We start from the raw sequence: 474,285 nt of genomic DNA, 5'->3' as shown, positions 1-474,285 counted from the left end.
CAGTGAAACCCAATACATTACCAGTGGATACCATAGTTTCCATTAAAACCAATACAATTTCCATTAAACACATTATATCCAGCATGATTTATGGCATTTTTTTTTCTCTGCAGTAATAAGGACATTTTAAATTATACTAAAATGACGAAGTAAAAGGCATATAAAGTATTTTATCCATAAGTGAACCCACATGTTAACTGTAGTAAGTTTACGTATATTACAGTATATTGTGGTAATTACCATACTTTGTTAATGTACAGTATTCTGCATTATTAACATTACTTAAATAAATATAGTAAAGTTAAAAACACTAAAATATCTAGTACAATTGTTAGAGACTATAGTGAATACTAAACTACAGTATTTTACCATGTGGAAAAGCTTTCTCTCTTCTTTTTCACAACAAACGTGAGCGTTCACACCAAACCTAAAAAAATCATATGCTACAGAAAGCTTTATGAAACACACGACTCACTTTTAAGCGCATTGATGAGCATGTTGCCATCTTTGATCAGCTCCTTTATGAATTTATTAGTACGGTCCAGCTCAATCTCGTGGCATTTGAGACGCTCTCTGAAGTCAGGACTGTCCAGAAAAGAGTCGCTAAACTCCAGTGCCGGGAGTCCCATTGTGAAAGAGCAAATGAATGAAACACGACCTGACGATCACCGGTCGTTTAAAGCCTCAGAAACACTAGTTTACTTAATAGTGTAAACTTCCACTGTTACGAATCCCGAAACTCCGTATCCCGAAAGCCCACTTCCGGCATTTTGTTTCTCTACTTGATAGAGGTTCAGTGTTACTGGTGTAGCGGTGACTCCTGCTGGTCTTTTCCCAACACACGTACTGGAAGAGACGATGCACGTGTAACTGTCTGTAGCTGGGGGTTTAGCAGTGAATAAACCGTGATTTCAAGCACACCCCCATTTACAATGAATACTTTATTACATATTCTAGAGCTTCGCATAACCAGAAAGATAATTGGTTTATTCAATATAAAAAATAACCAATTAGCAAATGTCTTGATTTTTTGTTGTTTTATTGCTTGTTCAAACTTATATAAAATAATTTTAATGCAAGTCTGTTACCTCAATCATTAACCTGCTGAACAAAATCCTGATACAAATTCTAATGATTTTATGATTTGTAATAACAATTTTATTACAAATACAAAAGGAGTTAATGGTGTCCTATTGGTTTCTATTTGCCAGATTAAATCCCAATAGCAACACATACCAGCACAGTTATAGTGGCCATTAAAGCCACTTCATATTCCATTATAACCAATAAATCCACTATAATTTCTGTGATGGCTTATTAAAACTTTCGTTATTATGTTTTTTTGTTTATATTACATTTTTCTCAGTTCAGTTTTGATATTGTAACAAACTTGCTACATAACGTTTTAACAAAGAGTACAAAAGGTGTTTTGGTTAGTTACCAAACGCTTACGCATACTAACCCATTCATTTGTTAAAAAAGGAAAATCCTGCCATCTACTGGACAACTGATAAAACCTCAACTCTATTTTTAACCATACCAGACACATTGCTTTTACAAATCTGCACTTTTTCTCTTATGATTACCCTCAGTGGCTAGTAAAGGCAAGGGCACAAATTATGATAAAATTAACTGATCAAATTGCCTTCCCCTTTAATCACAATGTTTGTCAGGTGTTAAACTTTTCCAAGATGTCATGTAATTTGCTCCAGTCAGCTGTGACAACTATTTATATGACCCACAAACCTGTTCCTTAGAAAGGTCTTAGAGACATTCAGAAGCTGGGCAACTCTCGAGGCATGCTTCACCCTGTGGGTAAGTTAAGCTGTTTTGCCGCCTGCTTAAAAGCACACAGAAAGGTCTTTTGAAACCATTTTAAATTTACTAGATAATTGTTTAGACAATACACATTTAAACAGAACAAATATCCATAAGATACTGTTTACCTTTTTCAGAACTGCTGTGACTCGTGCCCTACTTTATATCATAATGGTAAGTATTTATCATTGCTGATGTATTGGTTTACTCTTAAAATATATTAGTTATGTCAAATTATAGATATGAATTAGAGACTTGGTCTCCATCACTATTGATGTTCTGATGGGCTATTGAAAATTATAATTCTTGATTGTGTACATGAACATTTTCATTTATGAAATATAAATCTTTTCAAATAGCAAATAAAAAAAGATAATATAGAACCTTGTGATGTCGTTTTGATGTTATGTTCTTCTACAGAGCCGATATAGGAGAACGGCACCAAAGCAGCACAGGCATTGTGAGATCTGTTTTAGCCGTCGTTGCAAAGCCCCAGTCGAGATCTCTGTGTCATGCACGGTGATCAATTGCCGCTTACTCTGTGGTGCCTCCTTCCACATGTGTAAAGAAGATGAACACTCGCTGCTGTGTCCCAATGAGAAGGTGCCTTGCCTCAACGCAAACTATGGCTGTCCCTTTAAAATGTGTCGCTCTAAGTTGGCCAAACACTTGGAGGTGTGTCCTGCAAGCATCGTCTGCTGTTCGATGGAGTGGAACCGTTGGCCAGTTGAGAATCCTCATGCCCCTTTGTATGTTAACCTCATGAAAGAGATCCATGAGCAGAAATCACTGGACCTTTCCATGGCGCTGAGAGACCAAAAACATCTGTGTGGTAGGTTGAAAATGAGAAACTGTTTTCCTGAGCTGATGGAGGAACGAGAAGAGGAACCTAATCCACCAGAAGAGGAGGAGGAAGCAGCTGGTGAAGATGCTCTGTGTAATGGAGTGCACGTCAATGGTTATGAAGATCCCGTCTCAATAAAAGGTTGTGAGATAACACCAAACACAGATTTGGCCTGTAATAATGCAATTGACAAGGAGAAATTCAATCTGTATGAAAAAATGTTCAGCATGGAAAGGGGAGGTTGCAAGCAGGCTGAGGCAGAGGCATCCAAGACAGAGGATAAAAAGGCAAAGAAGCAAGAAACATCTAAACAACCCGAAAAACAACAGGAAGAAAACACATTTCATGACACCTCTAAAACTGGACTGGCGCCTTGGCAAGATGGCGTTCTTGAAAGACTTGGGCAAGAAGTCAAACCCAGAGAGTTCAACATGTACATAGTGCACCATGGTCGCATGTTGATCTCCTTTGGTCAAATGGATGCTTGCACGCCCAAAGAGAGAGATTTTGTTTATGGGAACCTGGAGCCAATACCAGTCCAGTCTCTACACTCTTTTAAAGTTCCTACTAGTTACAAAGAAAAACGCATTCAATTTAAAGACCCCTCCACAAGGGTAAAGACTGAGAACAAGAGCGTGGGTACGTCTGATAAGGGGGACACCCAGGAAGATATGGATGAGATGTTTGCAACCTTACTTTGCTCGGCAGAGGCTGAGGTACGAGGCCACAAAATAAGTAAAACCGTGCCAACAGATGGACTTTATGTTGACATCGGAACGCAGACGTATAACTTCGCCACAGCTCCCTTTAAATACAACGCATCTCTCGCTGAAGTTACAGCAGACAGGGATTTAAAACTTCACGTTCAGCTTGATACAGAAACCGTTACGCTCAGGCATAACAAATCAACATCAGCATTCACATTTGTCTGTGGCCATTTTTTCCGGCGGGATGAGTTCGCCTTTCACTTCAAGAATGCCCATTCGGATATTCAATCCTGCTTGAGTGGCTGGTTCGAGCAGAGATGCCCATTGGCCTACCTTGGTTGCACGTTTAGTCAAAGAAGACTCCAACCTGCCAAACAAAGAGCCAAAATTCACTACATTCAAGACCTGAGCATTTTCACCCTTGAACCTGAAGTCCCTGCCTGTCTAGTGAATGGTTCAGAGAAAGCTGTTGCACATAAGACTCGTGTGAAATATGAAGATTGTCTCAGCAAGCTTCCCTTTGAGGTGCTTTGCCACATTGCTGGTTACCTGGATAGTTTCACCTTGTCTCAGCTGGCCTTGGTCTCACGATTGTTCAGGGATATTTGTGGCACATATCTTCAGGACAGGGGAATGGTGACCTTCAAATGGCGCAAAAAGTCGTACTCTCATGGAGGAGCCCGGTGGAAACCAACTATAGTAAGGCATTTTAGGATTTTTGACCTATTCTGTAAAAACTCAGCTAAAATATTTTTTTGTGAGTTTTATCATCCTATGTAAAGAACGTTCAGTGAAAATATAACTTTGATATCTTTCAAATTGACTGAGTAAGGTCATGTCAAAGATTAAAATTTAAAGTGAAATCAGTTCTTAAAATCAAATGTTGATGCTTCTAACTTCAGTATTAGACTATGAGGATTTAGACTTGATTTCACAGACAGGGTCACATTTTATCACAACATTCAGAGGTTTATCAAAAGTTATTTAATCTAAAATAAAGTTAAATTGTAATAACCCTTGAGTAACATAAACTGAAGGTAGCACTGAAATTTGCCAGATGTTACTCGCAAATCTTAAACATCAGGTAAAAAAGTTTTTCAATACATCTGTAAACTTTATGTATTTTTCTTTCTCTCTGTTTTTCTCAGGTCTGGGAGTTCAGTACTCTCTTTAGTAAAGTGGATAACTGGTGCATTGGTGACGCACCATCAATGGCTGAACATCTGAAACATTGTCCATTCTACCAAACTGAAGTGAAAACCAAACCATTTGCCCTGGCCAGTATGTGTGACAGCAAAGAGGAGGAAAGACAGAGTTTGGTCAATTTATTTATGGGACTCAAATGATAATGGGACTCTTAATTCAATGTCTTCTTTACTTTATGGTTTTGGTGTGAAAACACAGTGGTACAATGTTAAATACACAGGTTACTTCAGTATCTGTAAAACTTTAATTGAATGCTAATGCTAACTTTATTATTCACTATAGTGTTTAAATGAAACGGCACTGATAACGCTGCATGTCAACATTAGACTGCAAATTCAAATATATAGCCATGTCATATTTAAACGTAATGATCTGTTTCATTTGTACTTGAATTTGGAAACTAAAACCAGAGTAACACACTTTATGTGCATTTTATAGTTACACATAATTTGCATGATTAGCAAACAACAATGTAAATAGATCAAAGATAAAAAAAAATTGAAACGATCAAAATAATATCTGTCCAATAAATATCTGCCATATAATGTGATCCTCTTATCAATCGCCTCTTTTCAAATTGTTTGTTTATAGGAAAACTGCATACATATAAGTTTAGTTGTATTTATAACAGTTACAACAAAACACACACGAGACTCTTTAGTTTTTTTTGTTTGTTTTTTTTTTTGTTTTATTGCACGAGAGTCTTTAGTGGCAGAGGTTGCAGTACACGTATGACGTCACGCCCACGGACCGTTGGCTCCATAGATATGTATATAAAGGCTAGATGGCTCGTCCGCGCTGCTGGCCAACTGAGTGCAACGTCCGCATTTTGGCGGCCATCTTAGGACAGGGCGCTCGCTCACTCGTAGCATTGAGTTTTAATGATGCAGGTACTTTTAAATGACCATAACTTGCTTAATTTTTTACCGATTTTCAAACGGTTTGGTTTGTTATAAACGTCAAAGATGTACCTGCATACCTATACTAAAAATAAAAAATAAATTAATGAAACATGTTAAAGCATCCAGAATTATAGCCACGTTAATAACGTTTGTAAAAACCCAAACCGTTTGAAAATCGGTAGAAAATTGAGCAAGTTATGGTCATTTAAAAGTACCTGCACCATTAAACTCAATGCTACGAGTGAGCGAGCGCCCTGTCCTAAGATGGCCGCCAGGTGATGACGTTAGGGACTCCGCCTTGAGCCATCTAGCCTTTATATACATATCTATGGTTGGCTCAGCGTTGGCTGCAGGTCTGATGTGATGGTCAGAAGCATACGGAACAGTTTTTGGAACACTTCAGCAGATTCGAAGTCTTCCTCCGATTGGTTGAACTACACAGGATTTCCGGGAGATGTGTCACGATCTTTAATGAAAAGAATACAAAGCCGTCTGATCGAAGAAGAAAGCTGTTTACATATAACAGTATGCTATGCGTCACCAAGATCGAATAAACGCTGCATTTTTAAAAGTATGCGAGATATTTTAACCTGTTTTATATTGTTAAAACTTTAGAGACGTCCGCGATTGATTGTTGCCTAGTCTGTTATTATAGTTGTCAGTCACGCTGGAGGGCACGAAAGGGTCTACGTAGGCTCTCTATAGAGAGTCATCACTAGCCCGTATATTTTACCGCGGTCAAGCCAGCCGTGGTTTGAAAAAACACGGTCAAGCCAGCCGCGATTCAGATTCTGATGCGCGCCTACTGTGTTGTTTACGGTAATTTCTACACATGTAGTGTTTGAAGATTTGTTGTACCTACTAAACCTATAAGCGCTGTCATTTATGTTGTTTATTATCTCTTGCGCCTGTAATATCCAAGAATGTGTCCGTCTTTGTGAATGAATGATAAGTGTTGCTGTGTATTTCTGCCAACTGCTCTGGGTGTCTCTCCATCGCTCGCTCGCTCGCCCGTCCGTTCTCTCTCTCTCTCTCTCTCTCTCTCTCTCTCTCTCTCTCTCTCTCTCTCTCTCTCCCTCTCTCTCTCTCGCTCGCTCGCTCTCTCTCTCTCTCAATTTCAATTTCAATTTAAAGAACTTTATTGGCATGATTGTGTCACTTACAATATTGCCAAAGCATTATACATAAAACGAGAAACATACAATAACACAATATTAACAAACATTAAGGTGCAATTAAGCTAAGGTGCTGGGTGATGGATGAAGTACTACTGCAAAATAAAATAAAATAGAATCAGAGGATATTTACAATATAAAGTAGACTTTGAAATATAAACATATGAAGTATACAAATGTACATTTATGGAGGCACATGAGAGGTAAAATAAAAGTACTGTACAAGATCAGGGCTGTGGATTATTTCTGATGGTGTGTAACTGATAAATGAATTTAGCAGCAACTGATGGGTGTCTGTCTTCCCCCAGTAACATCTTCATTTGATCTGAATCTGAAGAGCTATGAAACTCTGGTATGAGCTTTAAGATTTTGTCAAAGTGTTTTTCTCTAAGCTCTTTATATTTACCACAGTAAAGGAGAAAGTGTGTCTCTGTCTCGATCTCGCCACTGTCACAATGGACACAGATTCGCTCTTCTTTTGGGAGCCATGTTTGTCTATGTCGGCCTTTCTCTATTGCCAGACTGTGATCACTGAGTCTGTATTTAGTGAGGATTCGTCTCTGCTTTACATCTCTAACAGTGGAGAGATATTCTGACAGACTGTATTTTCTGTTTAGTGCCCGATAACATTCTAGTTTACTTTGGTTTTTACTTTCATTATCCCAATGATCCAAATATAAAGTTTGACTTTCTTTAATGATTTGGTTTATTGTGATTTGTTTGCGTTCATTAGTGCTGGTCTGGAGTTTTAGAGCCAGTTGACAGATGGGACTGGTTTTAGGTCTCTTCTCTTGGGTTTTAAGGGCTTCATATTGAAGTGTGTTCGGGGGACTTGAGTTTAAGTGTGACCAGAATTTAAGGGAGCGTTTTTGGATGTGTATTATTAGGGGATATCTGCCTAATTCAGCCCTGCATGCATTAGTAGGTGTTCTTCTCTGAACTCTTAAAATATTTCTACAGAATTCAGCATGCAGGGATTCCATTGGATGTTTGTCCCATTTGGAGTAATCTGTTAGGCATTGTGGACCCCAAACCTCACAACCATACAGAGCTATGGGCATTATTACACTATCAAATATTTTACACCAAACTGTAGCAGGAATGTCTGTTTGTTTAAATTTGCCTTTGATGACATAGAATGCTCGTCTAGCTTTCTCTTTAAGTGCGTTTACCGCGAGACCAAAACCGCCTGATGCGCTGATTTTTAACCCGAGATAGTCGTAGTGTCTCTCTCTCTTGTGCGTGTGTTCACTACTTACTTGGATGGGTTAAATGTGACAAAATCATGTCACACTTTTACTAATTGTTTGTTAAATTGTCTGTTTTTTTATTTGTTTTAACACTATTATTATAGAAAATATTTTTCCTGTAGATCACCTATGATACGTCTCCTTTATATTACCCTACATGTAAACTTAAATAAAAAATAATTATTTTACTAATATATAATGAAATACCAGCAAGTATTTAACATTCCTATTTCTGTGCTAAAGTGTACATGTTGTACACTATAAATATAAAAGAGTACATTTACAAAGTGTACTTAAGTGCAAATACCCTCTGCAAACAAACATAAGTGACAAATTTTAATATTAGAAAAAATGAACGGTCATATCCTGTAGGGCACCTCCTATATACAGAGTTAAAATGGACATATATAACAGCAGCATTACAGAGAAATAATCAATTATTTTTGTACTTTTAATGCCTATAGAAATTGCTTTTTTTACAAGTAGAAAAAATGAATGGTCATATCCTGTAGGGGACGTCCCATACTACATACACAGTTAAAATTGACCAACATTACTGCATAGTTTTGGAGAAACAGTTGATTTTCTTCTTTAAATGACCATAGAAATGACATTTCTTACAAGTAGAAAAAATGGACGGTCATATCCTGTAGGGGGCGTCCCATACTACATACACAGTTAAAATGGACATATATTACTGCATAGTTTTGGAGAAACAGTTGATTTTCTTTTTAAAATGACTATAGAATAGAAATGACATTTCTTACAAGTAGAAAAAACGTACGGTCATATCCTGTAGGGGACGTCCCATACTACATACACAGTTAAAATTGACCAACATTACTGCATAGTTTTGGAGAAACAGTTGATTTTCTTCTTTAAATGACCATAGAAATGACATTTCTTACAAGTAGAAAAAACGTACGGTCATATCCTGTAGGGGACGTCCCATACTACATACACAGTTAAAATTGACCAACATTACTGCATAGTTTTGGAGAAACAGTTGATTTTCTTCTTTAAATGACCATAGAAATGACATTTCTTACAAGTAGAAAAAATGGACGGTCATATCCTGTAGGGGACGTCCCATACTGCATACACAGTTAAAATTGACCAAAATTACTGCATAGTTTTGGAGAAACAGTTGATTCTCTTTTTAAAATGACTATAGAAATGACATTTCTTACAAGTAGAAAAAATGGACAATCATATCCTGTAGGGGACGTCCCATACTACATACACAGTTAAAATGGACATATATTACAGCATAGTTTTGGAGAAACAGTTGATTCTCTTTTTTAAATGACCATAGAAATGACATTTCTTACAAGTAGAAAAAATGGACAGTCATATCCTGTGGGGGGCATCCCATACTACATACACAGTTAAAATGGACATATATTACAGCATAGTTTTGGAGAAACAGTTTATTCTCTTTTTAAAATGACTATAGAATAGAAATGACATTTCTTACAAGTAGAAAAAACGTACGGTCATATCCTGTAGGGGACGTCCCATACTACATACACAGTTAAAATTGACCAAAATTACTGCATAGTTTTGGAGAAACAGTTGATTCTCTTTTTTAAATGAGTATAAAAATGATATTTTTTACAAGTAGAAAAAACGGACGATCATATCCTGTAGGGGACGTCCCATACTACATACACAGTTAAAATTGACCAAAATTACTGCATAGTTTTGGAGAAACAGTTGATTCTCTTTTTTAAATGAGTATAAAAATGATATGTTTTACAAGTAGAAAAAACGGACGGTCATATCCTGTAGGGGGCGTCCCATACTACATACACAGTTAAAATTGACCAAAATTACTGCATAGTTTTGGAGAAACAGTTGATTCTCTTTTTTAAATGAGTATAAAAATGATATTTTTTACAAGTAGAAAAAACGGACGATCATATCCTGTAGGGGACGTCCCATACTACATACACAGTTAAAATTGACCAAAATTACTGCATAGTTTTGGAGAAACAGTTGATTCTCTTTTTTAAATGAGTATAAAAATGATATGTTTTACAAGTAGAAAAAACGGACGATCATATCCTGTAGGGGACGTCCCATACTACATACACAGTTAAAATTGACCAAAATTACTGCATAGTTTTGGAGAAACAGTTGATTCTCTTTTTTAAATGAGTATAAAAATGATATGTTTTACAAGTAGAAAAAACGGACGGTCATATCCTGTAGGGGGCGTCCCATACTACATACACAGTTAAAATGGACATATATTACAGCATAGTTTTGGAGAAACAGTTGATTCTCTTTTTTAAATGACTATAGAAATGACTTTTCTTACAAGTAGAAAAAACGGACGGTCATATCCTGTAGGGGACGTCCCATACTACAAACACAGCTAAAATGGACATATATTACAGCATAGTTTCGAAGAAACAGTTTATTCTCTTTTTAAAATGACTATAGAATAGAAATTACATTTCTTACAAGTAGAAAAAACGTACGGTCATATCCTGTAGGGGACGTCCCATACTACATACACAGTTAAAATTGACCAAAATTACTGCATAGTTTTGGAGAAACAGTTGATTCTCTTTTTAAAATGACTATAAAAATGATATTTTTTACAAGTAGAAAAAATGGACGGTCATATCCTGTAGGGGACGTCCCATACTGCATACACAGTTAAAATTGACCAAAATTACAGCATAGTTTTGGAGAAACAGTTGATTTTCTTCTTTAAATAGCTATAGAAATGACTTTTCTTACAAGTAGAAAAAATGGACGATCATATCCTGTAGGGGACGTCCCATACTACATACACAGCTAAAATGGACATATATTACAGCATAGTTTTGAAGAAACAGTTGATTTTCTTCTTTAAATGACTATAGAAATGACATTTCTTACAAGTAGAAAAAACGGACGGTCATATCCTGTAGGGGACGTCCCATACTACATACACAGTTAAAATTGACCAAAATTACTGCATAGTTTTGGAGAAACAGTTGATTCTCTTTTTTAAATGAGTATAAAAATGATATTTTTTACAAGTAGAAAAAACGGACGATCATATCCTGTAGGGGACGTCCCATACTACATACACAGTTAAAATTGACCAAAATTACTGCATAGTTTTGGAGAAACAGTTGATTCTCTTTTTTAAATGAGTATAAAAATGATATGTTTTACAAGTAGAAAAAACGGACGGTCATATCCTGTAGGGGGCGTCCCATACTACATACACAGTTAAAATTGACCAAAATTACTGCATAGTTTTGGAGAAACAGTTGATTCTCTTTTTTAAATGAGTATAAAAATGATATTTTTTACAAGTAGAAAAAACGGACGATCATATCCTGTAGGGGACGTCCCATACTACATACACAGTTAAAATTGACCAAAATTACTGCATAGTTTTGGAGAAACAGTTGATTCTCTTTTTTAAATGAGTATAAAAATGATATGTTTTACAAGTAGAAAAAACGGACGATCATATCCTGTAGGGGACGTCCCATACTACATACACAGTTAAAATTGACCAAAATTACTGCATAGTTTTGGAGAAACAGTTGATTCTCTTTTTTAAATGAGTATAAAAATGATATGTTTTACAAGTAGAAAAAACGGACGGTCATATCCTGTAGGGGGCGTCCCATACTACATACACAGTTAAAATGGACATATATTACAGCATAGTTTTGGAGAAACAGTTGATTCTCTTTTTTAAATGACTATAGAAATGACTTTTCTTACAAGTAGAAAAAACGGACGGTCATATCCTGTAGGGGACGTCCCATACTACAAACACAGCTAAAATGGACATATATTACAGCATAGTTTCGAAGAAACAGTTTATTCTCTTTTTAAAATGACTATAGAATAGAAATGACATTTCTTACAAGTAGAAAAAACGTACGGTCATATCCTGTAGGGGACGTCCCATACTACATACACAGTTAAAATTGACCAAAATTACTGCATAGTTTTGGAGAAACAGTTGATTCTCTTTTTAAAATGACTATAAAAATGATATTTTTTACAAGTAGAAAAAATGGACGGTCATATCCTGTAGGGGACGTCCCATACTGCATACACAGTTAAAATTGACCAAAATTACAGCATAGTTTTGGAGAAACAGTTGATTTTCTTCTTTAAATAGCTATAGAAATGACTTTTCTTACAAGTAGAAAAAATGGACGATCATATCCTGTAGGGGACGTCCCATACTACATACACAGCTAAAATGGACATATATTACAGCATAGTTTTGAAGAAACAGTTGATTTTCTTCTTTAAATGACTATAGAAATGACATTTCTTACAAGTAGAAAAAACGGACGGTCATATCCTGTAGGGGACGTCCCATACTACATACACAGTTAAAATTGACCAAAATTACTGCATAGTTTTGGAGAAACAGTTGATTCTCTTTTTTAAATGAGTATAAAAATGATATTTTTTACAAGTAGAAAAAACGGACGATCATATCCTGTAGGGGACGTCCCATACTACATACACAGTTAAAATTGACCAAAATTACTGCATAGTTTTGGAGAAACAGTTGATTCTCTTTTTTAAATGAGTATAAAAATGATATGTTTTACAAGTAGAAAAAACGGACGGTCATATCCTGTAGGGGGCGTCCCATACTACATACACAGTTAAAATTGACCAAAATTACTGCATAGTTTTGGAGAAACAGTTGATTCTCTTTTTTAAATGAGTATAAAAATGATATTTTTTACAAGTAGAAAAAACGGACGATCATATCCTGTAGGGGACGTCCCATACTACATACACAGTTAAAATTGACCAAAATTACTGCATAGTTTTGGAGAAACAGTTGATTCTCTTTTTTAAATGAGTATAAAAATGATATGTTTTACAAGTAGAAAAAACGGACGGTCATATCCTGTAGGGGGCGTCCCATACTACATACACAGTTAAAATGGACATATATTACAGCATAGTTTCGAAGAAACAGTTGATTTTCTTCTTTAAATGACTATAGAAATGACATTTCTTACAAGTAGAAAAAATGGACGGTCATATCCTGTAGGGGGCGTCCTATACTACATACACAATTAAAATGGACATATATTACAGCATAGTTTCGAAGAAACAGTTTATTCTCTTTTTAAAATGACTATAGAATAGAAATGACATTTCTTACAAGTAGAAAAAATGGATGGTCATATCCTGTAGGGGGCGTCCCATACTACATACACAGTTAAAATGGACATATATTACAGCATAGTTTCGAAGAAACAATTTATTCTCTTTTTAAAATGACTATAGAAATGACATTTCTTACAAGTATAAAAAATGGACAGTCATATCCTGTAGGGGACGTCTCATACTACATACACAGTTAAAATTGACCAAAATTACTGCATAGTTTTGGAGAAACAGTTGATTTTCTTCTTTAAATAGCTATAGAAATGACTTTTCTTACAAGTAGAAAAAATGGACGATCATATCCTGTAGGGGACGTCCCATACTACATACACAGTTAAAATTGACATAAATTACTACATAGTTTTGGAGAAACAGTTGATTTTCTTCTTTAAATAGCTATAGAAATGACTTTTCTTACAAGTAGAAAAATGGACGGTCATATCCTGTAGGGGACGTCCCATACTACATACACAGTTAAAATGGACCAAAATTACTGCATAGTTTTGGAGAAACAGTTGATTCTCTTCTTTAAATGACCATAGAAATGACATTTCTTACAAGTAGAAAAAATGGACGTTCATATCCTGTAGGGGGCGTCCCATACTACATACACATTTAAAATGGACGTATATTACTGCAGAATTATGACGAAATTAGTCATTTTCTTCTTTAAATGGCTATAGAAATGGCAGTTCTTACAAGTAGAAAAAACGCCCCCATAGTAAATAATGTCCATTTTTCTACTTGTTAGAAATGTATTTCTATATCTATTAAAAGAAGAATATTGACTGTTTCTCCCTAATTATACAGTAATATTGGTTCTCATATAGCTGTGTATGTAGTGTGGGATGCCACCTACAGGATATGACCATTCATTTTTTTCTACTTTTAAAAATGTAATTTCTATAGCCATTGAGATTAGAAAATTTCTTATTTCTTATTAATGCTGCTGTAATATTGATTCATTTTAACTGTATATGTAGTGAGACGCCCACTACAGGATATGATTGTTCATTTTTTCTACTTGTAAAAAATGTATTTTCTGTAGCCATATAAATTAGAAATTGCTTATTTCTTAGTAATGCTGCTGTAATATTGGTCCATTTTAACTGTGTATGAACTGTGAGATGCCTCCTACCGGATATAATCATCCATTTTTTCTACTTGTAAAAAAATGTATTTCTATACCCATTTACATTAGAAAATTGCTTATTTCTAACTAATGCTGCTGTAATTTTGGTCCATATTAACAGTGTATGTAGTGTGATAAGCCCCCTACAGGATATGACCGTCTATTTTTTCTTGTTAAAAAATGTAATTTCTATAGGCATTAAAAGTAAAAAAAAGGCTTATTTCTCAGTTATGCTGCTGTAATATTGGTCAATTTTAACTGTGTATGTAGTATGGGACGCCCCCTACATGATATGACCGTCCGATTTTCTACTTGTAAGAAATGTCATTTCTATAGTCATTTAAAAAAGATAATCAACTGTTTCTCCAAAACTATGCTGTAATTTATGTCAATTTTAACTGTGTATGTAGTATAGGATGCCACCTACAGGATATGACCGTCCATTTTTTCTAATTGTAAGAAATGTCATTTCTATGGTCATTTAAAGAAGAAAATCAACTGTTTCTCCAAAACTATGCAGTAATTTTGGTCAATTTTAACTGTGTATGTAGTATGTGGCGCCCCCTACATGATATGACCGTCCGTTTTTTCTACTTGTAAGAAATGTCATTTCTATGGTCATTTAAAGAAGAAAATCAACTGTTTCTCCAAAACTATGCAGTAATTTTGGTCAATTTTAACTGTGTATGTAGTATGGGACGTCCCCTACAGGATATGACCGTCCGTTTTTTCTACTTGTAAGAAATGTCATTTCTATTCTATAGTCATTTTAAAAAGAGAATAAACTGTTTCTTCGAAACTATGCTGTAATATATGTCAATTTTAACTGTGTTTGTAGTATGGGACGTCCCCTACAGGATATGACCGTCCATTTTTTCTACTTGTAAGAAATGTCATTTGTATAGTCATTTAAAAAAGAGAATCAACTGTTTCTCTAAAACTATGCTGTAATATATGTCCATTTTAACTGTGTATGTAGTATGGGACGCCACCTACAGGATATGACCGTCCGTTTTTTCTACATGTAAGAAAAGTCATTTCTATAGTCATTTAAAAAAGAGAATCAACTGTTTCTCTAAAACTGTGCTGTAATATATGTCCATTTTAACTGTGTATGTAGTATGGGACGTCCCCTACAGGATATGACCGTCCATTTTTTCTACTTGTAAGAAATGTCATTTCTATAGTCATTTAAAAAAGAGAATCAACTGTTTCTCCAAAACTATGCAGTAATTTTGGTCAATTTTAACTCTGTTTGTAGTATGGGACGTCCCCTACAGGATATGACCGTCCATTTTTTCTACTTGTAAGAAATGTCATTTCTATTCTATAGTCATTTTAAAAAGAGAATAAACTGTTTCTTCGAAACTATGCTGTAATATATGTCCATTTTAACTGTGTATGTAGTATGGGATGTCCCCTACAGGATATGACCGTCCATTTTTTCTACTTGTAAGAAATGTCATTTCTATAGTCATTTAAAAAAGAGAATCAACTGTTTCTCCAAAACTATGCAGTAATTTTGGTCAATTTTAACTCTGTTTGTAGTATGGGACGTCCCCTACAGGATATGACCGTCCATTTTTTCTACTTGTAAGAAATGTCATTTCTATTCTATAGTCATTTTAAAAAGAGAATAAACTGTTTCTTCGAAACTATGCTGTAATATATGTCCATTTTAACTGTGTATGTAGTATGGGACGCCCCCTACAGGATATGACCGTCCGTTTTTTCTACTTGTAAGAAATGTCATTTCTATAGTCATTTTAAAAAGAGAATCAACTGTTTCTCCAAAACTATGCTGTAATATATGTCCATTTTAACTGTGTATGTAGTATGGGACGTCCCCTACAGGATATGATTGTCCATTTTTTCTACTTGTAAGAAATGTCATTTCTATAGTCATTTTAAAAAGAGAATCAACTGTTTCTCCAAAACTATGCAGTAATTTTGGTCAATTTTAACTGTGTATGCAGTATGGGACGTCCCCTACAGGATATGACCGTCCATTTTTTCTACTTGTAAGAAATGTCATTTCTATGGTCATTTAAAGAAGAAAATCAACTGTTTCTCCAAAACTATGCAGTAATGTTGGTCAATTTTAACTGTGTATGTAGTATGGGACGTCCCCTACAGGATATGACCGTACGTTTTTTCTACTTGTAAGAAATGTCATTTAGAAAATCAACTGTTTCTCCAAAACTATGCAGTAATATATGTCCATTTTAACTGTGTATGTAGTATGGGACGCCCCCTACAGGATATGACCGTCCATTTTTTCTACTTGTAAGAAATGTCATTTCTATGGTCATTTAAAGAAGAAAATCAACTGTTTCTCCAAAACTATGCAGTAATGTTGGTCAATTTTAACTGTGTATGTAGTATGGGACGTCCCCTACAGGATATGACCGTACGTTTTTTCTACTTGTAAGAAATGTCATTTCTATTCTATAGTCATTTTAAAAAGAGAATCAATTGTTTCTCCAAAACTATGCTGTAATATATGTCCATTTTAACTGTGTATGTAGTATGGGACGTCCCCTACAGGATATGACCATTCATTTTTTCTACTTGTAAAAAAAGCAATTTCTATAGGCATTAAAAGTACAAAAATAATTGATTATTTCTCTGTAATGCTGCTGTTATATATGTCCATTTTAACTCTGTATATAGGAGGTGCCCTACAGGATATGACCGTTCATTTTTTCTAATATTAAAATTTGTCACTTATGTTTGTTTGCAGAGGGTATTTGCACTTAAGTACACTTTGTAAATGTACTCTTTTATATTTATAGTGTACAACATGTACACTTTAGCACAGAAATAGGAATGTTAAATACTTGCTGGTATTTCATTATATATTAGTAAAAATAATTATTTTTTATTTAAGTTTACATGTAGGGTAATATAAAGGACACGTATCATAGGTGATCTACAGGAAAAATATTTTCTATAAGTGTTAAAACAAATAAAAAAACTGACAATTTAACAAACAATTAGTAAAAGTGTGACATGATTTTGTCACATTTAACCCATCCAAGTAAGTAGTGAACACACGCACAAGAGAGAGAGAGGGAGAGAGAGAGAGAGAGAGAGAGAGAGAGAGAGAGAGGAGAGAGAGAGAGAGAGAGAGAGAGAGAGAGAGAGAACGGACGGGCGAGCGAGCGAGCGATGGAGAGACACCCAGAGCAGTTGGCAGAAATACACAGCAACACTTATCATTCATTCACAAAGACGGACACATTCTTGGATATTACAGGCGCAAGAGATAATAAACAACATAAATGACAGCGCTTATAGGTTTAGTAGGTACAACAAATCTTCAAACACTACGTGTGTAGAAATTACCGTAAACAACACAGTAGGCGCGCATCAGAATCTGAATCGCGGCTGGCTTGACCGTGTTTTTTCAAACCACGGCTGGCTTGACCGCGGTTAAATTTTCCGTCTGTTTCAAGTCACGAATATTTAAATTCTCAAAATCTCAACAGAAGAAAAATTAAGATATAAACACAAACTACCTGTTTTGGCACTTCTAAACAGCCTAACGTTACACGATTCTAGTCACTAAAACAGTTTACATCGATTTCGTGGAAAATTCCTTGCCTTATAACGTTACTGCCGCCAGGATTATATTAATATTATACCATAATGTATTGTATTGTAGTAGTTTATTACATTAATAAAACATAATAGATCGATTTGAGTACAAGTTTAATATTTGTACAAAATAATCTAATAAAGGTGCAAAAGGGATTTTCATTCACATACTTTTGCATTTTTACATGCCAACTCTTTAACTAGTGTTATAACTTTAGTAGATTTCCTCAGTATTCGACAACAATCCAGGTAGGAATGACGCAAATGATTTATGGCTAAAACACGATAGGCTACTGCATGTTCATTGTTTATGTGTGAAGTTACCTTCGATAAAGTGGTCACTCTATGTACGAGTGTTTGATGGCTGGCGCCATTGTTTCTCCTCCTCTCACAGGGGACAGAGCTGAGGCACATACATTTGTGGCACATAAATATTCACAATAAATTATACATTTACAAATTGCGCCTTTCTTAGTTTTCTTCTCTGGTTGCATTCTGTAAAAACATTTGCCTAAGCTTGTCTCCTCGTCGGTTACTGCATTGTATTGCGTAATTACGTATTAAGACTAAACAAAAGAAATTCCTCTTAAGCTGTGGCTCTCTTGCCCTCCAGCGGAGCGCTCCCCTGAAAGTATTAAAACTAGCAACTGTGCCGAAAATTTCCACGCCACTAAACTTAACGCGGCAAAAAGCGAAACGTGATTGGTTACTTTACCTCTCAGTCATATGACCTGTTGAGTCCTCAGCCATTCAAAGTATGACTTCAGAAGGTCTACGCGAGACGACAGTACACGTAACATGACTCTTGTATTTTGAAACCTAGTCACACTCTGCTCCCAGTTTATTAATATCTGTTTATTTTTAACTGATGGGGAGAGATGGATATACAGTTTAGTTACCTAAACTCGACTATGCTGAAGAGCACTGTATAGCTCTCTGTGAACACACAATGGTAAGACAACTTTCATTTGTTTGTTTTTTCAGTGTAATAGTCTAATATAATCGTGTCAGCAATGTTTGTAAGTTAGTTCATAGAAAAATAACATGAATCTGTGTTTTGTTTTTTAATTTCTGACTTTACCCAAGGGCTTCAGGTTGGCTTTTCATATTTTTTAACTTCAGTAAGTGGAATAGGCAGTGAAGAGAAAGCAGGTGATGTAAAACAGGTTTATGTCTTGTAGCATATTTCAACTGAATGCATATTAATTCTAAAACGGTTATGCTTCTGGATCTGCAAAGATACATAGAAAGCAATATGGAATATGATGTGCCTCCAAGAGGTAAGCAATATTCTGTAAGGACATTGAATAATGGAATGTGCTTTGATGGCTCCAACTATGGATATGGCTTGCAATTCTAATAGATCCAATTAGAGTCCAGTTTCATTAGAGCCATTCCCGTCAGGAAATTAAGGAAATCATGAAATCTGTACTCAAATACAACTCTGTTCTGATTCTTCAAATCAACCACAAGGCAGATACAAAGATGAAATGAAAAACAGCAGGCAGGAGATGAAGTGATGTAAATATAATAAAGATGGTTTATTGAATAAACTTAGTTGCTTTCTCAATGCTTAGTCTAACTTCGTTGTTGGTCTGACTGACTTTGTCTGACTAGAAGCAGATTTACCAGATGTTACTATACCAAACAGAGATAGTGGAAATTTACAGTCTCAAAACATTTTCATGACGTTAACTTAATGGAATAGTCTACCCATTTGCCATATTAAACTGTTATTACCTCAACCTAGATGAATTAATACATACCTATCTTTTTTCAATGCGTGCACTGTACAGCGCGTTATAAATGTGTTAGCATTTAGCCTAGCCCCATTCATTCCTATGGTACCCAAAAAAAGTTTTATTTTGTGGCACCATACTGGTATAACTCCTCATGTAACAGTCTTTAAATAGGGAAAACACGGAAGTGTTTGGTGACTTCCCTGTTTGGTACCATAGGAATGAATGGGTCTAGGCTAAATGCTAACACATTCACAACACGCTGTACAGTGCACGCATTGATAAAAGATAGATATGTAATAATTCGTCTAAGTTGAAGTAATAACATAGTTTAATATGGCAAAAGGGTACACTATTCCTTTAAGATGGAGACTCAAATCAGCATTAAAAGACAATACAGCAGCAATATAAAATTAAAAAACATTAAGAAAGTAATTTAGAATACAATAACTAGATAAATAAGAAAAATAAGAATAAAAGTAAATGATAAAATTAGAAAATAAATGAATTAATATATAATACATTAGAGTTAGTAAGTAAATATATATAATTTAATTAATGATGAATGAATTAGGAGCAGTTTACCAGACTGGGCTTAAGTCTAGTCTAAGACTATGATTTTTTGTGCTGTCTTAAATGAAAACAGCTTGCACTGACATGTCTTAAATATCTCAGTGCCATGTTTTGTCTCATGATGCACACCATGTTTTTTGTAAGGTAAGTTTGTAAAGTGTCCTTAAATAACTAAGGGTGCACTCATAAGCGCCCTGAACAGCGGCCTTGCCCACCTCTGCGAGCCAGCCAGAGTGCTATTAACCAAACCGCACCTGGGCACGGTAGAGAGCGATCACACTAGTCAAATGAACCAGGCTCTGGGCTGGGATCAACCATGCTCGGGCGCGGTTTAGTTGGGATAACGTGAGCGCACCCTAAAGCCTAGTCCTGGCTTAATTTAAACCCTGGATGGGAAACCGCCACATATGTAATAAATTAAAGAAAAATAAATGTATGTTTCTACTCAGATCTATCAGCTTAAACACTTAATACTGGACTGTGGAAGCTGGATCTACAAGAAAACTGGCAACTGAAAGTCCTGTAATCTAATCTAAGATATTATTATTGTTCATGCAGTTCATGAGTGTTATGATTTGACCGTATACAGGATTTAACTGTCATTTACTTCTGGTTATGCTAAGACACTTTTGAAAGTTCCTATCTCATTCAAAACTCTAAGCATCTTTATCCTGCATGTCATTACAGGGCAAGCAAAGAGCCCAAGCATCTAAGCTTCATCAGCACTGCGAAAGCTGCCACAGCCGTCGTTGCAAGACCCCAGTGGAGATTTCAGTGTCATGCATGATCATCAGCTGCCGACAGCTGTGCGGTGCCGTGTTTCACCTGTGCAAAGAAGAAGAACACATGCTACTGTGCCCTAATGAAAGGGTCCCTTGCCTTAACGTTGAATATGGCTGCCCGTTCACCATGTGCCGCTCAAAACTGGCTAAGCACCTGGAGACGTGTCCTGCCAGCGTTGTCACGTGCTCCATGGAGTGGAACCGATGGCCCATCGAAGAAACGGAAACGCCCGATTTCTATCAGAACATTTTAAAGGAGAACCACACTCAGGAACCTCTCGATCTCTCGATGGCTCTGAGGGACCAGCGACATCTGTTTCAGTCTCTCAAAATGAAAACACTTTTTCCTGAACTTATTGAAAAGGTGCCTGAAGAAGTGCCTTCTGTTACCGTGCTTGAGGGGGCTGTGGGAGGGGAAGCGCTCTCGAATGGAGTTGAGGATATATTCACAAATGCTGATAGTTCTTCAAACACAGAGTGTCAAGAAGAAGGTCTGACTCAAGAAGAAAGAGAAGCTATAGCGAGGAATTCTGAGGTGGAAAACATTGAGAGTTATAACATTTGGGAGAGAATGTTCAGTATGGAATTGAGTGGATGCAAACATACTATAAAAGCTTTAGGGCAGACTCCTACATCCACAGGTGCTAAAGGAGTAAGGCTACGAGCCAACCCAAGCGGGTTAGAAATCTTAAAGGAAGAAAACCAGAGCTACAGTATTGAAGTGCCACAATACAGCGCATCCGAAATGGATGAAGACAAATTCCTCATCGCCACATCCCTTTTCGCGTGCGATACGAGACCTGAGAAGAAATTTGTTTATGAACGCTTGGAGCCCATGAAAATTAAAGTCGTCCCTAATTTCAAAGTCCCAATCAGCTTTAAAGCGAAACAAAGCCGCATCCGAAATCCCTCACATCACAAGAAGGTCACTGTAAGCGTGGACACATCTGACTTGGACGTTGAAATCGCTGATGTCCCGAAATGGGATGAGATTCAAGCAACTTTGCTGTGCTCTCTGGAGAAGGAATTACGTGGACACCTCATAGCTGAAAACAACTCCACAGACCCCCTTTTTTTGGACGTTGGAACACAGACATATGATTTTTTCACCGCCCCTTTCAAACCAGAGACCTCACTGGCGGATATCATCGCTGAACGGCCTTTGAAACTTCACGTCCACATTCAGACCGAAAGCGTCACAAGACGACACAACAAAACCAGCTCTGCATTTACGTACCTCTGCAATCACATATTCAGACGAGATGAGTTTCCATCACACTATAAAAACGTTCACTCTGACATCCAGAGTTGCATCAGCGGCTGGTTTGAACAAAGGTGTCCTCTCGCTTATCTCGGCTGCACTTTTATTCAAAGAAGGTTTCAGCCCAGCTCTCACAGAGCAGCTGTCTACTACGATAAAGACCTGAGCACCTTCTGCATGAGACCTGAGGTGTCAGCCAGCTTATATGAAGGTGTGAAGACAGTGAGTTTGGAAAGAAAGCGTGCAAGGAATGCAGATGCTCTGAGCAGGTTACCTTTTGAGATTCTGGTCCACATTGCTGGATTTCTTGACAGCTTCACCCTGTCCCAACTCGCTCTGGTCTCCAGACTGATGAGGGAGGTGTGTAGTACCTTGCTTCATGAAAGAGGCATGGTCACACTGAAGTGGGAGAAGAAGGTCTACTCTCATGGTGGTTGGTGCTGGAGGTCCAGGAAGAAGGTGGGTTTCTAGAGCACTTGCAGTATAGTTTATTTACAGCCTTTTGATACATAATATAAAGATTACATTTTTTCTGTTAAAAATGTTAAGTGCCCTCATGAATGGTTAAGATAACCCTAATGGTTCTTCCAAACTTTATTAGGTTTGGCAGTTTAGCAACCTCTTCTCCACCGTGAATGGGTGGTGCTTTGATCAACTGCATTCAATCTCAGAACATCTGAAGGTTTGTCCATACTACCAGAAGGAGAATAAAACAGAACCTTTTCTTTTAACTGGTGTTCATGAGTATCAAGAGGATAAAGAGAAGAAACAGACTTTGATCTCCATGTTCACCTAAAGCAAATAGCACAGGCATTTCAGCTGAATATACATTTACAGTAGTTGTCAAATATGATGTTTAACCAAGGAAATGCCTTTTTTCAAACACATTTATATTATTTAAAATGTATTATTTTGTATGCATGTTGTATATATGGTTTCATCGGATGCATGCGTGTTGCCCCGGTTACGCACCTGGCCCGAAGTTAACTTCTGGAACAAATATCTTGTGGAAAATAAAAATTTGGTTTCCAGGGGAGACAGTGAGCATGAATCACTGCTGTGTGGATTTGGCAGCCAGGCTAGATTTAAGCATCTTTAGCTAACATTGTATACATTAATTTTACACAGTAATATTACCTCAGTGTTGTAGTTGATATGCTTCAGCTATGATTTGAACTAAGGTAATTTACTGTTTATTTATTTTGCTTGTTATCAGAAATGATCTACTCTAGATGGACTTTGTTGTTATTGTTATTTTTAAACATAAGTCTGCTGGAAGTTAAGTCTATAGTTGGAGTGATTGGATTGTTAACTGAAGCTCAGATTGAAAGAATTTAAGGAGGCAATAAATACATAAAAGTGGCACTTTCACAAAACTTACAGTCAATGCTCAGGAGAATGATTATAATCAATAAACAAAGGACCAATTAAATATTCATAAGTGACTGCACTGTATTTCATGCATGTTCAAATAAAAAAATCTATATTTTATGATTTGATGTAATTTGCCTTATTTTGCCAAATTGATGTGTCATTTAACTTTAAACATTGTTGGGTCAAATATTGGGACAACTATTTTCTGGGTCCAGTGTTTTTATAGTTTATGTACAGTATATCTTAATATTTGTCTTTACATGCATCAACTTGTAGGTTTTACAGTATATGTCAACATGTGTCTTTACATGCATCAACTTCTAGGTTTTACAGTATATCTTAATATTTGTCTTTACATGCATCAACTTGTAGGTTTTACAGTACATCTCAACATGTGTCTTTACGTGCATCAACTTGTAGGTTTTACAGCATTTCTGTTTTCAGGTTGTAAAAGTAAGTTGAGGATGTAAATGTAAGTAGGTTTTAGCTAAGGCCACAATGACTTTGAATATCTGTGATTTATTCAGAAATGCAGAAGCAACAAATGGTTTAATTCATAATAATTTTATTTATATAGTGTTTTTCACTATTATTTATGTGAATGCTTTGAAGAGATATGTCTTTAGTTTAGACTTAAATTGATCGGGTGTGCCTGACTCTCGAACATTGTTGGGTAAATCATTTTAGAGCTTATGGGCTAAGTATGAAAATGATCTACAACCTCTAGACACTTTTGATATTCTAGGGATAATTACATGACCAGATTTTGCAACCACAGTGTATGTGATGGATTGTATTCTGATAAAAGTTGCCTCACAGCAAGAAGGTGCCCAGTTTGAGCCCCAGCTAGGTCAGGTGGCCTTTCTGTGTGGAGTTGGCATGTTCTTCCTGTGTCAGCTTGGGTTTACTCCGGTTTTCTCCCACAGGCCAAAAACATGCAAGTTAGGCAAATTGAAGATGCCAAATTGTCCCTCCCCAACCTGTATCTGGATTAACTTGTCTGAATAAAACTTCTGTATGAATTAACCAGTTCCTGCCATGAATATAGCCATAGATGCTGGAATGGCATAAAGAAAGAAAGAAAGTCTGTTAGCTTAGAAAACTGGTGGGTTTTGCTAGAATGTGAGGAGATGTAAAGCTGGGTATCATCTGCATAGCAGTAAAACTGTATGTTATGTTTTCTGATAATGTCTCCAAGAGGTAACACATACAACAAGAAAAGGATAGGACCTAGAACTGATCCCTGCGGTACGCCATATTTAACCGGAGAGTGACATGACTTTTCCTCATTTACATAAACAGATAAACCAGGCTTTTGCTTGACCACTGATGCCAACATAGTTTATAGTCTATTGAGTAAGATTATGTGATCTATTGTATAAAAGGCTGCACTAAGGTCTAGTAATATAATAATTAAGATTTCACCTTATGTGGGGGTTTCAATGGGATTTCATGTATTTTGAATTATTAACACAGTTTGAGAGTTGTTTTTCTCATGCTTAACAATGCAAAGTGTCAAAAAAACAGTTGGGCATGTTACAGAGTATTTCTGTGCCGAATGCATTACGCCAGGGTTCAAACAAGTTTCGGAAAGATTTTTCAAATACAGGTCTGACGTTTTAATGGTAAGCCATACGTATCACTTATTTTTATGGGCACTTTCCCCGGAAAACCACGGCCACATGTCAGTGAAGAGCGTGAACCAAGGACGCTATGTCATGTTTTATATCAAGACTCAACAATGGCATGAATGAAGAAGTGTTTTTTGAATGTAAGGAGAAGAAAGCCAGCCTTATAGAAACAATGGATATAGTTTGTTTATCCGGGGTGGCAGCAGGGTTTTGCATGTGTGTTTGTTTAACGCTGGATTGCGTTGATAAGTCCTAACTGGGTTGGATTAAGACTTCTGTGTTCTGTTGGAAATAGGCGCGTAAGTGTTATATAAACAACACAAACATGTAGTGAATCATAAGTTATCCAGTCAGTGTTGTATAAAGTGTTGCATGAGTCGTCACTCGCTCCTCCCGCAGTTCGTAACTCCTCCTTCCAAATTTTTTTTTATGTTATCAGAACGATTCAGTAAAGCTGATCTGTTTTTTATAAATCTGATAAAACTAAAGACTCTTCAAAAATGTGAAGGATGTAATACTACTCTATGGGGTAGGTTAGTCCTAGACTAAAATAAATGTAAGAGCTGTCCAAACTGAAAACATCTTGCACTGACATATCTTAAAATACTTCAGTGCCCTTTGTTTTGCCTAAAAAACACAGAAGTAATGGTTTTGATAAGACATGTTTGTCAAAATATTTTCTAATTAAACTAAGGCCTATTCCTGGTTTAAGCTAATCCCTGTCCGGGAAACCATCCCAATAGGTACTTCAGATTAATATCAGATACGCAGAAACAGCTTGTGTTATGTGAGCTTTAAAAGGAGGTCATTTAAGCAGTGCTGTCTGCTATGGTGGGGCCTAAATTCTGATTGAAAGTTTTCATACGTACTATTATTCACTAATTGGCTGCCACTTTACTACTGGTTCATTACTGTAATACTTAAAAATATACAAGTTGTTTGAATGTTTTTATACATTAATTGTGGTTTGTATTCTTGATTATATAAAAGGAAGATTTACATTTGTTTTTGTCTCATACTGGCCTTCATGTAGTGACTTAATAGTTTGAATGGCCTTGGTCATCATTACAGGCATCTGTTCAACACTAGGAATGATCCAATTTTCTCCACAAAGTGCTAAAGTTACGAGAAATGTTTATAGGAGGAAGATTTCATTTAGTTGTGCTTAAACAAAATGTTCTTCTATTGTTAGAAATCATGTTTGAATAGTATTTTAGCCATGACTGGATTTGTTAATGGCTTATTAATTCGTTCTGATCCCATCAAAAGAATCAAGGATTGCATATTAAAAACTTGAAATGATTTGAACTTGATTATAAACTTTTTGAGAGCATGTTTTTCTGAAAATCAAGAAGATGTTTGTGTATGCGGAAGAAAAAAGCATGTGTTGGCACTTTCTAAAGATGTTTAATTTAATTTTGGAGAAATGAAACAATTGCTTTCTCAACAGCGACATTTTAACATCAGTCAGGAACAGACGCTGGTAAGGCAAAACTGTGTACTTGCTAAATAAATACGGCATGTTTGTTTAATCAGGATAATTCATTTGCATTGCATTTCTATGATTCCTGTCAGATTTTAAGATGCATTCGTTGGCTCTGTTTGCACTGGTTTGGGGGGGAGTGCTTGTTTTCTGTCAGGATAACTGTCGGGTACATGATGGGAAAGATGGTTCGCCAGGAAATCCTGGAAGGGACGGCATGCCAGGAGTAAAGGGAGAAAAAGGTCAACCAGGTAGGAATGCAATGTGTCAAAGTCCGAAATGCAGTCTCTTGTTGTGTAAAAAGATTAAAGAAAGTAAACTGTAGCATTTTACTCTATGAAGATGAAGTGATCTTTGAGTTTACTGTGAACTGATATGACTGTTTATGAATGAAAAGTATATTTTGTTAGCTTTGCAGGTTGAAGTGAGCAAGGCTGCTTTGGATAAAATCAAAGGAGAGATGGGCAGCAGAGGCCCCCAAGGACCTCAAGGTGAAAAGGGTTACCTGGGTCCAGAAGGCCCACGTGGTGGCCCAGGTCCTAAAGGTCCTCCTGGACGTAGTGAAGGCATTGACAGGATCATCTCCAGTCAGAGACCAGCCTTCTCTGTGCAACGAAATGCAAACACTTATCCTACATATAACCACCCTGTGACTTTCAACACTGCACTTAGCAACGTCAATGAATATTTTAACCTGAACACTGGCCATTTTACTTGCGCGTTTTCTGGGGTTTACTACTTTGTGTTTCATTCAGTGTCTGAAGGTCGCTTATGTCTTAGGCTTAAAAGTGATAGTAACCCTCCTGTGACCCTCAGTTTTTGCGATTTCAACCCAAGTTCGAAAATTCAGGCTGTGTCAGGTGGCGCTGTACTGACACTAGCTCAAAATAATAAAGTGTGGATTGAACCTTTCAAGGTTGGAGAAATTGAAAGCAACAAAATGTCCAAGAAGTCTGAAAAGGGGTCTACCGTGTTCAGTGGATTTTTAATCTATGAAAGTACTTAGTAAAGTAGACTAAGTACTAAAGTACTAAAGTAAAGACATGATTGCATACAGTTTTTGAATGATGGTTGTGATGTAAGCCATTTTAAAATGTAAATCAAGCTGCATTGTTTGCATTCTGTATTAAACGTGTATTAAAAAGTCATCTGAAAAATGTATCAAATTGATTTTAATAAAAAAAACAGAAGATTCAAAAAGTTGTTTGTTTTTAGTGGTTTTGATTCAGTGTATTCTTATATAATAAGTAGGCTATAGTGTATACTTGCCAAGGGAACCCAGGGGAAACGTAGTAAACTTCCATAGTGTACTTACAGTGCTTTATTTTCGCACACTTATTTTGTACTTAATATACTAAAAATTAATCTTTAGTACTTCTTATGTTCTTAAGATTATCTAAGTGTACTTCACTGTGCTATTTTGAGACACCATAAATACTAAAATGTGCTAAAAATTATTTAAAATTTTTTTTATTATGTAGTACACTTGTAGTAAACTTGAACCCATCTTTGTATGAAAGTTGAGTTCAAGTTTAATACAAGTGTTAACTAAATACATTTTTAATACAGAGATAGTATGTTAAAAGTGCATTTTAGTTCATATTCATGGTGTCTCAAAATAGCACAATAACACACTTAGATAATGTTAAGAACATCTTAAGAAGTACTAAAGATGAATTAGTGCAAAATTAGTGTGCAAAAATAAAGCACTTTAAGTACACTATGGAAGTGTACTACTTTTTCACCTGGGAAGCATTAGTATTACTGCCTAAACAAGTGGCATAAAATGTGAGAAACTTGTCCTACAAGTTTTGTGAATAAAGCTTTAGATTGTACATTGTGTGTTTCTAAACGGTCAGATACCTGGCAGACAATAAAATGCAAAAAATAAACCACACGAACCCAACCATTTTAAAGGGATAGTTCACCCAAAAATTACAATTCTGTCATCATTTACTAACTGTCATTATGTTACAAACCTGTATAAATGTCTTTGTTCTGATGAACACAAAGAAAGATATTTTGGATATGTCCGTAGTCAAACCATTCATGAGCCCCATTCACTTCCATAGTATTCTTTTTTCCTACTATGGAAGTGAATGGGGTCCACGAACGGTTTGGTTACAAATATTTCTCACATTTTTTTCTCTTGTGTTCATCAGAACAAAAAAATCTATACAGGTTTGCAACAACATGGGAGTGAATAATTGATGACAGAATTTGAATTTTTGGGTGAACTATCCCTTTAAGAGTCAGAATATTGTAATGACTTAGAGGAATTAAAGGGAGTAAACTCCAATGTAAATGTTTTTTTATATAAATAATTCACACCCTTTTAGCTTCAAAAGCCTGAAACTCTAACAGAGAGATGCTAACAATGCCAAAAGTTATTGGTTACATTCCCAAGAAATGCACATACATAAATGTGTACTTTAAATATACTGTAAGAAAAAACATCTGTCAAAATCATATATGTTAATTAACTGAAACCGATTAGTGCCCATAATATAAACATTATAAACTATATACAGTATATGTTAGATAAGTGCAACACGGTTTCCAGTTTCACTGCAAAAGAGGAACTCAGTTTGTGCCTTCATGAAGTTGCTCATCATGTGTCTGTGAACACAAGACATTCAGTGCAGGGTTTGTGCTTCTTCTGTATACACAGCAAACATGTTTGATGGTCATATCAGTTTTGGGACCATTATAGGGGTTTCTCTCTGCCTCTCTCTGGTTTCCACGGACACTTGTCCTTCTGCAGGGATACCTGGTTTGCCAGGTCACCATGGGCTTCCTGGACGTGATGGAAGGGAAGGTATAAAGGGAGATCAAGGAGATCCAGGTAAGATGAACTCTTTCTGGCTATTAATGATGAAATAAACTCACAATGCTTTAGTCTCACAAATTATGTTTATGTAATAAAGATGTTTCTTAATAAACTTTATTACCTTTTTAACACAAAACATTTTACAAAAATTTAAATTGTGGTAAATTGTTTAAGAAATGTGCATTATGTGGGGTCAGTTTTAATGTCACACAAATATGTGACCTTGTCTGTAAAATGCAAGTTAAAGTCTTATAATTTTTAAATAGTAAGTTACTTTGACAGATGTGTTTGAGGAACCACGAATGGTGCCTCAAAAGTCATATAATTTTTATAATGACAGCCCCCTATATGATGATAAGATGGTTATAATTTTGGTATTATTGGCTTAAAAACATGCATGTGTGTGCATCTTAATAGGAATTCCTCTCAAACCTGACCAAGCTGCAATAAAAGGACAGAAAGGAGAGCCTGGAATCATAGGAAGCCCTGGAAAAAGAGGTCGCCCCGGGGAGGCCGGCAAAGTAGGACCACCTGGACCCCCAGGAGAGCCAGGAGATTCAGGCAAAGTTGTCAACACCCCATCTCAGCTCCAATCTGCATTCAGTGTATCCCGTGGCACAAGAACACCACCAGATGCCCAGACTCCAATACGTTTCGGGAAAACTCTCACCAATATCAATAACCATTTCAATAGTGCAGAGGGCAAATTCGTTTGCCACATTCCTGGCTTTTATTATTTTGTGTTTCATGCCTCCTCTCGTGACAAAAATCTGTGTGTAGTCCTAATGCTTGATGGAAATAAGTTAGCTAATTTCTGTGATCATATTCATGCCAACAGCCAGCAGGTGCATTCAGGTGGCTTATCTGTTTACCTGAAAAAAGATCAGAAAGTTTGGCTACAGACAAATAGCTATAATGGTATGTTTGCATCTGGGGAGGGCGACAGCGTGTTCTCAGGCTTTCTGATCCATGCTGGCTAAATAATATTTGTGTTTTTTTTTAAATAAAACATTAAGCTGAATAATGAGACTTATTGATTTTTTTACTCATACTGTATGAATTCATGTGCACAATAAAGTCTGACTACTGATCAATAAATTCATTAAATCACCTTTGTGGTCTCATGTTATAAAATATAATATAAATACACTGTCAGAAAAAAAAGGTTTAAAACTGTACCTTTTCTGTCACTGGGGTGGTACCTTCAAAGTATCAGTTTTGTACCTTTTATGGCTATACAACACATTGAAATGATGTACCTTTACAATATTATACCTTAAGGACCTATTTTGTACCCTTAAAGGTACAGTTAAATGTTTTGTACCACTAACATTTATCTGGTACAAAATTGGTCCTTAGAAGGTACACAATAGGTCCTTAAGGTATAATATTGTACCCCAAAAGGTACAACATTTCAATGTGTTGTATAGCCATAAAAGGTATAAAACTGAACCTTTGAAGGTACCACCCCAGTGACAGAAAAGTGCGGTTTTAAACCTTTTTTCTGACAGTGTAGATAATACACATTACAACAAAACAAAACAAAAATGTCAAAGCGTTTCAAGACTTGTCAACAATAGTCACAAACAATATTGGTAAAATTATCAGTATAACAAAATATGTACAACAATATGCTCACAAGACGAAGGCTTGTAAGCCGCAACGCGTAGGTGTAGTTGTAACCTGTTTTTGAAAGATTAAGCCATGTGAAATATATTTTTTTTATTTATTCTTTATCATTCGAGCGCATTGGAGATTTTTTATATATATTGATTACCAGTTCACACCTCGTGCAGGACTTCTTTTGCATTCTTTGCTTTGATGAACAAAATGCACAATATCAATGTTATGAAAGGTAGATTTGCAAGAATCTAAGCAGCTTGTTTTTTTTTCAGAAAAGAGATGAAGAAACGTTTTTTTTTTTAAGAACCAGATTGAAAGATTTTTTGGGGAACCAAAAGTGCTTCTATGGCCTGAGATGTTGGGATAGGGTGTAGCCCTCCGAGATCACTGCAGAAAACAAGCGGGTTAAAAACCTGACGGGGATATGAAACTTGCTAACACACGCGAAATTGTGTGAAATAAAAAAATTGTTTTTATCAAATCTAAATCTAGACAGGGAAATTATGATGAATCCACACTTTGTTACTTTCCTTTATTTCACAACACCCTTCGCTTCTGAATTTGACAGTAAACTCAGATCCCTTCATACAAGCGAGGGAAAACATTCAATTTAACACATTCATCAGCTTTCTTTAAAGACGGTAAGATTAAAGTCTCATGAACCTTTTTGCAATGGCTGCTTTAAAAAATGTGATATTTTCAACTTCTTTTCCTTAAAATGTAAAGTCTCATTTCTTCATCTGTTTATAGCAGGTGTTTATCATCATGTCTACACATGCCATGATACAGTTTAGTATTTTGCTGTTGCTGGTGGCTCTCTCTGTGTCAGAAACGTGTGATGGTGTGAGGGGTTTTCCAGGAAGACCAGGTATTCCAGGAGCCCATGGTGCCAATGGGAAGGACGGACCAAAAGGGGAAAAAGGAGATCAAGGTATTGTTTTATCTGTAAAATACTGCACGATGAATCCCATCATCTCATTATACTGTACTTTCTACACTCCCAGAAACAAAGGTAAGAAGGTACAAAAGTTGTCACTGGGGCGGTACCTTTTAAAAAGTACACGTTTGTGCATATTGGTACGTCAAGGGTACATATTTATAATAAAATGGTACATATTAGAAACTTTTTAAAGGTCCCGTCCCAGCGACAACTTTTGTACCTTTTTTTTTTTTGAAAAAAAAAAAAGTTTAATGACTTTTAAAAATGTTGCTTGCCTGAAATTACAGAAGAAATAGCCATGACACAATGCAGTAAATAGCAGTAAAATCTATTTGCTTAACTCTTCATCATTTCAAACATATTCCCATTTTTGTTAACAAAAGTGCTCTTTTTTAAGAAGTAAACTTTTTATATTGTAAACCATGAAATTAAAATAAAAAACTGGCTCTGGAGACTTCATTAGCAATGTTTGCAGGTGACGCTGCAGTCCCGATGGCTGGACCAAAAGGAGAACCTGGAATTGCTGGGTTACCAGGCAGACCAGGCCTGATGGGTGACGACGGGATGCCAGGAAAACCAGGATCTCCGGGTCAGAAGGGAGATAGGGGAGATTTTACAGGGGGAGACAGTGTATACCAGCATTCTGTTTTCTCTTACAAAAGACGCCCTTCCATAGTTTGGGTTGATCCTGGCACAGCAATAACCTTTGAAACCTCACTGATCTCTGATATCAGTGATAAGTTACAGTCTAATAACATCTTCCGTATAACAATAGCAGGGATGTATTACATCAGCTACCATGTGTCCTTCAGGACACAGGGCTGCCTTAAAATTCAGGTGGGAGCGGAGGAGAAGGTCAGGTTTTGTGATGAACCTGGTTCAATATCTGTGTCCTCAGGTTCTGTGGTATTGCCATTAAAGACAGGTGAAAGTGTGTCTGTGCAGTCCACAGAGCATAGCTATATCTATAGTAGAGACAGTGACTGCATCTTTACGGGTTTCTTGCTCTTCCCAACAAATTAGTGATACAAAATATGCATTTAAACTCTTTTATGTACTCTTCTTTAGATTATTTGTGACCATGTCTGTGCAGTCTAAATTCTTATAGGGGCGGTTTCCCAAACACGGCTTATCCTAGTCCCAGACTAAAAAGCATGTTTGAGCTTCCTTCATTTAAAAACACCTTGTACTAACATATCTTAAGATAAATCAGTGCAAATTAATTTGTCTCAAGATGCACACCTGTACTGTTTTTTGTAAAGTTTGTTTGTAAAAACTACTTAAATGTCCTAATATAGCTATGGCCTTATCCAGGATTAACCTAAAACCATGTGGGAAACCACTCTTTAAAGAGCACCTATTGTCAGATTCACGTTTTTAAATTTCCTTTGGTGTGTATTAGTACATGTTAACGATATGCAAAAGTAGACGATGATGCAAATTATCGTCTCCAACGTAAATCTCTTTTCTTGGACTACAACAAACATACACGGATTGTAGGCAACAGTTTACTTCCTGGGATTGGTGATGTAGACAAGACCGACATGATCATAATTCCTTACATTATGTAGGATGATTTATGTACAAAACAATAAATCTGATAAAAGCTGGGTTTTCACAGACTGGGTCACATTTGTCAAACGTTGCTTAAACATTTGTGAATCAAATGTAATGTGCTAATTAAAATGAAATTATAACAATATTGTCTCTGGATTTCATTTACTATACATTTAATACTGATTTTAAGGTATAGTGAAATGTCTTAGTGAAGCTACTATTTCTTAGGAAGTGATTGAGTCAAAAGTTAAATTAGACAAAATGTGCATTTTCTTTTGTATGTTGGTTTACATTCCTAGTTCATATCATAGCATGTAATAAAAGTTGGACGACGCCTGTTCGCTCTCTTCCATTGGTGAAAAGTGAAGCCGCCAGTGTCCCGATATGGCGCTGACATCTTGGGTCTTGAGTCTGCGCAGTAGTGATTTCGGGACCAGTCCTGCACAGTAGTGAGCAGGAAGTAAAGCCGCGAAATCAAGACCACACCCTCGCTCTCGCAGAATGCGCATATCACACGATATCACAGCTGTCAATCATGACGTGACACCACTGTTTTTATATCATTAAATAACTAACTAACAACAAACTTATTTAAACATTTGAATTTACATCAGTGTGATAAAAACTAAAGTAAACGACAGAAACCAGCTTCAGAAAAAATATAATTGAAGTGCAATAAAAAAATTTTGTTGGTCTCAAGTCCCAATGAATAACATGGGGAGGCTGGCTTTATGACCTATACTGGGACCAGTCACTGGGGGGCGATCAAGACGTTTTGGCTTCACTTTTCAGGGCTTGTGCGGCACGCTTGGTTCATATAAATAATTTTGTAGTATATGAAGTATTTTTAGGCTTAATTGATATAGTAGTACTGTGCAAAAGTCTAAGGCCACCAAACCACCAGCTTTGTTGTTTTAGCAAAGTTTTAGGGCCGTATCAACGCAATGCGCGACGCAAGTGTCTTTTGCCAATTTAAAGCCAGCGCAATTATCATGTTCACATTTAGTGCCACGTTGTTTAAATAGCAAATGCATTTGCACCCAATGTTGCGCCCATGGGCATTCTGGTCTGAAAACGAGTTGTGTTCAGGCGCAGTGTTGGCGCGTTTATATTTTGAGGCAACTAAAATAGACTACGCCATTGACCAACAAACACTGGTCTAAAATCTATGGTGCAATATTGTTTTTGTTATTTATTGAGCGCGTTAGAAAAAGGTGCCTATAAACGGGATGACACCGCGGATTTGCTAATCACATGCGCAGCAGCACAAAAAAGCTTTTAAATATGTAAGATTAAAGGATTGAAATGTAAAAGATTATTATTGAGTCTCCTGGACATAAATGAGGACCAATTATGAGACGTTAGAAGGCGTAAAGAGCTGCTTCACCTGTAGCCTGGTAAATGCTTTGCTTTAAACAAATGCATCTGTTTTAAAATGTTTTTAAATTTTTTCCCATGGATTAATTGTATATGACGAATCTGTGGATACGGTGAGATGAGAACCTTTTTAAGTAATGCTTTTAAAAAAAACATGGCGCTGTCCGAGTGCTGAAACGGCTCTCCAGACGTTTGTAAATTCTTTATCTCTTGTTTGTATTTTTAAGTACAACCCTTTTCTTGCATGTTTACAGCAATTAAAAGCCTGCTATTTTTACTTCAATGACTAACAGAAAATGGCTTTTAAAGGTTTTAATCCAAGTGAAAACAACACAATTATTTAACTAAATCTTAAACTGGCTTATATTTTCAGTTTACAAAGTCCGCTTTGTAATTGTCATTACAAGAATATGAACAACCATTTTCGACCCTGTGCTTGGCGCACAAACCATTTTTCCCGTCGTTAAATTAGCAAAAGTGGAATCGGACTCGCCCGTTCAGACCGCGCACCATGCGCTTTACACTGTAAAAAAATTCAGTAGAAATTACAATGTTATTGCAACTGGGTTGCCGGTAATTTACCGTAGATTTAAATTTATGTTATTTACTGGCAAGAGTTTGTTCAAGGTTAAATAAATTTTAAATATTAACAAGTCTTTATCTTTACAGAATAAAACTATACAATAACAGCCTCATGCAAAGCATTCTAGGAACCAGAAATCATCATCAACCTTTTTTTGTTTTTTGCTTCAGATTTTGTTTCCCAGAATGTTTTGCTTGATGCTGTTTTTTTTAAGTCTGTAAAGACAAAGATTAAATGTTTAATGTTCATTTAACTTTGAACAAAATGTTGCCAGTAAAAAAACATAAATTTAAATCTACGGTAAGTTACTGGCAACCCAGCTACAATTTCTACGTTTTTTTGTTTTTTACAGTGAATGCGCTTAGATCATTAAAATAGGGCCCTATACTGTATGTCCATCCATATTTATTTTTCACTCTTTTTATTAAGATACAAACAGAAAATACAGGAAATATGTGCACAAAATTAAAAACAAAACAATTTTCAGAATTAAATCAGTCAGTATTTAGTGTGACCTCTTTGCACGAAACACATCTTTTTTGAGGAGACTGATGTCCTGAAGTCATTTGATTAGAATTAGAAATAAATAATTTCATTTAGGTTTAAGGGATCCTGCAGCTGCCTGCTATTGCTCAAGTGGAAGGGGAGTTTACACTAAATTCATGACACTTCAGCTTCTACTTTTATACTGTTCTTAATACTACATCCATATTTCCTGTATTTTCAGGTTGTATTCTAATAAAGAGACTGAGAAATAATTATATAACAACACATCTGATGGTAGCATGGTGGCATAAGATTTTACACAGTGTTGTATATATATATGGACTTTGGAGTTGATTTTACGTGTGGCATTTGCATTTGGAAGCTGTGGCTCTGAACCTATATCATGTGGTTCAGGGAGATCTCCATGCAAGTGATACAGACCACATTTGGTAGATTCTGAGAAAAAACAAATGCACAGGTGAGCTCAGCAACAACAAAAGATCCTGGAAGTCCATATAAGGCAACAACGGTGGATGAACGCATTAACCTCTCCACAATGAAAGAAAAACCCCTTTACAGTGCATGGGAAACATGCATGGTTTCCCAGACATTGTAAAGGGGTTTTTCCACAACCACTGTTATCCTATTTTATTTGATATGGACATAGCAATTACCTTGGACAAACCAGATGCATTGTTTGAGTGTTTTAGCACAAGTGCTATTTTGCAACACTTGTCCATAGGTGACTTTAAAATATATATATATATATGTATAAAAAAGATGCCACACTTAACAAATGCCACACTTAAAATGAACTCTAGACCTTTAACATCTGTCATTCATGAGGAAATTATTCAACAAATAAACAATACCTGTCCATAACACAGCTTTTAGGTCAACTTTCCCATTACTTTTGACCTCTTTAAAATGGAGGAGCTACATATTAAACAGCTGAATTCCTAAACCTTTCATTCAATTTGGATGTGAATACCTTCTACATAAACCTGTGTGTGAACTTTAAGCCAATATTCATTATATGACTGTAAACTGAAATAAGTTTTGGTAACAGCTAAAATAACACAAAATGTCTGTCTGTTCCAATACTTATAGGGCCATATAGTATTATATAAAATGTATTGAGAATGTAAAACAGAATTTGTTATACAAAACCTATAACGTCAGTCTTCAGTATTCATTACTGAGACTCATTGTTCTTGACCTGAGTCCATCAAGCTCCAGGCTTTCTATAAAGAATAGAGAAGCCATAGCAACAGGCACTAACTGAGTGTAACAGCAGGTCCCAAACAAGCCACTGTACCGCAAGAATGTGATAAATAAGCAGCTCCTGAACTGCTCGGAAATTTAATTTATGGGAGAAAAACCTGCATGAGGTGAGTATCAAACAAATACTTTTGATTGAAAGTGAAACTGCTCTCTATTAAATGAAATGACAATGAATATGCATATTTAAATTTCAACATTTAGAGGTTACTATGGTACATTGCTTTGGAAAACAGATCCAGTTGAGCCAATCAGATCAGTAGAATTGTCTCATTCGCATATTTTTGAGTGATTTAATACTGTCTGTTATGTCACATTTTTTTCAAACTCCTTAAAATGTAAGCATTATTGCACTTGTTGACAAAAATAAACGGATTTGTTTTTTAATAAAAAGCATTTTTAAAACTGAAAATCATGTTTTGGGCTTAACAGTGAATCAAAAATGACTGCTCATGAGAACTCAAACAGCATAAGGAGACCAAATCTAAGATTGCCATTCAGTCATCACCGTCAAACAAATGTGATGCTTCTTAAAAATAATCAAAGAGCCACAAAACACCCACAAGCCTTTCCAATGCTGGGTGAACTTCCTTCTTTGGCAGGTAAACAAGATTTTGACTTAATTTCTCTCTATACACCACACAATACATTCTTCAAGGAAAAAACAACTGCTGGCGTCTTTCTAGGTTTATTGCTCTATCCAGGAAAGAGAGAAAAGATGGTAACCACAACAGAAAGTGCGTTTGGACCCAAAACCTGCCCAAAGTTAGAACCAAAGAAGATTCTTCAGTGCAGTCTAACTCTGGATGGTATGAGTGCAGTATCATTTAAATATTATTAATAAGTCTCTTTGCATGAGATATACATAAACCATATTTGTTTAGGAGATCTATAAATCAGTTGCTGTTTAAAAACTTACTTTCAGGTGACCAAAGCTTCATTACAACAAATAGGGAAGATTTCCCAGCTTACACATTAGATGGAACTCCTATTGTGTGGCAAAATAAGGCACCTGTCAGAAAGGAGATGAGTGTTGAAGAACAAAGATCTTCTCTTTACCAGCATGACTTTCCAGCACCCAAGAAAAAGTATTTCAGGAGAAATCAGGTCGTACCTCATCCTGACAACCTAGCTATTAATACTGCACTGAGGCAAGTATTACAATTAACGGCTTCATTTAGTTTTACTGAACATCTGTAGCTGAAGTTATAATAAAATTATTCTGTGTTCTACAGAGCAGAATTCAGAACAGTTCAAAGAGAGGCCTACCCAGGATGGGACGTCATTGTGCACGCTCGCCCGTTCCCTGCCTTGATTAAAATAACAGAATAATTGAACAAATAACTACAATATTAGTCCGCTTGAAAGAACACAGGTGGATTTTAAATATGTCTGCTTTACATAAGAAGGATGCATGTAATGATAATAAAAAATATATTTTCTCTTTGCATTTATACATTTTATAAATACAAAATATAGTTTTTTAACTGGTATTTTTCTGCTGTAATTGTCAGCTTCTAAGCAAAACAGAAACAATTGATACTGTTGGATGAAAAGTGAGATTTTTTAAGTGAGAAGTTTTAATTCCATAATAAAAAAAATAATAAGAAGAATGTATAGCTTCATTTATTGGGTCTCTATATTAGTGTTGTTCTAATTCTACCTTTTATCGTATTAGTCTCTTTTTTAGTATATATCTACATCATCATGTGTCTATATATCAATATAATCATATTTATTAAGATGTAAAATGCCATTTTCTAAAAAAGGAATACGAAACAGCTTTGTATAAAAAAAGTAACATTTAATAAGTTCAATAAGCAAAGCATGTTTCTTATACACCATTGAACCACAAACAAAACATCTTTCTGTATGATCCTGATTTACAATATCACATAAAAGAAGCTCCACTAATATATTCATTGTGTTCAAGTGTAGTTGAAACAATACTGATGTCAGACATGCCATCAGTGGACAGTTTTTACATCAACAATATCTACATAGTTCTGGATCTCCACGTACATTTACATGTCCTCCACACTCCACTTGTATGCCATCTCTTGTACAGCTTTCTTATCAGCGATCCTGGAGAAGCGCTTTTGTTCGAAACCGTTGGACCTGAAGGTTTATCGGAGAAATGTTTTGAAATGGAATAAATTTAAGCATTTGCTTTTGACATGTAGGCAACATTAAAGGGCTAGTTAAAAATATTTTTCATAATTATTTATTCATATAAGTTTCTTTCTTCAGTTGATCAAAGTTATTTTGATAAATGATAGTAATCACACAGTTTACGGGCAACCTGCAACTGTGTGCTTACCATCATTTATCAAAATATTTTCTTTTGTGTTAAACATAAGAAAGAACTCTCTTTCATTATAAATTGTTGTTGATCAATTCAAATCTCTTACCTATCCACTCCATCCCAGCGATACCCTGGCATAATGTTAAAGCGATTTGGAGGTGGAAGGGGTCCCTTGTAAACAGGTTTTGCTGATGATAAAACATTAAAGAACAACTTTAGTACTTTATTTTTGACGAAAAACTTTTTTTTATTTGCCAATATCTGCAAACTTAGTTGCACTAAGCAGCAAATAAACAAAAACTACATTCCGCTTATTTAAAATTTTGCTGTATATGCATCAGTGCTTTTTAAAGACAAATGTGAAGGATATATGCTTAAACTAGTTTTTCTTGACCATAAAGACTATTTCAGAAAAACAGTATGCAAACATTTAAAGGGGACATATCATGAAAATCTGACTTTTTCCATGTTTAAAGCAACACTAAAGAGTTTTTGCTCTTTGCTCCCCCTACAGGTTAGAAGTGGAATTGTCCATTACCACTGTCGTAAATACTGCAGCATAGCTGGCTCTGATTGGATTGTAGGTCTGCCGTAAAGCAAGTTTTTGTAGTTTTCACACGAACTACAGGGCCACGACCCGACGGTTGGAAACTTCTTTAGTGCGGTTTTGGCCGACAGAGGGCTGCAAAGCGAATGTGAAAGTGCCTTTCACGCTGTTTCGAGTGGATGAACCACTGAAACTTTTTTGGAAACGTTATTTTAAGGTAAAAAAACTCTTTAGTGTTGCTTTAAGTGCTATAATTGGGTGCCCAGTGCTTCTATCAACCTAAAAAACGTGATAAAGAACAACCCAGTTAAACCATTCTCTGCAAGCATGTGAAAAAATAGGTCATTAAAATTTGTCTCTCCTTGGGATGTCAAAATGGGATAAAACCGCCCCTTAATCTGAACTATCCAACCACAACACTGCGATTTAATACAGATTTTAGCATTTAAAAGGACACACCCAAAAACGGCACATTTTTGCTTGCACCTACATTGTGGCAATTGTAACATGCTATAATAAATAATCTATATGGTATTTTGAGCTAAAACTTCTGATATGCACACTGGGGTCTGGGGACACAAAAGATTTATTCTAAATCTTAAAAATTATTGTGAAATGTCCCCTTTAAACACTTCTAACTGTAATAATACATATTGCATTGCCAGTCGGATGATCTTATTTTGTCTTAACGTGGGTGATTCTTGACTATGTTAATCCACATTAAAATACATAATGAAAATAACAGATACAATTATTAGCTAAATGTCACCTTTTATTCCCTTTAATTTGGCAGTTTTCTCTTTCTTCTTGCGAAGCATGGCAGCCATAGGGTCTCCCTCCCTTTCTTGCTCCCTCAGCATGCGATCCAGGTCTTCATCATCAATGTGTCGTGCTAGCGGCTTCTCAGCCTCCCGAATGGCTTCTGCCAAATTCTGCTGCTGCATTTCACCCTGTGCAAGCCTGCAAGAAGAGTACAATAGAAAACAATTAAAATGGCAAATCTAGTAACAATTCACAGACTTTCATAAATAAAAAGTGATTATTCATCCCCCAAAATGAAAATTCTTTAATCATTTACACACCCTTTAGCTGTTCCAAACTCATTTTGGGACAAAAAAATAATTTACTTTAAATAATGTCTCAAAATTAATAGGGTTTCAATACTTGATCCCAACTGTATCCATTTTATCTAAATTCAGTTCAGACATGTAAGCTTTTCTCTTTAGTCTTCAGCAGATGAAAGAAAGTTCATATGGAACAATATGCAGGTGAGTAAATGAGTACAACATTTTTGGTTTTGAGTGTACTTGTATTAATGTAGTGGTACTGATGTGTCTAAACCCAAACACAGTTGATTATATTAAAATAGTCCTCACCCTTTTCCCCACTGTGCATATTTCTCATCCTTCTCCGCCTTCTCTCCAGCTTTTCTTCTTTTCTCGGCTCGCTCCGACTCCAGGTCACGTACCTTACCTGCCTTATCTCTGAAGGTGGTCTGTGCATTTCTGGATTCCTCTGAAAACCACAGCATCAAATATGTTAAAAGCCAACATAAACGTTACTTTCTTGTCCACAAAATTTCCAATGCCTATTCTTAAGACCTTCTAGAGGCTGGTTGCGTTTTTCCCTTCTGCGAATGTCTTCCTGCTCTTTCCTGAGGATATCTACAGAGACTAGCCCAGCAGCTCCACCTGATAACATTCGAGGGCCCTGAAAGCAAAGATGTAAAGTTAGATCTTTGCTTGCATATCTGGTATTGTACTGCATATGAAAGATCTCTGAACTTACTGTCTGTCTATCAGGTGAGCGTGTCCTTCGTGGTGGAGACAGATCTGAATCAGATCCACGGCCTCCCTGTGGCTTCTTCCTGGGAGGAGAGAGATCCGAATCTGAACCTCTACCAATCTGGCCTCTCTTTCTTGGTGGAGAGAGATCAGAAGCCGCATCTGGTCTCCGATGGGGACGCCTCCGTGGAGGTGACTGGTCCGAGTCTGAGCTTTTGCCTGTTCGGGCCCGTCTCCTGGGAGGTGAAAGATCACCAGCTTTTGTCCTTTCTCTATGTGGGGAGTCTGACACAGCAAATGTTTAATGTCTTGTGCTTACCAACAGGGAATTGAATAGGATATACAGGATAGACGGAAATATATAAATGCACTGATGGATGTATTTTCATACCTTTATTGTGCTGCCTCTGAATTCTGGAAGGTGAGCCCTTGTTGCTCTTTCTTGGAGGGGAAGGCGATGAGGAGTCATGTCGTCTGTTTTTGTTCTTTGTTCGGTCTCTCTTAGGCGAGAGATCTGGTGAGTCACGGCGAGCTCGTCTTTTAGGTGAGAGATCTGGTGAGTCGTGGCGACCTTGTCTTTTCGGTGAAAGATCTGGTGAATCGTTTTGATGTCTTCTCTTAGGTGAGGGATCTGGTGAGTCGTGGCGACCGCTTCTCTGAGGTGAGAGATCCGGCGAGTCATGGCGAAGCCTCTTGGGTGAATGCTCAGGCGAATCATGGCGTGTCCTCTGTACAGGAGAAGTTTCTGAGTCGTGTCGTATTCTACCTCTGTCAGCATCTGGGCTAAATAAATGAACAAACATTACATTATAGTAATCACTCTATTATTAAAAGAGTGTAAATTAGAAAGTTAAAAAATATTTACCTTCTATTTAGTTTTGAGTCCTCAGTTTCTTGGGAATCTTCCTCTGTTGCTACAATATGAGAATGAAAACATTTAGTACTCTGTCTAATTGTACATATAAAGGCATGTGTGTTTAAATACACACACGCACACAGAGTATTTGGACAACAAGAAAGTAGGATAATGCATTAAAATGTGTGTAGGACTTACCACCCATCACTTTCCACTTGTTGCCTGTTCGGAATACTTCAAGTTGCTTAACCTCATCTGGGCGTTCGTCTATCACTTCTGCAATCTAAATTTAATTTGTATAACATTAATAAACTAAAATAAACATATTTTATGACATCAGTCATTTACAGAAATCTCTGTGATAATACTTTGACACAGTAAAGGGTTCAGACACTATTAATACGATATTTACACCACAGTATCTTGTTTTACTAGTACACAATACAACTCAATTGCGTATTTCTGCTATGCTTTATGTGGTAGTAAAATGAGCTAACCAGTGTAAAGTAAGGAACAGTTATAGTACAGTATTCATTCACACACCACAGGCGCTTCCTCGTCGTCTTCCTCTTTGTTATTCTCTGCGTCGTTAACAGCCAGTTGTCTCCAATCAATGTCATCGTCCACAATTTTCATCCTGTATTTATAAAAATATGAACATGGCTATACGTTACATAGTTTACACTGGGCTGAGAGCAAGGATCGAAGTTGGTTACACATTGGCTGTCTCTACAAACAATAAGGAACATTTTAAGACGCGTTTGAACGATTCATTTTGGATGACCTGAGCAGATAGCTTACTAGATAGATACTCGGCCATAAATTCATTATATTCGATGGTTGCCGTGGAGACTGCACGGTTTTCATTCGGTTTAGCATTTCTGTTACGTGTAACTGATTGTTTTTACCCTCTCCCTGTGGGTTTTGGTCGTTTCTTCTTAATCTTCTTCTCTTTAGACTTCTTGCCGCTTTCATCGTTTGATAAATATCGTTTTAAGTAGTCTGCTTTGGTGAGCGCAGCACCTTTGCTAACGCCTGTGGGAGCCGCCATCTTGTTTACGTAATATGACAGGGAATGGATGCTGTAAAGGGACAAAAAGCTTACACATTAAGGATGTTTTTTTTTTTTTTTTTTTTGAAAATCACCACAAATCTTTAGAATCAACTGTTAACTTTCTTATCCTTGTAGCAAAATTCTATTTTCACAAACAAAGATTTCTTAAGAAAATACCTAATTTTATAGATTTCTTGTGTGAAGTAGAACATTTAATTAAATCATTAAGACTAATTAATAGAAAAAAAATATTTATTTTTTTAAGAAATATGATGAGATCTTTCGTGTACTGTAATTAATACTTGTTTTGGAATGTAATTATTTTTATTTTTATTTTATTATTATTTTTATTGATGATTTATTTATTTATTTCTCTTTTCCTTTTTTCTGTTTCTCTTCTCTTGAGATGACTTTGGATGTATTGTTAATACACTTTGTATGATACTTGTACTTCATATATGACATTTCTGAATAAAAATGAGACAAAAAGCACACAGCAGAACCTTCTTCTTCTTCTTCTTCTTCTTCTTCTTCTTCTTCTTCTTCTTCTTCTTCTTCTTCTTCTTCTTCTTCTTCTTCTTCTTGTATAATTGGCGGCAGCTTAGACGCTTCAATGGTGTATTGCTGCCCTCCTCCGTTCATCTAAAGAACTCTGAGAGTAAAACACAGCAGAACCTCACGAGGCGCTGAAACCGTTCAGACATGACACGAAAAGTGGGCAAAATGGGGTCCTGCAATGCAGTCACAAAATTATGAAAAAAATGTGCTTTATTCAAAAAATATATCTGAATGTCTGAATGTTTTTATATTGTAACTGTAACTCTTCTTCTCCACAAGTATAGTTTTGGTTCATTGCTGATGTTGCTGTTGTATTGCTAACTGGGAAACTACTGACATTAGCTTAGCTTAAAGTTTAGTAAATTCTGTTAATATAGTTTTGCAATTTCTCTATGCCTTAATGATGTTTTAATAATGTTGATACAACCATGCTTTTCACTCAGCTGTTCATGGTTTTATTGCAAATTCCTTATGTAATGTCAAACTCCTGCTCTATGTATTTTTTTCTCATTTAGGGCCATTGAGGGCTTTTTAATCACTAGTTTTTTTTCAAATTGATATACCATTTCATTAGATTATAATCCATTAAGCACAATAAAATTTGGAATAATGCTATACTATATATTTCTACTTTTTCTTCATGTTTCTTGTGAGGATGCATGCTTTAAGCATTGTATAAAAAGTACTATACAATGTGACACTTTAACTTTTATATGCATACATACTGTATACTCTTATATACTATATAGTTGTATATACCATATATATACAGTTGTGATTGATTAGGTTTCTCGAATCGAACATAGTAGTGAACTGTATGTCACTGGACAAATAACCAACATCAAAACAATTGTACCTTGAACTCAAAACTGATAAGAATCTTTCTTTATAAATTCTCTAGAAAAAATTATTACACGGGTTGTTTTATTATTGTGTAAAGTTTGATTAAGATACATTTTATGCGCTAATCTACCTGAGAGGTGAGTAACAGGGAATGTTTACAAGTTTTGAAGAATGAGATGATAATCAAATCTAGGCAATATTTGATGAAACATTTTAAAAAAGGAAGAAGAAAAAATATAGTGATAATGCAGATTACTTTGTGCTTGCCCGGTGTGATTTGAAACAAAGTGTTAATATTGGAAAAGTGAAGATTGTCTCCTAACATCTTTCAATGTAAAGATCATAGGTTAATGATCTGAATGATTTTGCCTACGTGACCCCCCCCCCAGATTTTGAATGAATCAGAGCCATTGTCTATAATGAGGAATGAATGGGTTGTGTATATAAAGAGCATTGCAAATTATGTTGTGTGGTTCATGTATTGTAATGTGTGTCATCATTAAAGTTTATCCCAATTAAATACCATTCATATGTGAATGACATTTGACATCACAATACTGAATTTATATACATACATTTAATTCAATTCGTTTTTGTTTCATTTAAGTATCAACTTAATCTCATATCTCCTAATGTGGCACATCTCAGGTCAATTTATACCATTGCTGAGATTATTTTCTGGAGACATTTGTGAGATATCTGGGTCTTTTTCTTAGGAGAAGTATCTGAGATACAGGAGACTTAAGCTAAAGTTTTCCTTTGCTAGCTCTCATTGATATCTTGGGTTGTTTTATTGTTCAAATTTAGCTGAAAAAACATTAAATACCTTGTAACATTATTATTTTGTGAAAAGGCCTTAAAAAAACTATATACGTTTTCATATAAGGAATTAGGCACTGCAGTGTACATGTAATCCTACTCACTGCTCAATGATATTATACCGTCTAGAGTTAAATTGTAACACAATGACATAGGGTGACCTTTAAAGGTCAGGAAAAAAAATAACTGAACACCTACCCATTTGGACACACCTTGATCGCACTGCTTATAAACCTGATTTCAAGAGGTTCGTAAACAGCGACTGCTGGAGAAATATCAGAGGTAACCATCTCCTATACCTTATACAACTACTATTGACTATTAACCAGTTAAAATAATTTATATATTTATTTGGACTTTGCTATATAAACAATTCCATAGCATTATGCACATGAAATTCTGTACAGTTATGTAAATATTTTTTAAAGCAATTTCCCTCTTCTTTATATGTTTTTATACCGCAGGAAATTTCGAAATCTTCAAGCATGTGTCATTGTTTTAAGGGCCCTGAGATTATTTGTATTCTTTACAGATATAGACATGTGGTGTGCAGTTGAATTGCCTCAGCTGCATCAGGAGCATATTTTCTTTTAATTATAATATCCAGTTAGTATGCTGTAGACATTGACATATCTTTAAGGCATGCATTTTTCTTTAATCATTATCTCTCTGTTTGTAAGTTTATTAACTTGTTTCTATTGATATTTTTATAGTACTGAGATCATAATTTTTACAGGCAGAAACAATGTGGGCAGAAGATGATTTGGGTCCAGGTGCTGCACCATGCCTCCAAAGCCTCACTGAACCATCTGAAGATGGAGTCTACACAATGTATCATGGCACATCTAAAGAAGCTGCAGCAGGTATCCTCAGAGATGGCTTTAATCAGTCTTCTAAAGGCATGCTTGGGCCTGGTGTCTACCTCAGTCGAGATCTAGCAAAGGCCTCTAGATATCCTCTGAATCTACCTGACCATGAGAGAGTGATTATAAGAGTCAAGGTTAGAGTTGGAAAAGTGAAAAAGATAGACTCTCAGAAGCACCAAATGCGAACAACCTGGCATCAAAAGGGGTATGATACTGCCTGGTGCCCTCCAAACTGTGGCATGGTGCCAAGTGGTCTTGAGGAAGACTGTGTTTGGGATCCAAAACGAATTACAATCATTGTTGAATCTATCCAAACAGCCAAAGCTCTTGTGTTTTGTTTTAAGGGGACAACTGCTGACTAAATCATACAACATGTTAAAATACTTGATAGCTGATCATTACTAAATAAAAAAATTGCAATTGTGTAAATCATGAAGAGAAAACAGGATACGCACATCCAAAAGTCTTGACCAGGTGCCAGATCAAAAATGAATCAAAGAACAGAAAAAGATCTGCACACTGTAAAAAGTCCCTTTATTTAAGTAGTTAAAACTGCAACGTTTCGGTCAAAGACCTTCGTCAGGCAAACACCTGTGTTAAGGTATTTGACCGAAACGTTGCAGTTTTAACTACTTGAATAAAGGGACTTTTTACAGTGTGCAGATCTTTTTCTGTTAATTGTGTAAATCATCCCAATCTGAAATTCGTCACAATTGTAGTAGCTCAAATCAAGCTCTCACTGAAGGAGGATTACAATAAACAAATCTAAAACATCATTACCATCTTGACCTATTACAAACCAGATAACTGTGTCTGCATTTTTATAAATGCATTTAATATAGTAAAAAAATGTTGGCTGATAATGTTGGCTGATTACCTATCATGATATTATCATCACAACATAGTCTCATTTTCTGGCTTCATCCATGATTATGTTATGTTTTATTAATTTCATATAATTACTTACATTAGGTTGTGCTGCAGTGTTCTGGCAATTAGAATTCAAACACCTAAATTCTAAATATAATGGACTACAAAATAATACAGAGATACACAGACATCAAGAATCAACATATGAATCTCAACAGTGGTGACAATCAAATGAAAAGCTTCATGCCTCAATAAATACATTTCAGGAAAATCTAAAGTAGTTTCTAGGTTTCTTTCTCCAAGCAATAAAATGCTAGACAATGAATGAGCACAAACCCAATGAACCTTGTATTTGAAGTAGACCAATTCACACTGGTGGTATATTCTCAGGCAGTATAATAAATATATATCCTTGTTATAATAATTCTGTAAAATAGGGTACACAGAGAAAAAGGTATTTAAATCGCAGGTCAGTAAATATTTTTTATACAAAAACATGCAATAAAAACAAAAAAGAAACTAGACAAGATAAAACTTGAGTGTGAACCTATTGAGGACTAGGGAAACAGGATAGCCTATAAGAAAACGGGAATTTCAGGCAAAAGACAAAAACACAAAAATTAGAGCTGAAATAAATGCTTTATGTATAATATAATGCTTTATATATTTCTGTAGATATATATTTTTTGTATTTTGTATAGATTATAGGATATATCCTTAAAGTGTAAGTAGCCTACCTTACTGTCTAAGTTTACTTTTATATACAGTACTGTGTAAAAGTCTTAGGCAAACTGTGCAAAAGTCAATTAAATTAGTTGTTTTTGCAATATTATAGTGATCATATATAATTGTTTCTCAGTCTCTTTAACAAAATACAACCAGAAAATACAGGAAATGTGTATATAGTATAAAAAAGCTAAATTAATGTAAAATGATGTGTCAAGTTTTTAGGGTAAACTCCCCTTCCACTTGAGCAATAGCAGGAAACTGCAGGATCTCTTAAACCTAAATTAAATAATAATTTCTAATTTTAAAGAAATTAGTCCTTTTAACTTCATTCTGCTCAAAAATGCTCAAGATGTGTTTAGGTCACATTAAACACCAACGATGCCTAAAGAAGACATTTAGTCCTGAAAATGTATTTTTTTATTTATTGCATATTTTCAGTATTTTCTGTTTGTGTCTTATCAAAATAGATTGAAAAATAAATATGGAGGTGGTGGTGGATTTTTGTACAGTCCTGTATATCAATTAACTAATATTTATATACACTCCTAAATGTAACTGTTTAGCATCCTGCAATTTTTAAATAATAGTAAACTGATGTCAATCTTATACAGTATTTGTGAATGTATGAGATGTATTGTTCATTATTATAAACCTGCCCATGTATCATCTGTCGACTAGGTGGGGCAGTTACAGGAAAACAATCATGTAAACAGAAATGAAGCCAAAACGACACTAGAATTTTAATTTAAATAGCAAATATTGATTTTACTTTCAGTATTATTCATTCATTTAAATGACAAAGTTTAACAAACAATAGAAAAAAATTAAGTCAGACTTTACAGCACAAGTCTCAAATCCCATATAATAAAGTGCTCCTAAAGTTTATTGACAGAAAGCATACCAAAATCTTGTGCCACGTCACTGTATGCATAGTTGCATACCAAAGGAAGACCTGTCGCTGTGCCGCCACTTTGTTTGCAACGCCTCCAGGTGTTGTTAAAGCGACCTGTCAGAGACAGTATAAGTCCCTGCCCCAGAAGATGTCACTCTTTAATGGTTGACGATTGGCTCTTTTTACTGGAAGGCAGGACTAGAGCAGCCATATTGACCATTGCAACCTACCTAGTTAATAGCATGACGGATCTTGTAAATATTACAAATCTTTGAGAATACTCATCACAGTTAAGCGAGACAACAGAAATAGGTCACCAATTCCTCTTTCTTTCTTGTTTATAAAGTCTATAAAATCTTGTCACATCCTGAATGAAGTGAGGAACTGCATTAAAACCTAAAAACTTTTGCAGAAGGAATGTTATAAGAGTAGAGAAAAATCAGTAAGTCACCATTTTCTATTTCTTAAGTTTATGAAATCTCGTCACAACCATCTATTTTATGCTGTTTACATTAACACATTCAATGCATTTTATTCTCTCTCTCTCTCTCTCTCTCTCTCTCTCTCTCTCTCTCTCTCTCTCTCTCTCTCTCTCTCTCTCTCTCTCTCTCTCTCTCTCTCTCTCTCTCTCTCTCTCTCTCTCTCTCTCTCTCTCTCTCTCTCTCTCTCTCTCTCTCTCTCTCTCTCCTGTTAATATTGTGCAATTGAAATCTATAAAACCTTTTATTACATGGCGCTCTGGAATATTTGGTTAAATTGGCAAAAGTTTCAGATTTGTTATTCCCACAACATCTGCCTGTAACTAGCAATACAGCCTCATCTTTAATATTTACAAATACATTCAATATAATTAAAGTAAATTATTTTATGTTGTAAACATTAACACCTTTAAGGCATTTTCCTTTTCAATATCTCTATCTTTATATGTATATTTACTCATGATCTGATAATTAATGTTGATGGTAGTGACTGTGAGATTGTCATATTTTGTACAGGTGTAAACATGTGGGCTGAAAATGACTTGGGTCCAGGTGCTCCATGCCTGGGAAGCCTTATTCAACCCACTGAAGATAAGAACTACACAATGTTTCATGGCACATCTAGGCAGGCTGCAGAAAGAATACTCATTGAGGGCTTTCGTCAGTCTGTGGATGGTATGCTCGGGCCTGGTGTCTACCTCAGTCGAGATCTGCAGAAGGCCTTCAAATACCCTCTGAACCTACCTGTGCATGAGAAAGTTGTTTTGAGTGTATTGGTCAACGTTGGTAAAGTAATAGCGATTAACTATCAAGGACACCCATTCCAGAAGACCTGGCATAACTGGTATAACACTGCCTGGTGTCCTCCAAACTGTGGCATGGTGCCAAGTGGTCTTGAAGAAGACTGCGTATGGGATCCAAGACGAATCAAAATCATTGGTGTAATTTATCCTTTTCTATGGCCTTGTGTAATACCATACAATGGCAGTAACTAAAATGTTACAAAAAGATAAAATGCAAATGTCATGATATGCTGACAATAATATGGAACATGTACCAAAGCTATAACTGAGCATTAATCAATAAAAGCATTGAAGTTACATAAAGCAATCTCATTTCATGTTTATTTGTATAGAAGGTTTTTTTGTTAATGATCATATTGACACTGTAAAAAATAATATGCCCTATCTTCTCAATAAAATTGTGGCAATATCATTAATTACATTCAACAAATAAAAATTGAGTTAGATTTACTCAATAAACTCCTTAATATTAACCTATTTAAAAAGTCAAACTGCAATTTGCAATTAAAAAATTTATTAAAATTTAAACAAAAATAATGGGTATACTAGACAAAGAACTAGCACTATACAATACAAAATATTATGCCATATCTACTCAATAAAAGTGTGGCAACAGATTACAAGCAATATCATTAATTAAATTCAACAAATAAAAATTGAGTTAGAATTACTCCATAAATTCCTTAATAGTAACTTGTTCAAAAAGGTAAACTGCAATTTGCAATTAGAAATTAATTTAAATTTAATGAAAATATTGGGTATACAGGACAAAGACCTAGTACTAAATACTATTCAATTATACTATTTTAATTTAACATCATGATTTAAAATGTATCCATTAATATTATTATTAGTAATGAGTATTATATCTGATTTCAGAATGACAGACAAAGATGAATCAATTCTTATTTTATTGCAGTCAAAAGAGCAGGAAAGCATCTCCTTTTTAATGGTGTATTTGTAACAGTGTAAACTTCAAAAAGTATTTTGCAGTCTTTAAAGAAAACCGTCCACATTTCCCCGACTACGAATGGTTTCATGTTTGTGTTCTGCTCCATTGATTCACAACCAGAACATCAGACAGCAGTTTACACTTACTATACTGTAATCAGTTTATAAACTTTGAAGAATCCATCTCCAAGAAAAGTTTCTGAAACAACTGAAAAGATGCCTGGGATACTGGAGATTCAATGCATAGATCCAATCCAAGGGGGATAAAGCCTGCCCTGGGAACATCTTTAAGGCCTCGATAACAATTCCAGCATCCCTTGGGCTGCCACTCCTAGAAGCAGTGGCGAAGCCAGAAATGTTCAAGTGGGTGGGCCTTTATAAAACAGGGTGGGCAAAGCATAGAATGTACATAAATTGGGAGTGTTTACGCCCATGGCCGGCGTATATATTTTTTTCCCCAATGTAAGTGCGGCTTTTTTCAAAACAGCCAGCAGCTGTCCATTTTTTCCGCGCTGTGGTCTAAAAATATTCAACTCTGGATGAAAAGCTTAGCTTGTCAATGTAAGTTCTCACACAGCCGTCCAATCACAGTGGGTGAAAGGGCGGGACTAATATCACAACAACCAACCGGCTCACAGCTCAAGTATCACAGCAACCAAAGCGCTTGGCTGAAAAAACAGCTGGCATTTGGCGTCCTCCAGGCGTTTTCAGCCAGGTTTAAAAGCTTTGGTGCACGCTACCTAAGCCAAGTTACCTTAATGCCATGCAGGCAGCACAATGTTTCAAGAGGAAATTTATAAAACAACTTAAATAACCAACCAGCTTGTCTACAGTATATGGGCAGGTTTTATACAGTCTATGAGCAGTGCCCCACCAAATTATTAATCCACACAGAACACAGAACTCAACATAAACTGAATTAGTAACGGAATTAGTTTTTACGTTATTTACGTTGCGTGAACGTAGATCCGAACAATATGTCATTCCTCCTCAGCAAAATGCATGACGTGAAAGCGTCATAGGCTACGACAGATTCAACAGGTAGTGATTTTACTAAAGAACTCGTTCGAAAGATTGTTATTTAATGAGACAATGGCCATCAAACAACATGGCGCAATACAAAATTGCATGTGTTGTCATTTAAGTGTAAATATTCCAACAACATTAAATCATACAGCCCCCTAAATAGTTGATTGGAGTAATACTCCTGATTATAAACTGTAAATAATAATGACACCACTATAAACATTAAGAAAATGTCTAAACTCACCATTACATGTCCTGTAGTCTGAGACGGGGCTTCTGGTTCATAATAACAAAGTCCAATATGATCATAATGTCCCTTCGCGCAAAGAAAAGCAGAAATACATTTCTCAGACGAGCATTTATCATCGATGAGCGTAACGTTATAGGTTTTTTATACAATATGTGGTGAAGAACAGTCTTTCAACACAGCATGAAGTCATTATCAACGTAATATACGTGCTCGTTTCATTTTGTTGACGTTTGAAAAGATGTCCTCAGTAATCCAACATTTCCATGAGTGATGTAATAGTCTCCGTCTCCAAAAGTAAACAGGCATAAGCAGATGTCATCGTGGAAAGGTTGTTAAACTTGATGATTTGCGACTCGCTGTTTTCAAATTCAGTTCAATCGCGCGTAGGCGGAACTAACAATGACTGACGAATCATATTCAACGTTTCATGTTGACAAGCGTGTGCACCAATAGGATAAAAGAAAACTGCGAAACTAACTTGCACCTAAATTTTATATTTTAATTATATTTATAATTGTATTACATATATGAAATTATAGTGTGATAAGACGTATATTCGTAGTACTAGTATTTATTTTTGTTAAATTATTTACACATTTCTCTGGAAAATGGCCTTCTGATTGGGTGGGCCACAACTCAAAGTGGGCGGGCCCAGGCCCGGCCAGGCCCACCCGTAGCTTCGCCACTGCCTAGAACAGGGGTTCTCAAAGTCCGGACTCCGGTCCGGATCCGGACCCGACGGGAACTTGATCCGGACCCGCGTCAACTTCATTTTACAAGTGCATTAATTTCTATGTGATGGATTAAATGTGTGCATTTACTACGTTACAAATGCATATTAAAATTGTAAACCATTCGTTTAGTTTTCTTTACCTTTTGGATTTAAGATTATTCCTGGTCCGAAAATAAAACGGGTTATTTAAAAATTTCCTGTGTCACGCTGTAGCCATCACACCCAGATATTGTGCACAGCTACTTCATGTACTACGGCTTTTGATCAGTAAGTCCTTATCAATCTGAAATCACTGTTGGTTTGAGTCGTTTATAACATGCATTTGAAAAAGCAACACTCGTCAAACATAATCTTTATACATATTCTTTATTATCATGAAAATACCTGAAAAGGTTTGAAGAACATGAAATATAAATATATCCTTAAGACATTTCCTGGAGCTGCCGTGTGTCTTGTTCTTCGTCTGCAGCGCATATTGAGTTTCTGCACGAGAGCGCCCCCTGGCTTTTGGATGTAGCGGCATTTCACCGTAATTCATTGAGATGCATAGCAAGCATCATCAGCTAATTTATAGGTGCACCCCTAATTTTGGTTAGTGTCTCTGCCTACCAACCACACTTTTTTTTGCCATGGTTTATGCATCTGATGGAAAACAAACTGTGCCATTTCTCTTATTAGGTTACTCTGTATTTTGCACCTGGTTACTTTTGGCATATTTCTTGTGTTTATGTTTAAAAAAATATTTTTACATTTTTTTACAGTTGTTATGTTTTTCACAAACTATTTGTGTTGATTGTTATATAAACAAATGATTTACATAAAGTTATTACCATGCTTGACAATTTTTTGTAATAACCAGTTTTTCCGGACCTATGAAAATTATGAGAATTCAGATTTGGACCTTTGAATGTAAACTTTGAGAACCCCTGGCCTAGAAGATCCATTCTTTACAATTACAGCCATCACAAGCTGCTCAAGTCTCGCCTCTTCATCATTATCCTGCAACTTTAAACAGCAAATGTGTCTTAAAACCTTTATAAATGTATACAGCTTGAATACTGAAATAATCAACACATTAAACTTGTATATTAAAATGTTTTAAAGAAAACTGATAATAAATTCTCATTAGAATTACAAATAATATCAAAAAATGTTGAAAAGATAATCTATATTTATAATTAGGGCAAATCTTTTCCCTACATTTTTTCTGTCACACGATAGGATACAGTCACATATTTATTTGTTAACCAAGTTACTCATATGTGTATAAACACATACACTATACACACAATATAATATATACAATATATTTATTTAATAATATTCCTCACCTTTTCTTGTGAATAAAGTTCTCCCTTCTTTATTCAGCAGAAAACTCAACTTTGTCAATTCAGTCAGCAATAGTTCATGTTTTCCGCTGGAAAAATTCAACACAGGGCTTCGCAATTGAGCACACAATTAATTTACAGCGGAGAATAGTTTTACATTACCATTTTAATCGAATACTTTGTGGATATAATTAACACAAAACTAAATAAACCGAAAAAGACCGCACTTATCTTTAAAACACGAACCTCAGAGCGAGCAAGCGGATTAAGAGAACCCACCCATTCAGATGAACAATATGATTGGTCAGTTTTCTGTCACTTAAAATGAGTTACAGCTGGACCACCAATCGCAGGCCGTTTCTAAATCCGAAGGGTAAAGACTCAGAGTGCAGACTGCGGAGGTCACATATGCCGACTGCATACGCCATTAAAGGAACATTTCACCCGTAGAAACATTAATCTTTATTGAAAGTGTGTTATATTTGTAGGTGAAATGTAACATACATTTAGAATTTGGTGCCTATTTGACCGAGAAAAGGGGTGTTTGTAGTCTCACTCCCTCAACAAAGATATTGGACTTCCTTCTTTCAATGATGCAAAATGATGATTTTTACATCATTGAAAGAAGGAAGTGCAACACTGAAATCCATATTTCTCCTGTCTCAGCGGCAACTGAGAAAATGATGCATGACCATTCAAAAACATGTCTGGGGTTCTAACTATACAAAGCTTAATGCAAATGGGTGAAGTGTCCCTTTAAGCCTGGTTTGTTTAAACTAACCAAGTATTACATTCACAAGTCATACGCATATTACAACAATTTACGATTAATTAAAAATAAAAGTCAACTTGTTAATATTCTGAAATAAGTCTTGATGACGAATGGATCCTAGAAATGCGACCTCCTAAGGTCTTAAAGCTGAAGTTACGTCCAAACCCAGTTCATATTAATCCTTATTGTAATTCATATTAACGAATTACAAACAAATTATACAAAGAAACACTGCGTATAGACTTATAAGACCAAAGATTGCCCGTTAAATTTACCCGAAATGAATTTCATTCACAGTTTATAAACACTACATTGACGTCACAGCCAGTGGTGATTTTCAGCAAGACTGGCCGAGGTGAGGCGCCGTTGTCCGATATATATGAGTGCTGAACGCCCTGCTGATTATCTGGAGCTCCCATCGCCAAAGACTGGAAGGAAATGTTTAAATAGACGAAATCTTTATGAACCTACTGCAGATTCTTGTTTAAAAAACATACATTCTCGACTGAAATGCTTTCAAAACTTTGAATTGTGGCACAATATAAGTTATATCTCCTAAATCCGTCTGCTCAGCGCTCACGACCTGCATATCAACCTGAAAGGTTTTTTAATTTAAAACAGCTCATTTGTATTAAGTTGGATTTATTCGGTATTCGCTACATTCGCAGATACACAATAAGAATAGCTAAATCCTTCACAAAAACAATAAGTAGTTTTTATTCCAGTCATTTTTAAGTAATTTTAACACAAAACAATTACCAAACTACATGAAATTAATTTTATTAAATAAAGTTTACATATTCAATTTCATCAAATCTACAAGCCTACAGAATGAATTTTTATAGTGTATGTATCATTTATAAATGTACTATTTATGTTATTTCAACCCTAAATGTTGGGTTGTTTAAACCCCTCTTTGGATCAAATATCATGATTTGACCCAACACTGGGTTAAAAATATCCCAGCCTTTATTAAAGTGTATAATTTGTTAAATGTATTCCTTTAAGAGTTTTGATCTGTTTAATATAAGATACATTGTTGATTATTATCATTGTCTGACTACCTCTAAAAACCCTGTACTAACTTCTGTCCTAGTTTCTGTCACAATCCTGTCAGCTTTACGGTATTTTTGTGTCTTGTTTATTGGTATAGGATCGTGGCATTGTTATCTCTCTCTTATGTTGTCATCATGTGGAGGAGCTACTGACCTCTTTTTTGTGTTATGCGTTCCCAGTTGAGTCTGGCCCCGCCCTTGTTCTTTAGTTAATGACTCATAGTTACTCCCCTTACACGTTTACCTTGATAAGTTTCCATACTGAGCAGTTTCTTCAGAAACGTATAGGTTAAGTTTCAGTAGAACTGAAACTTAAACCATACTGGAAGCTTGTTGTGAATGAAAATGTCAAATAAAGTTGCCTTAACTTCAGTTAACTTCATTTGTAATTTAATTTTAATGTATGTTACCATTTAAGAGTTTGAAAACACTGCTTTTTCACATTTTAGAATAATAGTAAAACCATGGAATTACACAATTGCAACTATGTTATGACCAAAAACATCCAAAATAAATCAAAATGATGTTATATTTTAGCATCTTCAGTGTAGTTTACTTTAGCCAAGAATTTGTTAGTTGCTGTTTTTTGATGTCTCACCTTGAGATGCTTTTTAAACAATATTGAATGAGTATCCTTTCTGGGCTGTAACTGTCTTTTTTTCAATAATTGGTAAAGTTATTTATTTCTAAAATAATGTGTAAAATAACAATTTTGTTCTCTAAGGAAGGAAATGAAAATGTTGGTACAATTTTTGTATTCTTCATGAAACAATAGGTGTAAATTGAGTCAGTGCTGAATGTAAAGACAAGGATCCTCTGCCCTTACCAACATCATCAGACACCAGAATAATAAGTTAATAAGTAATCTTACAGCTCTATAAGACACAAATTCTATACATTAAGTACTCATAAAAGTTGTGGACACACCTTAAATGAGATACCATATAAAAACCTGGTCTGTGAAAAGGTCTGTGATCAGAGAGGAGAACAACATCTAAAGTAAGTCATCACGTTTTCGTTCTTGTTTATAAAATCAACCAGTTAAATAATTTTATTGTCCAAACATTAATACCTTTAAGGTATTTTTTAAAATCATTCTCTCATTCTCTCTCTCTCCTTCTCTCTCTCTGTTTGCAGATACTCTTGTAGCCTAAATTTTCATAATATTAAATTATAGGTTCAAGCATGTGGGCTGAAGATGATTTGGTGGCAGGTGCTTCAATATGCCTCCAAAGCCTCACTGAACCCACTCAAGATAGAGACTACACAATGTACCATGGCACATCTAGAGAGGCTGCAGAAAATATACACAGAGAGGGCTTTCGTCAGTCTGCAAATGGCATGTTCGGGCGTGGTGTCTACCTCAGTCGAGATCTAGAAAAGGCCTCCAGATACCCGCTGGGTTTAGATGATAATAAGAAGGTTGTTATTAAAGTCAAGGTCAATGTTGGTAGAGTAATAAAGATTACCTATCAAGGTCATCCATGGCAGAAGACCTGGCATGATCATGGGTATGACACTGCCTGGTGCCCTCCAAACTGTGGCATGGTGGCAAGCGGTCTTGAGGAAGACTGTGTTTGGGATCCAAGACGAATCACAATCATTGATGTCATTCCATCATGCCTGTTATTCAGCAAAGAACCACAGAAAGATAGTGTCTACAGGATGTACCATGGCACATCTAGGGAGGCTGCAGAAAGAATTAAAAAAGAAGGTTTTCGTCAGTCTGCTGATGGCATGCTTGGGCGTGGTGTCTACCTGAGCCGAGATCTAGAGAAGGCCTCCAAATACCCTCTGAATCTACCTGAGAATCAGAAAGTGGTTCTGAGAGTCAAGGTTAATGTTGCAAGTAGTAGCGATTAACTATCAAGGTCATCCATTGCAGAAGACCTGGCATGATCATGGGTATGACACTGCCTGGTGCCCTCCAAACTGTAGCATGGTGCCAAGTAATCGTGAAGAAGACTGTGTTTGGGATCCAAAGCGAATCACAATCATTGATGTTATGCGTAAAGGGGGATATGGTGCAAACTATTAAAAACTACCTTTAGAAGGTAGTAACTAAAATGAATGTTACAAAAATGATGAAGTACAAATATGCTGACAATAATATGCAACATGTTCCAAAGCTGTAACTGAGCATTAATCAATAAAAGCATTTGAATCAAATAAAGTAGTTTCATCTCATGTTTATTTGTACAGAAGATACAAGTACATTACTTTTTTACTTAAAAGCATACATTATTGCACATTTAGATTGAGACTGAATAGATTATGCATGTGTTGACTAGCATCTATGCCTTATGTATTTCCTGCATAAAAATGTTTCAAAATGCCATAGAAGAACCATTTTGGGCTCCAAAGGTTCCATAAAGAACCTTTATTTAATATCTGAATAACCTGAAATTTGTTGTATTGAAAAAGGTTCTTTATAGTAATATAAAAAAATAAGAAAGAAATGCTTTTTTTCAAAACACATCGTAAAAGCTTCTTGGTGTACACCAGATTTTTCCCATAGCCTCTAAGCCTCAGACATCAAGGAGTGTGTTAGAAATCTATTGCTGAAAAATGTTACTGAAAGGTTCCTTGAGGAAAAATAATGTTTTTCTATGGCATCGCTGTGAAGAACCTTTTAAGCATCTTTATTTTTAATAGTGTACTGATTTGTTATTTTTGCAATGATATATGACCAAACACAAAAGTAATTATGATGACATGACTGATGTAAAACTTCTGTTAACACATGTCAGATTATATGAGTTTCTGTTATGATAATTTATGGTGAATTTATGATGTATTGTTTATTATAATAAGCCTAAGCTTTGTAAATTCAATCACAACTAGTAGTTTTCAACTGGGTGGAGCATTTACAGGAAAACCAACATGTAAACAGAAATGAAACTTAAGATATGGAAAATTGGGTTTTAAATAACAAATACAGCTTATTTGACTTTTAACACTTTTGTCATTCATTACTGTAAAAAAATAGAAATTTTATATGAACAATAGAACATTTTGAATGAACATTTTGAAAAGACCAACTGTCCCCCCAAAGATAGGAATACCAGTATTTTTGTGACCTTGTGAGGACATTTTGATGTCCCCATGAGGAAACAAGCTTATAAATCAAACACAATGATGTTTATTGAAAATGTGAAGTAGCAGGAAGTTTTCTGTGACTACCTTAAATAGTTCATTACTGATAATGAACCGAAATTATTCTGAAATTCAAAGATTCATAGTACATTTATTTCATGCTTTACATTAACAGTAACATTTTCAGCATTTTAGCTAAGCAGTAATGATACATCGTCACCTGGTTATTTATAGTCCTGCATTACTAAAGTAAAAGTTTGATTTTGTTTGTGCCCTCCCAAAATTCTTTAGCACCAGCCCCCACTGCTTGAAACCTTAACTAATTAAATTATTTAAAAATTATTTAACTATTTGTTTCTCGGTCTCTTTAACAGAATACATCCAGAAAATACAGGAAATGTGTATATATTATTAAAAACTGTATAGAAATGTAAGACTTTTGCACAGTACTGTATATCCATTAACTGATATTAAAATACTCCTTAATTTACTAGTGTGAACTGTTTAGCATCCTGCAATTTTTAAATAAACTGATGTTAATCTTATTTGTGTGAATGTATGAGTATTGTTCATTATTATAAACCTGCCCATGTACTATCATCTGTCGACTAGGGGCAGTTACAGGAAAACAATCATGTAAACAGAAATGAAACCAAAACGACACTAGAATTTTAGATTTGAATAGCAAATACAGCTGATTTTACTTTCAGAATTCTTCATTCATTAAAATGACAAAGTGTAATAAACAATAGGTGAAAATAAGTCAGACTTTACAGCATGATTCTAAAATCTCATATAATAAAGTGCTCCTAAAGTACATTAAAGCACACTAACATAAGAGCACACCATAGTCTTTTGAAGGAAGCAGCGTCACTGTGCCGCCATGTTTGCAACGCTAAAAGCAAGACCTGGAGGCATTTGACTTTTGCGATCTACCCCATTAATATCAGTACCAGTGATGCATCTTGTTAATGTAGTAGTCTTGAAAAAGTGGATTCCAAGAGGAATCAGAATCATTGATGTAATTTATCCTATTATATACTATTATATGCTATGGACGTTTGTATATTGTGTGTGCTTTTAATATAATATGGACGCTTGTGTGTTGTGTTTTTTTTTTATTAGGACTTCAAGTCTGTCAATAAAGATAATAATAATTATTATCCTCTTCCATGACCTGGTGTTTACTATTAAAAAATACCTTACCAAGGCAGTAACTAAAATGTTACAAAAAGATGAACTGCAAATATCATGATATGCTGACAATAATATGCAACATGTACCTAAGATGTAACTAAGCATTAATCAATAAAAGCATTAAAGTTACATAAAGCAATCTTATTTCATGTTTATTAGTATAGAACTATAGAAGTACATTACATTTTCACTTACAAAAGCACATTTTAAGATTGAATACAATATAGATAAATTGACAGTATCTATAACTTTTTATGTACAACTCTACAACTCTTTATACTTTTAAGACAAATTTGAACTGTTTTCGTATGATAAGATCATGTATATCTCTTAAAGCAGCTCAAATGTTTATGCATGATATGACATATGACCTATTGTGCGATAATTTGTGGTCAAGCTTCTCAATCAGTTGTTAAGCCTGTAATGTCACTACAAACCAACTTTAAAGGTAACAGTCTTGAAGAATACTGCGTATAGGCCTTGTTTATAAAATATTTGTCACTGAAAAGCCAGGAACAAACTAACACACTTGCACAACGTTGCTGCCCCGGAAAAACAAACTGCATCCACTGTTCCCTTAACGCTGGATTCTATGGGATGCTAAAAAAGGTCATCTTTCCCTCACAATTAAAAACACACTATTTTGGAAACATTGATTTTGAGATCTTAAAACAAAACAACAAATATGTTGTGTCCAAGTCCTATGCAGCGCTGCCTATGACTCCCGTAAACCAAATAAAACATTTTGATGGGCATGCTCTTGCTTTTGCTCTGGTTGGTGCTTTTTAGCAAAAAGTGCCCATGCAAATACTTGTGACATAAAAGATTCAGTAGTCGAATAAAACCCTGACGAAGAGTATTCCACACAAAAATCATGTGTCCAACTGTTTTTTTTTTTTTACTTTGACTATGTTTAGCTATGTATAGCATGTTTAGCAGAATTCAATTCTTTAAACGTGTAAATATGTCAAAATGGATGAAATACCATTAGATCCTTTTTTAATTTGAACTTAAGTATTCAACCTAATAATCTGTAACAACTTTCTAAACTATTGCATTATTTGTAGTTCTAAACAATATTCTAAGAGTGAACAGTAAATTAGACATTTATCCTTTAGGACAAGATTAACTCCTTTAAACAACACATTTATTCTAATCTTTCACATAGATTTTTCCTGAACTCTTTTAGGAAAAACTAAAGTGTGTTGCGAATACTGTTGTGAATACAATCATATGATCCACCCTTAAATTACTTGGGTAAAGATCTGATGCATAAACTGGGCAAGGAAATAATTTTAACAGATGTTAACTTCTCTCTCGTTTTATTCCACTCTCTTGTTATCTAATGAGATGTAGTCCTAACCTAGTGACTTCCTGTCAAGACCTAAAAGAGTCTTCTGAAAGCTATAAAAGCATATCACACAAAGAAAAAGTACACGTCAGAGGACATATACTGTATATTCCTTGTGGACACACCCTGCTACTGTATATAAAAAGCTGTTTGCAGAAAGTCTGTCATCAGCGTTGAGAACAGCATCAGTGGTAAGTTACAATTTACTCTTTTATTCAAATGTTTCTGGTGCTTGTTTATAAAGTCTATAAAATCTTATAATAACCAAATAATATTTAAAATTGTATTTTGTGCTGTAAACATCTTTAATTACTAATGTTTCTATTAATATTTTGATGCCATTGCATTTATCATAATTTGTACAGGTGTAAACATGTGGGTCGAAGATGACTTGGGTCCAGGTGCTGCACCATGCCTCCAAAGTTTGATTGAACCCTCTCAAGGTACAGTCTACAGAATGTACCATGGCACAACTAAGCAGGCTGCAGCAAGTATAATCAGAGATGGTTTTCGTCAGTCTTCTAATGGCATGCTCGGTCGTGGTGTCTATCTCAGTCGAGATCTAGCAAAGGCCTCCAGATACCCTCTAGATGCCAACATACCCAACCATGAGAGAGTGGTTATAAGAGTCAAGGTCAATGTTGGGAGAGTGAAAAAGATCGACTGTCAAGATCACCCAATGCAGAAGACCTGGCATGATAACGGTTATGATACTGCCTGGTGCCCTCCAAACTGTGGAATGGTGAGAAGTAATCTTGAGGAAGACTGCGTTTGGGATCCGAAAAGAATCACAATCATTGATGTAATCTACCCAAGATAATTTGGTGTTTTAAATGAAGAGTTGGTGGAGCTGTCATTTTAAATGTTACACTAACTGTTTAATAAAAACTTCATGTTTTTAAAATGATGTTCATATTGTACCAAATGTCCTGACCTTGAATTGTGTACAAACAAATTAAACATACTTCTGGCATATATCTTTAAATTGTCTTTATTTTTTATTCTACTAACAAAAATAAAATATAATCATATAAACTGATTAGACAGTCACATGATTGAAATAACAAATATTTACTTAATTACAATCCTAGACTGTAAAAACATAGAAGAGAAATTCCCTTTCTTTGAATCGGCTTAATGATGAGATGACTTATTTGGTAAGTTTAAATGTAATATGACTCCATCTAGCACATGAACTGTTTATCTTATATCACATTTTTTGCTTATAATAGATTTGCATTGTAAATAGAAATCCTGGCTGGGCACAGGAAATATAAAGCATCTTTATGTTTCATTCTTCGTTCCACGTATTAGGTATGTCTTTAACTATTTATCACTAACACCCTTTTAGCTTTCACAGGTGTAAAATTTGAGCCCTGTACAAACAAAAAGCTCAGCCCTGCATATAAAAGGAGATCACATGGAGTATACATATCTATACAAACATGTGTTATTTATAAACCTGTTTTCAGATGCTCAGCATTTAGCATTAAGAGAGAGAGACAAGCCACCATTTTGTATTTGAGAGTTATGGGTGATGGTATATACTGTATGGTCTTTTATTACATTGCAAAATACTATACATATGAAAGCTGACATAAAAAATACTTTTACCACATATATTCTTGGTTTTACATAGACAAACAGACCAGACCAAAGTGTACAGTGTTTGCAATAAGTAATACACCTTTTATATTTAATTTATTAAAAAAACAAGATAAATCTTCAACATCATTTTTTATTGTACATGTATATAATTTCAGTAAAAAGCCCAATGTGGGATATAAGTACATCTTAAGAAGATAACATTTAAAGCAGGTTTACGAGGGTTGGGATCTGTAACATGATTAAGGTACACATTTTTGACAGTCAGTGTAAGAGTTAGTTATGCAGCAAACAATTTGTTTTGTACAGAATACATTTGCATCCACCAGTAAAGGTCAACATACCTTACTATCAGGCTGCACCTGTAGGGCAAGTATAGGAAAATAGTCTGAAGCATAAACGAAACTTTTGTTTGGGGGAAACATTTAAACCAAAGCAAATACTATATCTCAGCCTGATCTCATTAATATATTTACAGATGTATTTTTGTATGTACAGTAACACTAATGCTGAGTTTACACCAAACGCGGTTTGGGCGTCAAAATCGCGTCTACCGCGCGTGGTTTGCCGCTTGAACAATTTGGATGCATTCGCGCGTGTAGAGCGGAGTAGACGCGCGGAAAAACCAAGCATTTGACGCGCGTCAGAGGCAAACTCCGCTTCTTGTGGGAGGGGCAAGTGCTATGCGGTTGTCTTTTTGCAAAATGACTGATGTTGATTGTGCATTTATCGAGAGAGTTACCAGTTTGTATTTGGTAACCTTACTATGGGGAAAATAAACGACACGGGTCGATAAACGTCACGTGACTCAAAAGTGAAGTGTGTATTACAATTACCAGGTTGCCTAATGTCCTCACTGACACTCTTCCAAGCGAGGTCCTTTTTATTCCTGTCTCCTCTATAGAAATAAGAACTTGTGTCGTATAGCTCCGGGTGTCTGCTTATGGACAATATCAAGCCTTGGTTGAGTGAGTGACTCCGGGCGGGGCTGCCACCACAGCAGCAAGCAGGCTCCTGATTGGTTAACGCGGCGCGAAATTCCGCCAAAGTTCAAATTTTTCAACTCGGGCGTCAGCCGCAAATTCGCGTGAACCGCTAGATGCACAAAAAGCACCATTCGCGCTTACCGCGCGTACCGCGCACAACGCTCAATTCGCGCCTTTCGCCCGAGCTTCACGCGCGAAAGAGGCGGAAACGCGTCTTCCGCGCCGCGCCGAACGCCTCTTCCGCGCCGCGGGACCTCTTGACGCGCGTCAACGCGTCTTCACATTGACTTAACATTGAAATCACTCGCGCTTCACGCCCTTACCGCGGTCGGTGTAAATGCAGCATTAGGCTTTTGTCTATGTTTTGTAAATATACATTTTTGAACTTTTGTTTAGTACCTTTGCTCTAATGGTCTGGATATAGACTTATTGATACAGTATGTGCCTTACATATTTAAAAAAATGTACATTTTTTACAAATCCTTTATATCATATAGATATTTTAAAAAACAACAACTAAAAACTCATCTCTTCCAAAAATACTTTTAGTATCTGAAGAATCTGAAGTTCTTTGAAGTTAAAATGGTTCTTTAGAATATAAAAAGATAAGAAGAAAATTATATTTTTAACTGAGTGGATAAAGTCATTGGCCAACATACCACCATAGGATTTGTTATTTTGCAATGGTATGATGACCATACACAAAAGCATTTATGAGACATTTGATCATCACTGATGTAAAACTGTCATGGATTAGCAGGACAGAACCCAGGCGCAGGCAATAGATAAACACAAACACTTTTTAATAACAATAAAACAGAAAAAACAACCCACGAGGGGTTAAATAACAAGGAACAGACAAATTACATGAAACAGACTAGACTTTGACCGAAAATAACTATCATATGAAAATATAAGTACACTAAACTAGACAACGTGACTGTGACGTGGCAAAACCTCAATAGCCGCATACAAGACAAACTGGCAAAAACTCCCCCTGGTTACAAAATGCACTGGCACAGGACAGCAGACACAAGGGCATTACATAAGGCATAAAATCAAAGAAGTAGGTGACATGAATCAAACAATTTCAAGGAGATTAACAAGGAGACGAGGGGGCGGAGTCAGTGACGAGACAGGGAAAGCACATGGCCTGATAAACAAAGCCACATGTTCCCATACAAAACTTGGGGCTGTCATGGTTCTGTCACTATGAACCAAAAAAACTGAGAACTAAAATCAGGATCATGACATAAAAACCTCAGTCAGTGCATAACACTTCATGTGTCAGAATATATGATTTTCTTTTATGAAATTTTATGGTGAATGTCCTGTATGACGTATTGTTTATAATTATAAGCCTAACCCCTGTACCTTCTGTCACATCTGTTAAAAGTTTTCAACTAGGTGGAGCAGTTACAGGAAAAGAATCATGTAAACAGAAATGAAACTTAAACGATACCAACATTTTGGTTGTAAATAAAAATCGTTTCACTTTCACTTTTACTTTTTGCCATCATTAAAATGATAAAAAAATATTTTTTTAAAAAGTAGAAATTTTATGAACAATAGAAAATATTAAATGAAAATTCATTCAGACTTTACAGCACCGTGGATCATAAACTCTATACAATAAAGTATCCCTAAAGTTTAGTAAAGCATGCTGCTGACTTAAAGAGAAAGTAAAAGTTAGAGGAATATTTTCCAATTGTGTAAACCCCTGAAGGAGGTGCTGTACAAACCCCTGTTTGCAGAAGGTATTCGATCAGAGTTAAGACAAACATCAGAGGTAGGAAACCATCACTTCTTTATTTTTTTCTTGTTTACGTGTGTGTGTAGGTTGGTATGGTTTATGGGATATAATATGAATAGTAATGACATGTTTATTATGCCATAAACATGGTTTACAGGGACACCGTGGAGAAACTAAACGGCTTAAAAATAATAATAAATGGTACTTTTTTCATAGATTAAAGACTGCCAACAGGTTTTGTGATGGTTGGGGTAGGGACTGGGGTAGGTTAGGGGAATAGAATATACAGATTGTACAGTACAGTGTGTTTGTACAGTGTGTGTTTCTAAGTTTCTGTTAATACCCTTTTGATACTTTCTTAATCATAATATTTCTACAGGTGTAAACATGTGGTATAAAGATGACTCAGATGACTCGGATGACTCAAATGACTCTGATGACTCAAATGACTCAGAAGACTCAGATGACCTGGATACAGGTGCTCTACCATCCTGTGTGTGTGTGTGTGTGTGTGTGTGTGTGTGTGTGTGTGTGTGTGTGTGTGTGTGTGTGTGTGTGTGTGTGTGTGTTGAGTTTGTTTGTTTGTTTGTTTGTTTACTTGTGAACTTTAGTTTACTTGTAAACTGATTAACATCTTACAGTTTTTTTCGATTGCTAAACGACAGTGGGCACAACTGGAGCTACATGTGCAAAACTCTAACTACAGTCTGCACTACCAAAAGTCACATGAGCACAACTCTTAACATATGGCTCAAAACAGCTCCGTGCAGCCAAACACTAAACACAACCCTCACTGAGATAACACACACTGTCACTCAGAACACACTGAGAGGAAAAACACTAACTTCAAACACCAATACACAAAATACTAACTTTATATCTTTACAGTTTTAACAATTTCAGTGATGTCACACCAAGTAATGTTTTCTTTAAAGAATGATTTATTGATTGATTTATCACATTATTTTTTCTAGAACATCATAATTTTTTAAGGTAAATGAAAATTAGCAGTTTGCTTCAGTAGTCTGTAGTAATTTACGGAATTACAGTAATGAGAAAAAAAGGTAGAAACTTAAAGTACATGAAAGGTAATATTACTGTATATATAAATGAAATTGGAATTTATATTTATATGAAATTGCAGTCAGCAGTGTTTGAAAGGCACAAGACTGAAATCAATTGTGTTTTGAATGTGTGGTTCACAGTTTTGACAGCAGTGTTTTAGCATTTGAACAAAGTGCTGTAAATCCACAGTGTTGTGCAGGTTGTGGTTAAAGTCATGGGATAAGTGTGTAAAGTTTTGAAAACTGTGTTCAAGCAATGAAAAACGAACTAGAGTTTGGTCCACATGAACTGCTGCTGTGCAGACTGTAGTTAGAGTTTTGCACATGTGACTTCAGTTGTGCCCACTGTCGTTTAGCAATCGAAAAAAACTGTAATAAGTTTAAACTGATATGTTTCTATATCCTTATGATACTTTGTTACTCATAATGTTTGTGCAGGTGTAAACATGTGGGCTGAAGATGATTTGGATCCAGGTGCTCCACCATGTCTTGAAAGCTTTATAGATCCATCTGATGATACTGTCTACAGAATGTATCATGGAACATCGAGGGAGGCTGCAGAAGAAATTAAAGCTTATGGTTTTAATCAGTCAACTAAAGGCATGCTTGGGCGTGGGGTCTATCTCAGTCGAGATCTAGAAAAGGCCTCCAGGTATCCTCTGGAAGAACCTGAGAACCAGCGAGTTGTTCTGAGAGTTAAAGTCAATGTTGGTAAAGTTAAGAAGATCAACTATAAGAAACACCCAATGCAAAAAACTTGGCATGACTATGGGTTTGACACTGCCTGGTGCCCTCCAGATTGTGGCATGGTGCCAAGTGGTCTTGAAGAGTTCTGTGTTTGGGATCCAGATCGTATCACAGTCATTGGTGAAATTTGTCCAAAATTAGAGGCTCCGGATGTTTGCAATATTTCTTAAGATACATTTGAATAGATAGTAGTCCTAAAATGCATTGTTGCTGTTTTTTAAAAAATGTTTTAAGAAGTTTTGAATACAAACTTCATGTTATAAAAATGTTCATATTGTATTTCATGTTCTGACCCTGAAACTATGTACAAACAAATAAAACATCATTTAAACTGGTTCCAATTCATGTTCTATCAATCTTTATTACACAGCACTATAATGCTTAATACTGATTGGCCAGTCGCAACATTTGAAGGTTTGTTATTCCCAAATAACAACCGCTCAAAAATAACAACACATAGTAACCCGGATGCTGCAAATCATTTTTACAGGTACAGTTTAATTTCACACAAAAATTATAAATATGTCTTTTAATAACAAATAGTGTGTTTGTGACATTTAAACATCTTATCTAATCTTTGAAGGTCTGCATTTGTTAAAAATAAGCAAATAAAATTCCTTTCCTTAATTGTGAGGTAAAAAGCCATGAAATAAGCAGGATATTGTAATGTATGGTATTTAAAGGGATAGTTTGGCAAAAAATGATATTAAACCCACGATTTACTCACCCCCAAGCTGTCTGACATGCATATTTCCATAATTTTTCAGACAAACAATTTTCAGTTATTTTAGAAAATGCTTTAGATCTTTCAGTTAATCAAATGTAAAGTTACGGGGTCCACGACCTTCAAGTCCAAAAAATGTGCATCCATCCTTCACAAAATAAATCCAAACGGCTCCACAATGATAAACAAAGGCCTTCTGAGGGTAATCTGCGAGGTGTTGTTGTAGAATATCCTAATTTAAAAACGAAAATAACTAGCTTCCAACGGCGCCATAAAACACAAATGATGTATCATTAAAATATTACAGTGCAGCTCCAAGTGGAAACCAAAATTAGTGCTGAAGTGTAATTGCAGACATTTAAAAAATTTTATATATTTTTTTTGTCAATAAACAGACAATTTTAATAATTTTGTAAAATGGGGTAATCATACAGGAATGCAGCTGGATCCAGGATATTTATTAATACCAAATTAATGTCACCTGTAGCAACCTACAATACAAGACCTGACAAACAACAAAAAGTATATGAGGACTTAAATAAACAAAAACTAATCAAGATTCCAAGAAAAAAGAAACGCGAGGTGAAAGGCCAGAGACACAAAAATAAGCAAATATATGAGAAAGGCATGGGAATATATATAACATAATATAAATATAATATGTAATGTCTTCAACGATTAAACGATAAATTGTTTTATTTAAATAAAATTGTACTTTTAAAATATAAACAATTTATTATATAATCATTATGCAATTAACTACATTTCTTTCTGAATTACTAGAAATAAAATCACATTAAAAGCACAAAGGTTTGTATTTACTGATGGTTTTCTTTACCTGATACAATTAGCTCAATAGACATATTGTTATGCTAATTTTACAGTTTCAGTATCAATAGCCACTGTCAGGGATATTTTTCAATGATAACCAACTGAATGTACATTATCCTGCTTATCAAATGACTAATTGCCACAAGTAAATAATTGGACATGAAATATTGATTTGAAATATTTTGCCGACATTAGAAAGGAGACATAAACATGAGGACTGGTAAAGATGACAGATGAGTAGCGTGTTATCAGTTTTAGCAGATGTTATTGGAGGTATCAGACCTGCCGTGACACAAGTATTCCAGAGATTCATGTAATGATGATATCACACAGAAACACGTACAGTAAATACAGTTTGCCAAAACATTAATTGATGTTCATTTTTGTAGTGATGGTTTGGAAATTAAAACTAATAAACAAACAAAATCACACCCTCAGTTCTTTTGGCAGACATGCTTATCCATGAAAGGGCATATGGATGCCTTACAGGACCAGCATTTCACCATTGTGTGTTTATCTTTTGTCTGCATTCCACATCCCTTACACTGATCCAAACTTTTCCCATTCCCATTCTGCACCTGTCCATGTTGCTTTATGAGACTCTCCAGGGAACTCTTAGTGCTGGTATCTGTGCAATGTGCTATTCCGATCACAGTGATTCGCTTTGGGTCCCAAACACAGTCTTCTTCCATTCCAGCAACGGCGGCTGGCAACCAGGCTGTATCGTATCCATTCTGATGCCAACTGAGTTTTAAGTGCAAATTCTGGGAGTCAATCCTCTTCACTTTACCTACTCTCACACGCAGCTTGAACACAACTCTTTCACCAGGAGCACAGGATCCCGGGTAACCCATGGCTTTGCCAATGTCCCTGCTACAGTAGACTCCAGGGCCTAGAGTTCCTCCACTAGAGGCTCTGAATCCTGATGATATGATAGCTGTAGCATTGCTTTTGTGTGTCCCGTGGTACATAATGTAGCCGTGGCTTTTTTTGGGTTCTTGGCCTGCTTTAAGGTGCTTTGATTTCTCGCTGTAGGACTTCCATCCGCTAAATTGTATTGGCATTTTGATGCTTATGCAATACTATAAGTGGGTAATGAAATGAAGAACTGTGAAGTATGTGTTGAATTTGTCTTAATCCTTATTGAACCTGCAGTTCCTACAACACAAAATGAACATAACAATGAACAGTCAAATTGAAGTAGCAAAATAAATGTAAAATTTTTAGAAACAGACTTTTGTCTGAAGGAAGTTGGCCAGGTTTTTAGTCTGATCACTTATTAATTGATTGACTACAGTACAAGCCTCAAGAGTTCACTATAAGCCAACACCACATCTGATGAAAAGCGTTTGTCACATTGCAGGTATGACTATGAATATGTATACTGTTATAAAAAAAATGTCAAAAATGTACCCCAGCTGTCACTGGGCCAGTACCAATTAAAAAGGTTCCTTATATAGTATGTACCATTAGGTATACATTTGGTACCATTATGTACCATTGAGATACTAATATCTTTGAGGTACTAATAAGCTTACATTGGTACCAAATATGTACCTGTGATGTACTAAAATAAACTCTAGAGGTGCAAAGGTGTACTTTTTTCATAGGGTGTAGCATTGTTGTATTGTGGCCTAGTTTGGGCTGGTGTAGCAGGCTGGTTTAAATGTGTTTTGGTCATTTTTCAAGCTGGACCTAGCTGTTCAGGCTGGAAGAGCAGCTGACCCACCACCAGCTTGACCAGCTTTTCCAGGCTAGAGGACCAGCTTACCCCAGCTACTCCCACCTTGAACCAGCCAACCAACTTATGCTGGTTTTCAGTAAGGCAAAACATTTATTTGTAGATAATCACTGTTAATTGTTGGTAACACTTTACTTGAAGGGGTGTTCATAAGGCTGACATGAAACCTTCATAATCGTGACATGACACGTGGCATGAACATGAAGGAGATTTTATGCAGTGTCATTTGTTCAATTATGTCATTTTTAATGCAAAGAGGACATTGTTTGAAATGTCTTTGTCATGACAACTTGACATTACCAAGACAACATAACTGACCACTTTTTACCAGTGATACAAATTGAATTTGTCATTTAAATGTCATTAAGTGTTAATACTCTGTCAAATATAACACTGTCATGTTCTTTTGGTCCATATCGATGCTAAAACTGTTAATTACATTAAATTAATTAATTAAATAAACTAAATGTCTATTTCAGAACAGACTGTGTGAGGAAGAACAACCCACATGGAAAAAACATATATAAACATATATGTTTCAATATAGGTTTTAATATAAGTTTTACATATATGTGACATATATAAAATTGGCCGTTTTCCTATATTATATGTACATATATGTACATATATGCACATATATGTTAACCTATATATTGGTAAAATTATTAAAATCTGTAGCTTCTAATAAATTAAACATAAATAAAGGTCCAACCAATGACAGTCTGCACCTGCAGGAGCCAGGATTCAAACCTCCAACTTTCCGGTCACAAAAAAAGCAATCCCACATGTCACTGCTGGGATTTGAACACCCAACCTTCCGATCATTAGACAACTCACTTTACCATCTGCGCTACTGTCGCTGTTAAATAACACTGAACAGTAGCTGTTAAATTAAACCATTTTGTTATACATGTCCTAGACAGATCTTGTAAATGTTTTAAATGTGCAGACATCATAACTTTATTTAATAATTCACATAATTTATGGCCTGTATATGCACATATATGCACCTCAATTTTGCATATATGCAGCATATATATTATCATATATGGGCATATATGCTGTATATGTGCAGTATATATGTGCATAGTAGCTGCATATAGGTTTCATATATGTGCATATATATTATTATATATGTGCATATATGCTGTATATGTGCTGCATATATGTGCATATTAGCTGCATATATGTTTCATATATGCGCATATATGCTGTATATATGCAGCATATATGTGCATATAAGCTGCATATAGGTTTCATATATGCACATATATCCACATATAGGTTCTTTCCATGTGGGAAGCTCTGTCAGTTAAGTAAAATTCTATAAAGTTAAATATAATCGCTTGACGTGCTGGATTTTGTAAAGGTTTTTAAATTAATTTTTAATCTTTATTGAAAGTCCATTATATTGTGGGTGAAATTTAACATACATTTAGAATTTGGTGCCTATTTGACCGAGAAAAGGGGTGTTTGTAGTCTCACTCCCTCAACAAAGATATTGGACTTCCTTCTTTCATGATGCAAAATGATGATTTTTACATCATTGAAAGAAGGAAGTGCAACACTGAAATCTGTATTTTTCCTGTCTCAGCGGCAACTGAGAAAATTATGCATGACCATTCAAAAACATGACTGGGGTTCTAACTATACAAAGCTTAAAGGAATAGTCTAATCATTTTCAATATTAAAATATGTTATTACCTTAACTAAGAAGAGTTGATACATCCCTCTATCATCTTAGTGCGTGCCCGTAAGCGCTGGGGCGCGCTGCGACACTTCGATAGCATTTAGCTTAGCCCCATTCATTCAATGGTACCACTCAGAGATAAAGTTAGAAGTGACCAAACACATCAACGTTTTTCCTATTTAAGACGAGTAGTTATAAGACCAAGTTTGGTGGTACAAAATAAAACGTAGCGCTTTTCTAATCGGATTTAAAAGAGGAACTATATTGTATGGAGGAACAGCACTTTTGGAAGTACTTCGACTCGGCGCAGTAACACCCTCCCTCTCCCATTATAAGACGGAGAAGGGGAGCGGATTTTTCAGGCGAGTTGAAGTACTCCCAAAAGTGCTGTTCCGCCATACAATATAGTTCCTCTATTAAATCCGCTTAGAAAAGCGCTACGTTTTATTTTGTACCACCAAACTTGCTCGTATAACTACTCGTCTTAAATAGGAAAAACGTATGATATGATACATTGCCTTTTTTCTATTTCTTTATTGTCATTTTTATTATCCGTGGTATCTCCTTTACTGTATGTTTTTATATTTATTTTTTGTAATTTCTTTTTGTTGTCCTTCTACTTTGAGGTAAGATATAGAATGTAATTCTAAGTACAGTAAAGATAAATGCTGAAATACATAAAGCCATGTAGCCTCTTTGATGTAATCTTTGGTTATAGCTAATAGTTTTCTAATGTTTTCATTCAGTGATTCGAAAGCTTCGCTGTCTTTAATCTGGTGAAAACATGAAAGTCAACACAATCCAACATTTTCCTGGCTACTGTATGAAGCGGCAGCTGCAGTATTAAACACAATTCAACTAAAAATGCAAACACTAACCTTGTTTGTTTTTGATCTTTGCTGAATACGTCGTTTATAAGCTGTACACCGCCACAAACGCCAACGTTTGCTTTCACTTTCATTTCATGCACGTGCACTACCCTTTAAACGATGAAGGCGAGTCACTTCTTTTCTATTACATATTTTCAAACTATATTAAACTTAGCTGTGACCTATAGATCTGATCAAATTGTTAGCATAGATATAAGAGCATTTCTAAAAAAGTGAAAAAACCTCAAAGAAACATAGAAATACATTGCACCCCCTTTGATAGTCTTTGCAAATATAATGCTTTTGTACACACTGCAGTTTTCTTAGAAGGCTTCCCATAACTGTACAATACACAAAGGTACTATAAGACTGATCCAAGGATAACCCAGTAGAAACACACTGATGGCAGAGCAGGGCTCGATGGTATCTGTAAGGCAAGGCAAGTTCAAGTTAAGGTAAATGCAAGATTTATTTTAATTTCGAATAGTATTATTAAAAACATATTTCAGTTGCTGTACCTAATTCAACAAATAAAGTCTTCTGGGTCTTGGTGACTTTGCAGATGAAGATTGTATTCTCAGTCATCGTGAAGCCCATCATTGTCAGTCTGAATCCATACGGTTCGATCTTTGTCACATACGCGTTGTGCCGGAATTTGCGGTCAGGCATGATACCAGAGATGTTAGTGTATATGATTGTCTCCCTGTTGCCTTTAGACATTGAAAACTCAATGTCTGTGTGGTAGTTGGCTTTGGGCTCCAAAAGGCAGTTGACTCTGAGGTCATTATCTTCCTCTTGGCATACTGTAATTATATTCTCTCCATCTTGACACAAAACTGTGCTGATCGAAACTGGAGATGCAGTGATGTTATTAGAATAAATATCTTAATAATAATATTAAACATAATCAAAACATCTTTATCACTCTCCTACCTCCCAGAAATACAATCCACCCGAACATAGAGTTTGGTTTGTTCATTTCCGAATGCTGTGGAAAATCAAAGAGATGTAAAGTGAAATAACAGTGAATAAACCCCCCTCCCATTCCCAATGTTTTTTTTTAAAACATTTTTTTAACTATCAACATTGTTCTGTCATTCCCACAATGAGCTTCAAACACTGTCTAGATTAAATCCAACTACAATGGCTACTTAATCCCTAAAATGATGAAATCAGAAGTCAAAACTGCTCATAAAGAGAGAGCTCACTGTCAAACCCATATTAAAAATGATTTGTTTTTATTAGCTGTCTGTGGGCCATCAAGGACACTCAGCATAAGCAACAGTAATGCTATAGCTCCACCTACTGTATCTGTCTTACACAGCACTTTACATTGCAAAACACAGACCCAACATAGGCTACGGGCTACAGTACCACTGCACTGCAGTTTATCTGCAGCAGCCCCTCCCATTCATGCTGCATCCGTCCAATGTTTCAGACTAATAAATATAGATATTACAAATATGAATGTGAAAACATATCTCTATATCCAGGTGTGTAACCTGTATATTTGGTCACACCGATAGGAAACACTCTCTGGCCTGGTTTCACAAACGAGGCTTAAAGCCAGGACTAGGCCTTAGTTAATTTAAAACATACAAGCATATTTTATAAACATGCACGTTACTGGTGTGTATCTTGAAACAAATCAATGGCACTGGCATCTATCGGTGCAAGTTATTTTCAGTTGAGACTCAAATGATCTGGCATGCAATTTTGTAAAAGCATGTACATTATTTTGAAGATAAAAATGTGATATTTTAGTTAAATCCTCAATTTCAGATCATGGTGCAAATCCTACCAGGAAATGCAGGGATATAATTCTGTTGTTGTCCAGAGCAAGCATGACATCATAGTTTACAGATGGTTACCTTTTTAGAGGCTATAATCCCGGTCTGTGATGCTGTTCAGATGGCAAGAGATCCTTCCTGTTTATAAAGCTGTACCCCTACACTGATAGTGGAAGTGACCAGAGAGCTGTGGATTTCAGATGGGATAAAGATGGAATGGAAGTAGTGGAAGTTTGTCTCCCCCTTTTGACTGAACTAGAAAATATTATTTTAGCAAGGTCTGTCATTTTTATCCGTAAATAAAAATGCAAAAAGTTCATAAATATAGGCATCAGAAAGTTCACCAAAATGCAAAATTTTTAAGTGATTTATACAATATTAAAAGTAGGCAATTTATGTATACTGCTATCTGTTAATTTCACAAGACTTTTAAAATATTTTAGCACAAATATTTGGTGTCTTCAAAGTACGTATATGAAGTTTTAGCTCAAAATACCACATAGATAATTTATTATAATTTGTTAAAATTGCAACTTTGTAGGTGTGAGCAAAAATGTGCTGTTTTGGGTGTGTCCTTTTATATGCAAATGAGCTGATATCTGCACTTAATGGCAATGTCGTGGTTAGATAGTGCAGATTAAGGGGCAGTATTATCCCCTTCTGACATCACTGGGGGAGCCACATTTCAATGACCTTTTTTTCACATGTTTGCAGAGAATGGTTTACCAAAACTAAGTTACTTTGTTGATCTTTTACAAATGTTATAGGTTTATAGAAGCACAGGTGACCCAATTATAGCACTTAAACATGGAAAAAGTCAGATGTCCCCTTTAGTGGTTTTGAAGTAATCAATGGAGCAATTGAGAGTTTTGAGGTATGGTAGCAAACATGTGTCCATTAAAAATATATTTATTTATTTATTTATGATTTATGCTTTTACTTATGTTTACTTTTACTTACCCTTACTATTTAAATATAGATTTAGTTATATTAACGTATGTCTCTGCATTCTGTTTATATTTAGACCTGACAGCCATCAATACATATTTCCTCACATTTATTTTTAGAAAATGATTTAAAGGTGTGGTTTCCCTTTATTATGTTTGTGGCAAATGCAAGTTAGATGACATATTAAAATGTAAGAAGCCTTTGTAATATTTTATTAAAATGGATTCAAGTGTATTCCCTTTGACAATTATTTCATTCATACGATTGGTGCACCTCTGACAAACACTGTTCCTAGACAGGTGAATGGCAAACTATTCAGTGTTTTCTCTTTGTTTTCTATGGGACTGAATTAATTAATTTTTAAAGTGAGTGACATCCTCAGTATTTCCTATCTGAGAAGCACTGACAGCTTGTAGAAGTTATGAATCAATATCACTGCTTTATTTTAAATTGTTAATTTGCCACAGCTGATAAGTGTGTGTTTGTGAGTGTTCAAGGGGTGTTTTACATTTGAAAGGATTTCAGAAGCCATGACAACGTGCCCTTCACATCATATGAAGAGGTTATTTCGAGGGTATCCAACAAATGTTGCCAATTAATTTATTACGGGAACTCTTTTTAAATTAAGCAGTAAAATCTTTAACTTACAATAACTTTACAACCTCTCTGGAATGCCCCTTGTTTATAATTTGTTTGTTGTTTCCTCTGATTTGCAAAATAAGTTTCATTGATTCTTCCCTATGTTGTAAAAGACTATTTCTCTTAATAAACCCCAGATTTATACAGTAGTAGTCTTGCTAAAAGTCTGTTTTAACATAAAATTCGGTGTACTGACTGTCTTGTATGTGCATTTATTGACCACACGAGGGTGCTCTAGCTCTCTTTATCTTTAACGTCCCGTATTGCGAATCACTAAAAAATGTGAAGGACTTCACAAATCAGTGTTTAGTTAGCATGTACCAGCTTGTCATACAGATGATACAAGAACAGAACACTTTACAGTTAACATCGCACACCTTTTCCGTTCTGTACTTGTTTTAGATCGTCATTTGAACTCACTGAATTGCGGTCCATTCATTTTATGCAACTTTCAATTCAGTAATCGCAACTGTTCCGAGGAGACTTTCACTTGTCAAAGCAGGTAACTTAGATGATCGCTTCGTGACGACAGAGCAACAACGACAGCGACCTCAGGTTGATACTGTCGTCCACTTTTCATTAATCTCCGTGGTTCGTGCTTTAAGCTGATTTACTGTATGGTCGATCCGCTACCCACGCGCAGCAGAAAGTATTTTCTCCAAGTGGCTTTGCGCGCGTTTGGATGCCCGTAATTGTATTACAGATACAGGATATTAAACGGTTCCCATAAAACAGTTGTTGATCTGGTCAACTTCAGTTTCTCCTGTATGCTGGACACATCTCAATGAATGGTAACTTGGATACCTGCTCTCCACAGGACTGAGCTTTCTGTGAATATCCCATCAGTTATTTTAAAACTACGTTTTACACCAGACCATGATGTTGTTTTTGAAGTTTGTGCTTCTGCTGACAGCTATTCCATTTAACACAGGTAAGACCGAGAAATTCATTTCTTTATGTTTCTGTGTTGCACTGTTTAAGATGATTTTATTTGGCATGGTCATGTACATTGTCTGCTGGTATAGGACTAACGTTAGTCAAATCTCCTTTTGTCAAAATTAACTTTATTCCTAAAATGTGGGATTTATTGTGGTCTCAGCTCTGAGTATGCTATTTACAGGCTCAAAGCAAAGAAGTAGAAAAAATTAATACGTAGAATTAAAATAAATTAAGTAATATACATAAGATGTAAAAGGGTGGGGACAGTGCATATTACATCTGAGTAAACATCTGCAAATATACATTATAACGTATGTGTTCATATAATGTATAAATGTAATGTTTAATAGATAACTATTAATGCCATTAATGTAATTTTATAAAATCTTAAAATGTTGAGGTGGTATCATTAATGTGGGCACAGCCTGATGAGCAATCTTACAACATAATCGCTTTATTGTTATGTAATAGCAAAAGTCTACAATTGTTTTTTATACTGTCTGAGATCTTCCATGTCGAAATGTCAAACTTGAGAAACAGTTGTTTATTGTGGTTGTTTTTATGTATTAAAACTGATTCAATCGGCTTGTAATGGGGAGTAAGTCAGCAGCACAAACAGTCAAATGTGCTGCATGCAGGATTTATCCGCATACAGGGATTTGTAGCATTAATTTTGACGTGGCATATGTATACAACTGTTGTCGTATTTGTACAGTGGACGGGAATCCTGTGCATTTTTAATATGTTTTGCATTTAAATAAAACAGTGAAGTAAGGTGAAGGTGAATCTAACTTTTGTGCAACTTTTGAGGCTGCTTTGACAAAAAACAAATCAGTGGTGTCGACAGACACGTTGCCTTGTAGCTGAACTGCCAAAACACTGCTTGCTTGTCAAAATTTCAAGGTGCTTTTTATAAATGAGGTGACTTTGAAATGCTGGTCTCTGTGAGAGCTTTCTCCAATTTATCATGCCATAAATCCTCATTTAGCGGATCGTCAATATGAATTTTGGGAAGAGATGATCGAGCTTGTTCCAAATGCTAAAATTTACATCAGAAACAAATCCCCTTTACTTAATGCCACAGTAATATAAAAAATAAACTTTTTTTTCAGTTTTCCATAAAACTCTTGTTGAATATGTAATAGAATAGGGGTAGAATAGCATGATCTGTCAAATGAGGATGTGGTCGATTTTACCAGACGTGGGCAGGATCATGAGGAGATGACTTATGCAAAAAAACAACATTTTTGTCAAAAAATGATTTAGGCAATTATTTTAGGAAGGTGACAATATGTAACATATATTTTTTATGTTACAGTAATGAGAATGACCGAATGTCACACATTTTTATTTATGCTTTACACAAACTTTTATTTATTTTGGATTATGGAGGGAAATATGACCAAACATTTCATAAGATTTACCCATATGTTCAGCTCCAGATTTTTTTAACAAGGCTGTTTATTTATTATAATTTTTAGCTAAATGTGTACGTTATGTGACATTTACCTAAATTTGTGTATATATAAATAGTAAACATTTAAGTCAAATGCCTTGTTAATTGTTTCGTTTCTAATGTTTTCCTCACATATAATCCTCATTTTTCATTCAAACCTCTGCAGACTGTGTGTTTACATGTGCGTGTTGGATTGGGCTTGACTGGTTTTAAGCGTTGTCTGATCCTGCTATGTCTGATCCTGACCCACTTTCCCCCCCTCTTTACTATCAACATCTCCTTTTAACTGCCATGCACTGAGCGTTCTCCCACCATCTGTTATACCCTGGCCCGTTGCCATGGTGATACTTGGAGTGTCGTCTAAACAGGGGTGATGTAGTAGTCCACGGGTAAAAACACCGAAGGGTCAGACTCTGACAACAGGTCATGGCACTAAAACCACACCACTGGCATAAGCCAGTGAATTTCTCTAAGCTTGAGTAATATTGAGATGTGATTAACTTGAGGAACAAATCACCAAAATGTTTCAACAGTACTAACCCACCACCAGCCACCAGCTCAGCAAATATCAGTCAGTGATGCATATAAGGTGTCAGGTGCATCATGCAAAACACACCTTATGTAGCCTAATTTAAATTTATCAACACAATGTCATTGCAATGGCAGCTATTTTCGAGGTGGCTAATTCGTAAAAATGTGTACGAAAGAATTTATATGGTTTAGTACGATCTGCTTTTTCCCAAAGATGTTGGGTGTAGGGGTGAGGTCAAGTGTGAAGCGTCATTATTGTATTTTTGTTATAATTAAACATTGTACTATAATTCACTTGGGTAAGTCTTACAGCTGTCACATAAAAAGCTTATAACATATATTTTTGTAGTTAAACAATTTCAACTAGTTTTTATAAGTTTTGTCAACTTATCACAAGTCAAAGTACTCACAAAAAAGTATGTTGACTTTGCATAACCAAGTAGTTTTAACTTCATGCTACATTTGTTTTACAGTGTGAGGATAAAACAAGCAAATTTTTTCTGAGCAATCCAACACAAATCTACAATCCAACAATCCTCAGCGTGTGATTTGCAATATGTCCAGCCAAAGGACAGAAATCAAGTGTTTTTAGAGCAGTGTCATTGTATTTAATGGCATTGGTCCACTGGTAAGAGTTGATAACCCTGCCTGATGGTATTACTCAAAGAGAAGACGCTCACAGTTTACTGGCACATCATATTAAGTATGATAGCTTGCTTTAGGCAGCGTACTGCTGTGATGTTCAGCACTGGTTAGCATTTACTAGTACAAACAAATTCCCTTTGGGGAAGTCGCACTACTAGTGTGTCATGTTTGCATCGCCTCCGGGCAACTATTTCAGTCATCCAAGACAAAAGTCTTATCTATTTGAATGGGACAAGACTGATACAGTATCTCTACATTTACGTGCTAAATCACATAAATAACACATTTCTGACCAACAATTAAACATGACATCAACTGTGCCATAACTTTGTTTTTTTTTTCAGCCCAATAGTGCTAAAAAACTAATTTTTCAAGGTCATTTCAGAACAAAGGTTCCCCCAGAGAATCGTCAGTCTTTATCGATTGATGATTGGTTGTTTTAACTGGAAGGCGGGACTTACGTCATGGCAATATTGAGCTTTGCATTCATAGTAATAGGAGTGCACAATCTTGTTATATCCAATATCATTGGTATAAATATTAAAACAGAAGTGTGCAATTTCTGCACAGATTCAATGTGTCCGAGTTTCCAAAATAACTCTTGATTTCTCAGAGAATTCAGCATTACACACAGTTCAGTTTAAAATCTGCAAAATATGGGCAAGGAGCGCGTGGACACCATTGTTGTTGTTCTGTTTTATATTGCCTTCCATGTTAAAATGATTCACTCATTACCGATCCAGCCTGAAGATATCACCAGCTTGGCTTGTCTTTCAGATTTAACAGCCTGGCTTTTAGATTAACAGCCTAGTGCTTATAAAAAAACAAATTGTGATTAGTATCATGATGGACAGCTCTCAGAGAAAACAGCAATGCAGAGAAAAGCGTATCAGCGTTGCTGTTGTTGAGATTTTGATGTTAGATTAAAATAATAATTTTGCAGATTTACAGTGACAAATGAGGAGGAACTTATTATGGAGCCCCCAAAAAGTTTTTGGTGTAGGTGGCATTAAATATAAAGATATTCAGAGTTTAAGGCACTTATTGAGTAGACCAGTGGTTCCCAAATTTTTTCAGTGTGCGGCCCCCCTTGTGTACGGTCCATTCCTTCGCGGCCCCCCAAAGAAAATTTGCAACAAAAAACTGTTCTAAAACTCAACATTTTAATAAATAAAACATTAAATTATACAAAAAAGTAGTGCTTTTGGTTAGTAGCCTTATTTTTTTAGGTTTAATTACCCAGAATTCATGATAAATTAATGTAGTTCATAAAATTTCATAAAACTGGGGCCCCCCTGGCACCATCGCGCGGCCCCCAGTTTGAAAACCACTGGAGTAGACCATCCAGGCGTTGTACAATATACTCAGGTTTATGTTTATGAAATAATGAGTAGTAATTACGTTTGAATGGACAGATAATATAAGCAACAAACTGCATTTCTGCTATTTTCCAGGGCTGTTTTCCATTATGTTAATGAGTTTTTTCCCACGCTGGTGTATTATTATGGTATTAATCTTAGCTTTAGGCAAAACACCAACAGACCACCCACCATCCATTCACTAACTGTCTGATGCTTATTGCACACAAAACTGGAATGCACTTTCCAGTAAACTCTAATCTGATTGGCTGATTTTAATCAACTTTCTAGAGTAAGTGCACTCTAATGCTATGTTGCTTCAACCCATGGTTGCGATCAAATATGGACATTTTCTAATTTAAACCAGTATTCACCAATGTTCGGTTTGTCCATATTTGATCGCAACCATGGGTTCAAACTACCCAGCAGTTTTCAAAGTGAAAAAATAATCTCAAGATTTTCAGTGTTTGCCTTTTTAGCATAAAGTTTTGTTCACGCTAGTAAAACCATGTTTATTACAACACATAAAATCTCCACACTAGTATATTTCTCCATGATGATCTACAAACAGCAATGCGTTTTAAAGTTTTTTTATATTAAAGCAAATGAAAAACATTTACAATTTTAGTTTTTATGACAATTGTTGCACACAATATTTTGTGCAGGGCTCTACAAATTGTGTAATTGACTTTATCTCTGTCTGCTGACACCACAGCTCATGATGGTCAGTAGTAATGGACTTATTGGGACTGTGTGTACTCTTGTGGTGCCATTAGCCAATCAGTGTTGGCCAATCAGTCATATATTAATTTATCTACAACTCCAGAGTGATTAGTCACATGATATTTATGGTGAAAACGACATTATCTCTACAGCAAAACAGCAGTCTGCACAAAAAGCCCATTACAATGTATGCATCTTAATGCTGCAAATGCATTTTCCTACTATGAACGCTTACCTTTTTATTATATTGTGATTTGTACAGATTTCCTATAAAGATGTCTATATGACAGCAGTGGTTTCTATTAGAGCCTTACCCTCTAATGTCAATTATTCAATGCTTATGAAGAATAAAGGAGATTTTTATTTGCATTGTAGCATTAGCATTGCACAAAGCAGCTGAAGTAATTATCTGCTTGATTTTCTTTAGTTTTGTAAAGCACTATTTTAATCTATTATTGTTTAAGCAAGCTGCTATTGAACACAACACAACAGTATAGCTACAATAGATTGTAAACTAGTTTAGGCTTCATTACAAGCTCACAGATTTCGCTTGAACATTTTGTAAGGGAACAAAGAAAATGAAATTTTTCTGAACCAATGACCTTTCCTGCTTTGTCATCCTGATTTTATTTCTGGAAGCTAAATCCTGCTCGATTACTTTATATGTACTGCATTCAAATCAGACCTGTGGGATGTACTATATCACAATCGTTCTGGGTACATGAATCACTGTAAATAAAAGTAGAGAATTAATTTAACCGTCCCACTAAAGTAGTGGAATGTTGGCATATTAAAATCATAAATCATCTTCAGTTTCCTGTTAAAACGGACTAGGCTTAGTTTTGAAGATGATTTGAAAAAAAAACTTGCTTCTGATCTCTGCCTGCAACACTAAGCAATGAATCATGTTAGAAGTACCGACAGAGGGTAAGTGAAATTGACTTGTACCAGCAAGTTCTTTTTAAAGATTTGTACAGATTCATTCTTAGTCATGTTAGGGTGCGACCAAAACCATCAATGGGTGTTGATCTCTTGTCATACAGTAATTAAAGTTAATAAAGGAGAGATTGATGTTTCTGGAGTTAATATGGTGAAAAGGCCAGCCATGGAGTGACATTTCTTTGTATTGCAAGATTATTTATTATTGTGTTATATAAAGCTTATTTAGATATAATGTATCCAAAGCAACTTGCAGTGCATCAACCATTTCTTTTATCAGTATGTGTGTATACTTATGATCAAAGCCATGACCTTTTCATTGCTCATGCAACGCTCTACCCATTGAGCTACAGAAAAACCTGTATATTTGTGATGTTTATGAAAAATCTAAACATTGTGTGAAGCTCCTTGCATTTCAGATATGAGTTTGAAATGATTGGGTCATCTCAACTGCCCAAATTGACATTGCAAATCGAAAATATGGCCAATGAAAACCAGTTGCAGCCATTGACTTCTTTTTTTGAGGGCGGACGATGCGAAGTTCGTCAATATGTATCTAGCCCATCATGTGTGTGGATCGTAATTTCAAATATGTGTTTGGCATGTCGAGTGAACTTGTGTGCATCACGTGTCTTGTCAAAATAAGTGCCTGCTGCAGATGGATCTAAATAAAAGAGATGCTCGCGTTTGCCAGATACTCGCATAATCTAATGTGTAATCACAGTTTACTGTGGGAGTGTCTTGAGTGTATTTTGTGAACGTGAGCGTCTCTTTTATCATAAACGGTTTTGACGCGTGTGCAGCAGGCACTTATTTTGACAAAACACGTGATGCACATGGTTCACATGACGCAACAAACACATATTTTGAAAAACAAGAGCAACACACATGACACTCCGAACACTTATTTTGAATTTGCGCCCCTCGGATGAGCAGTCACGAGCCGCCACTGATGGAAACACTTCAATTTTGCAAAAACTCAAAATTTATTGCAAAAAGGTTTTTTACGCTAACATGATGTGGTTTTTCAGGCATTTCGAAAAAGGTGTATTTAGTAACTGCAATGGAAACAGTTTATTTGATTTTCAGGTCACCTGATGAACATAAGTCACATAATCATTATTTGAAGATGACGCGGTAAACACATACACCTCATACATGTCCGTTCCCAAGAGGCTTTTCAAGCCAATAATGTTTGGTAACACTCCTACATCTTTGATGATTTAAAATAATGTACTTTTACCTCCAAGAAACACCTATACATTGCCACGTCTAAGTATAAGGGCCTTCCTTGGCATAAATGTTTGGATAATACTTAATACTTACAAAAATAATGGCGAGTGTGGTTGATGTGATATTAGTAAACCTTCCAACATCAGTCGACGTGATGATTGGAATGACTTATTGTGAGAGGGAAAACGTTTTAATCATATCATCGGTAAGTGGAAACACTGTCATTTTACAAAAGATTGTTATTGACATTTAGAAATGCGCAAATCTGTTATGGAAATGCAGCTATAGTGAGGGGTCATATTGTAGCTGTCATTCCTTAAAGCTTTTAATCAGCTCAGAGACCAGAGCTCATCAGTTTACAGAGAGAGTGGGATGTAATGAGGTCATATTTAAGACCATATGTATCATTTCCACTGTGGAGCAGCCATGTTTGATAAACAGGTGTGGTCTCCTGTCATGTTAATAGTCTAATAAAGTTGTATTGTAAATGAAAAGGGCTGCCAAATGGGGGCTAAATGTTCAGATCATGACCACACTAGAAATGTTGAATTATTTTGAACTCTAAGAAATAAAGGTACGAACTGGGGTGGTACTCTTTCAAAAAGTACACCTTTGTACCCCAAGGGTGCATATTAATACATCAAATGTACATATGTGTACCTTAATAGTACATATTAGGAATTTTTTAAAGGGTATCATCATCCCAGTGACCACTTTTGTACCTTTTTCTGACAATGCATGGTTAGATCAAAAAGTGATTGACTTTTCGACCCAATCATGATTTAAAAAAAATGCAGTTGATTTATAACCTAATGGTTGGGTTTTAACCTACAGTAATACATACTCAATTTGTGTTGGATCACCAATCTTGATATTGTTGAAGACAAACCTGTTATACTTTTATTATGCAAGAAATGTTTGAAGTTTTGTTTAAAGTCTTTTTAATTGCGTGCTGTGTGGAACTGTCTGTCTTTTCTGATTCCCTTACAAATGCAGTAAAGGGACCGGACAGCTAAACAGCAGTTTGGTTGGTGTTCTTGGTCCACTTCTGTTTTCGGAGGGCTTTCACTTCTTATTAGCCTGTGATGTTAGTTCACTGACAGCTGACTTATGAAGCACAATCCTCTCCAACCCTGTCATGTCATCGTGTCCAGATGACAAATCCTGTTTTAGTTCCTGTCACAGGTTTAAAAAGACCTTGTTGAGAAATGTTGGACAAGATTTCAACATCCTTTGAAATGGGTTTCTGAAGTTTTTCTTTGCCATTTGCAAATGATGATGATAACAACTTGTTTAGTTTTCCCAGTATCATTAAATTGTTAAATTAATAGATCAGCCATAAAAGTAAAAAGCTGTATTGCTCATTGTTTAATAATTTTTTAGACAAAATGAAAGATTGACATTTGATCTTTTGATATTTCTCAATAAAAATTACTTTTTTATGAACCTGAATGAGCTTGTTCAGTAGTTCTGATTATTACTAAGACACTGTGTTTATACAATACATATTTGTTTCCATATATGATCCTATTTCATGAACAAAGTGGTGTGGTACAGGCGTATGATGTAGTGGATGATGTAAATTCTGTTGCATCTCTCTGGATGTCTATAACTGGTTGTCCACTAAGCAGGTATTGCAGGTATCATTGTGGTTCTGTCTCATGCTATCCTGCTTTCCTTATCTCAATATCCTGAGTGCTGTAATCTGTTGCTGTTACTAACCTCCACTAACCTGTCATGTGGTGGGCGGCCCTCGATTCAGCAGGGCTTTGCCGTATTTATGCAGACGTTCATGAGCAGCCCTTAAGCCTGGAAAGCCTCACTGCACCCCTGCTGTCTACTTTAATCCAGGACAGGCTTTCTGCCTGCCACTGACTCACATTTATTTATTTATTTCTGTTGTTGTTGTTGTTGTTGTGTTGTAATAGCTTACCCTGACTATATCGACCAAAGATTTAAGGACTGCATTTAATATTATTACAGTATAATATTACAACAACAACAACATTTATTTGTATTTAAAACAACACTTGTTGTCCAAAGCGCTTTCCATTCACTAGTTACATAAGACACGGAAGACAAAGCACATAACACATTAAAATTCCCAAAGCAAGTCTCTCAAAGGCAGATTGAACACAGACTTCACCACTATGAACAATTAAAAGCAACTAAATAAAGATACGTTTCAGCGAGTTGCAAGCTCAAATATGAAACGGTTAGTTGTTCCAAAGGCGAGGGGCGGCCACTGAAAATGCACGGTTCCCTTTAGTTTTTAGTCTGGATTTTTGGACACTCAATTTAAAACCAGAGGACGACCGCAACAGTCTAGTATGGTCATAGCAAATCAACATGTCAGCAATATATTCAGTGGCAAGCCCATGTAAACCTTTAAAAACCATTAGCAAGACTTTATATTGTACTCTAATTTCCACTGGCAGCCAATGCAAGGAAGCAAGCACCGGGATATTTAATGGGATATTTCCATTAACTAAATTTCATTAATCATCATCATATTTAAATGCATGACTTTTTATTTAAACATGCTAATTCTCTTACTATATGAAAATTGATCTTAGCATGCAAATGATCACAACGCTTTAAATTAACCACAAAACATTGCATTACCCTCTTATGCAAAATCTTTGCAATAAAATAATTTGTGTTTCAAAAACGGACAAATACCACATGACAGTGATTTCTCTTTCATGCCATAGAATTAACAAAGGGGGACTGTGTTTATTGTTACATAAGGGATTTCAGTAAAGAAGTGCAACCTTATTTTGGTAAGGGATTGTCTGTTGTTTTTAAGTGGTCTAGTGTCATGACTCATCTGCCACGTGTAGGCTTCTCATTGGAGTATTACATCCATCCAGGTAAACACATGCTGTGTTTACAGTCACCTTTTAGGTGAAGTATCTATCTGCAACTTATTGAAGCCAGGATTCCTAAACCTTCCTATTTTTAGATATCCAGATTAAGATCCATCTCAGCCATAAGGTGCTTTGACAGAACTCATAGAAAGAGTTAAATAGAGAGCTATATTTACAGCTTGCATATTGTAATAGTGATCTGTTTTTCAATTTCCAGGTGTTCATGGTCAATTGGTCCAGATGGACACCAATAAATCAGGATTCGTGGGTTCACACGTGGAGCTACCCTGTCTGTTTATCAACAGCTACCCGCCTGTAAAGATCTCCCAGGTCACCTGGCAAAAACTTGTTAATGGCACCAAGCAGAACGTGGCCATCGCCAATCCAGCCCTGGGTGTTTCAGTGCTTCAACCCTTCAAAGAGCGTGTGCGCTTCAAAAACCCGGCGGTCCGGCAGCGCACTCCATCCCTGGAGGACACCACTATAATCTTTAACAAACTAAGACTGTCTGATGAATCTAGCTATATCTGCGAGTACACGACTTTCCCAGCTGGAAACAGGGAGAGCATGGTCAATCTTACTGTTTACGGTATGTGATGGTGCTGTTCTACGAGTAAAAAATGTACATCAAGTTTTCCAGACCAAAAAGCCACAAACACATTTATTATTTACAGCAGAAGAAGTAGTTTCGAGCATGTAGTATTTTATTTCCATAAAATGAAATTTTGCACAGAATGTCTTCTGTTTACAGTAGTATGAAAGTATATTGACTTAAAAATGTATCATAAAGGGTGTCAACACTCTGCTGTATCTTAAGACATTTGAAGCAATAGGTTTGTTAGTAGAAAAATCAAAATTTAAACCATTACATTGTCAGACAAAATGGTCAAAAAATGGTTCCCAGCTGTACTGGCGTGGTAGTCATTCAAGAAAGTACACCTTTGCACCTAAAGAGTTCATATTAGTACCTCAGATACACATATTGGTACCAGAGGGTGCATATTAACACTTCAAAGGTACATATTGGTACCAAGGGGTGCATATTTGAACCTCAGGGGTACATAATGGTACCAAAGGGGGCATATTAGTACCTTAGGTGTACATATTGGTACCAAAGGGTACATATTAGTGCCTCGGGCATACATATTGGTACCAAAGAGTACATATTAGTACCCCAGAGGTACACATTGGTAGCAACGGATGCATATTAATACCTCAAAGGTACATATTTGTACCAAGGGGTGCATATTTGAACCTCAGGGGTACGTAATGGTACCAAAGGGGGCATATTATTACCTCAGGGGTACGTAATGGTACCCAAGGGGGCATATTATTACCTCAGGGGTACGTAATGGTACCAAAGGGTACATATTAGTGCCTCGGGCATACGGTACCAAAGAATACATCTTAGTACCCCAGAGGTACACATTAGTACCAACAGATGCATATTAATACCTCAAAGGTACATATTGGTACCAAGGGGTCCATATTAGTACCTTAGGCGTACATATTGGTACCAAAGGGTGCATATTAGTACCTTAGGCGTACATATTGGTACCAAAGGGTACATAATGGTACCTTGGGCATACATATTGGTACCAAAGGGTGCATATTAGTACCTCAGGGGTATATAATGGTACCAAAGGGTGCATATTATTACCTTAGGCGTACATATTGGTACCAAAGGGTGCCTATTAGTACCTCCGGGGTATATAATGGTACCAAAGGGTGCATATTAGTACCTCAAGCGTACATATTGGTACCAAAGGGTGCATATTAGTACCTCAGGGGTATATAATGGTACCAAAGGGTGCATATAATTACCTTAGGCGTACATATTGGTACCAAAGGGTGCCTATTAGTACCTCAGGGGTACATAATGGCACCAAAGGGTGCATATTAATACCTCAAAGGTACATATTGGTACCAAGGGGTGCATATTAGTACCTTAGGCGTACATATTGGCACCAAAGGGTGCATATTAGTGCCTCGGGCATACATATTGGTACCAAAGGGTGCATATTAGTACCTTAGGCATACATATTGGTACCAAAGGGTGCATATTAGTACCTTAGGCGTACATATTGGTACCAAAGGGTACATAATGGTACCTTGGGCATACATATTGGTACCAAAGGGTGCATATTAGTACCTCAGGGGTATATAATGGTACCAAAGGGTGCATATTATTACCTTAGGCGTACATATTGGTACCAAAGGGTGCCTATTAGTACCTCCGGGGTATATAATGGTACCAAAGGCTGCATATTAGTACCTCAAGCGTACATATTGGTACCAAAGGGTGCATAATAGTACCTCAGGGGTATATAATGGTACCAAAGGGTGCATATAATTACCTTAGGCGTACATATTGGTACCAAAGGGTGCCTATTAGTACCTCAGGGGTACATAATGGCACCAAAGGGTGCATATTAATACCTCAAAGGTACATATTGGTACCAAGGGGTGCATATTAGTACCTTAGGCGTACATATTGGCACCAAAGGGTGCATATTAGTGCCTCGGGCATACATATTGGTACCAAAGGGTGCATATTAGTACCTTAGGCATACATATTGGTACCAAAGGGTGCATATTAGTACCTTAGGCGTACATATTGGTACCAAAGGGTACATAATGGTACCTTGGGCATACATATTGGTACCAAAGGGTGCATATTAGTACCTCCGGGGTATATAATGGTACCAAAGGGTGCATATTAGTACCTCAAGCGTACATATTGGTACCTCATGGGGTACATATTGGTACCATAGGGTACATATTAGTACCTTAGGTGTACATATTGGTACCAAAGGGTACATAATAGTACCTTGGGCATACATATTGGTACTAAATGGTGCATATTAGTACCTCAGGGGTATATAATGGTCCCAAAGGGTGCATATTATTACCTTAGGTGTACATATTGGTACCAAAGGGTGCATATAAGTACCTCAAACGTACATATTGGTACCAAAGGGTGCATATTAGTACCTCGTGGGGTACATATTAGTACCTCAGGGGTATATAATGGTACCAAATGGTGCAAATTAGTACCTTAGGCGTACATATTGGTAACAAATGGTGAATATAAGTACCTCAGGGGTATATAATGGTACCAAAGGGTGCATATTAGTACCTTAGGCATACATATTGGTAACAAAGGGTGCATATTAGTACCTCAGGGGTACATAATGGTACCAAAGGGTGCATATTAGTACCTCAGACGTACATGTTGGTAACAAAAGGTGCATATTGTTACCAAAGGGTGCTTAGTAGTACCTGAGACATACATATTGGTACCAGAGGGTGCATATTAGTACATCAGGCATACATTATCCAATTGTGCATTAATCCATTGTTTTAAGCCTTTGTACATGTCTTGCAGCTCGGCCTATGATCCAGATGAGTCTGACCACACCCTCTATAGTGGTGGGATTCAAAGATCTGAAGATGACCGTCGCCACGTGCATTTCAGCCAATGGAAAGCCACCCAGTGTGATCACATGGGAAACGAAATTAGAAGGAGAATACAAAACCCAGGAGATACGCAACCCTGATGGGACCGTCACAGTTCGCAGTGATTACTTGGTGGTTCCCAGTCGAGAAATACACCAGCAGCTGCTCACCTGCGTCTCAACATATAATGATGAGCAACACACAGACAGTGTAAAGCTCAACATTCTGTGTAAGAAACTTCCTCCACTGGTGTTAACTAATGTTTTCTCTACAGTATATTGGTATGGTTAATATCATTCTAAGTAATCACATATCGGCATCCAGATAAAAATTTGGTATCGGCATCCTTATTTGATAAAGGTTATCCAGAGTGTGTAGAAATTATGTATTATATATAATGCATATTATGATTATGAATTGTTTTGTTCCTTCTTTACAGATGAGCCAGAGGTGATAATAGAGGGCTTTGATGAGAATTGGTATTTAAACAGAGAAAATGTTCAGCTCACCTGTTTGGCTGAAGCTAACCCACCCATATCTATGTTTCAGTGGAGATAGTATGTGCATAGTTATATTTCATTCAGTTAATGCATTCAAATGAAATACCGAAAATTAATCCCATTTTTATTTCCAGCTTAAACGGATCTCTGCCAAGCTCAGTAGAAGTCCGTGACAACGTGCTGATTTTCAAAGGTCCTCTAACCTATGACATTGCAGGCACATATGTCTGTGATGCCACCAACAGCATTGGGACAGGCAATGCGTCCGTTGAGGTCACCGTCACAGGTAAGTTATTTCTGCTTTTTTCTTAAACAAATGCATCCGGCTGCTAAGCATGTCTTTAGTGCATGTAAATGGCACAGATTGTCCTCTCTTATCCTATCTGGCTCTAAAACATCCCTTATTACTTTTCACTATGGAGACACACACTGTGGTATTTTGTTTTCTGGCTGCAAGGTGTTTTAAAATCACTTGCTTGCTGGGGCAGGGGTTTGCATGTGGCTGCAAGTCATCCACATACCTTCTGAATAAACTTCATGGGCTTTGTTTTTGCATATCACTTGAGTCATACTTTTCTCACTGCATGCTGTTAACATAGGGTGTGGTCTATAGAAACTTCATGTTTACATGTACATGCATGTTCATGTGGGATTGGTACGCTGGCTTGCACTGTCGGATCTCTTTGGCTAAGTGACAGCACGCAGGATCAAAAACGTTTCCCAACTATATCCCCTACTTTCATTTATGCCTCCTATTTTAAAGACAACATGAAATCACAATGTAAGCTTTGTGACTTTAATCCATACCTATTGAATGACTTAACATTTGCTTCAGTGCACAATATTGTTAGAGATATACAAATTGCAATTGTGAAGTCGTATAAGTAAAACACACCAAAAATATCTTGCACTACACAGATTTTTGTTAAGTCAGTCACTGAGTACGTTTACATGCACAGAATAAGCGGATAACTATTAAAAATCTGCTTATTATAGAATACTGTTTTCATGCGTTTACATGCAAATCAATAACCCGGCTATGCAGTCAACTGCGTTTACATGGGACTTGGAGAATTATCAGTTTTCTCGCAGGCAGTGACGTCACCACCTATAGTACACAATAGTCGATCAAAAAGTCAACGACATATCTGTCTTAAGCTGTACTGTTGTATCTCTCCTCGTGTCTGCAGAACCTGTAAATGTAACATGAGCTTTTATTTTCACAGTTTCTCTGCCAACTGCTTTAGTCCAGCGGAGACTTTTATGCGTTACCTTGCGCTTACTTCCGCATGTGACGTTTATCTTTCATACGCGGAGACATGCGCACATGGACAAAACCGTGAGAAAGCGGGTTAAGGTGTTTACATGCCACGCGAAATCGGCGTAATGAGCATAAAACTACCTGTGCCGATCGGTTTTTGCTTACGCTGTTTTTGGGCTTTCCCCGATTAAAGAAAACCGCTTTACGCGTTTACATGACCCCACGTGTTATCAGTTTATTAAGCATAATCGGCGAAAGACTGTGCATGTAAACGCACTCATTGTCTATAATAAGAATGCCTACTGTCCCATTAACATGGTTTTACTATTTTAAAAATGTAGTAACAATGTTGTTTTATTTACTGTACTATCTTGGCTGAACTATTTCATGATACAATTTCATGGTGTCTTTAATAATCCCATATTGCAGTATAAATAGAGATGGTCTACGACCTTCTCTTTAAATTGAGCTTTCACACCCTTTCCCCACCATCTCTTTCCCTACCCAGACACCCCTAGCTCCCCATATGAGATTTCTCAGGAGCAAAATCAAACAGACATCTTCATCTACATCGGTGGAGCTGTCGTGTGCGGCACAGTGCTCATGGCGGCCATTACGCTCCTGATAGTGTTTTTCAAACGCCGGAGATCCACGTTTAAAGGAAACTACAGTGCCAAGAAGCAAATACTGGCCAATGGCTACAACAAATCTGGAAGCCCACAGCCTCAAACCACTATCCCTCAGAGTTTGACCTTCTCTGATGACTCCAGCATCTTAGGTGGAAGCGTTCAGGATTTCCAAAGCTGCCATGATAGCAGAATGAAGACTTACCACGCGGGATTGATTGAGGACAGCTTGAGGAACAGATGCAATGAGCAGACACGTTTTTACGATTATGGATCTGAAGTGGAGGTCTCGGTGGACATGGTTCCTCAGATAGATGGTTCTGTCATCTCTAAAGAAGAGTGGTATGTGTAAAATTTGAAGACTTCAGGAGTCCTCATCATTTATGTCCTCCCAGCTCTTTCTTATCATCTCTCTCCTTTTGAAGCAGATGTTGGGATCAAGTGAAATGGATTGACTATGGGTTTGATTTACATACACTGACTGACCATTGACTTGCCATGTTGAGTTTGCATGAGATGATTTCTCCAACAAACTCTAGGCTTTTGCCATCATGGACCTTTCAGATGGATGTTAAGTTTTTAGAAAGTATATTCTGTAATATTTACTAAAGGGCATGTAAAGCTCTACTGCAAGAACGCCTTGCAATGTGGACACAATTTTGTGCATGATTTATGAAAATATATTACGTTTTTTTTTGTTGCTACTTTATTCATATGTCTCAAAATACAACAGACCTGGAAACACAAAAGACTTAATACAATGAACTTTGCTCTAACAAATGCTGGCTTGTTACAACTATGACTCAGATATGGCCAAACCCAATCAATGAGCTAAAATTAACCTTGAATTGTAAGTTTAAGTTTGTCTAGTTTATCTAAGTTAACAATAGATATACAATATTGTGCAAAGGTCTTAGGCTACCGCCATCTTTGTTGTTTTAGCAGTTTTAATGGCCTCCATAATTTTTTTCACTCTCTTTATTGAGTTACAAACAAAAAATACAGGAAATATGAACACAAAATGTAAAAATAAACACCATTTTTTTTTTTTTTTTGAAAAATGCAGCATTGATGTCAAATCAACATATATTTTTATGTGACTTTAATTTAACAAAGTATGTTAAATAATATTAACTTTTTTTAAGTTTTGTCAAAGTTTCACATGTCAAAACTTAAAATAGAAGATTGAACTGATTTGCAAAACCAAGTTTTTTTTTTACAGTGCACTGTAAAAATATGCAGCATTTTTGTCAAATCAACATATATTTTTACAATTTCAACTTGTTTTCAAAAGTTATGCCAACTTATCACAGGTCAAAATATAAAATAGTAGGTTAAGTTAACTTGCAAAACCAAGTTGTTTTAACTTCATGCAGCATATTTTTTGTCAATGTGAGATATAGCAGGAACCTGCAGGCTCTCTTTAACCTAAATTAAACAAAATCCTAATTTCTAATTATAATTTAATGACTTCAGTCTCCTAATAAGAGTTCAAGATGTGTTTAGTGCCAATATAGTGTAAGTGGATCTCACACTAAATACACTGTAAAAAGCACTTACATTTTTGAGTTTAAGCAACTTGAATTTACAATTAATGTTAGGCCGAGTTTTCGATGTTGTCATGGAAAGGTTGGGTTGTTTTTAGTCACATGATCTGCAATCGCTTGCAGCTTCCAGCACTCTGTCTGTAAATAATGCCGGGAAAAAATCGGCAAACACGACAGCCACGTATCGGCCGATGCCGATACACATAAAACTCTCAAATATCGGCCCGATATATCGGCTGGTCTATCTCTACTTCTTAATAAACCACAAACAAACATGTATACATTTATTTGTCCTCCTCACATTCTTTACTGTAGTTTCCTCTCACATTCCTGCCTCATTATGCGAGCCTTTTGTTGCTCAGCTGTCAATCAATCCTTCTCGCATACGGCCCCTCTAAACAAAAAGTGTCCTACAATTTCTAAATCAATATATTGTTTTATGTGAATGAGTAGGCAGAATGATTTTCGCATCATTTAAAAAAAACTCTAGACTACAAGATCCTGTTTAGAAAAGTCTTGTTAAAACATGTTTAGTATGGGTTTTGTGGACTTATATCAGTGACTTAAACATTTTTCTTTTTTAAAATACCACGCATAAACATTTTTCTCTCAAAAATACAAACATGTCCATACATCTAGCTCATATAATATTGTGGCCCAGTTTGTGCTGAACGTAGTGTTATGAAACACTTGCCATTATTATGTTTTAAAGCAACTGAAAAAATACCAAATGTAAGAGCATTTCACAACCTTTTAAGTGCAACAACCTATTTTTTATAATGAACTTTAAGTTAACAGTTTTATTCTGTTTATAATATTGCTTACAAATTACCTGTATTTTCTGGTGGTATTTTGATATAAAGACTACAAAATAATTATATATGATCACTATACCACTGCCAAAACAACAAATCTTGCATGGTACTGTGGCTTGGGACTTTTGCACAGTATTTAAGGTATTTAAACATCTTACTACTCGACTCTTAGTGACTTAATTTCATTTATTTATTTAATCAGAGACAGTGCACATTAATAATACATAGATATGTAAATTGCGCCAGTATTGGCTCATTTTCATCCGTAGTCCCTTTTGGCAGGTGGATGTTAGGGGCAGGAAGAAACAGAGGTCACTGCCAAACCAAGCAAAATTACAGACTACCATCCACAATGATCACAATTTTAATGGGTCAATAACCATGTTTTCAATTTTTTTGAGAAACCACAGTGTCCTGTAACTGTTTTAATTCTTTCAACTCTACTGGAAGTCTATTGCACTCATGTGTTCATCTAAAGAAAACGATAATTGACCAAAGGTGTTTTTCTTAATGGCACGTTACAATCACCTCTAAAGCCGGCACGTGTACACTGTCCTGTAATCTGATTTATGTAAAATTTTACTTTAGTGGCTGTAATATGAAATATGACAGGCCTATATAGTGTGATGTTGTTTAAGGTTGTTTAAGAAATTATATAAATACATTGTACTATACCACTTTGTATCACTTCATCTAAAATAATGTCACTTATTTTATACCGTCAAGGAACAAACTTTGGTTGAATAACACAATGCTCATCATCATTATAGTTAGACCGTTTTGTATATGTTTGTGTGTGTATTAAATATGTTTTTACAATTACAAATTATCCCACAAACTTTTAGGTCATCTTGTAAATGTTGCTTAATTTATTACCAGAAATCTTTATGTTTTGTTCAAAATGTGAAATGTCATTATTCTGCCAAGACAAGCATACTCAGATTCATTACAGTGTTCATTTTGTGGTCTTGCATATTACTTATTTATTCAGAAACACTGTGATTTGTAAAGCTTGTGAATTCTCTGCTGTAACTAATAAAACACATAATCACCATATAATTTGTGCGAGTCAGTGAAGATAGTGTAAAAATGAAAATGTATATTGTAATGTCAATTGTTTGCTGTGATATAGTTAAGGAGATAATGTATGTTTAGGTCAACTAAACCAGACATTCTTTTTATGGGTCACTTATTTGAAGCTTGTTATTGTTGTGTGATCCTTACTGGAACCATTATGTCATTAACATTTCCTTTTACAGCCATTAAATTCCCCCCACGACAAATCCTCCTTTCATTGGTTGACATTGGCATTGTTGCTTTATGTACACAATGACCTAGGGTAAGCTCCCATGAATACCTTTCGTTTGTGAGTATGAGTTCACACAAAAGTGGGGCATGTATGCTAATGTGAGCCGGATGTGTTGCTTTTTTCTCACCATGACAAAACAATAGGACTTGGAGCATACAAAGAAACTATTATCATTGATGTTACAGCCGAAACATGTAGCGAAAAACTGGTTTGGCATGCCATAAATCTGCTCTGTGATTTAAATATTTCAGTACAGTATGAAAAGTCAATGTGTTATTTAGCCTATATGGTGGAATAAGCAAGGAGATGCCCATGGTTTATTTTTCCTGCAGAAAACCCAATGCCACTGAGTGCTGCAGAGAGGGTGATGGGTGTCCTTGGATGGGTGATCGCCCTGGGCATCATACTCAGTATAGCTGGCACAATGTATTTGGTCAACAAACGGCAAAGGCACAAGCACACGGGGTCAGAAAATGATTCGTAAGTAAAGCCACTAATACCATACTGTATGCTCCTTTTGATCTGATCAAACCCAGTGCATTAATAATGACATCTGAATGAGAACTTGTTCACAGCAACACATACTCTCATAACACACGCTGTTTCTGCTCATCTCACGTTAATCCTGAGTACATATAGAGTAGAATTACTCCTTTATATATCCAAAGAGTCTTTCATTTTATCAGATTTATAAAAGACAAATCAGCTGTACCAATTTTTTCCAATGAAGCCCAAGCTCCTGGAGGCGTACCAGGTGTGGAGCAAGTCACAAGCAAGCAACACACACAAAACATTATCCCACTATCTCTGGATAACTTATTATTCACTGCATGTTTGTGTTGTTTACATTATATGCCCTTATGCGATAATTGCTAACAAAACACAGACATTTTATTCAGTGTTACTTAGGCTACTGTCATTTTAACGAAATCCAGCATTAAATAAACACACGCACAACACGGATATTGTTTCCATAATGCTGGGTTCTATGGGAAGCTTAAATTTCCCTCAAAAACAACAACACACTTCTTTGGTAAGTTGATTTCGTCTGAGCCATTGGTTGGTGTGTGCGTGCGCTATTTTGGTTAAAGTGCCCATATAAGGACTTCCACTGTACCTTCTGCATTGAAATTGCCCAGAAAAGAAACAAAGCAAGATTGTTATGTATAAATCTTTCATGTTCGAAATAAACTTTCTGAAACTTGTCTGAACCCTGGCGAAGTGCATTCGGCACAGAAATTATAGCTTTATCAGTCTTACATATGAGTGAATGTTCAGCTGAATTGTTCACCCAAAAATGAACATTTCTCACCATTTACCTTAATTTCAAACTCATATGACTTTCTTATATGGACCACAATATGGAAAGTTTAACAGAATCTCCCTCCTGTGTCCTGTATAGTAAATAATAACAGGATTTCAATTTTTAGATATAATGGTAACCCCCTGCTTCTCACTTAGCTCTTAGTGATGGTGTAGGCACAATACTGTAAATGCAGTAAGACGTAAAACCTAAAACGCTGCTGTACATACAACCCACAAATGTAAATTATTAATGTTTTCAAATATTCATTTTAGGACATAAAGCTATAAAGTCCTATATATATGGCCTTGTTATTCTAAAAGGGCATTTGACATATTACAGCAAAATAGGCAGAGCTGTTTTCGAAATGATGCTTTGTCAAGAAGACCCTATATCTCTGCCTCTGTGTCATTGCAGGAATAGTTCTCCTAGCCACAAAAAGCCTTCTTCATCTAAAAAGAAATCGGCAGATGACTTCCAGGTAAGAGAGCACTCAGTCAACCCACAGAAAACACCATGGGCTCTGAGCATTTTATCAGATGAAAAGATGCACTAATGCATTGTGGTCTGGTTTCGACCTGAATAGAGGTATTGAGGAACCTGCAGTGACTTAAGACTGAGACATAGCGAGCAGCGTGCACCACCTACTGGCGAAGTGACCAAAGCAGGCTATTATTGTTTTTTATGGCTTAAAGAATAATTACGTAAGGAAAATGCCTATAGGGTTTACCACGGTACACATATATACACACATATAAAGAAGGCCTTTCAGCATTAGAAAGTCTTTAATGTTATATAAAAGCACACAGTGCTAATTCTTTAAGCACCTTAGAAAAAGAGGTTTCTGTTTACAAAACACACAAAATCAGTATATTTGTATAAAAAGCCAAAAATACATTGTATGGGTCAAAAGGATCAAATTAATGACAAAATCATTAGGATATTGTAAAGATCATGTTCCATGAAGATATTTTGTAAATTTCCTACTGTTAATGTCAATAAAATATTCATCATTAGTAATATGTGTTGCATTTGGAAAACTTTAAAGGCGATTTCTCAGTATTATTCTATCCGAACAAACCATACATCAATAGAAATCTTATTTATTCAGCTTTTTCAGCATGTATAAATCTCAGTTTAAAAAATGCCCTTATGACTGCTTTGTGCCCTTATAACTAGCTTAAAAAATGCCCTTATGACTGCTTTGTGCCCTTATAACTAGCTTTGTGGTCATGGTCACAATATTAAACTTAAAAAAATATATAATCACTAAATTAATACTGTATGCCTCATATTATAAATACTGACGGTTTTAGCAGTAACAACATAAACAATTGCTTTCGTGGAACACAACTTCCGGTAAATGTTTGTATTCCGGTAAATGCATATATTAATTTAAAGCTTAAGGGTTCGGCATATCAGTGTCATGGTGCCTGAGCACTCTCATAAAATTTACAAAGCATCCATACTCTCTTTTTTTCTCTCCGACCTTGTATCTTTTTTTTACACAGAGCCCTGGGAGGTTTTACGACGAGCTTCCGAACACAGCTGACTATGTGAGTTATCGTCTGGCTTGTAACAAAGAGGATTATTTGGAGCAGCACTCTCCACCCATTCAACCTCCACTGACCTTCCTGCCCCAAAACCCCTACACTCATCACAACAAACAGACCCCCGTATTCACTTACCCCAAACCCCCCGGCCCTGTATCCTCATACACCTTCCCTAAAGAACAGTATGTATGAATACAACCACAAACTCTTTCTGTCTCTTTTCAGTTGCTCTGTGTACTTTTTGTGTTATTCATACAGCAGCTTTTTTACTTTGTGTTTATCTGCAAAGTTAAACCTTTTTACAGTCTGTTAATCTCAATGTGGAATAGGTTTACGTGCATATTTACTCTAATGATTGGATTTGTTTTGTAAATAATTATATTAAAAGTATCAGAGTTTATAGCCTTCACAATAAATCTGCAAGATTTTGATTTTCTAAAAGTAGGTCAATGATCTTCATTAGATGCATATATTATTGCATTCTGTTATAAATCACTACTCTTTTATGTATTCTTTATCATTTTTTAACATGTCTTTGTCTTTTGGCTACTTCCAATTTGGTGTTTTTTTAACTGTGGCAACTTTTATTTCCCAGAATTTGGTTCTGTCTGTGAAATGTGTTAATATGGATCTTTTAGGTGAATATATAAATATATACTGTTGTGTGTAAAACTTTTTTTTCCTACACAGAGGTAAAATATTTATCTAGATCTGTATATTTCTGTGGTCATTTGTCCATAACAATGTTTACTTATATGCTTTGTGACAATCTTGCAAAATGGTCTAAAGTACTTTTATACAAGATTTAAGTAGTTGAGAGTGTTACATATATTACATATAGCAGAGAACTGTGCTTCTCCAGATAGAAATTTTATTATGATATTACACAACTGTGTTGTTATACTGATCAACTGTCAGAATAGCATGATAGTTTGTTCTTTTGTTTTCTACTAAAAATAAATCTTAAAGTCAATTTTTATTGTTGTTTTTAATGTTGGGAATTATACTTAATGATGTTGCATAATTTATCAGTTTTATTGTTTGCATTTTGATGATTATACGCAACTTAAACCGGAATAATAATCTGATTAAACTTGTTTATTCTGCATGTTATGAACATTACTGTACAAACCATCTGAAATGACCACAACATGACAAATCAGAGTTGATTTTTTCTGGTCAAACAACTGGTTTGTCCCAATTGCTCAAATTATGATTTATTTGTACAGTACACTAAACTGAAAATCTTTCCCAGCCTGGTTTTAGCTGGTTTGCCTGATGTAGCAGGCTGGTTTTAAAGGGGTTTTGGCTACCTTTTTAGTTGATCAGGTTGGAAGACTATAAATGGCTGGGTTATTTTTAACCCATGCTGGAAAATATTGGACAGAACACATGCTGGGTTAAAAATTACACAATGTTGGGTTGTTGATGATGTTACTGTATGCAATGGGTTATAATAATCCAGCACTGGGTTAATTTTAACTCAGCTGTGTTTTCTGTCCAATATTTACCCAGGATGGGTTAAAAATAACCCAGCCATTTAAACAGTGCAGCTTGATCAGCTTTGCCAGGTTGGGAGGATCAGCTTAAACCAGCTTATTTCATTTTAAACCAGCTTAGACCAGCTAACAAGCTTCCAGCCCAGCCTAACTGGTCAGACCAGCTTAAAAGTGGCCAAAACCCCTCAAACACCTGCCTGCTATCCTAGCTAAACCAGGCTGGTAGACCAGCTAAAATCAACCAGATTAGACTGGTTTTGCTGTTTTTAGTACTTTTAGTAGGTTGCTTTATGAATCATATCTGCAGTATATAAGGCACTGCTATAAATGTTCAACAGGTATAAACTTCACCTGTGGGTACTTTGCTTGGTGAACTGTTTTGGAAGAGAACTGACTTGATGCATTCACTAGCAAAAACCTTGGAACCAGTTATTGTAAATATAAAGCAAATTCTTATTTTATCAGTTAAATTTGCTTGAACATCCCACTTAGTTAGATTTTCCATTATCTAATGCAATAGCATTCATGCATTATTTATTGTTATAGTTTTTTGTGGTCACTTTATATATACTGTGTACATACTGGTCACTTAATATATATCATAATTTTATTATTGATTGCATGCATGGGTGTGCACTTCTGTGCCCATAACTGTTTGTACTGGTGTTCGTCCACTTCACATGCAAACGTAACATGAGAAACTCATGAATGAATGTAGGGAGCCACTTGAGCTCCTCCACTCGACTAAACTATTAGTGGTGTTGATGGAAACATGACTCAGATGCTCATATTAGCATAACTCTAACCTAAAACTGATGGTGATTAAAGTGCATCTCAGCATGTGAACCAAGCAATAAACACTGGAATCCAAAGAAAATAACATATTTTGGTCCTAAATTGTTCATAATGGGCTCACATGGAATCTGTACAAAAAAACCTACACAGAAAGATTTGCAGATTTTTGCAGAATTTAAACTGTACCTTTTCTGTCATTTGGGTTCATGTATGCACCTTTATGGGTATACAACACATTGAAGTGTACTTTTTGGGGTACAATATTATAGCTAAGGACCTATTGTGTACCTTTAAGGACCAATTTTGAACCAGTTAAATGTTAGAGGTACAAAACATTGAAATATACCTTCACAGTTACACAATAGGTCCATAAGGTACAGTGAGGGACCCAAAAAGGTACAATTTTGTATATGTAAAGGTACCTTATAGTACCAGCGACAGTAAAAAAAGGTAAAATGTACCAGTTAAGATACAGAAACACAAAATAAATTCAGAACACTTTGTTACACTTTTAAAATATGGATCGGTTTGAAAAGTCCATGAGTTACACAAGTATATGTGAGTATTATTATTTCAAATATCTGGGGGGGTACTCATTTATAACCCTACATCTCTGTATTTACTATTAATAAAGAAAACATCTGTTTATTTTCACAAGGAAAAAAAATCATGATTTGGACTCCGGGTGTCTCCTCCCTGTGTGTTGGAATTTAAGGCCATCTATCCCGCCACCCTCAATAATAGATGAGACAAAGCTATCGTCATGACATCCTAAACCTTGTGTATCTACTCTGCTGTATTCCTGTAGGTGCAGGAGAAGAACTATAAATTATTCAGGCCAAATCAGTTTACAGAGTCTCAGTTGCCTCTTTCTCTCATTGACAGTCATACCGCTTGTGGAGTCTGGCCGTGATCATACGCTCAGAGAGGACAGTGCACGTCATACTTTATTAGATGTTTACTTTATTCCCTGTTTTGAAAACATCTGCTTTTTACATCTTGGTCAAGGTTTTGGACACCTGAGAGTCATGGCATCATGGTCCACAGAGTTTTAGGGGTGCCTGTTATCTGCCTGACTGTCTTACTTCTACCCCTTCTCCTTGAAGGTAAGAACACCGGCAATTGTTTCCACTCGCAATATCTGCTCCGCTCATCAACCATATTTGTTCAGACTCATATTTGTTATGTTAACCTAAGCAAAACAAGTAATATACTATCATATTATAAATGTACTTCTACATTGTGTCTCCAGGTGTGGACATTTTGGACGCAGGGGAGGTGGTATACCATGAGACCAGGACTGATGGTGTGGTGGAGCGTGGAGTGATATTGGAGTGTGGCCCCATTTTGCCTGATGTCTACATCTGGGGCTTTACCGAACCAGGCACGGACACAATCCGTGCCGTGGTGTACAATTTTGGGAAGGGTCCCAAGCTGCAGAAGTTAGCCAAAGACTTGGGTGATCTGTCAGTCATCACCAACACTGCCTCTCTGTCTATAGAGAAGCTTCCTCTGGCTGCAGAAGGCGTTTATACCTGCCAGGCACTATATGATACTGCGGAGGGAGCCAGGCTGTATTACTACTACGTTTATCTGCGTGTTCTAGGTTGGTGGTTATTCTAGGTCATAGGTGTGAAAGGTCATGGTGATTTAGTTTTGCCATGTAACCCTGATGATAGGACATTCATGGCTATTATCTACTTTAGCATATGAGTCAAAGAGCCTGGTTTAGGGCTGCATAACGATTAATCGCGACTAATCGTTTGCAGAATAAAAGTTTGTATTTACATTATATAAATGTGTGTAATGTGTATAATAATTATGTACATATAAAAACATACACATGCATGTATATATTTAAGAAATATTTACAAGTGTATATACATTTTTATATTTATATATAATTAATATTATGTATAAATATAAATACCTAACATATAAATATATATTTATACATAAATGTGTGTGTATTTATATATACATAATTATTATACACAGTACACACATTTATATAATGTAAATAAAAACTTTTATTCTGCAAACGATTAGTTGCGATTAATCGTTATGCAGCCCTAGTCTGGTTATAGCTGATGTTTTCAAAAGAAAGAAAATGCCCTAATGGTGAAATATATCTATAAGCAAGCTATTTTTAGAGATTGTTATTTACATCACTGACAGAACTATAATATGCTGGCATAGCTAATATATTTAATTTGTTTAAGCATTGCTAAGAAATATACAACACATGCCACTATAATCAGCCTGATCTTATGGACATTTGTATGTATGTTTTACGAGTTGGCATCATATGAATTCCTATGACATAAATCGTACAAAAAAAAAAATAATGAAACCCCACCCCTAACCTCAACTTCACAGGGGCAAGAGCAAATAGTTCACAAATGTACGAACGTGGTAGTACAAAGTAATATGAATTAGTCACCCTGTAAAATACGTACACATTGTCACGAAACTTTTATTAACTTATCCACAGTGCCAGTTACCAAACCTTACATCTTGATGAGTGACTCCTCGCCAATAGAGGGCACAGTAGTGACTATGCGCTGTGGCCTGGAGAATGGAACCGGGCCTATAAATTACGTATGGGAACAGGAGACGCGGGAAGGACAGCTCACCACGATGGCCGAGATCAATGACAACAACTTGTTCAACGTCACCGAAGTCACACGCAACCACACTGGCTGGTACAGGTGTGTCGCCAGCAACAAGGTCAACCAACAGCGCAGTGATCGAATCTGGCTTGACATCATATGTAAGGAACTTGAAATCAATATCGAACAGTTTGTGGCAGAGGCAGAGTTTAATGTTTGTGCTTGGGGCACCTACAGGATAACAAGGGTATTGCAATACTTTGAAATAATGAGAAAGAATGCAGCTTTATGGTTTTAAATATTTTAGCCTGAAGTTTCTTAGCCTACCTATTCAAATATTAAGATTATACAAATATATAATTCTTATTTGGGGGGCAGTGCCCCCCCTGCCTCCCCAAACTCCGGCTATGTATAATGTATTGGTCTGATTTTAATCTTAACATTTCAATAAAAAAAAAAAGATTGCAAATGTGTGTTTTTTTTCTTCCAGTTGGTCCAGACCTGCCTCAGATCGATGTCACCCCTTACTCGGTGACCGAGCGTGGTTATTCAGCCCTGGAAAGAGAGACTGTTTCCCTCCTGTGTCAAGCTTCTTCAAATCCCCCCAGCCAATACGTTTGGTTCTACAACAACTCCCAGGTTTTCACAGGTCCACAGTTCACCATCACCAGGGTCCTACGCATGCACACGGGTCACTATGCATGCTTGGCTCAGAACACTTACCTCAACACCCGATCCAAGAAAACCATCACCCTCACCGTCTACTGTGAGTGCTCCCACAAACCTGGACTCTGGTGGCCACCTTTGCTGTTTCTTCAATCTATCCTGGTAGAGGTCTACAGCTTTCTGACATTTCCTTCTGACATTTCTCACCGTTCTTGCCTTGCTTCACCTTTTCCTGCACACCAACATGCAAACACATACAGTATGCAGTTACATAAGCAAACGGGTCAGGCTTCCAGAGTGGACACGCATCTGGAGGAAGTGAAGGACAGGTCTAAGAGCTGAAGGTATACAGCTGGTGTGATTGTTTTTGTGTTATGACAAGTCGAGAAAGACCTGAGGTCTTGCTTTGTCATAACATCTCAATCTCCCCTTAAAGGAATAGTTATGCAAAAATGAAAATTATATCAAATTTACTCACCCACATAAAGTCCTACACTGTCAGAAAATACATGCAACAATGGAGGTCACAAAAGGTCCTAATACTATTATTAACATACAGGTATACACATTTTGAGGTACTAGTACAGTATGTACCTTTGACGTACTAGTATGCACCCCATAGGTACAAAGGTGTACTTTTCGAAAGCGTACTGACCCAGTGACAGCTTTTGTACCTTTTTTCTGAGAGTGTATGTGTACTGTATATGACTTTTTTTCTTAGCGAACATTAAGTAATATCCTGACTCTTCCAAGCTTTAAGTAATCCAATAAATTGCACCCAAGTTCTTTAAGAAAGGAAGTCATATACACGCAGAATGGCACGAGGTGAGCAAATTTTGGGTTCATTTTCGCTTAACTTTTCCTGGAATGCCTCTATTTATGGATGTATTTTGCAGCTCTGCCACATCTCGTCAAACTTGACGTTTAACTGACCATGCTGCTAACATGCAACCAATACAATTCAAGAACGCACATGACAACTCCAAATGTGATACTTCATCTGCAAATGCTGATAAATACCAGACATCTAATCCGGCCTCTTTGTTGGGATCAAATTTAGGAACACTTCTCTGCCTCTATCAGTTTCCTAAATTGGCCCAAATTACCCAGGATCCATTTCACTGCCCCGTGTTACACAATGGTTTTGTTCCCACAGATCCTCCAGATGGCGCTCCATCATGCTCCATTCTACCGGCCAACAACTACAACGACCTGGCCCTTCGCTGCACCTGGGAGGGTGGCATTCCAGGAGCCTCTTTAAAATGGACCCCGTATGTGTTCGGAAATGGGAGCGAGGGAATCACAAACATCACCAGGATTCAGAAAGGTCAAGAGACCGCGAACAACTCCGTGTTCCTCTGCCAAGGCTCCCACGTTGCGCAGAATGAAATCAAGAGTTGCAGCGTAAGAGCATGTAAGTGTAGTGCACATAAGTAAGCAAGTATCCAAACCTATATGTAACCACATAACAGTCATTCGCATACTTATTCTTTTGGCACCAGGGATGCCCTACGGAGAGCCACAGTGTTCTGCGTATGCCACTCGAAACAATGAGTACCTAATGCTGTCCTGTTCCTGGGAGGGTGGGTTCCCTCGGGCCTTGTTGTGGTGGGCTTCTAGCTCAGGCGACATACAAGGCACATCTGAAGAGAATGCCAATATCCTGGTTTTACAATCTAGTGCTACATACAGTGGCAAAGCATTCGTATGTTATGCAAGACATCCATTGGCTAAGACGATCAAACAGTGTGTATTAAAGCTGGGTAAGAATGACTTTGCATTCTTTGTTACTTTTTAACAACTAAGTCTTCATTTAAAATCACTTCCTTTGTCTTTCTTTCTGTAGAAGCACCGGTATTGATAACACAACGCAGTGTGATGTCTGTCTATGAGGGCAGTGATGTCCAGCTCACTTGTATCTTGAGTAAAAACTACCCTATCACGGAGATCACCTGGTACAATAACCAGAAACAACATGTGCTTAGCATCCCAAAGAAGTACGCACTGGACCGAGCCGCTGCCTGGACCAACTTGACGGTAAGGGAAACAGACAGCGAGACAGACAGCGGTCAATATTGGTGTTCGGCTACCAATGCTGTTGGAGGAGCAGAGATCCCGATCACCCTGATGGTGAAGAGTAAGTAATGAGTTTGTGTCAATTATTCTTGTTTTAGCAAATAATTGAAATTCTATAAGGAGATTCTATTTGAAGCTCATCCATTTGTCCCAATGACCCCATTGACTTCATAAATTGATCTGTTTTAGGGTACCCAATGCCCCCCAACGTAACCATTAGTAAGATCATTTACAACAGTCGTCAACGGACAGATGTTGATCTAGAGTGGCTGCCCCAGAATGAAGGTGAACTCACAGGGTTCTTCATCGAGCGTCAACGACTTCCCCTACCTCCGAAGAAAAGAAGCGGTGACCCTCCCTGGGAGAAACTGGTTAATCTGGAGCCTGATGCTCGAAATTACCAAATCAAGAATTTGGACCCCACTGGTACCTATGCAATCCGTATTACTGCAGTAAACCACCGCACCATTGGGAACCCATCAGATATTAAGAGCCCAGGTGAGAACTCAGTGGTAATGAATGTGTTGTAAGAGTTATTACCTGCATATAACTACAAACTCACTACACAAAATCACTACAGAAAGTGCAAACTATTCATAGTTTACCCATTACATAAATATAAAAAAATATATATTATCATTTTCTGGTCTAATGCTGCTGTTTTTTGTTTTATTGTCCATTCAGGTGAATTGCAAAAGCACTTGACCACATCCACACATCACTCTTTCTGTCCTCTTACATGACCTGTCTGTTAACTTATCCTTTGTCCTTTTCTGACATGGCTTTGTGCCCATTTCTCATTCTGTCTGATTATGAAACTCACTTCTAAAAATGTGTTTATGAACATAGATACGATGCTAAAACAAGTAAATAAATTTCAAACCCAGGAAAACGGGTTTAAGTTTGTTCTCAGAAACCCTAAGAAATCTGCCTGTTCTCAAAACCAGCAATTTACTGAATCATTGGTAGAGATAAAGCATTTTAATTTGCCCAATTGCCATGGTCCATGCTTTTTTTATGAAGCTGAAACAGCTATGCTATCTTCCAGCGGATCCTCCTTTCAATGCCTACCCAGCTGTGATTGGGGCAGCGATCGGGGGCATGATCATAGCAACGATAGCCACTGTACTGCTCTTTATGTATGTGGTCCGGAACCGCAACAATAATCCAAGTAAGTTATGCATCAGTTTCATTTCATCAAGAGATGTTAAACAGTTCAATGCTACATGCTAATTCCACTTTCACACTTGCAGGGCTTCATGACTTGATATTTGGAAGGTATGTCTGGGAACTTTCATATTTTTTCAGTTACAATAATTGCCCCATGCACAAAGGACTCATTCAACACTCTAAAATTGTTTTTGTATAACCAAGTTTTAATGTCCTGATACGTTTTTCCAGGCAAAACAGCCAGTCTAGAGAGAACATTAACTTTCCTGAGGATGAGGTTGTTGAAGGATCAGACGGAGAGAAACATGCAGGAGAGCCAGGCACATCTGCAGCTCAAGGTACCTTAATCCTTCTAACCAATATCAAAAATACTTGGTATTTCATCACTTTAACTTATGCAACAATGCTTTTTGTTTACTACCACATATGCAGGACCATCAATGGCACTGCCAAGGCCAACCGCAACACCTACAAACCTTCCCCCAGGCGAGGAGCCTGTTAATGTTACTATAACCGTCATGGCCTCAAGCTAGAGACGGATATTAGCACAAGACTTTACTTTTGGTTAAAAAAAAATTATGTAAAAAATTTTTTTAATGTAATTAAAGATTTGTTGGTTCATCTTAAAAAAATTAATTACCTGGTTGCCTTAAAATCTTGAGTTAAGTACACTCAAAAAAATGAACTTGTTGGAGTCAGTTTTACTAAATAATTTCTTGTTCACTTTACTTAACAAACACAAGTAACTGCATATAATTAATTTACCGTAAAACTTCAAATAATAGCCGAGTCCCAAATAGACGGCTGTGACGACAGGTTTGGGTAAATAAACGCCTGTCTCAAATAAAGGCCTGGTCTGTTTTTAAGTTTCGGGTTGTATGTAATCTTCTGAAACACGTCAGATAGTCTGTTTAAGCCAGTTCTATGGTGCAGATTGAACACGCTAAAGTTTTTTTTTTGCTTACCGGTAGATGTCACGTGACAGACGCAGTCGTTCCTTTACTCATCACTATGACAACACAACAAGCTTCGTCGCCAGGATTGAGGTGATGATGACAGTAGCGAAGTGGCAATCGAGAGAGTCTGGACTTTTCCCGGTGAGCCGGTAGTGTTTTGAGGCCGCTGATAATAGCCCGGCTTTCAGTCTTTTGTCATGCATGCACTCCCGCCCCACATTGTATTTCTCGCGCGGAAACACTATTTATCATATTTAATATCCTGCAGCGCCTAAAATGTATCTGGCCGCACTGCTCTCTCTCTCTACCAAGCCCGTCTTCCCTAGAGTTCTAGTCGAGCGAGCCAATACAAAAAAAAGAAAGAGGCTACACAATAGCCAATCAGAAAATAGCACTGTTGTATCTGGGTAAGATTTCACGCAACAACCAATAAAAAAACATATCATTGTTTGCTTTATTTATACTGCCAATAATTTAAGACTGTTGTTATTACACTAACTAATTTGTTAAACACATTCAAATTAAAAATAAAACGTAATATGTGGAAACCTCCTGCTGTCATGCTGGAACAATTAAATTAAAAGCCTGTCTCTTATAGACGCCTGTCTCTTTTAGACGCCTGGTGTGATGATAGGTTTGGGAAAATAAAAGCCCGGGCTATTATTTGAAGTTTTACGGTAACTTAGTAATTTCAACAAAAGACTGTGTCTTGTCAGTTTACTTTAAAATTATTTGTTCAGCCAATATAACATTGTTGCGTAAAAGTAACAGATTAATAAAACCAATACAGACTTGCATCTCATTGGCTGATGATGCTGCAGTGTATTATGGGTAAATTGTTGTTCTGGCACCCTGTTGCAGAAGTGTAGCACCATTAGATAGGTACATGAGTAATAAGTGGCCAAGTATGAGTCAATGAACTTGTTCTAATATATTTAAGAACAAAACAAACTGTTTGAAATGTAACATTGCATTTCAAATATGTTTGTGATATGTTTGATAAACTGTAATTAAAACAAGGTTGTATTGAGCAGCTGCATTCTGATTGATTGATTGGTTGTTATGGAGTTATTAAATCATTATTTTTTGTTTTCATCAATTAAATGTTTCATAATAGTGACTTTACTAGGATTTCTTTAGTCGATGCAACATTTAAACTGTCAATTTTACACAAACTTTATTAGTAAATACAATTTACATTTTATTTGTTGACATTACTTAACAAAGCTATGTGGAACCCACTTGACGAAGTTTTTTTTAAGTAAATCCAACTTTTTATTTTTTTGAGTGTAACTTAAATATTAGCTTACTAAAAAAAAAGTGTGCAAGAATTGTTCTCAACTAATATTTTTAAGTTGAATTAACTCAAATTTTATTTTAAGGCAGCCAGTTAATTTTTTTTCATGTTGAACCAACTTTTTTGTACGGTGACGAGACATGGCCTGTTCTCCTAACTGCTCGGTAACAAATCACAGTTTAAAATATTTATACATCAGTGCAAAAATATACTGAAGAACTGTTTGAATTTACTTTTATTTGTACGTTATCAGTCAATTAAATCTTGTTAACATGGGTTGAAATGCACTAAAACACTTTTGGGTAAATGTAAGCACAATTTCTCAACTCTGTACTTTTAATAAAATGAATTAACTCCTAATCTCTGGGAATTATATTGACATAAGAAGGTAAGTTTTATGTTCCACTGAACACAATGATCATAAGAAGATCTAAAGAAAGTTAACCCACCCAAACACTTATTAAATTACATATTTAAATTTCCATGTATTGTTTTTTAAATTGTAGAACCTCAAATCTTTTAGGTATTAGCAGAAATGCCTCAACCCTTCTCTTCACAGTAACAGAACACTAATGAACAGATGAACTAACCTCCTCCTCCTTCATTTACAGAAAAGATGCAGACAACATGTATAACTAAACACGAACAACAATCATTAAGAACTAAATGTGTGCATGTGTGAAAGTATATAGTCAAACTGCTGATATGTATCAAATCAAAGGTAAAACTTTTTGGTTACTTATAATGTCAGACAGTTTTTGTTTCAGCTTCAGGAAAATTCTCTTGAATTCCAAACCGTCTCCCTAAAACATAAAAGAAGAGTTTTGAGAAGACAGGTCTTTTAAAGACTTTACTATTCAAATCGGTATTAATTCAGGTCTATACCTTTGACAGACGGAAATCTACTAGAATGCGTTCCTCCATTTCCAAGAAGTGCACTATGAAGATCAGTTTATTATTGCGCCGATCCATAGTGGACACTGTGGCCTATGAATTCAAATAAATAAATGGAGACAATAACAAGACCAGTGCATTAAAATTGGTTTCAAGCTCTAATGGTACAACTAGTCATTTCACCTAAAGATTACCTGATTGGTGCAGCTCTGTTTCCACGTGTGACCCATAGCTATACAGGCATCACGAAGAGCAATGCAAGATGGTTCTGCCTTTACAGTGGTGAAGAATCTGGTCATTCTCCTCACCAAACGCTGCCATGGGCCCTGGGGGTTACATTTATATAACTTATAGTTCAATTGAGCCATTTGAAACAGAAAATAGTGACTACTACATAAAGAAATAATACAAATGTCTAAATGCAACAGTATCATCACTGGCATTATAATATTATGCCAATAGTATATATTGCTTTATATAAAGGACAGATTATAACTTTACCTGACTGGCACCTGGCGTGCCGAGCATCTGACTGGCTATCAACATGTGATCAAGGCAGGCAGGCTGGGAGAAGCTTACACTGACATCTGAGTGCACCGAAACCTCTTTTTCTTCCCACATTGCCTGTGGCTCAGGCTGAGAACTGGAGATCTGTGCCCTGTCATTACTGAGAAAACACGGAGTTGGTGAATAATAAGCTTTTTAAAGCGCCAATACAGCAAACAATACTGAACACAGTTTCTCTTAATACTAAACGGCTGTTACACGGCTTAAGTTGGGATACCGACCTATTTTTTCGTGTCATCGGTGAGAGTTCAGAGTCAGTTCGTGACATCTTGCTTACTGGGGTTTCACTATGGCGTTTGACTCCTGTGACTGAAATTTCATTACAGTGGGTCAGGTTAACACTAATTTATAATCTCAGAATAATACCAGAAAGGAGTTATGAATTATAAATACCTGACTTAAAACTTCTGCTAAACCAACGGTGTTTCTTTATTTCAGGGATAGTGATCCTTTCTTCTGGATTATGTAGTAACATCTTTGATAGTAGACCTAACAAAACAAATAAACACATTAGCAACAAACTATATAAAAACCACCACCACCATGCTAGGGTGATGATGATGGTTGCCATGACATTGTTATGCATTTGCAAAAGTACAAGTACACTGCCATACAGTGGTCAGTTGCATAAACATAGCCGTGACGTTAGGACTGTGTCTTAAGAATGAGTCTGACTAACTAGCAATTAGTTAGGGCTAATCAGACGTATTATTTGGATTTAAATTAGACCAATCTACCTTTCTATGCAACATACTTAAAACAGTTATAATCAGTTTTGAATAAAAAAATTCATGACTAATTTTTAAGACTAGTCTTAAAGGTTTATGCAACCGGCCACAGGTGTTACATTTTCCCGGTCCATAAATATGACTCAAGTCACTCCTTTCATGTACTACTTAGGGGTGCTTTTCCAGACAGGGATTAGACTAGTTTTAAAATAAATGCAAAAACAACTTGCACTGACATATCTTAAAATACATCAGTGCCTTTTGTTTTGCCTCAAAATGTACAGCTGTTTTTAGTAAGGCATATTTGTTAAAACTAGTTATATTTCCTAATTAAACTAAAGCCTAGGGCTGGCTTAAGCTAATTCCTGTTCGGGAAACCATCCCATGGAGATGTTTTATTCATTGTTTAAATCTCTAACACCAAATAACAGAAACAGCACAATAAAGGGACAAAAAACCCCACAAAAAATGTAGAGTATGAATGTTATAACCTAGACTTACTAAGGGGCACAGCATCAATTTTCTTCCAGGGTGTTAGGTAGAGCTTCTTCTCCAGCCAATCCAAATACTCCTGACAGTTTTCACTCGGCTGGTCCCATGGTAACTCTTTGAAACAAGTCAGAACAATAGCCAGGAGCTCAACATCAAGGATATAATAATGCAGTTTCTGACGGACACACACAAGGAAATACTGCCTTACCTCCAGCTAACATTGCTGTGAGCACAATGCCACATGCCCAGTTGTCTGCAGGTTCGGCATGAAACGCTGAGCGTGACATTAGCTCAGGGGCAACATATGGTAGGGTGCCACACAGACGGTTCAACAAACGCTCCCTGCCACGATGCCGGAACATTGTAGCCAAGCCAAAATCAGAAATCTTCAGGTTATCTGACAAAACAGAAGATTGTATATTGAAATTGATTACATTTTTTATATTTGTGAATATAACTTTGGACATTGTTATCATGACAATTCCCCCTTTAGCTCTGACTATATATTCATTAGTCATGTAGCACATCTTCAAAATATTTTTTTTACTTTAAAAAATGTTTACTACATAATTTAACAGCACACAAACACTTGTTAAAACATAAGCAAAGAAATTGATTTAGTGGTGTTAGTTACAAGATAAAATACTTTTCTTTTAAACATTTTATGGGTTTTTATACTTGTGTTTCATGTCATCGCTCACAACACCACTGAATGAAAAATCCATTTCAAAATAAGGTTTACCAAACAACCATTTAGATGTACCTTTATCATCAAGAAGAATATTTTCAGGTTTTATGTCACGATGTGTGATCCCAAGACTGTGAAGATATTCCTGCATGTGAAAAAGATCTTCTTTTAGATCAAGTAATGTATGTTGATTAAAATATGCATAACACATCACAGACATGTGTCACTTACCACACCAGCTATTAACTGCTGAAAAAATCTGTGTGCCTCCTTTTCTGGCATCCCTACATCTGGCTCTGTTGAAAAATCAGACAAATGACAATTTAAGCTATTTTAATATTTAATAAATACAAGTATGTACAAACCAACAGATGTACAGTATAAAAGGCTAACTAAATAACATCCTGCATGGAGCTTACCGATTCGGTCGAAGAGCTCCCCTCCACTACAGTACTCTAGAAAGATATACTGTGTTGTACCCTCACTCCTGTGCCCGAAGAAACGTACTATGTTGGGGTGTGACAGCATCTTGCATATGCACACCTCTTTCTTCACATTCTCTATGCAATCTTTGGCTTTGGCCATATCTACAACTTTCACTGCTACAGCCTCTTCAGTCTTCTTGTTGACCAGAAGTCGAACCCTAAAATTTGAGTTTCAACATATTTTTAAAGTGTGCAAATGATCGGAAAAATAAAGAGAGGTCCGTCTGGACACTTACTCTCCATATGCCCCTTCTCCAAGTGTCTGTACCAAATCCCAGTCTTTAACAAAAGGCACAGCCATGATCTGTGAAAAGATGTCTTTAAATGTCTTTAAAAGCAAGAGACACATAAGCTTCAAGTTCACACCATACACTAGCAAAAATGTCTTGCAAAATCGTCTATTATAATAAAAAAAGTTGATTGACTACTTACATAGTACACGTATGTTTTACGTAAATAAAGAGTGTATTGAACATTTTGTACATATAGCAATAGATAAACAACTCCTGACGGTAAAACGTCAAAGCTAGACGAGTTAGTCAATAACGCTTTAATTTTAGTTTTTAGAAAATAAACACACCTTGTCAGTCAGGGCTATAGCTGTCCCATGTAAAATAGATGGTTTATGTGCTCAGCCACGGGTATAATGGTAAAAACCTGCTACAAGCAAAAATCTACAACAAAACACAAGCTCAGAATCCAAACTTTGGCGCGTTCTGGAGGCTTGACATCACCGGAAGAGGGCAGCGTGGGTAAGATAGATTTCAAAATAAAAGTCCTGCAAAGCTGATAAAGACCGATAAAATATACATTTAATCTATTTTATTACCGTTAGATATCAGTTGTACTTTTATGGGGTTCTACTTAACTGTCACTATTTTCGACGTCAGTCCTATCAGTGTAAATAGCTTATTATGTTATAAATAATACAAGGTAAATAAATTAATTCTCTCAAACACGGTAATCAGACAAATAATATCAAGAGTCTACGATAACTTAACTTTGTCTCTGGTGGCATATAAATGTCTCTTAAGCATATTCAAGCACACTGACAGGATAAAAATCATCACTTGGGCCGTTTCCCAAGGCTGCAGCCTGCGAAGGTCGCATATGCAGGCTGCATACGTCATCAAGCCTGGTTTATTAAATTAACTGAGCGTTGTACTCGCAAGTCATAAGCATATAACAATAATTTACACTTAACTAAGAATAATAGTCAACTTTATCATTGTTAATATTCTGAAATAAGACACACGTATGCAGCCTGGAAATGCGACCTCTGGAGGGTGCAGCCTTCGGGTTGAGAACGGCCACATATAGGCTACTGAAGCTCAGAAAAAACTTCCAGTTGGTCGCCTAACGTTGTTATGGCAACATCACTTCAGTTTCGCAAACACAGCTGGACAAGTCCAAAGAGTCTGGCTCGTGCCTAAGAAAGTAACGTTTTAATATTGATCAATAATTTTTTTAACATGTTGACATCTCATCGACACAGAACGCAATGTCGGGAAATTACTGGGCCTACGCCACATTCAGTGGCAGTGGTAAGTTTATTAGGCTACTTATTCACACAGCTAGATATTCTGTTTTACTTCTGCTGTAGGTTTATCACGAATAGTTTTTATAGTATAGTATTTTTTAAATACTACGTAATAAAACGTTTTCTTTCAATTTATTTTCTGTAAAATAGAATTATTATTACTAATAATATAATTAATATTTTCTGAATTATTGATATTTAACTCATATATTAATAAAAAGTCTTAATTAATAATATGCTTTATTCATCTAAACATTAATGTAAAGAAAAAATCTTTTTATTTTTCACCTGGGAAAGAGAGCATAAATTATTGCAGTATGCGCCCACACATTGTTTTCATTTAGTTTGTTTTAATATTTAGCTTTACAGACTTTTAATATTCATTTGTACATTTTAGAGAGCAAAAAATGCTTCATCCAGACCCACAGACTACCTGATTCTGGAGAGAAGGAAACAGGAGGCAGCCCGAAATGAGGTGATGGACTTCACCAGGGACCAAAGCTCCTGTGATGTTAAATTGCAATGGGAAAGAAACACACAGCGCCGAATGGTGTCAGCCACTATTGATAGACGACTACAGGAAGCAATGGAGCAGTACCAGATGACCATTGACGAAAGGAGAGAAAGGTTTGAAAGGAAAAGCTATGCATTATTTAAAAAAATAAAATTCTTATTACTTTCATCTTTCTGTATTTCATTCTCCCACAGGCTTCGTGAGCTGCTAGAATCTGAGGAGCAAGATCTCTTAAATGAGATCGAGACAAGAAAAGAGACGGTGGTGGAGAGGCAGGCTAAAATGCGTGAAAGAGCCAAAACACTGCGAGAGAAAAGAGAGAGCGAGAGAGAGAAAGTTGTTGCTGATAAACTCGACCAGCTCTTCAGGTAGAACCTAAGATGTTCCTATGCTGGTCCCTGACAAATCTCAGCATATATTGTTTGCTGGTGACCATATTTGTCTAAAGAGAGACTGTACTACATAAATGACTTATCTTGCTGTGTTTCAGAGAGCAGAGTGAGGAGCTGCGTTCCGTGGAGATGCAGCGGAGGCAAGATGAGGTCTGCACTGAACGCGCCGCTCAGATTCGTACCCGGCGGGAAGCACAACAGATGCAACAAGACGAAGACAGACTTTTTGATAAATTATGGGAGAGTGACCGGCTGGCTAAAGAAGAGCGTGAAAACCAAGAGCTTCAACGTCAAAGACACAACAACCTTCAGCAGGTGGCGTTCTTGCAGGCACAGATGGAAACGGCTGAACAACAGAGAATTCGGGCTAAACAATTGAAGGAAGAAGAGGCAGAGTTACTGGTACAGTATAGATCATTCAATCCACTGATTAGTTAAATCAAACTGAGTCAAAGTAAGATTATTATTATCATCCTTGTTGTTTTAAGCTATTTAAGCTGCAGTATTAATTGATTTAAATCCTGTGGTACTTAGCGAGACCAAAGGGAGATGCTCCGTCTGGAAGAAGACAGGGAGCACCGGCAGAAGCTCCTGGACCAAGCAAAACGAAAGAAACAGCTGGATCATTCACTTCGGTTGAAGATGAAGAGGCTGGCAAGAGAGCAGCAGGAAGAGCTGGCCTTAGACATGAGCATCTTGGAGCAACTATTGACTGAGGAAAAAGATGAAAAGCAGGAGGAGGTTCTCAAGAAGGTAAGAACCAGCAGAGAATTTGACCATTACTTCAAATATTTATACATATACATTATTTAATAGCAAGAGGGAAGTTTGTAGAGTAGTAGAAACTGCTTGATTCTCCTTTAATTCAAAATATGATCGTAAGAAATTTTAAACAGTATGTGAGGGGGATCAGAAAATAGAAAATGGTATGTGCAAATCCTGAGATGTTGTTCTGAACAGCTGGAACGTGGAGAGGAGCAGCGCAGATACAGGCAGTACCTGAAAGAGCAGCTGGAGGAGCAGAAGCGTCAGGAGGTTGAGATGGAGCACCTGATTGAGTCAGAGCTCCAGCAGGCCTGGGCCCGCAGAGAGAAGCAGTGGCGTCTGGAAAAGACAGCAAGAGATCGACTCATGAAGGATGTCATGGACACTCGCCGCTTACAGATCCAGGAGAAATGTAGGGAGATCAGCCATCATACACATGACTTTTAGGGGCAGTTTTCCAGACAGGGTTCAGATAAAGGACTAGTCCTTATCAAATCACATTTTATTTGTCACATGCACATACATACAAAGTATTTTATAGCTTTTTACAACAATGCGGTATTCAAGCATAATAGAAAAAAAGGAATGCAATTGGGATAAGGAAATTAAAACAAATAAAACCAAAAGGAATTAGATAAATAAAGTAAACTATATACTATATAAACTATATAAGAACTATATAAAATATGAAAATATTATGTGACAAATTGTGTATATACCTCAGTTATATTAGGATATTTTTACAAACACACCTTACAAAAATCATTACTGGTTTGCATCTTGAAACAAAACAATGGCACTCATATATTTTAAGATATGCCAGCGCAAGGTTTTTTTTTTTAATTAAGGCAGCTCAAACATGCATTTTCGTCTGGGACTAGGGTAAGCCCTGGCAGGGAAACTGCCCCTTACTTTTTAATTTTTGTTGTGAGCTTATTTGGGGGGAAAGATTTAGGTTTCACAAATCACAAACAATAAGGAATATATAATATATTTATTTTATTTACAGTATATAACAAATGTATAAGACCACCGGTCTATTTGTGTCAAAAACCATCTAGCATTGTGAAAAGCTTTAATGCGGACTCTTTCCCTTTCAGAGAGTTTTTGACGCATTGTTGGGAAAGTTGCTTTTAAAAGTAATGCATTACAATATTAAGTTACTCCCAAAAAAAGTAACTAATTGCGTTACTTAGTTACTTTTCATGGGAAGTAATGCTTACATTACTTTTGCGTTACTTTTTCTTACTTGACTGAGGCTTGATCTCTTTCAGGCCTTGCAAGTGTTTTCATGATTACCTATATTTCTGCTGTTTTTGTAAAACTGGAAATTAAAAAATGTATGGATAACAACAATAATTATATTTTAGCATTAGAAATACTACTGTGACCAAATAGCTTACACATACCGATGGATTTACCATTACAAAAACATATATAAATAATTTTTGTAATCACAAATACTGATCGTTTTGGGCAGCTTTAGTACAAAACTAACATTGCGTGGTGTTAGGACTGTTAATATAAGTAAATATTTATATAGAAAACATACAAAGCGAAAATACATATTTTAGAATATTATTCTGAAGTTGAGTGATTTTAAACATACTGTGTATGTACTTTTTAGTAAATAAGAACATGCAGAAACAGGCTGAGCTTGTCAAAGAGAGAGAGGAGCTTGACCAAATCATTGAAGAGAACAAATTGCTGGATGAAGAAGAAAAGACTCGGTGAGTTTCTATCTATCAAAGCTGTTAAATTCAACAACACATTGAAAACAATAGAAACCGAATGTGTCATTTAATCTATTTCCAGTCTAAGAGAGGCCAGTCAGGAGTATCAGGCTGACCTCTTAGCTCAGATGTTGCATCGCCAGCATCTTCGTGAAGCAGAACAGGCTGAAAAAGATCTAGAGTACCAGAAGGGTCTAATGTACCAGGAGCAGTACAATAAGAAAATTCAGGAAATCTTATCAAGGCCCGTATCTAACACCACAGCAGTTCACCCCTTCAGGAGACGAGAACGACCCTATTCCAGCTTTGGTGGACAATTGCCATAAAAACAACTCTGTCAATTGTATTCACAGTATAGTAGTTAATAATTATATTTACAGTTACACGACATACTTTAATTTCTGAATTACTATGTCCATAGTGTATTCTAGCTTATCGCAATTATTTGTGTAGATTAGCGTTGTAACTTCACATCATTTATAAAGTTAGGCAACTTTTTGGAACATTTTGCAACAAATGGAACATCACCATGCACAAGTTTTCCTACTTGTAATATCTTTAAGCAAAAAAACTGTCCTCATGTGAAAGATTGTATTTAGGATTGAATACAAGTCTGACTGGACTAACCTGTTTGCATGTTAATTATTTTAAGACAACCATTAACCTTACTGAATCGAATGTGAATAGTGGGATCTTTTGGCACCTCCATGAATACAAGTAGCACATTTCCGCCTCTAAAAGCAACTCTGTGAAACTGTCTATGGTTGCTATAGGAAATGTACACAATTCCATGCCAGGATCATATGGTTGTGAAACAATGACTGCACTGCTTTACGTAATGATTTTGCAAGCAAAGGGTTTAAACCAGTAAGCTACTGAGTTAAATGATTAGTGACATAAGTGGACAACATATGACAATGCATGTGTGGCAGATTCCACAAAAGCATGGTGGCAAATAGTTAGTCAACACCCAATACCTGACCTAGGAGTGGTATGGGCGTGAAGCAATTGGTCTGATGTCATTACTGTCTCTATTTTGCCCTTTCTTTCAGCTGTTCAGACAGGTTTAACTTTTAGCCAAGCTGGTTCCTGGCTTCATACACTATTCAGAAAGTACTCTTGAAAATAGCATGAGGAATATGAAATAACCGAAATAGTACCGAACTTTGGTAATCGTTTTGTTTTTGGATACTGGCATGATTTTTTGAGAGAGGAAAATGCGTGAATCTGAGCTTTATGTCAAGGTAAGACACTGATATATTATCCCCCAATGGTCTTTCATTCAACTTCCTGTATGCATTAGATATGTGTGGCCAACAGCTTGTGGTGAACAATCTAAAACAGAAAGCTAACCATGAACGTGTTTTGTTAAACATTGTCACTTTTTTTGAAAATCTTAAGATAGTCACATGTTTTTGACATTTTTTGTTCTTGTTTTGAATTTGACTTCCACTCAATATTGCAGCTTACATAGCTTGTGTACACTCAGCACCTTGTGGATAAGAGTGAAAACCCTTATTGTTCAGCCTTCACTCTTTGATTAATGATGTAAAAATATTATGTAGTGCACAAAATTTAGTTTAGAGTAGTTTCTGCTTTTAGGAATTTAATTTAAAAACATAAGGCCAATGATCACAATGAAAAGAGCATAATAGTCAGTTAAGAGCAGCGTCATCTGGGCGAAATCATGTTTTTAATAGGTAGGGCCAATTGAAAAATAAGATATTATTTATTTAACACCTTCAGTTTGTGAAATAAGGGAGATTGTAGCTAGCTGTCATGCAGGAAGCTATATCTCAATAATTGCATTGAGGCAAAAGGTCAATTTGTTTTCTGTGGCAAATTATCATTATTATTATCCATCTTAAAAAAATAAACTTCCACTCTCACATTTTTTATCATGTAAGGAATAATTGACGATTGAATTATTAGAAAAATAATGCACACACGAGGTGGTGATGCGGCCACGACGCGAAGAAAATAATTGCACACCTCAGAACGTCATCAGCCAATCAGATTCAAGAATTCAACCGACCCGTAGTATAAATAAAATTATAGAATTGATTTTTAATGTTATTTACATTTGTACAGTATAATTTGCATCTATTATATGAGAAAATTGCTTAGATTTTTTTGTTAAGAATTAGGTTAATTTAATTATTTTCCAACAAAAAGCTTTAAAAAAATCCTCATAAAAATTTTCTTAACGCGGTTTATATACAAAAATCTTATATTGTTGCAGTGTATATGCCTGATTACAGTCCATGTTTACCTTTTGCGTTTGAAACACGTTATATGAATCAAATGAAGGGGCAAATGTATTTATTTATTAATTATTGTATGAATCAATGATCATGTCTATTTTCTGTGGAAGATGCGTCAAGGCTTTATTTAATATGATTGCAATACTGTAATTCGCCAAAGGGAGTCGCCCTGCACAACACTGAAGCTCGCTCGCCGATCCATGAAACTCTACCACTGCGGTCATGTCAGTCAGACACGGCATGATCAACAGAGTCCATGGAGACGGGAAGAAGGGAGGGCAGCAACTTCTTTCTTGCATGTTGACAATTGCATACTTTTAAATGAATATTTTCTCCAGACTATAGAATTCAGTGGAAATTCTACTGATTTCTGATTTAGCTTGCTTTTATGTAGAGGAGGAAAAGGTGTGTGAGTGAACGGCGTTATTTCAGCTCAACTTCAATTATGGGCAAATACACCTGCCGCGAGCGGGCGCGGCTAGCGCGCTAACATTAGCCATCAGAGGGAGTTCAAAAGTACAAACTAGCACAAGAGGACGACATGGAGTGTGACAGGACATAAGAAACCTGGATTATAAAACTTAATGGGAATATCATCGTGTTCAATCGGAAATATTGAACCAAGTGTGCTGATGTGACTAACGTTAGTTTAGGTCAGAGCTGTTGTATTTGGGATCATGTCTGTGACAGAGCTCTATTCAAAGGTGAGTTTCTTTCAATAGTTTTATTTCACCATTAACCAAATGTTGATAGGTAAATGTAAGGTTTTACAGATGGACAGTGGTTTTGTAATTATTTTATTCCGTGAGGTGAAGTAAACGAAACCAAACACCGTCTGTCTTTCGAAGCAGAGACTTTAAATCTTGGCGTATATGCATGTCTAACTTAAAGTCCGTTTATTACTCTGATATATCATAAAACTAAATATTCAACTATTAGCCAAGCAGTTCTGCTCAACTGCCTTTTACTTCCTATAAAACCTAGGGAAGTGTCGTATACAGGTGTGTGTGTTTCTGCTGGTTTCGGTCTGCAGTGAGCAAGCAGGTAGTTTCGGTGTTGATAGTGTCTCGATATTTAACGCGCTCCCTACCTAGACAGCACTTTGTCGCCAGCGGATGCGTCTTTCAGTATACAAAAAGTGTTCTCTAGGTAGGCAGCTCACTAAATTTTGACACTGGCAGCGTGTGGTTGTGACAGGTGGATGCACCTTCGCCTGAAGTTTATCTGTTTTACGCGTGTCTAATCAATATTGGAGATAAAGAATAACTACTGCATCTATTGTCTATTGATACTAAAGACATTTCTTTTAAAATTGACTAGGGAGTGACTTTTTACTATTTACCGTCTCATACTAATGCCTCAGGTGACTCAGTTTTTCTAGTCATTATTAGATTCACCATAAGGGTGGACACTTTTGGCTTTTTCTGACATCTATGGTTGTATTATTTGCTCATGTATCTTCCTTATGACCTTTTGTGTAACACATTTGCACAATGATCATAAAAAATTATACCCATCCGATGATGTCATCTTAACCACGTGTTATTGATGACATTTTTCCAGTGTAGGCCATTGGTCAAAGCAAGCAGGGGTGTGGTTGGTCAAAGCTCTATCCTTGTTAAAATGGGTTTGTAAAAACTTTATTTTCCGTTTAAAGGAATACTCCACTTTCATTAAAAAATCCTGATAGTTTACTCACCCCCATGTCATCCAAGATGTTTATTTCAGTCAAGAAAAAATTAAGTTTTTGGGGGGAGAACATTCCAGGATTTTTCTCAATTTAGTAGACTTTAATAAACCACAACTTCTCATCTTGCAATAGCTTTGTGACGCACCAGCAAAACTATGCTCAAGTATTTACAAGTGTGGAGAAAGAGGACCATTCCAATGCGAAATGATACTAATTAATGTCTTTTTGTCAGTTTAGGGTTTATAATTGTTCGCAAGTGTGTATTTCACATATGTAACTCATGACCTTTTTATGACAGGATCATGTAATGCGTAAGGTCACGCTGGCGCTTCACACGGCTAGTGCAAGACGAGAAATTGTGGTTTAAAAGTACATATTTTTTATTTTGGTGAAAGTAACGATTGTTTCGCTAGATGGGATCCCTTATGCAGTGTTTCCCACAGGATTTTAAGAGACTGTGGCGGTGATGACATCACACGCTATTTAGCACATATGTGACATCATCACGTGTTTCACCTTTACTTTTTGATCTGTCAGATTATATTGCATTTTAACACAACTGAATGCTATTTTTACATATTATCTGTTCTGTTGTCATACATAAAACGAGTAGACTATAAAATAGTGAATAAACACAACCTAGTAACACCTTGTGTTTAATCCAACCAGCTGTTTCTTTAACTGTTGCTATAATCCTGATTTATAAACTTGACATCGTCTGACAAAATCACCATACATTTACACTGAAGAGAGAAAGCTCTTACATCAAGAAAACGTGTCTGTGTGTGTGGGAAAGACTAATTCTAACCTTTCGTTAAGTCATGATAAACTAGATCAGTCGTCTTTGTCAGTAACATCCGTCACTGATGACGTTTATGGGGAAAAGAAAGTATACGGAGGAACGGACATTAAAGCAACACCACCTTTTCAGTGTCATGTGAGAGAGAGAGACGCGTGCTGGCGAAGTGCTGCACGCAACACAAGAGAGAGAGAGGGGCACGCTGAGCGCTCGCGACATGAAATAACCCGTTGTAAAATATACATTTAAATGGGAATCATGAAAAATCTATTTGCGGCGGTGCGCCACAGGTAAATCAATGTATGGGAAACACTGCCTTATGCCTCGGTTGGGCTTGTTTAGAGCCCTTTGAAGCTGCGTTGAAACATCAGTTTTAAATTGCATTGAAACTGTGAACTGATGAGGTCCAAAAAAAGTCTATTTAAGTGAGACAAATCCTGGAATGTTTTCCTCAAAAAAAAAAAAAAAATTATTCTCGACTAAACAAAGAAAGCCATTAACAACTTGGATGACATCCCAGATAGCAATGAGTCGGCGAACCACCGGCGGTGCTCTGGAGGCAGTAAGCGTCATAAGGGCGTAATCGCAAACAGGTCTGACGGCGGACCGCCAGCGGCAGCCGCTTTTGCATAAATTAAGCACCGGCGGCAAATCGCAAGAAAGGGGAGTGACGTATTCGGCAGCAAACGTTTCATCCCCGCCAGCGGGACGCACCTATAGCCGACAGCTTAGGGCTGGCGGCAAAAAGAAGTCCTGCGGATATTTTTTGCTATCTGGGATGGGGGTGAGTAAATTATCAGGATTTTTTAAATGAAAGTGGAGTATTCCTTTAAGGACACCTAAAGAGGTGTCTTTGCTCAAGCCATCTCCTTCTCATCTCCTAATTAAATGCCTACTTCATAATCTGGTTCCTAATTAAATGGATGGACGACCAGGGAAACAAATCTCCCATCTGTTTTCCTTAGACCAGCTTGCTGTTTGTTAAATAAGCTGATAATCCAAAATAATCTTACATGTAAGAACATATAAATGTTACACTGTGTGTACAGGGTCCCCTTTAAAAAAATTATAATATTGAATTTCCCTTATTGTGTTTTTATGCTGCCCACTATACACAATGCAGCCTGAAGTTGAAGCAACTTGGTTATGCAAGTCAATTCAACCTACTATTTTAAGTTTTGACTTATAACTTGTTTATAACTTATTAAAGCAAGTTTAAAATGTTTAACCTAATTTGTTAAGTTAAAGTTACAGTGTAAGAGATACTCTACTTTTTATCTTGTCGTTAGAGCTCCTTAAAACAGGATTAGTTTGGGGCACAAGACAGCCCTGTCAAAGCCTTTCATTTTAGTCTAGATTTGGTGAACTGACCCTAACACAGCCCAGTATTTGAAAAGATGTTTCTTGTCTGCAGCTCAATTGTATTGGCTTGCAATGACACTTTGTAAACTCTGCAATGCTGCACTTTAATCTTAAATTCAAACCATCGTATTTTCATATAAATTTAGATCCCTTTGTACTGTAGCATCTTCTTGGTTACACCATAAACGACGTCATTACACCGTGAAGGTCTCTCAGCGCATCTGGCCAGGTAAACAAGTTGTGTGGAGGTCCAGAGGGAGTGAAGCATTGGGTGGTGTTTGTATGTGTGTGATCACACTCCCTCACCTAGTAGTTACCACACATATGGGTCGGTTAATGCTGCTAATGTAACTGATGCAAGAATTGGAGTCTTTGTAAAGGGTGGGCATGGAGAAGCACAGCAGATCCTCTTTTAGTTCACACACCTTTGTGTAAAACAACACCATTCCTCCCTATGTATCTGTGGTTTTACCTTTGTGAAATATTGAGTTTTATAGACATGCTTTGTGGTTTGTGACCAATACTGGTTCTCTAAATCTTGTTCCAACATCCCTTTTATTGCTCCACCAACACAGTTCAAAGTAATGTGACTAACTAATTATGGGTGTAGCAGAGCTGAGTGAAATAGTTAGAAAAATATCTAATCTAAACACTTTCTGACAAAGAACATAATTTTTCAAATCTTGCGCAGTGGTCCCCATATGAATGTAAGACAACATAAATATTCAATATTTTACTTGGTCCAAGCTATTTTATTTTTTGTAAATTGGAAACACAAATTTCTCTCTTCTTTATCTGAAAAGGTGCACCTGCTACTTCCTGTACTTCACGTTGATTTAGTCTGAAGCCCCCAGGGCCATATTACCTGTTAACCATTGTCACAAAGCCTCACTCTTCACATGCACTGGTGTCAGGTTTCAACATTTGTCAGGGAGCTGTTCACACAGCCATTCCTGGACAGTGTACTGGGCCTAGCTCGGAGGTGGAGGGAAACCCAAAATATGGAAAATGTCCTCCAGGAAACACCCACATCTTTCCATTTAGGACTTTTTTGAGAATGCTGACAGTGATCAGGGTGTGGCTAGCAGGAACACAGAGCTTTGTATTTACCTTTAACCTTTAAGGTTAAGGAGAAAGCTAAAAGTGAAACCCTAGACTGCTGTAGATCATCCCTTTCACACGCTTGACTGACATGTAACAGATAAATGCTAGGGATATAATAGTAGTTTATTTGTATAATAAGTATGGCTGTTGTTTATAAATTGGAGAAACAAGAGATTTTTCAAAACATTTCTACCTATTTTTCCAAGCTCCCTGTCTCCATTGTTTGGACAAACAGACTGTCACACCCCAAACTCATGCATTGCTTGATCCAGAGTTGACATCAGTTAAACGAATATCAATGTTGTGAGATTGTCACAATGTTTACACGCTGCAGGGAAGTAAACCAACACCCTGGCAGGTTGTCTATGTCAGCAAAAAAATACTGGGTTAGGTGGAAGAATTATTCCATTGAAAAGTTACAAACAGCAGATTTAAATCCTATTTCTCACACATGTACATGGGGGACGTGCAAGGCCTGACCAAATAAAGACAGTATTTGGTGAGAAAAACAAATAAATAATAAATAAAAGCTAAATTAAAGTTTCAGTCAAATGGTTAACTATGGGTTTAATTTTACATTTATTTTGATCTTTTTTATCAATTTTGATCATTTGCATTTTTTCTTTTGGCTGTTTCTGTAGCTCTTTTCGTAACCGTACCTGTTAGAGCCCTCAAGCTAGCAATGACAAGGTCATAGGTTTGATTCCTGGGAATGCATGCGCTCTTTAATTTTGAGCTTGAATGCCAAAGGGTATTTAAACCAGTGACGTGGACACAGGTCTTTTTGTAATGCAACTCTGAAAAGCTGTGTAAAACCAGTCAGGCAAGACTCACCACTGCGTCCCAACAGCTGATTCCCTCCAACCACAACATACCTACCACCTGTTTATCTGTGCGGCCTTCATTTCTGTGTCCTTTAGGGCTGCTCACAAACAATGATAGACTTGCAACTCTTACAGTTCGACTCGAAATAATGAAACAAAAGCCTTACAGATCTTCTCAAATACACGCTTTCGGTATTTACATCACATGTATTATTTGTGTCAATAAACAATGTTCACATTAAAATATATGTAGGCTACTTCTTATGAAGCCATTACATGTGTGTTAGTCATTGTGTTTCCTTGTAGCTTTTTACCCAACTTGTAAATAATACTGGCAAGCTTGCAGTCTATTGTATTACTGTAACTCAGTCATGGCTGTCTGACATCAAGTGAAGTGTGACAGTATGGTGTCTGAAAATGCATTGGAACAATTAGCAGACCAGTCAGGCTCACACTATGAAAAGATGTGGCACATAGGTGTGGAATAGCATGCATGCTAAATACTGCAAAGGAAGTGTGTGCTTCTGGTTATTCACTGCTTGCCTTTTAAGGAAATATCAGCTTGTAAGATTCAAAGACAATCACAGCTTTAAAGGTCACGTTCTTCCTGATATCATTTTTTAAACTTTAGTTAGTGTGTAATGTTGAACTCAATACGTATTTCTGAAGGAGGGTCTTCATAGAACAAGGAAGACATCAGCCCGTTTTTAGGACAGTGAAAACAGCCCTATACAGATAAGTAATTTGTGTGAAAAATACTGTGTTTTTTTACACGTGAAACATGAACACACATTATATGGCGCACTGTAAACACAATCAAAGCTTCAAAAACACAGGAAGAACGGGACCTTTAAACTGATTAGATTCTGCCTTTTAAGCTTGGTCATGCATACTGTGTATGATTGTGTTATGACTATAAAAATCCTGAATAAGAACAAACAATATGAGGTGAAACACACTTTTTATAGTATCAGACATGACACTTCTTAGAGATGATGCAAGGCTATTTATTAGATTGTGTTTAGTAAAAAGTTTGACTCTCCTCCATCAGACATACCATTCATTTCAGAACTGATACAGCATGTCGTTCCCAAAATGTCCTCATGGCAGTGTTAGCACCACGTTATGTGCCATTATATGTATTATAAATAACATCAACATGACACACTTATCTGTAGTGGTTTTCTTTTCAAAGAGTCAATCAGTCTGTAATTAATACTGCTGATATGCGGAGAGAGGACTATGATGGCGTTGCATTAATGGTCAGGTGACTATAATAGACTATACAGTTGTATAATGTAGACCATAATCTGAATCCTGATCTTCCCATTGTCTATTCTCCCCCCTTTAAAGGGATAGTTCAGCCAAAAATGATATTAAACCCATGATTTACTCACCCCCAAGCTGTCCGAGTTGCAAATGTCCATCGTTTTTCAGACAAACACATTTTCGGATATTTTAGAAAATGTTTTAGCTCTTTCAATTCATTAAATGTGAAGTTACGGGGTCCACGACCTTCAAGTCCAAAAAAAGTGTGTCCATCCTTCACAAATTAAATCCAAACGGCTCCAGGATGATAAACAAAGGTCTTCTCAGGGTAATCCGCGTGGTTGTTGTTGTAGAAATATCCATATTTAAAACTTTATTAACGAAAATAACCACCTTCCGGTAGCGCCGCCATCTTAGACTCCTCTGTATTCAGGAGAGAGTATTAGCGTAGTGTACGCACTTTTCTTAGTGACGTATGACAAATTTGGAGGGCGGGGGCACAGAGAAACAGCAGAGTAGCCTCCGTAGGCTGCGTAAAGCAGACTAAGACTAAGACGCGACTAAGATGCGGCGCTACCGGAAGGTAGTTATTTTCGTTAATAAAGTTTTAAATATGGATATTTCTACAACAACACCGCGCAGATTACCCTCAGAAGGCCTTTGTTTATCATCCTGGAGCCGTTTGGATTATCTGAAATATCTGAAAATGTGTTTGTCTGAAAAACAATGGACATATGCAACTCTGACAGCTTGGGGGTGAGTAAATCATGGGTTTAATATCATTTTTGGCTGAACTATCCCTTTAATCCTTTATAAATCACAAAACCAATATTTTCTTTCGTCAGCATTTGTGCTCGATCAGCATGGCTGTTAACAGTGCATGTAATTGCGATTTATTTGTGCCCCATTGTAAATGCGATACTCTTGGCACCAGGGGGGCAAAGTGACATTAATTAATTAGGAAGCAAAGCATAAAGGTTGGGCCCCTAGTTCAGTTTGACTACATCCCTCACTGAACGTACTGTATGGTAGTCTTTGGTATTTGTTTTATGTCATGGTTGAATTGGTAATGAGAGAAGCTATTTGTTAATTCACTAAGTTCATAAATGTAAAATGAGGCCTCAGTTTATATAAGAAACATGATTTTGTTTCATAGCTGTACAACTGAAAGCTATCACATGCAGGGCAATTTCATCCTTATAAGGGAAAAACTCACCAAAACACTGTGAGTCCTTTAAACTGGTGGTGGTGGCCTTACTAACTTGTGTGAATGAGTTACTGCACTTACAGTAAATGAATACATATTACAGTAAATTAAGTCTTAAAGAATAATTGAAATTAGAGGGTGATTATGAAATTTGTTAATACTGATATGTTGATATTTTCAGAATATGATATAGATTTTATAAAAAGCATTACATATAATTTTAAACACATACGTTTGTGTGACATATCATTGCCGTAAAGTGATTTTTTATTCTGACACACTGTCAAAAAAATCGTCAAACTAAATGGTTTCTAGATTCTCACTAGGGCAGTACTATTTAAAAAAAGTACATCTTCACACCTAAAGAGTTCATATTAGTACCTCAGAGCAGTGCTGGGCAAGCTACTTGGAAAATTTAGTGAGCTAAGCAGTTACTTCACATTAAATGAGGCTTTACTACACTGAAGCTACCCCCCTGGGAAATGTAGCAAGCTAAGCTACATCAATAGTAGCTTGCTACTTCCAAGCTACTTTTTTATTTTTAACCAGTTTTATTATGTAATTATTTATTCAGGTTCAATTTATTATTTTGGTAATTATAGGCAATACAAGCATAATGTAGGCCTAGGTACTTCACATTATGGGGCGGTTTGCTGGACAGGTCTTATCCTACTCCCAGAATAGAATGCATGTTTGAGCTGCATTTATTCAAAAACACCTGGCCCTGACATATCTTAACACAGGGGTCTCTAAATGTGGTGCCCGCGGGCAGCAGGTAGCCTGCACAGAGTCTGTGAGGTGCCCGCCAAAGCACATTCTATTAATAGTTTCAATTGTAATATTTATTACATGTTTTTATATTAGCTTGGCTTGGTAACATAACCCAGTCAGAGGTAGAGCACGAGTCTTCACAGAATGTGAGTGGTAATGTTTTGTATGAATGAAGGCTGCACAACTTGAAAATACGGAACAAACGACGTCCTGTGATGTCGATTCAAAATGACGCGCTTATTCTCAAATTCAGGACGACTTCAGAAATGTTTGGAAAATTGTAGCTTGTGTGGAAGCTACCTAACTACTTGGTCAAAAAAAGAGCTTAGCTACTGAAAAGCTATTTGATTTAGAAAGCAGCTAAGCTACCGCCAAGCTACTGAAAAATGTAGTTAAACTACTAGCTTCGCTACTTGTAGTGAAGCTACTGCCCAGCACTGCCTCAGAGGGTACATATTGGTAACAAAGAGTATACTGTATTAGTACCTCAGAGGTGGATATGGTGGATATTTCAGAATCCACCATATTGGTAACAAAGGGTTCATATTAGTACCTTAGACTTACATATTGGTACCAAAGGGTGCATATTAGTACCTTGGAGTTACATATTTGTCCCAAGGGTTCATATTAGTACCATAGATGTACATATTGGTAACAAAGGGTGCATATTAGTACCTCAGTTACATATTGGTACCAGAGGGTGCATATTAGTACATTAGACGTACATTATGGTTCCAAAGGGTTCATATTTATACCTTAGACGTACATATTGGTACCAAAGGGTTTATATTAGTACCATAGATGTACATATTGGTACCAAAGGGTGCATATTAGTACCTCAGAGTTACATGTTGGTACCAAAGGGTGCATATTATGACCTCAGAGGTACATATTGGCACCAAAGGGCTCATTTTAGTACCTTAAATGTACATATTGGTACCAATGGGTGCATATTAGTACTTCAGAGGTACATATTGGCACCAAAGGGTTAGAATGTAGTGTATTGCTACCAATATAAATGTATTCATGTCTGTACCTAAATGGTGCATATTAATAATTGTATAAAATGGTCTTCCCCCAGTATATCAGCACATTTGACAGCTAGGGACCATTTTTTTGACAGAATAGGATGTTGGTGATCTGAAACATGGTTTTGCTGTGTTCTTAGGCCAATGGTTCAACGGTTTGAAATGTGTGTTTTGGTTTTGTTTACAAGTCTGTATTGTACACTAAGCTAAGTACTTGTTACTTCCTTGACAACGTCAAAAACACCCAGACCTTTCCCGCTGACGCTATAGGCTCCCAGGGTTAAGTCATCAGAGAATGCTTTACAAATCAAATAAGCCAATGGTCTTGCTCAGCACAATTTGCATATGGTCTACTATACGGAAACACCTCTATATTAGGGCAACTGAATCTCTAATGAGGTCCAAGCATCAAATTTCATCTCATTCATTTTACTTCAGCATACAAGCAAATTGGGTGGGGTATATGATGAAGTTCCTGTAGTGAGTGTGTGTTACAGTCTTTAAAAATTTGTAAAGCATGCAAAATTAGGGATGGAGGCAGTGAGAATTTACCAAAACATTGAGTGTTTACAACATTACTTCACAGACCTTCACTAAACAGGTTTTATTTGCTTAGCTATCTCATATTTATCTTGATAACATAGAGTTTCTGTAATAAGATTGGTTTGTGGGCCTTTAAATATTGATGGGTTTCCTATTAATGATCTTAAAATTGAATTTAAGCCTTGTTTGGATTGAATTTGTTCATGTGACATTTGAATCAGGTCCACATTAGTTTTTAGGTTATCCTTAAACTAAACACTTCCAGTCTTTTTTATGGTAATAGCAAAGAAACCCCTCAGTCCAGGGCAAAGGTTTATGGGTTGTTTTCAGAGTTTGGGCTGAATTACATGAATCACAATTCACAAATTACCATAATTCGTCATTTAGATCCAGTTTAGTTTTGAAGAAATTTGTGTCTTATAAAGGCCCCTAGACACATACTTTATCAGTGAAATGACAATTTTATAAGATAAAACAAAAAAATCCAAGTAGCTGTGCCACTGTAATATTTGCATGTTCATCTGTGGTAACACAAGAAGACAACATTATGAATCAGTGAGGTTAAATCAAGCAATTTTTGCTATGAAAGAGCAGGGCTTATTGTCATAGAAATGTAAATACAATAATGCACAAATACACAGATGAGCTCATGTTCATTTTCATGGCAGTGATATCAGGTACAGGCTTTGGTTGTTCAGTTATTGCTTCTGGTAAACATAATTTTGAGAGCTGACCTGCAGATGCTTTGTATTAAGACGTGGAAGTCATGACAGACTTTCTGTTGGAACATAAACAAAGCTTTTTATGGCAAAGTAATAACGTAATGTGAATACTGTAATAATAGTAATGCATTCAATCCCTATAAGACTTTGGACTTTTAATTCAAATCTGCTGTAATTTCCTGGTCCTGTAAAATGATTCTCTACTATAAGTAGAGCTGACTGTATATATGCACAATTTGTGACTTGTAAGGTCGGGAATCGATAATCAATTCTAATTCTGGAATCGGATCCCATAAGGTCAGAAATCTGATCCTTACTGTAAAATAACATTTTTAGTTCCTCTTATTATTTTCTGCATGCACTTTATATGACAGCCCGTGTCTTTTATTCCTGTTATCTGTGAAGAACTGACTTGCGGCAGTTTACTTAAACACCTTTGCACTCACATCACTTGCATTCATATCATTTTTCTATTTCACAAAGCCTAAATCAATTGAATGTGCCTGTGTGTGACGTCTGCGTTTACTAGCTCATCTCATTTGATTAAAACAGTTCTAATAAAAATTAGCCATTGTTTATATTATAGTAACCATAGTTTAACTATGGTAGTAAAACCACACGATTCACACATTTACAAATGTCTCACAATAGAGTAACCATAGTTTAACGATGATATTATGGTAATACAAATGGTAAACAATCGGATTGTTACTACACTTTTCCTATAATAAAAAGGTGTATTTACCAGTTATTTTCTAGTTAAAACACTACTCGTAATGAATTATTCTGCATAACAGTCTGCAATAAGTAGGGGAGAGCGGGGCACAACCTAATGCTTTTTGGTTTTGGCGCAAACCTTTCAAAAATATTAGAGTTTGATCAATTATATTTTTGATTAATTTTACTGTTACAAATGAACATTTAAAGTTTGTTTCAAGTACTTACCATTCTTGGACAATTACACCAAATGTGACAGAAGTGCAAACGTTACAACTTACCCCATAGGTGGGGTTCATTGTAACAGGCAGGGGGTTAGTTGTAACACTTGCTGAAAATAAAGTTTGTAGGCAAATATTTCAATACTATTTTGTCTAAATACTTGAAGTGGATATTGCTTATAAATCTGTCTATAATAGACAGGTATCCACACTGTATTCATTCATCCAGCCCTTTTCTAACAATAGTTCAATTATAAATGGATACAAATGTCTAAATAGTGAGAAAAAGCAGCACAATGACAAAATTTTTTTTATATGTGACCCAGTCTGTAATAACCATACTACAGTTTAAAAAATCTAATTCGGAGAGTCTTATTTTAGACATTAATTTCATTATGATTTCAATCTTTAACGTGACCTTATTCAATCAATATTTAAGATATGAACAAAAATTTATTTGACACACAATTTTTGATAAGACAGGCACATTTATTTTGTTAGCAGCCAGCAGTCATGTGTGTAGCCTATTTAAAACAACGGCAAGAATTATGCTAACGTTAGCGGTTTTCATATCGTAAGTGCTAAGGGGTTAGTTGTAACACAGCGTTACAACTACCCCCTCTGGGTCAAAATATTTTCAAGCCCACCAAAAAAGATGCTAAGAGCTGCAGACATATTTCAAAACGATGCTATGTTTTAGTCAACAAGACACTGATTAATATGACATAACATTGGATTTGATATCTTACACACCTAACTTAGAAACCGAAAAAAACATATGATGAAAAAATTTACTTACATGCCACCAAAACACTCGTTCATCAATAACTCTCTGGAAAAACGGCAAACCAGCAGACCGTCTTTAGGCAGCGTAAAAAAAATACCGGAAAAACAAAACGCGCAACCTTGTGCAACAATGTAAACAGTCCGTCTTACAACAAACCGTGGGTTAGTTATTGCCCCTCGAACCACTACACCAGATCATGACCATATGGTTTGGTATATAAATGTATCTAAATATAGATACCAAACAAACCATAAAGCTGTTCTATGAATAGAAAAGAATTGATGAGTAAAATTTGAATTGATCAAATGTAATCGATACCCAACTCTAGTGCCATGACTTTTACTTAGATTGGCAACAATAGCAAAGGAGCATTAAAACTCTTATTGTTCCTTTTATCACACTTATCAATTACATTTTTTAAAAACATTATAAGTCTTTTACATTGTTGCAGAGTGATGACCTGCTGTTCTGAATCTATTTTTTATCTCTGTACTTTGCACAGACACTTGACAGCAGCCTTTCTGCTTTCAGTCGACTCCATCAATACACTTTTCCCTGTTAAAGTACGTCCTCATTGTGTCAACCCGTATCCCAGTGACAAGAGCAAAATCTAATATAAACAGTCCCATTGGTACACTGATTTTATGAGTAATGAAGTATTTCTTGAGACGTGACCAAGAGAACCTCAATGAGTTCATAATCACTGTTAATCATATTCTAGGATATTGATTCCTTCTAATCTTGATGTCCTTGTATTTCCCGATATTATGGAGTCACCCAACAAAGATTAAGTTTTTTTTAGTTCTTGCATATTTGATTAAATTGTCTCTGATGCACTGTGTCACCAGCACATTATGTAACAATCTCCTTGAGTGTTAACATAAATTCAGTGAAAGTTGTCACATGAGTACTATTAGAGATAGCAACATTGCTTGCATCAAAGATACGCTCACTCCGCCTATAACTAGGATTCATAATTACATTTTCATCTGGGTGTACCCTGATATGAAGTGACTTTTGCTTGCTCAAGATTAGGCGGTGCGCAGAGTTCAGCCTCTGAGGTTAACAAGTGTTTTAAAGGGACAGTTCACTTTAAAATGAAAATTCTGTCATCATTTACTCATCCTCATGTTGTACTAAACCTGTATGAATTTCTTTTTTCTAATGAACACACAAGAAGATATTTTGAGAAATGATGGTAAACACACAGCAGTAAGTGACCATAGACTTCCATAGTAGGAATAAAAAATATTATGGAATTTAATGGGTACTGTCAACTGTGAGCTTACCATAATTTAGCAAAATATTTGTCATTTATCACAATACTTCCAAAATATTTGTTTCCTACTATGGAAGTCAATGGTCACTTACTGTTGTGTGTTTACCATCATTTCTCAAAACATCATCTTTTGTGTTCATCAGAAAAAAGAAATTCATACAGGTTTAGAACAACATGAGGACGAGTAAATGATGACAGAATTTTCATTTTAAAGTGAACTATCCCTTTAAGTCGTCCTTTTTCACGGTGCACTTCAAATTAAGTGCAGCCCCTCAGTGTGAATCCAGGTGAAAATCCTGACATCCAAGTTGGATAATCATTGAAAGTAGTCGCTGTGGAATTGGTGTCAGTACATTGGTTGTTAATAATCTGTGAAAGTTAGGTGATCATCAGCAGTTCTGGTGTATTTAGCATCTAAATGAGATTATAATAATGTCACGGCTGTTTAGTGTTTAAGCTGCTTATAACCACATTATTTATTTGTGTTGTTTTGAGGGTCGAGAGTTTTTTTCACATACAGATCTCTTTAAGAAGGAGCATTCAACTTCTAAACAGCTTTCAAGGCTTATAACTAATTTCGAGTGCCTCAACCTTGCTTTAAGTTTATCACAATGCCTCTCTGAACCCTCTGCAGAACAGACCAACAACTGTAATAAAGTGGTGAATGAGCATGCTATAGACCAGTGTTTCTCAACCCTGGTCCTCAAGGACCCCCTTCCAGAATTTTTTAGATGTCTCCTTAATTAACACACCTGATTTAAATTATTAGCTTGTTAGGGAGACATTCTGGAAGGAGGCTGATGACTTAGTTCAGGTGTTCTAAATTGGGGGACATCTAAAACTTTCTGGAAGGGCGTCCTTGAGGACCAGGGTTTAGAAACACTGCTATAGACACTGGTGCCCTATGTCTTATGTTTTCTGCACATGTAACATTTACATTTATGCATTTTGTAGAAGCTTTGGATTTTTATCACTATGTGTGTTGCATGAGTTCGAACCCTTTACGTTGCTAATGCAATGCTCTTCCACTGAGCTGTGCAGGAGTTTTGATGGGAATTGTTGTTTTGATGAATATTAATGCGTGACTGTAGAAGCCTGTGATTAAATTTTTTTGTTCTTGTAGTTGAACCACTTGTAGATTTTAGATTTACAGTTGGCATTCATGTGTGTTTCAGTACACCCGGGTTTGGATCCCTGACCCAGAAGAGGTATGGAAGGGAGCTGAAATCATCAAAGATTATAAGGAGGGAGACTCCGTCCTTCACCTCCAATTAGAAGATGAATCGGTAAGCAAACACTACCCTTTTTTCACCTTATGGGACAGTTTCCCTGATAGGGCTTATCCTAGTCCCGGACTAAAATGCATGTTTGAGCTGCCTTAATTTTTTAAAATATCTTGCACTGACTTTTTTTTAACATATATATCAGTGCCACTTTCTCTCAAGATGCAAACCAGTATTGTTTTTGTAAGGTATGTTTGTAAAGCCTACTTAAATGTCCTAATATAACCAAGTCATATTCCTGGATTAATCTAACCCCTGTCTGGGAAACTGCCCCTATATAAGCTATTTTAACTATTTGGAGTAGGTTTAAAAAAATCATGTTCATGTAAAAAAACAATCAGTATATGATTTCAAAGAAATCATGCGGAAATCTTTGTTGTCGTGATGTGCCTAACGTTTCATTTTTGCATTCTGAACAAACCATAAGAGCTTCAATCAGGTTTAACAGGACTGACTAGTCACTAGGTCACATATGGTAAAAACTGGAATTTTGTGGCTTTTTTCATGATAACTGAGGTCTAGGGGCTATGTAAGTACCATATAAGTTTCAAAACAGTCATTTAAGAGTCAAATTCACACAGCCTGCTTGAAGTAGCTGTGAGTTAAAACGGTTCGTTTGTACTTCCGTGAATTTGCTACGTCACCGTGAGACAGTCGCCGCCTTCAGTCTCCACCCCGAGCACTGTCCACTGCCCCACCCCCTTGTTGCTAAACTCCTAAGTTATATCACACCACGTGAGAAAATGCTGTTCAATTAATGGATGTCAGGAAACTAAATCATTGCAAAGGCTTCTGAAAACATTAATATACGAGAACAATGGCTAATATTCATTTAATTAGAAATTCCTCAACAATTAGTTCAACTGTAGCAGTCTGATCTAAACATTTCACAAGTGACTGCTTCGGTGTGGCAGTTCAATGCTGGTTTGTCCAGGAATCTACTCATCAAAGATGTTGCAGTCCTTACTTTGTTGGATCCGACCTTAAATCCACAACCCGTAAGTAAACACACATTAAGCAGGGCTGCACGATAACTTGCACGCGATTGTCACGCGAATCTCGTCGTTAGTAGTAAAGCGGCATCACCTGCTCTCAGAACTGGCTGCCGGTTGCCGCTTCTGAAAGCAGCTGATGGTGATTTACTACTAATCAATGAACCGGCTTTACTGAAGAGATGCACGAGGCAATCGCATGCGAATTATCAGCAGTCCTAACTTTTAAATTACATTATGGAGCCAGAGAAAACTGAAATGATATATTGTAAACAATTATGCAACGCTAACTAGATGCTAAAGTGTTGTTTTGTAACGTTAAAGTCTTTGGTAGCCACCGGTTTTGATAGAATATCTGTTGGAAATCAGACGTTGTTTGTATTCTTAAGTTACAGACACAAGCCCTTTTGGTGTCTGTTTGTTTATTGAGTTAAACATGGTAAGGTTAAAATCTCTTAGAGGCTGTTTACACTTGGCATTAACATGCGTTTTCGTCGATCGGATCACAAGTGGACGACGTTAATGCCAGATGTAAACGGTGTTCAAAACGTTTTGAACGCGTCCACTTTCGACCACTTTCAACCACATTCAGAGGTAGTCGAAACCACTTTCGATCGGATCGCTTTGGAGTTGCGGAACGCAATGTGGTTGAATGCGTTCGAACAGCCACATGCGACCGCCTTCTCTCCGCCCATTTCTCTAATCTGAGGTATTAAACACTAATTTTACGTCTTTTTTGACTTCTGCCGTGAACATACGGTGAACAGCGCTATTTTTAGCCTTTCATTGATAAAACTACTGCGGGGTGTTCTCCGTAGTTTCGTTTTGAAAGCGTGAAAGTTGCGCGATCCTATTTCATCAATTGCGCTGAAAATTCAGAGAAAGCTCCAACGAATAAACGTACAAAACACTGTGCAGCATGTATACTTGCTAAACAAGCAGCGGGCTCCGACATAATATAAGTTTGCGTCCATATAAACTCATAATTACTCCCGCTCGCGTTTGAATGACAGCAGAGAGACTCACCCACCGTCTCACAGACCACCCCCTCACAGTTTTCAGGACAGATGCGGTCGAAAGTGGACAAAAGAGACGGATTTAAATACCAGGTGTAAACGCAATGTGTCTCTCTCGTCCACTTGTGATCCGATCGATGAAAACACATCTTAATACCAAGTGTAAACAGCCTCTTAGTCTCTGTGTCTATTGGTTTACTAACCTAACATTTAGTGTCCAGAAACTAACACTTAGTGTAATTCCATGGGTAACTTTATTTCAACTGCATATTTCACTCATAAAATAACAGGCCTATCAGAAGAGAGGCTCATGAATATTAATTATTGCATGCCAAAACGACCTGTTTTTAGCAGAGCTCCTGAAAGAGATGTAAAAAATATATAGATTGTTTTTGGTACTTAAACAGCAAATATATATTCTTAAGGAAATCATAACCTAAAATAAAACTCTAGAAAGCCTAAAAATACGTGACCTTTAAGCAAACTGAGCAATGATGTGTTTATAATGACAGTCCTGACACAGTCAGCAGTTGTGAACTAAACCAGAACATCTTAACAAGCCATCCAGCTTCACATCACAGTTAATTACAATTTCACCATCCTAAGAAAATGTGTCTTATGAATCATTAATCATGTTTTGGTGGGTAAGAAGAGCAGGTCCTCAGAGAGAATTGTATGGGATGCCCTCATGTGTATTATCAAAATGTAATGTCAGGGAACATCTATGTCATCAAACCAGAAGATGAAATAAAGCTCTGCATGATTTATTGAAGCTTATGTTTTATAGACTCTTGCCTGTTACACTTCAAAGACTGGAATTTTTTTTTAAACAGGATAGAGTTTGATCAATCTCCTGTTTCTTCTCATTTTGCTTTGTTTTTATTCCTAGACATTAGAATATCCACTTGGTCCCAAAGACAATCCGCTTCCATTTCTTCGGAATCCAGATATTTTGGTAGGAGAGAATGACCTCACAGCTCTCAGCTACCTCCATGAGCCCGCTGTGCTCCACAATCTCAAAGTCCGTTTCCTGGAGTCCAATCACATTTACACTTACTGTGGTAAGTGTGCCTGTTATCAGTATTTTCTGTTTATAAATAACACACACTAACACAAAAGATCTTCTGTTGGCTGATTATCAGCCAATTATGTGAAAGCCAGTTAATGAGAGTATGTGTAAAATAAATGTTATGTTACTTGTTAAAGCAGTGGTTCTCAAACTGGGGTCCGGGACCCCCAGGGGGACCGCAAGATGGTGCCAGGGGGGCCTCAGTTTTATGACATTTTAAAAAATACATTAATTTATCATGAATTCTGTGTAATTAAACCTTAAAAAAATAAGGCTATAACAGCACTACTTTGTATAATTTAATATGTTTGTTTAATTAAAATGTTACCTTTTAGAACAAATTTGTCGTAAATTTTCTTTGGGGGGGGGCCGCACGCTGAAAAAGTTTGAGAACCACTGTGTTAAAGCATTTAGGGGTTGTTTCCAGGAAAAGGTTTATCCTATTCCTAGACTAAAATGAATGTTTGAAATACTTTAATTTCAAAACACCTTCTACTGGCATATCTTAACATATGTCAGTGCCATTGTTTAGTCTCAGGATGCACAACTGTATTGTTTTCTGTAAGATTTGTTTGTCCTAATATAACTAAGGCCTAGTGCTGGATTAATCTAAAACCTGTCTGGGAAAACGCCCTTATTTTATGTAAGCCTATGCTTTATTTTCTCTTGCGTTAGCCACAATTAAGAAAAAGCAACTATGGCTTTGTGTAGTAAATGCAGCTCCATCTGAAAGCAGGTGATGGCGATTTACTACTAATCAAGGAACGGGCTTCACTGACGAGATGCGCAATGACTATCGAAAGCAAATTATCGCATATCCTTAGTGTTTAGTGCTGTTATATAAACTAAACCAGGGTTCCCCAAATCTTACCCCGGAGGGCCGAAGCACTGCAGAGTTTAGCTCCAACCCTGATCAAACACATCTGAGCAAGCTAATCAAGGTCTTCATGATCACTAGAAAATCACAGGTGGGTAAGTTTGATTAGAGTTGGAGCTAAACTCTGTAGTGCTTCGGCCCTCCAGGGTAAGATTTGGGGAACCCTGCACTAAACAGTAGTGTTGACACTAACTGAATAGAGTCACAAAGTATCTACCAAAATATACTGTATCCAGTCACAATTTGAAATGAGACACCATTTATAGCACATTTTTATATAGTCTATACTATTTGATTGATGTGAAAAGTTCAGTATGTAATAAAAAGTAAGTTTTCCTGTTTTCATTGTTGATGTTTCTTAAAGGGACATTCCAATTTTTTTGAAAATATTCGAATTTTCCAGCTCCCCCAGAGTTAAACAATTGAATTTTACGGTTTTGGAATTCATTCAGCCGATCGCCGGGTCTGGCGGTAGCACTTTTAGCATATCTTAGCATAATCCATAGAATCTGCTAGACCATTAGCATCGCTCTCAAAAATAACCAAAGAGTTTCGATATTTATCCTATTTAAACTTGACTCTTCTGAAGGTACATTGTGTACTAAGACCGACGGAAAATTAAAAGTTGTGATTTTCTAGGCAGATATGGCTAGGAACTATACTCTCATTCTGGCGTTATAAACAAGGACTTTGCTGCCGTAACATGGCTGCAGGAGGCGCAATGATATTACGCAGCAGCTGAAAATAGTCCCCTTAGTATCTTTCAATAGCAGGGGACTATTTTCGGGCGCTGTGTAATATCATTGTGCCTAGCATATGATGCTAATGGACTAATCCGTTTCTATGGATTGTGCTAAGCTATGCTACAATTGGTAGCGCCAGACCCGGAGATCAGCAGAATGGATTTCAAAATGGTAAGAATCAAATGTTTAACTCTGGGGGAGTTAAACATTATTTTCAAAAAAGAGTGTCCCGTATTCATGAAGTACTGATGCCTCCAATATTTGCATAATTCAGAGAAAGTAATGGAATAGGAAATTTGCATGACATGTTATACAGGACTGCCTCAGGTATTGTGTTAATAGGTTTGGTAATATCCCTGTTTTAGGAATAGTTTGTTCTCTATGTGGGATTTTTATTTTTTATCCTCAACTCTCTGTTTCTTAGCCAGATCTGTGATTCTTACAGAAACCTTACAGCACTATTGAATGTTGTAAATAGGTTTCCAGGATCGACCAATTTTATTGCAGAGGAACAAAGACTTTAATATACACTCGTCACTGTTAGTTACTCTGTCTCTATAGGAACATGCCCTTGTAATAGGGTTGTGACATTTTGGGATTGTCTCTCTTGTGGGTGTGCTTACTCTATTGAAAAGTTATTTTGGAATAAAAGTCCACATTTACATCTGAGTGAATGACTTCAAACATTGTCCTCGAAAACAAACAGAAAGAATGTATCTGCTTGATACAACTGCGCCATGATTATTTACTCACACTGATATATGTGATGTAGACAAAAACTGCCCAGCTCTTGTTTGTCTTGTTTTATTTCATCTGTTTGGTTTGTTGTGCTTTGTAACGAAAGAATGATTCTCCATTATTTCTGTCCAAGAACAACAATGCCAATTGCGTCATTGAGGTTTTTTTTTACTTTACGTGTCTTTTCTACAGGAATTGTATTGGTGGCTATCAACCCATACGAACAGCTTCAGATCTATGGAGAAGAGGTCATCAATGCATACAGTGGCCAGAATATGGGGGACATGGATCCTCATATTTTTGCTGTGGCAGAGGAGGCGTACAAACAGATGGGCCGGTACATTATCTCTTTTTTTTGTCATGCAAGAGTTTATTTGCAAAAATGGAGTTCAAATACGCTACCTTCCTCCAAACCTTGTTTCAAAGGCATAGAGCGTTTCTGATAAAATCGAACCAATCCCTTGACTGGGGTTGTCACGGACTCAGATAAGATTTCTCAAGACATCTATTTTAGTTATGTTTAATATTGTAATGTCTCACAACAGACACATTTTTAATATCTATGAGAAAATCTTTTTCAAAGCTGTCGTGGACCACCATAATAATTACTGTCCTTGTGACTTATGAAGGCTAAGCTTTCCTTAGGAAGCAGCTTTAGATTAGCATTAAATTAATGTTTAAGCCGCTTGATGTTTTGGAATAAAGCCTGAGCTTCAAAGCATTGATAGATTTCCACTGGTTGTAAACAGGAGATGACATTATTTGCTCAAAGCTGTGAGTAATCTGAAAGTTTAGCTCGGCTCGGTAATGGACAGAGTAGGCGGATAATCACAGTGCGAGCAGCATCGCTCTTCCAACCTTTGTATTTACGTGCATTTTGTTGCTTGTAACAAAAGACAAAGCCATTTTCACATTAGGTTCAAATCCTGACTGCACATCCCACGCTGAGACACAATGACTTCCTAATGATTTGTCTAATGCCGCGGTCCAAAAATAATCTAAGAAGAAGGATGGAGTCCAACGACGCTTGTGGTCCCAGGGTCAGGATCTTTTGGATTCGATTGGGTTGCAGTCAGGGTTTACACGCGTCACTTACACTGAATGAGCATGTCAATTATTTAAGTGCCGGTTAAAGCAGCCCTGTGCTGTGTTTGGGTTTTCCTGAAGTAGCTCTCCAGGGGAAGACACATTTAACAGCACTAGATAGCTGACCATGAGATCATATACCCCGTCAGAGACTAACAACAGTAGAGTGACACGATCTTGTTAATTTCAATTAAAGCAATTTTTCACTCAAGCTTTCTTCTTTCATGGATGTCATCCATTAATCGTATATGACCTCCATATTTGTATACTAAATAGTTGTATGTATATGTAAATGTATGTTTATGTAAATAGTTTTTGCATGTAAACCTGAACTCTCTCCCGCAGAGATGAGAAGAACCAGTCGATAATAGTAAGTGGTGAGTCAGGAGCTGGTAAAACGGTTTCTGCAAAATACGCAATGCGGTTCTTCGCCACAGTGGGGGGTTCGGCCAGTGACACCAACGTTGAAGAGAAAGTACTGGCCTCCAGTCCTATCATGGAGGTATGCTATGAAAATCAATCCATCCAATCCCATTTATTCATGAAATCATTTTGAAAATGAGACTGCCAAGATGCATTGTCAGTAAGGAGCCATGTAACATACTTCTCACAATATTAACCCCTTCAGGATGATACAGTAGCTGTGTCTGGGTCTCGATCGCTAATGTTTTCTCAAATGAAATACAGTTGAGCTATTTTAGCTGAAAAGATTACTTTTTCAATGCAGCCCTCAAGAATATTTCTCAGGAAGATAATCTGTGTGCCAATGAGAGCGGGCAAATCTCAGTCAATTTATAAAAATCATTACAGAGCACTGATGATAGGACTTGCAGACAGCGAGAGGGATTGACCATCCTATTGCTACTGTATGTGTGATTCATAATATCCAGCTTACACAAGCCAATGATCTAAAATCACAGTAATTACTGCGTGATTAAAATGGCTCAGCATCCTGATACGCAGGATCTTTCGGCTGCACCCTCTGTTGTGAAAGTCTCCCTCCACCCTTGTCATGTTTTGTTTTGCATCCGTCATTATAACTTGATAATACATGGGTTAAAGTTGTTAATGTTACTTCCTCTTTCTCTTTGCAGGCCATTGGTAATGCAAAAACCACTCGAAACGACAACAGCAGTCGCTTCGGGAAATACATCCAGATTGGCTTTGATAAAAGATATCACATCATCGGTGCCAACATGAGAACCTATCTGCTTGAAAAATCGAGAGTAGTGTTTCAGGTGTGTCTCGTGTGAGGCGTTAAACTTTAACTGTACCCCTCAAACCAGATCTGTCTGTTTATCAGTACAGCCATTGTTTAAATGTTTTTCTTTATATTATTGTAGGCTGAGGATGAGAGGAACTACCACATCTTCTACCAGCTCTGTGCTTCATCCTCTCTTTCAGAGTTTAAAGATCTAGCTTTGAGTAAGCATCAAACAGAAAATATAATATTATATAATATGCTGACAGATCTACAGTACGTCTCATTCATATTTCTTAACCCTGATTTTTCAGCCAGTGCAGAAGATTTTACGTACACCTCTCTTGGTGAGAACATTTTCATCGAGGGAGTGAACGATGCTGAAGATCTGGTGAAGACTAGAGAGGCTCTAACAATGCTTGGTGAGGACCAAAGCAATAAATCTTGAGATAACCAAGGCTTCGTTGCAGTGTAGGAGTGAATGTGTAGCGTAGACATTTAACATGTTGACATTATGTAATGTGCAGGCGTGAAGGACATTCACCAAATGAGCATCTTTAATATAATTGCCTCAATCTTGCACCTGGGGAACGTGACAATTGTGTCGGAGAGAGATGGAGAATCCTGTCATATTAACGTAAGTGGCCAACAAATAACATGCGTTGTTTTTATTATATTATTTGTTTGATAGCTTAAGATGACATTCCAGGCTTGTGAACCATCTAATGCGTATTGCACACAGATGGCAAAATTGTTTCTAAAATTGCATGCTCTAATTTGATGTTGCTGCTGTGCAATTTGCATGAGTCATAGCGCACAGGTTTCTTCCTAGCAGTCCGCTGGGAAACAAATTCTTGTTTAGAAGGTACCAGGCTGTTATGAGCGTTTCCAGGGAAGAGCTCCTTGCAGGATTCGCAAAAGTTCATGCCATTTAAATCTTGATTGATTCGTTTTGCACAAAATGCCAGGGGTGTGATATACAGGGAATAAGGGTGTTGATAACATGTTTACCTTGAATGCATGGATGTTACGGAAGTGACATAAACTGTAATTCATCGACTGGCTAATAGAGGCTGGCTCCAAAAGGGAGTCAATTCCCATAGACCTCCATGTTAAAATGCCCAACTTTACAGGTTGAAATAATGTTTACAACCTGGTACAAAAAATTTTTTTGGTCTGTATAGCTAAGTTTGCCCTTCAAGACAACTGTGGGGGGGTTATAACTAATTCGTTTAAATTATATTAAGTCTTAAAATTCTGCATAATTAAGGGCGTGATCAGTTGAGTGACGGGTAAACTGCCACTACAGTCGAGCTAGGCGGGCATGGTTTCAGCAACTCCACACACGTCCCGCCTCTTTACCCATTTTCGGTTATCCACAAGTGTTTTGCGGTGACATGCGGCCAAGATGGCAAATAGATGGCCTACTATTGTATTCAAAAAAGCTCTTCACAATCCTATGGTTGATGTCACGGACACTACGTCCATATTTTTACAGTCTATGGTGCTAACAAACACATTTAAAAAAGTAAAGTTAACCAGTCAGGCAGTGGCAGTGGGCAGGGCTTTGTCAGTGTGACATCACATTAACAAGAGAATTAAAACAGCATGTTTAATGAGACTGCTTTGGTTTAATGGGGATTAAAAAATGTAATTGCTTGTGTTCACACTGCCAACACGCATATATATCCAAAAACCTTGTAAACTGCATTTTACATAATGTAGGCCCTTTAAAATGATCTACGTCACATATACATTAAATAGCCGTACTTTATTGTCATTAATCACAATTTTTTATTGGCCTGCAGAAAGGTGACCCTCACCTGCAGCATTTCACCCGGCTGCTGGGTATAGAGCAGGACCAGATGGAGCACTGGCTGTGTCGCAGGAAGCTGGTGACCACGGCCGAGACTTACGTGAAGAACATGTCACATGGCCAGGCGGTCAACGCCCGGGACGCTCTGGCCAAACACATCTACGCCCACCTCTTTGACTGGATCGTCGAGCACATCAACAAGTCCTTACACACTTCCACCAAACAGCATTCCTTCATCGGGGTGCTGGATATCTACGGGTAACGCTTGTGTTTTTAAATGCCGTGCTGATATAGATTCAGAGACATAGAATACTAAGAGTCAGCTTTTGCCTGTAGAAACCTTTCTAGCCATAAGACTAATTATTTCCTCACAGAGGGGAAACTTATTGATTTAGGAACAGGCAGAAAACAGCAGACTGGAAAATGTAGAGAGGGTCTCTAAATAAAAAACATTCAGTTTGTGAATTTTGAATTCTTAATCTCTCAACAGGTTTGAAACATTTGAGATCAACAGCTTCGAGCAGTTCTGTATTAACTACGCCAATGAGAAACTCCAGCAACAGTTCAACTCGGTCAGTAATACATCGATTTCAGCTCTATGTGCTTTAGTGGGGGATTCCTGTTATGCACTCACTTTCATGTCTATTTTGTTCCTGATATCGTCCTTAAGAAGGTGACAATTTTTGGGGGGTGGGAAGCAACAGAACTCTGTGATGCTTATTCTGTGATGTTTTATGATATTAGTTAGTTTTGATTAGATTTTATGCACGTTTATGACATCTCATTTGTTCAAATATGTCATTTTTAATGCAAAGAAGACATTGTTTAAGATGTCTTTAGTACTATTCGGACGGGATTAGTTTTACATTGGGAGGTGGGGTAAAGCAATTTTTATTAGAGCTTCTCAGTGATTTTATTCATGTCCAAATACGCCATATCAGTAATCATTACGGACAATGTCAGTAAAGATTACAGTGAATTTTACTTTCTGTATAAAGGTCTGGAGAAATTACCTCAGGTAATATTTATCCAGTGCGAATAGACCAGCTGTAAAATACGCTTAATTTCGCTATTTTCTGTTATTTTGTGGGTTTCTTTCAAATATAAAAGTGCTTAAAGAAGCATTTACTTGCGTTCTAGGCGGAAAAACAAGTTGGTGGCAAGTCAGTTCCTGAATAACACGATATAAACTTCGTCAAAAAAGTCAAATTCACTTCTCAGAGGCACGGAACTGTTTCTGAAACTGATGTTCTCCCCAAACACCGTGTTTGGAGTTTTCCTTGACTGTGTCATGCCATCTACCCCTGTAAAACTAATCCCGTCCGAATAGGGCTTTTGTCATGACATTAACCAATACATCAATTTGTGTCCTTTTTAGGCATCTTTTAGCCTTTTTTGTGAATTTTTAAAATCTAAATAACTCATTTTTCAAAATCTGCTCATTCCGACTCAATTTGCCACCATGGGTCACATTTGTGTTTTAACTCATTACAACAGTCACTTTTAATTCTTCCTCATATATCCCACAGCACGTGTTTAAACTGGAGCAGGAGGAGTATATGAAGGAGCAGATCCCCTGGACGCTTATAGATTTTTATGATAACCAGCCATGCATTGACCTAATTGAAGCCAAGCTTGGTATCCTGGACCTTCTTGATGAGGAGTGTAAGGTGAGTCTAAATCAGAGGGAAAACAACTGTTGACGGTAAGATAAAGAGAATTTGAGAGGCGTTGTCTAAGTGGGTCTCAGAACAGAGCAGTTAATTTACTTCTGAGAGTGAGTGGATTATTTATTCACCTCATCCAATCTGCCATTAAAGTTCTTTGAAGTTCTTGAGTGTGAGTCAGAACAGCTTCAAAAGCAGGAGTTTGCTATTTCTGCTACAGGTAACCTAGATGTTTTCTGTAGTTTGACTGTTTTGATGTGTTTCTAACAGGTTCCCAAAGGAACAGATATGAATTGGGCCCAGAAGCTGTACAGCAAGCACTCAGGCAGCGGACATTTTGAGAAGCCCAGAATGTCCAACAGCTCCTTCATCATTGTTCACTTTGCAGATAAGGTGGGTTGAGTTAAACAACAACGGACCAATCAGATGGAATAAAAAATTTTACTGCACCTGTAAACACACACTTTTGCCCTTTATCTTGCTTTTTAATCCAAGAGCACATTCTGCGTGAAAGTAATCTTACTTTGTAGATTAACTGTAAATTACAGATCTAGACATTGCAGCTCAGATAGATCAGAAATCAAAGTTATTTTGACAAAGATCATATGAATGTTTAAGCGAGATTTCAATTATCAGAGAGCTGCAGATATTTAAATCTTGTCCCCAACTTGTAATGAACATGGCTTTTGTATTGACACACTTTGATAGTAAAATAGTGCGTTTCGTCCCTGACAGGTTGAATATCAGTGTGATGGATTCCTGGAGAAGAACAGAGACACGGTTTATGAGGAGCAAATCAACATCCTTAAGGCCAGCCAGGTGAGTGCTGGATATTTTTATATATTCTGATTAAAAAAATCCTTGGGGTAAATGCAGTGAACTGAATTCAATGATATTTTAACACACGTGTGGGCACTTGTGCAAACACACTGTTCTAGGCTCAGCCAAACCTTTGTTGATATTGCGACAATTCCACAAGCATGTGTGATTGAAATCAAACACTTTACTTTACGTTTTAGTCTCTGTAGCAGTTAATTGACTTAAAGGGGACATATCACATTACAAGACTTTAAGATGTCAAATAAATCTTTGGTGTCCCCAGAGTATGTATGTGAAGTTCTAGCTCAAAATACCATATGAAGTATTTATAATAACATGTTAAAATTGCCAGTTTGTAGGTGTGAGCAAAAATTTGCCGTTTTTGAGTGCGTCCTTTTAAATGCAAATGAGCTGATCTCTGCACTAAATGGCAGTGGGTTAGGGTTAGATGGTTTGTATAGTGTAGATTAAGGGGCGGTAGTATTATAATAAGATCCCCTTGTGATGACAAATTTCAATCACCTATTTTTCACATGCTTCTAGATAAAGTTACTGGGTTGTTCTTTTTCACATTTTCTAGGTTAATAGAAGCACTGGGCCCATTATAGCACTTTAACATGGAAAAAGTGAATGGAAAATGTCCTCTTTAAACTTTGTTTCTCAAGCCAACATCCCATACTTGACCATTCATTGTATCAGTCATGCAGCACAATAGACAAACAGCTGAATCCATCTTAGGTGCTGACATTTTATAGTTTATCCATTGTATGTGTCAATACTAATCTCTCCTAGTGTTTTGTCCTGAGGTTTTTTGGCAACATAATACGTAGGAATGTGGGATAAGAATTTGCAGAAATCTAATTTTAATAGTCAAGTTTAAAAAATAAAATGTCTGAACATTTTTATAGGATTTTTTTTTTAAATGGTTATATTCAATTTTATTAATTTTCCAAAAACCTTTCTTTGACAAATGTAGTCATCTAGTCATTTTTTTAAATCTGCTTTTTAAATAGGGGTAGGCACATTTTTGAGCTTACTGTTAGTGACCTAAATCAATGATACTTCACTGGCCCAGTTCACTTGCTGTTACTCTCTTGAGATCTATTAATTATCTGCAAGTCAATATAATAGATTTTAAGATTTATTCACAACCTTAAAGGAAGCGCCTCTGCCAAAGACCTGCTGTTTAAACGTCTATCTGTCTCAACTTAGTAACAGTACAACTTAACAGTTTTCAACACAGACTGAAGTTTTCATAGTCTTTATGAAACCAGCTTTACAACCAGCAGCCATATCACCCTGTAGCCCAAGACAGCTTGCCCTCTGAAGCTAAGCAGGGCTGAGCCTGGTCAGTACTAGGATGGGAGACCACCTGGGAATTAAACCAGGTTGCTTCTGGTAGTGGTGTTAGTGAGATCAGCATGGCATGCTCACCCTGAGGTCTATGTGGGTTCTCACCCCAAAACCCCAGTATAGTGATGGGGACACTATACTGTCAAAACCGGGGTCCTGACTCTCTGTGGTCTTTTTAAAAAAAAGAGTAGCGGTGTGCCCCGGCATCCTGGCCAAAACATACCCATTGGCCTACTAATCATCCTATATCACTCTTTTCTCTCCACTAATAAGCTGGTGTGTGGTGGGTGTTCTGGCGCAATATGGCTGCCGTCGCATCATCCAGGTGGATGCTGCACATTGGTGGTTGTTGAGGAGAATCCCCCTTTCATATGTAACGTGCATGCTGCAGAAAAGCGCTATATAAATGTAACAAATTAATGGTATATAATGGGTAAAAGTTAATGGATTCACTGCTTTTCATTATAGGTCATTTTCTGTTTAACCCTTTTGAAAAGTTTTTATTAAAACAACAAAATATGTGCTATTTAAATCTGTAATATTTTTTTTATTCATGGAAAGAGTCGTCTTGAATTTGTATTGTATATGCTGGTACCTCTGTTTTTCAGACTGCTCCTATCAGACCTTAATAGTGTCATCTGTATTCTGTCTCAGATTCCTGAATCTTAGCAGGATCCTGGTGTTAGTGATGCATTAAAACACACTGTGTACCTGCCTTGCAGTATATGTTCAAAGAGTAAACTTTAAAGCACTTCTTTTGAAGTGCTGCTGGAAATGAATATACATGTACCCTGATCTAGCTAGAATAAAACAACCTGGGGTCCTTTGGTTCTTATGTAAGATGTGATGCGTCTGGAATGTAATTAGAAATAAATTTGACAGCATAAAGCAGCCTGAAGGACAAGTATGAACATTAAACAATTATGAACACTTGACTTGTTTGTCAAAATTGAAAAATTCTTGAAGAGTAAATAGGTTAAGATGTTCAGGAAATGATGTATGCACTATTTTTGTACAGTTCCAGCTGGTGGCCGATCTCTTCCATGATGGTAAAGAAGGTACCCCTGTTCCAGCCTCCGGCAAGACCTCCAAAGTCAACGTTCGGCCTGCCAAACCCCAACCGAAAGGTCACAACCGCGAGCACAGAAAAACTGTGGGAACCCAGGTGAGCTGTGGCACAGTACTCAAACCAGCAGTTCCAGCTTTAAACATTGTTGATTGATAGTGTATGGTTAAAAAAGTTTGTTAACCATTTGTTTATGGTTTTCTCTCTTTACAGTTCAGAAACTCTTTACATCTTCTGATGGAAACATTAAACGCCACCACCCCCCATTATGTGCGCTGCATTAAGCCTAACGATTTTAAGGAATCTTTTGTGTAAGTTTTAAACAGTATTTGTTTGTTTGTATGTTGGCGTATATTCCATGTGTCTTCCATGGTATGCTGGTATTATTCATACATTAATACCTATTTTGAGTCATGCAAACTAGTTAAGACATCCATTTAACATTTCTTGAGATTATTGAAGTCATTCTGGGACAGAGACCTCTGATTTGCTGTGAAAAGTTATTATTCAACTGAAAATCAAAGTTATTCAAAGTTATATCAAATCTTCTCAGAAGAACCCCCCTCCCTTTTGTAGGGTGCATCCCTTTGAACCCCCCAAAGAGAAATTCATGACATTAAAAATGTTAATTTATACAATTTAGTGTTGTTGCTCAGTAGAGTTATTTTTCTAAGGTTCAATTTCACTGAATTTATGATAAATTTATGTATTTGTATAAAATCCCATAAAACTGGGCCACCTCGCAGTTTGAGAACCACTGGCTTATGAAATAAAACAAAATAAATGATTTTATATCAACAACATTATTCATTTTTTCATGACTCATTAAATCAATGTAAAGCCTCTAGACGATTTACAGACCTTACAGAACAGACTTTTTTATTTGCCTGCTCTTTAAAAATTCCTATATATATATATATCTTATCTAAATTTTAAACAATATATTTTATTCACTTTCACAATTCTATTAAGGTCAGGCGCTTGTTTGGCTCTGTTTGTCTTCTCTGCTAGTTCAGGAGCACAAGGGCCTATTCACTGGTGTTAAATTAGAAGAGTTTGGTCAGTCACATGCTTTTAAACTTTTAACACACAGTCCTCACTCGAAGTCAAACAGCCTCCAGTCCCTGAGGGGACTGCAGCCACTCAATGCCTCTCTCAGAGGAAATGTGCTCTATGCTCATGAGAAAGATCCGGTACGCCTAGATAACATCCCAGATCTGAATTCTTTTCAGCCTCTTATAGGGTGACCTCCTACATTTTGTGTGCACAGTAATAACTTATATTATTTAGCTGTGTGTAGGATCTTTTTTGTGATTTTGGTTTAAGATATTATGTTTGATCACTGTTCTTTCTCTAGATTTGATTCTAAAAGGGCTGTTCAACAACTGCGAGCATGTGGAGTTCTGGAGACGATCCGCATCAGTGCTGCCGGGTATCCATCCAGGTAAAGATTTTATTTCTCATGAATGTTCAAATTAAGTCAAGTTTAAGAGTATTATCGGTCACAGAGCTCTTTTGGTCTTTAAGGGCTTTTTTTTAGCTGAAATGTCAGTTCAATTATTTGAACATAATTTCAATTATCTTCTGTTTATTCATTTTCTCTCACCAGCCATGTTATCATTGACATGACACAAACTGAGAGCAATTCAGTCCAATTTTTTACCAGGCCTGACCTCTTCACATTCATATTTGTTTTCAGATGGACGTATTTAGATTTCTACAGCAGATATCGGGTTCTTATGACAAAGAAGGAAATGACCAGTGCAGATAAGAAGTTGGTCTGTAGAAACCTGCTGGAGGCAATGATCAAGGTAAGACATTTGTTGTGTCTGGCTAAAAACTCAAATGTGTAATTCTGTTGTTCTGTCCTGTTACCATGTTATGCAAATTACAGAGCTTATCACTACCAGAGAATATGACTGCCATGGAACTTTATTAACCTGGTACAATAATATCATGTTTGTTTCTGGACAATATGTCTGAGGATAGTAGTATTACAGTAGCACAGTACAGTAAATTTAAATTTAAACGCGAGCGGGAGTAATGACGAGTTATATGGACGCAAACTAATATGTCAGAGTCCACTGCTTTTGTTGTAAGTAAACATGCGGCACAGTGTTTTGTACATGTATATGTTAGAGCTTTCTCTGATATTTCAGTGCAATTGATGAAATAAGATCGCACAACTTTCACACGCTTGCAAAATAAAATTTAGTTTTATCAATGAAAGGCTAAAAATAGCGCTGTACATGTCAGACAAGACATAAAACATTTTGTTCAGTACCTCAGATTAGATAAATTGGCAGAGAGAAGGCGGTCGCGTGTGGCTTTTCGAACACATTCAACCACATGTGCGTTTACACAACAAAAGCAATCCGATCGAAAGAGTTTTCGACTACTTCTGAATGTGGTTGAAAGTGGACGAGCTCAAAACGTTTTGAACACCGTTTACACCTGGCATTAACGTCGTCCACTTGTGATCCGATTGACGAAAACGCATGTTAATGCCAAGCAGAGTATGTTAGCGGAGTGGAGTGGAAAGAATTTGCGCTCCGCGCTCAAAGCATTTCATAATTACTCCGCTCAAGCTCCGCTCTGGGTATACAATTTTCTGCTCCTCGCTCACTCCCCGCGCCATCCTTACTTAAGTATCGCTCCGTTTTCGCTCGACGGCAAATTTTTATTTTTTAAAAAACAACAACAACGAATATGCAGTACTAAGAGAAGAACATCATATACTTTATTGGAATTTGAAACAGTAGCTAATATTAGCCGAAATTAGGCTATTATTTAGCTCACTTTTAAACAAAGCAAAACAAAATATGTGTTGAAATTAAATAAATTATTAAATGAAAAACCTCATATAAAATAAATAATCAAACGAAAAACATTACATTAAATCAAAGAAAGAAATCACAAACTGAAATATTAATTTAAACAAATAGCCAAACGAAAACAATATAGGGCTACTGCCTTCACTTTATGCCAACTTTTATAGGCTATTAATTACAGAACTATTTTGAACAAAACAAATGCTGGCTGGTTGAACATTTTTTATTTTATACGCAGTTATTAACTGAAGAACATCACATACTGAAATAGCTAATATTAGCACAAATTAAGCTATCATTTAGCTCACTTTTAAACAAAGCAAAACAAAAAAATGTGTTGAAATTAAATAAATGATTAAATGAAAAACCTCATATAAAATAAATTATCAAACGAAAAACATTACATTAAATAAAAGAAATAAATCACAAACTAAAATATTAATTTAGACAAATAGCCAAACGAAAAAATATAGATAGTCTACTGCCTTCACTTTAAGCCAACTTTTATATTAATACTAGAACTATTCTGAATCTGAACAAAACAAATGCTGGCTGGTTGAACACATTTTTTATTAAAGCTATATCTCCAATGCTGCATTCACTTTAAGAAAAACGAGCTTTTGCCGAGTCGCAGGTTCCAAGCACTTGCGCTGAATTTCTATCCGCTCTTGCCCTGAGAGTGTGCACGCAATTTATATCTCTTCAATCACTTCCATGCAATTGTTCTATATTTCCCGAAGTGTGTATGCCCTCAGACTGCGTCCTCTTGTGCATTCGCAAATCCATCAGCTCTCGCGCGCTCTCTGGAAGGTGCGCTGATCGCGCGCGCGTCTCAACAAACGGTCTCTGTGCGTTGCGCTTGGTGCAGAGTGCTCATGGGAGTTGTAGTTTCCCAGTGTCGCGTATATAAATGTTTGTGAAAGTACTACAACAATACAAATGCAAACGAATGCAAAATATGTTAAGAAACATTTTAAGTCCCCCTCCGTTTTTTTCACAGTGGTTTGGTCCGGAGTCTGACGAGTCCTGACTCGTAATTGAGCGATAGTGGAGCGTTTTCGGAGCGAGAGAAAATCACAACGCTCCGACATAAAAAAAAAACGCTCCTCGCTCCTGGCAAAATTACGCCACTCCACTCCTCGCTCCGCTCCCACTCCGCACCGCTCACATACTCTGATGCCAAGTGTAAACAGCCTTTAGGACATTACCCTGTTAACTCTTTCCCTGCCATTGAGTTAACTCATCAATTAAGAGAAAACGCTTCCCTGCTAATGACGAGTGTGTCTGGCATTCCATATCTAAACTATTATCCACCAGGTGGCGCTCTTACCCTACTTTTAAAACCCAGAAATATTCCCTTAGGGCAAACAATTCAAGCTCTGTGTATGTTTTGATCATCGCTCTGAATCTGATCTCTATCAAAAGTCCTTCACAAAAACGCAATTATCTAAAAATTTTGTATTTGTGAGGAAACCTACTCATATTTGAGAAGTGATAAAAAGAGATATATTGTATGTTTATATATTTAAAGAGAACCATTTTCTGGAAGGCATTAAACTTTTGTGAAAATCAAAAAAATGCTGGTGCTGGCTGGCAGCTTTTTTTTAAGTGCTGGCTGGGAAATCGTTTTTTTTTTTTAAGTGACCGCTTTTGTACCTTTTTCTGGGAGTGTGTTGCTGTGTAAATGGCAGGATACATTAATATGGGAATCATTTAAGGGAATAAAGTAACTTTCTCCAGAGATTCTTTATTAAAACTTCTCCATGAAAAATATTTAACACATCTGTTATCTTAACTTTTATGATAGCTGTACCTTAGTTGAAACAGCTAATGTTTTGATCAATAACACAATCTGCCTCCTTGAAAAGAAACATTTCGTATCAATGACTAAGCCTTTTATGCATGACTTTTCCTTTTACATAATTTCCCCTTCAGGATCCAGATAAGTTTCAGTTTGGAAAGACCAAGATTTTCTTCAGGGCAGGTCAGGTGGCTTATCTGGAGAAGCTTCGAGCAGATAAGTTTCGCTACGCCTGCATTAAGATCCAGAAGACAGTCAGAGGATGGCTACAGAGAATTCGCTACCGCAAAATCCGCAAATCAGCCATCACCCTGCAGAGATACGGCCGGGGTTACATGGCACGCAGGTGAGGAGAATTAAAGTGTGCGTGACTCTATTCTGCTTGTGAACTTCATTGAACCCTTCAATTAAATGTCTGTCCTCTCACGTTCTTTCAGATATGCAGAGATGCTTCGTCTCACCCGTGCAGCTCTCATTTGTCAGAAACGCTACCGGATGGTTCGTGTTCGTCGGGAATATCTAAAAACCCGTCGTGCTGTGGTCACCATTCAGGCCTTCGCCCGTGGCATGTTTATACGCAGACTGTATCAGGAGGTGCTCATACATTATTTTTGCATTTGTTACTTAAAGGGATAGTTTACCCAAAAATTCTGTCATTTACGTACTCTTATGTTGCTACAAACCTGTGTAAGTCTTTGTTCTGATGAGCATGAAGGAAGATATTATGATCTAAAGCCCCATTGACTTCCATAGTATGATTAAAGAAATCTATATAAGTCAATGGTGCTTCTTTGTGAGTAAATGATGACGAATTTTCATTTTTTGGTTGAACTATCCCTTTAAATTACACATTGGCCTAAGCTAGCTTTAATGTTTTGTGTACAATACCTAGTACATCCATAAAAGCGTGTTATCATTTTCTTTCAGTTTATGCTTCACCACAAAGCCATGATCATCCAGAAGACCGTGCGGGGTTGGCTTGTGAGGAAGAAGTATCTCCGCGCCCGAAACGCTGCCATCGTCATCCAGTGTTTCTACCGCCGCGTGCGTGCCAAGCGTCAGCTCAAACAGCTCAAGATAGATGCCCGATCGGCTGCACACTTAAAAAACCTCAACGTCGGAATGGAGAATAAAATTGTTCAGCTGCAGAAGAAGATGGATAACAAGGTACAGAAAGATCTTAAAGTGCATAAAAGCTTACAGTATTGCGACACCTTTTTACATTTTAATTACATTTACTTCTCTTCGCAGTCGAAAGAATATAAAACTCAAAATGAGCAGCTGGCTGTTGCAAACACTGCTCTGGGATCAGAGGTCAGTAAATTGCAGAAAGAGCTGCAAACCCTTCGCACTCAGCAGACTGCTGGCACCTCACTGCAGGATGAGCTTGAGCGGTTGAGGGCGGAGCTACAGGAAGCCCACGCCCAGAGGAAGCAGATAGAAGATGAGTTCAGCAATGAGAAGCAAGATCTCGAAAAGGTAAATAAAGGATAATATTTGAAACCGATTGATGTTTTTGAAATAAAGTGTTTTTGTAGTATGATAAATTGTCTGAGAGGAAAATGTTTTGATGATGCAAAACAAATATTCAAAAGTTGCTCTTTAGTATGGTTATTTATCTAAGGATTTGGATGAAAAGGAGATGTGATTTTCTTGTAGCGGGTAGAGGAGCTGCAGAAGGAGAACTCGCTTTTGAAGAAGGAGAAAGAGGAGATGAACCAAAGGATCCAGAACTCCACTCCGGGTGAGTGTCATGCTCCACAGTATCACACGCATAGAGACTGCCTGCGGAGGGGAGAGTATCAGGAGCTTGTGTGGGTGCCTGGAGGATTGGGTTGGTTTTGTTTGATGCACAAGAGAGTGTCTGTGTGCACAAGTGGGGCGAGAGACACTGAAACCTCATTGAATTTCAGTAGAGGAATGTGACGTTGCTTCTGTACCTGCACAACTACTAAAGCTGACCATTGTTTCCAGCTGGTTCACATGCGGGAATGTTATTTGAAACCAGAGGTTTGGTCTGAATACGCTTTTTATTTCTTAAATGTCGCTTTAACAGGTTTGTTTAGCATTGAACTGTTTTTATGGCGAGGTTGTTTAAGTTGTTCAGAAGCGGTTTGAATAGTTAAAAGAAAATAATCAGCTGTACTTCATTTACTTTTTTGGTTGTGGTATCTTTGGTAGAGAGCTTGGATCTTTATCTTTGAACTTTTAACTTCTGGTCTGTCTTATCGGGAGCTTTCGTACTAGCATTCAGTCGATTGTGTTTTGTGACAGTAAAGTTTTGAGGAAGAAAAGTTTAGTGAAATTTAGGGATGCACCGATACCACTTTTTTGGAATACGAGTACTTGCATTTCAGTACTTGCCGATACGGAGTACTTAATAAAAAAATACATAATTTAACAGATTTTTGCAGGTAACAGCTTTAGTCATATAATTTAACAAAAAAACAAGGGACCTGTTTTCCAGTTTGTTGTAAACTCTGCCTCTTTGGACAACACAAGAGGATTAACCCCATACACGCCGCTCAAACATAGACATTTCTCAAACCGTGGTACCGATCCCCGGTATCGGGGGACTTTTAACGAGTACTTTAGAAAATGTGGTATCGAGGCTGATACCCGATACCAGTATCGGTGCATCCCTAGTGAAATTAAATGAATTAAATAAATGGGCAACTTGGACCTAACATGTTCAATATGCGCTTCATACAATCACAAATTAATCGCTCATTCCTTATCTTAATGACTTTGTATAAGGGTTGAAAGCAACAAAGTCACATGTTTATTATACCAGTTATCTCTATATATGGAAATAAGTGGTTTATTAGATGGCTGTTTTGTTATAAGGATGCACATCTGATAATTCTTATTAAATCAGTTCGGAATTTCAAGATACTTTTTGTAAAATTTTATACAGAAAGATTGTGGATATACGGTACACTTCAATATAAATGTTACTTAATTTTCATTTTCGCTTGAACTATCCCTTTATGTAATCATTTACTCACTCTCATGTTGTTACAAACCCGCATTAATTTCTTTGTACTGATAAAGGAAGATATTTCGAGAAACCAAACCGTTCGGGGACCCCATTTACATCCATAGTATTCTTTTTCATACGGTTTGGTTACAAACATTTCTCAAAATATCTTTCTTTGTATTCATCAGAACAAAGAAATGTATGCAGGTTTGTAATAACTTGATAGTGAGTAAATGATGATAGAATTTTAATGAAAAAAAAAAATGAAAATCCTGTCATCATTTACTTACCCTCAAGTTAAGAAATTTCAAACTTATATAAAAAATTTTTTTCTTTTTTCGGAAAACAAAGGAAGATATTTGTAAGACTGTTTGTAACCAAGCAGATCTGGGGCAACTTTGACTTCCATTGCAGGAATATCTGTTTGGTTATTAATATTTTTCAAACTATCATCCGATTTGGATCAACTTTAGGGTGAGTAAGTGATGACAGATTTTTCTTTTTTTTTTGTATAAACTATCCCTTTAAAGCCGAATAGGAAAGGATTAGAAGATTTATTTTATTATTGTGTATATATTATGAAAACCATATATTAAAAAGTATTAACAACACCACCTCAATGGTGTGGAAAACACCTGCACTGGCACTAGTAGAGGATTGTGTTAACAGCGCAAAATGTTGTGGATTTGATCCCAGGGATTACATATACTGATAAAATGTAAAGGTTGAAAAAGTCACTTTGGATAAAAGCAGCTCCTAAATGCTAAATCAAAATCATTATCAGTATTACACAACAATATTTAGGTAGGTTGTAGGGCTCGCCTATGTCCTCTGTGGTTTAGTCTAGCTTGTCTGGCTTATTGTTTTATTGTGAATGCATTCTTTGTACGTCTCAGGCAAGGGTGGAGATGCGTCTAAGAAGGAAAGCCGTGTGCAGGCTGAACTGGATGAAGAGAGATTACGCTATCAAAACCTGCTCAAAGAATACTCCAGACTGGAGCAAAGATATGAAAACCTGCAGGAAGAGATGTCCTCTGTTAAGGTAAATGTTTAACAAGAGATAAAAAAACATGTTTTGGAAGTCTAATGCTGGATTCACACCAAACACGGTAGAGGTGTCAGAAACGCACTATTCGCGAATAGTTGGACGCTTGAACATTTTGAGTTTACTCTCTTCATTTGGTCGTAAAATTCTAGTCATTTGAGACATTCACGTGGAAATTTGCATAATGGGAGGGGCTTATGCGACTCCGCTCGCTTCTTGTAATCACGTCACTACTAGAGCAAGCTCCTGATTGGTTAACGCGGGGGGTTTTTTCGGAAAAGTTCAGATTTTTGAACTCGCGCATTTCCCACGGCAAAGTCAATTCGCATCATTCATGTGAACTAGTAATGCAGCGAGACCTCCAGACGCACATAAATGCGTCTTTACATTGACTTAACATTGAAATCATTCGCTAGACGCTCTATTCGCGTTTGGTGTGAACGTAGCATAAAGCTTAAGTCTTTATGCCCTTCCTTGTTGAAGTTTCATCCCGGTCATCGACGTAACCCCTCCAACCAGAGCAGTCTGGGCTCAGACTCCAACTTCCCATCTATCAGCATGTCTGATGTTGGAGACACTGATGACACCATCCAGCAAGTTGAGGTAAAGCAGTTTGACTAGAGATCTACCACAGCGTGATTTCTCACCAAGGCATCTCTATGTTCATAGAATTGTCTTGGGCACAGTTATGTTTTATTACGAAGGGCATTAATGTTTTAACCTTTGTCCTCCTGCAGGAGATGGGCATAGAGAAGGCCGCCATGGACCTCAGCGTGTTCATGAAGCTGCAGAAGCGAGTACGAGAGCTGGAGCAGGAGAGAAAGAGGCTGCAAACCAGCCTGGAGAAAGTAGACGATCTGAACAAACGCAAGGCCAGTTTATTTCTCATGTTTTACCCGTGGCTTCCAGACTGGTTGCCCATAGCTTAACTAGTAGAGGATGATGCTAACAATAGCAAGGTCTTGGGTTTGATTCCAAGTGAGCACATGTAAAATGTATATAGCTTAAATGCCTTGTAAGTGGTTTAATATAAAAGCATCGGCCAAATGCATCATAAACATTGGTTATCATTTCAAACAGGCTATCATGTGCACTTGCAACAGGCTTATCTGATAATTGGTGTTCACGGTTTTTTGTCTTTTATCTCACAGAGTAATGAGTCCAATGGCTCTGCGTCAGAAGAGGATATAAATGCAGACCTGGCCTACAACAGCCTAAAGGTAATAATGTCCTCAGTGTAGCGGTCACATCTCTCTGCTGCGGTCGAATGTCGGTTTTAGTGCTCATCGATTTGTGTTCCACCATTGCTCTGATGTTTCTGGTTGTGCTGCATGTTAAATTGTGGGTGAGTTAGATGAAACAGACAGTGAAGATCAAGACGTTTGGGCACAGGATTTTGTAAACCAACGCAGTACTTCCTCTTGTTAGTGACACGAGGACAAACTTTGGGAGTAAAATCAATAGGATCTTTTTTAAGACGTCTTGCTGCACATGTGGGTCTCTTAAGCTTTTAATGCTATCAAATCAGTATTGGTTGTGTTGAAACCCCAATGGAGATGAATTGCTTTTAAAGGTTAAACTACGATCAGAGCAAAGTGCAAGAATGAAGATATCAAAGCTAAAATTTGATCTGGCGGTTGTGCAGCTAGGTGGAGCTCAAGGCGGTTGTATTATATAACAGATTTATTTTTTTAGCTTCCCAACACTGCATTATTTTTACATAATAACTGCTAATGGTCTCACTCTTCAGCAAACACTCTGGTTTTGATCCATGCTTTAGCTTCAGGGGTCAGATTCTCTTTTTCTTTAATGACTGCAGTTTTGCTTGATTTTTTTACTCTGTGTTTTACTGTTTCTCTTTGCAATGCACAAACAAACAGGTTTTGTGTTATGTAGAACTGTTTTGCTTCAGCCTGATGGCAACTGTTGTTGTTTTTATATATAAAAAAAATCAATAAAGGATTATGCCAGGGGTCTTCAATTCATCTTGTGGAGGCCCACTGTCCTGCAGATTTAAGCTACTGTACAACTCCCGTTACACACACCTACAAGGATTAGTCCATTTTCTTTTAAAAAATCCAGATAATTTACTCACCCCCATGTCATCCAAAATGTTGATGTCTTTCTTTGTTCAGTCGGGAAGAAATTATGTTTTTTGAGAATTTTTTCATTTTAATTGACTTTAATGGACCCCAACACTTAACACTTGACTCGATTGTCATTTTTGGCAAGAAAAATAAAAAATATTCACTTTTAAAGCACAACTTCTCGTCTATCTCCGGTCCTCTGACGCACCAGCGCGGTCTCACCTAATTGCGTAATGACGTAGAAAGGTCACGTGTTACATATATGAAACGCACATTTGCGGACCATTTTAAACAATAACGGTCCTCTTTCTCCACACTTGTAAACTGGGGCGTAGTTTCGCATACATCATTCGTGACCTTTTGACGTGATGACGTATTGCGTGAGGTCCCGCTGGGGCATCACAGGACCGGAGATAGACAAGAAGTTGTGGCTTAAAAGTGCATATTTTCGCTAGATAAGACCCTTATGCATCATTTGGGATCGTTTAGAGTCCTTTGAAACTCCGTTGAAAAAACTGTTAAGTGTTGAGTTAAGTCTTAAGTGTTGGGGTCCATTAAAGTCCATTAAAATGAGAAAAATCCTGGAATGTTTTCTCAAAAAATATAATTTCTTCTTGACTGAACAAAGAAAGACATCAACATTTTGGATGACATGGTGGTGAGTAAATTATCAGAATTTTTTTAAGAAAATTGACTAATCCTTTAACCTGCAGCTACAGTAATCCAAGTCTTCAGGATTCCTTACAGCAGGGGTGTCAAACTCAAGGCCCGCGGGCCAAATCCGGCCCGCCCCCTCATTTCATCTGGCCCGCGAGAGTTTACAAATTATGTTAATTATGTGGCCCGCGAGAGTTTACAGATTATTTTATTGTTATTATAAGTTTTATTTTTGCAGGTTATTTCCTATATAGATTTTTTTTAGCAGCCACCAAAACTAATTTTTGCCCCGCCAAAGTCTTTTTGTAATGTAATTATAGTGATTATGTTGATGATTGCATGAGAGAGAATGAGCAGTGCCCCGCACGCGCGCACTACCAGAATGGGCGTGTCTGAATGCGAACGCTGCAGCGTCCGGAGCTCGCATTTCCAGGCTGCATACGTCATCAAGACTGTCTTGTTTCAGAATATTAACAATTATAAAGTTAAATATTATTCTTTGTTTATAGTAAATAGTTGTAATATGCGTATGACTTGCGAATGTAATGGTCAGTTAACTTAAATAAACCAGGCTTGATGACGCTGCCTATGCGACCTCCGCATATGGAAACGGACAGGATCTGCTCGTTTTTTCTCTCCCTCTCTCGCGCACGCTCACGCGCATCCAGCGAAAAAATGTTTTCCGACTCGTGTACAGAAATGTTTCGCGATGTCCAGCTGGGATTAGTTTACAACGCGTCTATTTCCGCCGAACTAATGACCCATCTGACTCATTAATAAACGATTGAATCTATTGATCTGTAGCCTACAACAATGAACTCATGAGACGTCAGTCAAACAGTCAGACACTCAAAGCCAGGTAAAAAAAATCACAGCTTTTTTGTAAAGAGGGCAAGAAATGACAAGCGAGGGTAGATGTGTTTTAATAAATGCCTAATTTTGTGGTGGAGATGGTAAAACTCTTTAATAGTATCTAAAATGCCTCTCATTTTCTGACCTGCACAATGAAGGATAACATAACATTTTGAGTGTACTGTACTCACATACAACATGTGTTTTTGTCACCACAATTATTTTAAAAATAATCTGTAGAATAGTTGTACTCTATACACTTTGTCATTATTTGCCCGGGCTTCTTGGTATTAATTGAGTTATTAACAAAACCAATAGTAAGCAAATGCAGAGAAAATTATGCAATATACAGTAATAAAAGAGTTGATACATTCATACAGTCATTCAAATACAACCGGCCCTTTGAGATTAACCGTAATGCTGATGTGGCCCGGGATGAAATTGAGTTTGACACCACTGCCTTACAGTATATACAGTTTGAGCTAAGCTCTGAGGCGCACTAGTGGCCCTCAAGGACCAGGATTGGCAACCCCTGGTTAAAACAGTTGCTTTGGAGATTGTGAGACAATATGCACAATTATTATCCCACTTTTAGATTGTATTAATGCATGTCTGTGTTATCTACAGAGACAAGAGCTTGAGACTGAGAATAAGAAGTTGAAGAACGACCTGAATGAGCTGAGAAAAGCAGTGGCCGTCAACGCCTCAGAAAACAGCTCGCCCAACGAGCTTCAGGAAGGCTATAGCGTGCTGCTGAATCAACTCAAAGAGGCCAATGAGGAGCTGGAAGTGCGCAAAGAGGAAGTTCTTATGCTTAAGACCCAGATTGTCAACACCACAAAACAATTAGAGAACACTAATCACATTGTGAGTCTGAAAACATCACCGCATGTCAGTTAACATTCATTTTGTAAAATCAGCTTCCCATTGGGTACTGGCATGGACCTTTGCAGTCATAGCTTCAGGTTTATCATATGAATCGGATAGGTTTCTTTTTTTACTCTCATAGTCTGAAGATCACAAATAACAGCTTTTTGGACTGTCATTGTCATATATGTGATCCCTGGACCACAAAACCAGTCATATATTTGTATTAATAGGCAAAAAACATTGTATGGGTCAAAGTTATTGATTTATTTTTAATGCAAAAAAATCATTAGGATATTAAGTAAAAACCATTTTCCATGAAGATATTTTGTTAATTTTTTACTGTAAATATAACAAATATTATTTATAATTAGTAATATGTGTTGCTTACAAATTTCAAGGCGATGTTTTTTTCAGTATTTTGATTTTTTTTTTTGCACCCTCAGATTCCAGATATTCAAATAGTTATATCTCAGAGAAATACTTTCCTAATTTAATAAATCAATTAATGGAAAGCTTATTTATATGGTTTTCATGTGATGTATAAATCTCACTTTTAAACATTTCCCCTTATGACTGGTTTTGTGGTCCAGGGTCATATCAAAAATACATAAGCATTCCATCAGACTACATTAGAGGTCTCTAAAAATCGAAATCCTCAACAAAACCGACGGATGGATGGATAAATAGTTTACATGTACTAAAAATAAACAATGCAGAATTTAGGGATAGTTTACCCAAAAACAGAAATTCTGCCATCATTTAACCGCATTCATGTTGTTACAAACTTGTATACATTTCTGAACACGGATATGTAATGAAGTCAATGGTGCTCAAAAATGGTTTGGCTACAAACAACATAAAGTTGAGTAAATGATGACAGATAACAGAACTGAACTATCCCTAAATGCTGCATTGTTTATTGTAAGTGCAGTACTGTGCACCACCACCAGACTTGTTGTTTTAGAAGTTTAATGTCCATCCATGTTTATTTTTCAATCTATTTTATTAAGATACAAACAGAAAATACAGGAAATATGTACATTTTACAAATTATAAATTTAATTTTCAGGACTAAATGTCTTGAGCGTTTTTGAGCAGAATGAAGGATAAAGACTAATTTCTTTAAAATTAGAAATAAGGATTTAATTTTAATTAGTTTTAAGTGATCCTGGAGTTCCCTGCTATTGCTCAAGTGGAAGGGGAGTTTACCCTAAAAACTTGACACATCAGTTTACATTTTTATACAGTTTTTAATACTATATATACATTTCCTGTATTTTCTGAATGTATTCTATTAAAGGGACTGAGAAACAATTATATATGATCACTATAACATTGCAAAAACAACAAATCTAATTGTGGCATGGTGGCCTAAGACTTTTGCACAGTACTGTACATGTTAACTAATGCATTAACTAATGTAAACAAATGCTGTACAACTTTATTGTAAAGGGTTATCGTATGTATTTTCTTATCTGTATGATATTTTAATAGCAGTTTTAATGAAGTTGTCTGATTAAGAGCTGGAACAAAAGCGCTAATAATCTCCAAGTACTGTTCACCTCTCCTCTGAACTTTTGTTTTTGTTTTAAAAGGATGTGCTTGTATGTTTTAACACAGAACATTTCACCTGCAAGTATTTACATTGCTATTTTTGTATTTTATTCCAACAGAATTCCAATGACGTATTAGAATATAACGACAATAAGAACAAGAAGCCAGAGGACGTGGTGGATGGCGAGTCGAAGAAGTAAGACTGATCTGCACAGTCACAAAATTTTTTTATAGTTTCTCTGCCTTTTTATAAGAAACATTTTCTACCTTGCATATTTTTGATCATTAACACACTTGAGACTTGGCATCCAAAACTTATTGTAATTTTGTTCCTCATATTTTTTGTGTGGGTGACTTGAGAGGACTTATCCACATTTTTCACCACAAAAAAACACTTTCTCTCTGTTTTGGCCACTTGGAATCTACCTGATTTTTCATGCATGCAATTTTACTTCTTCCTCCATTTCTTATTTTCTGTGATTATCACATCTCCTTATATATGTACATTGCTTAGGCAGGCAGTTCACCCTAAAAACGAATAACCCAAGTCATTGCAATAACCAAGTTACACTTGAAAAGGAGATAGGTAATCCAAATGTATCTGTCTTCTTGTCATATTTCTCTTCTTCTGCTTTTTCTCTTGTCAATCTGCTACTGCTTCTCTTTCTCTTGGGCTCTCTATTACTTGGATGCCAGTAAAGCACAAGACTGGGTGTTTTTGAATGAAGATGGGGAGCTTGGCCTGGCGTATCAGGGTCTAAAGCAGGTTGCCAGGTTGTGCTTCAATTTTCTAGTAGCTTTCCAAACTTTGATTAACTTCATTTATTTTCTCCCACATTTTCTTCACAAAAGACATTTTGATGGTCTTTGTTTGTAGTGACATCAATGTTTTTTATTTGTGTCATCACTTAAAGACCGAAGGGCACAATAATGTGTGGCATATTTGCTTGTTCCTGTAGCTCACAGTTGTTAGCAACACAAAGCTCATTGGTTCATTCACAAGGTAACACGATTAGTTGTTTTAATATAGATGTTTGCATTTGTTTTAGGTTGCTGGAAGACCAGCTGAAGACGCAGTCTCGTAAACACAACGATGAGCTGGAGGCTCTTCACACGCAGATCGAATTGATGAGGAACGACTTGGAGACAAAGCAGGAGATGCTTAACAACTTCTCCACCCTCTCTCCCGAGGCTCTGGTGGAGTTCAGCATACAACAGGAGCTCACGCGTCTCACCAATGAAAACCTGGTGAGAAGACTTAACCTAGTTGCATTTGTGTCCTACATCCCATATAGATTTTCCTACTAAAGGGGAATGTAATGGTGGTTTTCCTCTTTAGGATCTCAAGGAAATTAAGGAGAAGCTGGAGAAGAATGAGAGGAAGCTGAAGAAGCAGTTAGGAATCTATATGAAGAAAGTAAAGGAGTTGGAAGGTAAGACGTCTGCATTAATCTGCGTTTATGATGTGGTTTGTTGGTGCTGTTGTGTGTGCTCACATGCATTGGATCTCTTACAGTGAGTCAGACCACCAGAAGCAGGCCAGAACTAACCAGACAGGTCACCGTGCAGAGGAAGGAGAAGGACTTTGAAGGCATGCTGGAATACTACAAAGAAGATGAGGCCTTGCTGGTCAAGAGTCTGATTACAGGTCTGCACTGGGTTTTATCCATCAATTCTTTGGGAAATATTTTTTACAATCCTTTACTTAAAGGTCCTGTAGTTACATATAATAAACGAAGAGTTTGGTTCCAAAATGCAAGAAATCCATTTTGACTAATTTCAGTTAAAACGTGTTTTCTATACCAAGAAAGTGACCAGATGAAAACCACTATTTCTGTTACAAACTTTCACATAGCATCATGATCTTTAGGTTATAAAAACATAAAAAATTCAAATCAATAATTTGATTTTCAAAGATTTATTATAAAAACAGATAATTTTTTCCACAAAATGCAATTAATCCATTGAATCAATATATAAATGTGCATTCATCTTTGCCATGTTATATTCATTTAGTTGATTCATTTAGTATAGTAGTGGTATACACTGATTTAAAAAAAAAAAAACTTTAATGGCATTAATCAAAACACTTTGTCATATTAAGAACACCGTCATTGATGCTGTCATCCTTGGGACATCATCGCTGAACTTTTTGAACAGCGATCAGCTGTAAAATGTATTGGTTCAGCTCGATTGGTTCATGACTTCGAGTAAAATAATGGAAATGTTTTCATAAGATCTGGGGTCAGTGTGTTAGCATGACAGAAGCTTGATGCTGTCGTGTGAGAACAAGCAACAGCCGGCATTTTTCCTTCGCCTGAATACCTCTCACGTCAGTTATTTGATTTTGATGGCTTACGTTTCTTCCCCGTTACAGAAAACCACCACAGGTTTATCAATGCCATCAAAAGTAGTATTTTTTGTTTTTGTTTGTTGATCACGAAGTACAAAGTAGATTAGGAAAACTAGGATTTTGTGTGTATTCAACGCACCTCCGTTATTGTTTACAATGCGTGAAATGGTGCACTGTGATTCGTTGAGCGGATTTATTGCATTCTGCATAGAAGGAGGACTGGCGTTTATCCCGTTTTGGGAAAAAGATGACAGAATAACACGACAGATATCGGATTTTGCGTAAAGTTAATAATTAACTTTTTAATAATTTACCAGATACAATACTGATTTTGGCGATAACTTTTTTTTAAATGGCGTTTATCATGTTTTGGAAACAAATTCTTTAAATATATGTGTTATTCATATTGATTTCTTGTTTTTAGACATGAAGCCCCAATCTGTGTCAGCCACTGTCCCCTGCCTCCCTGCCTACATCCTCTTCATGTGCATCCGTCACGCAGACTACATCAACGACGACCAGAAAGTTCACTCACTCCTCACCTCAACCATCAATGCCATCAAAAAGGTTCTGAAGGTATGTATCATGTTTATGCTCACACTACCCATTCCACCACTACAATACATGCTCAAAATTCATTCCTGTATCTGCTAAATGCATCAATGTAAAACGGGAATGTTTATGTCTTTCAGAAAAACAACGATGACTTTGAAATGACCTCCTTCTGGTTGGCTAATTCCAGTAGACTTCTTCACTGTCTGAAGCAGTATAGCGGAGATGAGGTGAGATGTCAATCTATTCTTGCTTAAATCTCACAATGCTTATAGAGCGATGGTTTGGCTCCTTCCCAGAATATTTCAATGATTTTGCTGTTGTTTTCTGTTGTAGGCATTTATGACTCAGAACACACCCAAGCAGAATGAGCACTGCCTGAAAAACTTTGACCTTGCAGAGTATCGGCAGGTACTGAGTGACCTTTCCATCCAAATCTATCAGCAGCTCATCAGAGTGGCAGAAGCATTCCTGCAACCCATGATCGGTGAGTACAACCAGACATTGAGTTGTATTTTTATTGGTAGTTAAAGTCTCTCTGTAGTCAATAATTTTACTACTTAAAACTCATCTTTCAGCATTATAAGAGTACATGTCACAGTAATTTCTTCATGCTTTAAATGTATCTCTACACCCTTGCCCCAATTAGTATACACAGATCTAAAATATGCAAATCGGTCCCTGCCTATACTCAATCACACAGCTCAGGCAATAGATATGAATATGCAAATATTCCCACCTCCCACTTTCGCACCACCTTGGACCATAGATATATGCAAATAGATGCTACCTTCTGCAGTTTCAGACACATAACTGCTAAATCTGGTTTCAAACAATCCATACGTAAACTGCACTTTTGTGGCACAATTTTTTTAACGTTGATGTTAACAGGTTAGAGCATTCACACAGAAGTCATCGCAGAATCTATGTGGCATCCATACATAATATCTATGGCTCAAACTATTGATCAACTCGTTCAACTGGGATGATGTGAGTGGTTACGTGTTTGTGAAGTAGGAGGCGATTTCAAACTGAAGAATGAGACTTTTAATTTTAAATACTCACAATTTTGTTGAATGACGAAATTTGCACATGGGTTGTCTTTTAGCTTATTCTTTAAGCTTAAGTGTCCCCCTCTTTTTGAGTGGTGGGATGAAAGACTCTAGCATTCTTTGATCTAGATGCCTAATCTTGGTCACTTTTTTAAGAAAAAACTCACTGAAAAAAGTTTTTCACTGAAGTGTTGTTAATATTAAATAAAAAAATTGTTTATTTTATAGTTTATAGCAGTTTATTTAAATAATAATAAATAAATAAAAATAATGCAATAAGGTATATATTTTATATTAAAAAAAACAATAAGAATGCTAAAAACATGAAGCCATAAGTCTCAACAAATTTTGATTCAAATTTAATTTCAAAATGACTAAAAAATATTTTGTGACACTTTTAGTGGTTTTACCAACAAAGGCCACTAGGTGTCTACGGTTTGCTGCACTATTTAGACCAATTTTCACAAAATAATGAATTACTGTGACTGCATTATTCTTACTGCAAAAAGGAATTATGAAAACTACGTCCTTAAGGCTTTCCAATATATAGTTTCTCAAGATTTTTGAAGATTTGTAAATCTAAATAATACCAAGTTGACCATGAAATTTTAGAAAATTGCTCTCACTATCTCATTCTTTTCTCAAAATGGTGATGAAATATGATGTGCCATGAATATATATATATATATAGTAGTTTGTTACGAATGGGATATTACGTGTTATAAATATGTAAACAAAATAAGCCCCACGATATTTTAGAAATTACTCCTACTACATTGTACTTTGAAAACTAGACACTTATGCTGGATTCACACCAAACGTGGTAGAGGCGGCAAAAACGCGCTATTCGCAAATAGTTGGACGCTTCAACATTTTGAGTGTACTCGCTTTATTCGCACGTGCAATTCTAGTTATTCAAGACATTCACGAGGAAATACGCGTCATGTGAGTGTCTTCTGTGACTCCGCTAACTTCCTTTAATCATGTCACTACTAGAGCAAGCTCCTGATTGGTTAACGTGGCGCGATTTTCCGCCAAAGTTCAGATTTTTCAACCCACGGCAGCGCTCAATTCGCGCCATTCATGCTCATGAGGCGGATTTGCGTCTACCGCGCTTCGCACTTAACGCCTCATTTGCACCCCAAGACCTCCAGACACGTGTAAACGCGTCTTTACATTTACGTAATGTTGAAATCACTCGCGCTTGACCCCTCTACTGCAGCTGGTGTGAACGCAGCATTAGAGCCTTCCAACGATTTTCACCACAGGGGGACTTCTACATTGAGTGTTCAATAAAAACGGCAGTGTTTGTGCTAAAACGATTAACAGTCCAGCAGTATTTCACCGCATCTGTGTAAACCGTATTGATCCAGATAAAATACAGTGTGTCATCTCATAATCCTTTTCTTGTTTAATTTTGGTAGTATCTGCCATGCTTGAAAGTGAAAGCATCCCGAGCCTGGCCGGGGTGAAGCCCATGGGCTACAGGAACCGCTCCGCTAGTATTGACTGTGATAGCGGAGCTCCGGTGGGCTACACACTGCAGGCCCTGAAACGGCAGCTGGCGCAGTTTCACACCACCATGGCGGACCACGGCTTGGACCCTGAGATCTGCCAGCAGGTTATTCGCCAGCTCTTCTACTCCATCAACGCTGTGAGCCTCAACAACTTGCTCTTGCGCAAAGATGTCTGCTCTTGGAGTACAGGCATGCAGCTCAGGTATACATCTTGGTTTCGGTTCAATAGAGAATCACCATACAGCATGTCATATTGCTAAGTTTTTGCACTTATTGGTAGACGATAGCAAAGCTAATGGATTTCCTTTCTGTTTTTCAGGTACAACATCAGTCAGTTGGAGGAATGGCTGAGGGAAAGGAATCTGCATCAGGGTGGATCTGTTTCCACGTTGGAACCTCTGATCCAGGCCGCTAAGCTGTTGCAGATGAACAAGAAGACTTCTCAAGACGCAGAGGCCATTTGCTCACTCTGTAACTCTCTTAGTTTACAGCAGGTAGATGTTTCTTCTTTTTCGTTTATTTTTTGTTTTGTTTTTTATCGATAAGTTTGTTAATCATGCCCTTACTTTGCTTCAGATTGTGAAGATACTAAACTTGTACACACCACTCAATGAGTTTGAAGAAAGAGTCACTGTGTCTTTCATCAGAGACATACAGGTAAAAATATGTATATGCTTATGATATGAACATACCATGCCAGAACATAGACACTTTCGATTTGGAAAGATATCCTTGTCCAATACATTCTGTCATTTCCTTCCACAGAATCGCCTCCAGGATCGAGTAGACAACCACCAACTGCTGGTGGACACTAAGCACACTTTCCCCGTGCTCTTCCCTTTCACGCCATCTGCACTCAGTTTGGAGACCGTTCACATCCCCGCATCCCTCAGCTTAGACTTCCTCACACGGGTTTGAGATCTCAATCTCTCTGTTTTACTCTGAGCTCCACTGAGTCGTACCCATGGCCTGCGGAAAGGAGCAAAGGCCCATCGCAGACTGCTAACACCCATACTAACATCACCAAATGTGTGGCTGGGATTTACATTATCAGCATGTAAAAGACGGACAATTTCCCTGACCGACTAACTATGGTGTAGTGCTGTAGTTTCTGTGTGTGTGTGTGTGTTCAGTGTTGTGTGATGTAAATAAGCTGTCTGCCTTTTCTTTTTTGTAACATCCAACCAACCTTTTTCCTGGGTTCTTGTTGTTTAATATGACCAACGAAATACAAGCAAGGCTGTAGGCCTTTCAAAAAAAGTTAAAACACTATATATATATATATGGATCGGGATGTGTTCATCTTTCACTAATTTGTATGATTACATAAATTAATATATGATGGGCTTTGGGCTACTGACATAAAACACTAATGCAGGATTTATGTGTCTGAACGCTGATGTATCTGTATTAATAAGCACTATTTTTTTATTGTAATGGAAAAGTGTATTTTATCATCCTTGCTTGTGCCGAAACAGACACTCTCATCTCAGAAACATGGGCTTCCAATGAAGAGCAGCACCATTGTCCCGTTCACCTCCTGATTTTTTCTTTCCCTAGGCGGACTAGAATCCCAACCGGCTGCCAAGATTCATTCTCACAACTTCTAGCAATTGAAAAAAGCAATTCTCTGCATTGCAGTGACTGTGGCCAGTAACCAATCTGGATCAGTCTTGACTCTATATGCTTGCTTTTTTTTACTGTGGCTATGGTGACTCCTGTTCTGTTGGACAATCGAATGCAAAGACTTGAGCTATGTCATGGGCCAACAAAGCAGGGCCGATCGGCTCTCCTGATGGATATGGCAAGTTGAAGTATGTGGAGCAGGAAGTGTGAGGACGTTGAGGGGATATTTAATGTTCTGTCAAACACTTTGTGGTGGTTGTTTTTAAGGGGAATCTAGAATGTGCTGGAGTGTTAAGAGACATGATATGTAAGCTGAGAGGAGTTATACAATGCAAAACGCCCTCCGAACTCTTTTTATAGAAACATTTTACTTTGCACAGCTCTGTAAATAAGTGTGCAATTAAATAGCAATAATCACAAGCACTGTTTACTTCAAAAACTATAAGAAAATAATTTTTATATGATGGATTTTTCCCCTTTTGTATGTTGAAAATCAGGAATGCCAATAGAGTGGCTTGTTCTGCATGTCAATTCAGGAGAGTTTTTATTTTAAAACATTCATGTATCTTTCAGTTTAAATAAGGTTTCTGTGTTACCAGCCTAACGAAACTATAACATGGTTTCTATGACTAGTAGCCTGTCAAAATGTACACCACTGTCAATTTTACATGTATCTCACTCCTTCTGTGGATATCACTTTCTGAATTGATATAGTTCTTGGTGCCAATAAAGGACTGTGTATTTTCATAGTTGATTCATATTGTGTAAATATTGCATTGTTTTTGAATATCTGTCATACTGCAATGTGTTATATTTTTTGTTTTGTTTAAGGGTTATGTTTAGTTTTACTGCCCTCTACTGGGTGTATTTGTTATGCCTTGAGCACAACTAACCACACTCAACTGTGCAAAAGCACTTGGGTCACAACGTGTTTTAATGCCGTGATCTTAATTGTTGCTAAGTACACTAAAATTACTTGATGTAGAAGTGTACATTTATGCTTTATCCGATATGTTTTCAGTAACAGGAACCGTAGATTGTCATATTGTCAGAGACTACAACACTGTTGGACATTTAAAGTACATGAACGGATCTCACACTTAAACAGTACTAACAGATCTTTAACTCTCACACATTTACACGCATTTTTAGCAAACTCACACCTTGTAAGAGAGAACTTTTTCTGCTGTTTACAATGGATGGACGAGGCGCAGGCATACGCAGGCAAGTTTTTTGCCGAGTTCTAGCTGTCTGAAGCTTTTATGTGTGCTCAACTCAAACAAAGGAAGTTAACATTTCTGATTACCTGGTAGGTTTCGCGGCGCCAATAAAACTGACAGGACGATGACGTCAAAGTACCGCGAGAGCGATTCGAAATTATACTTTACCTGATTTCTCGAAGTACTCTCGCGGTACTTTGATGTCATCTTCACGGAGGTTCTTTTGGCGCCGCATGAAGTCGAACAAGCCTGTGTTCCAGACAACTCGGATTTTGGAATTCCTACCTTCGGGTTCAAGGTACTACCCACCAAGCACGTTTGTTGCTAGGCAACATGTATGGGCGGCGGCGCACGCACGCACGCGGAGTGGAAGTTGGAAGAGCAATGTGAATGCGGTAGATGCCTTCACATTTTTAAAAGCATTTTAATTTTACAATTCCTGGACGAAATCGCTCTCCTTTGATCAACAATAATGAGAGCTTCCAGATGTAGCCACATTCAAAAACTTGAGAGATTGGGTAGTAGAGCTGAGAGGCCCCTCCCAGATAGAGAGCCCTGTCTTCACTTTATGCCTAAATTTAGCATTTAGTATTTATTTAGAATTTATTTAGCGTTATACAGTTAGCCAAAGAGTTTGTTTCTAAGAATTGGTCTGGAGTAAATTACAGCAGGTTGGCAAACATTGGTTCATAATCATGGCATCATTTTGAACTAGAAAAAAATCCCGGGTGTTCATTTAAATGAAAACGGCGTTTTAAATCCTGAAAACGCACACTTTCGAAAAAGGATCACAAACTGCATGTTTTCAAAAACAATAGTTTCTGTGTTAACAACAAAACATTTATTTGTAAATACGGTGACAGTATGCAAATGTGTATTACTTGTTCAGACATAGTGTGACATCACCAACTACTGGCCTTAATGAGATTCCATTTTAGTGTTATTTTAAAGGATTTTAAATGATTCAAGTGTTACTAATAAAGTTAAACAACAAAGAACTAATAATTTTCATGTCGTATCATACTTAAAGTGCACCTATTTCATTGCTAAAAACAATGTTATTTTGTGTATTTGGTATAAACAATGTGTTCGCGTGATTTATGGTTATTTATGGCTAACAGAAGTTAACTTACAAGCTGTGAGTCCAAAGTGGGAGGAATTATGACAATGTCGGTGTTGTCTACATCACCAATCCCAGGAAGTAAACTGTTGCCTACAATCCGTGTGTTTGTTGTAGTCCAAGAAAAGAGATTTACGTTGGAGATGATAACTCGTGTCATTGTTTACTTTGAGATTTGTACCTTTTGCATATTGTTAAAAGAGTAGTCTACTCATTTTCAATATTAAAATATGTTATTACCTTAACTATGAAGAGTTGATACATCCCTCTATCATCTTAGTGCGTGCACGTAAGCGCTGGAGCGCGCTGCTACACTTCGATAGCATTTAGCTTAGCCCCATTCATTCAATGGTACCACTCAGAGATAAAGTTAGAAGTGACCAAACACATCAACGTTTTTCCTATTTAAGACGAGTAGTTATACGAGCAAGTTTGGTGGTACAAAATAAAACGTAGCGCTTTTCTAAGCGGATTTAAAAGAGGAACTATATTGTATGGCGGAACAGCACTTTTGGGAGTACTTCGACTCGGCGCAGTAACACTCTCCCTCTCCCATTATGAGAGGGAGAAGGGGAGCGGATTTTTCAGGTGAGTCGAAGTACTCCCAAAAGTGCCATTACGCCATACAATATAGTTCCTCTTTTAAATCCGCTTAGAAAAGCGCTACGTTTTATTTTTTACCACCAAACTTGGTAATAACATATTTTAATATTGAAAATGAGTAGACTATTCCTTTAATATGTACTAATACACACTTACACACCAAAGGTATTGTTAAATCATGAATCGAACCATAGGGTAGTGTTGTAGTTCTCGAGACCAGTCTCGTTCTCAAGACCACTTTTTAAAGGTCTTGGTCTCGTCTTGGAATTGACCGCTTTTTTACTCTGTCTCGTCTCGGTCTCAGACAAAGAGGACTCGGAATTTTATTTCAAGACCGGTCAAGACCACAACTGATGGCACATCATAAATGTAATTTTATGCAGTTTATTCAGGTTTGGCATATGATGTTGGCATTTTTTAAGCATCGTTTAAGTTTCTCCCAATGACAATTTTTCTAATTTTATTACTAAAAACACCTGCATTGTGTTAAGTGGATGGCAAGCCATGGAAAGACAGTTCAGAATAAATGGTTAAGTTGATTTCAGCTCTTTAGTGTTTGTTCACTTTTATTTGCTTATAGACAAAGATAAATTACCACATATCTGCAATGCCTTTTATTATTTGATCAACTTCTCTGATGGCACACACACACACACACGCACACACACGAAGTGCCTAATCATATGCATATTCCACATTTTATCATAAGTGTTTTAATGCAGTGACTTGCACTGGTCTTGGTCTTGACTTGTTCTCTGCCTGTCATGGTCTTGGTCTTGACTTGGTCTCGACCCTTTAAAGTCTTGGTCTTGTCTCGCTCTCGGCCTGTCTTGGTCTTGGTCATGACTTGGTCTCGGTTTAGGTGGTCTTGACTACAACACTTCCATAGGGGCTCTTTAAAAATCAGCTAAAACCAGCATAAGCTGATTAGCTGGTTTTAGCTGATCTGGGAGACCAGTTGACCCACCAACTAAAACCAGCTGTTCCACCAGCTTGACCAGGCTTGGGAGACCAGTTTAAGCTTTGCCAGGCAGGAAGGACCAGCTTAAACGAGCTACTTCAATCTTAAACCGGCTAAGACCAGCCATCCAGCTTAGCCAAGCTTCCAGCCTGGTCATGCTGGTTTATGCTGGTAAGGCTGACCAGCTTAAAAGTGTCCAAAACCTCTCTTAAACCAACTACACAAGCTAAGACCAGGCTGGGAGACTAGCCAAAACCAGCCAACCAGCTTAGGTTGCAACCCCTTGTGCGACTCTCCGTAGCAAGTAATTGACTTCTGGGTCGTATTTTGTACATTGGAAAGCCAGCGAGTTTGGGGGTCATTTTAACAAAAAATGCGCGAAAAAAATCGCTGTATGTTTCTCAACCCTAGGCACTTGATTAATTATGTCGCAATAGTTAATTAAATACACTTTAAAAAAATTTTCTTAGTGTTATATACATAGGAATGTTTTAAACCAAGCTGTGTGTAAATTTACATCCGTATCATGGTGACAAACTTGTTTACCAAATAACAAAAGTGACAGTGAGGAGTGTGCTTGAGATGAAACTGAATCTATCGGTGTTCTGTGACCACCAACACCTTGGTGAGGAAGAGGCGCACAGAAGTGGTTTTCTTTATTCTCAGTTTATTATGGGACATGCAGATTATAGGCATCCTATTTTGCATTACATATCATTAGCATAAAACTTGATTGGCTAATAAAACAAATCAAAAAATATGGTCAGATTACCAATGAAAGGATGCACAGTTCAGGTTGATCTGAACATGTTTCAGTAATTCACAGGAGTAAGCCAAGGTCATCTTCCTTTATATCACATTTGTCAAAACAGGATGTTAATATATGCAGAATATAACACAATATTTAAAGTTCTTCACAAGGGCTTAGTGATAACACTTTACACTGTGAAAATTTACACGCACTGTGTTACACGCATATGTGCGGAAGATGATCAACAATCAAAAAAATAGTATAATGTGTATGCTGGTTATATAATTTTTCATTATTTTACAAACTAAAACCATTATTGCATTATTTAGCAAGATATCACATATCACAGTTCTCTTCAGTATTGTGAGCCCTAGTAAATATCTCTTCACCTGAGATGAAGCATAACTCAAATTATGCAAAAAAATTGAAAATATTTGGGGTACATACATGTTTCGCTCCAAAAACCTTTAACTTGTTATTCCACCACATAATTTTATTAAGCACAATACATAACTTAATTTAAAAAAAAAACTGTGAGGGAAATGTATTTTCGGACAACTTGCTTATAATTGAAGAAATACCTGAAAGTGAAACATATCTCTTTATCTATTTCAGTCTCTCATGCTCTTGCAACTTCCTCAGCAGGTTCTTGTGAAAGTGTCTGTGCACCTTTTCCCAGACACACTTACCCTGTGGTAACTGTCATAGGATGGCAGGAGACACAGTCTCTAATCTTTTGCTTTACCTCCTTGTGTGTGGTAACACACAGGAAGTCATTACGCTGGCATTTAACACTTAATGCCTTTTCTTGGGTGCCTACAGAAACATAAGTTTGATTTTACAATGAATTACTAATAAACAAATACTGTGATGTTATTTTCATCATTCCATGCTATGTATAAGGCTGACGCCCATGGGTGTTATTTTAAAGTCAGTGCATCGGTCAGGGGAACTCCGTCCACATCATAGCCACATTTTCATGACATCACATTTGAGATCACTTTTTTCTGTGTGGTTTATGTTGCTTCTGATAATCATAAGATCTTTGTCAGGAAACAAACTGACATCATTGACATGAGTTTTTGCAATCTGTGTGTGCAATTACACACAAACTGTAAAGATCCTGTAAAGACATGTGAAGTCCTGCACTTGGTAGTTTTTTTCCACAGCGTCTGAAGTTTGCTAATTATCCGTGATAACTCTCTCAAGAAACCACACACGTGCATTTTTGTTTATGACAAGATCATAAGGAGCGCGTGATGCACTGTTCTGTCATGCTGGTGAGTGATCTCAGCTTCAGCGCGGATAGTGACAAGCTCCCTGATCTCTGCTTTAGTCTAGTTTGCCGACATTTCTCCTTGTGAATGTTGATCTGCATTTAAATCTCTATGTCAAAGAGCTGATAAAAGGTACATTTCTGTTGTAGAAAAGAGCTTAACAGACTAGAGAAAGAAATAGTCACAAAGGGAACAGAAACACAAAGAAACAATGGGAAGAATGGGTGTTTTCACACCTAGTTTGTTTTTAGCCCTTTTAACACTTTCGAAGCAGTTCAGTATGTGAACAAACCAATGGCGCTTTTCCATTGCATAGTAGTGGTTGGGTCAGCTCACCTCACTTTGGCTTGGGCAGCTTTTCTATCGAGTTTAGCAACACGGAGAGGGAGGGATTATATGCGTGTCATTATATTTGTGCTGCCAAGTGCTGTGACATCATACAAGTGAGAACGCTGTTTTGAATGTTGTAGACCTTTTGCGAGAAGACACCATTTGAAGATAAACGTAGGTGTTTATGGTTGCAATTAGCCCTTAAATGGACAAACTGGAGTGATGAAGTGATGAGTCTCTAGTGTCATTAACCCGGATCAGTTGAGTCCTACTACAATTCAATGTAAAACCATAAACAGCGCCACCACACACACAAACCTCTTTCAACATTATTGATGAGACTTCGCTCGCACTACAGATCCACTCGTAACCGGCTGATCTGCACGAGAACTGACCCGAGATTCTCACTCAGAGCCGGAAACATTGCAAACTCGAGAGACCTGCGGATCCGCGCGAGCCGCAAATTGGCAAATTGACCCGAGATTCTCACTCAGAGCTGGAAACATTGCAAACTCGAGAGACCTGCGGATCCGCGCGAGCCGCAAATTGGCAAATTGACCCGAGATTCTCACTCAGAGCCGGAAACATTGCAAACTCGAGAGACCTGTGGATCCGCGCGAGCCGCGAACTGACCCGAGATTCTCATTCAGAGCCGGAAACAATGCGGACTCGAGAGACATGCGAATCTGCTCTGACTCGAGAGTCTCTCAACTCGTAACCGACTGACCCGTAACCAGCTGATCCGCCGGCTGATCTGCGCGAACTGTCTCTCAGTCTCCGGCTCTGGGGGCTACATAAGCAGGACAGTTTTTTTCTATATTTTCTCTATATTATTATGCTATTGTTATTAGGCTTCTTTTTTAAATGGTCAACCATACACACCAAACCTAAAACCTATAAGCATGTTATTTCAGAAGTGAAAGGCTTTTGTTATGGATTTGCTTTTGAGGAGACTTCAGTCGCTCTATAGATCCACTAACTGGCTCCGGCTGATCCGCGTGAATCAGCCGGTTAGTGGATCTGTAGAGCGAGTCTCATGTCCATGGTCTGCGAGTCTGCAATGTTTCCGGCTCTGAGAATCTCGAGTCGCGTGGATCAGCCGGTTACAAGTGGGTCTGTACTGAGTTTCCTTGGCAATTTAGCAATACTGACTCAAGTGACTCACACAACCCGGATCACTTTAGTGAGTGACTCACAATAACCCGGATCCTTAAAAGGAATCGAGTTTGCCAGGCCAAGTAAAGAGGTTGTGGTTATCCAGACTTCCTTTATTTGTCTGGTTTATGTTCTGTGCTAAGGACTTTTAGGGTGTTTTACATATAGTTTATTTTTTAAAAAACCTAACCCAGTTTACTTAAAGTGAACCAGAAAAGCAACTAGCCGAATGTGATGTGTCCTCAGATTTTTGCCAACTGCTGTATGTTATTGGATGAAAGATGATGGGTCTTTTATTAATGCTCTGTGTTTTTTGCTGGCCTTTGGTTCTGTCTGAAAGTGGAGATGATGGTAAGTAATTTGATATCTGCTAAAAAATATGTTGGCAAATGTAAAACGCAGTTATTACTCACCATCACAGTCTTATATGTTCTGAACAGGAGTGTTTTTTTATAAAAGCTGTTGTTAACAGATCTTTCAAATGCCTGGCGAGACCTCATGGTGTTTGACTGTAAAGGTAGCTGGATTAGATGTAGCCAACATATTATCATGAAAACATGAATTATGATTATAGTGAACAAATCTGTGCCTGTGGGACAGGTTCTTATGTGACGCTTCTTCTGGTTAATTTAGTATTTAGTAATGCAGACTAATATTAGGAAGTCTTGTGAAAGTTGATACAAAACTTCAATTGATTTGTTTCCTTTCACTTGATTCATTAATAGATACACCTGATGGAGATACAGACTGGAATGTAACCTGTTCATCCAGTTTGAGCATTAGACAGAATAATCTCACCTGTTCTGTAAATGATGAATCCATTGAGGGCATCTTAATACTCTGGTATTGAAATCATCTTGTTTTAGTATAAGCTTTGGTCATTGCTGACTTTATATTGATTGAATAGAAAAATCCACTTAAAATATTTTTAAAAGTGAAATATTAATAAGTAACAGTTTATTTATTTGAGTCTAATACATGTTTGAATAAGTCCTGTTTGTTTTAAGCATTGGTCCTGACTAAACAACAAATAACAATAATTTTCATTATTTAGCTCTGAGACTGATGAAATAAAATGTACAAATGCAAGTCAGGGACCACACGGCTTCACTTTTTACAATTTGCCCATTATGGGGACATATAAGCTGCAGATAAAGCCAGGGAATGAAGTCATTAAAGAAAACATAATGCTTACAAAAATTGGTAAGTTTTTTTGGTTACACTTGTATAACATGTAGGCTATTAATATATTAATACAGATTCAATTTGATCATATTTTTCATTATTTTCTTTAATCTTACAGTGAAATTACCAGCTCCTCAAATAAAGATTGCCACTTATATGAAAGAATCAAAGAAAATGTTCATATCAATTCAGCAGAATCATGATTTTGTTAAGACGTCTGAGTTTCAAGTGAAAGTTTTACGGGACAAACTTGTAGTCAAGGTGCTCACAAATACAAACACAGTTTCATATTAAACATGCAAATTAAAGTGCATTTACAGTTCACACACATTTAACAACAAATAATGACACTTTTTTTATTGTTTTACAGAATTTTACCACTCCAAATAAGAATGTCACTATTAGCAGAGAGATAATCGGTGGAGATGGTGTTTACGATATTTGTGTTCGAGGAAAACCTTATGGATATTTTAATGGAATGTGGAGTGAATGGAGCCCGAAAGCCAGTTTCACTATTGAAGGTGAGTGGATCCTTTACTGGAGGTCAGATGTCTATTACATAAGAAAGAACAAGCCTGTATGCTATACTTCAGTGAACACATAAGCTGAATGAGATTTATAATGAAGAGAAACTTTATATTATTATTATTGTTGTTGTTGTAGGCCTACATTTTTTTAATACAACTACTTCACTAATTAAAGTCTGTGTAAAGTCAATTCAGAGAATTGTTTCTACATGAAATTTATTTAACTAAGTTTGGGAGGGGCATGGTAAATCACCAATCAGTGCAAATATTATTTTATGGTGGCTTCCCTGGGCTTTGATGTATGTAGCTCTTTTGTTTTGGGCATTTGTTTAGTTTTTTTAAAGTTTGGTTTGAGTTTGGTCGTTTTTCTGTTTTTTTTTTAGTTCTTTATTGATCTCTTTAGTTATTAGTTTGTAAAGTTACTTTTTTCAACTTATTTTGATATTTGCTTACAAGTCAAAAGGCCTGATTCTTTGAACGTGGTGTTTCTTTTTTTTCTTTTTGATCATTAGGGAGTTTATTTTGACATATTTATTTCTTCATTTAAAGCATAATTTTTGTTGTAAGTTATTTATTTAATTTGTGTTTTTTTTTCTTTGTTTCAGGCACTGATGAGCCCCGGGGTCGGGAGAATAGCTGTTATTTTACTACAGGTGGTGGTGTAGTCATGTGTGTGTGTGTGCTGCTTGTAACCACTTTTAGTTTAGTGTGAGTGTGTGTGTATGCACGTGTGTGCATTGTATTAATATATCGCACCACAACGTACATGTAGTGTAGTGTATGCACAAAATTTAATTTGCATGTAGTGCTAATATAAAATCTTTTTTTTAAACACCTAAAGTGTTAAAACTTTCATCAAGTTCATTACATTAAATTTGTTCTGCTGCAGCTCTACAGGGCTGACAGTAACTTCCGGGGAACTTTTGAGAGGCTCCATGATCCGCCATTGCTTTTAAAAAACTGGGTTCAATGGAGTTGTCGAACTCATAACTTTCTTTTTCAATGGCTCTTGGGGCTTAAATGGTGGCTTGATGACGCACTGGAGCCACCGAGCTTGGACCCATCTCTAACACAATTGCGAGCATCTATTAGGTTTATCGCAAGCCCTTTTAGCTTTTAATGCCCCATTAAATGGGACATTTCATGAGAATCTTAATTTTTCCATGTTTAAGTGCTATAATTGGGTCCCCAGTGCTTCTATTGATTTAGTTTTGGTAAACCATTCTTTGCAAAATAGTGAAAAAATAGGTCATTGAAATTTGGATCCCCTGTGATGTCAGAAGAGGATAATACTGCCCATAAATCTGCACTATCCAATCACAGCACTGCCATTTAGTGAAGAGATCATCTCATTTGCATTTAAAGGGACACACCCAAAATGGCACATTTCTACTCACACCTACAAAGTGGCAATTTTAACATGCTATAATAAATTATCTATCTAATATTTTGAGCTAGAACTTCACATATGTACTATTTATTTGACATCTTAAAAAAGTCTTATGAAATGTCCCCTTTAAAGCTCTAGTCATACTTCAGTTTTGAATAGTCAAAATTCCAATTTCAGATATAATTTAAACTTTTAGTAATTGATATTGAAGATTTCCACTGCATAATTATGATTGGTACTACACACATTAAAGATTTCCAATGTTATTTCATAATGCACACTTTTGACTTACTTTTAAACTATACATAATTCTAATTAGGGATTTCTTGAAATAACATTTTACTAGTTATTAGCCATTTTAGTGATATCTCAAAATGTTTTAATCACTAATTAAAACGTAATTTAAGATCAAATGGGTTTTTTTTACCAGTTATTACTTACATTTAATATTTTTTTTAATTGCTTATGCTTAAAGATGTCCATAAATATATTTTAGATAGCTAAAACTAACATATAACTTATCCAAGTACAATTGTATTGCAATCTTGAATTGAACTAATGTAGTCAATATCTAAGATATCTTGATTTAAACTTATTACTCAGCTAATCTTATAAAAATATATCTTTAATGTGATTATAGATATGAATAGGGCAATCTTTAATTTTTGAGATCAAAAATGTCTAACTAAAACAAATGTCAATAGAGATATAGCAAATTAATATTTGACTATGCAAAATACTGTATAGATATTTAAATTGTGTATTCAGATGACCAGTTGCTAAGCCCCGCCTTTTATTTTTTAACCATAACAGAAAATGTTTATTATTGTTGATGCACAATATTTTTGGCGTATGTAATATTACTTTAACTTTCTTTTAATATTTGTCATGATTTTTAAGCATGATCAGCATGTTTCTGTGACAATTAACAGGATGACTTTCCAAAATAATGAATAATAATAAACTTGATAATGATAACCATTGTCATGTGATACTATAGTGTTTTTGAACCTGACTACAAATAATATAACCTTTTTGAACCTGACTACAGTACTGCTGACTACATTGTTTCATATGGGCGTAAACTAGGGGTGTAACGGTACGCAAAAATCACGGTTCGGTGCGAACCCCGGTTTTGAAGCCACGGTTCGGTTCATTTTCGGTACAGTAAGGGAGAAATGCAAACATTAAACTGCAGGTTGTTTATTACTTTAAACTTTTTTTTACAATTTGTTTACACTTTTTTAAACACTTTATTAAAGTATAAAATATATATAAAATGAAAAAATAATAAATAAAATACTACTGCAAAGTTATTTTTTACATTATTTTATAACAGAAGGTAACTCTTATCTTAACCTTCTCTTAAACTTTTTCTACTAAAACCTTGAACTAACAAATTCAATTCCTGAATACATTTATGAACTATTAGCCTACATTTTTGCCACTAAAAATTTTCTGTTTTGATTTATTTTGGATTGTTTAACTCACAGAATTGAATTGGCTATGTACCATCTCTGTATAAAAATAATATTACTGCTCTATGTGTAACTGCATAGCAAGCAACATGATGATATACTTATTATACACTCATTTTGAGATTAGTGAGCTGCATACATAGCCATCTTTGATCTTTTGCACGTTTCTCCTAATCTTTGCTTGTGTCATCAATGTAAGCTGTGACTTTACTTACGAACCCCTCCGCAGCTGAGTAACAGCTGAGTAAGCCCGGGTTACAGCTCTTCTCTGTCCCGACCAGCTGATCGCATTGTGACAATGATATGATTGACGTGATATGCAGATGAAAAATCTGATCACGCATTCCTTATTCTTGCTGTCACAGAAAGCGCGGCTCATGAATGCGTAGCAACGAAAGACGTGCATCCTCTCACGCACTTTTGAAAGAACAAAGCAGCGCGTTGACACGCGTTTAACATGCGCTTTTAGATACGACACGTAAACGTTTACATCAATAATCCAACGGATATACAACTAAGTAAATAAAAATCTTTCTGCGGGCCGAATTATGTTATATGTTTGACAGAAGACTTGCGCTGAACGCGGAGACTTCCGCCACTTAATATGTTCGTGCGGAAACGCACGTATTATGTTCCGCACAGGCGCACACAAAATACTTTCGGTGCACGTGCGCACCGTGCCGAAAGCCCTGAACCGAAACGGTCCGGTTCGAATACACGAACCGTTACACCCCTAGCGTAAACACTTATGAGTTATATATCTATATGCTCATATGCTGTGAGATTTATATGAGGAAACACCACAAACATTTGAGAGTAGAATGGTAAATGTATTACATTATAATAAGTGTTTGCTATGTTTATTTGCTTCTATTTACCTTGTCTCATTTACTATATGTGGAACTATGAATATGCAAATTAGTCACCGCCTCTATTCATTTGCACAGCTTGTACCCTAGATCTGAATATGCTAATTAGTCCCCGCCTTCAGTCTTTTGCACCACCCCGGACCATTAAAAATATGTAAATAAATGCTACATTTGGCAGTTTTAGACTGCTAAATTCAGTTTCACACAATGCATAAAAGTTTGCGACAAAAATCTTCAAGCGCTGATGTTAACATGTTACAGTACTCACCCTGCATGTGTGAGCAGCACATGTGATCAGCACAACAGAGCTAAAGCAGCTGTACTGCAATCGTTTCAGCACCGAGTCTATGCAATATCCATACATAATATCTATAACTCAAACTACTGTTCCACGCGTTCAACTTTGTTGATGTGACTGATTGGTTACATGTTTGTGAGGCGATTTTAAATCACAGGAATGAGAACGTCTCCAATTTTATTGAGAAAATAGTCAGCAATGGTGTTGAGTCATCCAGACTGCAAATCGGTGCAAAACTACACTACAAAATGAGTGTAGTGTTTTACAGTTTGATTTTGTTGTTTGTAATTGTTAACAATCACATTGTTATCTAGGCAACAACATTTGCTTCTGTTACATGTTTCCATACTCTCTTGCTATGCACTCAAATACTTCCCAAAACAAAAAAACAGTACTGTACATGCTTTAGGGCATATCAGTGAGCAAATTAAGATGCAACATTTGAATGTTCGGATGCACCATTCATTATAAACATCCATAAAGCTACATTCTCCTACAGCTACCCACTCACATTACATGAGTATCATGACAACACAAAGATCCAGACCTCAACCAAAACTGAGAGAGGAGTGTACAGAGAGCAAAAGACAACATCTAAACCCCTAAGGCATGGGAGCATCGAGCAAAGATAACAGACAAGCACTGTATGCAGGGAAACCACTGAAGCTGTTGTTGTGAGATGTTTTTGTGAGATAGGGGCCTACAGCTTCGAGTGTGGTTTCAGAGAGGCCTGGTTGGGTTTTAGGGGGGGTCTCTTACACTGCAACTCAAAACACTCTTCATCGCTTCATCTCGGATTATGTGTACCACGGTACTTCAGTAAGGCACATTGGGACTTCTTTGGTGATTGTAATTGCCACCGATTGAAGGAAAAGATGTCTCACCTCTTCTGCGAAAAAGACAGATGACTGAGCCAAAACCCGTGAAGTGTGCTTTCTTCCCCCCTTTTCTCACTCGCACACGATCATAGTTCAGCTACGGCGTGATAACCGCAGTCGCCCACGGACGCATTCGAAAGCAAGTAGCAGCCTTGAACTCCACCTCCTCACCCTGATGCTGTGCCAGCTTATGTGATATATACTGTAAGGGGAGAATGGGGCTCAAGTTGTTACAAAGGCAGTATCTGAGTGAATGAGGCTTTAAATCAAACTTTTCGGTATTCATGTGGTCACATATACAAATTTTCGTATTAGAGCAAGTTGTCACATGTTTAGCAGATGCTGTTACAATATATATATATTATTGTTAATTTTAATGTTTAGAATTGTAATGTTTTCAAGTTGGATCTTTAGTGATCATGCAACTGTTTACTGTTTATTGTACAAAGAAGTGAATGGTTTATAAGTCTTACCGCAGTGGTTCTTATCCGTTTTCCGCGTGCGGCCCCCCTTGTGTACGGTGCATTCCTTCGCCCCCCCCCCAAAGACAATTTGTGAAAAAAAAACTGTTCTAAAATGTAACATTTTAATTAAACAAAACATATTAAGTAGTGCTGTTGGTTAGTAGCCTTTTTTTCTAGGTTTAATTACACAGAATTCATGATAAATGAATGTATTTTATATAAAACTGGGCCCCCCCAGTTTGAGAACCACTGTCTTAGAGGGTTTTGCAGCAAAAGAAAGTCAAATGTGTTAAATACCAATGAAATGAGTAACATGACATTTGTGAAAATAAGGTTTTGCAATTAATGACTAATAACCTTATATTAAAGTGACATCACTGACCATAAACATAAGAGCCTGATAAAAAAATGCTTATTTACAAGAATGCATGTTAGGAGGGTTATTGAATCGGAATCATATATGCCAGTTGACATAGACCTATTGCATTTTCTTTTTTTATGATTTCATAGTTGTACTGTTTAAGCCTAAAATAAGCTACTAAATGTTTCCCACTGTGTCATCTATAGTTTAGCCTACAGCCCATATAATGCTGCCACTGATCAGCAACTTTATGAGAACTGAGTCTGTCGGGTTTTCTGGGCGGTTGATTGTGGTCAGACATTTATGGCCCTATAGAATAACACTGAAAAAAGATGGTGACAAATAAACTCTATGCTTGTTATACAAGGGGAATGTCTGAAACATGTTGCCCAAAAAGTGCTTACATTCGCCTCTTTCACACAGTAATTGCGGTAAATTACCATGAATTTAACAGAATTAACTTACCAGTAAATACAAAAATGTGCTGTTCACACACGCAGTGACGTTCCGTCTTTTTACCAGCAAGACAGGGACGTGCACAAACATTTTGAGGGGCAGGGGCTCAAGTGAAATAAAGGGCACTTCTCATAATTATGTATATTTTTTTCTTTTTTTTTAAACAAAAGTATATATATTAACGCAATTCTGACTTCCTTTTTTAAAAATATTATTAAAAACGTTAATTAATTTTATCTTCCTCAAACTCACACAATTGTTTCATTTTCAAAAGATGTCTACAAAATAATCAGTTCACACAGACACCATGGTCTCCTTAGTAGTAGGTTTATAGAGCAGCAAAGGAAGCCATTACACAATGTGCATGTTTTGAAAACATTAAATTACACATTAATTACAAATGTGTTAAAATGCTAAAAACAAAGTTGTGACTGCTGAGTTAGCGATACATGCCAATAAATGCTATATCATATGCTAGCGTTTAGCTGATTAGTTGTTAGTTGTTACTCAAAATGTATTTTTGTCTGATAAGGGCTCAAAATATAAGGTCTGATTACTAATTTGAGCTTCTGGCATGAGCCTCAGAGCAGAGCTCAACATTATTATTCATGACCCTTTCAAATAGGGCAAAAATAGACCATTTCATTCAAATGACAAATTCTAGCCTTGTAAATGGACATGTAAAAACGTTTCTGGATAATTTTTGCACTTAATAAAGCAACATTCCTTCTATGTAATTGTCAAAGAACAATTTAACATATTATGACAACACATCCTATCTTAGGTTTCATATTTATGAGGGTTACACATGTCAGAAACAACAAATATAGATTAGGCCTATTTTATTTGTATTTTATATTTTACTTTTTTGTGATGTCAGTCAAAATTCAGACTGGGCAAGTAAAATACTGAACCATCAGATTTCTTCCCAATCTACTCCAGCACTCCAGTATAACACATTATACTTATTTAACAGCCATTACAAAAAACGCAAGCAAAAAAGCTTACTACTGCAGTTAGCAATTATTTTATTGTTTGTGCTTTCTTATTTTATGAGCAGTCTGTTTAAACTACATACACTACACTGTTACAAGTTTGCAACTCTTCAGGTAAATATGGGATTGCCATGGAAAACAATATCCCTGAATCGTTATGTGTAACAACGTGTTCCATATTTTGTGCATAAAACTGTTAATACAAGAATGCTTTGCTTTCATCCTCAAACACTTACCGATAGCCTGCCTGCATAATCATGCACATGATCGTTCAGGCTGAGCTTTGGCGCTTGAAGTGCGAATGATGCAGCACGAGTGTAGACAGACCAATCATAAAGCGAAGTAAGTTAGAGAGGCGGAACTAAGGAAAGGTAAAGCCAATCATATTAGCGATGTGAATTTTGGAGGCGGGACTCATCTGTTAACCGTTTGTGTGCCACAAATAGCGCTATTTTTCTATATAAGAGTTTAAATCTCATTTAAATTATTCCTGAATGAATTCATGTTAAATTAAAATAAGCAACAAGTAAAAAACACAAGAAACAGACAGACATCAGTTGTTATATGAATAAAGATCTTTTTTTTTTAAAGCACCCCAGAAAAAAAAGGGCACTTTCTCTCCAGGAATAAAAAGGGCAGGTGCTCAAGCCCCCTTTGATGTCTATGTGTGCACGTGCCTGCAGCAAGATATAATTTACACATCAGTATCAAAATACCGGTAAACTCTGTGGAAAAGCGGAACTTACCTGTGGCGCGTTGTCCACGTCGTTCATATCCACGGTCCATATTTTGTTGTTCTCACATCTGTGGTAAACGCTGACGGTCGCGAAGTTGCTCGTGACCAAACAACATTGCATTAGGCGACGTCAAACGAAAACTGTGTCTTAAACAACAGTACTATTTGCACATTAGGCTTCACAGAAGGTGTGCTAATAGGTGGTACCTGTTTTAAACAACTTTGGTGAAGAAATGTGAATGTGAACTTCAGATGTGCTCGACTGTTAAGCAGCGTGCATGTAAAAACGTCCGTAAACAGTGCGGGGGGGGGGGGGATGCGCTAAACGCATCATCTGTATCAAAACATTCTGATTGGCCCAAAGCTGTCAGCGCGGGCTGACGTCGTCTGTTCTAAATGCCGGTAATCTATATTTTTCGTTCACACAAGCGCTTAACGATAAATTACTGGTATAATCTTACAACCTCTCTCCTATTGGTAAATTGGCAGCACCAGGGTTTAAATTGGGCCGGGGCCGTCCGGGGCTAAGCCCCGGCACATAGGCTGAAGGTCTCTCTGCTCTTGCCAGTGTACCCGCTGCGCTGGTGCGTGTGCACTTACGCGAAGGGAATAATGTGTTTTCATTCATTATGATGCATACTCACCAACGCAAGTTCAACGATTTGCGCGAGCAGATTACATACAAAGTCAATGCAAAGACGCAACCAGGCGCGTCCTCGCACGGGGCGATGAAAATGACGCGAATTGGGCGCCGCAATTGCCGCGAAAACACGCGCTTTTCCCTTTAAATGCGTCTTCGCGCAAGTTATGCAGCTCAAGCGAAAACACTCAGAACTTCAAGAACGCGCTCTCACGCAGGATCATTTGACGAGAGAGACAGAGAGAGAGAGAGAGACAGAGAGAGAGAGAGAGAGAGAGAGAGAGAGACAGAGACAGAGACAGAGAGACAGAGAGAGACAGAGAGGTAAGAATGGTGCCCACGTCGAGAAAACTTCATAGAAGACTAGAAACGTGTAAAGGATTAAAGTATGTATGTCTCTCATCTAATTACATTATGCTAAGGATAACACTGGATATAACTATTGTATAGTTGAATAAAATAATGTATTTTGATTACACAAATCAAACCTAACTATATGATTGTTTTAGCTGCTGACCAGCATAGGGAATCTCTATGGCTAATTTCTAAGACATGTTGCTGATACAGTACTGTGTGTTGTACCTTTTCTTGTTAATTGAGTCTTTTGGGGTAGCCTATCTTATGCCTAGAATTATTCAAGGAGGTTAATTCTTTTAACTTCCTTTAAAATTTGATCAATTGTGCATAATGACGTGCAACAAATGGATATAGGGTGTCAAACTCATAGATTTGCATCATTTAAAATTCAGATGCTCTTTTTAAAATATTTTGGGTCAACCTCTGGCACAGCTTTAAAGCTGAAACTTATCAAATCCTATAGAGGTCCAGAATGTCATTGAAACACACCAGTGGCTTTGCTATCATCAGTATTAAACATGTTACCCCTTGAAGTACCCCTCCCCGCAGAGCCCCCCCCACATAACAAATCCCAATTTAACCCCTGGGCAGTACTGATTTACCAGAAAGGTTCTGTTCACAAATGACCTGTTAACTGCAATTTACCAGTAAATTACCAGTAAAGACTGCATGTGTGAAAGAGACTATCTCTACCAGAGGCAAGATGGTACGTTTTTTTTTTTTTTTTTTGGATTATCACACCACACACCACAGCCTTATGTGGTTTCTTGACTGGTCAAAAAAAACCTGAATTATCAGATCAGTTTTAAGGTTCTTGCAGGGCTAGAGTCTTGGCCATATCGTCGCAGCAATGAAGAACTGCTATTACTCATGCGGTATTTACACTTCAGATGCCTATATAGGCTACTCAACACATGATTCAAAGACGTCAAGTGGACCGTGGGTTTCAGTTTACAATAAAATGTATTTGGTGTCTACGTATAATTAGAAAAACAATCAATGTCCTGTGCTGTCACAGCTTTGTGGTGAGTGGGGTGCATACATAGGATAACACCTTAAATAGTCTTTAATATATGAACTCACAAACACAGGAAATAAAAACGGCACACCTTAAAACAGACAAAAACTGTCAAGCAAACTGAAGCACACAGATACATAAAAAATAAATAAATGAGACACATGTGACAATAATAAGTAACAAACAGGAACTCAATAAGAGGCGACACTCTTAAAAATTAAGGATCTTTGTTAGGCTATATGGTTCCTTAAAGAACCCTTAACCACAGGTCAGTTTTTGTTGCAGAAAAGAGTTAAGAAATAAATACTTTATTGGCGAGCCAATAGCGGTTCTTCTAAGGCATCACTCCGAGCAACCTATTAGAAGCTTTATTTTTAAGGGTGCAAGAGAGTAATGAAAGTGATGATTAACTCAAATGATAGAAACACAATTCACAAAGGGAACAGAAACACAAGGAAACAATGGAAAGAAACTAAAGTCCATAGCACAGAACATAAACCTGACAAATACAGGAAGTCTGCAGATATACAGCTGGGTAACCACAACCTCTTCAAAACACCATCACACAAAATACACTAATGCTAATGAAGGCAACATAAAAGGAAGTACTTACTATTGTAAACACTTGATCCATGATCACGTAGATATATATGTATGTGTGCGTGCGTGTGTGTACCTGGTAATTATCATATTGTGGGGACCAGTTGTCCCCGCAAAGATAGGAATACCAGTATTTTTGTGACCTTGTCGGGACATTTTGGGGTCCCCATCAGGAAACAAGCTTATAAATCAAACAGAATGATGTTTATTGAAAATGCGAAGTAGCACAAAGTTTTCTGTGATGGTTGGGGTTAGGGTTTACATAAGGGGAAGGGATTAGAATAGAATATACAGTTTGTACAGTATAAAAACCATTACTGTATGGAATGTCCCAAAAAAACATGAAAACGATGTGTGCGTGTGTGTGTGTATATATATATATACATACACACACACACACACACACACACACACACACACACACACACAAATACATACATAAAACTTATATATACATATAAATATCATATATATATATATATATATATATATATATATATATATATATATATATATATATATACACACACATGCATATACATACATACATTAAACTTATATATACATATAAATATCATATATGTATATCACTTAAAACATATATACCTGTATATATATATATACATATACATATATATATATATATACATATATATATATATATATATATATATATATATATATATATATATATGCTAGACCCTAGATATTACTGTTAATTCCCCCATTTTTATGTCTCTGTTATTTTGTATGGGAGATTTAGCTTGCACATTTTTTTTTCAGGGCAAGCAGTAGTTCGGATAGACATGTGCTGGCCTCATTTTTACATAAACTCAATTACTGAAGGCGACAGGAAGTGGTTTGGAATTGGTTACCACTTGTTTTTGTTTTTAGAGAAAGGTACATGCTGAGAGAGGACTTTTTACTTCTTTACCTTCATGTTTTTGTACACATTTTGTTTGAATCCATAACTGTGGGTAATATTGATGATGCGCTAAATCAAAATTTGTCTGTATCTCTGATGTTTAATTTTTTTATTTTGTCAGAAAAAATAAACATTTAAGGTGCAGCAAATACTTTTGTGTTGTTATATTTTAGTAACATGGCAAATAAGTGTTTTTAATAATAACATATTTCCTGTAGTTTTGATTCAATCAGATGCACAGACTGTATATTTTCTTCTCTCATGGTCTGACCTAAATAAAGTGCTGACTGCTCTCCTCTAAGAGTAAAAGTTTATGGTGCAGTAGACCACAGGTTTGCCTCTGTGTTTAAGATGAATACAAAATGTTAAGCTTTGTGTTACCTAGATACCCAAACTCTGTAAGTTCTGTTATATTTTGCTTGTTTATTATTTATTCTCCAACAAGTTTTTTTAGCTCTATCAGTTTAAAATCTCAACATTTTAAATGCACATTTACTATACATTTCTCACCCCTCCCTCTCTCTCTCTCTCTTTCTTTCTTTCTCACTCACTCTCTCTTCCTCTGAAAGTAGTTGAACTGTAAGCTGTCACTCTTGTCAGTAACTGTATGTGAGTAATGAAGCCGGTTGTCCTGAGTGATTTTTGCCAACTGCTGTATGTTACTGGATGAAAGATGATGGGTCTTTTATTAATGCTCTGTGTTTTTTGCTGTCCTTTGGTTCTGTCTGAAAGTGGAGATGATGGTAAGTAATTTGATATCTGCTGTATAATAAACATGTTGGCAAATGCAAAATGCAGTACTATAGTTATCACTCACCATCATAGTTTTGTATATTCTGAATATGAGTGTTTTTTATAAAAGCTGTTGCTAACAGATATTTCAAATGCTTGGCGAGACCTCATGGTGTTTGACTGTAAAGGTGGCTGGATTGGATGTAGCCAAAATATGATCATGAACACAAGAATTATGATAATACTGTACACTGTAAATAAAGATATGTTGGTTCAACTTAAAAAAGAAAGTTACCTGGTTGCCTTAAAATTTTGAGTCTATTCAACTTAAAAATATTAGTTGACTCAAAAAAATGTGTGTGCAAATTCAAATCAACTCAAAATTTTAAGGCAACCAGGTAATTTACTTTTAAGTTAAACCAACTTTTTTACAGTGCAATGAATAAATCTGTGCCTGTGGGACAGATTCTTATGTGACGCTTCTTCTGGGTAATTTAGTATTTAGTTATGCAGACTAATATTAGGAAGTCTTGTGAAAGTTGATACAAAACTTCAATTGATTTGTTTCCTTTCACTTGATTCATTAATAGATACACCTGATGGAGATACAGACTGGAATGTAACCTGTTCATCCAGTTTGAGCTTAAGCCAAAATAATCTCACCTGTTCTGTAAATGATGAATCCATTGAGGGCATCTTAATACTCTGGTATTGAAATCATCTTGTTTTAGTATAAGCTTTGGTCATTGCTGACTTTATATTGATTGAATAGAAAAATCCACTTAAAATTATTTTAAAAGTGAAATATTAATAAGTAACAGTTTTTTTTTATTTGAGTCTAATACATGTTTGAATAAGTCCTGTTTGTTTTAAGCATTGGTCCTGACTAAACAACAAATAACAATAATTTTCATTATTTAGCTCTGAGACTGATGAAATAAAATGTACAAATGCAAGTCAGGGACCACACGGCTTCACTTTTTCCAATTTGCCCATTATGGGGACATATAAGCTGCAGATAAAGCCAGGGAATGAAGTCATTAAAGAAAACATCATGCTTACAAAAATTGGTAAGTTTTGTACACTTAATATATAATATGTAGGCTATTAATATATTAATACAGATTCAATTTGATCATATTTTGCATTATTTTCTTTAATCTTACAGTGAAATTACCAGCTCCTCAAATAAAGATTGCCACTTATATGAAAGACTCAGAGGAAATGTTCATATCAATTCAGCAGAATCATGATTTTGTTAAGACGTCTGAGTTTCAAGTTAAAGTTTTACGGGACAAACTTATAGTCAAGGTGCTCACAAATACAAACACAGTTTCATATTAAACATGCAAATTAAAGTGCATTTACAGTTCACACACATTTAAAAACAAATAATGACACTTTTTTATTGTTTTACAGAATTTTACCACTCCAAATAAGAATGTCACTATAAGCAGAGAGATAATCGGTGGAGATGGTGTTTACGATATTTGTGTTCGAGGAAAACCTTCTGGATATTTTAATGGAATGTGGAGTGAATGGAGCCCAAAAGCCAGTTTCACTATTGAAGGTGAGTGGATCCTTACCTGGAGGGCAGATGTCAATTACATAAGGAAGAACAAGCCTGTATGCTATGCTTACTTCAGTAAACACATAGGCTGAATGAGATTTATAAGAGTCATGTGACAAACTTGATGATGCATTATAAAATAATAGTAAAAAAAAACTAAAGCCCTAGTCAAAAGTTAGCACCAGTGTTTTTATCAGTGTTGTAGCTGAGTCTAGCTTATTTGAGTCTGACGTTAGACCAAAAACAATCAAGTCCAAATCATTTACAGCTATATCTGGACTCGATCAACAGTTTTTTGTTTTGGTCTGGACTCAACCACAACATTGGTTTGTATGGCTTTGACCTGATGATAATTTAAATACTGACAGGTTCTGCAGCCACTGTCAAACCAAGACTTGACCCTCTAATGGTCACTTACATCATCATCTTTGTTTCTCTGGTGTTCATCGTCGGTTTTGTGGCCTTACAATGGAAAACACAGTGAGTGTATCTTGCCCTTCATTAAGATGGAATGTTATTTATTCATGTTAACACTTTTGGGCCATCACTAATTTACTTACCGTCTCATTTACCCAGTATAAAAGGCTACATAAAACCAAACATACCACACCCAAAGACAACACTTGCACAAATACACAGAGGAAAGGAGGTAATTTAGTAAAGACTTTTCTTTTGGCATTTTTGCATTCACTTGGGTGCATCTCATTAATAATCTCATACAAATGTTTTTTTTTTTTTTCATTTTTAGGGGTTTCCTTACATTTTCAGCCCTGAGATATTCGGCGATGTCTTCATACACCGTGTGGATTATGACGAAAAGTCATCTGCTCCGGATCTTCAGGAATCTCTGGATGAACGTCGCTACAGTCAAGCAAGCTCTGCGAGTTCTCGGTCTACATTAGTGTGTGAATTGGACACAACCGGAGCAGAACTGCTTTCAAGAGAACAGTCGCACTTAAAAATAAGATTGTTAAATGAATCAGATTTCTCCAACGAAAGAGCAAAAGGTGGATCTGAAGGTGTCCTTCAACGAGAATGTAAAGATGAGGCTTATGTCACAATGTCCAGCCTCTTTAAAACACAATGAAGAGGTGAAGACTGGATTAAGACCATTAAAAATCAAAGACTGACCATTAAGGTCGAAGTAAGGCACTTTTTTACACGTACTTCACGTGAGGTTTATCAGAAGAGTGCGCGAATAGGCGCACCGCCGGATTTTTAAACGCTTGCGCATGCGCCTACAGGAGAATGTAGTACGGAGCCCAGGAGGAGCTTCATTGCATTTAGTCGCAATGCGCATGCGTCGAACCTATGCATACACACGAGTCGAACAAAACTACACTTTGCAAGGCTGTGTGTTCGACTGTGCGCATACACGTATAAAAACATACTATACTCCGGGATTTAGAGGTTATGCTGCTTAGATGTTCAAAATGTAACCAAGATTGTATATGATGTTAAGCATTCAGTAACCTGAGAAGTCTGTATGTCTAACTCTGTCAACAAAATGTGTAAATACCACAGCACTTATCTCTCTGGATGAAAGATGCTCATAGGTTTAGGGGTGGTTTCCCGGACAGGGATTAGACCTAGACTAAAATAAATGCTGTCTAAAATGAAAACAGCTTGCACTGACATATTATCTTAAAATACATCAGTGCCCTTTGTTTTGCCTTGGGAAACCACCCCCTTAAAGTTTATACATATTATTATCTCTACCGTGTGATGGACAAATGTAAGCATTCTATACCACTTCCTGTATCACTAAACCTACTGTATAAGTTAGCTAAAGGAAATGTAGAGTCCACAACCCTCACATCATTACAAATCTAACAAACCTCAATAACAGCTGCTAGCCTCAGCAGCATTGTCTGCAATCTGTCAATCCATCCATCAATGTAGCACATTTATTATATGAATATATCAGTATGTCTTCTTATGTAAACAACATGTATTAAGTGCAACAGGTATGCAAACAGAACGTGTAAGAATAATTAAACAGATTTTAATATTATTATTTTTTTCTGAAACTTCTTTTAGTCAAGATAAAATCATTACAAGCCCCGATGATTTGCACAACACTAGAATATATTTTATATATTTCAAAGTCTGTGCTGCAGGCATATTTTTTTCTTTCTTTTATAACTCTTACAAACATATATTTAGCATATAATCTTGTAAAAAATTGCATGTATAACTAAATCTTTGAATTACAAGAGTTCACCCACCACACTGCTCTAAGCACAAACATGCAACGTATTTTACACTAAGCTTAGTTACCAATAACAAAACTCATGCATTTATATATAAATCTAAGTAGTGTTTAATCTACAGTATTTCCCTTGTACACCACGTGATTCAATTTATTGGTTCACTGTACAACTCTACTATAACCTTGCATTTCATTGGAGTTAAGTTTATAAATCCGAAATACAGTAGTTTTTAAAGCATCAAGCATAAACACTTATAGGTTCCATGCATTTCTCATCATTAAAATAAAATATGCATCATTATCAATAGAGGCGCTGACTCCACTATAGTAGTTCCAAAATTCATCTTTTGTCACCTGTAAATAAAAAGAGAAAGTAGTGTTATAAAACAACAAAATTGGTAGTCCTAACAGACACCCTGATTCCCAAAAGCACAAACCGAAAGCCGAGCCCAAAGGATAATTCCGAAAGACAGAAAGGTATTTTGTGTGAATTAATAATAGATTTCATTTGTTTTTAAGTTAGTGTTTCTCACACGGAGATCCAAGCAGGTGCAAAAGACAGCCAAATAAAGAAGAGCAGAAGCTTAGGAACAATACCACACCACCTGTTTATCTTAGATGATGTGGCTGATTCTAGAATAGACCAGTCAGTGCAGGTGCTTGTCTGCAGTGAGAAACACTGTTGTGGTATTAGTAATTGTCTGATGATTTGATTGTATGAGATAGATTCCCAAAAAACCCCAGTTAATAGCTGTTAGACACCAAACGTACACCGTATTTTAAGACTTGACTCTGTCAAAACTGTTCTAGTTGCTTTAAACTGAATGATGTTACATATTAAATAATAGCTAAATAATATGATTGCTTAAAAATTAGATTTACTGAACATGGATTTCTTTGACTTTGTGCTTATACTTTGCACAATGACAAAACAGATTAATATAATCTAATATAATACCGAAATCACATTATTATTTTATTCAACTATTATTTTATAATGGAACATTACAACCCTCATTAACTAACATAGTGTTGCAATATATACATTAGTTATTCTGAATGAGGCCAAAATAATAATAGAGTTTAATGCTGCCCTTTATACATTGTAAGAATTTAAACCAACAGTTTGACAGAGACAAGACATAATTTAAGAAGTTTTTCGACTGCATCCGATTCACTGCTTTTGCTGAAGATGGATCCATTTTTGTTGTTTACCCTAAAATAGCTGTTTAGTCAAGCTTCCATGCGTTTCTCATCATTACTATAAAGTAGACGTCTGTGTCAATGGAGGCACTCACACCAGAGTAGTAATTCAAAAACTCCTCTTTTGTGACCTGACGTATGAAGACATACAATGTAATCAAAAAGAACAATGCTAACAGTCATATAATTCCAGAACAAAACTGGATATAAAACCGAAGACATCTGACCTGGAATTCCAAAAACGCTTTGTTTAATATTATTATATTAAGTCTGACATATTCACCGAATTCTCATACCTGTCCATCCTTGTCATCTGGGGAATCGAAACTGTCGAGGAATTTTCGGAATACTTGATCCTCAGTCCATTCGCCATTTAGATATTTAGGGTGCTTTTTGGCATTGTATACTCCTCTCAGATCCTCAATTGTAACCACGCCATCTCCAGTCTTATCCAATTTTTTAAACGCTTGTAACACCACCTCCTTTCGGGCATTAGACATGGGTGGCTGCAATTGAGTTAAAACAGTAACATGAGCAGACTGTTGAAATGACATTGTACAAAAAAATTAAACTAAACTGCTTGTCTACCCTTAGTGTGATCAGAAACTCATCAAAATCAATGCATCCACTGCCATCCCTGTCAAACTGCTGGAAAAGATTTAGCGCCTCTTCTTTCTCAATGAGCACACCGTAGTCATTTAATCCTTTCAGGAATTCCTTCAAGTCCAGTGTACGATTATTGTCATCATCCATGATTCGGAAAGTCCTGTGAAATGTATCAAACAGTACTCGAACACCTCACTGTAGTTTATATAGCCAAAACCAGTAGCCACATTAAGAAGTCATTGGGATTTATAAAAACGTTTCATAGCAATCATGTCATATAGTGCCTTAAAGGGGACTTTTTTTAAGATGTCAAATAAATCTTTGGTGCCCCCAGAGTACTTGGCTCAAAATACCATAAAGGTAATTTATTATAACATGTTAAAATTGCCACTTTGTAGGTGTGAGCTAAAAAAGTGTCCTTTTAATTGCATTAAATGGCAGTGCTGTGGTTGGATAGTGCAGATTAAGGGGTGGTATTATCCCCTTCTGACATCACAAGGGGAGCCAAATTTCAATGACCAATTTCTTAACATGCTTGCAGAGAATGGTTTAACAAAACTAAGTTACTGGGTTGATGTTTTTCACATTTTCTAGGTTTATAAAAGCACTGCGGACCAAATTTTAGCAGTTAAATATGGAAAAAGTCAGATTTTCATCATATGTCCTCTTTAATTCCCTTATACGAACATTAATAGCCAGAATTTCAAGCAATGACATTAGAGTCAAGTAAAGCGCATTGTACCTGCCCAGTCCCTTGATGCCCGCGGATCCTCGTGCCAAACACTGCAGCCTCAGACGCTCAATGGGGTCTGTACACCCCGCCAGCTGCTTTTTGGCATTTATTGACATCTCTCGATCATGCCTTGCTGTCCCTGCCATCTTAACCTGACCGGAAGTCAACAACAGCAGTTTTGTAACCTTATGGTTTTCGGCTATTTAATGTACAGGTGAGTAAAATTGTTAAGTGTCTGTATGTTAAGACAACATACGGAAACAACATGCGTGTCAAATCACGTCACAATTCGAAGACCTTGGTTAACTTTAATACTAATCTAAAGCGTACTTAAAAAGTATGCAAAGTTTCTTTAAACAAGATGATTATTGTAATGAACTCACTTGGATTTCTGTAGCGCTGCTAGCTTTTCCTGCTTGAGCGTTCCGCTGTTTCCATAGAGACGAATTCGGCGATATGATTGGTCAGAATCGCTACAGGGGTACAAGCCGTTTACAACGCAGTTGTTTGCACTGTCACCGCTCCGTGCAAACGCGTTTTAATGATGTTGAACAACAGTGATACAGCCAAAGTCAACATTAAAGTTACACAAATTTTGTTCCTAATAATTTATATGAGAAGTACACAGTTATTAAAACCAACGTGCTTACTTTGAAACAGTAGTATGGAAAAAATCCTAACAAATTATTTACCCACATGAAAAAATGCTATAGTATATACCATATTATGTACCATACTAGTAAAATTCCTAGATACTATTGTGTCTTTAAACTGTAATAAATACTATTTTATTATACCAGTATAACAGCAGTCTGTTTCTTTCTGTCGACAAAAGCCTCACGTGGACAGGTGTTGAAAATAAGCATGTATGCTAAAACAAAGAATATGGTTTGTCCAATGTAATTTTGATGTCCATGTCAAATAAACAATAAATAAACTATATCTTTATACTATACATTACTATATTATAGTAGTTTTAAATACAATAGTATACTACTAGTCAACATTTGAAGTGGATCAAAAAAGTTAATCAAAGTTGTCCTAAGACAAGAACTGGTATTGGTTTAAGACAATTTTTATGAAATGTTTTGATGCACTTCAAATGTTGACTAGTGTATATACGATGTCATACTTTAGTATTCTTCGTAATTCTATTTAGAATAATATAATCTGCTATAGTTTTCCAGAAAGGACACAAAAGAGAAAGCAAATATCATTTAATTAATCATTTATTAATAATTGCAAGATTACATACTAAGTATGCGAGTGTACCACAATTCAAAAACACTGAGAACCAACACCAGATATACAAATCAGCAAATTCCAGCATCAGATTCCAGCTGACCTTAATTTATACTAGCTAGCTAAAAAAGATTATACCTCATTGGCAACAAATTATCACAGTAGATATGAATAGCTTCAACAAACAATGCCCTGTGTATTTTTTGCCTTGAAGGGCTTCTTTTACTGCGCAAAGACATTCATTTGAGATTAGATCATGATACATTTGCAGAGAGAATAGAGAGTAAACAGTTTTTTTTACATTATATTTATAGTAGTAAACTATAACACTACTTACAGCTGCTACAGGACTTCCTGTGAGAAACAAGAGTATGAGTTGCCAGAATATTCAATAAAATACCATGCACACATTTACAATGGACATCTCTGTCGAGCGATGTTTCTTTAAGTGTTGTAAAAGGATAATGTTAAAAAACATACAAAATAATACATATGAAATTCCTTCATAATCTGTCATCATATTTTATAAACTGTTGAATCAATGAATCATATGCATCTTACAAATTTGTATACTTAGCATCTGTATGCTCTAACTACACACATTGGTTGGCATTAAGGATGCATATTTTTAAGGATTTCAAGTTTCCTAATCAATGTCTGATCATTCACAATTGACAAAACCCTCTGTCTCCTCTAAAGATCATCAGAGCATATATTTAAACCAACCAAAAAATTTTCTTCAAACTATTTTACCTGGATTATGGCTTGACCTACTTTGAAAAGTGACAAAAAATGCCAGTGCAAAATATAAATAACCGTTTAGACATTTAACCACAAGTATACCACTAAACTACTGTAACAAAACTTAAATGCAAAACAGCTGTGCAAGGTCACTTGTGCTAAAAAAAAAAACAAAAAACAGTACCAGACATGTAAAACACAAAAACAGGTGATGCTCATATCTGTACCATAATAATAGGACGAATACCAAAAACAGATCTGATAAGAGCAGAGTGCACATCCTCCATGCACGCACCTGACAGTTAATTTGGTTTGGTGCTTTTCCCAAAACCCATTTTCTTAATCTTAACTTTTCTGTCAAAAAATGTGTGCAAACAAAAATACATAAATAATACAACTTTACTTACTAAATCAAACATTTGTGAAAATAAATATTACATTAATAAAGTTAATATTTTCTTCATTTGTAAATTAAAAGATGCAAGAACATATCTTGCTGGAATGTTAAATCATTATAATAACAGTGGAACTAAAGATTACTTCATCCTTACCAAACACTTATAAATGTTAAACTGAAGTGTTTTTAACTCAAAGTGTTTTCCCAAACCTTTTGCCTGTGCAAATCTCTCTGGCCTTATAATAAAATCACTAGTACAAAATGCTGTATTTTGTCAGACAACATAGATCTTGACCTAAAATCTCTCTACTTACATATACAATGCAAATGAGCCACTATCACATCATTATAAGTGTTCAGGTACATGACCTGATGCTTATCAGCAGTACATGATGAGAAATAGTGTCTAATGTCAAGTCCTTCCAGTCTGTAGTAATCATTCAAATGTAAAACACCTTACATGACTCACTGTTCAAGTTAACATTAACCTTGACTCATTTCTTGTAACGGAGTAAAAAAAAACATGTAGGCAAAAAGGATGTTTCCCATTTGTCACAAGCAGCAGTTTAACTGCCTGGCACTGTGTGTGTGCGCTTCTCTATGTGGCTGTTTGTTTACTCTGCAGTCAGGAAGCATGCAGGTAACTACACTGCATTACAGGATACAGGAAGTAGATGTTTACAATGAGAGGACAGTCAGGCATGACATGAGAGGTATCATTTTGCTTTCTTACAGTGTTATTAGACAGAAGAGTATAAATTGGTCTTTTCATTTTCCTGGATTCAAACGTCATCAAAGATTCGGCTTCGAGAAGATGACATTGAGAGATACCTTCCACCGGCGTGTCTACAACAAAGTACAATGATATATAAATATTATATGTACATTCATTGAGATATATATATATATCCATGACACATAATGAATCACTTAATCTAACCTGCCAGTTTCAGCTTGCAACGGGTCATCAGTCAGTGTTTCCGGATTATACTCCAAAGGTTCAGCATCTTGCAGTAGCTCAATACTGTCTCTCCCTGACTGGCCGCCACCGCGCGAGAACTTGGCCTCTTCACACATAAACATCAGAATAGAAATTAAAACATGTTAACACTTAGACACGACACAGACAGTTTTATTAAGGTTCTGGATACAATCTTTATGGACGTTAAACATACGCCGATTTGTGTTTGAATTCAAGGTTTCGCCATAGTTGGTTTCCTTCATCTCAGACATTGAGGTCCGGTTTCTGGCAGCAATCTCATCTCGCTGTGGATAACGTTCTCTCCACTCCTGTAAAAAAAATTTCATGCACAACTAACCTTCATGAACAGAAACTTATTGCTATAAAAAAAAGATATGAAGTTCTGTATTTTATGTCTATTTTAATATGCGTTCACACATTGGATTAATTATATGCATCAAATATACAGGGGGCCCTTAATAGTGAAAATATGTTTCGCATGCTCTTACTCTTCGTCTGTTCTCTCCGTCCTCGATTCTTTGTCGTTTTCTTCTTTCTATACAAAGACAACATGATTAGTTAAACAGGTGTCTTATTAAATATTTGCAAGGTGTACATTTTAGAAGGATCTATGGACAGAAATGCAATATAATATACATAACTATATTATCAGTTGTGTATAAAGACCTTTCATAATGACCTGTATTGTTCTTATTACTTCTCAACTGGTGCTTTTCCATTGCATAGTACCCCACGGTTTGGGTCAGCTTACTTTTGGGAGCTTTTCCACTGGGTTCAGTACATAGTACCCGACACTGTTTTTTGGACCACCTCGGTCGAGGTGCCAAGTGACTCAAGCTGATAACAAAACGTGACGTGAAAACACTGTGGATCACTGATTGGTCTGAGAGAATCGTCACTACCAGCATCATCGCTATAATGTAAAATATTAGCTCAAACCTCATGCTAGCTGTCTCGAGTAAACCTGTTGTCATCTGTGCTTTGCTGTAAGGTCCCAAACTCCCTTTTAGCGATGAAAAACATCCACAGGTTGTTTGTGGCGGCACATCCGCGATGCGCACGGCCACACATATGCTTAAATGCAAGTTAGATGAGGATCAGCGGAGCGCGTTGACTGACGCCACGGGTGTTTGTACAGAAACTGTCATGTGAGACAGAGGAAATGCAAACATCTATTTGTGGTGGTCAATTTTAATTTTGCGGCGGACTGAGAAATAAATGAATGTATGGGAATGTACAACAACGCTCTCACTTGATATCACAGCAAATATAACGACATTTAATAAAAGGCATAATAAAATAAATAATTAATTATATATTATTATAAAAATATAGTAATATAACGACACGCCTATAATCCCTCCCACGAACTTGATGGAAAAGCTAACCAAGCCAAAGTGAGCTGACCCGACCTGACCCAAACCTGTGGGGTACTGTGCGATGGAAAAGCGCCATATGTGCTTCGAAAATGGAGTGGTAAACGGTGGACTTAGACGTTGTTTGCTACTAAAATCTACACAGTGCATCTTTAAATGTCTGTGTTGGTGCACCACTGGCTACTCTCTGAGCCTTTTTACATGTGGTCACTGCATGCGTTTTCTCCGATTGGACAGTCTTAATGCCCCCGAAACATTTTCGAGACGGATTTAAATCTGATCGCTCAAACCACTTCAGCAGGTGGTCTGGGACGCATTTCAGACAAAACTGGAAAAGTGTTAATACATCTGGTTGATGAAGCCACATATGTCAACGCTTTACTCCACCCAAACGTAAGCACACCACTTCGACGTTAGCCGAGAGAGAGGCCAACAAACAAAGACGGCACACTCGTTGTTTATAGAACGACAACAGTGGGTAAAAAAACTTTCTAAAACTAATAAAATAGACCAATAACAAGTTAAATTATATATATCCTGCACGCTTTATCTTGTGCCCTTGCCCAACATACAGTGCTGCCTTTTGTTGTATAAACTTCGTCTTAAGTTTTTTAAGGCGGAGTAATGAACAGTGCAATTGCATTTTGGGCGGAAATAGAAGATCAGATGATATCCGTTCAGCCAAGATTATGTGGCTAAATGTAAATAAAGCGGTTTTAATAAATCAGATAACTATCAGATCACAGAAAACACATAAAGTGACCAGGTGTAAAAAGGCCCTTTAATGCACAGATATTTCTACCATTGCAAAGACTAAAAATGTAGAAATGAGCAGAACATGATTCATATGTGAATCATATTTGATTCCTGTATGACTTTCCACCATAGCAATCAATCACAGTTGATTTAATCTTACACATGTTTTGACATACACACACAAAATGTTTTTCATGGTTAGACCAACACTAACTGAAATTAGTGAGCAATCCCGTACATCGTCATAAAAATTTACAAAAGCTGTCACTGAGATGGTACCGCTATTTAAATAAATAAATATTAACCAATAGTGTTACCAATTTTAGGTACTTCAGGGCTCCAGACTTACTTTTTTCACTAGGAGCACAGTGGCCCCCAACTGAACATTTTAGGGGCACAACCAGAAAATTTAGGGGCACACACCGTAAATCAACATGCTAACCAAATATTCACATTTCTACTAATTTCCACTGTATTACTAATACATACTTTAATGATAGATGCAGAAAGTACAATGTGTTTTTTCATATTCAGTGACACATTTTATTGTGCACTTTTGGAAAAAACGGTCAAATATACTGGTTGCACATGTGCGACTGGATGTAAAATTCAGTGGCACACTCTCAAATTTTAGGGGCAAAATGCCACCATTTGGGGGCAGTTTGGAGCCCTTGAAAAGGCACCGTCCCAGAGACAGCTTTTGTAGCTTTTATATATAAGTGTTGTGAAGCAAATGCAACAATTAAAAGTGAAGTATACCAGTATATCCTTTTGTTTATTAAAAAGGCCTTCTTGGTTTTAAAGAGGTGCTTGCAAATAAATGTATCTTATTTTGAAACAGCACCTCTGATATGATTTAAACTGAAACTCGCATGTCAAATCTCTTTCTACACAGGCTAAAATAAATAAATAAATAAATCTAAGGGAATTACCTCTACGGAGGAGCTCCCTGCCCTCATCGATAAGGTCAGAGGTCAGTTCACAGTCTCCCATAAACTGCTGAAAACCCATTAGGTTCAAACAACGTGTGCCAAGGCTGGACAGAAATGAGTCATAATCAGTCGTTAGAAATCATGTTAAAAGTCTGATGAGTCATAGAAGACTTCCTACCTGAAGTATGTAGCAATACAGAGGAGGACAATCAGCATTGGGTAATAGATGTAGAAGCCATCAGCGATGAATGACAGAACCCGCATGGAACCCATGATCTAGAACAAGTGACTCAAAAATCAGGAACTGTTGCGTTTAAAGGGATAGTCCACCCAAAAGTAAAAAATGTGTCATCATTTGCTCACCCTTAAGTTATTACAAACCTGTATGTATCCCTTTGTTCTGCTTAACACAAAGGAAGATATTTAGAGCAACCGTTTTTGAGCAATATTGACTTCCATAGTAGTTTTCTTGTCTACTATGGAAGTCAATGGTGATCCTGTTTCCTACTAGATTACAAATATATTCCTTTGTGTTTAGCACAACAAAGCAATTTTAAGGTTTGAAACATCTTGAAGGTGAGTAAATGATGACACATTTTTCATTTTTGGGTGAACTATTCCTTTAATTGTAAACATGTTTTAAAACCTTCTGAACCTTTATTATGACCTATCTACTCTCACATAAATTACTGCAAAAATTGTAAATACATTAAGCAAATAGAGGTATTTAAGTGAATAAACAAATCTCAAAATAGTGAAGGACTTACAGAGGTGTATGCGGTCTGTTCCTTTGCCTGGTGAGATATGGCAGAATCCATATGAATGAGTCCCAAAAAGTTTAGACAAAGTGGAGGGGTCAATCGGCAGAAAAGCCTAGCATACAACAAACACAGACTTCTATAACTTCAAACTCAAAAAATTTACTAACAAAAATAAATAAATAAAATAAATCAGACGCATAAAAAAGCAGCACATTTGAAATGAAAATCCTGTCATCATTTACTCTTCCTTTTGTTGTTCTAAACCTGTTTTGAGTTTCTTTATTCTGTAGAACACAAAAGATATTTTAATAAATTATGGTAAGCACACAGTTGATGGTACACATTGACTTCCATAGTATTTGTTTTTCCTACTATGGAAGTCAATGGGTACCATCAACTGTGTTCAAACAATCATTTATCAAAATATCTTCTTTTGTGTTCATCAGAAGAAACTCATACTGGTTTAGAACAACATGAGGGTGAGTAAATGATGACAGGATTTTCATTTTTGTGTAAACTATCCCTTCATTCATTATTTATTAGTAATTCAATACAATAGCAATGTGTATGTGACATACATGCCGCTGAACTGAAGGCTGTAAGCATCGGTTTGGTGATGTGAGGCCAGGTAATAGTAGTTAAAGACGCGGATACGGAACACAGTGGAGTAGACGCAGGTGCAGAGGAAGAAGATGGTAATGAAGCACGCCATCTAGAGGTCAAAATAAAACAAATGTACGTTTCAGATGCTAAAATGAGACTTTGGGTACATGCTTATTTCCTTTCCTTGCATCTTAGTGCCACCCCTTAGGGAAGGGTGCAAGAAAAAGAAATGGTGAAAAAATAGCATATATCATTTTCTGTATAAGGTTCGTTCTCTATTATCAAATATCAAGTGCATTAAATAGTATTAAATAATAAATATTTAATAAATAAAAAATATTGAACAATAAAAATAATTAAACACATACTTTTGAGATAGAGTTCATAACCTCGCTCACTACATTAATATAAAATACATTCTAAAAAGTCTTGATCATGAGATTTTAACATGGGGTCCGGGGCCCTTTGAGGATCCATGGTGGTTTGAATGGGGTCCTCCAAATATTGTTTGATTTCAAAATAATTTTTTTGAGAAATGAAACCCATTTACTTCCATAGTTTTCTTTTTTCCAACTATAAAAGTGAATAGGGTCCACGAACGAAGTGTCATTTCACTTTATTTATTATGACTCAACTTGTATACTTAATGTTCTGATCTCTTTATATAAATTCAATATTTGGCTTGATGGTTACATCTGGTAGAATTATGTGTCAATAGTCCACTTAGAAATCCCCTTACTTATAAAAATGCTGATGTGTCAAATATGTATTTTTCCCGCCGTATATAAGCATTCCACTAACCAAAACGACTGACAAGGAATTGCAAAAAAATAAATACAGAGATATACCGAACACAAAAAACATTCTGGACAAACAAATTTGCAGTGAATTCGCATTAAAAGGCTGACCTCAATATAAAGATAGTTGTAATCTCTCTCTGCAAGCTGGATGAACACGGCAAAAAGCGAAAGTACAGGCCGGGTACTGAAAAAAGTACACTCCGACCAAACCACAGCCACAGAAAAGAGAGCCAGAACCACAGCCAGCACTCGGTAGAACCACTGCTTCAGCAAGCATTCCCAGTACCATTCTGATGAAGGAACCAAAACATGGTAAAGAAGACTACGTGAACGAGACCACAGGTACTACCATACTGTAAGTGCTAACCTACTACAGTATCGATTCGCTTTACTAAAAAGCTATGTCTAGTATAGCACCTACCTATTGTTGGAGTGTAGATGTAGCGCCTAAACCAGCCTACAGCTTCTGGAAGAGCAAAACTGTGAACAAACTGTCGAGAGGTGCTGGTTTCATTCTTGGCTACGTCCTCTAGGTGAAAAGCCTTTTCAAGCATGATCTGCCACTGAACGTGCGTCCGATTGTGGCGCTGCACGGCGTAGATCACCTGAGAACCCAAACAGGTGTTAACCAGGAACAAAACTATAAACGTACCAACACCAGATCTGAACACGTTGTGGTTCTGTACCTGCTTGTGTAGCTTGGAAAGGCTTCGTTCAGTGGGGTATGTGTTTTGTTTATCATCATAATCCTCAAAGTCGTCCATGTTCCTGCCCATCTTTTCTTGATATTCAACTGGACACTAAAAATGTATAGATTTACACTTACATAGAGTGACATTAGCGAATTTACATCAGTATCAGAAATAAAACAGGATTTCGTCTCACCTTTCGTAGAATAGTGTCTACATTCTTCCTCAAGGGATGGTTGTATTTAATCGATTCATTGATTTTTCTCACTTCCTACGAGAAAAAACATAAGCATGTAAGATGTTGAACATAATACTGGCATTGCTGTCAGTACTCACTTGCGTGTCATGCATTTTTTACCTCCATGACATCCTCCAGGTTCTCCTCCGCATCGGCCTTCTCCGTCATGAGCTTTGCTGCTTTGAAGTAAGTCTTAATGAGTAGGTGACTCTGGCGTGACGCCTCCCAGTATGAACGGGGGATCTCAACCAGGCCGTAACCTAACAACAAGACTAGCAAAAACAGACCCCACGTGTTGGCTGCGGTGATGCCGATGGTCTGTAGCTCATACCTGATGGAGAGATACCCGTGATTTCAGTCCTTGATGACATCATCAACAAGTGGTAAGAGTAAATCAAATAAGTGGTGACATACTGACCATGAGAGATGCAATTGAGGGTGGACAGCCACATAAATAAGAAGAGAGCCAAAGATGAAAAGGTATGTGCCATAATAGATAGCATTCTCAATGAGAGCCGTCTTGATTTTTCCGGTGATGGAGAAGCCCCCAGACCGAGCATAGGACTGCATGAATGGCAGAAGAAGCCTAGAAAGATAATACAAGCACAATTCATACAAGTTTTAACAGATTCACAACCGTTCAAAAGTTTAGGGTCACTGAAATGTTTATTAAGATCTTAAAAATCTTTTAATCTTGGTGAATGCTTACATTATGCATTTGGCAGACGCTTTTATCCAAAGTGACTTAGGGGGCATGCACACCAAAGCTTTTACGCCCGCGGCCGGCGTATGTTTTGAATTGTTTCCAATGGAAGCTCTGCGTTTTTCAAAAAACCAGCAGCTAGCTTTTTTCCCGAGCTGAAAGCCGGTGCTTGACGTTTTATCCGTGCTCAGCGCTGAGCTCCGAAAGTTGAAAAATATTCAACTTTGGGTGAAAAACTCAGCTTGTCAATGTCCGTTCTCGCACGGCCATCCAATCAGAGTGGAGGAGAGGCTGGAAAAATATCACAACAACCAACCGGTGCATCGTACAACGACTGATAAACAAAGCAGAAGTATCACAGCAACCAAAGTTCTCAGCTGAAGAAACAGGTGGCATTCGGCGTCCTCCAGGCGTTTTCTGCTGTGTTTAAAAGCTTTGGTGTGCACACCCCCTTGGAGTGCATTATTTAGCATAATGGCAACATACAATTAACATGCTATAGTGACAGATTTAACAGACTATTATCAAGATAGAAAAGGGCAAAGCATTCTCACCACGTAAGACACTGTGAGGTCCAATACACAACTCTCCAGAACACTGGCATGATGCCATTTGGAATGTAACTCCATGGTTTATTGCATGGGCTGCTTTCACTAAAAGGACAAAATATACTTTCACAAACACGTACATGAATAAAGAAAGGTACTGCAATAACAATTTAAAATGCAATTTTATCATGGGTCTGGATTAAAGATATCAGGAACAGGATAAGTGTATCTGACATGTTTGCTTGTAAATCAGACTCTGAAAGGAGTCTGTCAACAAACCGGTATTTCTGAATGGCTTGTGGCTGGGATTAAGCGGATTTAAAGTATTTGATGAACTTAAATACACTCGTGCCAAGAGTATTCGGCTAATATCATTCCAAGATATACGGCACCTGTGGACTAGTATTTTTTCTTTCTACTATAGAAGTCATTGATGCTCCTGCATCCTGCCTGGTTACAAATATCTTCCTTTGTGTCTAGTAGAAAAATACATTTATACATGTTTGTAACTTGAGGGTGAGTAAATAATGGCATACATTTTGTGGGTGAATTATCCCCTATCCCTAAACGATAGGGTTTCCATCCAAATGTATCTTTTCCAAATTCGCAAGAAAAGAAAAACAAATAAATGTGAAGTAGGCAAATCAAGTTGTTCAAGCAAATGACGGTGGTATTGGTAACTTAGTTACTACTGTAACAATAAATAAAACAAGCATGCTTAGAAAATGGAGACAGTTATGGACAAGTTATTTATTTACTAGCAGTTCAGCTTGTAATTGCCAAACTGAATGCGGTGCACAGAAGAAGAAATGCAGAGTTTATGTTACAGGGCATCAATAGCAGCAAGGGAATTACGATGACATCGAGCCACATATATGGTAAAGACAACGTCAACTGATACAGCTAGATGATCAGTCACATGGGTTTAATGTTCGCTACATCAGAATTTATTGGACAGATGTGTTTACATCTTCCATTATACGCACAACCGGCGCAACGTCATAGAATGTCTCTGAACAGGTTCACGCCCACTTTTGGGGGGAAACAAACTAGACTTCCCATTGATAAAAGCTGTATTTGGTGGGATGAACATTATACTTTCAAAACACATTAAGGAATCTTTTAGAGTAAATAAAATATTTATTTTGGACAATCTTTAGGGTTAGTTCACTTTAAAATTAATCTGCTGTTAATTTACTCTTTCACTTAGCCACAGCCCACCTATCATGTAGGTAACATTAGCTGGGTTTCCATTCATTTTGAAGTATCGCATAAGAAGCGAGTGATGGAAACACCAAATGTGGAATAAAAATTCTTTAATTTGCAAAAAAGTTTTCATGCTCCTTTGAGGTGGTTTATACGGACTATCGGCACATCCGGGAACTTGACTGTAAATTTCGTCACCGCCCCTTTTTGAGGGAAAACAAACGAGAATTGTCATAGACTTCCATACAAAATAGCGGAACAAAGCAACGTTCGTACACAGCCGGCAGGCGTAAATAACTTAAGAAATCACTCAGATTAAACATGTCGAGTAATTATCTGTCCACCCTGCCTGCCATAGAGCCCGAAAGATACATTAACACATTTAATTGGGTCAATATAAAAAACATGTCCCTTTCATTCTCACAGCGTCAAATTTGTGTAACAACGCTTCCCATTGGCCAGAGGTGTCTTACCCGGACATTTACTCGTACCTCATCGAGTCAACAGGGAAGACAGTGAATGATTTTACCTCATATTTGAAAGTTACTTCATATTTATATATCATGTCTTTATATTTACAGTACTGAGTGCACTTTTCCATCCAGCCATACAACTAGCCTTAGTGATATTTGCAGCAATCACTGGATAGCGTTGTTACACAAATTTAATGCTGGGACAATGAAAGGGACATGTTTTTATATTGACCAAATAAAATGTGTTAATGTATCTTTTGCACTCTATGGCAGGCAGGGTGGACGGAAAATTACTCGACATGTTTAATCTGAGTGTTTCTTAAGTTATTTACGCCTGCCGGCTGTGTACGACATTGCTTTGTTCCGCTATTTTGTATGGAAGTCTATGAGAATTCTAGTTTGTTTTCCCCCCAAAAGGGGCGGTGACGAAATTTACAGTCAAGTTCCCGGATGTGCCGGTAGTTTGTATAAACCACCTCAAGGGAGCATGAAAACTTTTTAGCGAATTAAAGAATTTTTATTCCAAATTTGGTGTTTCCATCACTCGCTTCTTATGCGATACTTCAAAATGAATGGAAACCCAGCTAATGTCACCTACATGATAGGTGGGCTGTGGCTAAGTGAAAGAGTAAATTAACAGCAGATTAATTTTAAAGTGAACTAACCCTTTAAAGATTGTCCGAAATAAATATTTTATTTACTCTAAAAGATTCCTTAATGTGTTTTGAAAGTATAACGTTCATCCCACCAAATACAGCTATTATTCAACCATTCCGAAGAACATATTCATATCATATTCATATATCCTTACCTTTTACTGGGTGAAACCGAGCTATTTCCAGTTGTTTGGTTTGAAGTGACAGGACTAACAGAGGGTGTCTGGACATGCGCTTCATGATCGATTAAACACTGTTTGTAGATTGTCTAAAAAAATCAATTGCAAAGAGTTGCTTGAGTTGAGTCGGAGTTTGAAATGTAAAAGCATTGGACACTTTTCAAGAGTGTGAGCCAAACTGACCGTGCTGACATCCAAGGGAAGAATGAAGACGATGAGAAAGCACAAATACCAAGCCAGCAGCGTGCCAAAGAGAACCATGCGCTGCTGCTTTTTGAAGTCTCCATAGCGATGCAAGAGGAAGAGAGCCAGGAAAAACACCCCCACGATCTCTATTCCCAGAGCTGCCCCGCTCATACTGCACACCGCACTCCTCTGACTCTTCCTGGGACTGATGACAACTGCCAAAGAGAGACAACTGAGGTTACCATTTGCCAAAATGTGACGAACATCTCTTGTTTGTCCTGGAAACACATACCTAACAAAAAATAAAAAAACAGTCCCAACCTAAACCCTGACTATATGTAGAGGGATTAAAAATAGGTTTATAATAATGGTATACAAGCACTTATCCTGCTCCTGAACCGAAATCTAACACTGACACTAAATCCAAACACACAATGTTAAGTGTTATATAGAAATGGCCAACAATGATCATCCAGGAACAAGTCCTACTGGTGAAATCACTTTTACCCTGATACTGACATACCATGTATTGTCTGAAACCAGTATATGAGACACTGATATGACGCGACACAGCAAAAACAAGTTATCAAAAAGACATTGTTTATCATCATTTGAGCATGAAACTCATCTTGTTTTAGTTGTGCCTAAACTCGCATCTAGCCTCGCTTGGATGTAGGCTGCGTTGCTTTCAGATACAAATAATTAAGCATTTTTTGTATATTTCTTTTTTTATTTTATGGCAATTCTTTACCCAAAAGATGACACTTATTATGACTCTGCAGCTCTGCATGCGATTCAACCGGTTTACTGAGCGTATCAAAACACGCGCACGGATAACTGACATGCCGGAAATACCTTTCTAATTTATACAAAATCGTTTTACGATTAAGGTTGCTTTTTTAAAAATCTGACAATCTGTCAAACACAATCTTCAGCTGATCTGACGACTTTCGGGCAGTGCCCGTGTTTTGATCTAAATCACGAGATCTGATTGCGCCTTACCTCAGATCCAATGAGAAATGTTTGATTCAATATTACGATATCCTTCTCATTCCTACAGTGAAGACAACCCATAAGCAATAAGTGAATCTTGTAAGACAACCTAGACACAATCTTTCTACACTAATTTCCAAAAAATACTGAACGTCATGCCTCTGACGCGATGGAGGGCGGCCAAAGATTATAAATACGAACAAGACTCCACAGTTGAAAAGTTCAACGCTAGCGCACGAGAACCGTTTTGTCCGTAAGAAATCTAACCATCAATCATAAAAGATTGATATTTCCTAGCACGCAAACGTGTACACTTGCGCAGTATGGGGCAACCTCGTTAAAAGTGTTTCTTTAGCGCAATATAAGATATATAAACGTGTTTAACGTCACATTTTATGTTATTTTGGTTGGAAATATGTTTCGACATTGTCAAGCGGTTTTAGATGGATGTCTTCCCCATTTAGGACTTCTCCCATGACTGACATAGCTGTCTAAAGGTGTTCCAAAAATGACTACCAAGTGGGGAGACTTTCTCTTAAAGGGACCTTGGCGATGACCTAGTTTCTTATTCTAGAGTGTTTGTTGTCTGTTTGGTGGTCAAATTGCTGCATCGCGCCACCTACCGTGCAAAGATGTAAATAACCATGCTGCGAAACATTCGACAAAATCAATGACAGAAAAAACTTTTTGGGGGTTAGGTACTCAAAATCGTTGTCAGAACTTTACAGACGATTCACGATAGTCTCAAACGATAAACATACATGTACAGTGCAACATCCAGACGTATTAATGTGTTGTCAGTCTCTGGGGAAACAAAACATTTTGAGTTTTCCGATGGTTTGTGCTTGACAGAAATTGTCAATTCTGTCAAACGGAGAAATGTTTGGAGGTTTTGTAGTCTTGGTTGCAGGAAAATACGTATATGAATTACACACTTTGCCCAAGTGTGAGTGACAATCTCAAAATGCAGCTTTATTTTACAAAATTTCGCATCGAGTTGTAAGTGTAAACTAAGTTCCGACATACAATTTCAACATTTGGACCTTCGGATATATAAAGCACATCTTCAGGTAAAATGTTTACTAATTAAGTTTCTGAAATATTTCTGACTTGGAAAACATGTACAAAGAGATGTATATGATATGTATGTTATACTGTCAACACTGTGAAATTTGTTTGTATAAGTTACTAACAACCATTTATAAGGTAGGCCATATTTGTTGCGTGATAATTTTACTTTAATACAAAAGGTTTCTTTTCTTATTTGCATTTTTAGGTTAAAAGGCAGTAGCCTACAGGTTTGAAGGAAAATCACTCGACGTTGTTATTCAAGCTCCGTTGAGAAATGCAGGCACAACAGCTATGTTAATGGTAAGTGATTTTAAATTATATTTTTACAGCTGCACTCGTGCTGCTTCAGTTGGTTGTTTTATATAGAAAACCAAACCTATAATAATTAACGATAGAAAAGATATAATAAAAGTCAATGGGATGGACGAGATCTATGCAGGTCGTATTTGGTAAAAATATCCTGCTCATTTAAGTGTTATTTAAAAATCGCCTTCATACAAACAGTATGATATTTTTGGCCTTTGTAAAATTATTTAGATGATGTACTACAAGGTTTTATCAGGCACAAATCGAGGCACCTTCAATTTCTGTAGAGCGAGAGGGTGCGGGTCGGCTGCGCGCATAGGCTGCCATCAAGTGGCCGCGCATGGTATTGCATGCATTTATCAGTTAATGTATTGTTTGCAGTACAAATATTAATAAAAACAAACAAATTATTAATAAATAAACAAAAATGAGGAACGCTTCACGAATTTGCGTGTCATCCTTGCGCAGGGGCCATGCTAATCTTCTCTGTATCGTTCCAATTTTAGTATATGTGCTGCCGAAGCAAGCACGAACTGGAAGCCTGGATACTGTACTTTAATACCCCGGTCCCCCAGATGCTTATTTGATAGCTGGTAAGTGGACAAATGACTTATCTTCACCCATAGCATAAGTGACTACCATATATGGGCATAAGAATGAACACATGTCTTATAAAACCAACTATTTTTGTTTTGTTGTTTTAAAACCCACTGTTTTTAGGTTTACCGTAGTATTCTTGTCAGCTCCAGACCAGCTCCATATGCAAAGAAACTCCGGTCTGCTAGCTGGGATTGGAAGGCTGAGTGTGACGTAGAGGATCTTTTGTTACACCCCACATACCATCCCCCTACATACACATGACACATCCTCCCCCCGGGGTAAAGGTCGGTTTGCATACCCATAGCACTTACTCAGAGCCCTGGTAACGACACCAGGAAGCTTTCGTTTCAGAGCACAGCAGGCAGTGAAACTACCGAATGAGATATTTGAAGTTTGAGGGAATCGCAACATTCGCAGCCATTTTTAATCTCTTCTGTCTGTCTGAGTTGTTGTTACTTTAGTTTAGCCACTAGAGGCTTTTGTTCTGAGATCAAGAACAGTCCCGGCCACTTACAAACTTCATTCCAATGTTTTAACATTTAACATTCTCATGTATAGTGTAAAATGAGTTTTACATTGTTAGGCTTAGAGCATTTACACAGACACGTTGCTTTAGACAAAATAGCTGTGAAATAAAAAGAATGATCTGTAGAAATTGCAGTGCCAGACACAATCGACAAAAGAAACAGCACAGCATCAACATGCCTAAAAAATAATACAAAATTAAATGCATTACAAAAGGGAAAATATGCACAAAGTTGTATTGGACAGATTTAGACTTATACATTATAACTAAATTATACATCAAGATATCACATTTGTAATTTAGCTTGTGTAAGAAAATTAGCCTGTGTGACGTGTGCTACCCATAAAGATGTTTTACTGTCAAAAAGCAGAAGTTAAACGCATATGCTGTTGTTCAAAAGTTTAGGGTCACCCACTTACCTGACTAAACAAATTCTAAAACAAATTAAAACCATGTTGTATTTAGCATCTTCAGTGTAGTCTCTCATTGCCTAGAGTTTGAAGAAATGTATTATTGTCATTTCATCAGCCAGTTGTTAGATGTCTCATCCAGAGATGTAATTTAAACAGTATTGAAAGAGTTTCTATACTGGGCTCTTATAGGCTGCTTTTCATTCCTTATTGAACCAAAGTCATTCATTTAAAAAAAGTTTTTGTTTTGTAATGAAAAAAATAATGTTTACACAATTATATATTTGTCCACAAAACTATTCCAGACATTCAAGTGTGTTTCCATTCAAAGTATTAACATTATTTGTCATTTTATTATTAAAATAAATATTTTATTATTTTATCTTTAAGTATTAAGGACCTCACAAGCAGCAACACTAAAAGACGCCCGCAAAATGCGAATATCAAGCAATAAATCGCACTCATGAAACAATTGCAACAATTCAGCGCTACTTAAACGGTGAAACAATTCAGCGCCACTGAAACAGTGAAACAATTCGCAACAACTTAATGACGCGCCGCGCAGACCATTCGGCATATTACATCAAGTACCGCGAGATCGATGCGAAAGATGTGCATTCGAATAATTCTCGCGAATCTTCATTGTCATACCAGTCTGCGCTGCGCTGCATGAAGTAGGCGGTAGTAGTAGTTTTACCCTTGCGTGATTCGTCGTTGTAAATTGTTTCAGCGTACTTCATAGGTCGGCTTCTTTAAAAGTAGGCGGTGTTTCAGTTTTACTCTTGCGTGATTCGTCGTTGTGAATTGTTTCAGCGTACTTCATAGGTCGGCTTCTTTAAAAGTAGGCGGTGTTTCAGTTTTACTCTTGCGTGATTCGTCGTTGTGAATTGTTTCAGCGTACTTCATAGGTCGGCCTCTTTAAAAGTAGGCGGTGGTAGTAGTTTTGCCCTTGCGTGATTCGTCGTTGTGAATTGTTTCATTGCACTTCATGAGCGCTGTTACTTTATATCCCATTTTGGGGGCGTGTTATAATGTTGCCGCTTGTGAGATCCTCGAGTACGAGCTCAGTGAAAATAACTTAATTGAGACGAATAAACGCTTATTGACTTATTGACAACAATTGGCTTATTGACAACAATATAGACATCATTCATTGTGCTATGGTCTTTGTGTTACATCTCGAAAGGATTTTTTTGGTCACAATAAGGCAAAAAAGCATGTGGACATTTCCCTTACAATAAAAGTGTTCTTCAAAACTGTGTTGGAACAGTTTTTCGAGGGTTATTTTCTATGCTAGCATGTCCACGTGCAAAATGCGAGGGTATATAGAAATGGTTCACTGAGCTTGAATAAAACCCGAACCTGAATTCTACTGAATACCTTTGGGATAAGTCAAACAACTACACCCATGTTGCATCTGTAGCGGATAAACATTTTAACAAGAGGACCCTTTTATAGCAGACGAGGTAGAGATGAATACTTTAGGCAACACTTCTGGAATTAAATGTAATACATCTGCCTTCACTGCTAGAACATCTTTGAAGCTTTGTGCATCAATCATGTCAGGGGCGTAGCAGCCATTTTAAAAGTGGGGGGGACAGTAAAGCTGCTGTTCATAATAATACATTCCAAAATAGAATACCAATTGGCATTTTACAGCACCCTAGTGGCAATTTTGGGAACATGCCATGATAGCTTACATGAACCTATATTTGTGAAATCATACTCACAATTTAAAAATACTGCAGGACTTTGAAACCAATGTGAGACCATCTATAGCCTACTTTATTTTTATGAAATAAAGATATTTTATGATAGTTACAATATTTCAGTTACACTACATTTGTATTTTGATGAATATACAGATTACATCTACACTAATTTTATACAACATACATTTTATGAAAATATAGCAATAAAACCTAAATCAATGTATTTACAAGTTTTTAATATTTTCAAGATGGAAGTAAGTTATTTAATCATACATGGCCGTGGGAAGTGGGGGTGCTGTGGGTGCTGCAGCACCCACTGTTGGCGAGAGGGAGATTTTTTTAAGTAAAAATATTTTGCACAATTTATATATTACTTATGAATATTTTAGGAGATTATTTTTGACACACGTAGGTTATTACGTGTATTTTGGATTTTAATTTCATTACTGTCTGTGCCTACCCATCTCCGTGGCCTCATCCGAGCGCACTTTCTCCGCCTTGCGTCTTTTGAAGACATGGGTAAGCAGCACCATGACCCAGAATAGACTCACACACCTTTGGCTAATGCATGCCCACACAGAAATTCTGAACTCCCTGGGCATTCGTCCCCTAGCTCATGAGAGACTTTGGACTCTATTATACAACCGGCGCAATGCGCGACGCGAGTGTCTTTTGCTATAGTAAAGAGCGCGTTGATATTATGCGCATACAGTATTAACGGGATGACAACGCGGGTTTGCTTATCACATACATGAATGCGAAGAAGCACAAAAACGCTTTTTAATATGAAAAATTAAAGGATTAAAATGTAAAAGATTATTATTGAGTCTCTTGGACATAAATGATGACCGATTATGAGACGTTAGAAGGCGTAAATAGCTGCTTCATCTAAGTAAATAAATGCTTTACTTTAAACGAATGCTTTTTTTTTTTTTTATTTAAATGCTACCCCACGAATTTATTGTATATAATGATTTATTGTACCTGTGGATATGGTGAGATGAGAACGTTTGTAAATTCTTTATCTCTTGTTTGTAACAAATAAAGAATTTTTAGAGTACAAATCTTATATAAAGCCTAATATATTCTAAAAATGTAATTATACACCATGTATTTTTTTTATAAAAGTATACAATATCAGAACTAAACCCATTATTATTTTTGTTCCATTTATGAATTGTAAGTTAAAAAAGACAGTAATAGTATTATTTAGTAAAAAAAGATCTATATAAAAATATACTAGGTATGTTACTGTGAGAATATTTTACCATTTTATCGACGTGTGATTTAAAAACGAAAGTAAAATATTTTCGTCCGCATGGATATTAAAAATTGTGAAGTTTAATTATTATTATGTTGTTATAATATTATATGTTGTATTAAAATATGTTCTATGTATGTATATCTGAAGTTATAATGAAAGTAATTTTCCCTGGGATTATTCAAAGTATTTCTGCTTCTGATTAATAGCGCATATATTTATCTGATAACTGATGATGTCTGTATAGACCCTTTTACAACCCACGTCACTGTGACGCCACCGTTCTAGCTGGAGGCAAAAAATAAGTAGGAACTCATAGCCGGCGCGCTAAAAGTTTGAGTTTTTGACTTTAAAATGTCATCTCGTTGTGTTTTTGGCTGCCAGATTAGAAGGAACAGCACTTTTGGTTAAAAAATAAAGTTTTACCGGATCCCGGCAGACATTTCTTCACAGAAATCAAGAAGACAATTGTGGTTGAATGCAATACGGCTTACAGACTAGACGGAGACACTGCGGTCAGGCCACCCTCCACTTTGAAAAAGACGGTCAAACTAGCCCTCACGTTTTTTTTCTGTGTGCACATATATTAGGCATTACGGTAAATGCACGAGAGGAATAATTTCAAAATAAAAGTTTCTCACTTAATCTGTTGATATTTCTGTTGCATTCTGTGTGTATTTTAAATCGTTGCTAGGGTATTATGGGTGGTTTCTAGGCTGTTTCTGTTGCATTCTGTGTGGTTGCTAGGCTGTTTCTGTTGCATTCTGTGTCTGTTAAGTCGTTGCTATGGTATTATGGGTTGTTGCTAGGCTGTTTCTCTTGCATTCTGTGTGGTTGCTAGACTGTTGCTAGGGTTCTTTAAGTTGTAACTAGGGTATACTGGGTGGTTGCTAGGGTGTTTCTGTTGCATTCTGTGTGTGTTTTAAGACGTTGCTAGGGTATTATGGGTGGTTGCTAGGCTTTTTCTCTTTCATTCTGTGTGGTTGCTAGGGTTCTTTAAGTGGTTTCTAGGCTGTTTCTGTTGCATTCTGTGTGGTTGCTAGGCTGTTTCTGTTGCATTCTGTGTCTCTTTTAAGTAATTGCTAGGGTATTATGGATTGTTGCTAGGCTGTTTCTCTTGCATTCTGTGTGGTTGCTAGGGTTCTTTAAGTTGTTGCTAGGCTGTTTCTGTTGCACACTGTAAGTCGTTGCTAGGGTATTATTGGTGGTTTCTATGCTGTTTCTCTTGCATTCTCTGTGTGTTTTAAGTCGTTGCTAGGGTATTATGGGTGGTTGCTAGGCAGTTTCTCTTGCATTCTCTGTGATTAAAGTGGTTGCTAGGGTATCATGGGTGGTTGCTAGGCGATTTCTGTTGCAATCTGTGTGGTTGCTAGGGTGCTTTAAGTGGTTGCTAGGCTGTTTCTGTTGCATTCTGTGTGTGTTTTAAGTGGTTGCTATGGTATTATGGGTGGTTTCTAGGCTGTTTCTGTTGCATTCTGTGTGGTTACTTGGGTTCTTTAAGTGGTTGCTAGGTTGTTTCTGTTGCATTCTTTGTGGTTGCTAGGCTGTTTTTGTTGCATTCTGTGTGTGTTTTAAGTCGTTGCAAGGGTATTATGGGTGGTTGCTAGGCGGTTTCTGTTGCATTCTGTGTATGTTTTAAGTCGTTGCTAGGGTCTTATGTGTGGTTGCTAGGTTGTTTCTGTTGCTTTCACTGTGTGTTTTAAGTCGTTACTAGGGTATTATGTGTGGTTGCTAGGCGGTTTCTGTTGCATTCTGGTTGGTTGCTATGCTTTTGTTAGGGTTTTAAGTAGTTGCTAGGGTAGAGCTATGGTTTTCTATGTGATTGCTAGACTGTTAATAGGGTATTATGGGGGGTTGCTAGGCTGTTGTATGATTCTGGTTGGTAGCTGATATTGCTTTTGTTTTCTGGGTAATTGCTAGACCGTTGCTAGGGTATAATGGGTGGCTGCTATACTGTTGCTAGGGTGTTCTTTGCAAGGGTATTTTAGGTGGTTCATAAAATTGCTAGGCTGTTCAGGGTGGTTGACACAGAACGATATGCATTTAATACAGTGTCTGTGAGTGAATGGTAGGTAGTTGCTACAGTATTATGGGTGGTTGCTAGTGTTACTAGTTGCTTGGGTTGTTCAGGGGATTGACAGAGCATTGCTATAGTCAATATTTTCTATATATTTAGTTAGATGTTAAAGGGAAACTACCTCTTTCCACTAGGCATGGGCCGATTACCGGTTTCAAGGTATACCGAGGTTTAAAACAGTCAAGGTTTCAAAACCACTAAAATGTTCTGTGATACCGTCTCCAAGGTATGAGCTGTGTTTATACAAAATTCATTAAATCATGAAGTCATGTGATTGATTTGATGTTTACATTTAATATATATTACGAAAATATTATATATGTTTTGAAAGCATATTATAATTTAAAGGCTTTATTGTACCTGGCATTTGAAAATAACACATTTTAGTGTTGCAATGGCAATACCGCAACACCGTGAAACCGTGGTATTTTTGCTAAAGGTTATCATACCGCCAGAATCTTATACCGGCCCATGCCTACTTTCCACAAAATCATTCCACTTCTGAATGATAGTACACCATCTCAGGATGTCACACCTGTAGTATCATCACAGTCTGATATGCTGTTTTTAAAATAGAGAGCTCTAAGTAGTCCGATACACTTGCAGTATTTTCTATACATTCGTTAGATGTTAAAGGGAAACTACCTGTTTCCACAGAATCATTCCACTTCTAAATGATAATACACCATCTCAGGTTTTCACCACTGCTGTATCATCACAGTCTGATATGCTGTTATTAAAATATAATGCTCTAAGATGTCAAGTAAACTCTGTATGTTCTGTACATTTGGTTAGATGTTAAAGGAAATTTACCTGTTTCCACAGAATAATTCCACTTCTAAATGATAGTACACCATCTCAGGTTGTCACTCCTGCCGTATCATCACAGTCTGATATGCTGTTTTTAAAATAGAAAGCTCTAAGAAGTCATATACACTTGTGGTATTTTCTATACATTCGGTTAGATGTTAAAGGGAAACTACCTGTTTCCACAAAATCATTCCACTTCTGAATGATAGTACACCATCTCAGGTTGTCACTCCTGCAGTATCATCATAGTCTGATATGCTGTTTTTAAAATAGAGAGCTCTAAGAAGTCCTATACACTTGCAGTATTTTCTATACATTCGTTAAGATGTTAAAGGGAAATTACCTGTTTCCACAAAGTCATTCCACTTCTGAATGATAGTACACAATCTCTGGTTGTCACCACTGCAGTATCATCACAGTCTGATATGCTGTTGTTAAAATATAGAGCCCTGAGGTATCATATACACACTGTATTTTCTATACATTCAGTTACATGTTTAAGGGAAACTACCTGTTTCCACAAAATCATTTCACTTCTAAATGATAGTACACCATCTCAGGTTATCACCACTGCAGTATCATCACAGTCTGATATGCTGTTTTTAAAATAGAGAGCTCTATGCAGTCCTATACACTTGCAGTATTTTCTATACATTCGGTTACATGTTTAAGGGAAACTACCTGTTTCCACAGAATCATTCCACTTCTAAATGATAGTAAACCATCTCAGGTTGTCACCACTGCAGTATCGTCACAGTCTGATATGCTGTTTTTAAAATAGAGAGCTCTATGCAGTCCTATACACTTGCAGTATTTTCTATACATTCGGCTATATGTTAAAAGGAAACTACCTGTTTCCACAAAATCATTCCACTTCTGAATGATAGTACACCATCTCAGGTTGTCACTCCTGCAGTATCATCATAGTCTGATATGCTGTTTTTAAAATAGAGAGCTCTAAGAAGTCCTATACACTTGCAGTATTTTCTATACATTCGGTTACATGTTTAAGGGAAACTACCTGTTTCCACAGAATCATTCCACTTCTAAATGATAGTAAACCATCTCAGGTTGTCACCACTGCAGTATCGTCACAGTCTGATATACTGTTTTTAAAATAGAGAGCTCTATGCAGTCCTATACACTTGCAGTATTTTCTATACATTCGGTTACATGTTTAAGGGAAACTACCTGTTTCCACAGAATCATTCAATTTCTAAGTGACAGTACACCATCTCAGGTTGTCACCACTGCAGTATCATCACAGTCTGATATGCTGTTTTTAAAATAGAGAGCTCTATGCAGTCCTATACACTTGCAGTATTTTCTATACATTCGGTTACATGTTTAAGGGAAACTACCTGTTTCCACAGAATCATTCAATTTCTAAGTGACAGTACACCATCTCAGGTTGTCACCACTGCAGTATCATCAAAGTCTGATATGCTGTTGTTAAAATATATAGCCCTGCGGTATCATACACACTGTATTTTCTATACATTCAGTTACATGTTAAAGGGAAACTACCCGTTTCCACAGAATCATTCCACTTCTAAATGATAGTACACCATCTCATTTTGTCACTCCTGCAGTATCATCACAGTCTGATATGCTGTTTTTAAAATAGAAAGCTCTAAGAAGTCCTATACACTTGCAGTATTTTCTATACATTCGGCTATATGTTAAAGGGAAACTACCTGTTTCCACAAAATCATTCCACTTCTGAATGATAGTACACCATCTCAGGTTGTCACACCTGTAGTATCATCACAGTCTGATATGCTGTTTTTAAAATATAAAGCCCTGAGGTATCATATGCACACTGTATTTTCTATACATTCAGTTACATGTTAAAGGGAAACTACCCGTTTCCACAAAATCATTCCACTTCTAGATGATAGTACACCATCTCAGGTTGTCATTCCGGCAGTATCATCATAGTCTGATATGTTGTTTTTAAAATATAGAGCCCTGAGCTATCATATACACACTGTGTTTTCTATACATTCAGATAGATGTTTAAAGGGAAACTACCTGTTTCCACAGAATCATTCCACTTCTAAATGATAGTACACCATCTCAGGTTGTCCCTCCTGCAGTATCATCACAGTCTGATATACTGTTTTTAAAATAGAAAGCTCTAAGAAGTCCCATACACTTGTGGAATTTTCTATACATTCGGTTAGATGTTAAAGGGAAACTACCTGTTTCCACAGAATAATTCCACTTCTGAATGATAGTACACCATCTCAGGTTGTCACCACTGCAGTATCATCACAGTCTGATATGCTGTTTTTAAAATAGAAAGCTCTAAGAAGTCCTATATACACTGTATTTTCTATACATTCAGTTACATGTTAAAGGGAAACTACCTGTTTCCACAAAATCATTCCACTTCTAAATAAGAGTACACCATCTCAGGTTGTCCCTCCTGCAGTATCATCACAGTCTGATATGTTATTTTTAAAATATAGAGCCCTGAGCTATCATATACACACTGTATTTTCTATATATTCGGTTACATGTTTAAGGGAAACTACCTGTTTCCATGGAATCATTCCACTTCTAAATGACAGTACACCATCTCAGGTTGTCACCACTGCAGTATCATCACAGTCTGATATGCTGTTTTTAAAATAGAGAGCTCTAAGCCGTCCTATACACTTGTGGTATTTTCTATACCTTCGGTTAGATGTTAAAAGAAAACTACCTGTTTCCACAGAATCAATTCACTTCTGAATGATAGTACACCATCTCAGGTTGTCACCACTGCAATATCATCACAGTCTGATATGCTGTTGTTAAAATATAAAGCCCTGAGGTATCATATACACACTGTATTATCTATACATTCAGTTAGATGTTAAAGGGAAACTACCTGTTTCCACAGAATAATTCCAACTCTGAATGATAGTACCCCATCTCAGGTTGTCACTCCTGCAGTGTCATCACAGTCTGATATGCTGTTTTTAAATTAGGGGGCTCTAAGATGTCATATACAAACTGTATTTTCTATACATTTCGTCAGATGTTAAAAGAAAACTACCTGTTTCCACAGAATCATTTCACTTTTGAATGATAATACACCATCTCAGGTTGTCACTCCTGCAGTATCATCACAGTCTGATATGCTTTTTTTAAAATAGAGAGCTCTAAGATGTCATATACACTCTGTCTTTTCTATACATTAGGTTAGATGTTAAATGAAAACTACCTGTTTCCACAGAATCATTCTATTTCTGCATGATACTACAAGGGTGACAACCTGAGATGTTGTACTATTAATACAGACTTATATGTGTTTTTTAAATTAGGGGGCTCTAAGATGTCATATATACTTTGTATTATCTATACATTCCGTTAGATGTTAGAGGGAAACTACCTGTTTCCACAGAATCATTCCTACTATTATTCAGAAGTGAACATCTCATGTTGTCACTCCTGCAGTATCATCACAGATACCAAAGTGGAAAAAATTTACAAAACACTGTCTATTTGCTTACTAATTCAGAAGTGGAATGATTCTGTGGAAACAGGTAGTTTCCTTTTAACATCTAACCGAATGAATAGAAAATGCAGAGTGTATATGAAATCTTAGAGGCCCCTAATTTAAAAACAACATATCAGACTGTTATGATACTTCAGGAGTGACAACCTCAGATGGTGTCCTATCATTCAGAAGTGGAATGATTCTGTGGAAACATGTAGTTTCCCTTTAACATCTAATTGAATGTATAGAAAATACAGAGTGTATATGTGATCATAGAGGCCCCTAATTTAAAAAACGCATATCAGACTGTGATAATACTACAGGGGTGACAACCTGAGATGTTGTGCTATCATTCAGAAGTGGAATGATTCTGTGGAAACAGGTAGTTTTCCTTTAACATCTACCTGAATCTATAAAAAATACAGAGTGTATATGTGATCTTAAAGCCCCCAAATTTAAAAACCACATATCAGACTGTGATAATACTACAGGGTTGACAACCTGAAATGTTGTACTATCATTCAGAAGTGGAATGATTCTGTGGAAACAGGTAGTTTCCCTTTAACAATTGACCAAATGTATGGAAAATACCACAAGTGTATAGGACTCCTTAGAGCTCTCTATTTTAAAAACAGCATATCAGACTGTGATGATACTGCAGTGGTGACAACCTGTGATGGTGTACTATCATTCAGAAGTAGAATGATTTTGTGGAAACAGGTAGTTTCCATTTAACATCTAACCGAATATATAGAAAATACAGAGTGTATATGATATCTTATAGCTCTCTGTTTTGAAAACAGCATATCAGACTGTAATGATACTGCAGGAGTGACAACCTGAGATGGTGTACTATCATTCAGAAGTGAAATAATTCTGTGGAAACAGGTAGTTTTCTTTTAACATCTATCTGAATGTATAGAAAATACAGAATGTGTATGGTATCTTAGGGCTCTATATTTTAACAATAACATATCAGACTGTGATGATACTGCAGGAGTGACAACCTGAGATGGTGTACTATCATTCAGAAGTGAAATGATTCTGTGGAAACAGGTAGTTTCCCTTTAACATCTAACCAAATGTATAGAAAATACAGCAAGTTTATAGGACTTCTTAGAGCTCTCTATTTTAAAAACAGCATATCAGACTGTGGTGATACTTCAGGAGTGACAACCTGAGATGGTTTACTATCATTCAGAAGTGGAATGATTCTGTGGAAACAGGTAGTTTCCCTTTAACATGTAACCAAATGTATAGAAAATACAGAGTGTATATGATAGCTCAAAGCTCTATATTTTAAAAACAGCATATCAGACTGTGATGGTACTGCAGGATTGACAACCTGAGATGTTGTACTATCATTCAGAAATGGAATGATTCTGTGGAAACAGGTAGTTTCCCTTTAACATGTAACCGAATGTATAGAAAATACTGCAAGTGTATAGGACTACTTAGAGCTCTCTATTTTAAAAACAGCATATCAGACTGTGATGATACTGCAGTGGTGACAACCTGAGATGGTGTACTATCATTCAGAAGTGAAATAATTCTGTGGAAACAGGTAGTTCTCTTTTAACATCTATCTGAATGTATAGAAAATATAGAGTGTGTATGGTATCTTAGGGCTCTATATTTAAACAATAACATATCAGACTGTGATGATACTGCAGGAGTGACAACCTGAGATGGTGTACTATCATTCAGAAGTGAAATGATTCTGTGGAAACAGGTAGTTTCCTTTTAACATCTAACCAAATGTATAGAAAATACAGCAAGTTTATAGGACTTCTTAGAGCTCTCTATTTTAAAAACAGCATATCAGACTGTGGTGATACTGCAGGAGTGACAACCTGAGATGGTGTACTGTCATTCAGAAGTGGAATGATTCTGTGGAAACAGGTAGTTTCTCTTTAACATCTAACTGAATTTATAGAAAATACTGCAAGTGTATAAGACTTCTTAGAGCTCTCTATTTTAAAAACAGTATATCAGACTGTGATGTTACTGCAGTGGTGACATCCTGAGATTGTTTACTATCATTTAAAAGTGGAATGATTCTGTGGAAACAGATAGATTCCCTTTAAAATCTAACCAAATGTATAGAAAATACAGAGTTTACTGGACATCGTAGAGCATTATATTTTAAAAACAGCATATCAGACTGTGATGATACTGCAGGAGTGACAGCCTAAGATGGTGTACTATCATTCAGAAGTAGAATGATTCTGTGGAAACTGGTAGTTTCCCTTTAACATCTATCTGAATGTATAGAAAATACAGAGTGTGTATGGTATCTTAGGGCTCTATATTTAAACAATAACATATCAGACTGTGATGATACTGCAGGAGTGACAACTTGAGATGGTGTACTATCATTTAGAAGTGGAATGTTTCTGTGGAAACAGGTAGTTTACCTTTAACATCTAACTGAATTTATAGAAAATACAGTGTGTATGATACCTCAGGGCTATATATTTTAACAACAGCATATCAGACTGTGATGATACTGCAGTGGTGACAACCTGAGATGGTGTATTGTCACTTAGAAATGGAATGATTCTGTGGAAACAGGTAGTTTCCTTTCAACATGTAGCCGAATGTATAGAAAATACTGCAGGTGTATAGGACTTCTTAGAGCTCTCTATTTTAAAAACAGCATATCAGACTGTGGTGATACTGCAGGAGTGACAACCTGAGATGGTGTACTATCATTCAGAAGTGAAATGATTCTGTGGAAACAGGTAGTTTCCCTTTAACATCTAACCAAATGTATAGAAAATACAGCAAGTTTATAGGACTTCTTAGAGCTCTCTATTTTAAAAACAGCATATCAGACTGTGGTGATACTGCAGGAGTGACAACCTGAGATGGTGTACTAGTATATAGAAGTGGAATGATTCTGTGGAAACAGGTTGTTTTCTTTTACTGACTCTCTATTAAATGCATAGCAGTTCAGTGGCAACCACCCTCTACAGCCTAGCAATTTTATAAACCACCTAAAATACCCTAGCAAAAGTTTATCAATCATTAGGAAAGCCACAGCCTCACCTCACAATCACCAAGAAAACCATAACAATACCCTATCAACCAATTTAAATACCGTAGGCTAGCAACAGCCTAGCAATCAAATAGAATGTCACAACAACAGCCCAGCAACCACCCTTAATATGCTAGCAACCTCACAGTAATCCACCATAATATCTCAACAACAGCCTAGCAATAACCAATAACACCCTATCAACAGTATAGCAACCACTAATTATACCCTAGCAACAGTCTAGCAATCACCCAGAAAACAAGAGCAATAGCATAGCATCCAACAAGAATGCCACAACAAGAGCCTAGCAACCACCCATAATACCCTAGCAACTGCCAAGTAGCCTCACAGAATGCCAGAGCAACCGCTTGGCAACCACACATAAAACCCTAGCAACGACTTAAAACAGAAACAGAATGCAATAGAAACAGCATAGCAATCACACAGAATGCAACATAAACAGCTTAGCAACCACGCATAATACTCTAGCAACGACTTAGACAGACACATAATGCAATAGAAACAGCCTAGCAACCACCCATAATACACTAGCAACGACTTAAAACAGACACAGAATAAAACAGAAACAGCCTAGCAACCACCCACAATACCATAGCAAAGACTTAGACACAGAATGCAACAGAAACAGCCTAGCAACCACCCATAATACCCTAGCAATGACTTAAAGAACTCTAGGAACAGCCAAGCAACCACACAGAATGCAAGAGAAACCGCCTAGCAACCACCCAGAATACCCTAGCAACAACTTAAAACAGATACAGAATGCAACATAAACAGCCTAGCAACCACCCATAATACCCTAGCAACAACTTAAAGAACTATAGCAACAGCCAAGCAACCACACAGAATGCAAGAGAAACCGCCTAGCAACCACCCATAATACCCTAGCAACCACTTAAAACACACACAGAATGCAACAGAAACAGCCTAGCAACCACTTAAAGAACCTTAGCAACAGCCTAGCAACCACACAGAATGCAAGAGAAACCACCTAGCAACCACCCAGAATACCCTAGCAACAACTTAAAATAGACACAGAATGCAACATAAACAGCCTAGCAACCACCCATAATACCCTAGCAACAATTTAAAGAACCCTGGCAACAGCCTAGCAACCACACAGAATGCAAGAGAAACCGCCTAGCAACCACCCATAATACCCTAACAATGACTTAAAACACACACAGAATGCAACAGAAAAAGCCTAGCAACCAAATAGAATGCAACAGAAACAGCCTAGCAACCACTTACAGAACCCTAGCAACCACACAGAATGCAACAGAAACAGCCTAGCAACCACCCATAATACCCTAACAACCACTTAAAACACACACAGAATGCAACAGAAACAGCCTAGCAACCACTTAAAGAACCCTAGCAACAGCCTAGCAACAACACAAAATGCAAGAGAAACCGCCTAACAACCACCCATAATACCCTAGCAACAACTTAAAACAGACACAGAATGCAACAGAAACAGCCTAGCAACCACCCATAATACCCTAGCAACAATTTAAAGAACCCTAGCAACAGCCTAGCAACCACAAAAAATGCAAGAGAAACCGCCTAGCAACCACCCATAATACCCTAGCAATGACTTAAAACACACACAGAATGCAACAGAAAAAGCCTAGCAACCAAATAGAATGCAACAGAAACAGCCTAGCAACCACTTACAGAACCCTAGCAACCACACAGAACGCAACAGAAACAGCCTAGAAACCACCCATAATACCCAAGCAACGATTTAAATACACACAGAATGCAACAGAAAAAGCCTAGCAACCAAATAGAATGCAACAGAAACAGCCTAGCAACCACTTACAGAACCCTAGCAACCACACAGAACGCAACAGAAACAGCCTAGAAACCACCCATAATACCCTAGCAACGATTTAAAATACACACAGAATGCAACAGAAATATCAACAGATTAAGTGAGAAACTTTTATTTTGAAATTATTCCTCTCGTGCATTTACCGTAATGCCTAATATATGTGCACACAGAAAAAAAACGTGAGGGCTAGTTTGACCGTCTTTTTCAAAGTGGAGGGTGGCCTGACCGCAGTACGGAGACGATCATAAATAATACTCGTGTTTGCAGTGCACACTTCATATCAGGTAAAATAATCTATGCATATGTACTGTTGTGTTGGTTTTATCTAGTACAAATCAGCAAGTTTCTGTTTTATTGGTGAAAAGTCGCCAACCGCGCTAGCTTAAATGTTAAACAAACATACAGCGATAGATGTGTATGCCATCGTTTGAATAGTCTCTTAAAATAATCCACATTGCTAATCATAGTTAGCCCAGTGATAAGTTACATAAGACAGTAAGCCTAGACAAAATTACCCAAATCCACCTGAAAGTAATTCATATGTTGTCTATGAAATATCTAAAACCTGGTTAAAATCGCAAATTTACAAAAATACCTGTCACGGTCCCGCAGAATCAGTGACTGTACATATTCGGACAGATCCGAAACTAATTCTGCATCCATGTTTAATAAATCCCTCCTAAAACATGCTCGTTTAAGCTTGTCAACATAGCCTCTGCGGCTCTTTCTGCCTCCAGCTAAGCCCCGCTCACACAAATACGTCACAATGTTTACCAACTGTAAAAGGGTCTATATGTTTCAGACCCTGGCTGTGTGCACTGAAGTGTATATGACAATAAAGTATTAAAACTCAATGTATTTATTTTTAAAATGTATTTTAAATAGGCCTATAGGCTCATAGGTTTTTTGTTAAAAAAAATTATTTCACAGCACCCCCTGTTCAAAACATCAAAACTTCCAAACTTTTTACAATTAAACTAGATTATCTTTAATCCTGTTGCTCCATTACTTTAAACTTTGTTTTAAATCTCTGATTAACTTTAATGTTTGATGAGTTCAAATAGATTTTCTACAATTAAATATGTGGCTAAATCATCAGAAACAGACACCGCGAGCGTGGTGGCACTATTCAAAGATGCGTTTATTATAACGTCTCAACAGAGTGAGTTTGACGGCTTAAAAATATTACTTAACACTACCAGTGACAGCTCCCGATGCTCGTATGCGCTTCTCCTCTGTCATGCGCGCTCCAGTCAGAAACTGAGAGCAGTGAATAAACGGACACACGGCGGTGCTTCATGACAAATGCGTCGCGTCGGAACATCTTGTTCATTCATTATATCACAATAACTGAGCTTCGCAATATTTCCTGCCACATTGCTTCGTTAATCAATACAATTGATTGTTTTAATGATTGTCAAATGTTTTTATTTGAATAAGATCTTTAGATTACCGATGTATAGTGATTTATAATATAGGCTACAAAAAAATATATTACATTTGCCTGCATAAACTGTTTATTTTCTTTATGAATGACAACGTCAACATTTGTTGCTGTTTAATTACACCGGCAGATTCATCAGCGCAGATGATGGGTTTAACATAAATAAGTTTTAATCTATATTATAAGGTTTGTAAGCTGTGTTTAAATGTAAGTGGTGCAACACAACTCGAATTAAAATTAAACTGAGATAAACAAACCATATTTTAGCTCTAAACTCTGCTTATTTTAATCTGTGCAACCCACGCTGAATCCTGCAGCGTGAGGAGGTCCGACTCCATAGTGTATTTTAACTACAGTAGGTTAAATCATAACATGAAAACTTTATCTCGTGATTTGTGTCATCACGACATACTGCAACATTATCTAACGTGTGTTTGAAAAAATTATGTAGGCTAATCGTCCTTTGCTTTTTTTCTGGGGTGCATTTTATCCCAGACGGCGTAATAGCAAAAGTAAATGAACAAACGAAACTTCACAAGAGCAACAAGAGATTTGAAGCTCATGCAGACACGCTCTGTGATTGGCTGAATGTTAGTTCACTCAAATCTAAGTAACAAATCAGAGAACACTGTACATGACGCACTGCGCTGTTGCTCGCCGGAGCTCGCCTCCGTCTCTCATTAAAAATGTATGACTTCTGGCCACTTTGATGCTTGGTGGCCTTGTGAACGCACAGTAAAAGTGGGGGGGTCGTGACCCCCCGTCCCCCCCGGTTGCTACGCCCCTGAATCATGTACATCAACAGTAACTTAATGCAAGTTGTATTGTTAAGCCGGCAGGTAGGGCCAAGTGATTATCTTGTGTTTTATTACTCGTTAAATCATTAAACTTGTTCGAGTTTACGCTGCGTTGCAAGAACTGACAAGCGGATGACGTCAAGATACCGCGAGAGCGATTCGAAATTAGACTTCTCTGTATGATTTCTCGAATCGCTCTCGCGGTATCTTGGCGTAAATATGTGTATGAACATAACCCGAACATAGTCCGTTTCTCAATCCACAGGCTGCAGCATGCGGGGGTCCCATATGCAGGATGAATATGTCATCAAGCCTGGTTTATTTAAGTTAACTAAGCATTACATTCGCAAGGCATAAGCATATTACAACAATTTACGATTAACTAAGAATAACAGTCAACTTTATATGTTGTTAATATTTTGAAATAAGACGTATTTAGACTAGAAATGCGACCTCCGAGGCTGCAGCCTTCGAGCTATTAAGTACGGCCATTCTAGTACGTACGCCATGTTTTTTGTTTTTTTTTGTACGCCATGTTTTTATTGTTTGTGACCTCCGTATGTTGACCTGTGACGCACTATATAGCACAAAATATTGACTGCACACTCACTTGCAAAATAATTTAAATTTTATTGTAACCAACGTTTCGGCAAATAGCCTTCGTCAAGGTATGTGTTTGCTCAAGGTAAGACGGGCTTAAATACAGCCATACACAGGTGCATACAATTATTCTTAATTTGAAACAATCAGTTAATCAAGCTAAAAACTACAGGATCTATTACAAAGACATAAGTGTAAACCCAAGAAAAGCTTCTTCCTTATGGTCTAAATGTTGATTTTGATCTGAGCTGTTTTTTATGAGTGTGCTTTGTATTTCATGTTTGGTGATGTTTACATATTATTGTCTTTCTTGGGTTTACACTTAGCATGTTTTTGTAATAGATCCTGTAGTTTTTAGCTTGATTAACTGATTGTTTCAAATTAAGAATAATTGTATGCACTTGTGTATGGTTGTATTTAAGCTCGTCTTACCTTGAGCGAACACATACCTTGACGAAGGCTATTTGCCGAAACGTTGGTTACAGTAAAATTTAAATTATTTTGCAAGTGAGTGTGCAGTCAATATTTTGTGCTATATATTTGGATGTATTCTTTTTGACTTGCACCTCGGACGGAGTGCGTTTGTTTCATTTTTTTGATTATTTGACCTGTGACGCACTAACATAAATTACTCAGGTGTTGCTAAAAAGTAAGTAACAATGTAATAAATCACCCAATTCAGACATACTACTCATTTTATGTAAGCATATTTCGGCGGTCACTAGTAACATTACTTCTTTGCTTGTAACTTTTTGTTTTTGTACCGTTGTGATATCTGCTATACACAATCCTCTGTCTGGATAATAGTAAAGGATTTCATAGGAATGTCCACATGCGTGAAGTATTATATAACTATAATAATGAATCAGTTTTTGCTTTGAAATAATTTAATGACGATTTTTACATCATTGAAAGAATGAAGTGCCTCACTGAAATTAGTATTTCTCCCCTCTCAGGGGAAACTGAGGGAATGATGCACGACCATTTAAAAACATGACTGGTTCCAACGATACAAAGCTTAATGCAAATGGGTGAAGTTTCCCTTTAAACTTCCAGATGTACCTGATAGAAGAATTAGTGCAGTGGAATGAAGCATGCGCAGCTGCTTTCACTAAACGCAGCAGTAGAAAGGACACCTACTTTTCCAGTCGGCTGATGAAGGACATAAACCGTCTGAGCCAGATGTTTCTAGGCTGTAACCTGGGTGAAGGTCACACCTGCCCAGAGTACACTGTTACTATATATTTGTCATGGTGTCAGATTTTTACTGTATTTGCTTATTTTTATCATTATAGGGGTGGTGTACACACACGGGTGACACACAATTATGTTCAAGCAACATATTGTTAAGTGAATTTCGCATATTAAGTGACCTTTATTTGTTATAACGCAAAAGGGCCATTCTTGGTAATGTTAGCTGAGAAAAACAGTTAAACTATGCACGAAACATAAGCACCATACAAATACAGGTGCCTTGATTTAGATGTTATACTGTTTGTGAGCTCATAGGGGTGGAGTACCTGTACTCACAAAACAACAGTGCTGGAGGTCAACCACAATATGGATCCTGATGCCCCAGATGAAGGAGAAAGTGATGATGACATGTATGTGGACCTGGAAAATGACGACTTTGAGGATTTAGGGTTTGATGACTGCAAGTCTCTTGAATTTTTGGATCTTAGCCTCTTTCCCATCTGCAAAGTTCCTTGACAGAAAGATCTAAGCCAGATCTAATCGTGTCTTCCACATCTGGGCCCATAAAGGACACAGAACACCTTCTCTCACCAGGCATCTCACAGGAATATCATGTATGTTTTGTTTACTTTATTAAACAAACAAGTTGTTTTGTATTATATGGCATTGTGGGCTTTTCAGTCACAGATAAAGGTTTTGGGTGAGGCACATAGACAAAATGATTAAAATGTGCATTTGGATAAATGCATAAATGTAAATGTAACCATTAACTCTTCTTATGCACTTCTCACCATTAGATGTTTTCTAGTTTTTTAATGTTTTGCTTTTCCAATGTGTAGAAGCATCTTGGACCTGATGGTGTTCCTGGTTATGGCCATGTTATTATGGTCATGAAAGAGATGAAGGAACATACAGTCATTAATGATGTGAATACTACAGCCTCCATGGCCCTAAATTCAGTTCTGCATAATGATCAGGAGCCCTTCACCATGGACATATAACTCAACAGGAGGTGGATGCTTTTGGACAGGTCCAGTGTGTTCAGACCCAGCCTCATGTAGTCCAGGGGACTCCCAATGCAGCCCACCTGCAGAAAATTCCTCCTATCAAACATACTAATCTCCGGGTCCCCAAGACAACAGCTTGGAGACAAAGGAAAGCAGCCCAACAAGGGTTTCCAGTTAAACGGCCGCGTGAACAGTATGTTTGTCAAAAGTGTGGCAAGCCGAAGACAAAATAGTTTGGTCATAGCCAGTTTCGTGGTGTCCACTTTTGTTCGGAAGCCTCTGGAAAGACTGTGGAACAGTGGATGCAGGAAATGAGACTGGGAAATACTGAACCCTTTACCCACAACATGTAACAACATGTTAGATTTTTGTTAATATTTTCATTTAATAATTACTGTTGAATATATCTGTTGATATATCTGAATGTTTGTTCTAATTGGGCATTTTTATTTTGTCGTGCTACTTTGTTGGTTGCTATTTATTGTTTTTTCTTGTGTGTTTTCTGAGATCAAAAAAAGCAACAAAGGCAGATATACTCGTTTTGACCCTTAATTTTTTCCTTTTGCTGAACACAGGTGAAAGTTCCAAGTATGGATACGTCAAAAATGTTAGATAAGTATCCGACTTTAGATCCAGTTCGTGAAAATAAAACAAAGCTGCACTGTGATTAGCTAACTCCGTTTTCTGATTATTTCCAGTTCAATGGTTTGAATCCTGCCTAATGTTTCACACTTACTGAGCATTGGGGAACTTTTTTGGTGTAACACCTCCACAGAAGAGGGCGGAATGTATGTTGGTTCATGTGAAACTGCGCAGACCGATCGGCCTATGACAACAAAATACCGCGAGTGCGACTGGAAAGATCAGTTCTCGCGATACTTTTATGTCTTACTCCGCGTGGTAAGCGCAGAGCTGCATGTGGTAGCGCGCATCAATACGTCACTTCCGGAATCCGGTGAATCACATTGGATCTCGCTGCGATACGGGCGGTAGAGAGGCAACTTTAAATGCTGTCTGCAACAATCTGTAGCATTGCTGGATCAAAACGTTCGTTGCATTGACCACTTAATAGCAGACAAGAGGATGTCAAGTGAAAGGTAATGAGCTGTTTTATCTCACTAAACTTTGAATGTTATTACGTGTGTCTTTATTGCGCTTTTTGTTCTGAATTTTGGTGATCTGTGGGCTGCCTAAACCAACGATTGCATTCTCCCTCCACTTTAGTGTATGTCATTATATTAAACTATGTGAAGATTTTAAAAGCATAACAAGTATTAAAAGGCCATCACTTATTTGTTAAAACGTTAGCATGGATCGCTTATGCACACTTGCACAGACCCGCGCGATGGCATAAAAGATTCTGATGAACAAATTTGTTATTGGCGCGCGCCATCGTTCCTCTTCTGCCTTGAGTTATTTTTTTTAGCTATGCATTTATTTTCTGCGAACCACTTACAGCTATCTCGATGATTTGAGTAGTTAATAAACTGTTTTTGTTTTTAAAAAGTAAGTTATGCAAGTTTGAAAACTTTGTGCGATGTGAGATCTGGCACGAGACAAATGGCGGGCAACGCTGACTTTAATAACTGTAGTTTAATTTTAGTTGGATGGCAAAGAAATTATAATTTAGTTACAGTTTAATGGTGTTTGTGGATTCCTAAATGTTGTATATGGTGCATTGAATTGTATAATATTAGGCTACAATTGTGTTAGGCTTTGTGTTAGACTACACAACAGTGTAACTTACGTTAACGTTAATGGGTAACCTTAGGTTTTGAAGGCTCAGTGAAACAAATTCACATTTTATTTTCCCATAGTACTAGGCTGTTGTCTTAAACCACAAGATACATATTTGATGTTTAATGTTTTTCTTCATTTAGGACACTTAAAGAGCTCCCATGTCTCGGTGATAATTTGGAGGGATCCTCGTGCCGATCTGTGAGAAGTAAATTGAAACGCAGGCCCTCCTGCAGCGGGGGTCTCGATACTGAAAACACCCCACACGAGCTCATTCAACAGTGGTCACCCCCACACAAAAAGCCCCTGATTTGTGTAAAAGGGAAGGAAAACGATGAAAATGTGTTTGTTTTGGGAAGACGTCCCAGGAAAAGGAGAGAAACATCAGGTTTGTCTTATAGGAATGTCTGTTTTTAGTGTTTCACAGATGCTTTTATCCAAATTGATAGCTTTATATACTGCATTACCTTATACTTTTGCATAACCAATACCTAACTATATCGAAATACCAAAACTAGTCTTGTCAGTGTTGTCTAGGAGGTAGGAACCATAATATAAAAAGATTAGGGTGCAGGCATGCATTTTTGGTCCATATTCCCCTCTGAAGCATACAGTGATAGTTTGTACTAAATTTGATGAAGTACATAATAAAAAAAACCCATTGAAGTTCATTTATACACAATTTGGGAGTGCAGTATGCAAAAAATGTGTTCATACTACATCTGCCGTGTTTTCATTGATATGTGACCTGTATGTTCGTTCATGTATGTCACACTAACAACAGTGTGGTAATAATTTACTCGGGCAATGTTAAACAGATATTGCCACACTTATGTTCAAAGTGCTGGTTGGCTCACAGTTTTCCAGTATTTTTATTTAAATTTCAACCTTATAAAGTATTTTATCTGATGCATACTGAGAAATCTCAGTTGTTTCTTACATGCTTTTTGTTGCATGGAGCTTTTTGACATGATTTCATTAAAAATACACATTTTTGACTATACTTTATAGTATAAATGTAGATAAGTGCTTAGCCATTGAAGCGCTTATATTTTTGCTTTTCCTTTAGCAGGCTTGTGTTGGGACAGTCTGCCCGATGAGCTGCTGCTGGGGATCCTGTCTCACCTCTCACTGCAAGATCTTCTCAGGACGTCTCGGGTCTGCAAGCGCTGGCATCGTCTTGCGTAAGTTTTAAATATCCCCAACTACAAAAAAAACTTTTAGGATTCATGTAAAGCTAGATTACCTAGCAATGTTTTTAGATTTGTTATAAAGATATCTGCAGTACAGTGAACATGTTGCGCTTGCAGGTTCGATGAGTCCTTGTGGCATAGTGTGGACTTGGTAGGAAAAGCTCAGTTAGATGGTGAGCTTGGACAGGTGTTCTCAGCTGGAGTCTTGAGACTGCGCTGTCCACACACCTGCATCGGCCAACCTGGTTTTAAAAATACAAAGTGAGTAATGCATGTTTTAACAGTGCCATGTGAGTTCTTCCATTAAACATTTCTGTAATTTATTAAATGATATCTGTATTACAGACCACTTCGTGTCCAACATATGGATTTATCAAGCTGCACCGTAGAGACCTCAGTTCTTGAACAAATCACATCTCGCTGCAGACATCTGCATAATATGAGTCTTGAGGGATTGGTGCTCTCTGACAGCATTCTTCAGTAAGTGATCGTCTCTAAGTTTATCGATTATCAAATACTTTTATATAATGCTGTTGAAGCAGTAAGATTGATGATTCAAATTCTGGTGTTTAAAACAAACATTGATCTACAGATATATTACTTTCAATGGATGTATTATAATAATAACCTATCCTGCTGTTTTACAGCTCTCTAGCTCAAAATACTGAGCTTGTCCGGTTGAACTTGTGTGGTTGTTCTGGTTTCTCCCCTGAATCTCTGGCTAAAATGCTAAAATCATGCAGTCGGTAAGACATTAACATTTGCAACAGAGATTTTGTTGAAGATACCGTAATTGAAAATAAGTTAATCTGATTTTACTTTTCTTTTACAGACTTGAAGAAATAAATGTGTCGTGGTGTGACTTCAGTTCTCTCCATGTTCAGGCCGTTTCGAGCAACGTTCCCTCCAGTGTCACTCAACTCAACATTAGTGGTTACAGACAGAACCTCAGCACAGATGGTGAGGAAACATCAGCTGTGTTACATCCTAGTTGGATGCATCACGCGTCTTGTCAAAATCAGTGGCTGCTGCACACGCATCAAAACGTTTATGATAAAAGAGACGTTCACTAAATACTTGCAAAACGGTAAACTCTGATTACGCATGAGATTATGCGAGTATCTGGCAAACACAAGTGACTCTCTTATCATAAACCCTTTAGATGCATCTGCAGCAGGCATTTATTTTGACATAACATGTGATGCACATAGGTTCACTTGACGCAACACACACACATTTTGAAATGACGAACCACACACATTGTGTGCCTTTAATGTGACTATACAGTACATCCGCTGGTTGACTAAAAATAACAAGGACATTTGATACAGGCCAAAGACTAGATAAAAGATCGCTTACAAAATGTACACTTTAAACTGTACTCTGGGTGCGCTGTAAGTCACCTTAAATTAAATGCATAAATGTTAATTTTCCTTTCAACATTTAATAGAAAAATAATTTTAATTTTCTTTTTTTTTAAGATGTCAAGGCTATAGTAGAAAGATGCCCAAACCTCACAAACCTAGATATAAGGTAAGATAATGAATTCATTGCAATGGTGTTAGTGAATGAAACAGTAAGAACAATTTCACGTTGTTAACTTCTTGTTTTATCATTGTAGCGACAGCGTGCTTATGACAGCAGACAGTTTTCCGGTTCTGCAGCAGCTCTCCTCTCTTAGACATCTGGCACTGAGCCGCTGTTATTTGATTCACCCAGCATCTCTCATGTAAGACATTGTTGAATTCAGAAAACCATAATCACATTAGTTACTTTCTGCAAACAATCACTAAATTGTTTTCTCTCCATCTCTCAGTGACTTTGAAAAGTTTCCAGATTTGCAGACCCTGGAGGTCTTTGGACTAATACAGGACGGCTATCTGCCCATTCTTAGTAAAAGTCTTCCACACATACAGATCAACACGCAGGCTTTCTCTACTGTGGCACGTCCAACTGTGGCTACAAGGAAGGATCGCACTCTTTGGGGAATGCACTGCCGGCTTAAATACAAACATTGAGGTTTTTATTCCAAGATAATTGCAGGGTAAAACAAGTCATTTTTTGTGATGATCTCTTACTTGTCTCAAGGAATGTTATTGTAATTAATTATCATTGGTAATTCACTCCTTTGTTATTTTAATACTTTTTAAAGACAGCAATAGTGTTGAAGTTCCTGACAATCTTGAATCAAGTGTTATTTACATTGTGGTTAAGGTCGTTTAATTTCTAACAAAAAATGGTGCACAGACAACTACAGTGTGAATGACATTTTTATATCCTAATGGTGGAATGTGGCCACACATTTAAATTTTAGATATTTTAGCTGTAATGTCTTGACTTTTGTAAGTGGTAATTTTTTTACATGATGTGTGTTGCTTTAAAAGAAATCCTCTTGACAGGATCAAGTGTTTGTGCCATTTTGGTCTGCTTATTAAGAAAATGGATTTTATGGTTGAATTTTATACTGTCCTAGAATTCATATGTGGCAACACAACTGCATTACACCAGGTTTAAAAAGAAAACACGATAGAGAAAATAATGTGAAACTTTATTCCATATTCCTGACCAGTTACATAGGAAAACCTGAATGTTGTAAATCTTGGTTGTCAAGAAAAATGTTTTTATGAATTACATAGTTTGAATTGTAAATAAATGTATTGCATTTTTATTTAAATCTATTTTTGTGTCTTTTTTTGTAATTCATGGATTAAAACAGAACTGTTACACCCCAAACTCAAATTTTCCAGCAAACTACATAATGCAGACACAACATTTTAATGCTTAACCTACTAAATGTTTTAGCCATCTCCGGTACAATGCTTTAAGCTGCTGTTTCAGAAAGCATTGGCTTTATCTGAAAATGTGACTTTATATGTACTCGTTGCTTCATAATAAATAGCCTCCCTCCCATATTAGTGCTTAAGCATTAATGCAAAATAAACCATTGTGCTTTACCACTTTTATATGCCTGAATATCATTGTCTGGAGAAAACTAGGACTAGACTGTTTCACATGGCACTCAATCTAGTGTTTGTAGATCTAGAAAAAATATTTAAAAATTTGCCACCAAGAAGGAAATTCAAGTAAGTGGAAAATCTTGACGGACACTGTAGATCCATACCAGAATGTCTGGAACAAGAAAAATACATCTCACCTGCAAACCACGCCATTATCCATTAAAAAACTGTCGGAGTCAAAAACAAACCCATTGTCAGTTCTATATTTCTGTCCATCTCAAAATTGTGCTCCGTTCTCAATAAATACACAAGCTCATCGAGCGATAGCAAGATGCACCAGGGGGATTTAATCCAGAATGACAGTTCGCAAAAGGTCCTCCTCATTTAAGCAGATTGTAGCAACGGCACCATCATTAAATTCAAATGACGTTCCGCCATCAACCACCATGCAGGCATCCCAACACCTCGAGCGGACAGAAACCCTATCCACAAAAACAGGAACTTGTTATTAATACTCACTCAGTTTACAGTACGATTAGTTCAACTACTATAAAACTATTATAAATAATAAAATCAATCATTACTTGTTTGCAAATCCTCTTTGCTGGCTACTGGAAAACACTCTGTTGACTATGGGCTCTCTAATACTGAAGAAAAGTTTGTCTTCTTCTGGGCTGAAGATCAGAGACTCATTGTATGCTGCAGTGACTGAACACAAGACATGACACTTTAAAAATACTCAAAATAAAAAAAATAATCTCCAATGCTACCAAGTAAACATTATGTTTACTCACCACTCTCAATAAACTCTCGATTTATTGGAAGATTCACACCCGTTTTTGATATACCTAAAATAAAAGACAATAATATTGCACTTGTGATTTAAACTACAGTGAGTTTCAAATACACTATTTTTTAATGCACAAGATAACAATATCAAATCACAACTTTTTTCATATTTCATATACCTATTCTAAGAACATCTTCCACGGCCTGCTCCACAAGTTTATTAATATTGTAGGACCTACATGAAGAAACAAGAATTATTAGGTTACCCGAGCAAACAGTAGTTTCCAATTGTGTTTCCAAAGCATTTTGGACATCACTATACATAAAAAAAACGGGTTTAAACCAGGCTTGATGAGAAGCGGTATGCTGGAATAAGTTTAACATTTCTCTGACGTACCATGCTTTAGATCCGGTTCCAGTGCAAATGCTAAGTCCTGAGCTCTTCTGCTTCTCCCACGGCCCGTCATCAATAGAGATTTCATAGTATGAAGCCCTATGAAGCGAGAGGGTAAGATGGGGTTTGAAGGATTTATACTTCACCCTGTGGCAAAAAGATATTAACATGTAAGGGCAGATGGGGGGGATGCAAGGAGGAAAGTGGTAGGCTCCACAACCGTTCCACATCATCAAAGTACCTGGATGAAAGTGACTCCCCAATGAAAATCTCATTCAGGCCTCGGACGGGGAGCAGGTGAGGACCCTCGGGACTGTCGTGTTTGAGACCTGTTTAGATTAAGTAGTCCACTTTTACAATGTTGACATGGACATTTCGAGAGATTCATCCAGTAAGAATAGTGTAGAGGCATGCAAAAATGTTAGGCTGGGAAAGCAAAGAGAGATTAGAGAGGTGGCCTACCGCGCTGGTTTTCTGTGGTGATGCGGTGCGCCTTGCTGTGCTGCTCGAGGCTCAACTGTAGATCGTGTAGGTCCACTGGAGTGGGGTTAATCCCGGTTCCTTCCAAGTACACCCGGATCCGCTGACGCCACTGCCACCTAGAGGACACAGTTAATAAAGCTTGTAAAATTATCAAGCATGAAATGGGGGTTACCAAATATGGGCACGGCTAAGTAGCTCTGAATATGTCCTTTGTCAGGTGTCTCTAATAATTCTCCTAATAAGAAATTATTATTATAGCTAGCAACATAAGCTAATAGCGTAGGTATTGTAAAAATAAAATAAAATTTTCAAAACTCATTTAATTTGAACTGACATTTTGTTCTTCGCTAAATACTTTTGCCAAGTACCTCTGCAAGAGGTGTGGAAAAAACGACTTATTACAAATTGGATTACTTAGTAAATTGGATTACTGCTGCCCACGAGCAGACGTAAATAAGAAATACTCACCTGAACTGCCCCTTCCTGAGTTTCTGTAAGGCCTCAGAAAAGGCATTTGTGTAGTGCACAGGTAAACACAAGTGACCCTCTGACCTTTAAATACAAAGAGTATACATTAGACATCTACAAAACTAAAAAGAAACAAGTTAGGAGTTCGTTTGGAGTACCTTTCTGGGTCTGTATTGACCCCCAAAACGGGCTTGCTCTTATCATACACTTTGCTGGCAACTAGTAGCATTGTACCGTCACCTAAAAATAAACAAGTCTGTTAAAGGCTGTTCAACCTGCGCATTTGTAATGCAAATTTATAGGTGACACTAAGAGTTTCCATTGCTTTTCCAGTTATGTTCATATTTATGCATTTGGCACATCCCAAATGCAAATTTATGCATTTTGCAAAATGATTAATCGCGAATTGTTCGCAGAATAAAAGTTTTTGTTTACAATATATGTGTGTGTATTGTGTATAATAATTATGTATATATAAATACACACAGATGCAAGTATATATTTAAGAAATATTTACATGCGTATACATTTTTTATATTTAAAAGTATAATTTATATTATATAGAATTATGAATTCCTAATATAGAAAAATATTTTTTTCTTAAAAAATATAAATGCATGTGTATTTATATATACATAATTATTATACACACTACACACACACACACACACACACACACACACACACACACACAAATGATGTAAACAAAAACTTTTATTCTGCAAACGATTAGTCGCGATTAATCGTTTTGCAGCCCTAGACACTTTCATCCAAAGCTCCTAAGTGCATGCATTAAGAGGCATGCATTTTACATTTATACTATACTACTATGTGCTCCCTAATATTCAAACCCACAACCTTTGTGGTGCTAACACAATGCAACTAAGCTATGTGAACAGATTTACAGGACGAGTTTTATGGTACAGATGTTTTGGAATATAGAAAAATTATATATAGAAGGATGTATATCATATACATAAAAATATTTTATAGCAACTCCAGTCACAAATCAATGCTATGACTTATTCAGGCAGGGAAATCTCAATTCAAAAATTTTCAGAAAGTTTTCTAGGTGCGGAGCTACTTAAACCATAAATAACAGAGCCCACCAGCATTTAACCAAAAATAAGGTGCTGTAGCAGCCATATGAATTGACTTATGATGGTATAAAACCAATATAAACGCTATAAAACTATTAAAATACACATTACGCTAAACCCACTTTTACAAGGTGTTTAGACATGTGTGTTGGCAGCGTGTGAACACGACAACTCTACAATGGGAAACAATCCACCCACTCCTCTTTCAATCCCCATTAAACAAGAGCAGTCTTGTTATGCAGTTTTGATCATCTTGTTGATGTGATGTCACACAAACAAAGACCCGCCCACAGCCACTGACTGACTGACTGACTGGTTAACTTTACCCAAAGTTTTCTAAATGTGTTTGTAAGCACATTGTAGCACTAATCCAGCTAAAAATTCTATTTTCCCAGACTGTATTCACAGGAATCAGATACATTTTTAACCAAAGCAGTAGCTCATTTGCATTTTAACCCTGGAGAACCCACGGGGTCAAATTTGTTCAATAGAATGAATGGGTTTTTGGATTTTCCTGGGTTCTCCAGGGTTAAGATACAGATATGAAAACAGCACTTTTTTGGAGATGCTATAACAAAACTGAAACTTCACAGACACATTCTAGGCACACCTGAGACGTATAAAAAATGGGCATAATATTGTCGCTTCAAGATACAAAGCATTAAAAACTTTACCTCCGGCAGAGATGATGGCATCTGCCCAGCTGACTGTGTCCTCATTATACTCTCCTCTTTTAACAATGCGCACATCGATGCCTTCTCTCCTATGAGGATGAAACGGAACTGTGTGGTCATTCCCGCTATGGTTAATAATTATTTTTTAATATGGTATTGAGCATGATCTTACTGTAAACTATCCACAATATGTCCAACATTGAAGGTGTGTATATTATGTCTCTCCAGAAGCCCACTGTAACTGGATCCTTTCAAGGCAAGCTATGGTGATAAGAAACAAACAGACCATGAATGGCATGTGCAGTATGTAAACTAAATAAACAGCTTTGTAAAATTGCTTCAGGGACTGATGGTGAACTGATACTTTTTTTGTGCATTTTTCTAGCTATTTACAAGTGCATAAACTACAGTTATACCTTAACCAAAGGTCAGTTAAAAATTGACAGACTGCTTTTGTTAAACAATGGAAGTAAGAGGAAAATCTATTTGGCAGATTACAAATTAAAAGTTTAGGGTAAATATATATTAGTTTGGTTTGATAGTCCACGTAAAAATGAAAATTTTGTTTCAAACGTGTATAAACTTACTTTTTCCATTGAACACGAAGGAAGATTTTATTTGATAAATCGATCATGAGCCCCATTTACTTCCATGGTAGGAAAAAATAATACTATGTAAGTGAATGGGGCTCATGAACAGTTTGGTTACAAATATTCCTCAAAATATCTTCGTCAGTTTTCATCAAAACAAATAAATTTATACAGGTTTGTAACAACATGACAATGAGAAAATGATGACAGAATTTTCATTTTTGGGTGAACTATCCCTTTAAATGAAGAGTTAACGTTTTGTGTGTGTGTGTGTGTGTGTGTGTGTGTGTGTGTGTGTGTGTGTGTGTGTGTACTAGTCACTTCGGTTTTGTACATTATCAGTTATAACCAGTTTCTCGATATATTTACTAAATATCCAATATTGTAGACACACCCAGCACATGGCTCAGACGACATAAGGCGTACGTCAAATATCCAGTGGTCGATTCATAAACATTTAAATACATCACTTTTCTGACAAGTACCGTAACCTGGTAAACGGGTGTACCCGTGTATGCATCTAGTTCATTGACCTCTTCACAAGTGACAAAGTTTGTTTGCTTACCAACTGCTCGAGATCCTCCTCCGACAGCCCCGCATATCGATATCTCTGTTGTTCAAACTCAAAGCGCGTGGTCTTCGTCACAACCGCGACTTTTGTTGGTTTAAAGCCGCATTCAGCTTGCGAAGCAACTTTACACAAAGCGGTCTGATGAAAACCCACACGACTACAATAACTCCCACTGAAAACCTCCACTAACGTTAAAGGATTTCCATAGGAAATGGATTTCCTTAAAGCTCGGGATAGCATTATACTACAACAAAACTGTATTGGGGGAAATCAGTAAAGTGAAGACTCTTTAAAAATGAGTTTCGCCGTTTTCTGTTGCAAGACTGACTTCACCAGTCTGACTACTAACCATCACCAAAACTAATCTCCGCAAGCAATTGATAGGCTTGCAAAACAGACACGTGAAAACTTTAATGCAGACTACGAACTAATGCACCAAATGTCTTTATTTAACAGTTATTGGGACAATCACCAGTTTGATGTAAACAAAAAACAGTTTAAGATAATGTAAGCCAGTTTTCATGTACAGACAGGTCACCTGCTGACAGTGGCAACTAATCTTATTTCCTGAACAAATGTCAAGAGCTCCTTTGGATGTGATCTAACTCGCGGTGGCAATGCAGGTTCTCGCCTGCTGCCTACCTAGTGTTGGCAGCACAGAAGGTCACATTTGCTAGAGGTTTCGTGCCCGATGTCCTTTCTAAGTATACAGCATGAGTTTACGAGAACAGCTAGGTGATTAACTTACAGCTGTCAGTTTTAGCATGACAAATCAATATCTCCAAACGTCGTGACCGATCACACGTCAAACTACCTGTCTTTTGACACATGAACGTCTATGCGATCTACAGAAATCCTGAAGCGCCTAAACGCAATACTTCAAATTACAAACTTGCAGCTAATAAACACATCAGACTCCGCACTAACACACGCCGCCATCTTTAAAGTACGTAGTGGTGACTCGCTATCGGTGGGCGTGGCTTTGATTATAGCGCATCTATCGGATTCGGTTCTCATTCTCCAGTCTCCAATGCCACCCAACGTGCATATTTGTATATCGCATTGTGTCACATACAACTTTTTAACATCACGGATCTAAATAAACGGACACTTGGGAGTACTGTTACTTTTTGAGTTTATTCTCCTATATCAATTTAGCCTGTATGATTTGCGATCTATAAATGTTTACTAATATTACAACAGAGATATATAACAATTAATCAGTTCTGAAAGAAAAATGCTACTAACTTTTCATTTGAAAATGTATACTCCACAGTTTAACCGGGAGTATGGCGACCCCTAGTGGTCTGTTGATTCTATCGGATTCGGTTCTCATTCTTGCCACCCAACCCAACATGTATATTTGTATATCGCACTGTCACACATACAACTTTCTAGCTTCAAGGATCTAAATAAACAATAAAAACAAAATAAGGATACTTAGGAGTGTTAATTTTTGAGTTTATTTAAGTTTTCTTTTTTTTATCTCCTTTATCGATTCAGCCTGTATCATTTGCGATCAATAAATGTTTACTAACACTATAATAATTAATCAGTTCTGAATTTTTTTTTTTACTAACTTTTCATTTGAAAATGTATACTACACACATTGGACCAGGAGTACGGTGACCCCTAGTGGTCTGTTGCGTGATTGCAGGGGGGTCGGTAAATACTTAAAAAATTTAAGTTCAACTTATCATCCTTTTTTTTTTTTAGCAAAATAGACGTTATTTTCATTTTTATAAACTAGTTATAAACAACATTTCTAAGATTTTATTAAACAGAAATATTTGTCTTCTGTTGTCTCCAGGTTTAACTTTGGAAATCTGCTCTTCTCGTTTCTATGGTCCACGGTTTTGTTGCTTCTTGCTGCTTTCCCGTTCACATATGCTGCTGTTCTGTTTCTATGTGTTAATAGAGCAATTATTTTCATTATATGGAGTGCTGCAAATATCAGCACCAACCTTTACGTGCCTGGTGTGCAGGTGCTCGCTCTGTCTCTGTCCACATCTTTAGCGACCTGCAGAGGGCGCTATTACTGCTGGTAAATGCCACATCTCTCAGTACAAATCCTGGCTTTCATCTTTGTCATTCATGATTTGGCAATTTCCTTGTCTCTTGCCATTTCTATCTCAGATACCAGAGGAGTACAGAGGCTCTTATTGACCTGGTATCCCTTATTCTTGTACGGCTTGTTTTTGTTTGGTGAGTACAACCAGAATTTGTTAACAACAAATGAAGCAGAGATTAATGAAGTGTATTCTTTATTAAGCATAGGTGCCTCTGAGAACCAAGGGCCATTTCTGTGAGGCACCTGATGAAGGCGAATGCTTGATATTTAACCCCGAAACTCTGATGTTCAGTTATTTAACTTAAAATGGGTCAGTTTTGGCACACATACCGGTATGTTAAAATCTGTGCTTTATCATTGTGGATGTGATCGAAAGCCTTATTTGGGATTTATATATATACTATCATTTGAGTCATTAAGCCTAAGTAAGTATATCAATAAAAGATTTGTATTTCAAGGTTAACTGGAAATATTTGGCATGTTGATTAAATGAATGTTTTCTTCATTCATATTAGTGCATAAATCTCGATTTTAAAATCAATTTCGTGGTTTCGCCTGAATCATTACTCTTAGGCAGAAACTAATTGGGTAAGAAAGTGATCATAAATCAAGGCATCCAGACTTTGATCCATATACTTTTCTTGTAATCATATTCAAGACAAAAGCTGAAAATTGTTTGTCTTTGCATGCATTAAAAGGAAGATGATCCTGGTGATGTATGGTTTTGTTTAGTGAATCCACTAAAATAATTGTTTACATGATTGATAAGTGGTTCAGCAAGCAGCTAAAAACTACAAAATCCTCCAAGATATTTACAAACAAGTGAATAATGGTAGCTCACATTTAGAAAAAAACATGACCTTTATGCATTTTCTTATTCACTCACGTCAAATTCAACATTTTATGGTAACAATACATTAAAAACGTTTGTTCGGTATTTACCAATTAAAAAACATCTCAAACTGCTTTCTACCACCTTCATGATAATTAGTTAGGTGTATTTGTTTTCCTCATTTTAGCGTATGTTTACATAATGATATGCTGAAGTAAAAGATATATTTTTCATCAAAATACTGTTTCACAATACACTTTACATGTCATAAGAAAACAATTACAAGATATTTGAACAACAAGGTGAATAAATAATTGAAACAAAAGTTTAAAAGATGCAATCATTTGTCAAAATAAATGATTACGATGATTTAAATTGATAAAATGCATACAAATAATTTACAAAGATTAATTATTAAATGCTAAATGAAGCCAATCATTTTAGATTAAACGTAATCTTTTAAAATACTAATAAAGTGATGTTTACGTGCCAATGATTTCAGTAGAAATCACAAAAATGAAGCTTTTTTATAACCTAAATGCATGACTAGAATGAGTATATTGCAGCATTTCAAAATCTTTCTGATGCATTGAATTTACAAAATTAATTTAAACAATGATCTTAAACCAAGGCCGTCTAAATTAGGTTGGATTCAGGATTAAAATTTTTAATTACACATGTTCTTCACTGACAATAAAAGACAAAGAAAAATGCTATGGTCAAAATTAAAGTCACAATTTACAATTAAGGCTCTGGTATGAACAAGTCATAATACTAAAAAGATTCATTATGTGGTCATGTATAAAACGATGGCTCTAAATATTGCCAACTGTATTAGGGCACAGTTAAACTGTGTTTAGCCTGCAGTATCGGCAGTATGTAATAATCAAATAAATATTCCAGTTCTCTATAAATCCTGCATGAAACACTCCAGTAATGAAAGAACACATGCGCAGGATCTGTACTGTATTTTGTACCATAATTTAACAGTGCACCATTGAAAACTTTTTCTACTATTTGCTGTTTCCATGTGAACTGCGCTGTTTGGTCATAGTTGTCAACATCTGACTGATGTAAGAGGTGAGAAGATCATCCATCTTATATCCCTGTTTAACAACAGAGCAAACTATGATTACAAACATGTTTAATAGCGTAATTTACATAATTCTTACAAATACAATTTGTATTATTAAAGGATGACTTACTAGTGATGTTTCACACAGCAGCTTGCTTCCTCTGACCAGGTTACCAATGGTAATGTGGAAATATGTATGTCCACTACTCCAGTTCGAGATTTTGGTGAAGGGATGCGTTCCCAAAATGTCCTATAGTCAGATGGGTAAATGCCATTTAAACAACATCAAAAGGTTCCTCATTTACAGAATTTTTTTTAATAAAAGCTTATTGTTTTATTCAGTCAAAAAGGAAAAGAGGAAAGAGCATCCTCTGTTTCAGTCTTTATGTTACAATTACAAACAAGTTTAAAATCAATTTTAAAAAAATATATCAAATCTGACTTTTTCCATGTTTAAGTGCTATAATTGGGACCCCAGTGCTTCTATCAAGCTAGAAAATGTAAAAAAGATCAACCCACTAACTTAGTTTTGGTAAACTATTCTCTGCAAATGTGAAAAAATAGGTCATTGAAATTTGGCTGTTGATGTCAGAAGGGGATAATACCGCCCCTTAATCTGCACTATCCAACCATGGCACTGGCATTTAGTACAGGGATCAGCTCGTTTACATTTACAAGGACACACCAAAAAATGCCACATTTTTGCTCACACCTACAAAGTGGCAATATTAATATGTTATAACAAATTATCTATATAATATTTTAAGCCAGTGGTTCACAAACTTTTTCAGCGTGCGGCCCCCCTTGTGTACGGTGCATTCCTTCACGGCCCCCCAAAGAAAATTTGTGAAAAAAAACTGTTCTAAAACTCAACATTTTAATAAAAAAACATTAAATTATACAAAAAAGTAGTGCTTTTGGTTAGTAGCCTTATTTTTATAGGTTTAATTACACAGAATTCATGATAATGTAATGTATTTTATAAAATGTCATAAAACTGGCCCCCAGTTTGAAAACCACTGTTTTTCTGAAGCTAAAACTTTACATACCTATTCTGGGTACACCAAAGATTTATTTGACATCTTAAAAAAGTATCCCCTTTAAAGGCTTAAATCTTTGCACCTAACGAGTTCGTATTAGTACAACAAAGATATTAATATCTCAAATGTAAACATATCTGTAGCTAACAGTAGTACATATTAGGACCTTTTAAAAGGGTACTTCCGCAATGACACCGTGGGTACATATTTTGTAAATTTTTTCTAACCGTGTACATTCCCTTTTATTTTATTTACCATTGTGAGTGGTGTTTAACCCTACCTTTGTTTTGGGATCAATGAGTGTAACGCCAAGCTTGTTGATCGCTATCAAGAGGACTTCTGGGAAATTTGGATCTGTGGATTGCTGTGGGACAATGTTAGACAAAGTATACTTGTATTACCAACCACAAATCAGTTTTTACATAAAATAATGGAGGACAGTATATTTTTTTTGTGACAAATGTATACATTCACTTGCCTTGACTTCAAAAAAGGCAGATCCGAAAGTAGGCCAATTGTAAATGATTTCTAGAAACATCAGTTTTGCTTCCTCCCGAGATTTCCCTGCATGTTTATTGAAGTATGTGATGATAGCCTGCAGCATACACAAAGATATACATTCACAGCATTTACATAGAAACACCAATTCCCACCAATCCAGGACTGAGCCAAATGGTCCTGATCACTCACCCGTTTCCAATCATCCGGTGAGAGCTGTCGTATGAGGTCCTGAGGAACCAGCTCTTTCAACATCTTGGGGAGGTTGAGAAGCTGTGATTTGTCCTCCTCAAACCTTACCCTGTAATTTAAAGCAGCCAGCTGGAAGGCCTCCTCAAGAGAGCACTTATGGTAGCCACGCAGGTACTTTGGGAGCTCCTAGAGAAATACATTTGTACCGGCATAAATAAAAGTGACCCTGTATTCACCAAACAAAAGTAAAATGAGATTTTCACCTGGAAGTAATGGAAAATTGAATCAGCCATGGGATCTTTTCCTGGTACGGTATTAGTCCACAGTTTTTTCATGAAAAACACCTGATAGGTCAGTGAAGGCACTGCACCTAAAAAACAAAAAAACAAAAAATGAGTTCATATCTCATGTATCGTATTCTTTGCTGATAAACATCCTGTAATTAATACAATCACCATCTTTTACAGTCCTGGCTTTTTTGATCCAGTCTGTCAGATGTCTAACAAAGTCAAAGAAGAAATCTCCTTCTGGCACACTGATCACCTGCAAACATCAAATAAGAGGTCCTACATAAGAACACCAAAAATACTGACAGTACTGAGAAAAATCAAACCGAATCCCTTTGGTGTGTCAAAACACTGCTACTGGATCTGAAGAGACAATGATTGACAACCCTATATACTCACTTTGTCAGATATTTTGACAAACAAGCTGAAACCCTCCGATGATTGAAGCATCATTCTGCCAGCAATGTTCAGACAGAAATCTTTGGCTTTTGTGCTTGATTCAACCTCAAAAGCCTATGAAGAAAAACAAGTGGGTTTCAAAAATAAACACTTGATCAGATGCCACTATAGTGAGTAATGGTGGAAATTCTGTCAGCGTAGATTTGAACATTTTACCTGTAAGATGTAGACAATATAAACACACAGTTCTGTAGTAATCATAACTGCTATGATTTGTTTTCCCTACAAACTATACATTTTTACACATTCTCAACATTGTGTACTGCATTCTGTACACCCCCATATGAATCTCCAGAGACTTCAGTCTATTCACACTTTCTCTCTCATACAGTGTACATTACTCTGAACTTAATTGAGGATTCGAATGAGGTCAGTGCACAACAGGGCGGTCTCACAGCTTTCTCATGCATAAATAAACACAGCCAGAATGAGAGATTCAAAGACTGATCGAAAGAGAGAGAGAGAGAGAGAGAGAGAGAGTCTCATAGGAAAATGAATATAACATAGGTGACATTTGAACCAATTAATTGTTTTAGAATAACAATGAACCGGCTCCAAGCTTTCATTCATTAAACAGATTCAAAGCACCAAGTATCAGAAAAACAATTCCCCTTTTTGATACAAAGATCTGATCACACACACACACATCTATCAAATCCCATGCGGTAACTCGTACCTCGTCTGTGTCATCCGGAAAGTAGACTTTATGAAAGATCTGGGTGGTTTTGTGCTGAATAGCCTCCACTTCCACAAGGTGAGGTGGATACTTCCTGGAGCCATTTCTGCAAGAAATACTAAGCCTTAGGTAAATTCATGTAAAATTAGTAATATGTTTATATGTATGTAAGTTACCGTAAGGCTTTCTGTAGTCTCTGCATGCAGTCTGGGGCTACTGGATGGTGCTTCTTGGACTGCAGGAACTTTTGGACGTGGGCAAGGAGCATGTTGCTGGGAGGGAAGAGACCGGTGCACAACCAGAGCAGCTCCCAACCCTTCTCCTCACTGTACCTGAACATGGCATACATAAAACTACTGTCAGCAAACCCCATGCATAAAACCATAATATGAACCAGGCTAACCAGACTACTTATTTGTATGTATCAACTCTTTCAATACAACATCAAGAAAAACCTACTTCACGTGATTCTCGGTTAGTTGCTTTATGATCTGGCAGAAGATCTCATCTTTTAGTGGTTCGGCCTTCAGAGCTCCCTCAAAGATCTGATCGGTGAGCTCGCTGACTGAGCGGGTTCTCTTGGAGGGATAGTCGCCCATGTACTTTAAAATGGGTGCGGGACAGTCAAGGCTCAAACATAGTGAATTGCAGCTAGACATTCAATTGATTATGAAGTTAAAGGGACAATCCACTTTTTTAAAATTATGCTCATTTTCCAGCTCCCCTAGAGTTAAACGAATCTTACCGTTTTGAAATCCATTCAGCTGATCTCTGGGTCTGGTGCTAGCACTTTTAGCATAGCTTAGCACAATACATTGAATCTGATTAGACCATTAGCATCGCGCTAAAAAAATAACCAAAGAGTTGCGATATTTTTCCTATTTAAAACTTGACTCTTCTGTAGTGACATTGTGTACTAAGAACGATTTTCTAGGCAGATATGCTAGGAACTATACTCTCAAAATGGCGTAATAATCAAGGACTTTGCTGATGTAACATGGCTGCAGCAGGTGTAGTGATATTACACACTGCCCGAAAATAGTCCCCTGCTATTTTCGGGCAGTGCTATTTTAAATTTTCTGTTGGTCTTAGTACACAATGTAACTACAGAAGAGTTAAATTTTAAATAGGAAAAATATCGAAACTCTTTGGTTATTTTTTAGCTTGATGCTAATGGTCTAATCAGATTCAATGGATTATGCTAAGCTATGCTAAAAGTGCAAGCGCCAGACCCGGAGATCAGCTGAATGGATTCCAAAACGGTAAGAATCAAATGTTTACCTCTAGAGGAGCTGGAAAATGAGCATATTTTCAAAAAAAGTGGAATGTCCCTTTAATACTGTTAACTGTAAGGAAGAGGATATCAGTGAAGGCCTGACAAGCGTCCTGGGAGAGCTCTTCATGATTAAGGACTTTCTTCAGCAAAGGCTGTTTGAGAGGTTCTCGGGTACAGCACCACAATTTATCCTTCCCTCTGCCTTTAGGTATGATTACACGACCTAGTGTGCTTTTGCCAGGAGGTCTAGAAAACAGAAAGATAGAGAATCCAAATACGGATGTGTGCAATTACATAAAATATGGAAGTGTTTGGAGTCTTATACCAACCCGTTTGCTTCAGTGTAAGCTAATCTTGCATTTAGCAATGACGGAACCTTAACCAAAGTGGTACTAAAAAAGTATCAGGTACTAGGTACTGTACACAGTAGAAAACCCCCAAAATGTATTATGCAATAGAGAAGCATCATTAGAAGATGCACAACTGTTCATAACAAACCTTTGTGTTTGCGCCTGTGCTTGCAAAAGTATATTACCCTTCAGAGACAGTATGGGGTAAAATTGAACTGAATTAATATTCAAGCGTATTTAGGGATTGATATGTTGTGTATCTGTAGTAGCATACATATCAGCATGTTAAAGTTAACCCATTCCCCGCCAGCCAATTTTTGAAAAGTTGCCTGCATTTTTCGTTATTTTCACAAAAATTTCACAAAATGCCTTCCAGGAAAATTTTCTTCTAAAAATATATAAACATACAAATATATCAAATAAAAGATCAGACCATCTGCTTTCAAACAAAAAATAAACAACTATTTCATCCTATCCTATCTGCTTATAAACTCTTAAATATGTGTTTTTTTCTTAAAATTTTTTTTTTTTTAGCAAAAAGCTGAAATAATTGCATTTTTGTGAAGGAATTTTGTTAGAGATCAGATTCAGAACAATTATTAAAACATACACAGAGTTTAAAATTAGTAAATTATTTTTCGCTTCAGTTTTGTTATAAATTAGGTAAGTATGCCATCTAGTGGATAATCACGGTATTACAGATTAACATAAAACCTCATCAGAAACACATTTTTTTATGCAAATGTTTCTCTTAATTGACAAGATAACTCGTCAATGGCAGGGAAAGAGTTAAATATGGCGGCACCTCAATAACTTCGAATCTCATTGGTTCTTGAATGTCACGAGACACATGGGTTGTTCATGAGGAAAGGTCATGTAGGTGTTGAAGCACCTGAAGTGATCGTAGGAGAACTCCTCTAGAGTGTAGGGTTGAATCTTCTCTCCACTGTCCAGCAGATTTTGATGGGACAAACTTATAGACTCCTTACGTTGGTCTGATGACATTGTGATCAGACTCTGTAAAAACAGTAAATTTAAAGGTTAAATGGATTATTTACTATATGCAGTACTGCTTAAAGGAGTTTTTGGTGAATGTGTCTTGACCAAGAACAATTTGGAATACCAGGTTAAGTGATATAAATACAGTGATATAAAACCTCACTGACCACAATGTCATATTTTGGCCTGGTAATGGTGGGCAGCACATAGACACAGTCTGCTGGGAAATCTCCTGTTTTCTTTGTTCTGTCATTGATGCCATGAGCCCAACCTGAGGTCATGACCTGTTCTCCTGTGTGATCATCCAGAACGATCAAATCTCCCTTTGAGAAACTCAGGAACGTAGAGTCTTGCCCAGCTAAATAAAAAACATTACTAGTAATAATGTTTAATTGATAACCACTCATGCGTTAACATTTATTCTCATCTGTAAGAACCTGAATCTTATTTGTATTTGTGTAACTATGCCCAAAGACTGTAAAAAAAGATTTGTTTTGTTACTTAAAAAAATGAAGTTACCTGCTTGCCTTAAAATGTTGAGTTCAATCAACTTAAAAATATTAGTTGACTCAAAAAAGTGTAAAAATTGGTGTCAACTAATATTTTTTAAGTTGAATTAACTCACAATTTTAAGACAACCAGGTAACTTGTGGGGGCGTAAACACCAAACGCGAATTTAACGATTTACACAAGTAGATTACATACAAAGTAAATGCAAGGATGCAAATAGATGAATTAGGTGGCCTGAATGTGCCTGAAATGCGATATTCGCCTCAAATGTGAAAAAATTCAACTTAAGCGAAAAATTAGCATGACACGAAGTTACCCTTATGAAAATTAATTGGTAAAAGTGTAGTAACCATGGTTTTTTGGTGTATTGATTACTATCAGCAAAACTGTGTTTTTACTACACTAACCATGGTTTAACTATGGTTTTTGAAAACCATGGTTGTCAAAACCATGGTTATTTTGTGGTGACTATGGTTTTACTACAGTAACCATGGTTTTTTGGTTTTAACTGTAGTAAAACCAAGGTTAATTTTCGTAGATCCCACAAGTAATCTAGATTGAGGAACGCGAGGCTTCATATGCAAATTCAGCGATTTGCGCTAGTAGATTACATACACTGCAAAGACGCAAATAGACGTGAACTTGCACGGAGCGATACGAATTACACGATTTGGACAGTGTGATTGTCGCGAAAACAAACGCTATTTCCCTTAAACACATCTCCGCACAAGTTGAAAATATTCAACTCAAGCGAAATATTCAAAAGACACGAAGTTAAATCCCACAAGGAATCTAGAGTAAGGAATGCAATGCTTCATACGTGAATTCAACGATTTGCGTAAGTAGATTAAATACAAAGTCAATGCAAAGACGCGAATAGATGCAAACTTGTGCAGGGCGATGCGAATGAGGAGAATTTGGCACATAATGAGTAGAATAAACACTCGCTATTCACCCTGAAACGTGTATTCGCACGACACAAAGTTAAATCCCGCAAGTAATCTAGAGTGAGGAATGCGATGCTTCAGTTTGGAATCCATTAGTTTTTAAAGTTGAACCAACTTTAAAAAAAAGAAATGTATGGTCATTGTGTACTTACGAGAGCAATGACTGTCCACCATGGCCACTACAAACTTTGATCTTGAACGTAGGCCCTCCAAAAAGGTGACGACCAGATCCCGGATGTCCTCTGCATTGTTGGATGTGAAGGTGTACTCGTCTCCTTTAATGGTGCCCAGAGTAAAGCTCTGTCCCTGCAGCTTTCCTCCTCTGCAATGCAAGAACTATATTACAATGAAGACAGTATTTACATCCAATAAAATAGGTTTGGTTTTGGTACATCTACTGCACCTGCTGCTGGAGACTGCCGTGATCTCTGGGAAAGAAAGATCCAGAAGAACCTGCTCCTGTTCATCCACAAAATAAACTCCGGTCCAGTTAACTGCTACTATAACATCGTTCTTTGGGAGACTAGGCCCTGTTCAGATAAAAAAATAAAACAACTTAACCAAATGTCCTACTACTTAAAACTCATTATGACAGTGTGTTCCAGCTACCTGAGAATTTGAAGGCCTCGTAAAAGCGTGAAAAAAGTAAAGGCCACCTAAATCGAGCAAAATCCACCACATCCTCCTTAACCCTCTGTGAGTCCAACCTCTTCTGCGTGTAGATTCCCTGTGGAGATGCAACCATCAATATCTTTCGCTCATTATACTGGTCATCGTCTCGAAGGCAATCACCTCTTCTCTTATTACCTGCTTATAAGCATTACATGTAACCCATCCATTACCACACTACAAGGACAATCTATAACATTGATCGCAACTATTAAACATTCATGCCCATCGCTTTAGCCTAGGAAAAGTAAAAGGGTAATTAAAACAGCCCTTCCCTCCTGAAGGAAAGAAACGTGATCTATGTTCCCCAAAGGCTCACCAATCAAATATTAATGGGATAGTTCACCCAAAAATGAAATTTATGTCATTAATGACTCACCCTCATGTCGTTCCAAACTCGTAAGACCTCCGTTCATCTTCAGAAACACAGTTTAAGATGTTTTAAATTTAGTCTGTGAGCTTGTTGACCGTTCATTGAAAATCTACGTACGGTATACTGTCCATGTCCAGAAAGGTAATAAAAACATCATCAAAGTAGTCCATGTGAAATCAGTGGGTCAGTTAGAATGTGTTGAAGCATCAAAAAAATAATTTTGGTCCAAAAATATCAAAAATTACGACTTTATTCAGCATTGTCTTCTCTTCCACGTCTGTTGTGAAGCGCATGTGCAAGACTAAAGTCACGTGACTGCAGTGACGCGGATGACGTGTTATCCTCAGACATGTTTTGCGAAGTTTTACAGCGTGCATCTCCCTCAGACTGTAAACGAAGCCTGGGTGCACAAAAAAAGCCAGATGGGGCGCACCAGATAACACGTCATCCGCATCACTGCAGTCACGTGACTTTAATCTCGCGCAGGCGCTTTACAACAGACGCGGAGGAGAAGACAATGCTGAATAAAGTCGTAATTTTTGTCTTTTTGGACCAAAATGTATTTTCGATGCTTCAACACATTCTAACTGACCCACTGATGTCACATGGACTACTTTGATGATGTTTTATTACCTTTCTGGACATGGACAGTATACCGTACATAGATTTTCAATGAAGGGTCAACAAGCTCTCAAACTAAATATTAAACATCTTAAACTGTCTTCCAAAGATGAACAAAGGTCTTCCGAGTTTGGAACGACATGAGGGTGAGTCATTAATGACATTATTTTCATTTTTGAGTGAACTATCCCTTTAACCTGTTCTTCAATCAGACTTTTATTCTCCCAAAATATAGATTAGTGATCATCTATCATGTTTTATCAATGGCTATTTCAAAAACTGCTGGCCTAAGTACAAAATATGCTGTTATAGCTTGTTGTTGCATTCCTGCCTTTGTGCGTTAGCCTAACTGGTAGAGCAATGCAAAGGTCATGGGTTTGATCTCAGGGAAAACACACACATACACTGATACAATGTATATACAGTATATATAATTTTTAAAAAACCTTTTTAAGAGCTGCAGTGATACTTAGGGCCCATTTCTCCATGGTCTTGGAGGCTGTAATTTCTCTATCTGGTATGTAGGAAGAAATGAGGCTAATAAGGCGATCCTGTAGTATCTCTGACCCATAGTCCACGTAATACTGCTGAGAAGCCAACTCGGCCAGATCCTCCTCCTAGGATAATAAAGGTCGCAAACATTTGCACACGCCATTCACACAAGTGACTTTCACAGAGCCATGTGGAATACAAACGCAAACGTTCTCACCCTATCACAGCGGTACTCCCCGAATTTCACCCCGCGCACAATTTGCTGGTAGATAAGGTTTGTGGCCACACTGTCCTCAGCGGGGTTGTGCCAAGGCGTGAAGATTTCCTTTCTGAAGAAGAGCCTCCAAGGGGCGTTTCGCTCCTGTGCGCCTTGTTCTTTAGCATACTGCTCGCACTGCGACACAGCATCCATCACATGGTCCTTTCCACTGCCCAGAGATGACACCTGTGGAAGATACATACACATTTTGGGGGTCTTAATGGTTTAGTTCACCCAAAAATAAAAATAATGTCATTAACTCTTTCACCGCCAGCATTTTTTTTAAAAAGTTGCCAGCCAGCGCCAACGTTTTTCATGATTTTCACCAAAGTTTAATGCCTTCCAGAAAATGTTCTTCTTTAAATATATAAACATACTATATGCCAAATGAAAGAACAGACCCTCTGCTTTCAAACTAAAAAAAAACGTTTCATCCTACCTTTAGTGGTTCTTTTGTAATCAGCTTTTGAATATGGGTAAGTTTCTGCAAAAACACCACATTTTGAGCAAAAAGCAGAGATAATTCCATTTTTGTGACGGACTTTTCATAGAGATCCCATTCAGAGCGATCTTTAAAACAGACACGGACATGCAGCCGCTTGCCATAGGGCAATACTTCCGGGTTTAAAAAGTTGCGGAAGGGCCACCTGGTGGATAATAGCGGTATTGGGGAAAGACGGAAAATCTCGTCATTGGCGGGGAAGCGTTTTCTCTTAATTGACGAGATATCTCGTCAATGGCGGGGAAAGAGTTAATGACACACCTTCATGTCGTTCCAAACTTGTAAGACCTCCGTTCATCTTTGGAACACAGTTTAAGATGTTTTAGATTTAGTCTGAGAGCTCTCGGACCCTTCATTAAAAATCTACGTACGGTATACTGTCAGAAAGTTAATAAAAACATAATCAAAGTACTCAATGTGACATCAGTGGGTCAGTTAGAATGTGTTGAAGCATGTAAGAATGTTTCTGTTGTGAAGCGCATGCCCGAGACTAAAGTCACGTGACTGCAGTGACGCGTATGACGTGTTATCTGGTGCACCCCATCTGTTTATTGTGTGCCCGGGCTTCGTTTACAGTCTGAGGGAGACGCACGCTTTAAGTTTGAAAAAACAAACTTCGGAAACATGTCTGAGGATAATACGGCATCCGCGTCACTGCAGCCACGTGACTTTAGTCTTGCGTATTTTGGTTTTTGGACCAAAATGTATTTTCAATGGTTCAACACATTCTAACTGACCCACTGATGTCTCATGGACTACTTTGATGATGTTTAATTACCTTTCTGGACATGGACAGCATACCGTACATAGATTTTCAATGAAGGGTCAACAAGCTCTTGGAATAAATATAAAACATCTTAAACTGTGTTTCTGAAGATGAACAGAGGTCTTACGAGTTTGGAACGACGTAAGAGTGAGTCATTAATGACATTTTTGGGTGAACTATCCCTTTAAATTAGACCAAATATGTGTCCACATCAAGTCTTATAATCTTATTATGATTATCAAAGTTTGATTTCAGTCATTGATTACACATTGATTTCAATCTTTGACGTGACTTTACTCAGTCAGTGTTAAAGAAATCAAGGTTATATTTTTAAAGAATGTTCTTTACATTACGTAGGATGATTTTGTGTAGCAAAAAGTGAATGAATTAAGATGAGTTTATGAAACCTTATCAAAGAGAGCGATGTATAAAGAGAAGCCAAAGCGATCCTTTAGGCCAATTTTGTCTGACAAAGCATTGCAGAGCTCCTCAGCCGTAGTGGCAGAGTCTGTAAGCAGGGTCTTTGTGGTGCCATCCATGAAAGTCACTGGCAGTATAATGGGTTTCTTCGATTTAGTAGCCTGCAAGGGGAAAGCCAGATAATTCATTTTCCCCCACAATTATTTTTCCAGTAAGGTCTAATGGGATTTGCGGGCCGCACTGAAAATACCTGTAGCTCGAGCCAGGAAGGAGGCTGTGTTCTTGTTTTATTCACAAATGTTCTTCTTAATCTCTCCTCACAATAAGGAGCATACCCAGGTGGCCCGCTGTTAATGAATGTCCGCAGATACTGAAAAAAAAAACGGATACAGGTGATCAAAAATGAGCCTAAATAATTTGATTTGGTTAAAATAAACTGGTTTTTACCTTAACAAATTTTTCAGACGGGGCAAAGCAGCCGACACAGAGGGACAGGAGAATCCAGCCTCGGGCGTGACTGGTTTTGGATGAGTTCTGGGTCAGCTGTTTACATATCTGACAGTAGATCTCATCTCTGAGAAAGGGGAAATGAACACAAAATTGAAATTGTACCATATACAGATTGGTATGCGGTGTACAACACAACAGTACAAATATAATGACCTGAGGGTGGGGCGTAAAATGCCATTGCCAATAATAAAGTGGAGTTTTTCTAAATTAGATGTTGGCCTTTCTTCCAGCATGCTGTTTCCTTGTAGGATGTAATCGTTGTCTGTCAGTCTTCTGGTCACCTAAGGAATAGCGTACCGTCACAAAAAAGAATTGCAAAAACTAATAAATGTGATCCTGTCTGTGAATCCAAGCTAAAGTCTTGCAATTTTAGTAATTGAATTCAATCTTTTTGAAGTGACCTTACTCAGTCAATATTAAAGATATCAAAGCCTTCTACCTGTAAATGTAATGTAAATGCTTAAATTGAATGCATGGTGCCTTTAGGTGTCTTAAAAGGAAATTTTGCAGAAAAGTACAGAAAAAGTGTAGTTACCTCCTCTGTAATCTTTGATTTTTTCTTAAGCGTGAGTGACACCAGCTTATGCCGAACACTGTTTCTCTTTTGGATGTCACTGGTGGAACTCTGGGATCAATAATACAAAGCTTTTATACAGTACATATACCATACACACACAAAACTATTAATCCCTGTTGAAAAGACCAGTATGGCTTCTTACTTTCACTACAAAATCTTCTTTCTCACCTCCTCATCCACTTGCAGGGCCAGCAGCTCTCTTTTGTAGGTCCTCTTTCCTAACGTCTCATAGATCTTAGTCATAACTGGAATTTTCTCACTGCCATCACTAATACTGATATGGTATTTGGGTTCAGGGAGATCTCCCATAAACCTCAACACTGTGATCCACACAGCCAGAGCAGCCTACAGGAAATCAAAACTTTCGGTCAGCAATCTACAGTATATTAAAGGGGACATTTCCAAGACTTTATAAAGATGTCAAATAAGTCTTTGGTGTCCCCAGAATATGTATGTGAATTTCTTACTCTATAGCTCAAAATACCATATAGATAATTTATTATAGCATGTTCAAATTGTCACTTTGTAGGTGTGAGCAAAAATGTGCCGTTTTTGGGTGTGTCCTTTTATATGCAAATAACCTTTTATATGCAAATCACCTATTTTTTCACATTCTTGCAGAGAATGGTTTATCAAAACTAAGTTACTGGGTTGATCTTTTTCACATTTTCAGGTTGATAGATGCACTGGGGAGCCAATTATAGCACTTAAACATGGAAAAAGTTAGATATTCGTCATGTGTCCCCTTTAAATAATGGACACTAGTCAAACCTGTGTGAGATAAAGTAAATGAAACTGGTTTAAAGACACTTACTAGCTGATCTCCTTCATCCTCATGAAACAGCAGAGGTTGTTTCAGTGGCCGGCGCATGTACGTATACGTGGCATTTCCCTGAAAGTACGTTGCCGCAAACTTCACAAAGGTATACTCTGATAGGTCTTCCTCTTCATCATCGGGAAGCAGAAGAGCCTTGTCAATAACATCTTCCCCAAACTTTGTCGTCACATTCTCTAGATCCTGTTAAATCAAAACCAAAGCAAACTTAATTAGCACAGTAAATCTCCTTAAGTTTTCTGGTCTAAGGTCTTTTAAAGGTGGGATGCATGATCTCTGAAAGCCAATGTTGATATTTGAAATCACCTAAACAAACACGCCCCTACCCCAATAAAATCTGGACCTTTTTTTGATAGACCCGCTCCACACATATGTAACCCAGGCAACGAGGTTGGTTAGTAGACACGCCCCTTACTGCTGATTGGCTACAAGTGTGTTTTGGTTCTCAGCACGACTCCCTTTTCCAAAGTGTTTTTCAAAAGTCCCCGCCTTTTAATTGGTCTCCCAACCAAACCAGTTGAAAAGTGACACTAGAGTGGAAGACCAGCTTAGACCAGAAAACTAGTTTTGACTGGTCTTAGTCGTTTTTTTTCAGCAGGGCAGACTTATATATCACAAAGCCACACACCTCAAAGCCCTCTGGAGCTTCACCCTCCAGGTTGGGGAAGGAGTTGGCATTGCCCAGGAAGCCGAACATCTTGTCCACCATATCGGAGTCGTTGACCGGTTCCTGTTTCTCTCTCTCCATCTGCTCCAGCATCTCCTTTTTCCTGCGGGTCTCATCTCGCTCTGCCTGCTCTCTCTCCTCCTGCTCTCGGTCGAGCTGTGCCAGACGCTCCCGATGCTTCCTCTCAGCTTCTGCCCGGGCCCTGCGTGCCGTCATCTGGTTCCTCAAGCGCTCCTCTTCAGCCAACCGCTGTCTTTCAGCCTCTAACCGGCGTTCCCTCTGCACAGATAGAACATTTATTCAGAGAAAGAAATTAGTCAAAATAGGGCATTATGTTGTTTAATGCAATTAGTTTGAGATATATAAAGATATTTAATTTTAAATGTTAAGGCTATGAGTCTTCAGAAGGTAAGTAGGCCTAAGGCTGAGGACCTTGATAGACATCCGATTTAGTTCCAGGTCAGAGATTTTGAAAAAAGAAAACTTTTATAAAATAACAGTACACTCTTAAACATACAGGTGCTACAAAAGCATTGGCAAAAAAGAAAATATTTGGTTCCTCCAAGATTATTTAAGAATTTTTTTGTCAAAACGTTTTTTAGGTGTAACATAAAAAGGAGTGTTCCTGTAGCTCAATTTGTAGAGTATGGTGTTAGCAGTGCAAAATGTCACGGTTTCGAATTGCAGAGAACATGCAATTAAAGGATTAGTCAATTTTCTTAAAAAAATCCAGATAATTTGCACACCACTATGTCATCTAAAATGTTGATGTCTTTCTTTGTTCAGTGGAGAAGAAATTATGTTTTTTAAGGAAAACATTCCAGGATTTTTCTCATTTTAATGGACTTTAATGGACCCCAACACGTCACAGTTTTAATGCAGTTTAAAATTGCAGTTTCAATGGAGTTTCAAAGGACTATAAACGATCCCAAACGAGGCATAAGGGTCTTGTCTAGCGAAACTATTGTCATTTTGACAAGAAAAAAATGCACTTTTAAACCACAACTTCTCGTCTATCTCCAGTCCTATGACGTGCCAGCGCGACCTCACTCAATACGTCATCACGTCACAAATGATGAATGCGAAACTACGCCCAGTGTTATCAAGTGTGGAGAAAGAGGACCGTTCCAACGTTGTTGTATGTTGAATGATACTAATTAATGTCTTTGTGTCAGTTTATTGTTTAAAATGGTCCGCAAATGTGTGTTTCATATATGTAACACGTGACCTTTCGACGTCATTATGCAATTAGGTGAGGTTGCACTGCCGCGTCACAGGACCGGAGACAAACGAGAAGTTGTTTTTATTTTTCTTGACAAAAATGACAATCGTTTTGCTAGATAAGACCTGTGTGCCTCTTTGGGATTGTTTAGAGTCTTTTGAAACTCTGTTGAAACTGCAATTTTAAACTGCATTAAAACTGTTATGTGTTGGGGTCCATTAAAGTCCATTAAAATTGAGTAAAAACCTGGAATGTTTTCCTCAAAAAAACTTTCTTTGTTTTCTTCTCGACTGTACAAAGAAAGACATCAACATTTTGGATGACATGGTGGTGAGTAAATGAACTTGTTTTTTTTTGTTTAAGAAAATGGACTAATCCTTTAAATGTATAGCTTGAATGCCCCCGAAGTATCTTTGGATTAAAGCATCTGCCAAATCCATAAATGTAAATGAAATATTATAGTATAAAGTCACCTCTAATCTGAGATGTTTGCACATTCTCCGTGCTATCATTCCTCGCACATAAGCCTGGATGGTCAGGACTGCATGGAAGCGCCTGGAGAACCTCTGCCGCACCAGGAAACCATGGCAACGAGCCTGAAGCAGAGTGATGCGTGTTCTGGTCGCTTGATACGCCAAGTACAGCTTTCGTGACCTGAACAAAGCCTGTAGCCGCAAGAAACCCACACACATCTGGAAAAGAGGTGCATTGAGAATGGTTCAGTTTTTCTGGAAACATAACGTCAGTGCAGATTTCCCATACAACAGACAAAACTCACAGCAGTGTAGTGTTTTCTACAGATGTAGCCTCTCCATATCCTCTGGATTAATGTCACCGCTCTTTTGACCTTTAGAAAGTAAGTCCTTAAAAAACAACACAAAGATATCACACATGTGACATTTAGACTTCATGTTTTTTTTTTTTTTTTTGCTTTTCATTACCTTTCCTTCAACCCCCTTGCAGCTTTCTGGATGAGAACAACCTTTTCAGTTATCGCTTTATCTCTTTCCATTTCTAGCTGCATGTCATGATGATCCTACAGCAAGAGACCAAATTATAAGTGGGGGTGTTTGTAAAAATCCAGGCTATAGTCTCAATCTAATTATGAGATAAGGAGCATCAAAGTTTGATTTTACTTTCATTTTGATATGACCTTACTGAGTCACTATTATATTGCATTATAATATAATAAGACATAAGACTGGGTTTTTACAAGTAGGGTCACATATGTCACATTTCCGTTAACTCTATAGTATATATCACAATGGCAAGCACTGACTGAAATCACCAGCACTAATCTGATTGGTTAGTTTATGTGTCAGTCACTTAGGTACTCTTCCTGTATTTGTGTGAGGTGCATAGACAAAATAAGCAGCTAAATGTCAAAGCATATCTACATAAGACAAAAATTTGGTTGATTTAACCCATGGTTGGGTAAATATTGGAGAAACCCCATTATTGGTTTATAAACAAACCTATGCTGGGTTGAAACAACCCAATTATTACTACAGAAAATAAAAACTTCAAAAATTCGGCAAACCTTCAAAAAGATTTTGGTCTTTCCTATCTGCCAGTCAACATCTTTCTGCAGAACCGATACAACTATTCGCTGACAGGTCCCTCGCAGATCTTCCTGTAAAAGCACCCATCATATTGTCACTACTTTTCAAACAATATCAGCATGTGGTAAATCTAACACACCAAAAATCTGTCGAACACAAAACATGCTTCAGTACCGATGACTGCATTAGACCTGCCTGCTTGTTCGCTGGTTTTACTCCAGGCATGAGGACACGATAACGGTCAACAAACTCGGCAAATGTGTAGCGAATGGGATATCCGGCTCTGCGTATGCGAATGGTCTGCATCATACCAGAGTAGCGCAACTGCCTGACACACAAACCTCTATCAAACATCTGCAGAGGAAAGAACAAGTGTTGTAAGCAAGGACTTATTATCCAAAATTCAAGGATCTTCATGTAGAAAACTTTCATAGTGATACTGTACCAGAGATAATATATACAAAAATGCTATTTTTACTGCAATAATTAGGGCTGCAAGGTATATTGAGGCTGCAAATGTGCATATTGCAATAATTTGAAATACTCCTCAAAAGTTATGTAGTTATTTTAGATTGATGCAGATAGCAGAAAGATTGTATAGGGCAGTTATATTTATAAGGATAGTTCCCCAAATGAGCAATGTTTATAGCCAAACTGTTTTGGGGCACCATTAACTTCCATTGTATTTGTTTCCTACTGCAGAAGTCAATCGTGATCCTGCTTGATTACAAATATCCTCCTTTGTGTTCAGCAGAACAAAGAAATACATACAGGTTTGGAAAAACTTGAGGCATTAGCAATAACAATCGTTTCATAATAACAATAATAGCTATAAAGTTAATTAAAAACAAAAGCAAAACTCTCACACAGTTTTTAAATGATATGCATTGCTTTTAGTCACACGCTGCAACACAAACCGACTTACCATGGGCTTTTTGAGTTCATTGGGTTTGATGCAGCGCACAAAAAACGGCTGACAAACGCTTAGGGTCCTCATGAGCAGCTCCAGCGAGCGTTTAAACTGACTGCTCAAAGTCGGGGAGCGCTTCCTGGTCTCTACTCCCTGAAAATACAAACATTCTGCTATTAAGTACATTTGTGCAGAAGTTAACAAATATGAAAGCACACATACACTTCACAATGAACACCACACAAAGCTACAACTAAATCCATCCTATGCACATAACAAAGGCACGGTTTGGTTTTTACTTCTCTGTGTGGCCATTTTTTCATCCAACCTTTTCTTCTGTCTATCAAATTTCTTGTAAACATAGTCCTGGTATATTTTCTCTCATTATTTTCCTTTAGGTTCTTCATTGGTTCTCCTTTATTCACTCTTAATTCGCTCCTATTCCTTTTGCTATGCATGCAAACGCTTTAAGAAGGCAGCGGGGTGCGTGCATGCGAAGATAAAGTACTCAAGCGGTTTCCCCTTTCTCAATCTTCTCACAGTGCCAAGAAAAAGTAAATGGAAAGGTTTTCTCTCGCAAAGACCTCAAAATAATGCCAGCGAGAACAAGCCACATCTAACTCTAAACTGAACCTCCATGTGATGGGTGTTGATGACTAATGTTTTCCCACAGTTCACTGCACTGTTATATTTATTAAAGAAATAGTTCACCCCGGTGAGAAGGTATGTTTATGTTAAGTTATTTATAGCAAAATTGAGTGAATTTGAAAGCACATCAGAAACGTCATTGGTGTTCCACAAAAGAAGTAAAGTCATTTAAATTAAACATTGTACTGTAAATGCGTTTCTGTAGATTGGTTAGCAATGGTAAAGTCATTGGTTCAAGTCCAAGAATAACACATTCTGATTAAATGTGCGTAACTTGAATGCACTGCAAAGTGTCAGCCAAATGCATAAACTTGCATTTTGGGGCAAACTACCCCTTTAAATCCTTTTGTCAGCCTTTACTGACTACCTCAACAGAAACCATTGCCATTGGAGAAAAAACCACAGGAATGAGTTTCAGCGAAGGACTATAAAGGAAATGTGTAGTTCAACAGGGACACAAAACTACTGGGGTGATCACCATTGATTACCTTTTGAAGGGATGTAGTTGGCTCCAAATAGCCACATAGAAACTGAGGTCAAATATAAAGTGGAAAAACGATTATAAGACGATGAAACAAAAAAGAGAGAGAGAGAAAGAGAGAGAGTTGACTGCTGTTAGCCAAGTCTGCTGATAATCAGCCAGAAGAGATTATAGCTGACATACACAAAGACTTCAGGAAAAAAGCTGTGTAAGCCATACGGCGCTGACATTGTCACATGGATGGCCCATGTTGAAAGGCCAGTGTTATTAAAATGAAATGAAAGTTCACTCATTTGTAACGCAGTCACTTCTATTGAGGTACTTACTCATTCATGAGGGCAATTATATTTGCATAGGTCATCTTTTGCTTTTTTATTATGCAACCCTGACATAAACCTCCTGCATGGCCAGCATTTGGCCCTCTCAGAGATCTGGTGTGTCATGAGCATGTTAATGACGAGCAAATATGGATTCAGTATTGAAAAAGGGCATCACCATGGCAACATCAGCTTGGAAGATCTGCTTGATGAACTTGTTTTTGGACGAGTGCACCAGTTGGATGATGTCACTATGGAGGCTGTCTCGGTTTTTTTCCAGGAAACCTGAATGGTGAACCAAAAGCACAATAGTATTTTTTATTGAAAATACAAAAATGAATTTATTTTCAGTATTTGTCATTCCTATTTTTTTTTAAAAAACATCACACGGTTTATAAGGTTGTATTTGAAGAGTTTGGTTACAAAACGCAATAAATCCATTTTGACTAATTTGGGTAAAAATGTGTTTTCTATACCAAGAAAGTGACAAGATGAAAACCACTATTTTTTGTTACAAACTTTCACATAGCATCCTTAGGTTATAATAACATTAAAAATTCTAATCCATAATCTGATTATTTTTCAACAAAATGCAATAAATCCAAGTTTATTTTCAAAATGCTATAAATCTATTAAATCAATACATAAATGTTGATTCATCTTTGCCATGTTATATTCATTTAGGTGACTAGTGGTGATTAAAAAATAAACATTAATGGCATTAATAAAAACACACTTTGTCATATTACAAACACTGTCATTGCTGCTGTCATCCTTGGGACGTCGTCACTGAACTTTTTTGACAGCGATCAGCTGTAAAATATTTTGGTCCCGCTCAATTTTCGTTGACTTTGTGTAAAATAATGGAAAGTTTTTCATAAGATCCCTTTGGGTTAATGTGTTAGCATGACAGAAGCTTGATGCTGTCGGGAGAACAAGCAACAGCCGGCATTTTTTTGTCTCCCGAGTGCCTCTCACGTAAATTATTTGATTTTTAAAGGCTTATGTTTCTTTCCCGTATCAGAAAACCATTGCGTTTTGGAAAAACTGGAAAAAATATGACAGAATAACACGGCGGATATTGTATTTTGCGTAAAATTAAGAATACTAACCTGATACAATAGTGATTCTTGCGGTAACAATTTTTTTCAAATGGCATTTAACGCGTTTTGGAACCAAACTCTTCATTTGTTTGTTGCATTAGCTAGCATTCACTTACAATAAGCAATAGTTTTACAATTGTTTATGTTAGTAAACTAATGTAAACAAGTACAACTTATTTTTAAAGTGCATTAGTAAAGGCCAAAATTCACATATACTAAGATTAATAAATTATGTAGATGTAATGCATTAACTAATGTTAACAAACACAACCTGTTTGTGTACAAGCTTAAAGTCGCCATGAAACGGAAGTAGCGATTGCCTTATTTTCCCCGTGGTGACGTATATCCGAATGAAACGGCTTTTGAGATGAAATAAGGCAGGGCTGGATTTGAATTTGTCCATCGAGATCTGATTGGATCGTTTGAAGTTGGGTCGTGTTGCTAATTGCTAATCACTGCGATCTTCTCCCGGACCCCGCCCACCTGCCATACTTTTGACCGGAAGTGAAGAGAGATCGTTTTGAGGAGGGGAGGAGATTTGCATTTTTGATTAAAGATTATGAGCACACACGAATTTTTAAAAAATAATGAAGCTCACAGATAAGTCATTTGTTAATAATACCACACTATTAAAAATACATATATAGTTTTTCATTTCAATTTCATTGCGACTTTAAGCATAGAAAACAGTGCCACTTTTTGTTGGGCCACAATTGTTGCAAATAAATAATTTTGTGAGTTCAGTTGGGACACTTTTTTGACACTGTCTGTTAAAAACGGTCCCAATCAACCTAAATTCACCTTTAATTTTATCTGTTTTAATATTTAAGGCAGTACCCTTAGTTTCATACTGCACCACTCCAGCAAAGTGCTGAATGCCAAACTGCGTCTCATGACTGTGTTTAGTGGTGATGTAGTTGGTATTTAGTTTGTGCTGAGAGTTGAGCTTGTTTAGCATCGTAGCATCCGTACCCTAAGAAACACAAAAAGGCATCATGTATGAGCAACAGAAGAGACAGACCTTGTTTGTAAAGGCTAATATTATAATCCAGCCATTTACAGAAGAGACTTGTCTCATGTGGTGCCAAAATCAAATTACCTTTGGAAACTTGCTCTCTTCATCAATAAGGGAAATGATATTCATAGGTTTGATGGCAATCATGTCCAAGGCATCCTGGTTGTCTGTAAACTCGATGTGTTGCCAGTTGATGTCCTCTAGGTTATACTCCTCCTGCTCTAACTTGAAAACGTGACGAACGAAGAATTGTTGCAGGTTCTCGTTCGCAAAGTTGATGCACAGTTGCTCAAAACTAAAGAAAAAAGGCACATGATGAGAAAAAACTAAACTTTTAACCACAACAAAGCTATGAGGACCTGATGCAGACCTGTTAACAGTGAAATTCTCAAAGCCGAAGATGTCAAGCAAGCCAATGGACCTGCTAGCAGACTTGTTTTCAGAGGACGGAGACCTGAAGATTGCCGCATTGATTTTATCCACTATCCACACAAACAACCTCCCGTAGATTCCCTGATGGAAACAAAGATCACAGCTCAGTGGTTACCACCAACTTCCGTGACAAATCTTGAGCTAGAAAAAAACATTTGCTGATTTAAATCAACATTACTTTGACAAATGCATCGCGGACGTCCAGCCCCTGGTCCATACTGAGAGGGGTGGACACACTTTCACCCCTGGTGATCAGTGTGCGGGTGGTCAGACACGTCATAACATCTTGAGGGTCCACCTGTAGAAAGAATGCACATTACCAATCATTATTTAGAGATAAACATATAAGCCTTTCATCTATTAACTTTTTGGTACCTTAAGTTGGTATAGTATTGAGTAAGGTCATGGGTTCGATCCAAGGGAACACACCTACTGATAAAATGTAATCCTTGCAGATTGCTTTGGCTAACAGTGTCTTCCAAATGCACATGAAGTAAAGATTTTTTTTCAACATAAAATTTTTGGGGTGTAAACAACTAAAGTAAAGTAAAATATTTTCACCCAAAATATTCATAAATATATACGGTATATTAGATGTTGCCTTGGCTACGGCAGTACAATGGAATGAATGCGTCAAATAGAGCCGCCATCTTGAAACAGGGGAGTCCCTTCTCTTTAATGCATCAGCGTCAATGTAGACAAAGGTGTTACGGAAATAAAATCACCATAAATCGTCATGAATGCAATTTTCTATGTTTTTTTGTTTGTTTGTTCCAACGGTCAGACACGTATCTAGCATTGAGTCCAGAGAAAATGTAAAGTTTTTATATCAAGAAAATCTACTTTTTCTAAATAAAATGCATAGTGCTAGTAGGCCTAACATCCATACGCAGCACAAAAGTCTGACATCGTCCATGAATTCGAAGTACAGGCAGACATAGAAGCGTTACCTAGCTACTTCCCATGACAAGACCCCTGTTCCAAGATGGCGGCGGTTTTGACGCATACAACCCTAAGGCGACAAAATATTTATGAATTCCACATTTTTTAAGGATTTCAGTACAGATATAAGACTAAAAGAAAGAGCCATATATATCTTTTGCCACCAGGGGGCAGACACAAGCAAAGAAAATGGTTTTGACAAAAATCACGAACACAGCTACTCAAATCAAACTTAAAACACCATCTGTAAAACAAAGACTCTGGACTGTGGTAACATAAATGCAGACACAGAAATTGAACAGACCGACAGTATAGCGCTGCAGGCAGCATGTCTGAACAGACTTGTCACGCTGTGCCAGTGTCTCCAATAACAACATTCGAATGAAAGTCTGATCCTTACTAATGACTACATTTATCTCTAACTCTTCTCTCGCTACTGCAAAGATAAAGCAGAAATACAAAGCTAATGAGAGAGAGAGGAATCTCCACAAACCCCTTCCAAGAAACACCAGCTCTGGCACAGCCACCCATGTGCCATCTTAAAACTACACCAAAGCAAACAGACATCTACAATATCTTTCTAACAGCATATCTGTCTATTCAGAAACGAGTCACATTAAATCATCTCACCTCTAGTAGGGCGGCTGCTTTGGCCAGGTCCGGTGAGCGAACCACCACGCACGTATCAAGGTTTTTAAGGGTTCGAGCTGTGTAAAACAATATACAATCTTATGCTGGACCATCAATCATTCATATTAACACTGTCTTCATGCTATGTATCTAACCTTCGTAACGCATATTGCCCATATGCAGGATCGCAGCCAACAGTTTGGAGATCTCCCAGTTCTCGGTGTCGGTAAACATCAGGACCTTCATGGCTGAAAGGATGCTGGAATATTCCTTCATATCTTTCCTCCCCTCACACACTGTACAGTTACCCTGGATGACAAGCCAAGAGAGAAGGACACAGGTGACACACAATATATTTAATAATATAATATAAAAAATCTCAGAGGGCCATGAAGTCCTTACCATAGTAAGATATGTGTAGTCTGTAGCCAGTCCAAGACCTAGTTTAGTCTTTTGATCAGGGCTCATGCCTGCTAACATACAGTAGAAAATATGGTAGTTTCTCTCATCTGGTGCCTAAAAAGAAAATAACAATCTCATTAGTGACATCATCACAATAAATAATAAAAACTACAGTAGTAGATCATTGAGTTACCAGCGCAAAAGGTCAAGGATTCAATCAAGCACACATACGGATAAAACAGACTGCTTTCACGGGAAGTCGTGTTATAGTCACACAAAATTTTATTTATTTGTGTCCATGTCACGAAATTCAGCTTTTTTCATGCCTTGAGCCTGAATGTCTTTTTCGTGACACGATTTTCTTTTTTGTGTCATTTTATGTATTGTTTTTTCATTGTTTTTTCCTGTTTTCTTACCTTGTTGCTTGGGGTTAGGGTTAGAATCACTTTCTGTTACATTTTTAGACATCCTAACCCAAACCCCAACTCCAGGAGAGAATAGTTTTAAAAGTGGAAGAAAAACATGTAGAAACCAATACATAAAAGTACATCCTAACCCAAACCCCAAATCTAACCCCAACCCCAAGCGACAATTATTTAAAAATAGAAAAAGAAAAGATAAAACAACACATAAAATGAAACGAAAAAGAAAGTCGTGCCATGGACACAAATAAATTAATCAAATTTTGCATGACTATAACACGACCTTCCCTGAGATCATGTTGCGATAAAAAATGTGCGTCTTGTAATGCTATTTAAGTCCTTTGGATAAAGCATATGCTAAATAAATACATGTAAATGGCTTTAGATAACAGTGTCTGCCGAATGCATAAATGAAAATGTAATTTCTCACCTGTCTGCAAACTCTAGATTTCTCCAGCAGATACTGCTCGATCTTTGCCCCCTCGATAGCGCCACGCTTGTTGAAGTGAATATCAATGTATTTCCCAAACCGGCTGGAGTTATCATTGCGTATGGTCTTGGCATTACCGAATGCTGTGGAAACAACGAACACTTCAAAGAAATCTCACTCACACAAGGTTACATACTTATTATTATATGGCACTATGAAATGCTTGATTCTGATTGGCCAGTGGCAAAATTTTGAGGTTTATTGTTCTACAATTTTTTTTTTTTTAATAATGCAGCTTGAGGCTTGCTGTGAAGCAACATTGCTATCCACAGAGCCACTGTGCCGCCTGGTGTAATTTAATAATCACAAATAAATTCAATATTAATATTCATCATTCATAAAATATATGAGGTTTTATTTAGAAAAGATTTAACCATGCATGTTCATCTTGTAATAAGCGAGATAACCTACAGCTAGCCGGTAGTTATAGCAAATAAATCCGTAAAGAAGTAGTCTAGTTACATAAGTCTTTCGTTATCCTTTATAAAGGACTGGACAAAATTCTGAATATACATATTTATATACATAAATACACATATTTTAAATATATATTGTGAAAATTTATATTCATTACATGAACTGGCCACACCTACAGGATGTTGAATCTGAATTTAAATTGGAATTACAGGAAATTACTGAAATTAATTAACAAAATTACAATATTTTCTCAGTCCACAAGTAAAAAAAGACCAAATACATACATTTTAAATGTTTAAATTTCCTCTCTGATATACAGAATATACTCGTTAGATTTAATTTTGTCATAAAATGTATTGACATGTTTTGGTAAACAAAAATCCCAAATTGTCCAAAGCCTAAAGCCAGCTCTGGCAGCTCATGAAGATTTATGCATGTGAACAGCTCTGGAATGCCGGGCATGAATCCAAAAGCCCTTATAGCAAAAGTGTAAAATGCTATTAAAGGTGTAGAGCAGATCATAGGGCAGATCGCTATGCCGTGACCTAAAATTGGTGCTCTTATCTTCCAAGGCAAGTTAAAGAAAAGCAATTTCCTTGGACACTAAACTACTGTACCACTGAAAAACATTGAATGAATGTGAAACAGAACTTTTCTTGTTTACGTCATTAGCTGTTAAGATCTTCCTGACCTTCTAAAATAGGATTGGCCTCCAGAACCTGCTGCTCAATCCAGGAGTGTTGCCCACTGATAGCCGCCAAAAACTGCAAGATCAACTTGGTGCTTTCGGTCTTTCCAGCTCCAGATTCACCACTTCACACATAAACACATGTATATACACACAGATTCAACATTATTATGGTAACACATTGGCTTTAAAGTGTATTAGTTTATTATTTTACCTAATTATACAGCACTGATCCTTGTTGTTTTTTTGCATATTAAAGTAGCAGTTATCCGCAATGCTAAAAATGTGGGGGGGCATCTCTCCTATCTTTTTGTTTGTGTAGAGACGGATCTGGTCAGCCGTGTAGATGGGCAGAAGCTGATATGGATTCACTGCTACCAAGATTGATCCTGTGTATGTCTGAAATACAGTAGGGTCCAAAAGTCCTCATTGAAAACCAGAGATTTAAATGTCATTTAAAAATGGAAATAAAATCAAAAATATTTGGTGAGTCACAGCATTGCTTATGATAGGCTTGTTCAAAAAGGCACAGGGGTTTCTTGAGAGACCATTTACTCTCTGATTGCCCATTTACTGAAATAATGCACAAATCAATTTACATGGCTATGACAAAGTTAAAATCCCTGGCATCAAGTATTCTAGTGGTTACAATCTTTGGAGTATTCGTTGATGAAAAGGTCTTATTTCACAAAGGCAATTTGATGTGAAAAAAAAACCAATGACCTTGAAAGCCGTCTACACAATGTTAGAAACCAAAACAAATCATTCATTCATTTCTCTCAATCATTTTTATAAAACGATAGACCCTGATTTCAGTTTCAGCGATCAGTGCCTGTAAAATATTTTGGTCTCCTTGCAATGTATAGTCATAAATCAATGCAAATGTTCCAATGATAGACTATTTCTCTTTGAGATCCAATTTTGCAGGGCTAAATCTTTAAAAATGTACTTAAAAGTAAGTACAAAAACAACAAGCTGATGGTAATGAGGAGAAAAGTAACATCAAAGACAAGAAAGAAAAATGTAAAGCTATTATACTTACATATATAACTCTGTCATTGTAACGGATCAACAGATTTCGGAGGATTCCAGCCTCATTCAGGTCTCCGAGACGGATCATGTCCTCCACTCCATGAATAGAGGTTGGGTGCATAGGCTTGATGTTTGTAGCATTCTGGAGAGAGATCCTATGCTCCTATATGGAAAACAAGACAAGACTACTGCCAAAGAAACCAACAACAAAATAATTGAAGAGTTTAGGTGCAAAACCCTCTAAGTGTGTCTGACATGTTTTCTTGTAAATTAGCATTTTTTTTTATCAGACTTGATTTTGCCAACAAAGCACTATTTCTGAATAACCTGAGCGGGTTTAAAGCACAACGTATAATATGTTCGGTAAAAGCATTTGGTTAATACCATTATCTAATTCAAACAGAGGTGACGTTTAGCAGCTTTTGCATCTGAGCTCCTCAATTCAACAATCATTTCTGAATGACAAGAGCTTTTTAGTTTACCAACTTGTGTTGTCTCCTAGTTGAGACAGTATTATGAATAGTAGCCTACACCCTAAAAACCCACCTTTCCTTCATCGTCAAGAACCTGAATATGACCTGAGTCACAGAGTTTGACCACGGCACCAACAGGGACGTCAAATTCCTGACCTGTTCTGAGGTCTAACCAGACATAGTCGCCCTATGGACAAACAAGAAATCAAATCTAATAAATCAATATAAAAAAATCAACAATAAAAAAATCAATACCAACAGAAGTGGCATGGTAAAAATAAACACATATGACAGTCTTTGGTCTTAATGTACTCTGTCTTACCTGTTGCAGAATGACCATGTTTCTGGTTTAAAACGATAACATTAGAAGTCACCATGTGAAGGTCCTACGACAGAAATACAGAGAAAGAGTGAAAAAGAAATCAGCAAAAATAAGACGTACTGGATAATTAGATCATTTTCAAAAAGGTCAAGGCAAAAAGGAAAGTAAGAGATCGTACATGGCTTGGCGCGTTAAGCGAAACATTGTTTGCATTATTTTGATCTAAAGATGTTATGCATTGACATAGAATATAACACATATATTCAAAATTAAAAAAATTTGACACTGGACCATAAAACCAGTCATAAGTCGCATAAGTATATTTGTAGCAATAGCCAAAAATACATTGTATGGGTCAAAATGATACATTTCTATGCCAAAAATTATAATTATATATCGTGGTATCCTAACAAAACCAAAGATCATTGTTAAGTTTATTTTAGCTTTCAGATAAATCTCAATTTGTCTTATGAACTTTTTTATAAAAGCATGAATCTACAAGTATGTATCAGAATATCTTTCAAGATACGCTCTGATCGGTGCTTCACAGGGCATCATACATTTTAAAATCACCCTAGTAAGGGCACAAGGACCAACTCATTCTAAGAATATTAATGACCAAAAACATTGCAGTGCACAGAAAATCTAATTCTATTAACAACGTAGGTCAAACCATGAAAAGACATTGCACCAGACAGCACAGACAAAACAGTCTGTGAATAAAGATCATTTAAACAGAAACAAAATGTAGTTACTCACTATATGAGATGAGCTAGCACTTACTGCTTCTGTTAGGGTGTAGCGTGTGTATTATATACTGTAAGTATTGTTGTACTTTATTTAAAATCTAACTATTTAAATCTTATACAATAGAGACATCAAAGTCCATAAAAATGTTGTACAGTATAATACTGCTAACACTTTACAATAAGATTTATTCCACTGTTGTTGTTGCCATCACCTGCTTTCAGATGGAGAGGCATTTACACAGCTGTATTTCACCAAGAAGCTAGGCAAAATCGCGTTCATAATTGTAGACGATCTTCAACAATTATGAACACAATTTTGCCTATAGCTTTTGGTGAAATACGGCTCTGTGTAGTAAATGCCGCTCCATCTGAAAGCAGGTGATAGCGGTTTACTACTAATCACCGAACCGGCTTCTCTGATGAGACACGAAATGAGAATCGCAGATGATTTTTTTCGCCAGCTCTATCATGTAGGCTATCTATATATATTTGCTAATTTTACTTCCATGACTAAAAGAAAATGACTTTTAAAGGTTTCAATACAAAAAAACAACAACTTTAATACAAATCAAAACAATGCATTTTTATGTTGCTCATAATTTGCATAAAGTTAAACATTTCTCAACCTTGTCGCGTGACTGGACACGCCCCATCTAGTCCCCAACGATTACCCTACAGTCACATTAGCTACAAAAGTGAGCGACACCGAGCGTCACGCACTCGCTTGATGGGCGTTCCATGGCAAGTATCTAAAAGCAGAATCAAAAGTCACTTTAGAGGTATTGTTAAGTTACAAGAACGATGTTTTTGGATTTAAAAGTATTTGTTTTTTTTTTTTTTCTCGATAAAAGTAAAAAATATATGAGATAAAATGCCAAACTTATCAGATATATACAGAGATACGCATTTTCCGCCATCTTGAATTATTTTCTTCGACTCGGCCACAGACCTACATCACGCTGCCCCTTCACTCCGATTGGCAGTCGCTTTGTCGCATCACTCAGCATTTGCATAAAATAGCCTTCTTGTCTATTTTGGCCCCACCTTGCTCGCGCAGCAGCGAGCTCGTTGCTTGTCGCTGGAAGACGGCCACTCCCATTGAAAATGAATTGTAGCCTGTCGCTCTGTCTCTTGTGGCTAATGTGACTGGGGAGTTACTGTCGCCTGTGTAGCCAGAAGTCACCAAGCTTTCATTGAAATCAAAGAGATCTCGTCGCTCTACTGCTAGTCGCTGCTGGTCTGAAGGCAGCTTTGAACTGGTGGTCTTCTTTCTCTACTTAGTTTTTCAGTTTACAAATTCTGTCATCTTAATAGGGAATCGGCATGGGTGAGCGCAACTGGCTTTTAAAAGGGATGAGAGATTGGTTTATTGCGTGTTACGCCCAAACACACCCATTACTCATTATGAGAATAGGAACAACCCTTTCAGACGGTGCACTAGTCCCACAATTTTTAAAATCGTTAAATTAGCAAAATTGGATTTAGAAACACCCTTGTAGATTGTGTGGCTAGATCATTAAAATAGGGCCCATTGTGTCACAAACTTTCCCTCGAACATCTATGGTAGGAATACGTGGTACTGCATGAAATTAATCCAGTGGTTGTCAAACTGGGGGGCGTGAGATGGTACCGGGGGGCCCAGTTGTATGACCTTTTATACAAATACATTAATGTATCATACATTCTGTGTAATTAACCCTCAGAAAAATTAGGCTACTAACCAACAGCACTACTTTGTATATCATTTAATATGTTTTATTTAATTAACATTCTAAGTTTGTAATTCTTTTCGGGCATGACATTTCTTTGGGGGGCAGGCGGGCGCAGTTGAAACATTGGTTTAATCTAACATCAAGGATAACAAAGGCGGGTACACCCCATTTGATTTGTTTAGAGTCATAGTCTCATATTATTTGCATATTATCTCCAAACACGTATTTCTTTGATTATATTTCATCTTAATTTCTATGTAGCTTGAACTACTAAGGTAACAAGATCAGTTTTGAGTGGAATTTAAAAAAACCTCAACAACACAATAGATCACTAATTGTGATATCTCACTGTGTCCTAAGAAGCCCAAATCTGATATTATTTTGATGTAACCATAGGAGGTACTGTGACTTTAAGCATAAGAAGGAGTATAACTGTATCAGTATTCCTGTGGATCACACTGAACACCCTTTAAACAAAATACTGCCTCTAGTTACTTTCCAAATATATTTGATCTATGTATTTATAGCTTTTGGCACTGGGAATAATTACTAAGGTTGTTCTTCCTCTCTTTTAACACAGCTGTGGGAGCAAATCCAACAATAGTTTTATTCAGGCAGAACATTACAGAATGCATGTTATTACAACCAGCATGAGGTGCAGTGCATTAAACCCACGAGACAATGAGTTTCCCTGAGTGATGTAAAGGCTAATAGACTCTGCTCTGAAATTACTCATTTACAATGACAAATAGAAGCTAATAGACTGAGGTTTGTAGGATTGAGAGGTAATGATAGAACTGTCTTTATTATACCACAACTGAATGAGACCACCTGACTCTAGACACACAGTTCAGTTCAGATTGGACACTCTAATAATTGGCCTGCCGACTGAGTCAAATCTACAGTTTGCTGTCAACTCCACATGTAGTCTCTTGGCTATAGTGATTAAGTGCTTAACTAAAAGCATTTTCGCTATTCTCTATCCTGTCTGGGCTTTTCAAATGGTGCCAAATGGATGCGTTCAATAGTCAGAGGAATATCTCCAAACCTGGACCTGGATCTACACATACACTGAACTCTCATTGTCAGCCGGACAATATACAACACTACACAGCACACATACTACAGGGTTCCCAAACCTTAATTCAAGGACTAAAAACCTTTCAAGGACTTTCAAGATCCAATACCGTCAAATTCAAGGACTAAATGTGGGGACACATTTCAAGTGAGAGCAAGGTTACATTGTGTTACCTTTAAAGATACATTGTTACAGTTCCCTTTCAAGGGAACTCGCGTTGCGTCACTGCGGTGACACTGTAGGGACACCTCCCAGGGTAAGTGCGTCTGAATGTGTTTTTATCAAATTCAACCAATGGTGAGGCTTAACGACAAAGACAGAGTGACGCGGGAGCCAGGACGTATATCACTATCTGAAATATTGCCAAAGATGGCATTAGAGGGACGCAGGAAGTATGGCAAGGGAGACGCAGCGCCTCATTCCCTTCTCAGGAAACAAAAGTTACATACGTAACCCGACTGGTTTTCATTTGTCAAAAACAACTGCAAAAAAGCATTTTGGTATGAATAAACCTTCGCATACAGAAGATATAAGCATTTAAAGCGAACAGTTTAGCATGTGTGCTTAAAAAGTCGAGAATTTTTATGATATTATCCTACACTACACAGGGAATAATATGGATTTTTTTCCAAACACTTTTTGCAAAAAATAGATTCAAACACTTTCAATGACCTGTATCTATGTATGTATATATTTTTAAACTTTCCAGGATTTTTTTCCCCCAGATTCGTAAACTTTCAAGGATTTCAAGGACCTGTGGGAACCCTGATGATACTATGGAAAAAAGATTTTTTGTCTTAACCCTCTGAGAAATAATTATATATGATCACTGTATTGCAAAAACAAGTGCTCTTAGATTTTGCACAGTATCAGGTAATAGACTATTGATCAGGACTGTGTATTTGAAAATCATGACATTTGTATTGGGCTTTAATGCTGTTTTAACACTTAAACAATTTGTGCTTATATCCTAAAAACACTGTTTGGCCTATAACTAAAATGTTTCAACATAAAGGAAATAAAATGACTGTATGCATGATACTCTTAAACATGAAACGTGTGCTCACAGCTTTTGTGACAACATAACTGTCCCAACAGTATTTTATTCATATACAATTGTATCATAACATTTGTACAATGGACAAGAATTGTTCTAGTTCACAGAACCTGGCTAGTAATATGGATAACTGTGGCATGCAAATTAGATATTTTGACTGTTATCCCATTTGCATAATTCCTGTAGAGAAGTATTGGCTAAGACAGGTACAGGTCACACAGTTACACTCGAGTTTGTAATACAGACACACCGATTCAAACTCTCATGTCGCTTCAGTCACCAAGGGGTTAACAGGACCTTCGGTTCAGTGTGGGTCAGATGGTCAGGTGAGTATAGAGGAGGGTGATGGGATTCTTTAGGAGCTTACAGAGATTTCTCTGGCTAAGCTTGCTGCTATGCAAACCATCTTTTTCCAGATGAAACATTTCCTTATGTGCCTTAACACTGCATCACCATCAGTCCTCACCTGCGTCATGAGTTAGCACCAAAAACAAATACCTGCTATATAACAGATCTATTTTTTTACAGGATCCAAATGGTCCAAATTAGTAACATTGACTGGTTTGAATGTGAGACTGCAGTTTGGGGAATAAGATCGAGGCAATGTTACATCATGTGGCGTCCTCACACCATGCTCAATAAGAGGATTAAGATGGATTTTCTTCATTTAGTTTAAGCCCAATATAAAACCCTGGTTTTGTTTTAAAGAATGTAATAATTGAAGGCTTGCATATACTGTATTTATAAATACTGAGTTTGGTTTATTTGATTTGAGATCCGCAATGTGCCATAAACACTGACAAACCTATAGGGCATATGGAAGAGTAAATATTTCACTTTTAGATTCAGCAGGACCATGACTTTTAGTGCATTTGAACACATGACCTTTGGTGCTGCTAACGCAATGCTGAACCACTAAGCTATGGGCGGTTTTATCTGAGGCACGTGCGGTGACGCGATACGCATCTGGGCTGAACTTTACTTAAATAACAAATATCTCTTTGAAAATAACAAATGTTTTGGTTTTGGTAATCTACGTCTTGTTTATTTTGCTTGTTATATAAATAAACCACATTTAAAGTACTTTGTTGTTATTTATTCTTAGTGGAGTTTACCGGAAGTTACCATGAAAGCTGCTTGTTTATGTTGCTACTCCTGAAACCATCTTTACATGTCAGTTAGTGTGTCAGTATGTTAAGTCAAAATAAGTTGAAATTCACACAACGCACCGCATATACACCGCAGACAATCACATTTACAAAACAAGTTGGTTTGATGATGTCACCCAGGATGTAATCTACCATAACAGGTAGTCCTAAAAGACAACAAATTGTTATTCCGGCACATTATGAGAGATTAAAGATTAGAATGTAAACCGCTATCCTGGCATAAATCTCAGACCACATGTAATCTCACACTTTACTACCATAAATGTCTTTTTGAGGAGCATTCTACCACCATAACATCCCACAATGCACGTGTGAATCATCTGACCTCTGTAGCATCCTAAACAATTAAAAGTTAATACCTATGAATTATATGGATGGACTGAATTCCATTTGAATTATATAAACACATATGCTGTATGAAACCGTATGAAATACAGACATGACTTCAGAGCCATTATGCAACAGATTGTCTACTGTACCTGCTCAGCGGGACACAGGTTTAAATCCTGTCTGCATCATGATCTTATCCTTTTCTATCTTTTCTTCTTGCTCTACGCGTAATGCCAAAACAACTGATATTATGAGACCTATAAAGATGCATTTAAAATACCGTTGGAAAGTCAAATAACCTATTAACGCACACCCAAACTTCAGCATAACACAACCGTAATACAGAGAAGTGCTAATGAAGCAGTAAACGTCTGCTGTTAATATTCCTCATGTTTTTTTTAGACTTAGGTCAGACGTTTGTGTAGATTGTTTCATAACCAGCCATTTGCCCTCAGCCAAGACTCACTAAAGGTCTTTAAATCTTGTGGCCCTCTTAATTGCTTTAGCCAGCACCTCATTGAGAGCCAGAGGCAGATTATAGAGTCTCACACAGTCACGTCCTCTGTGTCAAAGCAGAAGTGCGTCTGTGCTATTCAGTATTAAAGCTAAATGACATAAATCCAGACGACAATGAATGTGAAACACTGTGTAAACAAAATAATCCAACACATATTAAAAATAAATACATTTAGTCTCTAAAATCTGAAACATAAACACACATCAGTACAAACTATAAAGCACACTTTGGGATTCAAAATGGGATTTAAATAGACATAAGGGGGCACCGGGGCGGTTACGTGAAGTTGGTTTAAATTAAGCCAAGACTATAGGCATTAGTTATATTAGGATATTTAAGTACACACCTTACCAAAACATTACTGGTGTGTATCTTGAGACAAAATTATGGCACAGATATATTTTAAGATATGTCAGTGCAATCGGTTTTCAATTAAGACACCTTAAACATATAATTTTTAGTCTGGGACCAGGCTTAAGCCCTGTCTGGGAAACTGCCTCAAGGTCAAATAACTGGATTTGTGGCTATGTTTATGTTAATTCTTATGTACAAAAGATTGGCTATTCTTGTTCCACTGATGCAAAGTTCCTTTAAAACTGGTAATTCTTTGTGAAAGCTTGACTCGATAATGCCCTAAAATAAAAACAATATTTCACACCAGGCGCGATTATTACAAAGCATTATTTTGTAAAACTCCTTTAGAACAATATGCATTGTGAAAGGTGATAAATCATCAGGTGCACAAACTTGAAAAAAAAATTGTTTTTTGGAACCAACAGTATTGCATTAAAACATCTTAACTACTGGACTTTGGGGCCCAATTGTTGATAAACAGAGGCCTGGTCAAGAGATTGCATGGCAGAAACTGTAATAACTAGCTTTCTGTAAAGCCTTAAAAAAATCATGAATTATAAACACTCACCTCACAGTGACTGAAGAATCCAGCTGTAGCACTTCTTTGTATTTTCCTTCCTTAGCCTATATCTGTTTTTCTTTCCTCATGTCCCAGGCTGTTCTGTATGATCAAAAAGTAATCAGGTGTCGGTTTAAATTTTTTAGTAGGAGTCAAAAATAGCTAAGAATTTTCCAATTTCTCCCTCACTGTGGGCCGCTTAGCCAAGGTACCTGTTGCTGTGGGATGCTGGGTTAGGCAGTGGCAACATTCAGTCAATTGCACTGCTGATCCAGCTTAGAGAGAGGCGGGGTTAAGCAGTGGGTGGTCATTGTGGCGGAGGGAGGGGCTTGACACAAAGGTCTGCAGGCCAAGTGCACAGTAGCTAGTTTCCGGTTACTCTTTCATGTTTCAATCTGCCCTGCAAAGTGGGTATGGGAAAGGTCAAGTTTTTGTGTCTATAAACAGAGGCTGGGTGTGGTTTATTAAAAGACTGTTAAGTTCAAAGGGAAATGGCACAATTCAAAGTAAATAGAAATAGCACATGTTGTTTACATGTATGTATTATGTACGTAACTGTGTAATTACTAGGTAAGACTAACACTAACCCGTATGAAGTACATGTTTACTGTAAAAAAATGCAGCATGAAGTTATAACAACTTGGTTATGCAAGTCAATTCAACCTACGTTTTTAAGTTTTGACATGTGATAAGTTGACATAACTTATAAAAACTAGTTGATTTTTTAAATAATTTGTTAACATTAAAATAATTTTTTAAAGCGTTGTTACACACATTTTGTTGGGTAAGTACATTGTACGTGGACATACCAGGGCTTTGAACCTGAATTTTTTCCCAGTTGGTTTGTTCTGAACAGAAACAGTATTTTAACGTTTCCGGTTTTCGGTTCAACCCTAAAGTTGACGTTCCTGAACCGGTTAGAACAAAAAAATTAAGTTCCCGAACCGGTAACGTTCCATGTCAGCTGTGGGACATACAAATAAGTAGGCAGATCATTAGGAGAGACTGTGACGGTGATGACGTCACACACCGATTAGCATATATGTGACGTCATTGCGTCGTGTTTTACTCTTTGATCTGTCACATTTGCACAATTGTCACAATTTGTTGCAAATTTAGAAATATGAGAGAATACACGGTTGCTGTTACTACATAACACAAAGGTAGGCTGATCGGAAGTGAACTTCACTGAGTCATATTACACAGAAATCTTGTCAAAGAACTGAAAAAATTACGGTATTAACCAGTTACCATTATTTTCAATAAACGGTTCTGTTCCGGAACATATATTTTTGAAAAGTTTCTGGTTTTGTTTCTATTCCTTTCAAAACATCAAAAGTTTCTGGTTTTCGTTTTCGTTCTGTGAACCGGTTCAAAGCCTTGGCACATACTGTAAAATAAAGCGTAAGCCATGAATAACCATCCAAAATGACCCATACAGCAGCAATAACAGATGTCTTGTAATAGATATTTTGAACTTTGACAGTAATGTATGTTTAAGTTGGAAAACCGCTCCATTTGTATTCCACAGAAAAAAAAACAAAGGCCTGAAACAACATAAATGTATAATGTATAATAATATAAAAATGTAATTTTTGAAACTCACGCAAAAATTACAATTACGATTGAAAGAATTTCAATCTTTTATTTCAAAGTCATGCCACAAGTTGACAAAATACAAAAGAAAAAAGTACTTCAAACAAGTATATCAAATAACCACAGTGTAACCCAGGAGAGACGTACACGAAAAATCTAACACAAATATAAACAGAGATACTGAAATCCTACAATCAATAAAGATACAGTATATAGTTTGAGTCTGTCCATTTGTTTTTTTTAAACGTAAGATTTAATGGCTAGATATAAAACAGTAAACAAAGGTGTATAAAATGCTGATAAAAGATATTCATTATAAAGATAATATCAGCAATGTTTTATAGAATGATACCATGCAAGATATTTATATTTTTCTATATATATATATATATATACACATCATTTTAAAGTCATTTTAAACATCATCAGAAAAAATACAAGAGTATCACAAGCTCATTCTATGAACGTCTGACCCTTGTCAAAAAAAATCAAAAGGACAAAGAGAGATTAAATTGACCCTCTCCAAAAGCATTCACTGGTTCTTAAGGCTGTATGCTACCAAGATGCCTACAAAGTCAAACAGGACGGGATTTGTGACGGCATATGTTGGAGAAGAAAGATTCACTCAGCCAAAGTACATGCAGCAGTCAAGGCCAAAGAGCCAGTACATCACATTGATTAGAGCAAATAACGCCATGTCATTGATCACAGGCTGCAAGTAACAGGAATGCCATTCAATGTGATCATACAGTATGAATCATATAATGCCATTCAATGAGATCAGTGCAAGAGGGATAGGATTTAGGCTTGTCTTGTAAAAATCTCCAAAGACGCAATGCATGGTGAACCTAAAAATAATATTAAATTATGCAAAATGATGCACTGGTAAAACTGGGCTTCCAAGCAAGCCTATGCAAAATACCTGGGTGAACAGCGTAGAAGGTTAAGTAATCTAGTTTTGTAAACAAATAAAAGCATGCAGCGCAAGACTACGCCTCCATATGGCAGGAGCATTAAAGGTCACGTTCTTTCTGATTCTATTTTTTAAACTCTAGTTAGTGTGTAATGTTGTATAATAGTATAAATAATACCTGTAAAATGATAAAGCTCAAAGTTCACTGCCAGGCGATATATTTTCGTTAACAGAATTCGCCTTTCAAAGCCTACAGCAAACAGCCGGTTTGGACTACAGTCCTACTTCCTGCTTTAATGACGTCAGTAGATCAGTTTTTTGACTAAACTCCGCCCACAGGAATACGTCAATCGCCAGCTAAGCGAACAGCAAGCTAAGCTGCCATCGAATAAAAACACCCTAAACAAACTACACAATCAGAATTCGTTACTTATTTCTGAAGGAGGGACTTCATAGAACAAGAAAGACATCAGCACGTTTTGAGGACAGTGAAAACAGCGGTATACAAATAAGTAAATTGTGTGAAAAATACCGAGTTTTTTTACACATGAAACACGAACACATGTTATATTGCGCACTGTAAACACAATCAAAGCTTCAAAAACACAGAAAGAACGGGACCTTTAAGATCCAGATTTTAGATACTAATGCTAAAAATCTGAAGTATGCCCCATTTATGTCATTCTTATGGGCATAAGATTTAAATTAGCTTTGTTTTAAATCACAAATACTGTAAACAACAAACAAAACAGAAACAAAACAATCAGAACATGTTTGGCATTAAAAGTACTGGAACTTTAACAAAAATGATAACTTGTTATTTGGCAAAAATAGAGAGAAAATATAATTGGAAATGCATTTGGCTCTAAATGGCACAGTGGTATTTTTCACAGCATTCTCAATAAGCAATGAATAAATAAAAAAAAAAAAAAAAAAAAACTCTATATAGAGTAATCTTTAGATGAAGTATTGGAAAAGAATAATAAAGCGGTGTAGTGTCCAACCTTCCACAGCAAAAAAAATATTTAAGGCTATTTATTTCAATTTAAAAAAGTAAGTTACCTGGTTGCCTTCAAATTTTGAAATTATTAAACAAAAAAATATACACAACAATTTGAGTCAACTCATTTTTTTTTAAATTGAGTGAACTCAAAATTTGAAGGCAAGCAAGTAACTTACTTTTTTAAGATGAACCACAAATATTTTTACAGCCTGCTCAGTAACACTTGCTTGCTTTCTTAACCATTCTGTCAATTCAATTCATACACATATTATAAATTTGGCTTTCTATATCCTCTATTTAACCATTATAATTTGGCCTATAAGGACCAATGTTGAGGATTTCAATCCAGTTTTAAACAAGCTTAAATCGAATCAAAGCTTCATTCATCCCTGAAATAAATCAAGTTGCATCTCAGATGCAGATGTGCCACATTTAGCCAAAGGCCAATCTGGTGGGCATGAAGGCTTCTTAAATTCTTGTCATCCAACACTGTTAATCTGATTGGCACTGCATTGTTAGGTGTATAGAACACGGTACTCTCTCTCTCTCTCTCTCGCTCTAATTTTTCCTGCTTTTTACTATCTGCCCTTTACTCATTCATATCAGTGCGCTGCATTTTTGACACAAAATATAAAAAACTGCAATAGGCTTGTGACAACAGAAGAAAATGCACGACATACTATGAAAAATATATTCTTACAGTAAAGCTGACATGAAAAGGTTAAAGACAAATTAGAGGATGCTAAAACATATCCAATCATTAAAAATGCTGATGTAGACATATCTGCCAAAAATCACATGGTAACTGAAATCTTGTCATAAAGAATAGACAGAACATTGTAGTGGTGAAACAGCACAAGTAGCCATTGAAATGGACACAACGCTGGTGATGACAGTCACCATGAGTCTGTAAGTAACATGACATTTATCATAGTCAGGGAAAGTCAGAAGACACAGGACGTCTCCTCCAGAATGTCCATGAATTGAATCGTGCAGCAGTTCAACACAATGGCACATGCTGTTTGGCAGGAGTCTGACTATAAAGACAGACAAACTGTTATTTAAAGTCTCACAATCCTCAAAGCAAGAGTGAGGTGTAGCCAGAGAATATCTGTGGGTCCAAAGATCTGCTCTTCAAACTTTAGGCACCGCTGAGACTGACAGTTTTCCTTTTGATTTACACATGCACAACCTCCAAATGGTCTTTAGGTTATGCTTGAGCGGATTACACACACACGCTGGGGTGACCAGATGACCACAGTAAAAAAATTATGCATTTGACTAGGGTGACCATACGTGCCATCTTTCCAGAGGCGTCTTCCGGACGTCGTATTTGTCGACCGCATACGTCAGAGGATTATTATTACAGAACAGCAACCGTTACATATTAAGGTAAGAATGAAACTACGATTGTATGTCTTATGTTTTTAACTGAATGGTGTATGCGTTAAAAAAAACGACTTCCGGAAGACGCACTGAAATCCTGGCCAAGACGCGTCCGGGAAGAATGGCACGTATGGTCACCCTAATTTGACATACTTTTTTTATCCAAAGCAACTTACAGTGCATTCAAGGTATACAATTTATTAGTGTGTGTGTTCCCTGGAAATAAACCGATGACCTCTTGCACTGCTAATGTATTTATCTACTATTATCTATTACACAAAGAAAAAAACGTAGGAAAACTTTTAAAGTATAATGTCAGAAAAAGTTTTCCCAAATGGTCCTCTATACAGTAGCTGTCACTGTGGCAGCGCCCTCTCAAAAAGTATACCATTGAACATATAGAGTTAATATTAGTACCTTAGAGGTACACAGGGTATCAAAGAGTGCATATTAGTACCTCAAAGATACATCTTAGTTCCTTAAAATCTATACATATTTGTACCTAAATGGTACATATTAGGACCTTTTCAGGGTACTGCGTGCAGTGACAGCTAGAGACCATTTTTTTAAAGATTTTCAGTCAATCATTTCAATAACAATTACCCAACATTGTGAGGAGATGGCAACAGTTTGGTATAAAGTTCTTATCATTCCATCAATAGTACTATGGTATTAAAAATCAAAGTAATAACATTTTAATACTTTATAGCAATCAAAATAAAGTGAAATATTAGACCAAAATTATAGATTCATATGGGACTGGGACATCTGGTCACCCTAACACACACCCGCACTGTTTTAAACCCCAAGACAAAGGTGTAACTTTCATCAAACTACACAGACATTGTTGTTACGTCAAATTGTATCCTTAGGCAATTGCGTCGTTGTTAAAACAGCACTGCAGATAGTCTAGGTGGGCTTTCAGTACTGTGAGAATCAATCTCTGTGCTCCAGTAAGCTCCAGACTTCTGTTGCTAAGCAATGTGACGCAGAGAATCTGAAGATGTGTCTGGTGTGGCACAGCGGCGCTGGAGTCATCGTATGTGGAGATTCTGCAGAACCCAGCGAGATAAGAGATGATCAGGTCTTGCTAATGGTCAAAGTCTTTGTAATCGGGTGGATCTCCGCGTCACTCCACATCTTGAGGGGAACTGTATGAATGGGCACAGTGATACTTGATGACTGAATGTGTTTAGGAGAGGAGGGATGGAAAGAGACATTGTGACTGTGATCTGCCTGGCTGGGTTTACCGAGTTGACCTGGCAAGTTAAACTGTGGCCGATCTTGAGACTAGGACTCCTAAGGGTTCTACTTCTACCTAAGACCACCTTCAGCCGCTCATGCAAAATCAATGCATAGCCCTTTATTAGAATATCTGATCATGTGGTAATTAAAAGCTGAACAGTAGACAAAAAAAAAATATGAAGAGCTCAGATGCAAAATCCTCTAAGTGCGTCTGACCTGTTTTCTTGTAAATGAGCATTTTTGATCAGACTTTTATGTTTAGGTTCACATAAATGGCAATGAAAAGGTCAGTAATTGAAATTGGTATTTATTCCATTTGGCATTTTTTCCCTACAAAAGTCTCTATTCACTCTTCACTGTCCTTTCTGAATAAAGATAAAGGCTCAAATTCAGTTAACATCTATATATATATATACGATAAACCTTCTTTACGGGGTAAAAAACTCTGTGAAAGTGCTGTCGATCATTTAATTCTTCTACTGTGCACTTAAAGGGCTTTGCTGAAAAATCATCATGGCATTTAACGGATTCTGCCAACAAACCGGTATTTCTAAATGGCACGAGGCCTGAATTGAAGCAAAAGTTTTTGATGAACCTAAAATACGTGCTGAGAGCATTTGGTCAATATCATTGATATTAGAGGAGGAGGCGTTCAGCATCTTTTGCATCTGAGCTCTTCATCCACTCATCAAGTTACAAACCCATATGCTGTTATTTTCCCTGTGGAACGCCCCAAATATTGATCGATCTTTACACAACTATTTTCAGATAGCAATAACGCTTGTAAATAAATTACTTAAGCTGCTCAGATCCTTGAAAAGAATCGGCTAAGAAGAATGATTCGAACAGATCTTGGTACTTGAAGATCCCATCACAGCAGTTCTTAGGTTAACAGCTCATTTCAAGGAAACATTATCAAACTTTAATTTTAAACAAGCCATTGTATATTTCAAATGACTTGGAATATAGTGCACAATAAGTCATATAGACTATTTGTCTATTTTGGAGCATAAATCTACAAACATTTTCCCAAATAATGCAACGTACAGGTTTGTAACAACATGAAAGTGAGACAATAATTATGGTATATTAATTTTTGGTTAAACGAAAAGAAATGATGGGCTCACACAAGGCATCGTGGGTAACATGATAAATAGATGAGGAACCCAGGCAGAGTGTGTGAAATGATGGGAAGAATGGGGTCATGTTTTGGTTTATGATCAGATGTGGATTAAAGTGGTGCAGGTGATAACACGCACAGTCAGCGTGCCGGGTAGGTTGTTGTCTTGACGACTGCCCTTGTCTTTTAGGTGGACTGTGTGCTGCTCTTGACGGTCGTTTGGGTCACTAAAGAGAGTCACCTGACCCAGGAAGGTGTCAACAATCACATTCTTATTGTAGATCTGAGTTCATCACAGAGAAAAGGAGTCAAGCAGAAGAGAAAAGAAAGAAGAAATGCAGAAATACGGTAAGAGGACAGAGGAACAGCGTAGTCAATAAAGGAAATGAGAGCTTTTATGGTTGGAGCATAGGAAAAAGAAATTTTATTATATATTTCCAGCTTACCTCAATGTGAATGCCTTCCTTTGGCTTTTTGCGATAGAATATTCCCTTGATGTCAAAATTTGGGCAGCGTGTGTCTTTGTGCACGGGAGAGCGGACCTTCTCCCCCTCACAGGTAATGATCACGTACGGGTCAGAAGCTGAAGAAGAAACATTCAGTCAGATAACATACAGTATTATGTGACATAATAGTCTCTGATATTCTAATACAAATAATGTACATGGATCGTATAGTCAAAATAAAAACAGAATTATTGTTTAAAGATTAACTAAATTAAGGTAATGTTTTATTAAGGTAGATTAATAGGGTTGACATCTAAGCCAATTGAGTGGCACAATTCAAACATGTGCCCTGCAAAAATATAGTAGACATACCTCCATTGGAGTCTTGACCTTCGAGGCCCTCGGCACTTAGCACATGCACCTGTGTGACCAGCTGAGGGTAACCACACATACCCGTCCAGCATGTCTGCGGAGGCTCATCTAGAGTTAACTCTCTGTAAAAACACCATGAAGAAGCATATCAGCCATTGTACCTGGATATTATTTCCATGATATTTTTTCATTTATGGAAGTGGTGATTCAGAACATAACACAGAAAGGTCTCCTCATCTGAGATCTAAAAGCTACTTTACTTGCAGTCAGAAGGCACGTCAGTGAAGACACGGAGCAGGAACTCTCCTTTTTGACAGGGGTCAAAGGTTGTGGGGATAATGACGTAACGCCCCTCCTTTAGCTCTTTTCTTAGAAAGACACAGCGAGAGTTGATGTAGATTGAACCTGCGACCTTCTGCTGAGCTGAGTGCATTCTGTATTTTCTATTCAACTCCACCTGGTGGTCAGGAAGAGGCTTTATATGAGCTTGATTTATATTTATGATTTTATATAATTTATCATTTTAATTTCATAAACTGTATTCAGCAGGCAGAATGTATAATGTTCCATAATGTGATGTTTTTACGTTTTGGAAAATAATAGAGAATTTCTCTACATTTAACAGGTTTCTAGCGTGAATGTGGCTATTATTAGAAGCACATGTATTCTGTACCCTGTGAATGTCAAATCCAATGGCCAGATTCTCGCCTTTGCCCTCTTTGGGAGTTGCTCTGCGTTCCTTTTGCTGCAGGCAGATTAGCACCTCGTCCTCCACTTTTCTCACATCAAAAACATACTGCAGACAGAAATGTGTGAAACTCAAATGGAACCCAAGAGATTTAAATATCTCCAAACCAAAAACATCATTTTACGATCTAACATACACACGTAGACACACTGACCTGTGGGTTTTGTAGAAATGTGGCTTTATGGTTAATACAGCCTCCTGCACGGTTACGGAGAGGCTCGTCTCGATGGATCCAGGAGCCCCTCATTACCTCTTCTTCCCAGGTCTTGTGAATACTCAAGTAGGATGTGTTTATCAATCGACACAGAATCAGGTCGGTAAAGTAGTGACAGAAATCTTCAAAGTTCATCCTGGTGATGGAGTTCAAAGCCGGCGGGAAAAAAAAATAGCTGGATATTAGAGAAACTGAATGTGTTTATAAGACACAGTAGGCTCTAAAGTAAGACATCACACTAATAATCTGGGATTAAATAACTAATTAGCTGAATCATGAGGTAACACTTTACTTGAAGGGGTGTGCATAAGACTAACATGACATCTTTATAATCATGACATGACAGGTGTCATGAACATGACAGAGATTTTATTTATAACTGTCATTAAGTGTCATTTGTTCAATTATGTAATTTTTAATGAAAATATGACATTGTCTTTGTTATGAAAACTTTACATACCAATACATCATAACTTGTCATAAATCTGTCAAAAACATGACATCAAACTTAAGAAACGACCTAGCTTTATGGGGTAACACATCTGTCAAAGAGTTTTATAACAGCATCATAAATATTGTTCTTGACCTCAACTACAGTGGTATAAATTGAACTTGTCATTTAAATGTCACTAAGTTTGAATACTGTGTCAAATAATTTTAAATACTTTAACAAAATGCAACAGACACGTCAAAACTATATACTCAACTTTACGTATGTGCACAATAAATTAAAAACTGACAACTAACAGAACAACTTCTTCCTCACACAGAGAGTTCTGACACAGAAGTAAAACAGCAAAAAATGTAATTAATGTAATGAATGTAATGTAATTAACTGTTTTTCCAGCGATATGGACTCAACGCTGCATGGCTTAACCCATTTGTCAGGAAATGGGGAAACACAAAACACGAACCCAGATGCGGACGTAAAAACAAAGGGATTTATTACAAAACACAGGGATAAACAGGAAAACAAAACCCACGAGGGGGCAAAACAAGACTAGGGAAACACGACACTAAACTAATACTAAACTGGACAAAAACTAACAATAAACTCTTCAACAAATTACACAGATCAGGACTATAAACATCAAAAACTCACAGGAACCGACAGGGCATGAGACAAGGCATAAAACAGGACGAACGTGCAATGGACGACAAACACAAGGACTCTTAAATAGGGAGAAAGTAAATTACATACACCTGAAAATAATGCTGCGTTCCAGGCAACCTGTAACCCGTAACTCACGACTTCAAAACCACGACTCACGACTTTGAACTGGGAGTACATCGATCTAGTACGAGTTCACGGGTGGGAAGTCACGGGTTTGACTGCCGTTCCAGAGCACTTTCACCGGTAGAAGGTTGTAAAAACACGAGTTACAGGCTGCCTGGAACGCATAGGGTCGTGAGTCGTGGTTTTGAAGTCGTAACTCACGGGTTTAAAAACCTGCCTGGAACGCACCATAATTACAAGTAAGGGATCGGGGAAAAAGTGACGAGACCCGGGAAATGCGTGGTCGGAATAAACCAATACTACAACCACACATTTCCCACATAGAACATATGTACTGTCAGAACCCTGCCATGCTAAACTAGATCTAAATACCAACAGGATCCGGCAGGATTCTGACACCATTATTGTACTGTTTTCATTTAATTTTAGGTGAATCAGTCTGATGCAATAAAATACAATGTTCTACAATTTATATTATCATTATTGGATTTTATTTCTCTATCACCTGGAGGAAAAAAAAACATTATGAACTGAAAAATATTCATGACATTGTTATAAAACTATTTCAAATAGTATTAACACTTCATGACATTTTAATGACAAATTATATTTGTACCACTGTAGCTGAGGTCAAGAAAAATATTCATGATGCTGTTATAGAACTATTTGACCGAGTATTAACACTTAATGACATTTTAATGACAAATTTACTTTGTATCACTGGTAAAAATTGGTCAACTATGTTGTCTTGGTAATGTCAAGTTGTCATGACAAAGACATATCAACAATGTCATCTCTGCATTAAAAATGACATAATTTAAAAATCACACTTAATGACAGCTGTCATAAACGTGCATAAAATCTCCTTCATGTTCATGACATTCATGACAGAAGATTTATAGGTCACAGACTAAACCAGCAAATGCACCAAAAACCAAAAAGAGAGTCAGAAATGTTGACTAATATTTTTATACTGATCTTTCGTTTTCAGTTTTCAGACCACACTGGATTTCTTACCAAACACTGAAGATGGTTTGGGTTCCTCTGGGTTCTAGAGTTCTACAAACGGTAAGAACAAAGTGACCCTCACCAAAACTCTCCATCGTCCTGAACGGTGACGCCAAGCTTCTCTCTCTCACTCTTGCTCACCTTCTTCCACTCTTCTGAGCTACGATACAGATCATACATCACTCAATGCCGTGAGATACAACCACACACTCAAAACAGCCTGCTTCTTTTAACATCACGTGATAAAATTAGCTTTCAGAACGTCGTGACAGAATGGAGCAACTCACAAATTACAGCAATCAAGCCCTGAATAAATAATTCAACAGGCAAAAGTTTGAAGAAAGACAACTTTCTTCTCAATAAGATCCTTCTGGCTAGCCAGTAAATAATTTAGAGGCCAATATAACTCCAGCTATAACAGTAGCAGACTGAGAAAGAACTAAAAGCAAAGCCCCTATTTCATTCTACCCTCCAGTGGTGGAAATGTAGGGTAGGAGGCATCATACAAGAGCGCAGTTATTTAAATGAGAGGCGATGAATGTCTAAACACCCCTGGACTTCTCTGTTTCAATCAAAGCATCTTATTTTTACCGGCCTGCTTAGCTTGATATCTCAATTTCACAGCAGCCGGGATTGCGAGCAGACACTTCAGATCCATGTTATTTATACTGGAATCCTCTCAGAGGGGAAGACAGAAATGACTTTTCTACTCTCTCAGGACATGTAACACTACTTTGCAGGCATTGTGGAGACTGCAAAGGATAAATCATTTCTGTACGTGACCACTGTCACAATCCTTTATGTTTGCAGAGATTATACAGAATATGGGGAGAAGTACTCTGCTTCTGACACATTGAGCTGTGGTGCCCATGTGGACAAACCAGCATCCCCCAGAACCATTTAACGATTAGGTAAACTATCCCATTAAAGTTTTAAGACTTTCCCATAGCTCAGTTCATAGAGCATCGGATTACGTATACATATATATTTACGCCTTTTATCCGAAATAACTCAAAGTATACATTTTTAGCAGTATGTGTGTTCTTTGAGATGAAACCCATGACCTTTTGCACTACTAACGCAATGCACTACAACTGAGCTATACAGAAGAAATACAAAAGGTGATGGGTTCAATCCTAGGAACATGCATGCATACTATAAATATGTAGCCTGAATGCACTCCAAGTTGCTTTGAATAAAAGCGTCTACCAAACGCACAAATGTAAATGAACTCCAAGCCAGAAGGGGGCAGACTCACCTATCACTCCAGGGTCCACTCCACTCTTTCTCCCCCCAGGGATTCCTCATGCGGATCATCTGTAGCTTCGCTGACTTAAAGTAGGCCAGCAGGCCATGTCCCAGGCGGACCTTGCGAACATCAGTCACTGCATAGGCATGGCCTTTAACCAGGCCACATTCCAATCTAGCCTCCATATCCTCCACAGTGGTTGCCTGGCCAAAAAGCAGTCAAAATCCAATTAATTGCAGCTGAGTTTCAATTCCAGAGTCCTCCCAAAAGCATAATCAAACATAGCACCGATTGCCCTGATTAAAATGCAAGCGAATGCGCTGCTTGTAAATTATTGATTTTAAAAAACACGGACTGTCATTTCATGGTACGGTGAAATATGATGCTGTTAATCAGTAGGAAGCAAGCCAGTGAGCACAGGAATGAACTTGACGATATGCACAGGCTTATAAGCTTTATGAGACATGAATAATTCTGTCAGCATAATCACTGTTAGGTTGGAAGGAAGGACGGAGTGCAATTACACTCAACTCTTCAAGAAGCTGAGCTGCGAATTATAAGGGACTCTGTTGCGTGCCCAACACAGCATTTTCTAAACCAATGAATGCAGTGACACGTGTATCCTCCACATAGTACAACAGCCTCACATAATGTCTGAATTTAAGCAAAGAGACAATGACGGATGGAAGTATAAACAGATGGAATTGTGTCTCAATACAAACTTCGACAGATGTGAGTTGCATGCTAATCAAGAACATGCACAGTAGTAAAAACCCTAAAAATGTGTATAAATGCCAGGAACTAAGACTGCACAAATAGGAATTAAATGTAGGGTATATTAACCAATATAATTATAAAAAGCTTTGTATGGTATCCATCTCACCCTGATAGAGCAACTGATGAGACCATCTCGATTGTGGACCTTGAGCACTCTCTCGAACAGCTGGTTCCTGGCAACTTCATCCTGAGCAAACTGGCCCTCCAAGAGATCCATGGGCTCCGACACGCCCCCAGTAAAGTCCACCAGAGCATCGGCTGTGTTTCCACCATCCAGGGCTTCATAGCAACCATAAACTCTTCACAGGCATAAGTAAAGAACTTATATCACATTATAGTCTTTAAAATATTATGTTAAAGGGGCCATGTCACAAGACTTTTTTAAGATGTCAAATAAATTTTTGGTGTCCCCAGAGCACATATGTAAAATTTTAGCTCAAAATAGCATATAGATAATTTATTATAGCATGTTAAAATTGCCACTTTGTAGGTGTGTGCAAAAATGTGCCATTTTGGGTGTGTCCTTTAAAATGCAAATTAGCAGTTGAAGTGCAAACACTGATCACAATGATGGTGGTTTGTTGAAATTGAAACTCAATTGTGCTGTGAATTATTTTCTCTCTCTCTCTCTTTCTCTCTGCACTAAATGGCAGTGCTGTGGTTGGATAGTGCAGATTAAGGGGTGGTATTATTATAATAAGAGCTCCTTATGACATCATAAGGAGAGCCAAATTTCACATGTGCTTGTAGAGAATGGTTTACCAAAACTAAGTTACTGGGTTGATCTTTTTCACATTTTCTAGTTTGATAGAAGCACTGCGGACCCAATCATAGCACTTAAACATGGAAAAAATCAGATTTTCATGCCATGACCCCTTTAACAAAGTATTGTTTTTTTACTTCTTGCTAAAAATGTATTCAAATGTGCTATGTCAGTGCACAAATCTGGTCTACTGGTTAAACTGCTTACTTGGCATATGCCTTTTCTACAAGGGCACTCCAGAACTCATTGCTGTCATTTGAATGGCAGTACACCAGCTGATTATCCAATGTGGGAAGACGGTCATCTATCACCACGTCCACCCATTCACCAAACCGCCAGAAGCGGAAGTGGAAAATGCCGGCATAGGAGTCTGCCTTCTCCGTATCCCATTCCTGGTCTTTCCAGTCAGGGATAACCTAACATGAGACAGACAGGAAAAATAAATCATCCATAAGTTGTTTTTTGAAGAGTGTATACAGGATGTATTAGCTAGAGGCAGTTTACTCTTGCTACCTGAATAAATCATTTAAAAAACTAGTTTAGCAAAAAAAAAAAGGTTTTACAATTTGATTTAGAAATATTAAAATAACAAAAATCATTATTCCCTGAAAAATCCATTGCTGAGTGGATGCAGGATTGCTTCAAAACTGTAAATTGCAAGGAAAGCAATAAAATAGCATCCTTGTAAGAGCATTATATTGTTTAGTGTTGTTTCTGATCAATCAGGTCAGTGCTTTTATCATTTAAAATGTTCATGAGTGCAGGTCAAAAAAAGCTGACCTATGCTTTCCTACACACTGCAGGTGTGCTGTTGGTAGGATATCAGGGTGATGTGGAAGCTGTATAGGACAACTAAATCTCTTTCATCTTGACCCAGTCCTCTGGGAGAGTGCAGAGATTAGATTTCGAGTACACCTCTGTGGTAATTGTTCCAAGAGGAGCAGGTCCATTATCTCTGCTCAGGTACTGTACAGGGTGAGGGGACACATCAGCCCACATCTCTGTTCACCTCTAACAGAATCCTCTCCTGTGTCATCCAGACAAGCTCTACTGACAGCAGTGTGAAACAAACATACATGCAGCAAATACAGATTCCCAGATTCCTTTTTAGGAAAACCCATTGCAACCATTGTTGCTAAACAGAAACCCACACTGTGAAATAAGTTAAAGTCATTATAGCGTTCACATTGTAGAATACATCAGCAAAAAGCCAAGTGAGAAGGTCAGACTGTGAATAGCAAGCCTTAATATAAGAAGACAAGAAACAACAAGTAACTGGTGTCTACATGTACAGTCATTAAAAGAATGCGCGTGTACTGTACTCAAACCAGCAAATGTTTGAGACCTTGTATTTTCTTTTCGCCTTTGAAGACGACTCGAGTCCAGACAGCACTGAGTGCTTCATAAAGTTGAAGACCTCAAAGTGAGAGAACCTGAATCATCCACACCTTCAAATTCTCTGAATTTAGAGTTTGTATAACCGTTTACAACCTGAGTGCTTTGTTTCTATTAGAAGGGACCTTACAGGGAGATTTCACTTTTTTTAGATATGCTAATTTTCCCTAGAGTTAAACATTTGATTTTTGCCATTTTGGAATCCATTCAGCTGATCTCCGGGTCTGGCTGTACCACTTTTAGCATAGCGTAGCACAATCTATTGAATCTGATTACACCATTAGCATTGCGCTAAAAAATAACCAAAGAGTCTCAATATTTTTCCTATTTAAAACTTAACTTATCTGTAGTTGCATCGTGTACTAAGACCGAAGGAAAATTAAAAGTTGTGATTTTCTAGGCAGATATGGCTAGGAACTATACTCTCAAACAGCAGACCGCTGGTAGGCAGTATCCACGCGTGTAACCACAGTAGCAGCGCGACCATCAAAAAAGAAGAAGATGGCAAGTTAACCCACAAACGAAGAAGAAACAGCAACTTTTTGTGTATGATTTGAGAAGACCAGCAATGATGGAAGTAAATAAACTGTGACTTTTGTTGCAGTTTGAGTTAAATCACTCCTCAACTTGGCTTATCTTTGTTTTCACCGTCGCAAACGGAAATACCCATGACGCAGGTTTTTTTTTACCTGACGGGAGGGGTTCTGGTGGACCAATCACAGCCCTTGTGAGTAGAACTGATGCGCGGTTAAAAATTTTGCGAGGTGCACGTCAGGCTACGCAGAGCTACGCACAAGCTATAGATAGCCTACGGCGTTGATCTTACGCACGACTATAAATCGGGCTTAAGAATCAAATGTTTAACTCTGTAAATGCAGTGTATGTCTTTTTTATGTCAGAGGAGTTTGCTTTTTCTCCATGTCAGCGTGGGTTTACTCTGGGTACACCAATTTCCTCCCACAGTCCAAAGACATGCAGGTTAGATGAACTAGAGATGCTTCATTGTCCTTACCCAACTTGTATATACAGTTTATTAACTTGTGTATACTGTAGATAAACTTCTGTGTAGATTATCCGGTTCTCACCATGAATATAGCCTTAGCCTTAACAAAATAATAAACAAACAAAAAAACCTTTACATTAGAATTGATGAATGCAGTGCAAGGCAGTAAGCTCAGAGGTGTAGACTTATCTGTAGTATTAAAGTACCACAATAATACATCTGCTGAAGGAATTCGAAGTCTCCTTAATATTTTGTGAAATAAGACCAGAGATACAGGGCATGGACAGCAGCCCAGACACTCATTTATTCAACTGTGTCAGCAAAACAAATGACAGGACTGAGAAGAGAAGTCACATAGGAAAGCCCCATGAGTCAGTCCCTTCATGATGATGTGTGTTTCTAGGGAAGAGGAAATATATCCTCAAGCAGAAGGAAAACACCTTACGCCCTGGGGAGGATACAGGAAGGCAGAATCTTAACATTTAGAAATTTAAACCAAACAAAGCAGAAGAAACAAAACGCAATTATGATGATGAGTGAGGTGGTATACTTCAATTTCTTAATCACTTGTAAGTCTCAGTTTAAACTGAAGCTGAGATTTTTCAGACTGAAAATCAGCAAATGCACCTGCATTTCCCCCACATATTTTGACACCATTTTCCACACTACATTTGTTTCAGTCAGATGGTTAACATCAAAAGAGCAAAGCTCAAACATGCCGTACTTACTTTCTGCCACAGGGATTCTCGGGAAGCCAAGCTGGAGCAGGCCGCCACAAACCAGCAGTTTCCCAGCTGCCCTTGATGCAGGTCATGGGCGCTGATCCCATCCACAAACAAATGAGGATCATCGCATAGCTCCTGATAGAGAGAAAGAGAAATAAGATTGAAAATTGGGAATTCGAAACCAGATGGATTGTGTGTGAATAGTGGTCATGCCCCTGGGGTGACTAAATATATGACTTCACCTGATCCCAGCAAGCAATTTTGACTAAAACAAGGCAAAATTTGGGCTGAAAGCAAACACCCTAAACATATGTATATATTATTTGATTGATTTATATTGTTTGATATGAGTTTGTATAGGTAATTATTGGGGATAGGATTTGATAAACCTTGGGCTACCTATCCCTTTTCGAAACGAGTTGAAATGTGAAATGTTTTTATGTTGTTTTGTTTATTAGATATTTATTAGTTCGAAATAAATTATTATTATATTATTATACCAGGCATAATTGCAGTACCAGATGCCTTTGCAAAAGACAATTAAAGAAGGCTGCTTACAAGAAATTACTTTGGTATAAAGGTAATTATCTTTAGTACTCATCATTTTATGTTACTCATGCCAGGTTGCTTATTAAACAAAATATTCATATTGCTTACCATGTATTACATATAAAGTAGGGATGCACCGATACTGGTATCGGCCTCGATACCACATTTTCTAAAGTACTTGTACTCGTTAAAAGTCCCCCGATACCTGGAATCGATACCACGGTCTGAGAAATGTCTATGTTTGAGCGGCGTGTAAGGGGTTAATGCCTCGTGTTGTCCAAAGAGGCAGAGTTTACAACAAACTGGAAAACTAGTCCTTTGTTTTTTTGTTAAATTATATGACTAAAGCTGTTACCTGTAAATTTAAATCATGTTTTTTTATTAAGTACTCAGTATCAGTATCGGCAAGTACTGAAATGCAAGTACTCGTACTCGTATTCCAAAAAAGTGGTATTGGTGCATCCCTAATATAAAGTACAAAACTTTTTAATAATTTCTTAATAAACATAGGTAGAAGGTACACATAAAGTACTGTATAAAGAAGCAGCATGTGGGCACTTTAATTCATTTAATAATAGTTATGATTTAGGTTGAAACTGTGCAGTACTGATAGCTATAATAAATCAAAAGACTCTCATCTGCCCCGACAGCATCTCGCACACCTCTGCACTGACCCCATCACAACCAGCTCAGAAAGAACACAAGAGAGAGAGAGAAAGGGAGAGAGATGGAGAGATATTCTGAGTGACCTACAAGGAAATGTTCAGGTCCCTTTTAACAAGTGACATACAGGCACAGTCATTGTGGCAGAGGGGAATGTAGCAGCAGACTCACAGGCAATAGCTCATTTAGCCTCAGTGTTCACAATCTCTCTGAGGATTCATCACAAATGAGCCCTCAAAAAAAAAAAACCTGAAAGCTTTAAGCCGTTCTGTATGCACCCAACAAACCTTTCAAGTGATTTTTTTAACAGTACAGCACTCAAAAAATATCCCAACTGCCAGACAAATATCACAGTGAATGGTGTTCTGAAATATTGCACCTGATTCTTCTGTAAAAACGTCTGTAAACTACGAAAGAGGATTAGGGCCAAGCTAAAATAAAAAACAATCTCAAAATCAAAGTCATTAAAATTAGAGAATAAAGTCATAATTTAAGGAGAAAAAATTCTGAATAAATATAATTTCGAGAATAAAATAATTATTTAACAAGAATAAAGTCGTTATTTAACGAGAATTAAGTTTTTATTTAACGAGAATAAAGTTGTTATTTAAAGTCAATTTTCTTTAAAAAAACAGATAATTTACTAAACACCATGTCATCCAAAATGTTGATGTCTTTCTTTGTTCAGTCGAGAAGAAATTATATTTTTTGAGGAAAACATTGCAGGATTTTTCTCATTTTAATGGACTTTAATAGAGCCCAACATTTAATACTTAACTCAACACTTAACAGTTTTTGTCAACTGAGTTTCAAAGGACTCTAAACAATTCCAAACGAGGCATAAGAGTCTTATTTAGCGCAACGATTGTCATTTAAAAAAAAAAAAATGCACTTTTAAACCACAACTTCTTGTCTATCTCCGGTCCTGAAAAGCGCCAGCACGACCTCACGCAATCTGTCATAACGTCAAGAGGTCACAGAGGACGAACGCGAAACTACGCCCCAGTGTTTACAAGTGTGGAGAAAGATGACCGTTCAGACGTTGTCGAATGATACTAATTAATGTCTTTGTGTCAGTTTATTATTTATTTATATGTAACACGTGACCTCTCTACGTCACTACGCATTTACTTGAGGTCGAGCTGGCGCTTTTCAGGACCAGAAAAGTTGTGGTTTAAAAGTTTATATTTTTTATTTTTCTTACGCCAAAAATGACAATTGTTTCGCTAGATAAGACCCTTATGGCTCGTTTGGGATCGTTTATAGTGCTTTGAAACTGCGTTGAGTTAAGTATTAAGTGTTGGGCTCTATTATAGTCCATTAAAATGAGAAAAATCCTGGAATGTTTTCCTCAAAAAACATAATTTCTTCTCGACTGAACAAAGAAAGACATCAACATTTTGGATGACATGGTGGTGAGTAAATTATCATGATTTTTTTTTTAAGAAAATGGACTAATCCTTTAACAAGAATAAAGTTATTATTTAAAAAGAATAAAGTCGTTATTTAACGAAAAATAAAGTTGTTATTTTAACAAGAATAAAGTTGTTATTTAACAAGAATAAAATTGTTATTTAAAAAGAATAAAGTTATTATTTAACAAGAATAAAATTGTTATTTAACAAGAATAAAGTTGTTATTTGACAAGAATTAAGTTGTTATTTAACGAAAATAAAATAGTAATATAACAAGAATAAAATAATATAACAAGAATAAAGAATAAAGAATAAACAAGAATATTTTTACATTAACGTGTTTGGAGTGATGTGAACAACCAGATCTGCAAAGCAGATACCAAATTACATACCTGCCTCATTAATAAAAAAAATATGAGGGAGATGCGCTCAGAAAGGCAATTTTAAGGAATCTCCCTCATATAAAAGGCAATATGGGGGAGATATTGTAAACAAACAAAATTCGGTACACACCTTAATAAAACAGGCATGCAATAAATATCGTGATGAATAAAGGGTTTTGTTAATTGGGTAGGGTAAGGTAAAGTATACGCACATGGAGGCGCACCTACAGTACTGTAGTTATATACTATATAGATATATATATAATAGTTTACATTTGACAGACATTTTTATCCAAAGAAACATCAATACACTGTATAAAATGCTATTTTCATCCTAGCTTTGGCTCAAAAAGGGACAACCTAAAATGCTGAGTTGTTTTAACCCACTGTTGGGTCAAATATAAACATTTTCTGGGTTAATTTAACCCAGCAAACTTGGTTTGTCCCTATTTGACACAATGCTTTCAGATTGTATATGTGGATCGAACCAATGACCTTTCACACTGCGATGCTCTGCCAACCACAGGAACGCTAGCTGGCTAAAACTGGCAGAAGATACAGGATGGCTAACATCACTTGACTTTACAATTTGATGGTTTAGCTGGCTGCAGTTGCAGAATGTATAAAACATGCACAATCCAAGTTCACACATTGCCTCTACTCTTATTTGTTCTTCACATTCTGCAAAATCATTTCCACAGCAGGTGAAGACACTCCTGTCTACCCGGATATGCATTTCGCCACGCGTTCAGCCCTGATTTCACACCAGCAACATTTAATTTTGACAACACCGGCTGTGTCTCACATCCTCTCAACAACTCACTCAATCCACTGGAGATTGTATCACCTCCACAGTGTGAGGAAGAAGTGCAATGATTTCAAATTTACGGGGCCAAACACAGACCACACCTATAAGAAGACACTAAGAGCCCTTATAAGATGACACTGAAACTTTGAATCAAGCTTTATATGGAGACCACAGACAAAAAACAATCACAGAAAGGACTGATTTTCATTCAGACTTGATATTACATATGCTTCATTCAATATAAAAGTTTGACTCAAACAGACAGGAAGATAGGCTCGGTGTGCAAATTGGCAAAATGTGCTGTCTCTCCTCTATACAACTGAAAATCTGCCAGCCTGTTTTAGGTTTTATTGATCTGAATGAATATCTGCACATTATAACTTGAATGATGGCACCCTTGATGATTTTTGATCAATACTGTACGTTAGAAACAAATTAAAACTTTCAAAAGTATTTTGACTTTGGATTATTCAATAATCACCTATTAGATGCCGTCTTAAATAAAAACAAAACCAACTAGTCGCTTATTGCTACAGTATATGCTGTATACCACAATACTTAAGCTCTGAAAGCCTTGACAGAGACATAATATCTCTACATCCTTCACAAGTCTATTGTATCCTCTGGAACAAAGGATTCTGAGACAAAGAGCAATGGAGAAAAAGAAAAGATATTGTCTGTCTGTAAATGTTCTCTTCAAAGCTGGGTTTCAGAGCAAAGCTTTATGTCTGTGGGTTGCTAGCCATTATGGAGTATTGTGCGTATCTGTGTGTGTGTAAATGGGTGTTGAGAGGGAGCGAGAGAGCTGACAGATTAAAGAGCAAGGTCATTTATGTTATAGTTCACCAGCCACCTCTTCGAACACACACACACTTTTTAATCACAGCCCAAATTGGCATCCACGGGGCAAACTCTCCTGGGGTTCGAGGCTTTTATACATTTGCACGTGTGCGGCTGAAAGTTTATGAGCACATTTTCAAGGGGTTATTACTTTACCCTACTCGCTGTGAAGGGCAAGACTGATCTCATACTGTATGTGGCTGGTTGGGATACCCTACATAAATAAATGTGTCATTGCTAATGGTAATTTCTTTTGTAATAAAAATGTTGATAACATAGCAACAAAATGTCATGCTATTTAAATACTCAGGTCACGTTCTTTCTGATCCCATTTTGTAAACCCTAGTTAGTGTGTTATGTTGCTATAATAGCATAAATAATTCCTGTAAAATGTTAAAGCTCAACATTCAATGCTAGGCAATATCTTTTCTTTAATAGAATTCGCCTTTCAAAGCCTACAGTGAATGGACGGTTTGGAATACAGCCCTTTACTTCCTGCGTTAATGACATCAGTAGAACAGTTTTTGACTAAACTCCGCCCACAGGAATACGTCAGTCGCCAGCTAAGCTAACGGCAAGCTAAGCTGCTATCGAATCTCACGTTTTGAGGACAGTGAAAACAGCGGTATACAGATAAGTAAATTGTGTGAAAAATACCACTTTTTTTTACACGTGAAACATGAACACATTATATTGCGCACTGTAAACACAATCAAAGCTACAAAAACACAGAAAGAACAGGACCTTTAAAGGTGCAATGTGGGTTCTAAGGCATCAAGTGGTGAGATTGCGAATTGCAACCAACAGCTCAGTCCACAGCTCACCCTCAAATTAAGAAACACATACAGTAGCTGCCAAAGGACAAACATGTTGTCGTCTGAGACAACACAGGGACGAAACGCGCTCTGTAGAGCAGTTTGTCCATCTAGGGCTACTGTAGAAACATGCCGCAACTTTCACGTAAGGAGACCCGCGGTCAGGGTGCGATTTGTGAAAAAAACAGAGGGGGGGATGTTTTCATAGGCGTCGATTTCGGCGACGGTGGGCACCCACCATATTTCGTCATGAGTTATTTTGTACCCACCACTAGTTTTTACTTTTTTTACTGTTTTCAGTGGTTATGAAGAGCAATATGAGAGAGAAATGTGGTAATCATTGTCTGACCTAACAAAAATCCATTATAATATTATTATTATTTTTTTATATATTTCTAATTTAAATATTTCTAATATTCAGAAATGCGCTCTCCGCTCACGAGCTCTGATCAGAACAAACCCGAACCTCACTGTCTGCTGAACTTGCGCAGAAACATCAAAATATAACCAGCTTTTTAAAATGGTTTTAAAACTTAACATTTAGACTATTTTAGCGCAAATTATGAGCTTATTGACGATTTTTTATAATTCTTGACATAATGCGTCTCTGTCCACAGCACATTTCAAAACATTTTAATTCATAAAAATAAATAATGAGAACATGAACTCATCACTGCATTTGCAGGAATTGTAAAATCTTTTTTCTTATTAACTCATGAAGCAGCCTAACGCAATATTTTTATTCTAATAGCTTATCTTTCCCCACACATATGAACTGTGATCATGCACAACGAAAAACGCGTAAGAATTAAATCTTGAATGGCAAAACTGTATGGCACAATGTAGTGTCAACTTAAACATAAATATGAACAATGTCTTGATTGCAAAGTTAAACCATTACAGTAGAAACAGTTTTACTGCTGCTTTTAAAGTAATAATATTAACTTTACACCGCAATGCGGAGCTACAGTGAAATGATAGAAAAGACAGATGCATTATGTGTTAGTCACTTAGCCTCATTTGCGCAAACTGGACGCGCCCTCGCCTCGCTAAACGCCTCATCTGCGTGTAACTTCGGCCATTCTCAGTGGTGTGACTGGGACACTAACTCTGCTTGTCATCATAAACAGATAATCAGATTGTGATGTTTATTCCCGCTTTATTAATATGCGGATGAATATGCTGCCTTCCACCGTTTCGACACACAGCTCCATAACCATCTCGCATGTGTTGATAGGCTACTCGTGAGGTGTAACCTGGTCTTTAACCAATCAGATAGCGCCGTGGGCGGGACATTGAGCAAGTCTGCAGAGTGGTGAATAATAATACAGAGAGGCTGCGCGCGGCAGCTGTATCAGAGCCAGCCAAAGCAGCGCATTTAAAAACAAAATTGACTTTAATCAAACCACGGATCAGTCATAAGTTTTGTGATCCGTCTCGCCACAAGTGTAGTAGCACTGATCACTTTGAGGGGGGGATAAATTTATCCCCACCAGGGATAAAAATAATTAAGCAGAGGCAGGGATACATTGACCAGAAAGGGGGAAATCCCACGCATCCCCCCCGGCAAATCGCACCCTGCCCGCGGTGTATATATTATAAAAAACAGCTAATTTTAAGGTAATAAAACAATACAGTTTATTTTGTAAGGTCTTTAAACACCACTGATAATGTATATTTTATTGCATTTCTGTCAAGAGATCCTTTAAATATCACCTCTTTTTTGACTAAACTCCACCCACAGGAATACGTCAGTTGCCAGCTAAGCTAACGGCAAGCTAAGCTGCTATCGAATCACAACACACTAAACAAACGACACAATCAAGAACTCGTTACGTATAAAACTTGCTTCCTGGAAAGTAACTTTGTTCCAGTTATTTCTCTTCTGATCCGAGTAACCATATAGCAGACTTGATTCGTGTTGCTTCAGCCATTGTCTATTGTCTATTGTGTATATTGTTGTCTATTGTGCTTCATACACACTGAGGCTTTCTTGCTCTGAAAGACATATCACAACTAAAACAGGAGTTTTAATTGCATGGAGCATGGTCAAATTAGTCCATTGCTGCCATAAGTATATATTAAACAATTAAACATGCTAGCACAAAGTATCACATAATATGTGAATGTGTTTAACTTCAAAGCTCTTGAGCAACCTCTAAATATTCATTAATATTGAAAAGATTTTGCCAATTTTTTATTTATTTATTTATTAAAACATATTGGTGGGGTGAGAGCATGAACTTTTAAAAGTTGAAAAATAAGGACCATCCTAATGGGTGTGAACACAGTACATCATGAATGTACACTCTCTTAATTGTGTAACAGTAATTAATGGCTTTGTGAACCCTCTCAGACAGATCAGACTACCAGGCCAATTACAGATTCATTGAACACAAATTCTGCTCAGCCCAGACACCAGTAAGGATAAATGACCGTCTACTACCCAACTCACTGGCTCCAGCTCATAAATGCAGCCTTTTTTCTCTTTGGTGCAGAGAGGTGACAACAAACTGGGGAACAGGGAAGGATAGAAGAACGTTCTGAGAGGGGTGGGTGGGGGGGTGATGGAGCAAGAGATGATACATATTTAAAACAGCAGGACTAAGAACCCAAATGGGAGAAAGACAAAGAAAAAAGTAGGTGAACTGCATTAAAGCTACCAATGGCATTCATTTTTACTTAAGTGTGTTTTGTGGCAATGTCTTCATACAAGTCAAACAAGCAAGATCAAAGCATTTTATTTTACAGATCAAAAATGGGACAAGAAACATGTCAAAGTGCTCAACTATGACTCTACCTATGTTGACTGATTACAAAAACAATAAAATAAAAATTCTGTCATACTTTATGCTACCTTTTTTGTAACACAAAAGCAGATATTTCTTAAGAAAATCACCAGCATTTACCTTAATGCCTTACAGGTGACATAGAATGATTGAATGGGGTATTTATCCTTGTTCTGTGATGTGACATGTAGACAAAAATTTTTTTTTCTTCAACTGTAATGCCTTAGAAGCTTCCTAAAAACCTCTCTCAGATAGCTCTATTAGGGTGGGGGATTTAAACAAGTGGTTTTGCACCTATTTGGCTCCCCCTACTGGCTTAACTTGCAATCTCATTACTGATTGGCTGACATTGCTGCCACTCAAAAAATGTAGCCAATTATTTTAAAGTGGAGGGGCAGTGAGATGCCTGTGATGTCATAGACATCAGTTTTTCAGATTGGGCCGTTTTCTGGCTGACATTTCTAAAAGAGGAATTTCTATGATACTGAGATGTTTAGCATGTCTAGGACTTTTTGTATGTTTGTGAATGCGGGTAGACTACCATTATTCAACAAAGACACTGTAAAAATGGTTTTTCATTCTCTGTCCCCTTTAATGTCTTTTCTAAAAAGCGACATACAGTAAATTTAAGGTTGAGGTTGTTAAGTTAATCCATGTTTTTCCGGCATCAAACCCACAACGTGTAGTGTTGCTAACACAGTGCTCTACCAATTTAGCTACAGGAACCAAAAATCCTTAAAATACATATTCAGAAAACAATCTTATTTTGACTTATTTTGATATTTCTTTATTTCTTATTCTGATATGAGATAACAAGGCATACAATAGCCTAACAATTGAAAAATACACGAAAATAAGTCAGAGCTGCACTCTAGCCTAATGAATGCTGCTCATGTTGAAAGTGCACCTATTTCATTGCTAAAAAACAAAATTATTTTGTGTATTTGGTATAATACAATGTGTTTGCGTGGTTTATGGTTAAAAACACATAATTTTTTCACATACTGTACATTTTTCTAGCCCCAGATATCATGCCTTCCTCAAATGCATTGATTTTGTAAAAAAAGCTCTGTGTCCCTGATTGGCCAGCTAACCTGTACGTTGTGAATGGCCTGAATACTTCTGACGTCAACCGGAAATGTTTCGCTCCTTACCATGTTTGAAAGATTTGGTTGCTAACAGGAGTTAATTTAAAGGCTGTCCTTAGGGGGAGGAATTATGATTATGTCGGTCTTGTCTACGTCAACAGGCAGAGGAAGTAAACTGTTGGCTACAATCCGAGTAAAAAGAGATTTAAGTTGGAGGCGATAACTCGTTTTTACTTTGGGGTATGTACTTTTTGCATATCGTTAACATGTACTAATACACACCAAAGGAAATGTAAAATCGGAAAATAAGTGCTCTTTAAATCTTGCTTGTAACATTTGCCTATCCCATTTCTCATCTTCCCCTCATCATTTCCCATCCTCTCTGAGCCTGAGCGATACTATTAATAAAAATGACCAAAAGACCAAAAGTAATCACTATAAACAAAGAAAACGAACGGCAGGTGGTTAAAAGATAAAGACACACAGTGAAAAGACAGACATTACTTGACGAGAACTGATTGTGATAAAGGCAATAGAATGAAAACAACCTCATCAAACCTTAAAGCGCAGCCCCTTCTTTACAATCACTTCTATCAGATTCAGAAACAGTCTGTGCATGATAATGATGTATCTATGGTCTTTATTATCACTAAGCCACAATGAATGTTACTATGGCACTGTCAGCACTTGATCCCTGTATTCCTACATTCACCGCTGCTGCTTTGGGACTGCGATCATTAAGAAGTTGGAGATTTTAGCTTAGCAGTGCTGACCTGCTATACAGATAGAAACAATTGTAGGGTCCGCCTCAATTATAGCCTGGATTAATGGTGACAGGAGCTGCTGTGGGTGCAGTTCAGACGCTCTGGACTTGAACATATCACTGATGTGTTTGACTAAGTGTGTGTGTGTAGGACTCTGGGTTGGGCAACGTTTCAGCAGAGATGAGGCAGAGAGTAAGACAAAGAAAGAAATAATTGACTTGGACAGGCTTGGCACTTTGTATGCCTCTGGGCGAGACATGCACAGGGTAGAGGTATCACATCCTCAGCATCCCTCTGTTTTTCGACCATGGGAGTTTAAATGTTACACAGTGGCTTATTGTAAGAAGCTGCGATGTGTCATTAACTCAGAACAGAGTTCCATTCATAAACCACTCAGAGCTAATGAAGTGCAATAAAACTATCAAGATGTTTTAATGAGTCGATGTCTGTTTCCTTTGAGCCGATGAGATTTTGCATTAATCTAATGTGACCAGGCACAAGAGGTGGTCAAAAGCATGTTTACACCCCTTTCAAATCGATCAAACATTTGATCAGGTGCATAAAATCTGGTGCATGTGCACTTGTTGCTAAGGGTGTTCAAATTCAATGTTTTTATTAAATGTTTAACAAGCACATATGGATCTGAGTATGTACATATTTTTGACCATGTAGTTTGTGTATTATAGTACAGGTACATTTGATGTTCACCTGTAAATTGCAAAGTACAACAGCAAGCAAACAAAACCTGTGATTTAGTTTGGCCAATACGGTGCCATCCACTGATGGATGACGGACCTCCATGACTGATGAACGAAAGACTGGCCTTTACTTTTGCCTTGGCTTGACAGCAAAACCAATTTTTCAATAGGAGAAAGAATCGTATTTTTGGCAATCTATGCAGTGAATAGTGTGTTATAAATTTCCTTGCCAAGCATCTAGTCTATATACTGTAAGATTCATTGGGAATGATTTGAACCTTTCTCTTTCTGTAAAAATACAATTCCAGATGCCTTCTTCTGGAAGCTTCCTAAATATCCTACATGTCCCTGGTAACACCGGTATATGTAAGACACAACTATGTATTTCATAAGTTTTGTCATTTGCACAATGAATACACGTAAAAGTGAACTTTGCATTTTGAGCACTTACCCCAGGTCTTTTCCAGTGCACACGGCCGATCCTGTTGCCCTGGTAGAATAGTGAGTCATCTACAGCTGGAAACAGTGGGTCCTCAAACAACACTCCACTCTGTAGACACTGCCTTTTGAGGGTGGAGTACTGCTGCCCCTCAAAGGCCTTCACTGAGGAGAACATCCTTCAGCCTACAGCTGTGGCACAGAAAAAGACAGCAAAAAGATAGAGACAGTTGGTGATGAAGTAGCATACACTCGCCTAAAGGATTATTAGGAACACCTGTTCAATTTCTCATTAATGCAATTATCTAATCAACAAATCACATGGCAGTTGCTTTAATGCATTTAGGGGTGTGGTCCTGGTCAAGACAATCTCCTGAACTCCAAACTGAATATCAGAATGGGAAAGTAAGGTGATTTAAGCAATTTTGAGCGTGGCATGGTTGTTGGTGCCAGACGGGCCGGTCTGAGTATTTCACAATCTGCTCAGTTACTGGGATTTTCACGCGCGGCCATTTCTAGGGTTTACAAAGAATGCTGCAAAAAGGAAAAAACATCCAGTATGAGGCAGTCCTGTGGGCGAAAATGCCTTGTTGATTCTAGAGGTCAGAGGAGATTGGGCAGACTGATTCAAGCTGATAGAAGAGGAACTTTGACTGAAATAACCACTCGTTACAACCGAGGTATGCAGCAAAGCATTTGTGAAGCCACAACACGCACAACCTTGAGGCGGATGGGCTACAACCATAAAAGACCACACCGGGTACCACTCATCTCCACTACAAATAGGAAAAAGAGGGTACAATTTGCACGAGCTCACCAAAATTGGACAGTTGAAGACTGGTAAAATGTTGCCTGGTCTGATGAGTCTCAATCACTGTACTAAAATGGCCCCCAGAGTCACCAGATCTCAACCCAATAGAGTATCTTTGGGATACGGTGGAACGGGAGCTTCGTGCCCTGGATGTGCATCCCACAAATCTCCATCAACTGCAAGATGGTATCCTATCAATATATGGGCCAATATTTCTAAAGAATGCTTTCAGCACCTTGTTGAATCAATAGAATCAACGTAGAATTAAGGAAGTTCTGAAGGCGAAAGCTGGTCAAACGCAGAATTAGTATGGTGTTCCTAATAATCCTTTATGTGAGTGTATAGTGTAGTGCAAGACACTGTACAAACATGGACATCATGAACTGGACCTCTGTAATTTTCTGACGTTCATCTTATTTTAAATATTACCCACCATAATCACTCCTCCTCAAACTAAGTTTGAACGCGAAGGGGGAGTTCACAGGAGTGATGATGTTACTGTGCCAGAGGTCGAAGTGCTGCAAACTAAGTGCTCTTCCGCCATACAATATAGTTCTAATTTTTTACCCGTTAAAAAAAATCGCCACGTTTTATTTTGTGCCACCATACTTGCTCGTGTAACTACTCATGTGACAGCCTTTAAATAGGGAAAACATGGAAGTGTTTGGTTGCTTCTAAATTCATCCCTGTTCGGAGCCATAGGGATGAATAGGGCTAGGCTAAATGCTAACACATTGAAAAAAGACAGGGATGTATTACTTCGTCTAAGTTAAGGTAAGAACATAGTTAAATATTAAAAAATGGTGTAGTTTTCCTTTAAGGCCACATAAACAGTACCTGCTGAAGCCATTTAATTTAATTAAATAACAAAAGAAGAGAAAATCACTCACTGGTCCTCACTTTAACTCAAAAGTTTTTTGAGCTAAAACTGTGAACAAACACAGTCTGGGGACACCGAAGACTTATTTTACATGTTGTGAAGAGGGGCACAATAGGTGACCTTTTAACAACAGTCAGCCAATCAAATTAGTAATTGCGAATTAAAATTTAAAAGCTCTGTAATTTTGGAAAAACTTAAGGAACTTATTTGAATTTTTTTGGGTAATTAATACAAGCTGTTTCACGTACAAACATTAGCTTCCTCAACATCAGATTTTTTCATCCGTTTGTCACAATTCCCAAATATTTCCATATCATTTCCATGGAAACTTCCCAAAATGTTGCAACTACTTGCGATACTAAATCATGGACCAAAGACTCCACAGGAGAGACCACAATCTCAAATCAAGCATCAATTCAAATAAATACATTTAGCCTTGACAAATCTCTGCTATCTTATAGAGACTGCAAGCATCATAGCTCTCTAGTCTAGCAGGTAATCTTCAAGACACACTTTCTCTGACTGCAGAAGGGTATGATAAAGTCAGACATTAGGGACAATCGAACATTAGGAGCGATGTCACCGTGACTCAGTGCTGCTCTTATTGTAAGAGCAATGCCTACTGTGATAAGTGTGTTGGATCTCTCTTTTATTAACTGGGGAATATCATTTTTGACTGAATGAGTCTGCAAGTGCTATTCAAAAGTTTGAAAGTAGTTCAAATGAAGAAAACTTGTACCGAAATCACACTGCATCTGTTTTTCAGAGCAATCGGAGAAAAGGATCTTTTCGGCTGTCTTTGGTGTGTTCTCTGAAGCGAACGAGCAGTTTGTCAATCACAGTTCTCTCAGCGGCTGCTTTCGAGAGCAGAGCAGAGCTACGGTGAATTATTCATCTCCATTCCCAGACCTTCAAAATGATAAATTATGTCTTCAGCTTTCGTCCGCTCTCTGCACTAATGACAGAAACACCCAGCTTATGTCATTCTAAGGGCACATTTCTGCTTAGACCAGCTCTGATATAAAAACATAGAGACTGGTCGTGAAGCTCAAACTGTATCAAAAGCAGGATGTTCAAACCATTTTTGATAATCGGCAATGACAACGACCATAGTTATTATATTTGCATGTAATGCAAAAAAACAAAAAAATTAGTTAGGGATGAAAAGCCGTGTTTACTGAGAACTTGCGGATGCATGATCAGTAGTTTGCTACACTGTGTTACTGTAAACTGGATCGCACACTTGACTAGAGCACCTGGGGAAACGAAAATGCTGCAGTTGGACAGCCAACACAGCAGATGGTGCCTGGCCTGATCCCTTGACTGATTCGTGACATCAATGAGACAACAACATGGGCAAATTCTTTCGCCCCACTCTACCTCCTGAAGTGATGAAGCAGTTCAAAAGTCCTGATGCTTGAAAGAGAAACTCATGTGATTACTAGAATGATTATAGTAGTAATTTTGTCAAAAATAACGATATTTACTGAATGCATTTGGCAGACACTTTATCCAAAGTGATCCTGGAGATCAAAGAGTGCTCTTTGTGTCCCTAACACAATGCTCTGAGCTAAAGGAACATCATACCTATGTACCTGTTGTATAAGAAGGCTTGGACCTGACACAGTATGTTGGCATGGTGTATGTGTAGTCTTTGTATATGGACTCTATGTGAGTCTAATGGCCATTTTTATGTGCACAGTCAATTTACAGATAGATGGGACCTTCTGACTCTGTCTCCCACCTAACTTATGGACCACTATCTCATAAAACTTCACAAGCGGGTTAATGGAATGATGTGGTTTATGGGCTCAGCTCTATTAAGCATCACACTTAATGTGTGCAGAGTGGAGAAAAATAAGAGTGATTCAAGAGGAAAATGCACTGTGAAAATGGTGGGTTGTTTAAACTTATGGTTTGGGTAATATATGAAAACCCAGCCATAGACTGATAGGTTAATTTAAATGTAGGCTTGACCATATTTTACCCAACCATGGGTTGAAACAACCATGATGCCATGATACAGAAACAGCAAAAGAAGAAAATCTAAACAGTGTGATGAAACGAGAAAGAGAGAGAGAGAGAGAGAGAGAGAGAGAGAGAGAGAGAGAGAGAGAGAGAGAGAGCAAAACAGGGAGTCGCAATGGATAACTGGCAAAGAAACGGAGTGCACCAGTGCACCAAAAGGGCTTTATGAAAACCCCCTCCCACAATGCCCATTTCAGGGTATCCCAATCACGTCACTATATCCTCCTCATGAATACATATAGTATGTCATGATGTCACTAGCCATATAGTTTATGCCTCGAATCACTCTAAACCACTTTAAATAGGAAACACAGATTGTGCGTAAAGGCATTGCTGAATCCATCACCATTTCACAATGTGCTCTATTCAAAATATACTGCACTATAGGAGGTTTAATGACTGAAATACAAACATGGCATTAGGTCATACAGTCCTATACAGCAAGTCGTTTTGATGTAAAACATGTTTTAAAGGACTGCACAGTCTTTTAACTCCTTTATTAACGTATGTTAAAGGCACGTCAACTGCTAAATATCGATGTATTTCTACAACTAGTTAAAAATATGGTGTCAATTCGGATCTGTCTTGCCTGAATGCACCGAAGTGATGAGAGGCTTTAATTTACCAAGCGTGGCTTCAATCTTGTTTAAAAATTGTGGTTAAAATCGTTTTTCGCTTCACGCGTCCCGTCAAGTGACAAGATTTGCCTCGCGCGCTGAGAACGCGAGACGATAAACGTAAATCAGTCGCCAACCAGAATGATTCGCGCTCAATTCGATAGTCTTGCATTTTTAAATGGTTACAATCGGTGTAATGTAACATAACGCTAAAAAAAGAAAAAAATAATGGTTATATCGCACGGCTAGTGAAATAAGGCAATACCTGAGCACAACTCCGGTCCCGCGGTAGCGTCTCTCTCTCTCCGGTCCTCCCGGGATCCAACGATGCTCGTGCGGTCCCGTGCAACTGAGGCTCTTCTAGCGGATCCCCACTCTCACGCGTGTCTGGGAGGGGCCTACGAGCGAAGGGGGAGTCCTGGTCTGAGCATGTGCGACGGGGTAGACACTCATATATACCCAGATAGACACGCACTGCCTTGGCATATGTCACTGCAACAATAACTGGAGGATTATTTTTTAAATTCAACAGCATAACTTTGTATAAAACACATTTATTTCTATTAAAGCTAATGTCGTATTATCAGCACCATGGACAGCGGCAGTGTACATTTCTAACCTACCACTAGAGACACTAACCAGAGACTGTTCTTAACCCCTTCAGACCTGGTTTTTCAGGTGTGTATGCTTTATTTTGATTGGTTGGTCAGATTTGTATTGATTTAAACAACAAAACATGTGATGTACATTCCAGTGGACGCAGGGTCTGAAAGGGTTAAATAAAGGTATCTAAAATGTTATCTGTCATTCTGTGTGGTTTCTATAAAGAACCAAGATCACATGGAATCAATGTGGCCCTATTTACTTTGTTTAGCACACATCACTAGTTATGCGGTGGTGAATAAGTCATCTCTGTAAGTCAATCCACATACAAATATATTTAGGGATGTTGATATAAAAGGTATTATGTAAACAACTCCCCTCCAACTTCTGGCAGCTCCACTTCTAAAAAAAGCCTATTTTTCATCATCATCCAATCTACAGGTTAATACAGACATATATTGTAGCACCTTTGTTTTTAAGAGTGTAGCGGCGTACCTGTAGTAGAATTACTGAGGAAAAATGCAATAAATGTAAACTTTTTTCCACTAAACACTTTCATCTCATACAATGCTGCGAATCAATAAGACAATTTGATTGACAAGAGAAATGAAACGGCTTTAAACGTGAATTCATTTTCATAAACCAAGGAGAAAGCGTGTGTTGTTGCACCTGGATGTTCAAACCTAGGTTAATTTGATAAACCAGCGGTAAACTGAAAATGAACACAACAGGATGGCTTCTTCAGAAAATAAAAAAATGCTGAAGGCACTGAAGACGAAGACAACAAAACCTAATTACCAGACGCAGTTGTGCTGGCCGAAATTGAATTGCTGACATGTGTCGGAGCTGCCTCTATGCATTACATTGATAAGCAACACAAAATTCTGCTCACTATACTCTTCTATCCCCCAAAGTACCTTTTAAGTCATTTCAGGTTTTTGTAAAGGCAGGAATTTGTTAGCATGATGTGCTATGAGATAAGTCTAGTTCATTATCCAGCAGGCCAGGCTGATGAAATTTTAAAATGCTCCAAAGGAGAGCAAATGTCTAAAAAAAGTCCCAGAATGCACTGGGCATGGTCGGCTATGCCATGTAGATAAGGTGTTAATGTCAGTCTCGTCCCGTTTGATGTTCTTGTGTTCTATCGACCACTCAATCTCCTCTTTGATCATCTTCTTCTGGGGTAAAAAAACATGTTCTTCAGTATCTTCACTAGCTCCGTCTGCAGCTGTGCATATCTGATCCTCTTCCTCATCTTCATGATCTGCATAATGGCTTTCTGCATACATAATAAAAATGGTGACAATTTACTTGTTTAAGTACTACAGCATGTCTGAAAAACAAATAATCTAAATACATTCTATCTTGTAAAGATTTGTGTTTTCTCTGAATACTACAGTATGTCTATAAATACCAACACTTTTAAAAGGATGCAAAGACGTCAGATGCCATCAACTTCGAACCAATATACAAAATTTGTGGGAATTCTGACTATAGATCATATTTAAAAAACATGTTGAGATTATCGAAGACTGATAATGAGGGTTATTGTGTTGCAAATGATATGTGCAATAACTTTAAACTTGGGTGCATGATATCCTCAGTTGCACTCTGCCCTCATTTTCTTTTTCACGCATTCTCTCTGTGGTGAGTTGTAATCGACCAATAAAAATTGATCTTCTGAACTTTTAAGGTTTTTCTGTGCAGAACATATCATTTAATTAGACTGAGTTCTGTTATAACATGCAACATAAGGAATGATAAAGTAGTCCAGGCATTTTTTATTAATGTATTCCCTTTTATTAATATATAAATATTAATGTAATGAAAATCTACTTTATATGCATACATATAAAGCCAGTGACATACTGAACTTACATTAAAGAAAATTCTTGGTTGATCTAAAACGACATGCCTTCAGTGAAGTCTTTTTTGAGAGCCCGCCCCAGGATCAAGCGACAGCACCTGGTGTTTTAGTTTGGGAAGGCTACAAGGAACTACATATGAACAGAAAAAATTATTTAGGCAGTATTCAGTTAGACATTGTGCTATTTTATTTTTAATAATTTTATTATGATTAAACTCTTCCTCATGTCCACAGCATGTTCTCCTAGCTTACATTTCATAAAGATAAGAACTCCATTACCCAGAGAGTCCAGCGCAGCTCCGCATCTGGAAGTTCTGTGGCTTGTTTCAGGTTTTCAAAACATGTCTTCACCCTGGGTCTTTGGTTCCAGGCAAACAGAACAGCTAACTGGAATGTCGTGACCTCTAAATGAAATTGCCTGACTTTATTCTTAAAAGAGATCTAGAGACAGAAAACAGTGTAACAGGTGAGATCAAACATGGCTTGTTCCCTTGACATGATGAACCTCTATAAATATGTCAAAGAAGATACATTCTCTAGTCTTTACAAAACTAAATGAAAGTTTCAAAACAAAGTTCACTGGTGACAAAACAAATTGCACAATCAAACAAATTTGGACAAAACCCGGTTGAAGGACTCCCTTATTTTTAGAAGAAGTGGAGCATGATGTGATGTCATAGACAATGTAGAAGCTGCCTGCATTTCCTGCCGCGGTGGTTCTTCTTGTAAAACTCCTTGACTTCAGAAATGAGAAACAAACACTTTTTCTGAACTACAAGACCACGCTCCAGCATTTAAGATCTTCATATTGACAGATTTGGCTGTAGTCAAGACAGATAGAAAAAGTCAAACTGATATATTTAGACATCCAAGAGAATTAGGATGAGGTGCGGTTCAGAGCTGGCATATCAGACCTGATAATGCAAGTTTATTGTGTTTGTGCATTTCCTTGAATGACTGATTCATATCTTCCAATAATTGAATGTCCTAGAACATTCTGGCCGGCTTGCTGACATAATCAGCCAGCATTCCAACCTCCTAAAAAGATTATTACAGCATCAGAAAATTTCCTAATTTGTTCATATTTTGAACAGGTTCAAGCACTCTTACCCTGAACCACTCCATCATGTTCTCCTCCATCTCACTGTCAGCAGAAATGTAAAGAATGAGTCTGGATGTCAGGTGGGCCTCATAAAGACGTCTTTGTTCTGAACATACTTTAGAACCAAGAGCTACAATCGGTACACGACATTAGATGGCAAAACAATATTTCCACAATGAAAGGCAAATAAATGGACACTCTGCCCACTTACTTACCACTTCCTTTAGCTTGACTTCAATCTCCTCTGAGGTGAGTGTTTTTTTTTTTTTTTTTTGCTTAAATGAGTCTTTCTAAGTAGCATATCACAGCAGCTCTGGACATTTAGACTTTGGCTGTATTTCCATACCCAACCTGCATTAATAAAAACAGAGATGAGATTAAAATGGAGATTAAGCATGATGCTTAATGTAATCTAATGCTGTTTGGAGTACACTTGCGAAATGGAGATGCATGTACTATTTATTAAGGATGTGTACAGTCTGCAAAAGATGTCATTTGAGTTATGATTTGCACTTTACATCAGAAATATTATCTGTGCCATGCATAATATTTTTATTTGGTTCATCCAATGCAGTCTGATCATAGCAGTTGTCTGTGGCTGTGCAGTGAACAGAAGCATTCACATCACTGAAACCAATGTCGTTTTTAAGCGATTTACTAATAAGTGGACATTAACTGGACCGTACAATCGCTGTCATAACGTTCAGAGACACACAAAAGATGCAATATTCTTCAATTTAGGGAGCTCATACCTTTAATAAATTAGACGTTGCCATGTTTTTCCCTGTGCAGTCTCGTGATGTTTTTGGTTTGGTTGCAAGGGAGCTGATGATAAGAAACTAAAGGAAACAAGAAAGCTTGATAAAATGAGTTTTAAAGCACCCAGGATGTGTGATAAACCTTTATCACATTGTTTTTTTAGTCTGGGTCACACAAATTGTCTTATCCTTGAGAGTTATTTCTCAGGTCCTCCATTATGATCAGCTGTACGGATGTAGACCAGACCAGATCTGATAATATATTTTGCAAACCTTTTTAAGTAGTACAAACAGTCACACAACTGTTTGTAAAATGTACACATTAGGTCTTGAAAGAAGATTACCATAAAGAAACCTAACTATAAATATAGCTGGCTTATATGTTCTTGTTGTAATATTGTACTAAAAACAGTACAGTGTCAGAGTGGAATTTATAAGGATTCATAAGATTTCTCTCAAACTCTGTTCTTACACCAATTGTGCCCTGGCAGTCAGACAGACAAACAATAAAACCAGCTGCTCTGCCCGAGGACACGATGTGTACTCTCCCCCCCCCCCCCCAAAAAACTGAAAGCCTACCTGAAGGTACAGATAGTGAGCCAAAATCATTTCTAGAAACAAATGTAACCTTTCAATGCCGATATTGCAACATTACAGATCTTCATTATTATTGTAATAAATATATGCGAGAACGATTTAGGATACCAAATTTTACTGCACATCGTTACTGTACTTTAAATCAGTGCCTAGAAAAATAATACCCCGAAAAATGAACCGGAAACAACATGCGTCTCTGCCATTGGTCAGAGTTTAATAAAAGGGAAGTTAAGGTTAGCGCCTATTGGCTGTTTAATACATGGGTGGGGCTTAAGATTGACTGACAGCGTTTGTGATCCCTCGTTTTAATAAAAGATGCTCAGATCAAAGCAATTATTTTTTTCGAGTATTCGTGAACTATGGACATAACGAATCGCTTATTATCAGGTATTTATCACACCGCCTTTTCACTCTTAGCATTTAGCTTGTGTATGTGATATGCTATGTTGTGTTTTTTAGCTTAGCAGCGTGGCTATCTCTAGGAAGGTGTAAATGTTTCGTGTCATTAAAACATTACGTTATATACACTGGTACAAATGCAACGTGGTTAATTGACCTTTTTTGGTGGTCTGTATGGTTTGATTTTGCGATCAAGGATTTATTTGTTTTGCTCAACAATGCCTAAAGTGTGACAGGTCGCCACGTGTTCTTTAGTAAAATTATTTCCTAGACCTGCTGCAAGTTAAAACAATCGCAGATGTTTCCTGTTAAACCACATTTATGATTGGCGTACTAGACTGCGCATGTAAACACAGCACCTTTTTATCCACACATATTTAAAAATATAAATGTAAAAGTCTTTGTCATTGTAAAATTCTTATTTAAGGACATTCTTTAGCACGTGCAGTCGTTTTAAATCCGGTGCTTTTTTAACTACTTTGTAATTCTGTAATATGTAGAGCATATTTGTGCACCTTTTATGCCCGTCTTTTAGATGTAATTTTGGTTCATATATTTGTTTTTCAAGTCTTTTAACATTTAAATGCAATTTAAGCACCGTGTATCACAGTAGGGTATAAATTCCTGAAGAGATTATAACCTCTGGGTATCATTATTCTGGGCATGTGACTCCGCATTAAACCTAATTTAGTTGTTCTCTGTATTTTCCAGGTCTATGTGTCTGAAATATGGATTGTGAAGCTGGAGAAAACTCTTCTGAATGTGGAAGCTGGAGAACCCTCAGACGCTGGGGGTGTCCACAAAATCGCACATTGAGAGATGTGTTTACATGGTGAGATGTTAAAAATGTCCTTTTTTGTGTACCGTTTCTTTAAAAATTATTATGTAGTTATTTTATAAACTATAATCTGCAATAGTTGGCAGACGCAATGAAACGTTTTGAATAATCTGTGTTTTGAAGATGTTTATGATAATCGTTGGCAAAAGTTAAAGCACTCCAAAAAAAACAAATAACATTTTGTCGTTGTATTTGCAGGCACCTCTTCAAGACTATATTGATGGGTCAAGCCCTGTCCATGCTGATTTGTGGGACGGCAGTTACATGTCAATATTTGTCGGAAGCTAAGGTGGCGACGCCAATGTTGCAAAGCTTTCTCAATTACACTCTTTTGCTGCTTACCTACACTTTAGTCTTGGCATTCAGAAAAGGTAGTTTCCCAACAATTAAAGCAAATCAGCTTAATATTCTTCTCTGCATTTCATAGCAGTGTGTCTGGATAGCTAAATTGTTTGAGTTTCCTCAACTAAAAAAACTTACTATATCTTGTCTTCAGTAGAAAATATGGTCCAATAAATGACTAACCTGTAGTTTTCTTAATGTAGGGGAAAGCAATATTTTTCAAATCCTAAAAAGAAAGTGGTTGAATTATTTGCTGGTGGCGCTTACGGACGTGGAAGCCAACTACACAGTTGTGTTGGCGTACCAGTACACTACCCTTACAAGTATACAGGTACAAATATTTTGCCCATTTATTTGGTATATACGCCACAAAAGACTATCCTGAAAGTATGTTTCTCAAGTTAAACAGATTTATTATACAGTAGCCTCATGTATCCCATGCAGCCTTAAAATCCATCTGTTGTATGTTGTTGTAGCTTCTGGATTGCTTTGTAATCCCGGTACTGATGGTGCTGTCATGGATCTTCTTGAAGACCCGCTATAGGCCATTGCATTTCATCGCTGTGGTTCTGTGCATGCTTGGAGTTGGTTCAATGGTGGGAGCAGATCTGCTGGCGGGAAGAGATCAAGGCTCAAGTGAGTACTTAGTACTAAGTAATTAAAGGAGGATTTTCTCGAATTTTAGAAAAGAACCGCCTTCTACACTTTTTAAAAAAATGCACTTGCGCAACACTCCTGATTGACAACTAGGAGGACCAATGGTCTTGATGATCCACCCAGAAAAAGAAAATCCTCCGCAATACCTTTAAGTAAACACAAAGGCATTCCTGTTTGCAGTACTTGCGTGTTTATTTATAAATTGACTAGGCTTTTTTCATGAATCGTTTGCTCCAAATCTTTATATTATTCTTGCCAGAGATGAGGAAGTGGGACATAAGCCTATATGAAATAGGAAGCATGTCTTTTATTCCATTACGTACTGAAGTACTTCATTTTGATTGGTCAATTTGATTATTATCTATATTTGCTATATACAATAGCCATTTAAGCTAATATGGCACCTAATTTAAAGGAGTAGTCCACTTTAAAGATGGGGTCCATTGACTTTTTATAGTAGGAAAAAAATACTATGGTAAGTCAATAGGCCCCATCTACTGGGGAGTGGACTACTCCTATAAATACAAAAAAAACTGGAAAGTTTGCGTAATGACGCCTTATTGCATATTTTGTGTTTTTCTTTTCCTCTCAATGCAGATAGTAATGTATTGTTGGGGGATGGACTTGTGTTAGTAAGTGCAGCTCTGTATGCAGTGTCAAATCTCTGTCAGGAATACACGGTGAAAAACCTGACCAGGATTGAGTTCTTGGGCATGATGGGATTCTTTGGGACCATCATCAGTGGTGTGCAAATGTAAGTTTCTCACAGTTTCATGTTGTTGTTGGTATGAACAAAATGTATAGTTATTTAAAAGTTAACTTTGCCTTTTTGCTTATTAAATTTTGTTTTATTGTGCAATTTGAGTATGCAACTTTTATATCATTTAGTATGTTTCAATTGTCTTGAGTTTTTAATATAACATAACTTAAAGGAACAGTATGTAGGATTGTGGCCAAAACTGGTATTGCAATCACAAAACATGTGGCTAAAACTGGTACTGCAATCACACAGCTGGTGGCCAATATACAAAAGGACAACATAAACATCAGTTGAGGGCTGCAACTCCACTTTTTCAATGATAATATCCCGGTTATGCCACTGTTGTCAGTGATATAAGTATTTGAAATGAAAATGATTTCTTAATGTCTAGTGACATGTCAGGGCCATTTAATGATTAATTGATATAAATTTCTTACATACTGTTCCTTTAATACTTATGTTGCTGCTTATACAGTCTTGTCATCATTTTGTAGTCTAGACTCTAGACCATGATGCATCTGTACAGCTGAGTACCATTTAACAGAAATCAAGCTAAAGTTGTCAATTGTTTTGTTTCTTTTACTTTTAAGGGCTATTCTTGAACCCAAAGCTATAACTGCCATCACATGGGACTTGAGTATATGTAAGTAGCTCATACTCAAAAGTACTTCTTAACTTTTCTATTATTATAATTATCTAGCCATAATTTGCAATCCTTAGCTAGTTCTGAAAATGATACTATTTGTGACGTGTTAGTACTAGATCTCAATGAGAGGAAAGGTCTTGTAAGATAAATTGTGTTATTTGTCGCCTTCTTTATTTATCAATCTTTCTTCTTATTTCAGGTCTGCTCTTTGTGGCTTATACCGTGTGCATGTATGGGCTGTACAGTTACATGCCTATAGTGGTGAAGATGACAAGCGCCACAGCAGTAAACCTCTCACTGCTGACAGCTGACCTCTTCAGTCTCTTCTGTGGCTTATTTCTGTTTCACTACAATGTAAGTTGAAGATTACATTTCTGAGAATCAATAAATTGGACAGAAGTAGATTCTCTTCCAATATTTGACACAATCTTTATGCCAAATGATAATTTTACAGAATGTTTGCACATTTTATATTAGATTTACTGTCTAGTACTAATCACTTCTGTCTCTCTTTTTCCTTTTGGCTCCACAGTTCTCAGGCTTGTACATTGTGTCTTTTGTGGTGATCATACTCGGTTTTATCATTTTCAACATTGTACCGACTAACACAGCAGATCAGCCATGTGGAACTAATGATGGGCCCTACCATCTTGCTTCATCTGTGGATGTCCAACAAAGTGAAGACGTTATTGAAGATTTGCCACAGAAGGATGCAGTAGAGAATTATGACCAGACAGGGTGAAGTCACAAAGAACCTCGCAATGGACTGTGTACCTTGATTAACACACCTCTACAATGTAGAGTTAAGTGTTGTATTTTGTCTGGGATTAACAGTGTCCCGTTTCGCCAATGGCAGTGAATGATCTGTTGTTTGTTAAGAATTTTAAATTCATTTCCATGTGCCTTCAACCTGAATTTACTCCCATTTCTGTATAAATATTATGGGGTTAGATGGGAAAGGCAGAACATTTTCAACAACATTCATTGAAAATTTTTGCTTTTTATGCACTACATTGAGATGTTCAGTACAACCCTAAACCACACAGGGTGCTAACATCTCAATTACTGTACAAAAAAAGATGCTGCTTCAAATATGCTCACTTTTATTTTTTTATCATCTGTGTGCTATGAAAAAAATATATGTATGAAGAAATTATTTTTATGTATTGTATTTGAAATGTTACAAAACAACATGTAAGTTAGTTAGTACAAATGTGTCTCTGGCTTCAGTGATCAACATTTTGTCAATTGATTTGTTACTGGCATTATCAAAATAAGACATGTTTTATATGTATATTTTGTTATGTATTCCAAAATATTTTTAACCATTAAAGCACTGTTTTAATTGCTCAGTCAATCTGCAGTCCTATTCTTTGTTTTCAGATATATTGAAACCGGTTTAGGATGTACCAATCAGGTAATTTATAAACCGTAATGTATTTTTTGCTAATCTGAGATCAGTAAAATGACTGGAGTTACATTATGGATTTACAGTATAATAGTAAAAGTGACCTTATAACAAAAGTTGTGGTTTACAAATTTACATTTCTTTGAATTTTATTTTGGTAACACAAAAAGGTTCTATTTGTTAATACAGTAGGTAACTACATTAGTTAACAATGAACAATACTTCTACACATGTATTGTCCTTAGTTAATGTTAATTTCAACATTTAGGCCTACTAACATTTTTTTTATCAAATTAAAAGCTGTCTCTGTTAACACTAGTTAATGAAGAACGAACATTCTTCATTAACAACTATATGTATTAACACAAAGATTATAAATGCTGTAAACATACAGTATACTGTATTGTTCATTGTTAGTTGGTTAATATATAAACTAATGCAGTGATTCTCTAACTTTTTGGAATGTGCCGCTTTTGTGTAGGTTAGTGTGCAATGCCTTTGCGGCCCACTTAAGAAAATTCATGGCATAAAACAATCTAAAACTTGAAAACTGAAATTAAACATATTAAATGATACAATGTAGTGCTGTTGATTGGTAGTAATATTTTTCTGAGGTTTGATTACCCAGAACTGATAATAATGTATTTTATATATTTTTTTTCATCTTTCAATACAACAGGTTCAAACTATTTAAAGGGACGGTTCATCCAAAAAGGAAAATTGTGTCATCATTAACCCATCAAGTTCGTCCAAACCTGTCCTCTATAAATACCGACATTCAAATATGTAACTTAGTCAGTAGAGATGTTTTGGGGTCGTTACGCCGCCTCGCGTCGCCGCACGGCATACACAGCAGCGCTGCATTGCGATGGGTCTGACGTGCCCGCGCCTCGCTCATTCACATGCTCATCATGGAGGAATAACTACAGGTACCTGCCGTGCAGAAAAGGAGGACAGGATTATACCCAACGACATCTTCAAACGTATGTTGCTTCATTTATTTATCTATATCAGATATTCAGTCGGCACGATGTGCCTTTTTTACATGTTATCTATGCTTTGAAATTGAACACATATCAGTATAACCTATTGCTAAATAAAATGGTATCGACGGTAGATGATTCCCATTTTTATATATGTAGGCTATTATATAACCAGTGAGAATAAACATGATTATAAACTGATCAATAAAATAACGCTTTTAATAATCAGTTAAAATGTAAATCTGAATGAAGACATCTTATACTGATCATAATAGCAGCAGTTGCCCAGGGCAACCAACGTGTTAATCCGCCTAACGCCACAATGGCGAGCAGAAGACATTAATCGTTATTTGTTATATCGAGGCCAGTTTCAATGCTGAACGCTATTGAACAGAAATACATGAGAGACATTGTGAATTGTGTTGTGTGCAGGTTGTCTTGATCATACGTTTGTTGCACTGTTGCAACAAAGAAGACAAGCGCAATGAAGCATTTTCTAAGGTAGGTAAAACGTTTCCTTGCTTAGTGTTTATTTGTTTTTTACATTTGTATTGGATGGTGACTTGTAAAGTTAATTTAACGTTACGTTTGTATAAGTTTATATTGCTTGCAATTGTGTCTATGGCCCTATGTCAAGGATATAAAACACAAGGAATAAAAATACATTCATGATGGAAAACCACAATCCAATGCAAGCTGCAGCTAGACAAAACATAAACAGTTTGCTGCATTTTAGACTTACATCATAAACTATGAAGATTATATTTCAATACAACTCCAATATTAGTTTTTTTTTAACATTAAAAGCTACTTAACTGACTAGGTAAAATCAAATGTGATGTTCATGGCCTTTAGATGTTGATTATTAAAGGGGACATTTCAATACTTTTTTAAGATGTTAAAATATTTGGTGTTCCCAGAGTATGTGTGTGAAGTTTTAGCTCAAAATAGCACATAGATATTTTTTATAGCATGTTAAAATTGCCACTTTGTAGGTGTTAGCAAAAATGTGCCGTTTTTGGGTGTGTCCTTTAAAATGCAAATGAGCTGATCTATTCACTAAATGGCAGTGCCGTGGTTGGATAGTCCAGATTAAGGGGCGGTATTATCCCGTGACATCACAAGGGGAGCCAAATTTCAATAACCTATTTTTTCACATGCTTACTGGGTTGTTCTTTTTCACATTTTCTAAGTAGATAGAAGCATTGGGGACCCAATTATAGCACTTAAACATGGAAAAAGTCAGATTTTTATGATATGTCCCCTTTAATTATTTATTATTGATCATTAATATTTATGTTGTCTATTAATGTATTTCCACGAATTCTTACCCTCTGAAAATGGCTTCTAATTTACTGTCCTTTGTGAGTGCTTTCCTGTCAGTCTTTTCTAACAGATACCAGAGTAATTTGTAATGAGAGATATAACAATTTTAACTTTAACCCTATTTTCAGTTTTTATCTTGCTGTTGAGGCCCTTATGCAGTATCACAGCTTCATATTAAAGTGATATAAAGGTGGAGTGAAAAATTAAATAAGTTTGGGTCATTGTCTTGCAAAGCTTTTTTACATGAATACCATGACACAATTTTTGTGAAACACAGGTCTGAACACAGATTCATGATGGATGGACAGATGGATGTTTGACTAGAGATGAATGAACAGATGGATGTTTGACTAGAAATAGACTGACAAATGATTGTTTGTCTAGAGATAAATTGATGTTTGGCTAGATATAGATAGATGGATGAATGGACAAATGAATATTTGACTAAAGGTGAAGGATAGATGTTTGAATTAGGGTTGTATAGACAAAACTATAGTCCAGTCGTTCTCAAACTTTTTCGGCATGTTGCCCCCCTTGGGTACAGTGCATCCCTTTGCGGCCCCCCAAAAGAAAATGTATGACATAAAACATTCTAAAACTTGAACATTTAAATTAAACAAAACATTACAATATACAACGTATTGCTGTTGGTTAGTAGCCTTATTTTTCTGAGGTTTCATTACACAGAATTTATGATAAATTAATGTATTTCATAAAATGTCATAATACTGGGCCCCCCCTGGCACCATCTCACGGCCCCCCTAGGGGCCCCGGCCCCCAGTTTTAGAACCACTGCTATAGTCTATCAATGGTGATGATAACATATGGCTGATAGCGGGCCTTCATGGCAATAGTTTGCATATTTGCCAATTATAGTTTTAAATTATTATTTTTGTCATCATAGTTTACCATGCACATTGCATGCCTTTCCTCACAATCGCGCTATGGGGCATATCGCGAAACACTAGTTTGAATATAGATGCATTTACAGATGGAGGTTTGGCTAGAGATGAATGAATGTTTGGCTAGATATAGATAGATGGATAAATTAATGTTTGACTAAGGGTGGATGGATGGATGTTTGGCTAGAGATGAATGGATGGATGTTTGGCCAGAGATAAATGGATGTATGGATGTTTGGCTAAAGGTGGATGGATCTATGTTCGACCAGAGATGATTTGACAGATGGATGTTTGGTTAGAGATGGATGAATGGATAGATGGGTATTTGTCCAGAGATAGATGGACACATAGGCGTTTGGCTATAGATGAACAGATGATTGACTAGAAATGCATGGATAGATGTTTTGCTAGAGATAGATGGACGCATACATACATACATACCTGAAAAGAATATTATATTAATATTATAAACTGGATGATATATAAAATATATAACATTTGCTTAGAATTGTTGTTCCAGGATCAGAGCAGACAGTATTAAACAATTTTAACTTTTTACCTAAGTACATTTTTTAAGTGTCTGTACTTTATAAATGTTTTTCTTTGGAAAAAATTACTGCACTACATTTCATAAATAAAAATAGTTTAGTCTAGTACTTTCTTACTTTTACTAAAGGATCTGTATTGAAGTAAAAGTTTTCCAAAGAAAAACACGTAAACCATGTGTGAAACAAGTATAGATACTTAAAATATGTACTTCACTACTGTCCACCCACCCCTGTTCAGAATTGAATGCACTTTCTTTCATCATACAGTTTTGCAGAACAATGACCCATTTCATTTTCATGGCCCACTTATCTCAAAAGTAGGTATGCTTTTTGGAAAGGCTGCCAGACCTTTAGAGACAAAAACATGTTGGATGTAAAAGAAATCTGTCAGTGTTCATTGTAAACACACAGCTGATGATAATGCACTACAGGTTTATCAAAATACAACAGTAGGAACTTTATTTTGGGAAAAATATTCAGAGAAATACTAGACCTATTAGTATTGTCATTTTCATACCTCTCCATTTCACTCTTATTTTTCTAGGGTACTGAGCCAGTTCCTGGTGTTCCTTTACTGTAAGTGCTTGTGGCAGGGCCTAAAGTTTATCATAAGAAAGGTGACAGGACGATGTGAGCTTCAACGCATCTGTTACAATAACAAACCTGGTGCTCGAAGGACGCTCAAGATCGGTAAATGCAACTAATTATCAGTGTATTCTGGTCATACTGTAAGACATTGATGGGAAATAGCTGACATTAATATTGTATACTTCTTTAAATCTCACAGAATCCTCACTTAAATGTTCAAAACATGAGGTGAGTCACCTAAATACTTTATAGTACAATGTATTTCAATATTATTATAGGCAAAAATAAAATCTTATCAAAACCTATAAACAAGATTTGACACATATTTAAGGTCATTTTATAATCTTTTCCTTTCTTTACCTTCATAGCTTTTGCAGTCTGCAGTTACTGTCCATCCAGATTCTGTGGAAAAGACTATTGATGATATAATAGCTCTGAAAAAAATCAACCCAGATACAAACCCACAGTAAGAACTCATAATAGCACCACAAATGTAACAGTTTTTGGTAATACAATACCCGATGTATGCATCTACAAATAAAGTATGTCTTCCTGAAGCTCAAATATATGCAGATAATGGCTTGGTTTTTCTCTCCAGACTTGGCATCTCTCTCCAGGCTTGCCTGCTCCAAATCGTGGGTTATCGAAACCTAGTTGTGGAAGTGGAGAAACTGCGTAGAGAGCCGTATGATTGTGATAACCCAGCACATGAGGAGATGCTCATGAAGGTATTGTCAACAATTTTGATGATTAACTACTAGTAGGCAATTATAAAACAGGTCTGGGATTGGATGCTAAATGGTCAATGTAGTTGTTTGGCCTTGCTAAAACCCAAAATGTAAAGGGATGTCTCGCATGTCTTTTTATACAACAGCTGTGGAAGGAACTGCGTCCTGATTCTCCTCTCTCTGGACGCATCTCAAAGCAATGGTGTGAAATTGGTTTCCAAGGAAACGACCCCAAGACTGATTTCAGGGGCATGGGTCTCTTAGGTTTGCACAACCTACTGTGAGTACCAGAATCTGCTGCAGTCAGTTCAAAAAATGTTTGAACTTTGTAATCTACACGTGTATCAGTCATTTTAATTCACTTGAAGCATATATGGTATTCTTTTCTCATTGCAGGTATTTTGCAGAGCATGACAAAGCAACTGCTCTACAAGTTCTTCATGACTCCTTGCAGCCCAAACATAGGTCAGATCCCTCAGGCAGTCATGTCTGTTTGGTTTTTGTTGTTTTCTTGGCTGTTTACTGTTTTATAATCAGTTTGAAATAGGTGATAACGCAACATTAGTATTGATGGGATAAATTTGGTTCAGAGGTGTGCAAACACAACCACACTTGTCACAATGTGAGTTTTTTAGTAAGATAACTGCTAATAGACAAACAATGCGCTGACAGAATTGAGTGTTTAATGAGAAGGCCTGTGTATACTCTCTATATTGTCCATTGCATACCCTGGTTATTTTTTATTAAAGATGCCATAGAATAAAAAACTGTATTTACCTAGATGAATAATAAGAGCTCTGTACATGGTAATGACAAATCTTGAGCCTCAAACGCGTTTGTGTCCTAATTTTATGTACTGTAAACCTTGCATGCAAAAGACCGCTGGAAAACAGGCCAATCTTAACATGACACCGACTGTGACGTCACAGTCAAGATGCACGCCCTTAAATTAAATTACACATTAAATTAATTAATTGTTAAAATGCTAGAAAACAAAGTTGTGACTGCTGAGTTAGGGCCATATGCTGCAAAAATATCTGCCAATGGGTTGAGAAAAAAACTTGAAATAAGATTTATTTTTTCTTAAACACTCAATTCAAGCTAAATTTTCTCACCCCATTGGCAGATATTTTTGCTTGTTTTAAGCACAAATTCACTTAAATTGTTTCTTTTTTTTGTCTAAAAACTAGACTTATTTTCTTAGGTCATTTTGCTTATTAAGAAAATACATCTTTATTTAAAGGGATTATTCACTTTAAAATGAAAATTCTGTCATCGTTTAGTCATCCTCATGTTGTTTTAAACCTATATGAATTTCTTTTTTCTGATGAACACAAAAGAAGATATTTTGAGAAATGATGGTAAACACACAGCAGATAGTGACCATTGACTTCCATAGTAGGAAAAAATATTTTGGAAGTATTTTGATAAATGATGGTAAGCACACAGTTGACGGCATAGATATGTAGAAAGGCTAGATGTCTCGCCCGCGCTACTGGCCAATTGAGTGGAACGTCCGCATTTTGGCAGCCATCTTACCACAGGGCGCTCGCTCACTCACTCGTAGCATTGAGTTTTAATGATGCAGGTACTTTTAAATGACCATAACTTGCTTAATTTTGTACCTATGACACTGCATACTTATACTAAAAATAAAAAAAATCTTGAAACATGTTAAAGCATCCAGAATTATAGCCACGTTAATAATGTTTGTAAAAACACCAAACCGTTTCAAAATCGGTAGAAAATTGAGCAAGTTAAGGTCATTTAAAAGTACCTGCACAATTAAACTCAATGCTACGAGTGAGCGAGCTGCCTGTGGTAAGATGGCCGCCAGGTGATGACGTTAGAGACTCCGCCTTAAGACATCTAGCCTTTATACATATCTATGGTTGACGGTACCCATTAAATTCCATCATATTTTTTATTCCTACTATGGAAGTCAATGGACACAATCTGCTGTGTGTTTACCATCATTTCTCAAAATATCTTCTTTTGTGTTCATCAGATAAAGAAATTCATACAGGTTTAGAACAACATGAGAATGAGTAAATGATGATAGAATTTTCCCTTAAATTTTTTAAAAATATTTCTACTGAAAACAAGACAAAAATACTAAGTTAAAAAGTCATTTTTTTTGCAGTGTAGTGAGTTTAAATGTTTACGGCTAACATGGCGGTGACTTATATGTAAGGGGACCTGCAGTGTATGTAGATAAAAACAGCTCTTTCTAAGGTAATAAAAACAATAAAGTTCATTTTGTGAGGTCTTTATACACCTCTGATAATATAGTTATGCATATTATATTGAATTTCTGTCAAGAGATCTTCTAAAAGTTACACAATGCATATTTATGTATCCTTGAAATGTCATTACAAACTCTCAAGACTTTCTTCTGTGGATTACAATACAATGAAAGTGAATAGGTATTGAGGCTATCAGTCTCTACCGACCTTTTTTGTGTTTAATAGAAGTTAAATCATGGTAGCATTTTCATTTTTTGACTATTTAAAATACATTTTGTAGAGTTCGGGCCACATGAGTAAATGTTCATGCTTTGCATTCAATTTCACCTTCAGCTTGCTGTCACCATGCACATCCACACACCTACATGCATTCCTTTTTTTCTGTTCTTGTTTTTTTATTCCCATCACTTTGTCATGCGCAGGACTGTTTCCAAAGAGGAAGCCAGGTATTTCATCTTTTCTCTCTCAGTAAGAAATTCATTTGAACATTTTGCCTTAATCTAATGACTGAATTTTGTTCTTGTTGTCGTTGTTTTAATCTCAAAACATCTTCATCTCACTCTAAACACAAGGCTTTTGCTCCATTTTAACATTGGTTAGTAACTGTGAATGCTTTCTCTTTTCACCGGTTTCACATGCTTAATTGTCTCTTTTTATAGCTGGCTGCCTTGTATTGAGTGTTGAAAGAGCTTTCAAGCTAAAGTCGATTCTAACATTTTGGTTTCTCTCACAGCAAGATGAGCAAAGCTGAGTGGGATAAGAAGAAATTTGACAAAGCGATTGGGTGAGTTCTGAATGTGTTAAGAAGATCTGTTAATCATTAATTATTAAGGCTCATAAAGCAGGCAACACTATTGCTATTGCTATACACAAACCCTGAACTAAATCCTACATCTGTGAATCCTAAAATATATTCTGCTGTTTAAAGGAAAACACCACCTTTTTTCAATATTTTACTATGTTCTTACCTCAACTTAGATGAATGAATACATACCTATCTTTTTTCAATGCGTGCACTTTTAATCTTTGTACAGCGCTTTGTGAATGTGTTAGCATTTAGCCTAGCCCCATTCATTCCTATGGCTCCAAACAGGGATGAATTTATAAGCCACCAAACACTTCCATGTTTTCTTTATTTAAAGACTGTTACATAATTAGTTACATGAGTAAGTATGGTGGCACAAAATAAAACTTTTGTTTAGAGCCATAGGAATGAATGGGGCAAGGCTAAATGCTAACACATTCAAGAAGCGCTGTACAAAGATTAAAAGTGCATGAATTGAAAAAAGGTAGGTATGTATTAATTAATCTAAGTTGAGGTAAGAACTTAGTAAAATATTGAAAAAATGTGGTGTTTTCCTTTAATAGTAGCCATGTCCTTGAACCCTGCTTGCGTAGCAATACTAATGCTTAGTGTGAGGAGGTTTAAATCCCAGCTCCTCCGCCTGTCATGAGCTTTCAGGATGCATTAGCTTTGATGTGTTGTGTGGAGTCTGTTAACCTACGGTTCAGCTGACATACGCAGACACAATAAAACAAAGAAACAGTTGTAATCAGACTACGAAAACACATAAAACAGAGAGTTACTATGTTCTTGTGTCTGAACATATTCGAATCAGTCCAGTATTGATATGTCTGATAAAGAACACATTCTGCAATCTTTTGCATGCAGATACTCTTTTGCCATAGTTGGCATTAACATCACGGATCTGGCATATTCCCTGCTGGTGAGCGGAGCGCTGAAGACTCATCTGTACAACGTCGCGCCAGAGATGCCAAGTCTGGTGCACTTTCAGCAGACCTTCTGTGAGTGTTATATAACACACCATTGTACACACTGTGAAAGCTTGACCTTCATAAGATGTAATCTAAGACGACAAGGGTTCATTGCCAAAGTAAAGCTTCATGTTTGTGTATTGAGGGCAAAACTAATATTAACTAATAATTTACTTGTTTCTCAGGTTATCTGATGCAGGAGTTTCACAAGTTCTGGATCGAGGAGGATCCATGTGACATCATGGAGTTCAACCACGTGCGCACCAAGTTCTACAAGCGTATCGTGAAGCAGCTGAAGAACCCTGATATGGCGCTGTGTCCTCATTTCACTGCCTCTGACCTCCACCTGGTCAACCTGTAGCTTCTCATCCATCTGAATTCTGACCCTTTCAGCTTTCCATCCTTATAGCCTTCTTAGAGTCGCGGTTGTACACTGTAAAAAGTGAAGAGTTGAATCAACTTAAAAAAAGTACTTTAATTGGTAACACCTAAAAATCTCTCTCTCTTAAAATTTTAGGTGATACCAATCAAAGTAATTTTTGAAGTAGATCCAACTTCTTACTTTTTACAGTGTATCTCATTACTATCAACTGCTCACACATTCTCACTTGTGTCTTTTTCATACACAAACACACATTTTCACACCCATGTCTTATTATATCTCTCTTTGAAGATACAACCCACTAACTAAAGATCAACAGCACCGCTGGAGACCGTGTTGATTGTATGAGCAAATAGCAACAGTCACATTTAGTTTTCACACTGATATTCTAGACACTGTATGTTAAGTCTGAACCACGCACCCTTCAGGATCTTTCAGGGATGCAAACTTGTCACCTTTCGGCGAAATTTGCCATTTTGGATCCAAAATAGGTCATTATTGTGATTTGTCTAGATCCAATACATTTGTGAAAATGGGGGTCTGTGAGGTCAGTCTTTGGACAGGGTCACGTTAACACAGTTTGGGGAGTGACAACCGCAGTCATCACATTTATGGAGAAGCCTTGCTGTGTAAACGGAACACAGCAGTCCCGTCACTCTCTGTCACTGTGTTAATGTAGAGTTAATGGAGAGATGATGGCATTCGTAATGCTTTGCACAGCTGATCTCCCCTCACAATAGCTGCGCTACAGTATAATGTGATATTCTACACAAAAGCGTTCATAGATGTCATCATCATCAATGGCAAATTGTGTGTGCTTTGTTTTTTTTTTGTTCATCAATGCACATAAAATAATACTTAAAGGGATAGTTCACCCAAAAATGAAAATTCTGTCATCATTTACTCAGCCTGATGTTGTTACAAACCTGTTTAATTTTGTTGTTTTGATAAACACAATGAAATGTTTGTAACCAAGCCCTTTGTGGACCCCATTCACTTCTATAGTAGGAAAAAAGAATACCATGAAAGTAAATGGGGTCCACGAACGGTTTTGTTCTAAACATTTCTCAAAATATCTTCCTCTGTGTTCATCAAAACAACAAAATTTATACAGGTTTGCAACAACATGAGGCTGAGTAAATGAAAATTTTCATTTTTGGGTGAACTATCCCTTTAATGTTGTTGTACAGCGCTACCTACATTGTGAAAAAATACTTTGTTGATAAAGGTGCATTCTTCAAATTTACATCATTCACTGTCATGGGTTTAACAGTTGCTTGTTTATATTCATTCATACTGTAGTAGAGCTGGGACTGTGTGAACAGAACATATCCCAACACCTTTATCTTTTATCAGACCCTGGACTATCCATTTATGTTTACTGAATATTATTAAAAACAAATTTTTACTAATAATAATAATATATATAGTTTAAATAATTTATATATAAACCACTGACGAGTTTGCACCCCTGACGTGCCGTGGAGAGGGGAACTCTCTCAGGACAGGGCTCCCTATCCACCAGTAGGTAGAGCTGTTGGCACATATTATGTAAGACAATAGGCGAGAGTGTAAATCCACATCAACTGCATTAGGCTACACTGATGTTTGTATTTAGTATCATATGCACTTTGATCTACAGATGTCTTTTAGTGGCAATTCTGGGAACTATTTGATAAAGAGGCTGAACCTTTTTTAGGGAACCATTTCTGCCTGCTGAACGAGATGATCATTCATATTCACCATCACTTTCATATTCTATGTGTCCATATTCTTCAATCAAAGAGTTACACTACATGTTGCCAAGAAGCATAGCATAAAATATTCATTTGCCAAATATAAGATAATGTGTGTTTTGTGAATGTTATCGTGCAGAGCACATGATTGTTTTGACAAAATAATCATAATGTATTAGTGTTGATGTGAAAAATATGGAATGTTTCATTTTTCTGTTTTAGCACCAAAGCAATAAGTGACATTTGGAGGTTAATTACTGTAGTTAGTTAAACAGCCTTGTTTTTCCTTTACTGTCAGTTGCGTTATTAAAACCATAATTAGCATAATAAATGTACAGCTATGAAGCTTAGCCTCTTCGTGTCTGATAATTCAGGCTCGCTTTAGTCTATAATTTGTGTTTTTAAGGCTTGATCTTTATTTTGCATTTTTTTCTGTTAACATTATGGGCGGTCACAGGGTTTGCATGATGATTATGTTTGGTCTGCAGAAAATTGTGTTACCAGAATGTCACTTCCATTGAAAGTAATGTTGTTATGTGCAATGAATGTCAATGCTACTGACAGTGTTCGCAGCTTTAGTTGAACTGTGTTTTCACATGATTTTTAAGATGTAAAGTATAAAATGAATTTGATAGATTTCTCATTGTGGCACTTTTACATGTGAGACAAAAGCACTTGCTTGTACATAACGCCTTGGAGGTGGAATACATTGAAACATTATTAAAGCGCATTATTATGCATGGCTGAATTTTTTATGTATCTCTTCTGCTTTATGATTTTTCCCCCTTTATTCACACACACACACACAAACACTCACAAACAGCACAAAGAAAACCTTAAATAAGAAATTGTAAGGATTACTTCAGATTTAAAGTCTAGAAATTATATACTGTAAATGATATATATGCATTTTCTATTAATAAATTTGAAGAAAACTAAATTGAAATGATATAATGCAATGCTTTTAAAATGCATCACAACCAGTAAACAGAACACCTCTTAAAAGGCTGTATGTTTTGAGACTTTCTTTGATGGGATTACAAAACTAAAGATGAAGAGAAAAACGATAAAATATATAAATTCATTTTAAAAAAAATTAAATGTTATGCATAATTCCCATGCTGATTTGGTGCTGGTTTACCTAATTTAACCCCCCAATATATATATATATATATATATATTCAAGAAATATTTTAAGGACCCCTGTAATACCAGCACGGACCCCCTGTTAAAGACTGATGGTGGTCTATAAACTAAATTGAAATTAAAACAAAGTTGAAATGACATAATACAGTGAATTAAGTTGAAATAGAGTGCAGCACCAATATAATCTATTGAATGCACAAACAGAAAGTTTTATTCTCAGTCAGTTCATACTTTTGTTTCTTCCCACTGTACTGTAGTTCAACAGGAATATCACACGGGGACAGTATTGTTCAAGTTATATCATAGCATTCCCACTTTGTGCAGTCTCTCATTCATTTTCCGTTTCTTTGTTCTAAAGGTTATGTTTTGAGAAAAACACCAGCAGTGGTTGTGATGTGTGAGCCTCTGCTTCAAACTAAAATCTAAATAACAAGTAGCCTACTCATGTTATTCATCCACACACTACTGATAAACTGAAACATAATTTGCAAATAATGTCAAAATACAGATTATGACACTGCATGGTCAAGGATCATGCAAATGTATGAAGCGGCGACAAAGTATCTGAGACTAACATGACAGAATTCCTCTAAGGTGTGTATATCCATTAAACACAGGTTATGGATTGAACAGGCAACTCATAACAGTCAAGACTAATGTAACATGACTGCTAATCAGACATCAGACACACTCTGTCACATACAACTTCCTGTTTCTCCAACACGTGAATGGGCCAGTGACAGTGTTTAGCATAATGTCCAAACATCTCATGACAGGAATGTCAAGAGGCATTAAGGGCCATTTTAGCATGATAACAAGTAATAAGAGGTTCAAGCATGATGGGACATATTTATCCACCAAAACGTACAGTAAATGCAATACAAATTACCTCTTTAATAGGAGGGTTAATGCAAAGGTTACAGCTTGATTTTGGTTTCAAACATATGTTTCTAGCTGAATTTTTAAGATAAGTTGCTTTAGATGGTGCATGACATTGAATGTGATCCAAACAATCTAATGAGGGAAAACAAACCTCAGGGTGTTAAATAATGCTGGGTCATGCCAAGTATATTGCGTTCTGGGAAAGATACTGCACATTTTTGCAAATATAATACAGATAATTCACATACTGTGCACAGTATACATGTTATATATATACTGCAGTACAGTAATAATAGTATGTTGGTATGCTATTCAAAAATATAGCTTTTGCTTGTACAGAATGACATACCAGACCCTTCAGAATTGTGCTGTAGTTAGAGCTGTGACTTTGTTTGACCTCATCGCGATGATTTCCGATCAACGCAATGATTGCACATCTCTCTAAAAAACACGAGGGGGAGCTGCAGCGCCTGCATAAACAAAACAGTATCAGATTACTTTTAAATAGGGGTGCAGTGATAAATGCCGATATACACTAATAATACGTGGCCGATAACTATTCTGAATCGCACAGCCGATAATATTCACAGCTATTTCATCATGTACTACGGCTTTTGATCAGTAGTCCTTATCGATCTGAAATCACTGTTAGTTTGAGTTGCATTTGAAAAAGCACCACTCGTCAAACATAATCATTATACATATTCTTTATTATCATGAAATACCTGAAAAGGTTTGTAGAACAGCAATATAAATATATCATTAAGCCATTTCCTGGAGCTGCATGTCATAGCTGTGTGTGTATGGTTCTTCGTCTGCAGCACATATATAGTTTCTGCACGAGAGCGCCCCCTGGCTTTTGGATGTAGCGGCATTTTATCGTAATTCATTGAGAAGCATAGCAAGCAAGCATCATCGGCCAATATATCGGTGCACCACTACTTTTAAATATGTGTATAAATATTTACTTCCAGATAAACCTTACAAAATATTTGATTTAAATAATCACAACAATGTGTGAACATTATTTCATGAACAAACCCAAAATGTATGAGAATTAAATGTGAAAGCAAAAAACAGTCAATTGTTATAATTGTCAAAGCCCTTAAACAGGCAATTAATCATAATAACCGTCAAAATTTAGCAGACAAATCAACCATCAGATAAATTACATAACCGTGACAGCTATAGCTGTTGTATGGAGTATGTATTGTTCATGTATAATATTACATGACTAAAACCTAAAATATTTTTTTAGTAAAATACTAATAAGTTGTTAATAAAAATTACTATATCAGTAAAAAGGTATATTTTAAGTGAAAAGTCTTAAATAAATGTTCTGGAAAAGCTGTTAAAATGTAGTGACTGTCTTATTTCAAGGTGAGCGTGAACCATAGACATAAACATTATCACAGCACGACATCATAAAGGGTTTGATTTCCAGCACGCACCATATTTACAGTGAGCTTTCCTTACAGCTTCAAAGCCTCCGTGACCTTGAAGCTTTAAATGGTGGTTGACATATCAATATCAACGGCTGGCATATCAATGTTGTGATGTGAAGTTTCTGAGAAGGTCAGCTGAATTTGTCCGAGGTATCACATAAAATAATGTGGCCTGTTTACAGTAGTGGAGTAAGAAAAAAAATGGAGATTATACTAATATTACTGAAACAAATTATAATAACTGCTTCTGTGACACAATCTAGAAAAACACAAAAGATTTTTATTAAAAGATTATGAAATTTAGACTTATGCTAGATGAGTATTAGCACATTTGGAGTCACACTTCTGAATGACAAACTCCTGAAGGTCATTAGTGTTGTTGTCTGTGTTGTAACACATGTACAACATCTTGGTGTTCAGCACTGCTGTTTTTCTGCCAGATTTTTTGCATTCCCTTCATGCTTTACTGTGCCCTTATAGTTAGAGAAAAATTTCAGTGCATGCTTTGTGGTCTTCTGCCTGTGACTTTATAACTTTTATGACTTAATCACTTTCAAGCTAAAGTTTAGGCAGCTGTTAAGGTAAATTAACCCTATTTTAGTATCTTTTTGCCATTTTTGGTTACAATTGCATGCACTGAGTTTGTAATGATTGTACTCTAAGTGGATATGGCTGAAGAGTACCTATAATGGTGCCCATCCTCTCCAAGGCCCATTTATTGTCATTAAGTACTTTGGTCCAAAAAGAAATTGTTTACCCCTTGTCATAACCCCCTCTTTTCAAATGGATCTTATTTTCTTGTCCCTGCCGTATCAAGTGCAGCTACAGATCACGTAGGAAGCCTGGTGATTCACTTCTATTCATCAGGATACTTTGAATTAGATTTTGTGCCTAGTCACTGATTTAGATTGTCGGTTATGTTTTGTTCTCCTGCTTTGTAAGTTGAGACTTGAAATCCCATTATAAAAGCGAAATAAAGACACACGAAAGCAGTATTGTGGCCATTAACATTTTACTAAAAAATGAAGATCAAAATAAATATTTACAATTTTATCATATCAACCCATTTAGGACACCACTTTAATCACAGCATTAGAGACTCTGAAAAAACTAATGCCACTCTGCAAACAGACTGATCTTTAATGCGTAGGGGTCAATGTGTATCTCTATAGATGATTTTTTGTTTTTAGAGAAAGAATTGAAAAGGAGAGAGAGAAGGAGAGAGAGAGATACAGATTGCAAGAGTTAGTGAAACTCTGTGTGTATTCATCAAAACAAGGAAAGAGAGACCATAAATTGCACTTTATCAGGTGAAATGTGAGTTGAACAGAATTGGGCAGTAAACAGAGAGAGAGACTGATCAGCAGTCCATTATGGTGTCCTGATACTTCGAGATTGTCCATTTATTTACGTCTAGCCGTCCAGTAAAGGCCCGTGTGGACAGATTCGGTGACTGGAGTTCGCTCCATTGCTACAGTTTCTGGAGAACAAACTAAAGGCCTGGATGAGGTTACACAGTGTTTTCATAAAAGGCCTGAGCTGAGCTCTGACCATGGCTCTCACAATACAAACAGTGTCTTCAGAGGTGGTCCGTGTTCATTTCTGTACACTTTTTTTTTCTCAGTTTTTCTTTTGTAGTTTGCACAGTTAGGTTGAAAGAAAGCGCTGTGATGAAAGCTCTCTTGAATTTATTTCATTTCATTTATTTCAGACGCGTCTGCTCTAAAATGAATGGACAAACATTTAAATATTTTAAATATGCTATTCTTCAATATTTTCTTAATAATCCATCACATAAATCGAAAATAAAATCTGTTTGTGTGGAAATAAAAATAAAACAGTCTAGAGGGTACCATGGTCTACAACTGCACAGTGATTATATGCAGGGCATGGCTTGGATATGGGCGCTAGGGGTGTGCGACACATTCCCGAAAATCATGAGCGCATAGGTCACTGGCACTGATAACATGCCCATGTTATTAAGTCCAAAGAGGTATACATCTACATATATCAAATCATTTTTGTGTTATCATTTTTTGTCTAATCATTATTGCGATGAATCCTTTTCTAAAGATGGATTAAAAAGTGAATAACACTACAGAATTGGCTATTTACAAATCTTTAAAAAGCAAGCGAGTTGTACAGTCTCCTATTTACAAAACGATGTAAATAATTTATTTAGGTACGATTTTATAGAATATATATTAACTCTTCTTCACAGTTTAAGCTTTACGTTTGTTGTTAATACTGTACCTGGGCAAATAAATGCCCATTTTAACTATAGACGTTAGGTGTATTTTAACCAGTGTTTCACGGTTTATGGCAGAGTGTTAGAACAAGCAGATTTGCCAAAACGTCCAACAAGATTCAGTTCAGTCATGATTCCCGTCTTCCCGTTCATCTGCTTCATCCACAAAGGCAGAGAGTAAATTACAAAAAACACAGAAGTCTCACTGTCTGTGGTAACCATCCTCTATATATCATATCTTGTGGTGGCACCCCAGGGACTCCAATGTGCGAAGCTGCCCTCGTTTCCGTTCCATCTTTCGAATCGGTGATTTTCCTTCACGATTGCTCAGCGTGGTGGCGTCATTGCTGTAGGGTTGGTTTTCTGATGTTTGCGGTTTTTGTGGTGTTTAAGGCACTTGAACGTTTTTGGTTTTCACGGTAAGTCAGACGACACCAGAGCCAGTCCGGAGGTCTGTCGCAGGGAGGGGCCAGAATGGACCGCCTTCGGGCAGTCGGGTGTCAGGACACGCCCATTCTCACCCACGCTCCCTGTAATAGACAGGCGCGCCTTATTCCGCATGGCTTCGGTGAAGGTGAGCTGCGTTCGGAGAAGAGACAGGGCAGAAAAAAGTGTCAGCAGATAATATTTTTAAAAGACTGACAAAAAAAACATTATTATTTGAATGAGCACACATTATTAGCAAGCACATATAAAAAAACACAGTTGCGATGAAGTGTATCGGATGCATCTGACGTAGTGCTTCAACTCTTCCATACTGGAAAAATTTACAAGTAGGGGATTTTCAAGGCTATGCCTATAATAAAATCACTGCTTGATCGCGCTATAATTACTCTTGCCATGTTTCTGGCAACTTTGCGTATCTATTCTAAAAAGATAAGAGTGCAAATCGGCTACCTCAGTCTTCGGCATGCACACATATGTGAATGCAAGTCTCCACTTGGAGTACACGTTGAGGAGACAGAACAAGGACACCACAAACACAAGAAGCTTTACCACGGGCTCACACGGTCAACACGGCAAGCTACTGCGGTGAAAACATAAGGAGCTCCACTTACTGCTCCCGGTCACCTACGTACATCTGACCTCCTACATCTCTACTCCTTCAGTGGCGTAGACGTTGTAACCCTCTCTATATGTGGCTAAACTTTGAGTGCTGTGGGTGGGACTTGGCCCGGGTGAGGGGCGGGGACTGGGGATGGGGGCGGGGTTGGGGAGAGGAGAGGAAGGGCGACGTTCAGACTCTTCCACCTTCATTCTCTTGGCCTCGTTTCGGGACTTGTAGCAGAACTCGATGAGGGCCACCAGCATGGCCAGGCCCAGGCCACCGACCAGAATGTAGAAGACCCCAGCCACATTACTGAGGCTTAGAGCCTGCGAGCTCTTGTCCTGAATGCGGGAGGAAGGAACAGAGAGAGAGAGGACGTTAACGGGACGGGAGCGGCGATGGGACACAAACACGCACACATTGCTATTCTACGGATCTACTCACTACCAGCATTCGACTACACACACACACACACACATATACAAAAATATAGAGAGTTTACATAGATGTCTTCGCAATTGGCTTTGATGCTAAGTCTTGCTGACCTTTTGGATATTTTTACTAGACAGGCATCAATGCTTTGACAGCAATTTAGGGGTGACAATTAGCATTTAATGACTGTAGATGCTGTAAATGGATTTCTAGTTCCTGTTATCATCGCAAGTGTTATTATTACACACTGCGAGGTCTCTTAAAGGGATCAGACACAGGATTTAACTTCTCACTATGTTTCTCACTTATCTCCACGTCTGAGGCTTTTCTAGCTCTCTGAGGGATCCACAAAAGTCAGGCCGCTTGGGTTGTCATGCGCAAAATCAACTGTACGCTCGGCTATGTAAACTTGAAAAACTTTCAAGCTTAGTCACTTCCATTCCTCTCGGGGTAATGGGTTTAAGGGCCTACAACTATTAATAAACATGAAGATGTAATGAAGAAAAGCAGGTCATGCTTAAACTACGGTAAAAAAAAAAAAATCACAAACCTCTCTTTCTCCCTAAAGATGAGCATGCATGCAACTTATATTGCTTGCTTTCTTCCTCTCTCACTGACACATAGCCTGACACCATGCCTGCGTGAGTATTAGACAACAGTGATGGTCCCAGACTTGTGGAGACTGACCTTACTTCCCGAGTCCTTGGGTCCACACTCGCCCTTATCGTACCACCATTTGTTTTTCAGCTTGTCTAAGATGCCTGATTCACTCAGTTTCAAAACGGCAAGGTTTACTGGGGTTCTTCAACCGCGCAGAGGATGTAACACAAATAACATAAATAACATCATAGGACATGTTATTTTATGTTATTCACTCATAACAGCTGACACAGCAGTTGCACTGGCAAAGTGACCGAGCCGAAGGTCCCATCGTTAAACATGTCTCTTTCCTCCGTTTAAAAGAGGAACGTTTAGGGCCCTGGACCGGAGCCGCAGACATGGGGTTGGATGGGACCCTGCTCCATCGCTTTTGGTAACGGGTACATACTGCCACGGCATTTCTTGAATTAAACACTGGAAGCAATTACTGTTAAACCACAATTATTGGCGTATGCCGTGAGCGTCAACCTCATTGTATCCCTATGTATATATATAATAATAAATACTTTGCTTTGTGTGTTTAATGCATTATGCAACACTGCAGCACCGTTTAACTCAAATAAATACCCTCATGAATACATTTCTCATTTTATGAGGAATTTTCATAACACTGTAATTGAGCATGAAGCTAGCAATCCCAAGGTAACAGGGTTTGATTTTCAGGGATTGCACGGACTGACGAAATGTAAGCCTTAAATGCAATATTATGAGCATCTGCCAAAAGCATTACTACAAATGATGTTATAATAAAACAAGCAGTAATTTTGCCTTAGTAGGAGAAAAATTGATTCAGAAATATGAAATGACTTCTAAAGCAGTTCGCACGGTTCGACGCTAAACACAGTAAATGCTAGAAGATCAAAGAGGGAATCTGTGCCCGGTATTCACAGCGAATATTTGTGCTCTGACAGTAATTGCGTTCCTCTCTCTCCCTTCAGGCTAAATAATGTCAGAATGAAGGTCAGGTATGTGGCGGCGCCCCGGCAGATGCCCCCGTTACAGAGGAAACTGGTTACCCGCGTTGGTTGACATAGTGGCTAACCTTCTCACCACCTCCTCCGCTGCCACATTCTCCTTTGTCGTACCACCACTTGTTTTTCAATTTGTCCAACAGGCCTTGCTCATTCAGTTTTAAAACTGCCAGGTTAACGGCACTTCTTGAAACGATAAAACATAGTTTGTCAGTAGCAGCAGTTTGTCATAGCTGAGCAGAATCCAATCAGGGTAAATAAAGACAGAAATGGGTGGATTAAAGCTCTACAGATTAGTCAACGACCCCACTTCCCTTTATAAAACACTTAAGGCACGGTGGACAAACCTCTCTTTTCCTGTTTTTTAGTGTTCGTTCACACCAGCCTTATTCGTTCTTACTCATGCCACACACCTCCAGATGGGGGAATGGAAAAATCAATAACTCCCCGCGCTTTAAAGCTCACCCCCACCTTTCCTTATTTCCCGTCATCTAACGCTTTACTATGCACTCAATATTGCTGTGAGATGCGCAAAGGGACCTCACAATATTGAATGCCTGTTACTTGCCTATATGCTGCTTACAGACGGTTTAAATGAGCGCCGAGGGTTTAAGCTTTGGAAAGTGCTGAATGAGTTTGATCCTATTCCCCAGACCCCTGCACTCCCACCCCCCGGCTCAACATAAGGGAGCTGGCAACGCAGTTCTGCTAATAAACACCAGGCAGCCATTTGTAATTTTATACATGAAAAAGCTTATAGGCAAGATCCAAATTTAACAATCGGCAAGCACCAACGGGGAGTAAGAATTTGAGCTGGTGAGCTACATGTGAAATAAATCAAGACTTTACTAACAGTTCACTTTATGTAACCTTACATCTGCTTAAGAAAACAATTCAAGCATCTTCTAACAAATGTAACTTTATTAAATGAGTCGAAATTACCGCATTTTCGCAATTTTTTCATAGTTTGGTGGGTCTTGGAACTTAATTTATTTCATATGAACCAAGAAAAAACATTTCCGTCTACAGCTGTGAGAGTCCGCTCTATGCTGCTCCTGTATTTATGTAATTAAATGGATTCGGGACCTTTTTGAACTTGATTTGGCTTTTCGTGTTAATTTAGCCTATTGAGCCTCTCAGGTATGTTCTGTATGCTATTGTGTATCGTGTAAATAACTGTTTATGTTACTTTAACATGTACAGACACCTATTCAGGCTGCGGTTCTGTGCTATTGTTAAGTTGAATAACTTGCCTTTCCAGAATAAATGTCTGTTCTTCTGCTTGGATTTATTTAAATCATTGACTGATGCGACTTATACTCTGGAGCGACTTAAAGTCTGGAAAATATGGTAACCTCATCTGAGAATATTCCTCATGTTATGCAACCAAACAAATTCACAGTGTATCTTTACTAGAAATTCATTAGAGAATGAGTAACACAATGACCTCGACATTCATACGGGTGGCTAATTTGTACAAATTTGTACAATCGGACTCATTTTTGTACGACTTGTTTTTGCTTCTGTTACATTAGGGGCAGGCTTTCGTTTTTTATTTGATTCACTATGTAGAAATTTATACGAAAAAACGTACGTACTTATTCCTAAGATTAGGCTGGGTGTCACAAATCCGCAAGCAAAATAAGCTAAAAATATCTCATGTCATTTACTAAAAATGCAAAACAATTAGTTGGTAATAATTATTTACTGTATGGTTTCTATATGTTAACGTTAATTTTGGATCCCGTTTACAGGATAACTATAAGCAATGTCACATACAGATAAGGCCGGATTCAAAACACACGTGTAAGCAGCACATATTTTCTTCTGCGCCCATGTTAACAAGTTAGAGGATTCATACAGTACAGCATGCTTGAGCAGCAGTGTCACGATCGTTTCAACGCCATGTCTAGTTTTTGCTGTGTTGCTGGTGTTCGATTAAATTGACAGTGCATTATTTATGGTTTAAATGCTCATGGATTGACGTGATAATGTCACAATTTTACTATAAAATCATGTATGTAATGTCTAGTGTGTTTTTAACAGTCACCATGACCGATTTTTGATTTTGCCCAAATCATAAAAACATTTAAATGAACTATGATACAAATCTACCTGCTATATGCATATATTGTACACTCACCTAAAGGATTATTAGGAACACCTGTTCAATTTCCCATTATTGATGCAATTATCTAATCAACCAATCACATGGCAGTTGCTTCAACGCATTTAGGGGTGTGGTCCTGGTCAAGACAATCTCCTGAACTCCAAACTAAATGTCAGAATGGGAAAGAAAGGTGATTTAAGCAATTTTGAGCGTGGCATGGTTGTTGGTGCCAGACGGGCCGGTCTGAGCATTTCACAATCTGCTCAGTTACTGGGATTTTCACTCACAACCATTTCTAGGGTTTACAAAGAATGCCTTGTTGAGGCCAGACGTCAGAGGAGAATGGTCCAACTGATTCAAGCTGATAGAAGAGCAACTTTGACTGAAATAACCACTCGTTACAACCGAGGTATGCAGCAAAGCATTTGTGAAGCCACAACACACACAACCTTGAGGCGGATGGGCTACAACAGCAGAAGACCCCACCGGGTACCACTCATCTCCACTTAAATAGGAAAAAGAGGCTACAATTTGCACAAGCTCACCCCCTAAGTACCAATTGGGCTTCGTTTAAATGCCACGTCATACCTTAGCATTGTTTCTGACCATGTCCATCCCTTTATGACCACCATGTACCCATCCTCTGATGGCTACTTCCAGCAGGATAATGCATCATGTCACAAAACTAGAATCATTTCAAATTGGTTTCTTGAAATTGACAATGAGTTCACTTTACTAAAATGGCTCCCACAGTCACCAGATCTCAACCCAATAGAGCATCTTTGGGATGTGGGGGAACGGGAACTTCGTGCCCTGGATGTGCATTCCACAAATCTCCATCAACTGCAAGATGCTATCCTATCAATATGGGTCAACATTTCTAAAGAATGCTTTCGGCACCTTGTTATATCAATGCCATGTAAAAGTAAGGCGGTTCTGAAAGCAAAAGGGGGTCAAACACAGTATTAGTTTGGTGTTCCTAATAATCCTTTAGGTAAGTGTATATGTCAAAGGGGAATGCTAAAACATTGGACTGTCAATCACTGATGAAACCCCATGTTTTATTGAAAACTTCAGAGAAACAGTTTGGATAATGTGCCATGGGCTTTTTATATCCTTTTCTTTCTTAATTCATTACACAAACCAGAAAAGCATGAAAATAATGTGGATTAAACCGGTCACAGTTGCATAACAACACTGACAGTCAAAGAAAAGCTTTTGCTCATCAATGTAAGTAAAATAAAGTAATGTGAACTTGAAATGGTTGTATTGATGGTAAGCTGTGCCATGAGTGCTGCAACCGAGCCGGTGTGAAAGCACAACAGGTACGTGCGCAAACGCTCTTTTGCCGCGCAGCTGAGGCGACCCTACTGCGCCACTTTCGTGTGTGGTGTGAAACGGGGGTAAAATGAGACTAGGATAGGTTTTTCTTTAGGCTAAATTGATTTAAGAGAGGTTTGTCCTAAATGCGATTTTATCCTGAATGCAACATTGACACAAACACAAGAACAAAAAACAGGAGGAGGAAAGAATGTAGTGAGACATCTGAGCTGAGGAGGAGAAGAGAAAGAAGTGCATTAAAAGAAGACAGTGCTGTACATCTGAAGCCATGTGAGTCTTCTGCACTGATCTGACATCACTTTAGTAACCATTGGTTGCTTTCCCCACACTATCTGGAGAAGCTTAAGACAAACCAGTGGTAACTCCACAACGAAACGGCTCTTTTTGGGTGCTACCATCATCTATAAGCGACCCTTCTCAATTTTTAGAAAAGCCTTGCTTTGTATGGTGCATTATACATATTGATAAGTTCCTATTAATATGTGTACGTCTTAAAGAGAGACAGGATGTGTCAGACCAGGTAGATTTTCACAGGCTTGTTTGTTCAACAAAATTCACGCTCTTCGTCCAGTTTTCATCTCCAAAATTCAGCGGCATGCAATTACCTGCTTGAAGCTACATAAGAAAACGAAGAAGTAGCACAATGCATACAAGAACATGAATGTGACAGAAGCGAAATTAAAAAAAGAGAAGAAATAGAAATAGGCACGCCAGGGAAGGTGGAATACCATAACAACACACGAGATATTGTTATACTACTCCACCCACCTTAACTGTGAGCCCTTGGGCGTGGCCACCCCGTAGCCTTTGGAGTCCAGGTTGCCGCCCACTTTCATGGTGTCGCAGGGTTTGCGCTGTTCCGTGTACTCGTTCATGGTGGACTCCAGCAGGAAGGCGTACTTCCCTTTAGACTTTCGCACCCGTGCCACGCCCTCCGCTGTGGTTTTGGTGAACACCGTGGGCTCTGCTGACTTCATGTAGCTCCACATTTTCTCGTAGACGGCGATCTTTGACCTCTGAAAGTTGGTAGAGAATTCCAGTGAAGTGCGCAAAGGCAGCTTTGTTAGTCAATGAATTACAGTGTAGTTTATTGGTGAAGACTTCTTTGAAAGAATTCTGGTGCATTTTATTTTGGCTTTACGGGCATCTATGCTAGCATACACCTAATCAGGTGGTTATTTGTTTATATAGTCGAAAACTACAGATTTAAGCAAGATGCAATGGTATTATTATAAACAGGGAAAAGTGCAATGCTCAAAACAGATACAGATCTAGCAAAGAAATGTAGCAAAGGCTCCATCACACTTCCTCCCTCCATTAACCTCACCCACTCACCCTGAAGAACTCTTTGGTGGAGCCCGAGTCTAGAGTACCATACGCTATGTCTGTCTGCTTGGCAAGATCCTCTGCGCTCTCGATGGGTGACACCATCCTCTCCACAGTGAGGAAAGCAGCCAGGTTGGCTGTGTAGGAGGAGATGATGATCAGGGTGAAAAACCACCACACTCCACCTACGATGCGTCCAGAAAGAGACCTACACCGGCAATCGGGAGAGGAGGAGATTGGAGAGGAAATGACCATGTAGGGTGGGTTTGAAGAAGTTGTGAATGACAGAGCGATGTGAGAGAGGATAATAACAGAAAAATAAGAAGGGAAAGGTAGGAAAGAGTATTGGAGGAAGCAAGAGGAGAAAACAGAGATCAGAATTAAAATGAGAAATTTACCATCACCCAAAATTGAAAATATTGTCAGCAGTTCTGAGATCAGATGACCTTCAGACATGAGAACAAATGACTTTTGATGTCACTGACATCCAACCTGCACCACAGGCGCCGGTATTGATTTCTAACTGTGGGGTCAAATGAGGGACAACATTTTCTATTTTGGGTGCAGAATTCATTTAAACACAAAATATATGAGGTTTCTGTAGTATATGGTGACCCTGCAGCAGATGCATTATACTTTTAATTGACAAAAACTGCAAACCCTTGAACTTGTGACTCAGCATCACAAACCCATATACAGGATGAGGTTCTCCTTTACTAAAAGGGAGATCTCTCTGACTGGGTACCATGAAGACAGATTGGCTATTTAGAGTGGGCAGGCGGGGACGTCAAGCACAATGGAGGCGAAGTGATAAAACCCAACGCTGTTTATATTCCCACCTCGCCCTGTTTATGCAAATCGCTTTACAAGACTGCACTGCAAAATGGCCATTGTGAATTTATGCAGGTCTGTCCTTCTTTTTGCTGTCAAGGAAACATTCTTGAGTCGAGGCACGGTAGATTTAATAATATGCTTTTAAAGAATGGAGTAAAGGTGCTCACTAATACTGAATTATAGTGAATTACTGTGGAAGAAAAAAATGTTGTTTTTTCATGATATTTAGAAAAGTCAGATGATCAAACAAAACATTATTTATGCTGGTTTATATTCTATTCGTTTTGTATTCGGTTTGCCATTTCTTTCAACCCTGTTACTGAATTTAGGATATAGTCAAAGACACAAAAAAAAATGCTGGGTTATTTTCAACCCATCGGTTGGTCAAAACCGTCTGTGGTTAAATTAACTAAGGAAATGTTTCGATTTTACACAACAATTGGTTAAAACAACCCAGGCTATTGGGTCGAAACAACATAGCAAAGATTAAATTACAACCCAACGGAATGGGTTCATCCTTTTTTGACCCAAATATAACCCAGCATTATTTTAGGGTGTGCACAATACATTGATATGGATCGATACATCAATTTAATTTCTAACGATCCAATGCATCAATCCCACACGTAAAAAAACGATTTGAGGTACTTTTATTTTGACACCCTCATTCCTTGACGTAACGTAGGACGTAGCGCGCATTTTTGTGTAGCGCGCATATTTTGTTGTGAATGCGATGCAGAAACAAAGTGGTTGTATCAGCAAAAACACAGCGAAAGAGACATAAAACGAGGTTGTTTTTTTGCACTGCAGGTAATATTGTCCTTGCAAAACCCAGTGTCCTCTCTCATGAACATGTTGAGTTTTTTTTTTTTAAAGAAAAATCTCTCAAAAGAGACCACTACAGCACTTGTTTGACTGTTTGATCTGATATTGTGTGACAGATCAAATGCTTAAGTTTAAAAGCTTTATTTTTTATATTAATATCTTTTTTATTTAATACATTTTTTTCTAAAACTACCTCAGTGATTGTCACTATTGCACATTCTGGCACAAAATACTGAAAAACTTCATCATACGCTTTATTAAAAAAAAGTGAATTTTTGTTAGTTTGTTGTTGTAAATGTTCCAGTTGGGACAGAGATTGTGCCATTTTCAAATAGTTTAATTAAATGATCATTTTATATATTTTGGTTGCATTTGTAAGTAAAAATGTAACTGCTTAACTAGGCGCATAAAAATATTGATAAATTAATCAAATCGGATCGAAAAAGCAGTTGAGGTACCGTCAAAAATCCAATTGCTGCCGTAGAAAATCGAGTTTTTATCGAACCATAACGAACTGTCCGATTTACACCCCTATTTTAAACCGTGATGTTTACGAATGAGTCATATTCTAGCAAAAAATGTACAAATTTAATAAAAAAAAAGAGAATTAAAAATACTAATATTACTGTATTCATGCAGTGCCAAATACATTTTGTGACATGTGATGTTAAAATTCCAGATTAAATGCACAGTAACCCAGCACATTCGTTCCTGGAACGGTTAGTTACCGCTAAACGCTAACCTGTATGCAGACACACCATTCAAGCCAAGTGACGTCTAAAGATCGGATGCGCCGGCCCTTGCGCTAACCGCGCCTAATGGATTTGACTTCATGAGACAAAGCCAATTTAATAAGAGCCTAAATTGAGTGGACACGAAACCAGTGAGTCACCCCTCAGGCCTCGCTGCAGAGCTGTAGCCCGGCATACAGTATCATTCATAAAGACGTATGATTTATGAACAAATGAGCGTTTCCTCTGGTCTCTCATCATGTCATTTCATGTAACACAGACCCTCTGATCACAGCTCAATGATAAGAGTTAGACCGTCTCTCTGGATTTCACACGCACTCACATCCAAAATAAGCAAACCATCACCAGCGCATTCCTCAAAGCGGCTCATTATCAAAGCGGTGCCATTAGAGCTGTGAAATTGAATACGTTACCGTCGCCCTGTGCATTACTCACTGCAGCCATAATGCAGATTTCTCATCGAAAAAAAGACACATCAGCATGTGCGCATATGAGCGAACGAGAGGGTGTTTGGAGAATTGAAATTACATTCTAAAACGTTAGCAAAGGTTTAATGGGGGTAGATTTGTGCCGGCATGGAGGAAGTCGGTAACGGTAAGGCGAGCGGGACTGGAATAGAGAGACCTTGACATGCTGTAGATAAATGGAAAGGTCACTGCCTGCAGCCACAGTAAGCCTCCAGCATTTTATTTATTCATGGTTTCCTCTCTACTGCTCTGATTAAGATTTAATACCTGCAAATCAATTTCTCCATGCATGAGACCAGTCATTCACAATCATACTCCACATTACTGATCTCTACTTTCACCGGCAAATTGGAGAAATCAGAGAGCAAGCTCTTACATCAGCCAGTTGAAATACGTTCATTCATATTTAGCAGCAATTTCTATCTCTTAGCATTGTTGGATAGAGGAAGTGGTAGCTTTGGTCTTAAAAACACTAACTGTATGAACAAAGCCTGTGCATAACAGAATATACAGTTCAAAGTAAAAAGGTCCTAATATATACCATTTAGGTACAGATGTGTATACTTTTAGTACCAATTAGTATACATATTGGCACACAGGTGTACACTCAGCGTTGGGTCAAAAAGGGACGAACCCAACCCATTGGGTTGTAATTTAACCTATGCTGAGTTGTTCATTCTCTGGGTTAATTTTACCACAACAGCTGGGTTTGTCCCTTTTTGGCCCAACGCTGGGTTGAAAATAACCTACCATTTTAGGCTGGATTTACACTGCAAATTTGTATGCCCAATTCCCATTTATTTGACTCATACCCAATATCTGCATTTACACTTAACACTAGGCAAACAATTTAAGGTAGACATACTGACACGAAACAGCTTAAACCTCAGAGGAAGTAAAATATCGCCATATGCAATGGACACAAACAAAACGAATATACAAGATTATAGAGGTTAAGTGTAACAAGACATAAAACTTCAACATTACTCCACTAAGTGGAGCCACTTCCTCTATTGCACTGCTAAGAAGAGTCATGTGATCGCAGGTGGTGTCCATCTAAGTTGACGTCATTTGCCAGTGTTGCATTTTTAATGACACACGACTAGGGATGCAGCGATTATAGATTTTGATGGTACGGTTATAGTCTGATAAATAATCACGGTTGTACGGTTATTACGGTTATTAAGGATTCATTTATTTTACAACATTTATGAATAAAATCACATGAATAAATTTTTGAACAATTGCTAAATTTTTCTGTATTTTCAGTTTGTGTATTTTCTCTACAATTCTTGGACAAATGATAATAATAATAACTTGGCTGGCTTTGACTTAAACCATATAGGTGCCTTTGAAACCTGTAGGCTATTCATTTTAATGATCTTTTGAATAAATGTAACTTTACATTTGGACTGAATAAAGTTATATTATTTTGGTTTGTTTGAAGTATTGAAGTAAAATATATGAAGTAAAAATGATAAGAGCCTCTCAAAATGAATAATTACACAGGGTCATCCTGAACCAGGTACTGCAAGTCATTCTGACAGGTGAAGCTTAATATTACACAAAAGTCAAATATAAATATTAGGGGTGGCAAGATTAACGTGTTAACTAATGCTATTAATTAATTAATCATTAACGTGTTAAAATAATTCAACGTAATGAAATGCAGTCAGACCACCAGGAGCCCCGCCCGGGTTTGATCCGCGAGCAGGAGGTTTTTAATGCTGTACAGAGTAGACCGATTGGAGTGTGGCTCTTTCACGTACAGATGCAGGTGCGCTCGCACACATCCACGCACACGCACACACAAACCAGATGCACGAACAACCAAGAGACGCGTCACGCGCACATATTCTTTTGAACGCGGAGCTTTGTCATACAATGCACAATCCAGATGCACGAACAACCAAGAGACGCGTCACGCGCACATATTCTTTTGAACGCGGAGCTTTGTCATACAATGCATCATGACGCATGCGCCTCTTGGTGGTTCGTGGATCTGGTTTGTGCGTGCGTGAAACAAAAACACGCGGTGTAGCGAAGGCTTTACGGTTACTTAACCGTGACATTTTAAAGCGCGGTTAATAGTGAAACCGGTTAATCGCTGCATCCCTACACACGACATGTCTTGAGATGGAAATATCGGATCTGTTCGCTTACTGCTTACTTTGTGAATGAGAATGCATGTATCGGATTCGTATTCGTATTTATTTCCACATATGAAGGAGGCCTGAAACTGATCGAAAAATATCGGATTTCATACATTTTTTTCCTGCTTACATGCTGTAGGTCATATCTAATCTGTGCTACTTGAGGGGGAAAAATTAAGTCACTTCAAACAGGCAGTGTAAATGCGGCCTAACTGTGGGTTCACACCAGTCGTGTCTGAGGCGTCAAATTCGCGTCTACCGAACATTTTGAGTTTACTCGCTTCATTCATGTGTGAAAGCCGCCCATGAAATTCTAGGCATTGAGACATTCATGCTGAAATTCGCGTCATAGAAGGAGCAGTTCACATTTTTTCAATTTGCACGTTTTCTGCGGCAACGCTCAATTCAAGCTAGATGCGCGAATGAGGCAGAATCGTGTCTACCGTGCTGCGCTAAACGCCTCATTCGTTACGCAAGCCCTCCAGACACGCGTCATCGTGTCTTCACATTGACTTAACATTGAAAATTTGATGCCTCTACCGTGGCTGGTGTGAACACAGCATAAGAGTTTACTTTTTGAAAGGGTACCACCACAGTAATAGCTGTTGTATCTTTGTTTCTGAGAATGTATAACCAGTGCTAAGGTATAACAACACCCTAAACAATGCTGGGTTGTTGGTGGCGTCCAATATGGACAAACTTATGCTGAGTCTTGATTCGGACTTGACACTTTATTGATTTGGACTCGAGTTGGACTACTAGACTACAACACTGGTTTCAATGCATAGTTAGGTTAAATATAGAGATTTGGACAATTTAAACTAATTTAAATTGTTTGTCTATAGATGGTTTTAGCAGTAACAAAATAAACAAATGGCTTTGGTGAAAGACGCGTAACTTCCAGTAAATTCTGCTCCGAATCAAAAACAACAGAGTCCTTTAAGATAAGTTTTTTTCTGATAACAAGCAAAATAATCAACACATAGATTACCTTAGTTTAATCATAGCTAAAGCGTATCAAAAAACTACACTTAGCTAACGTTACTGTGTAAAATTTGTACTATACAATGTATGCAATCTTAACTACAGATCGGCAGCCAAACCTCCCATCAAATAGCGGTAATCCATGATCCCCGTCTTTCCGCATCTTGAGGAAACCAAAACATTTTTTATTTTTGACGAAGTATTTATTCAAGAGTTCAGGCAGACCATTAAACAAACATTGACCGGAAGTAAAGTTCCCCTCAGACAAGTAATCGTGTCAACGCACATGCGCAACGCACATTTTTCCTATGGCTAATGGGTAAAATATAGACAAAGTAACTTATACAAAAGTACCTCATTTCATCTAAAGTTCAGACATATAGAGGACAATACAATTTTCCCAATGCACTTGAATTTAAATTCATTTCCCAGTTTCATTAAAAACTTAAAATCTCAGGATGGCCGGAAAGAAAAACGTATGTAGCACCCGTTACCCACGTCATAACACATGCTATTTCAGGGATGTGTTTCATCTGTGTATGGTCATAAATCTTAAAAGGAAATTACAGTTCAAGGGATTCAACTTTTTATCCCAGTGTGTCTTACGAAGATAAATGATTTGAGGGCTGAAATGATCATTTTGGCATGGAGAAAACCTGGGGCAATGTTGTAGCCTCATCTCCGCTCTCTCATTTCCTACACTGTTACAGCACAGGCCTGGTGAGTGAATCATATCCTTGCATCAATCCCATGATGCCGCTCTCCTCCTAACCCTACAATCATTTCCAAGCCATCTAAGGAATAAAAGAAGTCACTGAATAGAGGCAATTATTTGAGAAAGATCGACCATGAAATACAAAAGCAGGAACAAAAGAGAAAAGCAGCGGAGGATGGACAGAGAGAGAGATTAAGGAAGATCAAGAAAAGAAAATCGTCCAATGGCATGCCATTAAACAAAATGTGTGTTATATAGTGAGATAAACTGTTGTCGAAGGTGCTAAGTCAAAAAAAGGCTGGCAAGATGCAAAATTACAGCTTTTCTAACCAATACCAAACCTCATATTTTCTATGCAACCCCTCCTCTTTATACATAAGTACATACTACACCTGCAAACACAAGCATCCTTGACAGCATAGCTCTGCTTTACACACACTTAAATAAATATTACTGCAATCAAAGCCCTTCAAGGACTTAGGGCACGGAAGCATAAAGACTTAATGTGGGAATATAGATGTGGTTTATCCAAAGCCTTTAAACATAAACGCTACCGTATCATTAGCATATCTTAATTCTCATTGAAAACGATTTTTTCCATCTTCCCATGTCTGACAGGGTCTGATGCCCACACGCATTAAGACCACAGTACAAAACCGCAGCGGTATCGCACATGGCAGGCGCTGGCTGTTCTCAGGACCAGAAAGCTGCTTTACCTTTCTGCGTATGACACCTGCCAGCTGCCTGAGCCAAAAACACGACAGGAAAACAGGCAAGAGTTATAACCCTGTCTGGCCTCATCACTGAAGACGCCTTCAGCATTTTCATACCCATCATCTTCACGTCGTCCTCATCATTTATCTTGCTTAGAAACTGTTTAACTCGACATGCAAACTGTGAACAGTAAAGGCACATTTAATAGAGTGGTGCCGAATGAAAGTGAATTAATGAAACATAGATCGACTGCTAAGTAAATAAAATAGGATCAATGCTTCAGTTTTGGGTGTTCATGAACCGATAGCTCACATTCTTATCACACATTCAAAAGCAAGCCATTTCCATACAACAAAAAAAAAACAGAAATAATACAACAGCCGTGCCCCAAACCCACCCTATTGGTGATATTAAACGCCACAGACTATTTTATGGAAATCATTGTACAAATGGCTTACTTATAGCGTTTCCACGTATTAAAGGATAAAGTATTTTAACATTGAAAAATATTGCACACTTCAGCTTTAAAATATGCACATAACTATCAGGCGAGTATAAAGCAAATCTTCACATTTGAATAAACAGCAGGCTGTTAGTCGAGGAGAAATAAAGGACAAGTACAGACGTTCGGGTAACGCCGTTGTGCTACTGCGTCTAAATCGAGAGTGCTAAGGCACATGCTGACTAAAGAGAATTAATGGCATATACTAAAGAAAATTAATGGAAGTGTTTTAAGAGCCATTTCATTGGTCCAATTCATGAATCTTATTAATTCTATGCAAAAATGATGAAGTGCATGATTCTTAAAGACCTAAATGGTTCCTTTTAAGCGAAATCAAAACCATAGGCCCTCTACAGCGCTGCGATCTGCAAGCTATAGAGCAGAACAGATAGACTCTATGGTTTCGACGGCACTTTAAGTACCTGCTGTCTTCCTCCACGTGCTCTGCATTTTATTGCTCTTCTCTTCCCCTTGTCCTGTCATGAGTGATTTCTTATCTGGTGGGGGCTGAAAAATAAAGCCTGTTTTTTTCTCTCTCCTCTTGATAGCACTTCTTATAGAGCTCTATCGTGGTAATGCAGGTATTTGTTACACACAAGAGAGGTTAGGGATGAGGGGGTGAACCTGATGTGAAATCCGAAGGTGAGGAAAGAACCAGAGACACACGGAGTAACAATGGATGGCTGGTGCCTGTCGGCCGGAAAATCGACAACTGGCTGTTTAGACAGACAAGGCGATATGTGCGACAAAACACAGCGATGCGATAGGCAATGACCAATCAGATTGTGTCATGGCATTGGGCTTCCCATTAGTAGCATAAATGGTGAAAGTCCACAGCGTATGACGCTAGTCTGCTGTGAATTCTGATATATGACGCAAGTTCATGTTCAATGATATGAAAATAAACGAAACAATAAATTGACTTCTACAGTTCTTTTAAAAGTCCTTGTATAAAAAGTCCCTAAAAATATAATTCAGACATTGATAAAAGCAATTAATTGCAATTTGTAATAAAGGATTAATCAATTTTCTTAAAAAAAAATCCAGATAATTTACTCACCACCATGTCATCCAAAATGTTGATGTCTTTCTTTGTTCAGTCGAGAAGAAATTATGTTTTTTGTGGAAAACATTGCAGGATTTTTCTCATTTTAATGGACTTTAATAGAGCCCAACACTTAACACTTAACTCAACACTTAACAGTTTTTTTCAACAGAGTTTCAAAGGACTCTAAACGATCCCAATTGAGGCATAAGGGTCTTATCTAGTGAAACGATTGTAATTTTTGACAAGAAAAATAAAAAATATGCACTTTTAAACCACAACTTCTCGTCTAGATTCGGTCCTGTGATGCGCCAGCGCGACCTCGCGCAATACGTCATGACGTCAAAGAGGTCACAGAGGACGAACCCAAAACTACGCCTCAGTGTTTACAAGTCTGGAGAAAGAGGACCGTTCCGACATTGTTGTAATTGGAATGATACTAATTAATGTCTTTGTGTCAGTTTATTGTTTAAAATGGTCCGAAAATGTGCGTTTCATATATGTAACACGTGACCTCTCTACGTCACTACGCATTTACGTGAGGTCGCACTGGCGCTTTTCAGGACCAGACCTAGACGAGAAGTTGTGGTTTAAAAATGACAATCGTTTCGCTAGATAAGAGACCCTTATGCCTCGTTTGGGATCGTTTAGAGTCCTTTGAAACTCCCTTGACAAAAACTGTTAAGTGTTGAGTTAAGTATTAAGTGTTGGGGTCCATTAAAGTCTATTAAAATGAGAAAAATCCTGCAATGTTTTCCTCAAAAACATAATTTCTCCTCGACTGAACAAAGAAAGACATCAACATTTTGGATGACATGGTGGTGAGTAAATTATTTATTTTTAAGAAAATTGACTAATCCTTTTAATAATAAGCATGTAGAGTAAATTTAATAAAGTTTATATTAGGGATGCACCGATACCACATGTCTGTGCCGAAACTGATATTCGATTACTTATAATGACATCTGCCGGTACCGTTAGTTTTTGACTTCTTGTTTCAAATTATTATGTTATGAAACACATGATTATGCATTTTTGGCAATCGGCTGATGTCCAATAGTGGGGATAATATGCTTGATCTGGCGATACCAATTATCGGCTAATATATACATTGGTGCATCCCTATTAAATGTAATAAAAATATTTTTGCTTTCCTATTTCTATTTCTATCCCGACAAATGCGTTATTTTATTTCACCTTTCTCCCTTGTAAGATATAGAGTTTGGTTCCAAAACGCGATAAACACAATTTTATCATAGTTACTGCCAAAATCAGTATGTATCAGGTCAGTATTAAAAAGTAACTTCTAAATTTTACACAAAACCAATTTCAGCCGTGTTATTTTGTCATCTTTTCTCCTTTTTTTCCCAAAACGAGATAAACGGCAGTCATGTTCACTGCAGAATGCAATAAATCCGCTCAACAAATCACAGCGCACCATTCCACACGTTGTAAACAACAATGGCGGCACGATGAATACACACAAAATCCTAGCTTTCCTCATATACTTTGTACTTCGTGATCACCAAACAAACAAAAACAAAATAATACTTTTGATGACATTGATAAACCTGTGGTGTTTTTTTATGGCGGGGAAGAATAGTAAGCCATCAAAATCAAATAATTTATGTGAGAGGCACTCGGAAGACGGAAAAATGCCGGCTGTTGCTTGTTCTCAAACCACAGCATCAAGCTTCTGTCATGCTAACACATTGATCTCAGGGGATCTTATGAAAAACTTTCCGTATTTTACTTGAAGTCAAGGAAAATCGAGCAGGACCAAAACATTTTACAGCTGATCGCTGTCACAAAAAATTAAGCGACGACGTCCCAAGGATGACAGTATTCTTAATATGACAAAGTAAGTGTTTTGATTAATGCCATTAATGTTTTTTTTTAATCACTGTATACCACTAGTCAACTAAATGAATATAACATGGCAAAGATGAATGCACATTTATATATTGATCAAGTAGAGTAATAGCAAAAAAAAAAAAAACTTAAGGATGCATTGCATTTTGTGGAAATAATAATCAGCTTTTATAATAAATCTTTTAAAATCAAATTATGTATTTGAATTTACAATGTTTTTATAACCTAAAGATGCTATGTGAAAGTTTGTAACAAAAATAGTGTTTTTTATCTTGTCACTTTCTTGGCATAAAAAACACATTTTTACAGAAATTAGTCAAAATGGATTTATTGCATTTTGTAACCAAACTCTTCATATTCTTCCCCATTGTTATGCTATGAAGAAAATGATCCAGTATGGGTGCTGCGCAGTGATATGGTGAATAAGTCCTAGCGATTACAATATCATGTATTTTTGCACAGCTGTGATGTCGTTTGGACCAATCAGCATCCAGGACAGAAGCTACACTTTTGAAAATGAACAGTGAAGCATAGGTGAGACAAACATGCTATTTAACTATATGCTTGGAGATTTGATTTAATGCAAAGTAAAACATATTATCACTTGCTATATACTGACATATATGAAATATCATCAAATCAGTTTGATTCACCGTTCACCCCACCCAAAGCAGGCACAATAAATAAACATGGACTGCTAATGCAATTTTTTACTGAATACAGCCAAGCTTGCTGTGCTTCTGTCTGTTCTTTCATTCAAACTTTGAAACCCGTCATCAAATCGCTATGGAAACTACACAAAGGACTCTATTTCAGGTATCAGTAATAACCGCATTTGTCTGAGATTACTTGTGGTCAATAACGTCAAATGTATTTTCCCCAACAATCAGCCTTTTCAAGTTCGCAGACGTCATTTAAAACAGCGCTTTGAGTTACTGACCTGGGCGAAATGTCACAACCCTGCTGCATGAAGGCTCCAAGGGAAAACCAGAGACTGTTGAAGATCCCAAACTCGTTGGGGGGCTGGTCGCTAGGCGGACCGTCAGTGCCCTCCTCGGGCTCTTCGGTGTGCCACTCGTACGGGCTGAAGCGGCTGACTAGGAAGAGCACCACGCTCACGCCGATGTAGGCGAACACAATGCACATCCAAATCTCGTAGGCCAGCGGGTCCAGGAAGGAGAAGACGCCCGGCTTGGACTTTTGAGGTTTCTTGATCATGATAGAGATGCCCAAGCTCATGAAGGGCTTAGAAAAGTCAATGACCTCCTCCCGGACCAGAGTTATAGTCAATGGGGCCACAGCGATTTCCGCTTTCTGGAAAGAAATGTAGGCATTGTAAACAATAAATCTGCATGTGTTTATTTCTTTTCATGTATTTTATTTTAATAAATATATCCATGCTTAAATTATGAGACTTAAGCCTGGATCTAACAGACAGGGTCACATATACAAGTGTAAGTAGTGTATTTTATAGTTCTATTTGTATCTGCTGTCAAATTAAGAAGTTACAAATAAATACAATATTTGTACTCCCTACCTATATAAATAGAAAATAAGTAGACATTGTAAGTACATTTCTAGAAATAAAGGTAGAAAAGCTGTCAATGGGATGGTACCCGTTCAGAAAGTACACTTTTGTATCTAAATTACAGCTGTCAAAAGATTAATTGCAATTAATCACATACAAAATAAAAGTTTGTGTTTGCAGAATTTATGTGTGTGTGAACTGTGTGTATATATAAATACACACATACAGTATATGTATGAATTTAATAAAAATGTTATTTAGGTATATTTTTATTTACATTTATAATATAAAATCTCTCTCTCTCTCTCTCTACATGTAAATGTTTCTTAAATACAAACATTAATGTGTGTGTATTTATATATAAGAAATTACAGTGCACACACACAAATATACAAAAAACTTTCATTTTTTATGTGATTACAATTATTTTTGACAGCCCTAATATAAATGTTACATATTAGTACATAAAAGGTACAAACAGGTATCAAGGTACATTTCACAACAAAACCCGCACAAATGCTACTCAAAATCAGCCATTCGCGCTTCGATGGGGGTTCTCTGGTAAAAATCGCGATCTGGGGGTAAAATCTGCATTTTTGGCAGGGTGAATCTGCAAAAATTTGCATTACCAGTGCTATTTATTACATTATTGGGGTTGCTTCAACCTGCAGACGTGAAAAACAGCCTGCGGCAACGGTATTAAAGTATCCTAATTCTGCAGGAAAACCTCAGACTTGGCAACCCTGCCTGAATGGTACATATTAGGGTCTTTTTAAAGGGTATTGAACAAAAATAAAAAAGTACTAGAACAATTTTGTTGAAACAAAACATTGAATAATGTTTAAACAATACAACTGGTTAAACTGATTCGAGGGTACATATCAAAAACCAAAAACGGAAAACAACAAAGAAAATAAAGAATCATTCGCTGACTTCCACCTCTCCTAACATTATATTTTACAACTTTAATTGAACAAGGATTTGCATATTAACACCTAAAAGTCCAAGGATTTAATCCAAAAGGCTTAATAGTGAAATTTGGTGGAGTGGGATAAACTAATCAGTGTGAGAAAAGATGCTTACAGCACAAGACAGAAAACACTGAGTCTCTGAAGTCTGGATGCAAGTTGTGCTGCTGGCAAATCCAAAAAACTAGATTATGGCTGGTGACTTAGTGACACTTTATACCTCGCCAGGGCCGTGCAAGACTAATCCAAAAAAGAAATTAAAGTTTCTCATAACTGCCCAGCACTTTCAGGAAAAATAAAAACTTGCAGTATTCCAGTGCTCAGCAAAAGTCCGCAAGATGACAAGCGCCGGCTGTATGCTGAATTCATTAATAAACATCAGCCTCTGGTCGACTGTTTTCTTTTTTGGGGGCTTCAGAGGTGCTTAACCTTGGCCTGTGTGAAACGTCAGTCCTAAAAGCTCAAATTCACACCAAGCCATGTTGAAATAGTAAAGAAGCTTACGTATCCCGATAAAAAAACCTGGTGCCTATGAAAAGTAAGTTCAATATTATTTACCCCGTACACCAGCTCCCCAACCATCCCGTTCCAGATCTTTGTCTCTGCGTCCCGAGCTCCGTACTTTCCATCTGGCACGATGGAGATCTTGTATTTGATGCCGATATGTTTGGCGATTTCGGATGCCAGGTCCACGCAGTATCCCTCAAACTGTTCATTTCCCTCGAACATTTCCCAGTTCTTCTTGAGCATCACGTACGGCCCTTCCTGAACGAACAAGACCACAAAAGGGTTTCAATGGGAAAGCGGTCAAAGCATAATAAATGTTTTACGCGTTACAGTTTGGTAGCTTGTCAGTGCGGTTATACAATAACAGTAACAGAATGAAAATAATTGTCTAGTTGGAAATGCAGCCATGCTGTTTAATTGAATCCACTCAGGAAACATTAATTGGACAATCTGTATTTAAAATGTAATGTGTTGCGAATTGCAAATTGCATTGTATAAATAAAGCTGTATTTGAAAAGATATTAAAGATAATTACACTCATTATGTTTGCATGTTGCTGATTTATTTGCAAATGAAAAGTCAGATATCTATGATTGTAAAATGAACAACCAAACAATAATAAGATATTGCTTTTCAAATAACACGAGTCAATATTCTCAAACACGTCTAAAAACAGACAACAATTTCAAAGATTTTCAATTACACCTAAATGCTTTAAAGTTTAAAAAGGGTGCGTGAGATCAAATATATGACACAATAAATACCATACAAAGCACACAATACATCCTTTGTCTATAAGAGCTGTATATCATATACATTTAACACAGCAAAGTAACTGACCCATAAAATTAGGGACCATAATTGGATGTCTTTAAACATATGCTATTGAAAATCTGACATTAGCTCAAAACATATGCGAGTACAGTCACATAAAAAGAGAATATATTTCTGATAGATAAAACCACACCACAAAACACAACCAGTCAATTTCAGCTCACAGTATTGCGTTTTGTGAAAAATACATCACAGGTGTCCTACAGCATAAAATGTACTTGCAATGAAAATGTACATAAACATCCAGAAAACCCGCACACCCCTTTGACAAATATTTTCTAAGCCATATGGCTAGCCTAAAATGATGAAAGGCAGGAAGCCCAGTAGAGAGAATTAAATATTTCACACACAGCAAATAGAAAGCTCTGCACGAATGTCAGAGGAAGATTCGTTTCATCTCAAATTTGTTTGATGTATGAGAATGCAGCCGTCCCCTTCAATCTTTTTTTACAATAACAGGGGAGCGTTGTTCCTGGGCAGTGGTTTTCTACAGGTAAAAATTGAAAAAGCCCCAGCAGCATGTAAAGCTTCAAGCGGTGGATGATCTGTATTCTCACGACATGCCTTGGGTGGTACTGTATGTATATAGGCAGGCATGCAAAATGATGTTCTTGCTAAAAAAACTCACTCATGACTTCAAACCTCAAAGAAAATGATCTAATGAATATCCAAAAGATGAATGCATAATGGACAAGAATGATGACTTTATACAGTATGCTATATTTCAGAATGGCAAGCAGCCCAAAACTGGAATGATATAAAACCCTGTCCTTCTGTTTCCATACACGTGACACAAATGTAAAATAAAGACTTCCTTTGGTTTCCATTCGGTTTTCCAAATTCCAGCATGACTGCAGCTTTTCTCCATGATTGAGTTGTCTAGTTGAGCTCGTTTTTCCTCCATGCTTGAGTTCACATTGGTTTTGGCTAAGGAAATATGTTCAGCGTTTCTGCTTGCATGTCTATGCTGCTTTCATGGAGAATTCAGAGTTTCTGATTGTCTCTTTGTGTCCGTGTTTCATTTCACCTCCATCGAATCCATCATCGTCTCAGTTTCTTAAAATAGGATTCCTCATCAGGGGCTGAAAAGAGGAGGATTTGGCTTGAGGTGCAACACTCTAAAACCTTTAACCAAATATGCCCAAACATAATAGTCCAATAACACCCTATATATTGAGAATATTCTCATTACGATCCATTGAAATGCAAAATACAGAAATATCTCATTCATGCAGTGGCAAGAATTTACAATCAACAAAATGAACAAACAAAATTAAAGCACACAATCCAGCATGTTTTACTGATTGACAGCATGTACGAAAAGCACAAGACACACACACACACACAGAGGAGAGAACATTTACACAGGACTTTTTCGAAAAAGCTATTTGGAGCATGTAAAAACATTTTGGTTATCTGAATGGACAGCAGAATGATTGACAGATCACACAGAAAGAGTGTTTTGATAAACGGCACGGTTCAACTGGGAATTCTGCAGCGCTTGCAGATCTAAATCTGTGCGTGAGCACATTATGAAGGATTCAGTGCCACTGGCGGATGTTTATTTTTACCACACATATGAAAAGAGCTCTTGGTACAAGGAAGCTTTCAGATGAAGGACAAAATGTAAAAAAATCAAACAATTCTGCTACTTACCATAATAGTCGTCACGATAACGGTTCGGTTCTCCATGCCAGAAGTTTCATTGGGAAGCAAGGCTTGATCCTGGGTCAGAACCAGCTTATCAGCATCGTTCCAATAGCCGATCTGGAAGATAAAAGGGAAAAATCTGATTCCAGCCCTAACAGAGAGAGACAGAGGGACAGAGAGATACATGCAAGCCTGCCAGTAAGAGTGTCTTAATGTGCATACATATTTTATGTAAGACGGCTAAAATGGCTTTGTGTTTTTTGGACAAAATACCTAAACATTCTTAAAAACCTGACAAGCTTAATTATTCAAGAGATAGTTCTCCCAAAAATGAAAATAATGTCATTAATGAATCACCCTCATGTCGTTCCAAACTCGTAAGACCTCCATTCATCCTCTGAACACAGTTTAAGATGTTTTACATTTAGTCTGAGGCTTGTTGACCATTCATTGAAAATCAAGGTACCGTATACTGTCCATGTCCAGAAAGGTAATAAAAACATCATCAAAGTAGTCCGTGTGACATCAGTGGGTCAGTTAGAATATGTTAAAGCATCGGAAATACATTTTGGTCCAAAAATAACAAAAATTATGACTTTATTCACCATTCATTCAGTCTTCTCTTCCGCGTCTGTTGTGAAACGCATGCACGAGACTAAAGTCATGTGACTGCAAAGACGCAGATGACTTGTTATCCTCAGACATGTTTGCAAAGTTTTTTTTTCAAACTTACAGCGTGCATCTTCCTCAGATTGTAAACAAAGCCTGGGCGCACAAAAAAAAACAGCTGGGGCGCACCAGATAACACGTCATCCACGTCACTGCAGTCATGTGACTTTAGTCTCGCGCATGCACTTCAAAATGCTGAATAAAGTCGTAATTTTGGTATTTTTGGACCTAAATGTATTTTTGATGCTTCAACAAGGTCTAACTGACCCACTGATGTCACATGGACTACTTTGATGATGTTTTATTACCTTTCTTTACATGGACAGTATACCGTACGTAGATGAAGGGTCAACAAGCTCTCAGACTAAATATAAAAATATTAAACTGTGCTCCAAAGATGAACGGAGGTCTTCTGAGTTTGGAACGACATGAGGGTGAGTCATTAATGACATTATTTTCATTTTTGGGTGAACTATCCCGACTTGCTTTTAGAGTAAGTAGCCTGAATATACAGTAAGACATTTTAGATTTTTAAACAAACCTCTTTAAATGTAGTTAGTTCAAAGACCCCATGAAATCAAAATGGGATTTTTGTGGCTTTAAGTGGATGTCTATTAGCCTTAAAGCCATTTATAGTAGTGTACTCCTAAAAGTAGACTTAATTACCTTAAGCATTTATACTTAAAATTGGCAGCGTTTCCCTTTGTGAAAAACGGAGTGAAAATGTTGATGACTCATTTAGCTATACAACAATTTTTGTCCGTTCAGAAGAAGTGAATATCCAAACCCATAACACAAAATGTCATGGGACAGCAAATAAATCACTGCTCATGTTGTGACATCACTGAACTAGGGTATTTAAAAAACTTTAATTGGTCCTTTTCGGCCACACAGCAAGAAGGTCATGGGTTCGAGCCTTGGCTTGCATGTTTTCCCTGTCTCAGAATGGGTTTACTCTGGGTACTCCAGTTTCTTCCCACAGAGACATGCAGGTTCGGTGAATTGGAGATGTCAAAATTGCCTTTACCCCAACTTGTATACTGTAGATCAGCTTGTGTAAATTAATTTGTTTATAGATTAACCACGAATATAGTCATAGATGCTGAAATGGCATTAAGAAATAAACAAGTAATTTAAAAACATGTCCGGCCTAAAAATCTTTATACAAGCAAATTCATTGGACCATTCACTGTTTCAGTAAATGGAAAATCTAAAAGTAGTTTTTCGTGCATAAATGTGGCTTCGAAAATGATGTCGCCGTGTGCAACATTTTGCCCTAGGATGAAAATCTGACAGACAGAAGGAAAACCCAAGCAACGGTTTGTGCCCATGCCCTTACGAGACCCAGATAAAATACCAAAAGCAAAGCTGGGCTCCAGTACCCGCCTAAAGCAGGACTCACGAGCGGCTGATAAATGAGAGCCAAACCCTGGCGGCTCCCTCCTATGCTGCCCTCATCCTGCTCTTCACATCATTCTTCCCCTGGTGCACTGCTCAACAGCTGCCAAGAGCCGCCACACTCCATAAAGCACGCCAGAGGCAGGAGGGTTCCCATAACTTCAGAAGAAGGTGTGTGACATGGGGCTTTATGGCACGTACATACCTCTGCAGCTAAAATCCCTCGACCGTGCGGGTCCACATTTGTTTTCTCTTTTGCATTTGAAACAGTGAACAGAACAAGTTTGATCATGCTGTATAAATTAATGGTGAAGGCTAAAACTCTGAACAAACTATTATAGAGGAAAATCTCATAAAGACGGTGCTCTTTAAATGTAATATAAAGAACAGATTCACTTCATTTAAATTTTACACATCCCCACCGGGGCGAAGCGGTCAAAGCCCGCTTGTCAGATTGCCCACTCTTTTCACCAGCCAACGTGGGCAGGAAACAGAAAACGCCGTCTCACCGGAAATATTGTGTGGGCGATTTGACGCCAGAGTAGAAGTAATTACAGTTTCCATGAAAATCATTTTCCTTGATTTACGTCAATGTTAATAAATTCATACTGTACCAGTTTATAACGCAGATAAAACAGGATTTCTGTTTTATGCGCATAAAGTCAAATAACAGACATTTTTCCAAAAAGAAAACCGCTGACTAAAAATAAAAAGGACTCATCGGGGGCTCCTGGGATTGTTCCCGCAGAAACAGCTGCATCAAATGAAGCACACAGCGTTAGGCACACAGAGAAAGACGAGAAATTAGACAGAAATGACACTCGACAGATGCCGGGAGACGAGAGCGAAGCACGATTACGCTTCCTCAGAATCCGACAAATTGCGAACACCCTGATAAACCTTTTAGTCGGCCATACTGCACGTGTAAACTGCAATAACTACAAATTTGGTCAAATGAACAGAGGAACAAAATGACATCTTACTCTTCTAGGCCCGTTGCTTTTTAATTCGAAAACATCCATAGTGTAGTTGACCCGGCGGCCGTAGTGGTCGAATTGAACATTTCCTGTTAATCCCTGGAGGCGCACCTGGAATACAGTGATAAACAAAGTAATTACAGTTTATACGACTGCTTTCATGTACCTCCATCTGCTTCCTTTCTTCACTCTTTTACAATCACTTTCTTCCAGAAGCGCTACTGTACACCAGCATTTATCAAACTGGGGTCTGCCTCCCCCCCATTTAAAACAGCCTGGGGGTCTGCAGAAAATAGAGATGAATCAGAAATGACGATACTGAGTTCACTGCACTGACTGTAAGTATAGATGCTGAATATAAAAGGCTTGTGAGTTCACCCTGGAGCGACAGAGAATGTTAAACACGGAAGAGCCAAATTCATCTTTATAGTTCACATTATCTGTGTGCACATATATATAAAGCTGCTGTACTATGGCAAAATTTATGAAGGTTGGCTTACTGTGATAGTACTTAAAAACTCAAAGTGTAGCTCAGTGGTAGAGAACTGCGTTAGCAGCGCACAAGGTCAGGGGTTTGAACCCGGGAAACACACATATTGTACTGATAAAAATGTATTCACTTTGGATAAAAGCATCTTTTTATCTTGCATTGTCTCTCAATTCTTACAGTCTCTTTTTATTTCCCTTTCATTTTCCACCTTCAGTCAATTTAGATTTGGGCATTTTTCTGCGATTACTCTTTTTCACCTGCCTAGCTTGCTTTTTCTATTCGGTGTTTATAACAGCTGTCTGTCTTCCTCATATCTAAACCATATAAAGTCTGCCTCTTTCTCTTCTGTCTCTGAAAAAGCCTGCGTTTGCTTCTCTGTGAATGTAACCTGTTTAAGCGTGCGCTCCATGTCGATGCCCTGGTTCCAGGGTGCCGCGGGGTTGGCCAGGCAGTCTCCGGCGTTGCCCCTGCGGGAGATGTCTACCTTCTGCCTGCGGAGGTTCCGGAAGGCTTCTGCCATCACCATTACGCCATCGTACGTCAGGGCAGAGGTGTACTGCAGAAACAGAGTGTCACTTAAAGATCATAGTTGACAGAACAAGGACATTTCAAACAATGTCATATTTGCATTAAAATGACATAATTGAGCAGTTGTCATAAATGTGCATAAAATCTCTATCATGTTTATGACACGTGTCATGTCGTGATTATGAACAAAATTTTAAATCTAAAAAAAAGATTTCAGGTGTAACCAGATAGAATCGTTCACCCGTTGGTCTTTGTTTTGCTGCAGAGGACAGTTGCATCATGGGAAAAACCTAGTCATGGTTGCCTGAAAGCAAGGACCAAACAGAACACAAGAAAAGAGGAAAGCAGCGGTGCGTTGAGGAGAAACTCTTGTCATTGCACATATTAGAAGCAGGCAGCATATGTGAAATCAGCGAGGTCTGACACACTAGCTGTAACGTGTTTCCTGTTCAGCCACTGGCGGGAGGGTGGGGGATTGTGGGTGGGTCGGTCTTCTTCTATCAGCGGCTGTCCTGATTGCACCATTAAGTGGCTTGTGCTTTCTTTCTCTGCCTTGCTGAGATAAACCGGCAAGGGATGAATCACTGCAGGCAAGACAGTATTTTTACAAAGGAAGAAACTACAGCTCGGCGCACACGAGGGTGCTTTAGTGTCCTGATATTTTATGACCTTGTTGTTCACCTGTTCTTGCGCTTTCTTATTTTATAGAAAATAATGTGGTTTATGTCATCAGGGCGAGCTGATAGAAGTTACCCGAGCTACATACACATACTCCTTCAACCGAAAAAAGAAAACTCCTCCTGCTGTGTTCCCATGGTACCCTGTAAGTTTGATGGTTGACGGTTGAAAGAGGCCACTCTGACAGTGCTGTGAGATGATATTTGGAGTTCTATTGACAGATCTGTGGGGCAAGTGCTGGGACTTTTTGTACTGATACAAAGCAAATACAGAAACCACAGAAAGACCCCTTGGCTAAAATATGCCAGACAGGGAACAAGAGACGATATGAGAAAGTGAGATTAAGATTTAAGGGAAAAACAAATCGGGCTGATTCGGTTTTCGAGTACTGACTTCTGTTGATACAATACGCTATATGTCGAACGTCACGTGACCAAACCGGAAAACTGGGTCGGCCGCTTCCGGTTCTGTATGCTCTATGCTGACATGGTGCTGTTTTCATACATGAAGCCTTTAGGAGCTATCAAAGATGAAAATAACTGAGTAGATATACTCATTAACATCTTAAACCTAAGTAAAAGAAAATATATTAACATTTTTATACTTAATAGCTTTTGACAAAAAAGAAAGAGATTTTCTTCTCCGATACATTCAGATAATAATAATAAGATAATAACATTACGAATAACAATAAAAAGCTACGATAGCACATACAGGCAACCGGAAGCGATCATCCCAGTTTTCCGGTTTGGTCACGTGGCGTTCGACATATAGCGTATTAAGATTAATAAGATCAATTATTTTTGGTCTGTCCTTAATACCAAGACAAAGTACACTGCATGAATGTTTTAAACATTACTGTAATGCATAAGGATAAGTGAGAACGTTAATTTTAACTGAAAGATTCCTTCAAGGCAATGCATTTATATTTAGCCACAATGTTGTGAACCAAGGTTAATTTTTAAAGATGCTGTCAGTTTACTGACTCCCGCAGGACAGATAGGAAGTATTACATTAGCAGGAGTTTAATCACTCTCTCTAATATCCTGTATACTTCCCAATACCCCTGCTCTCCTAAAACACAAGGATTACTCACTGGAGGACAGGAGGAGATCTAAGAAGGCAGCACCTCTGGGAGTTGGAAAATAGCATCAGTGAAAGGCCACAGAAAGGCTAAAAGCTCATAGATTTTATGAGGTTTTAGGGTCTCTGTAATGCTGTGGTGTGAAAATGACTTATAGATAACGGCGTTCACAGCAGATGTAAAAAGTGTGTAAAGCACAGGATATTTGGATTGTCTATACATTTGCTTGTGAAAGATACAGCTATAGATCTGCTTGTCAAAGTGATGATTGGACCACAGCAGAAACTCTTGCTAGTCCATCTATGTCATGCTGCACCCCTGATATTGCTAACCCCGGCATTCAGCGGTGTGCAGTGAGGAGCAGTCGTTTGTTAAAGTAATGTCCCCTCAGGCCATGCCAAAGGGAGCTCCGTTGCCACAGCACATCACCAGGCAGGGATCAATAGCACCGCCCTCCAAAGAATGTCATCCTCATTAGTCCCACAGGGAAAGTCAGCCTCAGTAAAGACGGATCAACAAAAAACCCTTCAACGGGCATATCAAATCACTAGCAGGATCTGTCTGCTGAGACATGGATAAATGAAACGGCCAATTATAATGTAAGTGTTGACTTAGTTTCACAGATTCACATCCCCACCAATGGATGCACACTGCAAAAAAAAATTTTCAAGAAAATGTTTTCTTCGTATTTTTGTGTTGTTTTCAGTAAAAAAAATCAAAAAAATTCTTAAATTAAGATGCTTTTTTGATGAGCAAAACAACCCAAGAAAATAAGTCTTGACAATCTTAACAATTTTTCTTAAAGGGGTTGTTCAATGGTATTTCAAGAATTCTGACTTATAAACACAGTTATAGAGTTTTTTCCTCATGCTAAACGTAGGCAAAGTGTCAAAAAAGCAGTTGGACATGTTACAGAGTATTTTTGTGCCGAATGCACTTCGCCAGGGTTCGTACAAGTTTCGGAAAGTTTTTTCGATTACAGGTCCAACTGACGTTTCTGGGGTTTTCTATACGTATCACTTCTTTATATGGGCACTTCCCCCAGAAAACCCCGCCCACCCGTCAATCAGCGGGAGACGCTAGAACTTGCAAACATCTTATCACGCCACTCAGCTTTGTTTAATTTCAAAACTTTAAAAGATTTAAAGTCGTAATGAAACGGAAGTATCAATTGACTAATTTTTCCCGTGGTGACGTGTATCCGAGTAAAACCGGCCTCTGAAATGAAATAAGGCAGGGCTGGATTTGAATTTGTCCATCGAGATCTGATTGGATTGTTTGATGTTGAGTCGTGTTGCTAATTGCTAATCGCAGCGATATTCTCCCGGACCCCGCCCAACTGCCATACATTATGACCGGAAGTAAATAGAGATCGTTTTTAGGAGGGGAGGAGATTTGCATTTTTGATTAAAGATTATGAGGGCACATGAATTTTTAAAAATGAATGAAGCTAACAGATAAATCATTTGTAAAAAAAATTCTTAGTATTTTTGTCTTGTTTTCAGTAAAAATATGTAAAAATTCTTAAATTAAGATGCTTTTTCTTGATGAGCAAAACTACCCAAGAATATAAGTCTAGTTTTAAGAGCAAAAATATCAAATGTAAGTGATTTTGTGAATAAAAAATCATCACATTGGCAGAAAAATCACATTGGCAGAAAAAAATCTGCCAATGGGGTAAGAAAAAAAATCTTTAACCTTTTTCTTAAACAGTAAATTCAAGAAAAATTCAAGAAAAAACTGCTTACCCCATTGGCAGATTTTTTTGCTTGTTTTATGCACAAAATCACTTTAATTTGATATTTTGGTTCCAAAAACTAGACTTATTTTCTTGGGTCGTTTGGCTCATCAAGAAAAATCATCTTAATTTAAGAATTTTTAGATATTTTTACTGAAAACAAGACAAAAATACTAAGAAAATGTTTTCTTGAAAATCATTTTTTTGCAGTGTACACTACAAAAATGACTTTTTTACTTGGCATTTTGGTCCTGTTTACAGTAGAAATTCCTAAAAGTTCTTAAATCAAGATGTATTTTCTTGATGAGCAAAATAACCTAAGAAAAAATTTCCATTTTTAGACAAAAATGATACAATTTAAGTGAATTTTTGCTTAAAACTAGCAAAAATATCTGCCAATGGGGTGAGAAAAAAAATCTTGAAATAAGATTTTTTTTTCTTAAACACTTAATTCAAGAAATTTTTTCTCACCTTATTGGCAGATATTTTTGCTTGTTTTAAGCACATATTCACTTAAATTGTATCATGTTTGTCTAAAGACTCATTTTCTTAGGTCATTTTGCTCATCAAGAAAATACATTTCATACATTCTTATTTTAAGAACCTTTAGATATTTCTACTGAAAACAATACAAAAATACTAAGTAAGAGAGTCATTTTTTGCAGTGTAATTGAATGGGAGCTGAGATGGGCAGTTGCATTTATGCTCCTATAGCTTTGGTTTAAAGAAGTGCTGGATCTCAACCGGATCCGGTTTTGTACCTTGGGAGGCATGTCGGAGCCGGGGTATTCTCGCTGGTCCAGCTTGTTCCAGCGCTGCATAAGTTTAATAACCATGGGATTGCTGAAGTCCACCAGCTGAAAGCCAGTCACATTGGCACCCCCATGCATGAAACGTTCTAGATTGATGTCCTTAAAACCCTGGCAGAGCAAAGGAGAAAGAGAGAGAGTTTATAAAAAAATAGTTGGCATTGCAGCGCCATGATAAGAGAATTTCAGCAAACAGTCATATCCAACTTGCCACTGTGAGCAAGGAGAGCGAGAGAAAAAGAGAGAGAGAGTGCAAGCAAGCGAGCGAGAGAGAGAAAGCTCTGCAGCATCATTAAAACACTGTCACCGCAGCTCAGACCGGAATATGAATTAGTCTTTCAAATTGACATATCTTGCTCAAAGAAAAGAGAGGATTAAGAAAGAAAAAAATGCAAGGGATGGCAAAAGAAACAGAGGCCAGGAGTAACAAAATATAAAAAAGGGGTGAGCTAACAGGAAAAACCAACGTGATAAGGGGTTCAATTCAGCTCACCAAATTTGCCATGATGTAATGGTAGCCCTTTACGTGCTTGCCAACGCTCACAATCTGTGGAGGCAGACAAGACAATGCAATGAGAAAAAGTCTTAAAAGCAAATACAGTTGTCGACCGCCATGAGCTTATGAATGTATGACAGAGCTGTAAGCTGTCAGGAAAGCTGTTTTTAATTATTTCTAATCAAACAGACCGCCTGTCCTCATACTGCTCTGCTATTTAAGAGATATTAAAGCAAACATCAACTAGAATATCTTAAAATATTTGACAGCTACAAAACCAAACACACTGAAATATCAAGAGGGCAGTTTGTTAAAGATAAAAAACACGCTCGCTCGTCTAATGTGTCGGCATTACATATCCCTCAAGAATACAAGGTTGTGCATATTTGTTTAATAAAACGGGTTGCTTTTATATCTTTTAATCTCACCTGCTCCAGCATGTTACTAAGTCTCTCGGCCTCCAGGTCGATCACGAACGTCTTTTCCTGTCTGCGGTCCAGATCTTCGAGAAGCTGGCGGTAATTGGCGTCATTGAAGTTCTCGACGCATATGGCGCTGACCTGCCATCCGTTCTGCCCCGCCTTCTCCATGATGGCCTGCAGTATCGCATATCCTGCAACGAAAAAGCATTCGACCACCCGTGAATTCCGAGAGATTGTGATTTGTGACATTGTCAGTGAGTCATTCCTGCACCAGTTGGGGACTCCTTCATCTGCAACTTCAAGCCTTCGAGCCATCTCTTAGTTCGCTAATACGAACCTCTTCTCCTTTCATGCGGACAAACTCGTTTTAGGCCTCGATCCCCACGGGAGCTCCCGATACATGGAGAAGCAGATAAATATGTCTTTTTTTCGCTTGCCTGAACCTAATCACCTCCATCCCTAACACAGAACCCATCACCGTGCAGTGACAAAAGTGTCGACTAAATTAGAAGTCAGACAGACGTGCCTTTTGTCACCTTCTCTGAGGTGTGATCGTAGCTCTCTGAAAGGGCTTAGGAGCCGCATTAGGGCATTTCTAGCTGGGCTCAGTGCTGCTTGTACTAATCAGACAGAGATGGTGTTGGATATGTTAATCTAGCTGTTTGAAATAGGTACTCAGAGCCTCTGCGGCCCACTTGACTCCAAGATGAGCAGATGTCCCTGTAAAATGGACCCTTATGGTCACAATCAGAATTTGGCAACGTACCACACCGGGATCTGCTATTTAGTGGATTAACCTGTGCTTGATCTGGCAACCTTATTGCTCAATTGGGTTTCATTTATATACAGTATATACCTGTTTCTACCATAAATGGTAGAATTTTTTATTCAGTGGCACCTTAAATGTGTAAAAATATAAAAAATAATGGGTGTTTCCAAACTTTTGGTTACTGTATGTTTTAGTATTGTATATGCAGCTATAAATGAACAGATCAAAGCACTGCATGGCTGAACTGGACCTTAACAGGCTGATGTGTTAAACAAGCAGTCAGTCAATGAAATAGCAAATAGGCACAGCACCCACATGATACAAACCCATCATACACTAACCCTATACTCTACTCTCAGTATCTGCACCCACCCGCAGTATCGACCGGTAACATCCCAACACATTTATATCCAATTCTTCTGCCATTAATTTCAAATCAGTGCCTTTGCTGATAATAATTCGCACCACAAGTGGAGACCAGAGCTCTGATTAATAGCTGATAAATTCTTAGCCTGAAGTGCAGCGTGTATATTAATATCCACGTGTGTGCAGGAACCAACAAGAACCAGAATTGTAGAGCCTGTTCTCCCCTTCCCCCTCATCTTTTATCCAATCCAGCAGGGGGAAGCAGCAGCGTTGGGTCGGGGAGGGGGGATACGGGTTTGGAGAACAGACTATAGAAATGCAGTGAAGTGCCAACCTCTTGCACTAAACCATTTATCATGTCCACATATTGCTCAGATTGTATCTTCGGAGAAGCCTTCACGGCAGACAGAGTCTGATCCAGTCCACACCAAAACTATAAGGACAACACCAGTGTTTTCACATTAAGTATTATCTGGCAACCACTAGGGCACATACAGTAAAAATATATATATATCCCTAACACATATGTAAAATATGTACTACTCATATTGTCAGTATGGCTGAAACACACTTTCATTGAAGGTTTCAAATCAGAATTTAATATTACACAAAATATTAATTATGAATGTTTTTTAATAACATATTTTACATTATATTTACAAATGATTAAAGGGACACTCTACTTTTTTGAAAATATACAAATTTTCCAGCTCCCCAGAGTTAAACATTTGATTTTTACCGTTTTGGAATCCATTCAGCTGATCTCCGGGTCTGGCGCTACCACTTTTAGCATAGCTTAGCACAATCCATTGAATCTGATTAGACCATTATCATCATGCTAAAAAATAACCGAAGAGGTTCGGTATTTTTCCTATTTCCTAAAGGACTTTGCTGCCGTAACATGGCTGCAGAAGGTGCAATGATGTAACTATGGAAAAGTCAAGTTTTCAATAGGAAAAATATCAAAACTCTGGTTATTTTTTAGTGCGATGCTAATGGTCTAATCAGATTCAATGGATTGTGCTTAGCTATGCTAAAAGTGGTAGAGCCAGACCCGGAGATCGGCTGAATGGATTGCAGAATGGTAAAAATCAAATGTTTAAATCTAGGGGAGCTGGAAAATGAGCCTATTTCCAAAAAAAGTAGAGTGTCCCTTTAAATCAAATAGTGTGTTCATGACATTTGAACGTCTTATTTTAAATCCGAAAGTAAACTGATTTTCCTTGCAAAAGGTCTGCATTTGTTAAAAATGAGCAAATAAAATGTTTTAAATACATTTTTTATGTTCCTTACTTTAAATAGCCACGTAATAAGCAGGAAAATGTACAGTCAGCTGGTTGTTATTGCGAAAATAAGCCCCTTTCATTGTGATACACCAACCTCCAACCTGCTTGCCTATACATTATTCCTTACTTAACATTAAAGTGGCAATTATAATATTTTTCCAGATTTTTGACAGTTTTGGGAGCAGAACTATTTTGAAAACAACTAATGTTGAATATACTGTATTCATGAATAAAATTCAAATGGGACGTGTAACAAAAGTAAAGTCCTTTGCGGCCTTTTGTGATGGAATTTAATTACCATCAAACTGAACAATTTGTTATACGTCCTCACAGGAGAACACAGTAAATTTGAACACGGTACAATTTTTATAGGCTACAAAGTTATTACTTATAGCTAACAAAGACTTCTTCAGCGCAATTCAAAACTTTTCAAAGTCTCACCTGCCACATGCTTCACACACACACACACATCTTGCTATAAAACACACCATGGTAAAATGTCAGTCATCTGATGATTTATTGCTTTATTAAAGTGTCCAAGTGAGCCCTTACTGTATAAACACCTGGTAAACAAAATAAAAAGATCTTGATCGTTCTAACGCTGCTACAAAATCAAAAATAATTGATTTAATTCACCATATGGATATTTTGCAAATATGGAGCCATATGGGATGTGATGGAAAAGCATATGCATTGCGCAGATGTAAGAAGAACAACCACTAACTTTACACGTCAGACATTACAGTGATACGACAAGAACAGAGTATTTCAGACGCATACATGATCTTGAGTTTGTTATTTATAGAGCATTCAGCTATAAGCTATTTACAGAGTGTGCTAGTCTTTCATAGGACGTCAGAAGTGTGTCAGACCTAAAGCCAAACCACTCCTCTGGGGCTCCTGGGAATGTCTCAGTCTAACACAGCAGAACAAGAGGAAAGAAAAAATAAAACAGTGATGGAGAGGACAACAGAGACACATAGGCAAGAATGAAAGAGAGTGGCTCTGATTCTAGCCAACAAAAGCGCTCATTAGTGTAACTGTGAGTTTAAGACCTGGCTCTGGTCTCAAGAGAATAAGCCTCTCTTTTAATAACAGCCTTCCTGGAAGTAAAATCCAAAGTGGCTCATCATTCCTAGTCACCTGACAGCATGAGACAGCCAATAAACACAGTAGTTATATTGACATATGTGACACATAACCCATTCTCAATATAGTGGATGGTAATCAACTTCAGCATTTATATTGTATACCCAATAAGCTCCAATACTCAAACCAGCATTGTCAACTGGTTTGTTCGTATTTTATGAAACCAGTAACCTACACCTACACCAGGGTTTAAGTACTTTAAGCAGAATACCTGCAGGCATGATGTATATACTGTATATGTGTGTGCATATATATTTTATGTATATTATTTTTGCTACACATCACCCTGTCTGTGAAATCCAGTCTCAATCAAATTTTGAGACCAGTAACAATCAAAGTTTGATTTCAATCTTACTCAGTCAATATCAAAAATATCAAGGTTATATTTTCACACAATGTTCTTTACATTATACAGGACGATTTTATGTAATAACCAGTAAATCACAAAAAAATGACTTTTACAGACTGAGTCACATATATTATGGCAAATATGAAACCCTACTATAACAAAAAATATATGTGCATTAATGACAGCATGTATGTTTCTGGCTCTTTCAATTTTTTTCTTACCTCGGTCAGTATCGTAGAGGAAGACGAATCTGTTCCAGTCGTAGTGGTCTAGTAGGCTGAGAAGAGCCCCTCGTATCGAGGGTCGCAGCTGTAGGACGAACTGGGTCTCGCCTTCTGTGGGAAAACTGGGAGTGATGAGCGAGATGTGCAGAGCGCCGCAGAAGGACGTTAGCGTGTGAACCGACCGCTTGTCGTACAGGCCGAAGATGGCGAACACGCCTCGAGAGTACTGCGAACAAACTGCGAAACACAACAAAGAGATGCTTTAAACATTAATTACACAAAACCTGAGGGAGAACAAAACATTTACTTCACTTTTGAGCATTAGCACCCTGCTTACGTTAGTATTCCAGCCTACAGCTTTTCTTTAGGTCTTTGAAACATTAATGAAACGGCCTGGGAAACCCATCCACCAACTGAACAAGTAAATTTATTCTCGACATGAATTCGATTACCAGGTCAGCTTATTTTTGTACCATGCAGGTCATTCTAGAAATACACTATGCTTTGGATTACTATTACTTTAAAAGCAATACAAATGGTATGTTTTGTTGTGAGAACTATCAGATATGTTAAATAAACCAGCCTGATCTCACGAGAATTCGTACATATTTTACGAGATGGCTAAGTCATGAATTCATGCGAAGTTAATTGTGCAAAAACGTAGGATTATCATGAAAAAAAAAACTTACCCCGCACCTAACCCAAACATCACAGGGGTCAAGGCAAACGTACAAAAACATACGGATGTGGTCGTATGAATTCATACGAATTAGCCAATTCGTAAAATATTTAGCATTGGATAAACTATAATGGGGCGGTTTCCTTGACAGAGCTTATCCTAGTCCCATACTAAAATGCATGTTTGAGCTGTCTTAATTTAAAACACCTTGCACTAACATATATTTTAACATATATCAGTGCTATTGTTTTGTCTCAAGATCACACCATTATTGTTTTTTGTAAAGTATATTTGTAAAAACTACTGTAATGTCCGAATATAACTAAGGTCTAGTCCTGGATTAATCTAGACCCTGTCCGGGAAACTGCACCATTATTATACAAAATAATTTTTCATGAAAAGTAAAAGTTTTAAACATAAATTCATGTTTTAGAATTCATTCAGCCGATCTCCGGGTCTAGCTATACCACTCTTAGCATAATTCATTAATTCTGATTAGACCATTAGCATTGCGCCATTTAAAATGTGACTCTTCTGTAATAACATTGTGTACTAAAAGTTGCGATTTTCTAGGCCGATATGACTAGGAACTATACTCTCATTCTGGCGTAATAATCAAGGACTTTTCTGCAGCATGCACTATGATATTACCCAGCGCCTGAAAATAGTCCCCTGCTATTGAAAGTAACCAAGGGGACTATTTTTGGGCGCTTCAGGCGCTCCATATCGGCCTAGAAAATCGCAACTTTTAATTTTCGGTCGGCTTTAGTACACAATGTAACTACAGTAGAATCAAGTTTTAAATAGGAAAAATATCACAACTCTTTGGTCATTTTTTAGATCAATGCTAATGGTCTAATCAGATTCATTGGATTATGCTAAGCTATGCTAAAAGTGCTAGCGCCAGACCCAGAGATCAGCTGAATGGATTCCAAAACGGTAAAAATCAACTCTAGGAAAGCTGGAAAATGAGCATATTTTCAAAAATTGTAGTGTCACTTTAATTTAAAAACACCTTGCATTGGCATATCTTAACATATATCAGTGCCATTGTTTTGTCTCAAGATGCACACCAGTATTGTTTTTTTTTTTTTTTTTTGGAACAGACCCTATACTTATTATTTTAAGAAATATTCAAAGAACATACTTTTTAAATTGTGGAGTACAAGGAAATCGCCAACTACAAAACAGCATTTGCTCCCAAACAACCCCCTATTGTGTAATAACTTAATTTATGCTAAGTCTTACATTTTGATAACAGGTCGGGGGCTACCAAAATCACAAGCCTCATACAGAATAACAGAAAATAAAACAGTTCGTTATATTTTTATGGACCCCCCTGAGGTTTTCTGATTCTTTAAAGGTTTATTACGAACCATAAGTTTTACACCTTATTTGTGGAAACGCCACCACGGCTTTAATCATAACATAAGGAATGAATGTAGCTTCTACATTTACTGTACAAAATACTAATTTAACATCACAGTGGCAATAGCCAGCACAAAGCCATCATTTAACAGCTACAGGGCGCTTCTTTCCTTTTCTAAATAGGCTTTGAACCAAAAACACAGGAAAAATAAGAAAATTGGATCACACATGGTTGCCGGATGGGCTCGCTCATTATCGAGTCAGAGCCGCAGCTGTAACTGCCAGCACTTTTCAATATATACTTTATATTCTGTAAGATAATGACAAGCACGCTGTCTTCTGCCTGTGCGATTCTGAGGAACTTCACTGGCTGCTGAAGCGTATGTCTGATCTTTTACCGGAGTCTGAAGTGTGCGGTTAAACAGGCCTTTCTGAAACGTCTCTCATGTCTGACAGTTTTACAGTTATTGTCAGTTTTTTGGCTTCTTATTTTTTCTTTTCAGCATTCCAAATGTCTGCAGCTTAACTGCTTTACAGTAAAACCACCTGGCTTTGATGATTTTCTTCTTCTTCTGCTCCAAAAAGACAAATATATAAGCAGCGGCACATCGAACCTAACAACACGCAAGCGTTGCAGCGCAAAGGGTGATATTTGTCATCGTACATTTGTGTAATCAATGGTACGTAATTACATATTGCCGAATGTATGGCATCTCAAGTGCCTCATGCCGTAGTTAGTTATTATTGTATGATCTGATTGGCACAAATACGTATCTGATAGTAATTGTGGATTATTAGTGCAATCTTATTGTACTGTAAGTATAGGCTATCTGATCATGCCTGTGATAAAAGCACTATCTTCATGGCTGCAGAGATGTTACATCTGCTTCAGATTGGGGGAAGGGAATCGAGCGACACCTGTATCTGATGGTGGGGTGCATCATTCCCACAGAGGGAGGACTACGGATCTGTGTATCCGTGTATGGGGACCAGCAATGTTTGGTTGAAAATGGAGATCACAAACATTTACATAATAGGTTTAAATCATTAACATAACTTAAATACAACATATACTGTACAGGTATACACAGCACATATTATGAATGAATAAATATTGTTATTATTATTAGTTTAAGTAAAGAATTATGAACAATTAATATTATGTTAATACTTGCAGCTAAAATATCCCCATTGGGTGATGATACCTATAATGCAATTTTTATTGAAGAACGTAAAAAAATAAAATAGAACAGAAAACCGTGAAACACACATACATACAATCATCGCACACACCGACATCACTTCATCATCTGCATTCCAATTAAAAAAATGTGTCCGAGACCTGCATCCCGTTTAAGTCACGATGCCACAGGCAAGGTGTTTATCCAATCAGGAGAGAAATGAGATTGCGGCAGATTTTCCACACTGCAGTCTTTCAGTTCCACCTGATTTCCACAGTTAACCCTCTTCTGAATGCTGCAGAATATCTTACACTGCAACTCACATTACCTGTCACATAAACGATCAGACAGACAGACAACAGCATGCTTTAGTTGTTCTTCTTTCCTGTCATTTTTATTCAAATTCACGATTTGTGCAGTACTTGAATACTGCCTTCTCAAGACTGCCGAGCTTTGATGATAGGGTTTGCACACTGCATCATTTAACCCTACAACAATAAAAATTCAACATTTTCGTAGAGGTCCATTTATGTCTGGATCTTAGTATGAATTTCTGGCTTCAGACAGTCTATTTTCAGCATACTTTAGTTAATGACCTCAACCATTATTCAACATAGTATCACCACACTCCTGAAATCATCTTATATTAGTCTGGCATGAGTCTCTCGGTGGCGATGTATGTAGAGAGGAAGGATTCAAATGTGATTGTTGTCTATTAAAGTGAATGGTCCAATCATTTCAGCATTTTTTCTAGTTCATTAACATTTAATAAGATTTGGGTATCTGGGGTTTGTTTTTAATCTGACTATCAAAACAAAATATTAAACACTATTTACCAATGAGGTAAGACGAATAAACTCAATTCGACTGGAAAAATTATATTTACCTCACTGGCAAAAAAGTGTTTAAGGAAGTTTTAACAGAGCTTAAAGTAGGTATTTAGGTAGATGTGTAGAAAGACAGACAGATAAAAATGCTGGGTTATTTTAAACCCAGCGATTAAAACATGATCTCATTGAAATCCGTGTTATAGTCACAAAAAATTTGATCACTTTATTCGTGTCCATGTCACGGAATTCAGCATTTTTTCGTGACGGGAGCACAGATGTCTTTTCCGTGTCACTCCCACGGATATCCCGTGACATTTTATGTATTGTTTACTCATTGTTTTTTCTTATTTTCAACAGTGTTGGGAAAAGTTACTTTTAAAAGTAACACATTACAATATTAAGTTACTCCCCCCAAAAAGTTACTAATTGTATTACTTAGTTACTTTTCATGGAAAGTAATGCTTATGTTACTTTTAAGTTACTTTTGCGTTACTTTTTCTTACTTGGCTGAGGCTTGATCTCTTTCAGACCTTGCAGGTTTTTTTATAATCACAAAAAATGTCAAGCTCTGGCCTGCCATCTCCGTTTCTGACTCAAACTGTTCCCGCTCAGGCGCACAGAGTGCGTAAACCTATGTTAATATCTTCAGTTTAATTCAGTACATTATTTAATTTTTAATTGAATTAATTAAACTGAAAAGTAACTCGCATTATTCTCAATATTAATGTGTACATTTATAAAGTAATGCGTTACTTTACTCGTTACTTCAGAAAAGTAATATTAGTACGTAATGCGCGTTACTTGTAATGCATTACCCCCCACACTGATTTTCAAATCATTGTCGCTTGGGGTTAGATTTGGGGTTTGGGATGTACTTTTATGTATTGGTTTCTACATGTTTTTCTTCCGCTTTTAAAACTATTTTCGCCTGGAGTTGGGGTTAGACTACGTTTACACGTGGGCGGCTATTTTCATAAACTGACATTTCAACCTCTCCAGTTTTCAAAAATAACTTTGTGCACACATGTCAGTTTTTAGAAAAGTGTTCATTGACATGTACCCGGGTACATGCGTCAAGAGCATGCCAAACCTCTAGGTGGCGGTGTAACGAGAAGCTCAAGCCCATGTAAGCCAATCAGAATCCCGAAAACAGCAACAAATCACTTCTTGTTCCTCTTTTGAACAAGGTTACACTTTTGGCATAGGTGCGAGCTCTGGCGCATACTGTGACGTTGGTTGCCTAAACATCTGTTTGTCTTAGTTTACATGTACTGGCCTGAGTTTTTAGAAAGAATCGGTTTCAGAGGGGAGTTCTCTGTTTGCGTGTAAACAAATGGCAGAAACGAAGGGAAATGTATCAGTTTTTCAAAATAACCATGTACGTGTAAACAGGGCCTTAGAGGGGTTTGGGTTAGGATGTCTAAAAATGTAACAGAAAGTGATTTTGACCCCAAGCGACAATGGTAAGAAGATAGGAAAAAACAATGAGAAAATAACACATAAAATGACACGAGAAATCCGTGGAGGAAATTCGGTGACATGGACATGGATAAAGTGATACAATTTTCCATGACTATAACACGATTATTTTTATTATTTTTTTTCTTTTTTTATTATTATTCGAAAATGCATATGTTAAAAACAAAACAATGGTTCAGGTTTTCCCTTTTTGACCTAATGCTGGATTGAAAATAACCCAGCATAGATATTTTCTAGATAGATAGATATAGTTCAATATGGTTTTATTGACTTTGCAGCAGAAAGAAAACCTTAAAGGAGAGAACAGAACAATTCCCATATCTACTGTCACCTTACTACAGCTTTTCAGTCACACTTCCTGTATCTGCAGGGCTGGCTATCCAGTACAATCGCTACCTGGGGAGTGAGGGAGTCAGGTGGATGTGGTTGCGCTAAAGGGGACATGGAGGCTGCTTGTAGCAATCAAGACTGCAATTATGTTAGCAAGATTTTCACCAAACGCTCCTTCGGTCCACCAACCCCCTCGAAAGCCCCTAAACTGCAGCTTAACTGTTTCCCTATCAGTCTGACCTTTTTAAAGAGACCACGTCTCTTTAGGAAAACAACCCAAGGAGGCTTTCATTTGACATTACAGAAAAGCCGCAACCCGACGTGCCCTTTGTGTGTACTTATTGTACAATAAACACACGGGATTTGAAGTGGAACGGCACGTTTGGTCGGCAGTGAATTTAAAGATTTGTTTGGTTTAATAAGCTTGATCTTAAGAGAGGTCTGATTGTTGACATTTACCCTTTGCAATAGCCCATTTTGCATTGGCCTACACTACCAATGACCTCTAAACTGCCTCCACCAACATTCCACTCAAATGAACAAGCAGGTCAGTGCAGTTATCCTGCACTTCACATAATCAATGCATGCCTGCGTGTGTGTGAATTGCATGTTGTTCTCTGTGAATCTACATTCTGTGTTGTCGAGTACATTTCATCTAACCTTGCCTTTGCACACCAAGTCACCTTGGCGGCTGTGGCCATTTTGACAGAAAGGGCGATTATGACGTGCCTAATTCAGTTAGGGTTTACAGCCAGAAGCTTATCGTGACCAATAATATGGCTTGGTTATTTTATATAGGTGCATAGCATCTGCGCATCTGCACAACGAATACTTCCCGAAGGCACAATAAGGTAGCTTTTTCATATGATCTATACAGGAATTCAGAATCAGGTGATTTATGATGCAATAAAGGCTTGCTGGTCTTGCCCCTCTAACCCTAGCCGGCATAGTGTACGTGAACGGGGAGAAATTAGCTGAGGTCGGATGACTCCTGATTCAATGTAAACCGTGAACTGCAGAAAAACAGATCCCGCTTTCTGCTTCACGCATCACCGCCGCTGACAGCTTCACTCGCAGCGCGCTCGACTTCATCTCCCACAATGCCTCTGGGACAGAAAAGATGGATTAGGTTTCCCTGTCTGCCCGGCATCTCTCCTTCAGACCAGAACCGTGAAGATTATGACAAAAGTGTTGAAAAATAAAATCTAGAATAAAGACACAACCTATCTACAATGGTGTAAATGGAAGAATGGTAGAAATAAGGGTGGTCTCAGCAAAACACGACCATGAACTGGCCATAGTCTGTTTGCTACTGTAACAGACTTTCTTGATCCAGCAAGCACAAATCTGATTGGCTACATCTTGTTGTCTTCTGTGTATTAATTTGGAGAAAGTGCTGTGCATTTTGTCTTGGGTGGGAGGCCATGTGGGCTGAACGCATCCTTCAGTTTATGACTGTTCTATCAATACTAATGGTTTTAACCATCCTCCTTTCACATGAAGAAACTAACCTTTCTAAAGGCTAAACTGCTGTCTGTCATTAAACAAGAAATATGGCTTTTCTACTAAACAAACCTGCTTGTATTTTAACACATTTTCTGCACTCCTGCGGAGAGATTTCAGATTTCTGAAGTAAATATCTTCCAGTTTGGTTGCCAATAAAGTAAATCAGCCTATCTGTGTTTTTTTGCCAAAAATATCAAAGTCTGTGAAGGACAACTGTAGGCTACAGACAGAGAACACTCAACACTGAACCGTGACTAATGCTGGGTGGCAAATGTACAAACTAACACTTAGCAATGACATTTGTGAAATTCGTCATTTTGTGCATTAATATTAAGAGGTGAAAAAGAGGAAGATTGATAGAAAGAGAAAGTTCGTGTCACCTATTCAGAAAAGGAATGATAATGACATCAGGAGCTCTGTTACTGACATCACATAACTGACTGATGTCACGCATACTACTACCAACACAATGGGTCTCATTCCCTAATAATTGGGTACGTTTTTCGTATTTAAACGCACACTTGAACTTCTCACAGAAAACTTTCCGCATAATTCAGAACACAGGGCTTACGTACATGAATTTGTTCTTATACTTGTACTTACGTTATTGAATTTGGAGTGTTCTACATGAGGGGCCGCGTGCATGAGGTTGGTAATTTCCGTAAATCTATGATCATATTTATTATCTGCAAATTTCCGTTTTGCTTTGCATTTTTTATTTGGGATGTTATGCTGTCGCAAGTTGATGTGTTATCAAATATGCCATTTTTCATTAATATGACAGAGATGCGGATCTGTATCTAAAATAAAACAGACAGGAGAAAAATGTATTGATGTTTGGACTTCTCATTACATTTACATGACGTTTACATTAGGCATTAAGCAGAGGCTTTCATATAGAGATTTAAAAAGTGAGGAAGGAAAGCACGAAGATTTGTCATTATGTGCATCTTCTTTATGTGTGTAGAAAAAAGTAGGCTATAATAATGTTTAATATAATGTATATAATAATAATAATGTAAATCATGTATAATAATATAATACAGAAAATATTATAATATAAAATATAATCATGTTAATTTTATCATCATCATATCATTAATCATCATTATTATAAACATTATGGTAAATGGACTGCATTTATATAGCGCTTTTAACAGACCTATGGCCATCCAAAGCGCTGTACATGTTGCCTCACATTCACCCATTCACTCACACATTCATACACCGACGGCGGTGTCAGCCATGCAAGGCGCCATCCAGCTCGTCGGGAGCAGCTGGGGTTAGGTGCCTTGCTCAAGGACACCTCGACACTTGGTCCAGTGGAGCCGGGGATCGAACCACCAACCTTCCGGTTTGTAGACAACCTACATGAACCACTGAGCCACTGCCGCCCCAATTATAATTATAGCCTAGTATTTAATTACAGCATATGTGATTAATGTATACGAGTGGTTTAGGTTTTCTTGAATTTGTATGTACATTAACAGTAGAAGAAATTTTGATACAAAAGTTTTGTTGAATCACGATTTGTTCTAGAATCTAGATTTTGTTGAAATGGCGCCGTCTCAACCAGGTTCATGAGTCGCAGATGGTAAGTAAAACTGCATCAAATGTCTATGTTTTTTTGGCAATCGGTGCCTAGGTAATGTAAATGTAAGTTATTCACAGAGTCAGGTTTATTCAGAAAGAATGTAAAGCTGATCTGTCTTTTATAAATCTGATAAAACTAAAGACTCTTTGGATATATGAAGGATGTAATACTATAGGTACTCAAGATTAATATGAGATAAGCAGAAACCGTGTGTTATTTGAGCTTTAAGGGTAAAATAATAAAAAAATGTAGCAGCCCAAAATATAATTCTCAGGTTTGCAACTAAGCAATAGCAATAAAAATGCTAACCACTTATTTTCTGCCATCAGCCTCCTGTCTACAATATGAGATACTGTCTCTCCCATAATGCAATCTGTTTTTATGGAAGACACCAATCAAACACAGCTGTGAATATTTATGGAACAGTGTGTGCTTGGGCAGATTATAAACCCAACCAATGTGGTGAATACCCTCGAGCCCTTTGACTGCCAGGGGTCTTAAGCTGAGATGTGGCCATGACCCGACACCAGAAAACAAGACACGGCAAATATAAAACTGATGTAGACAGCTAAAGCTTTGAATGCGTGTCAGTGACTGTAGGAACCATGTGAAATATGCAAAGAAATGAGAAACATTACGTGTCATCTTCTTCTAAACAGATTATTGCATCTTAGATGCTGAAACCTAATCATGGAATATTGTTTCTATACACTGTAAAAAAATCAATCTCATAAAACTGAAGATACGGGAAAAACAAAATTATTACAGTACACATGGAGTGTAGTCTCACAATTGCAACTTTTTGTGCTGTCACTGTGTTTGCGTTTTAATAATTGCATTCGTGTTTCTGTAGCTCATCTGGTAGAGCACTGCATTAGCAGCACAAAAGATTGTGGGTTTGATCCCCAGAGGACATAATTACTGCTAAAATGATGCTTTGGATAAATTTAGCTGTTACATTTTGTGACAAGATGGGCCTTTCGAAGAGGCAGGTGCCTCGGGCCGCTGGCAGAACCACAATCTGGCCATGGCACACTGAAGCTGCTCCTGTTTCGGGAGAGTCAAACATCAGTAAATCATATCCACGCTGTTGTTTAGCCAAGCGATCAAACTTTCCATATTCATTTCCTTTTTGGATGATGACATAACACTAACAAAAGTGCCTGAGATGATAGCACAGATTCAAATTTACATATCACAGCGTATTCCTTAAAGTCACTTCCTGTAAGCTGGTTCTGCGATTTCGAGATGTGTCATCTCTCGTCTCTTTTTTATGACACTGCACAGGCACCGTTTCTTCAGTTCTTAACAAATACAGTTCCCCTTCTTTCAACATTTCTCCTATACGGCTGAATGCCAGGGTGTGCCTTGCAGCGCTGAGCTGGCCCATTTCTCTCTCTCACTTTCCCACAATCCTTTGCTCGGGTCTTTAGCTGACATCTCTCCTCTTCTTTCTGCTGCCTGTCTTGTGTTTCTATCAGTCATTCATTTTCATTTGCTGTAGCTCTCTGTATCCTTAGTGACATTTTTTTTTTCATTTCTATATTGTGTTCATTCTGTTTCTCTATTGTGCCTGCTCTCTCTTATGCTTGCATTTACTTGCACTTCCATATACAGTATATACACATTTAATATAAATATGTATGTATGTAGAGTGCACTAGAGCTTGAGAGAGAGAGAGAGAAAGAAAGAAAGAGAGAGCGAAAGAGACAAAGGCCATCAACAAAAGAGCTTTCACCTAGACTGTCCTCCATATAAACCTGTATTCCATTTACAGACATACAGTAAAGCACATTAGTGCACAACACCTGAACCACATGCAGGAATATTTGTGGCAATGAATGAAAAGTGTGAAAAAATCTGAGGAGATTCTGTAATGATGAAAAAAAATTCTAGATAACATTACTTTCCTTGCGGCAGGTAAAAAGCAACACTCTGAAGATTGTACAGTAGTTTTAAATATATCTAAATGTCTAAAACAAAGGGCCACAGTTACTAAACAGAGCAAATTAGCGTGAAAAAAGTGCAGACAGGTGATTCAATAACAAAGCGCAGGTTAAAGAACACAGTTATAGAAAAATTTATTAATTAATTTGTGACCATGGCATGAAATTTAGCTTTTTTGTGCCATGAGCTTGAATGTCTTTTTCCTGTCAGTCGCATGAATTTCTATAAATAGTTTTTCATGTCCGTTGCACGACTTTCTTTTTCGTGACATTTTATATATTGTTTTCTCATTGTTTTTCCTATTTCCTTACCATTGTCGCTTGGGGTTACAATCACTTTCTGTTACATTTTTAGACATCCTAACCCAAACCCCAACTCCAAGTGGGAATAGTTTTAAAAGCGGAGGAAAAACATGTAGAAACCAATACATAAAATTACATCCTAACCCAAACCCCGAATGACAATGATTAAAAATAGAAAAAAATAAATAATAAAATGACACGAAAAAGAAAGTCGTGCAATCGACACGAAAAACTATTTATAGAAATTCGTATGACTGACATGAAAAAGACATTCGTGATCAAGGCATGAAAAAAGCTCAACTTCGTGCCATGGACACGAATAAATGAATCAAAATTTTTACGACTATAACATGACTTTCTGTGAGATCATGTTGCACAGGCGCAACATCTCATTTCCATGATCAACGCAATCTACCAAGAGCAGTGCCAAATGGTTGAGACATTTTTTGGGCTTTAAATATTGGCGCAAATATACTGGTAAATTGATGAGTGCAAACCTTTGCAAATCACGTTGCATGGTAGTCTTCTCCTTTAAATTGGGAGGAGCATGTGAAAGGGAAACCCCTACTAATGCATATGCAATAAGGTCAACAGCATTTTTTAACACCAAGATGGTTTTGAGGTAAACTGTAAGTATATCTGGTCCAAAGTATAATTTCCAGGTGCTGTGAATGGTCTTTTACATTTCATGTAAAGGCATTGGTCACCTTCAACTCTGTAATTATTTACTTACTCTCATGAAGGTATGCAGTATGCTCTTTTTATGAAAAAATTGTGAAATGGAAGTGAATTGTGCCCACAAATGTCAGGCAACATTTTCAAGGTAATACAAATTTCAATCTGTTACTCACACAAAGATATGCCATGGCTTCAGAAGACCTGACATATCCAGAAGTGTAAAAATTGTATTGACTACTTTTATGATGCTGCCTTGTCCTTTCTGAGGCTTGACCTTGGTCCATGATCACTTTGACTGTATCACTGAGAGCAGCTCAAACTCATTTTCTTTTGGTGTTCAACAGAACAAAGAAAGTATGACAGAAATGTCATTTTCAGGTGAACTTTCTTTGATTTTGTTCAATAGTCTGGTTTTGTGACAAATACATTGTTAAAAGTCCAAATTTAAATAATATAAGGTCATAAATGCTTAATGTATAAAAATGATAAAAATAATTATAAAAATGCAGCTTAAAATTTTTAAATAAATAGCAACATATCAAATTCCCAGAAGCATTTAATGTCAACTGCCCACTATAAAAAGTGGTGTGGCTACACAAACACAATGCGGTGTTTAGCCAGACACAGGAGTGATGTAAAGACAGAGAAAATTCCCTCCTCTGCACTTACAGACATTATTAATTCTACCCACGCTGAAATTAAATCAGCACAAATAGAGGTGGAGGATTTTAGTCTGCGATGGCCTGTAATTTTAGCCTGAACAGACATAAACACACAGACTGAAGAGCTAAAGACTCCTCTGTCCAAAGACAATGGGGTTTAACTGTCAGACCTCCTCATCCTTAAATGTGCATCTCACACAACCAAATAAAACTTTCTTTGAGCATTTTGTGGGGAAATGCATTTAAATATGCAGCTAAGTTCGAGCATAGACGTAAATTCTAATGAAACAGGAAGTTAGGGAGGAACATATCGAATGACTCCTCCTACTTTAAAAATAGCCAATTGTGTTATTTTAGCATAAAATTTATAAGAAGCTGAAGTACAATATATTATATAAAAAAGTTAGAGATATGTTTCGAACCCTACAATTTATCTGTGCAAGTCATTTTTTTTATTAATGTGCCCTCATAAACTTCAATCAAAGTCTGAAAATGTACTTCCGCCCTCTTGATCATTTATAAACTCCGCCCCCTCCAACTGTCATGTCAGTCTGCTGCCAGTTCCATTTCTGAATAAAACGCCTACTTTTCTATATCCACTCAAAGCACAGTGGAAACACAAGCCATGCCCACTATTTTCCTCGCGTGATATTCTGTTTCACTCGGAAATACGTCACAACCGAAGGGCAACCTTCCGATCTCTCTTATGAAGCCAATATGGAAGTGACTTAAACTGCATTAAGGGCGTGGCCACTTGAGTGACGGTTGCCTACTGCTGTCGCTACGGTCGAGCTAGGTGGGCGCGGATTCAGCAACCAGTCACCTCAGCTTCACCCACGTCCCACCTTTTTACCCATTTTTGGATATCCGTGAGAGATTCGCAGCCAAGATGGCGATGGCAGGCACCGCTTACTTTGAGCCTCAAAAACGATCTTCAGAATCCTAAGGGTGACGTCACGGACACTACACTATCTTTTTTACAGTCTATGGTCACAACACAGAAGTCGATCACAACTTCCTGTTTAGAGGGACTTTTAAACTAACATATTCATTCTAAAAGCCAAAAAATTTTACTTAGGGGGAATTAAAAATGTAGATAATCCTAATTCACATGAGCGTCAGGTAAAATGTTGATAGGTCCAAAACAGATGACATTTTCTTGTATTCTGATGCCTTTTAATAACAAAAATGCTTTTATAGCCTAAAAGCTTTGTTTACTTTGTTTTGAGGGGTGCAGCAGGCGAAAGTAGTGAAACACAAAATGGAGTTTAAATTACATGGACTCTAAATGAGCCAAGTGGAATGGATTTAAAGGGATAGTTCGGCGAAAAATGATATTAAACCCATGATTTACTCACCCCCAAGACGTTCGAGATGCATATGTCCATCATTTATCAGACAAACACATTTTCAGTTATTTTAGAAAATGTTTTAGATCTTTCAGTTAATGAAATGTAAAGTTATGGGGTCCACTACTTCATGTCCAAAAAAATATGCATCCATCCTTCACAAAATAAATCCAAACGGCTCCACAAAGGTCTTCTGAGGGCAATCCACGCAGTGTTGCTGTAGAAATATCCATATTTAAAACTTTAAAAACGAAAATAACAAGCTTCTGGTAACGCCGCCAACTTGGTCATGTCCGCATTCAAGATGAGAGCGTATGTAGTTTACAGAGGTTTCGCTGCTGCTGCTCTGTGGCCCCGCCCTCCGAATTTGTCATGCGTGACTAAGAAAAGTGTGTACACTATGCTGATACTCTCTCCTGAATACAGAGGAGTTTAAGATGGCGGCGTTAACGGAAGCTAGTTATTTTCTTTTTTTAAAATTTTTAAATATGGATATTTCTACAACAAACAGCGCGGATTACCTTCAGAAGGCCTTTGTTTATCATCAGCCGTATGGATTTATTTTTTGAAGGATGGATGCACATTTTTTGGACTTGAAGGAGTGGACCCCCTAACTTTACAAAACTAACTGAAACATCTAAGACATTTTCTCAAATAACTGAAAATGTGTTCGTCTGAAAAATGATGGACATATGCATCTCGAACGGCTTGGGGGTGAGTAAATCATGGGTTTAAAATTATTTTTGGCCGAACTATTCGTTTAAGGAAGCAGCAGCATGTCAGTCAAAGTTCTAGAAAAAACGTGGAATATTAGGGCTTTCCTCTATTGAAATGGATTTGGGCGACGGCACTCCGACAAGTAAACAGATATATGCGATAATTAGAGATAAAGTAAGTGGGTCCAAAATTGTCTTAACAAGTGGATGGGTCATATAATGATTCCGACGCAAATGCTATGTAATTATTTATTAATAAATTTAACCTCACTGCTGTATTGATATTCTCAAGACAGCAAACTACTGTATATTATTTAGTAAAAGATCAGGACCGCAGTTTTGAATACCTATACTAAACACAAACGTAAAATACTAAGAATAATAGCATTGCCTTTTCAAAGGAGACAGAAAAAGGTTAAGGCTTTTGTGCTACAATTCAGATCTAGTGCGATAGTCTTTTAACCTTGTACACAGGCAGTGTTCCATGTCAGCGCTCAGAGTGAGGAGAACAAATTATACCAGTGATTCACACTCTTCCTCCGCCAGCCAATCACTTACTCTTATTCCCATGAGTCATAGGCTCTCATTCTTTTCAACCTGTCAATCAGACCGCAGTCTGACGCTGCATATACGGTCAGGGCCTTATTTTACATAGATAAAAATGAAATACGCCTTCAGAGAAGTTATAGAATCAGCCTTGAAAGATGTAGAAATCACGCCTCCAGACACAAAGATCAGACAGATAAATATAATGCATTTAAAGAAATGACTGAAACATTAAACCACAGTTTTGGATCAAAAGCATTGCAGGTGCAAATTCAATCAAAATGGTTTGGTTTGATTTGCGTTGTCGTCAATACAAACACTTTTTAGGATAATTTCAATCATTAGATGAAACAACAACCAGTGCACTTGTCTTTAATCTGGAAATGCAAAATTAATTTCTGCTTGTCACTAATTCAAATAGATCTGCTATTTTCTATTTCAATCCTCACTAATTACAGTCACGGTTATTTGTTCGTAATACAAACAGCACAGCCTGCGATATTTACAAAGCCTCAGAACGGAGAACAAAAAGACGCATGGCATTTTTTGACATTGGCACACAGCCACCCTGCTTTCTTAAGCATTTCTGGCCCATTTCTGTCCGTTCTGCTAGTCTTCTATACAGTATTTTGGTCTTGTCCCTTTCGACGCTCTCTCTCTTGTTCTCCATTTCCATTTTTCAAGCTAAAATAAACACAGCAATCCATGTCAGGCCTCGCCGTTAACCTTTAACAGATTTCAGCAATTCAGCGCTCCTCTGATCTTCTAACTGTCAGAGAGAAAGTAATAAGGGGGAACCCTTTTTCAACTGAAAACACAAAGATCCGATTCTGTCTCAGTCCGTATGGATCATTGCGGTTCCACTGACACGTAACACCCGACCCACTGATGTACAGACCCACACAGGCACTCAACACAGCCAGTCGCACTTAGCTTGATTAGCACTGCCTGTTCCCATTAGCGCAGGAAGAGAGGCAGCGCAACACCTCCTGCCTCAGTTTATCTACCTCAAATTGTAAACTGTGCGAAGCGTTTACAATCAAGTGCGGAGGATTAGAAAACTGATCCAGATGTTATTTTGAATGACCTGACTGTTGCTTCACTGTACGGTACAAACACTCGCATCCATCCATCTATCCAAATCTATATATGTTTCATCAACAGTGTGGCCAGCCACTTCTAATTTAGGATATTTCAGCTACACGGTGCATAAAATCAGTTTGGGTGCTCACATTATTTTGGATACTTCATGGATCAAACAGCTTTACCCTGGAACACAACATAGCTGCTAACACTTCTGGAGCTTTTCCATTGCATAGTACCCCATGGTTCAGGTCGGGTCAGGTCATGTCAGCTCACCTCACCTAGCTTTTCCATCGAGTTTAGTAAAACTTTCGGAGTGGGAGGGATTATAGGCGTGTCGTTATATTTGCGCTGCCTACTGCTGTGACATCATACAAGTGAGAGCGTTGTTGGAATGCTTAACATCCCCATACATTCATTTATTTCTTAGTCTGCCATAAAATAAAAATTGACCACCACAAATCGATGTTTACACATTGCGTTTATCACTACCTCTGTCTCACATGACTTTTTTATACAAACACCCACGGCGTCAGTCGATGCGCTCTGCTGAGCCTCATCTAAGTTGCATTTAAGCATATATGCGGACGTGCGCATCAAGAATGTGCCGCCACAAACTACAAGTCTGGAAAAAAACTGGTATGGTGTTCCTGATTCTCAACCTGTGGATGTTGATTTATCATAAAAAAATTGCGCAAGCTAGCACAAAGTTAAAGCTAATCTTTTACATTATAGTGATGACGCTGGTAGTGACGATTCTCTCAGACCAATCGGTGATCTACAGTGTTTTCGGGCCACGTTTTGGTATCAGCTTGTGTTGCTTGGAACCCTAACCAAGGTGGTACTAAAAAAGTATCAGGTACTATGTTCTGCACCCAGTGAAAAAAGCCCCCAAAAGTAAGCTGATCCAAATCAAATCGTGGGGTACTATGCAATGGAAAAGCACCATTAAATATAGCAAGTGAAAATCAAAGCTATCCTGCAAAAATGACAGAAATATGAAGCTTAGTTCTGGCAAACATTAGGGTTCTTTTCAACTCCTTTACAGGCAAGATCTTTGTGAGATGTGATGGATACTACATATATTAACTTTTTCAACAAAAAGATAATAAATGCTTTCCAGCTTTGAGATTAAGGTCAATGTTAATAACTAACAAGCAAGCATTAACAATGTACAAGCAAGTGAAAGGGAAACTTCACCCATAAATGACACTTCTGCCAGTATTTACTCACTATCAAGTTGTTCTAAACCTGTATATATATATTTTTTTGTTCTGCCTAACACAAAGGAAGATATTTTGAGCCATGTTTGTTTGTTTTTGAGCAGCATTGAATTACATAGTATTTTTCTTTCCTACTGTGGAAGTGACAAATATCTATAATCTAGTACAAAAAATACATACAGGTTTGGAACAACTCAATAATTGGACAAATGTTTATTTTTGGGTGAACTATCCCTTTAAGAAAGCTACAGTATAATACACTTTTGAGTCTTAGTTAAAAAAAATACAAAAAATATTAAAATGCATGAATTAATGTTGACTACACATAAGTCTACTGGACTGAGTCTATAACTAAAGAACTATGATCACAATGACAGTCCTGACACAAGCCCTCTGATACCACAGAGACAATAGTGAAGTGACTGAACTGCCCCCCCCCCCCATATATCATTTTATCCCAGCTACCGAGAGACCACTGAATGAAACCTATTGACTGAACATGGGCAATAACACATCACGCACAGACACAAGAGCGAGAGCCACATCCCTTGACAGCTCTCTTTCTGATTCATACAAGCTTTTGTCGAACAATATACACTCCTACGTTCATGAGATTAGCACATTAGACAGAGCGACGGTGAACATGGTTTTGAATAAATTTAAATCAGAAATCCCCCAGTGTTTAGATAAAGAGCAGAACAAGCTGTAATGTCCAACTGAAATTTCCCTTCACTCACTCAATACGATATTCAATGCCCGATACTTTGATTTTACGCTTTCTGAAGGAATTGCAAAAACGTACTATTGTAGATTTTATTCATGCACTTGGCAGGTTCTTTCATCCAAAGAGACCTACAATGTTTTAAAGCTATAACTTTTATCAGTATGATCCTATGAACCTTTGCATTGAAGGTTCAGCATTTTTCCAAATTCCTTCAATTTTCATTGGACGTTTTAATTAATGGCACTGGGGTGCACATGAGGTTTGTGAATAATAAAGATTTGAATGACTAATCAGAGTACAGAAGAAAAAAGATACTGATGAAGAAAAACCAAGGCAATTGGCATTGAGATTTATTCATCATGAACACTGCTTTGTTAAGCCTTATTAAAGTGAAATGCCTTGTATAGCCAAAAAATTCTTGTCAAGGCAACTGGAGTAAATTATCTATTAGCAGCACAATAAATTGTCATTTCTTACCATTCCAGTCGCATACATTGTTTTACATGACTGGTAATATGAATGTTACAACCAATCTATGCCTCTTTGAAAAATTATACTGACTTTAACATTTAACATACTGTACATAAACAATGACGATCAAGAAACATTAACTAAAAACATAAAATATTCATAATAAATTAGCGTAACAGCACAATTATAATTGCATAACTTATTCACGCAATATTATTGGGTAAACACTGCAAAGATTCGTGAGTGACCACTGCATTTAAATGCGGAGTGAATCCCTTTAATGAACAACAATCATTTTCAAAAATTGCAATGATTGACTGAAAGGTAACCACAGCAATGTTTTGTCATTTTTGCAAATTAAGCATTTGCTGTTTTAACCAAAGTAATATAAAGGCATTATGTTCTCCAGTTAAAACTAAACAGAGGTGTCTTTTATCTAAACGTCTATTGTCTACAGAGGCGTTGTGTGTTGTTTATGGTTGTGAGGCTGCTTTGCACAAAGTGCTGTCTTGTGTCTTTTGGACGTAAATGTTTTGGGGCCTGATTGTTTAGGTCACAATAGGTACATTTACATGCAACCAAATAATCCGTTTGTAATCGTATTGATGGCTCAATCGTATTGAAAAGCCTTCATGTAAACACCTTAATCAATATGAGCTTATAAGTCGGAGACTTCACCAATCTCGCAGTCCAATCGACCACAAACGTCAGCAGAGGCAGAGATCGGGTTTTATCGCGGATTAAATAGGTGCAACTGAAATACCAATAAATGCATTTACATAAAGATGTTTATAAGAAGAAGGTGAACTGTTTATTACTGAAAAAGGCTACTTAGTAAATGTTAGGATGTATACATCTAGTCTAGTGGTAATACAAATTATTTTCTGTTGTGTGAAATATAAACAGCTCACAGTACAAATAATTCAGCACCAATACAAAAGTTAAAAAAATATAAATGTCATAAGTAAAAAATGGAAAAAATATAAAAACTGTGGCGTTTTTAGAAGTAAGAAGTTATCAGTTGTCATTCCCGGGCCATTAAGGATTAAGCCGTGTCATCAGCAAGTCTTTCCTCATCGTGCTTTACGTCAACGCAGTCGGTGGAGAGCAGCTGCGCCCGGCTGCAGAATCTAATGAGCACGCTTCTCCATCGCAAGAGTTTTTTGGCACATGCCAGCGTGACATCAGAGCAAGTTGAACGTAGCTCGGACACTTTTCTAACCGGCATTCTGCGCAGAATTTGCTAATCCCAAACCAGCCTAATGGCAACACGCATTATTAAGTTAATGGGCTCATACGCTGTATATTCTGCGGGATTCATTTGTACTCATAACATTAGGCTATATAAAGCAATAAAATAGCATTGTGCCTTTTAAAATTTGTGTTTTCATTGCCTATATGTGAAAACGTCTTAAAAAACACTTTCTCCAACTCAGCTTTGTACATTTATCCAGTAATAAGGTGTGCTCTCGAAGAGAGAAGCTGTTCACTGGGTGGCGTTGCCAAGTCCTCTGCTTTTTTTCGAGTTCAGAATTGGCTACCGTTTAAAGCAACACTATGTAGTTTCCATGTAAAAATGACTTACAGCTCCCCCATGTGGTTGAAAAGCACAACAGTGCCTGGTATCAGACACTCTTCTGCAGGCAGGGGGAGGGGCGGGGCTGTGTGCTCTACCCTCCACCGCCAGTTTCAGAGTGTGCTTGTAGCAGCTAGGAGGCTGCTCAGGTTGCAGCAACAGTACAATTTGTCCAGTTAAAAGTTGTTCTATCACTGAAATAATTTTAGAGACATTATTTAAAGGTTAAAAAACTACATAGTGTTGCTTTAAAGTCTTAAAATGTTTTAAATGTCTATAGGGATGGTTTTAATATGTGAATCTGGCAACCCTGATGTGCGCTTGTGCAGATATTCGCTTGGGATTATATAGAACAGCCATTCCCAAACTGTGGTCCGCGGACCACTAGTGGTCCGTGAGGGTACTGCAGGTGGTCCGTGAAAAGGCAAAATAAGAATATGTATATTTTAATATACAAACTCGTTCATATTTTGGGCGAACGTGTACTGCTGCCAAATAAACGTTACTGTGAACTCATTCATTCTGGTGCCTGTGAACGGCACGCTCTCTCAGTTTAACGTCGTTCAATAGGGTGCCAGATTTGTATATTCTTCCAGGCGAAAACCCGACTAAAACACACTGTAAACAGGCCTTAATGTGTAGCGGAAAAAACACCCAATCTGGCAACACCGCCACCACTTAGTGTTCACCAGTCACGCTGCATGCGTCATCACAACAACACAGACCGCTGGTGGAATTCCTGCCGCGCAACTCAAATAGTTTAACATTAAATAACATCATATTTTTCCTAAATCGTTAACGATTAACATAGGCTGCTAACGCATATTCCGCATCTTGAAATAGACTTTGACTAAGCTCACGCTATTTAACGTGCACGTGTGGTGTGCAATACCTACGAGTTGTCAAACACGCAATGCCTCGCAGCGCTTCTCGCCCGGGGTGCGACCCCAACCCAGCTAGCCTTTCAAGGTATGTGTAAACAAATACAAAAATGAAAAGACAGTCAATGCTAATGTAAACCCTGGTTGGATAAGAATTTAAAGTTGGACATGAAGATGAAATCTGACGCATTTAGCTTCAGTGTTAAAACTGATCAAATAATTGCTGTCTGTGGTGGTTCTATATGGGCTATAATGGCAATCATTTAAAAATAATAATATGGGAAAAAATAACTATAAATTAGTTCATTTTTGGAACTGTGACCTAGTTTAACATTTTCAAATATGAACTATGAACTGAACTAGTTCATTTTAAAATTTGTGAACTGTGAACTAAACTAGTTCATGTAGAAAGTGAACTTTCCCAACACTGAGAATATGTATATAAATAATTATGATATAAGGTTAAGAAACCTGTTGTACTGATGTGATGACCAGTTATAGTTTTAGTGCTAGTAAGCCTATTTTGATGTGCAGATTAATTCAGGACTTTGTGTAGACATATTTTATAATAAGTATTATGAGGTGGTCCGCGAAAATTCTTGATTACAAATAGTGGTCCACACACACAAAAAGTTTGAAAACCCCTGATATAGAATGTACATGTAAACAAACATTTTAATCAGACTGCATGTAAACTGTATTGTCGTAACCTTTAATCGGATCCAGTCGGATTGACAAAATTTTGTTCATGTACACATAGCCAATGTTTTGGTTTTATTTTGAATGGAAAGCATTTGGTTTATATTGGTATATTACGGGCATGTTATTTTTCGCTGCATTTTCGTGCAAAGCAAAAAGCATAAAGAAGAGAGGCATGTCAGGTCCCTGACACACGCTTAAATACAACATCAACAACTAGTTGTTCACTTAAACTAGCGGGACATTAAAGGCCCTAAGCTGGATAAAACATTTGATTTTTAACAGTGTTGTGTGCATCCGTTTATGAGCTGGATCTTACGAACGATTCACAGGCACAGCATATGTGATGCTATTACTGTATAATGTATCAGTCCCTATATTAAAGTGAAATCACCATAAACACATGGTTTTTAACCCAAATGGTCGTTGCCCTGATTGTTCCCCTCATCATTCAGTTAAACACACTGCATGTGTGTCTAATTAGCTACATGATCTCCACAGGATTTAATTATGTAGCAGCTCTGTAGGAGAAAACAGAGATATTTTGCTGTCTGTGACACCGCAGCATAACTAAAACTGATGTGCGGCTTCTAGCTATTGGCTCTTTGAGCAGAGGAAGCAAAATAAATCAGGTGTGTCTGGAACACCAAATTAGGCCACTGCAATGACCCAATGAGAACAACATCCCCGGAAAACATTTTGTTCCATTGTTTTTCCTTTATTTTAGCAAATCTTAAAATAAGGAGCTGTGCTTTGTGCGCTTGTTTATTTAAGTGTAATGTTTCACTATTTGTTTATGTGTTTGAGTGTAGTCCAAAAGTCATTTGCATTTTTTTATTTATTATTTCTTCTAACTACACATTATGCTATCAACATAATTCCAGAGAAGCTGAACTGAAAAATTTGCATGAATTTCAGACATTTGGGAAACAAACAGAGCTGTAGGGATGATGTATTTTTATAGGCCAACCCCACATGGGTTTCCTCTGCGAAAAGGTAATGGAATTTTTTCATAAGCTTTTAGATTAGGTGTCTCCAACCCTGCTCCTGGTGAGCTACTGTCCTGCAGACTTCACTTCCAACCCAGCTTCATCATCACACCTGTCTGTAATTATCAATCAACCCTCAACACCTCGATTAGCTGCTTCAGCTGTGTTTAATTGGGGTTGGAGCTAAAATTTGCAGGAGCCGGGTTGGAGACCCCTGTTTTAGATTATCGCCAAAAATAAGCTCTCCGATCAGCAAAAATAATGATACTTACAGGTTTTGTCCATCAAGATAATCTTCACAAAAGAATTTATGAATTCTGAATGCGTTTACTAAAAATAAAAAGCTAACCTTAGGCTAAAAGTGAACTATACCAAGGCAAGCGTGCCGCACAAGCCCTGAAAAGTGAAGCCAAAACGTCTCGATCGCCCCCCAGCGACTGGTCCTAGTATAGGTCATAAACCCCGCCTCCCCCATGTTATTCAATGGGACTTGAGACCAACTCAACAATTTAATTACACTTCAATTATCTTTTTTCATTTACTGTAGTTTTTATCACGCTGATGTAAATTCAAATTTAATGCTATAAAAACGGTGGTGTCACGTCATGATTGACAGCTGTGATATGCGCATTCTGCCAGAGCGAGGGCTTGATTTCGCGGTCTTACTTCCTGCTCACTACTACTACTGTGCAGACTCAAGACCCAAGATGTCAGCACCGTATCGGGACACTGGCGGATTCACTTTTCACCAATGAAAGAGAGCGAACTGGCATCCTCCATCTTTTTTTACAGTCTATGTACCAAGATCACTCGAACGTCATTACACCAAGCTTCCGACTCTCATAAACTTCATTAAAGTCAGTGTAAAGTCTGATTTTAAATGTGTTCTCAGTTTGTCACACCACACAACAAAATGTGGTATTAACCCCCCAGACAAATCTGAATGAGGAAAAAGCGGCAAGAAAAAAAACAGTTAGGCATGATTCTCTGCTCTCAAATACTGGGGGCGTGTCCGCTGTCGTCATTTAAACTACGCCCACTTGCTGGAAAGCTGCGGTCTCTGTCAACTTATTGCTAAATATCGCTACAACCTGAATAGATACTCACAATTGTGTTAGGGGCGGGGTCATGCTCTGTGGCTCCAGTGCATCATGAAGTCATAATTATAGGACCGCCCCCAAAAAGTCTGAACTCAGAAATGAAGAAAACTCAATTTAGTACTACATAGTTCACAGTATTTGTGTTTAAGCAATACATTTCTAAAAATGTTTGTGTTTTTAGAAATAGTTCTCTGAATTTACTTTACATTTTTCCTAATAAGGAAATACTTTGTAGATTAATCTATTTTGGGAATTGTGCCCATGTTGTATTGTTTTTGAGATTTTTCATGTGTGATGATGTTTGAAGTCCCCAACAACATCTGTAGTCCAACATAGCAACTTGTTAGCAACCACCTGTTTTTATAAGAAACGTAAAAACTTTAAAAGATCACAAGTGGGGTTATTACTGGTGTTATTAAAGTCGAAGAATAAAACATGAAAGTATCTTGAGCTTGGGTTAACCTGTTCGTCAGGACCCCTGCCTTTGAAAACGCCCAGATTTATTTAAGGCGTTTAACCAAAAGCCCATTCAAAAAATACACTAACTTTGGGACAAGAAAACCAAAAATGCAAAAATGCTTTGAGTTGCCTACAAAAATACATCATCCCTGCAGCTCTGTATTGTGTTTATGTACTGTATATAATGCCTATGTAAGTTTCTGTGCATGTGTGCATTTGGAAATGGCCTAAATATGACTGATTCTACCTTGGGTAGTTGTGTGCATGTTTTCCTGCTGATCTTATGTGCAATACATGTGCAGGTAAAGCTTCTCCTGGCAGTGTACACTGCTGATCGCTTCTAAAAGAAGAGCTCAGGGCATTTCCTACATGAAACAAAACACAGGCAACAAGATAAGTCTCCCACTACACAATGTTTGAGAAGAAAATCGCACTCGCTTTCTATTATTTAATAATTTAGCAGATGCTTTTATCCTAAGTAATAAAGAAAAACTCACAAGCTGGCCATTAACTTTATAAGGAATTGTGACCGTGCTTTAAATCAAACTGTAAAAATGATAGTCCTCCTCTCACTGACGCAAGTAATGTAAATGATTTAAATTAAAGACATAATTTCGAAATTATGTCTATAAACTAAACATCTATAAAATATCAGGCATCTATACCCTCAAACCTTTATCAAATGGCGAAGTTAATTTTAGACTTAAGGCACTTCAAAAGCCAGAGCCATTTCTTGCAGGTAATGATGGTCTGTATCAGGTTGCTAGCTGCATTATATTGGGCTTTGTTTAGCTAAAATACATGTAATTTCCTAAATAATCGTAGCTGTAACAAATTAAAAATGAAGATAACTAACTCCCCAGTCTCTGGAGGCAAAAGCGTAAGACAGAAACTTTATCCATAAAGACACTGTGTGGGCTGGCATGCCGAGATACTATTCCCAAGTGTCACAGCTAAAGACTGAACCTTGCGCTGGATCTGCACAAAATACAAGCTCAGAAGACAGCACGGTCAAGGGTAACTGTCTCAACCAAACAGACTTCTCTTAGTCACTGCAAGCTCAGTTTTCAGAAATAGAAATAGCATCTTGGTAGAACTCAGCTTTATAAGCAAGCTGCCTACGTAGACAGAATTTGAAGGAATCAATAGGAATGAATCAAAGCAGTTTTCACATGGGATGCTATGGGATTCACATAAAAATGCTACATTATCTTTATTTGGCCAAATTCTAAAACATCATCCCAGGATCCTTTTTTATTGCAGCAAGGTTTATTTTAATGAGGTTTCCCAGTCTTTCGAAGCGAGGAGTTGCTATGTCCAGTGGCGGCAGTGCTGCGCAATGTGGACCTGGATACAAAGGGACTTCAATGAGTCACAGCCTCTATAAATCTTTATCAGGGCCAGACAGTGCGCCTGTGACCTCATTATGGACTGTAACGAGCATTATCGACACCGCTTGGGTCCGGAATTTATCTCTCCCCGTACCGCTGGTCTAAGCTCATAAACACACTCAACGCCAGGGCTTTACAAAGACCAAAGAGTGTAAGTCAGTCTTTACTGGAAGTCCACTGAGCCAGTAAAGCACTATCTCAAGCCAAACTGCATGACGACTATTCATAGGTCCTGCGCAAAAGACCCGCCGTTTGCATATTCTTTTGCTTGTGACTAATGATAAAAAAACATTTATCCGAATGGCCTTTTCCCTTTAGAAACTCTGCAAGCTGGGCTAAAAATAAACATTGATTGCATGAAGCAATGGCGACAGTCGAGCCAGTCAGAAATGGGAGAAACGGGAGGTTGCCCCCAACTCTCCGGTCCTCTTAGTTTCAATTTAAAATGTGCATTATTCAAAAAAGCCTGATTTTAGAAGTCTGGATGAGATTTAATTGAATATTTATTCAAATATATAATACCCAGTGATTGTCTTGTCTTAAAACCTGGACCTTATCCCTCAGGTTGGTGAGAGGTGACCAAATCAACCTGTTAGTGTTCTGCTACCTCTTCGGTCCTGACTGCCTGACCTCATCACCATGGAAACACTCTATACACCTCTAAAAGAAGTGCTTTTTGTACCTGTAATTGCCTACTATGTTCGCCAAAGCACACATGAAAGCAAATTCACACTTGCGCAATCACATTCACGCTAAGCTGCACCCTCTCTTTCTCTCTCTCTCCTCCCTCACACACATGCACACACACACAAACACGGTCTTAATATAGAAAAATAATTTTCCTTGCAATGCATTTCTATCACATTTTTTTGTAAAACGAGGATTTGCAATATTACTGAGAACCAGAAGCAACATCTGCGCAGCAAAAAATGCTACTGAGTTTTAAATCAGCAAAAAATATAAAAAGTAATTGCTTTTTTTGAATATGACAAAGCCTAATCTTCATCGTCGTCATCGTTATGTGACTCCTCTTTCGGGGCTTACAGGACAGTATAGTGTCCACCAAATGCACACTTGCCGGAAGTAATACTGAGGTCATCCGGGTATGTTTCACCTACTGTTCGAGTACTGTGAATTCGGAGATACTGACCTTACCTATGCTTTTGCCTACTATATATTATGGAAGTAGGCAGTTTCAAACACAGATATATACTAGTATCAGATTATCGTCGTACATTCCGTATCATAGCAAACTAAACGCTTTAACTAACTCTGCCAAGGGCCAACAGTCTGCATTTTCAGAACAGAGCCACATTTTCCAAGAGCCAAGAGTTTTCATCAACGTTTAAATGCTTCGGTGTACACTGAAATAATTAAGCCTTCTTTAATTATTTAAATGTTTGGCAGCAGAAAACAGGTTGTCTTAATAAGCTAACCGTTAGCAATAAGATAATGTTTTCTGACCCAGACTCACTGTTGGCCGGAATCATACACATCTCTTGACGCATACAGTTTTGTACATTAAACCAGTGAACCAGTTTAAGGAAATGTCCAGCACGTATAATACCAATTAGGGATGTCAATTTATGCAATTTCCCATATTCGATGTTCGTTTAAATGAACAATAAGCCTTTACTGCAGTGGCATATAGCCAATGAGATGAAAGTGTGCGTAAAAACGCCAGCACGAATTAAAAGATTTCGTCTTATTTTTCTAGTTGTTCACCTTGCTTTCCGAGTCGTTGAACTGTTTGATGTAATTATATCCAAGAAACATACAAAGGGCACGTTTCCCATCGTCACCTCCAGCTTGGACCTGCGGCGCACTTTCAGCAAAGACTCTTATATTATAGAGATAGAAACCTTCAGTATTCTACCATTAGAAATCCCGCAACAGTCAACTTGGCTAGCATGTAGCGCCTCAGCCAGTCAATAATGATCAGTGACATCTGTTGCGTCCGTTCAGAGTGTTACGACAGTCAGTTAAAGTACAGTTTACCTTTTACAGTTTCTTGCCAGAATTTAAGATTTCATTTTAATCTCTTCATTAAAAAGCGGCCTCTGGTCTCCTTCACTGTGTATAGCAGCGTTAGCAGCATTGTTATGCTAAGCTTGCAGGCTTCCTTAGAGAGGGTCTTTGCTTTCAGTAGGCTAACCATATTTGTATTTTCTGTATCGGACCCTATCAGATCCACTGCGAAAGCCATTTCGTTGCGTTGGTAGCCAGTCTCGTCTTGAATGAGGTTAAAAAGCCCTTGGCATCGAGCATCGTTGTGATCATGGCTGGTTTAACTTCTGAGGGATCGCTTAATTTTTTCTCCTGCTGTATGTGTTTTGCACAGGCGCTGCCTTGCTTATTCGACCATTGTTAACTTTTATCAATTTAATTATTATCGAAGATCGATTCATTGTTTACATCCCTAATACCAAAATTGTTCAATGTTTTTGTCTGTACACTGAAAAAAAATTATTCATTCAATTTACTCAATTTTCTTAAGGTAAGTGGTTGCAATTAATTTATTTTTTAGCTATGTTTAAACAAAAGTTATTTGTTTTGTCTTGTATTCCTAATTTTTTTGTAAATTTAGTAAATTGAATGAATCATTTTTTTCAGATGGATCAGCGTATTACAGCGAGAACACAAATCACAGCTTATATTTAGTGTATTTAATGCCATTTAATTGCATAAATATGAGTTCTATAGGTTTGTGTTGCTGCCATAAAGGTGTGATGTCCACTACCAAATTACCTATTGGTTGCCCCCTTCAGAATATGATTCCCCCTAGTACTGCCCTGGCAGTGGACCGGCCTGTATTCAGTGGCGCAAAGTAAAAAAATATGATTATTTGTAGACACATCTTATTTGTGTTGCCTACAGATGTCAAGAAAACATAACATTGCAATCTGGCAAAAAAAGAAATGACACCTTCCTCTTTAAAATGGAACCGATTGCTGTGATCTGAGGTCAATGCTTACAAACGGGAGAACGATTGTGAGTAACATAGCAATCTGTCATTCGTCCCACAGGTCGAGCCATTTTGTACAAATGTGCATCGGGGAGGCTTCTGACTGACAGCTCTTTCTTAGGGGGAAGAAAAGAAAAGCATACTGAAATAGAAAGATGCTCCATGTGACCTCACAGCGTTAAGTAACAAGATGCGTCATGCCTTTTGCATCTTTTTGCATCAGGACAGTCACTAGTGCAACAAAATGAATGGATGATGTATCTGTAAAAAAACTCTGTAATTTAGACAGAGCTTGACAAATAGTCAGGGCAACAACAACTATTGTAGTTCATTTATTTTAAACCATAAAAGTAGATTTCATTTCTTTCATTTCATCATTTCATTGGTGGCTGGGAGCAAAAGCCTTGTGTTAAACGAATCAATAACCACTCTATAATGTCACTTACTCAACAGGCTAACAACTTTAAAATTCTCAAACAGAAACTATTATCTGACACATATTTCATTAACCAAGACAAATTTAAAACACAAAGAGCTTTTCTTGATATACTGTCAGGTAATAAAGCATAAAGTTTGATTTTACACATCATTTAAGGGTAAGGTTATCTTAAATTACACATACCACAATAATAGACTTGCATTAAAATGTATTTAATGTAAGCAGAAGAATATAAAATAATACACTATATAGTCTGACTATTTAACCGACTATTAATTTTTTGCTGGGGAGTGCAGGGCACAACCTAACGCTTTTTGGTTTTGTCTCAATCATTAAAAAAATATTTGAGTTTGATTTATTTTACTTTTACACAAGCAACACACACATCTCTGCTACAAATGACCATTTGAAGTTTGTTTCTAGTACTTACTATTCTTGGACAATTACACCAAATGTGACAGAAGTGCAAACGTTACAACTTACCCCATAGTTGGGGTTAATTGTAACAGGCAGGGGGTTAGTTGTAACACTTGCTGAAAATTAAGTTTGCAGGCAAATACTTTAATACTATTTTGTCTATATACTTGAAGTGGATATTGTTTAAATTTGACACAATGTTTGATAAGACAGGCACATTTATTTGTTGGCAGCCAGCAATCATTCGTATGTAGCCTATTTAAAACAACGACAAGAATTACGCTAACGTTAGCGGTTTTCATATCGTAAGTGATGAGGGTTAGTTGTAACACAGCGTTACAATTAACCCCGCTGGGTCAAAATATTTTAAAGCCCACCATAAAAGTTGCTAAAAGCTGCAGACATATTTCAAAATGATGCTATGTTTTAGTCAACAAGACACTGATTAATATGACATAGCATTGGATTTGGTATCTTACACACCTAACCTAGAAACCGGAAAAAAAAACATATGATGAAAATTTACTTACATGCCACCAAAACACTCATTCATCAAATACTTTCTGGAAAAACATTATACATTTCCAATAATTTGTGGGATATCGTCTTTCGGCAGTGTGAAAAAATACCAGAAAAACAAAACGCTCAACTTTGTGCAACAATGTAACAGTCTGTGTTACAACTAACCCCGCGTTAGTTTTTGCCCTGTGCACCCCTACTAAATGCCTCAAGAAATCTATGAAACCCTTAAAAACATTACAGCTTGCCCTATGAATAAAGTACTTTGCATTTTATAACATAGGCCTACTAAGCATCAGACAGTCAGGGAATGGACTGTAAGCGGTCCATTGAAAGGCTGTCCAAGCTGAATCTATTCTTCATATAAGACATATCCAACTAAAACAGTTCTGTGATCGCACACGGTACCCTTGCATGCAAGTCAGTTGCAAATGTAGGCATGTCTGTGTATTCGGCCTTGGCTCATTCACTCTGCAGCCGAGCCTTCCTGTGTAATTGGAAAGCGCCCATCTCTACACGGCCTGGCGCCTTGCCTACAGCCCATATAATTGAAAGTGTGCTGTGCGTTGTAAGTCCGGCATGGCTATGAAACACAGACCCTCGCAGCAGCTGTTCGTCTGCCTGCACTGCAATGACAAAGCACTGTGGACCTGACATGTTTGGAGGCCATTGCTCTTCCCTCTGATATGTGGACTCATAAACTCAGCAGGGTAAGAGTCATATATACTATATACCTGTATACTTCCTTGTTGAGTGTGTACGTGTGCAAAGATTACACATTAATGTATAGAGATAGTGGGTCATCACAATATTAAACAAATCAGAGAAACAAGCCTGACATATGGTGTCAATTGAGTTATTTATATACATTTTTTTTTAATCAATCACATTTCATCATGCCAACTGACCCTTGGGTACATTCCTTAATAAGGGATTTTCCAATCATCAGTCTAATTACATTACCATGCAAATGTAAAGCCTGTCAATCCTGTCCCATCTGCTACTGCAGGCAATCACATTTAAGTCATATCCTCACTACACAACTATCAGACTATTAAAATCACTTGTCATTTCTTGGCATCTGTCATGATGTTGGCATAGGAACTCAAAGACCCAATGCAGTCGAGGTATAGAAATGACTAAATCCTTGGCCAAGAGGCACGGATGACCCATTGCGAAAATTTGATTTGTTACATAGAAACACAAGAAATGTAAGTTTTCCCAGTATTTTTTTAAAGACTCTACGCTTGTTCCTGTAGCTCAACTAGCAAAGCATTGCGCTAGCAGTGCTAAAGGTCATGGTTTTCCAGGGAATACATATACGTACTGATAAAAATGTATAGCTTGAATGCAAGTCGCTTTGGAAAAAAGCATCTGCAAAATGCATACATGTAAATGATTTAAATGTAGTTCATCAATGTCGCTGCATTGCTTACACTAAAAGACTATGTGATTAAACATAATAACATAAATTGTTTTCATTGGTAGTAGGCTTGTTGCGATAGTCGTTGAAACGGTGATTACAGGTGCTTCAGCCTCTCAACGGTTAGATCACTTGCCCACCGCGACACCGTCTTTCACCGTCGTTTTGATATTTTCTGGTAATTAAATCATTCAGTTTCGTTAGAGAGAGCAAACACTTACAACTGAATGTGTCTGCTGCCTGAATTCAGCGGAGCTGAATGCACGTCATCACAGAGCAGTGGCTGCGGGTGTCAGATTTCATTTATTCCTGTCAGACTGCGGCGAGCAGACGATGGCAGAAGCCGCGTGCTTACTCGTTTTTGTTAGAAGATACATATATGATGTTTACTATAGGCGAGATCGTTTTGTTGTTGTGTTTTTCATTAAGAATAATAATAAACCCATCATTCCAGCAGCGCTTTATGGAGGAATAGCCGGTTGCTCTGCTTAGGACTGGCGGGATTCTGTCAGAAGTACCTGCGCACATTGATTCAAGCACTTAAACCAGCTGTTGCACTCGCTGGATTTAAACAACAGTTGCATCAAATTCAAAAGTGAAAGTAAAATGCGCACTTCTGTGCATTTATAAGCCCCTCCCACCCGGTGAAACCGGTGTCACCGGGTTTGTCACGCGCTGATTAACCGGTGGGAAAATTCTGTCACCGCAACAACCCTAATTGGTAGCAAATATACTATTTAACTTGATTATTAAATCGCCATGTAAGTCATTTGATTACAATTTAGAGAAAGAGAATAGAGGAGATGGTTGCACAGAAACAAGGAGTCAAAAAATGATACAGTGCCTCTGTTTATCGTCTATATACAGTAAAGTGAGAAAGTCTTGTAGGTCATTTACCATATTGTGACAAAACCAAAGACAGCAACTGCTTATCAATATAATGCAATGATTTAGGTGTGCAATTTGTAGGATCTTAAAAAAAAAACTTTATTAAAATGTATATCGCTTAATACAATGACCACTAAGGCACTGACCCCAGAATAGTCTATGGAGTTTTCTATGGCAGAATGCAAGCAAAATCAGACAAAAACAAATACTGCATTTTAAAAAAAGACGCTTGATACCCTAATATACGTAGTTATATTTAGGTGTGTCTATGCTGCATTTTAACAGTGTTCAGCTGTGATTACTGTGCAGAATAGACATCTGGTTGATATTGTGTAGAGGATGATGCAGCATTTAAGTTTTCCCTCTGCTAAATAATCTGGATAAATTCATTTTAATCTTAGGCTAACTAAAGTTAACACTAATAATAGAAAACATAAGGCAGTTGCTGGTTATGGCAAGATAGTCCATACATGCATCTGCTGATAAAAGAACCTACACTGTTTTGGTGAAATCGGCGTAAATATTGCCTGCAATGTGTAAATGTAGCCAACTCTTTCCTATAGAAACCGAGACTGGTTTCCAAACATAAAAAAATCCATATCAGTCGACTCTGTACAAGTCTATTTGAGCTAATCTAGCATTTTATAAATCACAATAAGCCAACAGAATGATTAGACAACAAAGGGCTATGCTCGATTTTGGAGCAGTTTGATTGGTAGGTGGTGAATGGTTGGAGACCTGATGAACCTTTGATTCCTGTAAGCTCACCCTTTTTCTTCTCCAATCAGAATGAACCAGTAATCATTGTTACAGTAGCTGTGCTGGAAGAGCATAAAGTAAGGGTTATGCGTTATGACTCAACCAAGCAGATTGGTTAGTGGCAGGCTGCTAGAGCCTACTCTCATGGCTTTCCTTTATTGCCACATTTATTTTCTTTTCTCTGGTGATTTGGATATGTAATCCGATTTAACTTGGGTTGAATTTTTATTAAATTCTTTTCTCTTCTTGTTGTTGCCCATCTGAATAACCCCAGCATGTGTCGTAAAAAATAACATTGGCGAGCCTTATTAATTACTCTGTATAGTCTGTATTTACTGTTTTTAAAGCCTTGATCAATATAACCAAAGCTTGGCTAAAAGACAACTTGGGGGATTGACTTAGATCATTTGACTTTAATATCCTTCGTTTAAACCAGATCAATCAACCCTATTTGGCAGATGAGACTACTTTACATTCCAGAAGAGTATTCTGTAGAGATTGAGTAAGAGTGGGCACCAGGAATTCACTACTTATTTTGAAGTGAAAACTAAAGGAACGATGTACATTTCAAGAAGAATCATGTTAAATGACTCATACTCGAGAAGCAGACAAGAAGAGGAACTTGTGTTCAGTCTGATCTGTTAACACTAAACTTCACTAAAAGCATTGCACAGCTTGCTCTTTCTCTCGTTCTCTTGCTCAGTCTCTTTCAATTAAAAGCTTTGCATTATATGATGACCTTTTTGTGCATCCCCCTTCACTGTTTCATTGCAACTTCCTCTCTGACTAAAGTAAAGAAAGAGAGAAAAGATACTTCCAAGGGCAAAAAAGAAAAATAACAATGAGAGAATAGGGCAGGACACTAGAGATGCTTTTAGTTTAACAATACTTCAAGCCGACTAATTAATGGAAAGCAACAGAGTTCGCAAAAATCCTACCCTCATCTTCACCTTTCCCATTAAGAGTGTCAGGGAAAAGGATAGTTATGTAACCAATAAATGTGGTGGGATAAAAAAGGTTATGAATAAAATTACACACTTCTTCCTAATAAAAACAAAGTGGAAAACAGTTAAACTAAGCAAACTATAGAAAAGCAAACAAGTTGTAACTGGAAAGGCTTTAAATGTCATAACTGGGGTTAAAGACTATGAAATCAAAACCAGTTGTTTGGGTTCTTAAACCATTAACTAGCACTGTCCCGTGAGTGGAACAACTACTGATCTATATAAATGACTGGATTTTGCATAGACCGCTTAACATAACAGCGTGAGGTGAAGCCAGCGCAGAGTTCGAGCGGCCATCTTGGTAAGCCCAACTTGCAGAGGGGGTCATTGACTTACATTCAAAATTTTGATCTAAATTCACCCGGTTTAAAGCGTATCAGTCACACAAGATACATTTATAGAATATGTGTACGTAAATTAATTGCTAATTCTGGTGTTTTTCTGCAATGTTTATGTTTTAATCGGACAGGATAAGGGATTTATAGAAAACTTTAAGGTGAGTGTGTCTGCTGCGTTCTGTTAATGACACGGGTATAAATAAAGTTTTTTGACATTAATCGGTCAGCATTATTTCTCTGAATAAGTTTAAGTAACTTGTAAAGATTACATAATTACAAAACCAGCATATTATTGCATGCACATACGGTACAAAGCATGATTATTTATTTAGATTACAGAATGAGCACGTTTGTCATGAATAATAAATATGCTGCGGTCTGTCCGCTGATCTGATACTGTAATAAAGATGAATGTATAGTAATTTACTGTTTAAAAAGCAAAATGTACAACTTTCAGTAAATAACTATGTACAGTAAAGTGATGTTTTATCATTAAAATCTGATACCTTCCATTGATTTAATAGAATGTTTGGTCATACCAACATGCAGCGCGGTGGCTTCACAATTGTGACGTCATGCGCAATCCAGTTATTTATATAGATCAGTGGGAACAATTGAGTTTACTTTAATATTTTGCATGTAAATGTAATCTATCACAATAAACTATATATTGCTGGAAAGGTCTAAGAATGTAGTTTTCATATTTTGAAACCTTTTAGCAGTAATAATGATGCAGTGCTTGTAATTTATTAAGAGTATGCAGCAAACCTCATAGAAAACCATCACAAACCTTAGTTTTTAATATTTGTATGTATAAAATAATACTATTTTGCTTTATTTATTACAATAAATTTGGACTGCTATAAAAAATGTATTTAATATTTTCACCCCCAGACACTTTTGTAAAAAAACTTTAAAGTGTCTTCATTAAAACAAGAACGAAATTAGGCTACAGTATTAGACCAAAAAATACCAGAGTTATATTAATTTGAAGGTCTACACCCACTTAAAAAGGACTGTGCTTGTTAAAGGGCTAAACTTTGGAGCCATTAAACTTGAGAAAAGAAACAGATATGCAAGATGTAATAAAACTATGCCTCATAGCAGTGACTTAAGCTTTATTCAAACGATACAAGGCCACAAAATTTCATTATGTCCCACAAAAATTTAAATAGGCAATATGTCAACATGCGGCAGAAAACTGCTAGAGAGCATCAAGCAATATTTTTTGTTACAGCACTCGTTAAAACTACAACTGCTAAAGCATAAAAAATCGACACAACACAAAAAATGCTATGTAACTAATCACTCACCAAGAAAAATGCAGTATTTTGTGTACAGTATTTTAAATAACTACAGTATATGTGTCATGCAAACAATGATTGGCTAATGGCTGAAATTTACAAATGACTTATCTGTGAGCTTCATTGATTTAAAAAAATTCATGTGCTTTCATAATCAACAATGCTAATATTTTTCCCTTACGAAGCGATCTCTCTTTACTTCTGGTCACGAGGAATGGCAAGAGGATGGTGCACGGGAAAAGATCACAGCAATATAGCAAATAGCGACTCAACTTCCAACAATCCAAATCAGTTCTCGATGGATGAATTCAAGCCCCCCCCCCCCCCCATACCTTTGTCTCATTTCAGAAGGCGTTTTACTCGGATATACATCAGGGTGGGGAAAATAAGACAATCACATTTTATAGTGACTTTAAAGCACATACAGTAGCACTTTATTTACAAACTTAGCTGCTAGCATTATGATGCTCACTTTGCAGCTTTGTCATTTCCGGACTCCTGGGTTGACTATGGTTGTTTACTTTTCCTTTCATCAAAAAATAGGTTCAATAAAATGTACAAATTTCTAAAATGAGAAATGAAAAAGCTTTATATATTTTAATACTTTTTCATGTGAAATAAAAGTGCATTTATTTTCCTATTCTGCTAAAAATTAATTTATTAGGCATTTTATCATAGAACAACAGAGGCAAGTTCAAAGTAAAAATATTAAAATTCCATACACGACATACGAACAATATACAAACGATTCCCGAAACAATAAACCTGCCTGGATTTGTAGTCTGGGCAATTCCTCACTATCAGGCATCTATACACTTTTTCACATGTGTCAGCTCTTTGTTGCATTATCCGCCCTTCCAAACATAGCTTTCATTTTGCTTTCTACACCTCTCCATCATTCTTAATCTTATGCAGAGATGACTGACTGCTATCAAGATGGAGGCACGCAGTAAAAGGTTGGGGCTATGGACCATGACAGGTAAAGCTTCATGGGTGTGCCGAACAACTGATAGATATAACAACAAATAAAATGTTATGCTGTTATTTAAAACGCACCTGCCCTAGTTGTATCTCATTAGCATCTTTATCAAGAATGTGATTCAGTGATTTAAATAATTACAGAGACTTTGCATAAATCTTATTTGTGCACGGCAAGAGCAAATCAGGACAATAGCTGAAAATATAAACACAAATATGAAAATACGCTGGGATAGAGTATAGGTCATGCTTTAAAAAACATATCTGGGGCAAATTCAGTAAACAGCTGCACCACTTAAATATTTCAACTTGGAAAATATCACAGTAATTCATTTTAATACAAACACGGCTTCTTTATATGTAAATTAGACTTAGTATAGATTGCACTTTTTGCATAACACAGCGCTATTTGCTTGTTGCAATTAACATTGTGCTATTACTGGCCAGATGGTAAACAAAATTTAGTTTATGTAAATTTTCTATTGATCACGGTAGCAGTTCATCAAAAGACAATCAAATGATGAAGAAGAGCAATGAAACAATGCAACTTTCAGCATTTTAAAGTGCTGATTCAGTCTGGATTAAAAAAATGAAGTGATGCTCTACGGTCCCAGCAGAGTTTCTGCATCCTCCAAAATATTACACTTAAAACAGACCCACCATTTAAAAATTTTGCACAGATTTAGTGGATGAATTTGAGCTATTGCCAGATTTGCATACTATAAAATCGTCAGAAAATCAGATGCTAAGACATAAATGCCACATGCAAATACACTGTCGGAAAAAATGGTCCCAAGCTGTCACTAGGGCAGTACCCTTTAAAAAGGTCCTAACACCTTTGAGGTACTAATATGAACTCTAAAAAGGGTACATTTTAGGACAATTTTATGTTTGCACAATTCATTCTTTCAAGTTCTCCATTGTTCAAGTCATCTTCAGACATTGCAAATATACTTAACCAGAGACTTCATCAAACATCATTCCTCTAATCTAAATCTCCTAATTTAATTCTCCTAAGCTGTCGGATGTACAGCACTCAAAGCACACACAGATTCATAATGAATGCCCAAAATCCAAACACTATCTCTCCATCACAAAGCCACGTGCAAGGGGACCTTGTGTCTGCATTCGCCATGTAGTTGCACTTTAATCCGCTGGCAAAAATAATGAAAGGAGACTGACAGGGCACTGGACCTGCCAGAGGACAGCTGATGGGCAGCCACCGTCCTCCCAACATCAACCCCTCCTGTCTGTCTCTCACCCTTGTGCGTGGGTCTAAGGTGATCCATCACTGCAGTCCTGTCATGTTTCTGAAGCACAGATTGAAGGACAGAGGTAGATGCCATAGGTAAGAATCCCACAGGGAGAAAGAGGGACTTTGAAAAAGGTTCAGAGGGTTTCGAATCTATCGAATCTACCTGGCCTCAGCGGAGACAGGTGCTCGGTGAAGCGAACACTTTGAGGCTGGTACAAAGACTCTAATCTGTGGAGATGCTTGGACCGGTACAAAGATAGATGCAGCACTGAAAAGAACTCAAGAAAATATTTGGCCTCAACAAACACGGCATCTAAAAGATTTCTCAAGAATACTTGGGGGACATTCAAACCTTTTTTAATCTTAAGGGAAAATTGAATTTTGTTGAACGCAACTGCTTCAGGAGAACAGACTACAGGGGAAATCGACCACCGGTATAACATGAGAAGATATTCATTAATGAGTATGTGTGGCATCGTATTTTTTGTTCATATCTGAATGCAGAAGCTTCATGCCCATGCAATTAAATCAAGTGGATTTTTTAAGGATTTTGCAAAGGAAAATGCATTTGAGTCAATTATAATAAGGTGATTTTGTAAAAATTAAAACAATGGTTGTATAAAACTCTGTAAACCTTGTAATGCACTAGAATGGTCGCTTTGGATAAAAGCATTTGCCAAATGCATCAGATGTAAGCTACCAATTTTTAAAATATTTTCATATAATGTCTTACCTAACATACAAATCTGGCCAGGACTGCTTCAGGTGCCCATTCAAAAAACTCCTTTATGCACTATAAAACATGCCCACTTATAGGTTTGAGGTAGCCTCCATGTCCCCAAATATGGACATTCTTCAGTCTGGCCATAAAGAAAGCATTTTTTTGCTACACACATAGAGCATCCTCTCCTAACCTAAACAGCTTTCTCCATCCCTTTATAATCCGTGGACCCCTGCAACTCGTTCTGATGGACGGCAGAGCCCACCGAGGCAGGGGGATGCAACCTAACCCACAAATCCTCCCTGGATCTTTAGAGAGCCAGCCACCCGAGACCCTCAATCAGGAGGTGAATCCCGACCACTTAAAGTGAGCTCAGAGCCGTGCCTCCAGGGGAGAGGAGAGGAAATGGCTCAGCAGAGTGCAGAAGAGTCCGCACCACACATACAAGCACATTTATTAAGGGTGCATTTAACATTGGAGTTTGTGATGCAGAGTCTATGTGAGGTCAGTGGTTAGGTTGGTGGGTGTGGAAATGGTTTTCCCAATTCGGGTGTGCACCGGTGAACTGCACCTGAACTTGCTTAAAAAGGTGAAGTATATTTTAAAGAGCACCTATTACATTGCGAAAAACATCGTTATTTTGTGTATTTGCTGTAATGCAATGTGTTTGTGTGGTTTGTGGATCAAAAACACATTATTTTCTACATATCGTACATTATTGTTGCTCATCTATGCCCTGCCTCCCTGAAACGCGTTGATTTTGTACAAAATTCATCATTCTGAAAAGCGCAGTGTCCATTCGTTGCATTTCAAGAAGAGAGATTTAAGTGGGAAACGATACTTTGCATCATTGTTTACTTTGGGATTTGGACCTTTGCATATCAATAACATGTACTAATACACCAAGGGAAATGTAAAATTGTGAATTGTATAATAGGTGCTCTTTAAAGGCTACAATTTGAGACAGAATGGAGGGCGAAAAACAAAGCGCTATGTCTGCTTTACTGCAGGTATTATGTTTATCACACAGACACGGTGGTTTGGACAAAAATACAATTTAAAAAAAGATCTTGGGGGAGAAGGGGAAGGGTGTATTTCGAACCTGAGTTAAGGCCAAGCAATTGTACCAAGTGTGAAATTGCCTAAAGATGTATGCACGCACACACCATAATTTTGATGAAGACAGACAAAACATGCTGAGCAATTCCATACAAAGGTCAACCTTACCATGAATAAATAAAGATTTTACCAAAAGCATATACAATAGTAATAGCTCAGATGTCAATAGTTGGTCATTTAAATACCCATGTATGGTCTTTTAATCTTTAAAAGCATGTTTTTATTTTAACCTTAAAGAGGCACTCCACTTATATGCAAATTTTCCAGCTCCCCTAGAGTTAAACATTTCATTTTTACCGTTTTGAAATCCATTCAGCTGATCTTCGGGATTGGCGGTACCATTTTTAGCATAGCTTAGCATAATCCATTGAATCTGATTAGACCAATAGCATCGTGTTAAAAGATAACCAAAGAGTTTGGATATTTTTCCAATTTAAAACTCGACTCTTCTGTAGTAACATCGTGTACTAAGACCAACGGAAAATTTAAAGTTGCGATTTTCTAGGCAGATATGGCTATGAGCTATACTTTTTTATTCTGGCATAATAATCAAGGACTTTACTGCTGTAACATGGCTACAGCAGGCGCAATGATATTACGCAGCGCCTGAAAATAGTCCCCTGCTATTGAAAGTAACCAAGGGGACTATTTTCGGGGCAGTGTGTAATATCACTACGCCTGCTGCAGCCATGTTACATCAGCAAAGTCCTTGATTATTACACCAGAATGAGAGTATAGTTCCTAGCCATATCGGCCTAGAAAATCGCAACTTTTAATTTTCCTTCAGTCTTAGTACACGATGTAACTACAGAAGAGCCCCTTTTTCAAACAGGAAAAATATCGAAACTCTTTAGATTTTTTTGCGCCATGCTAATGGTCTAATCAGATTCTATGGATTATGCTAAGCTATGCTAAAAGTTGTACATCTTTTTTTGTTTGGAAAATTTAAACAAATGATTCAATATATTAGTAATAAACACATTTTCCGAGAGTTTATATTTCAAGTGTTGACTGCAAATGTCACATCCCTAACGCTAAAATTGCCCAGCTCTAAACACACACGACATTTTCAAAAATATATCATGTCTAAACACCAAAATATTTGCCAAAGTTCTTACATTTGTCGCTATAGCTTTCAATTATAGCCACAGATCAGATATCAGTCTGTCAATAAAAAGAGAATTGGAGCTGCTAGTCAAGAAAGCACATCTCGCCATCAGCTATATTCACAGCTCGCCATCAAACAACTTGAGATCACTGGAGACTTTTCACCCCCTCTCCAATCGCACTGCAGATGGCTGCAGGAAACAACTATTGATTCAGGAATTACAGCGAGACTTATGCAAACATCAGACCCACGCATTAATGAGCAAGTTGGAGGAAAGACAGACAGTTTCCAATGTTAAAAAACTCTGTTCATAAAAAAACCCACAAACAGGGAAACAAAGATACAAATGGATTTTGTCCTCACAAAGGGAACCAATCTGCAAAAGCAGTACCCACAAGCCCCTGGCCGTTTACGTCATCGCTTGGCTTGCGCAATTTTCTTTTCCCCTATTTTTCTGCTTTTCGGATAGCCAAACCCCTATGCAGGAAAAACCGTTCTGGCGGTATGATAGAGACACAGCAACATCGTGGCTTTAAACACAGCTCTATCTACTCTACATGGCACATAATCTTCTCTGTTGACAGACCAGACAGAGCATTCAGACTCTTCCACACTCATACGGCCTTATCAAAAGGTTAATACATTTAAAAAACAGATGGTGCAGAACAAAAGCGTTGATGGGAAATTATTTTCACACTGTTTCAATACAATTTTACAGCTCCTCCCTTAATTCTCTATAACCATCTGCTATAAGACATAAGTCTCGTTTGCTATTTAGTAAAAGACAATGAGCATGTCCACAAAAACAAACATCAAATAAAACTGCTAAATATATACAGTATATTGACTGCATAAACGATTGTATAAAGCACAAATACCCCATCATCCATTTGCAGCACTTATGATAAAAAGCATTGTTCACTCATGTATTGCTGTGAGTAAATAGGTTGAACATATAGCTCAGTGGATAGGAGCATATTCCCATGTGGCGATGCTATCATGCACACTGATATGACAGTAGGAAACGAACATGTCTCGGCTATGATTGAATTGCACAAAATAAAAACAGGCTTGTATCACCGCCATGCTGCTGAGTCGACATTTGCACCACTGAGAAGCTGAAATCCTGCCCGACGATGAGAGAATTCCCCTTGCCCCGCTGTCCTAAAGGTCACACAAAACCCTACCATGCAAAACTACCCCACATCATCATTCTCTGCTTAATTTAACCATTGACTATTAGAAATAACACTGCAAACTAAGTGAAGAAACAGACTGCTGAAGGCAAAAGGATCATTGGGAAAGAATTCTGTCCTCCACTCATCCCCCGTGGCAGCGATGGCTCCCCGGTGAGAAATAAAAAGCCCTCATGAGCAACAAACTGCAGGCAGAGCTGCACACAGCCACTGAAGAAGGAGGGATACAGGCTGAGATGCTGAGTATGTGGCACACCACCGCATCAGACTCCCGGCAATCTGACTACTACACAGGCAGTCATCCGGGGCAGCCGCTCCTCCGCTGTGATTTACGCTGCTCTCAAAATGGCGAGTGACGGACTGGGCGATTAATCTGTTTAACCGATACCAATTGTTCATACACAGTAATAGCAGAAGAACTTATCAGGCTGCCTCGAATTACTGTGAAGACATTGCATGCGTCTAATCTGACGAGCAGGTTAAATGGGCTATATACATTTCAGACTAATTCATTATTATCAGGACAGGTCTCTTGAGTGTGGAGCATTTGTGACACTGAATGAACACAGCGTTTTGGGACAGTGTACAGCAGTGTGAAAGGGTTGGGCCTAGGTGTAACTTTACCTAAAATTGGCCCTAGTTACTTTCTTACTGGCCTTATTGTATACCAGTGAACTAGACATTGTCTTTTAAATCCTTTTTTTATATTCCCTTGCTCATTCCCTCTAAACCAAATTTTTTTCTGCTAAAACTTTGACTTCACATATTTTTCCTGACTTTTGAATTCTGGTACGTAATACATCACAGAAATGAAATTAAAGTAGTAAACCTATACTCAGAGGGCAATTGAGGATGCAATCCTATAGAAATATATTTCCTTTGTGCCTTATTTTTAACCCTCCACTGTGCTTGTCAGTGAGGACAAATGCCTACAAAGAACAAGTCCATGACTTGAATTACTGTTTTTCATCACAGAGGTGTAGATAAGAAGAAAACAGGGAACACTTTATTCTGTGGTTAGAGCACAGCATTGAAGATAATGTGAATAAAATATCAAATGTAGTAACTGGCTACAATACAGCTGGTAGGGAAAGCAGACGTCCAGGTTAAAATTTGGTTCAGAAGAGAGCTGAGAATGGCTGACGTGTCCACCACTACTCCCTAAGGAGCCTATAAAACAGCTGAAAACGATGGAAAAGTATTGTGGCCTTAATATGACACCATTACAGTAGCTACCCTAAATCGCCCCACCATTGGTGCATCTTACTGGGTACACCCAAACACCACTCGCTTCTGTATTCTGGCCCACAGGCTTAAAGGCACAATATGCACAATATTATCACCACTAAAGGTCGCAAAACAATAACAAAGGTGTGGCATTTTGACACAGTGAAGAATTTAGAATGATGGGAGGTTTGTCTTCACCTTCACTGCAGATGGAAATCAATCCGATGGGACGAATTATGTTCATAGAGAGTTCAACAGAGTGGCTTAAAGAAACAACAACAGAATTATACAGTGCTAGACACTACATATACCCGTATGAGTTGCTGCGTAGGTCGATCGAAATATGATATCAAGTTAACGCAAGAGAGACACAACACAACTGCCTTTGAAAAACTGCCTTTGCAATACTGTGATGTCATGCACCATGCTACATAAAGTTAAAAACACCTATGGTTGCTATATGGCAGTAAAAGTGGAAATCGATGATAACATGGACATGACACTATTAACAGACGATGTAATGAGGACGGACGTTAAAATGGTTCAAATTACAAATTCCTCTAGATTCAAACACTGTTAAATACATTTGGGATCATTACTACAGAAGTAAACAAAATATTTAACACTGCTAGTGGTTTTGGATTCCTGAATGCAATATTGCATATTGTGCCTTTAAACATAGACTACACAAGTAACCCCAGAAGTGGTTAAAACAAACTTCATGGATTCTACATAGTTCATGTAACAGGTACAACACTTAGTAGCTTCAAGGAATAGTTTACCTAAAAAGGAAAACCATTTACTTACCCTCATTCAATCTCAGGTGTAGGACTCTATGGGCCCTATTTTAACGATCTGAAACGCAAGTGCGAAGCGCAACGCGCAAGTGAGTTTGTGGGCGGATCTTGGGCGCTGTTGCTATTTTCCCGGCGTGAGAAATAACTCTTGCGCCGGGCGCAAATCAATAAGGGGTTGGTCTGAAGTAGGTTCATTATTCATAGGTGTGGTTTGGGCGTAACGTCAAATAAACCAATCAGAACACTATCCAACATTCCCTTTAAACGCAAGGGCGCAAGTTCCGTGGCGGGTTGCTATTATTATGACGGATTTACCAGGTGCACGCCAGGAGCGGTTCACAGCCGAGGAGACCGACGTCCTTGTACGGGGGAATCCCAAGCTTGCCAGCATAAATCGGGCACGCCGTGTAACGGGAGGTGGATCTGCCTCAGGACCTGACGCCAGCAGAGGACATCGCTGCGTCCACTCTCACCGCTGAAAGGGTTTGGGGGCTTTGAAATCGGACCCAAGAAACGCAAGGTCCAACCCCAAAGTAGACTAACAAATCAAGTTCATATACATTAAGGTTTCTTATGAAAACATTTAAATTATTATTTACATAAAATAAACGTAATACAGCCACACAACAAACTTATGAAAATATTTTAATCGTTATTTGCATGAGAATTTTTTAACGCAGCCACACAATAAACAAAAACTATCACCACAATGCTCACCACTACGATTCCCCTTATCTCGTGTATTAATATTTTTTAGTGCAACAATTTATGATTTGCAAAAATAACTGTTGCATCTGTGTAGATTAGATGCAAAATGTATGCGCGTTGTGCAAGCTATACATTATGGTCAAGCATGCGCCCTTAACTCTTTCCCCGCCATTGACGAGATATCTCGTCAATTAAGAGAAAACGCTTCCCCGCCAATGACGAGATTTTCCGTCTTTCCGCAATACCGCTATTATCCACCAGGTGGCGCCCTTCCGCAACTTTTTAAACCCGGAAGTATTGCCCTATGGCAAGCTGCTGCATGTCCGTGTCTGTTTTAAAGATCGCTCTGAATGGGATCTCTATGAAAAGTCCGTCATAAAAATGGAATTATCTCTGCTTTTTGCTCAAAATATGGTGTTTTTGCAAAAACCTACCCATATTCAAAAGCTGATTGCAAAAGAACCACTAAAGGTAGGATGAAACGGTTTTTTTTGTTTGAAAGCAGAGGGTCTGTTCTTTCATTTGGTATATTGTATGTTTATATATTTAAAGAAGAACATTTTCTGGAAGGCATTAAACTTTGGTGAAAATCATGAAAAACGCTGGCGCTGGCTGGCAACTTTTTTTAAAAATGCTGGCGGTGAAAGAGTTAAAATAGCATAATGAACAACGCGCAACGCGCCACTGACTTTAAACTTTTTTTTTCTGGTCAGTGGCGCAATTGTTTTTTGAAACTGCAAAATAGCATCAGAGATGGTTTGCGCCGGAACACGCCTCTTTTTTTGCGCTGAACCGCCCAGGGAGCGCAAGTTCATTCCCTAGTTTGTCGACGTGCGTCTGTGGAGGGAAAAACCCGCTGTGCGCCGGGGCAAAATACGAATGATACATGCGTCACTGACAAAGTCAATTGCGCTGGGTGCAAGATAGAGTCCTATGTCTTTAAAGACATACATAGGAAAACAACATGCATGCATTATAAAATTATTCTGTATTATTCATCTAGTGAGCTAAGAGTTTGGCTTCTGAGTCCAAACGATGGGCTTGTATTTGTGTGAGAAAAAAATAAAATGCTGTCCAAATCATAGACCTGATCGTATATCTTAAAAAGTATTCAAAAGTAGAATTAGTATGTCCCTAGTAGTAGTAGTAGTCAAACTTGAAACGTAAAGTATATTTTAAGTACCCGGATAGCACCTCCGGTGATAATTTGATGTGCAGATCTATGCACACTATTGACTGATATTACCCACAGTTCATTGCGAAAGGGAGTTCAGTGTCATTACACACTGAATTACTTAGTTAAATAGTGATGCTTCACTAAATGAATAAATTATAAATAATTAAATTTGTAAACATTACATAAGAACATTTTTTATCTTAAAATGATTCAATCTAATGAGTGTTAACCATTACAGTGTGCTTCTAGAAAACAATGATCACGTCCGTGACATGCATACTCTTTAGCTACCCACTCAAATGTATATCATTTCCTATTACAAAATACATTTAAGTAAGATTTTTCTCTAACATTTTATATAAATATTTCGTTTGACAGAGAAAGTGGTCATCTCATCTCACCGGCGGCACCTTAATGGTTTAGTCTTGGCTGCAAGCGCGTGCAAGAACACCTCCACTTCTCCTGAGCTCTCCGTCAACAAGTTTGCTGTTGTGCCACTACTGCAGCCTCCTCCATCCATCTGCTGGTTGATGTACTATATGGTTCAAATAAATCGGTCTGGGCAAATTCAATGTCCTCTAAAATCTTCCAAAATAATTGGTAAGCGGCCTTTTGTTTGTGTTTTCTGCGCTTTCGTCAATGATTTAACGATGGTAAATGTGATGTCATTCAAAACGCAGCGCAAACTAATTGATGGTGAAAGCGTGTGTGCCGAAAGCAACTGTTTAAAAGCGGCATCCGTACTTTTCAGGTTAAAAATGAACAAGAAACATCCATCGATTACGTGTTGAAAAATATATAATTACCTTACTCCGATTCGCAGCGGTAAGCTTATAATAATGATTTATAATTCCAGCAATTGGGTACGATTTCGCGGAGAGGTCAGTTTGGCTTCATTTGACTTCAACCCACGTAAAGATAATTAATTACCCAAGTAACTTGCAATTTTATGTTTCAAACAGAGATGGCGATAGAGAGTCAGTAAGGTTATACAGCCTTAAAAATCTTAAACTAGTATTACTATTAGTATTTTTGCTAACCTATAGTTTGTTTAAAATACATTCTTAACCCTCTAGAGTCTTATAGATTATACTTTCATGATAGATTGATGTGCTTTTTGAGGTTCAGCATTACAGCTATTCTTTAACTTCAATCATATGCACTCATACACACATGCAAAACTTATATACACTTGGTATGGCAAAAGCATTGGTAAAGATGAATTTTCATTTTGTGATGAACTACTCAAATTGGCCTCTGAAGTGGACTATGATGCACCAGTATAAGATCAATTCAAACCAACCCCTGGTTCATCAACAACAGCTATATTCCCTATAATCTCTCATCTCCCTCTTAAAGAGGACAATTAAACAGTATAAACATAAATGCCCGGTAAACAGCTCCACATTGAACTCACAAGCATTGGTCACGGCGAAGCTGTTGGCCGTCTCAATGTTGTCCACATGGGGTACCAGGTTGAAGGGTGCTTCAGATGCATTAGGGCTTGTGTTGTGAAGAAAAATAGCCAACCGAAAGGCAGTGTACTCCTGATCTGTGTTCCTGATGAACAACCCGCCTGCAGGAAAGAGTAAGAGACACAGAAGAAAGGGGGAGAATTTAAGCTTTGCACCAAAGACGCCAAATAGTCGATTACATGTGTGGGTACAAAATGATACATGAATAAAATGAACCATACACTAATGCTGAAATTCAAGCGTTACACCGGATCAGATGAGTAAAGTGCACCGCTCTTGAGATTTTACAGGCGAGTAACCCCATTACGCACATGCATGCCATTTCACTGAAATTTTATGGCTATGGCTTTTAATTCCTTTAAGAACAGTTATCGTGTAATCTTTACATATCCCCTTCAAATTATAAAAGAATTAGGTGAAGAAGGAATCTACAGTCACTGATAAAGCGCTTGATGCAGTATTGGAATAAATTAAGGCACTTTCCTTTAACGAGACAAAGCGCACAGGCTGAATTGATATTAAAGTCGCTTTGTGATTATATGACTCTATCATTTTGATTTAACTCAAAAAACTTCAAATGCATGTGTGTCCTTTTCAGAATTATCCATCTATGAATAACATCCCGTTAGAGCCACGAAAGGCACTGCAGTGGTGCCGTGTAACCAAATCGTGGCACATTGATCATGGGTGACAGCTAAAAACAAACATAAAAAGTATCTAACAAACTGTTTCACGACAAATGTCATTGGCAGTCTTAAAATAAAATCTACTCCCAACCGCATTATTTGCGCACTGATATTTCGCACTTGACCCATGTGCATGCAGTCATATTTTGTCATTCATTTGACACTGGGGGAAAACCGTTTGAGCCATTTGACGCGAAGCTCGGGTGTTTGTGAAGCATGTCGCTGTACTTACCGATTTGAACGCTGCTCGGAAAAGCACCCATAGTGAGTCCCCAAACGCAAGAGAATAGCAGTAAAAGCTGATTACAAGAAATCCTCATTTTGTTAGTTCAAAATTGTGAGAGACATTGAGGATGACGTCAGTTGGGTAAAGCGCAGAAAGGAGAAACGATGTTAGAAATCCATCCTTGCATCCCCGCAGTGGCACGAACCCTGGTGCGACTCCGTCCGGCGGTGGATGGTCCACATGCAAGATGGGGGGAGCGCGGCAGCGGTGGGCTGTGTCTACAAATACATAGAAACTCATCACACATGCGCCTTTTCTCTACCATCACACGCACTCACTCTGGGTGCGTTTCGTGTGCTCTTTGCTTTTTCTCTGCACTCTGTATAGTGAAACCACATTTATAAGGAGACCACCCTTTTCAACTCAAAAAAATCAGAGTTATACTATTGGATTTTGCCATTGGTGATTTTTACGCGTATGGTGCAGACAGTAGAACAATACGTGCCGTTTTTACTGCCAGTCAGATGTCCAGTTGTAAAGGACTTCATATAGGAGCATGTTTAGGCAATGTGTGTTCTTTATTTTGCACTGATAATATCAGATGATATTACTCTTAATAATAATAATAATAATGATTATCTTCATAATAATGCACATAGGTACTCGACATTCCACGGCACGAGACCAAAGATACTTAATATTTAGCTGTGACTTACATGCACTTTTCATTTTCTGGTCTTAAAGTCCGATTTATTCAGTTCCATAAATCACAATTCATAAATCTTACTGTTCATAAATCTTACTTTCCATCTCCACTCTTAACGCGCGTCTGAATTAAGGTTTCAAATCTTTAAAATGTAGGAAAACTGTCTGTAAAACGGAGTGGGTTACAGTATGTGGTCTCGTTTTGCACACCATCCATCGATTCCCCAGTTGTCAATAAGCTATTACTACAAAGGCTTATTTTATGTATAGGCTATCCTCTAATTGTAGTCTACAACCTTAAAAAGTCTACAATGACTTTAAATGAGTAAATCACAAAAGTGACTTTTAAGTGGCACACTTTTATTCTCCCTCGAATATTTGAATGACCAATTAGACAGATTTAACCAACCATGGCATTTACTGCGCATGAACAGACGCTGTGTGTGCGCGTGCTCGCAGCAACTGCAGTGCCTCTGTCCAAGGTCCTGATCTGCGCAGTTCATTCACAAAAATAGCGCTTGTGGAAGAACCAATAAACTTTGTGTTATCTCAGTGAGGGACAGGGGTGCATATTTATATTTTCTAAAATATTTGCCTTGCTTGTTTTAATTTAAAATGTACCTTTATATGCAAAACATTTTATCATTTAATTGTGTTGGCACGCTAACAATGACTCACCTGAAACGCAGGAACAGTGCATCTCATTGACTGAAACACGTTTCTTTTGTCTCAAAACACATGCAAATACAACCAAACCTTTTATAATTATAACATATAAATGGGAAAGCACATGAAGAACAAATAATGTAGACCTTAGTAATTTTGAGGTCATGTGAGTGTTTGCTCTAGAATCGATTTTCTATGGATTTTAAACAAATAGTTAAAACCTCCATGAATAAGAACTTTATGTGAATTCGCAAAATATCCATCAAGTTAAAATATTAGCTTGATTTAGTAAAGGGTAAAATGTTAACACAACAAAACCACTGGGTATGTGCTCATCTATCAAAAGAAGGCAGATTTTAATTGAAAAGCTGCACTAGGTTTTCAGGACTGCTGCTTTTTACTTTTATTCATTTAGCAAGACGCTTTTATCCAAAACGTCAAATAAGGGAAAATCTGATATTTATTTTTCATTATGCCAGGTTAAAGCAGGCTGTCACATATTTGGCAAATCATGTGTTACATACTGTACGTTGTAATTTAGATTCCTATAGCCATACAGTATCAAAACCTCACTATACGTTTCATATAACACGTTGTATTATACTTGACACCTTTATTCCACACCGGTTGTAAATTAGGTGTCTAAAATCATTTATCTCTCTGTCTATAAGAAATACTCAGATGATTGTGTATCAACGACTCTCTAGAAGTCTATTTCAAGGCTTGTTTGGCTGAAGTGCTAAATTAAATTGGTTGGACCGGGTCATGAGTTTGGGTCAATCCAACATCGTAGATGCTCTTGAAGGTTTAATATACATCAGTTTTGTTGACTGACTAGCGTAAAATATCTAATAGGCTTCTTTGCACATTTTTATAATGAATTTTAAATAGAGGGGTCTGCTGCATTCATGAATCAGCTGCATTAATGATGTACTTTTTCTATCTGCAATCTCCTTGACTCAACACGCAGCTATGTCCTCTCCTCATAGACAATGGCTCTGTAACAAGATTGCTCCAGTTGTGTTTGATGATCCTGTCCTTAATGCTGATTTATGCACAAAATCTGTGCATCACAAAGACAAGAAACAAAACAATTGATGAATTATGAATGAGTGTTTTAAGGAACATCTACTGAAAGTCTAAGCGTTTGGAGTTTCATCAGCATAGAGAGAAATTAAGTCACATGATTGTGCAATGAGAGCCCAATTCCCAAGATATCTCTACATATTCATAATATTTAGCCTGTGGAAAAATCCAGAACTGAAATGCAATCAGTCAGTTTGCACTGAGAAGGACAGATCATTGAATAATTGAATTATCCTGCATTTATCCGAAATAAGAATTGATGGACAATTCTCTTGACCGTGCCCCCTTATGAATGCATGATAGTTTGGGTGTTTGTTAGGGGCATATATACAATGTCAAGTGTGTTTCATGCAATGGTGGGAAATTGAAAAAGTTCACCTCTGTCTCAGCAGCCTGCACAGCACAACAGAAAGCTGAGATGGAGATGGATAGACTAATGGCTAATTTTGTACAACCCCAAAATAAATAGGTGCAAAAACATGTACTTCTATAATTGAATATCCAATGAGAGAGTAATTTAAACAGGCAAATAAATAACTGATGTGAGCATTATGAGGTATTGCTTTGTGCACATGTATGTTGAACGTGAAGTGATGTTTAGGGTCTATAGTGGGGTCCCGCGAGGCACTTTTTTATGAGCATTCACTGCATGGGTTACACAATCTAGGGAAAAGGGCAAACATTGATCTGCCGTCCAGTTGTCCTACTGCTCATTTACCAAATGACAATGTGAGACTTACATCCAGCAACCAAAATTAACTTTGCCATACCTGCCAATGAGAAAAATATAATAAATTGATACTTGCGACAAACGGGTTATTGCTTCTCTTGCAGCATCATTTAAGACGATGAAAGCACCTGCACCGGATTTCTGTCTGCCTAAAAAAGTGAGTAAAAGCATGTGGGTATGTTCACACATCTGTTCCACCTGCTTCCTATGCAAAACACTTTTTCTTTTACCAACAATAATCTTTCTGTTTGCACGGTCTGGCAGCATATAAAATACATGACATTTGCCCAAGAAATGTGCATTTGTGCCCATGTCGTCACTGTTTATCTTGCTTCATTTCACCGGTTACTCCAAGGGGTTAGCTGAGTCAGATGAGGTGAGGGGAGGGTGCGGGGGGATGGGGTATTTTTAGATGGCATTTACTATTTACCCACTACCCCCCTCAGGGATCAGCACCTGGGAGGAAATAACAACAGTAGCATATAGAAAGGAGGAGCAGTAATCAGTCACATAAACAAAGAAAGGAATAATGTGCAAGGGCAATAAAAGGCTATAGAATAACATCATGAATAATTGAGTGGGAAGGGAGGTGCAGTAGAAAATTAAAAGCCTTGTTTACCAGGTATATGAATCATACTTCGAGACCATTCATTTAATATATTATCTTTGAAAAAGACTCAAAGAGATATTAAACTTCACCTCCTTAGCTTCGATATTAAACATAATATACATTAGTGGACAAAAGTGATGAAAAATTGACAAATTCTCTCCCCTGTTCAAATATTTTATTAAAGATGCATTAAAATTTTTAGAGATGTTGCATTGGTGGGTGATTCTCACGAAATACAGATTTAGAAGGTGTCCAGCATCAGAGTTTTTAAAAAAGCCCTTGAAGCCTTTTTTTTTGCACATATAAGTCTAAGGTCTGATTTTACTATATCCATTATTTTTAGAGGTTTAAAAAAATAATTCCTATATAATTATTTACATTTTTTTAGATTATCATTATAAAAAATTATCATTACCGCAACATGATATTACATTAAATTTATGCATTTTCAAACTCATGTTTCGATAATGAGAACTAAAAAGTTGTCTAGGTACTATGACAAATTTTAACAGATTTTACTATAACCATTATTTTTAGAGGATTTAAAAAAATAATTCCTACATAATTATTTAAATTTTTTAGATTATCATTATAAAAAAATGATCATAACAGCAACATGATATTACATTAAATATATGCGTTTATAAACTCATGTTTCGGTAATGAGAACTAAAAAGTTGTCTAGGTACTATGACAAACAAAATTTTAACTTTATCTGGAGAGAAAAAATAAGAACTGGTAGCTATCTTGAGTGTCACAGTCAATTATTTCCCTTCCAACAAAGTTTTTTTTTAAATGTTATTTTTTTTTGGGGGGGGGGGGGGGGGGGGGCTTAAACAATGATTGAAAATTGTTGCGGAGGATGAGAAAATTGGTCTTGGACACATTTATATTCCTTATTATTTTCTCCACATTTACCAATGATCTCCAAATACCACATGTTTCTTTACTGTAAATGTTTATAGTATACGTTTTTAATTTTTTAGATTTTTTAATTATAAATATTTCCATGTCAAAGAACCTAAATCCAGTCATGGAAACGTTGCGGTAATGAAAATGTTCCCCTTAATTGTGGAAAAAACAACAAAATTGGTTTATATGATGTCATTTGAAATCATGTGCAAAATATGAAGAGATGTTTGTAACTGTATGCTTCTTATTTTGATACTCTTACTTTGCATTTACTTTTATCAAAATGTTTCATGGCACCTCATAAATTTCGTGAGAATCACCCTGGTGTGTTTGGAGTATAAACGGAAGCTTAGCTTTGAGAGGGAAACCTAACCTGGGTGTATAGAAAATATTTTGCCAATCCTTTTTTTTTAAAATAGTTGAATATTCATATTTTTTTACCTATGTTTTAAACTAAACACATTTTACATACTTCACCGATGTCTTTTTTCCTAATGATGATTTGGCAGTGAATGATTTTGGCATGTCTGCCTAAACGTCTTCTCACCAGCATCACCATGGAGCTCAGCATTTTTTGCCAGTATGAAGGAAAACATCTCATTCATCTTCATTTTAATGATGTCTAACCCTTTTCATCTCTGGGTCTCTGAGTGAGTGTATGAGGAGAGTTAACATAGCACTTGCCTGGCACACGTAACGATTTATTGACTGATTGATTGATCGTCTCACTTCTCACATACACCCACAGGCTAACACCTGCTACATGGGCAGTGTACTTCTGTCAAGCATAACATTTTAATTCAAGTGTTAGTGTGTCTCTTAGACCTTCTCACACTTCTGTCTCTCTCACTTCTGTTATACAGGAAGTTACCACTGCTGTCCCTCGACATTGTGGTAAGCAACCAGCATGCCGATTTCCATTTCCCCATGATTCTGTGGCCTTGTTTTTCACAATGAATGGAAATAAAGGCTTTACCTTTGCTGCCTGTCAGGGAGGCTTACTGGCTTTGGCGTCTCTGAAGACAGCAGATAATGCGCGCGAGAAAATGAGGCAGCCGTGTGTCAGGACGCAACAGAGACGCATTAACCTCTGCAAGTCACAGGCTCAGCACAGGCAAGCCACTTTTGCTTTTCCTCTCCTTGCCATTTTTTCCTTTACATGGCAATTTTACTGATTCACCGGAAAAAATATGGCCTGAAACTCTTAAATAATTAAGTTGCTTCAATGAAGGGTCAGTGAAAGGAAGTGCGTAGCCTTCAGAAAATGTTATTTGTCTACCTCAGAAGGATGAATAGGCATTATATGAGTAATATGGAATGTTATATTAATTTAAATTAAGAGTAGAAATGTATTTTTATGTTGGTAGTAAAATAATATAACACTTTCTATAATTTATCAAATGTAAGGATTTTTTTTGTAACAGTGTAGAATGCATTCTTAAAACCATTTAACCCTGATCCTCGTAAAAACGATCTTTATTAGAAATTTAATGTATTAAAAATAGCTACTCTGTTGCTACACTGTGATAATGTTATGTTAAAAATCAAGCATATATAATAGTTCTTCAACAAGCAGCCAAGGATTTACATCTGCAATGCTTTTAAAAATAATTGGGCAGAAAAGTGTATTCATAAAAAACCCCGAAAGTGCGATTTCCTCTCTCGCTGTCTCTTTCTTTCTTTTTGATAACAGATCAACACTTTCTGCAACACTAACATACAATCACATTGTTGTAAAGCGTAAGAAAACATTGGCAGCAAGCATAAGCGAACACTGAGCGGTTTCTGACATCTTGAAATCTTGCTTTTGTTCTCCAATCAACAGGACTGTCAGACACAAAGCTGTGTGCATGAAGATGTGAATAATCATAAGATCTTTTGGTACCTTATTTCCACTAGTTTTTCTCAGAGTTTTTCTTTTCGGTTTTTGCACAGTATTGTATGTTTTATGCGGTCATGTACTTACATTATCTCTTATTTTCTATCTTTTCATGCTAAACACACTAAAGGGGACATTTCACCAGACTTTTAAAGATGTGATATTTGGTGTCCCCAGAGTACGTATGTGAAGTTTTAGCTCAAAATATCATATAGATCATTTATTATAGCAATTGCCACTTTGTAGGTGTGAGCAAAAAAGTGCCATTTTTGGGTGTGTCCTTAGCTGATATCTGCACTACATGGCAATGCTGTAGTTGGATAGTGCAGATTAAGGGGCAGTATTATCCCCTTCTGACATCACAAGGAGAGACAAATTTCAATTACCTATTTTTTCATATGCTTGCAGAGAATGGTTTACCAAAACTAAGTTACTAGGTTGTTCTTTTTCACATTTTCTAGGTTGATAGATGCACTTGGGAGCCAATTATAGCACCTAAGTCAGATTTTCATGATATGTCCTCTTTAAATGGTCATACATATGCAAGTATAGGCTACATTCTAGATGCATGCAGGGAGAAATCCAGTACAAAATGAGGTGGATTTGCTGTGCTCATTTTAAATTCAAAGGAGTTTTGCTGATTCAATCAAATCCCTGTTGAGGCAGAAAGCTCGGTTTTAGCTTCGCATGTCTTCTAGACTTGCAACGAAAAAAATGTTAAAGAAATAACTGGTGAAGTTGGGCATACAGACCGCTCATTCTAAAAATGATTCGATGGCATTTCTGGACAGAGTTCAAATCAGCCAAAGGAAGTGAATAGTGGTTATAAGAGCACATTATAAACATTATCAGCCTGACTCATGAATATTAACTAGAATCTGTAGGGTTCCCAATTCCTCTTGCCCAGTGGCGGCGTTTCACGAAAACCTAGGGTATGGCAAAAATTCTTCGTACAAGGCGGCCTTTCAAATAACGAATCTATGAAACCACATTATACCCATATGTTTACATACTCAACCAACCTATATAAAATCATACTATGATTGCACGGATGTACACTTACTGACAACAATACGGAAGCAATACAAATGAAAAACAAAAACAGAAATCATGGTTGTTTAAAATGCTTTTCAAATGTTGTCATTCTTAACTAAGTGGAACTCCAGCAACAGATAAAACTAAATCAAGATAATATCAAAACATACTGTAACATCTCTTCACAAATCTTGTCATGACAGCCGCCAATAAACACTTATAAAACACAATAAAGACTTTTAATGATGTGATAGAGCACACGTAGTTAACCCAGCCAGCTAACCGACTAAAACACTAAATAAAACTCTTAGTAAAACAGGGCTAAATGCAAAAACAAGTCTTACCTTTTGTCGTCGTGCAGTTTTTATTCCACAAGTCGCCATATTCAAAAACGCGCGCAAATAATTAATACAATTCACTTCGACTGCGCTACAATTTCCCAGTGTAAGAGAACATGTTTATTTATCCACAGAGAACAAATCGAATTGAAATTGCATTGAAATTGAATTGAACAAATCATTTTACTTCTGGAATAATGTATGGAATATGCATTGCGCGAGTGTGGTGGAGAGTCTGTTTGAATGTTAAAACGAAAAAAGGAGTTTACATGCGAAAATAAAGATTATAACAACAGCGGTCATCATGAAACCTCCTGCACAATTCAATCTGCGCTGCAAGAACGACAGGGTGATGACATCAAAGTACCGCGAGGGTGAGGCGAGAAATAATAGGAAGAGTTTGCTTTCAAACCGCTCTCGCGGCACGTTGATGTCATCCACATGTCGGTTCCTGAATTATAGCATGAAGTCGAGCACACGCGTAAATTATCCATATTAGTGATGTACCAATGTTCAGATATGTTCTACTTAAAATATTTAACTTTTTTTTTTAATGAGCTTCATTATAGCCTGTTGATTTCTGGTGTTTTGTCTGAATGCTAGGGTATGGCAACTGCCATACCCTGCCATACGCAAACGCCGCCCCTGCTCTTGCCCCCCAGAACGTTTTAGATGTCTCAATATATAAAACACTCGATTCAGAAGCGTGGCCAACAGCCAATCACAGTGGCCGCAACACAAGCTCCGGTCTTCCATAAACCTAATTGGCTGGCTCTGCCTAGGTTATTTGCATAAGAAGATATGATTGGCTGTGCCGCTTGAAAAGTTGAGAAATGTTCAACTTCTGCCGCGAGCAACGGCACTGACGCGGCACCGACGGATCCACAATTCAGTTCGCCAACGCTTGATGTCACCCATTAAAAGTGAATGGGAAGCGTCAACGCTTACTCCCCGTGTGACGGTACATTCACGGTGCATTCACACGGTCCGTCAGCGTTAACGCTTAACGGAAGGCTTGTCTGAAGCATGGCCAACAGCCAATCACTGTGGCCGCAACACAAGCTTCGGTCTTCCATAAACTTAATTTGCTGGCTCTGCCAAGGTTATTTGCATAAGGCGATATGATTGGCTGACGCACGCGTTGCAGCTTGAAAAGTTGAGAAATGTTCAACTTCTGCCGCGAGCAACGGCACTGACGCGGCACCGACGGATCCACAATTCAGTTCGCCAACGCTTGATGTCACCCATTAAAAGTGAATGGGAAGCGTCAACGCTTACTCCCGTGTGACGGTACATTCACGGTGCATTCACACGGTCCGTCAGCGTTAACGCTTAACGGAAGGCTTGTCTGAAGCGTGGCCAACAGCCAATCACTGTGGCCGCAACACAAGCTTCGGTCTTCCATAAACGTAATTGGCTGGCTCTGCCTAGGTTATTTGCATAAGGCGATATGATTGGCTCACGCACCCGTTGCCGCTTGAAAAGTTGAGAAATGTTCAACTTCTGCCGCGAGCAATGGCACTGACGCGGCGCCGACGGATCCACAATTCAGTTCGCCAACGCTTGATGTCACCCATTAAAAGTGAATGGGAAGCGTCAACGCTTACTCCCCGTGTGACGGTACATTCACGGTGCATTCACACGGTCCGTCAGCGTTAACGCTTAACGGAAGGCTTGTCTGAAGCGTGGCCAACAGCCAATCACTGTGGCCGCAACACAAGCTTCGGTCTTCCATAAACTTAATTTGCTGGCTCTGCCAAGGTTATTTGCATAAGGCGATATGATTGGCTGACGCACGCGTTGCAGCTTGAAAAGTTGAGAAATGTTCAACTTCTGCCGCGAGCAACGGCACTGACGCGGCACCGACGGATCCACAATTCAGTTCGCCAACGCTTGATGTCACCCATTAAAAGTGAATGGGAAGCGTCAACGCTTACTCCCCGTGTGACGGTACATTCACGGTGCATTCACACGGTCCGTCAGCGTTAACGCTTAACGGAAGGCTTGTCTAAAGCGTGGCCAACAGCCAATCACTGTGGCCGCAACACAAGCTCCGGTCTTCCATAAACGTAATTTGCTGGCTCTGCCTAGGTTATTTGCATAAGGCGATATGATTGGCTCACGCACGCGTTGCCGCTTGAAAAGTTGAGAAATGTTCAACTTCTGCCGCGAGCAACGGCACTGACGCGGCGCCGACGGATCCACAATTCAGTTCGCCAACGCTTGACGTCACCCATTAAAAGTGAATGGGAAGTGTCAACGCTTACGCCCCGTGTGAATGCGGCGTCACACGGGGCGTAAGCGTTAACGCTTAACGGAAGGCTTGTGTGAAGTGTGGCCAACAGCCAATCACAGTGGCCGCAACACAAGCTCCGGTCTTCCATAAACGTAATTGGCTGGCTCTGCCTAGGTTATTTGCATAAGAAGATATGATTGGCTGACGCACGAGTGCCGCTTGAAAAGTTGAGAAATGGTCAACTTCTGCCGCGAGCAACGGCACTGACGCGGCACCGACGGATCCACAATTCAGTTCGCCAACGCTTGACGTCACCCATTAAAAGTGAATGGGAAGCGTCAACGCTTACTCCCCGTGTGACGGTACATTCACACGGGGCGTAAGCGTTAACGCTTAACGGAAGGCTTGTCTGAAGCGTAGCCAACTGCCAATCACAGTGGCCGCAACACAAGCTCCGGACTTCCATAAACGTAATTGGCTGGCTTTGCCTAGGTTATTTGCATAAGGCGATATGATTGGCTCACGCACGCGTTGCCTCTTGAAAATTTGAGAAATGTTCAACTTCTGCCGCGAGCAACGGCACTGACGCGGCGCCGACGGATCCACAATTCAGTTCGCCAACGCTTGACGTCACCCATTAAAAGTGAATGGGAAGTGTCAACGCTTACGCCCTGTGTGAATGCGGCGTCACATGGGGCGTAAGCGTTAACGCTTAACGGAAGGCTTGTCTGAAGCATGGCCAACAGCCAATCACTGTGGCCGCAACACAAGCTCCGGTCTTCCATAAACGTAATTGGCTGGCTCTGCCTAGGTTATTTGCATAAAGCGATATGATTGGCTGACGCACGCTTTGCCGCTTGAAAAGTTGAGAAATGGTCAACTTCTTCCGCGAGCAACGGCACTGACGCGGCGCCGACGGATCCACAATTCAGTTCGCCAACTCTTGACGTCACCCATTAAAAGTGAATGGGAAGCTCAACGCTTACTCCCCGTGTGACGGTACATTCACACGGGGCGTAAGCGTTAACGCTTAACGGAAGGCTTGTGTGAAGTGTGGCCAACAGCCAATCACAGTGGCCGCAACACAAGCTCTGGTCTTCCATAAACGTAATTGGCTGGCTCTGCCTAGGTTATTTGCATAAGGCGATATGATTGGCTGACGCACGCGTTGCCGCTTGAAAAGTTGAGAAATGGTCAACTTATGCCGCGAGCAACGGCACTGACGCGGCACCGACAGATCCACAATTCAGTTCGCCCACGCTTGACGTCACCCATTAAAAGTGAATGGGAAGCGTCAACGCTTACGCCTCGTGTGAATGTACCGTGATGAGGACTGGAGTTGGCAATCATTGAACTAGATGACCTAATATTCGTAAGAAGGAACCAACCATACAGTATTACTGTTTTTGCTTACTACCTGAGCATTGATCCATTGGTGAACCGATTAAAGATGAATTGAAATTGAAGAATCTTCTGCTTGGTCTTGAAGCTGTTGTTTCACATGGTTGGGTAATTTAAGGGCAGACAAGCAAAACAAAGCTTTTCAAATATAATGAATTTTGCCACAATATTCGACTACACAAACTTCTATATAATAGTGTAAAGGGTGCAGGATAATAGTTTCTACTGCTGCTTTTATTAAAATGTCATCCACCGACTGTTACAACACTTCTAAAAAATGACCAAGCCCAGTATCTCTGACCTAACAATTGTGACGATAATGTAGTTTAACTCAAGATAAAAGATATGTTCTGGAAAAACTCCTCAGAAGTGTAAATTCAGCCATGTGAGTTGAAATGAGGTCTTCATCACAGCAAACCAAAGGAAAATATTGTATTCTCCTTACATCGCCTGCATGCTCTTCTTCACAGCGAGCAGTCCTCCTTAGAGGAAATTCAGCCCTGTGGCCATTCTTCTTCTGTTTCTTATGTTTAAGCCAAAGATGGGGGTCAATAAAAGGTACCACTACTGCTACATTATTATTCAGACCATCTGTACACCTAAACAAGCAAGCAAACAAATGCATATTTTTCCCTTCAGCCCATATTTTCTCTTTGCTAAATGCATTTCCTTTTTCACAGCAGGAGACTTGACTTGCGTCAGTGCTGGGCTAATCTGTAAAGTCACCTTGAATCTATCCTTCAGCATTTGCAGCCTTGCTCAGTAAGAAGCTAATACAATAAATTGCTTTCTTACTTTAACTTTAATCTGATTACTTTTATTTGATATCTTGTCTTAAGACAAATAGAAAATTTGATTGTAATAAACATTGATCGTACAATGACTGATGTATACGGTGGGTTATTTTGTGTGTCTAGTAATTTATTTTTGCTTATGCCAGCGATTCCCACGCAGGTGTATTTACTAGGTTCTAAGGGGCACTTGTGAAGATTCTTATTTTGGAGGGGTAAAGTCATAACTTCTCATTAAAATGTACACAAATAACAGTGTATCCACTTGTGGGTAATTTTGTTGAGGTTCTACGGTTGTAAAATGCACCATACAAACAATTTTATTCAACTTTTGTTAAACGTCCCACCTGGAATTGGTTTTATAAGTAAACTTACCATTATATTTTATGAGAGAAAGTTTACTCTGTGAGTGGCCCCTGAATAGATAAAAATACTTAGAAAGTTATTTGTTGAGGCTATTTTACCCAGACTCTCAGAGAAAGGGGACCAAAGCTGTCACCAGAACTGTACCCTTTAAAAAGGTCCTAAAATATACCATTAATGAGTACCTGAATGGTACAATTTGGGACTTTTAGAAGAATCTCTTGACAGAAATGCAATATAATACCTTAGAATGAGCTGTTATCTACACACACCTTATATGGAAGTCGTCCCCATGTTAGTACCCCTAAACGGACAATTTACAGAGCGCGTTTAGTCCCTTAAATGCTGTATCCCAATTCCGAAGGCTGCAACCTTCGAAGGACGTATTCGAAGACCGATTGAAGTCAGAAATTTCTGACAGACGGTGGGCGCATTCAGCAGGTGACGCAACTTATGGCTGCAACCTCCAAAGAACGAGTACTTTACGAAGGAACCAGCCTTCGAATTGAGACACAGCTTTTGTCTCACATGACAACATGTTTGTCCTGTGGAAGTGTCACGGGGTGACGATCTTTCAGGGCGGAACCAAAAGTTGAGGAAGTTTTGGTTCCGCCCGGATGTTTCCGTCCAGACCGGAAAACGGAAACACCGGACATCCGGCAGATTCACGGAGGCTGTAATCAGCCGATTGGGCGCAGCTGTGCCTAGTTGAAGAGATCGCCGGGCAATTGGATGATTATAGTACAGAGAGGAGTATATAAAGCACAGTTAGAACACAGTTAGGAGTGCTTAGTGTGTGCTGGGAAACGGAGCTGTGCTCATTGTTGGACGTGGTGGCTGTCTGTGGTTCTCTCTCTCTCTCTCGTTGCAGTCTTGATTGTGGATCTGCTGGAGTAAACAGGAAAATCCTATGGGTAAAAAGGAACTTGTTCTAACCAATATTGAAGGAGTAAAGCAGGAAGAAAATTTACCTTCTGGTACAACGTAAACAAAGGCTATTCGCCGTGAGTATACCCTTTTTGTGTGGAGTAACTGGCAAAAGTTAACTTGTGTAACTATTGGAAACCTCCAGGAGAAGGAGGGCGGCCCTACCCCTATAAGAGTGTGGTGGGCGAGCCGTGAGAAGTCCAACTTCAAACAGCCACCGCAACGAGACTTATTGTGGTCGTATTTCCCATCGCCTTATCGTAGCCCAAGCGCAGTGGAGGACACCGGGCGCTTCCCTTGTTGTGGTGCACTTATAGTGTGGTGAGTGAGACTGTGTAATAAATCTTTTTTCACGTTTGGAGTGGTGCTGTGTATATTGCTGTGGGTTGCTGTGTGTCTTGTAGACGAAGCCCCGCATCATCCAATTTCTTCCACTGGGCAGAGGACGGAGAGGCCAACGACTACAGAAATCACTGTTACTATAAGTAGTGTGCTGTTTGGAGTGCGAAGGGACGCAGACTAAGAGCTGTCCGTGACCGTGAGTAAACCATTGGAAAACATTTCGTGGTGTGAACTTACCTGTGTCTGTTTTCGTCGCAGAGTTAGAGGCGAAAGGGTCCGCCGCCCCGTGGTCTCTACGAAAAGGGCGCCCCCGTCTAGGAATCGATCGGCCTATGGGCATTGGAGATAGGGCAGCGCTCGACCCGGTGAGGTGGTGTGTGACCTTCGCCCCTCTGCTGACCTACGGAGGAGAACCATAACTACCCAGAAAGCTGTAGACAGCAGAGCCGGTGAGAAATACTTGAAGTCTCAGTAACAGTGTCTTTGTGTCCTAGCGACCACCTGTGTAGAGAGAGAGAACGAGAGTGAATCATTGAAGAGCAAACTGTGAACGTGATACTTACCCAGAAAGCTGTAAACAGCAGAGCCGGTGAGAAATACTTGAAGTCTCAGTAACAGTGTCTTTGTGTTCTAGCGGCCACCTGTGGAGAGAGAGAGAACGAGAGTGAATCATTGAAGAGCAAACTGTGAACGTGATACCTACCCAGAAAGCTGTAAACAGCAGAGCCGGTGAGAAATACTTGAAGTCGCAGTAACAGTGTCTTTGTGTCCTAGCGACCACCTGTGGAGAGAGAGAGAACGAGAGTGAATCATTGAAGAGCAAACTGTGAACGTGATACTTACCCAGAAAGCTGTAAACAGCAGAGCCGGTGAGAAATACTCGAAGTCTCAGTAACAGTGTCTTTGTGTTCTAGCGGCCACCTGTGGAGAGAGAGAGAACGAGAGTGAATCATTGAAGAGCAAACTGTGAACGTGATACCTACCCAGAAAGCTGTAAACAGCAGAGCCGGTGAGAAATACTCGAAGTCTCAGTAACAGTGTCTTTGTGTTCTAGCGGCCACCTGTGGAGAGAGAGAGAACGAGAGTGAATCATTGAAGCGCAAACTGTGAACGTGATACCTACCCAGAAAGCTGTAAACAGCAGAGCCGGTGAGAAATACTCGAAGTTTCAGTAACAGTGTCTTTGGGTCCTAGCGGCCACCTGTGGAGAGAGAACAGGACGAGAGTGAATCATCGAAGAGCAAACTGTGAACGTGATACCTACCCAGAGAGCTGTAAGCAGCAGAACCGGTGAGCAATACCCGAAGTCCAAGTAACAGTGTCATTTGTGTCCTAGTGGCCGCCTGTGGAGAGCAAGGAGAAACAATTGGAGAACAGACTGTGTAACGTGATACCTACCCAGAGAGCTGCAAGCAGCAGAGCCGGTGAGAAACACCTCAAGTGCAAACTAACAGTGCTTTTGTGTCGCAGTGACTATCTGTGGGGCACAAGGCGAACGTGGGCGGACGTACGACAGGGAACGTAAGGGCACGTGGGGCGAGGACCCCCTGCCGACCCGAGGAAAGATACACCGACAGTGGAGATCCTCCTTACCAGTCACACCAAAATTATTCTGCCTCCAGGACGGAAGAAGGAGGGCGTCACGGTTAGCAGGGTCCAGGCCGGAGCCTGACGTTTCCCTTTCTCCCCCGGCTTATGGTGGTTGGCACCCCTGTTGCCCTTGGCCTGTCTGCCCGTGGCTGCAGTCTCCCTGGAGGGAGACGAAGAGACCTATTAGTTTTAAATTCCCCTTTTCCCCCAAATTCCCAGTTCTTTTAGATATTTAAACTAAATAAAGCTTGTTTTAAATTTTACTTACCTGTTCCCGTGTTTGTCTGGTCATTGGGTTGGCTTTGGGGACCTCCTCGAGGTGGGAGTTGCAAAGGGGCGTGGCTTTAGTTAAAATAGCCAGCCCCTGGTGGTGACAGAAGCTACCGTAGCTTCTCTTTGCTTTTCAAAATTGAGCTTGGTTGCAATTCACAAATCTCACTGCTATAAAAACCCACATTGGACCTTTGAGGTACTACTAATATACATTCATTAGGTACAAATGTGTAGTTTTTGAAAGGGTAGCCAGTGACAGGCGACCCAGTGACAGCTTTTCTGCCTTTTTTCAGAGAATGCACAGTATTGATTGTTTCTGTTTAGGAGTAAAATACATTTACTGCAATAATGGTCCATAATAATGTTATGATTGATTTCTTCTTAAATTAATTCTTCTTAAATGAGCGTCAATAGTGTCAGTGTCCTAGATTCTATTACTATATTTTCCACACTACTGTTTTTTTCTAAGCATTAAAGTGTATTTTTCATTTGATGGAGGCCATTTCGCTCACCTTTGCTACAAAGTTTAAGAGCTGACAGACTGCAGATGTATGTTTGTGTTAGGGATGGCGCGGAGGGGACAAAATTGAGTCTCGCTGATCTATACTGCACTACAGCCGCAGAAATTCAGAAGCCATATATTTCAGCAAACTGTATCTCGGCGCCAGAGAACATCATCTTCAGCTTGTGTTTGTGCTTGTATTTTTTTTAAATATCTAGTCTTGACAATAACATTTTTCTTTAAGATATTCAAACATCCCTAGACATTTGTTAGACAGTGTCGCTAAAGCACAGACTGTCCGTTTGTAATTTAAAACACAAACCTGTCTTTAAGAGCTTCGATTTGCATTGAAATGGAATTGTTGACTAGCAATGCATTCTAAATGCTAAAAGGAAGATAAATATGTATGACATGGATGGACATGATTGACAGTCTTTGTACTGTATATCATAACCTAACATTTTAAGTTTTTACAAGGTGTTATTTAATAGTGTTTTTCATAGAAACAGCAACATTTGATTCTTCAAAGAACCTTTTAGTCAAAGCAACCATTTCTTCCTAACCTTTGTATTGCCTTTTTAACTACAAACAACCTTATGAAACAGAAATGCTTTCAGATGGTAAAGTTTCTTCATTTGGCATCTTTTTTAAAGACTCTTAGCATTTGTATGAAGTAAACATTTTAGTTTCACATCTTCAAACTAAATTGTGAGCCTATTCTAATGGACTCTAAAAATGCTGGTTTATTTTCACTGTAACCTCTGCTGGGTTGTTTTAACCTATTTTGGGTCAAATATAAAATTTTCTGGGTTAATTAAACTTAACGGCTGGGATCGTCCCTTTTGACCCAACACTGGGTTGATAAATAAACCAGCATTTCTTTAGAGTGTGATCAGATTTTGTATATTTCAATTTATATTTAAAACCCAGATATATTTATGTATAATTAAAATTAGATTTGTGAAATAAAAATATGAAATAATTATAAACTCTTAAAAATGTATTATGCACATTTATTTTAGTGTATCTATCAGCTCTGCATGGACAAAATTCTGTGATTATTTGAAGGTAAAATCATAAAATGCTTGTGCGTGTGGTAGTGAATGTGTCTCCAAATTAAGAATGAATGAAACCTACGAGTCAGACATGTGGGGCTGAACAAACAGTAGAGGAAAATCCAATAAAGAGAAGTAACTACTGGCCGTGACAAGAAATATTACTGACCCATATGACCTTACAAAGTTTCTAAACTTTTGGAAAAAGTACAGAAAAAATTAATACAGAGCAATAAAAGGAATGCTGCATGAAGGCCATCTGATCCCAGAAAGTGCATTCCAGTTAAGTTCATGTTTGCAGACTGATGGTCATGGTCATAAACTCTACTATTTATACAGACTTAAAGTCACAATGAAATTGAATTTAAAACTGAAATTTTTTATAAATATTTATATAATCTGTGACCTTCATTATTTAAAAAAAAATGCATGTGCTCTCATAACCTTTAATCAAAAATGCTAATCTCCTTTCCTCCTTAAAATGATCTCTCTTTACTTTCATTCACGAGGAATGGTGCAAGGACGGGGCCTGGGAAAATATCGCAGCGATGCCAAGTAGCAACATGACACAACCTTAAACGATTCAATCAATTCTCAATGGACGAAATCAACTCCCACCCTACATTTTTCACATTGTTTCGCTCGGATATATTTTTACGCGAGGAATATAAGACAATTGTTACTGACTTTAAACAAAACCCCATTTTCTTTATTTTTACAGCCAGTGTTATCATGCTAAGTTAATGTGTTTAAATTTGTACCTTTTAGAAGAGCAAATTGTTCTAATTTTTTATCAAAGTTGTCTTACAACATGAACTGGTGCTTTTAACCAGTTCTTTTTATTATGGCTGGTTCAATTAAGTCTTTGTTGTTAAGAACCATGGGAACCCTCTTAATTAAAAGGACAGATATTATTAAAGCGGGAAAGCTAAATGTGCTTTCTTTAATATTTCATCATCGCTTAAACTGCTTTCTACCCACAACGTATTCCCCTCTCGCTGCTAAAATGCAACACTTTAAACCCAGTGTATTACATCACTTCTTTGCCTTGAATAAAGTAACGTAAAGTTGTGGTGAATGATGGATGGCTAAAACCCTCAGGCCATTAGAATTAAAGCAGAGAGAGCGAGCTCAGTTCTCTATATTGAAGCAAGCATAAACAAAGCCTAGATTGTGTAGCACCATTATTTTCCAGTGCCTTTTATTTTTTATGTGTAAAGACCTTCAAAGATAAACATTGGATAGTTGCTTTCACTGGGATTCAATTTTGGCCAAAGCAGTAAAATAACTGTCTGTTCCTGAAAAACTCAAGGTACAAACATGCAGATGTGCATTATTTCTCAAAATCGATGTGCTATTAGTGAAGGGTATAGCGTGATTTATTTCTGCGTTTTTATATCTGCTGTGTTGTTGTAATTGTTCTTGTAGGGAATGGAGATTGGTTTTATATAATTCTCTGGGGAAGGTGAAATGTTGAGAGCAATACCTCATTAGATGAACAAAATTGTTTTCTGCTGCCCAAAACAGCTGTCCCGATAGACAAATTAGATTGCTTATAAAAACAGTGCTATAGTTTCATAAGAGTCGATACTCTTTAACAAATAAAAGAAAAGAGGCTTTCCCCCAAAAAACAAAAGTTTTAATATTCTTGATATCAGGACCAATTGTTTTATTGCTTTTGAATATTAATTGTAATATATTACATGTAAGCTAGTCCATTTTTCTTTTAAAATGACTTCTGGAAAATATATAACTTATTATGACCTCTTGTTCTCTTATAAGTGTCAGCCTATGGGATTGATATTTTACTTACCTGTATTCCTGTTTGTGTAACTGGGCTATTATTTAAAGTTAGCTTTATTGCACAGTATTGGATTTGTGCTCTGGAGTTTTGAATACACTTTAATAGGGTTGTACATCCTGAGTGGTTGCTTTAGGTAACATCATTATACATGATATAGCAGCCATTACTGAACTAAAGTACAACATCTTGCTATTGATAAAACAGGAGTATGCTACAGTCCATTTGATCTGAATGTGAACATCCAACAACTTCCCAGTTAAAATAATCAATTTTCAGTGACTTCTCAAGGTGTAACATGGGTTTGTGCATAGCATTTGATGACACTGGGAAGCAATACGCATGTGAACCAGATTTTGATTCAGTGTTGTCAGGTTAAATTTGAATCAGAGTATATCTTTCCTGGTGATTGTCTGAACATATAGCATACTGTAAAGAGTTTTGCTTTGTTATATCACATTAATGATGCAACAAAACAACAAACTTGAGATGCTTCTCCTCTCAAAATGTCAGATATTGAGATGAAGGCCAAATGTTTTGCTGGTCCGATAGCTTACATCCTTAAAATCTCACATGCTTGAGGTGTATAAAGAATAAAATAAAATAAAAAATTCTGAATACCCTGAAGGCTTTGGCTTTAACTCTGTGCCTAGTGACTATGCATATGTTTTTGCAAAACCTTCCGAAGACTTTGAAAATAGTAAATGAGCAGCCTGAGGATGAGTTGAAAAGAAAAGAATAAATATAAATAAATATTAAGTAAACTTATTATTTTTTTTCTGTTGGAACAGAAGCAACAGAATATTGAGTGAAAATCACATCACTGTTTTCCCATGAAATCAAAACTGTTGTTTTTTTTGCTCTTATGAATATATTTGCCTTACGGTATCTATCTAGTGTGCATTAAAACACTGACAAAAATCGTATTTAGAAAATGTAACCATTCGAAATGTAGAGCCTATCACTTCCTCCAATACGGATCAATAATTATAATGACATCATTCTGTACTTTAGCGTCTCATCAGATTTCAGGCTGTGAGGTAAACTAATCACTACTGGCTTTTTTTAAAAAGGGGATGGGCCACCCAATATGTTCTGCCCTAACTTTCTGTTTCAGTGGAAATTATGTCAATGCATTGAATAAAGTTGCACGTTTTAAGACACCGTAGTGGGTCTTTGAATACATTAGAAATGCTGTGGATAGGTTTGGAGTTATAAAGAGCACCAATTATGCGATTCATGATTTTACATTTCCTTTGGTGTGTAGGTGTGTATTAGTACATGTTAACGATATGCAAAAGGTATTACGCAAAGTAAACAATGCACCAGTTTTGTTTCCAACATAAATCTCTTTTCTTGGACAACAACAAACACAGATTGTAGGCAACAGTTAACTTCCTGGGATTGGTGATGTAGAAAAGACCGACATTATCATAATTCCTCCTGCTTGGACTCCTGTAAGTAAGTTAACAGCCTGTAAGTTCCTGTCAGCATCCAAATCTTTCAAACATGGTAAGGAGCATCACATTTCCGTCTGACGTCAGAGGTATTCAGACCAATCACAACGTACAGATTAGTTGGCCAATCACGGACAGTTTTGTACAAAATCCGTGCGTTTCAGGAAGAGAGTGAAATCTGGGGCTACAAAAATGTAGCTTGGCTCCGCCCTTCTACGTCCTTCCGCTTAATTTTCATTTCGCTTCAGTACTACGTCTAGGACTGCGTGTAGAGTTTCATTTTCTCCTGCAAAAATCTGCAGGTCCAATCAGCAAACAGACGGGGGTGCACGGCTAAGAATGATGACGTTGAGGTTGTGCGTCAGTTTCAGTTGTAGTTCAGTAATGGCAGCGGAGAAAGACGTGAGAAAAGCGATTCGGTCCGTTGCTGCAAAACTGCCAAATATACAGAAGTTAAAGCCAGAGCAAGAACCAGGTTTGCTGTGTTTTTTTGGTCTGATTATTCGTACTTATTGTTTCTGGCCGGTTACGGCGCATGATATACGTCACGACCACACGTTAGTGATCGCCTATGCCAGATCCTGAGTGACTCTGGGCAGATCCAATAGTTTTAAACTTCAACAGAGGACCCTCCTTAACGGAAGTAACACTTTGCAATGGAGCGTGGCCAGACCCTCTGTACAAATGAAATGAATGAGTCTGGTTGGACCAGGCTAACAAAAATGTACGGTATGTGAAAAATAATGTGTTTTTTAACCATAAACCATGCGAACACATTGTATTATACCAAATACACAAAATAACATTGTTTTTAGCAATGAAATAGGTGCTCTTTAAAATAAAAACATGGGTTAGTAAAATGCTGTCTAATTTAAACCGAACAACACTAAAAATATCTATTTGAGAAAAATGAAACTGACTTTTAGCACCTGGAAACTGCCCAGCAAGACCCAATATAGTCCGGCTATGAGTAACCCACTTCTACCCTAACCGTTTTTACCAACGGTTTAACTTGAAGATGTACTATATTCCATCATGTAAGCAAAGTCAACAGGTGTTCAAGGTGTTTGCTTTCATTTCTTTTACATGTTTTAAAAGTATACACATCGTCTATTCTTATGCTATGGTTAGACATCTTCACTGGAAGCCCAAATTATGCCTTGTTTTAGGCAAAATTGCTTGCTGGGGACAGCGAGTTGTTCTCACGGGAACATGATTAGAGGTTTCCAAAAGTAAATGCATAATCAAATTTTTGTTATCATGGGATTTCAATGTCTAGCGTTCACTCTTTTCTCTTTATCCTTTATCTCTACACCAGAGGGAAAACAGGATTTGCATTGAGTGATATTAAGAGTTCAGTTCTTAAAGCTTTGACAGATAGCCAGACACAACATTCCACGTAAGAGTGTGTTTTACTAACTGTCCTTCTTTTTTCTTCATTTATACATCACATCCTCTTCTAGGTCTATTGTAGTCATCTCCCGAGACAGTAGCCATTTAAGCCATTCATTTCGCAGTTTAAGCCACAAGAACAGATTCTTCCCACGAATCTTAAGAGCTGCATGGGCATCTGTTTCTGGGCTTAGAAAGATTGATTATCACTTGCCCTGGATATTTTGACACTGTAACGTTGAGAAATGCTGTTTGGTAGTAAAAGCAACAGTGGAATTCAACTCTTATGTCAACATATAGATTGATGAGCTTCTAGTGCAGCAGATAAAGGGATGGAAAGGTGTGGAGCTGTGATAAAGATGTGGCTTATTGGTGACTCACTTTCAGTCAATATGCACATTCTCTCTCCGTATGGACAAAAACTCACAGTCTTCAATACTGTAGCTCTTCAACCTCACTTGCATTTGCACACATTCAAACCTGATGGCAACGGTTTGAATGATAAATACAATTTGATAGTGAATGGTGAGATAATTATGAAATTACTTTTTTGTTCCTTGAATAAAGCTTTAGTGTGGGTTTAGACAAGTCTATGTGCCAATTTTATGATGTTTTTTATCCTGTTTGGAATTTGGCATCTATTGATAACTGTATTTTTTTTTTGTAGAAGTGCACTGAAGATTCTGGAAAAATTTGTGTTATGCAGAAAACAACATGAAGCTAAGTAAAAGTTTTAGTTTTGGGTGAACTACACTGTCAGATAAATGGTCAAAAATGGTCCTATGCTGTCACTGGGACAGTACAAATTAAGGTCCTAATATGTACATGTAGGAATACATTCAGTACCAGTATGGAGGTACTCACTCTTTGGTACCAATATGCACCTCCACTGAGGTACTAATATGGACTCTTTAGGTCCAAAGGTAAAAAGATAATGCCCCAGTGACAGTTTGGGACCATTTTTGACCATTTTGTCAGACAGTGTGCACTTTTAAAAATAATAGAAGAACCAATCTGAAGTTTTTGCTTCATTAAAGTTTTTTTGTACTACAGAAAGGTAAGAAAGAAATGGTTATTTTAGAAAACGTCTCAGGTTACGTATGTAACCTCTGTTACCTGAGAATGAAACGAGACACTGCTTCTTTTTTGCCATACTTCCGGCCTACCTGTACACCCGCTTCAGCATATACCAGATAAAGTGGGCGGTCCTTTTCTTCCTTTTATGCTCTATTGCTGCGTCCGAAACCGCCTACTTCATACTATATAGTACGCGTAATGCAGTAGGCAAAGCGAGTAGTATGTCCAAATACATAGTATTCGAAAAACAGTATGCGAAAAGTACCCGGATGACCTACTACTTCCGGTTAGATTTTGCAGTGTGCATACGATGGACACTTCACTATCCCATGATGCCCTGGCAGAGGAGTTATCCAATGAAGAAGAAGATCATGCGGCTGTTTTCGCGCTGGAATGACATGACGTGATGACAACATAAGTCACGTGATGTAGCAACATGGTGGATGTAGTACGTCCGAATCTCATTCATACTACAAGGATTCATACTATACAGTACCTACTGTTTTAACGCCAAGTAAGTAGGTACTTCATCTTATTAAGTATATACAGTATGCGGTTTCGGACGCAGCCTCTGTCTTCCGCCTATGATGTCACGCCGAACCATTGGTCGAATTTGATATACATCATACTCTGACGCAGCGTGGAGTTACCTTGAAAGGTCTTCACGGGTCCACTTAGATCCGAAAACCCAAGGTCCGACCCGGTAATTTAAAATCAATGTGTTTTCCCGAACGGGCCCAAAGACCCGAACTCTCTCGCGCGTGTGCGTCAATGTCCTTTTCAAACCTCTCCTCTGTGTGGCTGGTGATAGGTTAATTTTCATTGAGACTAACATGTCAGTCAATTTTAAATGTACATTTTAGCGGTTACCTTGGTGTCGTCGTCAGATAACAAATGGAGCAGCTCACCAAATTGATTGTGAGACCAGCTGGTGCAGACTGCACACACGTCAGTGCCATTTACATTTGGGTCCAGTCGGATTAAAAAAATTGCCACTGGTTCGAGTCGGACTCGGGACAAATTTTCGTTTGTCTTGGGTCAGATCTTTCTTTTAAAAAATTTTATTTATGCATGTCGGGTTGGAGTATAAAGTGATTCGGGTCATTTTGGGTTGGGTACATTTCTTTGGACCCGAGAAGACCTGTACTTGAAAGAAAATAACTTTTGGAGCACCTTTTTTAAGTGTAAGTCCTATGATAAATCTCTTCTATTGGGTGTTTGGTTTAAAAAAAGGATTTTTAAGATACTTTTATTAAAATTTTACATTTACAAGATGACTCATAAAACTGTGTCACATATAGTAATTTCTTTTGAGTGCATTTGGTTTTCAATGGCATAAATCAATAGTCCCTGCCAGGGCACTGTGCTGTCTCTGTAAATAGTACTGCGGCATTGATTGGTTCTGGTTACCGGTAATAAAACTGATAAAAGTCTTTCAAATCAGACAGTTAATAATCAGTTAACATACACTCTTTCTTCTTAAAAGGGTTCTTTGCAGACACTTACAGAACCATTTTTTGTCACTCAGACTCACTCACCCTTCCTCTACACATTTTTGCATAATCTGAAATACATTGCTCATGGTACATACATGTATTGCTGCATCTTTCAATAGAATGGAATGGTTTTGATGCGGATTTATCAAAAGTTATGAAGCAGAGATATACACAAATTAAAATCTTCTCTTCGTCAAGTAGATTTGGAAGTTCGTTATTTATTTGTACCGTGCTACTTATTTGTGGTCATATGCACGCAAAAGTGACTTATGCCATGCTTGCAGTTTTACTTTTAATAAAACCCAGCTGACCAGGGGGCCGATCACACCAAACGAGTTTATGGCAGTTGCAGCCCCTTTTTTGAATGATGTTCTATGTCTTATGTGTTTTTGCCACCTGCCGCTCAGAGTCCAATCGAATGAGGGGAGAGGCGGGCCTTCCATTGTGGTGATGAAAGTTTACAGTTGCTTGGAACAACTGGCCTGCACACACTCACTGTCTCCTGTGTGTTTGTGCACCTCTCACCCTCGATCAAAGTCAGAACAAGAGTCCTCTTTTTAAAGTTAACAGCAAAAGGGTGCTCATGCTTTAGTATTTGATTGACAGGACAGCTGCCTCTGTGGTTGCCTAACAATATAAAAAGCCACACCGCACTGCTCTTTTTTAAAGTGACCAATCGCACCTTGCGTTTCTTAACGTTTTAAACGTGATTGGTGTGATTCACAAGAATTCATGCGATATCATTGACTAATCATTCATTATTGTTCTTACTAGTGACATCAGATGTTTATCTGCCATAGCTTTTTCGTGATACTGTCACGAATTTCCGCGTTTTTTCATGATCATATCACGAATTTCTGTTTGTGTCATTGTCACATATTGGTTACTCAACTGTTTTGTCCTATTTCCTTACCATTTTCACTTCGGTTTAGGGTTAGATCTACATAAAATGACATCCTTACCTGAACCCAACTCTAACCCTAACGCCAGGCGACAATAGTTTAAAAATTTTGAAGATATAAAAATAAATCTGAAAAAATTGTATAAACCAAAACTTAAAGTGACATCCTTACGCAAACACCAAATCTAACCCTAAACCGAAGCACAAATGGTTTGAAAATAGAAAAAAGCAGTTGAGGAACCAACAGGAATTCGTAATCCGATCACGAATAAAGCAGAAATTTGTGACAGTATCGCGAAAAAAAAAATGTGACTATAGGTACATAATTTTGTGAGACTGGGTAGCAAAAAGCATCCACTGAATAATATGCCAATAATGTTTTGGATTGTGCAGCGAAAATACAAGCTGCTTCAGTGCCTTTAGGAACCTTTATTGTGTTAAAGTGTAGGCAGTAAATTCATATAAACTTTCAATTTAATTTCATAGCATTAGGTTTAGGGCTCATATTTGAATAATTTCAGTCTTACTGGCTATTTTACTTTTATCTTCCAATAAATATCTCTTTAAAAAATATTACACCCAGTATATTACTGTGTGATCACAGAGAGATTAGCTTTAATCACTTTAATCATCAAAAATCACTCTCCTTGTTATATAGCTATTGAGAATTAAGGCGAAAAATAAAGAAAATAAGAAATGTATTCGTTTAAAAAAAGACAAGCACTGATATTATAAAACCTAAATGATTTAGGGTGGCCATGAAATGCTTAGTTAAACAACAGCATAATCATCTAAATCAAGTTGTTTTTCTTTTCTGCATTTGAAACACACTTCATTCATTCCCTGCGTGACTGGGACAACAGTAAGCAGATGTTGTGGTGTGTTGAACATACACATACAGCTCTGTGGAGGTCTAAGCTCCATTATCAGCATTGGCTCTGACTGCTGGTGTGATGGTTTCGTAAGCTCATGCCTCTGGAACAGATGAACCTGGAACAGATGGATGTTTCAGAGAGGCAACAGTGATGAGGGATGCAAAATCAGTATGTGTGTTCCCTTAACCGTCAGAAAAAATATCAGAATATGTGCCCTAGCTGTCCATTGGGTGGAGTTCATATTAGTATCTCAAAGGTACATATTAGGACCTTTTCAAAGGGCACTGCACCAGTGGCAGCTGGTGTACATACTTTGACCTTTTTCCTTACAGTGTGGGAATCATAACCTGTGCGCCTTCCCAGTTTGTTCCCCTACTGTCAGTAAAATAGGCACATTCGGGTGGTAGGAATAAACTAACTTGCTTCCTACCAGGTGAGGTAATACCTCAAGCTCAGAGCAGATGGACCAATTACACCCCAGCGGCGTTCACAAAAGGGGAAGCGACGGATCAGGTAAGCCATCGCAACTTACAGCCCAAAATGAAATGTGTGAACTGTCCCACTGCAAAATTAGTAGTAGTTAAAAATATTCCTTTCTCATAGGATAGCATCAGACCCACCCTGTAAGCCAGACCTCGATTATTCGGAGCGTTGCTGTGCTCGCTGCTTTGGGCATGTTGCTAAGATAAAACAGCTGTGCCTAGGAGTCTCCAGAGACTACAGAACTGCCGAAAAGGTTTACACTGCCTAGAGGGGGTGTACACGTTTGAGAAAACGACATTCCCAACCTGGTTAAAACCATGGCAGTTTGGGAATGATTGAGTAACTGTAGCCTGGAGAAATCATCTTTACACAGACTGCAGAGTCAGAGCTGCTACCCACACAGATTGAGTTCATTAGGAAATTTCAAAAACATTAGAAGTTAAATTGCTTCGTGGGGTAATACTAAAGAAATGGTTAGTTAAATCGCTAATGATTTTTCATTAATCCTTCACTGGTGGTTCAAGCTTGGTAAATGATATGTACTGTGAAAGCAATGCATTTAGGATGAGTGCCAAGGTCAGGTTGGTGGTTCAGTCTTCATACTGAATGTCAGGGAACCATGACTACTTTCAAAGACCATATGACTGACACGAAAAGCAACCATGTTCGCGTTATGTTTAGAGGTGAATTCTCCACAATTAATTCACAAATTCCTCTCATTCCTCTGATCCGATTGATGAAAACACATCTTAATACCAAGTGTAACCAGCCCCTATGTCATGAACCTAACATACTTTTTGGTTTTTGTGTTTTTTCAGGTGGATCGTAAAAGAACGCCACACGCACACGTCTCCTAAAAATCCTGTACAATTTAACCAATCACAGGACGACTTTCCTGATATGTGTAGGTGGTGGGTGGGTTGAAGGGACAGTTCACCAAAAAATTTAAATTCTGTCATCATTTACTCACTCTCATGTTTTTACAAACCTGTATAAATGTCTTTGTTTTGGTGAACACGAAGGAAGATATTTCGAGGAATGTTTGTAACCAAACTGTTCGTGAGCCCCATTCACTTCCATATAGGTAAAAAGAATACTATGCAAGTGAATGGGACTCACAAACTGTTTGTATATGAACATTCCTCAAAATATCTTCATTAGTGTTCATCAGAACCAAAAAATGTATACAGATTGTTTTTGTGAACTGTCCCTTTAACAAGATAAGGTTGGTGCTACCATAGTCGTATGATAAATAAGGGATGTCAGTAATACCACAACTCCTGCCAACAGATCTTTTTTAGAGATTTTTTTGTCAAATCTTTTAAAGAAAATTTCATTAGCTACACAAAAACAGAATGTAAACCCTTTTAATTTCCATTATTTACAATCCATGAAAAATAAACTCTGGAAGATAAAGGTGATACATGATGCCACTAAGAAACCTTTTTTTTTTTTTGACTGTATGACTCCATAAAGAACCTTTAACATCCAATGAACCTTTCTATTTCAGTAAAGGTTCTTTGTAGTGCATAAATGTTCTTCAGATTATTAAAAGGTATAAAATAAATAGTTCTTCCAAGAACCTTTGTCTGGATGGTTCTTTGGGGAACCAACAAAAAGTTATTTTATAGCATCATTGTGAAGAACCTTTTAAGCACATTTATTTTTAAGACTGATAAAAGGTTCTTTGTAGTGGTAAAAGGTGCTTTAAAAAAATATAAAAAGATCAAAAAATAATTAGTCCTTTTAGGAACCCTGACTGAATGCTTCTTTGGGCAGCCAAAATTGGTTCTTTTATGGTATTGCTTTTTGTATCATCTTTAATTGTTGCAATGCACTCCTAAAGAGAAAAGGGTTCATCACAGTGATGTCATAGAAGAATAATTTTTTGGTTCCCCACAGAAGCTTTCAGTCAAAAATCTTTTATAGTCTGTAGAAACTTCCAATGCAACGATCTTTAATGCAACATAAAAGTTCTGTGGATGTTTAAGGTTCATAGAACCATCCAGCTTTGACGAATAAGCTTTTTGAACCTTTATTCATGAATATTTATTAAAACAGAAGTCTATCAGTTGCTCATTTGAATTTATGCAATAGTCTCAAAGGGGGAGGGGGGGGGGGGTTGCTGTTGGCATCAGCTACTGTATCCAGCACAAATGGACTGACTCTTTGTGTGTCGGCCAGATGTTGTAATGCCAAGTCAGATCCCTCAATAAGCCAGCGGTTGGAAGGATTAGCTCATTATAATAAGAGAGCATGGCAATGATTTGGAGGGAACATATTGTATAATTTGTTTAAATCAGGTTATTATGACAGCGTAAGCTTGATTTTAGTGCATGCAATTGAATGAGTATTATTCATTTTTAAGTGCGACCAAAGCATTAAATGAATCATAGGATCAACAAGATTTATGACGAATGTGATAAGCAATCTTTTGATATGTTTCAAATATTAAAAGAATTTTATTTAAGCCAACAACAGTCATTAATGATTTGCTTGAAATTACAATCAGCTTTTTTTGTAAACTTATCAGTTGTCCACACCAGGTTTCACCAACAGTATAGCAGCTGAAATACCGGCTGGCAGAACATGCTTACTTTACCTCCATTTATCCTGGTTTCAAAGCTTGCTCACTACCGCTACTGAAGCGATTTCACGGTAGCACCCGTTTTAAATTAAACATGGCTACTTCTAATTTGCTGCGGGCTTGCTTCTTTATCTTTTCCTTTTCTCTCCACTCTCTTAGTACATTTATGGATTCACTTAAACATTCATCATGGCTGAACTGAGGGGATTCTGGCTGTCACTTCATTTGCATGAGATAAGATCCATTTTTCAGGAGCTGATTCAATAATCATCTCACAGGAAAGGAGGGAAAGCAGAACTTGTGGAAAACGGCCGCCTCCTGTAGTCAAGCGGTACATGAAGGTTTATGTCAGATTTTTATCTCGCATCACTTGACAGCAATCTCTCCCTTTTTACATCTTACACTAAAAAAAATGTAATAACATTTTCTGCAGTGTTCTTCTTTAGTACCCCAGAATATTTATTAAAAATGATATTACAGTGCAAAGCTGGCGGCAGGACAGTAAAATTGTCTATGAGGGCAAACACATAACAACAGTATTGCTGTTTTCTTCAGTGATTCAGTGCTATTTTCCTTCTGATGATCTCCCATGAGATGAAGAATAAAAAAGTATGGAGGAAGAGAGAAAATAAGTATGCAAAAGAATCTGCTATTGTTGCTTTGTGTTTTGGATTTAGTAAACAGCTTATCAATAATGACTGGTTTGCTTGACTGAAAGCATCAACCTGTGATGAGGATGTGTACCAAAATAACAATGTCCTTATTTAGCTAAATTGCAAAGGAAGATTTCATGTTTAAGTTGAGATATTAAACATAATGATACAAGTTATGATATTAAATTGAGAACATCAAACTATTGCGTACAATCTAAAAAAAAGGTACAAGAAGGTACAAAAGTTATCTCTGGGGCACAAATTTTCAAAAAGTACACATTTGTACCTAAGGGGGCATTTTTGGCACTTTTCCATTGCATAGTACTCCACGGTTTGGTTTGGGTCGGGTCATCTTACTTTTGGGGGCTTTTCCACTGGGTGCAGTACGTACTATCCGATACTCTTTTTTAGAACCACCTCGGTCAGAGTTTTAAGCGACCCAAGCTGATACCAAAATGTAAAGCAAAAACACTGTAGATCACTGATTGGTCTGAGAGAATCGTCACTACTAGCGTCATCACTATAATGTAAAAGATTAGCTTTACCTTCGTGTGCTTTGCTGTAAGTTCCTAAACTCCCTTTTAGTGATGAAAAACATCCACAGGTTGAGAATCAGGAACACCATACCAGTTTTTTCCCAAGACTTCCAGTTTGTGGCTTCACATTTGCAACACGTGCATCCCCATATGCTTAAAAGCAGCTTAAATGAGGCTCAGCGGAGTGCATCGATTGACGCCATGGGTGTTTGTGCAGAAACTGTCATGTGAGACAGAGGTAGTAATAAACGTGATGTGAAAAACATCTATTTGTGGTGGTCACTTTTAATTTTGTGGCGGACTGAGAAATACATGAATGTTTACTATGACGCTCTCACTTGTATGATGTCACAGCAGTAGGCAGCGCAAATATAATGACACGCCTATAATCCCTCCCACATCAAAGTGATACTAAACTCAATGAAAAAGCTAACCAAGCCAAAGTGAGGTGAGCTGACCCGACCTGACCCAAACCAAACCAAACCAAACCGTGGGGTACTATGCAATGGAGTGCCACTTGGTACCTAAAAGGTACACATTGGTACCTAAGAGGTACATACTGGTACTTTGAAGGTACATTTCTGTACCAAAATGCAAATATTTAATATTTATAGTCGAGCCGAGGTTGATTTTTTATTGTGGCAATGTCAATGAAATTCTTCACAACCGATCCAAGAACCTAAGAAAGTTCTCTTCTTCTCTATCATCTAATGAAATGATTCCCACTTTCTTAAATAAGGCGTGTGAAGAAAAAGTTGATCATCATTATTCAAATGAAGAACAAAAAGGCCTTTGTTATATTTGACGGGCTATCAAACAGCATCAGTGTCTTCTGGAAGGCTTTGAAGGCGAAGGCCGGCTGGTGGAAATGCACAGTTTGCCCTTTTGAAGATGCTGACGCAGTCTCTGAGAGGTCTGGGGTTGTTTCCACCAACCTGTCATGCTTCTACTGCCTGTTCTCCTGATTAAAGGAGGGATGGAAAAACAAAAGACAGACATCAGCATGTACAGCCATAAGCCATTATTTCTTGATACCTATGTATATTCATGGCGGGAACCAGCCTGATCTCACAGTAATTAGTACATATTTCATGAGTTTGTATGAATTTGTGTGAAGTGAATCGTACAAAAACATGTGATTGTTATAAAAAAGAAAACATGAATGAAACCCATCTTAACCCTAATGTGAAAGGGGCTAAAATAAATCATACAAAAAATGAATGAATGTGCCCATACAAATTAGCAAGTTAATCTACTGTATACACAAGTTGGGAAGGACAATTTGTCATCTCCAATTCACTGAACCTGCATAAATAAAACATTGAGAACAGACACTCCATCTTTTTAAAGCATAATCTTCGCCTTTATTTTGCTGAGACTTCTAGGGGACAGATAATGTTTCACGTTATTACTGAAAGACTCAGATCCTGCTGAGAGCTCGACATTAAAGCCCATCAGTATAAACCTGAATGCAGCTGAACTACTCTGATTGCTGAATGGGGAATGCCCAGTATGACTGGCAGCTCCCATGGCTGTTTGGTAAATGGCAGAGAATAAAATGAATAAAAAATATGGCGGGCAGAGTAACACATGTGAGTGAGAAAGAGAGAAAGAAAGAGAGAGCTGTAATAACCATGCAGGAAGCATGCTGGGCCCAAAGGATACAATTAGCAATCAGGACACAGCACCGTAGTCCTGATTAGAAATGCAAACCATGTCTCCATACAAATCCGGAGGTTATCAAACACCAGGCAGCTATTGGTGCAGCCAGAGATGAGCTGTGCCCTTTCCATTGGACACAATATTGTACATTCCATTTGACAAAAAAGGACAAACAAAGACGTGGTTTGTAAAATCTAACGGTGCTGTGTTGACATTTTCGGTTTGGGAAGGTTAAGCACGTAATGCGCCACACTGCAGTCAAGTTGTTGAAATAATTTAATGCACCCTGATATATTTCAATTACAGGGTGGGCATTTCATTGATTTGGATGGAAATCATCTTTTATAGTGGCCAGTACTTGTTGGGCTTAGGAAAGATGGACTCACCCATGAATAATTTGTCTTTGGTCCACTGAATTTAAGTGATGGCCTTACCTAACACTATGAGAACGCATACTTTATTTAATTTTATGGTAATACATATTTTCAGATGTCTATTATGATAATTCTCCCCATTAATTAAATATCTACAGTAGCTCGATAGGTGAAGCATTGTATTAGCAACGCAAAGGTCATGGCTTTCATTCTCAGGAAACTCACATTATAATACTGTATGTATAGATTGAATGCACTGATTGAAGTTGCTTTGGATAAATCTTTTTGTAAAGTTACTTAATGGGGACAGAGAATGAAAAACCATTTTTACTTTGTCTTTGTTGAATAATGGTAGTCTACCCGCATTCACGAACACACAAAAAGTGCTAGACATGCTAAACATCTCAGTCTCGTAGAAATTCCTCTTTTAGAAATTTCAGCCAGAAAACGGCCCAATCTGAAAAACTGATGCTTATGACATCACAGGCATCTAACTGCCCTTCCACTTTAAAATAATTGGCCACATTTTTTGAGTGGCAGCAAAGTCAGCCAATCAGTAATGATATTGCAAGTTAAGCCAGTAGGGGGAGCCAAATAGGTGCAAAACCACTTGTTTAAAATCCCCCACCCTAATAGAGCTATCTGAGAGAGGTTTTTAGGAAGCTTCTAAGGCATTACAGACCCAAACAAAAAAAATTTGTCTACATGTCACATCACAGAACAAGGATAAATACCCAGTTCAATCATTCTATGTCACCTTTAAACTTATTTAAGACCTGGTGTGTACACATACGTGGACATCACATTTTTTGTTGTGTCCACCATAATACTTAATTCTGTGTAACTGGAACCTGTTGCACACGAACGTGGATAATTGCAATGCTTTGTGTTCAAAGAAAAATATCTGGTTATTATATTTATTGGTTCTTCTTAAAGGCGCTCTAAGCGAATTGACGCGTTTTAGACCATAAAACATTTTTTGTTACATACCGGAAACATCTCCTCACTATCTGCTTGCTGCCTGTCCGCTGATCAAACTGTAAAAAAACGCGAGATTTGTAGACAGCCCAGGCTTCACAAACGGCAATATCAACATAGTGGCCAAACCTAGCAGCACAAAACAAAACAAAGTATTCCAGCCAATAAACGACAAAAAGGAATTGGGGGTGGGGGTTGGGCGCGTTCATGAAAGCACGGAAGGGAGGGGGAGGAGTTAGCTACGCTCTGTCTGTTTGAAAACAGTTCAAACGTCAACAAAAACTAACGTCTCGCAGATTCGCTTAGAGAGCCTTTAACCCCAAACAGCTGGAAGAAACCTGAAATTCAAGCCAAACTAAAGTTCGGGTCTTAGGAGGTTAAAACAACTTAACTCATTAGTGTCTCAATGCAAATCTCTACTGCCCAGCTTTCTGACCCAAGGACAGCTTAAATCTTTTAATGTCTCACATTTAAGGATCCTGTTCCTCTGTCTCTGTTTCTTAAAGAGCCGGCATTTCTCTAACTAATGCCCCTTGAAACCTTAAATTCCATATTGTGTGTTACAAATTCCCTTCTCAATTTGCGAGTGAAGAAAAAGTCAGACGGCACACAAGGAGACATCAAAGCTCTCCTCTGCCCTCTGAGAACCAGAAACTAATTTCTCAATACTTCCCATACGGAAATGTAATATATGTGAATATATGAAATATCCCTATATGAAATATATGGTAATATAAAGTAGAAACATATATGTACATATATGTACAACCATATATGACACCTATTCGAAAATGGAACAATTTCATATATTGACATATATGTCTATCCCATACAAATATATGTCTATGTGTGCAAAAAACATACATAGACATATATGTCATCTATATAATTATTTATATATGTGACATACATGACTTCACATATATGTCTAATATATGTTGCATACATATACTTATCATATATCATAAAATAATTAAATTTGAACTGTGGTTTTTATCTATTTTTCGCATGTTTCAGACCACAGGTAGGCCGTACAACCCATTCACACAACTTAACACACAAACACAATTTATTATTTGTAATGTACCTGATGAGTCCAGTCGGGCCTCGAACCCGGGTCCTCACGTTGAAAGTCGTCCACGCTATCCACTGATCCACCCAGCAGTTGGATGGGAGGGGCTAACAACTTAAGCTATTTGTGTGTTACTGAAGTAGGCGCTGTTTAGCTTGTATTTTACAGTGTTCGTTTTATTATTCCTCCTGTTTTTATTTTATGCAGGGGTACACAGTGCAAATTTAACCCTTGTGCATTGTTCAAATTTAATACATCCACTAAATTAAACATCTGTAAAAATGTATCAGATTATTTTTTCACTTTTTTGCATAAATTTGTTAGTCAGTTCTGATCAAAACTACCAAATTTTTACAAAAATTCCATGATTTTAACTCTTTAATTGCCAAGTTCATAAGTGGATTTGGGGAAAATCTAAATGACAAATTTTAAATACAAAAAGTGATTGTAGACTGGATTTTTTTTAACCTTTTTCGCAGTCTTGGGCATGTCAAATATAAAGTAAAAACATTGGCTTTTGATTATTGTTTTCTTCCTCATTTATTGTTAGTGGCTGTTTTTGCCCCATTGACTTCCATTATAACCACATTTTTTGATTGCAGAGCAATGACACCTTGTTATCATGCATTTTTTAATGTTGGTGGTTTTTCCTTTTGCAAAGAGGTCAAATTTGTCATTTTTACTGTTGATCACCATGTGGCACCATTAACCCTTTAGTAGACCTGTGCTGTGCAGAGCTTAATTTCTAGCTTGTACATTGAGTAATATGGGGGCGGTTTCCCGGACAGGGATTATCTTAATCCAGGACTAGGCCTTAGTTTAATTAGGAAATATAACTAGTTTTAACAAACATGCCTTACTAAAAACATTACCTGTATGCATTTTGAGGCAAAACAAAGGGCCCTGATGTATTTTAAGATATGTCAGTGCAAGTTGTTTTCAGTTTGGACAGCTCTTAAAAATGTTTTAGTCTAGGACTAGTCTATCTGTCCGGGAAACCGCCCCCATGGAGTATAACTCCATAATAAAAGTATAGTATTGTGCCAAATGCATGCAGTTTGAAACTAGGCAGGGTTATAATGTTATGACCCTAATAATTATATCAAATTAGCCATGAATTGAAGTTTGTTGAGCATTCCTGGAGCCCAACAGGACTGGCTTAGACAAAGCAGTAGATTACAAAGGTGAAAGTTGTTTCATTTGTACCCGGTGTCAATTGCAGTTGACCTGCCGCAAGGGCATAGTGCTGATTAAGATGGGAGTGAATGCAATGCATACATAACATTGGATTTCTGAGTAAAAGAAAGGAAAGAGAGTTTTATGATGGGAAATAGCATGCCAAAAAACATGCGGCACACTGGGTATCAATTCTGATATTGATTGAAATCAGGACTTTAAAGTATTGCAATATCTTATCTCATGGTTTAAATATTCTCAAAAATCAATATGTTTAGTTAAAGCTCACGTAACACACGCTGTTTCTGCATTTTTTATGTTAATCTGGAGTATCTATAGAGTAGTATTACATCCTTTATATCTCCAAAGAGTCTTTATTTGAATCAGATTTATAAAAGAAAGATTAGCTTTACCGAATCTTTCCGATAATGTACAAATGAAGAAGGAGGAGTTACTACCCCAGGAGGAGCAAGTATGAGTCATGCAACACTATACAACACTGTTTAACTTATGATTCACTACATGTTCGTGTCATTTATATAATATGCAGATGCCTATTTTCAACATAAGACAGAAGTCTTACTTACCGAATGCAACTCGTGACCTGGTTGGGTTTTCAGTTTTCATAAGGCTGTCTTTCTTCTCCTTATATCCAAAACACAATTCTTCATTCATGCAATTGCTGAGTTTTGAAACTAAACAAAGCTGCGTCCCGTGATATGATGTTTGCAAGTTCTAGCGTCTCCTGCTGATTGACGGGTGGGCGGAGTTTTCCAGGGGAAGTGTCCATAAAAAGAAGTGATACATACAGAAACCCCTGAAACGTCAGCTGGACCTTCAATTGAAAAAAAAAACTTTTTAGAAAAAAGTACGCCCAACTGCTTTTTTGACACTTTTCCTACATTTAGCATGAGGAAACAACACTAAAACTGTGTTAATAAGTCAGAATGCATGAAATACCATTGAACCACCCCTTTAAAGCTCACATAACACACACTGTTTCTGCCTATCTTATGTTAATCTCGAGTACCTTGTGCCGTCGTAAACTTTGGGATTTGTACCTTTTGCATATTGTTAACATGTAACACACCAAAGGAAATGTAAAATCGTGAATTTAATAATTGTTGCCCTTTAATAATTCAATTACACAACACGCTAAAGTCGGATGCATACGATAGATAACAGAAAATAATAAATCTGACGATGGTGTCTTGATAAGAAATTAGAGCATGCTAATAGACATCTCTATGATGGGATGCAGTTGTCAGATTATGTAAATCATGCACAAAAGCTCTTGGCTCCCTTGAAGACTTCAAAGTCACAGGGTTAGAGAGGGAATTAGTTTCCTGGCTAATCTCGGTGGATGAAGGAATGGAAGTTTCACTTTGTTAATATACCCGCATTCATAATGGGAGAGAGAGAGAGAGAGAGAGAGAGAGAGAGAGAGAGAGAGAGAGAGAGAGAGAGAGAGAGAGAGAGAGAGAGAGAGAGAGAGAGAGAGAGAGAGAGAGAGAGAGAGAGATCAAAGTGAGGCATTGTTCATTTCTTTCATGAACCTGTACTTTAATTTGTGAATTTGTTTGCACATGGACAATTCAGTTTTACCCAAACACTTCTAATATTCTGTTAAACTGGCTGTTATTCATACCACCTCAAAAATTGGTCTTTAATAAATTTGTTTCAGTCACTGATTTTTGTTAATAATTTTACAAATTAATTTATCAAAGAACTGGAGAGCAGCCAACTATAATATTAACACTGTGCACAACTAATCCTATTACAAAAGCATTTGCTGGACCCCTGTTTAAATTACAACCCCCCCCCCCCAAAAAAAAAAAAAAAAAATTCTATCCTTTATGAACAGAGGGACTGTTTTGATTTAGTTTGTTTCATTCTTTCTAATGTTGTAATTATTGCTATAAACTAACTACAACCCTTTTGCCTGCAACCCCACTGGAGATGGAGATGCTTACATGATGGACACTTGACATTTTATTCTATGAAGAACATTTTCAGTATGGGTTTCATGGAAGCCAACAGATATCATGTGACCAGATTTAATAGGTTTGACCCTCAAGTTCTAGTTCCTCTAAATTAGTTTTATAGTAAAGTCACAGCACTTCTACCGAATGTGCCTGATCACAAAAGTGTCATTTCACTCACTTATGAAACATGAAATTGTGCAATCCAAATAGTGTTTCAAAAATGATATTGAAAATACATTTAAAAAAAGATTGCAGCAGCAACATGCAACATATAAATATTACATTTAACATTGCCTGATGAAATTGAAGAAATAAGCCTTGGCCAAGGGTTAATTTAAGGTGATTCTCTATAAATCTCTTTATATTTTAATATAGTTTCAAAATTGTGAGCTGCAGAGTGTTGCTTTTCAAAACCAGTTTTATGGTTTTATGGTTATGTTTAAACTGTGCATCAAGTTTTGGCAATTTGTGAGCAATATTTTGTCCTTAAGTATGGAATAATTGACAACGGACAGTCTAATTATTCGAAAATTATTTTCAAATATTTCAAAGGACCAGAGTCAATTATTCTGCTTATACCACGGTTACCACTATTGGCGGCCGGTGACTTTTTTTTTGAGGGCGCTCAATGCGAAGTTCGTCACAACATGTATGTAGCCTGTCATGTATGTGGTTCCTTTTTTCAAAATATGTGTTGTGCGCATCGAGAGATTCTGTGTGCATCACGTGTCCTGTCAGAATAAGTGCCTGCTGCAGATGCGTCTAAAAGGTTTATGATAAAAGAAATGCTTGCGTTTGCCAGATACTCGCATAATCTCATGCGTAATCAGAGTTTACTGTTAAGGGAGTGTCTTCCGTGTATTTTCTGAACGTGAGCTTCTCTTTTATCATAAACGGTTTTGATGCATATGTATGCAGCAGGCATTTATTTGGATAAAACATGTGATGCACATTGTTTACATGATACAACAAACATATTTTGAAATGCAAGCAACACACATGACACTCCGAACACATATTTTAAATTAGCGCCCCTTGGATGAGCAGTCACAAGCCGCCACTGGTTACCACAAACATTGGTGGTTATTTCAACAAATTCAACTGGAACAGTGTCCTTTTAAAGAAAAATAAACACCTGTGAAATATTTCTCACCTAATCAGAATAAAGTATAAAACAGGCCCGTGGCATAATAAAATAATATTTTTTCTCTTTATCAGAGAACGTCCATGTGTGATAAAGGTAGGTTTAGGGAAAAAACAATTCCTTAAACACAAACAGACAATGAAAAATGTGAATGCCAAAGCAAACATTGCAGATGATCCTTTTTAAATACAAACTGATGTTAACACACACACAATTACCTTTCACTATACACGA

General features: G+C 37.4%; 26 protein-coding genes, 2 long non-coding RNA genes and 1 other non-coding gene across 57 annotated transcripts in view; 17 read left to right on the top strand and 12 right to left on the bottom strand.

Moving 5' to 3' along the window:
- arhgap42a (Rho GTPase activating protein 42a) overlaps positions 1-890 on the bottom strand; it is a 32,755-nt gene extending 31,865 nt beyond the window's left edge. For 2 of the 4 annotated variants that reach the window (XM_065286903.2, XM_065286906.2), the window contains exon 1: positions 476-889. In XM_065286903.2, the coding sequence (XP_065142975.1) occupies positions 476-629 (154 nt within the window). In that variant the 5' untranslated portion in view covers positions 630-889. Of the gene's footprint in view, positions 1-475 lie in introns of all 4 variants that reach the window. The other 2 variants (XM_065286905.2, XM_065286904.2) reach the window with 2 other exon arrangements.
- Positions 891-1,775: 885 nt separating this feature from the next.
- Positions 1,776-5,659, top strand: fbxo40.2 (F-box protein 40, tandem duplicate 2). The gene is made up of 4 exons (XM_065286909.2): positions 1,776-1,815; positions 1,956-1,992; positions 2,239-4,068; positions 4,518-5,659. The coding sequence occupies exons 2-4, from the start codon at positions 1,990-1,992 to the stop codon at positions 4,713-4,715; spliced, it is 2,031 nt and encodes a 676-aa protein (XP_065142981.1). The 5' UTR covers positions 1,776-1,815; positions 1,956-1,989; the 3' UTR covers positions 4,716-5,659.
- A 12,896-nt stretch (positions 5,660-18,555) lies between these two features.
- fbxo40.1 (F-box protein 40, tandem duplicate 1) lies at positions 18,556-23,651 on the top strand. The gene is made up of 3 exons (XM_065286901.2): positions 18,556-18,749; positions 20,797-22,611; positions 22,754-23,651. Exons 1-3 carry the CDS (start codon positions 18,747-18,749, stop codon positions 22,946-22,948), a joined length of 2,013 nt encoding a protein of 670 aa, XP_065142973.1. The 5' UTR covers positions 18,556-18,746; the 3' UTR covers positions 22,949-23,651.
- A 2,860-nt stretch (positions 23,652-26,511) lies between these two features.
- c1qa (complement component 1, q subcomponent, A chain) lies at positions 26,512-27,829 on the top strand. Its single transcript, XM_065286900.2, has 3 exons — positions 26,512-26,640; positions 26,733-26,891; positions 27,051-27,829. Exons 2-3 carry the CDS (start codon positions 26,741-26,743, stop codon positions 27,644-27,646), a joined length of 747 nt encoding a protein of 248 aa, XP_065142972.1. The 5' UTR covers positions 26,512-26,640; positions 26,733-26,740; the 3' UTR covers positions 27,647-27,829.
- A 1,419-nt stretch (positions 27,830-29,248) lies between these two features.
- On the top strand, positions 29,249-30,581 carry c1qc (complement component 1, q subcomponent, C chain). Its single transcript, XM_065286898.2, has 2 exons — positions 29,249-29,485; positions 29,888-30,581. The coding sequence occupies exons 1-2, from the start codon at positions 29,317-29,319 to the stop codon at positions 30,448-30,450; spliced, it is 732 nt and encodes a 243-aa protein (XP_065142970.1). The 5' UTR covers positions 29,249-29,316; the 3' UTR covers positions 30,451-30,581.
- Positions 30,582-31,577: 996 nt separating this feature from the next.
- On the top strand, positions 31,578-33,733 carry c1qb (complement component 1, q subcomponent, B chain). Of its 2 annotated transcripts, none has more exons than XM_065286896.1 (3): positions 31,578-31,734; positions 31,844-32,024; positions 32,509-33,733. In XM_065286896.1, the coding sequence occupies exons 2-3, from the start codon at positions 31,859-31,861 to the stop codon at positions 33,054-33,056; spliced, it is 714 nt and encodes a 237-aa protein (XP_065142968.1). In that variant the 5' UTR covers positions 31,578-31,734; positions 31,844-31,858; the 3' UTR covers positions 33,057-33,733. The 2 variants fall into 2 exon arrangements, with proteins under 2 accessions (XP_065142968.1, XP_065142969.1); XM_065286897.1 differs by having other exon boundaries at positions 31,580-31,734; positions 31,847-32,024.
- Positions 33,734-37,308: 3,575 nt separating this feature from the next.
- On the top strand, positions 37,309-38,987 carry LOC135776289 (uncharacterized). The gene is made up of 5 exons (XM_065286895.2): positions 37,309-37,427; positions 37,750-37,919; positions 38,004-38,126; positions 38,243-38,468; positions 38,553-38,987. The coding sequence occupies exons 1-5, from the start codon at positions 37,423-37,425 to the stop codon at positions 38,647-38,649; spliced, it is 621 nt and encodes a 206-aa protein (XP_065142967.1). The 5' UTR covers positions 37,309-37,422; the 3' UTR covers positions 38,650-38,987.
- Positions 38,988-39,108: 121 nt separating this feature from the next.
- On the bottom strand, positions 39,109-43,885 carry bud13 (BUD13 homolog). Its single transcript, XM_065286894.2, has 11 exons — positions 43,718-43,885; positions 43,353-43,446; positions 43,008-43,092; positions 42,819-42,867; positions 42,345-42,736; positions 41,958-42,238; positions 41,771-41,879; positions 41,546-41,684; positions 40,939-41,129; positions 39,729-39,810; positions 39,109-39,435 (listed from the first exon to the last, which is right to left on the bottom strand). Exons 1-11 carry the CDS (start codon positions 43,858-43,860, stop codon positions 39,342-39,344), a joined length of 1,659 nt encoding a protein of 552 aa, XP_065142966.1. The 5' UTR covers positions 43,861-43,885; the 3' UTR covers positions 39,109-39,341.
- Positions 43,886-46,800: 2,915 nt separating this feature from the next.
- On the top strand, positions 46,801-68,972 carry gig2e (grass carp reovirus (GCRV)-induced gene 2e). The gene is given in 6 exon segments (XM_065287738.1): positions 46,801-47,309; positions 50,436-50,858; positions 58,015-58,681; positions 58,683-58,861; positions 62,847-63,305; positions 68,364-68,972. Coding segments are annotated over 6 exon segments (2,652 nt in total). The 5' UTR covers positions 46,801-46,828; the 3' UTR covers positions 68,807-68,972.
- Positions 68,973-69,114: 142 nt separating this feature from the next.
- LOC135776287 (uncharacterized) lies at positions 69,115-74,903 on the bottom strand. 3 transcript variants are annotated; one of them, XM_065286892.2, is made up of 2 exons: positions 74,805-74,903; positions 69,115-71,349 (listed from the first exon to the last, which is right to left on the bottom strand). In XM_065286892.2, exon 2 carries the CDS (start codon positions 71,253-71,255, stop codon positions 70,626-70,628), a length of 630 nt encoding a protein of 209 aa, XP_065142964.1. In that variant the 5' UTR covers positions 71,256-71,349; positions 74,805-74,903; the 3' UTR covers positions 69,115-70,625. The 3 variants fall into 3 exon arrangements, with proteins under 3 accessions (XP_065142964.1, XP_065142962.1, XP_065142963.1); XM_065286890.1 differs by lacking the exon at positions 74,805-74,903 and adding an exon at positions 74,501-74,632; XM_065286891.2 differs by lacking the exon at positions 74,805-74,903 and adding an exon at positions 73,637-73,816.
- Positions 74,374-76,492, bottom strand: LOC141280991 (uncharacterized). 2 transcript variants are annotated; one of them, XM_073812511.1, is made up of 4 exons: positions 76,363-76,492; positions 75,425-75,479; positions 75,010-75,342; positions 74,374-74,918 (listed from the first exon to the last, which is right to left on the bottom strand). In XM_073812511.1, exons 2-4 carry the CDS (start codon positions 75,468-75,470, stop codon positions 74,815-74,817), a joined length of 483 nt encoding a protein of 160 aa, XP_073668612.1. In that variant the 5' UTR covers positions 75,471-75,479; positions 76,363-76,492; the 3' UTR covers positions 74,374-74,814. The 2 variants fall into 2 exon arrangements, with proteins under 2 accessions (XP_073668612.1, XP_073668611.1); XM_073812510.1 differs by having other exon boundaries at positions 76,293-76,472.
- Positions 76,493-78,194: 1,702 nt separating this feature from the next.
- nectin1a (nectin cell adhesion molecule 1a) lies at positions 78,195-101,837 on the top strand. Of its 2 annotated transcripts, XM_065286889.2 has the most exons (8): positions 78,195-78,799; positions 88,780-89,151; positions 91,951-92,250; positions 92,461-92,578; positions 92,656-92,807; positions 98,412-98,559; positions 99,800-99,863; positions 100,894-101,837. In XM_065286889.2, exons 1-8 carry the CDS (start codon positions 78,745-78,747, stop codon positions 101,125-101,127), a joined length of 1,443 nt encoding a protein of 480 aa, XP_065142961.1. In that variant the 5' UTR covers positions 78,195-78,744; the 3' UTR covers positions 101,128-101,837. The 2 variants fall into 2 exon arrangements, with proteins under 2 accessions (XP_065142961.1, XP_065142960.1); XM_065286888.1 differs by lacking the exons at positions 98,412-98,559; positions 99,800-99,863; positions 100,894-101,837 and adding an exon at positions 94,291-97,844 and having other exon boundaries at positions 78,198-78,799.
- Positions 101,838-104,265: 2,428 nt separating this feature from the next.
- LOC135776867 (V-set and immunoglobulin domain-containing protein 10-like 2) lies at positions 104,266-110,417 on the top strand. The gene is made up of 12 exons (XM_065287783.1): positions 104,266-104,335; positions 104,482-104,835; positions 105,724-106,002; positions 106,332-106,607; positions 107,664-107,921; positions 108,010-108,270; positions 108,354-108,644; positions 108,773-109,081; positions 109,632-109,754; positions 109,837-109,861; positions 109,985-110,091; positions 110,186-110,417. The coding sequence occupies exons 1-12, from the start codon at positions 104,266-104,268 to the stop codon at positions 110,284-110,286; spliced, it is 2,454 nt and encodes an 817-aa protein (XP_065143855.1). The 3' UTR covers positions 110,287-110,417.
- A 1,663-nt stretch (positions 110,418-112,080) lies between these two features.
- On the bottom strand, positions 112,081-116,594 carry chek1 (checkpoint kinase 1). Its single transcript, XM_065287782.2, has 13 exons — positions 116,441-116,594; positions 116,097-116,164; positions 115,795-116,018; positions 115,607-115,671; positions 115,451-115,520; positions 114,896-115,084; positions 114,697-114,801; positions 113,861-113,956; positions 113,689-113,776; positions 113,402-113,567; positions 113,095-113,226; positions 112,892-112,993; positions 112,081-112,809 (listed from the first exon to the last, which is right to left on the bottom strand). Exons 2-13 carry the CDS (start codon positions 116,159-116,161, stop codon positions 112,717-112,719), a joined length of 1,395 nt encoding a protein of 464 aa, XP_065143854.1. The 5' UTR covers positions 116,162-116,164; positions 116,441-116,594; the 3' UTR covers positions 112,081-112,716.
- A 589-nt stretch (positions 116,595-117,183) lies between these two features.
- Positions 117,184-121,755, top strand: cfap53 (cilia and flagella associated protein 53). The gene is made up of 8 exons (XM_065286887.1): positions 117,184-117,404; positions 117,798-118,027; positions 118,109-118,282; positions 118,405-118,708; positions 118,841-119,059; positions 119,267-119,483; positions 120,699-120,801; positions 120,887-121,755. Exons 1-8 carry the CDS (start codon positions 117,333-117,335, stop codon positions 121,128-121,130), a joined length of 1,563 nt encoding a protein of 520 aa, XP_065142959.1. The 5' UTR covers positions 117,184-117,332; the 3' UTR covers positions 121,131-121,755.
- A 127-nt stretch (positions 121,756-121,882) lies between these two features.
- On the top strand, positions 121,883-175,643 carry myo5b (myosin VB). Of its 3 annotated transcripts, none has more exons than XM_065286883.1 (40): positions 121,883-122,048; positions 138,567-138,677; positions 141,572-141,743; positions 144,302-144,446; positions 145,541-145,697; positions 146,290-146,433; positions 146,539-146,620; positions 146,711-146,818; positions 146,924-147,033; positions 148,205-148,470; positions 148,703-148,784; positions 149,742-149,882; positions 150,150-150,272; positions 150,615-150,698; positions 153,070-153,216; positions 153,331-153,428; positions 154,475-154,561; positions 154,817-154,928; positions 157,884-158,095; positions 158,187-158,343; positions 158,677-158,916; positions 159,001-159,228; positions 159,409-159,493; positions 161,626-161,771; positions 162,258-162,377; positions 162,512-162,646; positions 162,926-162,994; positions 165,998-166,237; positions 167,914-167,990; positions 168,844-169,042; positions 169,134-169,227; positions 169,311-169,442; positions 170,572-170,723; positions 170,840-170,929; positions 171,036-171,186; positions 173,176-173,470; positions 173,588-173,762; positions 173,845-173,925; positions 174,034-174,180; positions 174,829-175,643. In XM_065286883.1, the coding sequence occupies exons 1-40, from the start codon at positions 122,022-122,024 to the stop codon at positions 174,835-174,837; spliced, it is 5,430 nt and encodes a 1,809-aa protein (XP_065142955.1). In that variant the 5' UTR covers positions 121,883-122,021; the 3' UTR covers positions 174,838-175,643. The 3 variants fall into 3 exon arrangements, with proteins under 3 accessions (XP_065142955.1, XP_065142958.1, XP_065142957.1); XM_065286885.2 differs by lacking the exon at positions 121,883-122,048 and adding an exon at positions 123,304-123,772; XM_065286886.1 differs by having other exon boundaries at positions 174,034-175,643.
- A 6,554-nt stretch (positions 175,644-182,197) lies between these two features.
- il7r (interleukin 7 receptor) lies at positions 182,198-199,782 on the top strand. Of its 2 annotated transcripts, none has more exons than XM_065286880.2 (8): positions 182,198-182,662; positions 183,037-183,154; positions 183,366-183,514; positions 183,615-183,757; positions 183,867-184,017; positions 198,159-198,270; positions 198,367-198,439; positions 198,539-199,782. In XM_065286880.2, the coding sequence occupies exons 1-8, from the start codon at positions 182,593-182,595 to the stop codon at positions 198,875-198,877; spliced, it is 1,155 nt and encodes a 384-aa protein (XP_065142952.1). In that variant the 5' UTR covers positions 182,198-182,592; the 3' UTR covers positions 198,878-199,782. The 2 variants fall into 2 exon arrangements, with proteins under 2 accessions (XP_065142952.1, XP_065142951.1); XM_065286879.2 differs by lacking the exons at positions 182,198-182,662; positions 183,037-183,154; positions 183,366-183,514; positions 183,615-183,757; positions 183,867-184,017 and adding exons at positions 196,058-196,231; positions 196,811-196,928; positions 197,142-197,290; positions 197,389-197,531; positions 197,640-197,790 and having other exon boundaries at positions 198,539-199,769.
- capslb (calcyphosine-like b) lies at positions 199,776-203,256 on the bottom strand. 2 transcript variants are annotated; one of them, XM_065286881.2, is made up of 5 exons: positions 202,928-203,254; positions 202,554-202,696; positions 201,794-201,971; positions 201,502-201,711; positions 199,776-200,356 (listed from the first exon to the last, which is right to left on the bottom strand). In XM_065286881.2, exons 2-5 carry the CDS (start codon positions 202,688-202,690, stop codon positions 200,255-200,257), a joined length of 627 nt encoding a protein of 208 aa, XP_065142953.1. In that variant the 5' UTR covers positions 202,691-202,696; positions 202,928-203,254; the 3' UTR covers positions 199,776-200,254. The 2 variants fall into 2 exon arrangements, with proteins under 2 accessions (XP_065142953.1, XP_065142954.1); XM_065286882.1 differs by lacking the exon at positions 199,776-200,356 and adding an exon at positions 200,401-201,336 and having other exon boundaries at positions 202,928-203,256.
- Positions 203,257-203,757: 501 nt separating this feature from the next.
- Positions 203,758-217,250, bottom strand: lmbrd2b (LMBR1 domain containing 2b). Its single transcript, XM_065286878.2, has 18 exons — positions 217,015-217,250; positions 216,010-216,227; positions 215,803-215,915; positions 213,319-213,417; positions 212,480-212,647; positions 212,182-212,392; positions 212,020-212,094; positions 211,821-211,934; positions 211,556-211,739; positions 211,243-211,424; positions 210,310-210,443; positions 209,738-209,843; positions 209,149-209,246; positions 208,971-209,074; positions 206,395-206,441; positions 206,100-206,214; positions 205,865-205,991; positions 203,758-205,770 (listed from the first exon to the last, which is right to left on the bottom strand). The coding sequence occupies exons 2-18, from the start codon at positions 216,181-216,183 to the stop codon at positions 205,707-205,709; spliced, it is 2,115 nt and encodes a 704-aa protein (XP_065142950.1). The 5' UTR covers positions 216,184-216,227; positions 217,015-217,250; the 3' UTR covers positions 203,758-205,706.
- Positions 217,251-217,714: 464 nt separating this feature from the next.
- On the top strand, positions 217,715-222,540 carry LOC135776281 (uncharacterized). Its single transcript, XR_010544099.2, has 4 exons — positions 217,715-218,075; positions 218,282-218,376; positions 218,889-218,975; positions 219,103-222,540. It is a non-coding gene; the product is annotated as an uncharacterized lncRNA (long non-coding RNA).
- LOC135777011 (U6 spliceosomal RNA) lies at positions 218,806-218,912 on the bottom strand. The gene has a single exon (XR_010544285.1). It is a non-coding gene; the product is annotated as a U6 spliceosomal RNA (small nuclear RNA).
- A 14,962-nt stretch (positions 222,541-237,502) lies between the features above and the next one.
- skp2 (S-phase kinase-associated protein 2, E3 ubiquitin protein ligase) lies at positions 237,503-244,283 on the top strand. 2 transcript variants are annotated; one of them, XM_065286877.2, is made up of 11 exons: positions 237,503-238,815; positions 239,041-240,305; positions 241,089-241,333; positions 242,018-242,129; positions 242,256-242,399; positions 242,484-242,618; positions 242,786-242,884; positions 242,971-243,098; positions 243,620-243,671; positions 243,760-243,867; positions 243,955-244,283. In XM_065286877.2, the coding sequence occupies exons 2-11, from the start codon at positions 240,292-240,294 to the stop codon at positions 244,154-244,156; spliced, it is 1,239 nt and encodes a 412-aa protein (XP_065142949.1). In that variant the 5' UTR covers positions 237,503-238,815; positions 239,041-240,291; the 3' UTR covers positions 244,157-244,283. The 2 variants fall into 2 exon arrangements, with proteins under 2 accessions (XP_065142949.1, XP_065142946.1); XM_065286874.2 differs by having other exon boundaries at positions 242,015-242,129.
- Positions 244,284-244,667: 384 nt separating this feature from the next.
- Positions 244,668-251,116, bottom strand: nadk2 (NAD kinase 2, mitochondrial). Of its 2 annotated transcripts, none has more exons than XM_065286872.1 (12): positions 250,159-251,116; positions 249,176-249,264; positions 249,004-249,092; positions 247,388-247,469; positions 247,230-247,313; positions 246,741-246,877; positions 246,520-246,607; positions 246,282-246,425; positions 246,064-246,119; positions 245,890-245,943; positions 245,680-245,803; positions 244,668-245,577 (listed from the first exon to the last, which is right to left on the bottom strand). In XM_065286872.1, exons 1-12 carry the CDS (start codon positions 250,402-250,404, stop codon positions 245,442-245,444), a joined length of 1,329 nt encoding a protein of 442 aa, XP_065142944.1. In that variant the 5' UTR covers positions 250,405-251,116; the 3' UTR covers positions 244,668-245,441. The 2 variants fall into 2 exon arrangements, with proteins under 2 accessions (XP_065142944.1, XP_065142945.1); XM_065286873.1 differs by having other exon boundaries at positions 246,282-246,377.
- A 1,650-nt stretch (positions 251,117-252,766) lies between these two features.
- On the bottom strand, positions 252,767-289,315 carry myo7ab (myosin VIIAb). Its single transcript, XM_065286871.1, has 48 exons — positions 289,110-289,315; positions 281,576-281,639; positions 281,327-281,440; positions 280,791-280,943; positions 279,963-280,147; positions 279,752-279,873; positions 278,584-278,726; positions 277,732-277,845; positions 277,485-277,638; positions 277,330-277,406; positions 275,936-276,055; positions 275,696-275,838; positions 275,410-275,620; positions 275,148-275,283; positions 273,386-273,492; positions 271,777-271,914; positions 271,043-271,205; positions 270,830-270,918; positions 270,231-270,325; positions 270,068-270,152; positions 269,763-269,981; positions 268,029-268,346; positions 267,380-267,583; positions 266,734-266,910; positions 266,524-266,613; positions 266,142-266,269; positions 265,926-266,052; positions 265,729-265,848; positions 265,466-265,639; positions 263,749-263,976; positions 263,486-263,656; positions 261,986-262,103; positions 261,780-261,906; positions 261,529-261,698; positions 260,087-260,277; positions 259,813-259,937; positions 258,659-258,816; positions 257,754-257,907; positions 257,471-257,626; positions 257,295-257,400; positions 256,559-256,672; positions 256,328-256,415; positions 256,136-256,242; positions 255,873-256,058; positions 255,661-255,777; positions 255,463-255,546; positions 254,273-254,392; positions 252,767-254,173 (listed from the first exon to the last, which is right to left on the bottom strand). Exons 2-48 carry the CDS (start codon positions 281,591-281,593, stop codon positions 254,081-254,083), a joined length of 6,537 nt encoding a protein of 2,178 aa, XP_065142943.1. The 5' UTR covers positions 281,594-281,639; positions 289,110-289,315; the 3' UTR covers positions 252,767-254,080.
- A 1,410-nt stretch (positions 289,316-290,725) lies between these two features.
- Positions 290,726-326,969, bottom strand: capn5b (calpain 5b). Of its 6 annotated transcripts, XM_065286862.1 has the most exons (22): positions 326,796-326,969; positions 326,211-326,297; positions 325,674-325,809; positions 325,467-325,573; positions 325,271-325,394; positions 324,636-325,177; positions 324,368-324,486; positions 323,288-323,768; positions 322,152-322,378; positions 317,564-317,742; positions 306,304-306,435; positions 303,385-303,593; positions 302,521-302,713; positions 301,647-301,840; positions 300,471-300,548; positions 298,084-298,279; positions 297,855-297,977; positions 297,442-297,638; positions 297,182-297,303; positions 296,810-296,946; positions 296,503-296,646; positions 290,726-295,149 (listed from the first exon to the last, which is right to left on the bottom strand). In XM_065286862.1, the coding sequence occupies exons 10-22, from the start codon at positions 317,726-317,728 to the stop codon at positions 295,096-295,098; spliced, it is 1,944 nt and encodes a 647-aa protein (XP_065142934.1). In that variant the 5' UTR covers positions 317,729-317,742; positions 322,152-322,378; positions 323,288-323,768; positions 324,368-324,486; positions 324,636-325,177; positions 325,271-325,394; positions 325,467-325,573; positions 325,674-325,809; positions 326,211-326,297; positions 326,796-326,969; the 3' UTR covers positions 290,726-295,095. The 6 variants fall into 6 exon arrangements, with proteins under 6 accessions (XP_065142934.1, XP_065142935.1, XP_065142936.1 ...); XM_065286863.1 differs by having other exon boundaries at positions 322,152-323,768; positions 325,467-325,588; XM_065286864.1 differs by having other exon boundaries at positions 322,152-323,768; positions 325,467-325,500.
- A 107-nt stretch (positions 326,970-327,076) lies between these two features.
- slc35f2 (solute carrier family 35 member F2) lies at positions 327,077-331,780 on the top strand. The gene is made up of 9 exons (XM_065286870.1): positions 327,077-327,200; positions 327,924-328,044; positions 328,249-328,421; positions 328,596-328,723; positions 328,869-329,028; positions 329,647-329,803; positions 330,400-330,452; positions 330,655-330,809; positions 330,988-331,780. Exons 2-9 carry the CDS (start codon positions 327,941-327,943, stop codon positions 331,195-331,197), a joined length of 1,140 nt encoding a protein of 379 aa, XP_065142942.1. The 5' UTR covers positions 327,077-327,200; positions 327,924-327,940; the 3' UTR covers positions 331,198-331,780.
- Positions 331,781-332,711: 931 nt separating this feature from the next.
- On the top strand, positions 332,712-343,831 carry elmod1 (ELMO/CED-12 domain containing 1). Its single transcript, XM_065286861.1, has 11 exons — positions 332,712-332,846; positions 333,279-333,347; positions 336,167-336,312; positions 336,410-336,438; positions 336,579-336,676; positions 336,809-336,938; positions 337,085-337,218; positions 337,335-337,403; positions 339,918-339,968; positions 340,857-340,990; positions 341,146-343,831. Exons 2-11 carry the CDS (start codon positions 333,331-333,333, stop codon positions 341,319-341,321), a joined length of 984 nt encoding a protein of 327 aa, XP_065142933.1. The 5' UTR covers positions 332,712-332,846; positions 333,279-333,330; the 3' UTR covers positions 341,322-343,831.
- A 3,723-nt stretch (positions 343,832-347,554) lies between these two features.
- Positions 347,555-435,326, bottom strand: gria4b (glutamate receptor, ionotropic, AMPA 4b). Of its 7 annotated transcripts, none has more exons than XM_065286853.1 (16): positions 434,968-435,326; positions 433,992-434,150; positions 386,467-386,706; positions 382,333-382,517; positions 381,902-381,955; positions 381,361-381,519; positions 376,960-377,127; positions 376,088-376,192; positions 373,044-373,154; positions 370,605-370,811; positions 368,491-368,864; positions 356,697-356,895; positions 356,130-356,377; positions 351,982-352,096; positions 350,051-350,188; positions 347,555-349,378 (listed from the first exon to the last, which is right to left on the bottom strand). In XM_065286853.1, exons 1-16 carry the CDS (start codon positions 435,053-435,055, stop codon positions 349,214-349,216), a joined length of 2,715 nt encoding a protein of 904 aa, XP_065142925.1. In that variant the 5' UTR covers positions 435,056-435,326; the 3' UTR covers positions 347,555-349,213. The 7 variants fall into 7 exon arrangements, 6 of the variants coding, with proteins under 6 accessions (XP_065142925.1, XP_065142926.1, XP_065142927.1 ...); XM_065286854.1 differs by lacking the exon at positions 351,982-352,096 and adding an exon at positions 350,967-351,081; XM_065286855.1 differs by having other exon boundaries at positions 349,246-349,378; positions 349,858-350,188.
- A 13,033-nt stretch (positions 435,327-448,359) lies between these two features.
- Positions 448,360-450,868, top strand: LOC135776272 (uncharacterized). Of its 4 annotated transcripts, none has more exons than XR_012335360.1 (5): positions 448,360-449,431; positions 449,617-449,711; positions 449,757-449,851; positions 449,897-449,991; positions 450,037-450,868. It is a non-coding gene; the product is annotated as an uncharacterized lncRNA (long non-coding RNA). The 4 variants fall into 4 exon arrangements; XR_012335359.1 differs by having other exon boundaries at positions 449,617-449,851; positions 450,037-450,272; positions 450,453-450,867; XR_010544097.2 differs by having other exon boundaries at positions 449,617-449,851.
- Positions 450,869-474,285: the final 23,417 nt, after the last annotated feature.

Source organism: Paramisgurnus dabryanus, chromosome 18 (genome assembly GCF_030506205.2).
Source record: "Paramisgurnus dabryanus chromosome 18, PD_genome_1.1, whole genome shotgun sequence".
Lineage (NCBI taxonomy): Eukaryota > Metazoa > Chordata > Actinopteri > Cypriniformes > Cobitidae > Paramisgurnus > Paramisgurnus dabryanus.
The sequence above is the reverse complement of the archived record's forward strand: the minus strand, read 5'-3'. Positions and strand labels throughout refer to the sequence as shown.

Excerpts from the sequence above, each read along its gene's own strand:
- fbxo40.2 (XM_065286909.2), top strand. Across the intron at positions 4,069-4,517 it reads CCCGGTGGAAACCAACTATA|GTCTGGGAGTTCAGTACTCT; the intron begins GTAAGGCATTTT and ends TGTTTTTCTCAG.
- fbxo40.1 (XM_065286901.2), top strand. Across the intron at positions 22,612-22,753 it reads GCTGGAGGTCCAGGAAGAAG|GTTTGGCAGTTTAGCAACCT; the intron begins GTGGGTTTCTAG and ends AAACTTTATTAG.
- c1qa (XM_065286900.2), top strand. The coding sequence starts at position 26,741 with ATGCATTCGTTGGCTCTGTTTGCACTGGTTTGGGGGGGAGTGCTTGTT. Across the intron at positions 26,892-27,050 it reads GGGAGAAAAAGGTCAACCAG|CTTTGCAGGTTGAAGTGAGC; the intron begins GTAGGAATGCAA and ends ATATTTTGTTAG.
- c1qc (XM_065286898.2), top strand. The coding sequence starts at position 29,317 with ATGTTTGATGGTCATATCAGTTTTGGGACCATTATAGGGGTTTCTCTC. Across the intron at positions 29,486-29,887 it reads GGGAGATCAAGGAGATCCAG|GAATTCCTCTCAAACCTGAC; the intron begins GTAAGATGAACT and ends GCATCTTAATAG.
- c1qb (XM_065286896.1), top strand. The coding sequence starts at position 31,859 with ATGTCTACACATGCCATGATACAGTTTAGTATTTTGCTGTTGCTGGTG. Across the intron at positions 32,025-32,508 it reads AGGGGAAAAAGGAGATCAAG|GTGACGCTGCAGTCCCGATG; the intron begins GTATTGTTTTAT and ends CAATGTTTGCAG.
- LOC135776289 (XM_065286895.2), top strand. Across the intron at positions 37,920-38,003 it reads TGAACTTCCTTCTTTGGCAG|GTTTATTGCTCTATCCAGGA; the intron begins GTAAACAAGATT and ends GCGTCTTTCTAG. Across the intron at positions 38,127-38,242 it reads GTGCAGTCTAACTCTGGATG|GTGACCAAAGCTTCATTACA; the intron begins GTATGAGTGCAG and ends ACTTACTTTCAG.
- bud13 (XM_065286894.2), bottom strand. The coding sequence starts at position 43,860 with ATGGCGGCTCCCACAGGCGTTAGCAAAGGTGCTGCGCTCACCAAAGCA. Across the intron at positions 42,737-42,818 it reads GACTCAAAACTAAATAGAAG|CCCAGATGCTGACAGAGGTA; the intron begins GTAAATATTTTT and ends TCATTTATTTAG. Across the intron at positions 42,239-42,344 it reads TCAGAGGCAGCACAATAAAG|ACTCCCCACATAGAGAAAGG; the intron begins GTATGAAAATAC and ends TTGCTGTGTCAG.
- LOC135776287 (XM_065286892.2), bottom strand. The coding sequence starts at position 71,255 with ATGCCAATACAATTTAGCGGATGGAAGTCCTACAGCGAGAAATCAAAG.
- LOC141280991 (XM_073812510.1), bottom strand. The coding sequence starts at position 76,337 with ATGCTTGCTCTGGACAACAACAGAATTATATCCCTGCATTTCCTG. Across the intron at positions 75,480-76,292 it reads TTATATCCCTGCATTTCCTG|CATTCGGAAATGAACAAACC; the intron begins GTAGGATTTGCA and ends GATTTTCCACAG. Across the intron at positions 75,343-75,424 it reads GTGGATTGTATTTCTGGGAG|TTTCGATCAGCACAGTTTTG; the intron begins GTAGGAGAGTGA and ends CTGCATCTCCAG.
- nectin1a (XM_065286888.1), top strand. The coding sequence starts at position 78,745 with ATGATGTTGTTTTTGAAGTTTGTGCTTCTGCTGACAGCTATTCCATTT. Across the intron at positions 92,251-92,460 it reads TGTAAAGCTCAACATTCTGT|ATGAGCCAGAGGTGATAATA; the intron begins GTAAGAAACTTC and ends CCTTCTTTACAG. Across the intron at positions 92,808-94,290 it reads CGTTGAGGTCACCGTCACAG|ACACCCCTAGCTCCCCATAT; the intron begins GTAAGTTATTTC and ends TTCCCTACCCAG.
- LOC135776867 (XM_065287783.1), top strand. The coding sequence starts at position 104,266 with ATGGTCCACAGAGTTTTAGGGGTGCCTGTTATCTGCCTGACTGTCTTA. Across the intron at positions 107,922-108,009 it reads GAGTTGCAGCGTAAGAGCAT|GGATGCCCTACGGAGAGCCA; the intron begins GTAAGTGTAGTG and ends TTTTGGCACCAG. Across the intron at positions 108,645-108,772 it reads GATCACCCTGATGGTGAAGA|GGTACCCAATGCCCCCCAAC; the intron begins GTAAGTAATGAG and ends GATCTGTTTTAG.
- chek1 (XM_065287782.2), bottom strand. The coding sequence starts at position 116,161 with ATGGCTGTGCCTTTTGTTAAAGACTGGGATTTGGTACAGACACTTGGA. Across the intron at positions 113,568-113,688 it reads CCGATGACACGAAAAAATAG|TAATGACAGGGCACAGATCT; the intron begins GTCGGTATCCCA and ends GTGTTTTCTCAG. Across the intron at positions 112,810-112,891 it reads TAGATTTCCGTCTGTCAAAG|GGAGACGGTTTGGAATTCAA; the intron begins GTATAGACCTGA and ends TTTATGTTTTAG.
- cfap53 (XM_065286887.1), top strand. The coding sequence starts at position 117,333 with ATGTTGACATCTCATCGACACAGAACGCAATGTCGGGAAATTACTGGG. Across the intron at positions 117,405-117,797 it reads CGCCACATTCAGTGGCAGTG|AGAGCAAAAAATGCTTCATC; the intron begins GTAAGTTTATTA and ends TGTACATTTTAG. Across the intron at positions 120,802-120,886 it reads GATGAAGAAGAAAAGACTCG|TCTAAGAGAGGCCAGTCAGG; the intron begins GTGAGTTTCTAT and ends ATCTATTTCCAG.
- myo5b (XM_065286883.1), top strand. The coding sequence starts at position 122,022 with ATGCGTGAATCTGAGCTTTATGTCAAG. Across the intron at positions 153,429-154,474 it reads GATTTTAAGGAATCTTTTGT|ATTTGATTCTAAAAGGGCTG; the intron begins GTAAGTTTTAAA and ends TTCTTTCTCTAG. Across the intron at positions 154,929-157,883 it reads TGCTGGAGGCAATGATCAAG|GATCCAGATAAGTTTCAGTT; the intron begins GTAAGACATTTG and ends TTTCCCCTTCAG.
- il7r (XM_065286880.2), top strand. The coding sequence starts at position 182,593 with ATGATGGGTCTTTTATTAATGCTCTGTGTTTTTTGCTGGCCTTTGGTT. Across the intron at positions 183,155-183,365 it reads GAGGGCATCTTAATACTCTG|CTCTGAGACTGATGAAATAA; the intron begins GTATTGAAATCA and ends TTCATTATTTAG. Across the intron at positions 183,515-183,614 it reads CATAATGCTTACAAAAATTG|TGAAATTACCAGCTCCTCAA; the intron begins GTAAGTTTTTTT and ends TTAATCTTACAG.
- capslb (XM_065286882.1), bottom strand. The coding sequence starts at position 202,690 with ATGGCAGGGACAGCAAGGCATGATCGAGAGATGTCAATAAATGCCAAA. Across the intron at positions 201,972-202,553 it reads GGCATCAAGGGACTGGGCAG|GACTTTCCGAATCATGGATG; the intron begins GTACAATGCGCT and ends TACATTTCACAG. Across the intron at positions 201,712-201,793 it reads AGTTTCTGATCACACTAAGG|CCACCCATGTCTAATGCCCG; the intron begins GTAGACAAGCAG and ends ACTCAATTGCAG.
- lmbrd2b (XM_065286878.2), bottom strand. The coding sequence starts at position 216,183 with ATGAGCGGGGCAGCTCTGGGAATAGAGATCGTGGGGGTGTTTTTCCTG. Across the intron at positions 212,648-213,318 it reads ACCTCACAGTGTCTTACGTG|GCTTCTTCTGCCATTCATGC; the intron begins GTGAGAATGCTT and ends TTATCTTTCTAG. Across the intron at positions 205,992-206,099 it reads GAATTCAAACACAAATCGGC|AGGCCAAGTTCTCGCGCGGT; the intron begins GTATGTTTAACG and ends TTATGTGTGAAG.
- skp2 (XM_065286874.2), top strand. Across the intron at positions 241,334-242,014 it reads GAAAAGGAGAGAAACATCAG|CAGGCTTGTGTTGGGACAGT; the intron begins GTTTGTCTTATA and ends CTTTTCCTTTAG. Across the intron at positions 242,130-242,255 it reads AAGCGCTGGCATCGTCTTGC|GTTCGATGAGTCCTTGTGGC; the intron begins GTAAGTTTTAAA and ends TTGCGCTTGCAG.
- nadk2 (XM_065286872.1), bottom strand. The coding sequence starts at position 250,404 with ATGCTATCCCGAGCTTTAAGGAAATCCATTTCCTATGGAAATCCTTTA. Across the intron at positions 247,470-249,003 it reads TGCCATCATCTCTGCCGGAG|GTGACGGTACAATGCTACTA; the intron begins GTAAAGTTTTTA and ends GTTTATTTTTAG. Across the intron at positions 246,120-246,281 it reads GGAACCGGATCTAAAGCATG|GTCCTACAATATTAATAAAC; the intron begins GTACGTCAGAGA and ends TTCTTCATGTAG.
- myo7ab (XM_065286871.1), bottom strand. Across the intron at positions 266,614-266,733 it reads CCCTGCAAGTGGATGAGGAG|AGTTCCACCAGTGACATCCA; the intron begins GTGAGAAAGAAG and ends TATTGATCCCAG. Across the intron at positions 258,817-259,812 it reads TTCTCCTACGATCACTTCAG|ACCTCCTGGCAAAAGCACAC; the intron begins GTGCTTCAACAC and ends TCTGTTTTCTAG.
- capn5b (XM_065286863.1), bottom strand. The coding sequence starts at position 317,728 with ATGTTCTCCTCAGTGAAGGCCTTTGAGGGGCAGCAGTACTCCACCCTC. Across the intron at positions 303,594-306,303 it reads GAGAATCCCTGTGGCAGAAA|GTTATCCCTGACTGGAAAGA; the intron begins GTAAGTACGGCA and ends GTCTCATGTTAG. Across the intron at positions 301,841-302,520 it reads TCATCAGTTGCTCTATCAGG|GCAACCACTGTGGAGGATAT; the intron begins GTGAGATGGATA and ends CTTTTTGGCCAG.
- slc35f2 (XM_065286870.1), top strand. The coding sequence starts at position 327,941 with ATGGATTGTGAAGCTGGAGAAAACTCTTCTGAATGTGGAAGCTGGAGA. Across the intron at positions 328,045-328,248 it reads TTGAGAGATGTGTTTACATG|GCACCTCTTCAAGACTATAT; the intron begins GTGAGATGTTAA and ends TTGTATTTGCAG. Across the intron at positions 330,453-330,654 it reads CACATGGGACTTGAGTATAT|GTCTGCTCTTTGTGGCTTAT; the intron begins GTAAGTAGCTCA and ends TTCTTATTTCAG.
- elmod1 (XM_065286861.1), top strand. Across the intron at positions 336,313-336,409 it reads TCGAAGGACGCTCAAGATCG|AATCCTCACTTAAATGTTCA; the intron begins GTAAATGCAACT and ends TAAATCTCACAG. Across the intron at positions 337,404-339,917 it reads TCCTTGCAGCCCAAACATAG|CAAGATGAGCAAAGCTGAGT; the intron begins GTCAGATCCCTC and ends TTTCTCTCACAG.
- gria4b (XM_065286853.1), bottom strand. The coding sequence starts at position 435,055 with ATGAGGATTTCTTGTAATCAGCTTTTACTGCTATTCTCTTGCGTTTGG. Across the intron at positions 377,128-381,360 it reads GCTCCGACATGCCTCCCAAG|TACACCTCTGCCCTGACGTA; the intron begins GTACAAAACCGG and ends CTGTTTCTGCAG. Across the intron at positions 352,097-356,129 it reads CCCAAGGGCTCACAGTTAAG|AAGTGCCGTTAACCTGGCAG; the intron begins GTGGGTGGAGTA and ends TATCGTTTCAAG.